At 51.1% G+C, this 575,111-nt stretch overlaps 5 protein-coding genes and 1 pseudogene across 6 annotated transcripts; 2 read left to right on the top strand and 4 right to left on the bottom strand.

The window, feature by feature from the left end:
• Positions 1-518, bottom strand: part of LOC115649475 — a 1,025-nt pseudogene extending 507 nt beyond the window's left edge.
• A 101,524-nt stretch (positions 519-102,042) lies between these two features.
• Positions 102,043-151,396, bottom strand: FAM166C (family with sequence similarity 166 member C). 2 transcript variants are annotated; one of them, XM_030555088.1, is made up of 4 exons: positions 151,260-151,396; positions 127,053-127,326; positions 125,401-125,513; positions 102,043-103,459 (listed from the first exon to the last, which is right to left on the bottom strand). In XM_030555088.1, exons 1-4 carry the CDS (start codon positions 151,331-151,333, stop codon positions 103,315-103,317), a joined length of 606 nt encoding a protein of 201 aa, XP_030410948.1. In that variant the 5' UTR covers positions 151,334-151,396; the 3' UTR covers positions 102,043-103,314. The 2 variants fall into 2 exon arrangements, with proteins under 2 accessions (XP_030410948.1, XP_030410949.1); XM_030555089.1 differs by lacking the exon at positions 102,043-103,459 and adding an exon at positions 110,300-110,935.
• A 15,972-nt stretch (positions 151,397-167,368) lies between these two features.
• OTOF (otoferlin) lies at positions 167,369-360,381 on the top strand. Its single transcript, XM_030555087.1, is given in 48 exon segments — positions 167,369-167,465; positions 181,841-181,899; positions 222,873-222,961; positions 253,110-253,209; positions 260,897-261,108; positions 289,968-290,044; positions 294,791-294,917; positions 295,273-295,327; positions 298,580-298,711; positions 300,237-300,299; positions 300,959-301,043; positions 304,653-304,742; positions 304,745-304,811; positions 306,603-306,789; positions 307,092-307,278; positions 307,898-308,121; positions 309,301-309,409; positions 310,235-310,418; positions 312,024-312,144; positions 312,722-312,822; positions 313,229-313,319; positions 313,856-313,972; positions 316,696-316,848; positions 318,351-318,540; positions 319,009-319,133; positions 319,891-320,025; positions 322,072-322,233; positions 323,177-323,296; positions 323,730-323,891; positions 324,473-324,635; positions 325,452-325,582; positions 327,343-327,372; positions 328,569-328,700; positions 330,176-330,242; positions 334,532-334,656; positions 336,199-336,333; positions 340,116-340,253; positions 346,993-347,120; positions 348,472-348,642; positions 349,706-349,866; positions 350,384-350,526; positions 351,196-351,284; positions 352,762-352,860; positions 357,049-357,290; positions 357,626-357,804; positions 359,269-359,369; positions 359,671-359,872; positions 360,302-360,381. Coding segments are annotated over 47 exon segments (6,018 nt in total). The 5' UTR covers positions 167,369-167,386; the 3' UTR covers positions 359,852-359,872; positions 360,302-360,381.
• A 2,313-nt stretch (positions 360,382-362,694) lies between these two features.
• DRC1 (dynein regulatory complex subunit 1) lies at positions 362,695-381,142 on the bottom strand. Its single transcript, XM_030554358.1, has 17 exons — positions 380,997-381,142; positions 379,959-380,046; positions 379,044-379,156; positions 377,470-377,653; positions 375,193-375,330; positions 373,512-373,598; positions 372,007-372,129; positions 370,540-370,679; positions 369,035-369,169; positions 368,432-368,667; positions 367,611-367,756; positions 366,985-367,074; positions 365,973-366,059; positions 365,394-365,590; positions 364,690-364,833; positions 363,812-363,914; positions 362,695-362,879 (listed from the first exon to the last, which is right to left on the bottom strand). The coding sequence occupies exons 1-17, from the start codon at positions 381,140-381,142 to the stop codon at positions 362,823-362,825; spliced, it is 2,214 nt and encodes a 737-aa protein (XP_030410218.1). The 3' UTR covers positions 362,695-362,822.
• A 102,294-nt stretch (positions 381,143-483,436) lies between these two features.
• On the bottom strand, positions 483,437-546,499 carry SELENOI (selenoprotein I). Its single transcript, XM_030555086.1, has 10 exons — positions 546,220-546,499; positions 509,529-509,597; positions 509,077-509,185; positions 500,343-500,417; positions 499,531-499,793; positions 497,974-498,082; positions 496,475-496,523; positions 494,950-495,130; positions 493,219-493,401; positions 483,437-490,053 (listed from the first exon to the last, which is right to left on the bottom strand). The coding sequence occupies exons 1-10, from the start codon at positions 546,274-546,276 to the stop codon at positions 489,937-489,939; spliced, it is 1,212 nt and encodes a 403-aa protein (XP_030410946.1). The 5' UTR covers positions 546,277-546,499; the 3' UTR covers positions 483,437-489,936.
• A 12,325-nt stretch (positions 546,500-558,824) lies between these two features.
• LOC115648018 (interferon-induced very large GTPase 1-like) lies at positions 558,825-573,323 on the top strand. The gene is given in 11 exon segments (XM_030555085.1): positions 558,825-558,909; positions 565,151-568,274; positions 568,276-570,452; positions 570,455-570,736; positions 570,739-570,762; positions 570,765-571,424; positions 571,427-571,460; positions 571,462-571,589; positions 571,592-571,618; positions 571,621-571,677; positions 571,680-573,323. Coding segments are annotated over 11 exon segments (7,344 nt in total). The 5' UTR covers positions 558,825-558,866; the 3' UTR covers positions 572,468-573,323.
• The last annotated feature ends 1,788 nt before the right edge of the window (positions 573,324-575,111 follow it).

Genomic DNA, 575,111 nt, shown 5'->3' with positions numbered 1-575,111 from the left:
TGACCCCCCACTGAGTGCCCAAAAATAGACATCCTTTCTGAGTCAGCTGGGAAATTGGCTTTTATTAATTTAGGCAGCTCATCCTTTATGTATGAGTACATTCTATAGTTGGTTCTCCATGGTTCCTCAGTGGCATCTACATAAAAACCAGCACCTGTGCCAAAATCCCAGCTCTCATCTTCTCCTTCAATATTGCCGCCACGTGGGCTGGTATCTGGTGCAACTACAATGAGGCCATGTTCAGCTGCAGCTTGATGAAAACCAGATTTGGTAATAAAGTTCTGTTCTGTGCAAGTTAATCCTGGGAGCCGGTACAACACAGGACACTTTCCAATTTCTGCTTTTGGTGGCAAATAGATTCCAAACCTCATTTTGCATTTTAACTCTATACTGTCATGTTCAAACCCCTTCTGGAAACCCTCAAAGCATTTGTTGCTGGAAATCTGTTTCAGTGCCATAATTTCAGCTCAGGCGCCGGCCTGAGGCTCAGAGGCACTGGCGGGCGGCGGAGCCGGAGCAGCCGAGTTAAAAGTGGAAAGAAATCAAAACTCTGGTGGAAGTTGATTGTGTCCCTTTTAAGACATGCATCTGACGAAGTGGGTGTTCACCCATGAAAGCTCATGCTCCAAAATGTCTGTTAGTCTATAAGGTGCCACAGGACTCTTTGCTCCTTTTAAGACAGAGTCTCTGAGCTCTGCTGATGGCTTTGAATCCAAAAGCCAAGCCTGTGCTGATGCAAATTACCTAACTGATAAAGGAAGGTGAGAACTGCCAGGACAAAAGAAATTGCCTAAGTAAAAGACATGGTATAACACGATCCCTTTAAGAGAGTTGATGCTAATGTTATTGTTAATATTAAACTTTGAAATAAATGTAATGTTAGTAAGTCCCCTTGTAACAATGTATAGTGCGTATGATTTTTTGAAAAATCCTTGAAGGTAATAGGGTAATGATGCTTCTCAGCTATTACCTGTGAATAAACTTAAAGCTTAACACAGCAGGAAAAACATTACAAACTTGGTCTGCTATATAAGAAGAAAAATTTGAGGTGCACCACCTCATGAATTTAATAACTTAACAGTGGAATAATTTCCCCATAATCCTTAAAAAGTAGAACCCATTAATACCTGGCCTGCCTATAGAACAAAAAACACCGGAAAATATGGGGGTAATTCCTCTGTTTTGCCTGCAATCAGCAGGGTATTTGTAAAAGAAAGGAATCTTTTAAGCGATAATCAATGCCACTCCATAAGGGGTAGAAAAATGTTATTTTTGTCTTTCAGAAAATCAGAAAAAGCGAATACCAGCTACAGAACAACCTATTACAAAAACAAATGAAAATAAAAAAACATACTGCAATAGCTATGGAATGTACTGAAATGCAGATATTTAGGACATAAGATGTTTTGGGTAATATCAGAAAATATTAAGGTTTTGATGCATCTGTTAAAGCAAAGGAAAAATCATTGTTTGATACCTATCAATATAAATAAATGCAGTATGTCTCCAGTACGGTGAGACAAAATTTGTTAAGTGAAGAAATTGTTGTTAAAATCGCACACCAACAGGCTCTGGAAGCAAAGATATGGAAGGTTAGCCCACTCCCCAGATTGCACCTGGGATCTTTCTGACTGCCCTTGTCATAAACAGATAGCTAAGGGTTAATGTCTCTTTCACCTGGAAAAAAAAGTAACCTGAAGCACCTGACCAGAGGACCAATCAGGAAACAGGATTTTTTCAACTCTGGGTGGAGGGAAGTTTGTGTGGGAGTCCTTTGTTCTTGGTTTTCTGTCTGACTCTCTCTCGGCTATGAGAAGTGATTTCTGTTTCCTGCTTTCTAATCTTCTGTTTCCAAGTTGTGAGTACAAACATAGTAAAGTAGTAAGGTTTCTATTGTTTTTCTTTTGTATTTACATGGATATAGTTGCTGGAGTGCTTTGAATTGTATTCTTTTTGAATAAGGCTGTTTATTCAATATTCTTTTAAGCAAATGACCCTGTATTTGTCACCTTGATACAGAGAGACCATTTTTATGTACTTCTTCTTTCTTTTTATATAAAGCTTTCTGTTTAAGACCTGTTGGAGTTTTTCTTTAGTGGGGGACTCCAGGGAATTTAGTCTGTGCTCACCAGGGAATTGGTGGGAGGAAGAAGTCAGGGGGAAATCTGTGTGTGTTAGATTTACTAGCCTGACTTTGCATTCCCTCTGGGAGAAGAGGGAAGTGCTTGTGTTTCCAGGACTGAAAATAAAGAGGGTGGACTCCCTCTGTTTAGATTCACGGAGTTTGCTTCTGTGTATCTCTCCAGGAACACCTGGAGGGGGGAAGGGAAAAGGTTTATTTCCCTTTGTTGTGAGACTCAAGGGATTTGGGTCTTGGGGTCCCCAGGGAAGGTTTGGGGGAACCAGAGTGCCCCAAAACACTCTAATTTTTTGGGTGGTGGCAGCTTTACCAGGTCCAAGCTGGTAACTAAGCTTGGAGGTTTTCATGCTAACCCCCATATTTTGGACGCTAAGGTCCAAATCTGGGACTAGGTTATTGACAGCCCTGAACCTCAAGCCAATGGGCTGGGGAGAAAGGAAAACTATTGGACATCAGAGGTTGTACCAAGTGGACTCCTCAAAAGTGGGTTTGCTTATCCATGCCTGTTGCTCCAAAGCCCTGTAGTACAGACAGCTCACTAGAATCCTGGATGTGAAATAAAATTAATAATGAGACCAAAGTACTGTATAATGGGCTATGTGTATGTGTTAATTCTTGGGGAAAAGTGTTTAAAAAATGTTAGCAACCCACCAGAAGACAAATGTAAATGTAATATAAGTACTGTGTTTACCAATAATCACATTTACTATTTGCCACCACCACAACAACAACAAAAAGTCTCAGCTTACTGTAAGCACTGATTTAGCTCAGTTCTCTCTCAGTCTTGGCATTGAATGGCAAACAGTTACCAATCATCTGTTAAAACATAAAAAGGTAACATAATTCCTAGGAAAAAAAAAAACAATGTGGGAAACGGAACCATTCATATTATACACGCAAATGGAGACATGTTAAGAATTGCCACTGCAGAAAGACATAACAGCTCACCATTGGTATAACGTATTTTCTGGATGGTCTCCCACAACTACTAGCATACTAATGTTACTATCCCTAACTGTTTTTGGTTTTAGATTGTATGTGTTTAATAGCAATGTTTAAAATGTGTTGTTGGATAAAACAAATGTATGCAAAGCTAGAGCCACAGGCCCAAATCACCTCCCAGTATTTTCTATTATGCGGACTAAATAAGAAGTGACACTGGCGATTAATAATCTTAGTGTCAAAAGGGGGATATGTAGGAGCAGGATTTTATAATGTACTATGAGAATTAATATATGATTTGATTTCATCCTGTCAGCCACCCTTTTTGAATAGCAGAAAGGAATGACAGACCAGAACAATCCTTTTGAGTGATTATGGCCACCCTTTTGTTTTAGGATGTGTTATAGTGTCTACTATGGTTTCCTGTATGTATTACAAACTAGGCACTCTAGTTAAATATACAATTCTTTGTTTTAAGATTTAGTTAGTAAGAGACAGGATTCTCTATTGTGTCTATGTTAAGTAAATTAAAGAAACATTGAAGGCCTGGGTCTCAGTGTAAATTGTCTTGGTTATTAATTGTAAAACAGCAAGGTTTAATTTGCAATGCCTTTTTGCGCGATATAAAATACTACTATTTGTATTCTCAATCTGTTTGTGTGAATGAGGAATGTATGCATCAGGAAAAGATAAGGTGTGAAGGCCATTGTTATAGCCAGTGTCAAGGAAAGAGGCAAAGAGACTTAAAAAAAATATCAAAGAATCATCAGGCACTGCTTACTAGTCAGATGGCTGTTAAACTGTCTGGCATCTCAGAGTGGATACATGCTACGCAGTGTAAGAATGCACTATCCCCAGCGAACCAATCATCACCTCAGGACCACGCAGAGTCAATTTTGACTCCAGAAGAAGACGTAGAGGAACAGCCTGCAATACCTTACAATCTACCTTCTCGTAAGGGTTGCCGGAAGCAGACGACGACCTAAAGCAAGGCCCAAGAAGAAGCAGTAGTGAGCCTAGCGCCTGCTGCCTGGTGGACCTAAAACTGTGACTGCGGTTCCTTCAGTTGAGGTTGTCAGAACCAGAAGGGCCCTGCCTCCAACATGCACCTCTGGTGGTGCCTGTTCCTCGGCTGCTGCTATCTTAAGGTCTGGGGAATCCACAATGACAATTCTTTTATCCAGCAGCAAGTGCGGATAGCTCAGACCCTTATTATTTCTAAATGCTGGGTCTGCAGCCACATCCCAACCCACTCTCAAACTGGTGTTCCTGTCCTGGCTATCCCACTCAATTCCCCAGACCTCACTGGAGGACCTCGTCCTTTTAACACAATATGGAACAGCAATGGCACCTGGGAAGAGACTATTGGCAGTTCCTTTATCCCACTTGAGGGAGTAATACACCAGGCAAAAAGCTCCTGAGGTTACAAGCAATAGTTAAAATAATGGCAAATAAAACTGGAGAAAGTTTAAGAGCCCTGGCCAAAGAAACAGGGGTGATCTGACAGATGGCCCTCCAGAACCGTCAGGCATTGGACATGGTGCTGGCAGCCAAAGGAGGGTACTGTGCTCTCATTGGAAAACAACACCAATGAGGTAATAGATTGCGCTAGCCACTTAGAACAAATCACAGATCTTCCCCATAAAGAGCCGAGTTCAATTTCTCTTGCATAGGAATCTGGTTGTTTCAGGGAGCCCTGACTATCCTGTTTGGAATCCTAATAATTTTTGTATGTTTTCTGTTAGTCTCCTGTTGTATCCAAAATCGTGTAAGGCATGCCACCCAGGTGATTGCCCCAAAACAGAGTGCTAATATGATGATTTTGAATATCGTTGATGAACAAAGAGATAAAGAACAGTTAATAGGTGGAACCCAGTAAAATGTTGGTCATGGCGTGAGCTTGACCAAAAGGAGGGATTGTGAAAGTAGAATAAATTATATTGTAAAAATAAGAATGGATTAAAGAAATGTTGTATGTACATTTAAGCAGAAATAAGAAATGTTGAAATACAGGTGCCAGGAAAAGAAATATTAGGCATAAACAAGGGTGCTAATGGCGAAAAATTAACAGAAGATCGCTAATAGTTAGAAAGGAAATAAGATATGCATGCCTAGCCCAGGTAAACTTATCAGATTCTGCTTCCTTTGTTATCTTGTTAAGTGCTCGCCCTTTTATCTGTATAAATAAGATAGTTTGTGTCTTGCATGGTGCTCACATCATCAGGGTGTTATTAGCAGAGCGCTGTGCTAATAAAATAGAGTGGTCTGACAAACTGTGAGTCCTGAGTCTAACTTTGACAGCAGGGTAACCAGATGTCCTGATTTTATAGAGACAGTCTTGATTTTTGGGTCTTTTTTTTTTATATGGGCTCCAATTACTCCCCACCCTCATCCCGATTTTTCACATTTGCTGTCTGGTCACGCTAGCTAAGGGAGGATTTTGGGTGCCTCCCCCCCACCCCGCCCTGCTCCCAGCTGGGGCCTGGCACTGCTCTCTGCTGTCCTCACCCTCCCGTGACTCCCCTCCTCCCCACGACCTGCTTGCCCCCCATGTATGGGGCTGGTCCTCCAAGCCCACCCAGCAGCCCCCTTCCCACTCTGCACATAGGGCTGGTCTGAGCCCCCCTTCTGCCTCCATGTGCAGGGCTGGTCCTCCAAGTCCCCCTGCTGCCCGCCCTCATGTGGGGCTGGTCCTCCAAGGCTGCCTGTTGAGGCCAAAAGCTTTGCAAGATTAATAAAGGGACTTGCCATGGGGCACGCCACTCGTCGCTGGTCTGGTGCCTCCTCCTGGTCACTCTTGGGATTAGACCCTGAGGTAGTGTCATAAACAGATAGCTAAGGGTTAATGTCTCTTTCACCTGAAGCACCTGACCAGAGGACCAATCAGAAAACCGGATTTTTTCAACTCTGGGTGGAGGGAAGTTTGTGTCTGAGTCTTTGTTTTCTGTCTGCCTGCTTTCTCTGAGCTTTGGAGAAGTAGTTCTGCTTTCTAATCTTCTGTTTCCAAGTTGTGAGTACCAAAGAGTTTGTTTCTTTTGTATTTACATGAATATAGTGCTGGAGTGCTTTGATTTGTATTCTAAGGCTGTTTATTCAATATTCTTTTAAGCAATTGACCCTGTATTTGTCACCTTAATGCAGAGAGACTATTTGTATGTATTTTTCTTTCTTTCTTATATAAAGCTTTCTTTTAAGACCTGTTGAAGTTTTCTTTACTGGGAAACTTCAGGGAAGTTGAGTCTGTACTCACCAGGGAATTGGTGGGAGGAAGGAGTCAGAGGGAGATCAGTGTGTGTTGGATTTGTTCGCCTGACATTGCATACCCTGTGGGTTGGGGGGGAGAAGGGAGATTGACTTGGTGATTCTGGTTTCCAGGACTGGGAACGGAGAGGGGGAGTCACTCTGTTTGGATTCGCAGAGCTTGTGTCTGTGTATCTCTCCAGGAGCACCTGGAGGGGGGAAGGGGAAAAGGATTATTTCCCTTTGTTGTGAGACTCAAGGGATTTGGGTCTTGGGGTCCCCAGGGAAGGGTTTTCAGGGGGACCAGAGTGCCCCAAAACACTCTAATTTTTTGGGTGGTGGCAGCTTTACTAGGTCCAAGCTGGTAACTAAGCTTGGAGGTTTTCATGCTAACCCCCATATTTTGGACGCTAAGATCCAAATCTGGGACTAAAGTTATGACATGAGTGGCAGCGGTTACGGGATAGACAGAATCCAAAAGCCAGTAGGAATATATTATTTTTCTTTTCTCTGCTAGGGGCTTTTTAGCAGAGAGAAACAGTTTGGTTTTAAAAGGGAACCAAAGAGATTTTTTTTTTCTGCTCTCTCTGGCAGTTTGTGGCTTGCATATTAAGCAAGAACCCATTAAGGGGCTATTAAGAGTCTTTTGTGACAATAGCAGTCCCATTGAGAGTCATTACCAGCACTATATACATGCAAATAAAGTGGGTTTTCTGGTTTACTTTACATTGAAAACAAAGGGCAAAAGCACTGTTGCTAGGCAGACCCCAGGAGGCAACAGAGCCTGCAGTTCAGAAGATAAACACCAGAGGGCACCCCAACACAAGAAAACAGGATCCATGACTTCTAAGGCAAAAATTGAGGCGGAAGCACAATTCAAAGAAGCTGAACACAGGCGACAACTGGAAAAAAGACAAAAAGAGGTGGAGCTGAAAGAAAAGGAAGAAAGCATCAAACTGGCAGCCTACCAAAGAGAACAGGCAGCCAAAGAGGCAGCACACAAAAGAAAACTAGAAGAAGAAGAGGTGGCCCACCGAAGGAAACAAGCAGAAGAAGAGGTGGCCCACAGAAGGAAACAAGAAGAAGAAGAGGCGGCCCACCGCCGAGACATGGAAAAACAACAAAAAGAAATGGAAAAACAACAAAAAAAAATGAAGAGAAGGAAAAACAGAGAAAACATGAACTGGACTTAGCGCAAGCTGGGCTGCATGTGCCAGCCAATCCTAACAACCCTTCGCCAATTATGGTTCCACATCACAGAAAATTTCCCACCTACAAGGCAGGTGATGACACCGAGGCCTTCTTGGAAAATTTTGAAAGAGCCTGTCTTGGCTACAGCATCCCTGAAGACCAGTACATGGTAGAATTGAGGCCACAGCTCAGTGGACCTTTAGCAGAGGTGGCAGCTGAAATGCCTAAGCAGCAAATGAACGATTATAAACTTTTTCAAACCAAGGCCAAATACAGAATGGGGATCACCCCGGATCATGCCCGTCGGCGTTTCAGAACCCAAAAGTGGAAACCAGATGTGTCATTTCCCAAACACGCCTACTACGTTGGGAAAAATTATGAGGCCTGGATATCAGGACACAATGTTAAAACCTTGGAAGAACTGCACCTCTTCATACAAATGGAGCAGTTCTTGGATGGTGTTCCTGAGGACATAACACGGTACATACAAGATGGAAAACCCAAAAATCTCGCTGAGGTGGGGGAAATTAAAGCCAGATGGATGGAAGTGGCAGAAAGCAAGAAAGCTACGGTCAAGGGGAACGAATACCCCAAGGGGCACACCGACCATAAACCCTACAACCGAGGACAGCAAAAGACCCCACATACAACCCAAGTAAAGCCACAGACGCCCTATTCTTCCACCTCACCAGTCTCCAGTAACTCACCTCGGCCCAGTGACCCATCAGATGGAAAATGCTTTAAGTGTAATGAACTGGGACATATCATGGCCAACTGTCCAAAGAACACCATGCGAGTGCAATTCATTACACCACCATCACACCAAAGATCCCCAGGCCCGGATGCCTCTCAAATACCCTTGGAGCGAAGGGAAAATTTGAGAGTGGGCGGAAAGAAGGTTACTGCGTGGAGAGACACGGGGGCACAAGTGTCAGCTATCCACCAATCCTTCGTTGACCCCAAATTCATCAACCCAAAGGCCAAAGTTACAATTTACCCCTTCATGTCACAAGCTGTAGACTTGCCTACAGCTCAACTGCCTGTCCAGTACAAAGGCTGGTCAGGAATGTGGACTTTTGCAGTCTATGACAATTATCCTATCCCCATGCTACTGGGGGAAGACTTGGCCAACCAGGTGAAGTTGGCCAAGAGAGTGGAAATGGTTACCCGTAGCCAAACCAGGCAAGCTTCCAGACCCATTCCTGTTCCTGAGCCGTCCACAGACGCCCTGTCTGGGTTACCAGAGACCCAGACAGAGGTAGTGGACCCGGATTCCATGCCAACCACTGAAACAGCCACAACACCTCCAGTCCCAGGCATGGAACTGGAACAGCAACCAGCACCAGCAAGTGCAACCCCATCTTCAAACTCAAAGCCAGAGGGCGCCAGTGAGCCAGAACTGGCAGAAGCACAAGACAGCCATACCCAAAAGGCTCAGCCAGAGCCTGAAATACCCTCAGGTGCACCAGCGGAGAGCGGTTCACCAGCAACGGAAACAACCCCATCACCTACATTGCTTCCAGAGGGACCAAGCCCAAGTCCCCAGTCTGAGGAAAAACGGGTGACCCCAGCCTCAAGGGAACAGTTCCAGACTGAGCAGGAAGCAGATGACAGCCTTCAGAAAGCATGGGCGGCGGCACGGAGCACCCCACCGCCTCTCAGCTCTTCTAATCGATCCAGGTTTGTTATAGACCAAGGACTTTTATACAAGGAGATTCTTTCTGGTGGACACCGGAAAGAATGGCAGCCGCAAAAACAGTTGGTGGTTCCAACTAAGTACTGGGGAAAGCTCTTAAGCTTAGCCCATGATCATCCCAGTGGCCATGCTGGGGTAAACAGAACCAAAGACAGGTTGGGGAAGTCCTTCCACTGGGAGGGGATGGGCAAGGATGTTGCCAAGTATGTCCAGTCTTGTGAGGTATGCCAAAGAGTGGGAAAGCCTCAAGACCAGGTCAAGGCCCCTCTCCAGTCATTCCCCATAATTGAGATCCCATTTCAGCAAGTAGCTGTGGATATTCTGGGCCCTTTCCCAAAAAAGACACCCAGAGGAAAGCAGTACGTACTGACTTTCGTGGACTTTGCTACCCGATGGCCGGAAGCAGTAGCTCTGGGCAACACCAGGGCTAACACTGTGTGCCTGGCCCTAACAGACATCTTTGCCAGGGTAGGTTGGCCCTCCAACATCCTTACAAATTCAGGGTCAAATTTCCTGGCAGGGACCATGCAAAAACTGTGGGAAACGCATGGGGTGAATCACTTGGTTGCCACCCCGTACCACCATCAAACCAATGGCCTGGTGGAAAGCTTCAATGGAACTTTGGGGGCCATGATACAAAAATTCATCAACAAATTCTCCAATAATTGGGACCTAGTGTTGCAGCAGTTGCTGTTTGCCTACAGGGCTGTACCACATCCCAGTTTAGGGTTTTCACCGTTTGAACTTGTGTATGGTCACGAGGTTAAGGGACCATTACAGTTGGTGAAGCAGCAATGGGAGGGGTTTACGCCTTCTCCAGGAAAAGACGGTTACTCACCTTTGTAACTGTTGTTCTTCGAGATGTGTTGCTCACATCCATTCCAGGTAGGTGTGCGCGCCGCGCGTGCACGTTCGTCGGAAACTTTTTTACCCTAGCAACTCCAGTGGGCCGGCAGGTTGCCCCCTAGAGTGGCGCCGCCATGGCGCTCTATATATACCCCTGCCGGCCCGCCCGCTCCTCAGTTCCTTCTTGCCGGCTACTCCGACAGTGGGGAAGGAGGGCGGGTGTGGAATGGATGTGAGCAACACATCTCGAAGAACAACAGTTACAAAGGTGAGTAACCGTCTTTTCTTCTTCGAGTGATTGCTCACATCCATTCCAGGTAGGTGACTCCCAAGCCATACCTAGGCGGTGGGGTCGGAGTGAGAAGTCGCGGCACGGAGCACTGCAGTTCCGAAGGCCGCATCCTCCCTCGACTGCTGGACCAGGGCGTAGTGGGAAGCAAAGGTGTGGACCGATGACCAGGTCGCTGCCCGACAGATTTCCTGGATGGGCACACGGGCGAGGAAAGCTAGCGACGACGCCTGCGCCCTGGTGGAATGCGCAGTCACACGGCCCGTAGGGACATGGGCCAAGTCATAACAGGTCCTGATACAGGACGTAACCCAAGAGGATACCCTCTGGGAGGAGATAGGAAGACCTTTCATACGATCTGCTACCGCCACGAAAAGTTGGGGGGATTTTCGGAAGGGCTTAGTCCTCTCTATGTAGAACGCGAGAGCCCTACGGACATCCAGCGAGTGGAGCTGCTGCTCCCTGCCTGAGGAGTGAGGTTTTGGGAAAAAAACCGGAAGGAAAATCTCTTGGTTGACGTGAAAGGCTGAGACCACCTTGGGCAGAAAAGCAGGGTGTGGTCTCAGCTGCACCTTATCCTTGTGGAAGACCGTATATGGGGGGTCTACCACAAGAGCTCGGAGCTCCGACACCCGTCTAGCTGAGGTGATAGCCACTAGAAAGGCAGTTTTCCAAGAGAGGTAGAGCAGGGAGCAAGTAGCTAACGGCTCAAAGGGGGGGCCCATGAGCCGGGACAACACCAGGTTAAGATCCCAGGTTGGAGCAGGGGGACGGACGTTAGGGAATAAACGTTCCAGCCCTTTAAGGAATCTCGACACCGTCGGGTGAGAAAAAACGGAGCCACCGTCCGCACCCGGGTGAAAGGTGGAGATAGCTGCTAGGTGGACTCGCAACAACGATAAGGCCAGACCTTGCCCTTTGAGGGACAAAACGTAGTCTAAGATTTCGGATACCGAAACTTCCATAGGGCGGAGATTTCTCTCTACGCACCAACAGGAGAAGCGCTTCCATTTCGCCGAATATGTGGCTCTTGTGGACGGTTTCCTGCTGCTCAAGAGCACCTCTCTCACAGGCGTAGAGCAGCGCAGCTCGGAACCAGTCAGCCACGCAGGAGCCACGCCGCTAGGTGCAGCGACTGCAGGTCTGGGTGACAGAGGGTCCCGTGGTCCTGGGTAATCAGGTCCGGATGAAGGGGCAGGGGAACTGGGTCGGCTATGGCCAAGTCCAGCAGCATGGTGTACCAGTGCTGCCTGGGCCACGCTGGGGCCACCATGATCACGAGAGCCCTGTCCCTGCGCACCTTCAGGAGGACCTTGTGGACCAGAGGGAATGGGGGAAACGCATAGTACAGGTGGGTCGACCACTGGATGAGGAAGGCATCCGCTATCGACCCCGGCTCCCTGCCCTGAAAGGAGCAGAACGCTTGGCACTTCCTGTTCCCTTTGGACGCGAAGAGGTCCACCCGGGGATAACCCCACCTCCGGAAAATGGAGAGAGCGACGTCCGGGCGAAGGGACCACTCGTGTGACAGGAAGGATCTGCTCAATCGATCTGCCAGAGTGTTCCGTACTCCAGGGAGGAAGGAAGCCCTGAGGTGAATAGAGTGGGCTACGCAAAAGTCCCAGAGTCGTATCGCCTCGTGGCACAGGGAGGAGGACCTGGTGCCTCCCTGCTTGTTGATATAGTACATGGTCGTCGTGTTGTCCGTGAACACGGCGACACAACGACCCTGAAGCTGATGACAAAACGCTTGACAAGCAAGGCGGACCGCTCTCAACTCCCGCATGTTGATGTGGAGCCCCACCTCCTCCTGGGACCACAGGCCCTGTGTCCGCAGGGTCCCTAGGTGGGCCCCCCAGCCTAGATCTGAGGCATCCGTTGTCAGGGATACCGATGGCTGAGAGGGGTGAAAGGGAAGACCCGCACATAATACGGACTGGTCTAACCACCAGCCGAGAGAATCTAAGACCTTCTGGGGGATTGTGACTAACATGTCTAAAGGTTGCCTTGCCGGTCTGTAATGACTGATAAGCCACAGCTGGAGAGGCCTCATGTGGAGCCGAGCGTAGTCGGTCACAAAAGTGCACGCCGCCATGTGGCCTAACAGGGCTAGACATGTCCTCACTGACGTCAATGGGGCTGAACGCAAACGTTGAACGATCGCCGCCATGGTCTGGAACCGTTGCAGAGGCAGCGAGGCCCTGCCCACAGTGGCATCCAGGACGGCCCCGATAAATTCCACCTTCTGCGTGGGCCGCAGAGTGGACTTGTCTGTGTTTATCAAGAGGCCCAGACTTGCAAATATGGCGGTGATCATGCGGACATGGCTGTTGACCTGCTGTTCCGACGTGCCCCGAATCAACCAGTCGTCCAGATAAGGGAACACGTAGACACGGTTGCGCCGAAGATGCGCCACGACAACTGCCATGCATTTTGTAAACACCCTCGGGGCCGTGGACAGGCCGAATGGGAGGACTGCAAACTGATAATGAAGAGCCCCCACAACGAAGCGGAGAAAGCGTCTGTGGCGCGGCCAAATGGCAATGTGGAAATACGCGTCCTGCATGTCGAGGGCGGCGTACCAGTCTCCCGGATCCAGGGATGGAATAATGGTCCCCAAGGATACCATGCGGAACTTCAACTTCACGAGGTATTTGTTGAGTTCTCGCAGGTCGAGGATAGGCCTGAGGCCCCCCTTGGCCTTGGGGATCAGAAAGTAGCGGGAATAAAACCCCTTGCCTTTCTCGTTTTCCGGAACCGCCTCTATAGCTCCTTTGCTGAGGAGCGTCTGCACCTCCTGCCGAAGGAATTGCTCGTGAGAGGGGTCCCTGAAGAGGGACGAGGAAGGAGGGCGGGAAGGAGGAAACGAAACAAACTGCAGGCGGTATCCCGTCTGCACCATGCTTAAGACCCAGCGGTCCGATGTTATTTGGGACCACGCCGGGAGGAAAAACGAAAGGCGGTTTGAAAACGGGGGGGAAGGATCCATAGGGGAAACTGTTACCGCGCCCTCGGGCGCACCTTCAAAATGAAGGCTTAGGACCAGGCGGGGGTTTTGAGGAGCCTTGGTTCTGCCCCCCTTGGTTCCCAGACTGCCTGCGCCTGCCGTTCCTGCCGCGGCGCCTGTAAAGGTCCTGCCGCTGGCGGAACTGGGAAAACGGCCTATGTTGTTGCTGTTGTTGCGGCCTAAAGGGTCTACGCTGCGTCACGGGGGTGTGCATCCCGAGGGACCGCATGATGACCCTGTTGTCTTTTAGACTCTTGAGTCTGGGGTCTGTCTTATCGGAAAACAGGCCCTGGCCTTCGAAAGGAAGGTCCTGTATAGTGTGCTGGAGCTCCGGCGGAAGGCCGGAAACCTGCAGCCAGGAGATGCGACGCATCGTAACTCCTGACGCGAGGGTACGGGCAGCCGAGTCCGCAGCGTCCAAGGAGGCTTGTAAGGCCGTGCGTGCGACCTTCTTGCCTTCGTCCAAGATGGCCGTAAACTCTTGGCGAGCATCCTGTGGCAGCAGCTCCTTAAATTTGTCCACTGCCACCCAGGAGTTAAAGGCGTATCTGCTCAGCAGGGCCTGCTGGTTAGAGACCCTGAGCTGCAGCGCCCCAGCCGAATACACCTTACGGCCAAGGAGGTCCATCCGCCTGGCCTCTCTGGACTTGGGGGCCGGAGCCTCCTGGCCGTGACGCTCCCTATCGTTCACCGATTGCACCACCAGTGAACCGGGAGTCGGGTGAACATGTAGATATTCGTATCCCCTAGAAGGGGCCATGTACTTTCTCTCGACTCCTTTCGCTGTCGGAGGGATGGAGGCCGGGGACTGCCAGATAGTATTGGCGTTGGCCTGGATGGTCCGTATGAAGGGCAGGGCGACCCTGGTGGGAGCATCAGAAGAGAGGATGGTGACAATTGGATCCTCTATCTCCGAGACCTCCTCTGCCTGCAGACTCAGATTTTGAGCCAATCGCCTGAGGAGGTCCTGGTGCGCCCTGAGATCCAGCGGGGGGGGACTGTTGGAGGAGGTACCCGCCACCGCCTCATCCGGGGAGGAGGATGATGAGACCCCAGGCACGAGAGTGTCCAACTGAGGGTCTTCCTCAGCCCTCGCCTCTGCCTCCGGAGCCACAGCGGAGTCCTGCTGTTTGGACCCTTCCTCCCCTTCCGGGGAGGGAGGGGGGCGAGACAAGGAGGCTTCAGGGGCCCTACGCTCCGCAGTCGCCGGTCTAGCAGGGAGCTTCTGGGGGCCCTGGGCCTGATGGTATGCCCAGGGTGTCCAGAATCCCCACTGTTGTGGGCCTTGGTCTTGCAGCGGCGGATCCCCGAACAGCGCCGCCTGCCGGTCGGTGCCCAGCGCATATCCGCTGTCCGTCTGGGAGGATACGGACGGCTGTCTCGAGGGCCACGGTGGGGCCGACCCCGGATGGTAAGGGTCTGCGCGGGCCGGCACGGAGGATCGTCTCGGTGCCGGGGACCGGTGCCGGGAGTCATATCGGTGCCGGGACCGGGATCGGGACCGGGATCTGTCACGGTGCCGGGATCCTGATCGGTACCGGGTGCCGCTTCGGTACCGGGACCTGCCACCAGCTCGGTGCCGGGAGGTCGACCGGGACCTACCACCAGCTCGGCGCCGGGAGGTCGACCGAGACCGGGACCTGCCACCAGCTCGGTGCCGGGAGGTCGACCGGTGCGGCGAGTAGCGTCGGGACCTGCTCCTGGAGTCGCGGTGCCGGTGTCACCGACTGGAGCCTGACCGCGACCGCCTCGATGCCGACCGTTGCCGCGAGTGCGACCGGTACCGCTGAGGGGAGCGGTGCCGGGACTGCGAGCGACATCATGGGCTTGCCTCTGGACACAACCCGCACCGGAGGTACCGGGGGTGGCAGCCGAGTGGGCTCAGTCAGGGCAATAAGGTCCCGAGCCGAGGCGAAGGTCTCCGGTGTGGATGGGACCACTACCTCAACCCCAGATCTCATGGGGGAGCTCGGCGGCACCGGACTCAACGGACCCGCCGGGCCCGGAGTCAACGGTGCTGACGGTGCCGGCGGCGCCGCGGCCGATGTCGAGGCCGGGCGCTCAAGCCGGGTCTGCCGGGCCGGAGTATCAGACTTCGACGGCCTTGGCTCTGATTCCAGTGCCGGAGAAGGTCGGTGCCGAGGAGTCTTCTCGGTGCCGGAGCGATCCGGTGCCGGTGCCGATACCACGGCCTGCGAAGCCGACGGGTCAAGTGCCGCCTCCATTAGGAGAGTTCGGAGCCTCTGATCCCTCTCCTTCTTTGTCCTCGGCTTAAAAGCCTTACAGATGCGGCACTTGTCGGATCTGTGCGATTCCCCGAGGCACTTCAGGCACGCTTCGTGGGGATCGCTGGTAGGCATGGGCTTCTTGCAGGCCGCGCACTGCTTGAAGCCCGGCGAAACAGGCATGAGCCTGGCGCCGGGTGCCGGGAAGGGCTAAGCCCCCGGCGAAGAACTACTTAACAACTATTTAACTAAACTATCTACTTAACAGACTAATTAACAACTATAATGGAACTAGAGATGAACGATAGATAAACGATAGAGAACTAGGAGAGCTAGGGACGTGGAGGACAGCTAAGCCGCGCTCCACAGTTCCAACGACCGACACGGCGGTAAGAAGGAACTGAGGAGCGGGCGGGCCGGCAGGGGTATATATAGAGCGCCATGGCGGCGCCACTCTAGGGGGCGACCTGCCGGCCCACTGGAGTTGCTAGGGTAAAAAAGTTTCCGACGAACGTGCACGCGCGGCGCGCACACCTACCTGGAATGGATGTGAGCAATCACTCGAAGAAGAACTAACATTCTGGACTTTGTAAGCAACCTACAAAGCGCCCTCCGACACTCTTTAGCCCTTGCTAGAAAGAACCTAAAGGATGCTCAGAAAGAGCAAAAGGCCTGGTATAACAAACATGCCAGAGAACGTTCCTTCAAGGTAGGAGACCAGGTTATGGTCTTGAAGGCGCAACAGGCCCATAAGATAAAAGCATCATGGGAAGGGCCATTCATGGTCCAAGAGCGCCTGGGAACTGTGAACTACCTCATAGCATTTCCCAATTCCTCACTAAAGCCCAGAGTGTACCATGTTAATTCTCTCAAGCCTTTCTATTCCAGAGACTTACAGGTTTGTCAGTTTACAGTCCAGGAAGATAATGCTGAGTGGCCTGACGGTGTCTACTACGACGGGAAAAAAGATGGTGGCGTGGAAGAGGTGAACCTCTCAACCACCCTGGAACGTCTGCAGCGGCGACAAATCAAGGAGCTGTGCACTAGCTTTGCCCCATTGTTCTCAGCCACCCCGGGACGGACTGAACGGGCATACCACTCCATTGACACAGGTAATGCTCACCCCATTAGAACCCCACCCTACCGGGTGTCTCCTCATGCCCAAGCTGCTATAAAACGGGAGATCCAGAACATGCTACAGATGGGTATAATCCGCTCATCTACCAGTGCATGGGCATCTCCAGTGGTTCTGGTACCCAAACCAAATGGGGAAATACGCTTTTGCGTGGACTACCGTAAGGTAAATGCGGTAACTCGTCCGGACAACTATCCAATGCCATGCACCAATGAGCTATTGGAGAAGTTGGGACGTGCCCAGTTCATCTCTACCATAGACTTAACCAAGGGGTATTGGCAAGTACCGCTAGATAAACCTGCCAAGGAGAGGTCAGCATTCGTCACCCATGCGGGGGTGTATGAATTTAATGTCCTTCCTTTCGGGCTGCGAAATGCACCCGCCACCTTCCAGAGGCTGGTAGATGGTCTACTAGCTGGACTGGAAGAATTTGCAGTTGCCTACTTCGATGATGTGGCCATTTTTTCAGACTCCTGGCCCAAACACCTACTACACCTGGAAAAGGTCTTTGAGCGCATCAGGCAGGCCGGACTAACTGTTAAGGCCAAAAAGTGTCAAATAGGCCAAAACAAAGTGACTTACCTGGGGCACCAGGTGGGTCGAGGAACCATAAACCCGCTACAGGCCAAGGTGGATGCTATCCAAAAGTGGCCTGTCCCAAGGTCAAAGAAACAGGTCCAATCCTTCTTAGGCTTGGCCGGATACTACAGGCGATTTGTTCCACACTACAGCCAAATCGCTGCCCCACTGACCGACCTAACCAAAAAGACCCAGCCAAATGCAGTTAAGTGGACTGATGACTGTCAAAAGACCTTTACCCAACTTAAGGCAACGCTCATGTCTGACCCTGTACTCAGGGCCCCGGACTTTGACAAGCCATACCTAGTAACCACGGATGCATCTAAGCGTGGTATAGGAGCGGTGCTCATGCAGGAAGCAACAGATCACAACTTCCATCCTGTCGTGTTTCTCAGCAAAAAAACTGTCTGAAAGGGAAAGTCACTGGTCAGTCAGTGAAAAGAAATGCTATGCCATTGTGTACGCCCTGGAAAAGCTACGCCCATATGTTTGGGGACGGCGGTTCCAACTACAAACTGACTATGCTGCACTAAAGTGGCTTCATACTGCCAAAGGAAACAACAAGAAACTTCTTCATTGGAGTTTAGCTCTCCAAGATTTTAATTTTGAAATTCAGCACATCACAGGAGCTTCTAACAAAGTAGCTGATGCACTCTCCCATGAGAGTTTCCCAGAATCCAGTAGTTAAAAAGTGTTCTTAAAATGTAGAAGTCTGTTAGTTATATACTTAGTGGTATATGTAAAGGTGCATGTGTTGTAGTAATCTGTTTATTTTAAAGTTCTAGAAGGAAATCGCCGCCAGTGAGCTTCCCCACTGTCTGCAATTTGGGGGGCGTGTCATAAACAGATAGCTAAGGGTTAATGTCTCTTACACCTGAAGCACCTGACCAGAGGACCAATCAGGAAACCGGATTTTTTCAACTCTGGGTGGAGGGAAGTTTGTGTCTGAGTCTTTGTTTTCTGTCTGCCTGCTTTCTCTGAGCTTTGGAGAAGTAGTTCTGCTTTCTAATCTTCTGTTTCCAAGTTGTGAGTACCAAAGAGTTTGTTTCTTTTGTATTTACATGAATATAGTGCTGGAGTGCTTTAATTTGTATTCTTTTTGAATAAGGCTGTTTATTCAATATTCTTTTAAGCAATTGACCCTGTATTTGTTGCCTTAATGCAGAGAGACTATTTGTATGTATTTTTCTTTCTTTCTTATATAAAGCTTTCTTTTAAGACCTGTTGAAGTTTTCTTTACTGGGAAACTTCAGGGAAGTTGAGTCTGTACTCACCAGGGAATTGGTGGGAGGAAGGAGTCAGAGGGAGATCTGTGTGTGTTGGATTTGTTCGCCTGACTTTGCATACCCTCTGGGTTGGGGGGGGGGAAGGGAGATTGACTCGGTGATTCTGGTTTCCAGGACTGGGAACGGAGAGGGGGAGTCACTCTGTTTGGATTCGCAGAGCTTGTGTCTGTGTATCTCTCCAGGAGCACCTGGAGGGGGGAAGGGGAAAAGGATTATTTCCCTTTGTTGTGAGACTCAAGGGATTTGGGTCTTGGGGTCCCCAGGGAAGGTTTTCAAGGGGGACCAGAGTGCCCCAAAACACTCTAATTTTTTGGGTGGTGGCAGCAGTACCAACTCCAAGCTGGTAACTAAGCTTGGAGGTTTTCATGCTAACCCCCATATTTTGGACGCTAAGGTCCAAATCTGGGACTAAAGTTATGACAGGTAGACACCCCCATCCGCGGTTTGCATGCTCTCATTGTGCCTCGCCCTTTGGTCTGCAGCTCCGCTCTTGCTCCAGGACTCACAGCATCTCCTTTGTGACTCAGCCCGGCACTAGGTCTCTCAGCGATCCCCCTCCCTGAGAGCATCTAGCAGCCGTCCTAGGCAGTCTTCCCATTCACTGCCTCAAGTCTACGCCGTGCCCTCAGCTGCCCACCCACACCTCTGGGTTCCAGTCCAAGGACTCGCAGCTCAGCAGTTCTGAACTTTCCGCTCTCCACCCTCACCTCTTCTTCCCTGGATCCTTCTTGCACCTCTGGTCCCCTCACCCTTTCTCTGGGCGTATCAGCGCCAAACCCTCCTCCCTCTGCCTGCCTTCCTGTTGCCTTTCTCAGCAGCAGCCTCTTTCTGTTACCAGCTCCCTGGCTTTATCGGCCGCACCTGTTCCTGCCCAGCTGAACCTGCTTTTAATTAACTGCCTGCTCGTGGGCTCCTCCTCCAGCTGCAGCCTGTGGAGTTAATTGGCCCACCTGGCCACCTTAACCCCTGTCAGTCCTGGGTGGGATGGACACCCCATCACTGAGCAGTAATAGCTAATGCTGACAGGTTTTGGAAAGGATTTCCAGCGTCATGCTCCAAGGCTTAAGCCACGCGATCAGGGGAGACGTGGTTGCTTTATAGTCAAAGCTTTCGTCTAGACGCCAGGCCTATGCCTGAATTGAAGACGCTGGGGTGTAAATGTCAATCAGCAATTTAGAATCAATTTTATTACCTCAGAGCCATTGATTTTTGTTGCTGTTTTAGTGGATTTTCCTGCTGCCGTATCTTTACTTCAAACATAGTGGGGCAAATTTCTGGCTGAGTTCACCAAGTGTAACTGCATTGATATCAATGGAGTTGGCTGCTTACCCCAGGGATACATTTGGCCCTGTGCACATATCAAGTGCAACCTGAGGCCCGTGTGTTTCCTGCAAAGTCCTAGAATGTGTCCTCTGCTGGATTAGAGAGAGGGCAAAGCGGCCCACTTGCTGGCTTTTAGAGCTGCTGATTTCAAGCTCTGTCAGAGATTACAGAATCCATAGAATATCAGGGTTGGAAGGGACCTCAGGAGGTATCTAGTCCACCCCCCTGCTCAAAGCAGGACCAATCGCCAGCTAAATCATCCTAGCCAGGGCTTTGTCAAGCCAGATACAAGTCCAGGCAGCTCTTAAGATTGTGTACAAAGTTCCTGTTAGAATACAAATAATCCACTTGTATGCAAAAGTTGCATGGCACTTGGCATTGCAAATGTTGTGCCCCTTATAGATAGTGTGTGCTTGTCTCTAGACAAGGAGTCTGTTATCCCCTTTGTGTGTTCATGGAGCAGCCATTGGCACAACCCCCCTAGGAATGCAAATACCCAGGGGAGGACAGATCCCATGCTTAACAGGGCCTGTTTTTTGGTAGTTTTTCTGGGGTAGTTTCCTGCTTTTATACCTAAGCTGAAGATGACCCCAAACTCACCAGCAGTACAGAGGCTGCCATTGACAAGACTGCTAAAAATAGCAAAAAAGCAACTAATGTGTGAGACGTAAAATACAGCCAAAATGCCACGTTCCCGCTGTGCCGGGGGTGGGCTGCGGGTGTTCCTTGGGGCACTGGCAGGGAGGCATTGTCACAGGGCCAGAGAGCCACGGGTTCAAAACCCCACCACCAAGGTGATGCAGGGAGTCATGGAACCCATTCCCTAGGGAGCTTGTGGAATCTAGGGCATTGGAGGGTCTGTAAGAGCAGGTTGGACAAACAGCTGTCAGGGATGGTCTATACAAGGGGTGGGCTGCATCGGGTTTCAGACATTGTATGGAGAGCCGGTTAGGGAAGGGGGTTATGGCCCAGCCCCCACCTCCTATCTGCCCCCCCCGGACTCCTGCCCCATCTGCACTCCCCTGCTTTTGGTCCCCTAACCACCCCCGGACCTCCGCCACCCCATCCAACCCCTCCTCTCATTCCTGACAGCCCCCCCCCAGGACCTCTACCCCATCCAACCATCCCTTCTTCTGTCCCCTGCCTGCCCCTGGAACCCCTGCCCCTGACTGCCCCCTGCTGCCCCATCCAACCCCTCCTCTCATTCCTGACAGCCTCCCTGGGACCCCTGCCCCACCCAACCACCCCATCTCTTTGTCCCCTGATTGCCCCCTGCTGCCCCATCCAACCCCTCCTCTCATTCCTGAAGGCCCCCCCGGGACCTCTACCCCATCCAACCACCCCTTCTACCTCACTGCCCCCGGAACCCCTGCCCCTGAGTGCTCCCTGCTTCCCCATCCAACCCCCCCTCCTTCCTGACTGCCCCCCTGGGACCCCTGCCCCTATTCAACCCCCAATTCCCCTGCCTGACCACTCTGACCCTGTCATAACCTAGTCCCAGATTTGGACCTTAGCATCCAAAATATGGGGGTTAGCATGAAAACCTCCAAGCTTTAGTTACCAGCTTGGACCTGGTAAAGCTGCCACCACCCAAAAAATTAGAGTGTTTTGGGGCACTCTGGTCCCCCCAAAAACCTTCCCTGGGGACCCCAAGACCCAAATCCCTTGAGTCTCACAACAAAGGGAAATAAACCTTTTCCCTTCCCCCCTCCAGGTGTTCCTGGAGAGAGACACCGAAGCAAGCTCCGTGAATCTAAACAGAGGGACTCCACCCTCCCCGTTCCCAGCCTTGGAAAACAGAAGTACCGAGAGTTAATCTCTCTTTCCCCCCTCACCCAGAGGGAATGCAAAGTCAGGCTAGTAAATCTCACACACACAGATTTCCCCTTGACTTCTTCCTCCCACCAATTCCCTGGTGAGTACAGACTCAATTCCCTGGAATTCCCCACTAAAGAAAAACTCCAACAGGTCTTAAAAAGAAAGCTTTATATAAAAAGAAAGAAAAGTACATAAAAATGGTCTCTCTGTATTAAAGTGACACATACAGGGTCAATTGCTTAAAAGAAATATGAATAAACAGCCTTATTCAAAAAGAATACAATTCAAAGCACTCCAGCAACTATATTCATGTAAATACAAAAGAACATATAAATCCCTATCTGATCTTTGGTACTTACAACTGGGAAACAGAAGATTAGAAAGCAGGAAACAGAAATCACTTCTCATAGCCGAGAGAGCATACAGGCAGAAGAACCAAGAACAAAGGACTCACACACAAAGTTCCCTCCACCCAGATTTGAAAAAGTCTTGTTTCCTGATTGGTCTTCTGGTCAAGTGGTTCAGATTACTTCTTTCCAGGTGAAAGAGACGTTAACCCTTAGCTATCTGTTTATGACAGACCCCTATCCACAGCCCCACCCTCTGATCACCACCCTGAACTCCCCTGCCCTCTATCCAACCCCCCATGCTCCATGCCCCCTTACTGCGCTGCCTGGAGCACTGGTGGCTGGTGGCGGCTGGAGCTGGGCCACGCGGCCACCACCACGAGCAGCACAGACACTGGGTCAGGCCGGGCTCTGCAGCCGCGCTGCCCCAGGAGCTCACAGCCCCACCTCCCAGAGCATTGCGCTGGCCGCGGCGCGAGAGAGCGAGCTGAGGCTACGGGTGAGGGGGCACAGCAGAGGAGGGGCCGGGGGCGAGCCTCCCAGGTGAGGTGCTCAGGGGCTGGGCAGGACAGTCCCGCAGGCCGTAGTTTGCCTACCCCTGGTGTAGATAATATTCAGCCCTGCCTTGAGTGCAGGGGACTGGAGGAGACGACCTCTCGAGGTCCCTTCCAGTACTATGGGGGAGGGCAGATTATCCCTCATCTGTCTGCTGCAGAGTTTTTGCATCTTCATTCGAAGCAGCAGGTGCTGCCACTCTCAGAGACAGGGCACTGGGCCAGGTGGATGATTAGGCTGAGCGATGCCTATGCTCCACCCCTCCTCTGCCTGCGACACCTTTGTTCAGACAGTGACACAGGTCACCCCACTGACCTGAAGGTAGAACTGAACCATCCATCAAGCCTTGTCTGCACTGGAATGTGAGCCACCTAGTGCAGACACGATTTACACGAGGGCAGAGCAATTTCCACCAGGAGACGTTGCACTGGTGTAAACCGTCTGTACGCTAGGCCTTTGCGCCGTTAGCTAAAATCTCAGTGTAAACATGGCCTTGACCTCTCTTAGGGCCTGATCCAAGAGCAGCTGAAGATGTTTGTGATATCAGTGGGAGCTGGACTCGGCCCCTCGCAGTTTTAAAAGCCGCTTTGCGCAGTCCCACTTTTTAATCTAATCTCTGTATTTATAAGATGCCAGCCACCATCCGCCCGTTCCTTCCGAGCCGGCGCTGTGTGTCTGCTGTATACGCAGCGAGCTTGCTTTCCAAGCCAATCAATAATAAGCTATTTAAACGGGGCTGTGTTTGGGGTAATAGCATTAGAGAGTCTGGAGGGGAATTAGAAAAACAATGCCCGGCTTTATTAAGAAGCTTAATTCAATTACGCTGGCAGGAGAGTTTAAGCTTAGTTCCTTGATCTCCACCCGCACTGCTCTCCCTGTAGGATACAGAGTGACAACAACGAAACAGGTGAGAGAAGCCGCTCGAGCAAAGAAATCTCTCTGGGACTATATCCAAAGCGGCTGGACGCTGTCCACCTGTGGCCAGGCCGAGACTCATAGACTCATAGACTCTAGGACTGGAAGGGACCTCGAGAGGTCATCGAGTCCAGTCCCCTGCCCTCACGGCAGGACCAAATACTGTCTAGACCATCCCTAATAGACATTTATCTAACCTACTCGTAAATATCTCCTGAGATGGAGATTCCACAACTTCCCTAGGCAATCTATTCCAGTGTTTAACTACCCTGACAGTTAGGAATTTTTTCCTAATGTCCAACCTAAATCTCCCTTGCTGCAGTTTAAGCCCATTGCTTCTTGTTCTATCATTGGAGGCTAAGGTGAACAAGTTTTCTCCCTCCTCCTGATGACACCCTTTTAGATACCTGAAAACTGCTATCATGTCCCCTCTCAGTCTTCTCTTTTCCAAACTAAACAAACCCAATTCCTTCAGCCTTCCTTCATAGGTCATGTTCTCAAGACCTTTAATCATTCTTGACATGCTTCTGGAATGATGTGCAGGGGTGGGGCTGATCCAAGTCTGAGTAACTTCTGGGGAACAGGATCTGCCATTGGGGAGAGCATCTATCAAAGTGCAAGCTACATCCTCAGCAGCGTCCCTGCTTGTACATTCCACTTTGAAGTGCAGGCAAGCAGGCAGGTACAGGAGCAAACTATGCATCATCCTTCCAGCACTATTCAAAGTGACCACGTAAAGGCAGCATATAATTCAAGAGTAGCAGGTAACTCAGTGCCCTTCATTGCACTTTCTATGCATCCTCATAGCAAAAGTGGAGTAAGCCCAACAGGGCCATCCCTAGAGGGGAGGGCCACCCAGGGGATTCAGGGGGCCTGGGGCAAAGCGGGGGAGCTGCAGCGCTTGTACTCACCCAGCAGCAGTCCGGGTCTTCGGTGGCATTTCGGTGGCGGGGGACCCTTCAATCGCTCTGCGTCTTCGGCAGCACTGAAGGGGCCCCTGCCGCCAAAACGCCGACAAAGACCCAGAGTGACTGAAGGGCCCCCTGCTGCCGAAATGCCACCGAAGACCCAGATCGCCACCAGGCCAGGGCTCGCAGGGCATTTCGGCAGCTGGGGGCCCTTCAGTCACTCCACGTCTTCAGAAGCACTGAAGGGCCCCCTACCGCCAAAATGCCGCTGAAGACCTGCACCACTGCCTGGCCAGGGCTCACGGGGCCCCTGCGGGGGCCTGGGGCAAATTGCCCCACTTGCCCCCCCCAGGCGGCCCTGCCAGAGGGGTGCGGGGCCCGCGACAAATCAGCCTGCCTGCTAGTCTCCTCACCGTGCACCCAGCCGCCACTCACCTCCTCACCCCACCTGCCCAGCCGCTGCTCACTTCCCCGCTAGTCTCCTCACCGTCTGTCCGACGTGCCTCCCCACATCCGCCCGATTGCTGCTCTCCTGCTCGCCATCTTCCCACCGCCTGCCTCCTTACCCCACTCCCACCTGCCGCTCGCCTCCCCATTCACCGCCTCACCCCGCTTGCCCTCCTGCCTCCTCACCTGAATATCGGGACGAATGGTGTCCCGATTGTACATCAGTCGGAACATGGGACAAAGGGCTAAATATTGAGACAGACTTGCTTTTATCAAAGCCTGGGGGCCCCCAAAGCGCGGGGCCTGGGGCAGTTGCCCCGCTTTGCCCTACCCAAGGGACAGCTCTGAAACCCAGTTGACTAGCTCAGGAAATTGACAACAGGCCCGCCAGCTTTCCAGTGCTTTGCCTCCCTGGTCTGAATCCAGGCCAGGATTCTGGGCAGGTCCGTCGGAGTCATGCACGTGACAGCAAGAAATAGCGAACGATGCATGGGGAAGATTGTACCGGGCACGTGCCAAGGCTCACGGAATAGGCGAGTGCACTGAGAGTTAATGAGCGTAGGGTTCCCCCTTTGCTGGTGGAAAGTCTGCTGCCAAGGCATTACTGGAAAGGGGTATTTTTATACCTAGTAATGCCTCTGGCTGTGACACTAACGTCTCCTCCAGTGGCACCAGCCAGAGATATTGTCACACTGCGGCTGAGTTCGGGAAGCTGAGATCTTGCCAACACCTGGAGAGCTGAAGAGGGCAGCCCTGCTAAGGAGCTGGCTCTCGGGGAGACTCCAGCGATGAACTTTGGAAGGCCCCTCTTCACCTTGCAAGGAATGGGCTGGGCTGCTTTCGGAGGACAAGCAGGGCTGTGTGGAGGGCAGCTGGTCTGGGCCAGGTCCCCCACTGGTGACCGAGGAGGTGGATGACACTCCGTGGAAGACAAGAGATAAGCACCAGCTGGCACCAGCTGCTGTATTTCTCTCTTCCAGTTGCATGAAGGGTGTTTGCATGAAAACAGGATTGATGCCTCTGACCTGCTGTGCTGACTCTTGTCCCGCACCCATCACTCTGGTTTCTGATCCCCTGTCCCACCCATCCGCTCACTTTGCTGCTCCGATCTGCACCCCACCTCTCTGCTCTCTCACCCCTTGTAACCGGCAGCCTGACTTCACCCCCCACCTCATGTCCCTGCCCCATCCCTCTGGTCACCCAACCCAACGCCACAGGGGTCACTCAGGCCTCAGCCCACATCGCTGCCCTCAGAGTTACCACGTCTGCTCATGCTTCCCACCTCACACCTGGTGTCGTACGCCCAACGGCACTGCTGCCTCGGCTTCCCGACGGGACCAGGTCTGCATGCAATAACAGGTCTGCATGCAATAAGGGCTGGTCTGCACGCTGTAACAAACCCACAGCAGCAAGTCACAGAGCCTGGGTCAACTGACTCAGGCCCCTGCTATGGGGTTAAAGAGCAGTGGGCAGATCCGGCTGCAGCTCACGTTCTGAAACCTGGGGGGGCGGGGGGAAGGGTCTCAGAGCACGGGATCCAGTCTGAACCCAAATATCCACATGGATATTTTTAGCCCGAGTCAGCTGACCTGGGCTCTGAGACTCACTGCCGCGGGTCTTTTCTTGCAGTGTAGACGTACCGTGAGCCTGTTGTACAGACAAAACTACACAGGATCTTTTCAGGGGGCAAGACAAAGATACCACATTTATTATGATAATTTGATTTATGACTAATAACTAATATCTTAATTCTTATACACACACATTATACCTAATACCTATACACACACACACACACATATTCACACACACACACACACACACACACACACAGCCATCAGATGTTCTGCAGCTGCTGCATAGTTACCAGTCCTGAAGATAGCTTAAGTTCATAGCTTGATTTTGTAGCTTGGGTTCGTAACTTGTGGCGGCTAACTGGCCAGGAAAGCCGGGCACAAGGACAAGCTGGATCTCTGTTGGGCAGGCACCGATGTCATTCCATGTTGGCAGCAGAATGTTACCCAGAGTCTCTCATCTCACCCTTCTATTTTATAGGCTTTTAGTTTGGATTCAAAGTCTATAGGTCTTGCTGTGTCACGCTGCCTCTGGGTTTGGATTGATCACTCATCAATTGCAGGCGTGACTTTCAGCCTTGAACCTGGCTTTGATCTTCCTTCTGTTGTTCTGTTGTCCTTTTCTTTTTAGGGTGGATGCTTCTTACTTTGTTTAGGGCTGTTGTCTAGGTCTTCAGCCTTTGGTATTTGAACTTTATCTCATCAGGACAGGCTGGGGCTGGAGGTTGATTCCGTCATCCATCCATACGTCATTCACACATCTAAACTAAACTAATAAGATTACAGCAGGTTTTGCAAAAATGAAGGTTGGAGGAAGCTTTTACAAAATGGAGTGAGTGTTTTAAAATGGGGTTTGAATTACAACATGGAACAGAAGTTACAGTGCAGGCAAATGTAGTGTGGATGGCGAACAGAAGTTACATTAATAAATTAAAAACAATTTCATTTATCAGTTCTACAAGCCCCTACTGGAAACCTCGCCCCAAAACTTTTCTCTCTTCCTTAGTGCAATCTAAATAATATTTCCACCGAATCACCAGAATGATAATAAACAGCAGCTCTTCTCTAGCACTTTTCCACCCTCTTCTCTGCCTGTTCTATTCTGTTCTGTTCTGTGTAGGTTCTTATCCCTCTCATCACTGTCAGAGCTGAGTCCCAGACTCCTGTCCCTGAGTAGCTGCACATGAAAGGGGGGGTCTTTGGTAAATGGATGTTCTTTAGATCACAGTGGGAAAATTGCAACGGGTCTGGATAAAGAAGAAAACAAAATAAGAGCAGCCATTAGCTGTGAAGGGCAAAGACTGCAGCGGGGGAGGTCAGCAGAAGGAACCAGGTACAATCTTAGGCCACATCCAGACTACCCGCCATATCGGCGGGTTAAAATCGATTGGGGATCGATATATCGCGTCTAATCTAGACGCGATATATCGATCCCCGAGCGCGCTTATATCAATTCCGGAACTCCATCAACCCCAACGGAGTTCCGGAATCGACAGGGAGAGCCGCGGACATCGATCCCGCGCGGTGTGGACGGGTGAGTAATCCGATCTTAGATATTCGACTTCAGCTACGTTATTCACGTAGCTGAAGTTGCGTATCTAAGATCGATTTCCCTCCCCCTAGTCTGGACCAGCCCTTAGAAGTGCCCAAAGAGCGTTTTCAACCACAGAAAGAGTCTGGAATGACAGGTGCCTTTTCACGGCTCTGGAGTGACCACAGACCAGCATACTGCCAGACTGCACCAAAGAACCAACTCAGGTGCTCCTCAAATCTGAAAAGACTGGGAGAAGTTACTCCCGGGGATGAAAGCGGCAGGAGAGCAAAGGAGAATGCATAAAGGGTGCCCACAAAGTGTGCCAGGAGCAATAGAGAGGCACAAATCTAGTGGAAAAGCTCCTATCCAAATGCAGAGAATAAATGGAGCAGACACACGGATAATTCACCAGGTGGCTCAAAGTCCAAGGAAAAATACATCAAAATGTTGCGAAAATCAAAGCGAATATATGGCAAGCCACTGCTGAATGGAGAAATGTTCCCACTGACGGCGTTGAGCGGCCCAGTACACTGCTCAATGACACAACTGTCCCAGGGGAGCAGGACCAGTTCTTCTGGGCCACAGCAAGTGGGCCCAACTGAGCCAACTAAGAGGAAGGGTGCCCCTGGGGCTCTACAGGCCTCTGAAAGGGCAGGAAGAGGAGGCGTGATCAGGGCAGGCTGTGCCAGGGGAGAGGACCCGCAAAGGCATGGAGCTGTCATAACTGTCCTACTCAGATCTGAACCTTAGAGTTCAGAACATGAGAAGCTAGCATGAAACCTCCAAACTTAATTACCAGCTTGGATCTGATATCGCTGCCACCAGCCAGAAGATTCCAGTGTCTGGCTCACTCTGGTCTCCCCAAAACCTTCCCTGGGGGACCCCAAGACTCAGATTCCTTGAGTCTCACAACAAAGGGGAATAAACCATTTCCCTTACCCCTCCTCCCCTCCAGGTGTTCCCTCCCTGGGTTCCTGGAGAGAGATACAGAAGCAAGCTCCGTGAATCTAAACAAAGGGATTCCACCCTCTTTACCTCCTCCCAGATTTCCCCGCCCTGGGTACTCTGGGAGATTCCCTGCTTCAAGTCCTTGAAACACAAGTACCGAGAGATCTAATCTCTCTCCCCCCTCACCCAGAGGGTATGCAAAGTCAGGCTTAGTAAATCTAACACAAAGAGATTTTCCCCCTCCCTTCGTTTCTTAGCCTTAACCAGTGAAAAACACTCAAACAGGTCTTAAAAAGAAAGCTTTATATAAAAAGAAAGAAAAAGACATAAAATGGTCTCTGTATCAAGGTGACAATATACAGGGTCAATTGCTTAAAAGAAAAAATGAATAAACAGCCTTATCCAAAAAGAATACAATTTAACACATTCCAGCAACTACACACATGTAAATACAAAAAAAAACAATATAAACCTATTGTCTTACTATCCTTGTACTTACAACTTGGAAACAGAAGATTAGAAAGCCTGGAGATAGAAAAATCACTCTCAGAGCCGAGAGGGTCACCGAACCAAGACAAAGAACAAAGAACTCACACCCAAAACTTCCCTCCACCCAGATTTGAAAAAGTCTTGTTTCCTGATTGGTCCTCTGGTCAGGTGTTTGGTTCCCTGTGTTAACCCTTTACAGGTAAAAGAACATTAACCCTTAGCTATCTGTTTATGACAGGAGCTCACTCTGGTGAGGAGTCCTGGAACGAGGGGCTCGGGGCTGAGACACGTAGCTCTGGGGCCGGTGTTCTGGAAGGTGATAGAGCTGGCTGCATGAGAACCGGCTGTGAAAGGGAGCTGGCTGGCCCAGGGATACTGCAAGAAGCAGGATTACCGGGGAATCCTAGGACAAAGGGTGAGCTGAGGAACTGGTTTTGTCTGTCTATGTGCTTGTGTTTGGACAAATAACCTACTTAAAGGCAACTAGGCACGGCAGTGAGTGCTTGTTGAGCTGGAGAGAACACAAGCGCTGCCCGATTGGGTCAGACCAATGGTCCATCTAGCCCAGTACCCTGTCTGCCGACAGTGGCCGGTGGCAGAGCTTCCAGGAAAGTGCACAGAACAAGGCAATTTTGGAGAGACTCACTTCTGTCTTCCCCTCCTGGCTTCTTGCAAAGAGAGGTTTAGGGTCACCCTGAGCATGGGCTTACACCCCTGACCACCTCGCTGGTAGCCATTGACAGACCTGTCCTCCAGGAACTTATCCACTTCTCTTTTTTAACCCAGTTATACTTTTGGCCATCACAACATCCCAAGGCAATGAGTTCCACAGGTTAATTGGGTGTTGCGTGAAACACCTCCTCTTGTTTGTATTAAACCTGCTGCCTATTAATTTTGTCCTAGTTTTTGCATGATGGGAAAGGGTAAATAACACTTCTCTATTCACTTTTTCCACACTGTTCATGATTCGATCAGATCCGCCTTCCCTTGGTCATTTTTTTTCTAAGCTGAACAACCCTCATCTTTTTAGTCTCTCCTCAGAAGGAAGCCGCTCTGTACCCTTGATCATCTTTGCCCGTCTCTGAACCTTTTCTGGTTTCGTTATATCCTTTTGGAGATGGGCACCAGACCTGGACACAGTAATCAAGGTATGGGTGCAGTAAGGATTTATATAGTAACACTCTATCCCTTTTCTAATGGTTCCTAACATTCTGTTCACTGTTTTGCTGCCGGTGTACATCGAGCAGCTGTTTGCAGAGAACTATCCACAATGACGCCAAGATCTCTTTCTTAAATGGGGACAGCTCATTGAGCCCCCGTCACTGCATATGTGTCGTTGGGATTGTTTGTCCAATCTGCATTTCTTTGTGTTTCTCAGCACTGAGAAGCCCTGCCACCTCGCAGATGGGGAGAACGCAGGTGCGTTGATTGGCCTGGTACACGGGGAGAGCAAAGTGGAGCTTTTGTGCCCCATAAAGAGGGAATGAAATGTGACTCTCAGGGGATGTTCACACTGCAGTTAAAAACCCGCTGCTGGCCTGGGCCAGCTGACTTGTGCTGGCTGGGCTAAGGGGCTGGTTAATTGCAATATTGACATTCATGCTCAGGCTGCAGCCCAAGCTCTGGGACCCTCCCACCTTGCAGGGTCTAGCCTGAGCCCAAATGTCTATCCCGCAATTACACAGCCCCTTAGCCCGAGGCCCGCAAGCCCGAGTCAGCTGGCCTGGGCCAGCCGCAGGTATCTGATCGCAGTGTAGACATCCCCTGAGAGTCAGCTCTGTGCTGCTAGTCTGCTCCTGGGACAGCAATTTCCAACATGGCGTGGGTCAGGCGGAGCCAGAGCGATGCTACTTTTGGAAGCCGCATGGCGCTAGCCAAGCAGAAAGGGGAGGCCTGCAAAAGCATTGCCACCTTGGGCAGTTATTTTTCGCCCAGCTACCATGGGTCGCTCTGAACGCCCCACAAAGACTGTGTGTTCGGAAAGCGCCGTTAGCTTGTGGGGAGGAGGGGCGCAGCTGCTGTAGCCAGGGGTGGGATCCAAACAGCGCCAAGATCTCTGCCTGGATGCAGAAGGGTCTTTCTAAAGCAGCTGTCACAGCAGCCTCGAAGCACTGCGCAAGGAGTAGACGGCACCGCCCTGCAATGCGGAGTCCCCTTGCTCCAGGGTAAAGGGTGAGAGCAGCAGAATGTGTCCTGCGCTCCCGCTGAGCATAGGGAATGCAACCATGGCTGGGTTCCATGGGCGGTGTGAGAGAGCAGGGCTCCTTGCTCCCTCTCCTCACCCTCCCACAGGGACTTAATGCTGCCCTAACTGGCCAGTGCTGACCCAGGGCAATATCTGGTTGACTGAGAGCAGATATAGCGGCTCTGTGCCATCCCTGCTCCTTCACCCAGCATGTAGAGAACTCTGCTGAAAATCTGGCCCCTAAGGGATAAAGTCAGCACCTTCCACTCCAAACTGCTTGCAGCTCCATTGGCTTTAGCTGGAGTGGTGAGTTGTCAGCTACTTTGCACGCCAGGCCCTGGGGCCACTCAAACAAGCAGGCATGCAAAATGAGTGGCAGATTTTGAAACTTGTGAGCAAAGTGACTTGCTCGTGGCCGAGTCAGTGGCAGAGCTAGGGTGACTAGACAGCAAGTGTGAAAAATCAGGACAGGGGATGTGGGGGGTGGGTAAATAGGAGCCTAAATAAGAAAAAGACCCAAAAATCGGGACTGTCCCTATAAAATCAGGACATCTGGTCACCCTTGGCAGAGCTGGGGTTAGAATTTGGGAATTTCCAGTGCTCAGCCCCATGCTCAGATCATTAGCCTCTGCCTCTCGTCATGTCAAGGGAGCAGCGAGCCAGCCAGCCAGAATGTCAGGGGCTGATTGCCGAGAGAAAGGGGGAAAACCAAACTCTGCTATGACAGAGGTTTAATAAACCCTCCAGCAGGACTGGCAAGGAACATCTGCCTGAAACATGTCATTAATCCAGCTCGCCGCGGTAGCTAGTGGATTAAGGGATCTGACGCCGGTGAGTTTTGAAATCATAATAATGCAAAAGAAGGGACGACACTGCGGTGACATTTCATAACCCCATTCTGCAACGGACGCAGGAAGCAAGCAGATTAATCTCCAGCAGGACTGGAACCAAAATACATAGAAGGCAGCGAGTGGGGGTGTGTGCGTCATGTTTATACAGCTGGATCCACACTGCCCCACTCCCCTGAGAACTGCAGAGTAGCTGAGTGACCTGTTCTGTGCTACATCAGTGACTTTCAACCTCCTTTGAGTGACAGAGGCCAGTCAAGCATCCAGTGGCAGATTTAGAGCTAGTGGGGCCCTGTACCTAGCTTCATTTTTGGGACCCCTCCTTGGGACCCAGCCAAGAAAAAGAATGTTCTTTCTTATCTCCCCCCCCCGCTGCCCCTGTTTTTCATTCTTTTTTCTTCATCCTCTTCCTATAAGTAATAGGAAGTAAATGAAAGTGAAGTGAGGTACCTTGATTGTTTTTGTAATCTAACTTATTTTTCCACAGACCACATGAAAATCGCTGAGGGTCTTGGCGGACGCTTAATGACCTTTCCAAATATTGTTTGCACCATTAGCTAACTATTGTAAAGCACTTTGGATAAGAAAGCTTTATTAAAAAAATGTAAAAAAGCATTGCGGTGCGGGATCTGAGAGGAAGTTAGGGTGCAGGAGCAGGCTGGGGATTGGGGTGTGGGGTCTGGCCAGGAGTTAGGATGCAGGAGGGGACTCAGAGTTGGGGCAGGAGTTTGGGGAGTGGAGCACTTACCTGGGGCAGCTCCTGTTGGTGCGAGGGGTGCAGGTGGGAATGTGGGTGGGGGTTCAGGAGCTCCTGTTTGGTGCTCAGGGTGGGGGCAATGTGCGGAGTGCAGGAGTCAGGGAGGGCAGGGGGCTGGGGGCATGTGAGGGGGTGCAGGAGTCAGGACAGGGGGCTGGGAGCAGCGGCTCATAGCAGGGAGGGTATGTGTAAGGGGAGTGAGGGAGCCTTGCCTTTGCTCTGCCCTGCCCCATTTCCACCCGCTTCCCCAAGGCCTCGCCTCGCCTCTTCTCCGCCTCCTCCTGCGAGCACGCTGAGGCCCATCCCCTTCCCCTCCCTCTTGGAGCGACCGGAGCTCCAGCAAACAGCTATTTGGCAGTGGGGGAAGCGCTGGGAGGGGTGGGAACCCTGCGCGCCAGGGGAAGAGGTGGATGTGGGTGGAGCCTGCAGAAGGAGCTCCAGGAGCCAGCAGGACCAAATTTCTGCCCCCACAGCTGCCAGGCCCTGAGGCCCCCTGTCGTTGGGGGGCCCCGTGCCAGGGCCCCCTGTGTTTCACTGTAAATCTGCCTCTGCAAGCATCTTACCAGGACCCTTCCATACCCATTGGCTGCGCAGTTTGGTTGACTTGCCTTTGGACCTGCTGGGGTAGGTGGGTAACATGCTTAGTTCGTTCTCCTTGGAGAGCTGGCCTCTTCAACAGCTGGGCAATGAAAACAGACCCCCAGTCTGCTACTTGGAATCGGGGCTTATCCCAGTGAAATAATGCAGAGCAGCAGCCCCGGAAAACAGCAGCCCCTATGGAGAGACCCAAACAATGAGAAGCATTGAGTCATTTTGGTGATCACTGAAGCAAGGAGTCATCATTTGATCTGATATTTTCAGAGCTTCTGAACTCCCATACCTCCCTCCTCACCTGGGGAAAATCAAGTCAGTTTTTAATGTTTCTCTGTCTATGAATTCATAGCAATCATTGAAAAAAGAAATGCATCTTGCATGTTTTCCTTTTATTCTCTTGCAATTTACCTAGCTCTAAAAGCAACAACAGTGTCTAAATATGAGTGTCTACAGGCATTAATGGCCTCTTCTCTCTGCCACTTCCTCAAATGCCTCTTTCATAAAGAGAAAACTCTAATTTCTTTATTACTAAATTGAAGGAGAGAGGGGAAATAGATCCAAACTGTTTTCGTCTCCTGGATGAAAACATCTCAGGGAAGCTGTCATTTCTTTACACTCTGCCATATGGTTTCATTTTCTGTACATTTGTACAACAAAAAATCTAATCAGGAGAATATTCAGATCCCTTCACGCATGGAGGCTCAGTGAAAAAGTCATGCAGAATTATAACACGTCAGCCACCTCTGAGATGGACAAAGCTTGCTGTACCTGTCTCCATCCATGGTTTGTACTGGATGGAAGTGAGAGCCATGCTAGCTGGCCAGTGCAAGACTTCTGATCCATTCCATGTTTCTTTTCCCATGAATTGCACCATCCGCAGAACAGGCAAGGGAGAAAGACAGTAACTAGCCCCTTCCTCACCTCCAAATTGGGCTTCTGTCACAGCAGATGAACCTCAGTTCCACCGGCACCCTGTGCCCCATCACTGCACTCCTTAGGACTTACCAGGGTAGCTTGCCCTTTGGCTGGAGAGCCTGGGGCTAAGCCAACCCTGATTGCATGAGGAGCCCTACCTCAGGGGAATCAAGTGATCCCAGGCCAAGGGGAGGGGAGAGTAGCTGAGACTGCAGGACGCAGGAGAAAGCGCTCCAGGAAGCAGGAGACCCTGCCCAAGAAGCAGGAGAGAGATTGACAGACAGAAAGACAGACCCTCAGGGAGGAGGCGGCCATGCCCAGCTGAACCTGGAGTGAAGACTGTAGACCTCTTGTGTTTTGTGTTGAAAGGCTGCTGGGAGCCAGAGACTGACTCCGGCCTCCTGAGGACTGAACAAATGGGATCCCTTCTGGGGGTTGTTTGATTCACGTGGTGAACGGTGAGCCCTTAAAGGGCCCCCAAAGAGATGGGATGGCCAGAGGCAGGGTGCTGTAGAGCAACCTCCACCCACAAGGGGGCACTTGAGAGGCAATAAGTGGCCACCCTGCAGCAGGACTCCCCAGCTCCGCCAATGCATCTGACATGTTGACGCCCACACTGCAGGGTCAGTTCTGCATTGGCTAGGCAGAGGGACTGGATAATCCAATAGGGATTCTCCTGTCGTTTCGCTCTGGCCTGCAACATTCCCCTTGGCCTGTGTAGGGCCTCTCTTGACTCCAGGCTGTGAGCCCTGTTCAATTTGGGGATGGCTCTGGGAAGGGGTCCCTGTGGGATCCCATTCATTTTAGCTGGGGTCTCAGCAAGGATTTGAACTTGGGCTTCCTCGGGAGTGATTTTTGTTGTTGTTGTTTGTTGTTAATGAAAATGTCACCAGCCATTAATGTCTTGTAATTGTGACGATGTGGGCGGGCTAGGTTAGAGCCAGAGAGAAATGCTGGAGAAATGCATCCAGCAGGCTCTGAGCATCGTACTAGGATGGAGTCTAAATTCCCTACCCAGCTCCCTTGACAAGCATACTGTAGAAATAAATTTTGCCCAAATGCAGTAGGTCTGTAATATATTCACCTGCAGTACATTATTCAGTCACTAGGGGTCTCTGTGTACAAAGCTTCAGGGAGGGTGTGGTTCTTGGTAAACAACACGGACAAAGCTGGGACTCAAGCTGTGTAGAAGCCTGTTTGCTTGTGGCTATAGCTTGTAGTTGTTTGAGTTGGACAGTTATTCCATATGTCATGACAACATCAAGAGCTCAGGTAACAGTTGTGACAGGCCAATCTAAGCCAGAAAGGATTGTACTGTATTATGTTATATTCTATATAGGTTCTTACACCACACTCATCACCGGTAACTGAGTGCCTTCCAGTAGGGCATTAAATAACGTGACCAACATCTGTCTTGAGTTTGTTCTCTTTGTTCTCTTGCAGTTCTCCCCCCAAGGAGAGGATATGTGGTAATATGTGGATATTGACCACATTCTTCAGCATGGAGCTTTAGGCTGTTGTAGCTACCCAGACCACGGACCAGTTTGAAGAGAAGGACCGAGACCCTGGTTCTCTGGGAAGCCGGCACAGAGAGCAGAGGACAGGCGTGCTGTGCAGGTGGTAGCCTGTGTTGCTGAGGAGACAAGTTTTAGTGCTGAAGTCTTTGTGCGCCGGTCTGTGGTGTTGCTGTAGTCCGGCCAAGAGGCGATGAAGGTCTGACTCACCCCAGGAAACCGCACACCTTCGCGGAGTTTAAACCCCCCAGCTCTGAGCTTCATTCCCAAACAGGACAGGACAGGCAAAGAACATCCTGCTGCTCTAAGAACCAAAATGCAAAGGCGGTCAGGCTTCCCTCCACCAAAGGCCAGGGGTGTGCGATGGAAACCCCATCTCTGAGCACCTTCTTCCCTACCACATTGCCACGTTCACCTTTCCACCGCCTCGCACTGTGTACCAGGGCTTATGTGTGCCGGGCAGGTGGACGATGATCCTGCCGGTGTGCGCGAAGAATTGGCAAGCACTGCTGTGCTCAGGGGCAAACGAGTCCCCTGAGAATGTGCAGCTGGGGCCATCCCTGCTACCTTGCAGATCCCTCCACCCAGCCTCTAGCAAAATGCTCCTTATCTCCCTACCACCTGCTTGCTGGGATGCAGATGGCCAGCGCAGCCGTGAGCTGGAGGGTCAGGCAATGCCCAGGCTCCCTGTCCCATCCTGTTGTGACCAGGCAGTTTTGGATTCTTTCTCCCTGCTTTAAAAAAAAATTGTTCATTTGTGGGGCTGCTTTAAAAGGACAGGGCACAGGATCCTGTGAAGCACCTAACTCTGCCCTGGGGTCACTAAACCTGTAGCCTCAGCTTTGCCTACGATGTCGCCTATGGGAATCGAAACTATTGTCTTCTGGAGTTACGGGACAGTGCTGCGTCTCTTCTAGTGACTGAACCAGATAGTGGATAACAGCCTACTACTGCTACCAATTAATGGAGTTACTTCGTTAACTCAAGTAATGGAGGTCTGTGGTGTGGTGCTGATGGTCCTTTCAAGCTCGCTGATGACCTGTGGTGATGGGTTGTTACAATTCTTCATCCAGGCTGCCATGTAGTGTCCATCGCCATGGTTTCTGGAGGCCTGTGTTGATGGCTGCTGTAGAAATGCCTAAGATAGATACATAGACAGACAAATGGACAAAGCTAATGCAAATCCACAAATCTTTCTTTTCTGTAGTGCAAACCCATCTCCTCTCCCAAATTTATAAACAAATGAGAAAAGCTAGATCCTATGTTGTGTGAACAAGATCTATGGCCCCTAATCACCTTGCCTTTTTAAAAAATGTATTTAGCCTCACAACCCCCCCTGTGAGACAGGGCAATCAGCTGCATTGGGAAACTGAGGCATAGAATGCTTGGCAGGTTTTTCCAAGGTCACACAGGAAGTCTATGGAAGATCAGAGACTTGAACCCAGCTCTCTCAAGTCCCAAACTACTGGATCATCTATTCTGTCATTCTCCCACACCCTGTACACTGCACTAACTTCATCCTGGGGGAAGCACCGGTGACTTCAAGTGAGGTACAGCAGGGAAGGTGAATCAGGATTCCTCTATTGCTGCTGTTCCCTTAGAGGGAGAGAGGAAAAAATCTGTCTCCTCCTTTTTCCATTCTCTTTGCACCCCTTGGATTTTTCTCTCCTCTCCCCCAAGCCCCATGCTCCTTTTTTTCAATTTCCCTCTTCTTCTTCTGCATGATCCCTCAGTCTCCACTTCTAGCTTGAGGTGTTTCATGAGATCTTTCTCCACCGTTCCCATCTCTCAAGGCCCCTTCTAACTGGAACATCAGCCCAATAATCTTCAAGTTTACAGCAAAGGGCCAAGCTCAGGGCATTTAGGTGGGTGTGAACAACTGCATGACTGGTCCGTACCACCCCCCACCTTAAACCTGTACTGGACAGAAAGAAGGACAGGACTGAATAAATACCAGCACCATCCCCAAAGAGCGTCTCTGGAGGGCCACCTACTGGAAAGCAAAGATATTTCCAATAGTAGAAGAAATCGCTCCCTTACTTTTTAAAATTGCACTCCACTGTTCCCGATTCCCATTCCCCAGGGTCAGCCAGCATTCCTCACACTGCCTCGTGCACAGCCCAGCATGTGACAATCAACAGACGTTGCCTTCCTCTGCCAAACGACCTCTCTGTGTGAAGCCGAAGGCAGGGGCTTGCAGCCAGAGAAGGGAATTGTCGCTATGGAGCTGAAGAGTCCTGAAAGGAGATGGACACAGAGGAATGGAGAGACCTGCCCTTTGAACATAAAACAGAGAGCAACAAACTAATCTCTCAAGGGGCTTAATGCATGGAAAATTTCTGCTCTGCATTAGCTCTGTAGGGAAGCTGGGTGAGCCGGGTCTGGGATGGAAGTTCTGTAACACCGGAGCTGAGGCCAGGGTCTCGTGAGGGGGCGAGGCGCAGGAAGAGCGTCTCCGAAGGTAAATGCTGAAGGAGATTTTCAAGGATCCAGGGTAGCAGTAGGCCTGGAAAACACTGAGGCCCAGAAGGCCAGATGCACATGTCTCTGGAAGGAAGGTTACAAGGAAGGGGACAAAGTGGTCTGCAGATCCTCTTCCCAACCTGCACCAAGCTACGTAATGATGGGGGCCGTGCCCTTCACTCAAGGGCAGCCTACATGTGTGGCCCTCCAAGCAGGTTCCCAGAGCAGCGGCTGGTTGGCCAGATGTTTCCAGCAGAGTTGCCCTGCTGTGGAAGTGCCCAGCATGGGCTGTGGAGTCACGTGATCTCAGCATGCGTGGTTTTTGGTGCCTGTGGCTCCCCTGCTGAGATCCAGGCTTCTGGGGATCAGTCCCCCTGGTCATTCCAATCGGAGAAGGGGGCTGCAAACCCTGACCCTCCCTGCTCTCTGAAGGAACAAGGATCCTGTGGACACTCGGCAAAGGGAGCCTCACAAATTGTATTGTCTGCCCCCACTTTAGTTTTCTCCCCATTAGAGGTGATCTTGCCCTTTAAGAGAGCAAATGTTTCCCTATGTCCAGAGACAAAGCCATCTGCCACCTCGCTAAGCTCTCTGAATCCTATCCATCCCATTCAAATTGGGCTCTTTCCCATGCAATTCTTCCCAATGACCATTTGGATGGCTGTCCCCTCTCAGCTCCAGTGCACGTAATTGCGTGTCATGATTTCCGTGTTAGGATAACGGTGGCCCTAAAGCTCCATTCATCAGTCCCGCTCAGATGGCATCGACTCTATTCAGGACAACGTTTGGTTTTCCATTCTCCCTCTGTGACATCGATTTCTTATCCGGTGTGCCTGGAAACGCATGGTTCTCCGCATCTGTGGCACAGGTGATATTGGCAAGGGGGTTCCTGTAGAGGGGGCGGTGGAAGCTTTCTAAAAGTGAGGGGAAGGACCGGGGTCCGAACCACGGCCCCCCCCCCGAACCGTCCTTTCTGCCCAAGGCCCCGCCCCTTCCCTCCCTCCCCCGAGGCCGTGCCTCTACCCTGCCCTTTTTCCCCGAAGCTCCGCCCTGCACTGGCACTTCTCCCCGAGCCCCGACGCTCTTCCCCGAGGCCCTGCTCTGTGCGCCTCTTCTCCCCAAGGCCCCACCCACCACTTATTCTTCTCAAACCCCCTCCCCACACACTTGCCCTTACGGCTGGTAAAAAGTGGTGGGCCCTGGCCCCCCGGCTCTGACGCCCCTGTGCTGTAAGAAGTCCCAAGGCCTGGTCTACACTTAACAATTACATCGACTTAGCTGAGGCACTCATGGCTGGGAAAAATGTTGCCACTTGACCTCTACAATTAGGTCTGCCTCCCCCGCAATGTAGGTGGGGATTGGTTGTTGGAAGAATTCTTCTGTCTACCTCGCTCCCTACCTCTCGGAGAGGCGGATTAATGGCGTCAATGGAAAAACCGCTTGTGTCACCGCAGGGAGTGTCTACACTATGGCGCTACGCCGGTGCGGCTGCAGCTCAGTAGCCGTGCAGCGGAAGCCTTTCTCGTGTAGACGCCCCCTCTGGCCTGAATGCACAAAAGGAGCTGGGCCTTGGGACACTGAGCGTCTCCATGGCTGGCTTTTAGATGCCTAGAAAATGGCTGTGATCCACAGATCCTGAGTGAGGCTCCTATATAATGACTGGGGAGAGACAGGCACTGCAGCCTGCGATCCACAGAAGCCAACTTTGCTAGGCAAGGAGCCGCCTAAGCTAGCCAGTGGGAGATGCCATGGACAACGGGGTGAACTAAGGGCTGTAACATCCAGTTGTAGAGTCATTGCAGTGTGTGTGAGCCCTGGAGGCCAAGCCCCTGCCATGGTACCACTGCCCCAAGAAGAGCGCAAGGTTTGAATCCTGCCCTACAGTATGCCCCTTTGCCCTATTACTGCAGCCACGTGCCAGTTACAGCCCTTGCAGTGCAAGCTGACTGCTTAGGGTATGTGATGTTATTGACGTGAACTAGGACCGCATAGATCCTTGTTGCAACCAAGGTCCTGTGGTTGCACCAAAACTTGTACAAAGGAGGTCAAGTGAGGTATCTATGAAAAGGTTGTCATTTTCGGGTTATGAATATGTTGTCTGTGTATCATTTTTGTATTTGAAGTTATGAAAATTGGCTATGGACTTGTATCTCAATGTGTTTGATTCTAAGTATCCCCAATGAAGCATTTGGTCAGCTTCTTGAGAAAGGACTTTTCTAAGTGCCCAGTCGAGAAACACTTAACTGACAATGGACCTTGGGAGACTCCAGTCCACATCTGAGGAGCCTTCCTGGAAACGTTCAAGTGAGCACGTGAGCAACGGCTGCCGCCTGCAAACTGAGTCCTGCATGGACATGTGACTTGCCCATGTGACTCCAAACTCCATCTTGCTGCTGTGATTTTCCACAGGATACAGCTACACTGCAGTGAGACAGCCGAGGCTGGCCCGTGCCAGCTGACAGGCTCGTAGGGCTTGGGCTAACTGCCATGTGAATATTCAGGCTTGGGCTGGAGCCTGAGCTCTGGGACTTTTCTACCTCGCAGGGTCCTTGTTGCAAAGGCTAAGGAGCAGAGAGAGTCTAAGCACCAGTACCCCTGCAATCTGAGGATCTCTGGACACCATACGACTGACCGGAAAGGTCTTTCAGAACAGCACATTTGAGCCATGGGAAGTAGCCTATGTATAGATTGCAATGACAACACTAGGTCAAGTGAGCACAGTCAGTAGCACTCACAGACAGACCCGCCCGACTGGAAAACATCTGTGATTTCAATGGAGTGTTGCACAAGTACCTTGTAGCACTTCAGTGCTGAGCTTAAAATGACTTTTAGCTGCTCATTGATTTTCACCACCATCCATGGAAATGCAGCCAGTTCAATCACTATGGAAATAACAGGCATGTGTTACTAAGTGCCCGACTGTATTTCATCTGAAAGTAATTGCCTATGAACAGAGTGCATCTTTGTTTCTTTTCTTTAGTCATAAAGCACTTTTAATCAGTTTGCCTGCTGTAAGTATTAAAGGCATTATTAGAACATTTGTGTGCCTGTCTCTAACAGCGATTATCCAATGGGAGCTAGCTAATAGTTACCACATATATGATAGGAGAAATGCTCAAAACCACAGATAGATTTTATTTCAATGTGACAAGAAAGGTTAGGATTTTGAAATATTGGTATCTTAGCTGTTGAATAAGAAATTAGGCATATGTTCTTACTAGTCAGGGTAATTAACGATTCTCAGGTTCAGGCTAGTCGTGGATGAAAATATGCTGATACAATTTGCCTGTGACACAAAGTTTGGTGTGTTGCTCAATAAAGACAAGGACAAATCATTGATACCAAGCGATCTGGATCAGTAGGCAACCTGAGTGCAAGCAAGCGTGTTTTAATACAGCCAAATGCAAGGTCATCGTTTGACAAATGGCAGTCTCCTGCAATATCTTTGGGAGTTATTACTGTGTGATGCATATGTATCACTGTGGGCCAGGACTTGTATGTCATTCCATGGGGAGAGTGACCATAGTTCCTCCAGGAATTCAGAGCAGTCGGGGGGGGGGGGTGATTAGGCAAATTCGCTCAGGTTGTAATAGCTACCAAGAGGTATCCCACCTGGAGACAGTCACATAAATTAGTTCAGACTGGACTCTCGAGTGACCCACAGACAAAGGACTTTTGGATAAACAGCCTGAGTTTAAATTGACTCAGGGCCTTCTTTCTGAGCCAGCAAATGGACAGAACCTTCTGTCCAAGGAGAGCCCCAGTCTTTCCTGGGAAGAGTTGGAAGGACATTGACCTGCAGATCTCCATAAGACTGATGAGTGATCTCCGGTCTTTCATTGTTTTTAACATATTTTCTCAATCATGCTTTCACTTTAAGAATAGATGTGCTTGCTTATAGAGGGCTGGGCTGTCACTTGTAACTGCTGGCAATGATGCTGGTCACAGCCTTTGAAGAGAAAGCAAAGTGTAGACACTGGTCTGTTTAGGCAGCCTGGCTTGCTGGGGATATGGCAGTGTAGGCTGGGAATTGTGCAGCCTGGAGAAACCCTAGTCAGCAGGCGGAGAGACGAAGGTCTCTGTTCAAGAATGGTGACAGCTGAGGATCTGGGAGCCTAGAGTGGTGCCCTCGAGGGACCATGAAGGGGAAATACAGGTGCAGTCACCCTGAACTGTGACATGTGGGTCACACTTACAGGATGGGGGCTGCATCCTAGAAAGCCGTGACTCGGATAACGATGGGGTGTAATGTTGGACAACCTATTGCACCAGTGTGATGTGGTGACTAAGATCGAATCCTTGGATACACAAAGGGGGATATCGAGTAGGAGTAGGGTGGTGGTATGACCCCTGCATACAACATTGGTGAGACCATTAAAGGAATAGTGTGTCCATTCCTGGGGCCCATGCTCCAAAAAGGATGTTGAAAAATTGGCAAGAGTTCAGAGAAGCACCACAAGAATCATCAAGGTCTGAAAAACTCCTTATGGTGAGAGATAACAGAAGCTCACTCCAATGAACTTATTAAACGGAAGATTAAGAGGCAACTTGATGCCAATCTATACTTACCTCTCCCGGGAGAATATATGTGAGAGGAGAGGGCTCTTCGATTTAGCAGACAAAGGCAGAACAAGATCCAATGGCTGTGAATTGATGTGAGCAAAGTTCACACTAGAAATTAGATACACTTTTGACTGTGAGGGTAGCTAACCATTGGACTAGATCACCTGGGGATGGGGCAGATTCTCCAGCACTTGGCGTTTTTCAGTGACAATTGGAGGGTTTCCTGATGGCTTTAGCCAAAGTCACTGGGCTCCATGAGGAATCTCTGGCCCATTCTGTGCTCATCAAACCTGTTCATAGATCACAAGCCAGAAGGGGCCCTTGTGGTCATCTAGTCTGACTCCCTGTATAACACAGGCCAGAGAACTGCCCCACAATAATTCCCAGAGCAGCGCTTTTAGAAAAACAGCCTATCTTGAGTTAAAAACTGCCAGTGATGGAGAATCCACCATCACCGTATGAATCAGTGCATCCATGGGCAGTGGGTATAATAGGCCAGCGGAGGCTGAGCCTCCCTAACACACTCGGGGCAGGTGCACTCGGGGCAGTTTGGCCAGGGATCCTCCAGCCACAGGGGAGGGCACTCAGGCACCTGGCAGGTGGAGGGGGTGGTACTGGGGGGCTTCGGGGTTCATGCACCACCCACAGGTGCATCTATTTGCACATTCAGTCTTCAACTAAGATTACTCCAGGAGCTAGTATTTGGTGTCACGTCCCTCGCTCTGTGGTTCATACTCAATAAATGGTTGCTGCTTTCAGGAAAAGCCTCATCTTTTCCGGGGATCTGTAATTCATGAGAAGGACGACGTTTTTCATTGACTGACTGTGACCCAAACGTCCTGCAGCTGCACTCTCGCTAAGGGCCCAATAATGCAAACGCGCACACACATTACAGATCTGGCTGCATGAGGATCTCATCTACTGCACTGGGTTATTAGAGACTATAGAGGGCTCTATATTATACAGGGTTGTCTGTCTGTGACACTTCATTATAGGGGTCATTACACACGCACATCTCATTGGAAGAGGCCATTTATACATACCACAGAGGGGGGATATTTACATAGGCAGTGGGGGGGGGGGTTGTTAGTGTTTAAAGTAGTCTGAAAAAAATGGGGATCTGTTATCACCCCACCTCTGCATGGCCCCCTGCCCAGCAATTAATTCTGCCCCCAAATCAATCCCGTCCCCTCTGTCCCACTATCTCCTCTGCCCCCTCCATCAATTCTGCAACCACCGCATGAAATCAGGCCTTGTTTTTTTGGTTGCCAAGGTTGCCAACAGTCACAGGCGCCGCCTGTACCCCAGGCACTGAGATGGGGCAGGGCTGGAGCCCGTCCATGCAGCGTGAGGAGCTGGAGGAGTGCCGGGTTGGGGGGCACCCACCTCTCTTCAAGGGCAGCTGTTGTGTGGGGCATGCCCCCCCCCGAACTCTCAGCAGTGGGAGCTTAGCCCAGTGCCCCGTTTCAGCACAGTCCTCTTCCCCCAGTGACTCTAAGCCCAGATCCTCCAAGGGATTTAGGTACCGAACTCCCCTTGGCTCGCTCCCATTGATTTCAGGGGGAGTTAGGCGCCTGTGTCCTTTGGGGCTTGCCCCCTCGGGTGATGGAACCACAAGAGGGTGCTGTGTGTGTCGGGGGGTGGGGGGCATCCACTTTAGGCAGCGGGCTCCAAGCCTCATCCAGCGTCCTCCATGCCGGGGGCAGCTCCCTCAGCCCCTTTGTCGCTGTGCCCTACACCTTCCCTTCCTGGTTCTCTGGCTGAAATTAACAGGCCCTGGCAGGCTGAGAAATCTCCGGTATAGCACAGTAAGGTCTGGGACAGAGGGAACCTGGGGAGGGGTGGTAGAGAGGTGTCATGGTATGACCCCCACTCTTAACCTTAGCATCCAAAAGATGGGGTACCAGCATGAATCCCCCTAAGCTTGATTACCAGCTTAGATCTTGTAGTGCTGCCACCAACCAGGACTTGCAGTGCCTGGTACACTCTGGTCCCCCCAAAACCTTGCCCGGGGACCCCCAAGACCCAGACCCTCTGGATCTTAACACAAGGAAAGTAAACCCTTTCCCTCACCGTTGCTTCTCCCAGGCTTCCCCTCCCTGGGTTACCCTGGAAGATCACTATGATTCAAACTCCTTGAATCTTAAAACAGAGAGGAATGCACCTTCCCCCCTCCTCTTTTCCCCTCCCCAAGAGGTAATACAGATTCAAGCTCCGTGAATCTAAAACAGAGGAATTCCACCTTCCCCCCTCCCTTCTCTCTCCCTGTCTCCCACCAATTCCCTGGTGAGTACAGACTCAATTCCCTTGAGCCTCAACAAGGGGAAAAAATCAATCAGGTCTTAAAAAAGAAAATTTTTAATAAAAGAAAGAAAAAAGTAAAAGTTGTCTCTGTAATTAAGATGGTAAGGGTTACAGGGTCTTTCAGCTTATAGACACTAGAGAGAAGCCTTCCCCCCAGCACAAATACAAATTAAAATCCTTCCAGCAAAATACACAAATTTGCAAATAAAGAAAACAATCAAAAAGACTAAACGGCCTTTCTACTTGTACTTACTATTTGAACAGAAAATTAGAGAGCCTGTAGGTACGTCAGGTCACTCTCAGAACCCAGAGAGAACAACGGACAAACAAACAACGCAACACAAAGACTTCCCTCCACCGAGATTTGAAAGTATCTTGTCTTCTGATTGGTCCTCTGGTTAGGTGTTCCAGGTTCACTGCTTGTAACCCTTTACAGGTAAAAGAGACATTAACCCTTAACTATCTGTTTATGACAAGAGATCAGGCTGGCAGCCAGGGGGCGGAGGGCAAATAGATTGAGGCTGCCATCTCGTAGGAGTGCAGGGGTTGTGGGATTGTGGTCTGCCCACCCTTGTGAGAGAACTAAGGAGGTATCCTAGGGATTGGGAGCAGGGCGGGAAGCAGGCTGCTGGGGTGCCTGAGAGGAGACAGGAGCTTTGGTCCCAGGGTGGGAATTCAATCATTCTCCAGTGCGTTTGCTGTGATACTTTCTCCTCCCGGATCCAGGCAGCGTGGGCTCCGAGACCCCAGAAGCCTGTGGAATATCAGATCTGTGAGTGGGGTGGGGCCAGAGACCCTCTGGGGAGACCCACAAGTTCTTTGAACTCCAATCGCTGTGTAGGAAAACCCCTGCCTTGGATACAGACTCTGCACATTCCAGGCTTCCCAGGAAAGCATCAGTCACATCAGTGGCATTTGGGGAGAGACTCAGGCACTCGTGTTTGTATGATATTGTAGGGATACAGGATTGGTCGCGCTGGAGCAAGCTTGTGGCCCATTAACTCCACTATCCTGTCTTCTGTGTATGAAGCATTAGAAGAAGGCAAAAAGAAAAAAAATAATCCTCTCCCATAATGCACCTGACCCATTGTGCAATGCTGTAGATGGGACAGGGAAGGAAACTCCCCTTCCTGATCACTCTGTGCCCTGAAGCTTGAGAGTTGATGACCCCAACCCCACTACAGATGACTGAAAATATCATAGTGCCTATGTGTGATCACAGCAATTACTGCGAGGCAGAAAATTACCCTGCTCCCTTTGCAATGTCACAATGGCATGTGATACCATCTTTCAACTACTCATGTTCTTGTATTCCGGCCTCACTCAGGCAAGACACCCACTGACCCCATGGATAGCCTAAGGCTTAGCGATGTGAGCCACGTACAGGCTATTGTGGGAGGCCATTTAAATGGGTTAGTTACTTTTTGAGTTCCAGTCGCACCCAGAGGCGCAGGCTAAGATTGGGGATCCCCGGCGCTGGGCTCTGAACAGTCACATAGTGAGGGACAGCCTCTGCCCTAAACAGCTCATGCTCTAAATAGATAAGCCAGACAAAAAGTGGGAAGGAAAGTACTGTCATCCTCATTGTCCAGGGGGAAACTGAGGCACCGAGTGGATAAGTGACTTGCCCAGGGTCTTGCAGGAAGCCTGTAGCAGAGACAAGAATTGAACCAAGCTCTTTTGAGTCCAAGTCCAGTGCTCCGTAACCCACAAGATGACCTCCCGTCTAGCCAGTGACCCCAGTTTAGCACCATGTCTATACACGCAGGCGGCTAAGCTTACAGCTACTTTGGGATCTCTAGCTTTGTAAGCCCTGACTTTTCTGAGAGTCAAGACTTGGCCTTTTTGAGGTCTACATATGTGGGCGTGTCTGTGTGTCCATTAATCTATTAAGCCTTTAATTCAACTCCTGGCACTACCCACTTTTCCATGGACTATCCAGTGCCGTCACTGACATCCCACTGGTGCCAGGGTTCCCATCAGAGGTGACTAATGCATCCGTACAGCAGCTTGCTGTGCAGCAGATGAAAGGCAGGGCGCAGGGTGCATACAAGTATGCTAGGGGTAGGGATAGCTCAGTGGTTTGCGCATTAGTCTGCTAAACACAGGGTTGTGAACTCAACCCTTGAGAGGACCACTTGGGGAACTGGGTCAAAAATCAGTACTTGGCCCTGCTAGTGAAGGCAGGGGGCTGGACTCAGTGACCTTCCAGTCCTAGGAGAAAGGCGTATCTCCTATTATGAGTGTTTGTATCCCAGCCTCACATAGCTCTGATTTATTGCAGGCACTCACGTTCCTGACAAGGGCGGAAATTCTGCTGTAAGTGAATCTTCAGGCTTCTTCCTTTCACTTCATCGCTGCTGCTGGGCTGTGGTGATGAAAGTGGATTCACGGCCCCATAGAATGAAACCCGGGGCTTAGCCAGACGTGGGGTCTGCACAGACAGCAGCTGCACCCCACTGAACTTGTCTCAGTCCTCACCAGGCGGACACTTCGAGAAGAGTATTAAAAGTATTAGGACCATTTAGGGGTGCCCATTGACTTCAGTGGGGTTTGGATATAGGTGCCGACTCTGTGGGTGCTCCGGGGCTGGAGCACCCATGGAAAAAAATCATGGGTGCTCAGCACCAACTGTCAGCCTCTCCCCCTTCACCCAGCACCTTGCACCCACTGCGGATCAGCTCTTTAGTGGTATGCAGGAGGCGCTGGGGGGGGAGGGGGAGGAGTGAGAGTGGGGTGCGCTCAGGGGAGGGCACTATTGACCTGAATTTAAGGGCTAGTTTATTGTGGCTCGCCACTGATCTGATCAGACGATATTTTAGGTTCTTGTTCCAGTTCAGGCTACAGGGGTAGAGAACACAGTGAGTTCAGTATTGGGAAAGGACCCTCGGACACTTAGACTGTGGACAATTCCAACTTGTTAAGATCTTTATTAAAATGAATGAAAGAAGAATAAACGTTACAAAACACAGAGTCCCAAAGAAGTGATACAGTTCTATGACCCCTGGTGGTAACATTTCTATTCTAAAACACTCCTTAAGCTAGCACACTCCCACCCTTCCCTGGAGACCTGGTAGCAGGAGACAGAGGAGCAGCCTCGTATCTAGCAGGCCCAAGGAACTGATGATCCAGGCTTCCCAAGTGGGCAGAGATTGGGTTCGAGCGTTGAGCAGGTAGCTTGATAGAAGAAAAGGAAAAGTGACCCCTTTGCATGGTTCTTTGCCCTCTTATAGGGTCCCGGTACTGCCCAATGTGGGAATCTATGATGCCCAAATCTAATTTCCTTACCCACATATCAGAGGGGTAGCCGTGTTAGCCTGGATCTGTAAAAGGAGCAAAGAATCCTGTGGCACCTTATAGACTAACAGACGTTTTGGAGCATGAGCTTTCGTGGGTGAATACCCACTTCCTCAGATGCATGTCCTTACCCACATAAACCTTCAGGTGCACTTACTCTATAGGCTAACATGTTATGACATATATCCATACATATTGGTATCGATTATCTCATTCCTGAAAGCGTTACCCTTGGCCTAACTCATGACTTCCATGTTCTGCGGTGTGCCCTGCGGTTACCAGCCTGCCCTAGACCTCAGGCAAACAGATTCAGTTCTTTGTTCAGTTCCCCATTCAGTTCCCCAGAGTTAAGCAGGGTGACCGGTAGCCGTTTATCTGTGCCAACGGTTACAAACTCTCACACTGACTTGCTCTAGCTCATCATACAGGATACAGGCCTGTGGGTTGCTTGCATTACAGCCAACTATTATGAATAACCAGTAACTCTTATGAATACCATAAACTGGAATTCCACATAAACAAACCCAGGGAAATACTATGATTCACTAATAATAGGATATAACAAAATAATATGAATCAAATCAATAGGAAAACACATTATGCAATATAGCAAGCTAGCAAACTGGCCTTATGGGCAACAGGACGGAGCGTGGATGGGAAGAGGTGGGGCAGGGTAGGGTCAGGGCTTGGGGGAAAGGGAGGAGCGGGGGCGGGCCTGGGGCCAAGCACCCCCCGACTTCACCTATGCCCTTAGATACCATAGATAGATAGCACAGAAACAACTGTAACAATATAGGTTCTCATCCTGCCCTCACTACAAGTATGCGAGCCCATTTCATGCATACATTAAATAACACAGCTAACATCATCTCCTCCTCCTGCACAGGGAGAACTGTGTGCCGTGCAGGAGAGCCGCCAGCTTTTTTGGCGCCCTAGGCGGCGGAAGGTCCCGCCCCCAGAATGGCGCCCCCGACAGAGCAGCAGAAGGTCCTGCCCTTGAAATACTGCCGATGACCGGGGCGGCAGAAGATCGGGCTGCTGCGGTCGCTGCCCCCAAATGTTAGCGCCCTAGGCAACCTAGGCGGTTGCCTAATGGGTTGCGCCGGCCCTGGTGCCATGGTTTGTTTTGGAAGGGTTTTGTTTGTGAGGAAGGGGATTATTTTATTCAATGCACTCATTGCTCTGTGTTACACGAGAGAAGAAAGGTGCCTGCTGCTTGAAGGGGAAGATGGGCCAGTTTGGGGTGGTCCTTCATTTCCAAGCGAGTTTGTTCCACAATCTGGGACCAGGCCCCGAGTGGATGCTGCCTGCCACACAGAGGAGCTTAAAGAACATAACAACTTAAGAACCACCATAATGGGTCAGACCAAGGGACTATCCAGCCCAGTATCCTGTCTGCCAACAGTGGCCAATGCCAGATGCCCCAGAGGAAGTGAACCTAACAGGCAATGATCAAGTGATCTCTCTCCTGCCATCCATCTCCATCCTCCGACAAACAGAGGCTAGGGACACCATTCCTTACCTATCCTGGCTAATAGCTATTTATGGACTTAACCTCCATGAATTTATCCAGTTCTCTTTTAAATCCTGTTATAGTCCCAGCCTTCACAACCTCCTCAGGCAAAGAGTTCCACAGGTTGACTGTGCACTTTACCCTGATGGTCTGGAGTTCATAGGTTGCATGTCCATCTAATCCTTGGCCTCTCTTGCTAATTAATGGCAATCACAGTGGTGGGTTTTGGGATACGGACACTTGTACAGTGGACTAAGACCCATCAAATTCATTTCACCTAAGCCCTCTGTTACTGGGCGACTGGTCCCTTGGAGAGGAGTAGCCAGCCACCCCTGGGCCATAATTAATTCACTGCTTCCCAGCCTAAGGGGGTGGCACTAGGGAGGGTCAGATGAGAGATAATGGATGGCTGGGCCTTAAAAGAGGGCTGAAAAAGCTCAGTGTGAGAACTGGAGCCATAAGACATGGGCAGGGTCTTGGGGGAAGGCTGTGCGCCTGGATCTGAGAACAGGGTCTATGGGATGGGCTGAAGAGAAGCCATGAAGGGCAGAATAATCTTTTAGTTTTTTGGACTTTTGCTGCCCTGGAAGGAGATATTTTTTGTTCTGCCTTGGTTCATGGGCTAAGCCACATCTCCAGCTCAGACCAGTCTGGGGAGACCTTGGTGAAGGAAACTGAGGCAGGGACTGCTGGCTGTGTCATACTCCCTTAGCGGGGTGGGGTGGGGTGGGTGGATGAGGCAGCCATGCCCCATGGCACAATGGAAGAGCCATGAGATGGTGACTTCTTTTGGTCACTGCTGACCAGTGTTGAATTCAAACTAATGCTTAAGAGGTAAAAGACCGTAGCTCATTGCCAGTGTCACTTATCCTGTTCCCCATTGTGAGAGATCGTATTTATAGGGACACCAGATATTAGAACAGAAGTAAATGCATGATACATTAAACTTCTGAATCTTGATTCTAGCCTGGCTTTCCTCACCGAGAGCTCACAGATAGCGCTGTCATTTTCGCTGACCACTGCAAACTGTTTTGTTAAATATTAACATTCCTCATCTCACCAGCATCAGGGTCTTTTGACTCAATTCATAGACGGGAGACGGTTCATTTCAGAGCCACATCCAGCATTGATTTCAGTGGGTACCTGGTCGCGCTCTCTAACTTGCTGTCTTCTTTTTCAGCATTCATGACACTTTCAGGAGTTTGTGTCCAAAACTGAAAGATCCTAGAGAGGAGAAACTGACACTGGAGCAGATGTGCACCTGGCCAGAATTAAAGGTAGGCCTGCAGAGTGTCGATTCATACCGGCTTCAAAACATGAGGAACAGAAAACAACTTGCAACCAGCATTGGGAAAGCAGCATCAGAACCTCCAGAGATCAATGGGAGTTTGGGATGGTCTATATCCCTTGCAGTGAGTGGCACTTGTAGTTATAACAGAGCCTGGGCGTTGGAAAATCTGGGTTCTCTTCCTGGAGCTGTCACAAACTCTTCATGTGAACATGAGTGGGTCACATTGCTGCTCTGTGCCTCAGTTTCCCCTTCTGGAAAAAGGGGGATAATGAGACCTGCCTCAGAGGGCTGTTGTCAGGCTAAACTCAGTGATGTTTGTAAAGCATTTGGGGATCCTTGGATAGCAGCTGCTCTAGAAATACACAGCATGGTGGGCTCATTCACACCAGAGCAGCACAGACCTGCAGCAGGGGCTCCACACAGCCCCACGCAGAGCATTGGCAGGCACAGTCCCTTCGGAAGCATCAATGTGGAAGTGCACAAACATCATGCCCCTCTGCACCCCCCTCTTTGCAGCTGCTAGCTCCAACTCAGGTCTCTGATCCTTTAAGGATGGCTTGTTCCTCTGCTTGGGAGACCCCAAGAGTTGCCTTTGATGGCAGGGAGAGGACTAATAAAGCTATTTTTGCCCCTTCTTGCCTGAGCTGCCACTTGGCACAATCCAGGCATGTAGTCTCCCATCTCTGTGTGATAGCTACTATTCCACAGCTGTTTCCAACACCACCCACCTTTCTCTAACTTGGATATAAAAACTGGCTCTGTGCTCAAAGAGGTCATGTGAGATGGCAGCCCAGGGGCAATATTTATTTTCAAAATGATAAAAAAAAAAGCAGGCTCAGTTCTTTATTATGATAGTACCCTGGGGGGACCAAGTCAGGATCGGGGCCTCTAACGAGATGATCTGCCCCTTTAAGGGCTAGAGGCCAGCCCTGTACAATTAGCCCAGCTGTCATCTCTGGGATGGGACGTGCAGGACAGGTTAATCTGTAGAACCAGCTGGATATGGTGGGGCTGATTCCCCTATAGAGAGCATCAGGGGGGTGGTCAAGGAGTGAAACAACCAAAGTGAAGATGAAGTGAGTGACCTCAGGAGAGGCCTGCCAAGGCAGGGAACGGCTGCTGGGAATGAGTGGCTCTCACAGGGAACCCTGAGTCTTGAGGGGAAAGGCTTCAGGGAGGGAAGGGTAGGGAGACCCCCGCTGGAAAGACCGGGAGGGTGGGCTTTATTTGGGGATTGATTTTGTGACTCTGATAAATCCAGCCCCAAGGAGGGGTGAGGCTGAACCACAGAAGAGTTTTTGGTAGTTTGATTTAAGGGGCCTTGAGTTGAGGAGGAGGTAAACTGAGGCAGGGTGCCTGCAGCGTGATTTCAGACTGCAAGGGGGTGCTCAGGAGGCAGCTGGCTAAAAATAAGTGATTAACGCTAGCTCGGGATGTCGGCCCAGTCCCACCCTGTGGTGGCAGCACAGACATAACTGTAGGTATCTAAGTGGCTTTTGAAACTGGGAACTTGACTGCTAAGTGACTTTGGTGCTTTTGAAAATGTCACCCCTAGTTCCTAATGATTTTGGAGGCCTCCATCTTTGGGTACCCGGCTTGCGACACCTTGAAAAGGTCTGATTTTTTTTTAATTTTTCCAGAAAACACAGAGCAGCTTTCTTTCCATTTAAGGTGTCCTGGGACAGGCATTCAAAACCACCAGCCGAGCTGGTAGAAATGGTTTGGTTGAAAAATGAGGTTTTGTCAAAACCTTTTTTTTTTTTTTTGAGGAAAATGTCACCTTTGAACTCTGACAGCAAATGAGGGAGTGGAACAGTATTTGTTCAGAATCGAAGGCTTGGATTCGCTTTTCAACAACTTGAAAATGTTTTAAAGTCCAAAACTTGATTCCCCCCCACACACACACACCTTTTGCTACTAAATTAAATAGAATCAAGTCCAGTATTCGGTTGTCCCCCACTTTTTTTCTTGTCCTTTTCCCGCTCTGTAACTCTTCAAAACGTTGCCAGCTTTGGGGAAGTTAGAGAGTGGCAAGAGGAACAACAAGCCCCGTTATTTTAACAGCAGGGGCCAGTTGTCATTTGAAAACGTTCCTGGGGGTTTTTTTTGGCCAGCTCAAACTGACCTGCTTAAATCTTGGCTCTGACCTTTACCGTCACTTTCCTACATTTGCTGTCACACATCAGAGCTGTGCAGAGGCCAGGTCAGCCCAGCAATGCAGGGGCAGAGCGCTGGAGTTTTTACATCGCCTGCCAAGTGTGGGGTGTGAGGTTTTGTCCAACTGCTGCCAGTGGTCCCTCCCCTCCCCCACTGTGTAATTAGACACCTTCATTATCAGCAGCCTGCTCCTTTCCCAGGGTGCTGGACACAATACGTCCAGATCACTCTAATAACAATCTCCGTTTGTTCATTACATTCTCTTCATGGCATAGACAGAGCTAGGGGCTGGAGGGGAAAGCAGCTGTTCATTTTGAGCCCCTGCTCAAGAGGGAGGCTGGTACCTTGGGCTCTGAGCTGGGCTCCCAGGAGGACAATTGGACGAGGAAAAGATTATTTCTGCTTTCCCCCTAGACACACCACCCAGTGGTAATGACTGGCTAAACTTTCAGCCGGCCTAGGACATTGCTCTAATTGTCTAGCAATTACGGTTGCTAATTTATATGGATTTATACTAATTAGAAAAATTAGGATGCACTGTGTGGGGACAGTAACCATTGTGACCAATCCAACAACTTTTCTCCAGCAGCGCTGAGTGCTCTCGGAATAGGGCAGAGACACAGACAGAGCAGACATGCTCAGGGTTGAAGCCCAGTCAGCTGCCCCCTTCTGCAGCTTACCACCCAGGCCACATACTTGACCTTGTCTGCCATGAAGACTTGCCCTGATTCAACCTGTGCGACTTCCTAGTGTAGACGAGGTGCCAGTTTCCAGCAGGAGCCAGTTCCAGCAATGCAAATCGCGGCTCATCTTGTCTACATGAGCTATGTTGGGGGCTGGACTTACCAGTGGAGACGTGGGTGCTGCTGCCTTCTCTTCTCTTCTCCGGCAGTCTTCACCCTCTGCACTGGGGGAGTGAACAGCCTTCTGGCTATCTCAGACTGCCTCCTTCTCCTGCCCCGGACCCCTCAGAGTAGAGGACCCCTCTTGATTCCAGTCACCGGTGCACCCTTTCATAGAATCATAGAATCTCAGGGTTGGAGGGGACCTCAGGAGGTATCTAGTCCAACCCCCTGCTCAAAGCAGGACCAATCCCCAACTCAATCAGTCAGTCCCAGGCCGAAATAAGGATTCTCGACTTTGGAGGATCTTGCAACTTTTAGGGCATGACACCTTTGTGGCTCTTCCTTAACTATGGGGGTGGGCTTCCCTGGGGGAGGGAGGGGCTGTGTAGTGGTATTGTGAATCAGGGTTAACGTCAATGGAATTTCACCAGTGTAAATGAAATTGGAAAGAGCTTTGTTTTTTCCATCATGGTCGGTCATGGGTAGTTAGTAAAGTGTATGTGGGCTGTGTTCTCATGCTTGTCTCTACTTATCCATCATCTCGTTTATCTGTAACCCATAATAATAGCAGTGTGGGTCTTTGTCTCCTTCTAATGACTGGACCGGGTAAAGACACTTCCGTCTGCCCCTCCTCCAAGCTAGCAACTAGGGCACTGCAAATCCATGGCTATCTGCTTTATAGCCGCGGGCCATTTTTGCAGCTCGGATGTAGATACAGAGTTTGTATCCACCCAGGGCTGTGCAGCACTGCTCACCCGAACAGAGTTACCTGGCCCTCAGGCTGCACCTCAGCTCTCTTAATCACACAACAGTGGGCTGCGATATGGGGCAAACGCCCGCTGGGAATTCTGAGAGGTGTAGTCCCCAGCTTGCTTGGACCGGACGGAGGAGGTAAACTACAGCTCCCAACAGGTAGCATGACCACGTGCTGCCGTGAAGGGAGCCAAGCGCCATTTTGAAAGAGGTGTCGTTGTGCTTTAAACTCCTGGGTGGCAAGGGTGAGCACTGTGGGTGTTAGAGCCACCACGGCTGCATAGGGGTGTCAAAGCCCCCCAACAAGAGGGTAGGGCTGCACATGAGGGCCCAGGATTGCAGCCTCCCCCCACCCCGGAGCAGGGAAGGAGGTATGCAGGGGCAGAGCGGGCAGCGGGTCAGGAGGTCTCTGGGGAGAAGTGGGGGGTGGTTGGGAGTTGGGGGCTTGGCACAGCTCTGTGTCATTGCTGTGCAGCGACCTGTAGAGCTGTTAGTAGAGTCCTGCAAATCTGCAGATATCCACTTTATAGCCATGGATATCCGCATCTGCGGACAGTTTTTGCAGGATACAGATACAAATTTTGTATCCATGTGTAAGCAGAGTCAGGATAAGCTCTACACTGACATCTGGTGGAAAGAATTTCAGAGAGTGTATTTGCATAGGCACGCCTACCCTATCCCAGACTCCCAAGCTGTGGGACTGCTTGGTGACAAATTGCTCACCCTCAGTTGGATGGTACTGGCTAGACATGGGACATGGGTTCCAAAACCCAGAGAATTGAGAGAGGCTGGGGACAGGTGTCTGTGTCTGGTGGTGCAGTCTCCTTGTGGAGCCAGAAGCACCAGTTCTACCCCCTCCTCTCTCCACTGTGGAATATCAGAGTTGATTTTTTTTATTCCCTTAAGGATTTAAATACAGGTTACTGAGCTGAAATCACTTTGGGCTAATGGTGCACTAGCACTGGGGCTCCCCCACTAAGAGTTGAAATCACTAAAGAGCTGAAATTACTGAGCTGAGAGCACTGAGTACTGTGCTAACTAGTGGGGGAGCCTGAAGCTATACTGTGGAACAGAGCGGCTGGCGGAGTGGAGCAGTTGTGGGGACGGCTGGAGCGGATCACGGGACAGCTGGTGGCAGCAGAGCGGCTGGCAGAGCGGAGTAGCTCTGGGACGGGAGGAGCGGCCCACAGAGCGAGCCGAGCTGAGCAGTTTGCAGAGAGAACTGGAGCAGCTCATGGAGCAGAGCAGCTGGTGGAGCAGAGCAGTTTCTGAGGACAGCTGGAGGAGCAGCGTGGAGCGGCTGGTAAAGTGGAGCAGTTCGTGGAGAAGGCGGAAGCAGAACCCACGGAGAGGCAGGGCAGTTGGCCCTGGACCACGTAAGGTGCCCCTTTCTACCCAGGCTGGGGGGGAGGGACTTCTACAGATAAACGCTCGAACTCTGGGGTGGCATTGACCAGAGACTTTTGGGTTGTTGGACTTTGGGGTGATTGGACTTAAAACCCTAAGGGGAAAAAGGACAGTGCCAAACGTACTTGGAGGTGGGTTTTTGTCTATGGTTTGTGTTATAACCCTGTTTGTGGTGTTTCTCCAATGGGATGCTGCATTGTTTCCTTCCTTTATTAAAAAGATTTTGCTACACTCAGACTCCGTGCTTGCGAGAGGGGAAGTATTGCCTCCTAGAGGTGCCCAGGGGGGTGTGGTATGTGAGTGGCCCAGGTCACTGGGTGGGGGCTCGAGCCGGTTATGCATTGTGTTACTGAAATGGAACCCCTGGATACTGAACCCGGCCCTTGTTGCTGCCAACTCAGAGGGGCAGAAGGGTTACACATGCAGGGCTCTATTAATGACTCTTCTGCACTACCTGAATGGGCTTAAGTTGTGGTTGAGTCTAGAAGCTAAAACCCTCAGGACATTTTAAATGAGAGGCTGAATTTCCTCTTGTATAAGCAGGGGAATTCCAAGCGGGAGTAGGGAGGCGGTTTTACCTCTGGATCGGGACTTAGTGAGAGCAGGTTGGGGAACACTGCATCCAGTTCTAGTGTCCACACTTCAACCAGGGTTTTGAGAAATTGGAAAGGGTTGAGGAGAGAGCCACAAGAATGAGCTGCGGTCTGGAAATTGTGCCTCACAGGCAGAGACTTAAGAAGCTCTACCTGGTTAGTTCATGCAAGAAAAAATGAACAGGTGATTTTTTTTTCCCCACAGTCTGCAAATACCTGCATGGGGAAGAGATTTCTGACTCTAGGCAGCTCTGTCAACTACCAAAACAGGCAGAACAAGAGCCAGTTCTGGAAGCTGAAACTAGACAAACTCATGCTGGAGAAAAAAGTTCAAATTTTCGTCAGGGAGATTAATTAACCATTGGAACAGGGATGCAGTAGATTCTCCATCACTTGGAGTCTCTATAGCAAGGCTGGGTGGCTTTCTAAAAGATACACTCTGGCTCAGAGAGAAGTGATGGGCTTGATACAAAAATTATTGGGTGAGTCTCTCCAGTCAGTGTTATACAGGAGGTAAGATTTGAGAAGTGTAATGGTCCCTTCTGGCCTTAAAACCTGCCTAGGAGGAGTTCTCTAGCTCAGGCATTGGTGGCTTATGCATTTAGTACTAAAGGTTCCAGGTTCAATGCCCCCAGCTGAGCTAGCCAGGAGTGTACAGCAGGTGAATCTGTGATAGGTCCATAGTACCCCCCAGGAGTATCTAAGCACTAAGCAAAAATTCTGCTGTGGTTTGGTTGTTTCAAAGCTGATGCTGTGTTCTTCGGGTGTTCTAATGCGAACAAAATTCTATCCTTTGTAATACAACCAGAGAGCAACTTTCACATTTCCAAATCACTATGTTAGAAAAAGCACTTTTTCTAGGACCCACTCAGATGTACTTCCAGGATCACAAGGACCCATCTTGAATCTCCAACCCCAATAGTGCTCAATTATATAGACACACGTGTCTTTACTGCCCACATTTGTCCATGGCATAGGAAATACTTTCCTCTTTCCCTGAGAATAGAGAGTGGAAAAAAAAAAGAGTGAGTTGTACTTAAAGAATCAAATGACTGCTTGGGCGGGTTTGATTAAAATCCAAGAAATAAATGTATTTAGATACACAGTACTTGCCGTGGGTTTTGTTTTTACATGTTTAATTAAAGCCATCTGCATGGAGGGCTGCATGCTGTGACTGTGTGTATTCACTGAATCTGAGTAACAGCTCTGCTCTGCCAGCACCTGGAGCGGATGTTTTATGAGAAACATTTCGATTGTCAGACAAATTCAGCCAGGTGAAAAACCCAAGAAACGTTGACAAAGATTTTCAGGGAGGATCCAATAAAAAAAATTGTATTTTCAATACAAAAAAATCATTACTCAACAAGCTGAAAAATTCAGCCAGCTGTGAAAATAACTCCTTGGTGCCATCATTACAGTAAAGGTGGGCAAATAGATTTTGTGTCTGGGCTGGTAGATTTTGATTTTGCAAGGCTGTGCTCTGGGGTGTAGATTTCATGCCCTCCAGGGACCACAGTGATCATCTAGATGGACCTTCTGTATCACACAGGCCAGAGAATTTCCCTAAAATAAGTCCTAGAGCAGGCCTCTTAGAAAAACTCTGTCTTGATTTAAAAATGGCCTGTGATGGAGAATCTGCCATGACCTTTGGTATTTTATTCCAATGGTATTTTAGTTACCCTCACTGTTAATTTATGCCCTAGACTGAAGAGCCCATTATTAAATATTTGTTCCCCAGTGGGTACTTACAGACTGTGATCGTCACCCCTTTAACCTTCTTTGTTACACTGAATAGATCGAGCTCTTTGCGTGTCTCACTAGAAGGCAGGTTTTCTAATCTTTTAATCATTCTTGTGGCTCTTCTCTGAACCTTCTCCAATTTATCAACACCCTTCTTGAATGGTGGACACCAGAACAGGCTGCAGGATTCCAACAGCAGTCACAGCAGTGCCAAATACAGAGGTAAAATAACCTCTCCGCTGCTACTCGAGATTCCCCTGTTAATGCATCCAGGGATGGCATTAGCCCTTTTGATGACAGCGTCGCTCTGGAAGCTCATATTCAGGTGCCTAGCCACAAGGTTCCCCCCCCACCACACACACACACACATCTTTTTCCAGAGTCACTACTTCCCAGGATAGAGTCCCCCATCAGGTAGGTATGGCCGGCAGTCTTTGTTCCTAGATGTTTGCGTTTACATATAGCCATATTAAAACACACATTGTTTGCTTGCAACAATCCAGATTGCCGTGTATCAGTGACCTGTCTTCTCCATTATTTACCACTCCCCCAATCTTTGTGTTCTCTGCAAACCTTCTGAGTGATGATTTTCTTTTCTTTTGGGGTCATGGATAACAATGTTACATAGCGTAGGGCCAAGGACCAAACTAGAAGTACACCTTCTCAATGATGATTCCCTGCTCCACAATTACATGTTGAGACCTATCAGCCAATTTTAAATCCATTTGATAGTGTGCCTTGTGAATTTTGTATCATTCTAGTTTTTTAATAATAGAATATCAGTGTTGGAAGGGATCTCAGGAGGTCATCTAGTCCAACCTTCTGCTCAAAGCAGGCCCAATCCCCAGACAGATTTTTGCCCCACATCCCTAAATAGCCTCCTCAAGGACTGAACTCATAACCCTAGGTTTAAGCTGGCTAATGCTCAAACCACTGAGCTATTAGGTACCAAGTCCAATGCCTTACTGAAATCTGTGTCTACTACATCAACACTGCTACCATTATCAACCAAACTTGTAATCTCAAAAAAAAAAAAAAGATATTGAGCTATTTGACAATATATATGTTCTATAAACCCATGTTGATTGACTTTAATTATGTTACCTTCATTTAATTCTTTGTTAATAGAGTCCCATATCAGCTGCTCCATTATCTTGCCAGAGTCAATGTCAGACCAATAGGCCTATAATTGTCTGGGTCATCCCATTTATCCTCTTTAGATATTGGCATATTAGCTTTCTTCCAGTCTTCCAAAACTTCCACAGTGTTCCAAGATTTAATGAAAATCAGCATCAGTGGTCTGGGAGTGTCTCAGCCAGCTCTTTCAAAACCCTTGGAGGCAAATTATCTGGACCTGTTGATTTAAAAATATCTACCTTTAATAGCTTCTGTTTAACAACCCATCAACATAGTAGTAGAATGGAATGAGTGTTATCATCAGATGATCTGACTACATCATCTGTTCTTTCTCCAAATACAGAACAGAGATATGTTCTGACCTTTTCTGAAGTACTATTGATAGTACTACCATTTCCATTTAGTAATGGATCAGTACTGTTGTCAGGATTCTTTTTGTTCCTCATATATTTAAACTCCTTGTTATCTTTAACTCTGCTGGCCATCAAACTTTCCATGTGTCCCTTTGCTTCCCTTATCAATTTTCTATAATTCCTAGCTTCTGATTTATATTCATTACTATCAACTTCCCTTTTCTTTCATTTGTTCTATATCAGAGGTCACCAAACTTGCTGATCCTCCAAGACACATATGATAATCTTCAGAAGTTTGAGAGCCAGGTGCACCTTCCAGGGCTTGGGGCTTCAGCTCTGTGGGGCACACCTGCTGGGGCTCTGGGCTTCAGCTCCATTCCCACTGAAGCCCTGAGCCCCAGCGGGTACCTGCCATGGGGCTGAAGCCTCATCCCTGCAGGGCAGAAGCCCTAGCCCTACCACCCTGCTGCAGGGCAGAAGCCCTGAGCTCCCCCCGCCCCAGTCTGGTAGTGGAGAATGGGGGGAAGAAGGAGGATGAGGGAGCTCTGTGAGCCACACTTTAACTGTAAAAGAATTGCATGTGCTCACGAGCCAGAGTTTGGCCACCCCTGTTCTGTACTGTGTTTTTTGGGTTTTTTTTTAAAGTTGCTTTCATGTCTCCTCTAAAACCAGGTCTGTATTTTAACTAGTACAATAGTCTTCCTCGAGGTGGGACTGTGACTTTTTGGACATCTAGTAAAATGTGCTTAAACAATTCCCAATGATCATTCACATTTTTCTGATTCCATTCTTCCTCCCGGCTGATCTGGCTCGTACGTGTTTTTAGGCTTTATGAAATTGGCCCTCTTAAAGCAGCAGGTTCATTACTGGTTTGGATTTTATTCTATTTGTACTTTATAAATGTGACCAAATCAGGGTCACTTGTACTGAGGCCACCATTAAATTTTAGTTCTTTGATCAGTTCCTCTTTATCTGTCAAGATGAGGTCAAATACAGCATTCCCCTGTCTTGGCTGTAACACTTCTTGAATTAGGAATTTGTCAGCTGTAATATTAAGAAATGTCAAGAGTGGCTTAGTATTGGCAGCATGAGACCTGCAGCATCTGCAGAAAACTGGGAGGGATTGCAACTGCTTTGGAGGACAGGGTCAAAATTCAAAATGATCTAGACAAATTGGAGAAATGGTCTGAGGTAAACCAGATGAAGTTCAATAAAGACAAATGCAAAGTGCTCCACTTAGGAAGGAACAATCAGTTTCACACATACAGAATGGGAAGAGACTGTCTAGGAAGGAGTATGGCAGAAAGAGATCTAGGGGTCATAGTGGACCACAAGCTAAATATGAGTCAACAGTGTGATACTGTTGCAAAAAAAGCAAACGTGATTCTGGGATGCATTAACAGGTGTGCTGTAAACAAGACACGAGAAGTCCTTCTTTCACTCTACTCTGCGCTGGTTAGGCCTCAACTGGAGTATTGTGTCCAGTTCTGAGCACCTTCTGGAGAGGGTCCAGAGAAGAGCAACAAGAATGATTAAAGGTCTTGAGAACATGACCTATGAAGGAAGGCTGAAAGAATTGGGTTTATTTAGTTTGGAAAAGAGAAGACTGAGAGGGGACATGATAGCAGTTTTCAGGTGTTGTGGAAAATCGACCACAGCGTTGATTTTAGATCAGACAGCCCGAGGCTCTTTTATTGATTACAAGTGTGCACACAGGGAGAAACAGTGGTTCCCTATGCAGAGGGTCGGCTGTTCTACATATTACAAATTTTACCAAGCTTATAAAGGTTAAAACCGCAAAACGTAGCACTCTGGTTATACATGTTATTTGCCTTATTTGGAATATAATGTTGATGATAAGAAAGCTGACCAATTAATTCTCCATCTATGGCTTTTCCTGTTATTGTCTTTGCCAGTCAAGTCTGCGGTTTGACTGTTCTAGCATCTTTTCTGTAGTCCTGACAACAGGCTCAGCTGTTGTAACTTAATAGATATTCTGGTTCCCCTTTAGCCAATTCTAGTTCCCCTTTTTGGGGCCCTGACCACATCTTTCTGCCTCAGCGTGCCCTTTGTACAGAAAAACAAGTTTAGCAAAAGTTAAAACTCTTGCTCTTAGCTAAAGGCTTTTGGGCCTACTCTTACTCTATTCTCAGCAAAAAACCTGGGGCCTTGGGTAAGGTAGGATCAAGGGTGAGGTTTCCCTATCAACTCCCTCTTTTTGATGCCTTTCTACGGCATCAAACTCCTAAATTTGAATATTCATTAGGTTTTGGATTTCTGAGTAAGGGGTAACAGAGAGTGAAAATGATCGGGCACTACAGAGGCCCAGTCAAAGGAAATCTGGAAATCCAGAGAGGCTTTGTATGATTTCTCCGAAGGCCAATATATAGCATGAGTACCAGAGTCTGTGACTAAATTAAAGGCTACATCAGATAGGACGGATGTGTTGAGATAGACGCAGCTATTGGCCTGCAGGAGGGTCTGGGAGGCAAGGGTCATAATGCGTCCGTTACCTTCCCAACACACATGATGATGGACCGTTGTTGCCGGCAGATAACTGCCTGAGGCCAAGCAACAGCGGAGGGGTCCGTTGCCTGGTGTGCCACGCCAATAAACACAACAGGGTGGAGAAGCAAACCAAATTTATTTGAGATCTCAAAGCGGTGCAGGGAGACTGACTCAAATCAAGCACGTCTAAAACAAGCAGTCTGTTTCTTTATATCCATGAGAACTTTTCTCACTGACTAGCAATTTCCCGTTTTCCCTCCCTCTTCTGTCCAGCTGCAGCATTCTCTTCTCACACATTTCTTTGTTTTTCCCCTCCCTCTCCCCCTTTCTGTTGCAGACATGTATGCTGTATCTAAAAGTGGCCTTGAAACTTGCTTTAGCCTAGCTTCAATGTATTACACCAGAGAACTGGCTGTTAACATTACATTTTTGCAACTATTAGTACATTAGGTTACACTAGGTTACACAAAGTGTTGAACATGGAGGAACAATGGTTCACTAAGGCCTACAACAGGAGGGCTTCATTGACACTTGTGATATACCACTTTCCCGAGTTACCTAGATTTATACCTGGTGACACCAACACCGTGATGACTTCCCCAGGCTTGTATTTTTCCTCTTTTGCCTGAGGATATCCTACTGGGTTGTGGTTTCCATGAGGACCTTCTGAGTTCCCCAAGAGGAAATAAATTTATCCACTTTCTCCTCTGGCTGGTTTCCTTGCTCTGTTTCTAATCTGTGCTGAATCTCCCAGGATTTTTCTTCTCATGACTCCTGAACACATTCCTTTTCCATCTTTGCGATAATGCTCTGTTTTTACCCACTGGTTTAACATTTTCAGGCTTATAATTCTGCTGACGAGGATCTAATTCCCTTAAGGGAACTAGGGCCCCTGGTGAGGTGGGGTATACAAAGCGGGTGCAGGAGTGGGAACAGCACTCTTTACAGCAACAATAGGAAAAACAAATATTCAATAACAATTCCCCTAAGAGGGACAATAAGGTATGGACATGATCTGGTACTAGGCGGTCCAATCAAAGGGAATATGAAATTGGAGGGAAGCCTGACACATTTTGTCCGCGGGCCAATGAATAATATGAGTGCCTGTGACTGTATTTTAGATTAAAGACCATCTCCTGCAAAACAGTTCAGTTGGAATATACACAACTATTGTTGGCCTGAATCAGGGCTGGCGATGTTGTCATATGTACAACTACCTGTCCAGCAGATATACTGGTTAACCGTAATGAAATTTTTTTCCAGGGCTCAGCTGTCGAATGCATTGGAGCTGAGGGGGGTTCTAGGGCCAGAAGGTTCATTTATTTCCCAATCCTATCCAGATATCAGGTGTTATTTCTGGGGCGCCAATCAAGAAATGATTAGGGCCATCGGGTGGTCTCACTTCCCATATATCTCGGTGGATAACCCAGTCCCACATACAACCTCCCCAAGGATCTGGGAGGATTCGGTATGTGGGGGCCCACACTCCTTTTGCTGGCCCATAGGCCTGGAAGGAGCACTGTGAGCACCACCATTTCCATTCAGAAAATCTTCAAGTGTGCCTCTAGGACCACAAATCAGATGGTACGCCTGATGCATCCATAAGGGCGGTGGGCCAGGCCTGGTGTCCAAGATTACTCTGAACGGCCATTAGCTGGTCGTGCAGAAAATCCCGTTCCGAGAACAAGCCAGATCTCACCGCAATGCCTTCTCTGCTTCAGCGATCCTTAAAAGCATTTTCTCAGTAAATCATGGGTTAGAGAACTAAGAGTGGAGCATGCTGTTGATTTTTGTAAATATTTTAAACAGAAGCGGCACTATTTGCCCATTCCACAAGGAGCCCGCTAAGACCCTCCTTTGGTGGGAGGATGCACCCTAAGTCTGCTGCTGGACTATCCCAAGGGCAACCTCTTAGGAGCAATAGGGCAGGTAGCAGTGCTCTAGAAGTGGGATAAAGGCAGGGAGACTTCACAGTTCCTAGGGCAGCATTTAATTAAATTTACCCTGCCTGGGATTAAGTATGGTCCATTTGATCCCCCTAGATTCGTCATATGGGAGGGAGAATACTATAACGGGGTACAGGCTATATTGTTGGTTACTGGAATAGCCTCTAAACAGAAAATATTTTCGTGACCAGACAAATCCTGTGGAGATATACTTGGTTGTTTACTAGTGGGGCTACTGATTGGCTAAGATTTAGAAAAATATTACTTTTCCATCCCCACCCCAAGTTCATTTTTTTCAGGTAGTTTTGGCTAGCCTCCGCAAGCTATTCTTCGAGATTTCGTAGTCTTAATTCACTTAGCTGTCCAGCAATGAGGCCGAAAGGGAGAAGTTACTAGCACAATCACTTTGCTTGTTTTGAGGCTTTATTATGTCCTCAAGTGGAGAGGTTGTTTTCTTAGAAAGGCACAGTGGGTTTGTCAGCAGACAAAGGAGACGTTATCAGTTCTTTTACCTTGTCCTTCACTCCTGTCGTCCAGAAGGAGCAACGACACCAGAAGGAAAGATAGACCGATCATCAGTCGGAGAGCCATTACCGTGAGAAACATGGGCAGGTAGTCAATTTTTGGCACTTCACAGCGGTGTTGGTAATTAACAATATTTGATGAGGGTCTTTCAGCACGGGGCCAGGGTAGTTTCTCGCTGGTGGACCTCCGTGTAGACCCAGTCTTTTGGTTTCAGAGAGCGGCAGAGCTACTGTATATAAAAAGACCTAACACATTTCATTAGTGCCTGGCAATAATTAAGCATTGTGTCATTTATTAAATGAATGTTCATCTGAGTCAACACCAGCAGGGCACTGTCGATAGTTGCACTGGGTGCCCTGGTAGAAATTTTATGAAGGCTGAGTGCAGTTTTTTAATTGGAAGTGGCCTTGTAAGGGCATTTGGCCATACTGGATCTGTGAAGCTGCACATGACTTAGTTATAATTTGTCCAGTAAAATTAGGTTCACATTCACTGTTGCTACTCACAGGTATGCCAAAGTTTTACAACAGTTTTGGCATTTGCCTTTTACAAGGAAATACATTACTAAAACTAACGCATATTTATAAGAGCATCATTTTGGCATGTTTATAAAGTCTATCTGAATATTTACAAAGGGTTCCCATAGAGTGGGGTGAGCTGCCGGTCTAGTCCAGACTGGCTTTCCACTGTTGTGTGCCAGACAAATAGGGCAAGAATTACAATATTGTTGAGCCATGATCGAAAACTTTGGGGCATACCAATGCCATACCACTGATGCAATCATCCCTCCTTTGCTCACGTGGGCCAAACCATGGGTCACGCGAGCGAGGTAGGGGAGCAAAGCCAGGGGCGTAACCAGACGACCATCTGGAGTGCACCACAAGGCATCATCAGGGTGTGTAGAACACCCATTACGTCTCCAACCGTCCTTCTCCTCCTCAGACGCTGACTCTTGCAATAGCGCCAGGTCATGAGGGGATGCAGCTGGAGAAAGAGGTTGCAGCATACAAAAACAAAAATTTCAGAGGGAGCTAGAGACCCAGAAAGGGCAGCTTGCCTGGCAGCAGCGTCTGCTAGGACATTTCCGCACATAACATTATCACAGGGCTTTTGATAGGCAGAGCATTTAACAACATCAATTGCAGACTAAAGCTAAAGGGCAGATAAAAGGGCATTAACATAAGGGTTATGACCAATGGGTGCTCCTCCAGAGGTAAGAAATCCTCTATATTTTCAGAGCTGCCCATAATCATGCACCACCCCCAAGGCATATCTGGAATCCATATAAATGATAACAGACTTGCCCTCAGCTATGTAGCAGGCCCTGGTAAGGGCGACCAGTTCCGCCTCCTGGGCAGAGCTGGCCTTTGGAAGAGAGTAGGCTTCCATCGGGCCGTGGGGGCATTCAAAAGAAGTATCCCATATTTAGTGAGCCTGAGAAGGACTTATAATCAGGGAGGCCCAGTGCTAATGCTCGGGCCAGAACATGCTTAACCTGAGTGAAAGCCTCATTGGCCTCTGATGTCCAAGGGATGGGGTCTGTGACCTTGTTTAAGGTCAAGTCTTGCAATTACAACATTTAAATAAAATTAATTTGTTTAAAATATTTCTTTCTTTACAAATATCCTTGCTGATTGCAGGCAAAACTGAGGAATTACTCAAATTACTCTCCATATTTTCCTGTATTTGTTTTATAGGCAGTTTAAGTTTTAATGGTTTCTATCTTCTATATTTGAACACATGTTGATTTAAAATGGAAAACACAATTTATTTGGCTTCCCTTTGGCAACCTGACTGTTGATTACACAGAGCCACCTTAAGGCTTAGTGTGGGGTACTCACTACAGTTTCTGTCTGCTATTTGTTACCAAAACAGATTCAAAATCTTTTGCCATTCTCCTGGCCTTGACTGCCCTGTTGCAGCCACAACTTTGGATTGTTTTTTTGTTTAGTTTTGTGTTCTGTTTTTACAACCCAAAACAACACCAATTATTATGAAACAAAAATTTTACATACCAAAAGTGCTGATTATTTACAGACATTTTCAAGAAACCAAGATTTTATTTTCATAACACCTACACCTTTTAATATTTGTACCTAGTTTTACTATTTACTTTTCTCCAATAACTACAGTTAACTTTTAACTTCTTTTTTTTTTCTTTCTCTAACTTCCTCAAACCGCAGTTTGTTTGGGCCCGATCCTTTTTCCTTGCTGCATCTATTTCTTTTCATGGGCACAGACATTGTTTCACTACCAATTTAAGAAGGAGGGTGGGCTTTTTGACTAAATCCCCCTTTTATCTATTTATGCACACCTATTTACATACACACATAACATTCAGATGCATCTTATTTAATAATTAACATTTTCTCTATGTCCAGACTTAATACAATTTTCCCTTGAGGCGGTAACAATGCCTCAGCACCGGTACATTATAAGAAAGAATAATAACAGGGCTACAAACAACAAATAAAATAGGGAGAACAACAACATAGACAGCACAATAAAATTCCTTCCTCGGTATAGTCTGAGAAGCCTATATTTTTGGGAAGTGGTCTTGCTGGGTTCAAGCAACTTTCAGCCAGCTGGGCAGACCCAATGTGCCCAACCCAGTCAGCATGATCGGCTCACAATGCCGCCAGGGAGGGAGAGACCTTAACCAGCAGTTCCTGTTGCAACGAGAAAGGGCTGGGGTCAGTCTTCTCCTTCTGAAAAACTGCTAGGACCTTATTGTGAGCGGGATCAGGCACATCCAGATACACACCAATTGGGTACAACAGATTGTACAGTTTACAATTCACACAGCAAATCCTTTCCCACTGGGTTGACGAGAGAACACGGGCTAAAGACAAACGCATGATGGTTAAAACGGTAAGGGGTGGGGAATGGGAGTATTTCCCACACCTACAGCCGTAATTACATCTGAAGAAAGGGGAACAGAAGGAAACTTTTATGTCCTAAGGGTAGAGCGAGATGCTCCAGCATTTATCGAGCAGGGGTTAACAATACCAATTTATTTAAACATGAGACCGTAGAGCCAGTTTGGTCACTGACAGGAATGGGGCGATGACGTTATTAGTCTCGTTATCAGTCTCCTGGTTTTCCTAACAATTAAGTGGTGGTGAAGGTGGAGTAAGGAAAACTGACAAGTAAGAATATGGGGTTTTATTTGGGACTCCTTCAGGATGAAGAAAAACCCCAGGGGGGGACGCATGGGACAATTTCTTATAAGATGGCTTTCCTGCTTACAGTATGCACAGCCCTTTTTACGAGAGCATTTAGTTTTCCTGTGCTCTTCTGGGAAAGGGGCTTGCTTCGACTCTTCCCCCACATGAGAGGGATGTCGGGGGGTAGGGACAGGTTGCTTCGGCGCCCCTCCTGGACGAGGACCTCGTCTAGGGGGCTGTACGGGGCAATCCTGGATGAGGTGACCCTCTTGCCTACAATAGTTACAATAGGTGCAGAAGTTCTGTGGGCACCCAGCTTTCCAGTGACCCTCTTGCCCACATGTAAAGCGAGCCTTAGATCTAGGTGGGAAGCGCCTCCCAGGCAGGAGCGGTGCCTCTATCTTTTCACATGCCTGTTTTTGCCTAGACAATCTTTTGCCAGGACCCTGCATGGTTTGAATCTGTAAGGCCATAAGTTTGGATTCTTTTTCTTCTTTTCTCTTCTCTAATTGCCTATGAAAATGCTGCGCCTTAGCCAAAATACCTTCTAGATTCTTGCCTGCCTGGCAAACAATACTTAATTTTTCCTGCTCCTCTTTTAATTGGGTCTTTAGTTCTTCCTGAGTGTTTTCAAGACCCCTAACGTCTTGGGATTCCTGATGTTGTTTTTTTATTTCATCATGCCATTCAAAATACGCATCAAACTGTTCCTGACAGACGGCGTTGGCCAGAAGTGCACCCCTCAGATGCACAATCTTTTCGAGGTCGAAACTTCCCTCTAGGGGAAACTGCAGTTGTAGATTTTCTCTGGTATACCAATTCCACTTTTGTAAATGTTTACCCGTCGACGGACCACGATGTACATACATATATGCAGCAGGTGTGCCTTTTGGTGGGACGGGAATCCCTTCGGATTGACCAGCCCTCATTCTCGCTTCAGCCCGCTTTCACTCAAGTCACACACACAAGGGGACGCTCATAGGATTACCACGGTTCTAACACCACTGGCCTCAATACCTGCCCTGGGCAGGGGCAAAGGGGTAGTGTTTGTTTCTGTGGACCGGAACCACAGTCAGAGACCTACAGGGAAAGAGGTAAGGCGAGGCGGGCCTCCTTAGGGCTTCGACCCTAGTGGGAGACTGGAGACTCGTGGTCTCCGTACGCCTGTCGCTAGCCCAGAGCACCAGCCTTCAAGCCAACGATGCTTCTGAAGCCATAGACACAGCGGTACAGGTTCCTGGGGCTTCCCTCCTCTCCGAGAAGGGAAGGGAGCTTATGGCTCTGAGGGGCAAAGAGAGGAACCCTGCAGTCCTATAGAGGACAGTGCTCAAGGAGCGGTCACAGGGTTATGGGTCGTGGAAGGGGAGGAAAAAGGGACAGGGACACATGCACGCACCTCAGCTAGGTAGCCACTTACCAAGGCCTGCCAGCTGGGGAATTTCACAATCTCTCCAAGCTCAGCTGTGGGGCTTCCTTTCGAGACACTCCTGGTCACGAGCTTTCGCTTCGCAGGAGGCTTGGGGCGTCTTCCCACAGCTGTCACTAACACTGGTCGCTTGGCTGTCACACACAGAAACATTCTTGACACAGTCGTCAAGGCAAGAACACCGGGAAACGGGAAAACCCCGGGTCCCCGCCAACCTGGAGGAATGAGGACCCCGATCAACTCCCAGGGCGCTGTAGCCCAAAAGCGGATCAGGATTCTGCGGACCAAAGGTGCGCGGTCCGGGGGTTACTGCCAGCGATACTGTGAGGACCTCAATACCGGGAAACGGGAAAACGGGAAACCCCTTAAAAGAGTGTCAGGCCTGTCTGAAATTAAAAATTGGATTCCAGCTTCTGACTTACCCCAAGCCGGAGCCTATGGGTCAGTCCTCCACCAAACCCCAATAGAGATTTCAAAAGGTCTCTTACCTCTCAGGTGGGCCCAGGGTTTGGAAGGAGACTGTCCGCGGTTCTCCGGTTCAAGGTAGTCATCTGTGGAATCCCGGACGAGCCCCCAAATTGTTGTGGAAAATCGACCACACCATTGATTTTAGATCAGACAGCCTGAGGCTCTTTTACTGATTACAAGTGTGCACACAGGGAGAAACAGCGGTTCCCTACGCAGAGGGTCGGCTGTTCTACATATTACAAATTTTACCAAGCTTATAAAGGTTAAAACCGCAAAACGTAGCACTCTGGTTATACATGTTATTTGCCTTATTTGGAATATAATGTTGATGATAAGCAAGCTGACCAATTAATTCTCCATCTATGGCTTTTCCTGTTATTGTCTTTGCCAGTCAAGTCTGCGGTTTGACCGTTCTAGCACCTTTTCTGTAGTCCTGACAGCAGGCTCAGCTGTTGTAATTTAACAGATATTCTGGTTCCCCTTTATCCAATTCTAGTTCCCCTTTTTGGGGCCCTGACCACATCTTTCTGCCTCAGCATGCCCTTTGTACAGAAAAACAAGTTTAGCAAAAGTTAAAACTCTTGCTCTTAGCTAAAGGCTTTTGGGCCTACTCTTACTCTATTCTCAGCAAAAAACCTGGGGCCTTGGGTAAGGTAGGGTCGGGCGGAGGGGGTCCCTATCACAGGTATCTAAAAGGGTGTCTTCAGGAGGAGGGAGAAAACTTGTTCACCTTAGCCTCTAATGATAGAACAAGAAGCAATGGGCTTAAACTGCAGCAAGGGAGATTTAGGTTGGACATTAGGAAAAAGTTCCTAACTATCAGGGTAGTTAAACACTGGAATAAATTGCCTAGGGAGGTTGTGGAATCTCCATCTCTGGAGATATTTAAGAGTAGGTTAGATAAATGTCTATCCGGGATGGTCTAGACAGTATTTGGTCCTGCCATGAGGGCAGGGGACTGGATTCGATGACCTCTCGAGGTCCCTTCCAGTCCTAGAATCTGTGAATCTGTTGCTCACACTGAAGTCTCCCTTGAACATGCAGATTTTCATTCCCTACACATTGTATTATGACCAACTCCTTATGCACCTACCATCCTGTTCCCTAGGGTGATTTGGTGGTCTGAAGCTGACTCCAGCTAATCCCCAATCTTGTGCTTTATCTGTTAGGACGCTGACCCATCAGCATTCAAGATCATCTTCCAAATTGTCAATAACTCAGAAACTGGTAATGCTCTTTTCAATGTATTATTTCCTGCAACACTTGGAGCGTTTCCAACAAAATAGAGCACGTGTTTGCTAGCTAGGTTTTTGTTAATTGACTCATTAGTTCAGTTTTTCTTAATTTAACATTCATAAGTGGAGCAAAATTAATCATCTGACATATTTCACCATTTGTTATGCACCAGCATTTCTTTCCTTGGCAACTTCATCTGTTAGTAGAGCCGAATGTATTCAGAGGATCTTTCTTTAGAAAGTCAGCAGGGGATTCACTTTCAGGAAGTTAAGGGTTTTGTTAAAAAGGCGACTATGGGATGCAAATTATACCATCCCCCCCACCCCCCAAAGATCCTCTTTTTGACTGGCTTTCCACAATGTGTAGTTTGAGGGGAGGGTGTTTTTTGGTTGTTGGGGGCTTTTTTGTGCAAAGGGCAAAAAACTCAGCAAGGCCTTTTGTGACTATTTCACATAGTCCTCGTGTTTTAATTACTAAGCCATTTCCTTGAGACTGTGAATGCAAAGTTTCCCTCAAATCCAAGGATTTAAACTACGGTACTGGTGTTTGCAATGCAACATACGTCTCAGAAAATGTCTTTGTTATCCCCCCACAGTGTCAGAAAAATGCTACTCTGAGTAGGAACAGTGATTATCATTATCTGGACCACAAGCTCTTTCAGAGACGAAATTTAAAGTCAGCTTGTGTCCTTGGTGTCTGTCTCTGGATTCTCTGTTTCTAGCTGCATATTCAGTGGTCCTGGTGTTGATCTTAAAGCTTGGATTCCCTTAAAAAGCTGTAGCTGTAGCGCTTCAGCATAGACACAACCTATGCCAATGGGACGGGTTCTCCTGTGGGTGCAGGCAATCCATGTCCCTGAGAGGAGGTCACTAAGGAAGTGGGAGAATTCATCCTTTGATCTAGCACTGTCTACACCAGGGGTTAGGTCAGCCTAGCTACATCTCCCAAGCCCCTGAAAGACAGAGCTATGCCACTGTAAGACCCCAGTGTAGACCAGCCATCAGTGATAGTTTGCTTTATGGTCTGTCCAGTGTTGGCTGACAGATCTTTCCTCCTTCCTATTACTTTCTCAGTTCCTCTCTCTCTAGAGACCCGATCCGAAGTCCAACGTGCCCCCCGTAAAGACTCCATTGACCTTACTGGGTTTTAGATCCGCCCCGAGATGTCTTACAGCTCCGTGTACATGCATTGTCACGACTTGGTGACTTACCATTTCTCTCTTGGAAGCAGCAGGAATTAGTGTGTCTTGGGGCTGGTCTGTCCTGAAAACTTACATCAGCGTAGATACATCTCTCAGGGATCCACAGCCCTGAAAGACGTAGCTATGCCAACCTAAGTCCCAGTGTAGACAGAGCTAAGTCAACTGAAGGATTCTTTCCTTGGCCAACCTACCCCTATCCGGGAGGCAGATTATCCATGCCGACAGGAGAACCCCTCCCCTCGGGAGAGTTAGTGGAAAGCTTCAAGTATAGACAAGGCCACGGTCTCTTTTTCTAGCTGTCCTCAGGCAGGTCTTCACCTCATGGCCTGAGGTTGTGCTGTAGGCTGCCCACCTCCATTTCTGCCTTCAAGGGGCTTCTTAAATAAACTCCACACAGGATTTTTATTTTTTTATTTTATTTTCTTTGTCCAATAAAGCCCTTTCCCCAAGGTCTAATTTAATGACGAAAACACAAACCAAAACTTAGTCCTGGGGCTTCTCTCCCCCCTTGAGTCTGCTCTCTGTAGCTCTTCCCTGCCTTGGCAGGCCACTCTCAGCCCTATCTGGCTGAGTCTCTTTCTGCTCTTGTGGAGTGGTAAGAAGTGGGGTGTAGTCGGTCAGGCCTACTGGTCTGAGCTGGAGCCAGGTGTCAAGCTGACGTGTCAGAACTGGGAGTCGAGTTGGAGTCAGAAGCCAGAGGATGAGCCAGGACTGGTAGCCAGTGGTCATGGTAGAGCGTAGGTGTCAGAGAGGAGGCAGGGATCAGGCATGAACTGACGGCAAGGACACAGGAGCAAGGCAGAAACCAGGAGCAGGATCTGGGACCAGGGGTTGAATGCAGATCACAGGAGACAGGCTAAGAGCGGGGTCCGATGTGGGGCAACCCCAGAGTCTGTGGGGTGGCTCGCACAGCCCACCCTGCTGTTAGTGCCTGTTTTTTTTCTGCTGCAGCTTTAAGCAGCTTTCTGCCCTGGCCTCCATGTTCAGGAAACGAGCACACAGTTTCAAGCGAAAAACATTTCCTGTAAGTTACCGTTTGATGCTAGGCAAATTTTGTGGTCAGCCATTTCCAGGAAACCCCCCCCCGCCCCTTGAGGGTGGTAACAAGGCACCTGCAAGTCTCCTAATTAGGAGAAACCTAGCCGAAAAATTGAACACGTCATTACCTTTATAAATTGTCCAGTGCGTATAGAGTGGACAGGGAGAAATGAAAAAGGCTGGACCTTGTAACCGAGCCTGATCAACTCAAGGACTCCCTCGGCCGCATGTTTTAAGGAGCCTACCCGATTACCGGTGATGATGAAACTTTCGTGGTTTGTGTGTGTGAGTATGCTTGGGTGCTGATTTTGCTACTGTTGTTAGCTAACTGAGTCTGTATAGTGTTGTAAGCCAGAGTCTCACGGCAAGCTTTAGTTGTCTTATTGCATTTTGCTTTTATTTAGACGAGTAATTGCATTTATGCTTAAAAATAGCACCAATAGCACCCTTACTAACCCCTGGAGGGACCTGAATAACTACTGGGACCTAGAGTGGTACCAGGGTCAGCTTCTGTTTGTAATTGCAGTATTTTTATTATTTGTTCTGGTATTATATTGTAAGCCCAAGTTGTAACTAGTATTGAGTTGTTCCTTATCCTCACCTGTGACCCATTCAATAAACCCTCAATTTTAATCCCACGACTCATTGTTTGCGTTATCCCCATTGCTACCTTCGGGGCACTTGTCACCCCTCCCAAGGGCATCCAGTGATCGAACCTCCGCCCTATCCCAACGCTCATTACCCGGTAGATAACGGGCACCTTGTGACCATATCGGTGGAGCGAGGGGCGAGAGTAATCAGTAATCAACACCTGCAAGCTTAGGCAGTGGGTGGGGTGTTCTGACAGGGCATCATGGGGGGCCCAACCTTCTGGGGCTGGGGGGTGCTGCTCTGTCTGTCTCCTTTGGTGGTATGAGGGCGTTTGAGACCCAAAGGCCCTGCAGCCCTGGGTTCTAGACCTGCACCCTCAGATCCTTATATGATGTTTTCTGCCCTTAGCCATCTTCAGTCTCTGCTCTTTTCTCTTCCTTTAGCCTCCCTCCCTGCTGCTCTTTGCAGGGGAATGAGCTGCTCCCTGCTCAGGTGTCCCACCTCTGTAGTAGCTAGGTTGGCTGGCCCTAGGGCTGTAGCTCTCAGAGGGGCAAGCCTTCCCGTTACCCCAATCTCGGTACTTGTGTGGCCCTGGTTACCACAGTACCTCAGCCCCTCACATCCTGCACTGTCATTATCCTCACAGCCCCTCGGAAGGTAGTGCTAGCACGGTGCCACTATCCCATTGTACAGAGAGGAAACTGAGGCACCGAGAGGCATCACTGCAGAGTGAGCCCAGGGGCTGGGCACCCGGCTTAGCCTAGCCTGGGGATGAACAGACACACTGCACAGCCCTATCCCAATGACTGCACTGTGCTGCCCTGTGTGTGCCGGTAGGACCCCTGGGGCAATGTCCTGTGGTTCTTTGTGCTGCTCTGATTCATTCTGAGCGAATTGTGGGAGAACTTTCTGGTCCCTTGGGGCACCAGGGAAGGATTGGGATTTTTTCTGTCCTTACTGCAAAGTGGATGGGTTAGATAGGGTTGCCAACCCTCCAGGATTGTTCTGGAATCTCCAGGTATTAAAGATTAATCTTTAATTAAAGATTGTTATGTGATGAAACCTCCAGGAATATGTCCAACCACAATTGGCAACCCTAGGTACCAATCTCAATGAAAACACAACCTGGTTTAGCCAGCCCAGGCCGGACCAGCTAGCCTGGGTTGAATACCCCACTAAACTCAGGCCAGAGGGTTTTGTGTGTGGATGGGAGGGAGTTAAAGGAAATTCCCAGGTCAAAGGCCTGACTAACTGCAGTTAAGATCCTAAGGAACATGCCAAAGGGCACCCAAGGTGTCAGTGGCAGAGTGGGGAACTGAACCTGGCTCTCTGAAGTAAACCCTGGCACCACCTCACCTCTCCCTCTGCCTGACATCATCAGTTCTATTTTATTACCACTTGACAAGGGTCATTTCTCCAGCAGAAGTGACTCCAAGCAGGGCTCTGGAGTCAGAGAGAAAGTGTCGGTTTCCTGGTCTCCAAAATATTTATCAGCCTGAGGCCGGAATATTCCTCCCACTCACAGCACATCTGTCCTCTCACTGGGTAGATTCCTGGGCCTGCTGGTTTCAGGATATCTCAGTGCCGCACGGTTGTTTAGGACTTGGCCGTTTCTCCCTGGTGTACCATGTCATAAACAGATAGCTAAGGGTTAATGTTCTTTTACCTGTAAAGGGTTAACACAGGGAACCAAACACCTGACCAGAGGACCAATCAGGAAACAAGACTTTTTCAAATCTGGGTGGAGGGAAGTTTTGGGTGTGAGTCCTTTGTTCTGGGTCTGTGCCCTCTCGGCTCTGAGAGAGATTTTTCTATCTCCAGGCTTTCTAATCTTCTAATTACAAATTGTAAGTACAAGGATAGTAAGACAATAGGTTTATATTGTTTTCTTTTGTATTTACATGTGTGTAGTTGCTGGAATGTTTTAAATTGTATTCTTTTTGGATAAGGCTGTTTATTCATTTTTCTTTTAAGCAATTGACCCTGTATATTGTCACCTTGATACAGAGCCTATTTTTAATGTCCTTTTTCTTTCTTTTTATATAAAGCTTTCTTTTTAAGACCTGTTGGAGTTTTTCTTTAGTGGGGATTCCAGGGAATTGAGTCTGCAGCTCACCAGGGAATTGGTGGGAGGAAGAAGTCAGGGGGAAAAATCTCTTTGTGTTAGATTTACTAAGCCTGACTTTGCATACCCTCTGGGTGAGGGGGAGAGAGATTAGATCTCTCGGTACTTGTGTTTCCAGGACTGGAAGCAGGGAATTTCCTAGGGTCGTCCAGGGAGGGGAGCCTGGGAGGAGGTAACAAGGAAACAAGGGGAGGGGGTTATTTCCCTTTGTTGTAAGACTCAAGGCATCTGAGTCTGGGGGTCCCCCAGGGAAGGTTTTGGGGAGACCACAGTGAGCTAGGCACTGTATAATTCCTGGCTGGTGGCAGCAAATACCAGGTCCAAGCTGGTAACTAAGCTTGGAGGTTTTCATGCTAACACCCATATTTTGGATGCTAAGGTCCAGATCTGGGAAGAAATGTTATGACATACCATGTGACTCTCTCTCTGATGGGTACAAGACAAGCTCCTGACTTCTTTCTCTGGGTTTTCACCCTGGCTGAAATACCCAGGTCCCCTCAACCTGCCTGCAGACGTGTGCAGCTTGGAGCTAATCGTTCTGTGAGCAGAACATTTACAGGGATGTTGTCCATTTTTGTATATCACAATCCCCGGGCTTCCTACAGCGCAGCATGGAGGGGAGCAAACCCCCAGTAGGAGCCGTGTAAAAGTGGTGGCAGGTTAACGCTACTTCACCCCCATTAACTGCCCTGCACAGTCTGTGACCCCTACCTCTGGCAGTTTGCAGAACATAGCCAGGGGCTGGCAGGCAGTAGCCATGTGGCTACTAGTCAGCAGCGCATGCTGGCTGGTGAGGAGTCATCAGGGGAGTGCAAAGCAGCCAGCTGAGAGCCACTGATTTCCTTTGCTTTTTCTAGCCTCCCCCTCTGGCAAGGGGAGGTGCATTAACTGACTTTAGTTCTTACAGAGTTGTGTGTTCAGAGCTAGTTCTCAGCATGAGTCACCATCAGGGATTGAATACAAGAACGACGCCTTAAGCCATTGTAGTAGGTTTATATTCTCTCATGCAGACCAGCCACTTTGGCATGTTCCTGGTTAATATCTGCTTAATTGCCTTTTAAAGGGATGTCTGAGGTATAGACAGGTCCCTGCAATACTGTGGCTTTTTTGCTCAGGCTACAGTCACTAAACAACTCCAGATTGTCTCTTTGGATCACACTGAATGCGTCAGTCCTTTCTAATTACAATGATAGCAAAAGGGACATTTCATGAAGGATTTGTTCTGTCGGGCTCAGCAGATCCCTGAGTAGCCAGACGTGGCATAAAACTCTCCCTTGAACAAAACAAACTCACTTTGGGTGCTGGAAATGCCGGGATCCGTGTTTCCTGCCTTTCTCACAGATGCCATGGCCTCTGCTCAGAGTACGTGAGAGACAAGGGCCATCTCGCCCAGTGTCTTTAATGGATCGTTTCCGATGAATATTTTGTATTTGGTAAAAATTCCCTGTAAGCCATCCACAGGCTGCCTCTGCAGGCATTACCCTTGCTGCAAAGACACTAAAGAAGCAACCGTGTATGTGTGCATAATGGAGAAGCGGCATTCTCCACCAGACACATCCAGTGCTCTAGCATCTCTCAGCCTGTGTTATTTATGCAGATTGCTCTGCGCTGAGTATCCGTGCTGTCAAGAAATGGGCAATTATTCTCCTTTATAGGAAAATGCTTTTTATAGAGTAGCACAGAGAACAGACAGACTTCTGCCTCTGTGCTTTCATCTTTTCCTGGTTTTGGCTGCTGAAGTTTGACAATATGGGGCACATTACTTGTCTGAGGGTGGCCTCCCAGCTGAGATCAGTGTTTCCTTGTGCTAGGTGCAGCACAGATCCAAGATATAACATTTCTTGCCCTGAACAGCTTATTATCTAAACAGAAACACGTGGGAGAGAGGATGTATCCTGCATCTTTGAAGGGGGTTAGACTGGTTGACCCTTGCAGTCCCTAGTATCCTTGGCTCCAGTTCTCCACATAGATCTAAGGCACGGAAAGATAAAATGACTTGCCCGGGGTCGTCTGAAAAGTCAATGGTTCAGCCAAGAATCACACCCACATTTCTGCCCAGTGCCGTACCCACAAAATCACCCGGCCTCTCTCCATTGCTAATGCTGCAAACATTGACTGTCAGACTCAACGCTTGCCACCATGAGTAGCCCCACTAGCTTCAGTTGCTTCGATCTGGGGCAGATGTAATCATTCAATTATTCAACCTACAGTGGAAGGTAAAATAAAACCACATTCGGCTTTGTGGTCATGAATGTGAGGTCCTGCCTGTGCTGAGTGCCTGATCGGCAAAAGCCTGGCTGAATGAAGTGAGTAAGAGAGGACAGTCATGACATATAACATTGCTAACAAAAGAGCAAGCACAAATTGCAGGAGGGGGAACATGGGTGGCAGGTGGAGCCCCCCTTTGGGGAGGCTAGCCCCAGACTCTGCCCCTTCCACCTGCACCCCTGCCCCAGGCTGGAGTCCCCAGGCCCCTATCCCTCTCACAGAGGGAGCCCTGAGACCCCCCCCGCACCCTCACAGCTGGAGCAATGAGTCTCCCCCATCCCACCTGGAAGAGCCCCGAGCGCTCCCCCTTGGCTGGAGGAGCTGGCCAAAGACCAGGGTGCTGAGTCCCCTGCCCCACCTGCCCAGAGGAGCCTCGACCAAGCTCCCCCCACACCTGCCGGGAAGAGCCCCGAGCCATGCCCCACCTGCATGAAGGAGCCCAGGCCAGCTGCAGCTATGCTGCACCTCCCCTCCCCACTCCTTCTCCAGCCCCCAAGCCGCTTGGGGGAAGTCGCACCATCACAGTGTCTCTTCCTGAAGAAGAACCTGGGCTTTTGATATGCCCCATGCAAGTTCCAGGGCGGCAGAAGAAGTGGTATCTGCTACTCAGCTTCCTGGGTTCATCAGTAATCTCTCTGGAGTCCAGGGAGATGACTGAGGAGCCCTCAAAGCTTGCAGGTGGGTTAACTCAGTGGTTTGAGCATTGGCCTGCTAAATCTAGAGTTATAAGCTCAATCCCTGAGGGGGCCATTTAAGGATCTGGGGCAAAAATTTGTCTGGGGATTGGTCCTGCTTTGAGAAGAGGGTTAGACTAGATGATCTCCTGAGGTCCCTTCTAACCTTGATGTTCTATGATTTAAACCCACAGCCAATCATCCAGCAGCAGCACCCATGAGGGGGAACTAGAGTTGCCCATTTTGGTTGCACACCTTCCTGGAGGTGCCATCACATGACATAAGCTTTCATTGAAGGTTAATCTTTAATTGCTGGAGACTCCAGGACAATCCTGGGGAAAACTCATTCAAAGGGCATGTTAGCATGACTGACAGCAGGACTGAGGCTGGCACCCTCCACTACATTTCCGACCTCAGTGACAGTTCACAGCTGGTTTGCTGCAAACAGTGCTTCTCATTGTCTCCCCCTTCCCTTTCCCTCTCTTACATGCGTCTGTCCAAAGAACAGGCGTAACCTCAACAGCAATACTGCGATCAGCCAGTCCAGGGGCTCTCAAACTGGGGGTCGGGACCCCTCAGAGGTTTGCAAGGTTCCTACCTGGGGTGTCGCGAGCTGTCAGCCTCCACCCCAAACCCAGCTTTGCCTCCAGCATTTATAATGGGGTTAAATACATTTGAAAATTTACAAGAGGGGGTTGCACTCAGAGGCTTGCTGTGTGAAAGGGGGCACCAGTACAAACGTTTGAGACCCACTGATCTAGTCTGACCTGCAGGACTCAGGCCGGAGAACCTCAGCCGTTCAGTCGGCATCAAGCCCAGAACTTCCAGTTGTGCTAGAACGTATCTCTTAGAAAGAGATTTAAAGGTCCTGTCTATACTACAGACCTACTGTGACGGGATCCCCAGAGTACAACCTAGACTGTGAGACCGCTGAGTCCCCTTAAACGCTTCAGCCCGGGCTCTCTCTCAATGCTGTGCTAGCGACAAGCAGCAAAACCCATCCAGGTGCTGTGATCCTGCAGCCAACAGGCCGGGACACCCCCAGCTAAACTGCATGAATGCATTTAAGCAGCTCATGAATTATACAGAGAGAAACCCCAGCAAATCTCCCCAAGCCTTGCACCCCAGTGATGTCCCGTCTTACCCTGCTCATGACCTTCTCTTGAACAGTGCGAGCTCATTAATTAGTTCGCCACTTCAGCAAAGGGAAGTGGACATGCACCAGCCTTTGTAATCTGAGCTATGACGTTACAGCCTATATGATTTTATAAAAATATGCTAATGAGTGAATATAATGTCACTGGAACATGCTTCATGCGAAAGGTCTCTCGTAAGGTATCATTACAAAGCTTAAAATCTACTGAGTGTGGTCATCCTATTTATATAAATGTAACACTCCTGTATCTGAAACTAGGAATATGAAATATAACTCTGAGGGCCTATTGTAATTATGCAAAGTGTGGGCCATTAATGGTGGTTTGGAATCTTGATGACTCCCATGAACCAGGGCAATGGACAGGATGGCTCCCTTTGCAGGCAGGCCTTCCTGTGAGTCAGGCTGGGAGGAATGAAGGCTTGAAGTCTTGCAGTGACACATGATCATGTCACCTGAACTGGAATCCATCTTTAACCCAGTGTCTTTCCATTGAGAGGAGGGGATGGGAACCCAGAGAGGGACAAAAGGATTCCCTCCTTATGCAAAAGATATATATATAGGGGTGGAAGAGAACAAAGGGAGAGAGGAGCCATCATGAAGAATCCCCTAGCGACCACTTGAGCTGGAACAAGAGCTGTATCAGGGGAAAGAATTGTGCCCAGGCCTGGCAGGGGTCCAGTCTGAGGAAAAACTTACTGAAGCATCTCTGAGGGTGAGATTATCTGTATTCAGTTTGATTAGACATAGATTTGCTCATTTTATTTTATTTTGCTTGGTGACTTACTTTGTTCTGCTGTCTGTTACTACTTGGAAGCACCTAAATCCTACTTTCAGTATTTAATAAAATCACTTTTTACTTATTAATTAACTCAGAGTATGTATTAATACCTGGGGGAGCAAACAGCTGTGCATATCTCTCTATCAGTGTTATAGGAGGTGAACAATTTATGAATTTACCTTGTATGAGCTTTATACAGGGTCAAACGGATTTATTTGGGTTTAGACCCCATTGGGAGTTGAGCATCTGGGTGTTAAGACAAGCACACTTCTGTGAGCTGTTTTCAGGTAAACCTGCAGTTTTGGGGCAAGTAATTCAGACTCTGGGTCTTTGCTGGAGCAGACGGGAGTGTCTGGCCCAGCAAGACAGGGTGCTGGAGTCCTGAGCTGACAGGGAGAGCAGGAGCAAAGGTAGTCTTGGCACATCAGGTGGCAGCTCCCAAGGGGGGGGGGGTCTGTGATCTAACCCATCACATGAGCAATTTCCCCAAGCACTTTAGACAAAATCACAGGTAAGGCTAAAACATTAAACTAAGTTTATTAACTACAGAAAGAGAGATTTGAAGTGATTATAGGTGTTCGGCACGGAGGTCAAAGTTGGGTACATAACAAATAAAAATAAAATCACAGTCTAAATTCTAACTTTAATGGACTAAGCACGATTTGAATCAAACAGCTTTTCGCACCCCACTGGATGTTCCAGGCAGTTTAGAGTTCTTAATACGCAGGCTGAGTTCCCTTCTCAGCCTGGGACTAATCTCCCCTGTTCAAAGCCTTTGTCTTCCCAACAATCTTCCAGCTGTTGAGATGGGGGAGGAGAGAGGCCAAATGACGATGTCACTGTCCCTCTTTGATACTTTCCTCCAGCTGCTAGAAAGATCCTTGCTGTGTCACAGGAGTGAGGCCCCCTCCTTCGTGTCCGTGTCCTCTGTGGAGTCTCTGGGAGGGCCATTGGGGGAGTGGATTCCTCTTAATGGGCCATCAACACCTGTCTGGCCAATCTTGATGTAAATCTGTCTTGTCAGTTGCTGCTTTGTTGCCACTGAAAGGCTGGCTCTGGGTGTTTCCCGCTGACCACGTGTTTCAGCCACAAACACGGAGCGATACTTCATAGCCTCACATACAATGACCGAACGCACAATTCGACAGAATAGTAAGGTTCAACAGATCAGGACTTTTTGAGTGACATCTCACAGGGTGTACTTTGTCTGGAACATATTGTAATCGTATCACAGTGGTGAATATGGGTGAGAGTTTGAGGTTCAATGTCACATCTCTATTGGTATAAATAAGTCACTCAGGGGCATGAAAATTTCACACCCCAGAGCAACATCGTTAAACCCACCTAACCCCCTGTGTCGACATTGCTATGCTGGCGGGATTGCTTCTCCCATCAACACAGCTACTGCCTCCTGGGGAGGTGGATTCACTACGCCGATGGGAGAGAGTTTCAGTGAAGCACCACAGCGGCGTAGCTGCACCCGTGCAACATTGTAAGTGTAGACGTGCACAAAGACTTCAAGTGATGGAGAATCCCCTCTGGCCCTAGGTAAATTGTTCCAATGGTTAATTACCCTTGCTGTTAAAAAAATGCATGCCTTCGGTCTAATCTGAACTGGTCTGTGTTCCTCTAGGGTTCCCAAACTAGGGGTGCCACTTGTGCAGGGAAAGCCCCTGGTGGGCTGGGCTGGTTTGTTTACCTGCCACATCCACAGATTTGGGCGATCGCAGCTCTCAGTGGCCGTGGTTTGCCGTTCTCGGCCAATGGGAGCCGCAAGAAGCAGTGAGGGCCGAGGGACGTGATGGCCGCTGCTTCCCGCAGCCCCCGTTGGCCTGGAGCAGCAAACTGCAGCCACTGGGAGCTGCGATCAGCCGAACCTGTGGACGCGGCAGGTAAACAAAGTGGCCGGCCCACCAGCAGCTTTCCCTGAACAAGCCACGCCCCTAGTTTGGGAACCACTGCTGTAGTTATTATGTAGTCCTGCCGTGAGTGCAGGGGCCTGGATTAGATGACCTACTGAGGTCCCTCCCAATCCTACACTTCTATGATTCTTCTCTGAGTCCTTTTCACTTCTGTACAATACAATTCTTCAAAGCGGGAAACCAGGTCAACATTTCTTGCTGGGATGGAATGTGCTCTTTGGGGAGGGGGAGTGACTCCACTGTTGGCCTTTGGCTCAACACGGCCTTCAAATCCTGTGAGAATGAAGAACCGTATCACTTTTCAGTTCTGTGCATTGGAACATTTCTGCTTTGCTTGCTCTGTGGCGAGGAGTTCTGTGGTAAATGCAAACCCAAATCCTTTACTCCAAACCCCATTGGTCGGTTGCTGTATCTCAGTCATGTTTCCTATGTCTGCTAAACAGTCCTACTTTTTCTGATCTCTCTCCAGGCCTTTCAGTCATTCTCCTACCACCTGTTTCTAGACCCCCATTCACTTTCTACTCGGTCCTGTTTGAGAAGTGAGCACAGCATTTCCCGGGAGGGCTCCTCGTTCATGTCTCTAATTGTGTTAGAATGTTTTCAATCTTCTTTCCTAGCTCATTCTTTATTCACACTAATGTTTTGTTGGCTCTGCTTTACCCACCCCCACGCACTGAGCAGATGTTTTCATTGAACTGTCTGTAACGATACCCAGGTCTTTCCTTTGAGTGGTAACATGTTATTTAGAGCCCATTAATCTGTATGAATTGTTCAGATTTATTCCTCCCAATGCACATCACCTTCTGCCAACTCTGAAACTCATCAGCCATGTCCTGGTGCTGTTCAGTCCTTCTGGGGTGCTTCATGGCCTTCTGTAGCCTTAGCTAGTTTAAAAAACACTGTTTCACCTGGCATTTTTCACTGCTCACTCCCTGTTCCAGATCATTAATAAATATTGTTCCCTTTTTGGCCAAGCCATTAGCCAAAAGTCAGAGTCCTGAAGGGTTGTTTCTGTTAGGAGTAGACATTGGTGATATGAGACTGGTGAATTCTTGGCGTAATCCACTCTGGTTGCGAAGGACGGATCCAAAGGGTATGTCTACACTGGAATCAAGAGGCCATGACTGCAGCTCATGTAGGCTTTTCCAAGACAACTTTGATAGCTTACATCAGGAGTCAGCAACCTTTTAGAAGTGCTGTGCTGAGTCTTCATTTATTCAGTCTAATTTAAGGTTTCGTGTGCCAGTAATACATTTTAACATTTTTAGAAGGTCTCTTTCTATAAGTCGATATTATAGAACTAAACTATTGTTGTATGTAAAGTAAATAAGGTGTTTAAAATGTTTAAGAAGTTTCATTTAAAATTAAATTAAAATGCAGAGCCCCCCGGACCAGTGGCCAGGACCTGGGCAGTGTGAGTGCCACTGAAAATCAGCTTGCGTGCCGCCTTCGGCACATGCATCATAGGTTGCCTACCCCGGCTTAGATCAAAATTAGCTCAAGTAACAATAGCAGCATAGCCAAGATAGCAGGAGCAGTTGCATGGACTAGCCTCCCAAGTACATCCCCACCAAGGATTTTAGATATTTACTTGAATGGTTAGGCCATGCTATGTAGCCATGGGTGGTAAAAAGGAACTGAGGGATAGTTGGCCAGGCTCCACCCTTTATGACCTGAAGTTGGTGGAGGAGGAGAGGTAGGATGATGTGAGGACATCTGGGCCACAGGCCTGGCCCCAGCAGACCAAAAAAATCTGATCTCGGAAGCCTTGGACACGTGCACCAAGAATGGAATCCAGTTGGACAACAGATCTCAAAGAACCACATTTACGGTCAAGCAAGTAACCATTCTTTGCCTAACTCACAAATCACCAAGTCTGCCACTCTGGCAGCCTCTGTGCCCAAGAAAAGCTCCACCTCTTTGCATCTTCTCACAGTCACTTTTACATTTCATCTCCAGGCTTTTTGCTCCAACACACATAGGGTCACACAAGCCTGCCTCCAACCCCTATGTTTGCAGCCAGGGAAACCCCTCAGTCCATGCAGCTTGGCCTCTCATTGTTTGCAGCTGGTTTTACAGCTACTTTGAAAGAGGCATAATTGATCCTTCTGGCAAACACACATTAGTTTTAATGAGGTCTGTGATTGTCTTTGGATCCAAGTCCTCACACCCATAGCAGCTATTAGCACCTTTCAGCATAACAACAGATGAAACAACATTGCTCCTAATACAGAACCTTCCAGCCCCCTGCTGCTAATCTTTGGCCATGAGGAAAATCCACCATTTTATTTCCTATCTCTTAGCCAGTTTCTGCTCCAGGACAACACTTTGCCTCTCATCCCAGGACCATTCTGTTTTCTTACTTGCCTCTTGTGAGGGACTTTGTCAGAGACTCTCAAACGCAATATAAATCGCATCAGCCAGTTGTCCTTTATCCTCTGCTTTCATGATAAGCTCAAAGGCTTCTAACAAATCAGGGAGGTAAGAATTTCCGTTGCAGTGGCCATGCTATTGTCTCTCTTGTATCAAGTATCTGGAGTTAGTCTGTATTCACAAAAACAACGGGGAGTCTGGTGGCGTCTTAAAGACTAACAGATTTATCTGGGCATAAGGTGCCACTGGACTCCTCATTATTGTCTTGTATCATGATCCTTTAGGTGTCTTATAATTCTATTTCAAATTGTTTCCACCGATTTACGTGACAGCAGCCTGTCAAAGCACATTAGGGCACTTTTAGTGCATGGCTGCAGGGTCAGTGTGGCCACTTAGGGGCAGCAGGGCTCCGAGCCTGGGGCAGCTGACTTGGGCTCGGAGGGCTCAGACTGCCAGGCTAAAAATAGCAGGGCAGACATTTGGGCTGGGTCTGGAGCCCAGGCTCTGTAACCTGGTCAGCAGGGAGGGTCCTGGAGCCTGGGTTTGTTTTTCCTTAGTGTGTGGAAAGCTGGTGCACAGCAGGTTCACACCTCAGCTGGCTGAGTCCTAAATCTCCGTACAGACAAGTTCTAATTACCAGGATCACCCCTCCAGCCTTTTCAACAGACAGAAACAGCACTTGCAGCCCTCCAGCCCTCTGCTATAGTAGCCAATGTTCTGTCGTGCCGATAGGGCCCCAATGACCCTAGTATGGGAGCATCTCCCAATTTCTTAGTCATGTGCAATCTCTCATTAGCATCAATTATCTGCTTATATGGCCTTCAGTGCTGTGATATCTGAGCATCTCCTCCTCATTCATGGATTTTATCTCCCCCCACCCCGCCGCCCCCATCCCTTTGAGGCCGGGAAGTGCTGTTCTACACATTAAACCAATGGGGACCTGCGGGGTAGGGTAGAGTTAGTGACCTGGCCAAGGCCATGCCAGGAGTCTGTAGCTCAGCCAGGAACCGAACCTGGGTTCAAACTGTTAACAACGCCATTGTCTTCCTCTGAACGTTCCACTACCACCCCCTGCAGGAATCCTGGGGGTACTGCAGCCAGCAGGAGTATCTGCTTTAGTGCAGCCAGGCTGCTAGGGTGCTGGGCTGTTGATTCTCCCCCTTTCCCCTCTATTAAAGCTTGCAGCACTCCCTTTTCGGGTAAGCATTTGGATGCCGTCTTTACAGCAGAGTTCCGGGAAAGGTTCCTTGCAGGAGGAGCACTGCCCTCTTCAGGACAATGGGATGCGTTACTGATATCAAAGGAATACAGGGGCCCATGGAGTCCAAAATGTTCCAGCCACTCGCCAATAATCCACAGTGTTAAACAAGGCTTGGTGTACAGTGACCTGACACCACTGATTCTATGACAGCTACGCCGGCAAACTCTTTCCACTCTAGACAAGGTCTTGGGATCGCTGCTATTTCAAATGCTCCGTTGTCCCAGCAGTTGAGGGGATTCACAGACAGCCTAGTTCTTACATACAAATGAAGGGTCTGATCCTGCAGACACTTAAGAAGGTAACTTCACTCCCATGAGTAATCCCCTTGAACTCAATGGGGTTGCTCCTGTAAGTAAATGTACTTTGCGTGCGTAAGCATTTGTAGGCTGGAACCAGTAAACTTGCATTTTAAGTGTTCCCAATTAATATTACGTGGCTATAGCTAAGCACGCAATAAACCAGACTTGGTTTTAAGCTCAGTTGCAGACAGCTGAACTGCCTGCAGGACCCTGGATGATGCTTTGAATGGCAGAGCCAAACTTTATTCAAAAGAAAAATGACAAGTTCAGCAAACAGGCCTACGGTTACCATGGGCACTGGTGTTACCATGATACACACACAGAACAATGGAATGGTGTATCCGTGGGTGATCCCCTGACAACAGCATGGCCAGCCTTATTACCCTGTAACCTAACTGTTCCCTTTGGCTGTTAATTGGAACTCTCCTAATTTAGCAAGGCCACTCATTTAATTCTCCATTATGATACTAACTCACCTTAACCCCCCCCTTACTATAGTCACATTTCAGCCACCTCTTTAGTGACTGTTTACATCACACACTATTTAAATTAACATCTGTACCAAGGCTCTCCCCATGCTGTCACGATAGGCAACAAAACATTCCACATCCTCAAACGCTTACTACAAACCCTGTTAAAACCAAAATGTGGCCCCAGTATAACCTGGGCCGTGTCCTTGCTAACGTCAGTTTTCCCATCTTACTGTCTCCAGCTCAGCTCTAACTTTTGTTCCCACTAACAAACACAATTTCCCACACTCCTCTTTTCTTAGTCTATCTTAGGTCAAACCCTAGCATCTATTTATTTCTTAACCTAACACATTTTATAGGCTCCAAACCCCAACTGTATTTGTGTGTGTATTAGGGTTGCCAGATCTCCAGCTTTTGACCGGAACACCTGGCTGAAAAGGGACCCTGGTGGCTCCAGTCAGCACACCTGACCAGGCATTTAAAAGTCCAATTGGCAATACAGCAGGTCCAAGGCAGGCTCCCTGCCTGCCTGGCTCTGCACACCTCCTGGAAGCAGCAACATGTCCCTGCAGCCCCTAGGCACAGGGACAGCCAGGAGACTCCACATGCTGCTCCTGCCCTGAGTGCCAGCTCCACAGCTCCCATTGGCCGGAAACCATGGCCAATGGGAGCTGTGGGGACAGCACCTTCAGGCAAGGGCAGGGTGCAGATCCTTGCTGGCCCATAGGGACTGCAGGGACAAGTCACCACTTCTGGGCACCGCCTCAGGTAAGCACTGCTTGGAGCCCGCCCCACACCCTGAACCTCCTCCCCCTGTCCTGTGCCCCCTCTCACACCCCAATTCCCTCACAGAGCCCACACCCCACACCTCCTCCCGTACCGCAACCCTCTGCCCAGCCCGGAGCCCCCTCCCACTCTCCAAACTCCTCATCCCCAGCCCCGCCTCAGAGCCCACAGCCCCAGCTGGAGCCCTCACCTCCTCCCACAGCCCTGCCCCAGCCTGGTGAGAATGAGTGAGTGAGCGAGGGTGGGAGAGATGGAGCAATGGAAGGAAGAGGAGGGATGGAGTGACTGGGGGTGGGACCTCAGAGAAGGGGGGGCAGGAGCGGGGTCTCAGGCAGGGGGGCCGGGCAAGGGTATTCGGCTGTCTGCAGTCAGAAAGTTGGCAACCCTAGCTGTGTGAGAGAGAGAGATCCCCTTGCATTAAACATTTTGACTGTTTTTGACACGCTTGTTTTGTAACTTGACCTTTGTAACTTGCTACTACTTGGGGTTGAATTATTTGCTGTGACCATCTTGCTGGCCTAGTACAAGAGTACTCTGGTTCTAGCATGTTCTTTCCGTTTTTGTGAGCACGTCTATCTGTATAGCCGGTGGAAGAAAACCAAACCCTATTTTTATTGTTGCTTAAAAGCGGAAATAAATCTTTATTGCCTGTCAACCATACGTGCGTTTCGATTTACGTTGCAGTTCCTTGGGCTGAAAAGGGAGCCCCTCCCCCCTCTCGGTGGCAGCAGAGCCTCCCTTGTCGTTTACGTTTCTTCGGTTTGCTCTAAAAGGACTAGTGCACCTTGCTCCTCTGCAGTGCCGCCTCAGCGAGCCAGGCTCCCAAACTCATGATTCTGGCTTAGCAATCATGATGTTTTAATTTGGCAACACTGGAAGAAGCCCAGCCATAGTCCCAGGGCCCCAGAGTGCTGAGTGCTGTTCAGACACAGAACAAATGATCACCTCACCATTTTGCAGCTCTCCTGTTTGTAAGAACACTGCTGGTCTTACAGAATCATAGAATATCAGGGTTGGAAGGGACCTCAGGAGCAGGGGCGGCTCTAGGAATTTTGCTGCCCCAAGCACGGCAGGCAGGCTGCCCTCCGTGGCTTGCCTGCGGATGGTCCGTTGGTCCCGCGGCTTGTGGGAGGTCTGCCGAAGCCACGGGACCAGCGGACTCTCGACAGGCAAGCCACGGAGGGCAGCCTGCCTGCCGCCCTCGCGGCACCGGCGGAGCGCCCCCCGCGGCTTGCCGCCCCAAGCACGCGCTTGGCGTGCTGCGGCCTGGAGCTGCCCCTGCTCAGGAGGTATCTAGTCCAACCCCCTGCTCAAAGCAGGACCAACCGCAACTAAATCATCCCAGCCAGGGCATTGTCAAGCCTGACCTTAAAAACTTCTAAGGAAGGAGATTCCACCACCTCCCTAGGGAACCCATTTCAGTGCTTCACCACCCGCCTAGTGAAAAAGTTTTTCCTAATATCCAACCTAAACCTCCTCCACTGCAACTTGAGACCATTGCTCCTTGTTCTGTCTTAGCTGACGCTATGTGACATACTCCATCATCTGAGCCAGCTGGGCTCCAAGAGTTTAATAATTCTGAAGGGGATTTGTATAAAGCTTTCCAAAGGGGTTAGGGGGAGGGGGAGAACTCTAAGATTTAAAAGAACAGTCACAGGTATTGTGACGCACCATGAATCAGTTTGTTTAGTAACAACTTTATGTAACCTACATGTATGAACAGTACAACAGATGCTATTCTCTGTCCCTGCTAGGAGATAGCTCTCTCTATATAGACCAACCATATACCCTGAGACAGCATTTTTGTAATGGGAGGCATGGGGAGAGGGAGAGGATGAGGATGACAGTGGTGGGAATCGATGGTTACTTGCTTATGGAAATAACCTTTCAATTCCCTGGGTTTGTACAAGTGGCGGGTATGGATGTATATATCCCTTACCTGCATAGGGCTCTGGGCCCACCACCAAACAAATAATACCTGGTGTGAAAAAGTTCCTCCTCTACCTTGGTGGGTCTTGTGCTTATTGGCAGATTTGCTCACCTCAGAGATCTTCCCCTCCTGTGGAACCCACAGTCTGGGTCAGCTACTCCTGTGTCTGATCAGGAGTTGGGAGGTTTGGGGGGAACCCGGGCCCACCCTCTAGTCCAGGTTCCAGCCCAGGGCCCTGTGGATTGCAGCTGTCTATAGTGCCTCCTGTAACAGCTGCATGACAGCTACAACTCTCTGGGCTACTTCCCCATGGCCTCCTCCAAACCCTTCTTTATCCTCACCACAGGACCTTCCTCCTGGTGTCTGATAACGTTTGTACTCCTCAGTCCTCGAGCAGTGCAGCCTCTCACTCTCTGCTCCTTGTGCCTCTTTGCTCCCAGCTTCTCTCACGCACTTCCTCTCCTCTGGCTCCTCCCTGCCTGACTGGAGTGAGCTCCTTTTTAAACCCAGGTGCCCTGATTAGCCTGCGTTGATTGGCTGCAGGTGTTCTAATTAAAGTAGCTATCTCCACTGCCTTCTAGAAAGATCTTAATTGGCCCCACTGTGCCTTGATTAACCTGGAGCAACTGCTATTTGGTTATCAGGGTCCTCGCCCGCCCACTTCTAAAGGGCCTCCCCCCAGCCTAAGTGGAGGACCCACAGGTCTGGGACACCAAGTAATTAAGAGGGACAACTAATGAAAAACAGGATCAGGAGTGAGGTCATAGGGCTAAACGAAGGGAACCCGATGGGGACACCGAGCAGAGAACCCCGGACAACGCCCACTGCTCCTCGAAGGCGTCAAGGGAGCCAGTGGACGCCGCCCAGAGGAACTCTGCCCGGATGCGTGAACAGACGGAGGAACAGAAATAGGCCCTACAATGGCAGGAAATCCCGTCGGCCAACCTCCTCTCCCTGGTGTTGTAGATGGCCAGTTTGGCCAGGGCCAAGAGGAGGTTGAGAAGGAGATCCCGCGACTTCGTGGGGCCACGGATGGGAAGCGTGTAGATAAAAAGGTGAGGGGAAAAGTGCAACCAAAAACGCAAGAAAATATTCAAGAGGAGCCGGAACAGGGGCTGCAACCTGGCGCACTCCAAATAAACGTGCGCCAAGGTCTCCTTCTCGCCACAGAAAGGGCAGGTGCTAGGGATAGAGGTGAACCACGCCAAGTACACGCCCCTGCTCACGGCCCCGTGAAGGAGCCTCCAACTGATATCCCCGGCGTGCCTCGGGACCAGGGCAGAGTACAAGCTGGCCCACCGGGGCTTCTCACCTTCAAGAGGTGGCAGGAGGTCCCGACATTTGGTATCGGGGCGGGACACGAGGGTGAGGTAGTGAAGGGTGTGGAGCACGAGCATGTACAGTTGTTTCCATGGCGCGGTCTGGAACAGAACCGGCTGCAGATCATGCAGCAGGCTGGCAATGAAAGGATGAGGGAGCCGATTGGGTCCACGGGGCAGGGACCCGATAAAAATGTCCACAGGGCCTGGAATGGAGGGTGGGCGGGGCGTGCCCTCTCGCAGGACCCGGTCGAGGTAAGCCCGAGCAGCAGGCAGTAAAGCGGCCTTCACCTCCTGAAGTACGCGCTGGGGAGTACGAGGTCTGGAGAGCCCCATGCACTGAGCGAGCGTCAGGGGATCCAGCCAGTCTCCCCGGTCGTAGTCCAGGAGGTCTCCGACCCTGGTGATGCCCGCCAAGACCAGCCTCTGGCGCACTGTGGGGGACTCCGCCACCTGCACACGAAGCTGGGGATTGTGTAGCAGGGGCTCCGCGAGGAGGTCAACCCCCACGGTGGCTGCCACAGTCTTGGTCGTTGGAAAGAGCTTCCAGGTCCGGAGGATGTCTTGGTAGAAGACCGGCAGCCCGGAGAGGTCTCGCGGAAGACCTCTCGGATGGAGGTAAAAGAGCTGCCGGTGGTATCGGAGCCCTCGGAAGCGGCGGAGGAAGGCGTGCGCCAATACGCTCCACGCCAGACGACCCGCACCAAACAGGAGCCTCTGCAGGGTCTGGAGGAGGAAGACATGGACCTGAGCGCGTAAGCACTTCAGGCCCTGCCCCCCCTCCTCCAGGGGCAGGTGGAGGACCCCTGCAGAGACCCAGTGCGTCCCCGGCCAAAAGAACTCCAGAATCACCGTCCGGAGGTTGGCCAGGAAATACGGGGCCGGGACCAGGGTGTTGAGCCGGTACCAGAGCATGGACAGGACCAGTTGATTAAGCACCAGCGCCCGCCCCCGTTACCAATGTACTAGGGATTTGTTTAGCTTGGGGCTAACATACCTGTTTCTCAGTACTTTACTGTAGCCATCTGGCCTTGCCACATCACACTAGTTATAAAGGATGATTTGCAAATAGTTTATTTTAAAGTATGTTTATTTGTAGTGCTGCTCACCCAGAAAATGAGCACCTAATTAGGGGCCAGCCATGACAATGCTGGTTTCAATGACTTGCCCAGCATCACACAGGGCCTCTGGGCCAGAGACAGGGACTGAATCTAGTTTTCCAGTGGAGCATTCAACTGTCTTACCCATGAGACCGCCATTTTTTTCCCACAATCTCCTGCCTCATTCGCTGCACATCTGCCACTTTTTTGCAGCGACAGTCAGGGAACCTACAAACAACAGCCTCTTTCACTACAGAGCCCTGATTTCATTCATCCAGCCTGTGCATGGAATGGGGTAGGGGTCCTGTGGGGAAAAATGGTATGTTATCATGTAATCAAAGATTATAGCATAAGGCACATGTGGGCAGAGTTAAGGTTATGCAATCCGCTTGCTTTATACTGCAGCATTTGGTACTCTGGGCCATGGGAGGGCCAGGGATGCTCAGGCGGTATTGTATATGCCTTTACCAATCACTGCACCACCTTCAATACAGGCTAGAGACTTGGGTTTCATCAGCAAGAGAGGACCAGTCAGCTACTAGCCAAAGGGCTGGCAGCTGCTAGCTAGGGAGCTCCTCAGAGTGTCTGTTCACTGCCAGGGTCTGAAGTATTTGACAGAACTGAGAAACGCTGCCATTTCTCAAGCTCTGAAGAATCCAGGTGACTCACGGTCACACTACTCCGGTCACACTGCAAAGAAGTTCAGAAGGGAATGCGTTTTGACGTGTGAGTTAATGTACAGAAAATGTTACATGGAAACCTTAGATGGGAATGTTTGAAACAGAACCAAAAGGGGGAGAATCAGTACACGAAACAGCAGTAGACTTACTGCCTAAAAGCTGTTGTTTACAAATCATTCATAATATTCCATATTTCATATTATTACAAGATGTTCTGTGAGCATTACGTGTTTCTTTTACTAAGAAAGTGGCTGCTACTTCTCCATGAAATGACTGGGAACTATGACCCTCCATTTTACACACAGTAGCTCTGAAGTTTAACACTGTGTAATGCCTTCTGAAAAGACAGCAGTCTGGCCTATGCTTCAGCACAGAGTTAAGCTCTGAAGAACACAGCACCTGCTATGGCCATGCTATAGAGACTGCTCAATCATCTCTGAGAGCAGATCAGAGAGAAATGGCTCTGTCTGTGTGTGTGTGTGATAAAGTGTGTTCTGTTGAAACGATGCCCTGAAATATGTGTAAGACAGCAAAGTGCGCTGTCAGTGTGAGTGACACCAGGAGATTTGCAATCTACTAGCTTTTCTTGAAGAGTTAGCCAGAAGTATTACAAAGACCATTTACAGTGCTGGATGTGTACTAAATGGTTACTAAGAAATTGTCTGTCTCCCTTTGAAGCTGACTGGGAACTAGAATCACCTACGTTCAGGGGTTTTGCATGCAGTAGACGTGAGGTTTAGCTGTGTGTAATACTTGCTGAAAAGTCATGAAAAGACAGACTCTGGCCTGTGATTCAGCAAAGGGTCAAGCTGAGGTGCAAGGCAAAAAAACAGGAGCATAAAGGTATGGAAAATACCACCTAGTCCATTACAGTTGTCCACATAGCCTTAATTCTGGTGTTTCCTACATGTCAAAAATCATTTTAAAAGAGGGTTTGGCTGGGGCAGGGGATTGTCTTAAATATATATATAAAATTAAACAAATCCTGCTTCTTTTCCTGAAGGTGAATCCCTTTAGGGACAGAATTTGCCAAGTATTCTCCACTGACGGCACCTTTACATTGGAGGATGTCTTAGGCATGGCTTCTGTCTTCAGCGACAAAGCTAGTCCCTGTCTAAAAATAGAATATGCCTTTTGTATTTACGGTAAGAGGTCCTACTCCACCAGCAGCAAGATTTAACAAGCCAACAAAGCACCAGGCAGTCCCCGGGTGTGTGGAGAGATCGTGCGGGGTTTCATCTGGGCTCCCGGGACACAGGGTTTTACTGTGCTGATGTTGTGACAGATTAATTAGCTTTTGACGTGTGTGTTTTAATAACCCATGTGCTTAAAGCCTACAGCAGCCACTATTTTATGCATTGGAACAAATAGACCAATTTTTAAAAATGTAATGAGTGAGTTCGGGTGCCCGACATGTGCCACCTCCAAGGGGTCAGATTTTCAGTCAGTGCTGAGCAGCCCTTTGAAATGCAGGCAGTGACAAGCCCCAGCTCCTCCCCACTCCCTGCCCTTTGCGTCAGGCAGGCTTGTCTGTGCCCGCTGTGGAAACCAACAGCCTCTGGCAGCGCAATCGGTGCCCTCTGGACACTCACAGAACTGCCAGCAGAACAGGGCACACCAGCCTGTAAAGTGCAACTCAGGATCAGCACTTTGCCTCTCACCACAGCACTGAGATAGATTGACAGTGAAAAGAAAAACAGGCTTATTATCAAAGATCGGCAATCCAAGGGATAGTGAATGGGGATATGGTGAATAAATGGTGACATGAGCACAAAATCAGACCAGGCTTTCTAGACACCAGACTTGACTAACAAGTCACGCTCTGGTCTAAAGAAGCTTATCTCACCCACAGTTCTCGCCACATCTGACTGAGACCCTTTCTCATGAAGCAAAATCACTGTCCCTTTTTCCCCTCAGTGAAGGGTGTCTGGGCCTCCCCTTTGCACACCCCCCCCATATATACTCAAACAGACCTTTGATATGCACCTCAAGATCAGGTTCTCTTCCTCAGCTGTGTTTCTTTTCCTGTTAATTCTTTTGGAGTTCTTTCTTACACTCACTCATTTGCATTCAGTCCATACTGGTTACAGGGAACCCATTGGGAAGGAGACAATACTCAGTTTACATGAAAACAGATAGATGGGAAGGCAGACACTGCCTCTTTCATCACCTCTTTGTCACCTTGGCTGATGCCTAATACCTTGATGCAGACTTTAAGAACGTATTTTCACTCTATGTACATAACTCCTTATATAGGATCTGTACACACATTGCACAGTGATATCAGTGGCTAGCATGACACCAGCTTCCATCTGAGACCTGATATGATGTTCTTTGGTGCACCTTAACGTACAACTAGAAGTAAGAGATTCATAGAACCATAGAATCTCAGGATTGGAAGGGACCTCAGGGTATCTAGTCCAACCCCCTGCTCAAAGCAGGACCAACCCCAACTAAATCATCCCAGCCAGGGCTTTGTCAAGCCTGACCTTAAAAACCTCTAAGGAGGGAGATTCCACCACCTCCCTAGGTAACCCATTCCAGAGCTTCACCACCATCCTAGTGACATAGTGTTTCCTAATATCCAACCTAGAGACGCAGGGGAGAGAGAGCCGGGACTACTGGACTGCAAACCTCAAAGCCTGTCTTGTACTTTGTGAAACCGAAGCCAATCTAATCATGTAGTGTTTGTTGTCTCCTGGGAACACGGCCTGGGGGGAAGTAATTTACAGGGAAAGGAGCAGAGAGGAAGCGTGGTCCAGTGGTTAGAGTGCCAGGATGGGACTGGGGAAGCCTGCTCTAAGACGGTCCTCACCTCACTATTAATCCTGCCCCTCCAGGGAATCCCGAGTCCAGCTCTCCTCAGGTTCAGCCCAGCTTATGGGGCATGAGGCTGCCAGCCCTTGGCTCTGAAGCCTTCGCCTTTGGCGGGCCAAGCCTGCCCTCCGCTCTGGGTTCCAGCCCAGGCACTCATTTGTTCAGCCCCTGTGCTGCATCGCTGGGTTGCTTCCTGCCGGGGTCTTCTTCAGTATCTTCCCGGCTGGCTCTTCTGCAGGCCCCGAGACGCAGAGGAGCCAAACGTGTGAGGAGAAACAAAAGTCCTGCCCCAGGGAGGTTCTAGTCCCAGCCCCCAGCGGGTCCTTCCTTCTAGGCAGCTTCGAGGCAGCCTCTGGGTTGGTTCTGGCCCCAGCCGAGCTGGGGAGCTCCCCTCCCTCCAGGCTTGGCACCTGGCACAGGCTGCAATGGGGTGGGGCTGGCTGGGCCCACAGGCCCCCATTAACCCCTTCCTGCTCAGTGTGGGGCCTGTACAGGCTCCTCATGTCCACTGAAATCAATGTGGTGGGATGTCTCCTCCGTCAGCCCCAACCCCTGCCCCCCAGCCCTGGAAACTGCTACAGATTCACAGTCAAAGTCTCGAGGGGGGGACATAAGGGCAGTGGTCCTGGCTGATCCCAGTCTCTTGGATGGGGGAGAGGTCCCGGCCTTTGGGGATGGGAAAGGAACTGATTGAAGGTGTCAGCATGGCCTGGCGCAGGGACAACAGCTCCTCCTGGGGCTCCGGCCCCTGACGCCCCCTCTCCTTCCCCTGCACGCGCACACACACACACCTGGCTCCCTGCTTCCCAAAAGCCAGGGCCGCCATCCACTCCAGCTGCTTCTGCGCCCAGCCCGCTCTGGGGTGGGAGGAGAGATGGCGGCTCAGCAAAGACATATGGGTGCCATGGGGCAATACAAAGTGAAGGGACCCCCTACACACACACACACTGCTTGGCAGGAAACCCGGGCCCCTCCTTAGGACAATTGTGGTTCTGCCTCTGTACTCTGCACTGGCAGAGAAAGAGTTAACGGAGCCAGAGTGCAATCAGTGCCCCCGGTTACTCCTTAAGGGTGGCCATGGTTAGGGTTAGGCCCAGCTGAGAGCAGCCTGGGGAGGGGGTTCCCGGGGGAGCAGAGGAGGGCCAGCAGGGCAGGAGAAGGGAGATGGCCAGGCAAAGGGGTGGAGTGAACTTGGAAAGGGCCAGATCCAGGGAGGCAGCCCAGGCAAGAGGTTCTGCCAAAGAGCCGTGGGTAGACAGAATTGGGGAGCTGGCTCTGGAGGGGGTGTTGCTCTGCTCCGGAGCTGTACAGAATAGGGCCGAGCCTGGGGAGGGGTGAGCCCACGAAGGGGCTGGGGAAAAGGCCCGGAGACAGGCGGAGGTGGCAGCAGATGTGAGTTTTGGAAGGTGGTGTGAAAGGTCCCTGAGCTGAGCGGTGTACAGCCCGCTGGGCCCAGAGTCGGGCTGAAGATCTGGACTATTGTTTGGGGGACTCCTTGTTACCCAGGACAGGGAGACTACAAGTGACCTGGCTGGAAAGCAGAGTCATGAGGAGAAGCAGACCACCGCAGGGCCAGAGCAGCTGTGGGTGGGGGTGCTGGGGAGAGCCCCTGCTATGACACTCCCGTCACAAGGGGCATTGGGAGGGTGAAGAAGACTATCCCTTTGGTCCCCAGAGAGTTGATGAAAGTTCAGGGCCCTCAGGGCTGTTCCAGGTGGGAGGAGAAACTGAGGCTGGAGGCAGGTACCTGTGGCACAATCTTTATTTACAAAGGATGCACAAAGCTATGTGTCCTGGAGCACAGGAGGCACCGAACAGCAGGACGCAGCTGCCGTGTTCCCAGCACCAGCGCTCTGACCCCCAAACCTCTCCAGGCATCTCCCATGCACCGGTCCTGCAGGCCATGGCTGCTTTTTCCTGCTCGCCCTCTCCCTCCTTGCATGCCTGGCCCCTTGTGCTGTCTGACCCTCTCCGCCCCCCATGACACGCTGCGTGAGAAAACAGCCCTCTGCCCAGTGGTGCCCTGATCCCAGGAACTGTATCATTTCACACAGTTCACCGGAAGGAAAGGTGGCTATTAGCCTCAGCAGTTTCAGGGGTTATCCCAACGATCCATTAAAGACTGTGGGGCCAGCTACGTACCTTAGGTGGCTTTCCGTGCACAGCTCCCTGGAAGGGCTCAGTGGTGCCCTCTAGCCCAAGGCTGTGGTTGGGAGCAAGGCCAGTGCGGGGATCCTGCCTCGGGGAGTCCCAAGCCCTCCCAGAGCAGAGGGGGAGATGCTCTTTTGGGGGTGTCGCGTACACTCCCCTGGCTAAGGGTGCACCCAGCTTATGCTCCCCAGGCTGGGGTGGAAGGGGGATGGGGCCTGACCCCTCACTCTCCGGTGCTAAGACTCTGGCACAGCTGCACTAACAAGAAATGGGAACAGAAGTCTCTGACGTTAGCCCAGGGTCGAAATCCCTGATGGCCAGTCTCGTGGTTACCCCTGGGGGGTGTCTTGTGCCCCCCAGGTGTGAGAACTGGTGCTGTGCAGATGTGCGAGAGGAACAGGAAGCTTCTTCAATACTGCAAACCCCAAGTGCTCAAAAATAATGAGTCAGGGCCCCTAAAATCATGCCTGGCCTAAAAGAAGCACGAGATTGCTTCACAAAACACACATGTAGGCTTCTTTTTATTTGTTTTCTGCTTTTTGAGCCTTTAGGGTTTGCATTTTCAGCCATGGGAACTAGAAACTGACTTGCATTTTTTAAATGAAAGCTGAGATTCTCACATGATCACCTGACTCCAGGAGCTGGGGCTTGGAGAAAGACAGAGACTATTGCTGGAGCTGGTAATGCTGCTTCTTGCCTTCTTTGGGCTTATGTGTGACTTCAGTAGAACACAAGCCCTGAGCTGGCTCTGTTTGAGAGCAACAGAGCAGGGAGGTAACGTCAATTAACTGTCACTAAAAATCTGCAGAGCCTGTGCAGACAGCAGGTTCTTAGCACGGGGTATATCTCAGCCGCTGACAGCCTTCAGTTCATGTCTTCAGATGCTCATGAGTGACCCCCGCAAGCCAGCCCCCCGCCTACACCTCCCAGCACAGCCTGCCCCTGCACTAAGCACAACTCCTGGAGCCCTGCCTGGAGCAGAGATAATGCTCAGTTACACAGCATGGGCACTAGTACGTGTCTTTCTTTTTAGACTGAGATTTCCAAAGGCACTTAGAGGAGTTGGGTGCCTGAATCCCACTGAAAGTTAATGGGAGTTGGGAACTCCTCTGGGCTCCTTTCCAAGTCTCGACTTAATCCTTACAGTGAAAGAGCCAGTTTTGCTGTGGGGAGGTGCCCGAAGCAGACACAATCTAGCCTCGTACGCATGGGACTGGTTTCCTGAGACAGGCTCCTCAGATGGGGAGAGTCTCAGAGCTCAGGCTCCAGCCTGAGCCTGGTTGTCTACACTGCAGTTTTATAGCTCCACAAGCCCAAGTGGGCTGACCCGGGCCAGCCACGGGTGTTTACTGCAGTGTAGACAGACCCTTCGAGAGCTCCAGCCATTTGCCTCATCAGAAAGATTGAAAGGTGACTTGATTACAGGGTTCTGGTACCTCCCTGGGCACTACAGGGCACTTCAATCTAGCAGAGAAAAAATAACAAGAAGAACCAGTGGCGAGCTGCTGAAGCCAGATTGTCACAAGCTGACGATGATGAAGTTGTCCTTGTAATGTGTGTCCCTAAGCCTCTGACAAGGGGACCGGTGCTGGGATTGGACAACAGGATGGATCACTCGATAATTTCCCTGTTCCGTTCATTCCCTCTGAAGCACCTGGCATTGGGCGCTGTCAGAGGACAGGATACTGGGTTAGCTGGACCACTGGTCTGACCCAGTCTGGCTGTTCTGATGTTCTGGGGAGTTTCCTTTCTGAGTAGGGCCTGGGGGAGCAAGGCTGGCTCAGGGAAGGCTCCCAAGCAAGAGCACTGAGCTAGGGGTTACAGGGGGCAGAGAGATCCCTGTGGGAAGCAGCCAGAGTCCTGGGGCAGGAGAGGCAGTGGAGAGAAAGCCTGCGAGGAGGAAAGGGCAGAGAAGAAGCTCGGCAGGGCCCAGGAACAGGGGCCGAGAAGCCGGGAAGGTCCGCGAGCCCAAGAAAAGCAGACACAGTATTATCTGGACTTTCAGTTGGACCTTTCATTACTGCGGAAGGGGCTGAGCTTAAGAAGAAGGCCCAGAGCCAGGCCAAGGAAGTGGCCACCAGAGGTTGACAGGGGCAAAATCCCCTGCAAAACCACCCACTCTGGCAGGAAGAGGCCCACATCAGACAGACACATTCAAATTAGCAGTAAGACCACAGGGAGGGCGACTAACCGTTCGAACAAACTCCCAATGGAAGAGGCAGCTTGTCCATCTCTCCACGTCTTCAGCTCCTCACTCCTGGCCTGGCGGAAGGCATCCCTCAGCCACACACAAGTGGCTGGCCTCAGGACGGGGGAAACTGGGTGAAAATCTCTGACTTGTTGTCATAAACAGATAGCTAAGGGTTAATGTCTCTTTCACCTGGAAAGGAGTAACCTGAAACACCTGACCAGAGAACCAATCAGGAAACAAGACTTTTTCAAATCTGGATGGAGGGAAGTTTATGTCTGAATCCTTTGTCTTGTGTCTGACCCTCTCAGCTATGAGAGTGATTTTTCTATCTCCAGTTTTCTAATCTTCTGTTTTCCAGTTGTAAGTACAAAAGATAAGATAGTGATTCATATGGTTTTTATTTTGTATTTACATGTGTGTAGTTGCTGGAGAGTTTTGAATTGTGTTCTTTTGAATAAGGCTGTTTATTCATATTTGTCACCTTAATACAGAGAAACCATTTTTATGTATTTTTCTTTCTTTTTATATAAAGCTTTCTTTTTAAGACCTGTTGGAGTTTTTCTTTAGTGGGGACTCCAGGGAATTGAGTCTGTGCTCACCAGGGAATTGGTGGGAGGAAGAAGTCAGGGGGAAATCTGTGTGTGTTAGATTTACTAGCCTGACTTTGCATTCCCTCTGGGTGAGGGGGGAAGAGAGATTAGCTCTCGGTACTTCTGTTTTCCAAGGCTGGAAACGGGGAGGGTGGAGTCCCTCTGTTTAGATTCACGGAGCTTGCTTCTGTGTATCTCTCCAGGAACCCAGGGAGGGGGGAAGGGAAAAGGTTTATTTTCCTTTGTTGTGAGACTCAAGGGATTTGGGTCTTGGGGTCCCCAGGGAAGGTTTTTTGGGGGACCAGAGTACCCCAAAACACTCTAATTTTTTGGGTGGTGGCAGCTTTACCAGGTCCAAGCTGGTAACTAAGCTTGGAGGTTTTCATGCTAACACCCATATTTTGGACGCTAAGGTCCAAATCTGGGAATATGTTATGACACTTGTGCCACACAGAAGCCAGACTAGGTGATCTCCTGGCCCTAGGACACTCTGAATCTAGGAACTGCCTGGGAAACACAGCAGCATGAATCATGATCATAGTGCCAAAGAGGAGCAATAAGGCTTATATTACTGGGACCTCCTGACTCACAGTCCCCTGTCTCTGGGGTAGCTTCTTTCAGCATTTCTGCTGCTTTGCTCTCACTGTTCACCCAGACGGCCCAGACAAGCCCTGTGTGCTCAGGTGGGAGTTCCCGGGGCTGGTGAATTTCACCCTGTGCACCTGACATTGCGCTGACGGGCAATCAGTGTGGGGCTCAACAGACCATGCTGGTTCCTGGGCTGGGCTGCAGCTCAGGACTGGTGCAGCGACAGGCTGCACTCTGGTTCTTAGGTTTACGAGGGACTGCGTTTTTTACAAAAGATGGAAGAACACCGAACATAGAGCAGGTTTTATATTCTCTGCATAAACGTTCTCCCAGGGGGGTGGCAAAGGAGTCTGTTTCCCTGCTGCCTGCCCTCTTTGCTCCAGAATCTAAGCTTTCATTTAAAAACACGTCTCTGGCCCTTATACTGGAGTAGAAAAGCATCCCGTTGTGTGCCTGAGTCCTCAGAGAGCCTGAAACAACAACTCTGAGAGAAGCGTCAATGGTTCTATTTACGCCGGTGGGCGTTAACCCTGAGGCCTAATGGTGACCATTTAATTGTCCACATTATTAACTATTTCTCTTCCAACAAACTATGTGAGGAAGGGGAGAGGAAAACCTATTATGGAGACCTGCCCATCTGCTGTGAGTGGTGCCTCTTGGCATTACGAAAGAGCTGAGCCACGATTGTTAGTACAGTTTGAGTTGTAGGTGGAGCTTCTGCTTTGACCCTGATCTCTCTGGAGGACAATAAATGGCTGTGCCGGCCAAAGCTGAGCCTCTACATTCTCACTGACAGCTGCTGAATCTGTTGCGTTCAGTCCACACCCCACCTGTCCTTTATCTCTGTGTAAAATGTACATCTACAGTGACAGGCGCGTGGTCTGTGACTTATTGCAGCCACATGCATAGCCTCTCCTTGCACTGCAGGTGGGTAACGAAAGAGCTGTCCTGCTTAGAAACAGCTGCAGCCTGGAGAGAGAATCCAGGGGGTCGCTAACTTCCAGTGCTTTATTTCTCACCATTCCTTCCTCATCTAGGAACCGGCGGTGGAAGGGGAACCTCTCTCCTCATGCTCTGTATTCAAAATAGCTGTCTCTGACTTCTCTCTCCTGGGTGGTCACCCTCTTCCCCGAGGGGAAGGTTTGGTATGTCCGCAGATTCTCTGGAGACACGCGGAATAAATGCCATTGGGTCTTTGCGCTCAGAGGTGGGCTGGGGAGAAACAGAAGAGCAGAACATGAATTAACCCGCTCGGGATCAGCCCCTGAAAGCTCAGCCCTGCCCCAGATGTGTCCAGTGGGAGAGGAACGGTGGGCAGGGGAGACATGGAGCCTTACACAAGTGAGTTCACTGGGGTGAGTATGTGCTCCCTGGTGCAAATAAGGGTTGCACAGTCTGGCCCTAACTGCAAAAATGTTTAGGCGGGTTAGAAAGGGAAATCCAGTTGCCTATCACAGCTGGAGTCCCATGGATCTTCTCAAGCGCTCTTGGATCACACTTGGTGGAGGATGTGTGTGCGTGTGTTGTATCTTAGGCTCTGCTTGTACAAATGCACCCACACAGCCCTGAGTATCCTCCCATTTCATTCTACTCAGAGATGGCATGCAGCGCACGCTCAGGAGTTGGCCCTAGCCCACCTTCCATCTACACACACAGCCCTCTCCATCTGGTGCTTTCAACCTGGGCTAGCTGGGGGTGTGGGTTAGAGCCCCAGGGGCTGCTTTCACTGAAGCTGGCAACCCACCCCCTCGAATGCTGCCAGTCCTCTAGTGCCTTCCCCCATGGTGCCCAGGACAGACAAGCTCTCCCACAATTCCCTAGGAAAGAATCACAGAGCGGCTCTGCTTCCCATGGGATGTGCCCCGCAGGAGAGCCTGCAACGCACATGGGCTGGGGGGGTGGACGTAACACCAGTGAGGGCACACTAACGCGGGTCAGGCTTTGCAGTGCGCTGGTGTGGAGACGTGCCAGTTCACACTCTCCAAGGGTAACATCCATGTTCAAGGGGCTGAAAATCAGCCCAGCTTAGTCGTCATCTTGATTCCTTTGGGCATGTTTACATGGCAAGTTATGGTGCTGCCAGACAGGATATGACTCTGCAGTGCACCTGACCATCAATTTATCCCCTGCTAAGCTCTAACCCAGGGGCGCCGTTTCAGATTTGGGGGGGTAACTTTAACTGTGATTCCAAAAGCTACTTGGGCACCTGAAAACTCTTGTTTTTTGCAGATAATAACTTAGTTACAGTGCTCCTGTCGGATAATAATTTCTAATTCCTATATAAAGAAAGAAAATTAAAAAAATACTGTATTAGACCCACCCAGCTCTAATACTTGTGTCAATTCACTTAAGGGACACTGGTTAGGTTTAAAAAATTAATGTATATTCTTACTTTGTAAGTTCACCTTAACTGATCACTCTCCTTATAGTGGGTATGGTAACACCCATTGTTTCATGTTCTCTGTGTATATATATATATATATCTTCCTACTGTATTTTCCACTGCACGCTGCGTAATGTGAAAATTAACCTGCATCCCAGCACTAGATGGCATCTGTGCATCTTGGTTTGAAACTTTTAGCATTTTGCAGCTCACAAGAGGCCAGAGTTGAATTCCCACTCAGACAACAAGGTATAGGCAATTTCTGTCTATCTCAACCCACCCCAGAGACTGGCAGAAATTGATTGCTATATGCAGTTAGTCTTTTGCTCAGGAAACTTTAGAGACCAAAGTCTGGGAGTTGGGGTGCTGAGCATCATACAGTCTATGGAGAACAGACTGAGATCACTGTATTTATTTCTATACAGCATCACCGTAGAAATCATTGGCAAATTGTGAATGCTCAGCGTGCGTGTAAGGAGGAGGCAGGGATGCATCTGTAATAATGTTATGGCTTCACATGTACAACGATCATCTTCATTGGCGATGCGCATCTGTAATTCCAGCCTCTTGTGCGTACACATTACAATACGTTCTTTAACTACACGCTCAGATACTTTTTCCGCAGGAGCCCTGTCACATTCTGTGCACAGGTTGGACAGTGAATGAGGCAGGGTGGTGTAGGGAGTACAACTGGGATGCAGAAAGGAACAAAAGCTTGATTCACTGATGAAGTTGTGGAGGGTTTTGAATGAGGGGTTCTGGGGAAAACATAGCATCTGACTGTAATATGTTACCTTGCAGTATGTGAAACAGCCACTAGATGTCTGAGTGCTATGTGGAACTGCAGATATGTTATACTTCCTGGCAACCAGAGGAGAAAGCTGGAACTCAAGCTATGTGGAAGTCTGTTTGTTTGTGCCTATAGCCTACACTACGTGCCTCCGGTTTCACGTAGACTGTGCTTCTATATGTCATGACAGTCTTTAATTACATGATCACTATCTCGTAATGTATATGCACAAAGGGGCAAAGTTAAGGTTGCCCAGGCAACCTTACTTTGTCACTTCCTGACTATTGAGTGCTTGACTTTGCAACCCTAGTGTCCTTTTAAAGTAAGTTTTTACTTTTTAAAAAAATGAAATTATGTATAGTTGCTTCTCCTTGGAGAAATAATCTAATCACTGTGTCTATGTTCCTGGGATTTTTACTTTTTATACTCATGAGCAGATGGCTAGACACAATGTGACAATTCAAATCTGCCATCTGTTCCTGAAACACCTGGTCCAATATTTCCCTCAGGAGAAGAAGCCTCCCAGTGCCATTATGTGAAACAAGAGACGTTTTGACACACACCGGAACAATGAGCTCGCAGAATGTGATGGCATCATGCTAATGATTTGGTTTGTGGATAAGAACTGGACAGTCAGATCCACTAATTTATTCCATAGTTTAAACAGACCGTTTGAAAACCTCGCGTGTCTTCCCTGCAGGTGTGGGATAATCAGGAGATCAAGAAACTAAGGGGTTGTCTCCAAGCAGAGGAGCTTTCTTGTGATGACTTGGTCTCCCGTGATATGGACAGGGCTGGAACATGGAGTTGGGGAGCTGTCTCCCTACGGAGCTCCTGATTGGCTCCCCCACATTTTCAAGGTGCTAGCAGGAAGGTATGCCTAGCACTTTCAGGCCATCTATGGGAAATGGTCTTGTGCCCTTCTGACACCCAAGGACTGACCATGACCCCTAGCCATGAAGAGTAGGAGAACGAAGGATCAGAGGTGGCTCTGTCCATATCAGGGTGCGGTATGAAATCTCTCTCAAAGCATATTGATTAGGGTTCCTGGGTGCTACAATGAATAACAATAATAATAATGGCAGGTTAATGCTGATCCCGCCACAGAAATGTGCAGATGAGTCAGGTGAAGCTTGTGAAGTGCTTTGAGATCCCTGGAAGAATGCACCGATGACTATCAAAGTGAAGGCATATCACATAATCAGGGTAGGTGTCAGCCGCCCTGGCGCTGGCATTACAGCTGCAGGCCAAGCGCCTTAGTGGGCTAGGCAGATACAGCTCATTGGCCAAAGGGCTGCCTCAATGAATCCATAAAGGTCATTCGTAAATACACCGGGAGGGAAAAAATTGCCATGTGAGATGGTTCCAAAGCTGTTCATTCCTTATTAATGCCCAGGCCCCTGGAGACGGGACATGAGCAGTTCTGCAGTTCTTGCACAGTCACTTTTCCGCACTGCAGTACAAGCGTCAGCACTGAATGTGTTACTGAACAGCGTTCGACACACAGAACACCGTTTTCACAGGAGGGAATAATTCTTATTTCCCCAGCACATCCCTCTGGCCATGAAAGAAATAAAACCTCTCTTCTCTTCAGAGTGTCAGAGCTTTGTTCAAAACTGAACCGAGTCTCAGAACATCCCAGGTAGGTAAGTACATCCACACTGTCAAATCACTTAGTCTCCCTGTGCCTCAGTTTCCCATCTGTGCAGTGGGGCTCATAGCACCTGCCCCCACCTCACGGGGATGAGGAGAGGATCAGTGCATTAAAGGCAGGGAGGGGCTCAGCTTTAAGGGGTTGGGGGCCATGTCACACCTAAGATGGGAGACAGACAGTATTAGAATACTGTCACTAGCTGGCTGGGCCCAGTAAATCGAACAGGTCTAGGGCCCCTGCGCCAGAGCAGGTATTCCCACTTGACAAATTAAGAGGGCAGGGCAACACCTGGAGTCTATAGAGGATCAGATAGTGAGCCAGTGAGTCAAGGACTGCCTGGATCAGAGAGAGACTGGAGATCCGGTGTGTGAGAGTCAGGCTGGGCAGATGGGAGCTGCCAGAGCCAGACAGTGGTTCCTGGGGGAATGCTGAAGGCAGGAGAGCAGCAAGGAGGGGTTTCTGTCCGACATCCCCAAGCCAGAGGGCCCGGGCTGGACAGCAGTAGAGGAGCTTCCCTGCTGATATCTCCAGGGCCAGAGAGCTGGACCCAGGGAACAGGTGGGAGGGCCAGGGGAGGGGGGGGGGACTGAGGGATGCTCCCTGCTAAAGATGATCTCTCAGCAGAGTGTCTGTGGAGGTACCCGCTGGGAAGAGCAGAGTTGCATCCTGGGGTGGCTATCCTGGTACAAGGACAGGAGACGGTTATGCTGGATAGGTGGGGGCAGGGGATGCTGGGGGGCTAGGGATGGAGTGGGGTGAGGGATGCTGGGGCTATGTCAGACACTCGGAGTGGGGTGAGGGACACTGGGGCATATGTTGCATTTACTGTAAGAACTCTGTTGGGGGAATTCTGAATTGGGACTTCTTATGATTTATGTGCTCAGGACTCTTGTAACAAATGAACCCCAGGATATATTTATACTTGGGAAGAGGCTTTGGACTATTTCTGGGGAGTCTGCAGGAGGGAAACTGAGGCAGGGGTGCCTGTTGTGTAGCAGCCTACCACTGCAGGGCACTCCAGGTGGGGTGGCCCTATGATGCACCCCCATTTTACAAATGGGGAAAATGAGGCTCCGTGAGGTTTGTTTTAAGTGACCTGTCCAAGGACACCCAGGAAATCAGTGTTGGAAACAGAACCAAGGTCTCTTGACGCCCAGGCATGTGCTGGAACTACAGCTGCTCAGACAATTTCCATCAGGAGGATGTTCCAGGGTAACATTTCTGTCAGCCCACAGAGCTGGACCCACAGGATAGAACAGGGGCACCAAGCGTCTGAACAGCAGCTCCTGTGAGGAAAGCGGCCCTGTGGCAAAAAGCAGGTTAATGTCCAACTGACTTGAAATGTAGCATGTCGGGTCCTTTCAACAACCAGAAACCAACCAGTTGGATTTCAGGAATGTCAAAATGTTTCAGCATTTCTGAATCAAAAACTACAGAAGTTCTGTACCACAAAATCTTTCGATATTTCAACGTTTGGTCCTGATCTGTGTTGAAGACCAGTGCTGAAAATATCCACCTCAGCTCTAGCTGTAACCACTAGTCGATGCTCCTCTATAGCATCCTACCCCAGCACGGCAACCCGACTTTTCCCTTTGGTCGCCTTTCTTGGCTCTCCTGTTGCGAGGGCGGGGTCGGGGCTGGCTGATTGGAAGTCTGGGGGGGTGGATGGAACCCACAGGAACTAACGACCCACCCATGCAGGAAGGAGGGGCCACAGGAGCCAAAAATCATGCCCTTGCTTGGGACAACAAAAAAAAGAAAACGAGACTGGGAGGGTGGGTCAGTGGTATGAAAGATGGGTGAATGATGCTGGGCTGAATTCCTCTATGGCAGGGGCACCCACCCCCTCTGCCATGCCACCAGTCAGGGGGCACCGCTTGAGGGCAGACAAGAGATCCAGTCTCCATGGAAATTGTCAAAATCTCCAGCCCTGGGTGATCAATTAGTGCTGCTCGTGGTGGTGGTTTGTGTCCTGAAGTCACTGTGGTCCTGGTGTAACCCCAGTGACATGAGGGGAGTTACACCAAGGATGAATTTGACTCACCACTCAGACCACGGTTAAAGCAGGCCTAGGGGCAGCTCCTGTGGATGGTCATTTGAGGCTTTAAGGCAGGTCGCGTAGCCAGAGGGGCAGGGAGCTGGCCAAGGCCACTAGGAAAGCGAAGGTCCTGAGGCCTGGGCTGACGTTCAGAGGCGCTGCAATCGGGAAAGCTGAGCACAACAGGGTACTAACGCAGCCTCGGTCTGTGAGATCCCTTTGGGCGTGTTCCCGATTTGCAGCTCCCAGGGGCAGGCAGTCCAACACCTCTTAGGGGCAGGCAGTCCAACGCGTGGTGAGCTCTGCCTCCTGCGGGAAGGCAGTGAAGGAAGGACATGGGGAAGATGCCAGCGAGAGCGGATTAGTCCCGTAACTCCGGAACTCCCAGGCCCCAGGGTTCCTAGCACATCGTGGGGCCCAGGTGCGGCCCCCCTCCCAGGGTGATTCTGCAGAGCTTGACATGCACCTGGGTGTGAGCCAAGACCCTCAGTCGGATCATAAGATTGTTAGTCTATTGGCCCAGCTTCTCCTCTGCACTGCTGGGCCGGCACACAGGGTCCCTAAAGCCAGTGTCACCGCTGCATGGACTGTTCTGCAGGGCAGTGCTGGCATCATGGCTCCTACGCCATCCACCCAGCTGCTGATATAAAGGGGCCGAGCAAAGGGATCGGGAGTGTGGCCAGGGCTTCCTCATAAACAAGGGAGAGGTTATTTGACCTCTGTATTTGGCATTGGTGCGAACGCTGCTGGAATCCTGTGTTCAGCGCTGGAGCCCACGATTCAAGAAGGATGTTGAGAAATTGGAGAGGGGCTAGAGAAGAGACACAGGAATGATTAAAGGATTAGAAAACCTGCTTTATAGTGACACATTCAAGCAGCTTGATTTATTTAGTTTAACAAAGAGAAGGTTACAGGATGACTTGGTTACAACCCATAAGTATCTACATGGGGAACAAATATTTAGTCATGGGCTCTTCAATCTAGCAGAGAAAGGTCTAACACGATCCAATGGCTAAATGTTGAAGCAGAACAAATTCAGACTGCAAATAAGATGTTCATTTTTAACGGTGAGGGTAATCAACCTCTGCAACAACTTACCAAGGTTTGTGGTGGATTCTCCAACACTGACAATTCTAAATCAAGACTGGCTGTTATTCTGAAAGCTCTGCTCTAGGAGTTACTGTGGGGCAGGTCTCTGGCCCGGGCTATACAGGAGGGCAGACTAGATGATCACAATGGTCCCTTCTAGCCTTGGAATCTATCGACCACTCGGGGACGTAGGCACCCAGCGTAAATTGGAGCAGTCTTCTTGCTACTCTAACTCAGGCTGCGGCCCAATCCAGCACAGAGTTGGCCCAGAATGAGCTGGGGGAGTGCCCTGAGCCTGAGTTGTACTGTGACAAAAGACTCGGCCCTGTATTTCTGAGTCCCAGATGCCACCCTCGCATCACATGCTCGGCAGCTCCAGAGGTAACCAGCCAAGGAGCACCACCAGCTGGCTCTGTACTCCTTGGGCATGGATGCACAAAGCCCAAGAGCTTTGGCATTTTGTGCCTGCTTGTGTTCTGCCTTAGAAATACCAGGAATGTCAAGTCTCATCTTCCCTGGTTTTGCTAGGGGACTGCTGGGCGCTCTGAAATGTGCATCGAGAGAGCCAATTTCAACAAAGACGTCCTTTCTCCCAAGTGTTCTTTAGGTAGCAGAGTCTGACTAAAATCCTGTCCCGTCTCTGGTGCTCACTTTCCAGACTCTGGTGTCGTGCGATGTCCTCGTTTCATTAGTTCTCCAAAGACCCTTCCAGGGCAGACATGCCATGAATAGGGCTAAAAAGGGTTTAATGGAAAGAAATATTACACAGCTGGAAACAGAAGAAATAGTTTGCTGGAACATTAAGCTGGGCTCTGAAATCCAGGGGTAGGTTTTATTCTGAACCCAGTGGTCTATTTCCACTGTTACAAGCGCCTATGTTCTTCCGCTGCTGAGAATCCTAACGAAGAGCTGGCCAGATGAGTGAGGACTCTGTCAGCAAAGCCAGTGGGTTACAGTTCACACCTCTTCCTCAGAGGCGGAGTCTGTGCCTCCTATTGCAAACTGTACAAGAAAGAATGAGATTGGCTAGGCAGGGTTTTAAGCAGGCACTCTTCAATGCGTCCCCTTCCCTCCATCCCAGTACATACGTGCCAGGCGCTCTCCCTCTTCACTCACAGATCAGCATGCCAGGGATGCCCAGCTAGACTTCAGCTGCCAGGCGGCTGGCTCTCTCAAGGGTGTAGACAGAAAGTGGCTGCATGCGCCAGGTCTGTCCATGCAGAGCTCGCCTGCTTCACAGCTAAACAAAAGAGGACAGCCAAAGCCGCTGAGCACTGCTGGATGTGCTGCAGCACACGGAGATGCCCAGGGAGCAAGGGTCTGAACGTACCAGGGACTGGTGCCTTCCCTATGTCTGAACATTCCAAAAATGTCCTAACTTTCCATTTCTCCTAACGGATCCCAGACAGCCAGAGGCTGCACAGCAGGTGCAGTGGGGGAACCAGCACCCAAAGGGTTAATTAAAACAGACGCAGTAGAGCCTAGGAAACTGGGAAGAGAAGCCTCCTTCTTTGCAGCATGTCAGGTAATACGAAGGGCTCATGTTTGCACAGAGCCCACCTCAATCCCCCCAGACAAAATCAGTGCCTAGAAATAACCCGTGTGTTTTATCCTATGGGAATGATGGAAACACGCAGAGGGTTGTGCCAGGCACCCTGCTGGGGTGGGGGAGGAAAACGCTGCTGAAAAGAACAAAACCAAAACACTGGCAGCGAAATGAACGACAACAGACACTTGGAAAGGACCGGCTTGCCCAGGCTTTGTGCACCCAGCCTCTGCCTGCCCTGGCCCTGCGCCCTCCCAGAAGCAGCCAGCAAGTCCGGCAGTGGCTCCTGGGGATGGGGTGCAGCAGGCGGCTCCACCACACGCTGCCTTCACCTGCAGGTACCACCCCCGAAGTTCCCATTGGCCGCGGTTCCCCATTCCCAGCCAATGGGAGCTGGGGGGGCGGCGGTGCCTGCAGGTGAGGGCAGCGCACAGAGCCCTCTGCCCTCTCCCCCCACCCGGGGCCACCGGGACGTGGTGCCGGCTTCTTCTGGGAGCAGCACAGCGCCAGGGCAGGCAGGGAGCCTGCCTTAGCCCCACTGCGCCCTGAGGCCGGCAATCCCGTGGGCCAGACTGAAAGCCCTGATGGGCCGGATCCAGCCTGCAGGCCATAGTTCGCCCTCTCCTGCTATAGAAGATTCTGAAGGATCCCCACAAAACTAACCTCTGTGCCCACTGGTGAACTCTGGGTGTTTAACTCTTTAGGGACTTGCTGGTTGGCTGGTTTGGGGAGGTGAAATGTTGCACCAGGGCATGGAGGGTTTCTGTCTGTAGGGAGGTGGGACTGGACCTGGACCCTTGGAAGGAAGCAGTTTAAATCCCACCTGCCGCCCCTGGTTTCAAACAGCGATGCTACCAAACAGGCAGCCCTGGATAGCTCAGGCAGGGGGAAGGGAGTTGGCCATGGCTTCATTGGCTCTTTTAATTCAACTTTCTGGGGTCCCGACCTGGAAGCTATTTCACCTCAAATGTGGGGTGGCCAGATTCGCAGACATCCCGTTCCAGCCAGCGTAACCATGGAAGGTGACTTGCTGCTGTAATTTTGAATGTGAAGCCTGGGCCAGTCTAGTCTCATGCTTCAGGGCACTGTTGATTGCTGGGTGGTGGAACAGGAATAATCCCACCCTACCATTGCCCCCTCTCCACCCCCATTTACAGCAACGCACAACTGGCCAGGTGTGTGGTGAGGTTATTTTGCCTTCCTTCCAAGTGTTACTATTAGTTTAGAGCTCCTATCAGGTTGCTAGGCTCCTCCGAGAACAGCACTGTCCTGAACAGCCTAGACGACGGGCTCAGCAGCTGAATGAGGATGTAACACATCAGGAAAGGGCCAGCTTACACAGTTACTCAGGTCAGGCAGACGTGCCTTTGGAAGGCTCGTGCTTATTGTTACTGAAGGACAAATGTGCCCCTTTAACCAGGCAGGGCTGCAGAAGTGTGTGAGTTATTAGCTCTTCTTTGGCATCCTTCGGTCTTAGAGCACAGCGCCCATTGCAAAGGAGAGTCATCACCCCCATTTTATAGCCAGAGAAACTAAGGCACAGAGAATGGACACGATTACAGAGAATGGACACTTGAATGCAGCGAGGGTGGTTCCTAACTGCCGAGCCAGAGACAGCTGGGGAGGGAGGATACAGACCGGGCACCACGGCTGGCACGCAGATGGCATGGAGACCACCACGCACGGGGCGGGAGGAGAGATGGGGAACACAGAAGGAGAGCAGATCAGAGATGGAAGTAGGAGACGAATGGCCCTGAGAAGAAGGACAAGAGGTTAGACTTGGAAGAGACTCATAGTGAGGTTCGGGGCCATGCTCAGAGCTGTGGGAGAGCAGGACCGTTCAGGCAGCATTTTGGAGGCAAGCCCGGTTGGTTTCAAAAGGACCCAAGCAGAAGAGACTGCAGCAGTTGTGGTGGCAGAGGATTAGGGGGTGGACAACGTGCAGGGCAAGAGAAGATCTGCGCTAGGCGTAGGAGAAGGAAATGGGAGGACGCAGAAGTTACAAGACTGGGTGGAGGGAGGGGAGCAGGTTTGGCAGGAAAGACTGATTTGACCCTATTGAGCTGGAGGGGTAGATGGAGAAGAGAGGGATCATGGGAGTTCTTTGAGATGTAACAGTGCCATGCTCAGAACTGATGGCAACTCCCTCCTAGACAGAGCACCTGGTTGGTGGGGAAACACTTTCCAGGGGCCATAATACTGGAGCTAGCAGAAGAGTCAATGAAAATCCCCCACTGTGGGACGGCCTTTCAGGAGACATCCCACCTGATGGAGTCAAGCCTGCCCCGTCACGGTCTCCATCCCCGTTGCTGTAGGGTGTTGCCAGAACCCAGAGCCAACCTCACCCCCTCAGCGAGCGCCCAGTCTGGCCAGTGCCGGCGATGTCCGTGTGAGTTCTACTGTATCTGCTGGAGACCTAAATGTTCATACGAGTATAGTAGCTGCTACGCTTTAGTGCCCTTCTCATTCCAAAGAGCTTTACAAACAAAAGCAATGATCCTTGAAGGTTTAGCTTTGGTAGCATTTGGATATCAAGCCATAACAACAGCAACACTGACACTGCCTGAGTAGGATCACTTCACCCACCAGTGACATGCCCCCACCTCTGGGACAGAACAAGGCAGCTGTTTAACAAGAGATCAGAACAGGAAGTGCAAAGTACTATCTCCAGTTCATATTACTGGGGTAATTGCTAAGAAGGCTGAGTGCAGTTACCCAAACTGGAATTGACCAAGGACACTGTGACTAACATCTCAGCCCTCATTAAAGTTACTCCTATTACAATGACCACGTGTGGTCCAGGGTTCATCATTATTTCTATTACAATAGCCCCAAGCGATCCCAGCCAGGCTGTGTTGGATGCTGTACAGGCATAGAGCAAAAGACAGCCCACTGCCCAAAGAGCTTATGGACTTAAAACCTCAGGAGTGATCTAGTCCAACTCCCTGCTCAAAGCAGGGCCAATCCCCAGACAGATTTTTGCCCTAATTCCCTAAGAGACCCCCTCAAGGATTGAGCTCACAACCCTGAGTTTAGCAGGCCAATATTCAAACCACTGAGATATCCCATCCCCCTTGTAACAGGTGGGGGAGCAAGCTATAAAGCCCGATATATTCTGCATTGAAGAAACATCGGCTGGTGTCCACTAGGACTCATTTCTCAAAGGGCACAAATCCAAGTGAGCAGCCGAAAGCCAGGGGTGCAGAGGTGGGAAGGCCACACCTCCCTGCAAAAGCTTGGGCTCGCTGGAACAACAAGGCCAGGTCTAGCATGTTCTTAAAGTCACAGCCCCACCTTCTTCTTCAGCCGGAAGGGGACTTGAATTCCAACCACCGGTAGGAGCCTGAAACCTGATTCCCGTTTGCCAGCTAGACTGCATCCTGTAAATCTCCAAGGGGAGATCCATGCCTGAGTCCAAGCTTCCCTGACTGCATAGGCATCAGGTTAGTCCACAGAGGAACGTCCATTTGGCCAGAGAAATTCCAGGGGTTGGGAGTGTCCGGAGCAGTTGTTATAGGGAGATTTATTCAGGCAATAATGAACAAATTCATGTCCTGAGCTCCCTGACTGTTAACCTGGCCCCACGGTCCTGGTGTTTCAAGCTGGGTGAAATTTTAGGACCAACATTTTTTTGGCCCCAAAATGCAGAGTTGGTGACTCTGAAACATTTCACTAATGCACATCGATTTTGCCAAATGGATTCGGTCAAGCAAATAACAAAAAAAAATCAGAAAATAACTAGCTATTTTGTGTTGACATTTTCAGAAAGAAACATTCTGGCTTTTCACTCTGAAATGCCTGTCCAAATGTCCTTTCATTTTATTTTTAAAAAAACTGTAAAACATAAAAAAAGGCTTGGGGGAAGGGGTAAGCGCAGGGCCTGGGGCGGAGAGTGGGTGGGAAGAGGCAGGATGGGGCGGGGGCTCGGGGGGAAGGGGTCAGGTCCTGGGGCGGAGTAGGGGGTTGAGCACCCCCAGGCCCAGAACGTAAAACTGCCCAGGAACAAAGGTGAAAGTGACCTGCCAGGTGCAATGCAGAATCAGCAGCAGTGAGGGAAGCACATTCCAGTTTGAAATGGATTTGTGCTTTCACAATCCCGGGCGTGACTAGTCCCCCAGGGCCGGGGTTTGCTTTTTAAATCTCGGTGGGCTAGAGAACGGCGGCGTAGTGACGCGGAGTCCAGCACCTCAGCCCCCTGCACAATGCCTGGCGACAGTGAGGTGCCCCAGAACGGCAGTCACAAATGCCGGCACGTGAGGCGGCTCCTCCCCTAACCTACCAATGGGCGGGACTAAGCTGGAGGGGTGATAAGCCCCGCCCCTCTGGTGGGAGATGCCTCCCTCTGCTTGGGATTCTCAGCTGAAAACTCTCTCTCGGAGTCAGGTACCTACACCGTTTTAACAAGAGCAGGGGGGGAGAGGGCGAGGGTGAGGGTGAGGCACACCACCCTCATGACTTAGCTCAGTAGTCAGAGCAGTCACCTGGACGTGGGTGACCCCTGGTTCAAATCCCACCTCCACCTGAGGGGGAGAAGGGCTTTCAGTGGGGATTTGCCACTTTTCCGGGGAGTTCTCTCACCATGGGGCTACGGGAAAATCTGGTGTGGGGCTGCCACAGGCCAAGTCTACACCTAAAATTTAGGTTGACCTAGTGATGTTGTTCAGGGATATGAAAAATTCACCCCGAGAGACGCAGTTAAGCCAAACTAAGCCCTGGTGTAGATAAGGCTAGGTCAATGGAAGAATTCTTCTTCTGACCTAGCTCGTGCAGGTGGAGGCACCACAATGATGGAAAAAACCCCTCTGTTGCTGTAGCAACCATCTACACTCCAGTGCTGCAGCTATACCACTGTAGTGTAGACATACGCTCACTCTCTGCTGGTGAAGCTGTTCCACTGTGGATAAACAATGAAAGAACAGGAGAGAGAGACAGAGGGAGAGCACCACCTATACCACCAGCATGCATTAGAATGGCTCTGTAGCCTAGTGGTTAGAGCACTCACATAGGAGTGGGGAGACCAGGATCCATCCCCCTGCTCCAATGACTTTTTAAATTATTCCCCTACAGCTTCAACAAGCAAGACTGAGAAAGCCCCACACCAGAATACACTGGAGCCCCGGGGGCATGGCACTCACCAGAGAGGTGGCAGATCCATCTTCAAGGCCCCTCTCCAGGGCCAGCTCCAGGTTTTTTGCCGCCCCAAGCAGCAGGAGAAAAAAAAAACAAAAACAAAAAAACCCCACGATCAGCAGCAGCTCCACCGCACCGCACCGCTTTCCTCTTCAGCGGCAGGTCCTTCCCTCCAGGAGGGACCGGGCGCCAAATTGCCGCTGAAGAGTCCGACTTGCGGCCCCTTCCCCTTGGCAGCCCCGAGCACCTGAGCACCTGCTTGCTGGGCTGGTGCCTGGAGCCGGCCCTGCCTCTCTCCTCCTCAGCTGGAGTACACTGACCACTGGGCTAAATGCTGATGTAAGCAGAGTCAGGATAAGCTCTACCCTGACACCTGGTAGAAAGAATTTCAGAGAGTGTATTTGCATAGGCACGCCTACCCTATCCCAGACTGCCGAGCTGTGGGACTGCTTGGTGACAAATGATTCACCCTCAGTTGAGTGGTACTTGCTAGACATGGGACATGGGTTCCAACCCCCAGTGAATGGAGAGAGGCTGGGGACAGCTATCTGTGCCTGGTTGTGCAGTCTCCTTGTGGAGCCAGAAGCACCAGTTCCATCCTCTCTGCTCTGGAATGTTTTTTTTTATTCCCTCAAGAATCTAGATACAGGTTACTGAGCTGAACTCACTTTGGGCTAATGGTGCACTAGCACTGGGGCTCCCCTACTAAGAGCTGAGATCACTAAGAGTTGAAATCACTAAAGAGCTGAAATAACTGAGCTGAGAGCACTGAGTACAGTGCTAACTAGTGGGGGAGCCTGAAGATATACTGTGGAACAGAGCAGCTGGTGGAGTGGAGCAGTTGCAGGGACAACTGGAGCGGATCACGGGACAGCTGGTGGCAGCAGAGCGGCTGGCAGAGCGGAGTAGCTGTGGGACGGGTGGAGCGGCCCACAGAGCGAGCGGAGCCGAGCAGTTTGCAGAGCAGCTCACGGAGCAGAGCAGCTGCTGGAGCGGAGCAGTTTCTGAGGACGGCTGGATGAGCAGAGTGGAGCAGCTGGTAAAGCGGAGCAGTTCGTGGAGAAGGCGGAAGCAGAACCCACAGAGAGGCAGGGCAGTTGGCCCTGGACCACGTAAGGTGCCCCTTTCTACCCAGGCTGGGGGGAGGGACCTCTACAGATAAACTCTCGAACTCTGGGGTGGCACTGACCAGAGACTTTTGGGTTGTTGGACTTTGGGGTGATTGGACTTAAAACCCTAAGGGGAAAAAGGACAGGGCCAAACGTACTTGGAGGTGGGTTTTTGTTTATGGTTTGTGTTATAACCCTGTTTGTGGTGTTTCTCCAATAGGATGCCGCATTGATTCCTTCCTTTATTAAAAAGATTTTGCTACACTCAGACTCCGTGCTTGTGAGAGGGGAAGTATTGCCTCCTAGAGGCGCCCAGGGGGGTGTGGTATGTGAGTGTCCCAGGTCACTGGGTGGGGGCTCGAGCCGGTTATGCATTGTGTTACTGAAACGGAACCCCTGGATACTGAACCCGGCCCTTGTTGCTGCCAACTCAGAGGGGCAGAAGGGTTACATTTTTGGGGGCTCGTCCGGGATACCTGGGTCAGTACCCCTCGCAAGCACCTGTTGAGTGTTCCACTGTATTGGGAAATAATTGTGTTTATATTTTGAGGAAACTACTGTTTGTATAATGGCTAATATGTCGGGTTTGTTGGGCCCCAGTCCTGCAGCCTCTAGCTCAGGGGCGGCAGACTCAGCCTATGATTGGGCAAAAGCACTGGGGCATATATTGGAAAAGATTGTGTTGGCCTATGCTACGTCGAACTCTTGTCGTAAGTTAAGGTTATTTGATGGGGAAGAGGAGTTTGAACTCTGGTCGGAGCATACTACTGAAATGCTGCGGGAGTGGGCCGTACCCGATGTAGAAAAGCGACGATGTCTAATATAGAGCCTTAGTGGCCCAGCATTAGATGTAATTCGCACCCTGAAGCTCGTTGACCCTGAGGTCAGTGTGAAGGACTGCCTAGAGGCCCTTGATAATACCTTTGGGAGCGTAGAGGGTCCTGAGGACAGTTACTGTAAATTCATTAATTCCCGACAGCAAAGGGGTGAGAAAATTTCAGCCTATATACAGAGGCTGGAGAGACTACTTCAGAGAGCTGTTATGAGGGGAGCAATGACTGCTGAGCAGATGGATCAGACCAGACTGGCTCAAGTTGTAAGAGGGACTCAGTATCAGAACCCGACCCTACTTCACCTCCGACTAAGAGAACGGCAGGAACATCCCCCAAGTTACTCACAGCTGATAAAGGAGATCAGGGAAGAAGAAGAAAGGCAGGCAGCCAGCGAGTGTTGGGAAGCCCAAACATTGGAACCAGCCAGCAGGACGCCACCGCCAATGGCCAGCGTACTGATGGTGAGCACCACAGAGGAACTTGCCCAACAAATGCAGGTCCTGACAGAACGGATAGCTGAGCTGCAAAGCATCATTGACCGAGCTAAGATTTCCAGGAATAAGGAGCCTCAGACTGTGATGATAGAGAAGTCAGTATCTAGAGTCACCGTCCCACCTCGCCGAATGGGGAAAGCACAATTCTTTTGCTACCGGTGTGGTCAGGATGGGCACAGTGCTGCTAACTGCCATAAGGAAGAGAACCCCTCCTTAGTGTATGAAAAGCTGAGGATTAGTTGGAAGAGATCCAGTAGCTGCCAGAAGGTCCGGGGACGGAGACCACCTAGGGCTAGAGGATTTGAAGATTCCCCCAGAAGAGACCAACCAGCTGGGATCCCTGCAGGACTGATAGGGCCTCGAGCAGAGGTCATGGTGAGGATTGAAGGGGCTGAGTGTAAAGCCGTGCTTGACACTGGATCTCAAGTGACTATTATATTTCAGTCATTCTACCAACAGATGCTTAGGCACCTGCCCATACAGCCACTGACTGGCATTGGTCTGTGTGGCCTCAGCATGGATGAATACCCTTATCAAGGGTATGTCATAGTGCACCTGGAATTCCCAGAGGAGGTTGCTGGGGTAAAACAAGAGGTGGACACCGCTGCCTTAATATGCCCTGACCCGAAAGGGACCTCTGATGTGTCTGTGCTGATAGGGACCAACTCCAGCCTCTTCAAGGTGCTTGCAGATTACTGCAGACAACGGGCTGGGAACCAGTACCTGAGTACCCTGATGATCCATGCGCTTTGTGCTGAAGCCTATAGGAAAATTGAGAGCGCCAAGAAGGAGACATCTGAGCTACCGATTGGGGCACTGAAGTACCTGGGTACAACCCCCTTAGTAGTGCCTGCAAGGATGGAGCAAGAAGTACTTGTCATGAGTACCAGGCTGAAAGGCAGTAAAGGGGCATTAGCAATGATAGAGCAGCCGGCTGAAGGAGAGCTCCCGGAAGGAGTGCTGGTCCCCAGTGGAGTCATAACCCTACCTGCTGAAGCCCAGGAGAAGGTGACTATACTGATTGCTAATGAAACAAGTAGAGATGTTGTTGTGAGGCAAGGACAAAAGATAGCAGACCTCTTTGAGCCTGAATCAATTGTAAAACCCCAGTGTGAGACTCAAGTGCCAACAATAGACCCAGCAAAGTTTGACTTTGGAGATTCACCATTGTCCGAGGAGTGGAAAGATCGCCTAAGAAGGAAACTTTGTGAAAGATCCAAGGTGTTCTCATTGCATGAGTGGGATGTGCAAAAGGAGTAGAGCACAACATCAGACTACATGACTCTCGACCTTTCAGAGAGAGATCTAGGAGGCTTGCTCTCTCCAAGATGGAAGATGTGCGACAACATCTTCAAGAGCTGGCTGCAAATGGCATCATTACAGAGTCCCGCAGCTCATACGCCTCGCCCATTGTGGTGGTCCGTAAAAAGAATGGGAAAATCCGGATGTGTATTGACTACCGCACCCTAAACCGCCGTACTGTGGTTGACCAGTACACAATGCCTCGAGTTCAAGATGCCTTAGACTGTTTGCTGGGAAGCCAGTGGTTCTCTGTGTTGGATCTTCGGAGTGGATACTACCAGATCCCTTTGGGTGAAGAAGATAAGGAGAAGACAGCCTTCATCTGCCCATTAGGGTTTTATCAGTTCGAACGCATGCCCCAAGGGATTTCTGGAGCACCTGCCACATTTCAACGTCTTATGGAGAAAGTTGTGGGAGACATGAATTTACTGCAAGTGTTAGTTTATTTGGATGACCTGATTGTGTTTGGAAGAACTTTGGAGGAGCATGAAGAAAGACTTCTTAAAGTGCTTGATAGGCTGGACGATTATGGTTTGAAGCTTTCAATTGACAAATGCCAGTTCTGCAGGACCTCGGTGAAGTATGTGGGGCACATCGTGTCCCAAGAGGGTGTGAGTACTGATTCTGATAAAATAGAAGCACTCACTACATGGCCACGTCCAAGCAACTACAGAGAACTCAAGACCTTCCTTGGGTTTAGTGGTTATTACCGCAGATTTGTGAAAAACTATGCTACAATTGTAAAACCCCTCAATGAGCTTACCAGGGGATATCAGTCCAGCAAGGACAAATCTAAGACCAAGAATAAAAGGCCTTCCGTGCAAAAACACTATGGCCCCTTCGAACCCTTTGGGCCACGGTGGGATGAGAGATGTGAAAGGGCTTTTCGAGCAATCATTACTTGCCTAACTCATGCCCCAGTCCTAGTATTTGCTGACCCAAGCAAGCCATTTATCCTGCATACTGATGCCAGTTTGGAGGGTCTGGGGGCAGTACTGTACCAGGAGGTGGAAGGCAAGCATAAACCTGTAGCCTTTGCCAGCCGAGGACTGTCTGATAGTGAAACCCGCTATCCCACCCACAAGCTGGAGTTCTTGGCCTTGAAATGGGCCATCACTGAGAAATTTCGAGACTACTTGTATGGGGCTCAGTTCCAGGTGTGGACAGACAACAACCCACTGACTTATGTGTTAACAAGTGCTAAACTGGATGCTACAGGGCAAAGATGGGTGGCTGCTTTGGCTAGCTATGACTTCAGCATTCAATACCGATCAGGAGAAGCAATGTAGATGCAGATGCATTGTCCAGGTGTCCACAGGCACCACGACTTGCTGTGATACCCACGGATGGAGTGAGAGCTATTTGCAGTGTAAGTCGCCGAGAGCCAGAGGCCCATGAGAGCCTTCATGGATGTGTTGCTGAAACTTTGGGCCTACCCCCTGAATGCGTGCCTTCTGCTTCAGTAAACTATATTGCTTTGGACCAATCTCCCTTGCCCATGCTCAATACGGCTGACTGGCAAGAGGAACAGCTGCAAGATATTGACATTCGTGATACACTACTTGCCAAAAGAGAGGGGCGAGGCCCAGCTGAGGTTGTCCCACCTACCCCAGAGCGCAAACTACTATTGAGAGAATGGACCAAACTAAAACTGATTCAGGGAGTGCTACACCGTGTGACCACAGACCCTCTACAAAAGCAACGGAATCAACTAGTGCTGCCAAAAGCGTACAGAGCCCTGGCCATGAGGGCCCTGCATGATGACTTTGGACATTTAGGGATGGAGAGGACCCTGGAACTTATCCGCAGTAGATTCTATTGGCCACGGATGGCTGAAGATGTTCGCAGGAAATGTGAGACCTGCGTGCGATGTGTTCAAAGGAAAACTCTGCCCACAAGGGCTGCATATCTGAAGAACATCACCAGCAACAAACCTCTGGAGCTGGTTTGCATTGATTTCTTGTCTTTAGAAGTGGACAAGAGGAATATTGGGAACATCCTAGTAGTGACCGACCATTACACGCGATATGTGCAGGCATATCCCACACGTGATCAGAGGGCCACCACTGTTGCTCGAGTACTGTGGGAAAAATATTTCTCAGTCTATGGATTCCCAGCCAGGATACACTCAGATCAGGGACGAGATTTTGAGAGTCACCTTCTGAAGGAGGTGCTGAGGATAGCAGGTATTAAAATGTCGAGGACAACGCCTTACCACCCACAAGGTGACCCTCAGCCAGAGAGGTTCAACCGAACCCTATTGGATATGTTAGGGACTTTGCGGCCAGAGCAGAAGGCAACCTGGAGCCAACATGTTGCATTTCTGGTGCACGCCTACAATGCCACAAAGAACGATGCTACGGGGGTCACCCCATATCTCTTGATGTTTGGGCGAGAACCAAGACTACTCATAGATTTGTGCTTTGGTGTATCAGAGGATGGCGATAGCTATGAAACCCATCAGCAATATGTATCCTGACTACGAGAAAAGCTACGGGATGGTTATCACTTAGCTATGTCTGCAGCTCGGAAGAACGCAGACCGCAACAAACAGCGATATGATGCTAGGGTGCGTCTGCAAGAGCTCCAGCCAGGGGACAGAGTCCTGCTGCGAAATTTGGGTATTGCTGGCAAACACAAGATAGCTGACAGATGGAAGGCGATACCTTACTTAGTGATGGAAAAGCTAGGAGACCTGCCGGTCTACAAGATCAAACCTGAAGAGGGTCCAGGGCAGACCAAAACCGTGCATAGAAACCTTTTGCTCCCTGTGGGAGAATAGGTAGGCAGCCCTTATGAGATGGGCCACAACAGGGCAACTGGGCAGAACGAAGGTGCTGTACCAAAGCCGCCTTCCAACGTGGACAGCCGGCCTCCTGCAGCTAACCTACCCCTACTCAGCACATCTGACAGTGAGTCTGAGGAGGAAGACACAACCATGGTGTATCCTGGGATGAAGACAAGATTTCAGTCTCGATCCGCTGAATCAGAAGAGAGCACATCCTCTTCCACCCTAAACCCTATGGCAGAAGTATTTAGGCCCATTCCTGACATCCCTGAGCCACTAGTGGGACCCCCGTGTAATGACTTACACAGGCTATTGGACAGTGGTGATATACAGATGGAGGATGTCCAGAGCACCTGCGACCCTCCACTGTTAGGACTAGAAATGCAGGAGCCTATGCCAGTATCTGAGGGGAACTCACAGGAAACCTCCCCATCCAGCACTCAAGAGGATGTCCCCCCTACCATAGCAACAGAGATTCTCAATAGGCGAGACAGGGTAATAAGATCAGTGAAACGGTTAACTTACGATGCACCTGGGGTGATTAGTGAGGAGCCTATACATTTAGCACACAGGTTTGTGAAAGCTAAAGTAGGCTATGTAATGCCTTTTGGAGGGGACCAATAAGTTGGTATAGTAGGGAATGTGATTTGTCGGGACGACAAATTCTTGGCTGCGGGGAGGATGTAAGCAGAGTCAGGATAAGCTCTACCCTGACACCTGGTAGAAAGAATTTCAGAGAGTGTATTTGCATAGGCACGCCTACCCTATCCCAGACTGCCGAGCTGTGGGACTGCTTGGTGACAAATGATTCACCCTCAGTTGGGTGGTACTGGCTAGACAAGGGACATGGGTTCCAAAACCCAGTAAATTGAGAGAGGCTGGGGACAGGTATCTGTGTCTGGTGGTGTAGTCCCCTTGTGGAACCAGAAGCACCAGTTCCACCCTCTCCTCTCTCCACTGTGGAATGGTTTTTTTAATTCCCTCAAGAATCTAGATACAGCTTACTGAGCTGAACTCACTTTGGGCTAATGGTGCACTAGCACTGGGGCTCCCCTACTAAGAGCTGAGATCACTAAGAGTTGAAATCACTAAAGAGCTGAAATAACTGAGCTGAGAGCACTGAGTACTGTGCTAACTAGTGGGGGAGCCTGAAGCTATACTGTGGAACAGAGCAGCTGGTGGAGTGGAGCAGTTGCGGGGACAGCTGGAGCGGACCACGGGACAGCTGGTGGCAGCAGAACGGAGTAGCTGTGGGACGAGTGGAGCGGCCCACAGACCGAGCGGAGCCGAGCAGTTTGCAGAGCAGCTCACGGAGCAGAGCAGCTGCTGGAGCGGAGCAGTTTCTGAGGACGGCTGGAGGAGCAGAGTGGAGCAGCTGGTAAAGCGGAGCAGTTCGTGGAGAAGGCAGAAGCAGAACCCACGGAGAGGCAGGGCAGTTGGCCCCGGACCACGTAAGGTGCCCCTTTCTACCCAGGCTGGGGGGAGGGACCTCTACAGATAAACGCTCGAACTCTGGGGTGGCATTGACCAGAGACTTTTGGGTTGTTGGACTTTGGGGTGATTGGACTTAAAACCCTAAGGGGAAAAAGGACAGTGCCAAACGTACTTGGAGGTGGGTTTTTGTCTATGGTTTGTGTTATAACCCTGTTTGTGGTGTTTCTCCAATGGGATGCCGCATTGATTCCTTCCTTTATTAAAAAGATTTTGCTACACTCAGACTCCGTGCTTGCGAGAGGGGAAGTATTGCCTCCTAGAGGCGCCCAGGGGGGTGTGGTATGTGAGTGTCCCAGGTCACTGGGTGGGGGCTCGAGCCGGTTATGCACTGTGTTACTGAAACGGAACCCCTGGATACTGAACCCGGCCCTTGTTGCTGCCAGCTCAGAGGGACAGAAGGGTTACACTATGAAGATGGTCTGCCTCCTTCTCCCCCCAAGCTTGCCAACAGGGGAAATGGCTGCTACCGAGCACACCTTCTAGGAGCTGCTTTTGCTACTCACAGATCAAGAGGGTGGGGATACTTGTCCTTCTCCTTGACCGGCAGCACAAAGTAGGGAACCACATGCTCCGTCCCGGTCTTGTCACGGTAATGCTCGCGGTGCCTCTGGGAAAGCTGCAGGACAAGCAAACTACTCAGAACCCAGGCTTCCATCACAGGGCAGAGTGGCATTAGCTGGCCAGGCAACCGAGGAGTTAAAATACCAAACAGGAAATGCAATGGGAAAAGATAACAGGTCTTCTGCTGCATCCCTCCTTCCTGCTGCCAAGGGACACTGCCTATGCAGGGCCCAGGGCCCAAAAGCCTTATCCACTAGCTGGGATAGATTCCTTAGGGCAGGGTCCTCTCTTCGTAGAAATGTGCAAAGCACAACACGCTCTCCTCTGCTAGAGAAATAATAATAACCATGTTTCTAAAACTCCCCTCTCTAAGGTGCTCTCCGGGCAGCAGAGTAAGTGACAATTGTGATAAATCACATGGGGGCTTGGCTTGGGAATTCGTTGATGCAAGCTGTACTTATTCTCGATGCACCGTGATGGCGGCGTGGCTCTGTGCCTTCACTATGGCTGAGAAGTGGGGAGACAACAGTGTTTTGGGTGCAAATCATAAAATGTGCGGCTTGGCCGAGTCAGATGAGAGAGATGCTGCTCTCTTTAGCAAGGGGAACATCCCCCATGTACAATCAGACCCAGGCCCAGGCCCAGGCCCCTGCATGCTCCAACAGTCACATACACACATCTGTCCTCCTCTCACACTATTTATTACTGGGATAACATGCTCTAGGCTCCACCTCCCTGTCCAGTTCCCCCTCCTGTTCCAGAGTGAAGATTCAGGGAGACGGACAAAGTTCTGTTGTGCGGAGCAATGGGGTTACACTCCAGCTGTGTCCTATGCTATAGGGTGACCAGATGTCCCAATTTTATAGGGACAGTCCCAATTTTTGGGTCTTTTTCTTACATAGGCTCCTATTACCTCCCACCCCCATCCCGATTTTTCACATTTGCTGTCTGGTTACCCTACCTATACTGTGAGCTGCGCCAGCTGGGTTACACTCTCATGCCTTCCCCCTTTAGCTGCCACGTCCTCTTAGGCAACTCAGCAAAGCTCGATGACTCCTCAAATAGCTCCCCAGGCAATCCTGCCCACAGCAGCACACGCAGAGATGTCTGCACGGTAACCTTGGGAGGGGAGCCCTGCTCTTCAGCAACCACCCACTGCGTTCCACGCTGACTCCTCCCTCTGCATGCCAGTCACATACATGCAAACCGTTGGAGACGGGACGACCAGCACCTCCCCTAGAACAATGCCAATTGGGTTTTCTGGGGACTGTCTGCCTAGGTTCTTATGGTCAAGAAGCTGCCTTCAGAACCAGTAACAGGGCAGTGAAAAAGACCATCTCAGTGTGGTGGGTGGGTGCCAGAGGCCGAGGGCACTGGCTTTTGGTTGTGACTAATTATATATTGGTGTTGATTGCATTTTGGCTCAGTCCAGGGCATTCCAGAGGCACCTCTCACTGAGGCACGTGGGTGCTGCCCAGATGGGGCTCTGATTGCTTTGCACTGGCTACTGTGTAGCGCTCAGGTGCTGTGTGTTGGATCAATCCCGCTGTGCCGCTGCATGCAGGGCATGCCGCCCTGAGAAACGCCTTCTCACCTTGTAAAACTCCTTCAGCTCTTCGGAGCGGTTGAAATCCAAGCTGAAGCGGGAATAGGAAGGGGCATGCAGCCACCTGTCCCAGCCTCGCGCCCGGCACCCCAGCACTAAGCCAGGGTCGGGCGAGAAGAGGGTGGGGAACTGGCCGCCTTTGCTGTAGGGGCAGCGGCTGGTCTCCATGGCAGCATTGCGGAAATCCTGGAAGTATTTCAGAGTGGTGTTCCCGTAGGTGTCGCCAAAGGAAAACACCGTGTTGGGGACATGCCCACGGTACCTGCAGAGGAGACAACGAGCTAGTGAGGGACAGGGAAAGGCCAGGGGCAGCCCCTGGGGACAGGGCCCTTGTCTCTCCTTCTAAATGCAGCTTGCAGAAGTGAGGGGCTGATGGCTCTGGTTTAAATACCTCAGAGAGGGGCCATGCAGCCCTTCTGCACACACACTCTGCAGCCCCCAGGTCAAAGTCCTACCTTGCTCCTGGCTGATTAAGCCACTTGGGGAGGGAGGAGGGAGGGGCTCCTCCCAGGACCTGGGGGCCAGCAGTTTACACTCTAAAGCCTTTTCTTACCCTGGTCTTCACATGCATAACTGAAGATATTATCAGCCATCCACCTGGCCAGCTGCTGGGACTGCTACCAGTGAGACGCATGGGAGTGGAAGCCAGGAGCTCTGCAGCCCGCATCTCAGCAGGTCCTCACACTTGCTGTCTAAGCCTTGCCCCACCTCCTTGGGTAGGTCCAACTGGAGACTCCTAGGGCCTGCTTTCCAGAAGTGCTGACGTCAACAGCTGTTACTGGTGCTCAGCATCTCTGGAACTCAGGCCCCTGTTGGACACCTGGAATTAACAGGCACTTGCAATGTTGAACCTCAACCTCCAGTGTCTCAACTTCCCCATCTGCAAAATGGGGCTATGACCAGCTAGGGCTGAGGAGGGGATTGAGGGGGTTACCGAGTCTTTGCACAGCCCTCTGAAGAGATGAAGCATTGACAAAAGGCTCTTGTCAATTTAAAGATCACCTTGGCCAGATTATAAATTCCAAGACTGTTATACATTCATGATGTAACAGAATCACGGGCTGTCCCACGGCTAAACACCTCATGGATGCCTCCGTACTGGGCTCTACACTTCCGCAAACATGCAGCTTATGAAACAGACTTTGGCAAGCTGTGATGTGGGATATGAAAGGCATCTAGCAATAGTCAGACTAGAACAGATTGGAGGGTGATGGCAGAGACATCTTTATAATGGTTTTGGTCTTTTCATCGGCACATTTCATGTGTGATGTTCCATAGGAGGATAAATTGCTATCTAATTGATACTGGTCTTCCCGACCCAGGACATGTGCAGTCCTTCATCTTCCTCATTAATTGCTCTTCCTTGACATCGATAAGAGCTACCCCCCTACAATGAACAAAGGGATCAAACAGACTCCCTGTCAACAATGCCAGGTTCACAACGCACAGGGCTGCATTCAGCCTCAGAACCGTTGTGGATCAGGCACTTTCAGTGACATGGGGGAGGAGGGACTCCGAATTTCCTACGGGCCAAAGCTCTAATTTTAGTAACAATTTTCACACTTCCCTGGTACTGTTTGTGTGAGGATCCCAAAGCACTTGATTAAGCCTCACAACAAATAGGGAAGTGAAACCAAGGCACAGAGAAGTTAACATGACTTGGCCACGACCACTCAGCAGCTGAGTGGCAGAGCAAGGAATGGAGGACTCCAGCATAAGGCGGAGGGGCCAGTGGGCTCGCTCCTGTTGTACAATCCATGGGGAGGGGCTCTCTCGGTGAAAATCTCCATGAGGAATGCCTTGCAGAATTTTCCCAACAGCATGTCATTAGAGAAGGGCTGGGTTTGCTCTCCGCCCTGTGAAAGGATATAGACCCCTCACTTGAAACTAGGTGGGGGTCCCGGGATCCACACGGCTCCCAGAGATCCAAGAGAGGCTGTGGCCATCCCGCTATCCTTGCTCCAGCCCCTGGTGGTCCCATCCCTCAGATTCATCACAGCGCCCCTCAGGTATCACCCAGGTGGGGCTAGATGAACAAGGTAATACAGGGTGTACGTAGGGCCCATTCGCATAACACTCCCACCCTACACCCACATCCTGCTTCATCGCCATGGTAAATATGTAAAGCCAGATCCTCAGCTGGTGTAAACTGACATTGCTCCATTCACTTCAGGATCTGGCTCATCAAATAGATTAAGTGGAATTCCTGGTAGCTCCAGCAACATTTGTAGCTGAAAATCTTACTAACAACAAAGTGCGTAAAGAGTAGCTATGAAGCCGTAATATATCTCCTCTTCTACCCTCCCCACCCCCCAAAAAAGCCATTTATGCCTTCAGTAACTCTGCACAGAATTTATACAAGTTGACATTATTCTCGCTGTGGCTCATTGTAATGATTGCATGGAACCAGCTTTACTGCAATGCTAATACCCTTAGGCTTTCTGATTTCACAGGGGAAAATTTACATTACAGCGAAAGCAAAGTGGGCAAACTTGTGATGGATTCACAGACAGCGTGTTTGATCCCTGGTTTTGATTCTGCACGAGGCTGGATTGAACAGAGCATTTGGCTTTTCTTTTTGACTGTGTTAATTCATAGGGGGATCCAGAGTGAATTTGGCTGCAAGATAAAGATTTTCTGCATATTGCCTCTAAAGAGCATTTCGGATGGTGAAAAATAATCCAGTGGCGAGATTGTAACAGTAGGATCTTGCCAAATAAGATGCTGCTTAGAAATCTAGGGATATATGCTTTGTAAACAACTGAAACATCTCAGAGGAGAAGGGAGAAATCTATCCAATAACTACTGTTACAGTGAACAAAAAAAAACAAAAAACAAAAACAAAAAAAATAGATGCAAAGGAACCCAAAGGGTCTAGAGAGGAAACCAATTAAATTCAATGGGAGGTGGGTTCCTAAATCCCATTGGTTCCTGTGAAAATCTCAGCCTGATCGTCTCTGTTGCAAGGGACTGATGGGGAGAGAATCAATGTGTCTAATTCACGGTACGTGGGATCCAGACAGGGAGTGAGAACAAGATTCATTTTGCTTTAAGATAAACATTTATAATTCAACACATCTAGATTGCCCTGGGATATCTTTCTCCCCGTGTCTCAGTGGTGGAATCCTGAGAGACACTAGCCTGAGACACATCTCCTGAAGACAGTCCTTGGTGTTGCCAAGCTCTCCTGGCTCTCAGCCAGTCCTCATTACACAGACATACCATAACTGGCAGTTATTGTACACCTAGTATAAAATCATCGTGTGCTGCTTATTTGATGGACAGAATGCTCCAAATTGCTTCCTCTCTCCAGATCCCAGAGCGGTAAAGAATCAGTACCTGTTCCAGCTAGCTCCATTCTATGTGCACTGGGGGGAGGGAGAAAACCCAAACCCTACAACTAACTCTTGTTTTTTTTTATTTCTTTCTTTTCCTATCAATCCAAATTTCTTGTGCACAAAAAGGCCTGGATTGGCATGGAAAATCTAGAGCACCCGCTGGGTTTTCAGACAGTAAGTGCGTTCAGTGCCGGGAGCTTTCCTGTGCTCCTATTTCGAATGAGAAGCAACATCAAGGTCTTGCTCATTCGTGGTCATTAAAGGCCCCAGGACACTTTTCATGCGAGCGGGAGCATTAATCTCAGGGTCCTTGGTAAAAAACAGCTATTTCCAGCAATGGGCCAGATTCCGATCACCTGACGAAGTGGGTATTCACCCACGAAAGCTCACGCTCCAATACATTTGTTAGTCTATAAGGTGCCACAGGACTCTGCTGCTTTTTCTGATCATCTGATTCATGTTGAGTACGAGACTAATCAGCATGAGCACCTGGTCCATCGCTTCCTCTGTACTCTGGACACTGTATTCCACTGCCTTTTACAGCGTGGAGAACGGTAAATAACAGTGATGCAGCCAGATTTGGGTGCAACACATGGTGCTTGGGGGGGGGGGTCTTCTTCCGGCCTCCTACCCCAAAATGTGGCTAGAGCGACTGTGACGGCGTAGGCCAACCCCACATTGGCTAAGAAAATGTTAATGAGCTGCCTGTGGCAGGTGCCGGGCTGGGAGGGAGAGAGCACAGCTCAGCGGAGTGGGAAGGAGGGCGGATCTGGAGCTCGCACTTCCTAAGAGAGAGGCCAGGTTGGGAGCAGGAGCTGCACAGAAGACTGCGGCCTGCCAGATCCTCTATGAGTGTAGGCAGGCTGGAGCTGGGGCCACTGTTCATTTATCACCAGTGACGTACCCTCTGCTGCTGGGTCAGTCTGATGCAGGTGGTGCCCTATCTGAAACTAGCTCCCACCAGGCACAAACTTGCCTGAGATCAATGGGAGTTAAGGGCCAAATACCTTTAAAAATCTAGCCTAAGAAAAAGAACAGGGAAAGAAAACAGATGAAGATGGGAAGAGCGGTGGTAAAGGGTACGGCAGTCTGTGCTGCTCTCCACACATCCAGGGAGGAAGAGCACGTAACGTATAATGTATCAATACAGAAATATTAATGAGGTGAGACAATCCTCCGCAGTTTTCTTCTACCACACAGTAAAAAGGTACCTCTGACTCATGCAATCACCTTAAGAAATCAACGACATGGGATTTTAACTTAATTAACTGTTCTGTTCCCTCCCCCGAGGCTCTGGGACTGACCACTGTCACAGACAGGATACTGGGTTAGGTGGACCGCTGGTCTGACCCTATATGGCCGCTCTTCTGAAAACAGGTTGATCCATTACATGATCTACAAGGACAGTCTGACCCTACAGAACCCTCAGACTTGTTACTGAGACTAGACACCACAAAACTGGTCCTACTATGAAGCCCTAAATTTCAGCTGGAGAAAGCCTGCGAGGTGCAAGGACTTTAAAGGACACAGATGAAGCTCACCAGGAATGAAAAGCTTTGGCTGGTTTATGGAACACTGTAGCTGAGAATAAAAAAAGCAGGAGGTGCAAAACCATGCATCCTAAAGCAACCATATCTTGGCCTCTTTGTGCACGTGCAGTGTTTTGCAGACTAAGTGCTGTTATCTAGGGGACCGGACCCAAGGCTGGGAGCCAGGAGACCTGGGTTCTAATCACAGCTTAGCCAATGGTTTCCTGAGGCTGATGGTCTCACTTCCCCTCTCTCTATGCCTGAGCTGCCCCATCTGTCAAGGGATGCTAATGATACTTGCTCACATTTGCAAAGCACTTTGAAACCAATGACTGATTGATTTCTATTATCGTAATGCCTAGAGGCCAAACTGAAATTAATGCATGGATGAAATGTGTTATCTAAATGCAAAATGTTATTAATTGTTGAATATCCCTCTAACCTATATGTGCAATGCGGTTAAACTATGGCTGCCAAGTCAACCACACCTGCAATTATTTCCCAACTTTGATTTGATCCAAATCTCAACCTTAATATTTCTGCCTCTTGACTTTCCTTGGGATTGTTTAAAAACTATTTTTGTGAAACCCACTAGCAAGGTGTGGACCTCATTTCCTACTCCCATGCTGACTGGCTCACTTAGAGGATAACAGCCTACTACTGTTAGCTCAAGTCAGAGAGATCTGGGTTGTGGATCTAAAGAGCCAAACACTGCTGATGACTCAGGCGGGAGTCAGTGCGATTCCATGTGATTGGATTACTGTTTATTTGTTTAAAATTAGGAAACTACATCTTAAACTATGTTAATATAACGTTAAGGTTGCAAAGTCAAGCACTTAGGAGATGCCAGAATTAAGGTTGTCTTTCCAACCCTTGTGCATGGGCATTATGATACAATCTTTAATTGCATGATCACATAGTATTGCTTCCACAGGACTCCTGCCTCAAAGCACTGGCTGGACCTGCTTGGAGAATAATCAGGGCTGTGCAGTGAAGGAGGCTGTTGTCAATTAGAACCCCTGCCTCACTTCTTGTTGCAGAAGTGGAAAAATGTACAGTGAAGGAGGCCAGGGATTGCAGGAAGAGGAAGTCTGGCCTCGTGGTTAAGGAAGCTGAATGCCACCTTGGCGAACTGGAGTCTATCCTTGCCTGTTCCTACGTGATGAGGGGCAAGTCATTTAACCTTTCACAGTCGGGCATTACTTCTGTGTTCCTGCTTGGCTGGGTGTGCACCTTGACTCACTTGGGAGCCGATCTGCAGACGGGCCAAGCACTTGCAGCTGCAACCCACGCTGATTTTGGAGCCATGCTTTGAACATAAAAATATCCCAAGTACTACAATTGTTTAGTGCAAGTAATTAGCTCATAATCTGTTCCACCGTGCATTTAGCGGTGATGCTCAGAGAAGAGCTTTGTGACTCAAAAGTTTGTCTCTCTCCCCAACAGAAGTTGGTCCAATAAGAGCTACTCCCTCACCCACCTTGTCTCTCTGACATCCTGGGACCGACATGACTACATCAACACTGCATACATGAGGGAATCAGTAATTTTGTAGTCAGCGCAGACTTTGGATAGTGCATGTTAAATAAGGCCTGGCACTACACATTGAATGTACAGCATAAAATGAAATACTGAAGAGCGACGCATTCACTGAACAAAGCAGGGGCCTGTGAGGAAAAAGACTATGCAATCATGTAATTAAATACATACAATGCACGTGCACATGGGGAATGAATACAGGTTGCATGGGCAGCCTTCATTGTGGCATTTCCTAACTTTTGAGGGCCTGGCTCTGCAAACTTCACGTTCTTAACATAAGAACGGCCATATTGGGTCAGACCAAAGGTCCATCTAGCCCAGTGTCCTGTCTACCAACAGTGGCCAATGCCAGGTGCCCCAGAGGGAATGAACCTAACAGGTAAGGATCAATTGATCTCTCTCCTGCCATCCATCTCCACCCTCTGACAAACAGAGGCTAGGGACACCATTCCTTACCCATCCTGGCTAATAGCCATTAATGGACTTAACCTCCATGAATTTATCTAGTTCTTTGTTAAACACTGTTATAGTCCTAGCCTTCACAACCTCCTCAGGCAAGGAGTTCTACGGGTTGACTGTGCTCTGTGTGAAGAACTTCTCTCTATTTGCTTTAAACCTGCTACCCATTAATTTCATTTGGCGGCCCCTAGTTCTTATATTATGGGAACAAGTAAATAACTTTTCCTTATTCACTTTCTCCATGTTTTGGGATGTAAATAGGATCACAGAAATGGATATTCAGAGAGACAAATAATTAGATCATCTAAACCCTCTCATCTGGATTTACATGTCCCAAGCATCGGGGCTTTCACCACTTCCCTTGGGAAACAATTCTACACCTAATAGGACTGAATTTGCCGACTTCTAATCCCCCTCCCCCCCACACACACAATCCTCTTCTGCCACCCTGAACCACCTCTGCCTCCTTGGTGTTTTAGTCTTCAGATACCTGCAGACCATCACATCCCTCTTTAGCTGTCACTTAGCTAAGCTACCCATATGTAGCTCTTTGATCTTTTCTCACAGGCAGCTCTTTTCGACTCAGACTGCTACTTACTACGCCTTTCCCATCCCAGCGATAATAGCTCTGGGAGCAGAGAGAATCTACTGGCCGAGTGCGGCTGACAGAGGTTTGAGGGAGAGGGGAAATACATCAGAACCCTTATTTTCTCTTTCAAGACTAGGCTTAATTATGATCACGTTTCCCATTATTATACTGGGAAAAAATCAGCATAAAGCCCTACGTGGTTGTGGAACTGCTTCTAGATACATCAACATTCAGGGGTTCATCGACAAAAGAAGGGAAACTACTTTGACTCCAGTCTGTTACAATCCATGAACTGCCGCTCCTAAATGTGGCTGGATGTACCAGATACCTGCTTGTGCTCTGTTAATGCAGAGGTTCCTAAAGAAAATTGGTTCTAAGGTATGGACACAGTGCTGCAGTGACTAATGGGTTAAATCTAAAGACGACAGCTGCCCTCCCTGCTTGTCTATAAAACTTGAGAGGCACTACACAGTTACACAAAGGGCCATGGAAAAGCACTTTGTGCCCAGCAATGACCTAATTAAAGCTAATTTTCCAAGCGGCGTAACTGATACATGGTTTGATGTCTCACTATCCCATTGTTACTCTTCTGGACTCAGCACGTAGACATGGGGGCCAGAAACCAAAATGGGAATTGTGAGACATTCGAGGAATAGGGTTACTGTTTTCCCATCTCTGTGGTGTTAATGGAGTGGCATCCAGATGCCATGATAATTCTCTACTAGTGCCCCATTGAGTCTGCCTGGGCGGACTGCACTGTTACATCACAATCCGGCAAGCTGATCCTAGGCACTAGGACAGCAAAATATGAATGGTGGGGAAGGAAGGGACCAAAGGTAGAGAAAGGCCCAACTACCTTGCCTGTCTATTTCACAGAGAGACAGGGTGAGAGAATATGGGACATCATGAGAGGGCAAGCGGAGAGTGGGTGCTGGATCAGTCAGAGATAGAGCAGCTCCCACGTGCCAGATGTCACCAGAGAAGGGACCTACAATACTTTGGTTCTAAGCGCTTCGGGCAAGAATTGAGTCAAACAACCTGCCTGGAAAGCACCTAGAGCACAGCTGTTGCTACACAAACAATAAATAAGGGAAACCAGTTGTTTTGCGGCAACTGAGAAAGAAATCAGCCCATTTGTCTCTGGCTGTGCAAAAAAGGGGCCCATGGAAAACCCACCCAATACAAAGCACAGGGACTTTGCTTTTCCAGAGTCCAGATCACAGCCAGAAGAGCAGACTGCATCGTTTACGGCTCCCTCTGAAAACCAAGGAGCAAACTGATTTGACCGAGCAACAGGCTCCTCTTGGAAGCAGCGTGCTCTGTGCAGGGAGCCCTGCAGACAGCACATTTGTAGCTAATTCTGTAACTGCTGTGGAGTCCTGAGCTGTCAGTGCGGAGGAGTACAATACCTGTAGTCTAAAAACAGGGGCCTGGATGACGAAGAGCACTGGTAATGGGATCGAGATCCTACCACCTCCTAGAAATCCATCCTGAGGGGTAGACCGAAAACAGTTCCCATCTGAGGGCTCTTTGGTGGGCTGCAATCCAGCTCCTGGACATCTTGTCCCCTTCAGAAAAACCCACCACCACAATTAGCATTTGCTGGCACAGTCTCCAGAGAAGCCAATGACTGCGGGTATGTATACACAGCTTGAAAAAACTGCAGCTGGCCCATGCCAGCTGATTGGGCTCAGGGGCTGTTTCATTGCTGTGTAGACTTCTGGTCTCAGGCTGGAAGATCTCCCTCCGACAGAGCCCCGGCTACCCAGTCCTCCCTCCCGCAGAGTGCCGGCTACCCGGTCCTCCCTCCCACAGAGCGCCGGCTACCCGGTCCTCCCTCCCACAGAGCGCCGGCTACCCAGTCCTCCCTCCCACAGAGCGCCGGCTACCCGGTCCTCCCTCCCACAGAGCGACGGCTACCCGGACCTCCCTCCCGCAGAGCGCCAGCTACCCAGTCCTCCCTCCCGCAGAGCGCCGGCTACCCAGACCTCCCTCCCACAGAGCGACGGCTTCCCGGTCCTCCCTCCCACAGAGCGCCGGCTACCCGGTCCTCCCTCCCACAGAGCGCCGGCTACCCAGACCTCCCTCCCACAGAGCGCCGGCTACCCAGACCTCCCTCCCGCAGAGCGCCGGCTACCCAGTCCGCCCTCCCACAGAGCGCCGGCTACCCAGACCTCCCTCCCGCAGAGTGCCGGCTTCCCGGTCCTCCCTCCCACAGAGACCCGGCTACCCAGACCTCCCCCTCACAGAGCGCTGGCTTCCCGGTCCTCCCTCCCGCAGAGCGCCGGCTACCCAGAACTCCCTCCCGCAGAGCGCCGGCTACCCGGTCCTCCCTCCCACAGAGCGCCGGCTACCCAGACCTCCCTCCCACAGAGAGACGGCTACCCAGACCTCCCCCTCACAGAGCGCCAGCTACCCAGTCCTCCCTCCCACAGAGCGCCGGCTACCCAGTCCTCCCTCCCACAGAGCGCCGGCTACCCAGACCTCCCTCCCGCAGAGTGCCGGCTTCCCGGTCCTCCCTCCCACAGAGACCCGGCTACCCAGACCTCCCTCCCGCAGAGCGCTGGCTTCCCGGTCCTCCCTCCCGCAGAGCGACGGCTACCCAGTCCTCCCTCCCACAGAGCCCCGGCTACCCGGTCCTCCCTCCCACAGAACAACGGCTACCCAGTCCTCCCTCCCGCGGAGCGCCGGCTACCCAGACCTCCCTCCCACAGAGCGACGGCTACCCAGACCTCCCTCCCACAGAGCGACGGCTACCCAGACCTCCCTCCCACAGAGCGACGGCTTCCCAGTCCTCCCTCCCACACAGCGCCGGCTACCCAGACCTCCTCCCTCCCACAGAGCGCCGGCTACCCAGACCTCCCTCCCACAGAGCGCCGGCTACCCAGTCCTCCCTCCCACAGAGCCCCGGCTACCCGGTCCTCCCTCCCACAGAGCGCCGGCTACCCAGTCCTCCCTCCCACAGAGCGCCGGCTACCCAGTCCTCCCTCCCACAGAGCGCCGGCTACCCAGTCCTCCCTCCCACAGAGCCCCGGCTACCCAGACCTCCCTCCCACAGAGCGCCGGCTACCCAGTCCTCCCTTCCACAGAGCGCCGGCTACCCAGACCTCCCTCCCACAGAGCGACGGCTACCCAGACCTCCCTCCCACAGAGCGACGGCTTCCCGGTCCTCCCTCCCGCAGAGCGCCGGCTACCCGGTCCTCCCTCCCGCAGAGCGCCGGCTACCCAGACCTCCCTCCCACAGAGCGACGGCTACCCAGACCTCCCTCCGACAGAGCGACGGCTTCCCGGTCCTCCCTCCCGCAGAGCGCCGGCTACCCGGTCCTCCCTCCCACAGAGCGCCGGCTACCCGGTCCTCCCTCCCGCAGAGCGACGGCTTCCCGGTCCTCCCTCCCGCGGAGCGCCGGCTACACGGTCCTCCCTCCCACAGAGCGCCGGCTACCCAGACCTCCCTCCCACAGAGCGCCGGCTACCCAGACCTCCCTCCCACAGAGCGCCGGCTACCCAGACCTCCCTCCCACAGAGCGCCGGCTACCCAGACCTCCCTCCCACAGAGCCCCGGCTACCCAGACCTCCCTCCCACAGAGCCCCGGCTACCCGGTCCTCCCTCCCGCAGAGAGCCGGCTACCCAGACCTCCCTCCCGCAGAGCGCCGGCTACCCAGACCTCCCTCCCGCAGAGCGCCGGCTACCCAGACCTCTCTCCCAGAGAGCCCCGGCTACCCAGACCTCCCCCTCACAGAGCGAGGGCTACCCAGTCCTCCCTCCCACAGAGCCCCGGCTACCCAGACCTCCCTCCCACAGAGCGCCGGCTACCCGGTCCTCCCTCCCACAGAGCCCCGGCTACCCAGACCTCCCTCCCACAGAGCGACGGCTTCCCAGTCCTCCCTCCCACTGAGCGCCGGGTACCCAGTCCTCCCTCCCACAGAGCGCCGGCTACCCAGTCCTCCCTCCCACAGAGCGCCGGCTACCCAGATCTCCCCCTCACAGACCCCGGCTACCCAGACCTCCCTCCCGCAGAGCGCCGGCTACCCAGACCTCCCTCCCGCAGAGCGCCGGCTACCCAGTCCTCCCTCCCGCAGAGCGCCGGCTTCCCAGTCCTCCCTCCCACCGAGCGCCAGCTACCCAGACCTCCCTCCCTCAGAGCGCCGGCTACCCAGTCCTCCTTCCCACAGAGCGCCGGCTACCCGGTCCTCCCTCCCACAGAGCCCTGGCTACCCAGACCTCCCCAACACAGAGCGAGGGCTACCCAGTCCTCCCTCCCACAGAGCGACGGCTTCCTGGTCCTCCCTCCCACAGACCCCCGGCTACCCGGTCCTCCCTCCCACAGAGCGCCGGCTACCCGGTCCTCCCTCCCACAGACCCCCGGCTACACGGTCCTCCCTCCCACAGAGCGCCGGCTACCCGGTCCTCCCTCCCACAGAGCGCCGGCTACCCGGTCCTCCCTCCCACAGAGCGCCGGCTACCCAGACCTCCCTCCCACAGAGCGCCGGCTACCCAGATCTCCCTCTCACAGAGCCCTGGCTACCCGGTCCTCCCTCCCACAGAGCCCTGGCTACCCGGTCCTCCCTCCCACCGAGCACCCACAGAGCACCGGCTACCCAGTCCTCCCTCCCACAGAGCGACGGCTACCCGGTCCTCCCCCTCACAGAGCGAGGGCTACCCAGTCCTCCCTCCCACAGAGCCCCGGCTACCCAGACCTCCCTCCCACAGAGCCCCGGCTACCCGGTCCTCCCTCCCACAGAGCCCCGGCTACCCAGACCTCCCCCTCACAGAGCCCCGGCTACCCAGACCTCCCTCCCACAGAGCGCCGGCTACCCAGACCTCCCTCCCACCGAGCGCCGGCTACCCAGACCTCCCTCCCGCAGAGCGCCGGCTACCCAGACCTCCCCCTCACAGAGCGAGGGCTACCCGGTCCTCCCTCCCACAGAGCCCCGGCTACCCAGACCTCCCTCCCACAGAGCGCCGGCTTCCCAGACCTCCCTCCCACAGAGCGCCGGCTACTCAGACCTCCCTCCCACAAAGCGACGGCTTCCCGGTCCTCCCTCCCACAGAGCCCCGGCTACCCAGACCTCCCCCTCACAGAGCGAGGGCTACCCAGACCTCCCTCCCACAGAGCGCCGGCTACCCAGTCCTCCCTCCCACAGAGAGCCGGCTACCCGGTCCTCCCTCCCACAGAGCGACGGCTTCCCGGTCCTCCCTCCCACAGAGCCCCGGCTACCCGGTCCTCCCTCCCACAGAGCCCCGGCTACCCAGACCTCCCCCTCACAGAGCGCCGGCTTCCCAGTCCTCCCTCCCACCGAGCGCCGGCTACCCAGACCTCCCTCCCACAGAGCGCCGGCTTCCCAGTCCTCCCTCCCACCGAGCGCCAGCTACCCAGACCTCCCTCCCTCAGAGCGCCGGCTACCCAGACCTCCCTCCCGCAGAGCGCCGGCTACCCAGTCCTCCCTCCCGCAGAGCGCCGGCTTCCCAGTCCTCCCTCCCACCGAGCGCCAGCTACCCAGACCTCCCTCCCACAGAGCGCCGGCTACCCAGTCCTCCTTCCCACAGAGCGCCGGCTACCCGGTCCTCCCTCCCACAGAGCCCTGGCTACCCAGACCTCCCCCTCACAGAGCGAGGGCTACCCAGTCCTCCCTCCCACAGAGCGACGGCTTCCTGGTCCTCCCTCCCACAGACCCCCGGCTACCCGGTCCTCCCTCCCACAGAGCCCCGGCTACCCGGTCCTCCCTCCCACAGAGCGCCGGCTACCCGGTCCTCCCTCCCACAAACCCCCGGCTACCCGGTCCTCCCTCGTCCTCCCTCCCACAGAGCGCCGGCTACCCAGTCCTCCCTCCCACAGAGCGCCGGCTACCCGGTCCTCCCTCCCACAGAGCGCCGGCTACCCAGACCTCCCTCCCACAGAGCCCTGGCTACCCGGTCCTCCCTCCCACAGAGCGCCGGCTACCCAGATCTCCCTCCCACAGAGTCCTGGCTACCCGGTCCTCCCTCCCACAGAGCCCTGGCTACCCGGTCCTCCCTCCCACAGAGCGACGGCTACCCGGTCCTCCCCCTCACAGAGCGAGGGCTACCCAGTCCTCCCTCCCACAGAGCCCCGTCTACCCAGACCTCCCTCCCACAGAGCCCCGGCTACCCGGTCCTCCCTCCCACAGAGCCCCGGCTACCCAGACCTCCCCCTCACAGAGCCCCGGCTACCCAGACCTCCCTCCCACAGAGCGACGGCTACCCAGACCTCCCTCCCACAGAGCGCCAGCTACCCAGACCTCCCTCCCACAGAGCGACGGCTTCCTGGTCCTCCCTCCCAGAGAGCCCCGGCTACCCAGACCTCCCCCTCACAGAGCGAGGGCTACCCGGTCCTCCCTCCCACAGAGCCCCGGCTACCCAGACCTCCCTCCCACAGAGCGCCGGCTACCCAGACCTCCCTCCCACAGAGCGCCGGCTACCCAGACCTCCCCCTCACAGAGCGCCGGCTTCCCAGTCCTCCCTCCCACCGAGCGCCAGCTACCCAGACCTCCCTCCCTCAGAGCGCCGACTACCCAGACCTCCCTCCCGCAGAGTGCCGGCTACCCAGTCCTCCCTCCCGCAGAGCGCCGGCTTCCCAGTCCTCCCTCCCACCGAGCGCCAGCTACCCAGACCTCCCTCCCACAGAGCGCCGGCTTCCCAGTCCTCCCTCCCACCGAGCGCCAGCTACCCAGACCTCCCCCTCACAGAGCGCCGGCTACCCAGTCCTCCTTCCCACAGAGCGCCGGCTACCCGGTCCTCCCTCCCACAGAGCCCTGGCTACCCGGTCCTCCCTCCCACAGAGCGCCGGCTACCCGGTCCTCCCTCCCACAGACCCCCGGCTACCCGGTCCTCCCTCCCACAGAGCGAGGGCTACCCAGTCCTCCCTCCCACAGAGCGACGGCTTCCTGGTCCTCCCTCCCACAGACCCCCGGCTACCCGGTCCTCCCTCCCACAGAGCCCCGGCTACCCGGTCCTCCCTCCCACAGAGCGCCGGCTACCCGGTCCTCCCTCCCACAGACCCCCGGCTACGCAGTCCTCCCTCCCACAGAGCGCCGGCTACCCGGTCCTCCCCTCAACCCGGTCCTCCCTCCCACAGAGCGCCGGCTACCCGGTCCTCCCTCCCACAGAGCGCCGGCTACCCAGTCCTCCCTCCCACAGAGCGCCGGCTACCCGGTCCTCCCTCCCACAGAGCGCCGGCTACCCAGACCTCCCTCCCACAGAGCCCTGGCTACCCGGTCCTCCCTCCCACAGAGCGCCGGCTACCCAGACCTCCCTCCCACAGAGCGCCGGCTACCCAGATCTCCCTCCCACAGAGTCCTGGCTACCCGGTCCTCCCTCCCACAGAGCCCTGGCTACCCGGTCCTCCCTCCCACAGAGCGACGGCTACCCGGTCCTCCCCCTCACAGAGCGAGGGCTACCCAGTCCTCCCTCCCACAGAGCCCCGGCTACCCAGACCTCCCTCCACAGAGCCCCGGCTACCCGGTCCTTCCCTCCCACAGAGCCCCGGCTACCCAGACCTCCCCCTCACAGAGCCCCGGCTACCCAGACCTCCCTCCCACAGAGCGACGGCTACCCAGACCTCCCTCCCACAGAGCGCCAGCTACCCAGACCTCCCTCCCACAGAGCGACGGCTTCCTGGTCCTCCCTCCCAGAGAGCCCCGGCTACCCAGACCTCCCCCTCACAGAGCGAGGGCTACCCGGTCCTCCCTCCCACAGAGCCCCGGCTACCCAGACCTCCCTCCCACAGAGCCCCGGCTACCCAGACCTCCCCCTCACAGAGCGCCGGCTTCCCAGTCCTCCCTCCCACCGAGCGCCAGCTACCCAGACCTCCCTCCCTCAGAGCGCCGACTACCCAGACCTCCCTCCCGCAGAGCGCCGGCTACCCAGTCCTCCCTCCCGCAGAGCGCCGGCTTCCCAGTCCTCCCTCCCACCGAGCGCCAGCTACCCAGACCTCCCTCCCACAGAGCGCCGGCTACCCAGTCCTCCTTCCCACAGAGCGCCGGCTACCCGGTCCTCCCTCCCACAGAGTCCTGGCTACCCAGACCTCCCCCTCACAGAGCGAGGGCTACCCAGTCCTCCCTCCCACAGAGCGACGGCTTCCTGGTCCTCCCTCCCACAGACCCCCGGCTACCTGGTCCTCCCTCCCACAGAGCCCCGGCTACCCGGTCCTCCCTCCCACAGAGCGCCGGCTACCCGGTCCTCCCTCCCACAGACCCCCGGCTACCCGGTCCTCCCTCCCACAGAGCGCCGGCTACCCGGTCCTCCCTCCCACAGAGCGCCGGCTACCCGGTCCTCCCTCCCACAGAGCGCCGGCTACCCAGACCTCCCTCCCACAGAGCCCTGGCTACCCGGTCCTCCCTCCCACAGAGCGCCGGCTACCCAGACCTCCCTCCCACAGAGCGCCGGCTACCCAGATCTCCCTCCCACAGAGTCCTGGCTACCCGGTCCTCCCTCCCACAGAGCCCTGGCTACCCGGTCCTCCCTCCCACAGAGCAACGGCTACCCGGTCCTCCCCCTCACAACGAGGGCTACCCAGTCCTCCCTCCCACAGAGCCCCGGCTACCCAGACCTCCCTCCCACAGAGCCCCGGCTACCCGGTCCTCCCTCCCACAGAGCCCCGGCTACCCAGACCTCCCCCTCACAGAGCCCCGGCTACCCAGACCTCCCTCCCACAGAGCGACGGCTACCCAGACCTCCCTCCCACAGAGCGCCAGCTACCCAGACCTCCCTCCCACAGAGCGACAGCTTCCTGGTCCTCCCTCCCAGAGAGCCCCGGCTACCCAGACCTCCCCCTCACAGAGCGAGGGCTACCCGGTCCTCCCTTCCACAGAGCCCCGGCTACCCAGACCTCCCTCCCACAGAGCGCCGGCTACCCAGACCTCCCCCTCACAGAGCGCCGGCTTCCCAGTCCTCCCTCCCACCGAGCGCCAGCTACCCAGACCTCCCTCCCTCAGAGCGCCGACTACCCAGACCTCCCTCCCGCAGAGCGCCGGCTACCCAGTCCTCCCTCCCGCAGAGCGCCGGCTTCCCAGTCCTCCCTCCCACCGAGCGCCAGCTACCCAGACCTCCCTCCCACAGAGCGCCGGCTACCCAGACCTCCCTCCCACAGAGCCCTGGCTACCCAGACCTCCCCCTCACAGAGCGAGGGCTACCCAGTCCTCCCTCCCACAGAGCGACGGCTTCCTGGTCCTCCCTCCCACAGACCCCCGGCTACCCGGTCCTCCCTCCCACAGAGCCCCGGCTACCCGGTCCTCCCTCCCACAGAGCGTCGGCTACCCGGTCCTCCCTCCCACAGAGCGCCGGCTACCCGGTCCTCCCTCCCACAGAGCGCCGGCTACCCGGTCCTCCCTCCCACAGAGCGCCGGCTACCCAGACCTCCCTCCCACAGAGCCCTGGCTACCCGGTCCTCCCTCCCACAGAGCGCCGGCTACCCGGTCCTCCCTCCCACAGAGCGCCGGCTACCCAGACCTCCCTCCCACAGAGCCCTGGCTACCCGGTCCTCCCTCCCACAGAGTGCCGGCTACCCAGTCCTCCCTCCGACAGAGCGCCGGCTACCCAGACCTCCCTCCCACAGAGCGCCGGCTACCCGGTCCTCCCTCCCACCGAGCACCCACAGAGCGCCGGCTACCCAGTCCTCCCTCCCACAGAGCGACGGCTACCCGGTCCTCCCCCTCACAGAGCGAGGGCTACCCAGTCCTCCCTCCCACAAAGCCCCGGCTACCCAGACCTCCCTCCCACAGAGCGCCAGCAACCCGGTCCTCCCTCCCACAGAGCCCCGGCTACCCAGACCTCCCCCTCACAGACCCCCGGCTACCCGGTCCTCCCTCCCACAGAGCCCCGGCTACCCGGTCCTCCCTCCCACAGAGCCCCGGCTACCCAGACCTCCCCCTCACACAGCCCCGGCTACCCAGACCTCCCTCCCACAGAGCGACGGCTTCCTGGTCCTCCCTCCCAGAGAGCCCCGGCTACCCAGACCTCCCCCTCACAGAGCGAGGGCTACCCGGTCCTTCCTCCCACAGAGCCCCGGCTACCCAGACCTCCTCCCTCCCACAGAGCGACGGCTTCCCAGTCCTCCCTCCCACTGAGCGACGGCTACCCAGTCCTCCCTCCCACTGAGCGCCGGCTACCCAGTCCTCCCTCCCACTGAGCGCCGGCTACCCAGTCCTCCCTCCCACAGAGCGCCGGCTACCCAGACCTCCCTCCCACTGAGCGACGGCTTCCCAGTCCTCCCTCCCACTGAGCGACGGCTACCCAGTCCTCCCTCCCACTGAGCGCCGGCTACCCAGTCCTCCCTCCCACTGAGCGCCGGCTACCCAGTCCTCCCTCCCACAGAGCGACGGCTACCCAGTCCTCCCTCCCACTGAGCGCCGACTACCCAGTCCTCCCTCCCACAGAGCGCCGGCTACCCAGACCTCCCTCCCACAGAGCGCCGGCTACCCAGTCCTCCCTCCCACAGAGCGCCGGCTACCCGGTCCTCCCTCCCACAGAGCGCCGGCTACCCGGTCCTCCCTCCCACAGAGCGCCGGCTACCCTGACCTCCCTCCCACAGAGCGCCGGCTACCCAGACCTCCCTCCCACAGAGCCCCGGCTACCCGGTCCTCCCTCCCACAGAGCGCCGGCTACCCGGTCCTCCCTCCCACAGAGCGCCGGCTACCCGGTCCTCCCTCCCACAGAGCGCCGGCTACCCAGACCTCCCCCTCACAGAGCGGCGGCTTCCCGGTCCTCCCTCCCACAGAGCGCCGGCTACCCAGACCTCCCTCCCACAGAGCGCCGGCTACCCAGTCCTCCCTCCGACAGAGCCCCGGCTACCCAGACCTCCTTCCCACAGAGAGACGGCTACCCAGACCTCCCTCCCACAGAGCCCCGGCTACCCAGACCTCCCTCCCACAGAGAGACGGCTACCCAGACCTCCCCCTCACAGAGCGGCGGCTTCCCGGTCCTCCCTCCCACAGAGCGCCGGCTACCCGGTCCTCCCTCCGACAGAGCGCCGGCTACCCAGACCTCCCTCCCGCAGAGTGCCGGCTTCCCGGTCCTCCCTCCCACAGAGCCCCGGCTACCCAGACCTCCCTCCCACAGAGCCCCGGCTACCCAGACCTCCCTCCCACAGAGAGACGGCTACCCAGACCTCCCCCTCACAGAGCGGCGGCTTCCCGGTCCTCCCTCCCGCAGAGCGCCGGCTACCCAGTCCTCCCTCCGACAGAGCGCCGGCTACCCAGACCTCCCTCCCGCAGAGTGCCGGCTTCCCGGTCCTCCCTCCCACAGAGACCCGGCTACCCAGACCTCCCTCCCACAGAGCCCCGGCTACCCAGACCTCCCTCCCACAGAGCGCCGGCTACCCAGTCCTCCCTCCCACAGAGCGCCGGCTACCCAGTCCTCCCTCCCACAGAGCGCCGGCTACCCAGACCTCCCTCCCACAGAGGGAGGGCTACCCGGTCCTCCCTCCCACAGAGCCCCGGCTACCCAGACCTCCCTCCCACAGAGCCCCGGCTACCCAGACCTCCCTCCCACAGAGAGACGGCTACCCAGACCTCCCTCCCACAGAGCCCCGGCTACCCAGACCTCCCTCCCACAGAGAGACGGCTACCCAGACCTCCCCCTCACAGAGCGGCGGCTTCCCGGTCCTCCCTCCCACAGAGCGCCGGCTACCCAGTGCTCCCTCCGACAGAGCCCCGGCTACCCAGACCTCCCTCCCACAGAGCCCCGGCTACCCAGACCTCCCTCCCACAGAGCGCTGGCTACCCAGTCCTCCCTCCCACAGAGCGCCGGCTACCCAGTCCTCCCTCCCACAGAGCGCCGGCTACCCAGACCTCCCTCCCACAGAGAGACGGCTACCCGGTCCTCCCTCCGACAGAGCCCCGGCTACCCAGACCTCCCTCCCACAGAGCCCCGGCTACCCAGACCTCCCTCCCACAGAGAGACGGCTACCCAGACCTCCCTCCCACAGAGCCCCGGCTACCCAGACCTCCCTCCCACAGAGAGACGGCTACCCAGACCTCCCCCTCACAGAGCGGCGGCTTCCCGGTCCTCCCTCCCACAGAGCGCCGGCTACCCAGTGCTCCCTCCGACAGAGCCCCGGCTACCCAGACCTCCCTCCCACAGAGCCCCGGCTACCCAGACCTCCCTCCCACAGAGCGCCGGCTACCCAGACCTCCCTCCCACAGAGAGACGGCTACCCGGTCCTCCTTCCCACAGAGCGCCGGCTACCCACACCTCCCTCCCAAAGAGCCCCGGCTACCCAGACCTCCCTCCCAAAGAGCCCCGGCTACCCAGACCTCCCCCTCACAGAGCACTGGCTACTCAGTTCTCCTGGGTCTGCCTAGCAAGACCCCACAGCCCCGCCACCCAGAGCGTTGCACCTGCAGCGGAACGAACCGAGGCTGCGAGGGAGGGGGAACCGCAGGGGAGGGGCTGGGGGCGAGCCTCCTGGGGAAGGAGCCCCAGGGTCAGGCAGGAGGGTCCTGCGGGTCGGTTATGGCCCATGGGCCGTAGTTTGCCCACCTCTGACATAAAGACTGGAACTGTGATAGCCACACCGATAGCAATATTGGGAGCAAATCCCCAGCTTGGAAAAGAGACGACTAAGGGGGGATATGGCAGAGGTCATGACTGGTGTGGAGAGAGGGAATAAGGAAGTGTTATTTACTCCTTCCCGTAACACAAGAACTAGGGGGCACCCAATGAAATCAATAGGCAGCAGGTTTCAAACAAGCATAAGGAAGTATTTCTTCACACAACGCACAGTCAGCCTGTGGAACTTGTTGACAACGGATGTTGTGAAGGCCAAAAGTACAACTGGCTTCAAAAAATAATTTAGATACGTTCCTGGAGCCTAGGTCCATCAATGGCTATTAGCCAAGCTGGTCAGGGATACAGCCCCTGCTCTGAGTGTACTCAAGCCTCTGACTGCCAGATGCTGGGACTGGATGACAGGGGATCAATTGCTCGATAAAGTGCCCTGTTCTGTTCATTCCCTCTGAAACACCTGGCATCAGCCACTGTCGGAATACAGGATCCTGGGCTAGATGGACCACTGGGCTGCCCAGTATGGCGGTTCTGTCCTAGGCAGAGCCTGCTTAAATGTATGGAAATTTGCAGATTTGGGTGCACTGAAAATCTCCTTGTTTTGCCTGGAGATGTTGGCAGGTGTGACTATTCCTTCAACAGCACCAGAAGGAAAGAGGGGCTCCGAGATCCTGGCTGCCTTGGCCCCGAATCTCATGGTAAATGCTAGAGTGAGCAGAGCTCCTAGATCTGAGAGCTGGGCAAGAGGGATTTATCGGGGTGGAGGTGGGGCGACAGCCTCTGCAATTTGCATTATCGATCCAACACAGTCCAGAGCAGGATGGGACCTGAACAGGCTAAGTTTCCATCATAACCCAGGAGAATCTGTTTGCCCTACCCAGGTTTCGATACTGCAAGCACAAAGTAATTGATGAGAGCACATTACAAGGGTCCCCTTTCCTGGACACACCTTTAGTGGGCAGAGGGGTATCTGCATCCCTTGAGTCGCTATTGGTTTGAATCCCCTCCCTTTATACCCCCTTCCTCCACCCCATAAATTGCACCTGCCATCTCTGCACCCCCGTAAACAGCAGCCTCCATGCACAACCCTATCTTATGATCTCTACTTATACAACCCCGATCTCCACCTCTATGCGTGATTCAAACCCTCTCCATGCTCCCCTTCCTGTGGGGGTATTGGGTCACCCGTGGGGAGAATGCATAGACTGGCAAGGTGGATTTTCCCACACTCTGGGGTAGTTAGAGGGTGTTCCCCCCCAAGATAAGTGTAGGGGACTTGGGAAGAAATTATGTGGGATTCCCATGCCCCAGAGAGGGTGAGTAGGGGATGATAGATGTAGGATGCCTTAGGGAAGGGGGAGTGGAGGAAGGGATGAGGGAGTGTCTGCAGGATGGGGACACCTACTCCTGGAAAAGGGGGCTATATGGAGTGATAGAAGTAGCATGTGGGGGGTTAGAGATAGGACGTACCCTCAAAAGCAGGGTCCGGAGTTTAATGGGAGGACGTAGGGGACTGTGGAGGGGGTTCTCCTGGGGTTAATATGGGGATTATAGCTGTCCCCAGGAGTTAATGGGGATGTAGGGAGCTATGAGGGTTAGTGAGGTGTGTGTGTAGGGAGCTACGGGGTTTCCAGGGGTTAATGGGGGGTGCAGCAGCATATGGAGGGCCTCCCTGTGGGTTGATGGGAGGGGGTGCAGGGAGCTATGGGAAAGCCCTGTGGGTTGACGAGGGAGTGCAAGGAGCTATGAAGTCCTGTGAGTTAGTGGGGGGTACAGGGGTATGGGGTTCCCTGGGGGGTTTAATGGGGATACAGGGGGTTATGGGAGATCCCGGGGTTGATGGGGTGCAGGGGTCCCTGTGGGTTGATGGGAAGTGTGGGAGGCTATGGGGGTCCCTGTGAGTTGATGAGGGTACAAGGGGCCTGTGGGGGTGATGGGGGGTTATGAGGAGTGCAGGAGGCAATGGGGTGGGCCCAGGGGTTGATAGGTTGTGTGTGTAGTGACGGGGGTATAAGGGGCAATGGGGAGGTTGAACGGAGGCTCAGACGTTGGTGGGAGTGTAGAGGGGCTATGGGGGTCGAAGGGGACTATTGGGGGTTGGTGAGGGTGTAAGGGGCTGATGGGGGCCCCAGGAGTTGATGGGGATTGAAGGGGGCTATTAGGGGTTCTTGCAGGTTGATGGGTCTGTGGGGATACATGGGGGTGTAAGGGGTTATGGGGAGTGCAGGGGATGTTGATATATGGGGGTACAGGGGATATACAGGGTGCAGAGAAGGTTGGGGGAGCTATGGGGAGTGCAGGTGGATTGATGGGGGGTCCCAAGGATTGATGGGGGCTATAAGGGGTACAGGGGATTGATGTGGAATGCAGGGGAGGTTGGTGGGGGTAGGAGTTATGGGGGGAGGGGATTGCTGGGGCACCCAGAAATTGATGGGGGAAAAGGGGTTATGGGGTCGGGGGGCTGATGGGAAGTGCAAGAGAGGTCGGTGGGGGTGCAGGAGAGATATGAGGGGATCTCTGTAGGTGTAGAGGTTATGGGGAGTGCAGGGGAGGTTGCTGGGGGTGCAGAGGGTTATGGGGGTGCAGTGGAGCTATGGGGTGCAGGGGATTGATGGGGAGTTCAGGGGAGGTTGGTGGGGCTTCGGGGGCTATGGGGGTGCAGGGGATTGATGGGGCGTGCAGGGGAGGTTGGTGGGAAGAAGAGGTTAGGGGGGAAGGGGATTGATGGAGGGCCCAGAAACTGATGAGGGAAGGGGGCTCTGTGGTCGGGGAGCTGATGGGGAGCGCAGGGGAGGTTGGTGGGGGGGACTCTGGGGGTGTGAGGGGTTATGGGGTGCAGGGGAGGTTGATGTGGGTCCCAGGGATTGATGGGGCTTGGGGGCTATGGGGTCGGGGGGCTGAGAGGTGGTGCAGGGTGCAGCAGGGCGATAGGGGGTGCAGAGAGTTATTGGTGCAGGGAGTTATGGGGGTGCAGGGGGCTATGGCGGAAGGAGGTTATGGGGGTGCAAGGAGCTATGGGGGGGTGCAGAGGATTGATAGGGGACCCAGGGATTGATGGAGGAAGGGGGCTCAGGGGTCAGGGGGCTGGTGGGGGAACTATGGGGGTGTGAGAGGTTATGGGGGTGCAGGGGAGCTATGGAAGGGGCAGAGGATCACGGGGGGAAGGGAGCTATGGGATGCAGAGGAGGTTGGTGGGGATGCAGGGGAGCTATGGTGGGTCCAGGGGAGCTATGTGGGTGCAGGCGAGGTTGGTGGGGGTGCAGGGGATTATGGGGGAAGGGGCTATAGGGGCACAGGGAGGTAGAGGGGAGCTATGAGGGAAGGGGGCTATGGAGGTGCAGGGGGTTATGGGGGGGGCCATTGGGGCACAGGGGAATTATGGGGGGAAGGGGGCTATGGGGGTGGAGAGGAGGTTATGGGGAAGGGGGCTAAGGGGGTGCAGAGGAGATTGGTGGGGGTGCAGGGGGCTATGGGGGTGCAGAGGGTTATGGGGGAAGGTGGCTATGGGGGCGCAGGGGGTACAGGGGAGCAATGGGGGAAGGGGGCTATGGGAGTGCAGAGGAGGTTGGTGGGGGTGCAGGAGGCTATGGGGGTGCAGAGGAGGCTGGTGGGGGTGCAGGGGGCTATGGGGGTGCAGAGGGTTATGGGGGAAGGGGGCTATGGGGGCGCAGGGGGTACAGGGGAGCTATGGGATGCAGGGGGCTATGGGGGGTGCAGAGGAGGTTGGTGGGGGTGCAGGGGGCTATGGGGGTGCAGAGAAGGTTGGTGGGGGTGCAGGGGGCTATGAGGTGCAGAGGGTTATGGGGGAAGGGGGCTATGGGGGCGCAGGGGGTGCAGGGGAGCTATGGGGGGAAGGGGGCTATGGGGTGCAGAGGGTTATGGGGGAAGGGGGCTATGGGGGCGCAGGGGGTACAGGGGAGCTATGGGATGCAGGGGGCTATGGGGGGTGCAGAGGAGGTTGGTGGGGGTGCAGGGGGCTATGAGGTGCAGAGGGTTATGGGGGAAGGGGGCTATGGGGGCGCAGGGGGTGCAGGGGAGCTATGGGGGGAAGGGGGCTATGGGGGTGCAGAGGAGGTTGGTGGGGGTGCAGGGGGCTATGGGGTGCAGAGGGTTATGGGGGAAGGGGGCTATGGGGGCGCAGGGGTACAGGGGAGCTATGGGGGGAAGGGAGCTATGGGAGTGTAAGGGGTACAGGGGGTTATGAGGGTTCCCCCTCGTTACCCGGGCATGAGAGCCGGCGGCACGTAGGTGGCGCGGTTCTGGGTAAGGAGGGTCCCGGCGCTGCGGGAGGCCATGGCGCGGCACGGCTCGGCTCGGCTCGGCTCGGCGCGGCGCGGCTCGGTCCAACCCCTCGCTCGCCCCAGAGCAGCCGCCGAGTGAGGCCGCAACGGCGCCCGGACGGGGCCGGGTCACAAACACCGTCACCGGGCAACGGGCCGGGCAAGGCCGCGGGCGGGGCCGCAAGGGGGACGGACACTCTCCCCCCCACCCCCGCAGCCATCTGCCCCTCCCTAGTGCCCCCCAAGCGCCCCCGAGCCATGAGCCGCCCCACCCCGCCCGCAGCACCCCCAGAACCATGAGCCGCACGCACCCCGACATCCACCCCCCAGCCCCTCCGAGCCATCAGCCCCCCCAGCTATCAGCCCCTGAGTGCTCCCCCAGCACCCCCAGAGCCATGAAGCCCCCCCAACATTACCCCATGTCCCCAAAGAGCCATCAGCCCCCACCACCCAACAGCCCCCAAGAGACATCAGCACCTTCCCACACACACATTCTCTCCCAAAAAGCCATGCCCCCTCAGCACACCGCCCCCCAAGCCATGAGCCCCCCCCCACAGAGCCCCCTGGACTCCCCCCTTAGAATCATGAGCCCCCACACACACACCCCAGAGCCATGAGCTGCCCTACACACACACACACACGCACACACACACGCACACACCTCTCATGGACTCAAGCCCCAAAGAGCCGAATCCCCCCAGGACTCCAGATCTCAGCCCCAAAGAGCTAGGAGAGCTTTCCCCCACCCTTAACAAAACGTGATCCCCCTCCCCTCCCATCTGAAGGATCCCTGAGAGCCACGAGCCCCACCCCGCCAAAGCTCCCTGGCACACTAGCCCCGAAGTGCCATGGTGACCCCCCAAGGTGTTTGGCAGAAGGGGTGAGGAGCTCTGTTTTTGCTACGAGCTGGGGCTGGAAAGGTCGGAATGACAGTCAGCCGCTAGACAGCAGAGCTGAACTGCAGAATTCGTGTAAGCAGGGTCTGAATCTCCCCTGACAGCTGGTTCAGGAGGGGAGAGACTTCCGGAGCAAACTGTATTTACATGAACACACCTACTCTGCATAGGTATCCAGCGGATAAAGTCATGCTGATCTTTACTGTATGAATAAAGGGGAGCAGAACTGTGCTTAACCTGTCCCAAATGAGGGGGTCACCCTCAGCTGAAAGGACCTTGTTGAGTCAGAGGCTCAAATGCCAGACCCCAAAAGTAAGAGAGATGGGGGCAGGTATCTTAGCCAGGAGGTGTGGACTGTCCCTAAGGGTCTGTGGTCTGGTTTAATGTGTTCCTCCCCACTGTTCAAAGATAAAGGTAAATAGGCTTCATTAGTAGTCTCTGTTATTTTAAGTATTAATTGAGATTTGAAATCATTTGTGGTGAGGGGCAGTGTTTCTGAGAGCTAATCACTAACTGAAGTCACAGCAGAGAGGCAGGTGGCAGCAGAAGGCAGCTGGTGGGTGCGACTGGTGAACATGGCAAGCAATCGGCTGGTGGGGCAGCCAGGAACAGTGGCTGGAAGGGTGGCCAGTGGCGAGGAACCGTGGCTGGCAGGGCTGCCAGCCAGAGCAAGTGCTCAGATGGCAGAGCAAGCAAGGTGCCTTCTTTCCCAGGTGGGAGGTAAACTCACCCATATGCACCTCTGAACCCTGGGTCCTCCATGACCAAAGACAATCACTGTGAGTGGGGTGCGGTGAGGGAGCAGAGCGGGACACAGTAAAGGAACTTTTGGTTGTAGCACTCAAGAACATGAGGCAGAAGGCTCTGGCCCACGCACTCAGGGGTGGGCGTCCTGCTCATAGTGTTATGTTATGAATCCCGCTTGTGGCATTTTCCCTAATTAATGTCGAGTGATTTCCTTCCTTTCATTAAAAGTTTCTTTTCTACACTCAGACTCTGTGCTTGCAAAGGGGTAGGGGCTCGAGTCAGTTCTGTATGGTAGTGTTGAAAAGGAACCCCTTGATACTGATCCCGGCACTGGTTGCTGACGGCTCCACCTGGCAGAAGCGTTATATTTAAATTCATTTTTTTTCCATTGGAATTTGCCAGTTTGTCCAAATCTGAAAGTTTGGCAGAGCTGGTTCAATTTCAGCATAGTTCTGAGGGAATCCTGCCTGGCTTCCTCCCAGCTAGGGTGACCAAATGTCCCGATTCTGGGTCTTTTTTTTATATAGGCTCCTATTACCCCCCACCCCATCTCAATTTTTCATACTTGCTGTCTGGTCACCCTACTCCCAGGTCCTCAGCTACATGCCTGCCGAACTGCCTCAGAGCAGGGATCCCAGGACTTCCAGGGTCCTCAGCTCAGGGCCTCCGTTTGCTTGTCAGAGAATTTTGAAATTTTTGGAATGAAACCAGATTTTGAAATATCAAAATCCTCTGCTAAGTGGAATTCTCTGCCCAGCTTTACTAGTGGGGAAGAGATCCATGTTGGGGGAGAGGTTTGAGAGTCATCAGAATGGGGATGATAGCAGCAGAAGCCCTTGAGGGGACAAAGCGTAGCAGAAGAGGGGGGTCAAGGATGACGCCTGAGTGCCTCAGGCAGAGAGGAGAGAAAGAGGGGCCAGCATGGGAATCACTGAAGATGCAGCCAGAGAATTAGGAGGAGAATCAGGAGAGTTCAGGGCCATGGAAGACATGTGGGAGTCAAGGAGGAAGTGATTGATCAATACCCATCCACTGAGTGTTTTTTGTGAAAGGTTAATAACATAAGAACTGCTATACAGTCTGTCTAGCCCAGTATCCTATCTCCAACAGTGGCCAGTATCAGAGCTTCAGGGAGAATATACAGAAGAGGTCAGTTTTGGAGAGATCCATCCCTGTGTTCCCCTCCTAGCTTCTGGCAGTCAGAGGTGTAGGATCACCTTGAGCATGGAGTTATATCCCTGACCATCTCAGCTAATAACGGTTGATGGACCCATCCACTATGAAGTTATCTAAACCTAGTTATACTTTTGGCCATCACAACATCCCATGGCAATGAGTTCCCCAGGTTAATTGTGTGTTATGTGAAAAACTACTTCCTCTTGTTTGTATTAAACAGGCTGCCTATTAATTTCCTTGGGTGACCCTTGTTTTTTCTTTTGTGGGAAAGGGTAAATAACACGTCTCTACTCACTTTCTCCACACCAGGCACGATTTTATCTATCTGCTCTGTGTGTGTGGTGAACATAACACTAAAGTGTACCTGACATCTTTAAATCCTAACCTGGACACACTTCAGAGGCCAGTGGAGTTTGCAGGGCTGGCCGTTATCTAGCTTTCGAAGTATGGCCCTGATTTTCCAGAGCTGCTGAGCACCTACAGTTCCCATAGGCTTCATCTGCAACCCATGGGCCCTGCCTGAGGAAGGCACTACACCTATGGTTAACTTGAAGCAGGTGCGTAAATCCCATTGACGGAAGCACACGTGTAAGTGCTTTCCTGAATCAGGGCCTTGGGGTTCACCACTTCCAAGGGCACAGCTACACTGCATGCTCTGTACAGAGGCGCATAGAGAATGTGTGCTGCACGGGCCTCCAGCACGGTATAAGTAGCAGTGTAGACAGAGAGGCGCTGCTTAGGCGAGTAGAATAAAGACAGGTCTGAACCCTGGGGTGGACAAACTACAACCTTGGGGCTGCATCTGGCCCTCCAGGCATTTTAATCTGGCCCTTGAGCTCCTGCCGGGGAGCGGGGTCAGGGGCTTGCCCCATTCTATGCGGCTCATGGAAGCAGCCGGCATGTCCCCCCTTCGGCTCCTATGCATAGGGGCAGCCAGGGTGCTCTGCACACTGCCCCCGCAGCTCCCATTGGCTGGGAAGCACGGCCAATGGGAGCTGCAGGGGTGGTGCCTGAGGACAGGGCAACACACAGAGCCCCCAGCCACACCTCTGCATAGGAGCCAGAGGGCGGACATGCCGCTGCTTCTGGGAGCTGCCTGAGGTAAGCTCCACCCAGAGCCTGCACTGACCCCCTCCCATGCCCCAAACCCCTTCCCCAGCCTTGATCCCCTTCCTGCCCTCCGAACCCCTCGGTCCCAGCCCAGAGCACCCTCCTGCACCCCCAACCCCTCATCTGCAGCCCCACCCCAGAGCCCGCAGCCAGAGCCAGAGCCCTCACCCCTCTGCACCTCAACCCCCAATTTTGTGAGCATTCATGGCCCACCATGCAATTTCCATACCCAGATGTGACCCTTAGACCAAAAAGTTTGCCCACCCCTGGTATATATCCTTCACACCTCTCTGCATGCCCCAGCAGTGCCTCCCCCATCGATGATGCTATTTATGTCCTTCCCTACTGCAGTGGTTTTCCCCACTGCCTTCTCCCTGCTGGAGCCTTTTCTCGCCACAGTGAAAGGCTCCAGGAGTGGCCCACTGCTTTCCTCGCTGCTTCCCCCTTGCCGGAGCCTTTCACAGACACGTGTAGCTACATGCTGCAGAGTGGACGCAGCTTGCTTCTCCCTGGGCCGTGTACACGTTCCCTACATGCCGCTGCCACTGGTGTGCGGCGTGGACACAGCCTAAGGATCGGACTGCATTACTCGGTGTGTAAACAGAGCAGATTGCCCGGGGTGTCGAAACGCCACCCCCACCCCCCACAATGTTGTCTTGCGGAGCCACTTGGTGGAGCAGAATGACTCTTCAAGGCTCAATGGCCACCAGTGTAAAACCTCATTGATCAAGCTGTGCTCTTATCACTGCGCATTTCAATTCTCAGTCAAATGCAAATTTAACAAAGGGACCGGTGAGAAAATAGAACCCACGAGTTCCAATCTGCTGCACAGAGATGCCTGCAGATCCCTGGCAGGATACAACTGTATAGGAATTCATATCAGCCCACAGACAAATGTAAGGTGGAGACAAAGGAGTGCTTTGTCCAGCTCAGCTTGCTGTTAAAAGCTTTTTCACTTGATGCAGCCTGAAATTCAGGCATTTCACACACATGCTTTATCAGACTGATATTATTTTGCAAGTGAAAAGCAGTTAGCACCCCACCCCTGAAACAGCTTGAAGAAAATATTTTATACACCAGGAGAAAGCTGCACAATTCCCACGCTATCCTGATGCTGCTAAACGGCAGGCAGGCCGCAGAGCCGGAGGTGGAGAGCCAGTGCAGAGCAGGGGGAGCTTTTATTCCACCCCCGTCCTGGGGCTGGCCTGAGGCAGTTTCGGACCTGGCACCACTTAAGTAGCCTCAGGGCTGTTTTGTGTTGCTCCGCAGTGACCTCCAAGGAGCCATTCCCAGAATCAGGTGTTGCCAGAGCACACGGGCAGGCTGGCCACACAGCTGGCCTGTCCCTTCTGTGGGTGAAGCAGGTTGGTTAAAATCACAGCCATCTTTCTAACGGCACTCAAAACGAACCTTTAGGGTTGTTATTGAATCATCTCCCGCCTCCGTGAGCTCGAGGTTCTAGCTGGGATGGGACGTGATGGAATCCCGCAAAAAGAGGCACCTGCCGTGGTATTCCCGGCTGGCGCCAGAAAGAGGGGAGCTGGGGATCTTTGAAATGAGTCTGCTTTGGTGAGATCTGCAGCCCATTGTCGCAGGTTTGAGCAGCTGAGATAGTTCAGAGAAACATCCCAGGTCTGGGGCACTGATCCAAAACAAACCCAAATCCTGAGCCTTCGGAGGTTGCCCCCTCAAGGATTTTTGAAAGTCCTAAAATGGACAGCTGCAGTCTGTGACAGGTTCCCCACAGGGTGCCACCTGGAACTGGGGTACCACTGAGCCCCCTGACCCACCAGCCTGGGCTCCCTCTCACACTGTGCTTCCGTGACAAGCTGCAATGCCCTGCAGCCTGCATTTTCACCAGCATTCACACAGGTAGGGACACACCCAGCTGCACTTACACGCAGGATTTCTAAGCACCAGCTTCCCAGCCTGGGACCCCAGAGCAGTATATGCCCTGGTCAAATCTGGCCAGTATATGGGTTTAATACCTGGTCCGCCTCTCCCTCAATGTGCCAAGGACAATGCACACACATGGTAACCAAGCAGAGATTTCCCCCAAGCACTGCAGTCAAAGCTCACTGGTTTAGATTAAAACATATAATAAGTTTATTAACTACAAAAGAAAAGATTCTAAGTGCTAGCAAACAGATCAAAGCAGATCACCTAGTGAATAAACAAAACTGCAAACTGAGCGTAACATACTTCTCACCCTGAGTGATACACAAACTGGCAGATTCTTAAGGCACGAGCTCCCTTGGCTTTTCAGCATGGGTTTCCCAGGTTTTCATACAGAAGCTAGAAATCCCTTAGCCTGGGACCATCTGTTCTATGATCTATGATCATCATTTCCCCCCATTCAGTCTTTGCTCCTCAGATATTTCCAGGTGTGTTGTTGCAGGGAGAGTGAAGTACCCCCATGATGTCATTTTCCCCCTTTTTATATCTTCTGCCCACTTGCTGGAAAGCTCTTTTGCTCTGACCTGGGTCAAACAGTTCCCATGGTGTAGTGCTATCTCTGTACACAGTTCCTGGGCAACCCTTGTGCTCGTGTGCATTTCCTCAAGGAGCCATTAACATTGTTTGGCCTTTTTACTCTTGTACCTGAAAGGCTGCTTGTGGGTGTTTTCAACCTCATGGCATATTTCAGTAACACCTATATAGCCAAACTTCATAACTTCCCATACGGCGATAGCCCGTACAATCCAACGAGATATTAATGTCCAGCAGATCAAGACTTTTGGAATGACAGTTCACAAGGCAGACTTTTTACGAAATGTATCCTAATTACATGACAGTGCTGAATAGTGGGGTGCCAGGGTGTCACAGGGTCCTTCCTTAATTTGATGTCATGGAGCCCCATTGTGCTCCTGTTCAGATCAATGGGAGGGTTGGTGCTGGCCTGCAGGAGCAAGCCCAAATACAGCAGCTATTATATCACAGATTCATGGATCCCAAGGCCAGAAGGGACTGTTGTGGTCATCTAGTCTGACCTCCTGTATAGCACAGGGCAGAGAACTGCCCCACAGTAACTCCTGGAGCAGAGCTTCAAACAGCCAGTCTTGATTCAAACATCGTCAGCGATGCAGAATCCACCACGGCCCTTGATAAGTTGTTCCAGTGGTTAATTACCCTGCCTGCTGGAAACATACACCCTATTTCCAGTCTGAATTTGTCTAGCTGCAACTTCTGGCCATTGAATCCTGGTAGACCTTCCCTTGCTAGGTGGAAGAGCCAATTATTACATATTTGTTCCCCCACTTATAGACTGTCATCAACTCACCCTTTAACCTTCATTTTGTTAAGCTAAATAGAGCTCCTTGAGTCCACTGCCATAAGCAGGGCCACCCGGGGTGGGGGGAAGTGGGGCAATTTGCCCCAGACCCCACAGGGGCCCCCACGAGAGTTGTTCAGGGGCCCTGGAGCAGGGTCCTTCACTCGCTCCGGGGGCCCCGGTAAACTCTCGCAGGCCCCGGGCCCCCGGAACTTCTTCTGCTCCAGGTCTTTGGTGGCAATTCAGCGGCGGGAGGTCCTTCTGCTCTGGGACCTGCCACCAAAGTGCCCCGAAGACCCACAGCTGGGGGTCCTTCTGCCCCGGGACCTGCCGCTGAAGTGCCGGGTCTTCAGCGGCAATTCGGCAGCAGGGGCTCCCTGAATCCTCTGGGTAGCCCTGGCCAGAAGGCAGGTTTCTAATCCTTTAATCATTCTCATGACTCTTCTCTGATCCCTCTCCAATGTATCAACATCCTTCTTGAATTGTGGGCACCAGCACTGGACCCGGTATTCCCACAGCGATCACACCAGGGGCAAATACAGAGATCAAATAACTTCTCTGCTCCTGCTTGTGATTCCCGTTTATGCATCCCAGGATTGCATTAGCTCTTTTGGAAACAGAGTCACCCTGGGAGCTCATGTTTGGCTGATTAGTATTTAAAGGAACAGATCTCATCCTCATGAGACTTCGGTTCTCCGCAGGGCCTGCAGTTTGCAGCCGAACAGGACTCCGTGTTGTAAAGAGCATAGGCGGCGAGTTATATGGGTCCATGGTGCCCGTGCTCCACCAATATTCAGGAACGTGGGCCCAGCTCCATCAATGTTTGGGCTTATATCTTCAGAGCTATCTCATCCATAGGACAGACCAGGGCAACCACCCCGGGCCCTGTATTTTGGGGGCCCCGTGCTTCAGGGGGATGCGGGGTCCAGGGTGGCCTGGGAGGTTAGTGGGGGGCCTGGCACTGGCAGCAGCAAGTGACCCGGTCCCAGCCCGCCCCTGCTCTGCCACCATGCCCCTTCTCCACCCCCATTCCACCCCTTCCCCCAAGCCCCCGCCCCACTTCTTTACGGATTCCACCCCCTCCCCCAAGTGATGCCAGGAGCCAGCGGGGTGGGGTGGAGTGGAGTGGAGCCAGGTTGCTTGTTGCTGCTGGGCCAGGACCCCCACTAGCCCCCCGGGTTGCCCTGGAACTCACAGCCCTTGAAGCGTGGAGGCCCCCCAGTGTGTAAGGCCCAGGGTGGTTGCCCCGGTCCGTCCTATGGACAGGACAACTCTGCTTGGACCCATTCTGGGCACCGCCAAAAATTATACAAACCTGCCGCCCATGGTAAAGGGGATTCCCAGCTGGGAGGCAGACAGAAGAAGAGCCTCAGCCTTTTTTGATTGATTGGCACTGCTTATGAGCTGTAATTAGCCAACCCATCATTCACTCAAACTCGCGTGCATGCCATGGAAACCGCCCCCGTGGCATTTTCAGAACTGGAGAGAGCCACCCACTGTGGTGCATGTAATTGTAGATTGCAGTGTAATGCAGCTAGAGCCTTATTCATGGCAGCTGCATCCTCCAAACCCTGTAGAGTGAAATGAGGCAAGTGAGGGAGGAGAATCTTGCAGCTGAGATCGGAAAAGAGATGGCGAGTCAATGAGGCAAAGGGATGCCCTGTGAAACTGAATGATATGGGGAATAAATGGTGCTTCTGGAGTTCCTTCTGCTTGTTCCTGGCCATTGGTTTGTGCACTTGCTTAGCAGCTGTTTAGACTCATGCCTCCAGTATGTCAGTAGAGCACAGTCACCAACGTGCCTCAGTTTACCAACTTGTAACACTGTATTAATGTGGCTGGTCCCCACAGAAGAGTCGTGAGTCTTATGCAACATTCGTAAAGTGCTTTAAGCTCTTCCAATAAATGTATTAGAGACTCCTGAAGAATTGTCATTCTCCTAATAAAAGTTTTCCAGCCCAGTCCTGCTTTCAGCTAAGTTAATGGGGGTTCTCCATTGACTTTAAGGAGTGCAAGGAAAAAGCCACATCCGGTTTCCAGGTGCCATGCTGCAGCCACGGCAGGTGAGGAAACTGCAAAACAATCGCAGTCATGGGACAGACAACAAGGATGGCCGAAGCGGCAAAAGCGGCAAAAGCTGTATGGAAGCGGCAAAAGTCTCTTCATTTTTGAAGCTGTCTCTTAATATTGCTGTCCTGCCGCCCCGACAGGCATTTGCTCCACCACAATTCCATCGGAGTCCCCTGGTGGACTCTCCTGGGAGCTGGGCTTTGCTCTGCCTCTCCAGATCTCCATAGATCTCCCCTGAGATCTATGCCCACCCAGCCGTTCGCTTTGGGCAGCACAGTTCCATTGGAGCCACGCTGCTGTAGAATCCCTGCTGTTTGATGTGTCTGGGGGAAGACAAGGTGCCTCCCTCTGCACCACTTCTTCCCCCGGCATGGGTTCCAGAGCCCTCTCAGGGTCTGAGTGACACGGAGGTGGCTGTCTTCCCACCGTTGTGTATGGGCCAGGGGGTATCTGAACGGGAAGGAGACCCTCTGCAGGTGGCTCACAAGGGAATAATCGGTTGTGGAGAAAGCAGGGCACTGGGGCTCAGGAGACCTCAATTATATTCCTAGCTCTGCTGCTGGATGGCCTTGGGCAAGTCACTTGACTGCTCTGTGCCTCAGTTTCCCCCTTCTGTAAAATGGGAAGAAAGAGAGTGATCTCCTTTGTAAAACACTTGGAGAGCTACATATTGTGATATTTTAACTATGTATTCATCACCGTGCAAGGTGATGGACAGACGAAAGAAGGGAGCATGCAAGCTCAGGTATATAACTGGAGTAGAACTTAGCATGCATGATCCACAGAACGGATCCCAGCCAAAAAAGCAGACAGCCTGGCTAAGGTTGTTGTCTGGCTCCCATTACCACAGTAGTTGCACCCCTCACAATCCTTACGGTGTTTATCTACTGAACACCCCTGTGATGTGTTAGTAGGCATAGAGAGGCTAAGTGGCACACAGGAAAAGTCACACAGGAAATCGGTGGTGGACAAAGCATCACACCCCCTCTTCCAAGTCCCCGCCGAGCACCCTACCCACTGGGCCAACCTCTTTTCAAGCTTCCCTCAGCTGGTAACATCTCTCCATCACAAAGCCCCCAGGTGGGATCTGCTGGCTGCCTGCAGGCCCACGATAGACCATCAAGTCTCCCAAATCTGATATGAATAGAGAGACCCAAAGCACATCCTGGTAATGTGTCCTGCTTGCTTTCTTCGGAAGGGAGACTGACCTCCCCTCTCGCCTCTGGATAGGAAGGACAGGATAGTATAAGGGGCCTTGGGTTCTTAACTGGCCTTAAAAGAGACTTCAATTATTAATCAAAGGGCTGAGCGGGATTGGCCTGCTGGTGTGGAAGTCAGTGTCCAAGCTCCCGTTGAACAGCAGCGCAGCCGAGCGCTGAGAGCATTTTAAAGAACAGCCAGCCCAGAAGAAAGGACTGGGGATATTCCTGTTAGCAAAACCAGCCACTGGAAAATTAAATTCTCTCCAGCCTCGTACAAAGCTGCCGCGCGTCCCGGCTCAGGCAGTCTCTGATAAGTACATCTTCTTCGGTCACACTCGAAAGAATCTCGACTAGGCTCCAGCCTTGGCCATGCAACGGTTCTGGACTTCTCTTCTGCGATTAAACCGGCCTGTTGACGTAGTGCCACTGCCAACACGCCGTGTCCACGGCATCTCATCCGCAGCTGGCAGGACGCGGAACGCCACCGTGAAGGAAAGATCTCCCGCATGGTTCAGTTCCCCACGAATGGACACTGGCGCACTGGGGTGAGGGGTAATGTCTGCCCAGAAGTGGAAGCAGCAGACGGATCGAGTGACGAGAATCTGGGGCATTTAATTGCGCTGCAGAGATGCCGGTGGGATGACATCTTTGTCAGGTTAGGCGGGAGCATCTGTAGACAGGGCGGGATCAATGTCAGGGCCCAGCAGAGATGGCTCTGCTAGTTCTTGTTGCGTTTATTGGATTCTAGCAGTGTGCTCGGAGGATTTGAGAAGCAGCCCAGTGCCTCTCGAATAGGAAGTGAATGAAAGTGGATTGTTCACGCATCCAATAGTGCTCTGGGATCCTCTCTTAAGAGAGGATTCATTAAAGGGGATACTCTGTAGCCTAATAAAGAGGAGAGGCTAGAAGCTGGTAAAGTACGAGTAGGAATTGAAGAGAAACAGCCAAAGGAAAAGGAGTCCTATTCAGTTACATCACGGGAAGGCAGCCAGGGGATCCGGTGGATGCAGTGTACTTGGGCTTTCAGAAAGCCTCTGACAAGGGCCCTTGTAAAAGACTCTTAAGCAAAGTAGGCAGAAAAGATCGGAAACAAAAGGCAGGGGTAAAGGGTTGGTTTTCACAGTGGAGAGAGGTACACGGTGTGGTCCCCCAGGGGTCTGTACTGGGCCCAGTGCTGTTCAGCATATTCATCAGTGATCTGGAAAAAGGGGTGAACAGAGGAGGCAAAATTTGCAGATGATACAAAATTGCTCAAGATAGTTAAGTCCAAATCAGACTGCGAAGAGCTACAAAGGGACCCCACAAAACCTGGTGATGGAGCAACAAAAATGGCAGATGAAGTTCAATGTTGATAAATGCCAAACAATGCAAACTGGAAAACATCATCCCAACCATACATACAAACCGAGGGGTCTAAATTAGCTGTTCCCACTCAAGAAAGAGATCTTGGAGTCACTATGGATAGTTCTCTGCAAACATCCATTCAGCGTGCAGTGGCAGTCAAAAAAGCAAACAGAACCATTAGGAAAGGGATGGAGAATAAAACAGAAAATATCATAACATAACTATATAAATCCACGGTATGCCTTCACCCTGAATACTGCGTGCAAATCTGGTTGCTCCATCTCAAGAGAGAGAGATTAGAATTGGGGAGAGTACAGCGAAGAGCAACATAATTGACAAGGGGTATGGAACTGCTTCTGGATGAGGAGAGATTAAAAAGACTGGGGCAGCTGACTCAGGCTCCCATGGCTGCTGGGCCATAAAATTGCAGTGTAGACATTCAAGTCCAGAGGGGGGAAGGTCTCAAAACCCAGGCACCAGCCAACCCAAACATCTACACTGCTACTCTTAGCCCCCAGCCTGAGCTGTGCACGCCCCGGTCATCTCACCCGGCTCTGAGTTTCGGTGCCGTGGGTATTTACCACAGTGAAAATACACCATGCATAAGGCCAGAATTATCTTCAGCAGAACGGGGCCTGCTAGGCCATCCAGATATACAGGTCCATCCTGTGCAATGACCAAATATACAGCAAGCAGAAGTCCGACATACGGACTATCACCCTTCTCTCCTACGTTAGAATATTCTCTTACTTCGACAGCACTGCCGGGATATAATTATGACCCTAATAGAAAATGACACAGTATTAATCCAAAGTTAGTTCACTTACACGTACTTCTGAATGAGTTTAATGATTTTTTTCTCTGGCTGAATGACAAGACTCAAAGCCCTCTACTAGAAGCGGATGGGGACAGATTGAGAATGATGCCTTATTTCCTGTGTTCCGTTGTATATTTATGAGGGTTTTGCCTGTCTCGATCTGAAAATACAAAGGGTGTCCTGGGCTAGCTTGGTACTTCACACTTCACACTGAACAGCAAGTGAGGGGAATTTATATTTTCAGAGACACAAGTAGGCTGGCAGCAAGCCCTTACACACACACTCTCATCACATTTTCCCACATATCAGTAGCAGCCTTATATTCCCAGTGGAAATTGATTTATTTGAGATAAAGGAAAACAAGAAAGAACAAAAGTAAAGTCTCCAGGCGAGAGGACAGTATATGTGTCTCCTGAGGCCCGGAGCAGTCTTCGTCAAACTGAACACAACGGCACCCTCAAAGTTATTTAGGCCCCTTACTCCCACAATGCCTGCTTGTCTTTGGTAGACCTTAGACTTAAAGATGCAGTTCACAGAAAGCAAAAGGTACATAAATACACCATGTTATTAAGTACTGTCATGTGAGCAAAAATACTTCCAAAGCAAGAATGTTTGTTATTTCAAATAAGTGAGAAGATATTAAAAAAGAGAGAGCTAATATATCAGGAGTGCTCAAGCTACTGTCTCTTTCTCCATGTGCCTTCTTGCGTACAACAATTCTGCAGCAAGATCCATCTTCTCTTCTAGCTAGGGGTCATCTCCACAGGGGAACTGACTGGCAGAACTGCAGTGGTATAATTGTACGGTTGTAGCTATGCCAGTATAAGCGGAGTAATTAACCTGGAATAAAAATCATTTTTATTCTGGAATAGTGTCCCCATGGGAAGACCTACTGGCAAAGCCACAGCCGTCAAATTACACTGCTGCAGTTCTGCTGGTCAGTTTTCCCAGGCAGAGCCGTGATTAGCGTAGTTCCTTTGCCATGGGTATAACAGTTTGGTCAGTTCTATAGAAGCAAAACCAAACTATGTTACAGAACATGGTCAGGACACAGTTGTGTTCCCTACCATTTAGACAAGGCCTTGGTGACCCGCTCTGGGCCACTAGAGAATGAGGGAAAACAGCCCAAGGGAGAAAATTTGGAGTGACCGGTGAATAAAGTGAGGGAAAGCTGCTCTTTCTGAAATTCTGCCCAAGGATTTTTCACTGCTTCATAGCCCACAGGAAAGCTGCTACAGGAGCAGTAGAGACACAGCGCGTGCCTCCTGGCTGAGTATCACCAGCTATATCTATGCATAGGGTGACCGGATATCCTGCAGGTGTCCCGACTTTTCTTAAAAATGGGCAAATTGTCCCGTATTTTCTATCCCCTCCCCTATCAGTACTGGCAGGTCTTGCTGCCGGTGAGATCCCTGTCCACCAGCTGCTCACCTGCCAGAGGTGTGTGTGAGGGGTTTCCAGTGGCTGATGATGGGGGTGGGTGTGCAAGGCTGGTGGCAGGACAAAGATGCAGTGTGTGGGGCCGGCTGCTCCCCTGGCTGGTCTGTTAGTGTAGCCTCGTCTGTGTGCCGCCTCCCTCCTGTCCCTTGCCTGTGGAGGGGGCTTGTTCTACAAATTGATTGTCTTCCATTTTGGATTTGAAATTCCTTCAGAAGCAAAGGCATTTCTTTCTGGGTGCAGGCAGGCGGGTCAGTCTAGGGGCTGTGTTTGCTCTGGGTGCAGTGCCCAGCACGCTGGGGTCCTGGTCCGTGACTGGGGCTTGTAGGCGCTTGGCTAATAGGAATCACAGTACATGAAAGGGAAGAGGAGACTAAGGAACAGACTGGGCCAGGGAGGTGGGCAGAGCTGGGATAGGCGTGTGCCCCCTCGGTGCAGCCTGCCTGCTCTTTAGTCAGTCAGGAGGACAGAGGAAGGACCCCAGAGGAATAGCAGAGGCCCCTGGGCAGTGCTAGGACATGTGGTGTGGCTGTGGGTTTGAGGGGATGGGATCCCATCTCATAGAGAACAGCCTGGACCCGAGAGTTTGGCTCTGACATTAAACTGTCCCAGCATTTGTGACAGCTTGGAGCTGGGGTGTTGATGCAGGTCCAGCTGCTGTGGGGAAAAGGCAGTGGGGGAGGGTGGCGAAATCCCATTTTGATCTATGGCTCAGATATTGCATTTATAAACGATATGAATGTGCCCCTCTTGTGGCTGGTGTAATCCAGACTGCTGTCAGCGTGTGTGTTGTCCCCTTTTACTGGCCAATTGCCTACAGGATAACAGCCTACTGCTGCAGCCTGCTAATGGGGTTACTTGATTAACTCAAGTGATAGAAATCTGGGCTGCAGTATTAAAAGCTCCACGTTCTAACCCAACTGACACCCGTGGGTTGGGCTGGGGCTCTGAGAGCGGGTTCGGGCCCCGGTGAAAAATTTATTTCGGGGGGACCAGCTAAACAGGGTGGACAAAGCCGGGCCCCTTTCTGGACCGCCGGGCCCCAGTAATTTGTACCGGCTTTCCCACCCCCGCTTGTCAGCCTTGGGGCTGGGTCCACTGCATGGGCAGGGAAATGGAGACTAATCCTAGCTTGGATAGCGATTCCCCTGTGCCTTTGGGAAAGTCATTTAACAGCTCCATGCCTCAGTTTCCCCCTCTGTCAATGAATGACAATTCTCTGCCCTGTCACTGGGATGTTGAGGGTCCCTTCATGTCTGTGCATTGGAAAGCAGAGAGGTAGGAACGTGCAAAGCTGTATGTGCTGACTTCCCATTGAAATAGCGTCTTCCCCCATTAAACACACAACACCGGACAGTCCAGTCAGGGAGCCGGAGTAGGGGAGACCTCACACAGCCTTCCCTCCCCTGGCTTCTGTGAGGTGGGTACGAACCATAGTGGCTCTCGCAGAGAACTTTTCACCCGGAGATCTCAAAGCACCTCACAAGCGCTCAGGTGTTTATCCTCCCCCACCCCTGAGGCAGGGCAGTGCCAGGAGCCCCCTCCTGGGGACGGGGAATTGCCCAGCAGGCTTCAGAGGTGCAACTTCAAAGCTATTTTGCGGGTGCGGGTGCGGATGCAACCGCAACCCTCCCCCGCGCAGCCTGGCTCCTGCAGGCGCCAGAAGGTGACGCAGGGAACCTGGGGCAGGGCAGGGAATGGGACCCGAGTCCCAGGCTAGCGGGAGGCGCAGGGAGCTGAAGTCCAAGGCCGGGGGGACCCAGGAGTCCGGGAAAGGCGCCCCTCCCTGCCTGCCTGGCGGAGCGTGGAAGGCTGCGCGGCGCCCCCCGCCGGGGGCTGGCTGGAGCGCTGGGGCGCAGGAGAGGAGCGCACGGCCGGCCCCGGAGCGCGGCGCTGGGAGCTGCTGAATAATTGAGCGGCTCCCCGGCGCCGGCCAGCGCAGGAGAGGCGGGCGTGGAGGCTGCGCTCCGGCGGCGCAGGGGCTCTCCAGGGCGCACCATGGCGCTGCTCGTGCGCCTCAAGGCGGTGACCGGGCTGCGGGGCAAGGGGGACCGGCTCGCCAAGGCGGCCTTCAGAGGTAGGGGGGAGCCGCTGGCCCGGGGCCGGGGGGAGGAAAAGTTCTCCGCGGGGCTAGGGGCGGCTGGGTCCCGCGGGGCAGGGGAGAGGCTGGGCTCGGGGTCCTGCGTTGCCCGGGCTCAGTGGCCGGGGCTAGTGTCCCCACGCGGAGGACGCTGCAGATTCACCCCCCTTTGGCTGCCTTCTCGGGCCCCCCAGTCAAACAGCCTCCCAGGTCTTTCCACGGGGAAAGACAGAGTCACCCGCCCCACAGGGTCCGGGCACAGCTTGGTCGTGCTTGGCGGTGGCCTGGTGGCTTGGCAGTGCCCCCCCCCCGTTCTCGTCCCAGCTCTTCCACCTTCTGTGTCCCCCACCTGTGAAACGGGGATCCCCACCGGCTCCGAGACGGGCGGGGAAGAGACCCACCTTTGGGGTTGTGCTCTACGCAGGGTACGGAGTCGCCCGGGGTCCTGGCACAGGAGCTCGATTTTCCTTCCAGTCACGCCCCAGCAAAGGGGGCGCATGAGCCAGTAAAGTTTGGAAACTGCCCGTGTGGCCCTATTGACCCCTGGCATCCTCCTAGGGCAGGGGTCAGATCCAGTGCTCAGGGCAGGGGTCAGATCCAGTGCTCAGGGCAGGGGTCAGATCCAGTGCTCAGGCCACAGCAGCTCCCTTGCCTTGGTGGGGCTAACACAGCCTCAAAGACGGGCAAAGGGCTGAATCTGAACCTGAGACTGTGCCTCTGAGACCGTTTGACTTCTGTCCTTATTGTCACATCAGGTCCCTTTTCAGTCTGTAACCCTGAGTTTTGTGCTAGTTTCTCAAAGGTGGTTGTGCACCAGTTAACAGTGTAAGATGTTTCTGTAGCACCTTCCAACCCAGGGACCCCACGGCATCAGATGTTTCTGTAGCACCTTCCAACCCAGGGACCCCACGGCATCAGATGTTTCTATAGCACCTTGCAACCCAGGGACCCCACGGCATCAGATGTTTCTATAGCACCTTCCAACCCAGGGACCCCACGGCATCAGATGTTTCTATAGCACCTTCCAACCCAGGGACCCCACGGCATCAGATGTTTCTATAGCACCTTGCAACCCAGGGACCCCACAGCATCAGATGTTTCTATAGCACCTTCCAACCCAGAGACCCCACAGCCTCAGATGTTTCTATAGCACCTTCCAACCCAGGGACCCCACAGCCTCAGATGTTTCTATAGCACCTTCCAACCCAGGGACCCCACGGCATCAGATGTTTCTATAGCACCTTCCAACCCAGGGACCCCACGGCATCAGATGTTTCTATAGCACCTTCCAACCCAGGGACCCCACGGCATCAGATGTTTCTGTAGCACCTTCCAACCCAGGGACCCCACAGCATCAGATGTTTCTATAGCACCTTCCAACCCAGGGACCCCACGGCATCAGATGTTTCTGTAGCACCTTCCAACCCAGGGACCCCACAGCATCATACCCCCATGGAGCACCCAGCGCCTGAAGCGTAGGAGAGCAGCCACCGCACAGAGAACAGGTTTGCCAGAGAAAACCAGGACAAACTCCTGTTCTGGCCAAACAGGCCATAGACCCTGGGTGGCGAAAAGGCAGCAAGCTGCGTGGACCTGGGTGGAAGTGCCGGACTCTGGAAAGGGCCAGCGCTGAGTCAGATCTGCCAGGATTTGACCCAGTCGCTTCATGGAGTCCTAAGGTTTTAAACCAGGTAGTTTGATCAGCCCCTCTGCTCTCCCGAAAAGTGAGTGGCTAAGGGTTATGAAATGAAATTGACTGAATGTGTTGTGGGTCCTAGATCCTGTCGGGAACAAGACTTTATCCAGGGCTGCTGTATTTATTCCCCCAATAGTGCTTTCTCCCAGCCTCATTCGTAGTCACCCGTAAGCCCACTAGGGATCCTCTCCTCCGGAAGGAGATGCACAAACCCCTTTCTGGAGAGTGCTGAATACGTCAGGGGAGCAGATCACCAGCTCAGGGGCCTGGCATCCTGCTCTGGGCCCAGAGGACGGTCACCGGCAGCCTTGTGGTGGCCTGGGGAGAGGGCTTCTAACTAACGCCGGATAACTATTTAACCGAGGAGCACTACTCCGCTCACAATGTGTTCACCACAGCCGCTGTGACTCCAGCAGGGAACAGTGCAAAGAAATAGCTAGTGGTGCTTGTGCGCAGAGGCGGGGTAGTGGCTAGATTACAGGCCTGGGGGGTGGGAATCCTGGGGTAACTGATAAGTGCTTTTCTGTCCCAGCGCAGGTCTAGCAGCGAGAGCCCTGTCCTGCCCCTTCTCTGAGGCCCCACCCCCTCTTCACTCCGTCCCCCCTCCCTCTGTCACCCACTCTCCCCCACCCTCACTCACTGTCTTCAGGCTGGGGCAGGGAGTTTGGGTGAAGGAAGGGGGTTGGGCTCTGGGAGGGAGTTTGGGTGAGGGTGAGGGGTGTGGGCTCTGGGAGGGAATTTGGGTGTGGGAGGGGGAGCGGGCTCTGGGAGGGAGTTTAGGTATGAGGGGTGAGGGATGCGGGCTCTGTGAGGGAGTTAGGGTGCAGGAGGGTTGAGGGGTGTGGGCTCTGGGATGGAGTTTGGGTGTGGGACAGGTACGGGCTCTGGGAGGGAGTTAGGGTGCGGGGGTGAGGGGTGCAGGCTCTGGGAGGGAGTTAGGGAGCGGGAGGGGGAGTGGGCTCTGGGAGGGAGTTTGGGTGTGGGAGGGGTGAGGGATGCGGGCTCTGGAAGGGAGTTAGGGAGCAGGAGGGGGAGTGGGCTCTGGGAGGGAGTTTGGGTGTGGGAGGGGTGAGGGATGCGGGCTCTGGGAGGGAGTTAGGGAGCGAGAGGGGGAGTGGGCTCTGGGAGGGAGTTTGGGTGCGGGAGGGGTGAGGGGTGCGGGCTCTCTGAGGGAGTTTGGGTGTGGGAGGAGTGAGAGGTGCAGGCTCTCTGAGGGAGTTTGGGTGTGAGGGGATGAGGGGTGCAGGATCTGGGAGGAATTCTGGATGCGGGAGGCAGTGTGGGCTCTGGGAGGGAGTTTGGATGCGGGAGATGGTGCGGGCTGTAGGCTGGAGCAGAGGGTTGGGGTGCAGGAGGGGGTCATGGTTCAGCACTTACTTCAGATGGCTCCCGAAAGGTCACCCCCCCAGCTCTGTAGTGCCCCTCAGTCCCGACCCGCATCCCCCCATTACCCCAGCCATAGGTGCCAACTTCTGCTGGTGCCAGTGGGTGCTCGCCTCGCCTCTGCCCCAGCCCCGCCCCAACTCCACCCCTGCCCCTTCCCCAAAGTCCCTGCCCCAACTCCGCCCCCCCTGCCCCTATTGGACTCCTTCCCCAGCAGCGGCTCCAGGCACCAGCGCTCCAAGCACGTGCCTGGGGCAGCAAGCTGCGGGGGGCGCCCTGCCGGTCCCGGCGAGGGTAGCAGTCAGGTTGCCTTCGGCAGCTTGCCTGCGGGAGGTCCGCCGGTCCCACAGATTCAGCGGCAATTCGGCAGCAGGTACGCCGAAGCCTCGGAACCAGGGACCTCCCGCAGGCAAGCCGCCCAATCTGCAGGACCAGGGACCTCCCGCGGGCAGGCCGCAGAAGACAGCTTGACTGCCATGCTTGAGGCAGCAAAAAAGCTAGAGCCGCCCCTGTCCTTCCCCAAATCCCTGCCCCGGCCCTGCCTCCTCCCCTCAGTGAGCCACATTCCTGCTCCTTCCCCCTCCCTCCCGGAGCTTATTACCTGGTGAAGCAGCTGGGAGCTAGGGGGAGAAGTGGGGACGTGGTGTGCTCAAGGGAGGAGGTGGAGGTGGCGGAGGAGGTGAAGGTGAGGTGGGGGGGCGATGAGGGGAGCTTGGCTGCTGGTGGGTAGCAGAGCACTCACCAGTTTTTCCCCGTGGGTGTTCCAGCCCCGGAGCACCCATGGAGTCGGAGCCTATGATCTCGGCCCTGGGCTCAGCCCCCAGCTCTGCCAGTGCCCCTGAATCCTGACCCACAGCCCCCTGCTATCCCAGGCCTGCCCTCCATGGCTCTGCCAATGGTGCTCGATTCTGACCTGCAGCCCCCCTGCTTATCCTATCCTGCTCGCTGCCTTACTCCCAGCTCTGCCAACACGTCCTATTCCTGACTGGCGGCACCCTCGGCTAGTTGTGTTACGTTCACTCAGCTTTCCGAATCCTTTCTGTAGAACCCCTTTGGCTTCATTCCTGTCCAGTTCCACAGGCCGTGTCCACAGCAGGGAGTCCCTGTGTCTGCTGAATTCATCCCAGCAGCGCAGTCCCTCTTGTGTCACTCCCTCCTCTGTGTGCCGGGAGACAGCAGCTCCAGCCAGCTGTTACGGAGCGAACTTTGTGACTGTACCTCCATTCAGACCTGGCTCTGAAGTGCCAGGACCCCAGATGTACCCAGGCAGCCAGTTCCCATGCAGAACTGGGCCTGATTTTGGTGCACAGTGTTGTCAGCAATCAGAGGCCCATTGTTTATTGGGGGCCAGTCGCTGGTGCAAACACAACAGGGGTCACAAGCGTGTAGCAGGCCTCCTCCTTCTTCTCTCGTCCAGCCAAATAACACTAAATCCTCATGATGGTAAGTCTCCGTGCGGAGCGCGCTTTGACTGCGTCTACACTCCACGTGAGGAAGTGATTCCCCTGCTCGCATGCACATACTTGCAGTGGCTGTCGTGGAGCTAGGTGAGGATAAAGCTGCATTCACCCGGCCATTGGCAACAGAGTCACTGCTTAGCCATGCTGAGCACAAATCCGCCTGACAGCAGCGGGTACGTAATCGACATGGCTAAGTCGTGCCGCCGCTGCCCGTGCTCCCACGGCTACCCCGCTATTCACACTCGCACTAGTTCAAGGAGAGAGAGTGCCACTGAGCACACGGGTAGGGGACTCCCCACACACGCACACTCCTAGTGTACACACATCCCGGGAGGATCCATGGCAGCTCAGCCAGAGCCAGGATGTTGAAGTGACCGGATCCAGGCAGGACTGAATCATGAGTCAGGCCCCCTGAGAGTGGTTTAGTTCACTGCAATTTTAAAAAATAATCATAGGGGAGTTCTGCATTGCCTTCTGAGCCTCGAGGCCGCACGCAGGTCACATTTTTGAGCTTTACTCTGCAACCCGGTGGGCTAGATATTTTCCTTTTTTTTTTAAAACTGGAAGCTGAGATTCTCGCTTCATCCGGTGCCTCCAGGAGCCTGGGGCTTTAAGAAAAACGTCAAGGATTGTGAGACCTGCAATAAAATGGCGAGGGTTGGCAACGCTGCTCAGACACCCTGCCAGTGCTCCACGGACGGACACGATAACTTTCATTCACTGCTTAGTTCCACTGCAAATCTCAAGGAGCCCCTGAGCGATGGGAACAGCAGCCCCTTTGCTCGTCTCTCCAGCTGTCCAGGGAAGGGCTCAAAGCTCTTTACAAGCTCGAATGGCCAGATCACAACCTCATGTTAAGAAGGGTCCCATGGGACATCGCCGTGGGACACCTGAAGCATGGCCCGCTTGTCAAGCACCCTCAGAAGCTAAGGGGTTGGAGACTGTACAAGTGCCTAGCTAGATTAACACAAAGTAATTATACAGGCCACCAGGTTCCCCTTTGTACCCCTTGTGCAGAGGAATACAACACTCCCAGATTGCGGGGGTCCCAACCCCCCAGTAGATGTCACTTTCCTTCCTGAATTACTGCTGCACGGCACAGGGGCTAATCTGTCTTCCGACCTAGCGAGGCATTTGTTCATCATAGTGGTGTCTGGACACCTATGGTAGGTGTTAGCAGTCCTTAGTCATCTTCAGGAGCAAAGTACTCCTATTTGATCAAACACCTGGCCACACACACGGCCAAAATGGCTCATGTTTTGCAAAGAGGCAGCCCTGGGGACTGATCTCAGGAACGTGGCCTCAAGAAGACAAAGCCAAAGTTTTTAACCTAAATGAGTGGGCTGTTTTTCTGAGATGCTAAGTGAGCATCTGCAGCTGTAAGTGATGATTGTGGAACCTCAGTGCCTCTGAAAGCTCATTTTTTACATACTCAACTTGGAAAATCTTGGCCAAAGCCTCTATCCCTTGCACTTATCTCTGCCAGTTGTGCTAATGCTGAGTCCCGTGTCCCCTTGCGTCAGTAGAGGGCAATGTGATCACATGACAGCAAGCTGGTGGTTAGTGCTGGTCGAAAACCATCGCAGCCGGTGGGCTTTTTTCCAGAGATCGTTTTGGCCTTTTTGTGGAAAACCAAAAAAAAGACAAATATTGTCTTTCATAATGAAAACTTGGAAATCGCAGAGGAAAGCGGACACTTTCCATAGAAACGTTCCTTTGGTTGACAACCCAATTTTCCATCAAAGAAAAGTTTAGATGGACAACTTTGAACCAGGTCTCGTACCTCCTCCCTCCCCCACCCCCAAATTAAAACGAAAACGTGCTCTTTTGTTCAAAATTTTCTGCATCTTTCCATTTTTTAATCAGGTGGAAAAAATTCAGTTAGGCTTGAATTGAAATGTTTCATTTTTTCCCATGCCTCTCTGCCCCCATGCCCTCCAGGGAAAGGACAGGGAGGAGAAAAGGAGGAAACAGAACTTAGTCTGGGCTGTTTGCAGAAAGTGATTAATAGCCCTTCCCCCATCCCCACTCTGCGGCAGTACTGATGTGAGAGTTGAAGCAGCTGGGGAAGGGAAGGAAAGGACCTAGTAGGACCTCTAGCAATGTGATTGGTCCCCCTCCCGTTGTGGGTGAGTTTTTCAGGATGAGAGAGAGAAGGGTGTTATTCAGGGTCAATAGCTTTATTGGCATGGTCTGGACCACAGCATAGGAACAGGAATTGCCGGACTGGGTCAGACCCAGGGTCCATCTGCCTCCATGTCCTGTCTCTGACAGTGGCCAGCGCCAGATGCCTCAGAGGAATATGTAAGAATCCCACAGTCAGAAGTTATGTAAGAACCTGTTGGGGGGCGGGGGGGGGGGAGTTTCTTGGTTAGAGGTCAATTTATTCCCTAAGCAGGAAGGTTTATGGCCCTTCCTAACTCCTGATTATGTTTCAGTATTTCCTAGAATATCACTGGACATTCTCATTATCCATCTTTTAATGAGTCCTGCTTAGCTGTTGGCCTCAGTGTTGTCTAGTGGCAATGAGTTCCACCGGCTCATTGTGCATTGTGTGAAAAAAAAATTCTCCCACCAGCTTTGAATTTTCCACCTTGGTATTTCAGCAGATGTCCCCTTGTTCTTCTGTTATGAGACACAAGCAAATCAATACACCAGCGTGTCAGGGCTGAATTCTGCCCTCGGTTGTTCATTTCAGTGTCTGACTCCGATGGGGGTGCAGGAGGAGAGTTTGCCATTGATCTCTATCTGTCAAGGTGCTTATCCAGCCCCCATTACTGTAGTACCTGAGCACCCCATGATCTTTAATGCATCAATCCTCACACCACCCCTGCAAGGCTCCCCATGTGACTGATGAGAAACCGCGGCACAGAACCTAAGTGACTTGCCCAAAGGAGTCTATGGTAAGGCAGGGAACTGAACCTGGTGTGCCAAGTCTCCGGCTGGTGCCCTGATCCCCGGCCCAGCCTTCCTCTTGAAGCTACGTGACACTGCACGTAGGTGGAAGCTGTTCACTGAATGTATTTATTCCTGGCCTTTCATTTCTCCTTCACTAAGAGGGAACTTGAGAGACCCCCCCACGGGCCTGTCTTTCTCCTCCTGTGGCATCCTCTCTCTCTCTCTCCCTCTGTCTCGCCTGCTGCTGCTTTGCTCGTCCCTAAGACAGGTCTATTTTCAGCCCCTTCTCTCCCCGAGACGCCTCCTCTGCCTGAGTGGTGCAAGCACCCGGACAGGCTGTCGATGCTGCGCGCAGGAGAGTTAGGAGCTAGCTGTGGCTTGGATGGCCTCACCAGTGCCTCTCTGCTTCCCCCTCCTCAGCTGTAACCTGACCACTTTAAATGAGATCCCAGCAGGGGCGGAGAAAGGGAGCATTTCTCCCTGCTGGTGAGCTCAGGAATACCACGTCGGTAGACCCTCAAACTTAGGAACACAGAGTGAAATCCCTGTTTATATCACCCCAGCACCTAGCGGTCACAGCTGTGCTCAGGACCTCGCGGTGCTAGGTGCTGCACAGACCCCGAGAGACAGGCCCTGCTCCAAAGAGCTTTCCCAGTTTAAATAGACAAGACAGCCACAGGGTAGCAGAGGAAACAGGCACTGAGAGGTGAAGTGACTTCCCAAAGGGCATAAAGTGGGTCAGTAGCAGAGAGGGGATTAAAATCAGATCCTCCTCCCTACCCACTGGGCCATGCTTTCACTGCTTAGTGTGCAAAAGTTACTCTTTTGAGTGTGCATTCGGCCTGGCACTGGACACTAAATAATCCCCCGTCTAGGGACGTCTAGGCACGCAGCCGAGGGGCTAATTTCACTCAGAACAGATCATCACCCAAAAGGTCTCTCCAATCTTTAATGTTTATGATCCTCCAAGCTGCTTTTCAGTGGACAATCCTTCCTCTGCATCCCTCTCAGGGGGTGGTTGGCCCCAGGAGCCAGGAATTCCCACGATGCACTGCCTCTCCCCACTCTGAGAAGAGACCGTGGTACCTCATGGGAGATGTAGTCCGACCAGAGAGCCCTGCCTCTAGAGGAGAATGGGAGAGTGAGAAATGTGAACTACAACTCCCATGAGGCACTGCAGCATTTCCAAGTAGAAATATTGTGGGTTTTGCCTGACATTTTTCAGTATTTGAATTTTTGTCAAAAAAACAAAATTTTCTGTAGGTGGAGGGGGACCCATTTTTTGACCAGTTCTCGCTTCCTGCCTTTGTTGTTCCAAGACTCTGGGTAATTCTCTTCCTTTACAGCTTCATAGAATCGTAGATTAGGGTTGGAAGTGACCTCAGGAGGTATCTAGTGCAATCCCCTGCTCAAAGCAGGACCAACCCCAAATAAATCATACTTTCCTTGAAAATATGTACCGGCTGTCTGGGCTCTTGCATTCCTCTACCTTCCCCTCCTGAGTTACCCTCCAGGAGAACGGGACTGAAATCAACAAGATGAAATTAATTAAAAACAATTGCAAAGTACTTCACTTAGGAAGGAAAAATCAAATGCACAACTACAAAGTGGGGAATCACTGGCTAGGTGGTAGCATTGCTGAAAAGGATCCAGGGGTGATAGTGGATCACAAATTGAATATGAGCCAATGATGTGGTGCAGTTCAAAAAAGGCTAATCTCATTCTGGATCTATGGACAGGAGTGTTGTATTTAAGATATGGGAGGTAATTGTCCTGTTCTTCTCCCAGCTGGAGTCTTGTGTCCAATTCTGGACACGACACTTGAGTAAAGGTTGGACGAATTGGAGACAGATCCACAAAAACTGATCAAGGAGTTAGAAAACTTGACCTGTGAGGAAAGGTTAAAGAAAACTGGACCTAGTAAACTGAGGGGGTACCTGATAGCCTTCAAATATGGGAAGGGCTGTTATAAAGCGGTTTGTGATCGGTTGTTCTCCACGTCCACTGAAGGTAGGAGAGGAAGGAATGGGCTGAATCTGCAGCAAGGGAGAGTTAGGTTAGATTTTAAGAAAAACTCTCTAGCTCTAAATAGAGTTAAGCTCTGGAACAGGTTTCCAAGGGAGGTTGTGGAATCGCTGTCATGGGAGGGTTTTAAGAACAGGTGGGACAAACACCTGTCAGGGATGGTCTAGGATTACGTGGTCCTGCCACAGTGCAGGGGGCTGGATTCGATGACCTCTTGAGTCAGACGTTGCTGTGATGCTGTATCCCTCCATGCTGTTAAGAAATTTGTGCCACTGTTGTCACATTTATTGGTGGAGACAATAACCAGCAATGCGTCACTTTCTTGCTGTTTTGGCTAATTCCTCAAAAACTCGGTAAACTGCTCGCAGCCTTGCAATGTATCTGCCTTTCAAACTGCAGGCTCCATGGGGTGGGGACCCGGTCTGTTGTCCTGCTGTGTAAAGCACTTCCAGTGCTAGAGAGATGATAACTGGTAGGAAACACTCAGATGGAAAACACTAGCGCTGAAAATTCACAAGAGATGCTTTTCTCTCTGAGTTGGTACTGAGCCAATACCTCAGGGTGGCGCTAGGGAGTGCTGTTCTCATGGGAGCCACGATCTTGCAGTTGCCACCGGTGAACACAATTGTCCCGCATTTTCCTTATGCTCCTCCCATCTGATTGTATCCGTCGGCTGTCAGTCTCAGACTTTGACTGTAAGCTCTTCGGGGCTGGGACCATGTTTGCGGTTGTGCCTTTGCTCTGGGGCTCTGGTTCATCACTGAGGCTCCTAGACTTTACTGCAATACAACTAATAACATCAAGATCCCGCCCCTCGTGACCATTAGAGATCCCAGGGCATTTTCCCAGGACCAGGCGTGTTATTCACAGTGTCTCAAAATAATTCCATTCATGCCCCATGTAGTTCAGTACCCGCCACATTACGTCCTGAACAGTGTGCGTACTGTGAGCTGTTTGCAGGCTACCCCGTTCTGCTCCAGAAGTGGCTGCATTTCAGTGGTGGTGAAGCAGTGATCCCTAAACACTGCTCACAGTTGGTTGTAATTTTCCTGTGGGCTTTAGGTTCAACACGAAAAGTGCTATGCAAATGCCAGTCATTATTATTACTTCTCTCTTATTGTTACAGCCAGCTGAGTGTTGCGGGCGTGGGTTGTTCTGTTTAGCGTCTCTTGCTGGCAGCTGGCATCTCCCCAGGAGTGCAGCCGGTGGGTGTGGAGCAGAGTGTTGTGTGGGTGTGCGCTCCGTCAGTGGTAGGATTCTATGACTGCAAGAGAGAAGTTAAGTCAGAAGACAGGCCAGGAGGTGACAGGTTTCCATGTGCATTTGAGCAGGAGGATTGCTCTGAATTGCTGCTTGACTTTAGTTCAAGTAGGGGATAAAAAGTCACAAATCTGTAGAATCCTCCACAAAGGAGCCAGGAGAGGGAATTGTTTCGGCAAAAAGGGATACAATTAGCGAAAGGCAAGTGTAGAGTGAATATTCTTCCATCTAGGCATCTTGGCACCCTCCCAAGCATTCATTTGTCCAAACAGACTCCCTGCGGGGCAGATCTGTACCTTCTGTACAGATCACAGCATCTATTTTACACGCAGGGAAACTGAGTCATAGAGAGGTATGCCGTGCCTCCGGTTATCCAGAAAATCAGCAACAGACACTAGTGACAGTAGTCAGGTTTTTTCCGAGTTCTATCCATGAGCTGGGATCTCACCCTGCCACATCTGGAAACATCCCCTCACTGTGATGTCTGCCAGGAGGTACAGCCGTCTCTCTACCACAGAATGCTTTCACCCCCAGGTGATAGGGTGGCCTTGTCTTTTATCATTTTTCTGGGTGAGTTCATTTGAGAGCCTAGCAATTGCCTGGTTTCACCCACACCATTGTTGGGGCATGTAGTGCGGTGGATGAGGCACCCCACATGTTGTGATAGACATGTGCAGGACTGTAACGGTTCCCACTTGGGGAGCCTAGCCTAGTGGTCATGGCTGCACCTCCTGACTGCCAAGGGGGTTGTGGGAAGGGGAGCCTGAGCCCTGTCTACCGGGCTCCAACCCAGGGCCCTTTGGGCTACCAGTAGCCTGGCAACCAAGGCTGCTTGAGGCTGTTGTCCCTGGGCCTCTTCCTCTCATCCACCCCCCTTGGGGTCAGCTTAGTCCAAGGCCTTCGCCTGCTGCAGAAGCCCAAACCACAAGAGGAGGTTACCAAAGGCCAAGGTCCAGAGGATACTTCCCTTTCTGGTTGCCTCCCAGGTGGGTCCCCCCTTCCCTCAGGGAGGGCCCCTTTGGGCACCTGGGTCAGAATCTTAGGTTTCCCTCTGCTCTGCTGGAGCTTTGGGCTGCAGGTCTCCTCACCTCCGGCTCTGCCCCCAGATAGCTAGTTCCTTGCCTTTTAATTGCCCCAGCAGATGGAACATTTGCTGCTGGTGGGGAGGGGTTGGCTGAGCCCAAAATAATCCCTTAACCCCTTGTTGCCTAGTGTGGGGTTTGTACACCCCATCACAAGGACCCCTGGATCTTGAAAGGTGCATGGTGGGGGGTGTTGATCATTGCAGCTGTGGAGGTATGTCTGCTGGTTTTGTATCTGTTGTTCTGGCAGTGTCTGGTGCTGGTTTGAGTTGGTGTGTCCTGGTCTGTGGGGAGCTTGTTTCTGATGATGAGCTTGGAGAAGTTGGGGGTTGTTTGAAGGCCAGAAGAGCCCCCACCCCCAATCAGGAATAGGGTCCGGTGTGCCGGGTGCTGTACAGGCACAACAGTAGGTGTGCTGACTGCCCTGAAGAGCATTAATACGGAAAGCCGAGGGGTCGTACCCCCACTGGCGATCCGTGGTGCCTGTACACACAGGCACTTGACGCTCCTGGACTACAGGCTTCTGTTTAGTTAGAAAAGATGCTGTTTATTCAATTTCCCTGGAGTTTAAAATGATTTCATGGGGGAAACGATTAATGAAACAAAGACTTAAACAAAACTCATGTTTTTGTGCAAGCCTAAAGCACGGCCCAATTTTCCCTTAGAAGGAGAACCCAGAAATCCAGAGGCTCAGTTCCCTCCTATAACTGCCTCATTTTGTAAACTCGTCTCAGAGTCCAGTCGGAAAGGGGACAGTAATGCTGGCAGAGGATCACATGCTGGAACCTGGATCCTTGTTATAACAGCTCAATAGCTGGTACAACTCTCCCCAGAGTTACCCCCACAAAGCTCTGTGCATGGTATCGCAGATGCTCAGCTATCCTGGGAATTTTGGACCCTGGTCAAATACATACATGGTCCTGCCTGCTGGGAACATGTAAGGATTTAATAACCCAAGAAGCATGATTGCCTTTGAGTCACAGAGGGTTCGTTTGGATTCAGTGCCTTAAAACGAGCATTTTATTCACTTCTCTTTCTGCAGCATTGCCCAGTGGATGTTAAATAACAATACTGGCTCTGCAAAGTCAGAAAGGTTATTGAACCAGAACAGCTGAAAGCACAGTGTGAACCCTTTGATCGGATGGTGGAAATATTTATTAATTTCACACAGTCAGTAAAGGAAAAAAACATTAAAAAATTCCCATTGCCCATCCCGAGGGGTTACCCAGCACATCTGTCTGCATCCTCCCAGCCGGAGATTTGCTTTCAAACCTGTCATAATCCCTGCTGCCCCGGAGAAGTGAAACCTCTCAAATTCTCTGTGTTTATTTTGAATGAGTCAATGAAATTCACGAGACCTGATCAAACAATCGGAACAGGAGCAGCAGGAGCAGCTTCCAGGGGGCGGTTGTTTAAAGGCATGCTCTCTGCAGACTCAGCGACGTGGACTTTTAAATCCTCATTCCCTGGACCTGTTTGCGTGGTCGGTTTACTGAGCAGGAAGAGTGAGACAGGGGGCCATGGACTAGAGCTGTGTTTCAGCATTGAATTCTTAGAGCTGTTATTCCCTGGGATGGCCTAGGCCTGTGAAAACTCACCCGGTGTCACGGTTTGTTATAAACTCGGAGTGGGTTGGTCAAATGATTCCCTCAGATTCATGAGTACCGTGGGGAGAGACTGGACCCCAGCCAAGCCCCTGCGGCTGAACTCCCCTGAACCAGGAAGTTGGAAATCCAAATCCAAACTCTCCTGAAGTTTGAGGTGTCCAGATTAGGACACCCTTCCTCCTTCCCCCGTGCAGTAAATAGGAGCGATGCAAATTCAGCTGCAAACTTTCTGGTTTGAATCCAGATCCAGAGTCTGGGTCTGTCGCAGGGGGGTTGGAACCATTTGTACAGTGGGAGGGCTGACAGCTATTGAATCAAACCGTAAACCCTGCATCTGATAAAAGCAGCAAAGAATCCTGTGGCACCTTATAGACTAACAGACGTTTTGGAGCATGAGCTTTCGTGGGTGAATACCCACTTCACTCACATGCATCTGACGAAGTGGGTATTCACCCACGAAAGCTCATGCTCCAAAACGTCTGTTAGTCTATAAGGTGCCACAGGATTCTTTGCTGCTTTTACAGATCCAGACTAACACGGCTACCCTCTGATACCTGCATCTGATGGAAACCACGTCAAGCCAGGGGGTGTGACAGCCCCCTATCCCCCCCAGGTCTGTCGTCCCTCATGGTAAAGAAGAGATGGGACTTATAAAGATGATACATATACAGCCGGGGTGCTCACTCAGTGTACACGTACCCCCCCATACAGATGGTGCGCGCGCACACACACACACACACACACACACACACACACTCTGCGTGCCCACTCAGACTCGAACCTGTTGCATCCATGCGCTCTCAGACGCACTCCCACAGTGCAGTGCTGTTAGCAGGTCCTCTCGGGTCCAGGACAGCTCCTCCCATTCCCCCCAGACATCCTCTCCTCCCACTAACTCTTCCTCTCACAGTCCCCTGCTGCTTTGAAGTATCAAAGCTGTTTTCCTCTCTGCTTTCTGCAGGTCTCTCCTTCTACACCCGAGTACTTGAAAACTGCGAGGAGGAGGCCAGGTTTGATGAGGTAAGAGACGAGCTGTTCTTCAGGCCAATTGACTTCTCACCATTCGGTTTGCAGGGATGGGTTGGGGTTTTTTTTAAATAATTCTCTTCCTGTTCAAACTTTAACACCCTCTGAAATGTATTTCCCCCTTTATTATAATGCATTATGAACAAATATTAATCCATAAAGCCGTAACCATGCTATCACGTTCATAGTTGTGTACAAATACAGAGTTCTTTCGCTGACTCCCCCTCATGTCAAGTCCCCGGGTAGAGATGCAGAGCTCTCTTTGCTGACCAACTCTGACAGCAGACCAGGTGGATCCTATCAGCTCCATCCTAAGAGTGTAAGTGGGCTTGATTTGTCTGTCTGAGGCAAAGATGATTAGGGAGGGATCCTGCAGAGAAAACAAAACTAGTTACAGCTGATGAGCTTAAATTGATGTATGTCTTTTGGTTGTGGCCAGTTGTTTCTCTGCCCCAAGGGTTTTCCCCTAGAGGGTGGCATAAGTAGTCTATAGTTCAACATGGTTGGAGGTTTCTGAGATAGTGGCTGCAATGCATTCAGTGTGCTGATGACTCCCAGACCTTTCTGATCTTTACACAGTGTTATAGCCATGTTGGTCCAAGGATACTCGAGAGAGAAGGTGGGTTAGGTGTTATCTGTTATCGGACCAACTTCTGTTGGTGAAAGAGACAAGCTTTCGGGCCTATACAAGAAGAGCTCTGGGTAGCTCAAAAGCTTGTCTCTTTCACCAACAGAAGTTGGTCCAATGAGGCACCCGCAGCATTCCAGTGGAAATGGATCCCAAAGAGGTTTTCATGTGCCAATCTGATCGGTGTTGGTGCATTTGGGGAATGAGTCTCTAAAGAAAAGATCCCCCCTGTTTGCACTGAAATGGCATGAAAAATATTGTTGTCGGTAGTAGATTGTGCAAACCTTGCTGGCCATGCCCTTTGCCTTACCTAGACTTTAATTGCATAAAAGGGAGAAAATTCAAAGTTTAAGAGTCTCAGAGCAAATGCCTCAGGCTCCGGCTTGCTGCTCTCCATCACAACAGGGCCTGTTTTCACATGCTCACGCAACCCCACGCAGCATTATGAGAAAGTGTTTATTTCTTTTGGCCTGAATGCCCAGATTTATTGACCTCAGACTCTCAACGCAGCACTTGGAAAGGATGTGAAAGAGCAATTGGATTTCAGAGAGTTTGTGCTTTTAAAATGTAGCTTTCTCTTAACGCTGGCAGCAGAAATATTTGGTGTACAATGACATAAGATCACAGATAAGCATGGACTAAAGATAGCACCAGCATATCACACTGAAAAAGAGAGCGGGTGTTTCCTTTGATTTCTACTGTTTCGTTTACCGAAGATAAACTGCATGAGTGGGTTGTGAGCAACACCTTGAAACTCTTTAACCTTTTAGATGCTTTTCAGTTCATCTGTGACGATCCGGTTTTATTTCAAAGACCATTACAATCCAAGTTACAATAACTGCTACTGGGATACTTAGGGTATGTCTACACTACGAAATTAGGTCGATTTTATAGAAGTTGATTTTTAGACATCGATTTTATACGGTCGATTGCATATGTCCACATTAAGCGCATTAAGTCAGTGGAGCACGTCCTCACTACCGTGGCCAGCATCGACTTATGGAGCGGTGCACTGTGGGTAGCTATCCCACAGTTCCCGCAGTCTCCGCCGCCCATTGGAATTCTGGGTTAAGGTCCGAATGCCTGATAGGACAAAAAACTTTGTCGCAGGTGGTTTGGGGTACATTTCGTCAGTCGCCTCTCTCTCCGTGAAAGCAACGGCAGACATTCGTTTTGCACCAGACACCAGGGCAATTAGAAGAGCACAGGAAGGCGCGCTGCGCATCAGAGAGGCTTTGAAAACCAGTTTCATGACTGGCCAGGCTTTGGTGTGACAGTTGTGTGTGTTTCTCCTTGATGCAAACCCACCCCCCTTTGTTGATTTTAATTCCCTGTAAGCCAACCACCCTCCCCCCTTCGAAATAAAGTAACTATTGTTTTGAAACCACGCATTCTTTCTTTATTAATTAAAAGAAATGAGATAATGTACAAGGTAGCCCAGGTGGGGTGGGGGAGAAGGGAGGGACAAGGCCACATTACTTATTATAGCTACACTAAAAATCAAATTGTTTGAATGACAGCCGCCTGTTGCTTGGGCCATCCTCTGCAGTGGAGTGGCTGGGTGCCTGGAGCCTCCCCCCTCCCCTGCGTTCTTGGGCGTGTGGGTGAGGAAGCTATGGAACATGGGGAGGAGGGTAGGCGGTTATACAGTGGATGCCACTGGGGTCTGTGCTCTTGCTGGCTTCCCTGCAGCTCCAACAGACGCATCATCATCATGTCCATTTGCTCCCCCAACAGACGCGTCATCATGTCCTTTCCTGGCCTCTGCCACTGAATGCCTCCATGCATTACGCTGTGCCCTCTCAGTGCGGGAGGCCTGCATGAGCTCGGAAAACACGTCACCGCAAGTGCGTTTTTTTCGCCTTCTAATCTGCGATAACTTCAGGGATGGAGATGATAGGGGGAGCGTAGAAACATTCTACGCTCTACGATTTGGGGGAGGGGGGCTGCATGGTCACCTGGGCTGCTGAGTTCGCCAGGCTGACCAAACAGGAAATGAAATTCAAAAGTTCCCGGAGCCTGAGCTTTTCCTGTGTAGCTGACTAGTGCATTAGAATTGAAAGTGCTGTCCAGAGCGGTCACAATGGAGCACTGTGGGATAGCTCCCGGAGGCCAATACCGTCGATTTGCATCCTCGCTACCCCAAATTCAAGCCAGCAAAGTCAATTTTAGCGCTACTCCCCTGATTTTAAGAGCCCTTTAGGTCGATGGAACGGGGTTGGTTGTGTGGACGCGGTCATTTTTAAATCGACCTAATGCAGCTAAATGTGACCTAACCCCGTAGTGTAGACCAGGCCTCAGAGTGTTGCTTCATTGAGTCTGTCAGTGCTGCTCCTGCTCTGCTGGAGAAACTCAATGGTTATTATTGTTTGTTAAGGATTTGTGTTTCCATAGTACCTGGGAACACTAGTCATGGACCAGGGCCCCACTGCGGTGGGTGTTGTACAAAGCCAGAACACAGAGACGGTCCCTGCTCTAAGAAGCTTACAATCGAAGTATAAGACAAGGGACAACAGATGAAGACAGACAGACGGGGGGATGACCAGGAAACAAAGTGGGTGTATTGGTTGGCGCTGTTCTCAGCACCCAGCTACTTCCCTGTTGGCTAGTTTTGTCCAGGAAGCAGGGCAAATGAGGGTTGGAAGGAGGAGGATGTCGTTTGGTGGATGGTTACAGGGAGCACCTCCCAAGCGTGAGGGGCAGCGGGGGAGAGGCAGCCCTTGGAAAAGAAACGAGTGGGTGACAGGTGTCGATAGCGAAGGAGGGAGGACAGGAAGGGTGGGTTAGACAGAGAAGGGCTTTCACAGGGAAGACCAGGATCTTGATGCGCTAGGGAAGGGAGAGCCATTGGAGGGATTCAAAGGGAGGACTGTAGTATAGGCTCCTCCCTTGAGATGTCCCTGCAGGAGAAGGATGCTCTGGGGGTTCACGCTCTGGACTGGGACTTGAGAGCTAACCCTGGCCCTGCTACACACGCGTTAGGGCAAGTCCCTTAGGTACGTCTACATGGCAAGAAAAAACACCATGGCACCAAGTCCCAGACTCTGTGTGGGGGAAGGGTCTCAGAGGCCAGGCTCCAGCCCGAGCCTGGACAGCCACACTGCAATTTTTAGCCCTGCAGAACAAGCCCCGAGAGCCCAAGTCAGCGGCCCCGGGCCAGCCACGGGTATTTCATTGCAGTGTAGATGTATTTCGGTCTTGCTAAGCCTCAGTTTCCCAGTGTAAAATGGGGAAAACAGGACTTCCCTCCCACTCAGGGCTGGGGTGAAGCTAAATCCATCCATTGAGGTTTCAGCTGCTCGGGTGCTATGGTGGGGAGCAGCACAGAAAAGCCTCTCGGTCATCACCTGGGTGCAGAGCTGGTCATGACCCCACAGGTCAGGCTGAATATCGATTTCCCTTGGATAATACTGAGCACTTACAGTGTGCTTTACAAAGACGGGTAGGTACAGCTCGGGCTTTCCAAAGAATCTGCTCTAGCTCAACCAAGTTCTGGGCTTCACTCAGGACTCACTGGGGGAGGTTCTCTGGCCGGTCTCATACTGGAGGTCAGCGTAGATGATCCTCAGAGTCCCCTCTGGCCTTGAAATCAGTATCTGAAAAATGAGGACCATCACTTGTTCGAGGCCATAGACTCATAGACTCATAGACTCTAGGACTGGAAGGGACCTCGAGAGGTCAGGACAGTATTTGGTCCTGCCATGAGGGCAGGGGACTGGACTCGATGACCTCTCAAGGTCCCTTCCAGTCCTAGAGTCTATGAGTCTATGAGTCATCGAGTCCAGTCCCCTGCCCTCATGGCAGGACCAAATACTGTCTAGACCATCCCTAATAGACATTTATCTAACCTACTCTTAAATATCTCCAGAGATGGAGATTCCACAACTTCCCTAGGCAATCTATTCCAGTGTTTAACTACCCTGACAGTTAGGAACTTTTTCCTAATGTCCAACCTAAATCTCCCTTGCTGCAGTTTAAGCCCATTGCGTCTTGTTCTATCATTGGAGGCTAAGGTGAACAAGTTTTCTCCCTCCTCCTGATGACACCCTTTTAGATACCATCCCACCAGCGAGTGGCCCTCTGGGCTGTGGCAGGTTGGCACTGCCCACTCTGAAGGCTGCATGGTGCTGTCTTCACAGCTGCTGTTACCCACACTAGCTGGATTCAGAGGAGAACCCGTGAGCGTTTCCTGGGCACCCTGTAACTTACCGTCAGAGTGAACGGAGAGTTAGTGCTACTGACCCAGCCTGACAGCCAGACCAGCTGGTCTCATTAGCACCAGGCAGGAAGAGGCAAGATGGAGCTAGGAGGTGCCTTGGACCGGTACTGTAATCATCCCACGCAGAAGGGAGCTAGGAGCCGAAGGGTTATGTCTGTAAGTATGGCACAGTTCTGTCTTAGGGCTTTGGTACTTGATGAATAGAGGGAGATCCCAGGGAGGGAGGAAACGGAGGAGTGAGTTTAGACAATAGGCATTGTGCATGGGCCATGTTGGGTTGAGTGGGGACCCCAATCACAGCTCTCTTGCAGCAGCCACAGTGAAGGAATTGCAGCCATCGGCCCATGTCACTTAGCACCTAGTTACTCCTTGCACTTAATGGTTCTCAAACTGTGGGCTCAGGTGTGGGAGGACCAAATCCAGGTGGTGTCCTCTTCCATTGGAGCGAGAGGCTCACCCCAGAGCCGGCCTATCCGACCCAGCCTCCTTGAGATCTCAAAATGGTACATGTGAAGCCTAGTGGGTTGCCATGGCAATGGGCATGCGATGCCTAGGTAAACAGCAGAAGGAAATATTTCAGACCCAGCTAGAGAGAATGTCTCACACAAAGTGGGCTGCAGAACGAAATGAGATAATCCAGGGGTCTCCGAGCACAGAAGACTGAGCCTACCACATCCCCGCATGGTGGGCTAATCCCCATACTGCAGATGCAGAAACTGAGGTGCAGAACATGGTTAAGTGAGTTGGCTAAGGTCACGCAGGGTGTCAGTGGCAGGACTGGGACAAGGACTAAGTAGTTACTAGGTCACAAGCTCTGCTTGTAATCATCAGGCGACACTCCCTCTTTGATCAGGTGGATCTGTGGTAGCCACCCTCTCCCTTTCCAAGACTAGGGGAGATGCTTCAGACAAAATGAAGTCACTACGGTAGCAGGGGATGAAGTCCAAAAATACCGCTCTTAAAGCAGAATCATTGTGGGGAAGCCATTCGGATTAATGGGATGCAAATTTCCATGGATCTGAAATGAGGCCATTTATTACAATGCTGATCATGTGCATTAATGAAGCAGTCTCCATCCCAAAATGTTGTGCAAAGGAAATACAAGGATCCTTTCCCCCACCACAGAGATGCTGCCCCCTCTGAGATGGGACAGGGCAGCTGTCCAACAGTGCACAGCAGCACTTATTAGTTTCATATATAATGCCAGAGGTGTGCATGGTGCTGTACAGACCCGCTATGAGCACCACACCCCGGCTCTGAGACTCTTCTGATCTCAGATAGATAGAAAACCACAAAGGATAGAAATAGACAAGAGTCAGAAATGGGATATGGAAGGCCAAGGACCCTAAAAGAGAAAGATGGTGAGAAAAGCTTATTGTTGTGTATGTAATACCCCTCCACAACGTGTGCCATGGCCCCATCTAGCAGTTAGTCCATATAGAGGATAATGACCTACTACTGTTACCAGCTAATGGACTTAACCCTTTGGCTCCAGTCCTGATGGTGCTGGAATTCAAATCCTCTGATGACCTCTCAAATCTCCAGCTCTACAACATCCAATTGCCCCTCTGCTCTGTTACTCCAGTGGTTTAGCCAGGCTGGGAGTCGGGGGATGTTACATACAAATCTAGTTATTTCCTTTGATTGTCTTAGTGTGGGCAGATGGCATCTGGAGGGGAGGCTGGGGGGTACAGTACCGACGGGAAGCTAGCGGAAAGAAAGGAGTTTGGAGAAGGAATCCCACTGCATAGCAGTTTAGGCCAGGAAGAGAAGAACACCACCCTTCCCAATAGAAACGACAGGCTGAGTTTTCAGAATGTCCCAGAATGGAATGTAGCCGGGGCGCCAGAGTGTAACCCCTCAACTCCCAGAGAAAGTGTCATGGGATCTTGAGTGACGCCATGACTTTAGGACCGTCTTGGACTCAGGCTGTCAATGATGCCTCCCCCATCACAGCGCCCTCTAGCAGCACCCTGGGGCCTTGCCTCACTGACTCAGAAGGAGGAACGCCAGCTAATGTACAACGCCACTTACAGCAGCACCCCGGGGGCTCCTGGGAGGTCGCCCATCCGAGTGCTGACCAGCTTGGTGGAGGTCACACTCCAGGGTGAGAAGATTGTGGATCACCTCACTCAGGAGAAGCAGAGAATGGTACAAAAAGGGTGTTGCTCGGCGCGTGTCAACACACATAGTTTGCATCCATGTAACCTAAATTGGTGCAGACCCCCATGTGGACGCTCTCACGTTGGTGTCAGACTGGTTATGTCTGTTCAGCTTGTGCCTGTGAATTTATCAACGCAAGCTGTGTTTAAATCGGTTTAACGCTGCATCAGTGTAACTAAATCACAAGTGTGATTAAACTGGAGCAATGCTGCATGCAGGTGGGGCCTTGGGCTTGGGCTTGGCTCCTCTGCCAGGATGATGCTGAGAGCAATACAAATCCCTCCGGGGACACAGAAGATGCTTGAGGCAGGATGTTCCTGAAGGAGAGAGACACTTGCAGGAGGAAGCATAGCTGGGAACTGGCGGGGGGACCGTGTGAATAGCATGAGCTGTGGCTTAGCTCTGCCCTGCCTTCCCTCTCCAAGTGAGCTCTCTCTCTGAGCCCTTCCTCTTCCTCGTTGTTTATTCAGATCCGTCCATCATGGGCTGGGGATGGAGCAGGAGAAAAAGCAGGGCCTGGGGGACTTTCTCTCACTCACACACACACACACACACACACACACACACACACACACACACACACACAAAGCCTGAGCCATGTAATATGCCAACTCTGCACACGGACTCGCCCACCAGCTATGGCGCGTGGGCGATGCTCTGGAGCTTGGCGTATGCAGGATCGGGGGCGGAGGGGTGCCTGCCAGCCCGGGAGCATGGATATGTCCCCTGGAGCTGCTCGCTGGGGGACAAGCGCTGTGCTGTTTGGGAGCTGACTAGGATCAGCTGCAGGGAGGGGAGGATTCTCTAGGGCTCAAGGAGGCATCAGGGAGTTCAGATCTCTTGTCTGGAGCAGAGTCCTACCCCGCCACGGCTGGAGACCTTCCCTCATCCGCGCTGTGTGTGTGCCCTGCGTTGCTGGCCTCCCTTCCACTAGGTCTGGCCTGGAATGCTGGGCTGGGGACGATCAGGGTCACCAGTGTGTCTCCGCAGGGCGAAAGGAGGCAGGAGGGTGGCAGTGGAAGAGATGGCGGGAAAGTCCCAGAGCTGGGAGGTGGGTAGGTCTCTAGGGAAATGTATCAGCAGCAGGACCTGGCTGTCGTGCCCTGTGGGGGTGGAACGGAGGTACAGTGTAACCCCCCTCACTTGGCTTGGCTTAAATAGTTGCTGGGAGGGGACGATTACCTGGGGAGACTGAGCTGAGCGACTGGGTAGCTGAGAAGCAAGGTGATAAATGGATGCACCAGGCCTAGTGGCACAGGGCATTTGCTGGTGCCTAAAGCTCCCTGAATGATTCTTCCCTGGGAGGCTCCCACAGAAGTGCCAGAAGCAGGGCTGGGGTTTCAGACCCGCTGGATGGGCTCTCCCCACCTGCCTGGTTTTGTGTGTCATTAGCCGCTGCAGCGGCGCCGGGTCTCTGCCAAGGACAGCATGGCATGGAGCCACTGACCTCTGACCGCGTTACAGGCTTCGGTGCCCAGCAGCGCTGCGTCCTCTTTGAGCTTTGGCACTGGAGCACAGCTTGGCTAGCCCGCCGCCCTGCTCTGACCTGCCGGCCCTGCAGACTGAGGATGCTGCAGTGCAGAGGGAGGACGTGCTTGTGGAAGCGTCTGTCTGTCCGTCTGTGTGCATAGGAGCTGGGATCTCACTTCAGCAGGTTCAGGGGGTTTCTCTGGCCTCCTGGCACCCCTCTGCACAGGCGTGAATTTCATCCTTCCAACCTGGGCTAGGTGCAAGGACCAGATCTGAATTAATCTGTCTTCTGACAGGTCAGGGATCAAAAATCTCCAGCTCTACAACATCCAATTGCCCCTCTACTCTGTTACTCCAGTGGTTTAGCCCAGCCTAGCTTTTAACGCCTCCCATTCTGGGAAAACTATTCCACAGCCCGGCAGCTCCCACCAGGAGGAAGTTCTCCCTGGTGTTCATCCCTTTGCTCATTATGACCTCGAGGCTGGAAAGTGCTGAGTGTGCTGGCCCCAATCCAGCACAGCATGTGTCCCGTGTGGTTAGAAGTTAAGCATGTGCTAGGCCCATTGGCTTCTTAAGCTAAGCAGGTACTGAAGTGCTTTGCTGGACCAGGGCTGGGATGCAAGATTGTCCCATCAGCCTGGGTTCTAACCCCTTGGATCATACAAACCTCCCCACTCCGTGATGTTTACACTTTCCAGGTTATCCTCTCCCTCCCATCCCTACCGGAGCTGTCACTCAGCCAAGCTAGACGTATTCAGCAGCTCATCAGTTAATCCCTCCAGCCCCATAATCATTAGTACACAACGACAGCTTTGTGGTCCAGATCGATCTGCAGAGATCCCAGGGCTCTCTGATTGCCTAGCCAGTACTAGGCATAAATACCCACCCAGAATGGTTTGCGCTGTGTTGGGTCTACCTCCTTTCTGGGTTTGCTTGGTAAGCCCTGCTTTGAAAGAACCCACAAAGCTCCATTCAGCCATGGAAGAGCCAGGAGATGGCACCATGGGAGAGGATAAAAATTCCCCCCTTCTGGGGGGCTGACTTCTAGGCACCTAGTGGTTCAGATAGACAAGCACTGATCTGATTCACCAAGCCAGACTGCTCCTCTCTCTGGTGAGATAACCATACACCAGCCCAGATGAGGAATTTTATAAAGAGCAGCTAAATCAGGGCTCTCCTGAATAGGCCGCTCCTGCAAGAACCATCAGTGTTGAGAAACTGGTGGACTTTAAACACAGGACCAGGAGTCAGGAACGCCTGGGGTCTGACATCAGCTCATTCTGCCTCTGCCCCAAATCAGGAAAAGTTGCTCTGTGCCTTTTCCCCATCTTTCAAACAGGGATAATCATACATAGTTGTAGAGCTGATCAAAAATCAGACTTTTTGTCTCACCAGAAATTCCAATATTTCCATGTTTGGCTTTGCCCCAAATTGTTCTTTGCATGAAATGAAAAATTTTGATTCACTGTTTTGGCTCAATTCAGTGTTAAACTGCATCTGCCTGAATCATCATAAAGCCTCCTGGGACCTGTAGTTCAGGTATCTCCTGCTCTCATTCCTCCCGTGAGCTGGACTATATCTCCCATGATGCACTACAGCTTCCCGATGCATCATGGGAGATGTAGTCCAGTCAGGAAGGTCAGGCCCTCAGTATGAAAAGGGACAGGAGATGCCTGAACTAAAATTCCCAATAGGCACCATGGCAGCTCAGTCACAGATTGAGGTTTAACTGACCCAACTAAAACAAAATATTTGATTTCAGTTTTCCCTGGCAGAAAGATTTCAGCAAAATTGTGATTTTGCTGTGGAAAGTTTCAGGTTTGGGAGAGTCACAAATCATTTTGACAGAGAATTCTCAGCTTTACTTTATTGTGGTCTACAGGACTGAGCAGGATTCTGAAGATAGTTGGCAAAGCCTGTAACCTTTCTGTGCCCCAACTTGCACTGCTGCAGAAATGGGGTTGATGGTCCCGCCTCATCGTTGCAAATCTCTTTGTGATCTGCAGATGAGAAGTGCTTTACAAAATGTTTATTTTTAATCCTACCACACACTGGAAGGATTGCCCAGCACTTTGAGACTGCAAAGCCCTGAAGTGCTGCTTACATTCCATCTGTTGATCATAGGTACGTTACATGGCCACATTACCTTAATTTTTGAGTACTTCACACTCTTTCATTTAATTCTTGATTTAGTCCTAAGTGGAGCACAGGATCTGGTCCAACAGGTGAACATAGCTGGACCATAATATAATTAAATGTAATAATGTAATAGTGACCATAATATAATTAAATGTAATATCCCTGTGGCAGGAAAAACACCACAGCAGCCCAACACTGTAGCATTTAATTTCAGAAAGGGGAACTACACAAAAATGAGGAGGTTAGTTAAACAAAAATTAAAGAGTACAGAGCCAAAAGTGAAATCTCTGTAAACTGCGTGGAAACATTTTAAAGACACCATAATAGAGGCTCAACTTAAATGTAAACCCCAAATTAAGAGAACCAAAAAAGAACTACTGTGGTTAAACAACAAAGTAAAAGAAGCAGTGAGAGGCAAAAAGGCATCCTTTAAAAAGTGGAAGTTAAATCCTAGTGAGGAAAATGGAAAGGAGCATAAACACCGGGAAGGACAAAAAAAGAATTTGAGGAACAGTTAGTCAAAGACTCAAAAAGTAATAGCAATTTTTTTTAAGTACATCAGAAGCAGGAAGCCTGCTACACACCCAGTGGGGCCACTGGACGATGGAGGTGCTAAAGGAGCACTCAAGGACGATAAGGCCATTGCGAAGAAACTCAATTAATTCTTTGCATCGGTCTTCATGGCTGAGGATGTGTGGTAGATTCCCAAACCTGAGCCATTCTTTTTGGGTGACAGATCTGAGGAACTGTCCAAAATTGAGGTATCACTAGTGGAGGTTTTGGAACAAATTGATAAATTAATCAGTAATAAGTCGCCAGGACCAGATGATATTCACCCAAGAGTTCTGAAGGAACTCAGATGAAATTGCAGAACCACTAACTGTAGTCTGTAACCTATCATTTAAATCAGCTTCTGTACCAGATGACTGGAGGATAACTAATGTGACTCCCATTTTCAAAAAGGGCTCCAGAGGTGATCCCAGCAATTACAGGCCTGTAAGCCTGACTTCAGCACTAGACAAACTGGTTGAAACTATAATAAAGAACAATATTGTCAGACATGTAGATTAACATAATTTGTTGAGTAAGAGTCAACATGGTTTTAGTAAAGGGAAATCATACCTCACCAATCTACTAGAATTCTTTGAGGGGGTCAACAAGCATGTGGACCAAAGTGATCCAGTGGATATAGTGTACTTAGATTTTTGAAAAGCTTTGACAAAGTCCTTCACCAAAGACTCTTAAGCAAAGTAAGCTGTCAGGGGATAAGAGGGAAGGTTTTCTCATGGATCAGTAACTGTTTAAAAAACAGGAAACAAAGATTAGGTATAAATGGTCCGTTTTCAGAATGGAGAGAGGTAAATAGTGATGTCCCCCAGGGGTCTGTACTCGGCCCAGTCCTATTCCACATATTCATCAGTGATCTGGAAAAAGGGGTAAACAGTGAGGTGGCAAAATTTGCAGATGATACAAAATTACTAAAGATAGTTAAGACACGGGCAGACTGTGAAGAGCTACAGAAGAATCTCTCAAAACTGGGTGACTGGGCAACAAAATGGCAGATGAAATTCAGTGTTGATAAATGCAAAGTAATGCACATTGGAAAACATAATCCCAACTAGACATATATAATGATGGGGGCTAAATTAGCTGTTACCACTCAAGAAAGAGATCTTGGAGTCACCGTGGCTAGTTCTCTGAAAAATCCACTCAATGTTCAGCAGCTGTCAGAAAAACAAACAGAATGTTGGGAATAATTAAGAAAGGGAAAGATAATAAGACAGAAAATATCATGTTGCCTCTATATAAATCCATGGTACACCCACATCTTGAATACTGCGTGCAGATGTGGTCGCCCCATCTCAAAAAAGATCTATTGGAATTGGAAAAGGTTCAGAAAAGGGCAACAAAAATGATTAAGGGTATGGAACATCTTCCATTGAGGAGAGATTAAGAAGACTGGGAATTTTCATCTTGGAAAAGAGATGACTAAGGGGAGATATGATAGAGGTCTATAAAATCATGACTGGGGTAGAGAAAGTAGATAAGGAAGTGTTGTTTACTACTCATAACACAGGAACTGGGGGTCACCCAATGAAATGAATAGGCAGCTGGTTTAAAACAAATAAAAGGAAGTATTTCTTCACACAGCGCACAGTCAACCTGTGGAACTCCTTGCCAGAGGATGTTGTGAAGGCCAAGATCATAACAGTGTTCAAAATGGAACTAGATAAGTTCATGGAGGATAGGTCCATCAATAGCTATTAGCCAGGCTGGACAGGGATGGTGTTCCCAGCCTCTGTTTGCCAGAATCTGGGAATGGGTGACAGGGGCTGGATCACTTGATGATTCCCTGTTCTGTTCATTCCCTCTGGGGCACCTGGCACTGGCCACTGTCGGAAGACAAGATACTAGGCTAGATGAACCTTTGGTCTGAGCCAGTAGCTCCATTCTTATGTTCATGTATTTATGCTCATAATACCCCTCTGAGGTAGGGCAGTACTCTGATTCCCAGTGTACCGAAGAGAAACTGAGGCACAAAGCCACTAAGGGTGTATCGACACTTGGAGCTAAGGGCGTGACTTGACACTTGAGGAGACATACTTTTGCTAGCTGTCATTGCACTGGGGTGCTAAAAACAGTAGTGACACCACAATAGCACAGGAGGCAGAGAGAGAGGCTAGAAGCCCCGAGTACAAACCCACTCAGACCCTATGGGTAGAGTACGTATCCTCGAGCTGAGAATCTCACCCCCAGCTCCAAGTGGGGACACGCCCTGTGTGACTTATCCCCATTCACACAGGAAACCGGTGGTGGAGCGAAGAATTGAATCCGGATCTCTCCCTAAGCACTGGCCCATACTGCCTCTACCATGCTAGTGAAAGAGACACAATGCCATGCAGACCCCTTTGACTGCTGACCTTAATGCAATGGGGCTGGGGGCGGGGGTTAATCTTGGTGTGAGTCAGTCAGCATCTGTCCTGGACTCTTCAAAGCTAATTAGCTAAGGAGAGTGCCCATGAGAAGCAGGTATCACACTGGGCTGTGTATATACTAGTGACTGAATGTCATTCCTGGCTGGCTAATTTCACTGGCACTCGTTATCCTGCTTGGTTTGTCACATCAAACAATGGGCAGAGGAGAAGACGCTCTCCTGATCTGTTTACACGGCTCATTAGCGCTGCGAGGCTCAGCAGGGATTTGGAGGGGGAAGCTATTCCTGGCACACTGAAAATGAATTTGTACTGCCAGGGAAGCCAAAGGAAAGGTGCCAGTTGCAATAGTGAACATGGAGCAGTTGGCTCCAGCAACCTGAGCCAGCTCACACTCTGCAGCCTGCAGTGCAGGGGAGGAGAACGTTACGTAAGGTTTGTAGCACAGAAGGTTTATGTAACATCTCAGATACCCTGCCAGGGACCACTGACAAGGACCACACGGGAAGCATGATTCCTGTCCCAGCCAGTGCCTTCCCTTCCTGATGCTCAACACTGTACTGTCCCCCAGCACAAAAACCATCTGTCCTCAAGCTCTTGTGTTCTGCCGTGCCCGGGGCTCGCTGTTCACGTGCACTGTCCTGCTGGCCCTCTGATTTCATCCCATTGGGCTCCCGCAACCTACGTAGCTCCGCCTCTGCAAGCATTGCTGCAATACCCCCTCCCACCGCAAGGAGGACTGTTACGGGGGAAGCTTTGCAGTGCCTGGCAGCTCAGCACTTGGGCAGGAAAACCTATGGGCATGCTGGTCCTCTCCCCTCTGTATGAGCCCAGGGCTGATTCTCCAGCCTGGTGCTGGAGGGGGTGAGAGGTATTTAATGACCAGGCCGTTCCTCGGCACTGGCCCGTCCCCGAAGCCGGCAGTACAGTGAGAACACTCTGTCACCCTGGATGACAAGCCGGCTTTACCGTCAGCCACTTACGTGGAAGGGGAGGGGTGTTAATGGCTGGCACCCCGTCTGTCTTTGGTCACTGCCGGAGAAGGGCCCAGCACTCAGTTCGGCAACCAGGCTGCGTGCTTAGCCGAGCTCCGCCAGGCTGCTCTCCCGTCATGCTCAGCGCTGGATGGGGGCGAGCTGGGGCACTGCAGCAAGGAAGCGCAGCTGGGTGGGAAGGCATTGAGTTTAGGAATGAGAGAGACGGGGCGTGTATAGAGGAGATGCACATGCCAGGACTGGAGCGGGAGGCTGGGATGTTGGATCAGGTACCTGGGAAACAGGCTGCTTGCTTGTGTAACTCACACACCTCCTGCAAGGGGGAGAGGGGGACGCTTTGTCCCATCTAGTGGCACCAAGACCACTTAGAGAGAGAGATGGAGTCTGCTACAGCCTTAGCTAAGGGCCATGTGGCTTTAGCTCATGCATTTAGCTCCACAGGACCCAGGTTCAGTTCTGCCTGCCACCAACCAGGGTCTATCGGCTTGATCTCATGAGTAGCATTTAGGTTTAACCCTCACTATAAGAGGGAAAGTTAGAGCCCAGGCCAGGCAGTCACAGCTGACACATTCACACATGGATCTGCCGATGGCCTCAGTCCTGACTTAAAACCTCTGGGAAACAAACTGCAAGGGCCAAGTGCAGCAAAAACCCCACGCTCACAGCTGCTTTGGCAGAGCGACTCACTGAACAAGCCAAGCCTTCAAGTCTCCCTCTGACTTCTAGGATTCTCTGAGTATTCAAGGCATGGCTTTGGGTGGGGGAAAACCAGCCTCTTGTTTCAGCATCTCTGGCACTATCTGCCTTCTTTTCAAACCGGCATATGCAGCACGGATCATTTATGAACGAGACAGCCCCAAAATGATGCTGCCCGGGTGAAATAGCAAAGACCCTGCAAAGAACAAAGCTGGGAAATTCTTTGCCATCCAGCGCCCAGGCTGCTTTGTCAGCGATGGTCGCTTGATCTCTTCCCCCGGAGGGTCAGCATTTGCATCCTGCATCTCACGTAAAGTCTGGTGCCTTGCGATGAGAGAATGCTGTTCAGCATTTCAGCAGAGCCTGGGATGACGAACAAGTAAGGATAATTGCATTCCGTCTGCAAGGCACTAAAGGGTTCGGAGCCCCCCTGGAATGAGGAGAGCTAATCAGGAATTAATTCCTCCTGCTAGTTCTTAAAATCCCCCCAAACCCACTCCGAGGCTGGACTTTGGCTGCTCCGAAGTTTTTTAGTTTGTTGGTTTTGCTATTCATTTCTTAATAAATTTTGCAAAACCTGTGCCCTTTGAAGCGCAGGAAAGATAAACCCCTGGGTATTGCTGTGTGTAAAGCAAGCTGCTTTGCTCTGTCCAATGCGGCTGGCAGAGGGGAAGGCGCTGTTGCTAAAGCCCTAGATTTAGACTCTGGAGCTCTGGGTTCAGTTCCCGACTCTGCCCTGGGTCACCTTGGGCCTCTCTCTGTGCCTCAGTTTCCCTTTGGTAAAATTGGGATAATAAGCCTTTCCTCCCACCCTTTGGCTGTCTTGTCTAGTCAGATTAGCTCTCTGTGGCACTGTCTCTTGTACGTACGGTGCCTGGATGTCAGAGCCTCTAAAGTAGTAGTAACCAAAGAGCACCCACTAATATAACAGCAGTTTACAACTTGAGAAGACCTCGTGGGTCATTCAACCCACCCCATGGCCTGGGCAGAAGGAGTCACTGCAGTAGCATTATCGGCCGCACCTCTTGATCAGAAGAGAACGTTCTTTGGGGTTAGGGGTGTGTTTAGACTCCCTTGGATCTAAAATTCTCTCTAGGAAGGGATGCTTGGCAGGTTTGCCTTCATGCAGATAGATCCTTGGACTAAAGGCACTGTAGGATTGCAGCGTGATTAGATGGCTTTGCGTTCCTGTAGCACCGATTCTTTGCAGTCTATCTGTCTCTCTGAAAGCGTTTCACAAACTTTAAGTGAGCTCTGCAATCCGCCTGGTACATATGGGTAAACTGAGGTGCAGGGAAGTGAAGTAACATGCCCAAGAGGGCACAGCAAGTCAGGGAAAGAAATGGGAAAGGGGAACCCAGGAGTCCTGACTGTTCTCTCCTGGCCTCTGCTCTGTTTGCATAGGCCTGGGACGTGACATAATGCTTTTCAAATGTATGGAGAGGTGAGAGCCTTTCCCCGAGGAGCTTAATTTGCAAAGAGACAAGACTTCTCTGAGAGCCAGGCAGATCTTGACTGCCAAGCCAGGAGATGGAGGAGTTTGTACTCATCCATGGGGTCTCTTCAGAGGCTGTAGTGAGCAGTGGATAAAGAGGCTTTGGCAAATATGGCCGTCCAACACTACGGGCTAGTTAGGACTTCATGTTCACCTGGGGGAATAGGAGCCTTCCTTCCCCACACACACCTATCTCTGTGTGGGCTAATCAGATCTCGGGTCCAGGCACGTGTGGGAGCTGTGTGCCAGCTGGGGCAGGTGGACGGGGACAGAAGGAGCCTTGGCTCCACCCCCTCGTTTGCTAGTCGCTGCAGGGATCTAGGGTAGATGTGGTGAAGACCAGCAGCACTACCCCGAATGGCACCCAGGGAGCAGCAGAGGGGGGACTACGTCTCTCTAAGCCACAGTTCCTTCTGCTCCTGGGGTGGAGAGGCCACAAACTGTCCCATACTATGGGCTGTGTCCTAGAACTGTGGCCTAATGCTAAATGTTTAGGATTGCATAGCTTTTGTGAACCCTAATTCCAGCTAGCAGGAAATCTGCTCGTAGCGGGAGGCGCTGACCTTGTGTTCTGTGTTGCTCAATCGGCTGATGGAAAAAAAGAGGGGTCAAATGGGATTCAGGCCGTCACTGGCTGGGGACCGTCCTCCTGGTTGCTGGGGAAACTGAGGTTGTCTAGTGCAGGATGGAATGGTGCAACACTTGGCTACCTCTCATGTGAAGAGCTATCATGCATTGAAATCTGTAAAAATTACACACCGTCACTTTAAATCCCAAGAGTTTCTGGTCCTACTTGCAGGCTAGGGGGCTCTGTAGGAAAAGGTGCAATCGATGTGTTCAGCAGTCAGTCCGCGCCGTGCCAGCCTAGAATAAGGGGGGGGGGCTGTGCTCCTTGGCCACAGGGAGCAGCCTGCTTTGTCCCTCTCTGTTTTGGGGTTCTTGTGCGGTGTCCTTCTGACTTCTAAGCAATAAAGCAGGGTGACATTGTAACAATTCTTCAGCAAGAGTATTGTTTGTTTCTATCCAGCTTCTCAGTCTGTGTGAACGTAACCCAAGCCAAAGCCAGTGCAGATTCTGTAGGAGGCGAATCATCCTTTCTAATCAAATAGCTAAAGGCCACCCAGAGGCTTGGCTTTTTGTGCAGCTTTTAAAAGAGTAACACATAAAAAACAATTAAGGAAGATAAATAACCCCCGGGCGAGGGATGAAGACGTGTGTTAAAAACTGAATGGGTGATTGGAAAGAGAGTGGCCATGAACAGCTGCTGCTTGCAGCGGAGTGAGGTTCAGAGACCGGTTCCTCAGCGGTCTGTGTTGGGACCAGCCCTGCTGGAACTGTGGTACTCACTGGGGTAGCCCAGGGATCCCTATGCTACGTGTGAAATGCTCATGGATGGATCCTGGATAGTTAAAGCTGAGTTGGAATTTCCCTCCTGACCCCTAGTTTCCCCAGCGGATGAAATAAATCTCTTTTACTCTGAATGTTTCCATGTGTAAAGTGTGGCCAGCCAGAGCCCTCAGCTCACCCCAAAGCCTAGCCAGGCTGAGGAGGGTCCTATTCCCCTGTCCTATCCTGGGGTTTGACTTCCGAAATCAGAGACCGATCTCAGCCAGGCACTAGGAATCACGGGGGCGAGGTTGTGTGGCCTGAGGATAGATGATGGACAGACCGGGCACAGCAGGGTTAACAATAGGGTCAATCAGAGCCGGTGCGGGGACAGCAGGGGAACAGCAGAGACAGAGACACTGCAGGTCAGGATCGAGGGCATCAGAACAGAGCTGCAGGGAGAGCCCAGCACTGGACCAAAAGGCTGGGGGCTGCGAGTCAGGATTGAGGGGCACCAGCAGAGCAGTGTGTGGGGAGTCCGGAACGAGGGGGCCAGTGGGCAGGATGAGGGGAGGGGAGGTTGCCTACCGCCCGCTGGCCCCCAGGCCTGGCTATTCCCAGTCTCATCACCCCCTTCATTTCCACCAGCCCCCCAGAATATCCCGGAAGGGAAAGAAAGGAACGAAGCTGCCTGCTGGGAACTTCCCCTCCGGGCGTTTGCGCTTTGAATCATTTTGTGAGATTGACTCACTAATGAGAAGGCAAGCACGTTCTGCTGATGGACAGCTAATGAACCAGACAGTCACCTTTAATGGGGCTCCCACTAGAGTGTCCTCATCTTAAAGGGGCGGGCTCCTGCAGATCCAAGGTCTGTGCAGCTCTGGGGCAGTGCTATTGCTGGAAGATGCTAATTAGCAGCTTCCTTGCTGCAGATGAAATTCAATGTGATGAGATTGAAAGGGTGGGGGTGGAATCATTTTGCTTTCCCCTCCTCTGCTAGGTGAGTATTTCTTCCTCCTTCGCTCTAACTATACCGAGGGCAGGCCTGGCCGCAGGGGCATTTCAGACACTAGGAGCCGAACTGCTTCTGTTTTCTTGGTGTGCAATCTGCATTTGGGCTGGAGTGAGACAGGCGTGGCAGATAATGGGGCAGTTTTGCCATCTGGCCTGTCTGATCTAGTTCTGGTTGCTCACCCTGCCAGGCCAAATCCTACAGCTGGATGGTTAAAACATGGCCTCAGAAACAGTTGAACTTCCTGTGAATTGTCTTCAGAGCAGGGAGAACAACACATACTTACGATGTATTATTTGGATTGAGGTAGCATCTAGGAACCTCAGGCAAGGGCCAGGACCCGACTGTGCCAGGTGCTGTACAAATACTGAACAGAATGCCAGGATCTGCCCCAAAGAGCTAACAATCTAAGACAAAAGCAGCAAAGAAACTTAAGACAAGTATCAGAGGGGTAGCCATATTAGTCTGGATCTGTAAAAAGCGACACAGTCCTGTGGCACCTTATAGACTAACAGATGTATTGGAGCATGAGCTTTCGTGGGTGAATACCCACTTCATCAGACGCACTCACGAAAGCTCATGCTCCAATACGTCTGTTGGTCTATAAGGTGCCACAGGACTTTTTGTCGCTAAGTATAAGACAAGAGACAATAGCAGGACACCAGTGCGTACAAGTTTTTACCTCCTAGAAACAAAGTTGTTGCTAGATTAGATCAAACCTGGGGCCCATCTGGCCAAGTTTCCTGGCTCTGGCTGGCCAGCACCAGAGGGCTGTTCAGCTTAGAAAAGAGACAACTAAGGAGGGCTATGATAGATGTCTATACTACCATGAATGGTCTTGGAAACATGACTAGAAAAGTGTTGTTAACTCTTTCCCACACTACAGAAACTAGGAGTCACCTGATTAAATTAACAGGCAGCAGGTTTAGTGCAAACACATAGTCGTCCTTTTTCACTCAATGCCCAGGCAACCTGTGGAACTCATTGCCGGGGGATGTTGTGAAGGCCAAAGATATAACTGGGTTCAAAAAAGAACTGGATAAGTTCATGGAGGGTAGGTCCATCGATGGCTATTAGCCAAGGTAATCAGGGAGGTAACCCCATGCTGAGGCAACCCGAAATCTCTCACTGCCAGAAGCTGGGAGTGGAAGATGCATGGATCAGCCCTAACTCGTGTTTTGTATACTCCCCCAAAGCTCTGGTATGGGCCATGGTCTGAGTTGCTGCGGGCCCAATCCTGCCAGGGTCTGAGCATCCTCAGCTTGCCCTGCTTTGCCTGGTGGTGCAGAGACTCAGCCCCCTGCAGGAGCCCCTCGCTCCTCACACCCCCCTTGTACAAGGAAGCGGCTTTTCCTGTGGGCACCGACTGTCCCTCCTGGGATCCCCACCCCGAACGCTGTAGCATGCTGTGCCGGCCCTGCTGGGCAGCCAGGACTGGTGGCAATTAGCCATCCAAGCAGATCCAAGCGGCCTGGTTCTGTTCGCGCATCTGCTGCTTCCTTTGGGCCCTCTGCTCCCACAGCCTCCTGGTTGCCAGGCAACCCTGACAGTCCTTTATGGAGGCTTGTGGGGAGCTGGGGAGCTGCTGTGCTGGTTGTTACACGTCAGCTGGAAACTGCACGTGTGGCTAATACCAAGGGGAGCAAAAGCCAGCGCGCCCCCTGTGCCCATGAACTGCCCCAGTGCAAGGAGAGAGGGGAATGCTTGAGCTCATGGCAGTTCTAGCCAAAGCTGGGGAGCGGTCCCTTTGCTGGCACTGGCAGAGAAGTCTAACCTTGGCTGTGTCTTCACGGCAGGGTTAACTGCTTTCAGGTGAGCCAAGCTCGAGTGTGACCTGCACAGCGCGATGGTGTGAGCAGCACATGGCCGTGGCGTTAGCAGCTGATGAGTTGTGCCAACTCCAGGGAAAAGCACCCACCACGCTCAGGCTAAGGGGTTTTGGGTGTGGATAGGGTTCAACACCAGCGTTGCCCCATTGCAGCTTTGCAGTGAAGACAGGTCTTGCAGTTTGGAGCAGAAAGGCCCTGGGTTCGCTGCATGTGATGCAGCTGCCGACTAGGTCTGTATGCCTGCAGTGCCCAAAGCTTATTCTGCGGCTGGGTGTGTAGAGAGAGGGGAGTGGATGCCCAGGATTGGGGAGAATTTCCAGTTGCAGGAAGGCTGTGTGGCTCAATGCTAAGGCCCGACCAAATCCGCGGTCCATTTTGGTAAATGTCACGGTCATAGGATTTTTAAAATGGTTAATTTCATGATTTCTGATATTTCAGTCTGAACTTTCATGGTGTTGTAACTGTAGGGGTCCTAACCCAAAAGGGGATTGTGCAGGGGGGAGGGGGAGTTTTGCAAGTTTATTGTAGGGGGGTCGTGGTATTGCCGCCCTTATTTCTGGGCTGCAGCTGGTGGGACGCCGCCTTCAGAACTGGGTGCCCAGCCAACAGCCGCTGCTCTCCGGCTGCCCAGCTCTGAAGGGAACACAGAAGTAAGGGTGGCAATAACATGATCCACCTACAATAACCTTGTGACCCCTCCGCTATCCCTTTTGGGTCTGGAGCCCCAGTTTGGGAAATGCTGGCCTCCCCCATGAAATCTGTATAGTACAGGATAAAAGCACCAGATTTCACGGGGAGACCGGATTTCATGGTCCGTGATGCGTTTTTCACAGCCGTGAACATGGCAGTGCCCTGCTCAATGCCAAAAGCTTGTCTACATGGGGAAATTGGCTGGCAGAGCTATACCGGAATAAGCATTTTCGCTAGAGTGACTCCAGAATAAAAGTGATTTGATTCCAGACTGGAGTGTCCACACCCACGCAGGGACTATTCTGGCATAGCCTGAGTGGAATAGGGGTCCCTGCGTAGCCTTTGGAATTGTTAACGCTACAGAAGGTTACAGAGACTTTCTCCTTGTAAAAGTCTTTCCCTGTGGCTTAGGCACGATACCAAGTGCTAAGACAATTAAATGATAGAGCAAAACTGCTCTCACCTGCACCTTCTTCTAATCACTGTCGGGTTCTTTCCACCATCAAAGAACAAGCTGCTGCGGTGACCTTCCGCTTCACCCAAGCTCCGCGTCTGAATTCGCCTTCAGTTTGAACTATTTCACAAGGCGCAAAAGGAGATTAATGCCTTGATGCCGAGGCAGGTTGCTAAGGAAAACAGCCAATTACACCTTCTACCAACCCCATTGTTACCTGCTGCTGCTGAGAAGTTAAACGCTCTCCATGAACGGTGTTAAAGGGCCAACAGTTCAAGGGAGCCTCTGGAAGGGTGCCAGGAACATGTGCACAGGTGCCAGGTTTGCTGGTGTATCTGTTGTGCAGATAAGTAGCTTGCACGTTTTGCCGGGTCGGGACGGAGGGTCTCTGTTCCCTTAAAAAGGAGTGAAAGCGGAAGTGATCCCCTTGGATGTGAGTGCAGAGCAGCTTGTGAGTTCAGCTGTAGGGAAGGCAGTGTGGGCCTGGGCCAGGTGGCAGACCCAGCTGGACATGACGGCACGGATCCACTGTTCACCCCTGGGTGGAGCGCCAGCATGTGGCCTGGTCATGATTGTTGGAATAAGTCCCACTTTAGCCTACGGGGCCGTGTGCTGGGGTGAATTTCACCTTGGGGACAAGTTGCTTCTCCTTCTGTAAATGGGAGTAATAGTCAAAGGTTGGGCTGTGCTGATTGATTGGTATTTCCAAGGCTCTCTGCTGATGCCAAGTGCCAGGCATTAGCTAAAATTCCCCCTGGACTCAATATGTGTGTGCGTCAGTCGGAGGGGGCCTTGTTCTGCCCGACCGGCATTTTAAACCATTGTCTTTAAAAAAGAGGGAGAAAATCAACAAAGCATGGAAGGAATCACTTCCGCCAGAGCCTCATCAATCGGAATGAGACAGTTTGTTTTAATAGCTCTGCCAGGCATGGGAGCCCAATTACCCGCCTCCCCCAGGAGTCCTCCAACCCATTTGCTTTGTAAGATCTTCCCAGAGCAGAGAAGGTACCAGACAAAAGGCTTTTGCTCCCTGTCTCTTCATTGCTTTTGGGGACTTCTGTGCTGGGCTGAGGTTCCAGATCGACAGCCTTGGGAGACGCAGCTCTCTGTTGGTTCACAGGAGATGGGCATGGATTGACAGTGGGGTTTGAGTTCAGTGTTGAGCTAGAGAATAATAGTGGCTGGTAGCAATAGTAGGCTGTTATCCTCTAGAGTAGTGTTTCCCAAACTTGGGACGCCGCCTGTGTAGGGAAAGCCCCTAGCGGGCCGGGCCGGTTTGTTTACCTGCCACGTCCGCAGGTTCGGCCAATTGCGGCTCCCACTGGCCACGGTTTGCTGCTCCAGGCCAATGGGAGCTGCTGGATGCAGTGGCCAGTACATCCCTCAGCCCACGCCGCTTCCAGCAGCTCCCATTGGGCTGGAGCAGCGAACTGCAGCCACTGGGAGCCAGGATCGGCCGAACCTGCGAATGGGGCAGGTAAACAAACTGGCCCGGCCTGCCAGGGGCTTTCCCTACACAAACGGCGTCCCAAGTTTGGGGAACACTGCTCTAGAGGATCAGACGTTAAAGGGAGATGCAGCACACATCCTATATTGCACACACAAACACCCTGCTCTCTGCCAGCATTCCTCACTCCCACTCCTAGGAAACCCATGTGATGGGTTTTCCCGGGGTGCCCCTGGAACTGGGATACCGCTGAGCCCTCTGGCTTAGAATCCTGGGCTCTCTTTCACACTTTGATGTTGTGACAAGCTGCAAACCTCTCCAGGTACTGCACACACACAGCCATCCACAGGCAGGAGCACAGACACCTGGGTTCTATTCCCAGCTATGCCACTGACCTGCTCTGCGACCTTGTCCAAGCATGTCTCAGTTGCCTATTGGTAAAATGGGGTCATGACATTTACTATCAGGTGTAAAACTCTTAAATTTGTACCAGTGAGATCTGGATAAAGCTATATACAGAGCTGGTTAGTGGGCTGGTTGCCCTCAGTTCCTTCTTGTGGGGCCCACTGTGCTGCTTGGATTTTCTTTTATTCTACTCTGAATCACTGTCCATTCTTGCTCTGCTGGTTGGCTGGGCCTTTCTCTTTGCTCCACTGCAATTGATCAGCCGTGGTTTCGCTCCACTCTTATTGGCCAGCCTTTCTTCTATTTCCACCGCTGATTGGCTTGTCGAAGGATGATGCCAAAAGTATTTTCTGCCCTCGTGAAAGTGCTAGCATGATTAGGATTGCTGGGATGTGGGCCAGATCTGAACCACCTGAGCCTGCAGGCCAAAGGGTTTTGTATCCCCACCCATGATCCTTTAACCCAACCAGTCCCCTCTGCTCTTTCCTTGGCAAAGCTATGGAAGCAATTTGTCAGCTACTTGGTAAAAATCCTCTCTGGCTGCCAGGCACCACGGAGCAGTCTAGATACAGTTAGGAGTATAGCGTGTTTAGCCTGGCAATAAAGACACATCGGCTCACCAGGTGACAGTGAAGCATGATCTAGCAAAGGGAATGTTTTATTAAACTGTGCTAATGGAAAAGTTCTGTCCTGGGGGACAGATTGTCACTGATGTGAATCTATTGCAAGTAAAATATAATTTCCTACTAGATCATAAAAGCATGGAACTGTTTTGATTGCTAGATTTCATTATTTTATTAAATATGTCTTATTTGTATAGTGCCAGAGGTGGGGATGGTTCGTTACAGACTTCAGAGGGCAATGCGCCTGCTCCAAAGAGAGCTAGTACAGACAGAGAGAATGAACTCATTTCCACTAGCCCACTAAATCGGCACCGCTGCAATCGATGTGGCGGCATCGATTTAGCGCATCTGGTGAAGACAGGTGCACGCTCTCTCGTCAATGTAATTCACCTCAATGAGAAGTGGGAGCTATGTCGGCAGGAGAGCGTCTCCTACTCACGCAGCGTGGTGTAGACACCGGGTTAAGTCAGCGTAAGTTACGTCACCCAAGGGAATGGTTTTTTCACACACACCTCAGAGCAACATAAGTGGTAGTGTGGACCTGGCCAATGCAATAGGTAAAGCCGTGGGCACATAGGAACTGCCAGACTAAATCAGAGCTGCAGACCACCTAGTCCAGTACCCTGTCTCCTGGCCAGCACAAGGTTTAATCTCTCTTCCAAATGTTTTGTTATCATTAATGGTAACAACTCTGGATATTCTTGTTAGCCACATCAACCTCCAATCACTCTTTGAATCTTGCTAAGTTCTTGGCCTCAACAACTTTCTGTGGCAGTGAGTTCCACCATCTAAATATCAACTTTTGAAGTGTATTTCTCTGTGCAGTCTCTTTTTCCTGACTTGTGTCCATGGTGGTACAACAGGAATGTTTCCTCAAAAGCTCTGATGCTCATCTCCCCATAGAAATAGAAGGGACATTGCTGGTGAGGTATCTTTTCAGAATTTTTAAAAATAATTGTCGCTTCCTGATTATAACCACCTCTTGGAAGCTCGGAAAATGGAATGTTTCTTTATCATGTGGACAAGCAAACTGGTTTTTATTGTCATGAGGGCTGGGCTTTGTATGCTGGTATATTAGTGTTGGGTTGCTCAGGGCTGAATGATTTTGAAAGGAAAAAACCTTCCACGTTGCAACTTTTGTTTTGAACAGAAGAACTGAAGCGAATGACACATCCTTTGAAAATTGGTCTAAGGGGCTTACGCGGATCCAACTCTGGGCCTTGGGACCTCGGCAGTGTCCCTTTGCATCAGCATGCGTTATAGTCTGTGGCTTCTAGCCCTCTGACTAACTCCTACATCCTCGCTGGAGCAGGTTCTCCTGCTTGTACAGAATAGGCATGAGTTGCAGCAGCAGCAGCAGCGTCTCAGCCTGATTCCTAATGATCTGTTTCTCCGTAGTGTGATTTCCTCTGCATTGATATCTTAATGCGGCTCATTCAGCTTTGCTAAGGACAGACAAGTGCTCTTTCCTCCTGGCTTCTGCCTTCAGGAATATTTCATGTCTAACGATACCGCTGTGATCTCTAGGTCCTTCGCCTGCAGCCATTTTCATGCCAGGTTGTGATCTTCTCTGGATAGGGTCTGTTCAAAATTTGGATGGGATGGAGACCTTTAGGAACACACATCCTTGCTTCTGATTCAATAGGGGGTACTCTTCCTGCTGAGTCAATACCAAACCAAAGTCCCAGATGAGTGATAGGGAGCGCTGTGCTTCTGCCTTTTTTCACATGAGACTTAAAACCAAGGTCCTGACCAATGCTGATAATCAAAAGTTCCCTGATACTTTTTGCAAAGTTGGGACATTATTTCTTACATCCTGCTGAAATCCCAATTCTTGCCTCCCTAAATCCCTTTCTGCCATACCATTCTTTGCTTCTTCCTCTGAACTATCCTATCGTGTTGCTGTGAGTTGTTAAACAACTGCTGAGTTCTTCCCCAGAAGCGGTTGCATTTGAAAGGCGGGGTTAGTGATCTCAGTAAATGTTTTCTGAGCCCTTTAGAATCTTTGGATGAAAAGCACGACATAAATGTCTGCCAGTATTGTCCTAAGCTCCTTCGCTTCAGAGTCACTGTCCTACAGTGCACATTGCTGTGGGCTCTTAGCCCTTTAAGAGGCATATTGGGTGGTGGATAGAATGCAAGTTTAAGAACGATTGAATTCTAATTCCAGCTGTGCCACTGAGTTGCGATGCCAGTGTAGGTAAAGCTGTGTGCCTCAGTTTATCCAATGGATTTAAAGGCCAGATGCTATTTTCCTACCCTCCAGGCATTTTGCGAGGCTGAATTGACCAAGGATGCAGTTCTCTCAGGGCTGAGAATGATCTAACGGTAACACACAGCTCAGCCAATGTGAGCCCCACACACTTGCCCTGGTGCCTCACTTCCTGCAGACTCAGCAGCTGCATTAAGAATATCAAACCCTTTTTGCAAAGAAAAGCAGCTCTGAGTGCAGTCCAAGTCCCTTGATGCCGTGCAACTGAACTAGCAAGGAGGAGAGGAACATGAATTTGCAATGAGATTATGAAGACATTTCAGAGCCCAAGGCACTTGCTTTCAGCACATTCCAAGCTACTGGCTTTTAGTAGGGAAATGCGCATGTATCTGATCTACACAGACACGTTCTTATGGCTGTTTCCCTTCTTCCTTCTGAATGTTTGTTATGCTCACTCAGAGCATTTTTTCCCTGTAAGCTCCTTAGAGCAGGGTCTGTATTTTCCTTTGTTTGCCACACTGGGGCCCCGATCTTGACTGCAGCCCCTTGGTGTGAATGCAATGCACATACTAATAAAATGAACTGGTCGCTTTAGAAACACCCTCACAGTTTTGCTGTTGCCTGTAGGAAGAGGAGCTTCCTTTGGAGGAGCTGAAAACGCAGCAGCGGATTCCATACTGAAGCCTGCTTTGGCTTGTTTCAAGGGCAGGAATCAAAGAAACAGACATTTACCATTTACAAGTCAATCTACTCTGGTTGCTTGTAGTTTCAGGACCAAGGACAGCTATTTCAGAAGCAACCATGAGTCCTTTGGCACCTTAAAGACTAACAGATGTATTGGAGCATGAGCTTTCGTGGGTGAATACCCACTTCGTCAGACACATGTAATGGACATTTCCAGAGGCAGGTATAAATATGCAGGCCAGAATCAGTCTGGAGATAACGAGGTTAGTTCAATCAGGGAGGATGAGGCCCTTTCCTAGCAGTTGAGGTGTGAACACCAAGGGAGGAGAAAATGCTTTTGTACTTGGCTAGCCAGTCACTATTTCACTATTTCAGAGTGTCTCAACAGATGTGACAAGGACACCATCACATTCTGATATTACACAGCTAAAGTTCTGACAGTAGAGCACTCTTCAATCTGGCAGACAAAAGCAGATCTGAATCCAATGGCTGGAAGCTGAAACCAAACAAATTCAAAGAAGAAATAAGCCACACATTTTTTAACATTGAGAATAATTAACTACTGGAACAATTCACCTAGGGATTTGCTAGAGTCCCCATCTCTTGAAGTCTTTCAATCAAGTTTGGATGTCTCGTTCTAAAGGATATACGCTAGCTCAACCATAAGATATGGGCTTGATTCAGAAACCACTGGGTGAAATCCTCAGGCCTGGGTTCTACATGGTCAGACTGCCTAGTCATAATGGTCCAGTCTGGCTCTAAAAAAATCACTGACTTTAAACCATAATTCTCTGAAATGTTTCCCCTGCTGTTGTTGTGACAACTGTAACTGAAAGAGAGGACAATGAATGTTGCTCTGGTTTGTTCGGTTTCTTTACTTTGTGCATTTGATGACATGGTATTAATCATCAGCTGCATTTATTATGATCATGGTAGTGCTCACCGTGTGCTAGGCATATTCCAGACGGGGCATTTCCCGCTCCAAAGAGCACCTTGTCAGAAGACAGACAGACACGTGAACAGCACTCAGGGGAAGGGGAACAAACGAATAGGGGGAATTGCTTACAGGTTGACCCAATTCACTGTAGCCAGCATGGGTGATGTGATCCTTTAAGTAGAACTTAAATGTGGACAGGGTGGGGGCCCTACAGATGAGTTCAGAGTAGACTAACCATGCATAGAGAGGCCGTGCAGAAGAAAGCATGACAGCAGCAGAGGGAGATGCTGGCGAATGGGCAGTTGATGATTGCAAAGTTGGCAGAGCATAGGTGACAAGATCAGGCAGGGAGTGGCGCAGCATTGAAGGTGACGGCAAGGAGTTTAAATTTGATGGGATTCCTAGACTCATAGTCCAGAAGGAACCATTGTGATCATCTAGTCTGAGCTCCTGTGTAACACAGGCCAGAGAACTTCCCCCAAATAATTCCCAGAGTGGAGCTTTTAGAAAAACCATCAGTCTTGATTTAAAAATTGTCTGTGATGAAAAATCCACCATGACCCTGGGTAAACTGTTCCAATAGTTAATTACCCTCACTCTTAAAATTCCTGTCTGAATTTGTTTAGCTTCAACTTCCAGCCCTTGGGTCATGTCACACTTTCTTCTACTAGATTGAAGAGACCATTATTAAATATTTGTTCCCCTTATAGACTGTGATCAAGTCACCCCTTAACTTCCTCTCTGCTAAGCTAAATAGATTAAGTTCTTTGAGTCTATCACCACAAGGCAGCTTTTCTAACCTGGTAATCACTGTTGTGGCTCTTTTCTGGTCTGTCTCCAATTTATCAACATCCTGCTTGAATTGTGGGCACCAGCACTGGACACTGGTCCAGCCGCGGTCGCACCAGTGCCAAAAACAGAGATAAAATAACTTATTTTCTCCTACCTGAGCTTCCCCTATTTATACATCCCAGGATCACATTCACTTTTTTGGCCACAGCATCACACTGGGAACTTGTATGCAGCTGATTATCCACCATGACCCCCAAATATTTTTCAGAGTCACTGCTTCCCAGGGTAGAGTCCCCCAGCCTGTAAGTATAGGCTGCATTCTTTGGTACAAGATGAATACATTTACATTTAGTCATATTAAAATGCATCGTTTGCTTGCCCAGTTTACCAAGCGATCCAGATTGCTCTAGATCAGTGACCTGTTCTCTTCATTATTTGCCACTCCCTAATTTTTGTGTCATCTGAAAACAGTGAAGATTTTGTTTTCTTCAAAGTCATTGATAAAAAGGTTAAATCGCGTAGAGCCAAGAACCAATCCCTGTGGGTCCTAACGGGAAACATATTGGCTTCATGACGATTTGCCATTTACAGTTACATTTTGAGACCTATCAGTTAGCCAGTTTTTAATCCATTTAATGTGTGTCATGTTCATTCTGTATCATTTTAGTTTGCTAATCAAAATGTCATGTGGTATCAAGTCAAGTACCTGTCAGCAGTCTTAACATATTATGTCAGCCCTATGACCTTTATCAACCAAAGTTGTAATCTCATAAAAAATCAAGTTAGTTTGACAGGATCTGTTTTTCATAAACCCATGTCAATTTGAATTAATTACATTAGCTTTCTTTAGTTCTTATTAATCAAGTCCCATGTTAGCTGCTCCATTATCTTGCCTGGGATTGATGTCAGGGTCAAATACCTGGTTCATCCCATTTACCCTTTTTAAAAAATGGCACAACATTAGGTTTTTTCTAGTCTCCTGGAACTTCCCCAGTGCTCCAAGACTTATTGAAATCAACATTAACAGTCCAGCAAGTTTCTCAGCCAGCTCTCTTAAAACTCTTGGAATCAAGTTATCTGGACCTGCTGATTTAAAAACCTCCAGCTTTAATAGCTCCTGTTTAGCATCCTCCAGAAATATTAGTGGAATGTAAAGAGTGTTATCACAATATGATAAGACTGTATCATCTGTTTTTTCTCCAAATACAGAACAGAAATATTTATTGAACACTTCTGCCTTTTCTGCATTATTATTGATAATTCTACCATCTCCATCTAGTACCATCTAGGACCAGTACCATTGTCAGGATTCTTTTTGTTCCTAGTATATTTTAAAAAACTATTTCTTATTGTCCTTAACTCTGTTGGCCATAGATTTTGCCTTGTGTCCCTTTACATCCCTTATTAAATATCTACAATTCCTAACTTCTGATTTATATTCATTACTACTAACTTCCCTTTTCTTCCTTTTGTTATATATTACTTTTAAATATTTGTATATCTGCCTTTACTTCCCCTCTAAACCAAGCCAGTTTTTTAACCAGCACACCCTTCTTCCTCAGTTGTGGGATTGTGACTTTTTGGACATCTAAGAAGGTGTGCTTAGATGAGTCCCAATTATTAATACTTTTCTGATTCAATTCTGCCTCTCAGCTGATTTGGCTCATAATTGTTTTCAGCTTTGTGAAATTAAAGCAGCAAGTGTATATATTACTGGCCTGGACTTTATTTGATCAAGTCATGACACTTGTACCTAAGCTACCATTAATTTTTAGTTCTGTAATCAGATCCTCTCTATCTGTTAAAAGAAAGCCTAATAAACAATTCTCCATGTTGGTTACAACATTTTTTAAGTAAGGAAATTGTCATCTGAAGTGTTCAGAAATTCCAAGGATGCTTTCATACTGGCAGCAAGAGACCTCCAGCATGTGTCTTCTAAACTGAAGTCCCCATGATCATGCAGCTTTTTTGCCTACCATTTTAAATAGGTGTTTAAAGGACCAGTCATCTTGTTCCTTCATTTGCTTTGGTGGTCTGTAACAGACACCAATGAATATCCCATCTTGTGCTTCATCTGTTAGGACATTGATCTTTAAGCAGTCAAGGTCATTTGTGTGACTTGGAAACAGGTAACTCTATTTTTGACATAAAGCGCCCCACCCCCTCCTCCCTTTTTGCCCACCGGATCCTTCCTGAATAGGTTATAACCATTGATTCTGACATTCCAATCTTGCGACTCATCCCACCAGGTTTCAGGAATACCAGTTAGATCGAACGTACACTCAGTGATAGACTCATAGACTCATAGACTCTAGGACTGGAAGGGACCTCGAGAGGTCATCGAGTCCAGTCCCCTGCCCTCATGGCAGGACCAAATACTGTCTAAACCATCCCTGATAGACATTTATCTAACCTACTCTTAAATATCTCCAGAGATGGAGATTCCACAACTTGAGCGATTCTGTAACTTGTGGGGACCCAAGAGAGGGTCTCCAGTAGAGGAGTAATGCTGTGACATTGATGGGTAAGGAGGGTCGCTGAAACAGCTACACTTGATGTGGACTGGAGCGGAGGCCATGTGTGTCTGGGAGGCGAGGGAGGACAGGATGGAAAGCATCACCTGTGTACGTCAGTTACAATCTGACGCGGAGCCCATGGGCATCTCCCCTTGATTTCTGTGAGCTTCGGCTCACACCTAGGTCACTGTGTTTCCTGTGTGGTTTGTGTGGGTCTTTCACACAGCACCTGAGTGAGGGCAGCAAAGCACTTCTCAAACTAGGAACATGCAAGCACAACCCCCAAACGCTGGCAGGGGCAGAGGAAGGACCTGAGACTATTTTAAACTCTTTCGTTCAATTGTTTCGATTTCAAGCTGACACAGTCTCTGCAAGGCGGAGTTCAGCACCAAAGCAAGGCAGCTAAATCCAGAGCCGAAACAAAATAAAGGGACAGCATGTCGGTTTCCGTGTAGTGGATGTTTGACAGGTGTGGCTCTTTGCCTGTGTGCCACACAACACTTTAGATGATTCAGCATTAAATCTTAAAAGTAGAAACATTCTTCTCACCATTGGGTCTATTCCTTTACCTTTGATGGGGGGAGACAGGGAGAGATAGGCTTGTCAGTTTCTCTTTACGAGATAGAGAAACTGAGGTACAAAGAGGGTAAATGATTTGCCACTGGTAACTCACTGGCAGGTCCCCAGATTCCTGTTCTAACCACCAGATCACGCTGCCTACTCCGTTTCATGTAAATTCCTCTAGTCATTAAAGAGCAACTGACTGTGGCAATCCTGCTGCATTTGGGGATTCTGCTTCACATCCCCAGCTTTTCCAGGCCATCCAGGAGCTGTGAGCATGCAGCAGAGCAGGGCTGGCTCCAGGCACCAGCGCAGGAAGCAGGTGCTTGGGGCAGTCAATGGAAAAGGATGGCACATCTGGGTCTTCGGCGGCAATTCAACGGCAGCGGGTCCCTCGGTCCGTCTCGGAGGGAAGGGCCGGCCGTCGAATAGCCACCAAGGAACAAAGCAGCATGGTAGAGCTGCCACCGATCGTGGCTTTATCTTTTTTTTTTCTTCGCCACTTGGGGCAGCAAAAAAGCTGGAGCTGGCCCTGCAGCAGAGATCCAAGTCCATCCAGGGACTGCCATAAAATCCAACACAGGCTGTAGAATCCCAGCCTTCTACCTAGGTACTTGTATAGCTCTCCACAGCCTGGTATGTGAACACACAGATGAGCTTCCTGGATGAAGCTGCCTGCATCTTCTCTTCCCATTTTGCTGAAGTCTGTAGTGCGGTTTACAGGTCGTTTTTTTACTTGAGAACAATTCCTGGAGGAGTTTAATGACTCAAGAAAACAGCAGTGGAAAATGAGAAAAGTCACCAGTTAAAATAAGATCTAATCTGCGTTTTCATTTAGTCTCTCATCAGCCAATTAAAGTAAATGCTTTGACTTGCTCTCTTGTATGGCTGAGACAGCATCTGAACTTTTCCAACTCTTTCTTGGTAGGGAACTAGAGAAGGAAACCTCTGTAGCATACATGTCTTAGCCTCCTCGTAGAGTCTGCCAGGGGCTATTACCCTTCTTTGTCGACAATGAACCTGGCCGGGCGCCTTCGCACCTTAACAGATCTCATGGTCATTGGGTGGTTTGCTTGCGGTCTGCTGTGCCGGCTGTCTGTGCAGAGCTGGGGCAACACACAGGGAGAACACACACATGCAGCCGAGCATCTGATCATACCTGTCTTGTGTAGCCTCGTAGCATAGCTGTTAAGCAGCTATCACGTTGAACCCCAGAGGTGGTAGCCTAGCTCTGGCTGGTGCGGTGATCGCTAGGCACATAGTTTGGCAAGTGCTTTGCACAGCTGATCAGAAAGCCGGTTACATACCTTGAGGAGCTGGTCAACACATGGAAAACTTTCAGTGACATTTTTTGTTACAAAGTGCCCATTCTTCCATAGAAATTTGAAATTTCAGCAAAACATGTCATCAGTTTCTACATGCAGAAGATTCTGATTCGCTCTAATATATAGCCAGGGTCACTTTACATTCTTACAACTGAAATGCATCTTTCTCCTGTAGAACCATATACTATAATAACCCTATTTACAGTGCCCTTTCCTGTTGAAATTTACAGCTGCCTCCAGTGTGGACACACTTATTGTAACACGCCATGGCACGGACTGTGTCTGCCTAGCAAAAGCCGGATGATGGTATAATACCTCTCATTCTAGTGCCGCAGTGCCAAGATAAGCACAGGTGTCGCCAGCTCCTGGAGTTTGCTGCTTGTCACAGGTGGGAGAGGAGATGTTGTGCGTGTGTAGCTTCTAACTGCCAACCCATTGAGAGGCTAGAGACCAGCTGTAGCCGTCTCCTTTAGCTCAGCTACCTATAGGGCTGTGGTTTTGGAGCTCTGGGACCAGAGTTCTCTGTGTGTGTTTTACATCAGTTGTCTCTTTCTGAAGCACGAAGACTCATTGCAGGCATAAGCAGACTAGGGAAGTGTGGCCTAGATGGGCTCCCATAGGGTCAGTCCTGGGTCTGTGACTAGTCAATATTTTCATTAATGACTCAGATAATGGAGTGGAGCATCTGCTTATTCAATTTGTGGATGACATGAAGCGGGGAGGGGTTGCAAACACTTCAGAAGGCAGGATTAGAATTCAAAATGACCCTGACAATTTGGAGAATTGGTCTGAACTCGACAGGATGAATTTCAGTAAAGCCAAGTGCAAAGTTCTTCACTTAAGAAGGGGGGGGGGGAAATCAGCAGCACAGCTACCAAATGGGGAACAAGTGGCTAGGTGGTTGGACTGCTGGAACGGATCTGGGGGTTACAGTGGATCACAAACCGCGGTGTGATGCAATTGTGAAAGGGGGCATTGTATCCTCTATGGACTGTGTGGCTCTGACGGTCACAACGGTGCCCTACAGGAAGATGGCCATGCACCTTCCCAGCTCATTTGTCAGTCCCATGGGGATGTTCCTGCTGCTTCTCCTCCCAAGGAAGCCAAGCCTGCCTCTGCCCACCGGCTGCCATGCTGTTTGAAGGAATGGCTCATAAGGGAACCTGGTCCAAAATTCTCATCAAAACTGTTTTTCAATGGAAAGTTGGGAGTTCAGCTAAATGCAAAAATTCAGGGAAAGCACCTGCTTTCCAAGGGAAATTGTCATTGTTTTCCTCAAATAATCCAACACCCCAAAATTGGTCACTTCAGCCAATTCCCCCTTCTCCCCAATTGATCATCAGCCACAATGTTTCAGTATTCAGATTTCAACTACAGAAGTGGACAAACTGACTTCTTGTTGGTTAACACTGCAATTCTCAGGGGGAATTCCAGTCACCTCTATTTGTAACGTTTTCACCGTGCTGTTGGAAATCCGACGCATCCAAAAACCCCTCCATCGGCGATCCTTCCCCGCAGCTGTGGGCTCAGCCCAAGCATCCTTGAACCTGGGGCACACCAGAATCCAGAGCTTGGGTACATCAGTAGTTTCCCTCGTGAGACGCAGGGGAAGCCGCAAGCTGTAAGTAGCTAAACTCGGTCCCTCACCTGTTTGGCTCAGCTGGACGCGTTCTGCTTTGGCTGTAGGTGCATTCTGGCTGGTCTGTGCTTTCAGCTTTTTGCCATGTCTTAGAACCTCTTGTTTCCAGTAGAGACTTAGTGCAAATAAGGAGCCACTAATGTCCGTGTTGTGGTTTGTTCTCTTCCTCAGGCAGGGGTGAGCCAGTGGCATGGTCTAGCATTTGCCAAGGGGATGGAGAGTGGTGCAGATGGCCAAGTTAAGGCTTCATTAGAGTGACAAGGAGGCCCAGAGCAGCAGGGAAGGCGGAGAGGAGTCAAGCAGAACCCAGCCGGCCCGTCCCCAGAATGCAGGCTGGTCGTGGAAGGAAGGGTCTTTCTCTCAGCATGAGAAATCCTGGGAGGTTCTGGGCCTGGAAAAGCAGGAAATGGTCCGGCTCTGTAAAAGTAACAGTGAACCCTGGCATGTGCATAGAGCCTTTCCTAGGGAAGACATTAGGAAATGATTCCTACACAGAGGAATCGTTTCATTCACCTCTGAAATGCAGCTGTCTCTGGGGTGGAATGCAGCAGCAATGTCCTGCTGCAGTGCAGAACAGGAAGGGAAGTCCCGTATCCAGCTGACACTGCAGGTAAGGAGTGGGACAGCAGAACTCAAACTGGGTTTTGGCAATAGGACACTACCAGGTTCCTGTGGAAAGCATTGTGGGGATGCCAGTGACCATGAATCTGCACTTTAAATCCCATTGAAAAGGGAGCAGCACAGTGCCTCCTAGGGCTGTAAAAGGGAATTGGTTCAGTTCTGGCCCCCTACTGAATTACCATTTTTTACTGCCCTGTTTGGTTTGCCTTGGAGGTCTGCTTCCCAGTCACGGCACAGGCCCGAGCTGCGAAGAGATGACAGGTTTGCAGGCCAAGGTTGCATGATTTTAGCATAACGGAAAATATGGTGAGTGATGGGAGCTTGGGATTGCTAGTCACGTATCTGGTTCCAGCTAATTACAGACTGGCTGAGTCTCATCCTAACCTTCTCTTTGATAAACTAAACAGATTGAGTTTCTCTGAGCCTCTCACTATAACTCACAATTTCCAGACCTCATGCCATTCTTGTAGCTCTTTCTGAACCTTTCCGGTTTTTCAGCATCACCAGAACGGGACGCAGTCTCCAGTATCAGTCTCAGTAACACTGTATACAGAGATCATAACATCTCTTTACTCCTATTTGATATTTCCCCGTTTATACACCCAAGGCTCTCGTGTGCTCCCTTACCTACAGCACAGCACTGGAAGTTCATGTTCAGTTGAAACAACGAGGAATCCAGTGGCACCTTAAAGACTCACAGATTTATTTGGGCATAAGTTTTGTGGGTAAAAACCCCACTTCTTCAGATGCATGGAGTGAAAATTACAGATAGAGGCATAGATATACTGGCACCTGAAGAGAAGGGAGTTACCTTACAAGTGGAGAACCAGTGTTGACAAGGCCAATTCAGTCAGGGTGGATGTGGTCCACTACCAATAACTGATGAGGAGGTGTCAATACCAAGAGAAGGAAAATTGCTTTTGTAGTGAGCCAGCCACTCCCAGTCCCTATTCAAGCCCAGATTAATGGTGTTAAGTTTGCAAATGAATTGCAGCTCTGCAGTTTCTCTTCAAAGTGTTTTTGTTGAAGGGTGGCTACTTTTAAATCTGTTATTGAATGTCCAGGGAGACTGAAGTGTTCTCCTCCTGGCTTTTGTATGTTACCATTCCTGATGTCTGATTTGTGTCCATTTATTCTTTTACATAGAGACTGTCCGGTTTGGCCAATGTACATGGCAGAGGGGCACTGCTGGCACACCATGGCATATATCACATTAGTAGATGTGCAGGTGAATGAGCCCCTGATGGTGTCGCTAGAGTAGATATGGGAACAGAGTTGGCAACGGGGTTTGCTACAGGGATTGGTTCCTGGGTTAGTGTTTCTGTGGTGTGGTGTGCAGTTGATGGTGAGTATTTGCTTCAGGCTGGGGGGCTGTATGTAAGCGAGGACTGGCCTGTCTCCCAAGGTCTGTGACAGTGAGGGAGCGTTTTCCAGGATAAGTTGTAGATTGTTGATGATGCGCTGGAGAGGTTTTAGCTGGGGGCTAAAGGTGATGGCCAGTTGTGTTCTGTTATTTTCCTTGTTGGGCCTGTCCTGTAGTAGGTGACTTCTGGGTACCCGTCTCACTCTGTCAATATGTTTCCTCACTTCCCCAGGTGGCTACTGTAGTTTTAAGAATGCTCCATAAAGATCTTGTAGGTGTTTGTCTCTGTCTGAGGGACTGGAGCAAATGTGGTTGTATCTAAGGGCTTGGCTGTAGACAATGGATCGTGTGGTGTGGTCTGGATGAAAGCTGGAGGCGTGTAGGTAAGTATAGTGGTCAGTAGGTTTCTGGTATAGGGTGGTGTTTATGTGACCACCATTTCTTTGCACTGTAGTGTCCAGGAAGTGGATCTCTTGTGTGGACTGGTTCAGGCTGAGGTTGATAGTGGGCTGGAAATTGTTGAAATCCAGGTGGAATTCTTCAAGGGCCTCCTTCCCGTGGGTCCAAATGAAGTTTCAAAGCTGTATTCAGTCAATGTTCGGTCGTAAACTTTTGAAAGAACAACCGTAACATTTTGTTCAGAGTTATGAACATTTCCGAGTTACGAACAACCTCCATTCCCGAGCCCTTCGTAATGCTGAGGTTCTACTGTAATACAAAGCAGCTGGAGCAGGGCCAACGATCTAGTGACTCCCGTGTCTGTATGTGTCTATAAAATATTCAAGCCCATAGGGGTACCGTTTCCAAATTCAGCCAAACACTTTATGACAGGGATTCGTTCCCAGGCAGTGAAAAAACATTGCCTAGAAATACAAATCCTGTACAAATTAAATGCTCTTTCACTTCACCAGTTCCTCTCACTTAGTGGGAATCAGAATCCAATTTGTTCCTTTCCTCCATGCTGCAATAACAGCTCTGCAGGAAAGTTTACATAAATTGCTGTGTGTGTTCGTGTTAGTGTTAGTTAGGGGAAATAGACCCATCAGACCATTTCTGCTTTGGCTGTGTCTCCCGGAGCTTCCAAACACTGGGTGATGTCTTGATAACTCCCTACCCCAGCCTTTCACTTTTTTTTTTGCACATAATTATTGTTGTGTTCCTCCAATAAAGCCGGAGATCTGCGGGGATGTTTCAGCCGCTGGGGATCTTGCCTTCGCACTCAGCATTGTTCTGACTCGCTCGCTGTGGCTGCCTTCCTGTAATGAATTGTTTCCAGTTCTGTAATAAGGTTTCCTCTGCTCCCAGTAGGCATAAGAGGATTATGTCTTGGACAATTGGATGACGCTCTTAACTTCCTTGTGTGAACTGTCCCAGCAGGCTGATTGCTTGGCTTGCAAAAAACAATAAAAGTAGAATTTGTTTGCTAGAAGCTGGGAATGGGCGACAGGGGATGGATCACTTGATTACCTGTTAGATTCACTCCCTCTGAAGCACCTGGTATTGGCCACTGTCAGAAGACAGAACACTGGGCTAGATGGACCTTTGGTCTGACCCAGTGTGGCCGTTCTTATGTTCTTATGCTTGCCCGAGCACTGACAATGAAACCTTATCAGCGCTAGGCCTGTGTTTTCAGTGCAGCTCCTGTTGAAAGAGCCCCTCGTTCGCTTCCTCACGGGGACTGCAAGTGGATATCCCTTTTGGCCTGTCTGTCTTGGGTCACTCTCCCCTATTAAACTTGCTTGGAAATGCAGTGGCATAATATAGGAGAAAATAAAGCCATCTCCTCTGACAACCTAAGGGCTGACGCAGCGGGTGTGTGCCCCAGTGGGCAGGATGCTGGCCTGATGTCCTGGAGATCTTGGTTCAGTGCCTTGCTTTGTCATAACTCTCCTACTCAGATCTGAACCTTAGCGTTCAGAACATGAGAAGTTAGCATGAAACCTGCAAACTTAATTACCAGCTTGGATTTGATATCGCTGCCACCAGCCAGAAATTTCAGTGTCTAGCTCACTCTGGTCTCCCCAAACCCTTCCCTGGGGGACCCCAAGACTCAGATGCCCTGAGTCTCACTACAAAGGGAAATAACCCACTTCCCTTCCCCCTTACCTCCTCCCAGATTCTCCCGCCCTGGGCACTCTAGGGTATTCCCTGCTTCAAATCCTTGAAACACCAGTACCGAGAGATCTAACCTCTCTCACCCAGAGGGTATGCAAAGTCAGACTTAGTAAATCTAACACAAAGAGATTTTTCCCCCTGACTTCTTCCTCCCACCAATCCCCTGGTGAGCTGCAGACTCAATTCCCTGGAGTCCCCACTAAAGAAAAACTCCAACAGGTCTAAAAAAGAAAGAAAAAGACATTAAAAATAGTCTCTGTATTAAGGTGACAATATACAGGGTCAATTGCTTAAAGGAAAAAAATGAATAAACAGCCTTATCCAAAAAGAATACAATTTAAAACATTCCAGCAACTACGCACATGTAAATACAAAAGAAAACAATATAAACCTATTGTCTTACTATCCTTGTACTTACAACTTGGAGACAGAAGATTAGAAAGCCAGGAGATAGAAAGATCACTCTCAGAGATGAGAAAAAGAACAGACCAAGAACAAAGGACTCACACCCAAAACTTCCCTCCACCCAGATTTGAAAAAGTCTTGTTTTCTGATTGGTCCTCTGGTCAGGTGTTTCAGGTCACTGTTTGTTAACCCTTTCATAGGTGAAAGAGACATTAACCCTTAGCTATCTGTTTATGACAGCTTTGCTATTTACTTGCCATGTGACTTTGGCTGTAAGAACAGAGGAGCTGCTATGGTGGGTCAGACCCAAGGTCCGTCTGGCCTCGTGTCCTGGCTTCTGAGAATGGCCAGTATCACAGCTTCAGGGGGAGTATAAAGAACAGAATGGATCCACCTCTGCCTTCCCCTCCCAGCATCTGGCAGTCAGTGGTATTGGGTGATCTGAAGCATGGGGTTGCATCCCTGCCCATCCTGGCTAGTAGGCGTTGATGAACCTCTGCTCCATGAATGTATCTAAGTTTTTTTTGAACGTAGTTATATTTTTGGCCTTCACAACATCCCCTGGCAAGGAGTTCCACAGGTTGACCGTGCATTGTGTGAAGAAATACTTCCTTTTGTTTGTTGTAAATCTCCCACCTATTAATTTCATTGGGTGACTCCTGGTTTTTGTCCGGTAGGAAACAGCACATAACACTTCTCTACTAACTTTCTCCACATCACTCATGATTTTATAGACAATTACAATATCACCCCTTAGTCGTCTCTTTTCTAAGCTGAACAGCCCTGATCTTTTTAGTCTCTCCTCATATGGAAGCTGTTCCATACCCTTGATCATCAATGTTGCCCTTCTCTGAAGCTATTCCAGCTCCCCGATATCCTTTTTGAGATGGGGCGCCCACATCTGCACGCAGTATTCAAGCTGTGGGCGTACCATGGATTTATATAGTGGCAATGTGATATTTTCTGTCTTACTGTCTATCCCTTTCCTAATGGTTCCCAACATTTCCAAGTCATTTCCACCTCTGTCTCCACTCACTCTTTGTCTGCCCTTAGCTATTCAGGGCAGGGACTTTCTATGTACTCTGCCGGGCACTGATCTCAGCTGCAGCCTTTGGGAGCGACTGTAACACAGATAACATAATGAAGGAAGTTTTGCTGATTTCCACCAGCTGAGGATCTGATTCCTATGGGTGCAGAACCCCACCAACATAACCTCTCCCCGAGACAAACCTCAGGAGAACCCTAACTTTCTCCTTCCGTTGTTTTCCCGCAGACCTTCCGGTGGCCGATCGCCAGCAATATCGATGGCAACGAGATGCTGGAGATCCAGGTGTTCAGCTACAGCAAAGTCTTCACCAACAGGTGAGAGCGAGTTCTCCTCTTCCACCACCGGTGGTGGGGCCAGTCCCATGCTGTGTGGAATAGGCCACCCCCCTGCTAGCTGGTGTCATGGTTCTGTCTAGAGAGAGAGAGAGGTTAATAGACCTTCCAAGGAGACAAGCAAGCCAAGTCCACTGGAATCTTTACTACCTGAATTAGAACCAAGCCAAGTCCATGGCCTGGAAATCAGAGCTAAAATTTGCAATCATTATACCCTCTACTGGGGGAGGGGAAAGACAGATCTGCAGTCCTACAGTCCTCATACTGCTTATACTGACAGGCAGTTAATAACCAGACAAAACAGGGGTGTTTTACAAAGGTGGGTCTCTACGTGCATTGGGCTGAACCCCACAGAATGGCTGTAAAATCACCTTGTGACCCACCCACTCCCCTGAAGTGGGACTTGCGTGTTGCCATTCCCATGCGCGTGGGAGGAAGTCACTCTCGCTTAGCCTCTGCCCCACTAATGGGGATCAGACACCCCAGGGAATAAAAGAGCAGAGTTAGACTGAGCCCCAGTTTTGCTATCACTAAGCGTGAGAGGCAGTTGATGGGCTCAGCCAGCCCAACTTCGGAAACTGTTTTCTAACCTGGATCCCATTGGTCTGAATCCATCGCTCGTGGGTCCCAGCCTCAGGCGTGATCAATGCCCTTCCCCTTCTGGTCGGCTCTGTTACTGGCTTTCAGACCTTTACTAGTAAAAGGTACCACAGCTGTCACTGGAAGCTAGGCATAACCGATTAGCTTTGGGTCTTGTTTTATCTGGCACCGTGATGCACCCTTAGCTTTGTTCCGGGTACATGCATTCCACACGCCAAGGGGCATGAAGACACCATCTAGGACCATGTCAGGCTCGCGATGGTAATTCTCTTTCTGTTGCTACAAGGAAACAATCATAGATCCTGCTACTGAAAACTTTCCAATCTCTTAAATCAAATCTTATTGAAACTATTGCAAGGTATTATGGGATGCTTAGCATAAGTGAACAGGATTATAACAAAGGTACAGGCTAATCTGGGCTATATAACTGCTATATTGAATACCTAAATGTATGTTTAATGCTTTATATATATATAAGTCAACAATCTGCCCCGACGAGTTATCCATACTGGAGCTAAAAGAGTAATTCCATTAGCAGCTGTAGGCTGTTATCCTGCAGTGACCCAGGAACAGGCACCCAGCCAGTTTGTTACACAGATGTGAGCGCGTGGTGTGATATTGGGTTAGGAGCAGGGAGGGAGCTGCTCTTTGGATGCTAACTGGGGATACGTGGATTTGACATGCATTAAATGTGTCGGAGGAAAGAGCTGGGCAGCAGCTCACCTCCCAGCCCAGACTACACCCCAAAGATCAGCCCCTGACCCCCAAGTATGAACAAACCCATACGAGAAGCCATGCCTGTTAGGCAGCGTCCTGTCCAAAGAACGACCCCACATGCTACGTACAGCTCTGCACCACAACTAGAACGTCGGCTTTACTGAAGCACGCAGCCATTCCTGGAGTTATACGAGAGTCTCCGGCAGGGGAAGCAAACCCTAGAACAAGGTCACCTACACGTATAGGCACCACAAGCAGGCACTGAACCCACGACTTGTAGCACAACAAAGACTGCCCTTACTGCGTGAGCTAATAGAGAGCTCTGGGAGATGTGGGAAAGCAACAGATTGTTGAAGGCCCTGGGGACAACCACTGACTGGAGACATCTGAACTCACGGGTAGACCCCTGGGCTGGGAGTGAAGAGCCATTGACCTCTTGGGTGACCTTGAGTTGGTCACGTCTGTCCAGGCCTTTGGTTCCTCTCATGCCCTTTGTCTTGTCTATTTGGGCTGGAAGCTCTTTAGGGCAGGGAGTGGCTCTCACTTTGTGTTTGTGCAGCCCCTAGCACAGTGGGGCCCAGATCTCAGCAGAGACTCCTAGTAGCTACCCTAACACAGGCAAGAGTTACAGAGACTAACGGTCTAAAAGCCAGGGTGTGATGCAGGGTCTCTCCCCCTGTCTGGGTCTTCAGAGCCACCAGCTGGGAGCATTTACACTTGTTTCAAGTGACAATACAGACAGATGGTTCCTGGGGCAGGGATGCTAAAAATGAATTGCTTTAAAATATCAAACTGGACCCAACTGTGTCTCAGGTTCATTGAGAGTTTGGTGCAATCCCACGAGAGTTTGAAATGAGCAGAGGCAGTGCTAGCCCTAAGCAGGAATGTTTTGGCCCCTCCCACACAACACATACTAATAATTAATAGGGGCATGGGCTGGAGCTGCTCGGGGCCTTAAGCAATTATGCTGAGCGCTGACTCTGTTCAGCTGAGCATATTTATTCAGTCACTGTCCTGAGGGCCGAGCCCCCGCCTCCCAGCTCTGGGAGTGACTGATGCTATCCCAGCACAGCTCCAACCCCTGTTGTAGATGGAAGGTGTGTTGTGGCAGGAGGGGGTTACTTGCAAGGCTGATGCAGAGAGGAAGGATGTTACTTTGGTAATATAGGCCGAGTAAGTATCTCAGCCAGAGACCTGCTGTCTCATTTTTGAGCCGCCTCAAGTCCAGTCCCCTCTGAGACCATAGGCGCATCCTGGAACGGCCCCCTGATGTCGCCACAGCTACGCTGCTAACTTCAATGCACTGCTCATTCAAAGCTAGCCTGTGTTCACCGACCTGAGCTGGAAATCCCAGCTCCAGAGTAAACATCACCTCAGTGACCGGCTCTGCGTCTGCTCCACACTCCCTCTCGAGCATAAATCTGCATAGCTCCATTGACCCTGAATAGCCGACCTAGTGCATCCTTTTATTTCCCCCTCAGCCTGTCTCTGGCACAAATGAACAGTGCTCTCTACTACTGCATTTCTGGCCCTCAGCTCCGGGGACTAGGAGTCAGGAGATCAGAGCTCTGTTGACCTGCTCTGGGACCCGGGGGCAAGTCAGCTTGCCTCTCTGTGCCTTCACTTCCCCATCTGTAAATTGAGAAGATAATACTGTATCTACAGCTCATGAGGATGCTGTGAGAATTAATGTCAGTAAAATGCTGTGAGGTTCAGCGATGAAAGGGGCCATAAATGGACAAAGTATTGCAATGGACTGACTGTTTGCAATGAACCACAGATATTGGGGTGACCACTTCTGGCACCAGAATTGCCCCTGTACCGAGCAGTAGCCTGTTTCCAGGGCTTTGCCAGTCAGCTTTCCCTAGGAGTGGCGCCAGGGTTTTTGGCACCCTAGGTGCAGGGCCGGCTCTAGCCATTTCTCCGCCCCAAGCACGGCGGCACGGTCCCGTGGCTTCGGTGGACCTCCCGCAGGCGTCCCTGCGGAGGGTCCACTGGTACGCCTGCGGGAGGTCCACCAGAGCAGGCTGCCACCCTCTCGGCAAAATGCCCCCCCCCAAATCCTGGCACCTTAGGCGACTGCCTAGGTTGCCTAAATGGAAGCGCCGGCCCTGGCTTTCCCATTGGAGGAGAAGTCATTTGACATGGAGCCTGTGTGATTTGCTTTACTTACACACATGAACCAATCCTAGAACAGAGAAAATCCCCTTTCCTAGACATCTCAGCCCACACACCAGTTCTCAGGCAGTTGCTCCATGTCAAAAATTGCCTCCAAGTATGGACAAGAAAGAACAAATATCTACCACTGCTTCCCTCAAAGAATCATTGCACAGCTAACAATGCAGCATTTCTTCAAAGACTCCACATTTGCTCACCCACTAAGGAAAAGAACTTGTAAGTCTATGTGAATGTCTGTACAAGCCGCTGGAAAGGAGGGCAAGGAGCCAGTTTAGAAGCCTCTGCCAGGGTTTTCTGCTCCATAGGGAAGGAAACAGGATCCACTCCCAGAGCCTGGAGCCAGGAGTTAGAACTCCAGCACTGGCTGCCACTTTTCAACCATAGTCACATTGTTTCACGTTCATTGCTGCTTAGAGACCTGCAAACCAAGCTCGTCCCCTTTCTCCAGAATAAAGCAAATCGCTAGCTTCGCCAGTTGGCTAAAGCATGGTCCTGGATTGACTGCACTCAGAATAAACAGGGCCAGATCCTCAGTAGGTACAAATTGGTGTCGCTGTTTGGACTCCAGCATAACTTCCCCCATTTACATCAGCTTTCAGGCAGGGTTCAGGATATTCTGTTCCTCTGCCTCAGACTCCTCCTGAGGTCACCTGGGGTTCGGCAAAGGGCTGCGCAGAAGCCATTTGCAATGGACATCAATGAGAAGTTCTGTCAGTCTTATGAAAACCCAGAACTATGCTCAGAGAGTGTGAGTCTAGCAGAGACCTTTGGATCATCTGGTCTGAACTCCTGTGTGCATCACAGGCCTTTGAACGTCACCCAGTTCCCCTGGCATTGAGCCAGTACCTTGTATTTAGCTAAGGCATCTTCCAGAAAGGCAGGCAGTCTGGACTGGAAGATGACATCAAGAGATGGAGAATCCAGCACTCCCCATGGCAGTTTGTTCCAGGAGTTAATCACTCTCACAGTTAAACGTGTGCCTCAGGCCTGCTCTGCCCTTAAAACATAGCTTGACATAGTTACCGTGTACGGGGGTGTGAAAAAATTCACACCGGTAAGCGCTGTAGCTCTGTGGACCTAACTGCTAGTGTAGATGCGGCTAGGGTTGACAGATGAATGCTTCCATGGACATGTCTACCTTGGGTCGGGGAAGTAAAGGAAAGACCTCTTCAGTTGCCATAGCGTGTGTCTATGTGTGGAGACTCCGCAGCACAGCTATGGCCCTGTACGCATAGCTATGGGGCCGTAGGTGTGCTCCAGAGTGTAGACAAGCCCTTATTTCTAATCTGAATTACTCTGGCTTCAGCTTCCAGCCGTTGGTTCTTATTCTATGTCGTTACCTTTATCAACAATCTCACTGAAAAATGAAATCAGGCTTGTTTGACAGGACTTTTTTTTCCCCCATAAAACCACATTGACTGGCATGAATTATATTCCTCTCCTTTAATACTTTATTAATCAAATCCTGTATCAACTTTACCATTATTTTCCCTGGGATGGATATTAGGGTGACCAGCCTATAGTTACCTGGATCATTCTGCTTGCTGTTTTTAAATATTCATGGATTCATAGATTCCAAGGGACCACTGTGGTCATCTAGTCTGATCTCCTGGATAACGCAGGCTATAAGACTTCCCTGAATCAGTTCCTGTTTGAACTAGAGTAGATCTTGTAGGAAAACACCCATATTGATAGCTTGGCACTCTCCCAGCTCTCTGGAATTTTCCAACATTTATTAAAATTTAACACAGGCCAGAGCTCTCCTCAGCCAACTTTTTAAGGACTCTTGAGTGCAAGTTATCTGGTCCTGCTGATTTAAAAATGTTTATCCCTAGCAGATGTTGTTTAACATCCTCCTTTGACACTAATAGGCTGGAAAGTACTACACCACCCTCTTGTGATATGAAAACATCATCCTGCTCCTTTCTAAGCAAGAACTGAAATATTTATTGAACATTTCTGCCTTTTTTCATCATTATTAACAATTTTACCATCTTCACCTAATATGGGCCTATGCCATTGCTAGGATATCTTCTGTTCCCAATAGACATAACAAACTCATTAGCCCCATGAGACATGGATTTTTCCCTGATATCTTTAGCTTCCCTTATCAATTCTGTGTACTCTGTAACTTCTAATATATATTGCCACCCATTTTCCCCTTTTCCCATTTGTTATATATTGTTTTTTTAATTTCTCAATGATGCCTTCACCGCCACTGAAGCAGGAAGGGTTGTTAGCCAAATTTGTCCTCTTTCTTGATTATGGGATTGTGGCTTTTTGAACATCTAATAGACTCCCCTTAAAGAACTTGCAAATTGTATTCACATTTTTCTGTGTAAATTTTCCTCCCAGTCAATTTCACGTATACTTTTCCTCAGCCTTTCGAACCATCAAGTATATATATTACCAGTTGGGACTGTCCTATATTTGCCTATATGATCAAGGGTCCCTGGGCAAACACCATCTTCCAGTTCAGTGATTAAGTCACCTGTATCTGTCATTATGAAGTCCAAAATAGAGTTTCCCCATGTTCAGTGCAATGCCTTTTGTGTTAGAAAATTATTATTTTATAATTTTTGGAAACTATGTTTTATTCCTGGCCGCATGAGACCTCCAGCATGTCTCCCTCAAACTGAAATCTCCCATAACAACACGTTTTTTCTTTCTGCACAGTTCAGGTAGATGCTTAAGGAGTAACTCTACCTGTTTGCTAGCTTGATTCAACCATCTGTCACAGATCCTCATTACTGCCCCGTCCTGGGCTGTGTTAGTTAGCGCATTGAACCATGTGTATGGAAGATATTGCGGTTCTGAATTGTCAATAGCTCTGAAACAGGTGCCATCCTCATCCCTGACTTTGACCCTCTCTGTCCTTCCTAAACAGGTTGGAACCAGCAGAGCTGGGTGAATTTTTGGCTGAAACTCTTTTTTTTTTTAATGAAAAATGCAGATTCAGATTTATCAAAACATTTCACTCATTTATGAAGATTTTGGCAATTTCAGTTGAAACGATGAAAAATAAACAATTGAAGCATCGATGCCCTGTTCTGACAATTCCAAAGTGACACATTTCGATTTTGGGGAGCAAGAGTCTCCAGTTGAGGCCTAACCAGCGCAGAGTAAAGCGGAAGAATAACAAGACACGAGAAGTCATTCTTCCGCTTTACTCTGCGCTGGTTAGGCCTCAACTGGAGTATTGTGTCCAGTTCTGGGCACCGCATTTCAAGAAAGATGTGGAGAAATTGGAGAGGGTCCAGAGAAGAGCAACAAGAATGATTAAAGGTCTTGAGAACATGACCTATGAAGGAAGGCTGAAGGAATTGGGTTTATTCAGTTTGGAAAAGAGAAGACTGAGAGGGGACCTGATATCAGTTTTCAGGTATCTAAAAGGGTGTCATCAGGAGGAGGGAGAAAACTTGTTCACCTTAGCCTCCAATGATAGAACAAGAAGCAATGGGCTTAAACTGCAGCAAGGGAGATTTAGGTTGGACATTAGGAAAAAGTTCCTAACTGTCAGGGTAGTTAAACACTGGAATAGATTGCCTAGGGAAGTTGTGGAATCTCCATCTCTGGAGATATTTAAGAGTAGGTTAGATAAATGTCTATTAGGGATGGTCTAGACAGTATTTGGTCCTGCCATGAGGGCAGGGGACTGGACTCGATGACCTCTCGAGGTCCCTTCCAGTCCTAGAGTCTATGAGTCTATGAGTCACAGGGATATTAGGTGCCTGGGCGTCGTGCCCGGGGATGGCTGCAGAGACAGCAGGGTCGGAAAGGCATGGATTCCAATTCATAGGGCGACAAAGGTGGAAGGCTGCATCTCCCTTCAGCTGAAGAGGAGGCAGGTGGTGGGAGGTATCCACCCCAAAGCAAGTTCTCTGCCACTGGGAAGCCGTCTCAGGCACCGCCGTGCATGCCAATCCAGGTGCTTCTGGGTGCACAGCTGTCCGGAACGTAGGGCCAGCTGTACGGACCCTGTGCAAATCACCTCCGATTGAACTCAGAGAGTCACCGATGGCAAGGCCAGAAGGGACCATTGTGATCATCTAGTCTGAACACAGGTCAGAGACCCTCCCCCCAGGGGTCTTGCCATACGCCCATAACTCCTGGGTGAGGTAAGCATGTCTTTTAGAAAGAGAGAGCCAATCTCGAATGAAGATCCCAAGTGATTCAGAATTCATCCCATCTCTTGGTACATTGTTCCACAGGTTAATTATTCTTATTGTTAACAATTTGTGTCTTATTTCCTGGCTGAATGTGTCTAGTTTCAGCTTCCAGCCACTGGCACTTGTTCAGCTTTTCTCTGCTAGAGTCAAGAGCCCCCTAGGTCCAAAATCTTCTCCCCATGTCTGTACTTACAGCCCCAGATCAAGTCACCCTGCAGCCTTTTCCTAGATAAACTGGCTAATCTCAATCTGGCCCTGAGCACTTGGGGCCAGAGCCAGTGAGCCAAGCTCTCTTTGAAATCTGGCCACTTACTCCTGCCTAAGTAGGGGGTTGAGTGATTCTGAAATTTTGGCCTGGAGACATTCAGTAGGAAGCCGTGTACAGAGGCACGTTTGCTAGCAGAGCCATGCTTTCAAGTGGCACCGTCCCAGCTCCGTGGCAGAGCACTATAGTGCCCAAAAGCAACCCGTGGAAAAACTATCCGCTGTCCCAAACGGGGTATGACCTGGGATGCCTCTTTGAGTTTGTCGTATCTCCCTCTAGTGGCTCGCCCACGTGGAGGTTAACAACCTTGCACCGCCACTGGCTGATGGAGCGACTCCTTTAGCTCACAAGGTAGAGCTCTGTGTTTTGGTATTGATTGTTGCATAGTCCGGCTGCCTTGCTGGCATATCTGTGGGGGGTCCTTAAACAGTCAGGACTTCCCGGCCCAAGGCTGCTGTGCTGTGTGGGGAGAGCACACGGACCCCGAAACACTGCCAGCCCCTGCACAGATGTGTTACTGTTTGGTTATTACCCTCATGTCACAGCTGGGGAACGGAGACACGCAGAGATAAAGTGTGTGGAGTGTGTGGCAGAGCCAGGAACTGACTGCAGGTCCACTGAGTCTTAGCTCGATGTTAAATCCTATAGTGGCAGGGGAACGAGGCGATGCAGAAACAGAGCCGTCTCTCCGTGGTGGGGAAGGCAATCCTTGTTTCTCCTGAATAATGCACAGGCATTGGTAAGGGATATCTACTGGAGTTGAAGATAAAGGCATGACACCCGACGCTGGCTCGTTTGAATTATTGAAAGGGCTGCAGCTGAGATGCTGTTGCATGGCTCATTGTGGGGCTTTTGTTCCATCCCAGGGTAGCAATTGCCACACAGCTAATTAGTTTGGAAAATGATCCTTTCCCCGGGCTGGGCGTGGGACCCAAGCGCATTATGACGGGCACTTGTCTGCTGGCTCGCTGGAGGGCAGAGGGAATTGCGCCAGGTGGCCTGGCTCTTCGAGAGCCTATGGCAGGACACGCAGGGTTTTCCTGGAGAACCATTTTTAAAGCCCCCCAAATGTTATGGCAAGCCAGCCAAGGCAAGGACAGCTGAACAGAGAGCAGGCGAAGAGGTGGCTTGATCATAGCCTAAAAGGAGCCTCACTGGGAACAGAAATATGACAATAGAGGGATCTTCAGTGTAGCAGACAAAGGTCTAACAGGATCCAATGGCTGGAAGTTTGAAGCTAAATGGATTCAGGCTGGAAACAAGGAGTAAATGTTTAGTAGTGAGGGTGGTTAACCATTGGAACAACTGGCCTCAGGATGGGCAGAATTCTCTATCACTGGCCATTTTAAAATCAAGTTTAGATGTTTTTCTAAAAGATCAGCTCTAGTCAGGAACAGCGGAAGGATCCTAAAGGTGGGGGGGGAGGCCACAGGCCCATCCCCCCACACCGCCCCTTCTCACTGAGCGTCCCCTCAAGCCACCCCAGCCCTCACACTGCCCCTTTCCTCTTCCCCCACCCCCTGTTCACTCCTTTCTACTCCTGTCTGTTCCCGCCCCCCATTCTGGAGTCCCTGGGTCTAGTTCAAACAGGAGTTGCTTGAAGGAAGTTCTCTGGCTTATGTTAGACAGGATGTCAGACTAGATGATCACAATGGTCCTTCCAGCCTTGGGATCTATTAAAGGGGCTACAAGTCGCACTGGCTGGAAAAACTCTGATGGAACCATTTTCCATCCGAATCTGCAGTTCCATCGACATCAAAATGCTTTGTGAAATCAGGCCGATTTTTGTGGCCAGAATTTTGTGCAGAAAAAGAAATGGGAATCTGTGCCCATGCCATGCAAATGCCTGCTTGACACTTTTGACATGAAACGTTTCCGTTTTTCTTTGTGAAACAACTTTTTTTGTTGCAGAACGTTTTAATTTCACTTTGTGGTGTGTTGATAGCATAATACCTGGTCAAAAGAGTTGAAATCGAAAAAAGCGTTTTAATGACCCGAAATAAACAGTTTGGGGGGCTTTTCCTTTGTGGAGCATTTCAAAATTGCGGGGTTTTGCTCCATTTCAGAGCAAAGCCAAATCTCAAATCCTTTGTGAACAGGTGCTTCCACCCTGCACAGGGAGGGGGAAGGTGCAGGGGAATGAGAAGGAGGCGGGGAGAAGGGCACAGGCAGTGGAAACCTGCAGGCAGTGGGCGTTGTGCAGGAGCCCTGAGTGGGTGTGAACAAGAGATATGGTGGGGGAGGGGCCATAGTGAAGGGCCCTGGGGGAGGGGTACGCACCAGATGTGCACAGTATGTCTACACAGCAAGTGGAAACTGGCAGAGCCCAGCTCTACAGACTCATGCTGGCGGGGCTCGCCCGATAGCACTAAAACGAGCAGTGCGGACTCTCGGACATGGGCTGGTGTTTGGGCGCTGAAGCCTTGGGATGGGGTGGGCTTCAGACTCCGAGCATTAGCCAGAGTCCCAATGTTGACACAACTCTGTAGTGGGGTGGTTACCCGCTCCTGCCCTTCGGGGCTTAAAACAGCCCAGGAGAGGGCTGAGGCTGGGGCAAGATGCCTGGGCTGATTGGGGAAAGCAGACTCAGCTGAGGCCATGCCCCAATCAGGCCCAGCTGGCCCCTATAAAAGGCTGTGAGCCACAGACCCAGGGAGTCTCTCTGTTTACAGAGGGAGATGGGTCTGGCTGCAGGGAGCTAGACACAGGGTACCTGAGGGGAGCAGGGCTGGGGAAAGGCTGGGGAGCTCCAGCCTGGAAAGCCCCAGGCTGCGGCCTAGCAAAGGGCCAATGGGTACTGGGGGTTGCAGAGGGCAGCCCAGGGGTTGGCAAAGGCAGCAGGTGCAAACCCAACCCTGCCAGTGATGAGTGGCTGATACACTGCAGTCTGCACCAGTGAGCAGGGGCTAGATGGTGACTGGCAGTAGCCATGTTCTGAGGTGAGGTGGGGGTTCCCCTGGGATGGTGGGGCCCAGAACTGGGGGGTTACTGCCAGAGGGAAGCACCCCAGATAACGGGGTACCAGTGTCCAGAGGACAGGCGGATCACCGGCCTGCCGAGGGCGCTCCGGAGCTGGGACAAGCTAATTCCCGGAAGTCACCAGCAGGAGGCGCCGCAGGGATGAGTCCACACGTCTACAAGCTCATTTTACTGCCTTAGCGTGAGGCCCGGTCTACAGACCAGGGCTCTCTGCGACTCGCTGCCCCGGGTTTCTGCTCACCATGTGGATGTCCCCTAACAGGCGCCAGATTGGGCTGGGGGGAAGGGGCGTGTGAAGGGAAGGGGGACACATGCATGGGGGGAGGATGCAGGGAGAGCCTAGGACAATCCGATCTGGGTAAGGACGGTGAATCAGGCCCTTGAAGGTTAGCCATGGGGTCAACCTCTTTAGACTTGTTACCGGTCAGGGGTGCAGCATGGTCCAGTGGACAGTGCACTAGTCTGGGGGGCGGTCAGGAGACCTGTCTTCTTCTCCCAGTTCTGACTTCCTGGGCGACGCACTGCAGTGCCTTATGTCTCAGTTTCCCCATCTATGGAATGGGTATGATGATGCTTGGCCACCTTGGTGCACTGAGATCTGGGGGCAGCGGGGGGCTCTATCAGAGCTGTTCCCCCACCCTCCGCTGTTGGAAGCTGCAGTCCTGCCTGCCCCCCTGCTCCAAGCTGCATTGTGAACACATCGGTGGTGGAAACCTGGTGCAGGGGCGGGCGCAAAGAGCATTCCACCTACATGCCACTGAGCCAGAGCGGGAGACAATAGCTGGGGGTTGGATTTCATTACCTGGTGCAACAAAGAGACTAATCCCAAGAGCTTTGAATGTTGCTCTAGTGTGAAAAGGGGCTTTGTTTGGGCCTTTGTAATAAGGCATCTCTGACTCTGAAGATCGCTGCAGAATTCAGCTCCTTTGTCTCAAACTGCCTCCCCCAAGGCTTTCAGGCCCGGGCTTCCAATTGCCGAGAATGAATGCAGTGATCAAATGCAGCATCACTGTAGCAACCACAGAATGTGGAAAAACAGCCCAACTTGGGAAAGGAAATGAAAAGTCGTCTCTCGGCCAGCTGTGATCCTGGCAGCTCTCCCCGGCTTACCCTGCCTCGGGCTTGGTCCATGCTTGGATGGGAGACCTCAAAGGAAAACCCAGGATAGGGTGGTTTGGATTCAATGGGGGCCGCTTGTCCCCTTGAGTAAATGCTTGGGCCAGAGCTCTAGGAGGTGCTGTGCCAGCGAAGGTGCTTCAGTAAAACAGAGGTTCTGACCCCTTGTGGTCATTAAAGAACCCAGAGCACTTCCTGCAGAGCAGAAATGTTATCTTCAGCTTCTGACCCAATTCCAGCTTGGGTAATTCCAATCTGCCTGCCGAAAATTTCCCAGTGTAATTCCATTTGATTATAGCATTGCATTGGACATGTCTTCAACAGTGCTGCCATGCACGGTTTAAACTAGCTCCCATATTCTGCCCCAGAGGTGGTTGCATTTCAGTGGTGGGAGGAAGTATGGCTTGTTGGATAAAGCATAGCACTGGGGCTCCAGAGACCTCAGTTCTATTCCTGGCTCTGCCACTGGTCTGCTGGATGACCTTGGGCAAGTCACTGCACCGCATTGTGCCTCAGTTTCCCCATCTGTGAAATGGGAATCTTAGTACTGATTTTCTTTGAGATCTATCAATGGACAGTGCTAGATAAAAGCTGCATTTCATTTCAATGGAACAAACTGTCTGTGGAAGTTTGGAGGTTTTCTAAAAGAGGCTGGCGCCATCTTTCCTGGATGATTTAAACACAACAAATCCTGCATCTATGGCAGGGGGTTAGACTAGATGACCTTTCTAACTCCATGGTTCTATGATTAATTTTTATTATAGCATGTACATGACACAAATAGCATCTAAAATCTTCCCTTCCTTTGCTAGACTCTTCTGTCGCTCCTCACCAGCTTTCTAAAACCTAAACTTTCTTAACCTGTTGGAAAATATCAACAGAATTTGATCTGCATGGGGTGGACAGTATCTGGTTAGGGTGTTGTCAGTGCTTAATTTGTAATGAAAGAGGTGCCGGGGCTCAAGCAATTTTTTTACATTCATAACGGATGCGGAAGCCCGGAGGAGCTGGGGCTGTGACCTGCCAGGCTTGGAGGTGCCGGGGCTCAGCCCTGACAAGCCCTCGGCCAAATTAAGCCCTGGGTGTTTGTGCATTCATTTGGCTGAACTGAGCGAGCAGCGAGTTAGATGAAACCCCAATGTGGCCCCAGCTACTGCACGTGTCCTGCTTTTCCCTTTTGGAAAGGTGGTCACCATGCTGGGGGAGGGGACCAGATGACCTACCTGACCACTACGACCTGCTTGACTCACTGGCTCGTTTTAAACCAGTTCAGCCGCTCGCAGCGTTTTCAAGGGGCAGGTTTTATTATTGTTCATTTCCTGAACCGTGGTGAAGCGGTAAACGCAGAGCTAGCCAACGTGTGGCTGTGAAATGCCAAGTGCGGGCATCTGGAAAGTGAGGCTGCTCAGAACAAGCCGTGTGTTAACCAAAGAGAAGGCAGCAGAGAACAATGAATTGTGGAGTCAGGGTCTCTCGTGGAGGAGGATGTAATTACAATAATCTTTGCTTACAAAGAGCTGGGTTTAAGTCAACGAGAGAAGAAAACAGCCCTGATTTGCTTGAATCGGTGTATTGGGTGTACAGTGAATGACCACTGATGGGAATACCCCTTGCTTAAAAATGGCCTGCAAAGGGGGAAAGCGGGTATTTGTGCTCAGGGCAGGCTCTAACATTTTTGCCACCCCAAGCGAAAAAAAAGAGCGCCGCCCCACCGTAACACACTCCCCCGGCAAGCGCCGCGCCACCGAACCCCCCCGAGTGCTACATTGCGCTGCCCAAGTCCTCACCCCTCAAGTGTCACGTCACACTGCCCAAATCCCCACACCCCCGAGCGCCATGCCACTGAACCCCAGCCCCCCAAGCGCCGCCCTGCCCAAGTCCCCGCCCCCCCAAGCACCACACCGTGCCGCACAAGTCCCCCCCGAGTGCCATCCCGCTGAAGCCCTCCCCTGCCCCCGCCGAGCACCGCGTCGCAAAAGTCCCCACCCCCCCAGTGCCGTGCCATACCGCCCAAGCCCCTGCCCCCGAGCGCCGCGCCACCCAAGCCCTCCCCCACCCCCCCGAGCACCATGCCACCCAAGTCCCCACCCCCCCAGCGCCGTGCCATACTGCCCAAGCCCCCGCTCCCGAGCGCCGCCCCACCCAAGCCCTCCCCCACCCCCCTGAGCACCGTGCCGCCCAAGTCCCCACCCCCCCAGCACCGTGCCATACTGCCCAAGCCCCCATCCGCCCCAAGCACCGTGCTGCCCAGCCCCCTTCCTGCCACCTTAGCACCACCCAGATGAACCAAAAAAAAAAAACAAAACCCTCCATTGCTGCCCAGCCAAACCAAAAAAAACCAAACAAACCCTGAGTGCTGCCCCCACCCCAAGGTGCTGCCCCAAGCACATGCTTGGTCGGCTGGTGTCTGGAGCTGGCCCTGTTTGTGCCTTGTCTTTTGCTTCTTTATGATGTACAAAGGCAGCATGGACTTTTGCTGACAGAGAAGTGTCCCCTCTGCCTGGAGGGGGGTGGGGGTTTCTACATTAGAAATTCCAGGTCTGTCTAAGCTACGAAATTCTGTGGCAACTTGAGGACCATTCAGTCGGTAACATCACAAGAGCCAAGATGGTGAAACCCAAGCAATGAAGAAGATTTTTAGTTGGTCTTTTTACACCGCTCAGCCATTAAAAACACTTATTTAATTTTGTTGACCAGCACCCATGTTGGAGAGAGGATCTCTTTGAAGGCTCAGCGGCCCTTTGTTTAAGATTTGAGAGCTCAGAATACACAGCAGGGTCGTCCTGAAAACCCAGATTTTACATTCTGTTCAGATTTCCAAAGTAAAAAAAAAAGAGAGAAAAGACTTTCCTTCGTCTTTAAATGAAAAGCACATGCCCAGTTACCACCTCTAGATATACTTGCCAAATGAAAAATTATGAAACCTTCAACCAGAAAATGCTCTGAGTGATTGAAGTGCTTTGAAACTCAGAGAGCCAAACAGATCCGAGTGCTTACGGACATACACTTTTATGTATTTCCAGCTGACTTTTAAAATGGGTGTTGCCCGGGCTCCTGCTGAGATGGTTACAAGTTTGTTCACCATCTTGAGATATTCTTGGGAAAGCCCCATTTTCCCCCCATCTGGGGTGTCCTGTCCCATTCAGCTTGCAGGCTCTGTGTGGGGGGAAAAAACTCAACAGATTTCACAAATCAAGGTTTCCATGTTTCATTCGGGTTTTGCAAATAAGTCCTTGCAGAAGATGGTGTTTTTCTGGATCTCCAGCTTCTGGAGTAGGATGACCAGATGCCAAGCAACCTCGGGAGATAAGGAGTTACTGCAGTGACTTAATTGTTAGTTTTAGCATACCCTTGCAGGAATTCACATTCCGAATAAATGGGACAGCTCCTGTGCTGACTTTCATGGATCCTGAGGTCAGAAGGAAGTGCAGAGTGATCATCTACTAGCCTGACATCCTGTATAACATAGGACTTCCCCCAATTAAATCCTGTTTGAATTAGAGACTCCTGGCAGGGATAACACAGGGGAGTATCATTGACTTCAGTGGATCTCGGCTGCTTTACGTCGGCTCCGGATGCGGCCCATGTGTGTAGCTGATCAGAAGTCAAGCAGTGCCTTGGATATATCGGGAGGGAATGGCACCGCAAGAGAGGATTCTTTTTTCATTCATCACCGCGCTTCTTAGAAAGCTTTGAATGTCTTATTTAAAACACTCAAGTTTTTCTCATTATGGGGCCCAGGAAAGAAATTTTCCCTGGGGACAGATTAGCCCATTAATGCCCGCTGCAGTTTCGTGCATCTTTCTCTAGAGCACCTTCTGCTGGCTGCTCTTGGAGCCAGGATGCCGGGGTAGATGGGCCTGCGGTCTGTTGCCTCCTGGCAGCTCCTGTGTTTCTCTGGTATTAAGGCTCCCCCAGTCCCCATGTTGTGTGGCGGATGAGGGTGGTTTGTCTCCCCTGGCTTTCCCTGTCTCGTTGGCATCCCCGCTCAGCGTGGCTGCAGGAATCGTATTCGACCATCTCACCCCAGCGTGGCTCCAGCCTCGGCTGTGCAGGCAGTCACACGTTCCGCTCCCGCCCTCCCAGCGTGATCTCCATGGAAACGGGTCAGTGGTGAAGGGATGCTTTTGGAGACGAGCCACCCAGGCATGTGATGGGCTGGGCTGAGAAGCGTCTTGCGTACACTGAGCTCCCTGACCAGCAGCTCTTGCTGATGGTGGCCGTAGCTTGCCACTCCACCACTGCCTCAGTTTCCCCAGCTTGTTGGTTGGCTTAACTCTCCAGCAGATCCTTCCCCTTTGGGGATATGTAGCGGGGTGGTCACCAGCTCCTGCCTGGAAGGGCTGAAACCAGCCCTTCGAGAGGGCTGTGGCAGGGAAAGCTGGGCTGATTGGGGGAAAACAGCCTCAGCTGTGGCCATGTCCCAAACAGACCCAGCTGGCCCTACAAAGACCAAGGAAGCCAGGAGCAAATACTCTCTCTCTGCCTTTAGAGGGAGAAGGGCCTGGCTGCTAGGGAGTGTACCTGGGTACATAAGGTGGATCAGGGCTGGGGGAAGGCAAGAGGAGCTGGGGAGCTCTGGCCTAGAAACCCCCAGGCTACAGGCCTAGGGTAAGGCCAACTGGGTAGTGGGGTTGCAAAGGGGCAGGCCACCAGTAGGCAGAGGCAGCAGGTCCAAACCCCTTTGCCTGTGATGAGTGGCTGATACACTGCAGTCTGCCCCAGGGAATGGGGGCTAAGTGATGACTGGCAGTAGCCAAGACTGAGGCGAGGTGGGGATAGTGGGTGGGGGTTCCCATGGGAGGGGGAGACCCAGAACTGTGGGGTTACTGCCAGGGGGCAGCATCCCAGATAATGGGGTACCGGGTCCTGGAAGGAACATGGGGGCCAGAGTGGGTTAAGGCAGATCACCAGCCTGCAGAGGGCGCTCTGGAGCTGGGACGAGCTAATTCCCTCCAACGACCAGCAGGAGTCGCCGCAGGGGTGAGTCCACACCCTTTGGGGGTAAATAAAAGGCCAGTACCCCTTCTCAGGGCTCTTCCTCCCCCACGTCTCCTGAGAGCACAGACTCTTTCCAGTGCCTGGTAAAAACAGACAAAATCAATTGGACCTGCCCCAGGCTTTGATCCCAGGCCCTTCCACCAGCTGTACGATAAATTCCCACCTGCTCCATGTTCTACTGGAAGCCCCAACCTGGGGCCCAATTACAAGTTAGGTTGATACCGGTCGATGTGATAGACTCAGACTTCTGTACAGCGCTGGACTGGGTACCAGACAACGTTTTCATGAAGAAACCAGAACAGCATGAAATGAACATAAGACACACTGAATGGATTAAAAGCTGGCAAACTGATAGGCCTCGATTATCATTTAAATGAGGAATCTTCATCGAGAGGGCATGTTTCTAATGGGCCCTGCAGGGATCGGTTCTTGGCCCTACGCCACTTAACGTTTTTCTCAATGATATGGATGAAAACAAAATCATGGCTAATAATGTCTGACTATCCCCCAAAGACTGGGCGAGTGATGAATAATGAAGAGGGTAGGTCACTGATACAGAGCAATCCGGGTCGTTTGGTAAGCTAGGGGGATGCAAACAATATGCATTTTAATATGGCTAATTGTAAATATATACATCTATGGCCCAAGAAGGTAAGCCATACTTACCTGATGCAGGACTCTATCCAGAGAAGCAGTGACTCTGAAAGAGATTTGGGGGTCTTGGTGGATAATCAGCTGAATGTGATCTCCCAGTATGACGTGGTGGCCAACAAGGCTTAGATCCTTGGATGAATACACAGGAATCTGAAAGAGGATGACCTCTGTATCTGGCACTGGTGGGACCACTGCTGGAATCCTGTGTCCAGTTCTGGTGCCCACAGTTCAAGAAGGATGTTGATAAATTGCAGAGGTTTCAGAGACGAACCATGATAAAGATTAAAGGATTAGAAACCTACCTTATAGCAATAGACTCAAGGAGCTCAATTGATTTCTGTTATCAAAGAGAAGGTTTCAGGGGTGACCTGATCACAGTTTATAAGTGCCTGCAGGGGGAACAGAAATTTCATAAGAGAGGGCTTTACAATCTAGCAGACAAAGGAATGACCACGGAAGCCACTCAGGCTTAAACTGGCCGCTGCACATTTTTAACGGTGACAGTAATTAACCGTTGGAACAATTTGCCAAGGGTTGTGGTGGATCCTCTGTCGCTGGCAATTTTTAAATTGAGATTGGATGATTTTCTAAAAGACCTGCTGTAGTTCAAATGAAAATTACTGGGGGGCAGTTCTCTGGCTGGCGTTATGCAGGAGGTCAGACCAGATGATCAAAATGGTGTAGTTTGGTTTCATAATCTATTAATCTCCCCACCCGGCATGCCTTGCAGTTGTAGTCCGTAATTCCCAGCCATCCCCTGTGCACTGCACATCCCAGAAGCCCTGACTACTGGACCGTGGTAGTGCTGCAGGTTAGGCCTATCTCAAAGGGCTGAATACATCCACCATGAATGGTTCTGCTCTCATCCACGACCAGCGCTGGAATGTTCATGGGAGCCAGATGGCCAACGAGAGGCAGGCTAAGCAGGCTGTGTTCAGCTTGTGAGCTTGGAGGAGGCTGAAGCTGCTGCTTTGGGGGGATTCCCAGCTGAATCGGGGCTGGGGTTTAGGGGTCACGAATCAGTCAAGGTTCACTTTTGGTGTTCAGGGATAAATGAAGTCTGGGGTTCAGGGCTGGAGCAGGACTAGATCTGAGTTCTGAGCTGATGCTGACATGAACACGAAAGCCATACTTGCAAGACTTCAGCTGAATCAGAACTGGCAAATTGCCCTTGCTGGGTTCGGTTCTGACCCAGAGCCAAACCTACAGAAACTCCAAGCGGTTCAGAGCCAGGGTTCTGGCTTCAGACCTTCGCTAAAGCTAACACAGTCATTCAGAGCGTGCAAACCAAACCTGGCCATGGGGACAGGATGGAGCATCCGGCCTTTACCATCCTGGGTTTTCTGGGCTTAAAGCCTGAACTCTTCACGCACCTTGTGTTGAGTGTTTGGGAATGGAGTGATGGGGGGATGAGGTGTGCTGTGCTAGCAGTCATTTTCCAGGGTTTTACTATAAGTTGTTATGCCGTAAAGAAAATGGATGCCAGGCCAAGAAGTTCCCAGGCTGCCAGGGCATGTGCAGAATGCGGTGATTGGGGCAGGTATCAACTGTAGGACAGGGGGGCTTTTGCGGGGGAGGAAGTGGATGCAGATTAATAGGGAGGCTGTGCCTGGTCTCATCCATGCTAGTTCAGCGCAGCTTTCAGCCCCCTTTGGGGGGCTAGTCTATAGCTAGTGTTTCTAGCTAAAGGAGCTAGGTTCTTTAGAGACATGCGCTTTTTGGATCCCGAAGTTCTGAGTTCAATACCTGCCCCTGCTGACCCAGCCAGGGAAGTCACATTAGACTAGTATAGGGATGGATTGAAAGAAGGTACGTCCTACGTGGGTGACAGTGACCAGGACAAGAGCATGGCTGGAGCACCAGGCATGTGAAAGGTGGCTATCTTGCACACTGATTCACAAACACATTGGAAGATAAAGTCCAGTCCGGAGAGATGCAGGCCCCAGGCGTCTGGCAAGATGCACATGTTGCTCCCCTGAAGGGAGTAGAGGCTCCGGGAGGAGTTCGCTAATAAGGGAAGAAGAACCCGCAGCCCTGGGAGGAAGCTGGAAGCAAGAGCGTGTTTGAAACAGCTGAAGTCACGGCAGATGTGCAGAGTGACCCAGAAACATTCTTTGCCTTTCTGTCAGCAGAGGAGACGGGCAAGGAGCTGGGTGTTTGATGAATTATGAAACACTTAGAAGTAACGTCTTGTGTAGATGGCTGCTGAATATTTCATCCTCGCCTACCTGGCCAGAGGGAGGGAGGGGTGGGAGAAGACTGATCACAAGCCAAACACTGAGGCAGCACTTTCTCAATAATTCACACGCTAATGTACAAACCCAGGCCTGGGCCTTGGGGAGATAGAGGAGGAGGATTCAGAGGCGAGCAATGAAAATGAGGAGGGGGTTACAGGAACGGGCTTAGAAGGGAAAAGGTGTCAGACCTGAGTGTGTCTAGCTTGGCTTAACGTCTCTGGGGGAGACAGAGTGTTTGAATGGCCCCAGTGCCATGAAGCGAGAGGAATTGTTTATGGAGGGTTAATGGGAAGTAATTGGCTACAATCTGAACACAGCAGGACAGCACCATCTCTGACAGACCAGCTTGTCTTCCCACTGCGGCAAAAACTTGCTGATGGACGTTTTTATTTCCTTGACTTTGTGACCCCAGATTTGTCAGATCCAAAGCAGACGGGCGCTCCGAGGTGGTGGGGAGGTGGCTCTGCCTTCTCTGCGAAGGGAACAGGGACAAGCTAGAAATGGACACTGGCTTGCGACAGTTTACATTAGTCACTGCTGGGAGCAGAGTTGTGTCTGTCCTACCAGGAGCACAAACGCTGCTGGAACAGGCAGGAGGGAAACGTATCATGTAACGCTTGCAGGGCCAGCAGAGACTTCACACTGCCAGTGAAAGCAAGGCTAGAACTCAGACCCTCCCGCTCTTAAATCACAGGCCCCTGTCCCGTGAGCTGCAGGAACATCTCTGTTAGCTGTTAGTGGTATAGAGCGGAGCAGTTCTGATTCCCTCCAGAAAGGGGCAGTGGTGTAAATGCTCATACACTCACCATCTCTCACATCCTACTCACCCCCTACTATGATCCCAGCAGAAACACTGGTGAATTCACCTATTGCTCTCAAAGAGGCTTGAAACTGTAGTAGTCTGGGATCCTGGCCAAAGCGAACCCTGGTTCCCTGCTTCATTGGGAGTCAGGTTGGACGTTACCCGATAGACATCTGCCTAGACTAGATTCCCCAGCACAGGAAGAGCCAGGAACGTGTTGCTTGGGCACCGATGGAGCATTCAGATTAAAGATCCTCCTGGTCCTGGCTCAGTAGCCTGCACACCCCAAAACAGTGCACACTTATCCCTGAGCTCACCCAGAACCAGTCGGCCCTTTGACTCATCGTCACGCAGCTGCCCCACCAAAGCAGTGTGCATGGATGGTCCTTCCCCCAAGCACCTGTGCCAGGGGCACCAGGGAATGCCTGTGCATCTAAGGCAGCTAAGACGATGGATTCGATTCATCCCTGGAGTAACTTCATTGAAGATGCTCATGGGGATGGGCCTACACTGGAGCTCCAGCTCTGAACCCCCGGCCGATGTCAAGTGGGTGCTGGCCAGTGCAAGACAGAGTGGCCCATCATGCTGCGCGCCTAGGCAGAGTGGGTGTGTCCGTGCAAACGAGGTCAGCTGCTGAAGTCTCCCCCAGCTCCTCATGCGATGTCAGGGGTGAGCTCATGCAAACCCTGCCTACCCTGACAGGTTGCGAGGCACTTGTGATTCTGCAGCCGGGGTTTGCAGCTGAGCACAACTGCACCCTGGGCAAAATACGCCCTTGTAACAGCCAGTGGTGTCTGCACTCGATGGATTGAGCCTTCCTCCACTGCCATACATTCCCCAACAGGATCCCTGGGGCCTGCTCTGCTCCAGGAGCTTTCCCAGGCGGTTGTAGATGACGTTTGTCAGGGACTTGAGGAACAAGGGGGGTAGCAGGGCATAACAGCGCTACTGCAGTAGTTAATTATTGTACCGAAAGTGCCGCAGAAGTCGTTCTGCGGGGGGGAAAGGGACGTCTGAGGCATTTGGAGTCTCCAGACAGGGCTGGCAGCAGGACTGGTGAGCATGCGGTGGGGGCATGAAACTTTGGCCCGATAGAAACTAGTGGGCCAAATTTATTCCCAGCGTAACTCCCTAGAGGGGGCCTGGGATTCTAGTGAGGATGATTCTGGCTCGATAGAGGTGTCCTCACAAGTACCTGCCCCTCCAGGAGGTGAGTGTCATTATTCCCATTTTACATCTGGAGTAACCAAGACACAGAGGCTCCTGCAGCTGGATCTGAAGTACAGACTCTCCAGCCCGTGCCGGGGTCCCTTTGGGGTTCGTTCGCACACAAGGAGCCGATGGAGCAGCCAGCCCGCAGCACAGTCTCATAGAATTAGCCATGCGTTCCTATGACTTTCGGCTTATGCGCTGGGCATCCTGCCCGCTGCAGCAGGTGGGCATCCGTACTCAGCCCGGCAGCAGCTGCAAGAGCAGGCTAAGCAGGCAGCCTGGGCACCGTTCTCTCAATCTCTTAGCAGAAGCTGAGCTGGGTTGCTGTGCCATGACCCTGGGGCATGCCCTGCCAAAGTACCCAGTGACCCGGGCCTGACACATGTTGCTGCCAGGCCCGACACAGCCAGCGGTACTCTGTGTGGAGTCATGCATTGCCGCTAACAGGTTGGCCTCAGTTCACTTGATCACTTGTTGTAAGATCACTTGATGATTCCCTGTTCTGTTCACTCCCTCTGAGCACCTGGCACTGGCCACTGTTGGCAGACAGGATACTGGGCTGGATGGACCTTTGGTCTGACCCGATACAGCCGTTCTTATGTTATGTTCAGTTGCGAGCACTGTAAATACCAATTCTGCATTGCCCTCCCACAGCTAGAACTCAATGGCATTACAGCAAGAGTGAACCTGGCCTGAAGGTTTTAGTGGCCTCTGGCGTACTAAGTAAGGGCCAGCTTTTTCAAGGTGTCTAAGTACCTAAAACCATTGATTTCAATGGGAATTAGGCACCTGAATAACTTTAAAAATCTGGACCCCTACCTCCAGGACTTAAAAGTATTTTAGACTCAGCAGCAGGCCAGATAAGTTCAGACGCTCTCTGCCTCTCCTCCCGCCCCATCAGTGTATTCTGGTGGCGGGAGGATCCCATGGGCCCATGTTTCTGAGTTCGCATCCAGGCCAGCCTGTTGGCTTTGTGCAGTTTGCCTTGCTGCGTTCCAGGGCTTTGGTCTGGCCTGTTCTGTGGGCTGCTGGAGTGCAGGGCGCGTACCTGTGCCTGGCGGGATGGTTAACATCACTCCCGGTCATCAGCAGAGGTGTCTGATTCTCTGCACTGTTGACCTGACCCCTGTCAGTTATGCTTGTAGGCTGTGATGAGCAGTGGTGAATTCCATCAGATGGCCCCCACATTCCCAGAGACCAGAGAGACAAGAGTCAGGACTCCTGGCTTCTCTTCCCAGCTTTGTTACTATCTCCCTGTGTCACACTGCACAAGTGACATGACCTTACTCTATGCCTCGGTTTCCCCGCTTGTCAGTGGGATTAATGTTACTTACCCAAGATTTGTGAAACCACTGCTTGTTAAAGAACTTTACATTCCTCTGATGAAAAGTGCTTCATTACTGTAATGCGCAGGCATAATGTTCACGTGCTACCACTGCCATCTAAAGGAAGGAATCAGAACTACGTGTGTCATAGGCACAATAGCGCTAACGCCTAATGGAGAGTCTCTTTGAGTGGCTGGGGATTGGGTTTCTGGGGTAGGAGCATCTGAGTCCTGTCCCCACTGCGGCCATGAAGTTCCCAGGGTCTGTGGAGTGCAGTCCAGTGACAGCCATGAAGTCCTAGGTGTGTGTGAGATTCCCAGACTGTGTTTTTACTCCCTTAGGGCTGTCACTTCAACTCTGTGCATGGGGATCGTCACCGGTAGCCACCATTAACACAAGCTGGGATTGCCCATGGCAGTAGCTCATAGACTCATAGACTCTCGGACTGGAAGGGACCTTGAGAGGTCATCGAGTCCAGTCCCCTGCCCTCATGGCAGGACCAAATACTGTCTAGACCATCCCTAATAGACATTTATCTAACCTACTCTTAAATATCTCCAGAGATGGAGATTCCACAACTTCCCTAGGCAATCTATTCCAGTGTTTAACTACCCTGACAGTTAGGAACTTTTTCCTAATGTCCAACCTAAATCTCCCTTGCTGCAGTTTAAGCCCATTGCTTCTTGTTCTATCATTGGAGGCTAAGGTGAACAAGTTTTCTCCCTCCTCCTGATGATAGACTGATGATAGCTTCGTACTGCGAGAAGAACGGGCCCCTTTAATGACTTATTCTTTGACACTTGAACGAAAAGCTCCATTGCCAGCTAAGGCATTCCTAAAGAAATAACATCAAGTCGGCAAAAAACATAAATGCATTGGGCTAAACAGCAGCCTTTCATTTTGCATATGCAACTAAGCTGCAGGTGTAATTAATTTCCAGTGGAAACGATGACAGCATTTTGTTGTGTAACATCTGGACTCTGCCCACAAAGCATTTAGACTCCTGGCTCCTGCATTGGTGGGCACGATCGGGTAGTTAGCATGTAGATAACCTCTCATTTACATGCCCCACTGTATGGTGGGTACGTGATTGTAGGGTGGGTTGAGAACCAGTATCAAGTCCATTTGTAGAAGCTGGATTTTTCTTATCAATTTCTAATGCATTCGGCCTCGTCTACACAGGAAATCCCACCAGCTTAATTTAAAGTGATTTCTAAACCAATCTAGTTAAAGTAGTTCCAACCCTCGTATGGCCACTCTTAAACTGAACTAAGAGTGTCTTATTTCAGTCAAGTGTTGTCAATCAACTTCGGTTAAACCGAGAAAGCCACTGTATGCCATGCCCACTTGCTGTGGCACTCTGCCCCCTCTGGCTCTAGCAGTAGAGGCTCACACATCGAGATCCCAGGAGTTGGATCCCCACTGTCAGTGACCCACCCAGGAGCCTCAATATTACACCGATCTTAAACTGAAATAAGATTGTCCACACGGGTGTTTGCACCAGGTTAGTTGTATCGGTTTAAATGCACACCTTAAGCTACCTGTCCTCATACACAAGCCCGTAAAGCAATGGATTCCAGGCTGCGGCCAGTGGGATGCTTGTCCGTACTCTGAAAAGGGTTGGCATGTTACATGGTGCTGGATCATTCTTCTGGTGTCCAGTTCCTCATCCCATTAAACCCTCCCCTCATATCCTTCTGCAGCTGGTGCAGAGGCGTCACATGATCACGAATGGGGAGGGAGGTATCTGCAGGACCACCTCTCCACTCTGGCAAAGTTTAACCCTCGAGCCAAAGCTCCCTGGGTCTGATTTTTCATAACGGCATTGTTGAAGTGATCACCATTCTTACCGTGGGTCTCTTGAGGTGCCGAGCAGTCCCAGGAGGCTAGCGACATGAGCGTGCTCGCAGCAGACGGGTTAAAGAGACACAACAGAAGTAAGGGGGGGAGATGTAGGTTGCATTAGAGACTGAGCCAAACCTGACAATATCTGTGCAATCTTTTAAAACTGCTTTTTGAGAACAAACCTCTTGGCTTTTTCCCCTCCCCACATCCCCTAAAAATGAAAAATAGAATGTCATGGGCCAACAGCATGGCTCCCTGAGCAACCCTATAGAAATTCACCTGCCTGTCTGCAATCTGAGTGAGCGATAAAACCTGTCTGCGACGCCCGGCTCGGGTGAGCCGTCCTACATAAACACACCTGTCTGCGACGCCCGGCTCGGGTGAGCCGCCCTACGTAAACACACCTGTCTGCGACGCCCGGCTCGGGTGAGCCGCCCTACGTAAACACACCTGTCTGCGACGCCCGGCTCGGGTGAGCCGCCCTACGTAAACACACCTGTCTGCGACGCCCGGCTGGGGTGAGCCGCCCTATGTAAACACACCTGTCTGCGACGCCCAGCTCGGGTGAGCCACCCTACGTAAACACACCTGTCTGCGACGCCCGGCTGGGGTGAGCCGCCCTATGTAAACACACCTGTCTGCGACGCCTGGTTCGAGTGAGCCACCCTACGTAAACACACCTGTCTGCGATGCCCGGCTCGGGTGAGCCGCCCTACATAAACACACCTGTCTGCGATGCCTGGTTCGAGTGAGCCGCCCTACGTAAACACACCTGTCTGCGATGCCCGGCTCGGGTGAGCCGCCCTACGTAAACACACCTGTCTGCGATGCCTGGTTCGAGTGAGCCGCCCTACGTAAACACACCTGTCTGCGATGCCCGGCTCGGGTGAGCCGCCCTACGTAAACACACCTGTCTGCGATGCCTGGTTCGAGTGAGCCGCCCTATGTAAACACACCTGTCTGCGACGCCTGGTTCGAGTGAGCCGCCCTACGTAAACACACCTGTCTGCGACGCCTGGCTCGGGTGAGCCGCCCTACATAAACATACCTGTCTGCGACGCCCAGCTCGGGTGAGCCGCCCTACGTAAACACACCTGTCTGCGATGCCCGGCTCGGGTGAGCCGCCCTACGTAAACACACCTGTCTGCGATGCCCGGCTCGGGTGAGCCGCCCTACGTAAACACACCTGTCTGCGACGCCCGGCTCGGGTGAGCCGCCCTACGTAAACACACCTGTCTGCGATGCCTGGTTCGAGTGAGCCGCCCTACGTAAACACACCTGTCTGCGACGCCTGGTTCGAGTGAGCCGCCCTACGTAAACACACCTGTCTGCGACGCCTGGCTCGGGTGAGCCGCCCTACATAAACATACCTGTCTGCGACGCCCAGCTCGGGTGAGCCGCCCTACGTAAACACACCTGTCTGCGACGCCCGGCTCGGGTGAGCCGCCCTACGTAAACACACCTGTCTGCGACGCCCGGCTCGGGTGAGCCGCCCTACGTAAACACACCTGTCTGCGACGCCTGGCTCGGGTGAGCCGCCCTACATAAACATACCTGTCTGCGATGCCCAACTCATGGTGAGTAACCCTAGGAAAAAAAAAACCTGTTCGCAGAGCTCTACCCACATGAGCAACCCTACAATAACAAACCATATACCAGAATTTTAAACAAATAAATGCATTTTATTGAGGAAATTTTTTCAAGCGTTTAGCAGGGCTCCAGCATTATGAACAGTATTATCAATTCTTTGACGATTGGGGGAAATATAGACAGACACAGCATCTTTTTCAGGACAAGTACACTTGAAAGAAGATCCAGGTCCCTGTTTGAGGTGGCTATGCATTATTCATTGCATACACAGTGGAATGAAATACACACACAATTCTTGTTTAATGGGCTACATGGCATCTTAAATGAATACACAACAGCTGAACACTGGTATCTGGTATTGCTGAGCTCGTGCCACAGGAAATCTCAGGGGCGAGGCAGCAAAGGGTCCCTCGGACGTGAGCCTAGTAGACCTCTCTGATAAAGGAAAGTCTCTCACCAAATGGACAGCATTGGTCAATGGGACAGGTGGGTTTGCCTTCTTCTAAAGCATCAGCTCATAGGCATGTCACCAGGCTGGAGGGATGGATAGTCTGGGGCATCTCCTGGGTTATCAGGCAAGGGCTCATGCAGGATCTCCCCATTGCTATGGCTGGATGGTGCTGGCCAAACAAGCAAATTTTGCCAGGTGGTTTGGTCAAACCATCTCCACCATCTTCATTGCACGTGAACAATTCAATTAGTAATCTGTCATTGGTTATGTGGTATTATTTCTGTTCTCTGATTGGATAACTGAAACTTTTAAAAATGCGAGACTAGCCAATAAAGGCTTCTCCTGCTCTGAACTGGCTAGGTGAGTGTGTTCACTCAGGACTACTGCGACTGGTGCGAAGAGCAGCCGGTCTCCAAACCCTTAGGCAAACTATGGTGTTTCCACGGGTGTGCATGCAGAGGGAATAGCAAAGGGGTTGGAAGAGGTCGGCAGAAGGTCCCAGATAAGCCTGGATCTGAAGTCACTGAGGTCTGGTTTACTCTACACTACAGGACAGCTTACATCCACCTGACTATGAACATGTCTGCACTTAAATTTGGCTCCCGCTGATGTAACTGCCCCACTACGGCGACTTAATAGCTCCACCTCCAGAGCGGTGTGGCATCACGGGCGATGTAGTTAGGTCAATGCAGTGTCAGTTCCGACGCTGGCCTCTGGGAGCCATCCCACAATGCCCCATGCTGACAGGACAGCAAGCGCTCCTGGGGAGGACGTGCCCGCTGACACAAGAAGTGAAGCGTAGACACGCAGGAGCGATGTAATGGCTGGGGCAGCTGCGTGGAGGGGTGTCGTGTAGACAGGGATGGATGATCTGTGAGTTGTGCAGAAGCAGTGTCTCATTGCAGAGCAGAGCTGGGCTGGTGACGGGAAGGACGGAGGGCCCGCTGGCTTGGGAGTTGGGTTGTCTCGGGCTCTGTTCCCTGCTCTGCTGCACGTTCCCTGAGCGACCAAAGCCAAGACATGCAGGATCTGTCTCTGCTGTGAAACCCCCCGTGACAGCGAGTCGGAGAGCCTGGTCCTGCTCTACGGTGCTAGAAGAGCTGTGCGACGTGCCCGCTCCGGCTGTGAAACCCAGTGAGGAGGGTGGAGCTCCAGCCCGCGTGGGAATGCCCACACTGCTGTTTTTAGCACTGTAGCACTAGCCTGAGTCAGTAGACCCTGACTCGCTGCTGCCAGGGATTTTTCTTATTTTGCAGTGTTGACGTAACCTTAGTCTCTCTCTGCCTCAGTTTCCCATCTGCACAGTGGGGTAACAGCCCTGCTGTGCCTCACAAAAGTGCCATGAGGATAAATACAGTGAAGACTGTCAGGTGCTCAGATAATATGGTGCTGGGGACCAGGTAAATACATTAGCTAGCCTGTGTGGGGACCAGTCTGAAGCCCAATGAGCTGTTCTCCTTCCTCTGTGAAACAATGGCCAGATAGATCACTGCGCTGCCAGGACTGAACAATGCCCTGAGGCTTACAAAGAAGAGATTGTAATTAATGGCAGTGTTCTCACGGCCCCAGCTAGCGGAGCTCTGTGCAATTATTTCTGACAAGCCCTCCAAATACAGTGTCTGTAGCTCTGGGATAGCAGGAGGGTCTTTATCAGCTCTGCAGAGCCGAGCTGAGAGCGTAGCACATGCTTTGTGCTAGGGCTTCTGCCGGGTTATCAGCAGCTCTGTGTTTAATAGGTGGGCTCGTTTGCAGCATTGCTCGTTTCGTATGGCCTGGTGAGGTGCACTGCTTGCTCCGGTGCCACGCCAAAAATGCAAAGCCCGAAACAGCAGCCTCAAATGGAGCAGCATCAAATAAACAGAACTGATGCCGAGATACAGGGGCACGGGAACAGGGAGAGTGAGGGCACTGTGCCGGCCCACTTTTACAAGCAGGAGCGCTAGGCCTTCCCACTTTATACTGGACTGGGGGGAGGGGACAGAGAGGAGCAAGCAGGGGCCGGGGTCTTGAGGGGACAGGTGGCATGGGAGCAGGGCCTAGGGGGCAGGGGCAGTGGGGGGGTGGGGGCTTAGGGAGAAGAGGGGACAGGGGACAGTTTGGGCACCAGTGGCCCCCCCAGACACACTTTTAGGAACTGTCTGCCACTCCTGCTGAGACAGCCCAGGGGGATTTGATGCTGAGCGTTGTATCAGTTTCCCCATCATCTGACAGACATGGCCAGGGGTTAATTCACTTGCCAATGATGCCGGAGTCCCAGGCTGCCGCGCTGGCAAACTGCAGAGCCGAGGGGCCGCTCTGGAGGACGAGGGGCCGGTTTGCCACAGCATCTGGCTGCCGGGGTGTAATTCGGCACCGTGGCCACAGACTCCAGGGGGCACGTTGACTGTACCAGCCCGTCCGCATGCTGCAGCGAACCCCCGTGCCACGGACTGCGGAGGAAAGGATGAGCGAGATCACACACCTAGGAGCTGGGCTGAGAGCTGTGGTCCTCAGGCCACTGCTGCGGCTTGAGCTCCCTTCGCTAGCGGGAGCCGGAGCCGTTCTGTGGGCTCAGCCACTAGATCGCGCTCAGATACGCCATGCCAGTACGTTTCCTATGGGCCTATAGGAATTAGAGATGGAAAACGGCCCCAGCGGGTCCCATCTCTCCCCAGCCCCGGTGACCAATCCGGGGCTGATTGCTCCTGGCAGTTCCCTAACTCCTCGGACCCTGCACTAGCCACTAGGCTGTGCTTCCTCTAAGCTCCTGCCTTCCTGGGTAATTTCAGGGAGGTTTCCAGCACCCTGTGCCTTCTGCTTGGGTCTGTAATGGGATATCCCAGCCATGGGTGCCAGGCTGGGGACAGCACCTGCGGCAGGGAGCATCCTGGGCTCTCCATGGATCCTTCACCTTTTGAAAGTCTCCCCCAGAGCTAGGCAAATATATACCAAGGTGGTTATGGAAGTGAAGCCTCTGGGCTCCTCACGCCCTCTCCTGTCTGTTTCCTAGACTCATCGGCACGTTCCGGATGGTGCTGCAGAAGGTGGTGGAGGAAGGCCAGCTGGAGGTGACGGACACGTTAATAGACGACAATAACTCTGCCATTCAGGTGGGTGACACAGAACAGCGGCCACTTTCTGCCTTTCTGTCCTCCGGCAACATGCGCATGGGGCACCGCTGCCTCCTACTGGGGGGAATGGCAGAGCTGCATGAGAGCACGTGAGATTGTTGCCCTCTAGTGTCCACCCACGCACCGGACTCTCCAAATCTTGGCAGCCTTTCCCCATCAGTCCTTATTGATTTCTGGTGAAGGCTCATCCAGGATCAAGAGGTATGAAACTGTGGATGTGTGTCTGCACCTTGAGCTGGCAGTGGAATTCCCAACTTGAGGAGACACACCTGTGCTAGCGCTGATCCTGGTAGCAAGCTGAAAACCGAGTGGAATTACACCCCAGCTCAAAGTGCAGACATACCCCATTTCTGGGGTACTTTCAGACGATGCGTAAAACCTGGTCCCGTGGCTTTGTCAGAGCCCTGAGCTCGACGCTGCTGCAGGGAATGGCAGAATAGGTCTGCAGGGAGCTAACGTGGCCTGTCAAATGCACATTGGTGCAACGTGCTCCCCAGAAAGCAGAGCAGAGCGCACCATTGCTGGCAGACTAGAAGCCTGGGAATAAGGACTTGTAGACCCTACTCCGTCCCAGCCCTACAGTCAACTCTGTGCCCTTGGCAATGATGAAACTTCCCACTCTTCCACACCATGTAGGTAGGAAAACCATGTTTTAATGATTTGGGACCTGATCCAAAGCCCACTGAAGTCAGTGGGAAAAACTCCTCCTGCCTTTGGGTCAACCCTTGGGTTTTTAACCGAGTATTATTGAAATATATTTGTCAAACTGAATCAACAGCTGTTCCCTGCTGAGATGAGGCTACATGAGACGCTTTGAAGTTAAGTGATTTCTGCATAGGTGGCACCGGAGTCTTCCATTTGGGGAGGTTTACACACGAGCACTGGCAGCTCCCTAGAAGTGTGGGGGGGGTACCCCACTGGCACCTGGACTAGGGCCCTGCCCCAACTCTGCCTCTTCCCCCGACACCCCCTCTCTCTTCTCCACCTCACCCCCTGCCACTCGCTCCTCTCTGCCTCTTCCCCCAAGGCCCATCCACTCGCCTGCCCAATCCTTTGTGTGGCGGTCATGGGGGCTTAGGGGGAAGAGGCGGAGCACGGGCAGGGCCCTGGGGGAGGAGGCAGAGAGGGGGCAGGGCCTCAGGGCAGAACATGGACAGGGTCACAGTCTGGGCACCATTGGCCCCCCCCACTTCTAGGGAGTTTCGCTTCTGGCACTCCAAAGTTGGCAGGCCGACGTGCCTCCAAAGGGTTGGATCAGAGAAACCCCCTTGGGACTGCTACCTGATGTGCCTAGGCTACCTCTGAGCCCGTTTTACCTGCCAGCTCGGGACTCCAGAACCCTGCCTTGTTTGAGCCAGACACGCTAGCCTGCTGCAAACACAGATCCAAATCTGAACCACGTCCCCCACAAGCTGCAGGCTGAACTGAAAACAGCTTAAGAAGTGCTCCTGTCTCCAGCACTCAGATGCCCAGTTCTCAGTGGGGTCTAAACCCAAATAAATCCATTTTACTCTGTATAAAGCTTATACAGGGTAAGCTCATAAATTGTTCACCCTCTATAACACTGATGGAGAGATATGCACAGCTGTTTGCTCCTCCCCCTCCCCCGGGTATTAATACATACTCTGGGTTAATTAATAAGTAAAAAGTGATTTTTATTAAATATAGAAAGTAGGATTTAAGTGGTTCCAAGTAGTAACAGACAGAACAAAGTGAATCACCAAACAAAATAAAATAAAACACACAAGTCTAAGTCTAATACAGTAAGAAGCTGAATACAGACAAAATCTCACCCTCAGAGATGGTCCAATAAGTTTCTTTCACAGACTAGACTCCTTCCTAGTCTGGGCTCAATCCTTTCCTCTGGTACAGCCCTTATTCCAGCTCAAGTTGTAGCTAGGGCATTTCTCACGACTGCAGCCCCCTTTGTTCTGTTCCACCTCCTTGTATTTCTTCTGCACAATGCAGGAATCCTTTGTCCATCTCTGGGTCCCCACCCCTCCTTCTAAATGGAAAAGCACCAGGTTAAAGATGGATTCCAGTACCAGGTGACATGGTCGCATGTCCTGTGAGACCCCAAGCCTTCATTCCTTCCAGCCTGACTCACTGGAAGGCCTGCAAGCAAACGGAGCCATCCACAGTCAATGGTCCTGGTTAATAGGAGCCATCGAGATTCCAAGCCACCATTAATGGCCCACACTTTGCATAATTACAATAGGCCCTCAGAGTTATATTTCATATTCCCAGTTTCAGATACAAGAATGATACATTCATACAAATAGGATGACCACACTCAGTAGATTTTAAGCTTTGTAATGATACCTTACAAGAGACCTTTTGCATGAAGCATGTTCCAGTTACATTATATTCACACTCATTAGCATATTTTCATAACATCACGTGGAGTGCACCGTCACAGAGGTGACCCATGCTACAGCTGCAGCATTTGTTCTCCTGCACGGCCAGCCTTTCTCCCCAGGCCTCTTATACACACTGTCCATCATCTTCTGAATTAATTCTATGCAGAAAGGCTGGCGTTTTGAAAACCAGCTGTACATAATTCCCTGATCAATTTAAAAAACATCAGAGGAAGTGCTTCTGGTGCTAGCCAGCTGCCAGCAAACATGAGGACTAAGAGACTAGGAAGGTGATTTCACCTCTGTGTGCGGCAAGGGTGAGAGTGATGCTGGAATACTGCATCCCGCTAAGGTGTCCAGTCCTTAAAATGGCTGTTGAAAAATTAGAGAATGAGCCAAAAGAATGAGTCGAGGGCTGGAGAAGACACCTTGCGGTGAGAGACTTAAAGAGCTCGATCTATTTAATTTACCAAAAAGGAAGATGAAGAGGTGACTTGAGCACGGTGTGTAAGTAGGGTGGGAAGCATTCGGTTTTTACTAGTAACATCGATTTCACCATACCCGTGTAAGCAGGGAATGGCCCCGCTATTGTGCAGAACTTTCCTGGCTTCTGCACTACCCCGGTGAAGTGGGCTAGTGAAAGGATCTGAGTCCTCACTCCCACTCCCTTTACCCAGAGGCCTCCCTGCCCTTGAGGGCTCCCTTTCCACTCTCCTGTCTGTCAGAGTCCTTGTAACCCCCACAAGGCTGGGCCCAGGATTCCTGGGGGCCTTGACTCCCAACCCCGCTATGGTCACCCAGGACAGGAGCTAGAGTGTCCCCACTCCGAGGTATCCTCTCTGCACTGGGCACCTCCCTGACCCACTGATCATTTCATACAATTTAAAGCAAATACAAGTTGTTTAATTAACAATTAATTTAAAAAAAGAATAAGGAAAAATGGGAAAGGTTACAGGAAAACACATCACGCTGCTCCATGGCATGGAACATTACAAACAGTGTCTCCGGACATCAAGGCAGTTCAGTCTGTTCCTTGTAGGTCCCAGGCCTCCTTCTCAGGCCCTAGCTGTGCTGCAGGGATGCTGCGGGTTGGATGCTTGCAATAGTGGTGGCCACACACCTCCGGGATTTGGGTGGTGGGACCCTTCTTCCCAGCATCAGCCCCCCGTTGGGTTAAGAACCCCCTCCCTGACTGGCCTGCAGGGTCCCTTGGCTGGGGGTGTCTTTCTGCACTGAATCCTTTGCCCAAGGTCCCCCCTTGGCTGGCCCCAGCTGCTCACCACACCTGGCTCTCTGGCTGGCACGGCTCTGCTCCCAGAACAGCTTGGGCCCTGCTTTCTCCTTAGCTCGACCCCACCCTCTCTGACCCAGACAATTCCAACTCACATGGAGGCCAGGACCCCCCCAGCCTCCTGACTCCCTGATTAGCCTGCCTGCCCTGTCAATCAGGCTCAGAGGCTGAGGCTGACCTGGAGCACTGGCCTCTCCCCAACTTTTAGTGTTTGGAGGTAGCCAACCAAAACACCCCCCTGAATGCCAGTAAGGGGGCAAGAGTCCCCTTATACCCACACCAACCCAGGGGAAGGTATTTCCATCTGGGGAACTCGACACTGACAGGTAGGCAGCGTAAGAGAAATGCTGCTTGAGGACTTATTAGTTTGATGGGAGAATATTTACTTTGTATGTTTTGGCCTGTGATGTTTAACTGTTTATGTTTTGATGGGTGTAAAGTTTTCACTTTTGAAGCTCAGTGTCTCCTGTCATTAAATGACTCTTGTCTGATCTCCCACATTGTCTGCCCCCCTCTAATTTCCTGCAGCTGTGAAAACTTAAATTGATAAAAATAGAGGAAAAAATGCTTTAAAACCCACCATTTTACACAACTATGAAAATTTAAATCACTAAAAACAATTTTAATACTTAAAAATAAACATCAATATTATCCATGGAAATTGTTTTAAAAAAATTGAATTCTGCCAAGCCTGAATATAACCCAGGGATGTTGTGGGGATTAATGAGCCAATGTTTGTGCCATTCTTAGAAAAAACATATAAAGCCCTAGCGCCAATACCAAACTATCATTCCTGGGAATTTGGCATAAATGTTTGGCAGACAGAACAATAGAGTGAATAGCATCTCAATCCCCCATAGGTCCCTCAGTAAGTCCTTGGAGTCGCATCCTGAGTGTTCGCGTGTGAATGAGAGAAACACATTTGATATGTAGCTAATATACATATTCCTGGGTTCATACCACTTGCTTTGGGATAACAAGATCACATCCCTGGAATATATTGTCCCTAAAGTGCTGACGCCCTCTGTCTGAACTCTGTGTTCGGGTCCCGTTCTTCTGGGCTGTGCAGGACTCGCTTGCGTTGGTGGGTGGATATAGTCTAAGTAGGATTTTAGACTCGCCTTTTCCCATGTAGTATCCATGGCAATTTCTTATGACAGAAAGGACAATTTAGCCATGTAAATTCTTTCAAAACCCTGTCTAGCCCCCCCGTTGCTGCAGCACCAGTGACTGTGTTAAATAGGGGGAGAGGCTGGGTTCTCTAAACCAGTGGTTCTCAACCTTTCCAGACTCAGCCGTGTGAAGCCCGAGTCCCGGTGCCCAGGGCTGAAGCGTGTAACTTAGCATTGTGGGGTTCCCAGTGGCATAGGGCTGCAGGCAACTACCCTGCTTGCCACCCACTAATGCCAGCCCTGCACATGCGACCTCCCTAAACCTGTCCCATGAGCCCACTGGGGTGAGAAACACTGATCTAGATGAGTTGATGTACCCCCTGCATACCACCAGAGCACCCGTGCCCCTGCTTGAGAACTGCTGCTCTAAGCACACATCCCATGGCGCTCTGCAAGGGATAAGGCAGCAGGGATGCAAGCCCTGTGAACAACTCTGGACTGAGTAGCTCCTCTCAGAGCTGACCACGTAATCACCAGAGCTGGAGAGACACCCATTTTCTCCAGGCTTTGAAAGATGCTGTTTCCTTTATCAGTCACAGAAATGCGTCACCTGCAATTTTGGACAGTCCCATAGGGGGACCAGAGGGAATCAGACGCAGAGCTGTTACTGTAGCATAGTCAGAGCAGCGGGCTGGGAGCCAGGAGACCTGTTCTCTGCCACTGACTCTCTGGGTGACCTTGGGCAACTCACATCCCATCTTTGTTTCTCACTGTCCCCACGTATAAAATGGGATAATGATCAGAGGCGACTGATTTTTTTAAAATGGCTTTTTGATCAACATGAAATGTGCATGGTCATCAAATTTTTCCACTGAAAAAGCAAATCAGTAAAAAATTGTGAGGGTTTTTTGTTTTTTTGGTTTACAAAAACAAACATTTTACTGAGAACCAATTTTTATTTTTTTTAATTGAAAACACGTTTTGAAAACTAATTTTTCCCCAGGTTTTAGGTTACATTTTTTTCATAGAAAAACAAACCAAAAAAAGTGGCAGAGTTTTTTTTTTAACTTGAAAATTTTCTAAATTTCCTTCAGGACATAATTAGCATTTTTTTGACTAGCTCTAATAATGACACTCAGCTGTCTCCCCGAGGAGCTGTGAGTAGATCCCTGAAAAATATAGACAAAACATTTTTTTCTGCTTTTTGGCTACATTTTTCTACTTTTCGCTTTCACGACTAAACCCCTACGATTGGATCATAAATGAGTATTTCCCACAGAAAGTTTCATTTAGATAACAAAATCGATTTTCCTATAAAAATATCTTTTTTGGCCAAAACCTTTTGACCATAATGTTGGGAATTAAGTGATTGTCAACTGCTCTGAGGTCTGCTGGTGGGAAGCAGAGTCCACATCTTTGCATCCTGGTGACTTCTGCATCACTTGATCACTTGCAATCTCTAAATCATGACTGACAATGCTGCAGCTCAAACAGAAATCAGGGGTGTGATGCAGTGACAAAGAAAGGCCAATGTGATCCTTTGAGCCTCTCCTGCTGTGGCATCTTCCAAGAATTTCACAAGGCACATCTTTCTTCATGTTACTTTTGGTCCTGCTTTGAGCAGAGGGTTGGCCTAGATACCTCCTGAGGTCCCTTCCAACCCTGATATTCTATGATTCTTTGACTCTAAACCTGGGAGGAGCAGGGAGATGATTTTGACCTCTGTCCACGACATTGGTGAGACCAATACTGGAATAATACATCATGTTTTGGTGCCCACATTTTAAACTGGCCATTGAAAAACTGGAGAGGGTGCAGAAAAGAGCCACAGAAATGACTGGATGGCTGGAGAAAATGCCTTACGGTGAGAGACTTAAGGAGCTCAATCTGTTCAGCTTTTCAGAAAAAGATTGAAAGGTGACTTGATTACAGTGTAAACACACCTTCGAGGGGAGAAATACCAGGTACTAAAGGATTTTTTAATCTAGCAGAGTAAGGCAGAACAAGAACCAATGGCTGGATGCTGAAACCAGGCAAATTCAAATTAAAAATAAGACACCAATTTTTACCAACGTGGGTGATTAACCATCAGAGCAAACGACCAAAGGAAATGGTGGATTCTCCAATTTTTTGAATCCAGACTGGCTGCCATTCTGGAAGAAGCGTTAGCCCAGTGAGACTCAGACCTCCGTGTTTCAGGAGCCAAACTAGAGACCAGCGTTACCCAAAAGAGCCCCAGGAGTGGGAATTCATTGCTTCATTTACTATAGCACAGTATCACGTCGTCATATTTAAATAGTATGATGGGGGAGATATTTAGTTTATAACATGGGCAATGGATATCCATGGCCAGGCTGTGGCCCCGCCCATGCTCTGCCCCGAGGCCCCACCCTCGCTCCCCCTCTCCCCTGAAGCCGGCAGGCACTCAGCTTTGAATGGGGTCCTAGCAGACGGGGGGCAGGCAGGTGGGGTGGGGTGGGGGGCTAGCCTCCCCAAAGGTGTGGGATTCACCCACTGTCTAGATATATAGATATATTATTTTCACAGCAAATAAATTAATAACCTAGTGCAAGTTAACTATTTAATTGCTTAATAACCTAGTGAAAGCATCCTGATTGGTTAATAACTTAGATTGGTTAATAATTAAATCACACCGTATTTTAATATCATGTGCTGCAAAGAGCTGCCAGAGCCTCAGTCTGCGTATCACTAATTTAGCCAAACGCCCGGTGGAGGACTCAAGGCAGGCTTCAGTGGGTGACATTTTTCTGGCCTGCCTTACATGGGAGGTCAAGTGAGATGATCTAATGGTCTCTTCTGGCCTTAGTATTTAGGAATAAATCTTCTTACCTGCATGCTCGCGCGCTGGCCTCACTCGCTGAGTGTGTGTTTGGTTTGTGTTCCAGACCAGCGTCTCCATAGAGATCAGGTACCAGGCCATGGATGGCACCGTGGGCACCTGGAATGATGGGGAATTTCTGGAGACTCCCAACTCCCAGTCGGAGGGCGAAGGCCCCTTGGAGACCGAAAGCCTGCTCCCTGGGCACCGGCAGGGCTCTGCGGTGTCTTCTGGCAAATCCAACCCCAGCCTGAAACCGGCAGAGAGGAACTTCAGGAGGTAACATTCCACCCACGGCACCAACTTGATTCCCAGGCACTGCCCAGTGTGGGCAGAATTCTTGGCATGAGCGTGCAGTGGCAATGTGCCCTCCTCAGTATGGCTACGGAGGGGGAGATACAAGGCCCTGTTTGTCCTTATTCATAGCTCCACCGTCTCCATGTAACAATGCAGCAAAGGGAGATAGATGTACGTGCTAGTGCAGATGCGTCTCACCTCCGCATTGTGGCTGGATTTGCATTTCCAGCTTCGTATTCACCCTGTTCATTTTAAACAGGTCAATGTGCATGGCAGGATGTGGCTGCAGCTGCTTCTCCTCTGCCTCGAAACTCAGGCCAAAGAAAAAGGGCTGTGAGACACAGGAGAATTAGCCTGACAGACTCACTCTGGGATTCCTGCCTCCCTCGTGGCCGTGCCTCATGTTCAGAAGCCAAGCACTGCCCCGAGACTAAGGCCCCACCCCTTGGAATAAGACACATTGTCCAGGCTGCTTCAGTGCCGGACTCTACCCATGCATATCGAGAGATGGCCCCTGAAAGAGACATTGGTTACAGGCTAATTACGGGGGGAACACAACATTTGTCTAGATACTGCACTTCTAACATACTGTAACTGCAGGGCTAAGTAGAAGGGAAAACTGGGGTGATATTCACTGCCACGAGGTGGTAACTGTTGGCAATGCAGATGTGTTATGGCAACCCAGGAATATAACCCGGTGCTGGGTGCGGTTTCAGACCTGGAAGAGAACAAACCAGTGATCGGCAGCTTGCTCTGCGGTATGATGTTTACACTGCCCTCTCACTGGGGTTCCAGGTGAGGCCTGCAACACACTGGTTTAAATGTAGCTGGGGGTGAGGTCTGTCCCATGCAGACACGTGCGCCCAGGAGGCGTTCAGCTGCCATCAGGAGAGCAGCTCCAACAGTTCACTGAGAATCGGTTAGGAATTAATTGGAAATGTCGGTCATTGCTGGGCCGAAGTAGCTGGTGATTTCCTAGAGACTAGTTATCCCAGTTCCTGGGCCTTGGTGTGGAGCTGAGTGTTAAAGCAAATCTGTTACTGAGGTTTGTAATGTGCCCGGGGGGAGCAGGAAATGCAAATATAATGAAATAAGATGTGGGGAGGATTAGGCGACTGGCTGTTGGTTAGGCCTCTTCATATTGGATGGGATTGTAATGCTTGGCATTTATATAGCGCAGGCATAGGCAACCTATGGCACAGGTGCCGAAGTCAGCACACGAGAAGATTTTCAGTCACACTCTCACTGCCCGGGTCCTGGCCACTGGCCTGGGGGGCTCTGCATTTTAATTTAATTTTAAATGAAGCTTCTTAAACATTTTAAAAACCTTATTTACTTTACATACAACAATAGTTTAGTTCTATATTACAGACTTAGAGAAAGAGACCTTCTAAAAATCTTTAAATGTATTACTGGCACGCAAAACCTTAAATTAGAGTGAATGAATGAAGACTCGGCACAGCACTTCTGAAAGGTTACCGACCCCTGATATAGCACCTTGAATCCCAAAGGATCCCACAGCATTTCACGTACAGAGTACGGCACCACTGACATGCAGCCACCTCTGGGGTGGGATCTGGCAGCTGAGTTACAGCGACACTGACATGCAGCTGTGTCTGGGTTGGGAGCGGCAGCTCAGCTCACAAGCACAGCAAAACAGATGCTAATCTACCACTGTGAGGTGATGGACATGGTGTAAGCACCTAGCTAGATGGATCAAATGGGGATATTTTGGTCTAGGACAAGCTCTTGCACCTTTGAACTTTTAACATGCACCCCAAGCAGATGGGGCTTGGTTTTCTGATGAGACTGTAACCCCCTCGATGACCTGGGCTTTTCTAACAGAAGGATCCGAGTTCTATCCCTGGTAGATACTGTTCCAAGTAGCCATTGTATGTGACATAGTGGTAACTATGCAGTTTTCCTGGTGTGTTCCCTCTCATAAATCCTCAACAGGATTTGAACTCAGAACCTTCCATACTACAGCATTGGCCTCTACCCCAGAGCTAAAGGAATAACTCCTCCAACGCACGTCAGCAGTCAGCCACTATCCACTATGAGGCTGTATCACTAGAGACAGACCCAACACGCTTTATGAGCACGTTACACTTACAGAGCCGTAGATTTATTCCTGTACAATTGGTCCTCAGCCTCCCTGAACCCTTCTGCATCAGTGTCAGAAATTCTTCCTCCTGATCCAGTGCATGTGCTCGGAATAGCTTATTGCTTAGCTGGCCAGCCAGGAAGGAGGAGACGTGCAGGCAGAAGTGCAGTCTGCTTTGGAACAGATTTTGCTCTGTACCCAGTCAAATCCCCATTAAGCTCTTGTCCAGAGTTTGTTTGCTGTGTTGTTTTGCACTAATCTGACTCCTGCCGACTCCACACTCCTGGGGCGGCCGCTCACAGAGACCGTTAACGAAGCACCCAGCACTGTTCACCCCAGTGACTAAATGTCCCAGCCAGTTTGGATGAGAGCCAGGCCTATGCACATGGGCGTGAAGATGAAATGACAAGTGAATTTGAGGCTCATGGGGTTGGGCAGCAAAGGCATGGACACCCGAGTTTGCATGTGTGCGGAGGGACAGGAGGTGAGGAGCAGTGCCTGGGTTCACGCACGCACGAACGGGTAGGGGATGCTCACAAGGGAAGGTTAAAGAGAAGAGACAATTAATCCCATCTAGGTAACCCTGCATTGGAAGCTGGCAGCAAGACCTAGTGCTGGGTGAAGAACACATTTTTCAGTTTGTTGGCATTTCTGAACAATTGGGTGGGGGACAGAGAATTATTTCAGGTGGAACAGAAAGGGAAATTTTTAGAAATTTTCAACAAATAGAAAAGTAAAAAAAAAATCACTTTGGGGTGAACAAAAGGCTGCATTGGGACTAGGCGCATTTCTTCACATCTGACAATTTTTTAAAATTAAAAATGAAAGGAAATGCCAAAGCCAAAAGTCATTTTGAATTGAAAAATTGACAAGTTTCCATTTTTTTCGGGACTTTTTTCGGGGTTTTTCAGCTGAAACAGTTCAGCGACATAACCACAAATTGACGAAATGTCTCAAGGTCCCTGAGTTTTGATCCGAAAGTTTCACCTGGCTCTAGGGGGGGCCCAAGCCAAGCCCTCCCCAAAGGGAGCCTGGCAGAACCACGCCCGGCTCTGCCGCGCGTATCGGCAATGAACCCAGGAGGGCTGGCGGTGGTGCCAGAAGCAGGAAGGATGGGAGCTGATTTCCCAGTGACTTAGTGGAGTGCACAAGGCTGGCACAGAGAGAGAAACGGCCTGCCTGGCTTTGGAAACCAGCTGTGGAAATCGTTGAGGGAGAATAAAAATTCAAGGCAACCTAGAAAGAGAAACTAAGGGCCTGTGCCCTTTTCGGCTGCTATATGGGGGTAAAGGAGAACACGGAGCTCCTCATTCTCACGACCCGAACCCACCCACCCAAGCAGCTGGCGCTAACGGGGACCTTCAGGCTGTCAGTCTCAGCAGAGAGGCTAGGGCTGAATGGGCCATGGAGGGTGAATTCTCGAGGCAGAGGATGGGGGAAGCTGATGCTCCTGTTCTCGTTCACACCGCCGGGAACCTGGAGCGGCTCCACTGAATGGTGCTGAACGTCCAGGGCATGGTTGAGACCAGGATCAGCTCCAGCCAGAGAGGGAAAGACCTCAGGGTCCCAGTCTCCTCCTGGAGCCAGATGCAGCCAAGTCAGTGGCAGCTGCCACAGCAGCACCAGGTTCTGCCTCTGTGGAATAACACCTGGGTGCGGATTGCACCCATTTTACACACCCGCCGGAGGCAAGTTACACACAGCCAGAGGGCTCTTCGCAGCCAAAAGGGCTAGGGCCGCCGGGCCTGATTCTGGTTTACACTGGCATATCTGAGAGCAGGAGCAGGCCGAGGGTGTTTGTATGAGCTGTCTAGGGTGACCACACAGCAAATGTGAAAAATCAGGACAGGTGGGGGGGGGGTAATAGGAGCCTACAAAAGAAAAAGACTAAAAAATTAGGACTGTCTCTATAAAATCGGGACATCTGGTCACCCTAAAGCTGTCATTTATGGAGGTGCTGACAGTGACTCCCATGTTAAGGTGGCCCAGAGAGCTGACCGAACCTGAATAGATAGAAAACAGCTTGGAGGATGGGGGCTTGAGTCACCACTGCAGTACTTCTACTTCACCCCATGGCAGCTCCAAGGAAACTGTCATTACATGGGGTCACCCGGTGTGGACCCAGCCCTGTTGGGGACTTAAAGGAAACAGCTCTCAGACCTCCAGGCTGGGATCTGCTCTCTTGCCCCTCCTCCCATGCGGGCAGGGCCCTATTCCTTGCTCTATGATACGATCCTTCCTAAGGGCCCTCCCTGAATGTGGCACCGTGCAGGGTATATCCAGAGCGACACAACACCTCTCCCAAGCGAGATGAGTGAGATGCTAGCTTTGCAGTGGCCAATCATGTGCCTTAGAAATAGATCAGGTTTGTAGGATTTAGACCCATATTCCTTTCCACAAAGGCATTTTAAAATCGCTCCAGTTTTGCAGCAAAGGGCCAGTCTGGTGTCTCCCACATAGCTCACAGATTCAGCCACATGCTCTGTACTTATGCTGTCTAGTTTTTCTCTAGAGATTTGTCTCCTACGTGACCACTTAAGGAGGAGATTGTCCTTCCCTCCTAGCAGAAGGCTGAGGGAGGATGCTCCCGGAGGCTCAGAAATGCTCTGGCAAGCAGCTAATTTGCTCTGTGAATTGGGCTGTGTCCTGTGGATTTCCAGTCTAATTGAAACAATAGATCAGTTTCCCAGCTCAATACGCTGCACATTTTTTTGGATGAGGAAGATGCTAATGGATTTAAAAGAGAGCTAGCACTGCTGTTTGTCAAGTGTGTACTTTGCGTAACAGTAGCTGGGGTTTAGTAGCCAGCAGGGGGTGGGGGGTTGATTTATAATCTCTACAAAAGCAGGTTCAAATCCTGGAACAATCAACACCCATTTCCATCCTTCTGGCAGAGGTATGCGCAGAGCCATGTAGCTTACAATAGATCAGCTGTTCCGATGAGAGCTTCTAAATCAACGTCTGATCTGCTCCATATGGGCTGTAAAGATGCCAGAGAAGGAGCTATGCCCTAGGTCAAAATTTCCTTTCTTTCCTCAGTGTTGTGTATTGTTGCTGTGTGTCATCTGGCTCCACCCCAGAGCTGGCTGCATTTTGGTGGGGCTGAGTGCGATTGTTCTGGGTGACAGAGGCTGTGTGCAGTCGATTGGAGTCAGACACAAAGTTAACAGCCCAGCTAGTGCCGAAGTCGGAGCTGTGGGATTCGAAGGCTAAATTGCAGTAGGACCCAGTGTTGGCACCATTAGGATGCAGTCTGCCTGAAAACGTCAGTGCCCCCTAGTGGATGGGGGAGTCAATCTCTGCTCGGACAGTTCCTAAGTCTCCTACAACAGCCCCATAAAGTTTGTCTTCAGTTACTCCCATTCAGAGATCACTAAAATGCCCTCCAGTGACCAACCAACTGCATGGCCCTTATTGCTCAGAGGGGCTGAGTCCTGGGGAGCTGCTGATGCCCAGGGCCCCTCAGGATCGAGCCCCGGCTCTGTGCATGAAATAGGAGTATTTTAGCACCCTCCTTTTTTTTCATGATCACAGCTAATGCAGGAGATGAGCTGGGCTTTCCCTGGTTTGGTTAAGGGACGAAGAAATAATGACAAGGTGGCAAACTACCAACTGTGACACTTTCCCTAAGATGGGAGGTGTTAGGCCTGCTGTCCTGAAAAAATCAGACATGGATAATTCTATCCTGTCTCCCTTAAATCACTCTGGCTCTGCAGCATTGCCCCAAGCTCACTGCTAACCAGCGGCCACCTGCCACCTCAGAAGTAGCTACATTTCAGTGCTGGTTCCTGTACGCAGAGTCTGAAAAGTCTTTGGGGTCAGAGGATGCCACTGTAGCAGCCTGCATGAATGGTAAAGCATCACTGAAATCAGCAGCAAAACTGCCACTGACGTCAGTGGGACCGAGGTTTCACCCAACGCACCCCCTCACGGCTGAGATTCGGGAATTGTGCCAAAGCACGCAATATCCAGCAGCCGTCCAAGCTGAGGGTTTGCAGGCTGTCCTTGCCTTGCCCTGGTCCACCTGCACCCTGGCAACCCAGCAGCTGCGTTATTACCAATGTCACCGTCACCGTCACCCCGAGGGCCTGCTGCCCTCGCTGGCTGAGCTGAGGATTGAAAGCAGCAGGCTGACGTGTGCCGCGTTGCTGCTCCCAGGTCTGAAGAGGACGACATGTATTATCACAGCGAGGACGAACTCCTGGGCGAGGTAGACAACCTGAGCCAGGGCTCCCTCAACACGAGGTATCAGGCCAGCTCGGGCCTGGGTCGTCAGGTTGCAGTGTGCTGTGCCGTGCTGTGCATGGTGTGTCCTGTCACAAAGGCTGGGGCTTTCCCTGCTCGCCTGCCCGCCATATCCAACACGAGTTGGGGACGTGGCCCTGATGAAGCCACTCTGTTCTAACAGAAGTTCAGAGGACAAGGTTTGTGTGTGTGTGTGTGTGGGGAGGTGTCTCTGGAGCTGTAGATCCATCCACCCTTCTGACACTGGTCCCAGTGTAGGCAGACCAAGGGTGACCAAACACTCTTCTCAGCTGTTGGCTGTGGGATGTCCCGTGTGAAAGAGCTGGAGCGCTCAGCCCGGCTATTGAGGGGGACGCCCGCTCTCCAGTCACCACCATCAGTGCCCCCTTCAGCAAAGCAGCCCAGGGCTGAATGAGTCGCGAGCCTGAACACCCCGTCTGACAAAATGGCAAAAATGGTAGAGCCGGCCCCGCGGCACGGACTGCGGTGCGCGCTTAAAAATTTTTTAGTGATAGGGGAGCGCAATCAAAAAAGTTTGGAGACCACTGACCTAGATGACTTACCGTAGCACTTTTCAGTGTGATGGTCTGTCTCCACTAGGTGGCGCTTCAATCGCGTGTTTCCAAAGCACCTGGTGCATTTTACCTGTAATTCCTTCTGCCGAGCGCTGGATTCTGTGGGGTGCAGGGGGTGCAGGGGCATAAGGCGTCTCTTTCTTCCTGCCCTCAAGCTGCCCTGGGCAGGCCATCCCTGAGTGTTACAGCTTAGCTCTCCAGCCAGGGCAACTGCCCCACTAGAACAGGGACAGGAGGCAGGCCACAGAGGGAGAGGCAGGCTTCTGAGCTGCTCCATGGACTTGGGGAGCCTCCTGCGGCTGCTCTAACTCACGGCAGGCCAGAATAGCTAGAGGTCCAGCCCATGCTTAAAGCGGGGATTGCAGGGAGGATGGGCATGCCTTCCCTGTGCTGCCCTGCACCGGCTGTTGTACCTCCTTTATACCACTGGAGTAAAGAGACCATGGGAGGCCCTGGGGACCTGGATTCTGTTCCCAGCTCTGCCGCTGACTTGTTGTATCACCTTGGGCAAATCACTGCCGGGCCTCAGTTTCCCCAACTGTCACATTATGCTCAGAGCACTGTGAGCTCTAATGGTGAAAAGTACCAAGCATTGGTATTAAAATCATTACTGATTTTGACAAATAGGGAGGATCTGGGTGAGAATTTGAAAGTGGAACGCAGCTTGGGTGAAAGTGATCATGAAATGGAGGAGTTCATGATTCTAAGGAATGGTAGAAGGGAGAACAGCACAATAAAAACAATGGATTTCAAGAAGGTAGATTTTAGCAAACTCAGGGAGTTGGTAGGTAAGATCCCATGGGAAGCAAGTCTAAGGGGAAAAACAACAGAAGACAGTTGGTAGTTCTTCAAGGAGACATTATGAAGGGCACAAGAGCAAACTCTCCCCCTGCGTGTGGCAAGAGACCACCCTGGCTTACCCAGGAGATCTTCAATGATCTGAAATGCAAAAAAGCATCCTACAAAGAGTGGAAACTCGGTCAAATTACAAAGGATGAATATAAACAAATAACACAAGTATGTAGGGACAAAATTAGAAAGGCCAAGGCACAAAATGAGATCAAACTAGCTGGAGATATAAAGGGTAACAAGAAAACAGTCTACAAATACATTCGAAGCAAGAGGAAGACCAAGGACAGGGTGGGTCTGTTACTCAATGAGGGAGGAAACAATAACAGAAAATGTGGAAATGGCAGAGGTGCTTAATGACGTCTTTGTTTCAGTTTTCACCAAGAAAGTTGGTGGTGATTGGACATCTAACATAGTGAATACCAGTGAAACTGAGGTAGGATCGGAGGCTAAAATAGGAAAAGAACAAGTTAAAAATTACTTAGACAGGTTAGATGTCTTCAGATCACAGGGCCTGATGAAATACATCCTAGAATACACAAGGAGCTGACTATGGAGATATATGAGCCATTAGCGATTATCTTTGAAAAGTCGTGGAAGACGGGAGAGATTCCAGAAGACTGGAAAAGGGCAAATCTAGTGCCAATCTATAAAAAGGGAAATAAGTACAACCCGGGGAATTACAGACCAGTCAGCTTAGCTTCTGTACCTGGAAAGATAATGAGGCAAATAAGCAATCAATTTGCAAACATCTAGACGATGATAAGGTGATAAGTAACACTCAGCGTGGATTTGTCAAGAACAAATCCTGTCAAACCAACCTGAGAGCTTTCTTTGACAGGGTAACAAGCCTTGTGGATGGGGGGAAGTGGTAGATGTGGTATATCTTGGCTTTAGTAAAGCTTTTGATGCCGTCTTGCATGACCTTCTCATAAACAAACTAGGGAAATGCAACCTAGATGGAGCTACTATAAGGTGGGTGCAAAACTGATTGGAAAACCATTGCCAGAGAGTATTATCAATGGTTCACAGTCATGCTGAAAGGACATAATGAGTGGGGTCCCGCAGGGATCTGTTCTGGGTCCGGTTCTGTCCAATATTTTCATCAATGATTTAGATAACGGCATAGAGAGTACACTTATAAAGTTTGTGGATGATACCAAGCTGGGATGGGTTGCAAGCATTTTGGAGGATAGGATGAAAATTCAAAATGATCTGGACAAACTGGAGAAATGGTCTGAAGTAAATAGGATGAAATTCAATAAGGGAAAATGCAAAATACTCCACTTCGGAAGGAAAAAGCAGTTGCACACATACAAAATGGGCAATGACTGCCTAGGAAGGAGTACTGCGGAAAGCGATCTGGGGGTCATAGTGGATCACAAGCTAAATATGAGTCAACAGTGTAACACTGTTGCAAAAAAAGAGAACATCATTTTGGGATGTATTAGCAGGAGTGTAGTAAGCAAGACACAAGAAGTAATTCTTCCACTCCACTCCGCGCTGATAAGGCCTAAACTGGAGAACTGTGTCCAGTTCTGGTTGCCACATTTCAGGAAGAATGTGGACAAATTGGAGGAAGTCCAGAGAAGAGCAACAAAAAGGATTAAAGGTCTAGAAAACACATGAGCTATGAGGGAAGATTGAAAAAATTTGGTTTGTTTAGTCTGGAGAGGAGAAGACTGAGAGGGGACATGAAAACGGTTTTTAATTACTGTGACAGACCCAAACCAGTGGGGTACAGGAGTCTGGTAGAGGGCAAATACACTGGTCACTGGCTGAGTAGTTTTCTGTTCCCTGAGTGACCAGAGCAAAGGCTGCACTAGAGTAATCAGGAACTTGCTAGAAGCAATTAAGGCAGACAGGCTGATTAGAACACCTGCAGCCAATCAAGGCAGGCTAATCAGGGCACCTGGGTTTAAAAAGGAGCTCACTCCAGTCAGGCGGGGAGGAGCTGGGAGCAAGAGGCACAAGGAGCTGAGAGTGAGAGGCTGTGCTGCTGGAGGACTGAGGAGTACAAGCGTTATCAGACACCAGGAGGAAGGTCCTGTGGTGAGGATAAAGAAGGTGTTTGGAGGAGGCCATGGGGAAGTAGCCCAGGGAGTTGTAGCTGTCATGCAGCTGTTACAGGAGGCACTATAGACAGCTGCAATCCACAGGGCCCTGGGCTGGAACCTGGAGTAGAGGGTGGGCCCGGGTTCCCCCCAAACCTCCCAACTCCTGATCAGACACAGGAGGAGTTGACCCAGACTGTGGGGAAGATCACTGAGGTGAGCAAATCTGCCAATAAGCGCAGGACCCATCAAGGGTCACAATACATAAAAGGTTGTTACAAGGAAGAGGGAGAAAAATTGTTCTCATTAACCTCTGAGGCTAGAACAAGAAGCAATGGGTTTAAACTGCAGCAAGGGAGGTTTAGATTGGACATTAGGCAAAATTTTCTAACTGTCAGGGTCGTTGTGCACTGGGATAAATTGCCTAGAGAGGTTGTGGAATCTCCATCACTGGAGATTTTTAAGAACAGGTTGGACAAACACCTGTCAGGGATGGTCTAGAGAATCCTTAGTGCTGCCATGAGTGCAGGGGGCTGGACTAGACGACCTCTCGAGATCTCTTCCAGCCCTATGATTCTACCATTCTATGATAAAGATTTAGGCACCAGCGCTGGATCTTTTGGTCTCATCCATCCATTGTTCTACCTTCCGACGGTTTTCATCTGGGGACGTCGCTGGCTGTAGCACCAATGGTTTTGCTGGCTTGGGAGGCTGCGAGCCAGATGGATCGAGGAAAAGGAGGAAATGGATGATCTGAGTAAGGGGGAAGAAAGCCATTAAAACACAAAACCGACCCCCCCCACAAGCCAGATTGAAATAGCCTCACTAATTTGAGCTGCTGTGCGCTAAGATGACCCCTCTGAATATGTTTTTTTGAACCACTTCTGTTGTATCCCAGCAAATGCCAGGCCCCCATCCCAGAAACGCTGACGTACTTTACTTTACGCTCATGGGGAGTGTAGCGGGGTGAACGCCCGCTCCAGCCCTGAAAGGATGGGAAAAACCCTGCAGAGGGCTGGGGCTGGGGGAGGGAGCAAAACTCCAGCTGAAGTGGAAGTGGCTGCAGCTGGGGCCACACCCCAAACTGAGCAACTGGACCTTAAAAGGAGGCCAGGGCAGCCAGAAGCTGAGCAGTCTCACTCTGACTGGAGAGAGATGCAGGTCTGGCTGCTGGGGAAACTTACCCAGGGACCTAGAGGGAGACAGGGCTGGGGAAAGGCCTTGGGAGCGGGGAAGCCCCAGGCCAGCAACTCCCCAGGCTGCAGGGCCTGGTCCTACGCCCACCTAGGTATTGGTGTTGCAGAGGGGCAGCCTGAGGTGGGTAAAGGCAGCCAGTCCAGACCCCTTGTCCCCTGTGATGATTGGCTGATACACTGCAGTCTGCCCCAGGGCGCGGGGGCTAGACAGTGACTGGCAGTAGCCACGACTGAGGTGATGTGGGGATATGGGGTGGGGGTTCCCCTGGGTGGGGAGACCCAGAGTAGGGTACTGCCAGGGGGAGCTGCACCCAAGACAAGGGCACCGGGGTCCAGGAGAGACATGGGGGGCCAATGACACGCGGGACACCTGGCCTGCAGAGGGTGCTCTGATGACTGGTGAGCTAATTCCCAAGATGACCAGAAGGAGGCGCCGCAGGGGTGAGTCCCCGCCTCGTTACAGGGAGACTCGCTGAAGTCTATGGGACCGGCTCACATGCTACAAGTTAAGCAGGTGCATGAACGTTTTTGGTTTGCAAGCTCTGGTGGTGTCGTTATTTGCTTTGCAGTGTTTTCATTTGCTTTGGGAGGGGCTGAGCGCACTTTCAGTCATCCTGAGGATCAGGTCACCACAATGGCGTTCTCAGCTGGGCGGGCCTGAGCCAGACTTACCAAGGATTCCCTCTTTCTTGGGCTCCCAGCCCATGTCCAGATGTCATTGCCGTTTGGCATATGTTTTACCCAGAATGCACAGCAGGGCTGGGTGCAAAGCTCTGGGAAGAAGCAAAAAGTTTGCTGGGAGTGTATGCATGGAGTTCTTTCCCTGTCTCTGTGTGCTATGTTCATGGTTCTTTCGCAGTCAAATACGTGTACCCCTTTAGCAAGTAATGATTATAAAAGAGAGAGACCCTCTGTGACTGACTCCTTTTCATTGTATTTTTGGAACACCCCAGCCTGGGAGAAGATGCCAAAGAGGAGAATTCTGGGTAAATACCTGTGTGGATGCTTGGGAGAGGGAACAAAGACTGTCGGATTTGTAGACCTGGCTCCCTTGAGCAGCTTCCCAGCCATGCTGAGAGTGATGGCGTCAAAGCCTCTCTGCCTCTTTCTCAAGGGCTCCTTATTTAAGACAGAGCCAGAATGTCAGAGCAGCAAGTGGGCTGCCGGCTAGCACAAAACAAGAGACCAAAAACCATAATCTGATTACTGTTTGCCTTTAAAAATGCATGGCGGGCACGGAGCTCTGTAGCCGACAGCAATCTGGTCGGAGTGAATTATTGATGCTTCCCTTTCTTTTGCTGTGCTGGCGCAGCCAAGTTGCGTCCGGCTGCTCCGTGAGCTTGACCCATTGCTAATTAGCTCAGTGAGCCGGTTCCTTCCGAGCCAGGGAGCCGAATGTGAACTCATAATGCGAATGCACAGGAAGGAGGCTGTACGATAGGGGTTGCTGAGCCCTGGTTTACAGATTCTTGTAGCAATTTGGTACCATTTAATGAACCCCCTGGGTGTGTCTGTCAATATTTATATCTGGATTTAGAGCCCCTGTATTCAATCGTTCATTTCTAGGCTCGAGCGACACCTTCTGAGATAAATAGGACTTCGTTTCTCAATGCAGACTCTTTTTCTGTGGGCTCAGGTTTGCATTCACAATTTCAGGCACAACTGGGTAGCATCTCCATTTCACTCCCTGGCTGTGTTCACACACCAGCTCACTAGACTAGCACCTCCATGCAGTTCAATTGCAAAGGCAAACGTCAGTCAAATGAATTGCTCACAGTCTAGGCATCCACCAGGCCACCAGACGCATGCAGAGACTGTAGAACAACAGGAACCGAGAGGATGTTTGATATGAATGAACCACAATTCAATCCAATGTTCTGAGTGTTGTAGTCTGGTCTTGGGAGGAGAGGAGTTACAGATGGGAAGGACTGAACCGGGGCATACAGTCCACCCTCATCCAGGCCAGGGCATAAATGTTCCCAACAATCTCTTCTCCAGGGATTGGTCTTAAATGATTGAGCAAGTATTCTGTTCAGCCATGGAATCACAGTCCGTCTTACACAGGAGGCATTTATTAAACAAATACAAACTATTGACACAAATGGGCCAGCTTCTACACAGCTTAAGTCCCAGCTTTGTCTGTGTTGTTAACCACAAACCACACTCTGCCTATTACTCTGTAGAGCACACAGAGCTATCTAGTGGCTGGGTAATATGATTACAAGTAAACGTTTCATTACAAGGCACAACATTGTAGATTGTCTTGCTAAGTGCAGATCTGATCTGGCAAAGGCAGATCTGACTGTATCCGTCCCAGTGACGTGTCCCAGGGATAATGGTTTTCTTGCTCTTGGTGGGTTGCTTTTAGATCTGACAATGTGATGTTGTTTCTTTCCCCGCCCCCCCCGCTTTCTGCACCTAACTCAGCAAAATGTCTGAAATGAGGAATAAACTCAATGATGGATACAAGTCAGTAGCAAGGTACCACTACCCTGGGGCTGGAGGGAGGCTGTGTGCAGTGTGGGAGGAGGGTTTTCTCTCTGACGCCACCCATCTTCTTATGCCTGTGCTGTTCTGGGTTGCTGCCACACACCACCGGTTCCACACCTCATGATCCTGCCAACCCGTATGACTTTGCATAGAAATACACTCAGGGTCTCAGTAAATCTGATTACCACCTGGCTTATCTGCTTGGCAGCCACGGGCAATGAGCTGGTATCCGCTTCCCCTGTGTCTTGGGTCTCAGAGCCACCACCTTAGCCCCTCTTGTTGGCATTCTCTGCCGAGGCCCCAGGATTGAATGGACCTAGAGATTGGACTATCCCAGGGCAGCATGGGGAAAGCTCGCACTGTGCCAGTGCTCTACATGTCCTGGGGCCGAAGGCCTGTGAACCAAGTGCCTTGTTCAGCAGCAGGAAAATCACACCCACGCTGAGTTCCGAGGGGTGGCTGGGGACAGGACAGAGGCACAAACCCTCTTTTGAGAGAATTTCCATTCCGTGGGAAATTCCCATATCTCAAAACCTTTTTCATCTTGACTCACACAAGCAGATACTACGAAATTTCCCGTGAAACAAAAATTTGGAACCATTTTGATTTGGAACCATTGAAATGCTCTGGTCTGTCTTTGTTGTTTTGATTTATTTTGTTTCATCTCTTATATTCTACAGCATTAAACAGATTATAGAGCTAATAAACACAGCCTAATAAACCTAACGAAATAAACATAATGAACACAACCAATCCTGCATCTCGATGCTGACGGGCTCCTGAGGGCTTTGCCGACTTGCACCTCCAGGCCCTGCAGTTCGGGGGCTGGGGGTTACACAGGAGATAGAGGGGAGAGGCCTACACTTGGCAAGCCATTGGGGGTAGTAGGCTGAGCTATGGGGGCCAAGGCGGTACCAGTGAGCTGGGAGGAGGTTCCCCCAGGCAGTGTTGGAGTCTCAGCCTAATGGGTGCTCTGGGCAGGCCTCTGGCTCCCCAAGGAGGGGCTCTGAGCTGCTCTCAGTACATCCCAGCCCGAGCAGGGAGCTGTCCTGTTGGGGTTCATTGCAGCCCCGGGCCTCTTCCCCTCTCCTTGTGGGTGCTTGAGAGTGGATGGCACAGGGGAAGGATGGGGGGGGCCTGGGGTTGGCCTCGCTCTGCCCTGGCACTCACCCCCTCATGGTGTTTCTCCTGAACAGCGACGCACACGGAGCCCCCAGGTATCGGGCGCGAGGCCGGTGGTGTGTGTGTGCTGGCGGTTCGGCCCTGGCGTGGTGCGTGGCGCGTGGCATGGCGTGGCTTTGGAATGGGGGCAGGACTTCCTTCTGCTTGTTCCCTTTTCCGCATTTGCCCTGGGGGTGTGGGGCTTCCATGCATATCTATCTACCTGCCTGTCTGCCACACCCCTCCCCACTGTGCCTGGGCCCTGCAGGTGCTCCCATCTCCCTGCCTTGCTCTCTTAGTCCCAGAGCCCTGGCCTGCCTCGTGGACGTTGTGGTGAGGTTTTGCTTGGTGCATGGTGTTCTGGGGGCGCGTGGGGGGTGAGGTCTGTGTTCTTGCAGCCAAGCGGATTGTGTCTGAATCGACTGATCTTTGTGATTTCAGAGCTAAGGGAAGAGAGAAAAAGCACCTCATTTTGCCATTCAGGTACCCTGACCCTACCCCCCATCTCCCTGCTAGCAGGGGTCAGCGCTCCCTCTCCAGCCTCAGCTCGTAGCCCTCAGTAGCAGGGCTGCCGCTGGTCTCTCTTCCCCACATGTCTGGTTGGTGTGAAACCTTTTTCCTTCCGGACAAGGGCCAGAGTACAGGGTCTTTGTGAGGCCAGGATCTGTGGTCCTGCCCCAGTGAGCCCGTCTTCTGGGTCTGGACCCAGGCTCATGGCTGGCACATGGAGGATAACAGATCAGACCCAAGCCCCTTGTGTTCTCCTGTGCCTTGCTCCCGGTTTGAGGGGGTGGGACAGCCCCAGCCCGGGAATCGACACTGGGCACCGCCAAGGACCACGTGTTCTGGCCCCACTCAGAAAACGTTGCCCGACGGCAGGGAAGAATTGAGAGGGAAGGTCAGACCCTGCCCAGGGTTCAGAGATCACCCACGCAATCACAGAGCTCCATGCTGCCCTGTCAGCAACCCACCATGCTGGGTCGCTGCCAGCCTCCCGCCCAGCTGAGCGTGCTTTATAACCCACAGCATCTAGCACATTAGGGTACATACAGCAGCAGGGGAGAGGGCACCGCCTGGCACAGTGGAGGTCTGAGTCTAGTAAAGGGGAGCAATGGCCTGGGAAGGTTGAATCCAACTGCTGTAGCCTGCTGCGTCACTCCTCCACATGACAGCCCCTGTCCTGGCTCCCCAGCAGGGTTTGTTCCCTAGCTCTTCAAAAGTAAAAGGGTGTAACGCTACCACTTGAGCTAAAGGAGAAACTCCATTTGCTGGCAGCAGCAGTAGATTGTTATCCACTAGAGGAACTGGCCACTAGAGGGGGACACAGCGCACTTAAATTCACTCAGGTTCAGGCCTGGTCCACACTACACAGTTAAATCGATTTAAACAGCGTTAAATCGTTTTAACTCTGTACCCGTCCACACTACAAGGCACTTTAAATCGATTTTAAGGGCTCTTAAAATCGATTTCTGTACTCCTCCCCAACGAGAGGAGTAACCCTAAAATCGATATTACTATATCGATTTAGGGTTAGTGTGGATGGAAATCGAAGTTATTGGTCTCATTCCTTTAATGTAGCTACCCAGAGTGCACCGTTCCGGAAATCGATGGTAGCCTAGGACCGTGGACGCACACCACCGAATTAATGTGCCCTAGTGTGGACGCATAAAATCGATTTAATAATATCGGTTTTATAAAACCGGTTTTAGTAATTTCAATTTTATGCTGTAGTGTAGACATAGCCTCACTCATGCACATCTGTGCGGGCAGGTACACACACAGCTGGATGGAGAGAAATGAATCAGACTTATTAAGTACCATATGTGGGGATTTAACTGGCTCCTTCCTGTCTATGGGACTAGGGCTGCTGAATTGTGACCACAACAAAACGATGAACATTTAACCCTTTTGAGTATTGAAAGCAAATGCTACCGACTATGATTGACATTTTAACACCCAGAATGCAAGCCCTTTAGCGTGGGTGTGTATATATATGACATATGTGCATATGTCTGAGTTGTCATCTTTTGGCATGTGTATGTATATATGTTAGCTTCTGTGTTCTCTTTTCTCTGCTGTTTACTTGTGTCTGGCTGATATCTACATGTATAAATATATATATACACACATAGATGCAAAGCTGCCAGCGAGCCATTTATTATAGATGCTTATTTCATGCTTGAGTCTACTTTGATTTCTTCCTCAGCAGCAGTACGAGCTGCTTCTCCTTTCGATGTGGTTTTTGTAGTTTAAGGGCCCGATCCATAGCCCACTGAAGTCACGGGACAGACACTCATGTGCTTTGGCTCCTGTCTCAATTCCCCTGGTGTTGTCTTAATTTATCTTAATGAAAATACGTAGGGTCAAATTCCCTGCTGGCAGGAGTGGGTCTGTATATGCTGATGTCCAGGGGCCGGTGGTACATCTCTCCCGTTGTCTGTCCTCCCACCGGGGTTCACGTACAAAGAGCCCAGCGGGAGGAACGGTAGTTCTGCTAGGCAGTGAGGGAGCAGGGAGGAGGCCGGGTAGCCCAGAGGTGCGCGAAACGCCCCCTTGTGGAGTAGGTGAGTCAAATCTGGACATTCTGCAAAGTGGAAAAGGGGGAAGAAAGTGATTTCCCTAGAGAGAGAGTCGCTGTCTGAGAAAATGCACTGTGGCATCAGGTGATGTGAGACCCTCCCAACAGTCTGTGCTCAGTAACTCCACGCCCCGTGGGCTCTAGCCAAGCACGAGCTGCCAGGAGAGCAGAATTTAGCACCTGCTGCTCCGGAATGCAGGCCTCTGAGGGGCAATCTCTGTCAGCTTCTCGTAGTACCGGGTCTTAGATCATCCATGTGGACCTCCACCCACTAGAGGGAGACATAGCAGCCAAAAGAGCTTGAGCATGTCTGGTGGCAGCCAGCAGAGGGCAGCAGTGTGCTTGCACAAGTGCAGCGGACACGGGACCGATTTCACGGAGTGGGGGGTGAGCGAGGATTTTTGCTCTTCCACCCCCGCCCTGTAGACCTTGGTCTTCATGGTGCCCGAATCCCCAGGGGTCCAGGGAAGCCAGGCTGTCAGAGTCCTGTGTTCCACGTCGCGGTAATGGAGTGAGACTGTGGGCTGGTCCCCCTAGGGGCAAGAGCGAGAGCACAAGATATTCTAGTGTTCCTAGCATTGGGACGTGCCATGATCCACACCGCTGCAGCTAGCCCAAAGGATTCTGGGAGATATTTTAAAATATCCGAATGCACGGGATTTGGGGGAAGCATTCTGTTTTGTTTGTTGTTTCTTCTAGGGGTTTTATGTGTTTTGGAAATTTTTTTGACATGTATTGTTTTGGTTATTGTATTACAACGGCACCTAGGGGTTGCAGTCACAGATCAGGTCCTCATTGTGCTAGGTGTAAAAACACAGAAAAAACAGTCCCTATCTGAAGGAGCGTACAACCTAAGTGTAGGGCCAGAGGGAGAGATACAGACAGACAGGGAGTGCAAGGAAGCAAGGAGAGCTGGTCCGTGTGACAGGCAGCGGTCTCAGCACATCTGTATTGCCCACACATTCCAAATCACGAGATTCACTTAAAAATCCAACAATATTTGGCTTTTGGTGTCTGCGTTTTGGGGGGAGTCACCTTTTCTTGCATTTCTTCACAATCAGGAGGGCTAGAAACTTGTTTTTAAAAATGAAAGTCAGTTCTCAGAGATTCACATGACCCCAGGAGTTGGAGCTTTAAGACAAAACCCCATATAGCAGGAGGCTGGTGATAAAATTGGGAGAGGTGGCAACCCTGCTGGTTTTGAGGTTTGGTAGGGGAGTTTTAAGGAGGACAGTCAGGTGGCTTTGCAGATGTTTTCAGGAAGCTTCTGCCATGTATAGTGAGGGGCATGAGTGAGAACGTGAAGGTGCCTTTAATTCCCTTCCTTCACTCTGCCTGGACTCAAGACATGGAGTGAAATGCCTTCACACTAACAAGAAATGCCACCGTGCCCTCACTTACCAATAGCTCAGCCGACGTCTACGGGGCTGTCAGAATATCCTGGTGAGACACAAAGTGTGAAATTCCCCTTGTGCCGAGGGCCAGTGCAAGGAGCTTAAGTGGAGGTGAGACTTTGTACTGACCCCTCTGCACAGGTGGAATCTCGCCCCAAGGGAACCCCGACTAGGCTCGGCTGCTTTGAACCATGAGTGGGAATGGACAGTGTGTATTAGGCCCATGTGCTGCTCCCGGGGTCCCCAGGGAAGGTCATTATCTAGGACAGGGGTGGGCAAACTTTTTGGCCCAAGGGCCACATTGGGATTGCAAAATTGTACGGAGGGCCGGGTAGGGAAGGCTGTGCCTCCCCAAACGGCCTCGCCCCCTCCCACTTCCCATCCCCTGACTGCCTCCCTCAGAACCCCCGACCCATCCAACTCCCCCTGCTCCTTGTCCCCTAACCGCCTCCTCCCAGGACCCTCCACTCCTAACCGCCCCCAGGACCCCCCCCATCCAACCCCCATCCTCCCAGTCCCGACTGCTCTGACTCCTATCCACACCCCTGCCCCTTGACAGCCCCCCCCCCGAGACTCCCACACTTATCCAACCCCCCACATCCCCTGACCACCCCCAGAACCTCCGCTCCATTCAACCTCCCCCTGCTCCCTGTCCCCTGTCTGCCCCCCAGGACCCCCCACCCCTTATCCAACCCCCAGCCCCCTTACCATGCCACTCAGAGCAGCATGTCTGGCAGCTGTGCCACCCAGCTGGAGCCAGCCACGCCGCCACGCTGCTCAGCAGGATTTGCAGCCCCGGCACCCAGAGCAGTGCCCGCACCGTGGCATGGCTGCAGGGGGCAGGGACAGCAGGGAAGGGGCCAGGGGCTGGCCTCCCTGGCCAGGAACTCAAGGGCAGGGCAGGACGGTCCCATGGACCGTATGTGGCCCACAGGCCGTAGTTTGCCCGCCTCTGATCTAGGAGCTCAGTGAATTCATCCGCCCCATTTCTCCTCACCAACTGCTCCCCTTCCAGCTTCTGGGCGCAGAGCAGCAACCTCCGATTAACAATCAGCCAGGTCCATTAGCACTAGAATTTGTTAATTTCTCTCTCCACCCACTCGCTTGCTCTTCTGCCTCCCAGAGTTTGAGGCTGAGAAAAGCAGAGGGTGACATGACATTTCTCCAAAATTACCAGCGCTCATCAGAGCATGTCTGCCGTTCCATGCACCCGTGGGGCAAGCCAGAGGCTCCAGGAGCAGAGCAGTGCAGAGGTGGGAGCAGAAAGGGATGAGGAGGGGAAAGCAGCCTGGGGCAAGGAAGGGAAAGAGAAGTGGCAGGAAAAAGGAGGCCGGATCAGACAAAAGGCATGTGGACACACCAAAGAAAAGGGAAACAGAGAGGAAAGACAAAACAGGAGGCAAAACACATATCTGGCTTTAAGACTAAGCTTGATAAGTTTATGGAAGGGATGGTATGATGGGATAGCTTAATTTTGGCAATTGATCTTTGATTATCAGCAGATAAGTATGCCCAGTGGTCGGTGATGGGATGTTGGATGGGATGGGATCTGAGTTACTGCAGAGAATTCTTTCCTGAGTGCTGGCTGGTGAGTCTTGCCCACATGCTCAGGGTTTAGCTGATCGCCATATTTGGGGTCTGGAAGGAATTTTCCTCCAGGGCAGATTGGCAGAGGCCCTGGAGGTTTTTCGCCTTCCTCTGCAGCGTGGGGCATGGGTCACTTGCTGGTGGATTCTCTGCAGCTTGAGGTCTTCAAACCACAATTTGAAGACTTCAATAACTCGGACATAGGTTAGAGGTTTGTTATAGAAGTGGATGGGTAGGGTTCTGTGGCTTGCTTTGTGCAGGAGGTCAGACTAGATGATCACATTGGTCCCTTTTGACCCTAAAGTCTATGAGTCTATGAGACAGGAAAAGGAAACAGGGCTGAGGGCAGAGAGGAGAGACAATGTGATGAGATTCAGAGCACTGAGTCAGGGCCTGGATACCACGGGGATGGGCATGTTCAGGATCAGGACTTTCTGATGAAAACCAGGACACCACTGTGCCCACCAATTCCTCACTCCTCCATTCTCTGATCAGCCCTGGTGGAAACCCAGAGGATTCTGGGAATTGGGGCATAGATTGGGAAGAACATCCTGAATTCTTTCACATCTCCGGGGTGTCCCAAATTCCAGCCTCACTTTGAGGGACTCTGATCCATTGTGTGAGGGCCCCTGGACGTATAAAACTGGGTGAGGAAGGTGGTGCTGCCTGGGGTGGGGAGAACACACACAGACACACACACACACACACACGTTATTCATTCATCTGCAAATGACCTCCATCTCCCCTGAGCTCCACTGCTCTGTTACATGGTCCCCCCATCACCCCCTATGGCGGACATTCAGTGGATGCTCGTTCAGAGGTCTAAGGAGGGTTAGACCTAGAGAGACAGGTCCAGGTCATAAAGGTGACCTCTGAACCCAAACCTGACCCCGGTGGCGTCAGCGTTCGGGGCATTTGGGGATGGGTCCGGCATGATGGCCAGCTCCACTTAGAGACTGCCGAGTTAGAAGGGACCGAGAAAGCGGCCAGGGAAGGGGCCACACGTATGTTTTATTGACAGGCTGATGCCGGTGATCAGTCTGTAAATGGTACCCACTGGTTTGTTTCCCTTTTGTTCCTTCGCTGCCCGGCCGCTCGCTTCAGCAAAGGCAAAGAGAAGACGAAAAGGGGCAAAGACGGCGAGCACAAGTAGGTGTCCTCTCTCCGCGCGCTTGCGCTATTTCCTGGGCATGGCTGGCGGGGCGGAGCTGACCCCTGGGGCGCTCTTCCTCTGAAACTCTCAGCCGCCAGCCGCCGGGCACAGGGCCCAGGGAAAACCAGCTCTCTCTTTCTCTCTGGGCTGTGGCTGGGAGGCTGGATGGTTTTCTAAAAGACGTGCCCTAGTTCTGACAGGAATTAAATCGGGGCAGTCCTAGCCTATGTTATCCAGGACAGACGAGATGAGCATCGTAGCCTTATCTCTTATGAACCTATGGCCCCTCTCTTGGCAGTGTGAGCAGAGGGCCCAGGTCAGAGTGGGCCTGGCAAGTGAGCAATCTCTCCTCCTCTCCCTTCGGCAGCCCGGCCCTGGCAGGGTGGAAGCATGTTGGCAGAGCTCAGTGTGGGTGCTGGGTTGGGGGTCTTCGGTCTGCAGGGCTGTCAGCTGAGCACTGATCAAAGAAAGAGCCCAGGACTGGGGCCTTTTTTCCCAGTGAGACCCCGGTAGGCAAAAGTGAGGTTTGAGCCTGAGATCTTCAGTGCTAAAAGCATGAGCCTCTACTTATTGAGCTAAAGGAGTAGCTCCATTAGCTGGCAGCAGTAGGAGACTTTTATCTTCTTACAAGGACCAGCTGATAGAAAGGGACAAAGAACCCACTTTCTCTGATGTGTGTTAAGAAATGGCACTAAGATGTTTCAAAGCCATATTCTGTTTCTCTGTTGTATCTGATCCAAGTCTCCCCCAGCTCTCTCCCAAGACAGACTCAGACTTGTTCTCCCTTATTTTAACATCCACGTTTTTCAGCTTTCCAATTCCATCCTGTTCAGAGCTGGCTTTTGCTGCGAGGACTTCCTAGCACTCCCTGGGGCTAGAGAACAAACTCGGCAGCACTGCTCCGCCTGGATCCCTGGCTTTGTAGGGGCCAATCGGAGGGTGCCGTTGGCTGGTTTCTGAGCTTTCCAGTTCAGCTTCGGTGACCATGGCTTACCGTGTCTGCGATGCCTTTGGCATGCCCAAGGTGAACGAGGTGATACGTTACAGTAGCACACGGGGCTAGCCCACCCTCTGGCCTCTCACCTTCTGGCTGGGTGAAAATGACTCCAGTGCAAAGCCCAGTCACAACCCCACTGGATTGACTTGGTGCTGACTCTCTGCCCTGGAGAGAATTTCAATCCGCTCTGAAAAGAGGAATAGGAACAATACTGGTTCCCACGGCCCCGCACCTTGTGCCGGGTTGGTATCAGATACTGACACCGGTACGAATGAGTGGAGGATTCTGATTTGGCAGCCTCAGGGCTGCTGTAATTTACACCTGGCTGCCCCTTGCCCCAAGGGGCCATGCCACTCTGTGGATGATTGCCAGGGTGCATAGACATTCGGCCCACTACCCCTGCCCTCAGCCAAGCACTCTGTGCTGGGCGGAGGTGGCACAGAAGCAGTTATGGCGTTTCTGTGACCATGCAAAGACTTGCATACGAAGGGGAAATCCTCAGGGGGGCCTGACCCACTGGCTTTGCTGGGTGGGGGTGTTAGATGGGGGTACAGGGGCCGGCCACTGGTTTTCAGCTGATGTCCTGTCTCTTTAAGGCACTAACATGGATGTTTGGTTTGAACGCAGGAGATGAAAGACACCAGTGACCCCTCCCCTTCTCCCCCCCAAAAAGTGATGGTTAAAAAGTCAGTCAGCTGTGAATAATTCAGCAGCAGCCGTAACCAGATCCAGGCCTAGGCCCCAGCTGGGACACAGGCTGTGGGGAGAGGTGGCCAGGACCCCCTGCAGATACACATGCCCACAGAGTGCCTCTCTATCTGCACCCCCAGTGGGAGAGACAGGGAGGGGAACCCAGAGGCTGGATTTCAAAGTGACCCGGAAAAACCTCAGGCCGGAGCCCTTTGCAAAGGGCCGGTGCCACCTGCAATGACTGCGGAGCAGGCCCTGGCATCTCAGGTTCTCAGGCTCTCATCCAATATTCATTCAGGGATGGTATCAGCTCTCCACCGCCACCCACTCGCCCAGCCAGCTCCCTTCCCCTCCCCTCTTTGAGGGGTGGGAGGCTTAACCTTTGTGTAGTACGGCAAAGAGCCAGAGGCATTGGGAGTGGAGAATCAGCCGGAGATCCCCTCCTCATCCACCCCCAAATCAACCCCAGGCCACCCCGGGAAACACAGCACGGCCAGAGGCTTCATAGCACACACACACACTCCCCAGGCGGACTCTGGCAGGGATGGCTGCTGCGTGGCACCAGTAAAGCCGCTGTCACACGCTCTAGCAACCAGGTAGGCGCTTTCCTGTCTCTGCCGATCTCTCGGTGAAAGCCGGACTGTGGACTGTCAGCTGGTGAAGGTAGAACCTGGCCGTGCATGGAAATGGAGGGTCCGGGGGGGGGGGAGGTATTTGCCATCTCTCACTTTACCTTGACCTGAAAGGGTGACAGATGGGACGTGGAGCGATGGGAGGGTTGGGGACAGGCGGGGGGAGCGAACTAGAGCATTCTCTGTCCAACGAAACCTCTGTGAATTTCTGTTGTTGGCAGCCACGAGGATATGCCAGTCCTGGATGCTTCTCTCTCTCTCTCTCTCTCTCTTTCTTTTTTCTCTGGAAAGTAGGAATTTTTCTAGCTCTTCCCCGTTGCCATGTGACCAGCAGTTTGCTGGGTCCTCGCTCCCAGAGCATGCAGCCTTTAAGAAAAAAGACCGAAAGAAGGGGAAATTTCCTCATTCATTACTGAGAATGGAAGTAGTGGGGAAAGGATGCACGTGTGTGGCAGGCCCTAACCCTGAGCTCTTATTCATGGGGGAAGCCTCCTTTTCCTATGAACCCTACTCCGTGTCGGTCAGCCAGGGCTGGGAACCCTCCTCCAGCAGGGGCCTGAAGATCCGGTAGTGGCCCTAAGGCAAGACACATATTTTGGAGCCGCCGTTTGCACTGTGTCGCAGGGGAGCTGGTCCCTTTAAATGAAGCAGATCCAGCTCCCCTGTGCCAGCACAGGGGTGTTCTCTGCTGACTTGATTCAGAGGGTGAGTGAATGAGGCAGAGAGCTGGGCTTGGGGATGAGGTCCCTGGAGAGAGTTGCAAAGGTCCTCAGGGAACAATAAGGGCAGCGGTGGAGCAATCATGACAGCCTCCTAGTGAGAAGATCAGACAATACAGGGGGCTATTCGTAGTCCTCCCTTGAAATATTTAGCAAAGCGCTGGAGCACATATGGCCCTACTGGGTCAGACCAAATGTCCATCTAGCCCAATATCCTATCCGCTGACAGTGGCCAATGCCAGGTGCCCCAGAGGGAATGAACAGAACAGGGAATCATCAAGTGATCCATCCCCTGTCACCCATTCCCAGCTTCTGGCAAACAGAGGCTGGGGACACCATCCCTGTCCATCCTGGCTAATAGCCATTGATGGACCTATCCTCCATAGTCTTGGCCTTCACAGCATCCTCTGGCAAGGAGTTCCACAGGTTGACTGTGCGTTGTGTGAAGAAATACTGCCTTATGTTTGTTCTAAACCTGCTGCCCATTAATTTCATTTGGTGACCCCCTAGTTCTTGTGTTATGAGAAGGAGTAAATATCACTTCCTTATTTACTGTCTCCGCATCGGTCATAATTTTACAGACCTCTATCATATCCCCCACTTCATTGTCTCTTTTCCAAGCTGAAAAGTCACAGTCTTATTAATCCCTCCTTATACAGAAGCTGTTCCATACCCCTCGTCATTTTAGTTGCCCTTTTCTGAATGTTTTCTAATTCCAATATTTTCTTTTGAGATGGGGTGACCACATCTGCATGCAGTATTCAAGATGCGGGTGAACCATGGGTGTATATGGAGGCAATATGATATTGTCTGTCTTATTATCTATCCCTTTCTTAATGATTCCCACGTGCAAACCTTCAACCAGACCCTTAAACCCATCCCTATTCAACAAAGGGCATAAGAACATGCTGATCTGTATGCCGGTGCTGAACTGCTTTGCTGAGCCGGATCAGGCATGTGTTGAAGGGCTGTGCTGCATGGGAGCTGTGATTCCCATTCATGCTATTGGAATGAGTCCTTTCTTTGCCGTCCATAGGGGAGTTTTGGGAGCATTATTTTCTTCTCTGAGCAGCCCACTCAGCAGTCCTGCAACACCCCCGCCACCCCCCCCCCACACACACACACGACATCTGTCTTCTTTTTTGTTCCCAAATTAAAACAAACCTTAATATTTAACAACACGGCTTCAGTGGCTGGTCATTACGTGCTAATCAGCTGCCAGCAAGCTGCTCTCTTGTACCACCCCTGGGTCGGAGATGGCTTTGGGGTTTGGAGCGACTAATTAAAAAGAATGACATTTAATTACATCTGGAGGAATAGCTGCAGTCCTGCCCAAAGGCTGAGAATCTGCTGCAGTTCTCCAGCTGCCAAGTGGAAGCAGGATGTTGGAGAGAATGATGTTCTTAAAGCAAAAGCTCTTTGCAAGCTGAATAGTAGAAGGTTGTTGTTAAGCAGAGATCAGTGCAGATTTATAAACTGCTTTTCAGTTCTGCTCTTTCCTCAATCACCTCCAGACAAACTTACACATGGTGGAGTAACAGTAAGGAGAACTCTGGCCTTGTTTAACCCTTCTTACATCACTTTAGTCCCTCTTAAACGCTGCATGGACGTGGGTGACAGGTCTTGTGCCTTGCCCCACTGCACGGGGTGAGTCTCACTCATCATGAATGTACAAATTATCCAAAGAATCCTTTTTTCCCCGATCCTCATTGCTGTGAATGTATGTATGACCTGCAAGCAAATTCCTACTCAGAGATTAGCAAACAAACTTCAGCCATTGGGTTCTTCACAAATAGTTCACTCTATAGCTGCAGCTGTTTGCTCTTTGGTATTTGTGGCATAGGATTGGCCAACTGTGCCATGTGGCCTTGTTTCTGCTTCTTGATGTCTGTCGAATAGCGAAGAATACTCTTTCTGATCCTGATTTCCAACTGAATCATTCTTGAAATGAAAAATTAATGAAACTTTCCAGATTCAGCACTATTTTCACCAAGATAACTAGTGCCCGTCCAAGACGAACAGCAGATAAAATGATTTCCCAAGTAACAGTGAACCCCCAGCTACAGCTGGCTGAGTAAGGGATGTTTTGGATAGCTGACAATTCTGAAAAATTGAAACAAAAAATGGTTTTGGTAGAAAAGATGTGAAACATTTTCAACATTTTTGGCAAATCAAAGTAAAAAAAAATTGTTTTGGGTCAACCTAAATGTTTTGTTCTACCCAAAATGAAATGTTTCGTTTCAATTTCGAGCATTTTTCAAGTTTTCTAATTGTTTTAAATTACATTAAATTTCTAAACTAAAAGTTGTTTCAAAGTGAAAAATCCAAACATTTCAATTTGAAAATGTTGAAATGAAACATTTTGATTTTTTTAAATGGAGGAGGAGGTCGATGCTTTGAAATGAACAATTTGGTGAAATCAACAGGAATTTGTGAAACCTTTTAGTCAAATCAGAATTTTTCAGCTAAAAAATGTTGGTTGAAAAATTTCACCTAGCTCTTCCCCACCTCAAACAACAGTGAAACCAATGAGCAAAAATGCTTGCAATCAGCTGTTATATTGCTTGACAAGCTCTGCATATTTATTATGCCATCTTATGAAATCAACCCAGTCTGCCGTGCTAATGTTGTCAGTGTATTAAAGAACTGTATTTTATTAACCCGCATACCAAGTTCTGTTCCGCCTGGGAGACGGTATATTAAATTATTGTTATATCAAATTAGCATATTATACTGAACCAACCACAAACACCACTAAATCTTTGCCATGGCTATCTATTTAAAATCACATTGGCTGTGTTTCGAACCCACTTTGTGCCTAGCTTTGCCTTGGTTGCATGATGTAGTTTTAAATCAGATCTGTGACTGCAGGCAGCAAATATCTCCAACAGCTGGTGATGGGGCACTAGATGGGGAGAGTTCTGAGTTACTACAGAGAATTCTTTCCCAGGTGTCTGGCTGGTGGGTCTTGCCCACATGCTCAGGGTCTAACGGATCACCATATTAGGGGTTGAGAAGGAATTTTCCTCCAGGTCAGGTTGGCAGAGACCCTGGAGGAGGGGGACAGAGTTCACTTTCCTCTGCAGCATGGGGCACGGGTCATGTGCAGGTTTAAACTAGTGTATATGGTGGATTCTCTGTAACTTTAAGTCTTTATACCATGATTTGAGGACTTCAGTGACTCAGCCAGAGGTTCTGGGTCCGTTACAGCTGTGAGTGGGTGAGGTTCTGTGGCCTGTGAGGTGCAGGAGGTCAGACTAGTTGATCTTGATGGTCCCTTCTGGCTTTAAAGTCTGTGAGTCTAAGGTAGCCAGAATACCCCCAGATCCCCATTTTTAATGCCATTATAAATCAGCAAGTGTTGACCACATAGTCTAGCAAGCGTTTTTTACTGGCAGGAACGTCGGTGGGGCTGATGAGTTTTCAGTGAATATTAACAGCAAGTGAATTTTGAACCCATAAGTGAGAATATTTATGCCAGAAACCTGAAACACTTTCATCCAATTGGGCAACATAAAAAATACCATGTGATCCATGTAGCCAATCCAAAGTAATCAACACACTTTGGCTTTCAGGGGCTGGCTCCTCAGTGACTATAGGTTGATGCCGCTCCATTGCAGTGAACGGCACTCCAAGACAACTTGTGCCAGTTAAGGATCCAGCCCCGGATGCTGAATATTTGCAGGGAGCGGCTGGCAGACACACTGCAGGCCAAGTCTTATGGTTCAAAATGATTCAGGGTGAAAATTCCCCCTGGTGCAGAGACCAAGCATAACCGATGTGGGATGTCGGTGGTGCTTGGGGCTTGTGCTGGCCCCTCTGCGTTGGGAAATCCACCCCCCGCTGACCTGTGGCTGGTAGGCAGCTTATGGACAAAAAGTCACATCGCTGAAAGAGCACGTGGTGCGTCAACGTTGTCAGTTTGGGGTGTCTTGGCACCATTTCAGCCTGGTGTTTTAGCCCCAGTTTGGGGGTATTCTGGCTCTAGCCTGAGACAGGCTAATTAGTATTTAACCCTCCAAGTGGACTAGTTTAGCTGATATTTTCACCCTAGTTTGGGGTGTGGGTACTCAGCAAGAGAGGCAGAGTGGTCTAGTTGATAGAGCACTGGACTGGGATTCAGGAAAGCTGGGTTCTATTCCCTCCTCTTCTGCTGGGTGACCCTGGGTAAATCACATTGTTGCTCTGTGCCTCTGTTTCCCCATCTGTGAAATGGGGCTGATGATACTGACCTCCTCTATAAAACACTCTGAGATCTACAGATGAAAATCTAGATGGCATCTGAGTCCCAGAGCAGAATGTCCTAGTTTGGGGTAGGTTAATCCCCAGAGTGCTCTTCTGTCCAGAAATGCCCAGACAAAATTATCTGCAACTATCAGATTGAATGAGTTCTGCCTTCTGCCCCCACTTCTTGCAGAGCTGGGAAAGGAGTCTTTTCAGCCATGAAGCTAGGCAAGATACGGCCCCCAAAGGAGGACCCTCGCCGAAAGCAAGGTACGTGCAGCTGTGCAGAGCTGGGCCCCGGTTGGGTGAGAATACGTCAAAGCCTGGGTGGCCAGGCAGCTGCTGGCTGGGTTAGCAGTGACATAATGAACTTGTGCTGTTCCATTGCTTCTTTATGTTGTATATTGCTGATGGACTGGGGGACCCGGGAGAGAGAGGGTGAATGTTTAAGAAAAAATTTATCTATGTTTAAAATGTTCCATTTTTCATCAAAACCAAACTAAACCCTCGTTCTCAAGGTTTTTTCTTCTTCCCCTTTCTTCCCCCTGGAAAATATGGGGGGAGGAAAACAGGTTGGTTTGTTTTTTCATTTTCTTTCAGTTCAAATCAAAACAATTTTTTTCATTTAGATGAAATTATTTTCCATGGAAAATCCTTACCATTTGCCAGCCAGCCCGAATGATTGATAGGCGGACAGATCTGTAGGCATGCTTAGGATTTTTCCCCATGCGTGCAGACGTCAATGGAAATAGAGCCACAGGAAAGGGATTGGTAGGAAAAATGAGACATAAAAGATGTTACAAGGAGGGGGATGAAAATTGTTCTCCTTAACCCCTGAGGACAGGACAAAAAGCAATGGGCTTAAATTACAGCAAAGGAGGTTTGGGTTGGCCATTAGGAAATAATTCCCAACTCTCAGGGTGGTTAAGCACTGGAACAAATTACCTAGAGAGGTTGTGGAATCTCTGTCATTGGAGGTTTTTAAGAGCAGGTTGGACAAAACCCTGTCAGGGATGGGTTAGTTATCACTTAGTCCTGCCTTGAGCGCAGGGACTGGACTGGATGACCTCGAGAGGTCCCATCCATTCCTATACTTCTCTGATTATCGTTTTGGAGAAGGAAGGCGCTATAGAAGTACAGTACTGATACACACCTTGGCACCTGCCCTGCGTCGCTGTTCAAAACACATGGGAGCTAAGGCAAAGGAGCGTTGATCTCTGGGCAGGATGCGCGGGTGAGGGCAGGCTGGACCTTCTCTTCCTGGCTGATGTTGCATCTCGGCTGCGGTGGCTGGGCACCGTGTGCAGCATCAGTGCAGGTTATAATGGAGGAATATCGTGACCCCATCCATCCATTTCTCCCCCAGTGCTGTGGCTCTGTGTTACCAGCTGCAGATGCCTCTCTGCTTACATAACCGTGGCAGCTCAAGAGGGCTCTAGTGAGCTCACCTGGCTTAGGTGTAATTACCATGTCACCTCGGTGCTGGCAGCTGAGAGGCCAGGAGACTTGTATGTTGCACCCTGTGGTTACAAGGCCGCTTGCCTTGCATTGCGCTAATATCGAAGTACACTGTACGGTACTTTCTGTATCACTAGCGGGTCGAGCAGTCACGTCTGACCCAAGCGGGTGCTGTCACACAATAGGTTAGTGCTCTGTAACGCAGCCTCCTTTGCAACGAAACAAGGACGGGAAGAGAAGCATCAGACTGGCCAGTGGGAATAAATGGAGCAATGGTACATCCAGCACAGTGTCAAACCTTCTTCCCACCACACCAGGCAGATCACTGGGCCCTCTGTTTGGTGTCCCGCCCCATTCTGTACCAGAGCTGGTCCATCTTATCCAGTATTCCAGACTGGAGCAGACCTAGCACCTGTCTAGCTTGGCTTAGTGACAGTTCAGTGTAGACATGACGATGAGTTTCTGAAAGCTCTAATCCGTGGGAGGGAGTGGGGTAGTTTAACATGGTGCTGGAAGATGTAACTAGGGACCATGATGTGGAATTGGGAAAAGGAAACTCAAGATAAATATCACAACAATCTTCATCGCAGAGATTGATGGGTTAGGCTGTGGAATAGGCTCCCAGGAGAAATGGTAGAAGGAAGCCCTTTGCAGGAAACATTTCAAACTAGACCAGATAAGACATGTGCTGTAGGGAACAAACCTGGGGAAGACGACCTAGATGTTCAAAAGGAAGAAAGGAGAGTAGCAAAATATGGACTGTGGACTTCAGAAAAGCAGATTTTGATTTCCTCAGGGAATGGATGAGCAGGATCCCCTGGGAGGCTAATGTGAGGGGAAAGGAATCCAGGAGAACTGGCTGTATTTTAAAGAAGCCTTATTGAGGGCGCAGGAATGAACCATCCCGATGTGCAGAAAGAACGACCAGCTTGGCGTAACAGAGAAATCTTTGATGAGCTTAAACACAAAAAGGAAGCTTACAAGAAGTGGAAACCTGGACAGATGACTAGAGAGGAGTATAAAAATATTGCTTGAGCATGCAGCTGTGTAATCAGAATAGGCCAAAGCACAATTGGAGTTGCAGCTAGCAAGGGATGTGAAGGGTAACAAGAAGGGTTTCTACAGGTATATTAGCAACAAGAAGAAGGTCAGGGAAAGTGTGGGCCCCTTACTGAATGGGGGAGGTAACCTAGTGACAGGTGATGGGGAAACCGCTGAAGTACTCAATGCTTTTTTTGCCTCGGTCTTCACAGGCAAGTCAGTTCCCAGACCGCTGCACTGGGCAGCACAGTGTGGGGAGATGAGCAGCCCTCAGTGGTGGAAAAACAGGTTAAGGACTATTTAGAAAAGCTGGACATGCACAAGTCCATGGGTCCAGATCTAATTCAGCTGAGGGGGCTGAGGGAGTTGGCTGATGTGATTACAGAGCCATTGGCCATTGTCTTTGAAAACTCACAGCAATCAGGGGAGGTCCCAAACAATTGGAAAAAGGCAAATATAGTGCCCTTCTTTAAAAAATGGAAGAAGGAGAATCTGGGGAACTACAGACCCGTCAGCCTCACCTCAGTCCCTGGAAAAATCATGGAGCAGGTCCTCAAGGAATCTATTTTGAAGCACTTGGAGGAGAGGAAGGTGATCAGGAACAGTCAGCATGGATTCACCAAGGGCAAGTCATGTCTGACCAACCTGATTGCCTTCTATGATGAGATAACTGGCTCTGTGGATATGGCGAAAACGGTGGACATGATATATCTTGACTTTAGCAAAGCTTTTGATACGGTCTCCCACAGTATTCTTGCCAGCAAGTTAAAGAAGTATGGATTGGCTGAATGGACTATAAGGTGGATAGAAAGCTGGCTAGATCATCAGGCTCAACAGGTAGTGATCAAAGGTTCAATGTCTAGTTGGCAGCTGGTATCAAGCAGAGTGCCCCAGGGGTGAGTCCTGGGGCTGATTTTGTTCAACATCTTCATTAATGATCAGGATGATGGGATGGATTGCACCCTCAGAGAGTTCGTGGATTACTCTAAAATGTGGGGAGAGGTAGATATGCTGGGAGGTAGGGATAAGGTCCAGAGTGACCTAGACAAATTGGAGGATTGGGCCAAAAAAAACCTGATGAGATTCAACAAGGACAAGTGCAGAGTCCTGCACTTAGGACAGAAGCTACAGGCTAGGGACCGACTGGCTAAGCAGCAGTTCTGCAGAAAAGGACCTAGGGGTTACAGTGGACGAGAAGCTGGATATGAGTCAACGGTGTGCCCTGTTGCCAAGAAGGCTAATGGCATATTGGGCTGTATTAGTAGGAGCATTGCCAGCAGATTGTGGGAAGTGATTATTCCCCTCTATTCGGCACTGGTGAGGCCACATCAGGAGTATAGCATCCAGTTTGGGGCCCCACAATACAGAAAGGATATGGACAAATTGGAGAGAGTCCAGCGGAGGGTAACGAAAATGATTAGGGGGCTGGAGCACATGACTTACGAGGAGAGGCTGAGGGAACTTGTCTCATTTAGTCTGCAGAAGAGAAGAGTGAGGCGAGATTTGATAGCAGCCTTCAACTACCTGAACGGGGGTTCCAAATAAGATGGAGCTCAGCTCTTCTCAATGGTGGCAGATGACAGAACAAGGAGCAATGGTTTCAAGTTGCAGTGAGGGAGATTTAGGTTGGATATTAGGAAAAACTATTTCGCTAGGAGGGTGGTGAAGCACTGGAATGGGTTCCCTGCGGAGGTGGTGGAATCTCCAGCCTTAGAGGTTTTTAAGGCCCGGCTTGACAAAGCCCTGGCTGGGATGATTTCATTGGTGTTGGTCCTGCTTTGAGTAGGAGGTTGGACTAGATGACATCCTGAGGTCTCTTCCAGCCCTAATCTTCTATGATTCTATGATTCCCTCATCTCAAAAATCTATGATCTCGTCTGGTATTCCACTTTCTGCCATCTCCAAACAGACAAACGGTCCATCCAGTTCAGCATCTCACCTCATATTAAACAGGAACTGCCTCTATCCCTCTTTATGCCACTCTGTGCCACATCTGCAGTCCATGAAGTCTGGTATGCTTTCTCTGGCTGTAGCCAATGCCAGGTGCTTTAGGGGAGAACATGGGACCCCCCACACACCCATCATACATCTAATTGAGCAACACTGAACCATAGGGGGAAATTCTTCTTGATCCACCATGTCCTGAATTATGAGATTTGCTAGCCTTTCTAACTCTTCTCCTGGCCAGTGTAACTGCAGATATTATGGTAATTTCCATGTTTCTGATCCTTTGTGGTTTTTAATCCTCCTAAGATATTTGCCTCCATAACATCCTACAGCAGCAAATGTCACAGGTTAATTATATGCAGCACAAAAGCATACTTCCTCTCTCTCGATTTGAAAACTGTTCCCTGTAATTTGATGCAGTGACTCTTGCCTTTGCATTCTGGGTTGGAGGAATAGGAGTTACTGACTGGCCTTTGCTGAGCCGTTCGGTATTTAACGCGCTATTATATAGAGGAGACACGGGCACCAGGGAAATTCATTCTTTTGTCTGTGTTCATGTGCGTCCGTCAGATGAACCTGCCATTCTGGAGACAGAAGACCTGGACCGGAAAGCCATGCGGCTTGGAGGAGGCCTCGACCCAGACACCATTTCTCTGGCTTCGGTCACAGCTGTTACCACCAACGTCTCGAATAAGAGGTGAGGGAAGGATGTGAGCCAATACAAGACAGAAAGTGACATCACACATCACACAGTCCAGATGCACATTCCGCTTGCGTTCGGAGGGGGTGGAGGTGGGGGTGGGGGATGATGAGATCAGGGTTGTTACCATGATGGCTCTTTAAAGACCTGCCTGATAGTTTGCCACCTGCAGAAGGCAAAACTCGGGGCGGTGGTGAGGGTGGGGGTTCATATCGCTTGCATCCAGAGAGAGAGGCGGGAAGAGGCTCTACAACTTTGCAAATAGTTTGTCAAGGGCTCCACATCTGCAGCAGCCAGAATACGCTGTTCCTCTCTTTGTTTTATGACCATTAATTTTTCCCCCCTTTCAAAGGTCAAAGCCTGACATTAAAATGGAGCCCAGTGCTGGCCGGCCAATGGATTACCAAGTAAGTGGGGCCGCTGTGACCCCTTTCCTACCCTCCACATGCTCCTGGGGCTAGAGGCTGGGGGGGAGGAGGGGCAGAATGCCCTGCTGGGGAGATTAAAAGAGGGACGGGGAGGAGGAGACTCCCTGAGAACATTTGGGGGAACCTCCAAACTCAGCTGTCTGCCTCGCCGCTCTCAGGCTGGTTGGGAAGTTTATTGCGCACAGGCTAGAAAATGGTGCATGCCAACAGCTAAGGAAAGGCTGAGGATGCTCAGGCCAGACGTTTTCCAGAAGGGAAGAGAAGACTCATTCGAGCAGCCTGGGAGAGGGTCCTTTGATTAGGGGAGGGGCAGAGGCCCAGTCCCACCTGGTGAGCTGAGCTGCGCACCCAACCCCATCCCAACCGAGCAGCTGGCAGGTCAGGCCATGGGGCCGAAGGCGCAGGACAGAAACAGGTGATGCCCAGGTTCCATTTCTTTACAGAGTGTGTCTTCGTTTCTGTTTGTCCCGGCCTGCTGGGGGACTCCCTGGTCTGAAAGGCCAGGACGTAACTTACGGCTAGGGTCTGACATGGAGTCCTCTGACGCAGGCTCCTGTCTGTTATAGGTAGCTACAAGGAGATCCCTTTAGGGCTAGGGAACATTACAATTAAAGCTTGGGTGAGTGGCCACAAAAACTTTATTTATTCCTCCTTATCGGAAAGAGTCACCATGACTTGTGGCTGGGCTAAGACAGGAGCTTGTCATTGTGGCTATTTCTCAAGATGATGTATTGACCGTAGGAAGCACAGGATTGAGACCATCAAGAATTCACTCTTGGGACTGTCAGCCTCCATATCCCAGGTCTCTAGCATCCTCTGAATAAAGGAGCAGACCTGTGCCAGAAAAGGGCTGACATCTGCACAAGCCCATGTTTCCATCTTCCCCCTGTTTCTGGTAGAGGGTGACAATGCCCGGCTATCCATGTGCAGAATACGGCACTTCACCTACCCACCTCGGGGTCTGGTCATTCTGAATGACCCTTCTGAAACAGCCTGGGGAGGGCAGCTCATACCAGGGAGTCCTGGAGAAGTCTGGCTGCTGGCTGATTGGCTGGATTGTATTCGTGGTCCTTTGCAAATACCATGCAGCTGCCTAGAGAACCCTCAAACGTCTAGATCACAGCTGGTCAGGAGAAAAGGGCATGAGTGACTCACTCGGCCACAGGTGGACTTGTTGAGCATTCCACCAAACGGGAGAATGCCCAGGAGGGCATCGCAGTGGATTGCCAGTCCCACGCGGGAGCAGCAGCACAAATAAAATTACAACGGAGACATAAACTGGAGAGCTTTGACTATAAACTGAACCGGATTGTGAGGCTAATGAGGAGCCAGTGTAGCTGGGGTAATGGAAGTGTCAAGGAGTACAGGGGACATGCAGCCTGCTGGTAAATTCTGAACCAGTCGCAAGCAAGAGATGGAAAGAGCAGGCAGTCCAGCTGGGAGATCATTGCGATCCTGCAAGGGCAAGGGAGATGTGGCGTATTGGACGGGTTGGGTCACAGAAACCCCTTTGGGACTGCTACCCGATGTGCTGAGCCTGCCGCTAACCCCGTTTTTCCTGGAAGCTTGGGACTTCAGTGCCCTGCCTGCTTTGCCAGACACGCTAGCCTGCTACAACACAGACCCAGGTCTGAACCACGTCCTCCAAAAGCTGCAGGCTTAACTGAAAACAGCTTAAGAAGTGCTCCTGTCTCCAACACTCAGATGCCCAGTTTCCAATGGGATCCAAACCCCAAATAAATCAATTTTACCATCTATAAGTTTATACAGGATAAACTCATAATTGTCCTCCCTCTATAACACTGATAGAGAGATATGCACAGCTGTTTCCTCCCCCTCCCCCGGGTATTAATACATACTCTGGATTAATTAATAAGTAAAAAGTGATTTTATTATATACAGAAAGTAGGATTTAAGTGGTTCCAAGGAATAAGACATAACAAAGTGAATTACCAAGCAAAATAAAATAAAACATGCAAGTCTAAGCCTAATACAGTAAGAAAGTGATAGATAAAATCTCACCCTCAGAGATGGTCCAATAAGCTTCTTTTACAGACTAGCCTCCTTCTAGCCTGGGTCCGGCAATCACTCCCACCCCTGTGGTTACTGTCCTTTATTCTAGTTTCTTTTAGGTATCCTTTGGGGGTGGAGAGGCTGTCTCTTGAGCCAGCTGAAGACCAAATGGAGGGGTCTCCCAGGACTTTATATCGTTTCTCTCTTGTGGGTGGACACCCCTCCCTCCCCCTTTGTAGAATCCCAGCTACAAGATGAGTTTTGGAGTCACATGGGCAAGTCACATGTCCATGCATGACTCAGAACTTTACAGGCAGCAGCCATTGCTCACATGCTACCTTGAACGTCCCCAGGTAGACTTCTTAGGTCAATTGGAGTCTTCCAAGGGTCCATTATCCATTAAGTGTTCTTGATTGGGCACTTAACTTGCACATTTCTTTCTCAAGAAGCTGACCAAATGCCTTACTAAGGCTACTTAAAATCAACAAGTACACAGTCAATATCATAACTTTGAACACAAAAATGATACATGCACACAAATAAGATGAATAGATTCAGTAGATCACAACCTTTGCAGAGATGTGTTACATGGCATACGCATATCTCCATAAAGCATTATGGGGTGGGATGTCACAGTGTAGTTCTGGAATGGAGAAGATCATGAGAGCGTGGAGGCGTGACTTAGTCTAGAAGGGCTCATCTCTGAGGTTGTAGAAGAGCTGGCAACGACAAAACGTAGTCGGGGGCGCATGGGGCTTGTTTGCTAACCCTCAGTAGAGCTCTTCTCCATAACAAACTGGCTTTTGCTGAACGCCTAAAAATTGTAGGAAATCAGTTACATTTGAGGACCACAGTCCCTAAACCAGTGTGACCCGGGTGTGAACCAGTGGAGAGTGTCCATATGCAAAGCCGCACCGGCCAAGCTGAATCGGTTTAACTTCACTCCTTTAGTGAAATGAGAGCAGCTTCAGGACCCAGGCCTCAGAGGACAGGCCCTGGCCTAAATAAGCTCACGTTCACTCCAGAGCAGGGTGTGAGGACATTAGCACCATGGCAGGAGGGCAGCTGACCCTGCCTGGGGTGTCCAGGGCTGTTGCTCTGGCATCTCCCCGCTAGCACTGATTTCACGTCAGCAGGCAGATGCAGGCCAGTGGGTACCACAGAGAAGCGACAAACCCAGCTCTCACAAGGGTGGGTGTCCATATCTCCCCTCCCCAGGTGAGCATCACAGTCATCGAGGCCCGGCAGCTGGTAGGCCTGAACATGGACCCCGTGGTGTGCGTGGAGGTGGGGGAAGAGAAGAAATACACATCCATGAAGGAGTCAACCAACTGCCCCTACTACAACGAGGTGAGCTGGCCTCTCCCCAGACCTGGCTCTGGGCTTGGTGTGCCAAGCAACATGCCTTGGCTGTAGGCAGATGAACGGACCGCTGAGCTGGGTGTTTGCCTTCTTGGGTCAAGGTTAGCGGAAGATAAAGGTGGAATCTAGCCACTGATACAGGACACCTCACTGGCAATACCCTGGGCTTGGAGAAGTGCTGCCTTGCTGCCTAATGGGCCAAATACTTGAGATTAAATGCCCCACCTGTACTGCTCCATGGGCCTGGTGGGACTAGCTGCCCAGGGCAAGAGAGACCATGGGGCCTGCCCCACATTCCAGCAGAAAGCTGGCTCATCAAAGCACACCAGCACTACAGAAAGTGGCTTGCTTGGCTGTGGGCTTTCCATGCGAATGAGGCAGTGCCTGACCCAGGGTCCATCCACTCTGAACATACATGTCCTTGTGTTCGGGATGGGTCTGTGAGTGCCTGGGACATAGGCAGTCACGCCAGTGGCTGGAGCAGGAGTCAATAGCCAGGAATCAGAGCCCAGGCTTAGGATCCTAACAAGTGCAGTCAGGACCAATGGTCAGAGCAGGATCAAACCTGAGGCTGGAAGTAGTGGAGGAGTTTGCCGTCAGGTTCCAAGCCAGGGTCGACGCCAAGGGTCTGAGTTCAAGTCAGGTCTCAGGGTCTGGGTCAGGAGGCAAAGTTCAAATCAAGCCGGAAGCCAGTTCAGGAGTAGGACTGGTCCTGGCATATGCAAGAGATCCACCGTGTTGCGTGGACACATTTTGAACCGCTCCTTGGGAGCCAATAATGAGACAGGAGGCTGCTGCCTATCACAACCCTTGAGGCAGGGACTTCCTGTGGTCTGTGTCCACCGTGAGTCATGGGCAGTAGAGCACGAGCTAGTTACACTGCCCTGGGTGACAGCCTAGTGCTGTTGCTGGCCTGGTGGTCCTGCAGCCGCAGGTTCTAGATGTCAGAACTGGAGTGAGGAAAGGCTGGAAATGAGCAGCCAAAGCACTATCGGAGGCAGGGGCAAATACTTTGAGTAGCCTGTCTGCTGACTCTTCCTCCCCATCAGGCAGCCTGGTGCAGGCCACCTGTGCTCGTTAGATCACCCTGAGCCTGGTTCTGCTGCAGGCCCTGCTTCCTGACAGGTCAGGGGGATGGAATTCAGAACCAGATCCCACCTGCCCTGACAGCACCTGTGCGACCAGGATGAGCAAAAACCCAATGCTTCGGAGTGCTTTTACAAAGAGAGAAAGCGTCTGTTCGCTTGATCTAGGTTGAATTTACTGACCCTCGTCCCATTTACCCAGTTTTCATAGTGGATCATATTTTCCATTCCATTTGACCACAAACTCTGTCATTTTCTACGGTGATTTGGATCTTCCTTCCCCCTCCACTCACCTCCCCAGCAACTTCTGTCTCCCAGAGCCAGTCCCAGTGACAGTTGTCTCTGGTAACGAGGGCTGGTCGTTGGCAGCCATTTTGACGTTCCCTCCCTCTGTTCCCCCTCCCTTACGGCTTTCCTTTCCTTTGCAGTACTTCGTCTTTGATTTCCACGTGCCCCCAGACGTCATGTTCGACAAAATCATCAAACTGTCGGTAAGCGTGCGTGAGCAAGTGCATGAGCATGTGCGTGTGAGGTGTGTGAGTGTGCATGAGCGAGCACGTGTGCCCTTTCACTGCCCTTTCCGAGTATGGGTGGAAAGAGCCCGTTTCACCTGCCTGTGGCGTTTGCAGGGAAGGAGAACTCAAGAAGTAGCTGGGGGATGCCGCTGTCAGCCACTGTGCAAGCTTCCCTGACCAAGAGCTTTGCCGGTGCCCCTCTGTCCTGGCCCCCAGCCCCCTCTGCTAGTCCAGGGCCCTCCGTTATTCCAGGCCTGGGTACACCCACGCAGGGCTTGCTTGTAGACTAGAGCACATGCTGCAGTTCCCGTCTCAGCACCTCACGCCCAGCCGGTTCACCTTAGTCCCATCCCGCTCTTCCAGTCCTTCCAGTCCAGTCACACGCCGCTCAGCATCCCCCTGCCATTCCAGTCCTCAGCAGAGACTCTGGGTTTCGCCATCCGTGGGCACACGCTCAAGAGAGACTCAGAGAACCACCCCCTCCACGTACCCATCTCGTTTATGACTGTCCCAGATCTGGGAGGCTGAATCCTCGCTCTGGGACCTGCTGCGCCACTCCCGCATGGCTGGGCTGGGGGGGGGGGGTGCAGGAGCTCGCTGTGTACTGACTCGGTTGTGCCTTTGTTGATTGAAAGGTCATCCACTCTAAGAACCTCTTGCGCAGTGGGACCTTGGTGGGCTCCTTCAAAATGGATGTTGGAACTGTTTACATGCAGCCTGGTACGTAGCAGTGGCTTGGGAAGGGGAGCTTCATGGCTGGGGAGACGTCTGTGCTCAAACCCCATGTCGTTAACAGAGGGGTTTGCCTCCCTGTGGGTCAGTTGAAATGGAGAGAAGGGGATGGGGGCTTCAGGCTTTATCAGTGCTCCTTCAGGATGGCTGCCATGCTCATGAGCCATGTGCTGACAAAACCTTCGGCCCGCCCCCGTCCCACGGCGTGTTTCGTTTCTGCCACGTCAGTGACGGAAGAAGCTGTTTGATAGGCCTGTCAGGGAAATGTCGCCCCATCTGCTTTCTCCCCTCAACAAGAAATGTTACTACTGGGACTTATTTGGCCCGTCCCTCCAGTTGGCAAGGCAAGGCAGTGATGCTTCTCAGGGCTATCCAGGGCTGCGAGGCACCTCTCTACCACCTGCCAGGCTCAGGTCCCTGAATCCACCAGCCCTCGGCAATTCAAGCGCACCCCACCCACCCGACACGGGCTCTGCTGTCCCTCCACAGGTTAGCAATAGGCACATCCTGAACCCTCCAAGCATCCCCTGGAGCACCCGGCCCCTGGTCCACTGGACACTCTCCGTATTTACAGATACGTTGTTCCCAAAGGACTAGGACACCTGTTGGGATCCCCTCTGAGACCTTTCCCGCTCGGCTTACCCGGAACACCTTGTCCAGTTCTGGGAGGACACTTCGTCCAGCTCGCTGGGATCCAAAACACTCCGTTTGCCTCTGGAGTTCCTCAGTCCGGTTCCTTTATTTGGCACACAGCAAAGCTTCACTGGGTTGATCAGACTCAAGAATCGGGCGTGGGTGTAGGACGTACCACACATCCGAAGTTCCAGACAACTCTTCCTTTCGATATATTTACACATTGTGTTGCAATTGCTCTACATCAGCGCTTCTCAAACTTCATCAATCTGAGGATCCCCATTTTGATTCAAAATTTTTCGCGGACCCCCAAACCCCTGGCTCAGCCTGAGGCCCTGCCCCTACTCCACCCCTTCCCCCAAGGCCCCACCCTGCCTCACTTCTTCCTGCCCCCCATTCCTCCCGCCCCTCCTCTTTCCCACCTCTTTCCACCACTTCCCCTGAGTGTGTCCCATCCCCGCTCCTCCCGCTCCCTCCCAGCACCTCCTACATGCCACCGAACACCCGATCCCCAGTGTGCATGAGGCACTGGGGAGGGGGTGGAGGAGTTGATCAGCGGAGCCAGCGGCTCCGGACATGATTCTGCTCCCTCCCCTGAGTGAGTCCCGTCCCCACTCCTCCCAGCACCTCCTGCACACCGTGGGAGAGCTGTTCTCCAGCGTGCAAGAGGCACTGGAGAGAGAGGGGAGGAGGAGGAGTTGATCAGCGAGGCCTGCTGACCCAGTTTGAGAAACGCTGCTCTACATTACACCACACGTGTTGGGCTTGGCTTGGTTACTGTGCAGGAACCAGTCCCTGTACAGCATGCTCTGTCCACGTGAAACCTGAGCTTTGCATTACAGGTTTCTCTTGTCCATAGACACAGCTGCTTTTCTTAGCAAGCGCAGACCTCCTAACTCCCTATTTACAGCTTAACCTTTCTTTCACTTCCCCAGTTATGCCAACTAAGAAATGAGGCAAGTTACTTATGTCAAACTAGGCCGAGGGCACCTCAGCTTAGCAGTCACATCTCCGGATCACTCGCAGCACATCGCTAAGCCCTGTATGTAGTGCAGTTGTAGCCGGGGCGGTCCCAGGATATTAGAGACGAGGTGGGTGAGGGAATATCTTTTATGGGACTGACTTCTCTCCCCAACAGAAGTCGGTCCAATTAAAGATATTCCCTCCCCCACCTTGTCTCTAATATCCTGGGACCGCCCCGGCTACAACTGAACTGCATACAGGGCTTAGCGATGTTTACTGTGAAAACAAGTATATGCTTATTTAACAAGGAACAGAGAGAAATTATCGCAAGTAGGTAGAAGTATTGGAAACAATTGGTTACATCTAAACTAAAATCATAATACGCCTTCTAGAGTCTAGACTTAACTAACAAGACACCGTCTTCTCTAAAACAATGAGGAGTCCGGTGGCACCTTAAAGGTTTTTTACCCACGAAAGCTTATGCCCAAATAAATCTGTTAGTCTTTAAAGTGCCACCGGACTCCTTGTTGTTTTTGTGGATACAAACTAACACGGCTACCGCCTGATACGTCTTCTCAAAATCTTTCTCCCACTGTTTTTTTTGCCAGGTTGGCTGTGATCCCTTTTTACGTTCTCAGCTTGTTTCCTGGGGGAAGGAAACCATGTGTACCCTTGCATTCTCCTGATCTATCTGACTAATTCTGCAATTCTCCTGTTGTGTCTTCCTTCCTGGAAACTTTGAGATCTCGTCTCCGCAGTCTTGATAAGCTGATGGCTCTGTATGCAAAGAGCCTTACATCCTAAGATACAACATGCGCAATGGTCAGCCAAGGAGAGATAAGTGTCTCCTAACCCTGCCTGAACAGAACCTGTTTGTCACCTTCAGCTGACCTGTATTAGCTTACGTACCTTAAGAACATAGTTTTCAGTATAGATACTTAACTTGTTAGATAGGATCCTTACATACGTTCCGTGATGACTAGCTGTTGGTAGAGACCTCACATTCCACCCTTTGACCCATTATTATGTAGACATCAGATCCAGGGGATCCCTATAAACCCCTACACACCACTTATACCTTCCGCCAGTTGGCATCAAGTGGTCCCTGACTCCCAGGGCTTATCTAGATTCATGAGTCATAGTGGGCTTGCCTTGGAAGGAGATATGTCATAGCTAACACATTTAAGAAACCGCTAAAAAGGGCCTAAAATTACTTTTTTTCTATACAAAATAATGGTGCAATTTTAAGGCGCAATAAGTCACAATATGCCAAAGGTTGTATCCCATTAGAAAAGGCTCTGCACTTGGTTTTCCTGTAGGCCATGGCCCTTTCACTCTGCTCTGGCCCCGTGAAAGGGCCTGGACCATCAGGTGTACTTGAGAATCAGGCCCCAGAAAGTTCCCATCGCTAATCGCTGCACTTCACAAGGAGTGGACCACCACCCTGCCTCTTGTCCAGGAATGAATCTCACCCATCCAGCACCGTGGCTGGTGTGAAACTGGGGAGAAATGGCACATTTGGGGCGGGGTCAGAGGAAACCTGTTTGTGGCAGATTGATTTTTTTTTTAAAACTGACAGCAGCTTTAGCGTGTTAGTGGTCGTCCCGGCTGAGCTGGATTGGTGGGCAGAGTGCAGGTGAAACAAGTGAAAGGGTGTGAAAAATGCATTTGATAAGGTCACTCCGTGGTTTATCTATCATATGGGTATCGGCTCCACTGAGAAGCTATGGGCACTTCACAAAACCCTGATATAGTTCTCAAAATATATAGGCATTGGAGTGGGCTCAGGAGAGCTTCAGATTACAGGCAGCTAGTATTTATAGGCTAGATCATTGGGATTTTCATCTTTGAGAAAGGTTTTGAGCATAAAAAGCATGGAGCGCCATCTATATTCCTCACGTTCACATGGAGGATGCAGAAAAGGGTCAGACAGTTTCCTACCCATAAATAACCCCTGAACTTTCTTTTGGTGACTGACTTTCCCTTCCTCCTGGCTTCCAGAGCACCAGTTCTACCACAAATGGGCCATCCTATCTGACCCCGAGGACATCACGGCTGGCTTGAAAGGGTACCTGAAGTGTGACGTCGCTGTGGTGGGAAAGGGGACAACATAAAGACACCACACAAAGCCAATGAGACAGATGAGGACGACATCGAGGGGTGAGGCAGTGCAGAGCCATGTTCACCGCACTGGAATTAGCCACATGTTTTCGCTACCTGTTGGGTTTTGTCTGTCTTCCAGCTTGCCACAGCCACCTCCAAATGTTTGCCATCTCTCACAGTTCACGGACCATCCTCGTGCCACAGATCCCTGTGGGCTAGATTGATGGGTTTCAGGGATTTGTAACAGGGCTGCCACCTGCCTCTCTGCTGTGACTTTAGCACATCCATCTCTTAGTGATTATCAGCTCTGTGCAGAAACAGTGCCCCACACTGTAATGTAACAAGAGGCTCCTAAAGAAACCTATTTAGCTTTCTTTTTTAACAGTGGGTAGAAACAGCTTAAACCAGACCAAAAACCTTTAGGGGACTCCCCATGGCCTATCTGAAACACCTATCCCCATCCCTTTGACTGTCACAGGCCTGGGGCATTCAAGCCCTGGCTTAGCAAGTTCCTTTCAGCTGAGGGTGACCCCTCAATTGGGACAAGCTCAGCACAGTTCTGTTCCCCATTAGTCATGCAAGGAAGATAACAACATTGGTAACAGCATTTCATTACCCCTGCACTCAGCACTGAAGGGATTTGTAACCCAACACCAGCCAAAGCTGATCACTTGGAACTCCACAGCTCCTGTCTGCTGGATACCTATGCAGAGTAGGTGTGTTCATGTAAATACAGTTTGCTCCTAAAGTCTCTCCCCTCCTGAACTAGCTGTCAGGGGAGAGTTCATTCAGACCCTGCTTAAACTCATTGGCAGGGCACAGCAGAGAAGCAGTCCTGCCACTCCCAGTGCTGGCCTGGGTCTGTGGGGGACACAGGGGTGGGAAGCCTGCAGAGGGGTCAATGCAGAGCACTGAAAATCCCTACAAAATACTCGGGTGAAAAGCCCATGAGGTTCAAAACTTAGTTCACCCCTACAGCGATAGACCAATGAAATGGCTCTAGCAGTGCCTGCGGCCTTTAAGGCCAAACCCTGTCTGGTTACCTAGCATCCCCAGCAGCCAGGCTAGAAGGGATGTCCCACACCATTTGCTGCAACCACCCAGGGCTTTATTCTGGCCCCATCTGACATCACTGAGGTTGCAGAGGGGTGGCTGAGGGTGCAATCAGGCCTATTTTTGCCCAGCAGGTAGTGCTGTCCACTGCTGTAGCCAGGAAGTTACTCCCACCTCGCCCCAGACAACATAGTGGTGTAGAGGGGCCGGAGCAGCATTCTGGCACTTTGGCCACATGGAGGATGCCGCCGTATTCTCAAAATAGCATCCTCTGCTCAGCATGATGGTCACACTACATAGAAGACGCCGTTTGGTTGAGGAAATGGCGTCCTCTGCCCGGTGCGTGGGAGGTCGCGCTAGCGGGGGTGTTCCCACACTGGTGGGGGCATTCCGGTCATTGCCCATTCAGGATGACACCCCTTTAAGCAACTTATCCCTGGACAGATCTCAGGGTAGAAATAAATAGCAAGGCCAGAGACCAGATGGATGAGAACCCGTTCATGAGATCCAGACCATTGGTCACATGCATTGCAAGGCCAGATCCATGGGGAGACCTCCATAAAACAGCTGGTCTCCATGCTGAATCGGGGGTTGACAGAGACGTAACAATGAAGCCAAGTAGTCTCCAGACATAGTCACCCATCTATGCTCTTCAGACGGCAGTGTGCAGGGGAAGCTGTTCCCACTTCTGAAAGTCTCGCCCCCAGAGTCGGTCCCTCAGCCACGGTGTGACTAGCCAACTCCTCCCCTGGGGCCCAGTGATCACCTCCAACCCTGTCTGTGTCCATGTTGCAGGAACCTGCTTCTTCCAGATGGCGTCCCTCCAGAGCGGCAATGGGCCCGTTTCTACATCAAGATTTACCGTGCGGAGGGGCTGCCCCGCATGAACACCAGCCTTATGGCCAACGTGAAGAAGGCACTCATCGGGGAGAACAAGGATCTGGTGGACCCCTACGTCCAGGTGCTCTTTGCAGGGCAGAAGGTAAGCAGGCTACTTGCTGAGCCGTGGCACTGGGAGATCCCCTGGGAGAGGCAATCACTGGGCAGAGCTTTCCCGTTTGCCACATTCCTCTATTGTGTCCAAACAACGTAAACAACGTTGTTGAGCACTTTGCGATAGTCACCAGTCACGGGAAGGTCCCATTGCTTATGCTGGGAGGGGGAATCGCTGGGTCAGTGCATGGTCCGTTGGTTACCACTGGCAGGTGCAACAGGCGAAGACAGCCTGGTGGTCATTAGCCTAGGCCACTCCGCCATCCTGTTCCCGCTCTTCCTGTCCAACAGGGGAAAACGTCAGTGCAGAAAAGCAGCTATGAGCCCCTGTGGAACGAGCAGGTCATCTTCACGGAGATGTTCCCCCCTCTGTGCAAGCGGCTCAAAGTCCAGATCCGGGACTCAGACAAGGTCAACGACATGGCCATCGGCACCCACTTCATCGACCTGCGCAAGATCTCCAACGAAGGGGACAAAGGTAGAGCCCAGGGGCCGATCCTTCACCCTGCTGGAAAGGGCCGACATGAGGGTGTAGGCACCACTTACCTCCCCCTTCAGTCTAGAGATTAGTGAGCCTGGATGCCCGGCCTGAGAGGCCTCGCTTCAGAAAGAGCTGCGCACCCATCTTCTGCAAATCAGGCCCTTGTAAGACATCCCCAGCGGGGCCCCGAAACCCACTAGTCATTTCCACAGGCAGGTGCAAATCTAATACACTCCATCTTGTTGTTGTTATTGTATTACGTAGCACTATGAACCCTAATCGGTGCTAGGCTCTGCACAAATGCAGAACAAAAGTCCACCCTGCCCCAGAGAACTAACTAGCTAAGTGTAAGACAAGAGGCAGCAGATGGAGACAGGCAGGTGGGGAAGCACAAGGAAACGGTGAGATGATATTGGTCAGCGTGATGATAGGCAGTGGTATTTGCGCACCGGCAGTCTGTGCTCACACGCACACGTCTGGGCACAAGTCAAGACACGCACCAGTGCAATTGTGCACATTCACACAAACCTCCACGCCCACGCCACTCGGGTGAGGCCATTTCCTGGGGTTTGCACTGCCCTGACCCCGTTCACCAGGCGTGTTCTCTCTGCTGCAGGCTTCCTGCCCACCTTCGGCCCAGCCTGGGTGAACATGTATGGCTCCACCCGGAATTACACCCTGATGGACGAGCACCAGGACCTGAACGAAGGCCTGGGTGAGGGTGTATCCTTCCGCGCCCGGCTCCTCCTCAGCCTCGCTGTGGAGATCCTGGACACCAGCAACCCGGAGATCACCAGCTCCACCGAGGTGCAAGTGGAGCAGACCACGCCGGTCGCAGACGTGAGTCAACCCCGACTTTCCCTAGCCGGCTCCCGTGCCACATCTTGCGAGTTGATAGTCAGGTTGCTTCACCTCGCCAAGGCCTGTTCACCCCTTGTCTCTCAGTGTAGCAAGCCTGAGGTGGGGCAGTCCTGCCATCCCTGCAGAGATGGGCAGTTTCTGCGTCATTCCAACCCTGGCCCCTATTGGGACAGCCACCAACAGGGAAAGTTAGTGCCAGCCATGGGGTGGTTTCTGGGATCTGGAGACATCGGTCCTGTTAGAAACAGGTCACCAGAGATCCTTGTTTCACACGGCTACCAAACAGCCTTCATGCCACCGCCCTGTGTGTCCGCCCTGCCCCCACCACCACCTCTTGGCAGGGATTGAACCAGTGACCAAGCAGTGAAAGTCTCCGTTTCTAGAGGTGGACGACATTTTTTTGATTTGGTGAACCCAAACATTTTGCCATTGTGTGTTGATTCACTGAATGGTTCGTTGAGGGAGAAAGAAATGACGAACCAGTTCTGAAAAATGGCGTCCTTTTGTTTCAGACTCTTTGAAATGAAACATTTCCATTTTTCAGCTCAAAACGCCTTTTGGTTTCAAGTTTCCTTTATTTCTTTTCTTTAAATCAAAAACCTTGAAAAATGTTTCAAATCAAAACCAAAACGTTTGGTGGGACCTGAAGCGTTTGGGATTTTTACCTTTCAGGTCACGAAAAGTTTCACAAAATATTTATTTTTGGTCTGACCCAAAATTATTTTTTTTTTAATTGCAAACAACAGAGAAGCCTGTTATTCATCTAGGCTCTGTTCTTATCTCATAACCAATCCCAGCCTGGCCCGGAAGGCCTAAGAGAGATTAAGCTACCATCTATCAACAGAGGGGTGCACCACAGATCAAGATCAAGGTACATTAGCAGTGCAGCTTGGGTTGCTATGTCATGCTGTGAATAAACACAGCCCTTCAGTCTGTAGGACTGTGAATCTGGCATCTTTTATTGGCAATAAAGTCCACAGGAAACCAACAAAACTGCCTCCCTGAACTGAGAACTACCATGGGTACCAAAACACACTGCCAATTTGCAGGCTTCTCAACTGCTATGTAGAGGGACCTTGTAGTTGCATCAGCCAGTTCAGCCAGTCCCTAACGCCCCCCCCCCCCCGCCACGTTAACAGCGAGTACTTTCATCTGCAGAACTGCACTGGCAAAATGGAAGAGTTCTTTCTCTTTGGAGCCTTCCTGGAAGCAACCATGATTGACAGGAAGATTGGGGACAAACCCATCAACTTTGAGGTCACAATAGGTTGGTATTTTTGTGAAATGGGTTTCAGTCAATGGAGTCGATGAAATCCCAGGAGAAGGCCCATGGCCCAGGATGCAGTATCGAGGGCCAAAGGAATCCCCCATCGTCAAGAGGGTTGGTTGGCTCCGTATCTACGCTAACACGTGACAAAGCCAGGCAGGCTAACACACACCTTCGCTGCACTAGAAAGAATATGATCACCACTTTCTATGGGGGTAAACGTAACCCATCAGGCCTGATCCACACATCATGACAGGCCTCCCCACTGGCAGACGTAGGGTCTGTCTACACTGCAATCAGAGGTGAAACCGCAGCACGTGTAGACATACTTGAACTAGTTTTGATCTTGCTAGCTCCAATAACGGTAGCGGTGAAGCCACCGCAGCACGGGCTAGGGAAGTTCACCTGAGACCTGGGTGATGTATGTAAGTGGCTAGTGGTCCAGGCTGCCCCAGCTTCACTGCTGTTGCTGCTGGAAGTAGCTCCAGCAAAGCTAGCTCAGGCAGGTCTACACATGCTGCGGTGATGTAGACGGACCAGAAGTCATCAAGCTCAAGCTGTGCTGGCTCCTGCCTTTAGCTCTGGAGAACTTGGTGCAATCCATCCTGGGGTTAAATAAATACCAGGGAGGGAGAGAAGATGTTCAGGGGTCCGGGATATGAGCCCCAGTCAGTGTCATGGTCGCTGTACCTCCCTGATCTCCCCAGGATCCCTGGGGGAAATTCCTCCCCATCCTAAATCCGCAGCGCCTGACAGACCTAGGGCGAGTCCCACCCATGGTGGGCTGAGAGGGTAAGGGTTTCCTTTTGCCACCCTCTTCCCAAGGCAACTACGGGAACCAGATCGACGGCATGGCCAAGCCCAGCCTGAAGAAGAAGAAGGAGAGTGGGGACGGTGAGCAGGAGGACTCCGAGCTGCTCCAGCACTCCAGCGAGGATGAGGCCGATGACGACGGGGAGCTGGTCTTCGTCTCCTCGACTCAGCCAATGAAGCCCCTGATCACTGACAGGCAAGTGTGCCTGGGATGGAGTGTTGCTGAAGGTTGTGGGGAGGGAAGATAAAAGAAGGGGGTGTAATTAGATCGAACAGAATGTGGGGTCTCTTACCTCCCAGGCAGTTGGGAAGCAGAGCGACTGAGCTCTTCCCACCCTGCTGGCTTCATTAGGATATGCTACAATGCAGTATTGAGTGAGTTTGGTGCTTCAAACTGAGACGGGGATACTGCCTTCTTAGCCATCAGCAGGATTACAGGACAACAGGTTAGGCCCTCCAGGCAGAGAAGCTGCTGGAGCTCCAGGCAGCTTTGAAGGGTCCATTCTGATCTGTGCTCCAGCACGCAGCCGAGACAGGCCAGCTGTGGGTGTTTGACTGCAGTATAGACAAGCCCAGAGAGACTAATCGACTGGTCCAGGGAATCTCTGCTGGAGCAGAGAACGAAGCCCAGATCTCCTGACACCCAAGCTAGCACTCTGACCACTTGGCAGTCCTTCCTCCCTTAGTCTCGGTCTCCTTCCTTAGAGGTTTTTAAGATCAGGCTTGACAAAGCCCTGGCTGGGATGATTTAGTTGGGGTTGGTCCTGCTTTGAGCAGTGGGTTGGACTACATACCTCCTGAGGTCCCTTCCAACCCTGAGATTCTATGATTCTATGATCCCTCTGCCTTGTCTATTCTCTGTCCACGCTCCACCTCTTCTCCTGCTCTCGAGGTGCAAGTTCTTGACTCTGACAGTAATTAACCATTGGAACAATTTGCGAAAGGTTGGGTGGATTCTCTGTTGCTGGCAAATTTTCAATGACACTTGGATGATTTTCAAAAAGATCTGCAGTAGCTTACACCAGAGTTACTGTGGGGCAACTCTCTGGCCAGTGCTATCTAGGCATTCGGACCCGACGATCACAATGGTCCAGTTTTGGTGCTCACAGTTCAGGAAGAATGTTGATAAACTGGAGAGGGATCAGAGAAGAGCCACGTGAATATTTCAAGGAATAGAAAACCTGCCTTGCAGTGATAGGTTGAGCTCCTTGAGTCTAGTTAGCTTAGAAGTGAGAAGGTTAAGGGGTGACTTGATCCCAGACTATAAGCATCTACATGGGGAACAAATATTTAATCAAGGGCTCGTCAGCGTAGCGGAGAAAAGTCTAACAGGATCCAGTGGCTGGAAGATGAAGCTAGACAGATTCAGGTGGGAAGGCAGAGATGTGGGACGGTGACGGTAATTGCCCATTTACCAAGGGAATTATTCCGGGGCCGGTCTCTGGTCTGTGTCATACAGGAGATCAGACCAGATGATCACAGCAGTCCCTTCTGGCCTTGGGATCTGTGATTTAGAAGCGAGCAACCAGCATTTTCCTTCTGCTCAGGGCAACGATCTGATCCTGGGGCCCGGCCCAAAGCCCCCTGAAGTTTATGGGAGTCTTTCTGTTGACTTCAGTGGGTTTGGAAGAGGCCTCCAGCACTTAGTGTTACCTCCACTTCCACCCACCGTGCCCTCCCTGCTGGGCACCATGCAAGCCTGTGCGGCATCAGCGCCCTCACGCTGTCCTCTGTGGGCCTGTCAGGACGCCGGCGGTTCCCTCTCCGGTGCGCTCAGGTATCCTTCCTCCCTTCCCTGCAGGAACTACTTCCACTTGCCTTACTTCGAGAAGAAGCCCTGCATCTACATCAAGAGCTGGTGGCAGGACCAGAGGCGGAGGCTCTACAACGCCAACATCATGGACAAGATTGCAGACAAGCTGGTCAGTCCGAGGATGGGGCAGGGATCCCAGGGGAATAGGAGCACAGGAGGGCAGTGGACGCCACACCTAGTTCCCCTGCATTGACATCTGTGTCTGCACCCTGCAGCTGCTCATTGTGCATGAACGGTCCCATCGCAGGGACCACACTGGTGAACCCAGCTGCGCAGGGAGCCAAAGCCCGGGACCCTGGTGTCCAGAGGGATGCAGGGGGCAGCCCTAGTTGCAGCTCGAAGCTGAGGGAGAGCAGAAAGCTCCAGAGACTGGCCTCGTTAGCCTAACGGTGAGGGATTCCCACAAAGACGTCCCAGAAGCCCCACCCAAGGTGATGTGAAGTCGCTGGGGAAAAGCCCCAGAGAAGGCCCAGAACTGGTCTCCTCTGACTGTGTGAGCCAGCTGTACATGGCTGGCTGGACTACTGAACAGGGCACCCCCAACTTCCCCACCCCAGCCCAGAAGAGAGAGGGGAAGGGGCTTCTCGCTGGCGCTTCGCCAGCCCAACGTGGCTCTCCCCAGGGGAAGCTGCGGTTCTGTCCTGCCCCTGGTGACACATCGCCTCCTTCTCTCCTTGCCCTTCCAGGAGGAGGGGCTCAACGACGTGCAGGAGATGATCAAGACCGAGAAGCCGCACCCTGAGCGCCGGCTCCGAGGGGTCCTGGAGGAGCTGAGCAGCGGATGCTTGTGAGTTGGAAGGGGGAAGGGAAAGAGGCAGAGAGACTACGGAAAGTCTCAAGGAGTCAGACACCAGGGCCCTGTGAGCGTTACAGCCTCGTACACGGGGGGCCGCCCCTGCCGGGCATCCCCCAGCAGCGTGTGCCATTAAGCCAGTTACCGTTAGCTGTATTGCAGGGCGGCTGACGGAGCCTGGTAGGTGGCTAGGCGATCTAACCTGCTGCACAGATCCTTGGCAGGGAGTGGGGATCCTGCTGGAGGCATCCTGGTCTATCCCCACTGGGTGAAATGCACCCCGTGCATGGCGGGCGCGCCACTTCCAGACCTCTCACGCAACTTCCCACGCCCTCGGCCGCTGTCTCTCCTCTCCTGAGCCCCACGTGACTGACGATGTCTTGTCTCTCTCCCCCGCCAGCCGCTTTGTGACCCTCACCAACAAAGATCAGAGCCTCTCTGCCCGGACCCGACTGGACCGAGAGCGGCTCAAATCCTGCATGCGGGAGTTGGTGAGAGCATCTGGAGGGTGGAGCGGGGTGAAAGGTCAGCGAGGGGTGGGCGGGGAGGCTCTGGGTGTTGTCAATGGGATATGGAGCCCAAGGGGAAAGCTGTACCTGCTGGTGGTGTTCGGTGAAATGGGATTGGCAGCCCAGCTACCCACCACTGCTCCTGGCTCTCCTGGCCCTTGCTTGGCAGCCTCCAGGACTGTATGGAGTATGGGAGCTGTGCTCCCCCGGTGAACAGGGGAGAGACTTGCTCTGTTACTTCCCAGGCTGTCTCTAATCACTGCATAGATGTCTCGAGGGCTGCCACGCCAGCCCCCTTCACTAAGACGACTTTCTCTATCCCTTGGCATAGCTCCTTCCTGCACTTACAGGCATTAACGAATTAACTATCTGGGAAGTTGGCATCACCAGCCCATTATTATAGATGGGGAAACTGAGGCACCGTCCTTCCACCCGTCCTCACTGCATGCATACCTGCCCTGTCTTTTTTCCTTCTCTCTGGTCCTTTAACCGCTCGTTCACTGACATTGTACCCGCAGGAGAACATGGGCCAGCAAGCCAAGACCCTGCGGTCGCAGGTGAAGAAAAACACGATGCGGGACAAGCTGAAGCTGGTGCAGAACTTCCTGCAGAAGCTCCGCTTCCTGGCAGATGAGGTGAGCAGGAGCTGCCTTTCCCCACTGACCCTGGGTGTGAGCCTGCTAACAGGGAGCTGCTGGCCCTCAGGGGAGGAAAACGAGCAGCCTCTGCTGGTGGCTGTTGCTTTGTGCATTGATCCTAGGCCGAGGGCCAGGGAAATGGGCTTACTGAGGCTTTATAAACCTGTGTGAGTTAAAGGTGCCACACTCCAGCTGGGCTCTGCTTCTCCTTAAAGGTGTCCATGTTCTGCTCGCAGTTAAGTGCATTAAGTCTGAAGCAGATTGCAAAGAGCTACAAAGGGATCTCACAAAACTGCATGACTGGGCAAGAAAATGGCAGATGAAATTCAATGTTGATAAATGCAAAGTAATGCACATTGGAAAACATAATCTCAACTATACATAGAAAATGATGGAGTCTAAATTAGCTCAAAAAAGAGATCTTGGCGTCATTGTGAATAGTTCTCTGAAAACACCTACTCAATGTGCAGCGGCTGTCAAAAAAGCAAACAGAATGTTGGGAATCATTAAGAAAGGGATAGATAATAAGACAGAAAATATCATATTGCCGCTATATAACTCCATGGTACACCCACATCTTGAATACTGTGAGCAGACGTGGTCGCCCCATCTCATAAAAGATATAGTGGACTTGGAAAAGGTTCAGAAAAGGGCAATAAAAATTATTAGGGGTATGGAACAGCTGCCATGTGAGGAGAGATTAATAAAACTGGGACTTTTCAACTTGTAAAAGAAACGATTAAAGGGGGATATAACAGAGGTCTATAAAATCATGACTGGTGTGGAGAAAGTAGATAAGGAAGTGTTATTTACCCCTTCTCATAACACAAGAACTAGAGGTCACCAAATGAAATGAATAGCCAGCAGGTTTAAAACAAGGAAAAGGAAGTATTTCTTTACACAACATGTAGTCAGTCTGTGGAACTCTTTGCCAGAGGATGTTGTGAAGACCAAGGCTATAACAGGGTTCAAAAAAGAACTAGATAAGTTCATGGAGGATAGGTCCATCAATGGCTACTAGCCGGAATGGGCAGGAATGGTGCCCCTAGCTCTGTTTGCCAGAAGCTGGGAATGGGCTGACAGGGGATGGATCATTTGATGATTCCCTGTTCTGTTCATTCCCTCTGGGGCACCTGGCATTGGCCACTGTCAGAAGACAGGATACTGGGCTAGATGGACCTTTAGTCTGACCCAGTATGGTCGTTCTTATGATACCCACGCTGGTGTCTGGGCCTCATTGACTTGCCTGCTGTACAAAAGTGCATTGGTTGGTTTGAATGGGCAGGTAGCAATGGGTGGGTCTTCTGCAGGGATTGAACCTGGAACCTTTGCAGGTAAGTACATGAGCCACTAGCTCCTGAGCTATGGGCCTCTGGGAAGCTCTTCACATGGACCAGCTGCTAGAGGGGGACAAAGAGCCACACAGTGTTAACGTGGGTTACACGCAGCCAATTCTGCCCTGTGCACAGGCGTGGCCCGAAGGGGGAGAATTGGTGGGGAGGCTGGCGGCTGAATCGGGGCTTGGACTTGTTGAACAGAGTGGGACTCAGGAGGGGACTCAGGTTGCGCAGTGAGTGGTGCTGTGAAAACGGGGATGATGTTAATAACTCTCCTAAATCACCAGCCTGGAACAGGGCTGAAGGTCTGTCTGTAAACCGGCCAGCGAAGACAGCCTGGTCCCTGCTCCTGACAGCATGCAACTGGCCACGTCCTAACTTTTGGTTAACTTCCAGTTATACAGAATTGTTTCAGGCGGGGTCAAAACATTTCAGTTTGTTGGTGCCTATGGACCAGGCTTTCTGGGTGGCGTATATTTCCCATGATGCACCACAGTGCCACCTCTGGTTGGGTTGCAAGATTGCCATGGCTGCAATGAATCATGGGAAATTTAGTCTGGCCAGGGAGCTCAGCCGGTAGAGAAGAATGTGACTGAATAACTGGTGCCCACAATTCAGGAAGGATGTTGAGAAACTGGACAGATTTTAAATCGAGATTGGGTGTTTTCTTAAAAGCTCTGTTCTGGGGATTACTATGGGGCAGTTCTCTGGCCTGTGTCATACAGGTCAGACTCGCTGATCGCAGTGGTCTGTTCTGACCTTGATCTTTCTGAGTCTATGAACTCCCATGAGGCCCTGGGCAGCTAAGGCAGAGGCAGTTCATTGTCAAACCAAGCATATAAAAACGCTACATTCGGACATTTCCAAATTAAAATTTCAATTTGGGGCAAAACCAAAGGGCAGAATATTGGACCATCCCGCGGGATGGAACTCCGATTTCCTCCTGGCTTTACTATAGACTCAGCATGCTGCTGGGAGCCCAGCCAGAGAGTTAAAGCTCCCTGAGGCCTCACCGTGGCATGAGATCTGTGCGCTGCCCCCCTCTGCTAACGACCCTAAGGAGAAGTCAGGCCTCACAAAGTTAATTCAGGGCAGTCACACGGCCTGAGTGCTCTGCATGTGGCCAGAGTGGGTGATCACCACGGTCCCTTCTGGCCTGGGAATCTGGGAATCCACATGGGGAGGCTTAAAACCATCTCTAAGAAAGGGAGTGGGGGACCCTACAGTGACTGAGTCCTGGGAGACACTAGACAAGTCCGTCTGCCGATGCCTCAGTCAGTGTCACGAAGGAGGGGAGAGCTGGTGGGACGCCTCCCGCTGGTCCCGGAGAAGGGTGCCTGGCCATGCCTGCCATGTTGAGCAGGGCCTTGTTGGGGTTCGCAGCCACAGCACAGCATCCCCGACATCTTCATCTGGATGATGAGCAATGGCAAGCGCATCGCCTACGCCCGCATCCCCTCCAAGGACATCCTGTACTCCATCGTGGACGAGGAGACCGGCAAGGACTGCACCAAAGTGAAGACGGTCTTCCTGAGGGTAACCGGCCTGTGCTCAGATGGGGCTGCCGCAGCCCACGCTGGGGGGGGATGGAGAGAGAGACAGGAGGAGGAGGGGAGGGTGAAGAGAGGCAGGGAGGTGCATAGAGGCTGGGGAAAGGGCAGGAAGGAGCTGAGTGCCAGGTACTGGGAGCTGCTGCAGGTGAGGTACCAGTATCTGAGCTGTAAGAGTGGGAGGCCTCCTGCTGGGTTACACGGAGCAGGGGTAGGTGGGGAAGACAACAAAAAATGCCAGGTGGCTCTGAGCCCACAGGGCAGGAGGTGAAGGGTGGGTTGGATGGTGCAGTGGGTCTGACCCCACAGGGCAGGAGGTGGGCAGTGGGCTGAATGGTGCAGCGGGTCTGACCCCGTAGGGCAGGAGGTGAAGGGTGGGTTGGACGGTGCAGTGGGTCTGACCCCGTAGGGCAGGAGGTGGAGGGTGGGTTGGATGGTGCAATGATTCTGAGCCCATAGGGCAGGAGGTGGAGGGTGGGTTGGACGGTGCAATGACTCTGAGCCCATAGGGCAGGAGGTGGAGGGTGGGTTGGACGGTGCAATGACTCTGAGCCCATAGGGCAGGAGGTGGAGGGTGGGTTGGACGGTGCAATGACTCTGAGCCCATAGGGCAGGAGCTGGAGGGTGGATTGGATGGTGCAGTGGGTCTGACCCAGAGGGCAGGAAGTGGGTCTGACCCCGTAGGGCAGGAGGTGGAGGGTGGATTGGACGGTGCAGTGGGTCTGACCCCATAGGGCAGGAGGTGGAGGGTGGGTTGGATGGTGCAGTGGGTCTGACCCTGTAGGGCAGGAGGTGGAGGGTGGGTTGGATGGTGCAGTGGGTCTGACCCCATAGGGCAGGAGGTGGAGGGTGGATTGGACGGTGTAGTGGGTCTGACCCAGAGGGCAGGAGGTGGAGGGTGGATTGGATGGTGCAGTGGGTCTGACCCTGTAGGGCAGGAGGTGGAGGGTGGGTTGGATGGTGCAGTGGGTCTGACCCCATAGGGCAGGAGGTGGAGGGTGGATTGGACGGTGTAGTGGGTCTGACCCCGTAGGGCAGGAGATGGAGGGTGGGTTGGATGGTGCAGTGGGTCTGACCCAGAGGGCAGGAGGTGGGTCTGACCCTGTAGGGCAGGAAGTGAGTGGGGGGCTGGAGGCGGCGGGGGACGAGGGGGGCTGAATGGTGCGGTGGGTCTGACCCCACAGGGCAGGAGGCGGGGGGGTGGGAGGGGCTGAATAGCGCGGTGGGTCTGACCCCAGAGGGCAGGAGGCGGCGGGAGACCGGGGGGCTGAATGGCGTGGTGGGTCTGACCCCAGAGGGCAGGAGGCGGGGGAGTGGGGGGGGCTGAATGGCGCAGTGGGTCTGACCCCAGAGGGCGGGGGGAGCTGAATGGCGCAGTGGGTCTGACCCCAGAGGGCGGGGGGGGCTGAATGGCGCGGTGGGTCTGACCCCAGAGGGCAGGAGGTGGGTCTGGTCTGGCCCCAGCTGAAGCTCTGCCCCCCGTGCCAGCTGCCCGGGAAGAGGGGCTTCGGGCCGGCCGGCTGGACGGTGCAGGCCAAGATGGAGATCTACCTGTGGCTGGGCCTCACCAAGCAGCGCAAGGACTTCCTGAGCGGCCTGCCCTGCGGCTTCGAGGAGAAGAAAGCCAGCCAGGGCCTCGGCCTCCAGGCCTTCCCGCCCATCAGCCTCCTCTACACGAGTAAGAGCCGCCCGCTCTCCCTCTGCTCCCTTGGGTGCTGCTCCTGGGGGCCGTGCTGGGCGAGGGCTGGCGGCCCCGCCGGCTGAGTCACTCCCAGGGCGGCGCTGGCATTGCAGGCAGCCTGGTGTGGGGGGCTGTGCTGCCCCACAGGAAGCCGGCCAGGGGACTGTACTTCTGGTGGCCTTTCTGCCCCACATGGCCCTTCCCTGCTGAGCCCATCAGCCACGGGTCAGGAGTGGCCACAGCGCGGGCTCTGCACCGGATGCCTGCCGCTGCCGGTTCTGTGCAGCAGGAATCTGCAAGGCAGCCCCAGCATGCTGCATGTCCCGCAGGTACCTCTCCATCCGGAGCAGCCCCCGTCCATGCTGGGCCAGGGCTAATCCCTGCCCCGACTGCCCTGGGGTGTCCGGCTTTGAGCTCCGCCACTCAGGTGCTGCCCAGGAGTCTCACCCCCTCCTTTCCTCCCAGAGAAGCAGGTGTTCCAGCTCCGAGCCCACATGTACCAGGCCAGGAGCTTGTTCGCCGCAGACAGCAGCGGCCTCTCTGATCCCTTTGCCCGGGTTTTCTTCATCACCCAGGGCCAGTGCACAGAGGTAAGAGCCAGGCCCCTAAACTGGGGATGGGGAGGTGGGCGGGTTTGTATCTGAACTCACTGGACTGAATTTCTGGGCTGCCAGACTGCAGCAAACCTGGTGGAAGCGTGAGGTGTAATGAAAACACCGCACATCAGGTGCTGCCCGGAGGTATAACACGCTGGCAAGGCGTATGACAGGTGCCATCTGGGCCTGGCCCCCAGAAGGATAACAGTCTACTTAGTGCTACTAGCTGATGGAGATTCCCCTTTAGCTCAAGCCAGAGAGGGCTGCACTGGGGGTGTAAAGATTTGGGGTTTGAACCCTGCTGGGTGCTGTTCAATGTGCACCCATTGACTGATCCTGGCAGCTCCCCTGGGGGTGCCTGTCATGATCCCCATTTTACACGGAGAGAAGCTGATACATGAGCAGAATAAGTGACCTGCCTGAGGGCCGACGGCGAGTCAGTGTTGGAGCTCTGGGGAGCTCCCAGTGCTGTGCTTCAGCCACTAGACCTCACTTCTCTTTCACTTGGGGTCTTTCACTTGGGGCATCAGGATGTGGTCAAGGCTCCACCAACAGAGGCAAAGATCTGCAAGCTGGGAGGAGATTGCGTCCGGGCGTCCCGGCTCAGGGACCCGCCTTCTCGCCACCATAGTTTTAAAGCAGCCATCTTGTATCTCCAGTGTGTTGTGTGGGAAGTACCAGGAGAGTATGTCTGCCCCTCTTCTCCCCGTAACCACAGCCCTGGTGCTCTTTCCCCCTCCTACTCCTCCAGGTGCTCAACGAGACGCTGTGCCCGACCTGGGACCAGCTGCTGGTCTTCGACAATGTGGAGCTCTACGGGGAAGCCCACGAGATGCGGGACGACCCCCCCATTATCGTCATTGAGATCTACGACCAGGACACGGTGGTGAGGGAGGGCCCTGGCGCGGCCTGCTGGGAGCACATGCCAGGGACTGGGGGGCGGATTAGTCACGGGCACACAGCAGACACGGTGTTGGTGTTGGTTGTGGAAAGCCGCTTGTCCCCGTCACCATCCCTAACAACCCCTGGGCACCAGCCCCCAGCAGAAGGAAGAGGCTGCGGAACACAAGGACTGGGCCAATTACACAGCCAGTGCTGCATGTAACAGGCTGCTTCAGTGACACAGAGTGGCTGAATTTTCCTGCTGACGTGAGAGTCAGCGACTGTGAGGCCGAAGGCAGGGAGACGTTAGTCAGGCCTTTACCTCTGCAACAGCACCTCAATCCCAACTCACAGTCCCCTGGTATCTGCTCCTGTCCCAACCCACAGCCCCCCGCTATCCACTCCTGTCCCCCAGCCAGGGCCGGCGCTTGCATTTAGGTGACCTAGGCAGTCGCCTAGGGCGCTAGGATTTGGGAGGGCGGCATTTTGCCGCTCTCGGTGGCAATTCGGCAGCGAGGGGTCCTTCCGCGCTCCGGGTCTGCGGCGGCAATTCTGTGGTGGGTCCTTCACTTGCTCTGGGACTCGCCGCCCAAGTGTCCTGAAGACCGGGAGCGTGGAAGGACCCCCCCCCCCCCGCCGCAGAATTGCCGCCAACGACCGGGAGCGCGGAAGGACCCCTGCCTAGGGCACCAAAAACCGTGGCGCCGCTCCTGCCCCCAGCTCTGCTAGTGCCCCTCCCTCCCGACCTGCAGCCCCCTGGTATCCGCTTCTGTCCTGACCAAGGTAATCAGATAGCAAGTGTGAAAAATCGGGACGGGGGTGAGAGGGTAATAGGAACCCATATTAAAAAAGCCCCAAATATAGGCACTGTCCCTATAAAATTGGGACATCTGGTCACCCTAGTCCCGACCCACAGCCCCCCGATATCCGCTTCTGTCCCCCAACTCTGCTAATGCCCCTCCCGCCCAACCTACAGCCCCCTGCTATCAACACCTGCTCCCCCAGCTTCGCCAATGCCCTTCCGTCACGGAGTCACCAGGCGATGTTCTGGAACTGCTCCCCACCAAGCCAGGCAGGACTTTGGGGAGCCTCCTCTCCCTTGGAGCAGACTTATTCAGGGCAAGAAGGTCACACGGCTTCACGTCCTGGGTCCCTCCTTGGAGCATTCAGCATCCTCTGCCCCTCCGTGCGCTTCCCACAGCGAGCCCGCCCCAGCGGGGTCCTGGGGAAGCGAAAGGGTCCTGCACCCCTACTTCACAGTCAGACGTGACTCAGCCAGCCAGTAACACAGAGGTTTATTCAATGACAGGAACAGGGTCTAAAACAGAGCTTGTGGGTACAGAGAACCGGACCCCTCGGCCGGGTCCATTCTGGGGGGCAGTGAGCCAGACCCCCACATCTGCACTTCACTCCTCGTCCCCAGCCAGCTCCAGACTAACAACCCCCTCCAGCCCCTCCTCTTTGCTCAGCCCCTTTCCCGGGCCAGGAGGTCACTTGACCTCTTTGTCTCCAACACCTTCAGTTGGCACCTTTGCAGAGGAGGGGCCCAGGCCATCAGTTTCTAGGAGACAGAATGCCAGGCATTTAGGTGCACTGGCCCCTTCCTCTGTAGCAATCACACACCCTTATTCCACCACCTAGATATTAAGAACTGCATAGGGGACACTGAGGCACCAGCACAGTATTCAGAGAAAACATTAAGAACATTCCCAGTTCATCACACCCTCAATCCCAGCCTGCAGCCCCCCTGCTATTCCAGCAAAGGGCTCCCTGCACACAGGTGGCAGGGATTGTGGTATATTAAGGAGGTGCCAGCCACAAAGCAACTTTGGCATCCACAGCCCACTGGAGAACAGGGCAGAATCCCTTGATTCAGTGAGCCCTGCCGGATCTTCCTCTCCATCCACTTGCCAATCAGCTTCCCGCACAAACCTGCCCACCCAGGCTGGGGGGGAGCCATGGGGCTGTGCTGGGGCGAGCCGTGGGGCTGGGCTGGGGGGTGGGAAGCAGCCTCCTGGGACAAGCCCAAGCTCTCTCTCTGCCTTTCCAGGGCAAGGCGGACTTCATGGGCCGCACCTTTGCCAAGCCGGTGGTGAAGATGTCGGACGAGGACTACGGCCCCCCGCGCTTCCCGCCCCAGCTGGAGTACTACCAGATCTACCGGGGCAACTCCACAGCCGGGGACCTGCTGGCGGCCTTCGAGCTGCTCCAGGTAACAGCCCAGCCCACGGAGCCAGGTAGCAGATAACGCCACCCTGCGCGACCCCCCTGCACTGGGAACTGCGCAGGCAACGCAAGGTGCTGGATGCGGGTCGTGTATCGTGGCAGGAGTGAGCTGGAGATGCTCCCAGGAGGGACGGGCGAGCACAGCCCCTGCCGGCTCTCCTGGCCAAGGTGCAGCAGAGTGTCTGGCCAAGTCCTCGTTCAGCGAGTCCCCACTTCCCGCCGGCTGGGGTGAGGCCTATGCTGATGAGTGGGCCAGCAGGGGGCAGCGTGTTGGGGTGACAATCTGCCACTGGCATTTCACCAGTCACCCCTGGACAGACCCTCACAACTTGCATTTGTCTGACGTGCCTCCCAGACAGGCAGCCTGGGCTGGGAGATGCCAAGGGAAGGCGAATCCACCCCTCCCCTGGGTGTTCCTTCCGATGGTTAATCACCTGCGCTGGTAAAGACGCCCGGTGCGAACACTGCCCGCTGGCCTGCTTCTTGCCAACTCTAGTGCACCGGCGCTATCATGACAGGTGCCAACGGGCGCGTCTCCTGGAGCGCAAACAGCAGAACTGCCTCTTTCACCCATGAGAGTCCCAGGTTTGAGAGCCCGCCGGGGGCCAATCACCTCCGTTGGGGGTGCAGCCCTGTGAGCGCAGGAGCGTGTCTCCTGGCACCAAGCCAGGGAGCTGCCTGGCGGGGTTTTAGCTGCACGTGTGCCGGGACTGGGTATCTTGGAGCTGAACGTCATTGCTTCAGTGCTCCTCACTTGGGGGAGCATCAGTCATCTGGGTGTGGAGCAATAAACCCTGAGGAGTGAATGCAGGAACGTAAAACCCTCCTGTCCCAACCGGGCATGGGGGAACCGGTGAAGGAGGCGCTGATCAGACGCTCACGAGGCATTTCGGTGGAGTGGCTCCTAATTGGTGTCGTTTCTCTTCCAGATCGGCCCGGCTGGCAAGTCGGACCTGCCTCTGATCGATGGGCCGACGGACACGGAGCAGGGTCCCATCCTGCCAGTGCCCCTGGGGATCCGACCTGTGCTGAGTAAATACAGAGTGGAGGTAACAACCCTGGGGATACTGCTCATCCGCAGGCCCCAGCTGCTTCCTGGGTCGCTGGCTTTTGGTGTCTGCGCTCACAGTGGTGTCAATAAACAGCACAAATGGCCACGTCCGAACTGCATGGCAGAGGCCACGTGGGGCTGTTTCGGGTGGCACCAGCGGTGCTTAGGAGAGCCAACTATAATATCTGGGGCGGGGTCCAGACTCAATGCTGGGGTATCCTGGCACGGCTAGAGGGCAGGGAAGTTTGCTCAGCTGCCGGATGTCAGAGGTGGAGGCTCTCAGCCAGGCACAGGCAGCCCAAGGCTTTGTGTCCCCAGCTGATATCACACCACGGCCCTTTACCCTGGGCTCCCGGTGCCACCTCTGGCTGTCAGACGCAGGCCGTTGGCGGCTCTCAGCTCCTTACCTCAGCGCCTTCCCTTCGACCCAGATCCTGTTCTGGGGCCTGCGGGACCTGAAGCGGGTGAACCTGGCCCAGGTGGACCGGCCCCGGGTGGACATCGAGTGCGCCGGCAAGGGCGTCCAGTCGGCCCTGATCCAGAACTACAAGAAAAACCCCAACTTCAGCACCCTGGTCAAGTGGTTTGAAGTGGTGAGTCGGGCCTGCTCCAGGGCAGTGGGGAGGGGGATAGCTGAGCCCTGCCTGGCCGGGAGAGGCCATTCCTACCGCTCCTGAGCAGGGCCAGGGGTGGGAGCCCTGTGGGGAAGGGGGGCAGCAGGAGCGGCTGGTCTCGGTAGGGGGCTAGTGGGCTGGGATCCAGCTGCCGCCTGAGTTCTTACCCTGACTCGGGCAGCGACTCCCTGGGTGGTCATGGGCAAGTCACTGACCCTCTCTGCCTTGGTTTCCCCACTGGGCCTATAGGGCTGCGGGGCTGTGCTCGGCGGTGGTGGCGCAGCGCCGTGTCACGAAGGGCCTCTATTAATGTAGGCCGATTAATAGGGCCCATCCCACTCCCGCGTGGTTCGGGGCCCTGCGCTCTCCCCCACTGGAAAGCAATCCCCTTCTCCCCTGCCGAGGGGGTCACTTGAGGGCTACCTTTCCCCCGACGGGAGTGAGTCCTGCTTGGCTGGGGAAGGAAACTGACTTAGCGTTCACCCTCCAATGGGACCCTGGTCTGAGCCTCCCCCAAAATAACCCCTGACCCCCTATGACGGGGACCCATTCCCTTCCAGGACCTCCCGGAGAACGAGCTGCTCCACCCACCCCTGAACATCCGGGTGGTGGACTGCCGGGCCTTTGGCCGGTACACACTGGTGGGCTCCCACGCCGTCAGCTCCCTGCGGAGGTTCATCCACCGGCCTCCGGACAAGAAATCCCAGCACTGGAACACTGCAGGTACCAGCAGGGTGGATTCCCTGGACTGCGTGTGGCCCCTGGCCCCAGAACAGGGCAGGGATGGGCAGAGAGTGATAGACAGGATGTGGGGTTTCCTGCTCATTAAAGTGCCTAACTTAGCAGAGGGCAGACAAGAGCCAGGCAGGGCTCCAGGGAGGGAGCGTCAGGTCAGGACAAGGGACGGGGGTCAGATGGGTGGGAGATTCCAGGGCTTGCTCAGTGGGTCGAGGCATCAGTATCCCTGTGGAACCCACCTAGGCCCAGATAACAAAGCCCGCCTCCGGACCGCTGCGGGCCCAGTGCCTGACAGCCGCAGCATCCCCTGGGGCAGGGACCGTGCCTGGAGAGCTCCGTGTATGCCAGGGATTAGTGGGGCAAAGGCCACCTCTTGTGCAGCCATGCAGGCTTCTCCGTAGCGAGGGCACAGGGGCCTCGACAGAGAGGCCGAGGCCGACGCCTCTGTCCACACGGCACCTGTGCAGTGGATAGGTAGAAGCCACCCGTACCCCAGTCCGTCCCTGCAGCTCTGTGCTACAGCACAAAATTCCCACTCATCCACATGTGCTAGCTGGTATTGCAGGTGTGAGCGCCGGCCGAGTGGCCCTTCCCCTATGGTGACTCTGGCTGAGTTGGGTTTCCCTTTGAGGGCAGGTGTTTCCTTTCCCCTGATTCTTGTTCCCAGGACCATTCCCGTTTCTTGTCTCTTTTCCCCATCACCCTCCTCCCTCACATTCCTGCTCCCCGGTCTCTTCGGGTCTCCTCTACACTGGTTCCTCTCTGCCTCTCTCTCTCTCTCTCTCTCTCTCCTCTGTCCAGCTAAACTTCTCAATGGCTGTTTGGCCCTGGCCAACGGAGGCCCATGCTATCATCCCCCAGGTGAAATTGTCATCAACATGGAACCAGAGGTGCCCATCAAGAAGATGGAGACCATGGTGAAGCTGGAGGCTGTGAGTGTCAGAGCAGCCAAGCTCATTCCTTGAGCGGCGTGTTTCTTTGCAAAGCTACAGCCCCCAGGGGCCAACCATCTGATGGGACGTGCAACCAAACTGACGCCCTGAGTGAAAGGCGTAGGCTGGCCCCACGCTGGCCAGGGAGGGTGCACACGGTGCTACCTGCACAGAGAGCCCCCCTCCAGGAATGAGAGCACATAGAGATTGTAATTCTGCTTCAAGGAGTAACAACCAGCACACACAGCGCAGCACTCATACAAACCAGGTTAACCCGCCTCAGCAACCCTACAATAAGAACCAGCATGCACAGCACAGCACTCATACAAACCAGGGTACCCCACCTCAGCAACCCTACAATAACAACCAGCACACACAGCGCAGCACTCATACAAACCAGGTTAACCCGCCTCAGCAACCCTACAATAACAACCAGCACGCACAGCGCAGCACTCATACAAACCAGGTTAACCCGCCTCAGCAACCCTACAATAACAACCAGCACGCACAGCCCAGCACTCATACAAACCAGGGTACCCCACCTCAGCAACCCTACAATAACAACCAGCACACACAGCGCAGCACTCATACAAACCAGGTTAACCCGCCTCAGCAACCCTACAATAACAACCAGCACGCACAGCGCAGCACTCATACAAACCAGGTTAACCCGCCTCAGCAACCCTACAATAACAACCAGCACACACAGCGCAGCACTCATACAAACCAGGGTACCCCACCTCAGCAACCCTACAATAACAACCAGCACACACAGCGCAGCACTCATGCAAACCAGGGTACCCCGCCTCAGCAACCCTACAATAACAACCAGCACCCACAGCGCAGCACTCATACAAACCAGGGTACCCCGCCTCAGCAACCCTACAATAACAACCAGCACCCACAGCACAGCACTCATACAAACCAGGGTACCCCGCCTCAGCAACCCTACAATAGCAGCCAGCAACCACAGCGCAGTACTCATACAAACCGGGGTACCCTGCCTCAGCAACCCTACAATAACAACCAGCACCCACAGCGCAGTAGTCATACAAACCGGGGTACCCCGCCTCAGCAACCCTATAGTAACAACCAGCACCCACAGCGCAGCACTCATACAAACCGGGGTACCCGCCTCAGCAACCCTACAATAACAACCAGCACGCACAGCTCAGCGCTCAAACAAACCGGGGTACCCCACCTCAGCAACCCTACAATAACAACCAGCACGCACAGCGCAGCACTCATACAAACCAGGGTACCGCACCTCAGCAACCCTACAATAACAACCAGCACGCACAGCGCAGCACATAATAAACGAGGGTGCCCCACCCTGGCATGTATGAGCAACCCTACAATAACAAATTGGCATGCAAAGCTGGAGAAGAGGAAAATGCCTGCATCTGCTCTGTGGATCCGTGCATTTCTCCTGAGCCCATCACCCTGCTATCTAGTCCCGTGATATTTAACTGGCAGAGCAGGAGAAGCAGCATCTCCCAGCGAATCATCTTGCAAACTTCCCTGGAGTGTCGGCGCCTGTTCACTTTTAGTAATTGCAGTTGTTCATTTCAGGACACCAGATGCCTTGTTCATTTCTTTGGTGTGTGTGTCGTGCGTCTCTGTTCCCAACTCATTGTGGCTGGGTGGCTTGGTGGGTGTCGTGCATGTGTGTGCAAAGCACAGAGGTGCATCCTCGCTCGCTGCTGTGCATTTGCACTAACTGTTTGTTCTCCCCCATTCCCTCTCGTTCCATGTGGCAGAACTCGGACGCAGTGGTGAAGGTTGACATGGTAAGTGCTGGACTTGCTGGGCTTTGCCCTGCCCTTGCCTCGCTGCTTGGCTTTGGGGGTGCTGCTATGGGGCACGCGGGGAAGCTGAGTCAGCTGGGCACGCAGCACGGGCCTGACCCCCAGCCCATAGACGTCAAGGGAGTCCTTCCTGTCTATTCACTGGGCACTGGACTGCACATCTGTGCACATCTGTAACTAGCAGTGTCAGTGAAAGCTGGAGCCACAGGGTTAAACCAGTAGTTCTCAACCAGGGGTCCAGAGTCCCCTGGGGGGCCCTGAGCAGGTTTCAGGGGGTCCCCCAAGCAGGACCAACATTAGACTTGCTTGCGACTTGGAGCAGAAAGCCGAAGCCCCACTGCATGGGGCTGAAGCCCGGGGCCCTGAGCCCTGCCACCTGGGCTAGCTTTGTGGTGGCCCCTGTGGCGTGGGGTCCCAGGCAGTTGCCCTGCTTGTGACCCACTAGTGGCCCTGGCTTTTATATGCAGAAACCCAGTTGTTGTGGGACAGGGGGACCGTGGAGTTTTTATAGCATGTTGGGGGGGGCCTCAGAGAGAAAAAGGGTGAGAACCCCTGGGGTAGATGGTGAGGCGAGCCCAGAGCCACCATGACCCCAACGGATGGGAGCCCCAAATGGGTTTATGATGGCCAAGTTTGGCCACCAAACCCACCCACCCAGCTCCTAGCGAAGAGCAGATCCTCAGCGGGCTCCGTGGACATCAGTGGAGCAATCTGGAGTGACGCCAGCTGAGACTCTGGCCCGGGAGTGCTGCGGGTGGCGTTTGACCCTTGGGGGCTGCCTGGGAGCGGGGGCTGGCAATGGATGCTGTTCAGAGCAGCGAGGAGCCTCAACCCAAACCTCCGCTTCCAACACCTCAGACTTCGCCCATGGGATTGAGCTCAGGGTTAGACCTCTGCAGCTTTGGGCTCCTCTCTTGGCAGTTGGGCTCTGAGCAGTAGCTAAAATGTCCCAAGGCTGGGCCAGCCCTGTGGTCTCCAAGTGCAGCGCCAAAGCTGCCGCTGACTCCCTGTGTGACTGGGTGAGTCACGTCACTGCTCCGTGCCTCGGTTTCCCCTGCCTGAGCTAACAGTACACAGGCTGGGTTGGGAGGGGATCTAGTTCCCCATCTTGGCTGCAGGGCTCCTTCAGCCTCTCCCCATTTCTCTCCCGCTCTGCTGTGCTCTGCCCGCCCTGGCAGTCAGAAGAGGAGAAGGAAAAGAAAAAGAAGAAGAAGAAAGGAGGGGGAGAGGAGATTGAGGAGGAGGAGCCAGATGAAAGCATGCTGGACTGGTGGTCCAAGTACTTTGCTTCCATTGAGACTATGAAGGAGGTAGGAGCAGGGCAGGAAGGGAGGGGGCATGGGGTTCAGCCCATGGGAGAATTCACACTGCCAGGCGCGGCTATTTCATCTTCTCGGTTAACATTCTAGGGCCAGATTCCCCGGCAGGCACCGGTAGCTTGGCTGCTTTGTGTCACCAGAGCGATGCCGAGGTCCCGGCGAATCTGGCCCCTACGAGCAAAGGTTGGGCATTTCTGGAGCAGCTCCCAGCAGAGTATATGGACACACACATTATCCACGAGGAAGCATAGGAGCTGACAATGAGATATTGAGGCTTTTGTCTCTAGGTCGCTGATTCTTATCCGCTCTGAGTCCACTCCCTGCTGCGGCATATAGGGCCCTTCAAAGTAGGCGCTCTCCCAGCCAGTAAATGCCTTCAGCATCATGAGCTACCCCAGCATCCAGAACATAGCTTAGAGCAGCCTCAAGGCAGCTCTAACTTACACAGGGGTCTGTCCAACTCTCTGGCTGGGCCCAAAGGCCTATGGGATACTAAGGTGGCTTAAAGCCTCCTTTACTCCTCCTAACATGAGCCAACTCACTTCTCACAGCCCCCTCTCTGTTGTCTTCCTGCCTTGTGGGCATGAGAGAGGAGATTGCAGCTGATATCTCGTTTGGGAACAGAAATAAAGCAGAGCTTCTGACTGCTTGTGGTTAGGAAAGGTCCATGGGACTTTTTGTTCTGTTTTGTTTACTGCAGTACTGGATGTTAACTGTTCTTACTTAGTATTTCTATTATTGTAGTACCAAGGAGTCTCAGTTACAGACTAGGCCTCCAGTGCACTCGGTGCTGTACAAATCCAGAGAATCCCTGCCCCAAAGAACTAGAGCTGGGTGAAATTTTTCATCTGAAACTTTTTTTTGTCAAAACCTCCCCCAGATTTTTGAATATTTTGCAAGTTCATGTCAAATTTGCCAAACTGATTTAGTCAGGGGAAAAAAAACACCTCCCCCCAAAATTTTTAAAATGACAATATTTTGTTCTGACACATTCTGAGATTTTTACCTTTGAAATGACTTTTAATTGTGAAATTTATGTCAGTTTTATTTTAAAAAATGAAAAGCTAAAGGCTTGAAAATAAAACAAACTGGTTTGTTTGATCCAAAATAATAATGGTTCACTGAAAAAAAAATTTAAAAATTTTCGGAATGGCCAGTGAATTGTAAAATCAGTTTTATTCACCCAGATCTAGCATCAGCCCCAAAGTCTTGGACAAATTCCAGCTTACATTTTGCCTGTGTAAAACTCCCCATGCAATGTTAGCTGGTTTTCACTTCCTGTCCTAAATGGTGACTGTGCTGTTATACAGTCGCTGTGCTTCACCCCAGAGCAGGCTGCATTTCAGTGGTGCTACATTTTATATTTTCTAACAGGCTGCAGGCTGAAAGGTATTTGTAGGAATAGAATGTGTCATTCCTGTGCCTGCCCTTTTCTGCATCTCATTGCCCGTCTCATCTCTCTCCAGCAACTCCGGCAGCAGGAAGCGGCCGCAGCAGAAGCCGAGGAGAAGGAGGAACTGGAGATAGCAGAGGGTAAATTTTTGAAAGCATGATACCAAAGCGACGTAGAGATCGATAAAACCGGGGTCAGTGCTAAGATCTCTCTCAGCATTCGGAAAGTTCAGACTGAAATCAGAGCCTCTGCTAAATTCTGTACCTCTGGCTCCAAGCTTGCAGTCTGGGGTCTTGCCACGTATTTCAGTGAAGCCAAACCTGACACATGTCATCTTGCGATGATGGATCATGGCGCAGATGTCTGTCCGACCCAGCCTGCCCGGCTTAGATGTGCCATGGCAGGGAGACAATGTGGCTAGTGGTTAGCATCTAGTGAGAGTCACTGCCTTGCTGTGTGGCCTTGGGAGAGTCACTTAGTCTCTCTGTCCATCCCTTCCTCCCGGGGGTCCTCCGCCTCGTGTGCGGGAAGCGCTCAGAGATCTTTGGCTCTGTAGAAGTGGCAAATATTCTTAATAATAACCCAGCGTGCCAGGTTTCCCCAGTCTGTCCTGCCCCCACCCCCAGGACAGCCATAACGGAAGCGGGATGGCCTGTTTCTCGGATATATTATGTAACCCTTCTGTCCCTCTGAGTTGGCAGCAACAAGGGCCGGGTTCAGTATCCAGGGGTTCCGTTTCAGTAACACCATGCATAACCGGCTCGAGCCCCCACCCAGTGACCTGGGACACTCACATACCACACCCCCTCGGGCGCCTCTAGGAGGCAATACTTTCCCTCTCGCAAGCACGGAGTCTGAGTGTAGCAAAATCTTTTTAATAAAGGAAGGAATCAATGCGACATCCCATTGGAGAAACACCACAAACAGGATTATAACACAAACCATAGACAAAAACCCACCTCCAAGTACGTTTGGCAATGTCCTTTTCCCCTTAGGGTCTTAAGTCCAATTACCCCAAAGTCCAACAACCCAAAAGTCTCTGGTCAGTGCCACCCCAGAATTCAAGAGTTTATCTGCAGTGTTTTACCCCCCTAGCCTGGGTGGAAATGGGGGGAGGGGAAGCCCACACAGGGTGTTAAGGGGCACCTTACATGGACCAGGGCCAGCTGCTCCGCCTCTCCATGGAGTTCTGCTGCAGCCTTCACCACAACCCGCTCCACCACACCAGCTGTGCCGCTCCTCCAGCCGTCCCTGCAAACTGCTTCACTCCACTCACTGTTCCATGGGCTGCTCCAACACACTGCAAACTGCTCCACTCTGCCAGCCACTTAGCAATAGGTCTTCAGGCTCCCCCACTGGTTAACACAGCACTCAATGATTTCAGCTCTTAGTAGGGGAGCCCTGGTGCTGATGCACCATTGGCCCAACATGAATTCAGCTCAGCAGTCTCTAGATGCACTCCTAATAGCATCAAAATTAGTTCTACTCTTTAACATTGGAGAGAGGAGAATGTGCAAAAGGTGTTCCAGACCCTCAAGGGGGACCCATACCACCAAATACACACACACCAGTCCCCAACCTCTGTCAGTTCAGTGGGGGGGGGGGGGGTTGGAACCCATGTCCCATGTTTAGCAAGTACCACCCAACTGAGGTTGAGTCATCTCTGTCACAAAGCAGTCCCACAGCTCCCCATTCACACAATCAGGGTGACAAACTTTTTTTCCTCCTGTCCCAATAACAAAGAAATTGGAGATCCCAGAGCTGTTAAAATAACCATCCCAGTCTGCTGTGGGCTTATGCTAAGTGGGGGGGGGGCAATGCAAATGCTCGAAATCTCTTTCCACATTCTTTGAAATTCTTGAAATTCTTTCCACACTCCCTACAATTCACCACCAGATGTCAGAGTAGCTCTCATCCTGACTGCTTATAATTATATCCCCTTGGGTCACACCCTACTCTCTGTTATGCTAGTGTCATGTCACTGCCTTCAGGGAGGCTGTGGGCAACTCACAGGGTAGCGTAGCTCAGGGACTAGCGTACAGCAGTGCCTGCCCTGGCAGGCTGCCCTGAGACATGGCTGTGCGCATCTCCAGTGCGTGCTACCCGTGGATCTCCAAGCGCTTCACCCTCCCCAAAGGTGTCCACCCTAACACTGCCCTGGGGAGGTGAGCAGGCGTCACGAGCCCTGTTTCACAAATGGGGAAACCGAGGCACAGGGCAATTAAGTGACTTTCCCAAGATCACACAGTGAGTCTGTAGATGATGCCAGGAACAGAACCAGAATCCCTGATGTCCAACCCTGTGCTTTTCCCACTAGGCATTGCTGATCATGTCAGTTGCATCCCAGTAGCATTAAGAAGCAGCTGGGTTGATCTGGCCCCTCCGGGAGTTGAACCCTTCTGGGATCTCACTCACCACTCGGGTGAGGCGTGCAGGGTGGTTGTGATCCCTGCAATCGCTGCTCTGGCAGACTGCTCACACCTGTTTGCTAGGTTATTTAATAATTTGAAGGTTCTGAGGTTAAGTAACCTGCTGCGAAAGGCAGGCCCCATCCATGTGTCTCTGGGGGATTGATTCAGACTAGCAGGAAGAACTAATGCAGCCCACACTGGCTACGAATGTCAGTGGTGTGTCTAACTGGCCAAGGACAGTCCGGGCTGTGCAGCAAACGGTCGGTACGTCGGGAATCCATCAGGCTTGGAGGGGGGTCTCCAGGAATGGGGTGTAGGGACTCTCACCTCTGAGTTCTGGACCGCGGTCAGTTCCCCTCAGAGGACTGATGTTTGGGGTGGCTGAGTGTCTCTGGGAAATCCCCTTCTAGGGTCTGATCCACTCTCCCTTACTCCCGGAAGTCATCCCCGTTGGCTGCAGCGGAGCTGCTCATGTGGGTAAGGGCTATAGGGCGGGGCCATAGATGGTACCACGTAGCTCCCCACTGGCTAGCTCATCACATTGGGGGCAAGGTGACGGGTGAGGAGGAAGCGCGCCGTGCTGCTCCCATCTCTACCTGTTCTTTGGGGAGGAAGCCTGCAGCCTTGGGGCCATCGGCCCAGCACCTCTCACCGTGTGGGGCCAGACCCTCAGCTGGTGGGAGTCAGTACTGCTCTGCTGACCCCGGTGGGCTGGTTTGCACCAGCTGCGGATCCCGCCCATTGATGTCAGTGGGCTGGGCTGATTTGCACCAACCGCGGATCTGGCCCATTGCCATCAGCGGCAATACGCTGTTTGCACCCAGTGCGATTCAGCTGCCACGTGGTCTCTGCCCATGGCCGACATCCAGGGGGAGCAGGAGCCTGGGTGTGTGTACCTGGGTGCTGGTCACTGGTGTGCCAGGGTGCATGGAATCAGCAGCCAGTCGGGAGGAGGGGCCTGGTCTCAGCTCAGTCCCTGGGCTCTGCACCACGAGAAGCGCCAGGTTCCTCCCTGCAGAACCCCCAGCGCTCAGCCCTGGCTCCAAGTCTCTTCACCCCAGTCGCGAGGTCACTCTGGCTGCTCTTGGCACGGTGTCTCTGGCCTCCCGTACTTGTCTTTGCCAGCCATTCCTAAGCGGAGCCAGGCCACAGTCAGCTTCCGCCACGCATGCTCTACCCTCCTGCTTTCACACTGTGCATTTGTCTGTCCCAGTCTGTCTGTTCTCATCTGCATGGCAAAGACACCATGAAAGTTGGCAAGACGGAGACAGCAAAGGAAGAGGAAACCCCCAAAGACTTTGGGATGGGTCTGGGGGAACCTTAGATCTTGGAAAAAAGTGTCCACAGTTCCCTTTCGAACAAACCTGTGTTGGCTGCCTGGGTAACACACGTGTGTCGTGGCTGCTCTGCATACTACTGCTGCCACCTAGTGGGATTGCTCCTTTAGCTCCAGTGGTCAAGCTCTGTGCTGTGGGCTGAAGATCTAGGCTTCAGACCTGCTGACAATCCATGCTGGGGTTGTTCCCCTGCTGCAAAGCATCAAGGGTTCTGGGCATGGAGACTTACTCTGCTCAAGGGCAGTGGGGTGGCAAGACCTATTGGGGTAAATAAGGTGCCCTGGATATTTTTCTTTCAACTGAGGCTTAAAACTCAGTTTTCCTCTCACTTGTTCCAGTGTAGCAATGGTGATTTCTGGGGAGTTGCCCCTGGATCTCACTTGTGTGAGAAGGGAATCCAGCCCTTCATCAGAGCTCCTGAGACCAAAAGGACATTTAACCACTGGCCCATCATCAAATTGGACATTACACCCCCGGGCAAGGTTGTGCCGGCTGATCTGCTGGGATGGGGGTTGCCCATGTGAGCCGTAGGCTGTAGGTTTAGCCGTTGGCTGTCAGCTTTCATGCACACCATGGTTGAGTGTCCTATGTTCATCCCACCCCCACCCCCATCTCCACCTCCTTCCCACCTGTCTCTCCCCTTGGACTCAGAAATCAAACTTGATGACTCTCCTATGAAAGGCTCTAAGGGCCAGGCAAAGACCAAGGAGAAAGTCAAGGTGCCCAAAGAGGACAAGAAGAAGAAGCAACAACAGCCACCTGAGGCCCCTGAGAAGAAGAGCAAACAGAAGATTGACGAACTGAAGGTGAGTGCCAGCCGCTCAGGGGCTAGGGTTGGTGCCAGAGCCCAGCCTGGGGAGGGGCTGGTGGCCCATGGGCTTGACCATTTGTCCTGAAAGCGTTACACCTCCTAAGGTGCAAAGTAATAGGCACTGGGAAAAACAATCCCAACTCTACAGACACAATGATGGGTTCTAAATTAGCTGTTCCACCCAAGAAAGGAATCTTGGAGTCACCATCAATAGTTCCGTGAAAACTTCCGCTCAATACTCAGCAGTGGTCAGAAGGTTTAACAGAAGGTTGGGAACTGTTAGGAAAGGGATAGAAAATAAGACAGACACGCTGTAAACCTGTGGTGCTCCCAGAGCTTGAATACTGCGTGCCGTTCTGGTCGCCTCATCTCCAAAAGGATATAGGGGCACTGGAAAGGTTCAGAGAAGGGCAGCAAAGATGATCGGGGTGCGGAACGGCTTTCCGACGAGGAGAGACTAAAAAGATTTGAGTTGTTCAGCTTAGGAAAGTGACAACTAAGGGGGCATGTGATCGAGGGTATAAAATTGTGAGTGATGCGGCAACGGTGACTAGAGAAGTGTTGTTTACACTTCCCAAAATATAAAAACCAAGGGTCACCCGATGAAATTAATAGGCATCTGTTTAATGCAAACCAAAAGTATGTTTTCCACACAACACACAACTGACCTGTGGAACTTGTTGTCAGAGGATGTTGTGAAGGCCAAAAGTATAACTGGGTGCAAGAAAGAACTAGAGAAGTTCATGGAGGGCAGGTCCATCAATGGCTATTAGCCACGATGGTCAGGGACACAACCCCAAGCTTGGAGCAACCCTAAACCTCCAACTGAAGCTGGGAGTACAAGATGGGTGGATCATCCCGTAACTGCTGTTCTATACACTCCCCAAGGGGCTCTGGTACGGGCTGCTGCTGGAGACAGGACACTGGGCTAGATGGACCATGCTCTGACCCTGTCTGGCCATTCCTACGTTCTTAGGACTGGAAGGGGCTCAGATAACGTGGGGAGGAGGAGATAAGAACCCAAACAGAATAGAGCCCCGTGGTCATTGCCATGGGCGTTTCTCTCATTATTTGTGCGGGTCACAGGGAAGCCAAGGTTAGTTTCAGCACAGGACGTTTCTTGAGCTCTGCCATGGCTAGCAGTGAGATGTGCTACACTGTGGCACAGTCTCCCAAGGGAGTGGATGCAAACTCCCTCACTTGCTCCAGTTACAAGGGGACTTGATAAAGCCCCGGGAAAGGTCCTGCAGGAAGCAGACCTGCATTGGCTATGGGAGGAGCTGGGCTGTGATCTGTTTTTTCCTTCTCTGCTTTCTGAGGCCATGTCTGGCCTTGCAGTTCCCTAGAAAGCTCAGGAGTCATCCCACACGTTGTTGCTGTTGGCTGGGAATTACCAGCATTAGGTGCCCAATCCCCAACGATGTTTAATGGGAGTTGGGAGCCCACTGCCCTCGGGTGCTCTGGGCTCCCAGCCTGGGTTGCTGCTGTTGGCACAGGGAACGAGTGCGCCCCACGACTTTCTGCTCCGCCTTCCTAGGTCTACAACAAAGAACTGGAAATGGAGTTCGACAGCTTTGAAGACTGGCTGCACACGTTCAGCCTCTTCCGGGGCAAGATCGGGGACAACGACGACACCACGACGGAGGAAGAGCGGATAGTGGGCCGGTTTAAGGTGAGTCTGGCCCAGCCAGGAGACCCCCTTGTGGGTAGGGAAATGGATCAGCTACAATAGAAATCAATTCACAGGGAACCCAACTGAACCCTGCTCCAGCACCTTCAGCCCTGCTCCCTTGAGGTGTTAGCCCGTTAGAGCGAGTAAGCTGTCCTGGGCTGAGACAGATCAGCACACAGATGGGAGACCTCCAGCGGATCTATCAGCAAGACTGTTATGGGCTAAGATCTGCTTCTGGAGAGTGCAGAGGTGGAACCATGTGGCCTGGCCTGCCCTGCCCACCGTGGAGTAACCACCCCCCCTTGGTCACAACCTGCCCCAGGCAGTCAGCGTCTCTTTAATTCCTGCAGTATCCACATGGGCTGGCCGCCACATAGAGCCAGTGCCCAGACCCACAGTGTATCCCTCAGCAAATCCTTTGCTTCCCCAGGCTTCCTAGATTACGGGCCAGTCCTGTGACTCCTCCACTGGCCTCTTCTCAACTCAGACAGGTAGCCCTGTTGATGCCAATGGGGCTATTGGTTTATGCAAATACTCACTCCAGAGAGGAAGGACTTATGAGATTGGCCCCTGTGACGATGCGGTTCTGGCTGGACCCAACTGAGAGTGCCAGTTCAGGACAATTTGCTCCAACAGGGCAGTTACCGCCCAAGGCTGAGGTTTTTCCACCTCTAAGGCAAACCAAACCAGCCAGACAAAGAGGACTTTGGTCTCACCCCACTGGCTAACCACAAGTCACACAAGCTATTTCCTTAGACACTCCAGTCTCCCAGTATCACCACCAGTGCCACTCATCATGGAGATGAATGGTTATGAAAACCAACACCCCAGTAAAGGAAAAAGGTTCTCTCAATCCCAAAGAATCAAGCCCCAGACCCAGGTCAATATGCACATCAGATCTTACCCACAAATCACGCTGTTGCCAATCCTTTAGAATCTAAAATCTCAAGGTTTATTCATAAAGGGAAAAAGATAGAGATGAGAGCTAGAATTGGTTAAATGGAATCAATTACATACAGTGATGGCAAAGTTCTTAGTTCAGGCTTGTAGCAGTGATGGAATAAACTGCAGGTTCAAATCAAGTCTCTGGAACATCCCCCGCTGGGATGGGTCATTCAGTCCTTTGATCAGAGCTTCAGTTGTAGCAAAGTCCCTCCAGAGGTAGGAAGCAGGATTGAGGACAAGATGGAGATGAGGCATCAGCCTTATATAGGCACTTCCAGGTGTAAGAACCTCCTTGTTCTTGCTGTGGAAAATTACAGCAACATGGAGTCTGCAGTCACATGGGCAAGTCCCTGCACACCCTGCTGAATTACAAGGCGCATCTGCCTCCTGTCAATGGGTCAATTGTGTAGCTGATGGTCCTTAAGGGGCCATCAAGCAGGCTAGGCAGAGCTGACACCAACTTATCTGGGATGTCTCCCAGAAGCACGGTACAAATTTGAAATTCAGACAGTACAGAGCCAATATTCATAACTTCAGCTACGAAATTGATACTCACATACAGACAGCATAATCATAACCAACAACCCATAACCTTGTCTTGACACCTCATTTGACCCCCTTTATACAAGATTTGGTGCCACTACGGGACTTTGGTTGCAACCATGTTCTATATGGTTCCAGATTATATTAATAACATCACAGCTCCCCACAAAGGTATTTCACACGGGAGTGGAATCACAGCCCATTACAAGCAGGGCTGTCTAGGAAACAGGTTTTCCATCCTGCCAAAAGTGTTAAGATTTTGGGAGTGTGGGGGGCGGGGACTTCATCCCCAGTTGGGAGGAAACAACACATTTTTATTGCGAACCAAAGTTATGACAAAAAAACATGCGTCTAGCCAATGGAAATGGTTTGTCCTGAAATGTTCAAAATGTTTCATTTTGATTTTGGCCCTTTTAACATTTTTTTTTTAAATCTAAGTCAATTTTGATACAAAAAGATCAAAATTTTTTGTTCCGCAAATGTTGAAACGAGACATTTCTGCTGGAAAACGATTTCCACAAACGCTTTCCAGCCACTTCCAGTGACAATTTTCAAAATGACAGCAATGAATTTCCATCAGAAGAAACTGGCTGGCAGTTGCCCACCCTGTCTCCTATTGTAAGTTCAGGGACATAGCAATCAGCAGCTGTGTGGTGTCTCCTGAATTCTCTGGCCCATCAGTAAATGTCCTCTCCCTCCATTGCTTAGGTTTCATGGAGCTCTCACTTACCGCTTTCACCTCCAAACTCACTACCTACAGATGCTGAGACTCAGTCTATACCAGGGGCGGGCAAACTTTTTGGCCTGAGGCCCACATCAGGTTTCCGAAATTGTATGGAGGGCAGGGTAGCGGAGGCTGTGGCCCAGCCCCCGCCCCCATCCAACCCCCTCCTGCTTCTTGACCCCTGATGGCCCCTCCAGGACTCCTGCCCCATCCAACCACCCCTTCTCCCTGTCCCCTGACCTCCCCCCGAACCCCCATCCCTGACTGCCCTCTGCTGCCCCATCCAACCCCTCCTCTCCTTCCTGACAGCCCCCAGGACCCCTTCCCCATCCAACCACCCCTTCTCCCTGTCCTCTGACTGCTCCCAGCTGCCCCATCCAAGCCCTCCTCCTTCCTGACTGCCCCCCTGGGGCCCCTGCCCCCATTCAACCCCCCCTGCTCCCCGCCCTCTGACCACCCCAACCCCTATGCACCCCCCCCACCCACTGACCACCACCCTGAACTCCCCTGTCCTCTATCCAACCCCCCCGCTCCCTGCCCCCTAACTGTGCTGCCTGGAGCACTGGTGGCTGGCGGTGCTACAGCCATGCCACCCAGACAGGCAGCCGTGCCACCCAGCCGGAGCCAGCCACACCACTACACAGCACAGAGCACCGGGTCAGGCCACAGCTCTGCAGCTGCGCTGCCCGGCAAGAGTTCACAGCCCCACCGCCCAGAGCATTGCACCGGCGGTGGAGTGAGCTGAGGCTGCGGGGGAGGGGAAACTGCAAGGGAGGGGCCGGGGGCAGCCTCCTGGGGCAGGACCTCAGGGGCCAGGCAGGAGGGTCCCACAGGCCAGATGTGACCCACAGGCCATCGTTTATCCACCTCTGATCTACATTTAAAAGTCACGTTGACATAGCTATCTTGTTCAAGGGTGTGAAAAAAACACACTCTGACCTATGTTACTGTGCCAGCCTAGCCCCCCAGAATAAACACAGCCAGGTCAACGAAAGAGACAGGCTTAGACAGTCCAGCCATCCTGCAGACTTCATTCACTGAGAGTTCATTTTCCTCATTCAGATTCCATAAAACAGAGGGACTTGCAAGTTTGGTGAAGCTTCAAAATCTGACCTACCTAGCTAGAGGCAGGCTATTGGCAGGATTTTCAGTGGTTCGGTGTATCAGCCACTCCTGCAGCCCTAGGGCGATCAGACAGCAAGTGTAAGAAATCGGGATAGGGGGCCGGGAGTAATAGGATCGTATATAAGAAAAAGACCCAAAAATCAGGATTGTCCTCATAAAATTGGGACATGTGGTCACCCTGCGCGGCCCTCACCCCTGGCCAGTCAGACTGTGGACTGTTTTCACAGGCCTCACCAAAATGTTGCTGCATCCTTGATGCTATTTTCTCATTCAATCTCTGAACCACCTCAGCGTAACTCAGAGGTGTGATGGCTGGAGCCGAGGGCGCCATGGCTCTGGGTTTACCCTGGTATAATGGCGATCAGGATGTGTCCCATAGGGGTGCTTGGTCCTTAGGCTGAGCCCTACTGTGGAATCCTGCGGGATGTGTTTTTCCTTGCACCAGGGTTCCATGTGTGTTTACAAAGTGCTGCTTCCCGACGACATCACCAAGGAGGCAGGATACGACCCCAACTTCGGCATGTTCCAGGGCATTCCAAGCAATGACCCCATCAACGTGCTGGTCCGAGTGTACATCGTGAGGGTGAGTGTAACCTGCCGGACAGCGTGAGCTATGTGGTCCATTCCAGGGATGTGTTAAAATCAATGGGCTTAAACTCTTCAGGGAGGGGCGATTGGGCAAGAGGGGAGGAGGAGCGGCGCTCTATGTCAAAAACAGCATTCCCTGTTTCCAAGCCACTGCCAACACGTATGAAGATGATCTTGAATGCTTACGGATCAATGTCCTAACAGATAGAGCACAGGATGAGGCACGAGTTGGTGTCTGCTACAAACCACCACTTCACACTCGGGAACAGGACGACAGCTCATTAAGCACCTATCTCTAAAGCAGTGGTTCTAAGGCCGTGGGTTGAGAACTGCTGCTCTAAAGTGTAGGTAAAAAAGCTGTGTCATCACACGGAACTTCGATTTCAGAGACACATGCTGGAGGTGTCATGCTGCCAGTGCTAAAACATCCTCAGAATTTCTTAAGAGTATAGATGATAATTTCCTAACTCAAAAAGCGTTTCCACCAACATGAGGGAATTCTGTGTTAGACCTTATCCTAAACAGATAAAGAGGAACTGACCATAGAACTGAAAATTAAGGGTAAGTACAAGTGATCATGACTCGATCATAGTTTTAATGTGCAAATAGAATAAAGTCCAGACCAGTGACACATACGCTTGATGCTTTGAAAGGACCAGTTTCACAACACTGAAAAAAATAATGAGCCAAATCAGCCGGGAGGAAGAATTAAATCAGACAAATGTGAGTGATCATTGGGAATTGTTTAAGAACACTTTACTAGATACCCAAAAAGCTACAATTCCACAGTCAATGAAGAAGGTTGTGCTTGTTAAAAAACCTACCTGGTTACAGGGTAAATGTAGACAACTATAACAAATGAAAAAAATGAGAAGTTGATAATAATGAATATAAATTGTACACCTCTACCCCGATATAACGTTGTTCTCGGGAGCCAAAAAATCTTACCGCGTTATAGGTGAAAGCACGTTATATTGAACTTGCTTTGCTCCGCCAGAGTGTGCAGCCCCACTCGCCTAGTGCACTGCTTCACCGCGTTATATCCAAATTTGTGTTATATCAAGTCATGCTATATTGGGCAATTGTAGACAGTTGATAAGGGAAGCAAAAGGACACATGGTGACCTCTATGGCCAGCAGAGTTAAGAACAATAAGAAGGATTTTTTAAAAGTATATTAGGAACAAAAAGAATCCCAACAATGGTACAGGTCCATTTCTAGATTTAAAAGGTAGCTTATCACTAATAATGGTGAAAAGGCAGACATTTTCCATAAATATTTCTGTTCTGCATTTGGGAAAAAACAGATGATGTAGTCCAGGGGTGGGCAAACATTTTGGCCTGAGGGCCATATTAGGGTTCCAAAACTGTATGGAGGGCCAGGTAGGGAAGGCTGGGCCCCTCAAACTGCCTGGTTCCCGCCCCCTATCTGGCCCCTCCCACTTCCCGCCCCCTGATTGACTCAGAATCCCCGACCCATCCAACCCTGCCCTGCTCCTTGTCTCCTAACCACCCCCTCCTGGGACCCCTGCCCCAACCGCCCCACTGGGACCCCAACACCCCCTATCCAACCCCTTCTGTTCCCTGTCCCCTGACTGCCCTGACTCCTATCCACATCCCTGCCCGCTGACAGGCCCCCCAGGACCCCACCCCCTATCCAAGCCCCCCTGCTCCTTGTCCCCTGACTGCCCCCTCCCAGGACACCCAGCCTCTAACTGGCCCCCTGGGACCCCACTCCTTATTGATCCCCCCCATAAACCCCCTTCCGAATGTGTCCCTGCGAACGCGGCCGGAGGACTCAAGAGGAGCAGGGGCAGCTGCACAGCAGGAGAGAAGTGACCGTTTCCCCTTCAAAGCACCGCTTCTGTCCGGCTGGCTGCACGGCTGCCTGGTGCTCCTCCTAAGTCCTCCACCCGCGCTCCCCGTGCTCCCAGCACCCGTACTGCCCGCCTGCTCCCCGGAGGCTGCGGGTGAGCCTCCCTCCCTGCTCTCCTGCCTAGCGCACCCCCACAGCACAGTGAGGTGAGGCTGCGGGGAAGGGAGGACAGCTGGGGAGGAGCTGGGAGCTGGCCTCCCTAGCCAGGAGCTCAGGGGCCAGGCAGGACGGTCCTTTGGTTCTGGATGTGGCCCACAGGCCGTAGTTTGCCCACGTCTGATGTAGCCATATCATGTAATACTCTTTCCATTCCACTAGTATCTCTGGAGGATGTTAAAGAACAGCTACGAAAGTTAGACAGCTTTTAAACAGCAGGTCCAAATAACTTGACTCCAAGAGCACAGGCACCAACCTCTAATGGCGCCGGTGGGTGCTGACTCCCCCTTTGCCCCCAGCCCTGACCCAACTCCACCCCTGCCCGCCTCCTACCACCACCATTCCAACCCCTTCCCCAAAGTCTCAGCCCCAACTCCACCCCCTCACTGCCCCTATTTGAATCCTTCCTCAAATCCCTGCCCCGGCCCTGCCTCCTCCCCTGAGTGCTCTGCATTCCCGCTCCTCCCCCCTCCCTCCCAGAGCTTATTTCAGCTGTTTGGTGGTGGCAAGTGCTGGGAGTGGGGATGCCCTGGGAGTGGGGACGCAGCACGCTCAGGGGAGGAAGCAGAGGGGGTGGAGGAGGTAAGGTGAGGTGGGGAGGGGCAGGGAGCTTAGCTGCCGGTGGGTGCAGAGCACCCACTAATTTTGCTCTGGGGCTGGAGCACTCACAGAATTGGCGCCTATGTCCAAGAGTTTTAAAAGAGTTGGCTGAGGAATGCGCTAGGCCATTAATGTTGATTTTCAATAACTCTTGGAGCACTGGGGAAGTTCCAGATGACTGGGAGAAAGCGAATGTTGTACCAGTTTTTTAAAAGGGTAAATGAGATGAACTAGTTAGTTATAGGCCAGTCAGCCTTACATCGATCCCAGGCAAGATAATGGAACAGCTGGATACGGGACTTGATTAATAAAGAACTAAAGGAGGGTAATGTAATTAATGCCAATCACCATGGTTTTATAGAAAATAGATCATAGAATCATAGAATAACAGGGTTGGAAGGGACCTCAGGAGGTATCTAGTCCAACCCCCTGCTCAAAGCAAGACCAATCCCCAACTAAATCATCCCAGCCAGGGCTTTGTCAAGCCTGCCCTTAAAAACCTCTAAGGAAGGAGATTCCACCACCTCCCTAGGGAACCCATTCCAGTGCTTCACCACCCTCCTAGTGAAATAGTGTTTCCTAATATCCAACCTAAACCTCCCCCACTGCAACTTGAGACCACTGCTCCTTGTTCTGTCATCTGGTACCACTGAGAACAGCCAAGCTCCAGCCTCTTTGGAACCCCCCTTCACGTAGTTGAAGGCTGCCATCAAATCCCCCCCTCCCACTCTTCTCTTCTGCAGACTGAATAAGTCCAGTTCCCTCAGCCTCTCCTCATAAGTCATGTGCTCCAGCCCCCTAATCATTTTCATTACCCTCAGCTGGACTCTCTCCAATTTGTCCACATCCTTTCTGTAGTGGGAGGTCCAAACCTGGACACAGTACTCCAGGTGTGGCCTCACCAGTGCTGAATAGAGGGGAATAATCACTTCCCACAATCTGCTGGCAATGCTCCTACTAATACTGCCCAATATGCCATTAGCCTTCTTGGCAAAAAGACACATTGTTGACTCATATCCAGCTTCTCATCCATTGTAATCCCCAGGTCCTTTTCTATCAAATAACTTGACAAGAACATAAGAATGGCCGTACTGGGTCAGACCAAAGGTCCATCTAGCCCAGTATCCTGTCTTCCAACTGTGGCGAATGCCAGGTGCCCCAGAGGAAATGAATAGAACAAGGCAATGATTGAATGATCCATCCCCTGCCGTCCAGTCCCAGCATTGGCAGTCAGAGGCTTTGGGACACCCAGAGCAGGGGCTGGTACACGTTTTTGATGAGATGACTAGTTTGGCTGAGAGAGGTAATAGTGTTGATGTAACAGACGTTGGACTTGGTAGCACAGGACATTTTGATTAGAAAACTAGACCGATATACAACATTAAATGGATCAAAAACTGTGAACCGATAAGACTCAAAATGTAACTGTAAATGGGGAATCATCATGGAGCGGGTGTGTTTCTAGTGGGGTCCCCATGTGACCGTGTCCACGTTTGTTGGGCGCCTCACCACCACCTGCCCTTAAACATGAGGCAGCCTTGTCTGTGAATCAGGTCCCTGAATCCACTGCCTCTGGCAACGCAAGCCCTGCCCTCTAGCCCTCTGCAGGTCTTGCTGTCTCTGTGCACACGCCAAGGCCCGGGCCCACTCTGAGCGTTCCCAGTCATGTCCAGCACCCTCTCCACTGACCACTCACAGAACTAGGAGGGCTGCCCTCCCCAAAGGAACAGGCCAGGCCAGCTTGAACGTTTCAGCTCAATCAGCGTTCTGCTGAACACCACAGCTCTGAGATCTATTGATAGTGACACAAGAATAAGTTTATTACCAAAGACTAGAGATTCGGGAGACAGTGAGGGAGGATGTTGGAAACAAAGTGTTACATAGCAAATAAAAGCACAACACACTTCCTAGAGACTAAACTTAACTACCGGGTTAACCTCCTGTCTACAGAAGTTTCTCTCACCCGAAGTCCCCTGCAGCCAAGGTTGGCTGAGATCCGTTTTTTGTAAATGTAAACACACTGTCCGTTTCCTTCCTTGGTGCAGGATGAGGGCAGGGTCGTCTGTGCCTCCTCAGTGTACCCTCAAATTCCACTGTTGTTCCTCACAGACAGGCTTGTTTTTCCTGTGCACTGCTTTCCCTGTTGCCGTCACATCTCTTCGGTAACAGTTGACTGTGTATGTAAAATGGGCATCCAGGGTGCAAGCTCACGCTGCTTAATCTACATCACTACAGAGAAATGCACATTTCTTACTTCCTGTCCTATGGAAAACCTGTTCTTTGTCTTTGCTGGTGACTAATACCTTGATGCAGACTTTAAAACGTATTTCCAGTATATATTCAAATTCCTTACATAGTATCTCTGTACACATCTATAACTGATGAAGAGGACAGGTCGCGTGGTAAGCTGGGCACAAACAAACAATATGCATTTTAATACGGCTAAAGGTAAATGTATCCATCTAGAAACAAAGAATGAGGCTATACTTACAGGATGAAAGCAGTGACTCGGGAAAGGATTTGTGGGACGGGGATGGAAATAACTGAAGCTGAGATCCCAGTGTGACACAGGAGCCAAAAGAGCTAATTATCAGAGGGGTGGCCGTGTTAGTCTGGATTTGTAAAAGCAGCAAAGAGTCCTATGGCACCTTAAAGACTAACAGACGTATTGGAGCATGAGCTTTCGTGGGTAAATACCCACTTAGTTGGATGTAACATGAAAGCTCATGCTCCAATACATCTGTTAGTCTATAAGGTGCCACAGGACTCTTTGCTGCTAAAAGAGCTAATGAGATCCTGGGATGTATAAACGGGAATCTCAAGTAGGAGCAGAGAGGTTATTTTTCCTCCGTATGTGGCACTGGTGCAGCTGCCGCTGGAATCTCGTGTCCAGTTCTGTACCCACAGTTCAAGACAGATGTTGATACATGAGAGAGGGTTCAGAGAAGAGCCATGAGAATGATTAAAGGATTAGAAAACCTGCCTTATAGTGATAGACTCAAAGAGCTTCAGCCACGGGGAACAAATATTTGACAATGGGCTCTTCAGTGTAACAGAGAAAGATCTAACAGGATCCAATGGCTGAGAGTTGAAGCTAGACAAATTCAGACTGGAATTAAGATGTACATTTTTAACATGGCAGATAATTAACTATTGGAACAGTTTCCCAGAGGCCATGGTGGATTCACCATCGCTTATCATTTTTAAATCAAGACCGAATGTTTTTCTAAAAGCTCTGCTCTAGTTCAAACAGGACTTGTTTCAGGGAAGGTCTGTGCTGTTCAGATGATCACTTTGGCCCCTTCTGCCCTTGGGACCTACGAATCGATGAGAACATGGGGCCATACTGTGAGGGGAAAGAGTCAGAGGAGAGTGAGAGGTTACAAAGAAGAGGAGAGTGGGCATGAGGGAGCGCAGAAGATGAGATGGGATGGGCTTACTGGGGCACATGGAGATGTTATAGGAGGAGAGTGGATGAGAAATTTCTGCATCTGTTCCAGGAGAAGGAGGCAAGAGTTGTAGGAGAACCAAGGGGTCAACCAATGAAATGAATAGACAGCAGATTTAAACCAAACGGAGGGAAGCATTTCTTCACACAGTGCACAGTCAGCCAGTGGAACTCCTTGCCAAGAGATGTTGTGAAGGCCAAAAGTATCACTGGGTTAAAAAAAGATGGGTTAGACACAACAAATCCTGCCTCTTGGTGGGGGCATTAGACTAGCTAACCCTTGCGGTCCCTTCTAACCCTCTGGTTCTATGATTCTAAGAATGAGATAAGTCCCTGGAGAACAGGTCCAATGGCTATTAGCCAAGATGGTTGGGGGATGCAACCCCATGCTCTGGGTGTCCCTAGCCTCTGACAGCCAGAGGGAGAATACTGGGCTAGATGGACCATTGGGCTGACCCAGCTACATTCATCCGATGGGCGGAGGGAAGTCATGTCGCAGTTTGTCAGTTTTCTCTTGGAAGAAATGGAGGGAGGAGAGGTTTGAACAGCAAGAGACTTGCAGCCACCCTACATAAAGTGAACACATGGCTGATGTGGGCCATGTGTGCCCAGGGCAACCCCGAGGGGACATTGTGTGTCTTGTGTCTTCCTCACAGGCCACCGACCTGCACCCAGCCGACATCAATGGGAAAGCCGATCCCTATATCGCCATCAAGCTGGGCAAGACAGACATCAAAGACAAGGAGAACTACATCTCCAAGCAGCTCAACCCCATTTTCGGGAAGTAAGGCACTGCGACATTATTGTGGTGGCCACAGCTGAGATTGCTGGGCGAGGGCTAGTTTGGATGCAGAGTGGGAGACAGGCCCTGCCCTGAAGAGAGCAAGCAGGGTCAGGAAGAGAGCCCAGGACTCCTCAGCACTAGCCCAGTGGTCTAGGCAAGGGCCCATCCTGCTGGCCTGTCTCCAGTCCTGGCCAGTGCCTTCAGAGGGAGGCAGAGAACCGGGTCTTGGCAACCAGGGAGGCTGGAGTATAAAGTCTAGGGTAGGAGAGGAGCAGGAACGCAGAAGAGCTGAGCGGGTGGCTGCTGTCAGCCGCCCGGGGGACGCTGAGGGTTGGTAGATTTCCGGTCGTGCGGCAAAGAGCCAATGGAGATCAAGGCCCTGTTGTGCTGTGCTAGCTAAATCCAACGCAAGAGACAGTCCCTTTGCCAAGGAGCTTGTGATCGAAACAGAGCAGCGGGACAAAGGCAGGCGTGGCGTCCCCATTTCATCCAGCACCGGGTTTATGGTGCTGGGCCCATACTCAGAAGGGGCACCAGTACCCAGACTATGTCCCCACCCCCATTCAGCCTCACCCCCCCACACTCGCTCCTCTCCTCCCCTCCTCACCCCCTGCTTGCTCTTCTCTGTTCACTGATTGCTCCTCACTGCCCCCTCTGTGCCTCGCCCCCCACTCACTCCTCTCCATCCCTCCCCCCCACTGCTCACTCCTCTCTGTCCCCTCCCCATGCAAATGGTAGGTGGAGCCGGGGGGAAGAGGCTGGGTGGGGGCGGGGCCTCAGGGCAGAATGTGGGCGGAGCAGGGGCGGGGTCTCAAGGCAATGTGCAGGCAGAGTGGGGGCGGGGTCTCAGGGCAGAATGTGGGCGGAGCAGGGGCGGGGCCTCGAGGCAATGTGCAGGCAGAGTGGGGGCGGGGTCTCAGGGCAGAATGTGGGCGGAGCAGGGGTGGGGTCTCGAGGCAATGTGCAGGCACAGTGGGGGCGGGGTCTCAGGGCAGAATGTGGGCGGAGCAGGGGCGGGGCCTCGAGGCAATGTGCAGGCAGAGTGGGGGCGGGGTCTCAGGGCAGAATGTGGGCGGAGCAGGGGTGGGGTCTCGAGGCAATGTGCAGGCAGAGTGGGGGCGGGGTCTCAGGGCAGAATGTGGGCGGAGCAGGGGCGGGGTCTCAAGGCAATGTGCAGGCACAGTGGGGGCGGGGTCTCAGGGCAGAATGTGGGCGGAGCAGGGGCGGGGCCTCGGGTGGAGTGTGGGGCAGAGCCGGCTGCCGGGTGAGCCGGGGCCATTGGCAAGGGTGGGGCCTGCACCGAGGCCCAGGGGTAAATGCTCTTTCGTTCTCTCTGCTCCCCGTCCCCCAGGTCGTTCGACATTGAGGCCACCTTCCCCATGGAGTCCATGCTGACGGTGGCCGTGTACGACTGGGACCTGGTGGGTTCTGACGACCTGATCGGGGAGACCAAGATCGACCTGGAGAACCGATACTACAGCAAGCACCGGGCCACCTGCGGCATCTCACAGACCTACTCCACGTACGGAAACACCTCCCACCTCGGGCTCTGCCACTCCAGTGCCCTGACAGCGTGGGGATGAAACTGCCCCCGGGCCGAGCGCCAGCCCCGGGCCGATACCGCCCCCAGGCCAGCAGGGCACGTGGGAGCACACAGTGTGCTACTTACCACCGGGCCTGTCTGCTCCTGAGTGGGGCACCCCACGTGGAATAGCAGGAAAGCAGGGCAGGATCAAGGGCATCAGCAGAGGGTGCATAGGCACTCCAAGAGTGGACACGTAAGGCCAGGACTGAGGAGCAGGGCAACCCAGAGGGGGGCAAGTGGGGCAATTTTCCGCAGGCCCTGGGCCCTGCAGGGGCCGCCACGAGAGTTTTTCGGGGCCCCTGGAGCAGAGTCCTTCACCCACTCTGGGGGCCCCAGAAAACTCTCGCGGGGCCTGGGCCCCCAGAGCTTCTTCCACTCCAGGTCTTTGGCAGCAATTCAGCGATGGGGGGATCCTTCCACTCCGGGACCCACCACCAAAGTGCCCTGAAGACCTGCGGCGGGGGGTCCTTCCGCCCTGGGACCCACCGCTGAAGACCCCAGGCCCCCTGAATCCTCTGGGCGGCCCTGCTGAGGGGCATTGGCAGAGCTTGGTGGGGAAGCCCAGGACTGGGGCAGCAGGGGGCTGTGGGTCAGGATTGGGGGGCACTGGCAGAGCTGTAGGGGGTGGGGGAAACCCAAGACTTGGATATCAGGGGGCAGTGGGTCGGGATTGGGGGGCACCGGCAGAGCTGTGTATGAGGAGCCCAAGGCAGGGACCACAAGGGGCTACAGGTCAGGACTTAGGGGCACCAGCAGAGCTATGTGTGGGGAACCCAGGGCAGGGACTGCAAGGGCTGCAGTTCGGGATTGAGGGGCACTGGCAGATCCATGTGTGGGGCGCTCAGGGCTGGGAGAGCGGGGGACATTTGCACACTCCCTTCCCGTATGATTCCCGGTTCCTTCCAGCCCCAGGGGAGCGGGGCCAGCCCCTTCTCCCTGGGCGAGTTGGAAGCAGTGAGATCTGCAGAGGCTCTCCCTGACCCCAGCCCTTTGTTCACAGCCACGGCTACAACATGTGGCGGGACCCCGGGAAGCCCACGCAGATCCTCGCCAAGCTGTGCAGAGAAGGCAAGGTGGACGGGCCCCACTACGGCCCCGGAGGGCGGGTGAAAGTCGCCAACCGGGTCTTCACCGGCCCCAGGGAGATGGAGGATGAAAACGGTAATGGGGCCAAGGGCGCGGCACTCCCTCGGCTGGGTGGGAGGGCTGGGCTGGACAGCTGCATTGCTCCCTCCACCCGTGCTGCCCATCAGCTGCCTTGAACTGGTTATGTGGAAAGTAGCTGCAGTGTCTGATCTGGGGCAGCCCAACCCTTCCAGAATCGTGGGGTTTCTCTGCAGCTACCCCCTGCCCGGTCCTTGCAGACGCCTGCACACACCTCCCCTGCTCTGAGCACCCCCACAGGTCAGGCAGCGAGCGTGCCAGCAAATCGAGCGCCTGCTTTGCAATGGAGAGACGAGGCTGGGGGGCAGCCTGGCCTGGCCGGGCAGGGGGCACTGGGAGAGGCCTGACCCAAAGCCCCCTGAACTCAGAGGACTCCTCCTGACTTTGCTGGGCTTGGGTCACGCCCAAGAGGTGAGACAGCCCATGCTCTGTGCCCCTGCGTTCTCCTGCCCCGGGCTGGCTGTGGGGAGCACGGCCCGGCCGGCCCGGCTCAGCGCTCGCTCTGCGCACACAGGTCAGAAGAAGCAGACGGACGAGCACCTGGCCCTAGCGGTGCTGCGCCAGTGGGAGGAGATCCCTCGGGTGGGCTGCAAGCTCGTCCCGGAGCATGTGGAGACGCGGCCGCTGCTGAATCCCGACAAGCCCGGCATCGAACAGGTACCACGCGCCCTCCTGGCATCGGGGTCACTGGAGAGGTGAACGCAGCACCCCCTCTCGCCCTCGGGGAACGCCAGACCTGCTGAGCCTCATGGGTTCCCATGTGCAAGGCAGACCTAAGGCCATATGGACCAGCCCCATCCCATCCCTCAGCTGGAGAATCCTGCAGGGAGAGCCCTTCCCACAAAACATTACCCCTGGGGGCAATAATAGCAATTATCTCTGCCTCCCAGGCCCCAGCACTGTCTGATTAGCTCCCCCCCACCTTTCCATACCTTCCCAAGCCCCCATTCCCTTGTGCTCCCCAAGTCCACAGCTGTGCGGCCCTGGCTGCTTTCCTCACCCCCCGGCCCTGTTCTCTACCCTCATGCACTTGTTTCCCCTCCAGCTCCACCCTGCAACCCCGACCCATGGCCAAACCTCTCCCTGCCCTTCCCGCCGAACCCCATGTCCCCTCGGTACCTCGTCTATTGCCTCTCATCTACTCCCTGGGCAGGCGACACTCGGGGGTGGGGGAGCAGGGGGTGCAGCTGAGCGCCCAAGCTGGCAAAGATCTCTGCGAATACGGCCTGCCCTGCCTGGTGCTGCAAGGCGGGAGGGGAAGGATCCCAGGAAAGGGAGGGGAGGAGACAGCAGGGGGCAGCTAACTGGGTCTCCCCAACATTGCAGGGCCGGCTGGAGATGTGGGTGGACATGTTCCCCATGGATATGCCAGCACCTGGCCCTGCCATCGACATCTCTCCCAGGAAGCCGAAGAGGTAACGAACTGAGTGGTCGCCTGGGGCCAGCCCACACCCCTTCCTCATGCTGCCACGTGAGGAGCGATCCCTCCAGCCCATGCTCCTGGCCCCTTGATTTGGGAGGTGGCTGGGAATCGGGATGTCACGTCCTCCGTCTCCTGCTCCCACCGGCTGCCCACAGGGAGGCAGTGTACGTGAGGCCCCAACCAGGCACCGAGGCGGAGTTAGCGCCTGCAGGGCCTTGAGCTTCTGTGGCCAGAGAGGTAAGGGCCTGATCCAAAGCCCAGCGAAATCAGTGAGGCTCCTTCCACTGGCACTGGGCCAGGTCTACCAGGGGAGCAGGAGAGCTCAGGACCAGGGCGTGAGCCAGCCGCAGGAGGGGGACAGAGAGTCTGGGCAGGGAGGGAGAAGAGGAACCGGTGCTGAGCAGCAGCCCTTGAACCAGCGCTGGGCCCCTCTCACCGTGGCCGGGGCAGGGAAGCAGGTTCAACAGCTTCCAGCACCAAAGCGCCTTCTGCCCGCCTGCCGCCGGGAAAGCTGAGCCAGGGCCCTGCCGTCTGTTCCCGATCGTGTCTAGTGGCCAGGGCCAGACCTGAGTGATGTGAAACACCCAGCAAAGCCCCCGCCCTCTCTGTGCCCGCGTGTGAGTGTGAATGTGCCCAGCCTGCACGTGAGACAGAGCAGTGCCCCGAGAGCCCCGTCCATCAGCGACGAGGCTGCAGCCCTGGGGGCGTTGCAGCCCAGGGTGTGATGCGTATTATCATCAGCTGCTGTGAGTCAGCATCCCTGGCAGGGAACCATTGCAAGGAGCCACCCCTGGTCATGCCTGCTGGAGCCCTAAACTGTATTAATTATGAATCTGTTACTCAGCTGCATGCTAGGGGCCTTGGCTGGGCCCCTGCCCAAATGAGCCTACAGGAGAAGGGGCTCCCTAGCTATGAAACCCACAGCGCGACCTGGGGGACATGGGCTCTGGCTCCTCCCAGCTCCCCGGCCCCCAGCTGGGCCAGGTGGCAGGGCTCTGCTGGACCATCGGGGCTGCAGGGATGCTGGTTTGAGCATGGAGGGGAAATTCTGCTCCCATTGGCCCCTGGTGCAGCCCTAGGGACTTCACCTGAACTCTGCGGAGGTGTATTTTATGGACCCAGGTGCCAGCGGCTGCTGCAGCAACAGGCTGCCCTGCTCCAGCCCCTGAACTGGGAGCAAGCTGACCAGGCCCGGGAGTGGGCTACCTGCCCAGGTCCCCTGGCCGGTGTCTGGCAGGACGTCAGATTAGCGCATCCTAATGGCTCCTTCTGGTCTGAAACATCTGCAAGGCCCAGGACCACGCTGCCATGCAGCTCACAGCTGAGCCCTCCTCGTGGGCCTGCACCGTGGCTCCCCTCAGGAGAGGGGTCCTGTCCCGGGGAGCCGATCCCAGCACCCCACCGGCTCTGTGCCGTTCTGCCCCACATTTCCCCGCCGGCCTCGCCTCACCTCCTTGTCTCCCTTCCAGATATGAGCTTAGAGTGATAGTGTGGAACACAGATGAGGTAATCCTGGAGGACGATGATTTCTTCACTGGGGAGAAATCCAGTGACATTTTTGTCAGGGGGTAGGTACAGCGCGGCACCGGCGCCTCGTTCCGGGATCCCACTGGCGCTTGGTCTGGGGGTCATGGGGGTGAATAACAGACATTATGCTTCTTTGTTTTGCCTCTGTGTGTGTCTCCCCTCCACCTCGCTTTGCTGTGTCTGCTCCGCGCCTGGTGTGGGCTGTCCCTGTGTTCCCGCCCCGCCGGCTGCTAGCTATGAGCTGTGGGTGATAATCTGGAACACCGACGAGGTGCAGCTGGAGGACAATGCTTTCATGACAGGAGAGAAGATGTCTGACATCTATGTCAGGGGGTAACGGACGAGGCCTTGCCGCCCAGCCCCCCTCCCCTGCAGGCTGTGCAGAGGGACACATGTGCCCGCTCAACCTGTCCTGAGTGTCACCGGCATTCCTCGCTGCCCCACCCAAAGCCAGAGCGTGGGGATCTGGGGGGATCAGCCAGGCCTGGCCCGATATGTCTGGCCCCGGGCTCCTCCCAAGCCCATTCAACTCCAGCGCCGAGTTAACTCCAGTTCCACACACCGATGGGTTCCTTGTCATGACCAGTCGCAGCAGCCAGGGGTGAATTTGGTGTCCATGAATTTGGTTAGTTCTCCCAACGCTGCTTGGTGCCAGCGCTGAGCCAGGACTCGTCTGGTGCCCGGCTAGTGTCTGTGGCACTGCCACGTTCATTCCCCTTCCGGGGCCCGATGAGGCACTTAATTCCTGGTCTGATGCCCGATGAGTCCAGCAGCTGGTTAGTTCCGCATCTGGTGCCCAGTTGCCATTACATGGTGAGCAGCTGCTGAGAGCTGCTCTCAGCCACTCAGCGGGCGCTCCCTGCGCTCAGCGTGCGCACTCCCTGCGCTCAGCATGGGCACTCCCTGCGCTCCGTGGGTTTTCCCTGCGCTCAGCATGGGCACTCCCTGCGCTCCGTGGGCACTCCCTGCTCAGCGTGGGCAGTCCCTGCGCTCCATGGGTTTTCCCTGCGCTCAGTGTGGGCACTCCCTGCGCTCAGCATGGGCACTCCCTGTGCTCCATGGGTTTTCCCTGCGCTCCGTGGGCACTCCCTGCGCTCCGTGGGCACTTCCTGCGCTCAGCATGGGCACTCCCTGTGCTCCATGGGTTTTCCCTGCACTCAGCATGGGCACTTCCTGCGCTCCGTGGGCACTTCCTGCGCTCAGCGTGGGCACTCCCTGTGCTCCATGGGTTTTCCCTGCACTCAGCGTGGGCACTCCCTGCGCTCCGTGAGCACTCCCTGCTCAGCATGGGCACTCCCTGCGCTCCGTGGGTTTTCCCTGCGCTCAGCATGGGCACTCCCTGCGCTCCGTGGGCACTCCCTGCTCAGCGTGGGCAGTCCCTGCGCTCCATGGGTTTTCCCTGCGCTCAGCGTGGGCACTCCCTGCGCTCAGCATGGGCACTCCCTGCGCTCCATGGGTTTTCCCTGCGCTCAGCGTAGGCACTCCCTGCGCTCCGTGGGCACTCCCTGCTCAGCGTGGGCAGTCCCTGTGCTCCATGGGTTTTCCCTGCGCTCAGCGTGGGCACTCCCTGTGCTCAGCGTGGGCACTCCCTGCACAGCGTGGGCACTCCCTGTGCTCCATGGGTATTCCCTGCGCTCAGCGTGGGCACTCCCTGCGCTCTGTGGGTTTTCCCTGCGCTCAGCGTGGGCACTCCCTGCCCTCCGTGGGCACTTCCTGTGCTCAGCGTGGGCGCTCCCTGCGCTCCGTGGGCACTCCCTGCTCAGCGTGGGCAGTCCCTGCGCTCAGCGTGCGCACTCCCTGCACTCAGCGTGGGCACTCCCTGCGCTCTGTGGGTTTTCCCTGCGCTCAGCGTGGGCACTCCCTGCGCTCCGTGGGTTTTCCCTGCACTCAGCGTGGGCACTCCCTGCTCAGCGTGGGCAGTCCCTGTGCTCTGTGGGTTTTCCCTGCGCTCAGCGTGGGCACTCCCTGCGCTCAGCGTGGGCACTCCCTGTGCTCCGTGGGTATTCCCTGCTCAGCGTGGGCACTCCCTGCGCTCCGTGGGCACTCCCTGCTCAGCGTGGGCAGTCCTTGTGCTCCATGGGTACTCCCTGCGCTCTGTGGGCACTCCCTGCGCTCTGTGGGCACTCCCTGCGCTCAGCGTGGGCACTCCCTGTGCTCAGCGTGGGCACTCCCTGCGCTCCATGGATATTCCCTGCTCTCAGCATGGGCACTCCCTGCCCAGCGTGGGCCAGGCAGCACTGGGTGGCTCCGGGTCTGCAGCTGAGCCCTGCACTAAGATCGACCCTGCTGTGGTTGTGACACCCAGTTCCTGCTGTTCCAGTTCCAAACCCTGACTACGGGTATGTCTACACTGCACTTAAACCCCCATGCCTGACCCATGTCATGCATGTGGGGCTCAGGCTATGGGGCTGTTTAATTGGGGTGTAGCTGACCTGGCAGGCTCTGGGACCCCATGAGCAGGGAGCCTGTGTCACCACAGATCAGGGCAGTGTAAACTATGAATTGCCTTGGGCTGGAGCTTCCCAGGGAGTTCGTCATCATTCGCCATCACACTCACACAGGGCGGCCGGGGGGGGGGGGGGGACGGGGGGGGCGGCTGGGTTGCCTCTGCCAGCTTTAGGCTCGGCAAATAGTTAATGTGTAGATTTCTTTTCACACCTCTGAATGAGGAATTCCCGCCCCCCAGCCTGGCCACCTCTCTGCATCCCCCCCCTCGAGCCCTCTGCATGGGGCTGGGCTTTCATGCCATTACTCTGCAGGGAGGGGTCCCTGGGATCATGGTGACACGTGGCATTAGGCAGGGGAGTGGAGGTTGGGTACAGATTTTGCAAGGGCCGCTGATGGGTGCAGGGCAGAAGGGGCAGCTTGGGTTGCTGAGAAGTTTTGGGGGTTTGTAGTGAATAATCATCAGTTGAGATGCTGAGGCCAAAAAACTTCACACACTCCTGGGCTGCACAACGGGGATCTGGAGTAGGAGCCAAGAGGTTATTTTGTGTCTGTCTTTGGCACTGGGGCAGCCACTGCTGGAATCCGGTGCCCAGTTCTGGTGGAGTCGCTGTTCAGGAATGATGTTGCTACGTCGGAGAGGGGTCAGAGAAGAGCCACGAGAATGATTAAAGGATTAGACAGCGATAGACTCACGGAGCTCAATCTATTTAGCTTCCCCGGGCGAAGGTTAAGGGGTGACTTGATCCCAGCGATACCCGGGGAGCACAGATTTAATCGTGGGCTGTTCAGTCAGCAGGGAAAGGGCTAACAGGAGCCAATGGCTGGCAGCTAATTCAGACAGGAGCTAAGGCATCATTTTTTCGTAATGAGGGTAATTAACCCCGGGACAATTGCCCAAGGGTCAGGGTGGGGTCGCCAGCACTGGTGATTTTTAACTCAAGGTTGGATGATTTTCTAGAGCCGCCGCAGGCTTCCTGGGAAGTGCCCTGGCCTGGGTTATCCAGGAGGTCAGATGAGATGATCACACTGGCCCCTTGGGCCCTATGAATCTGCAAACCTGCCCTCCCCACAGCCACCTGGTGCCCCCTGTGCCAAACAGGCAGGCCCCCGAAGCAAGAGTCGCTAACCATAACCTGCAGATCCTCCCTGCAGGCGGAGTGACAGAGTCACATACCCCAGGGGGTCTCCTCTCCAAGGGGGCAGGGGTGCAGAGACACGTGTGGGGCCAGCGTAGCGGATGGTCGCACCAGTGTCCTCCAGGGCCTGGCTGTCGGCAGGTCCCTAGCAGGATGTCACTGGTGCAGGTCCCATCTTGCTGCTGAGTCTGTTCGCTCGCAGCGTTGCTGGAGGAACGAACGAACGAACGAACACACACACACACACACACACACACACACACACACTCTCTCTCTCTCTCTCTGTCACTTGTAGCTTACATGTTCCCTTCCTCAGTCCCATCCCCCTCCTCCTCATGTCCCCTTGGGCCGCCCGGGTTCTCCCAGCCCTCCTGGGTGCGTGGCCCCCGCTGGCCCTTCCAGAGAGTCATTGGGCCCCTGCCCGTAGTGGTCGCCTTTTGAGCTCTGCGCGATCGGCCCCATTGGTCAAGCCCCCAGCCCGTTGCTGTGGTCGTTGTGCCCGTTTTGTGTGTCTCTGGGCTGCATGCTGCAGCTGAGGGGCTCTCGTGGCAGCTCCTTGGCACGGGGCTTGGGGGGAGTGTCTGGTTGTCCCGTTGCTCCCTGTGACCAGCCCCGTCCCCCTGCCCGACTGTCTGGTCCCCGCAGGTGGCTGAAGGGCCAGCAAGAGGACAAGCAGGACACGGACGTGCACTACCACTCGCTCACGGGCGAGGGCAACTTCAACTGGCGCTACCTCTTCCCCTTCGACTACCTGATGGCGGAGGAGAAGATCGTCATCTCCAAGAAGGCGTCCATGTTCTCCTGGGACGAGACCGAGTACAAGATCCCGGCTCGCCTCACCCTGCAAGTCTGGGACGCCGACCACTTCTCTGCTGATGACTTCCTGGGTGCGTAGGTGAAGGGGGTGGGGGCCGGGGGGCGTAACGCACTGCCAGGCCGGGGCAGGAGGCCGCGGTGGGGCAGGGAGAGCTGTGCAGCACCAGGCCGGCGTCGGGGATCTGCTCTGTGCTGTTCGCGGCTGGGCAGGCGAGGCTGGAGGGAGAGGGTGAGAGGATAGAGAGAAGGGAGGCAGCCCCAGGAGAGACCCTGGTGGTCGGAAGCCACCAAAGGAGCTGCTGATCTATCAGGACGGGAGACCCGCCCCCCCAGGAGCCCAGCGGAGCGGGACGAGAGCTCCAGGGGACCAGCTGGCACTGGGACGGCTTTTGTTTCTCCCCGGCAGGGGCCATCGAGCTGGACCTGAACCGCTTCCCACGTGGTGCCAAGACGGCGAAGCAGTGCAGCATGGACATGGTGACCAACGAGGGTGACCTGCCCCTGGTCTCCATCTTCAAGCAGAAGAGGGTGAAGGGCTGGTGGCCCTTTGTGGCCAGGAACGAGAACGACGAGCTGGAACTCACGGTGAGGATGCCGCGGAGCGGGGCACTGCTGAATGCAGCACAGCAGTGTGAGCCTGGCCTCAGTCACTACCAGGAAGGGCCCTGGCGGAGCTGGCATGGGGGGGCCCGGGACCAGGCCAGTGGGGGGCTGCAGGTCGGGACTGAGGGGAGCTGGCGGAGCTGGGCATGTGGGGCCCAGGACCAGGCCAGTAGGGGGCTGCAGGTCGGGATTGAGGGGTGCTGGCAGAGCTGGGCATGGGGGGCTGCGGGTGGGGTCTGAGGGGCACTGGCGGAGCTGGATGTGGGGGGACGTGGGCGGGGGCCTGGGACCAGGCCAGTGGGGAACTGGGGGTCAGGATTGAGGGGCACTGGCAGAGCTGGGCATGGGGGGGGGCCCAGGACCAGGCAAATGGGGGGCTGTGGGTCGGGACTAAGGGACACCAGCGGAGCTGGGTGTGGGGGGGGCAGGACCAGGCCAGTGGGGGGCTGCAAGTCGGGACTGAGGGGTGCTGGCAGAGCTGAGGGTGGGGGGCCCAGGACCAGGCCAATGGGGGGCTGCAGGTCGGTACTGAGGGGCACTGGTGGAGCTGGGCATGGGGGGGGGGCAGGACCAGGCCAGCGGGGGGCTGCGGGTCAGGATTGAGGGGTGCTGGCGGAGCTGAGGGTGGGGCCCAGGACCAGGCTGGGGGGACTGCGGGTCGGGATTGAGAGGCGCTGGCAGAGCTGGGGGTTGGGGGCCCAGGACCAGGCCAGCGGGGGGCTGCAGGTCGGGATTGAGGGACGCTGGTGGAGCTAGAGGTGGGGAGCCGGGACCAGGCCAGCGGGGGGCTGCGGGTCGGGACTGAGGGGTGCTGGCGGAGGGGGGGGTTGGGGGCCCAGGACCAGGCCAGCGGGGGGCTGCAGGTCGGGATTGAGGGGCGCTGGCGGAGCTAGAGGTGGGGAGCCGGGACCAGGCCAGCGGGGGGCTGCGGGTCGGGACTGAGGGGTGCAGGCGGAGCTGGGGGGCCAGGACCAGGCCAGTGGGGGGCTGCAGGACAGAAGCGATGGGTGACTCATTCCCATCAGAGGCTGGGCTCCTTGTCTGACCCATGCGGCTCTCGGGGCTGGGTGCTCTGCCCAGCCATGTGGCAGGTGCAGCCGGTCCAGCTGTAGCCAGGAAGCGCAGAGCCCCGTGGAGCTGAGATCAGAGCGAGCCAGAGGCAGCCCGACCCACACTGCCTGGCCCTGGGCACACCGCTGGCTCCGCTCTCTGGCGCTGGTAGATCCTGGGAGCGGTGAGACTGTTTCTTGGGGTGGGGTGGGGGTTATGGTCACCCCCGCCAGCTCAGGTGATGTGCGCTGGGGGCAGCTCTGCTGGGAGGATTCGGCACCTTTCCAGCCGTAGGCCCCAGGACACCATCCCAGGCTGCGGGATGATCCCCCGTCCCCGGGGAGTTCTCAGCCAGGGTTGTCCTGGGCCCCCGAGCGACTCTCTCTGCTCCCCCAGGGCAAGGTGGAGGCTGAGCTGCACCTGCTGACAGCGGAGGAAGCGGAGAAATCCCCTGCAGGGCTGGCCCGCAATGAGCCCGACCCACTGGAGAAACCCAAGTAAGTGACGAGGCAGCAAGGGGACCAACAAACATCATGCCTAAGCCTGTGGGGTCCTGGGAGTGGAGGAGGCTGAGGATGTGGGGCAGGCAATGGGGATGAAGGCTGGGTAGAGAGGGGGGTTAGGTGCATGGAGCTGATGCTACACGGCAGGGAGGGGGCTGGATAGCTGGTGGAGGCACCCCATGATACAGACTATTATCCCCCCATACACATCCAGTTCTCTGTCTGTCAACCTTTCTTTCCTGCCTTCCTTCATCTTCTCCCTGTCACTCCGGCTGCCCCCCTGCACCCTCCCCAGCCGCCCCGACACCAGCTTCATCTGGTTCCTGAACCCCCTGAAGTCCATCCGTTACTTCATCTGGCACACGTACCGCTGGCTCCTCCTGAAACTCCTCCTCCTCCTCCTCGTGCTCCTCCTGGTCGGCCTCTTCTTCTACTCCATGCCGGGCTACCTGGTCAAGAAGCTGCTGGGGGCCTGAGGCACCATCCCTTTGTCCATGGTACTTCCCACCCCGGACACCCGGGGCACATTTGCTGGCTGAGCTCACTGGAGGGGCCCGTGAAGGCGTTGGGTGCATGGGAGGGGACTAAGGTGGGGTGTAGTTGGGCTGCCAGGGGCCCTGGCCAGTCCCATGGGTGACTCATTGGAGACTGGCCAGTGGCTGGGTCTCCCGGGGCTGATGAGCAGCTGGGCTAAGGCAAGGCGGGAGCTGTCGGGAATTTGGGGCACAGCCAAGGGACAGAGGAACTGGCTCGGCCCAAGGCAGGCGGGCGGGCGGCAAGGGGAGGCACAAAGACCTGGTGGTGGGGTGGGGAGAAGGTTCTTCCCCTACACAGGGGCCTGGCTGTGTCTAATGCTGCTAACCCGGGCCGTGCGGCTCTTCCTCCCCACCCCCCCACCCGCCCGCCTCCTGCTGCCCGTTGGCCAGTCGCCCCGACACCTCCTTCATCTGGTTCCTGAACCCGCTCAAGTCCATCAAGTACCTCATCTGTACCCGCTACAAGTGGCTCATCATTAAGATCGTGCTGGCACTGCTGCTCCTCATCATGGTGGGACTTTTCCTCTACTCCATGCCCGGCTACATGGTCAAGAAACTGCTGGGAGCGTGAGGCCGCCTGGGGCCGGGGCCACGTACCCACTTGCCACGCGCAGCGGCCTGGCTGGGGCGGCGCCAGGACTGGGCTTGTGGGAAGAGCCCGCAGCTTCTCCTTGTTTGCGTTTCCTTCTGCGCGGCTCCCTTGGGTGTAGTTCTCTCCTGAGGCCGGAGGGAAGGACGTTGGGCCTGGGGCACTGGGGTCCCTAGCGCTTTCCCTGGGTGAATGCAGCTGACCAGGTCAGCAAATACAGGGCGGCCGAGCTGGCTCTAGGATTACACTCCCCACAGCTAAGAGCCTCTTAGCCAGGCCCAGTTCTGGCTCCCAGAGCCCCAGGAGGCCAGTTGCCCACGCTCACGGCTGGCCTGGCAGGGGGGGGGACGTGGTTTGTTCCACGGCCAGCGCCGCCCTGGGGAGCAGGTGCCAGGGAGAACGGGGGTGTTGCACCCCCGAGAGGTCACATCAGAAGAGCCTGAGGGGAGGAACCGTGGGACTCTCCAGACAAGCAGCCCCCTCTGCTCAAGTCCCCCAGCCCACAATCCCGTGCTGGCTCGGTGGCTGCCCATGACCAAAGCCCCCAGGCAGGGGTGACGACAGTCACCCCAGAGGCGGTGGAGAAAGCAGCAGCAGAGCCGGGGAAACATGCCCAGGCTGTGAGGAGGCAGCTCTCCAGGCTGCCTGCCGTCATTGTGTGGGGTGGGCCAAGACCCAGCCTGGGCCCGTTTTCCAGCCCCCCCGACACCTCAGCCACTCCATGGGGGCCAGTGCACGGCTTGTGTGGGAATCCTTCGGTGCGGGCTGGAGGGCCACCCAGCATGTCCCTTTTCTATCCCCAATGCCCAGTAAATGCAGCAGGGCCTGTCGCCGCAGGGGAGCCCGGGAGGGTCCCTGCTGTCCCCAAGCCCTGCTAACGCTTGGCCTGACGTGTTATAGCTGTTCCCCTCCCCCTGGGCCTGAGAGCCGTGTCTGGTGTTCGCTCATTTCTGGCCCTGGGTCTGAGCCACTCGCTGCCGGGGACGAGAGCCACCGGCCCAGGGGCCACTTGGGGTGGGGGTAGGGGTGGGGAGCCTCTTTCATTTGTTTTTATGTTTGTGTTTTATCTGACAATAAAAAAGAGGAAAGAAAATGGAACTACCCCAGTTGTGGGCCTGGTGTGGCGCTGGGAGCATCCCAGGGCCCCTGTCGAAGGTGCTGGCTGCCCTTTGGAGCGTGGCTTAGCCACTCACTGCATAGGCTGGTGGGGGGCAGAAGGGTGCCCCCAAATTCCAGCACCACACCTCCACTGTGCATGAGTGAGGTGCAGCCGGGCAGGGTGGGGGGAGTATGACCTAGTCAGGCAAGGCCTGGGAGGCTGTAGCCTACATCACCCTCCCTGTGCCTACCTAGATTGGTTGCTCCAGTGGAGCGGGGAAGGAGCCCTGCACAATGGTGCTGGTGAGATTCACGCCCCCCCGTCCCCGTCATTGCAGCAGCTCCATGTTTACATGGCGGGGGCAGGGGGTCAGTGAGCAGCACACGACCCTGCCCTGATCCATGGACCCTGCAGCAGGCATCAGGCCTTGGCCTGTTGGCTCGTGTGGGGGAAGGGGGCCCCGTGGAACTGAGCCATGTCAGTTAGTGAAGCAGGGACGTGCTCTCCCCAGCCGTGCAATGCACGTGCATCGTATCCTGCTTGCAGAGCCGGGCCTCGCTTTGCACAACACATCCCTGGGTCATGCCGGGCCCTCTGTGTGTTTCCAGGTTGCGGCTGTTACTTCACACAGCGGGGGGGGGGGGGGGAGAGCTGATGGGTGTTGTCTGCACACTGTTCCTATGTGTCCTTTGGACTCCAGGGCAGGGCCCACCACTCAGCCTAACGTTCTCTAATAAACTCACCCCCCCCCACAACATGGCCACCTCCCTGCCCCACTGAGGGAGACCAGTGCTGACCCCAGGGCTGGGTGGGAGGGTACCTGGGGGCAGGGCTGACCAAGAGGCAGAGCAGGGTGGGGTGCTTGGTGGGCTAAGGTGCGGGGGCTGGGCAGGGATTTGGGGAGCCAGACGTAATTGGCCTTATCATCCCTGGGTGCGTTCTCCTGTCAGGCACTGACTGCTCCACCGGAAAACAGCTGGGAGACGGGGGGAGGGAAATGGGCCATCCAGGTAGCAGAGACAGTGAGGGGCACCCCCCTGCCAGCCTGAGGGCCTGCGTGTCTCCTCAGCAATCACCCCCCCACAGCCCGGCTGTTTTAAAGGGGGGTTTATTCCAGCCGCTGCCATCCAGGGACTGCCCCAGGTCCAGCACCAAGGGCTCGTGGGTAGGGACGTACGGCAACCATCTCATGCTGCCTGCCAGGGCTCCCGGCCCCCTGACGGTCACGGTGGCATCAGCTCTATCACGTGGGTGGGTGGAATCAGCAGCTCCTCGTTCACCTGTGCCAGGACAAGCCGAGGCCACGGTGAGGGTGACGGTGCTCTCGGGGGGCACAGCACAGGCACTGGCTTGGAAGAGTCCCCGGGGCCCTCACTCTGGGCGGGGACGTGGTGCCACTGCCCTCTGCCTGCTGGTGTTACACTCCGGTTCCTAGCCGTGAGGGGGAGACGAGCTGCTCTCTTCCCCTGCCAGGTCCAGGCGGACTCTGGTCCTGGGGCTCCCCATTCCCCTGGGAGGTGACTGCCGCTCAGCAGGGCTCAGCCACAGTGAGTGTCCCCTGCCCATCCCCACCTTTCCTCTCCGTGTACAGCGAGGGCTGCGGCTGGGAAGGCGCCAGATTTCCAGCCCCGAATACTCACGTCATGGAACAATAAGGGACGTACTGCATGTCCCCCCCCCCACCCAACCTGACACCTTCACTAACCCTGCACACGGGGGACCTAGGACCCTTTGCCCACCTCACTCCAAACACTGCGGGGTTGGTTTCTCTCTCCTGCTCTGCTCATCTGTCCCAACAGCATCCTCTCTCTGCACACACACTACCACTTCACCCCCAGGAGAGGTCTCTGCTGGGCCCACCCCACTACGCAACCCTCTGCTGGCCCTCAGAGCCCCTCCTGGCCCTATGCTCATCCCTCGGCATCTCTCCACCCCTCCACTTGCCCACCTTGGCTGGCAGAGGATGCACAGGTAGGCCCTTGCTGCAGCCCCAAGGACCGGCCTGTTTCACCTCCCACAGCTCAGAAACCACCTCTTCTGCTTGCCTGCAGCACACGAGGCTACACCCTCCATCACCTCCCCTCACCCTTGCTCACTGCCACAGGGCCCTGGGTGCAGCTGCCATGCAGGGCCTCTGGCACTCCTGTCAGTGAGTGACGCTCCCAGAGGCCCTGGGCCCTTGTCCCAGGGCAGTACCGGCTCTCCCACTCACCTTGGAGGTGAGGTACTGATGCAGCAGCATGTGCAGCTCCGTGTTCTGCTGCTGGAGCCCATCAAGATCCGTGAGCAGCTTCGAGCGCTGGCTCAGCACAGAGCTTCACAAAGAAGGGAAATGGATGAAACCTCCCGACAGCAGCACCTCTTCCTCGTGGGCCTGGGGGCTTTTAATGCACCCTTTGCGTTTCACACGTACAGCTGTAGCCCCACTTTTCTCAAGAGCAGGGGGTGAGCGGTGCCCCCAGCTGGCTAAACTGATTGTGGTGCCCACAAATGGCCCCTGGCCACAAATGGATCCTGGGCTCTTCCCAGCTCACCCTCTGCAGCTGAGTGCACCCCAGAGAACGCCACGGACATAGCACGGTCCCCACTGACTGCAGGGGGCACAGGGGCTGGGAAGCTCAGCTGGGGGGAGGGTTCCGTGTGCTCGAGCAACTGCTGCTGTGAATGTCACTGATGGAAAACCTCCCTCAAAAGGAGGCAGCGCTGCAGAGTCACGCTCTGGTCATTTAAAGAGCACTCACGGATGGGAAAGAGCCCACACGAACCACACATACAAGAAACTGATCTTCTCCTATCCCACCAGCAGGGGTCACCCTACCTCCAGCCACTGCCCAGCAAGGGGTCTTGGGCCGGGAGCCGGACCCCACTGGAGTTAATTAACGGCCAGTTAACCCTTTGTACAGGCACTGAGCCCTCAGGAGCACGTGAAGACAAGCCCCCCAGATGTGCACTGGCAGCTGGGGAGGCAAGCGGCCCAGAGGGCTGGTGTCTGCAGCTTGTCTCTAATGACAAGCTCCATTAGCACTGCCAGGCCTGGTGCCCTCACACCCAAGGGTGGGATGGTTAGGGGCCCCTGACTGGGGCACTTACTAGTATTTCTCCAGCGCCGCCTCCAGCGCATCCCAAACCTTCAGCTTTGGCTCTGGGATGACGTGAGCCAGGGCCTCCCAATACTCAGAGTCCTTGGAGTCGTCCCGTTCCTCCATCACGTTCTTCACCTGCGGCCGCTTGTCCCTAAAGGGCAGAGAGAGGAGCTCTGGGCTCAGGGCACCGCTCTGCCCAGCCTTTCAGTCACCCAGCCAGGTCTGAAAGGAGGGGCCATTGCCTGGGGCAGCGCCAGCGTTAGCCTCACGGCTCGCTGCTGGCGGCGACAGGCTCCTCTCCTCAGGTCTGCCTGCCCGACGCAATCCAACCTGCTCCCCACCACACAGCTGTCCCACACAGAGTGAACCCCATGCGCTATGGGGAACCCATCCTGCCCCACCTCTTGTCAATGTTGCCGCCAGAAACCAGTTGTGCCTGGGGGAGACGGCGGGAACCTTTCCGCTGCTGAGCAGATCAGCCCAAGCTCTGTAGCCCAGCACACCCACCCAGCGCCCTGGCAGCCAATCCCCAGCCCAGATGCCCCTCTCCCCAGCCTCACTCCCACGGTTCCCATGCCTTGCCCCTCCTCCAGTTCACACCCTCGGATCATGGGGCTACTCCTGCAGCCCGTTCTCTTCTACTCCTCGTATTCTCAAGCAGCCCCCCACCCTATTCCCAGCTAACACGCTCTGCTCGTGGCCCAACCTCACCTCGGCTTCTGGAAGTCCAGGACAAATGCTTTGAGGGCCTTGAGGACGTCATCAGGATGGAAGAGCAAAGACGACAGTGATGCTGCTGAGCTCTGATGGTCCGTGCCTTCCTCCTTCAGGGCAGCAGATCCCTCGTCGCTGTCTGCCGCATCCACAGCGAGTTCTTCAGGGCACTGATCCTCTGCCCACTGCTTGCCCTGCATGGCAGCCACACGCGCCGGGAGTGAATTCCAGCCACACAAGGCTCCAACTACAGCTAATCTGTTAATGCTCCCCCCAGCCCACAGCACCTCTACCCTGAACTGCAAACCCAGGAGGCTTCCAGCCATCCCGAGCCCTGGTTTAGTGACATCTGTATTTACTGGATACAAAACACAGGGGCATGGGAGCCAAACTCAGCACTGGTGGAAACAGCTTAGACTTAGCCCTTTTCAATGGCGTCATGGCTGCAGCTGCTGGACCACCACCGTTCTCTTGATACGAGCGACACCAACTCCCTCCCCCAGCGCGGAGCTTTACAAGCCCCATCTCCTCCCGGGGCTGCTGGGTCTCATCTCGCGACACTCACGTTCATCGTACCTGGCTGGAGACGACCTGCTGGGCGTTGAACTTCAAGAAGAAATCCACCAGCGTATATACGTCATCTTCATTGTCAATTCCAAGGGCCTGGAGAATGGCAGAGTAACAGCAGGTCAGGTTGCAGCTGGGACTCCGAGATGTTGCTCTGGTCCCTTCCCACTTCCTTTAGAGGAGTGGCCCAGGGGCCTAAGCTGAATTCACAGCCCTTCCCTTACCAATGCAGGACCAGCAGCAGTGCTCAGCAGGGGCAAGTGAAGGACCAGGTTCATGTCAAGCTCTTGGTCTCTCTCAGTGAGATGTCAGACACTGGGAGCCCTGCAGCAGCCCCAGGGAAAGAGAGGACGTCACACAGCTCCAAACCCATCCCTCTTCCCAAATAAGGGGAGAGGAGCCCAGCTCTCTTAGGGCAAAAGGGTGGTGGCCACAACGGACCTCAAGAGGGTAGGCCCCGGTGGGAAGGGGATGTGAGAAGCGGAGTCTTAGTGGGAGTGGCAGGGATATCTGCAGGGGGGAATGGAGGGCTGTATTGGGAACGACACAGGACAGGGTGTGAGCTGAAAGTGTATTGGGGATGGGGGAACAGTGGGAGCGAGGAGGGAGTGCCAGGGGAGTGGGAACTGATGGTATTAGGGGTGGCAAAGAGAGGAACTGCCTTCAGGCATGTCCCATCTCTCCTATTCCTTCTGCCTTTCAATCCCTCTTGGGAAGAGAGCCTCCCCCATTACCCCACCCCCAGCTAAACTCCCAGACCAGAGCACACAAGATGGCCCCACTGAGTCCTATGGGAAGTCACCTGTGCACGGGCCATGCCCCCCGTCCCTTCCCCCCCCTTGCAGGTGACATGCTTCTAAAGGCAGCATCTCAGCAGGTCCGCCCCTGTGGAGCTGCATCATCCACCAGCAGCTCTCAGCCCGTGGGCGCCATACTCCTTCCTCAGCACACTGGGGCTGGTTCTGGGGTGTGTTCCTGCAGTGCCCCAACCCATGCGCTCTGCGCGAGATGCCCAACTAACCGCAAAGATTGCATCCAGCCTCATCAGGGAGCGCTCATGCCTCTCCAGGGGCTGCAGGAGTCCCAGCAGCTTGCTCTCTATCAGGAAGCCCTTGGAAGGAAATCACAAGACGAAGTTCACAGGAACGAGTGTTTCAATTCACACTAGGATACCAGCTCTCCTGGGGCTCATGCCATGACGCAACAGCTGATCCATAGGACGCTCCCCAGAAGGACGTGTTTAGATCCCTACATGCTGTTGCAAATACAGATTAGCCAATTGCTATTTTGATGTATCCCATATTGCACCAGCCCCGTTCTACCCCCTCCCCCAGGGTGTGGCAGGCAGGTGGCACCAAACACGTCAGCATCTCCCCTCACACAAACATTCTGCAGCACAGATGCTGCATGGTCAGGTGGAAGATCGCGGGCTCACTGTGCCAGGTGCTGCTGTAGAAAGCACGGGGACCTGACCCTGGACCGGATGATGTTTGAACCCTTTGGAAGCCGGGTGGGCGGGGGGAGGAAATGAAGACAATCCTCAGATCCAAGAAGCTGGTCTGTGAAGGAGTGGCCCAGCTAAGGGCCAACCTTGTCTCCAGCACAGAGTCTCCTGCGGTTGGAGCTGGCCAGGGCGGCCCAACTCACCGACTCATCGCACAGGAGCTCCAGGATGTGTTTGACAGACTTCACCGAGATGTGCCGGGGAGGCTTAACTTCCTCTCCAGCCTCTGCTGCTGCCTCTTTTCTACCTTCCTCCACAGCATCCTCCTCCTCTTCCTGCTGGCTGCTTTCTGAAGCACAAGGGGAGAAGGAAACTCAGAAGACCCATCACCTGCTGCGCTCCTCACCTGGCACAGGTAACCACCCCAGGGAATCGGCATAGGAATCTATTCAGAGCTGTTGGACAGAGAGCCATGGAAGGGGAGGTGCTGGGAGGCCTGTTTGGAAGCAGTGCCAGCCATCTCGTGTGGTTACCACTTCAGCAGCTGATGCAAACCTCAGCAAGCAGTTCACAGCAGCAGGTGTGGCTGTCACTGTACTGGTCTCTAGTAGCTGGAGAGAACAAGGAGCAAGGGGGTTGGGATAGAGGAATTTCCATTTTAAAATTGGATTTGCAGAAAAGGTGCAGGGCTGGCTGTGACCACCCCAGCATCGGCCAGCGAGCAGAGGTGCATTTCCTTAAAAAGAGATCTGGTCTGGCGGTCCCAGGGGTTTTACAATGACGACAGGTCCCTTCGCTTTCCTTCCACACCCCGGAGAGGCAAAGCAGAGCAGGGCACTGAGATTTGGGGGCCAGGTAGTTTCATCCCCACCTCGTAAGGACTCACTGAGCCCTCCTGGAAAGTCACTGAACCCCTCTGGGCCTCAGCCTCCTCCTCTGGGATGGGGTGCAGAGAGATGTCAGCAATCAGAGCATGGGAAGGGCTCTGAGATCCTTGGGGAATTACAGATGCCACGTATCCCACCTGTTAATGCCATCACCTCCCGGGCCAGCTTGCTAGCAGATCTGATTGCCATGCGGTGCACAATGGGGCCCACGTTGTCCAGGAACCAGTAGTCAGGCTCCACCCAGGGGAGCCCCAGCTGCTGGGTGTGAATGATGCGATCGGCCTTGAGAGCTTTCCACATCAGCCCTTTGGCTTCCTCCTCGTTCATCAGCCAGACCTCCAGGAACTTCTGGGCATCGACGACAGCAAAGTGTCTGCAGAGAGGGGAAAGGCCCCTGCCTGTGACCTAGGCTTGCCCCATGCAGCATTCCATGCTCTGGACCACTGGGGTCCCCCTGTGGCTCAGACCCCCCTGACAGTGCTCAGTCACAGGCTTCGGAGAGTAACCTCTCTCCCACAGCTGCCCGTTGAGTGTCACAATAGGGCCTGCAGCTGCCTTGAGCTTTACGACAATGGAGCAGATCCCAGAGACTGCAGGCTGCCCAGCAATGCTCCACTCTGAGCCAAGCAAGCAGGGGAGGGTGGCTGCTATCTGCTCTCTGAGGAAGCCCTGGGGGTCCTGGAAAGCTGCCCTCAAGTGCCCTGCTCAAAGAGAGGCCGCGCCTCTGGGACACACTGCACCTCATCGTTCTCTGCAGATCCTTGTACTGCTCCACGATGCGCTTGTAGTCGGCCGTCAGGGTCTGGTTCTCCTCCTGGAATTGCTTTATCTGTTTGTCCAGTTTCATTCTCAAAGCATTGAGCACGTCATGCAGCCTGAGGAGGAGGGCAGACTGGTAACAACAACAAATTACTCCCCAGGGCATTCTGTGCCAAAACATTAAAAATTCTGTGCCAAAAAGATTAAAATTCTGCACCCAATATTTTAAAATTCTGCAAATTTTATTTGTCAAAACCCAACCCTGACACAGCACAAGGACTGGATCTGCCCCAGAAACACCCCAGAGCCCTTCCCCTCTGTGCCAGGTCCACCAGGGATGGGTAGGCAGGCTCAGCAAGGCAAGACCCAAGTCTGGAGGGATCCAGGTGTGGGTTGAGAGGGCTCTGTTTGGGGCAATCCGGGAGGCGGGGATCTGGATGCACAAGGGCTTGTTGAGGGGTTCTGGGTGCAACGGTAATGGGACTCTGCGGGGGGGCAGGTGAAGGGGGGGGGGCTCAGCAGGCAGGGTCTAGGGAGTTCAATAGGGGGTCCAGATACTGGGGGAGTGGGACTCAGTGGGGTGGGGATCCAGGTGCAGCTGGTTGGAGCTTGGTGGAGTTGGGATCCAGGTGTATGTGGCTCATCGGGGTGGTCCAGGTGCAGGGGGAGTGGGGCTCATCAGATGGAGGGGTCCAAGTGCAGGGGGGTGAGGCTCAGTGGGAGGGTCTGGGGATGAGGGGGTCTGGATGCACGAGAGTTGGGCAGATGTGGGAGCAGCTCCCTGTACAGGGATCCCTCCCCCTGCAGCTGAGGAGCGATGGGTGCAGGAAGTTGTGGGGGGAGTTTGCAGAGCTACCTGCAGCCGGGGGAGAAATATGGGTATGGGTCTGACCCAGCCCCGGATGCCGTGCAGGGGAAGAGGAAATCCTGTCTTCCCCAGCCCAGCCAGCACTAGCAGCTGAGTCCCGTGCAGGGTAGGAGCCACCAGCCGGGTCTTCCCCAGTCCTGCGCCCGCTCCACAGAGATTTACCTCTCTGCCGGCTGCCCTGGGCACACAAAACATACTGCTGGGGAGGGTCGCATGACTGCTCTTGTGGCTTCCCTTTGCTTCCCCATCAGAAAGTCATTTTTCTGTGGGGAAGCAAAAGAATCTGCGGGGGACATAAACTCTGTATCTGTGCAGAATTCCCCCAGGAGTAAATAAATCCATACACACAGCCAGGGCCGGGCACGCATGTCCTAGCACCTGAACATGGGCCACTCCTCAGCCCCGTCCCAGCCCAATGGCTGCAGCACCCCTGGAGGGGGAAGGACTCTGCTGACAGAGCCCCTGTGCAAAGCCTGATTATATTCAGTCTTTGTGGGGGGAGGGAGAGGGCTGTGGGCTGCAGTGAGAACGTGGATGGTGACCCAGAGAGTGCTGCCCCAGCCCCACACGAACTGCAGGCGCTGCCCCAGCCCCACACGAACTGGGCTGATCTTTTACCGGTTGAGTTTCCTTTTCTGCTGGGATTTTATGATGGTGTTTTCCTCATCCCGTTTCTTTAGCACCTGGAAGTTGTATTCCAGCTTCTCCTGGTTCAGCTGGTAAATGGCTTTCATTTGCTGCAGCTGCTGCTCCAGGATCTGAGATTCCAAACAAAATAAAAAGCCATTGTCTGTTGTGTACAGGGAAAGGTTTGCAACTACAGAGCCCCTCCCTGCCATCCCATGGCTGGCCTGGGGGCTCTAGAAAGAGGGTGCCTAGGCCACACTCCCCAGGATCTAGTGACAGTGCAGAAGTCTTACAATGAAGCTCCTTCTTTAAAGGATGAGGCCTGTACATTCACTGTCCTGACATGCTATCGAACCCCTCATTTAGCCTGTCATCCACCGACTCAGTGCCATGGACAGAGAGTGCATCAGCTTCCTCACCCCCATGCCAACCCCTCAGGCAGCAGCATGGGCAGTTGTGCACCAGGTCCTGTAGGTCCTGTTTCATCAGCTGGCAAGGAGAGTCACAGGCTCAGAACTCCCTGCCAGCAGCCCCCAGCCAAGCCATGTCAGTGCAAGTGTTAGGGGGTCCCTCAGCTGGCATGGCAGCACACGGCAAGAGACAGCATCTACTGTCCAAGGTAAAGCCGCACAACCCAGGTGGTGGGTGTGAGAACCTCTCTGCCGCTCTCCTGTTGGATATGTTGTCATTCAAGCACTTGAAGACGTAACAGTAGGAAGAGGGTTATTTTACTGCTCAGTCACAAGTCTGCAATATGAGTGGTGGTTACATAGGAAGATGGAAATTGCTATGCCGGGCAGACCAGGGATCCAGCTAGTTCAGTCTCTGCTGAGTGGCCAGTACTGATGGCTTCACAGGAAGCCACAATCACAGATAATTCTGGAATAATCTATCCAGAGGGAAGTGCCTTCCTGAGCGCTGTCAGATAAAAGGTAACATGCATGAAGGTTTCTATCCCTGAAAGTGGCAGGCAGTGTTTACTTGAAACCCACACTCTATTAGCAGGTGCTGATCGCAAGTAAACACTGCTACCTCACTAACATGTGGCTCACTACTCCTTCTGGAGAGAAGAGAGCTGGAAGTGACTGTGAGAGGATCTAGGGGGCACCCTGAGCAATCCTAGAATCGCAGAATATCAGGGTTGGAAGGGACGTCAGGAGGTCATGAGGGAGGAACCCTAGGGGTAGCCCAGCTGAGGGGGACAGTTGCTACTGTTAACTGTTTGTACACAGAAGCCAAGCCCCAGAAAGGCTGAGAGTTTGATTCTGCTGCCCAGCTCTCCTGGCTCAGTACAAGCTGTGCAGCTGGCGGAAAAGCAGCCACTTAGCTTAGCCCTGCTGAAAAGTAAGAGCCCCTTCCCCACCACAGCCACAAAGCTGCAGCTGTGTTCTCCTTGTGGGCCCTATGCACTCAGTGGGGTCCTGGGGCTCAGCTCCCCCGGGGCCCTGCTCTCCACACCTGTACGTCGTTCTCCAGCTGGATTTTGATGGTATTGTACTCCTCAGCATCCTGCACCCGCAGCTGATTCAGCTGCTTCTCGTACTCCTCTACTTTCTGCATGCGTGTGATCAGGTTCTCCAGCTGAGGGCAGAAGGAGACCAGAGGAGAGTCAAACCACCACAGAGAATCACCACGGTTCTGATCAGCCGCTCAGCCTTCCCAATCCCAGCTGCCCTGGCAAGTCCAAAGCAAGGAGGGATACGGATCATTCCCAGGCAGGAACCCAGTGGGGACAACGTATCCTGGGCTATCACTGAACTAGGCAGGAGTGCCAACACTAGTCTTTCCCTTACACACAATGCATGCAGGGTGTAGTGTGGGTGTGACTGGAATAGGTGGTACAAAGCCAGCCATCTGCTCTAGTCCCTGAATGCCTGCCCACCCGGTATGTGCTGCTGGCCAGGCTAATTGGGTGCCCGTTCCATCCCTTTCCTTTCAGGCCCCTGAAGTGACGTGGGGTGTTCCTCCTCTGCTGTGACTCTTCACCAGGCACATCACAGCCACCAAGGAGTCCATGTACAAAACCGGGGCCAGAACTAAGCTGGTGTGATCTGGGGTTTTGTTACGATCTGTGACTGCAGGAGGCCCTACCTTTCTGAGGTTACAGAATCACAGAGTCATAGCAACGTGGGCCTGGAAAGGACCTCGCGAGGACATCTAGTCCAGCCCCCTACGCTGAGGCAGGACCAAGTGAACCTGGACCATCCCTGACAGAGGTTTGTCCAACCTGCTCTTACAAACCTCCAGTAATGGGGATTCCAAAACTTCCCTTGGAAGCTTGTTCCACAGCTTAGCTACCCTGAGAGTTACAGTTTTTCCTAACAACTAACATGAATCTCCTGCAGATAAAGCCCGTCACTTCTTGTCCTTCCTTCAGCGGACATGGAGAACAATCGATCTCCGTCCTGAATAGATCTGAGGACTATTATCAGCCCCCTCAGTCTTCTTTTCTTAAGACTAAACAGGCCCAGTTTTATTAACCTTTCCCTACAGGTCAGGTTTTCTAATCCTTTTATCAGTTCTGTCTCTCTCCAGTTTGCCCACATCTTTTCCAATGTGTGGAGCCCAGTGGACACAGTGCTCCAGCTGAGGTCTCACCAGCCTCCCGTGTCTTCAAGGTACAGAGCGATAAGGACAGGGAGTGCAGGGCAGCCTGACCCTGCATTGCTGGGCTGACGAGTTCCGCCTGCCCTGTAGCAAGCATGAACCCTACAAGAGGAGGGCAGAGTGAAGCATTCATTACCCAGCCCCCTGCGCTAAGGGAGGACCGAGTTAACCTAGACCATCCCTTCGCCCACCTGCTCTCTGCCCATACCTGGCCCCTTCTGACCCCAGGCTCTTCAATCTCAAGAGCGGGCACAAGAGTGGGCCCAAGGACTGAGTCATGCTGCTGCTCTGCCCAGGAGCAGCTGCTGGCCCAGGAGCCTTCCTTCGCTGATCACAGTTCCCCTTAGGGCCCTTACCTCCTGGGCGTTGTGGGCCTGCATGGCTTGCTCCCATTTCTTCTTGTTGCTGCTCAGCAGCTCTCGCCGTTCCAGCTCGAAAGCTTTCTGAGGAGGAGACAGTGCTGTGAGCGGGTCGCTGTGCACACAAGGCCTGCTCCCAGCTTGCTGCCAGCGCTGCCATGCTGGATGAACCTTGTTTACTGGGCCAAGCTCTGGGAGCAATGGCAAGAGGGTTCCGTGACAGAAGCCAGCTCCAGATCGCCACAGGGTGCCACCCAGACACAGGCACAGCAACCTCTTCCTGTGCCCGAGGTCACAGCAGGGTTCAGTGGCAGGGTGTGACGAACTGGGAATGTTCTTAATGTTTTCTCTGAATACTGTGTTGGTGCCTCAGTGTCCCCATGGCAGTTCTTAAGTATCTGGCAGAGCAAAGGGCCAGTGCACCTAAATGCCTGACACTCTGTCTCCTAGCAACTGATGGCCTGGGCCCCTCCCCTGCAAAGGTGCCAGCTGAAGGTGTTGGAGACAAAGGGATCAGGTGACCTCCTGGCCCAGGAAAGGGGCTGAGGAGAGAGGAGGGGCTGGAGGGGTTGCGAGTCTAGAGCTGGCTGGGGTCAAGGGTGGAGGGCAGACCTGGGGGTCTGGCTCACTGCCCCCCAGAATGGACCCAGCCGAGGGGTCCGGTTCGCTGTATCTACAAGCTCTGTTTTAGACCCTGTTCCTGTCATTGAATAAACCTCTGTTTTACTGGCTGGCTGAGAGTCACGTCTGACTGCACAGTGGGGGTGCAGAACCCGGTGGCTTCCCCAGGACCCCGCTGGGGTGGACTCGCTGGGGGAAGCGCACGGAGGGGCAGAGGATGCTGAATGCTCCAAGGAGAGACCCAGGAGGTGAAGCTGTGTGAGCTTCTTGCCCTGAACAAGTCTGCTCCAAGGGAAAGGAGGCTCCCCAAAGTCCTGACTGGCTTGGTGGGGAGCAGTTCCAGAGCATCGCCCGGTGACTCCGTGACACAGGGCTAGAAAGAGAACCAGTGCTTGGGACTCTAATTGTGCTGCTCTAACCATGAGATAACATGCCCTCCCTATTGCCCCGACAGCACCCCACACCCAGCAGTTGCCCCGTATAAAGTCTGGGTCTGGCGTTAAGCGGGCTGTTGGCTCTCTCAGTTTGTAGGAAGATGTCTGAACAGTTTAGCGTGGGTGCGAGGATGAAATCTAGTTCACACAACAAGCCACTACATTAAACTGAAAGATACGCTCTAGCTCAACCAAAACGTATGGGCCATTGGGTGAAATTCTCTGGCCTGCATTCTACAGGAGGTCAGACTAGATAATCAGACTGGTCCCTTCTGGCCTTACACATCTAGGAATGAACAGTCATCACACAGACGCAACTTTTTGTCTACTGACCTGGGCTGCACTGGATCACCTGTAACTTAGAGAGGGAAAGACCCCAGAATCACATAACCAGAACTGCAGCGCTCCATTCAGCTCCAGTTTTACTTCTACCTGACAAAGTGAGAGCTCTGGTCCACAGAAACATCTGACTGCAGCCCAGAACCCAGCATTGCTGAAATGCCAGTGTAATGAGCAAGAGACCCCTTTGCTGGAGATAGTTCCATTAAGGAGAACTCCCTGGTGGATTTATTGTGGGAATAATTCACTGCTTGCTCCCATCCTGCTATGAAGCCATTTACTACCTCAATCTGCGTGAGTTCTCGACGGTAAGTTTTCATTAGGTTTCTGATCTGCTCCTCCATTCTGTCCACCAGCAGGTTAATGTCATCTGACTGCTTCTTGAGATCCTTCACATACTGGTCATCTTTGCTTTTCAGCTCCTGCAGGAGAAGAGCAGACACTGAACTGATAAACACTGCTCTGCAGAGCTTCAGCACAAGCCAGAGAACCTAACAATCAATATCCTGCATCTGCCCCTTCAGACATTATGGAAAGTGACTAGGGAAGAGAACTGAGGAACAGAACAGTGGTTACGAGAGAGAAGAGATGATGGGAAGATCTACTACACTTGCTAGCAAGGAGGAGGAAGCCTCAATGCTTGGGCTATGTAACCCTTGTCTGGACTAAGGGGGCAGGACTAGAAAGCCCCAAGAGTAAACTATGGGAACAATCACACATTGGCAGGGAGATTACTCCTGAGGGATTTCTATGCCAAAAAATTAAAAATTGTGCAACAAAAAAATTAAAAATTCTGCATGTGACATTGCACGCTACATGCTTTATGAATTTGAATATGATGTAACTGGAATATGCTTTTTGCAAAAGGTCTATTGTAAGGTATTATAACAAAGGTTATAACCTACTGAATACATTCTTCCTATTTGTATGCATGTATCATCCTTGTATCTGAACCTAGAAATAAGAAGTATGACTCTGAGGTCCCATTGTAATTATGCAAAGTTGGGCTATTAATGATGGTTTAGAATCTTGAGGGCTCCCACTGACTAGGACAATTGATTGTAAATGGTTTATTTACCTGCAAGCCTTCCTGTATTGGTGTGTGCCAGCCCGGGTAATGAAGAATGAAGTCTTACAGTGACATGTGACCATGTCACATGATACTGGAATCCATCTTAAACTTGGTGCTTTTCTATTTAGAAGGAAGGGTGGGGACCCAGAGAGACAAAAGATTCCTGCCTTGTGCCAAAGATATAAAGGGGGTGGAACAGAACAAAGGGGGTCCCAGTCATGAGAAAGCCCCTGCTTTTCACCTAAGATGCCTGCTGGAACTAACACGAACTCTACCAGGGCAAAGGATTGGGCTCAGACTAGGAAGGAGTCTAGTCTGTGAAAGAAGCTTATTGGACCATCTCTGAGGGTGACATTTACCTGTAATCAGTTTCTTAATGTATTAGGCTTAGACTTGAGTGTTTGGTTTTATTTTGCTTGGTAACTTACTTTGTTCTGTCTTGAAACCACTTAAATCCTACTTTTTATACTTAATAAAATCACTTTTGTTTATTGATAAACCCAGAGTAAGTGATTAATAGCTGTTTGCCCCCGCCTCCAGGTGTGCATCTCTATCAGTGTTATAGAGAGCAGACAATTTATGAGTTTACCCTGTATAAGCTTTATACCGAGTAAAATGGATTTATTTGGAGTTTGGATCCCACTGGGAACTGGGCGTCTGGGTGCTGGAGATAGGTGACCTGCTGAGCAGTTTTTGGTTAAAGTCTGAAGCTTTGGGGACGTGGACCAGACCTGGGTCTGTGTTACAGCAGGCTAGCGTGTCTGGCTCAACAAGTCAGGGTTCTGGAGTCCCAACTGGCCGGGAAAATGGGCTCAGAGGTAAATTCAGAACATCAGGTGACAGTCCGAAGGGGGTCTCTGTGACCAAACCCGTCACAGTGCATACAATATTTTAAAATTCTGCATATTTTATTTGTCAAATAACACAATACTGCATAATCACACCAGTTTCAATTATTTTTGGCCAGTTATTTCATAATACCTGTCAGCAAGTATGTCTGTAACAACACAGACAACAAAAAAGAATCAGGAAATGTTTTTTGACAAATAGATTCCCTACTAGGCATATTAATACAGAACTCTGAGTAATTAATTTAAACTGCAATGCAGACACGTCTTTCCCGCACCCCTCAGAAACACTGCAAAGGCTTAGAGGAGTCAGGGGTAATGGAGGAGCTGAGGGAGAGGGAAACAAATTGCTGGGAAGAACCATTGGTGTGAAATTGGAAGGTTGTTGGATCTGGGTGGGAAAAGTATGGAACAGGTTTTTTGGGTCTTGATCTGTACTGCCAGGACATGAGTGCATGCTGAGCCTATGTATATGGATTTGTCATTTTAGGGTAGCACAGTACCTTGGCCAAAAAGAAGAGAGAGTCAGTTCTGGGTCACTTACTCTTGGACAGTGTCTCTCTAACATTTACATGCTCCAGCAAGACCCTCGTTGCCCCACAGCTTTCTCCACACACACACACACGGCTCTGGCAATCTACCTGCTGCAGTTCGCTGATGAGCTTGTTCTTCTCTTCGATGAGCAGAGCACAGTGCTGCTGCTGCTGGTTGAGCACATCCCACAGGTCCTGTGGGATGGTTTTCTCTTTGGCCGAGCCCCATTTCGAGGTGATCTCTTCAAACTTGTCCTGATTAGTCTTGGATTCATTCTCCAGTTTCTCGAGCCTGCAGAGAGCAGCCAGCACAAGGAGATAATGAAATTGGGGCTGCTGGAGGGTCTGGCGGCTGCCCTTGGCCTCGTCCACACTGAGATTTCCAGCCACGTTAGTGTCTTCCTGGACAACCAGCTCTAGGGACTAAATCAGTTTCAAACCAAAGGGTAGACAAGATCTTAGTGGGGCAACAAGCTTTTCTGTAGCCCTAACAATAGGCTCCATCTCCTGATCTGAAAAAGCTCCATGCACTAACAAAGACGACTCTGCAGCCAATATGTAGAGGACACTACAAACAAGGCTGCAGGACTGGTCTCTGTACAAGAGCCCTGGGAATGCACTGGATCCAAAGGGAGCACATTACAGAAGCAGAAATTAGTCAGAACAAACTGACTGTGGAAACGCTCGTCTGGCTAGCTGGGTCTGTCACAAGGCCGGCGTCGCAGACACCCTGCACCTTTACCACTGCTGACAGCGGGCTTGGCCAAGGAAGCCGAGCTCCAGCAGCAGTCACCAATCCAGTAAGATTGGCATTAGCAGAAGGTGCTGGATCTGCAGCACTAGGGACTCAACACCTCCATTCACCCATGGAGCTGGTACAGTACATACAGCAGCAGCACACGCTTCCCTCACACACACGCCCTGCCAGTGGGCCATTGCCAGGGACTGAGGGGTTTTGTCTTTCCTAATGAGACTTCCAGCAAGGCTGCCAGCTGAGACATGGACACAGGTCACATAGTGAATTAGCCCAGGACTAAACCACTGCACACAGTCCCCTCCCAAAGTGACCCACAAGTGAAAGGCTCACAATTTTGTATCAGTCCTCTGGCTCTCTGGTACCAGCAGGTTCCTGGAGAGTGCCATGAAAATGACTGGGTGCTCTTAAGAGGCACAGGTCCATCCAGCAACACTGGACTTGTTTGCTCATGACAACTGGTAAGTCCCAAAGCAAGGAGATGGGGCTGAACAACCAGGCTTCTCTACTGCAATCCCAAAGAGGAGAGGCCAGTGCTGGTTCCTCTATACCGGGGTGGTGGCTAAATGAGAACCGGCAGGCCACACAGTTCTCACAAGGAATCACCATCACCTTCCGTGCCTGAATGCGGGCTGGGGAAGCAAGCAATGCTCCACCTAGATCCAATCAGGCAGGCCGCACTGCATGCTGGAACCTGCAGCTTCTCCAGGCTACCTCTGCATATTACAGATGAGGGTGGCTGCCATTTGCTCGTTTGTGTAAATTCAGCCCAGTTCTCACCTGCCACTGAGTTGCCAAAGAGGCCCCCAGTTGATCGGCATGTGGGTGGCCCTGCTCCGAAGCTGGCGCTTTCAGGGGATGAGCAGGGCCTAGCACAGGAGCAAAAATCTTCCTGCCAGTGACACAGCAGAGCTGTGGGATCTTTTACCTCTGTCGCTTGAGTTCGTCCTCCTCAGCCCTCCTCAGGGTTTCCCTTGCGTCTGCAGCCACCTGGATATTTGTCACTAGCTGCGTACCATCATTGAGCAGCTTAGCTAGCCTCTGTGAACACAGCAAAATGACAGAGCAACTCACATAGGCAAAGGGGCCCAAACTCGCTGCAGTGGAGGACTACTTGGCTAGCATTTTTCAAGCCAGGGTGTCTAAAGTCTGCCTCCTACATCCATATTTAGGTATCTAAATACAAGTAGTCTGTGCACTTGCTGCGTCCACTGAAGAAATAAAAAAGATTCATTTCCCCTAGTGACTGTTGGTCTTCGAGATGACTCCCAGCATGGACCCACATGCCCCACCCTCCTTCCTCACTGGGTCAGAGACTCACAACAGAGTCTCAACATACAGGAAGGAACCAAATGCGCCCGAGGCATGTGTATCACCGGCAGGGCAGCTCTACGCAGGCAATCATCTCGAAGAATCATTGTTACCACGAGGACCAATTCTTCACAGTGGGTTCTAGCTTTGCTACACCCTGAGTGCGATGAGAGAGTACCACACAACGTGTTTTGTACTTGGAAGCTCAGTATATTGTGTGTTTGCCTGGCTTTAGCTGCAGAGTTGAAAGTAGGAGGCTGTTTTCAGGAACTCCTAAAGGTGAAGTGGTAGAAGAAGCTGGGTACTTCAGAAGCAACATTTTTCCATGAGCTTATGGTTGTAGATCTTCCTGGCATATGGACATGTTTTTCAAACATTAGTTCTTGCCATGTCAAAACACACAGGTCCATTGGTTTACTCTGGGCTATGACATCAAATGCTACCTGAATAGGAGTCCAGAGCCAAACAAGTGATTCAGTGGCCCTAATCAACTTGCCTGCATTGCTCTATATTGTCATAGCTTAGTTCTAACCTGTCTGCTTTCTTCAATCTGCTTGTGGCTCCTGCTCAGCTCTTCTGCCTCAGCCTTCTTCGCATCTGGATCTTCCCCGAGGGCCTCCCTGTGTGGGGACGTGGTCAAGAGAAACACTTTAGTAACACGTCATCTTCCGTATCTTAAAGATCTCCATGGAGCCACCCCACCTGGTTCTGTATCCTGTAAGATTCCACAGGGGCGAACCAGCTCAGGGCTGGGATGGAAGAGGGACCCAGATGCTCTCAGATGCTGACGGGAGATAATGAGGTCCCCCTATCATGGCATGAGAGCTTGGCACTGACTACAGGGTTACTGCCCTGGCACAGCACCTCAGTGTCCGGAGAGGAGGCTCCTGCCTAGTCAGTTCCAGTGGGCCCGGTTCGGGGGGTGGCGGGGAAGGGGGGCGGTGGGCAGTTCGGGGTTCGGCTCAGGCCCGGTTCGGGGGGGGGGTGCAGTTTGGGGAGGTCCGGTTTGGCCCAGTTCAGGGTTCGGGCCTGGTTCGGGGGGGGGGGCGGTTCGGGGTTCGGCCTGGGGCCCAGTTCAGGGGGGCCCCGGTTCTGAGGGGAGCCTGGCTCTGAGAGGGCGTTTCGGGGTTTGGCCAGCGCCTGGTTCGGGGGGGGCCCGATTCGGGGGGCAGTTCAGGATTCAGCCCGTGCCCAGTTCGGTGGTGGGGGCGATCTGGCCCAGTTCAGGGTTCCGGCCCGGTTCGGGGTTCGGGCCCGGTTCGGGGGGGGCGGTTTGGAGGGGGCGGTTCGGGGTTTGGCCTGGGCCCGGCTCAGGGGCGGTTCGGGGTTCGGGCCCGGTTGGGGGGGGGGGGGTTCGGGCCCGGTTCGGGGGGGGCGGTTCGGGGTTCGGGCCCGGTTCGGGGGGGGCGGTTCGGGGTGGCGGTTCCGGCCCGGTTCGGGGGGGGGGGGGCGGTTCGGGGTTCGGGCCCGGTTCGGGGGGGCGGTTCGGGGTTTGGCCTGGACCCGGCTCAGGGGCGGTTCGGGCCCGGTTCGGGGGGGCGGTTCGGGGGTCCCGGCCCCCTGCTCTCACCGGCGCTTGGCCTCCAGCCGGGCCGCGATGCGGAGGCGCCGGGCCGCGATCCGCTCCTCCTGCTCCTCCGAGTTCAGCGACGGGCGCCGCCCCCGCGGCTCCCCCGGCCCCTCGGACTCCCGCTCGGCCAGCGCCGCCCGGCTCATGCCGCCCCCAGCCCGGCCAGGCCCGGCCCCAGCGTCGCTAAGCAACGCGGCGCGCGGCGTCGGGGGAGGAGCGCGAGCTCGGGCGGGACGTGCAGCGGGCCCCGCCCCCTGTGAACCCGCGAGCTCGGGCCCCGCCCCCCGCCAACCCGCGCGCTGCCCCCGCCCCCCGCCAACCCGCGCGCTCGGGCCACGCCCCCTGCCAAACTGCGCGCTCGGGCCACGCCCCCTTCCAACCCGCGAGCTCGGGCCACGCCCCCTGCCAAACTGCGCGCTCGGGCCCCGCCCCCTTCCAACCCGCGAGCTCGGGCCCCGACCCCTTCCAACCCGCGCTGCCTCCCTGCAGCTGCCGGGGTCCCGGCTCGGCTCGGCGGGCCTCTGCCCCGTGTGCCCTGCAAATCCCGCCGGCCTCGCTGCAGCGCCATGGGCCTGCACCCCCCCCGCCCAGTGCCCACCCAGCTCTATGGGTGCAGGGTCCTTGCCCCTGCCCTGCCCCCCGCCCCCGGCCCTATCTGCACAGCCCCAGGCTCCTTGCACCTCGCCTGCCCCTGCTGCAGCTCCCTGCCCTGCCCTGCCCTTCTACCCCTGCTCTGGCCTATGGGACCAGAGTCCACATCGCTGCCCTGCCCGGTGCCCCCTCCCAGCATCGCTGCTCACAATCAACCCTTTTCCATCCTACCTCGAGCCTCGTTTCTTCTGGTGTCTGCCTGGACCGCCTGCTATTTTTAAATCTATTCAGAAACCCTGCGGTGCGTCTTCACTCCGGCCCCCATGTGGTCTGTAGTGAGGTACAGCCTGTTTTCAGAGTCCCCAGGCGAGGTTCAGGTCTGTCCTCTCCAGCAGGCTCCAGCCCCTTCCTTCTGGCCTCCCCAGAGCCTGACCTCAGCCAATGGCCCAACCAAGTGCCAGTTAATCATAGAATATCAGAGTTGGAAGGGACCTCGGGCGGTATCTAGACCAACCCCCTGCTCAAAGCAGGACCAACCCCAACTAAATCATCCCAGCCAGGGCTTTGTCAAGCCTGACCTTAAAAATTCCTAAGGAAGGAGATTCCACCCCCTCCCTAGGGAACCCATTCCAGTGCTTCACCAGCCTCCTAGTGAAAAAGTTTTTCCTAATATCCAACCTAAACCTCCCCCACTGCAACTTGAGACCATTGCTCCTTGTTCTGTCATCTGCTACCACTGAGAACAGCCGAGCTCCATCCTCTTTGGAACCCCCTTTCAGGTAGTTGAAAGCAGCTATCAAATCCCCCCTCATTCTTCTCTTCTGCAGACTAAACAATCCCAGTTCCCTCAGCCTCTCCTCGTAAGTCATGTGCTCCAGCCCCCTGACCATTTTTGTTGCCCTCTGCTGGACTCTCTCCAATTTGTCCACAATACTCCAGATGAGGCCTTACCAATGTCAAATAGAGGGGAATGATCACATCCCTCGATCTTCTTGCAATGCCCCTACTTATATAGCGCAAAATGCCGTTAGCCTTCTTGGCAACAAGGGCACACTGTTGACTCATATCCAGCTTTTTGTCCACTGTAAACCCTAGATCCTTTTCTGCAGAACTGCTGCCTAGCCACTCGGTCCCTAGTCTGTAACAGTGAATGGGATTCTTCCGTCCTAAGTGCAGGACTCTGCACTTCTCCTTGTGGAACCTCATCAGGTTTCTTTTGGCCCAGTCCTCTAATTTGTCTGGGTCCCTCTGTATCCTATCCCTACCCTCCAGCGTATCTACCACTCCTCCCAGTTTAGTGTCATCTGCAAACTGGCTGAGGGTGCAGTCCACGCCATCCTCCAGATCATTAATGAAGATATTGAACAAAACCGGCCCCAGGACTGACCTTTGGGGCACTCCACTTGACACCGGCTGCCAACTAGACATGGAGCCATTGATCACTACCCGTTGAGCCAGACGATCTAGCCAGCTTTCTATCCCCATTACAGTCCATTCACCCAGCCCATACTTCTTTAACTTGCTGGCAAGAATACTGTTGGAGACCATATCAAAAGCTTTGCTGAAGTCAAGGAATAACACATCCACTGCTTTCCCCATATTCACAGAGCCAGTTATCTCCTCATAGAAGGCAGTTAGGTTAGTCAGGCATGACTTGTCCTTTGTGAATCCATGCTGACTGTTCCTGATCACTTTCCTCTCTTCTAAGTGCTTCAGAATTAACTCTCACCCCCTCTCATTCTCTTCTCCCCACCCAGTCCCTGCTCCCTCCTCCCCACGTCACCTAGCCCCTCCTCTTGCTTCACTCCCTCACATCTCACATCTCCCTGCTCCTCAACACACCCCTTCTCTCGGCCTCTCCAGCAACATCTCGCTTTCTCTTCAGGATCCCAACTCTCTAAGGCACCGCGTCGCAGCATGGCCTGTGTGCACGCATGTGCGGTGAAGCAGAGCAGTGAGAGCAGAGAGAGCTGCATGGCTCCTGCTCCCTTTTCACTTCCTGACCCTACAAACTTGCTAGGGTCCGTGGCAAAGGGTGCTGGGCCTCCGGGCCCTGATCTGCTCCTCATGATCCTCAGAGTTCCTGGACAGGCCCTTCTGTAGCCCCTCTATCTGCGAGTCCAGCAGGAGGGGGAGTCACAGATTCCAAGGCGTCAGGCCACTGGTCCATGCTGCCCTTAGTGACTCTCCGCATCCTGGTGAGCTAGCACTCAGCTTCCTCTCTGCCCTGCTCGCCACAACTGGTGCTCACCAGGGTACAGGGGAACTGAGGTTACATGAGGGCAGAACTGCAGGTGGCTGCATAGCACCTGAGTGCTGCAGCAGAAGCCTGCAATGGCACAGCCAATGCTCCGAGGAGTCTGTGGAGCTCCTTAGCGCAGTCAGCAAGGCAGCTGCTGTCTCTGAACCAAAACGTGCAGGCCCTCTTGGCCACAGCATCTACTCATGAAACTTCTGTTGAGCCCCACTCCTGCTCTGGTGGTGGCGGCATCAGAATCCCCAGTTGCTACACAACTGCAAACTTCCCCTAACCCAGCAACTCCTAATAATGGCCATACTGGGGCAGACCAAAGGTCCATATAGCCCAGTATTCTGTCTTCAGACAGGGACCCAAGCCAGGTGCCTCAGAGGGAAAGAACGGAACAGGGAATCATCACGTGATCCATCATCTGTTGTCCATTCCCAGCTTCCAGCAAACAGAGGCTGGGGACACCATCCCTGCCCAGCCTGGCTAATAGCCACTGATGCACCTGCCCTCCATGAACTCATCTAGTTCTTTTTTTGAACCCTGTTATAGTCTTGGCCTTCACAACATCCTCTGGCAAGGAGTTCCACAGGTTGACTGTGCGTTGTTGAAACAAAACTTCCTTTTGTTTTAAACCTGCAGCCTATTCATTTCATTTGGTGACCCCTAGTTCTTGTGTTATGAGGAGCAAATAACACTTCCTTAGTTACCTTCTCCACATAACTCATGATTTTATAGACCTCTCTCATATCCCCCCTTAGTCATCTCTTTTCCAAACTGAAAAGTCCCAGTTTTATTAATCTCTCCTCATATGGCAGCTGTTCCAAACCCCTCAACATTTTTGTTGCCCTTTTCTGAACCTTTTCCAAGTCCACTATATCTTTTTTGAGATGGGGCAACCACATCTGCACGCAGTATTCAAGGTGTGGTTGTGCCATGGATTTATATAGAGGCCATATGATATTTTCTGTCTTATTATTATCCCTTTCTTAATGATGCCCAACATTCTGCTTGCTCTTTTGACTGCTGCTGCACACTGAGTGGGTGTTTTCAGAGAACTATCCACAATGACTCCAAGATCTTTCTCGAGTGGTAACAGTTAATTTAAACCCATCATTTTCTATGTCTCATTGGAATTATGTTTTCCAATGTGCATCACTTTGCACTGATCAACATTGAATTTCATCTGCCATTTTCTTGCCCAGTCACCCAGTTTTGTGAGATCCTTTTGTAGCTCTTCTCAGTCTGCCAAGGACTTAACTATCTTGACTACTTTTGTATCATCTGCAAATTTTGCGACCTCACTGTTTACTCCTTTTCCAGATCACTGATGAATATGTTGAGTAGGACTGGTCCCAGTACAGACCCCTGGGGGACACCGCTATTTACCTCTCTCCATTCTGAAAACTGACCATTTATTCCTACCCTTTGTTTCCTGCCTTTTAACCAGTTACCAGCCCATGAGAGGACATTCCCTCTTATCCCCTGACAGCTTACTTCATTTGCCAGAGTTTATGCTCCTTTCTAGTTTCCTCTCTAGGATTTAGCCTCCACTTTTGAAAGGATGCCCTTTTGCCTCTCACTGCTTCTTTTACTTTGTTGTTTTGCCACAGTGCACCCTGCCCTGGCCAGCAGTGGCAGAGCCTGCCTCCCACGTCCTTGGCACCAAGGTATCCTGCGGGCAGGGGGAACCCTGGGCTGCAAACCACCAAGGGATCAGGTAACTGGGAGGCAAGCCATGAGCACCCATTGATGTCTCTCTCTGTTCTCCCAAATGAGCAGATAAAAGTTCTTTGTCATCACAGGTGAACAGCCTACTTTTCCCAAACCAACCCTCTTTCCTCCCAACAGGGATCTTTGTCATAGGCCCCGCAGTCAGCCTCACCAGCACTGACGGGGTCCCAGGAACTAACACCATGCATCTGTTAACCCTTCAGCCCTGTTATGTTCCCTCCCTTCTGCAGGGGTGCGGAGTTCCCTGCAGGGCCTCTAACCCATGCCCAGACTACCCCAAAGCTCTGGCATGCTCTCTCTACAGCCACAGCCTTTCTGAAAGTCTCCTAGGCATATCAGTCCCCCTTGTGCATCAAATGAGGCGCATCTCTTCCTGTTTAGGCACCCCGCTTTGGAAATTCCAGTTCCATGTTTTGGGAGCACAGTTCTCCCCAGGGTGCCCCATGTGGCTGTGACGTATGGCACCTGCTCAGCTGTGATGTGCCCTGCTGGTCTCAGGTTGTTATTGTCATCATCCCGGTGACAAGACTGTTTGAGAGCCATTTTAAAGATGTCTGAGTTTCAAACGTCTCACTGATGCAATACCCTTCGTCATAAGAAGCAAAGCTGAAAAAGGGTCTGAAAGTTCACCTAGAATTTGGAAGTCTTCCTCCATTTGCGAAAGGGAACGAGACTAGTTCTGAGTACTAAACACTTGAAGGCACAGGAAAGAGACAGAGCAGAGAGTCACTTTAATAGTTTATTTTATTCTGACAAGCCCTAGGTGACAATCCATCACACTTCTGTCTTTCCCTGCAATTCAGGATGAACGATGTGACATCTGACACTTCAGAGGTGCAACAGGTAATAGGAACAACCCAACTCCCACACTCCGGATACACCGAATGAGAGCAGAACAGACAAGGTCGTTCTCAGGAGCTAGACTGCTCAGACACCAGTGATGGGGCCGGAAATGAACCTGAAAAGAACAGATTTGGGTTTTCCTCCCCCATATGCTGGTTTGAAGCAGGGTCGAGGCGGGGGGGACCAACGTGTAATGGAGAAGGGGCAGTGAAGACTTGGCCTTGGCTGGACATCGACTTATCACCTCACAGGTGTCCCCAGAGGTCATTTCACCATCACATTTCAGCCTGAACAACCTCCATTCATGCTGTTCCCGACTCCCCGTTTTTGTTTAAATCTGCGCCATTCCAGGAGAAGTTACACAGCCAAACACCCCTTCGTTGCCTTTAACCCACTCCAGTCACCAGACATTTACCCATTGGGTGACACCTCTACGAACCCCCGAATCCAGGGCTTCAGCACAAACAGGACTAACGCCCTCCCGGCTCCCCAAAGTACACAGCAAGAGACCAGGTTGGCTTCACCACCCTACCAAGGCAGCAGTGGCGGTGGGTGGCTGCCTCACTGAACATGAATATTTTCCCCTCACCCACCGCCACCCTCAGATCCTCCAGCTCGGTGCCTCTGATTAGAGACAGTCTCTGTCTTTCTCTTCAGGGGAAACCTGGGATACCCCAAAGCACAAGCGCTGACTCCATCGGCTGGAACACCCACAGAAAAAATAGTGGGTGCTCAGCACCCACAACCCACAGCTCCCCCAATCATCTACTGGGGTGGGTGGGTTGCTGAACAGCTGTTTGGTGGCTCAGGGAGGGGCTTGGCGGAAGGGTGGAGAGCAGCAAGCAGCAGCCTTGGGGAGGGGGTAAAGTGGGGGTGGAGCCTCAGGGGAGGGGGCAGAATAGGGCTGGGAAGAGGCAGGGAAGGGTGGGGCCTCGGGGAGGAGTGGGGGCAGGGTCTCAGGGCAAAGCAGGGGTGGAGCACCCCCAGGGAGAAGTAAAACTCAGCCCCTATGCCCGAGGGGTGGGGGGCAGGTTGGAGCCTCCCAAGGAGACGCGGACTAAGAGCCCTTCACAGGGTTTTTGGTTTTGCATTCTCAAAGTGCATCGCTGACCAGTGGATTAACCCTCCAGGCAGTCGGTGATTCTTGCCATGTTACTAAGGAAAGGGAGGCACAGAGCAGGGGAATGACCGGCCCCCAGGTCACCCAGCAACAGACTAGACCAGAGCTCTCCCAGTTGTGTGCTCAGAGCATCAGCTCACACTGCTGCTCCCTCAGTGTATTAACCGCCAGGGAGCCGTTCCCTTCTCCTACCGCAGATGGCAAAATCAGAGGCAGACCCGGCCAGGGACACGTTAACTTCTTGTGGGCCTGGCGCCATAGATATTTGTGGGGCGTGTGGTCACCCCGCTCCTGCCCTGAAGGGGTTAAAGCAGCCCTGGGAGAGAGCTGTGTCTGGAAAAAGGCCAGGCTGACTGGGGAAGCAGCCAGAGGTGGGGCCATGCCCCAATCAAACCACAGCTGGCCCTATAGGAGGGCTGAGGGCCAGGGACAGCAAAACTTGCTCTAGCTTCTCAGAGAGAGAAGAACCTGGCTGCCTGGGAGCTGAACAGGGTACCTGAGGTGGAGCAGGGCTGGGGAATGGCAAAGGGAGCTGGGGAGCTCCAGCCTAGCAAAGCCCCAGGCTGCAGGCTGAGTTAAGGGCCCACAAAGGGTACTGGGGCTGCAGAGGAGCAGCCCAGAGACAGGCAGAGGCGGCTGGTACAACCCCCTTTGCATATGATGAATGGTTTACAGACTGCAGGAAGCGGGGCCTAGATGGTGACGGGCAGTAGCCACTGAGATGAGGTGGGGATAGAGGGTTGGGGGTTCCCCTGGGTGGGGAGACCCAGACTGTGGGTTGCCGCTGGGGCAGAAACCTGATGTAAAGGGCACTGGGGTCCGGGAGGGACATGGGGGCCAGCGGCAGGTGAGACACCGGCCTGCAGAGGGTGCTCCAGAGGCTGGAAGAGCTAATTCCCGGGACAACCAGCAGGAGGCGCCGCGCCAGTGAGTTGTCCCGCCACAGGCCCCCATGGGGAACGATTGCAGAAGACAGGAGATCGACACGAGTTGTCTTTGACACAGCACGCAGCTGCACAGGTTTTATTTACAGTATTTCCAAGGTTACGTTGCAGATGAAGGTGGCTGCTGTTAGGGGACCAGCACTGGCAGCCCATGGGCAAAACAATACACACAAGTGCACATAAAATAAATACTAGAAGAAAAAAATTCAGAATAAAACACAAAGGGTACAAGGAGTGAACAAAAGCCAAAGCTGGACAAACCACCATCTGCGTGCTGCTCCCACTAACAGGGACCCGCACACTACTCGTCCTTCATGAACTACCAGGGCTTGAATTAAGTTATTGCATGAAATTAAGGCTGATTTAAAAAACAGTTTAAAACATTTTAACAATCAAATTTTTTCATATTTTTAATACATTTTATTTACAGCATCATTATTCATACTAGCCTTGCCAGTCCTTCCTTCCCTCCAGGCAGAGAGACTAGGATCAGGACCAGCTGTGCCCCCAAAAGACCGGGCCAACCCTCCAAATCAAACCAGACCCACAACCCTCCCCAGGCTAAACTGGACCAGACCTGCATCCTTCCCCAGACTGAACCCCCCAAACTGGACCAGACCCGCATCCCTCTGCAGACCAAAGCCCCCAAACTGGACTAGACTCCTCCCTTCCAGCCCAAACCGGACCAGACCCCTCTATGAACTGATCCCTCTCGACCTGAACCTCCCCACTCCCTCCCAGAACAGGGCTCCTCTTGAACCAGAGTCCTCCCCACCCCGAATCTGGAGCCAGACAACTCTCGGGCCACCCACCCCAGAGCCATCCCCTGCTGTCGATCTGCTCCTGTTTTCCCCCAAACCGAGCCAGGAGCTGGATCAGGAGCGCTGGTGGGGGAGATGGGGCAGAAGGTGTTGGGTCTCCCCCAGGGGCGTTGGTGGGGGGATGGGGTGAAGGGACACCAGTTGCTCCACAGGTCCCAGGCTGAGGGGGGTGACCTGGAGCAAGAAGCACTCACTGGTCAGGATGCTCGTCCACCAGGTACCAGTGCTGCCTCCTGTTGTCCCACAAACTTACACAGGATCGTTTTAGGGGTTAAGACAAAGATGCCACATTTATTATTAATTCGTAACTATTAGCAAATACCCTAATGCTTATACACATACACTCACACACACACACACACACACCAAAATGTTCTGCAGCTGCTCGATAGTTACCAGTCCTGATTGCAGTTTGAGTTCACAGCTTGGGATCGGAGCTCGTGGCAGCTAACTGGCCAGGAAAGCTGAGCACGAGGAGGAGCCGGGTCTCTGTCGGGCGCGCACCGATGCTCCTTGACGTTGGTAGCAGAACGTTACCCAAAGTCTCTCATCTCACCCTCCCCTTTTTATAGGAGTTTAGTTTGGATTCAAAGTTCCTAGGTCTCGCTGTGTCACGCTGCCTCTGGGTTTGCTTGATCACCCCTCAATTGCAGGCGTGACTGTCAGTCTGCGACCTGGCTTTGATCTTCCTTCTGTTGTTTCTTTTTAGGGTGGATGCTTCTTGCTTGAGTTAGGGCTTGTCTACATCAGAAAGTTGCAGCGCTGGTGAGGGAGTTACAGCGTTGCAACTTTGAAGGTGTACACATCTGCAGGGCACCACCAGCGCTGCAACTCCCTGTTTGCAGCGCTGGCCGTACTCCCGTTTTGTCTCGGGTGTAGAGGATCCAGCGCTGGTGATCCAGCGCTGGTAATCCAATGTAGACAGTTACCAGCGCTTTTCTTGACCTCCGTGGAAGGAGGAAGCCTCTGGTAATCAAGCTGGTTTCCTTTCCCGGTTTGCTCTCTCGGTCCCGGAGCCAGCCAGCAAACCGCAGGGAAGGAGACCTGCTTGCTCGGGGTTCCGGGACCGAGAGAGCAAACCGGGAACGCCGCGGTTTGCTCTCGCGTTCCCGGAGCCAGCCAGCAAACCGCAGGGAAGGAGACCTGCTTGCTCGGGGTTCCGGGACCGAGAGAGCAAACCGGGAACGCCGCGGTTTGCTCTCGCGTTCCCGGAACCCCGAGCAAGCAGGTCTCCTTCCCTGCGGTTTGCTGGCTGGCTCCGGGACCGAGAGAGCAAACCGCGGCGTTCCCGGTTTGCTCTCTCGGTCCCGGAACCCCGAGCAAGCAGGTCTCCTTCCCTGCGGTTTGCTGGCTGGCTCCGGGAACGCGAGAGCAAACCGCGGCGTTCCCGGTTTGCTCTCTCGGTCCCGGAACCCCGAGCAAGCAGGTCTCCTTCCCTGCGGTTTGCTGGCTGGCTCCGGGAACGCGAGAGCAAACCGCGGCGTTCCCGGTTTGCTCTCTCGGTCCCGGAACCCCGAGCAAGCAGGTCTCCTTCCCTGCGGTTTGCTGGGTGGCTCCGGGACCGAGAGAGCAAACCGCGGGGAAGCTGGTTTCCTTTCCCGGTTTGCTCTCTCGTCCCGGAACCCCCCTTGAAGCCGCCCAACAGCGCTGCAGTGTGGCCACATCTAACACCACTTGCAGCGCTGGTTGCTGTAAGTGTGGCCACTCTGCAGCGCTGGCCCTATACAGCTGTACTAATACAGCTGTAACAACCAGCGCTGCAAAATTTTAGATGTAGACATGGCCTTAGTGCTGTTGTCTAGTTCTTCAGCCGTTGGTATTTGAACTTTATCTCATCAGGACGGGTTGGTGTTGGAGGTTGATTCTATCACCCATGCATACCTCATTCACACATCTCAACTAGACTAATAAAATTACAGTATGGCTTGCAAAAATGGGGGCTGCAGCACAAGCCTTCTACAAAATGGAGTCAGCATTTTAAAATGGGTTTTGAGTTACAATATTGCACAGAAGTTACAATGTTACAATGTAGGCAAAATGGCAAGTGTAATGAAATGGTGAACAGAAGTTACAATGATACAGTGACTAACTAAAAACAATTTCATTCACATTGGTTCTACACTCCTGCCCAGCATGGTCCAGCCTCTGTATTTGAATAATGGTGGGGCTGGGGCGGGCGCCCGGGGCAGCACCCTGCCACCAAAGCTGTCCCAGGCCTGGCAGGGGCCCGAGAGCCCAGGGAGGTGGTGGGGGACACACCAGGGGGGAGCCAGCTGTCTGCAGTGCATGGCAACCAGAAACCCAGACCCACGCCTGCCATCGAGCCTCCCACCACTCCCGCCTGCTTCGCCAAGTGGTCGGAGTCTCTGGGAGCTGGAGCGGCTGGGGACTCCTCTCTGCCTTGTCATCCATCCAACCCCTCCCGCTCTTTTTCTCTGACCACCCCATCCTGGGATCTCCCACCCCTAACTGGCCCCTTGGGACCCCACGCCCTATCCAACTCCTCCTGCTCCGTCCCCTGACTCCGTCCATACCCCCACCCCGACAGGCCCTACGGGACTTCCACACCTATCCAACCACCCCCTGCTCCCTGTCCCCTGACTGCCCCCAGGACCCCCTGCCCGTTATCCAACCCCCTTGCTCCCTGTCCTCTTACCACACCACTCAGAGCACCAGGACCAGCAACCGCGCCTCCCGGCCAAAGTCAGCCACACCATCGTGCTGACCGGCAGGAGTTCGCAGCCCCGGCATCCATAGTGCTGGTGGCATGGCGAGCTGAGACTGCAGGGGCAGGGGCTAACCTCCCCAGCCGAGACCTCAGGGGCCGGGCAGGACAGTCCCATGCCCATAGTTTGCCCACCTCTGGCCTAGACTGTAAAAGAGCCCAATGGATGTCTGAGCCAGCCAGCCAGCCTAAAAGCTGTGCCATGGCTAATGACGATGCCTGCCAGCCTGGGGGACTGTGCCCACCTGTGCCACGACAAAAGCACAATCTGCTTTTCCTCTTCTGCTTTACAAACAAACCATCAGTCATTACATTTGCCCCTTGGACTGATGTCACAGCTATTCTTGCTGTACAGATGGGGAAACTGAGGCACAGAGCGGTGAAAATGGCTCTCCCAGGGACACACAGAGCCAGTGAGTGAGCTGGGATCAGATCACAGGCATTCCCAGCTCCCAATCCTGTGCTCAGATTTCCAGACTAGACCTCTGCCAACCACGCTGTGCCGGGGACAGAGAGGTCTGCACTGGTAGCAAAGGGTCCCAGTGTTTTGGTTTTTAAAATGTCTCCGTGATACGGAGGTAGATTTAAATGCTTAAATTCCTTCTTATTTAGGGTTGTATTTAGCCGCAGTGTAAGTGGTAGTAATTCCCATTGTCTTCAGTGGGGGCTGAATTTGATCCTTAGCTTCTGGAAGGATTTCCCCATCAGATTACAGGTGTATAATGAAATAAAACAGGGATCAATAAATAAGAATTAATAATACAGGACTTTGCCCTTTTAGATCAGCTTTGATGGAAGGATTTCAAAGCACTTAGCAGACATTGGTTAATTAGACCTTACAACACCCCTGTGAGCAGGTCAGTCTCCTCATCCCTGTTCTACAGAATGTACAACCAAGGAACACCAAGGGGAAGTGACTTACTCCGTATCATGTAGTGGCAGACAACGCAGAGCTCCTGACTCCTACAGAAGGGCAAGTGTGCCAAAAGACCTTGCTGAACCTCCTTTCAAACATGGCAGTACAAGGGAAAGGGGGACGCTGGGCATACGGGTCCCTGAGACACCACGGATTGCAAGAGACCAAGAAGGTTTCAGTTGGGTTTCCTGAAGGAAGCCAGCATGGGGCTCTCTCACAAAACTAGGTGTGACTAATTGTGGATTAGCCAATGGGCTCACGAGACCCATGCCTGGGGCCCTGGCCAATTGGGTGGCCCTCGAAAAATGGGCACCCCAACCCCAGCAGACAAGCACTGTGGCCTGGAAGCCTCCACTCCCCGGCAGCAGCACCGTGTGGGTACGTGGGGGAAGCGCACATGCCCTGAACTGGTCCCCTACAGAAGCACAGAGGAGGGCAGGAGGATCCCTGGCACCCTGATCCCAGGCCCCAGCAGTGCTCTGAGAAGTCTATTGCATCGCCTTAATATAGGATTTCTGACTGCAAAGCAATTGTGTTATGTTAGATGTCATGTCTCACAGTGCAGTCTTTCTTGACTATTAAACATATTGTAACTGATTATTTCCTTTAAATGAAGATCATTTTGTTCTGGAAGCATTACTGTTTGGGTGTCAGTTGTTTGAGCAGAAGGCGGGATCCATGTCCTCTCACGGGTTAACAGAACTAGTCTGTTCTGGGGATTCCTCTGAGGGTTCTCCTGAGAAAATTCCTTTTTTCTTAGGTTGGACCCATTGCTTACACAGTTGCTGGTAAGCACCAGGCCAAGGACCATGTCCTGTCTTTTTAACAAAATCTTCTAAGTTGTTTCCCAATGTTATTTCTAAAGTGCTATCCTGCCTCAGTTTCCCTTTTGCTGTCATATTAATTTCTGTTTAAACCACTTTTGCTAGGTAGAAATCTAGGTTGCAAGCCTTGATTTACACCTGCAATCTTGTCTTCTACAATGCGCTTTTATTTGAAAATTCCTACATTTTTTTTTCCCTCTCAGGATAAAATCTGCCTGTCTCCAGCCTCTGCCTTTGGTGCCCGATTCTGTTTCTCTGTAGGGATATTAAACAAGGTTTATATTAGACATGGTTTATATAAAAATGATTTATTGCTAGAAATGATTTATTGTTAATTGATACTTTATAACTAAAGGTTTATATTAGAAATAAATGTGATTCCCAAGATTTAGCCTCTAACCTGCAAGCCACCAGCTGTATCTGTGTGAAGCCTGCTCAAAGAAATACTTTGTATAAAACTTGTTAAATGTTAATTGACTCTAAGTGCCCCTTCTCTAAGTGACACTTTGTAGTTGCTACTTTACTTTGTAACAGCCGCTGTAAGCTGTTAATTGGTTAATTGACTCAGCACAAGAGCCATCAATCGACTCTGTGCCTCAGGCAAAACTGTGTAATTACTACTTTGTAATCACCGCGGTAAGCCAAAACAGTAGCTGTTATAGTACACAGATAGAGACCCCTACCCTCTGTAAGTTTTCATCTCACTTTATTTTTGAATGATAAAAGACAGGGAGTCTCACATAAATTGGTAACACCTGAAAGGTTAGGGCGTTGATAGCAGACACCTCTGTGTTCTTGGGGAACCAAGGTGCAGTATCCAGCCTGACTCATGAAAGACTCCCCCCCCGCCACCCCTCAGCCTCTGCTTAAACCAAAACCCATCAGAGAAAAGAACTTGCAGAGAGCAGTGAAGGGCATTGGGAGACACACCTAGACCCCTCCTGACAAGGGTGACAAGATTAAGACATTTCTATTAGCATACAGAATGGAGAGCAGAGAAGACTACCCTAGCCTCATCTGCATGAAAGATGGGACAGGAAGACATCTCAATTTGCATACAGAATGGAGAACCAAGAACCACACTGAATTCTGGGACTAGAAAAAGCAGGGAAGCACTGCATCATGGGGATCTCTGCTCCAGAGGCTAATGAACCTAGGCCTGCACACACCCAGCTCAGCAATTATCAGACCAATTCTAGTAATGAATCCTTAATTGATATCCAAATAGTAAAGCCGCCTAGTTGCATTGTGAGCTCCCTGGAAGAAAATACCACCCCTAGCCAAGAGTGATCAGCTCCTTTTGCCTAGCCTAAAGAAAACTCTTGAGTTATCGGCCTCACCTATAAACAAATCTATTGTTCTCCCCTGAACAATTGTATTTTCTCTACAAAAATCCCTACTCACCCTCCAGTCAGTGTTCTGATGCTCAGATCCAAACTCTGCCCCAGTTCCATGGGGACTCCCTACTCTCCTGACTGATCGTGCTGGGGACTCTGCCTGCCTCCTGCCCTCAGGACCCTCCGCTACCAGCATCATCTGGGAACCCCAACCAGTTCAAGCTTCAGGGAGTGGTGAGATCCCTTTCCTCTCTCTCTTTCTCTTTTCATTTTTCCTTTCTACCTTAGGTATTAGCTTTTAATAATGTAGGTTATGTTGGTTTAGCCTCCTTGTGTAGTTATCACCCGTATTCAATAAATAACTTGTATGGTTAGGCTGGTTGCTTCTCTCTCTCTTGCTGAACCTTACTCTTTTGTGTTTTTATCTTCTCCCATTTACTCTGCAGCAACGCTTCTTTTATCAAAGCTAAAGATCCCTGCAGCGCCCCAAATCCTGTGGCGTTTGCTCATCACGTAGGTTACTGCCAGTACAATTGTGTTGTGAGAGTGGGGATAGGGACGTGCTGAATCTGGGACACATGAGTGTAACAGCTTGAAAGCGCTGCTTGACCCAGTCCATGGAGCCCAGGGGCATAAGAAGAGTCAGCTTGAAAAGTGCTGCTTCATCCAGCCCAGTGAGTCCAGGGACATATAAGGGGTCAGCTTGACAGTGCTGATTGACCCGGTCCGCTCAGACTTGCTCTGTTAATGTATGTGTGGGTGGGTGTGCTCATCTGGTTTTGGAGCTGGAGGAACCCAGCCCTATGGAACCTAGGTCCTGCAGGATAGCTTCATTGGGAGGAGACTTGCAGAAGGGAGAAGTAGAGCTCCATATGAACACACAAGTGACACAAGCAGTACACTGACAGAATTACAGAATCCCCTTCCCCAGAAAAGTAACCCGAATAAATGAGCCTCTCCCAAAGTAATGGGCAAAGACCCCGCCTGAAGAATTCAGTGTCTGCCGAAGAAGGTGTCAAATGGGATCCACCAGATGACCCCCGGAGGGCAAACTGGAATCCACCCCACCACCTCAAAGGAAGGAAAAACAAACATCTGACAACATGAAGCCAGCCACCTGCTGACTGATTTAACAACAGCAGAATGAAGCAACTCTCATGGACTGACATAGGGATAAATTCCCATAAAACTGGACTCTGAAGAATAAGGACTTTGAGTCTCTGGTTCTGCTACCACCCTCCAGGAGCATCAAGTGCGCACCAGACCCAGACTCGGCTCCACTCTTGTGCACAGGATACCTGGGTAGTAATAGGAATATGTAGCCAAACAACGTTGCTTACTGTTATCTTTTGTTTTATTATGGTATTTACAATAAATGTGACAAATGTCTTGTCCCCTTTCATAAGATCCTGCTAGTCTTTATTGGTCTAATATACTTGAGATAACATCCCATGGGCCTTCTTAGAGTGATTGGCTCCAGCCTCAGGTACACTACTCAGAAGGCATTCCTATTTCTGGCCCTATTCTGAAAGCTCAAGCAGAGAAATCTGATCGCCTTATCAATGGAAATGAATCCAAATGTAAGGCGAGTAACGGCTGGCGGGACAGATTCAAAAAAAGGCACACTAAAGCCAAGTTTTTGTGTCTGGGGAAATCCGCTCAACTGGTAAAGAGGCTGCTGATTCCTACCTAACTGAGCTTCAAAAGCTGCTGGAGGAAGGTTGCTACACAGGCGATCAAGTTTACAACTGCGACGAGACTGGCTTATGCTTTAAAATGTTACCCGATCGCACCCTCACAACCAAGACTGACAGTTACAAACGAGAAGGCTTTAAGCAGAGAAAGGACCCAGTCACTCTCTTGTTTTGCATCAACAAGTCTGGCAGCCACAAACTCAGACCTCTGATGATCGGACAAGCGAGGTCTCCCAGATGTTTTCATCATGTTAACATGAAAGCCCTTCCCTTTGAATACACCAACAGCAAGCATGCCTGGATGAACGGCTCCATATTTAAAGACTGGTTCCATAAAGTGTCGTGCCAGCTGTTCGGGCTCATTTGGAAAACTGAAGCAGGAGGAAAAAGCTCTCCTGCTGCTGGATAATTGCCCTGCCCACCCCCTGGCAGAAAATCTTGTCAGTCGTGACGGCAAGATTAAAGTCTCTTATCTCCCGAAGAACACTACATCAGAAATCCAGCCACTGGACCAAGGCAACATATCGGTATTTAAACAAAACTATCGTCGGGAAATGATCAAGTGGATGGTAGCGGATAATGACTCCTCTGTCCACACATCACTGGCATCACTCAACTTGAAAGAAATCTGTCACCTCAGTGGGAAAGCCTGGGATGCTATCTCTGCACGTTGCATTGAACGGTGCTTGACAGAGGGTCTTGGTCCAGCTTTTCCATCATCTGCACATGATGCGTTGGAGGACGTGTGGAACAAGAGGGGCTTGTGCTTTGCCTCCCTGTCTGCGCTGTGATTTCTTCCCCTTTTGATGCTGCTGCCCACGGCTTGTTGGCAGATTGGCTTGTTTTGAAAGCCAGGTTGCTTATTTATCTTGGGGGAGCACGGAGGAAGCTCCTGGCTGGTTGCCAGGACTGAGTAGAGACTGAGCTTGAGGAGGGCTGCAGAAAGATAGTGTCTCCAAGGAGGAAGGCCTGGGGACACAGCCCCGTACCATGGCTGGACTAGAAGACCAAAGCCCAGGGAGGGCGACAGAGAGAGACTACTAGAGGGGTACTGAGATACGGGCCACCGGGGCCTATACCCCAGAAGGGGTTTGTGCTGCTTAACATGCAGACAGTGGGACTCAACCAGAGTGATAAACCTGCCTAAGACCCACCAAAAGGGGTCACGAGAACTAAAGAACGCAGATACGCCCAACCAGAAGAGGGCCTCGTGACAGATGGGTGCCCACTCCATTACAGGTGGGGAGATAAACGACTATATCTCCCGCCAAGGAGTGGACTGATAAAGGAGGCTTTCAGCCAGTACTGAGCTGGAGCCGGTTCACATGAACCGATTGTTTAATTTTGAAGCGGTTTTAGACCCAGTTGTTAAAAACTGTCACGAAAACAAACGTTATAAAATGATCTTAAAACTGAATAAAATAGTAATCTTATAAAATGGTCTAGCAAATAATATGTTGTACAAAATGAACTTCAAATGCAAAGGGATGCAAAATTCTAGCAGTTAAAGAGCCGTTTCTACAACAGACAGGTCAAGATTGATGTTGCTATGTGAGTGCGCGTCTAATGTTGTCACAGGCTGCGACTCGGTCGCATCCAAGTTCATCTTGATGCGAGACAAACGTCTAGTTTAATAAAATAATAACAGGGGTCATACTTGCTTCGTTCGTGCACTTGCTCAACTGTTTTCTATGCAATTCAACCCGAGCAGTGAGTCAGCATCGGTCTCTTTGTTTCTAGTAAACTGCGGGTGATATTTCGGTGTGTAATACTAACTAGACCGTTATTCGAAGATTAAAGTTTTCTATTCAATATTATTTACCCTTCCTAATGAAACACCAGAAAAGCATTAGTGACTGGTTTTCCAGTAAAATGACAGAATCATTAGTCAGTAGATCTAGTAGTGAAAATAATGCTTTAAATACTGAAAACACCAATGACAATAATTTTGGTGATGAAACCATCCTAAATGTTGAGTCATCTGAAAATGTGTCTGCAATGAAAGAGGATTTACATGACTCTGAAAATTTAATGCCCAATTGTTGGACTTCCGAGCAGGCACAATATTTTTTAAAGAAATATAATGGCTTGATAATTGAAGGCAAAAAACTTGACTGTTCCCACTGTGCAAATATGTCACATCCGGGGGTCCCTGGAGGAAAATCTTTACACATTTCTTTGGAATGGCAAAAGCGTACTATTAAAGAATCTGGAACTGATCAAAAAGTTTAACAAGCTTCATTAAGAAAAAAATGAAGGAATGTTTCGAATCAAGCTCTCATTTGAGGGTGATAAATCTTCTAAATGAATCTAAAAACAAACCTCGTCTAATGAAAACTATTCAAGGGCTTTTGGAGCAAGGGGTGATGATAGAACAATGGAGTACAAATAATGCAGCCATTTGGCTGGTTCTGAAAGCAGATGGTAAAACCCGGAGACAAACCACTGGTTTCAGACCACTTAACCAGGTAACTCCAATGACTGCTCCAGTAGTAGCTAATTATCCGGAAGTAATAGCCTCTATTAGGGGAGGAGCTCAGTGGGGTACAGTTTTGGATTTATCAAATGCATTCTTTGCTATACCTTTACATCCAGACTCTTGGTATAAATCTACATTTACGTTTCAAGTACGGCAGTACGCCTCTACCAGAACTCCACAGCTTTCCATAATAGCCCTGTCATTTCTCATCTGTATGTGATTAAAATGTGGGAGAAAATGCCCAATAAGGATAACATCATATCATATATAAATGATCTCATTATTAGTACAAAAACTAAGGAAGAAAGTCTGCAAATATTATACCAGGTTCTACAAAAAATAAAGGAAACAGGATTTACGGTTGTCGCACCCCATAACCTATGCTCAGACTTTCTGTTTAGCCAATTGTCGGTCAAAAGGTCAAGTTGGTGCCGTGTGCTACACTATGGTGCGTGTGCAAAAAGTACAGGGCTGTGTGCAAAAGTAGTGGGCCGCGTGCTACAATACTAGCGTGTCGTGAGCAAAGGAGTAGTGTGCCGGGTGCAGTTCCTGTTGACGTAGAGGGCACCAGCTCGGAACCTGATTGGTGAAGGAGCTAGGGACCAAGCCAACGCTGACACGAGTAAGAGTATCCAGATAAAACTGTGTCTGGCGCCAAAAACCATTAGAAGTGCCCACGTGTTAGCTGAGAGGCCTGATCACCCTTTCAGCCAGGGTCTTCTCCGTTTTTGCCAGCTCGTGTCGCGTCGTGTCAGGATTACATCCCCTCAATTTGCCATGCACTCGGTGTCTGTACTGCTGGTCAGCTGCATCTGGAGTGTGGTACGTGCATTTTCATTTTTTGTAAATATTCTATTTTTGCCTAGCTGCTCTCTTTGGTTTCCGTCTGCTTGGTGCAAAGTTGTGCATGTTGCTGTTCTGATAACATTTTTGGTTGATGAACTGTTTTTTTTGCTTCGAGTTGTAATTTGTGCTTGTTGTTGGTTCAGTATTGTTGCTTCCCATTGTTTTCCTCTCTGTTTGGTATAAAGTTGTGTGTGTTGTTGCTCTGATAACATCGTTAATTACTGAACTGTTGATGGTGTTTCTAGTTGATAAAATACTCCTCCCTGGCCCAAGTTGTAACTCATCCCGTTAATAAACGGCCACGTGGTTTTTTGAATTACTATCAGTTTCGGTTTTTATTCTCCTCCCCCAATCAAATCCTCACTCGAACCTCATTTGTCTCGGACAATAGTTAGCCCAAAAAAGGCCCAGATATGTCAGCAACAAGTAAATTACTTAGGAATAACATTAGGGCAGGAAGGGTGGTCACCAGAGAAGCAAAGAGTGGAACTACTGCAAAAATTACCAGCTCCCCTCCCTCCCCCCAGATATATCAACTTTAAGGTCACTCCTAGGATGGACTAATTTCTCAAGAGATTTTATAAAAAATTATGCAGAAAGAGCCAGTCCGCTGTTTAAGTTATTAAAGAAAGTTACTAAATGGGGATGGGGGTTGGAGTAACAGTATTAGCACAGAGTGACAAGAGTAACAAGCATTAGCACAGGCCCCAGCCTTAGCACACCCAACGGAAGGACAGCCTTTTGTACTTCAACTAGCTCCCACCAGTAATGGAATGAGCACTGTCCTTAGTCAAGACCATGGTATAGGTCTTCGATCAGTGGCATGTGCTTCTAGAATTTTAAATAGGGTAGAACGAGGGTTCACTCCTTGTGAAAAAGAGGGGTTGGCCTTGGGTTTGGGCTTTGCAACACTGGGAAGATTTAATGAGACTATCTCCACTGCTCCTAAAAACTCCCATTCCCCCATAAAATATGTATTAACAGGGAAAATTAATGAAGGGCATAGCTCTAGTCTTAGTGTAAGAGGACTGTTGCCCCCTTATTAATATTCAGTGGGGGTGTTTTGCTTGCTAGCTCCCAGTACTAAAAGGGAAGGGGTCGATGAGAAATCAAGACCCTGAGACTGACAGTCCCCAGGAACAATGGCAAGAGGCCAATGCTCCAGGTCAGCCTGACTGACAGGGCGGGCAGGCTAAACAAGGAGACAGAAGGCCAGGGTGGGTCCCGTCCTCCCTGTGAGCTAGAATTGCCTGGGTCAGACAGAGGTGGGCTGAGCTAAGGAGAAAGCAGGGCCCCCAGCTGAGCTGAATAGAAGAGCCCTGCCAGATCCAGAAGGGCCAGAGCTGCAGCCATAGAGTGAGAGACACAGCCCAGAGGAGAGCAGATCCAGAGCTGGGAGCAGAGCTGCAGATACAGAGCCAGGTGTGGCGAGCAACTGGGGCCAGCCAAGGGGGGGACCTTGGGTGAAGAGCCCAGTGCAGAAACACACCCTCAGCCAAGGGTCCTTCCAGGCCAGGCTGGGAGGGGGATCTTAATCTGACCGGGGGGCTGACGCTGAGAAGAAGGGTCCCACCACCCAAAGCCCGGAAGTATGTGGCCACCACCACTGCAAGAATCTAACCAGCAGCATCCCTACAGCACAGCCACTGAATATGTGGAACCCATGTCTAAATAGCATAGCTGATGGAACTTTCCACTATCTATGCTTATATTAACTATTGGTTTTCCATATTAGTCCTTCCATAAAGGAGTTAGAACTTGCACTGGTTGCTCCACTATCTGAATGATGGGTGCTATTGTTTGAGATGTTGGTTTACCATTGGATTCAAGTTAGTTGTTTCCAGAACAGGTAGACTATCAAAGAAAAGATTTTGTTCTGTAAACTCTGGGAGTTCATACCGTGCCGTTTCCATCCAATATTTCTTTCTGCACTCTTCCTTTCTGCATTTCCAGCTTCTCCTCAGTCCCTTTGGTGCCGCTCACACTGGTAAGGGGTTTTCTCAACTCGCTCCTATAAATGTGGAACGTCGCTGCGAGCGTCTTCTCTGCTATTGCGGTTCCTGGAGGTGGCGATGTCAGACCCACCCTTGCTGGCAGACTGCAGCGATCTGGGTTAATCTGGTTTCCTGCCACGCCATCATTCCTGCCCATCTCCATGGTGGTATCTTCCACTGGCGCTGGAGGACGTGTGGAACAAGAGGAGCTTGTGCTTTGCCTCCCTGTTAGTGATGCATTGCCATGGTCTGGGGTTTCTTCCTCTTTCAATGCTGCTGCCCCAGGATGCTCCCAGGAGAAAGATCTGGCCATTTGCTGCCTTCTGTCTGTGGGTAGGGCATGTACATCCTCCAGCCACCTCTTATTGGGGGCCCTTAGAGGCAAATGAATAGACTGAGCCTACTTGGAACGCAGCTGAAACAGATATGGAGTCACGACGCCCCCGCACGTAGGGTGACAGAGCCGGCCTCTCTCCACTGGGGAAGGAGACATGAACCTCCTCAGGGAATCCTGGATCCTTATGGGCAGTCCCCATCTTTGCGGCACTTGCATCTATATAATGTGGAAGGCCAGTTGCTTTTTAATGTCCCTCCCAAGGAAGAGCAGCTCCCCAAGGATGGGAGCCACCTCAACCTTGGGCTTTGTCTTCAGGGAGCACAGCTTGGGAACAAGGGGGTAGGAAAACCAGCAGGGATTTCCACAGGGCATCCGGAAAATCCACTCCTGCTGCAGCTTCTTCCGCTGAATGTGCCAGCCCAAGCTCTCCCTGACCTCATCAAGCAGGAATACCCTATTTAAAATTCTGGAAGCACATGCCACTGATCGAAGACCTATACCATGGTCTTGACTAAGGACAGTGCTCATTCCATTACTGGTGGGAGCTAGTTGAAGTACAAAAGGCTGTCCTTCCGTTGGGTGTGCTAAGGCTGGGGCCTGTGCTAGTGCTTGTTACTCTTGTCACTCTGTGCTAATACTGTTACTCCAACCCCCATCCCCATTTAGTAATTTTATTTAATAACTTAAAGAGCGGACTGGCTCTTTCTGCATAATTTTTTATAAAACCTCTTGAGAAATTAGTCCATCCTAGGAGTGACCTTAAAGTTGATATATCTTGGTGGGGGGAGGGGAGCTGGTAATTGCAGTAGCTCCACTCTTTGCTTCTCTGGTGACCACCCTTCCTGCCCTAATGTTATTCCTAAGTAATTTATTTGTTGCTGACATATATGGGCCTTTTTTGGGCTAACCGTTGTCCGAGACAAATGAGGTTCGAGTAAGGATTTGATTGGGGGAGGAGAATAAAAACCGAAACTGATAGTAATTCAAAAAACCACGTGGCCGTTTATTAACAGGGGATGAGTTACAACTTGGGCCAGGAGATCGATTTCCTGCTTGATGCAATTGCCACCTGTCTGTGCGTCTCAGCAATGGATTTTAACAATTGTTGCAGCTGTTGATTGGTTAGCACTTTAGGTTGCAACCCATCTGGAGGTGTTCCAATCACTCACCATTATTCAGGCAATCTCTAATCTTGCCCAGTCATGAGGGGACCAAGTACTTCCTCTCGGCCTTTTTGGAAATGGGCCCAAGGGAGGCCGGTGTCTGCCAGAGGCCAGTGGGGATGTTGGCTACTCCCTGATGAATGGGAGCGCCACACACCCCGGTACCGAGGAGGCGAGGACATTAAAGAGGCTATTGGAGGGCTCCTCCATCTCCTCGGCCCGGAGCTCGAGATTTGCTGCCACCCTCTTAAGCAGCTCCTGGTGTGCCTTGAAGTCCTCTTGGGAAGAAGGAGGCAGCACTGCAACTGAATCACCCTGTGCCAAAGAGGTGGATGGCGCAGTGCCTTCAGCCCCTGATGGCAGCGTGGGCTTAATGTCCGGGTCTGGTGCCGAAGGTTCGGTGTCCATGGTCTGATCCCAGTGCTGGGGAGACGACACAGGCGGCCCTGAGAGGCTCCCGCCACGAAGCGAGGTCTTGGCTGCGCAGGAACCTGAGGCCACAGTGCCCAGTAGCACCATTGTTCTTGCCAGGGAACGGCTTGGAAATGAGACGCATCGGGTGCCGGCAGAGCTGGTTGCTCATACAGTGCAGTCCATCCAGGGAGAGACGGCTGCACGCCAACGTCGAAGTCCTGGAGGAACGCACGGTTCCCTAGAATGACTGGAGTAGTCTCTGTCGTGATGGCTCCTGTCCCGAGACTTCGATCTGGGGGAAGTTGAGAGATAAATGTGCAAAGAAGTGTCTCTGGACTCCCTGCAGCGCCTGTGACCACAGCACCTCAGTGCCGGGGATTCTTGGGACGCACTCTGGGCATGGCCTCTGTAATGGCGGGCACTTGAGTACAAGCATCGGTGCCGACGGCGTCAGGACTTGTTCCTCTCGGACTGGCTGGAGGAGGAACGGCGCTGTCTCTTGTCACCTCCTCGACAGCGTCCGAGACGGGAGGAGTGAGATCTGCTCACTGAAGAGCCAGGACGAGGCGTCGACGTGCGTCGCGGGGCTCTGCTCGGCACCTCAACCCGGGAAGGTGCCTCGACCTCCGACACCTCCGGGGAGGGCTGATCGGCTGACTGAGGCGGCACACCCAGCACCGGAAGAGCCAGGATATGACACACATCCTGAGCTGTCTCTGGTGTCAACGGCATGCATACTTCAGGCAAGGCTCGCGTGGATGGAACTGGACTGCTCCACTCAGAACGAGTAGGAGGTTTATGTCCCGATGGGGATCGTGCGCTGTCCAACTCGGGTCTAGCCTCACCCCTCTCCTTCTCTCGACGTCGCTGAGTCTTCCTCTATTTAGCAGGGGAGTGGTGCCAGCTCGTCGACGGTGCCTCGCTAAGCACTGAGGACACAGTACTGGGTGCGGAATCAGGACGACGCACCAGAGGGGCTTCACTGTGCACCGAAGACAAGGTGCCAGAAAAGGGGAGTAGAGAAGGAGGGTCTCTGGCCCTCCCTCTACTCTGTGTCCCAGCCAACGGGCCCTCGGGATAGTGGCGAATCATGTGCAGCTCCAGCTTCTCTTCAGTCCCTTTGGTACCGCTCACACTGGTAAGGGGCTTTCTCAACTCACTCCTATAAATCTGGAGTGTCGCTGTGAGTGTCTTCTCTGCTATTGCCGTTCCTGGAGGTGGTGATGTCAGATCCACCCCGGCTGGCAGACTGCAGCGATCTGGGTTAATCTGGTTTCCTGCCACGTCATCATTCCTGCCCATCTCCATGGTGGTATCTTCCACTGGCGCTAGAGGACGTGTGGAACAAGAGGAGCTTGTGCTTTGCCTCCCTGTTAGTGATGCGTTGCCATGGTCTGAGATTTCTTCCCCTTTTGATGCTGCTGCCTGTGACGGTGCAGCCCGTGGGAGCCAGCTGAGGTCACTCAATCAGGGTGAACTGCAAACAAAATGGGGCAGATCAACTTCAGATACTGGTGGTTATTCCAATACTTAGATTTACCAACCAGCACAAAACAGCTTCTATAGAACCTCACTGGTTACTTAGAAGTCCAAACCATGCAGTTCCCTTAAAGTACCCAGCCTCAGGCCTCCATCCAAACACACCTGTCAGATATGATGATGATTCCCTTTAGTTTATCATATTTTAACTTGCCGAGATGTAAAGGACTGGCATAGTCACGGCCCTGGTTTTTGACATTTGCAGCATTTCTTTTATTGCTAATTTTTTCCCACCATGGCACAAAGAGAGGCGGTTTAGATATATCGTTTCTCAGATACCAACTTGAACTACACTGCCTTGTATCTGGACACACAACTGTTACCAGAAGGGGGCTCCTACTCCTGGATGGTGCATTTAGACTAGGGGCTTTAGGACTCTCTCTCAGGGGCAAAGTCTCAGTCATTACCTGGGTAAAAAACTCCTTTGGAAAGATACTGTTGGAGGTAGAAAGTCAAGATTTCTGGCTTTTTATTACTTGTTTTAGCTTATAGCTGAAACGCAGACATTCCATACCTAAAGTATTCTGGGTAAAATCATCAATAACCTTCCAGGTCTTGGTAAATGAGCCTATTAAGTCAGACTGTTCCACAGAATGGTCATGTCTCTTTGAAGATTGTAAAGGTCTGGTTTTATCTTTTTGTTTTTGGTAACAATAAAGTTTGTATAATCCCTCAAAGTGCCCTGATCTTACAAAAGGGGGCACATATAACGGGACTTACCCTAGAGCATGTCCTATTATCTGTTTTGTCATTTCAGGTTTGCTTACAACTGCATCATCCACATCCAAACCCTCTGGTGAACTGGGTCCTGACTCTCTCCATGCTGGGGGCAATATTCCAACTGCTCTCATTTCTATATGCTCCCATCTTCCTGTCAGGGGGGTGGAGATTGTCCCTTTTGTTTTTCAGACACTCTACAAGTAAGCTGGCGCCAGCAGACCCAACATTTCAGTAACAGTTTTTGGCAACCATAAAGGGACTCTCCTAGCTCGGACATCAGACTCCAGACGGCTGCGGCGAACTAGGAGCGGCACCACTGGGGTGCTTAATCCCTTTTCCTTACTTCGCCCCGGCCCCTGGGGCTCGTGCTTCGATGGGGTGAACCCTGATAGGCTTTTCTGCTGTTTATTTGGGCGTTAGGTCTGTGGGTGGAACTGAACCTCTCATTCGTAATTCCTCAGGGCGGAAGCCATAGCGTGCGATGAAGCTCTAAGGTCGAACTGGGGGTTTTCTGTCCTGTCCCCTGTAGCAGTCAGTGTAGTAAGAGGTAGAAGATTCTGGACTCTGGAACTGCCCTCTCCACAGTTACTGTCAAGCTGAAGAAGGGAGACCTCTGTTTCTGTCTTTCAGACACCCAGAGAAAACTGATGCCAGCTGAACAGCACTCAACGTATCTTGCATTTACTGGCACAATAGGAATTATGTTTTGTGTTCTATGTTTGTCTGCGGTGTTTGTCTTGTTGCTAGCATGACGTGGGTGCGGGATGACTTTAAAGGACTGACCTGGACTGTTTATTTGCTCCATCAGGACTTTTGTTAAGCCTTGGAAAATCTTGATTCTCGCTTTAAAGGACAATGTTGCCTCCGTTTACGCCCCGGATGGAATAACATCTCTGCCGTCACTCAGCAGTTATCATCTTTGGCTGTCCGCATCTGCGATCAGCGCCAATCTTGGGACTGGTGCCAAATTACTTTATCTAGGAGAAAGATCTGGCCATTTGCTGCCTTCTGTCTGTGGGTAGGACATGTACATCCTCCAGCCATCTCTTACTGGGGGCCCTTAGAGGTAAATGAATAGACTGAGCCTTCTTGGAACTCAGCTGAAACGGTGACAGATATGGAGTCACGACGCCCCCGCACGTAGGATGACAGAGACGGCCTCTCTCCTCTGGGGAAGGAGACATGAACCTCCTCAGGGAAACCTGGAACCTCATGGGCAATCCCCATCTTTGCAGCACTTGCATCTATATAATGTGGAACGCCAGCTGCTTTTTAACGTCTCTCCAAAGGAAGAGCAGCTCCCCAAAGGATGGGAACAACCTCAACCTCGGGCTTTGCTTTCAAGGAGCATAGCTTGAGAATCACGGGGCAGGAAAGCCCGCAGGGATTTCCACAGGGCATCCGTGTCATAAACAGATAGTTAAGGGTTAATGTCTCTTTTACCTGTAAAGGGTTACAAGCAGTGAACCTGGAACACCTGACCAGAGGACCAATCAGAAGACAAGATACCTTCAAATCTCGGTGGAGGGAAGTCTTTGTTTTGTGTTGTTTGTTTGTCTGTTGTTCTCTCTGGGTTCTGAGAGTGACCAGATGTGCAACCAAGCTTCTCTCCAATCTCTCTGATACAGTCTCTTATATGTTCAGAATAGTAAGTACTAGGTAGATAAGGCGGTTTTAGTCTTTTAATTGTTTTCTTTATTTGCAAACGTGTATTTTGCTGGAAGGATTTTAACTCTATTGGCTGTACTTGTATACTTAGGCTGGGAGGGTATTCCCAGTGTCTAAAGCTGAAAGACCCTGTAACATTTTTCAACTTGATTTTGTAGAGACAATTTTTACTTTTTCTTTCTTTTATTAAAAGCTTTTCTTTTTAAAAGACCTGATTGATTTTTTCCCCTTGTTAAGGCTCAAGGGAATTGAGTCTGTACTCACCAGGGAATTGGTGGGAGGAAGGGAGAGAGGAGGGAGGAAGGTGGAATTCCCCCATTTTAAGATTCAAGGAGTTGAATCACAGTGATCTTCCAGGGTAACCCAGGGAGGGGAAGCCTGGGAGAGGAAACAGTGGGGGAAAGGGGTTACTTTCCTTGTGTTAAGATCCAGGGGATCTGGGTCTTGGGGGTCCCCGGGCAAGGTTTTGGGGGGACCAGAGTGTACCAGGCACTGGAAGTCCTGGTTGGTGGCAGCACTACAAGTTCTAAGCTGGTAATTGAGCTTAGAGGAATTCATGCTGGTACCCATCTTTTGGACGCTAAGGTTAAGAGTGGGGATTATACCATGACAATCCGGCAAACCCTACTCCTGCTGCAGCTTCTTCTGCAGCATGTGCCAGCCCAAGCTCTCCCTGACCTCATCGAGCAGGAAATCGGTCTCCATCTCACTGAACTCCACACCAGCTCCCCTGGCTGGGACGGCGCAAGGCAGCTGTGACAGTGTACCCCATAGGCTTTATGGGGGGGATGCTCATAAATGTATATATGATATAATTGGAGTAGGGTTTTGCTACATATGCCATGTAACACGTCTATGTAAAGGTTACGATCTACTGGTTATGTTCATCCTAGTTGTATGCAGGTACCATTTGTGTGTTCAAAGTTATGAACATTGGCTGTATAATTGCTTTATTTCTAAGTAGCCTTAGTTAAAACATTTGGTCACTTCTTAGGAATGAAATGTGCAAATTAAATGCTCAATACAGAAGCACTTAACAGACAAAAGAGCTTGGAAGGCTCCAATCCACATAAGAAGTCTTCCTGGAGACATACAAGATACTATGTGGAAACTGGCTTCTGCCTGTAAAGGCCTTGTCTACACCACAAAGTTGCAGTGCTGGTGAGGGGGTTGCAGCGCTGCAACTTAGGAGGTGTACACACCTGCAGGGCATTACCAGCGCTGCAACTCCCTGTTTGCAGCGCTGGCCGTACACCCGGTCGAACCTCGGGTGTAGAGGATCCAGCGCTGTCATCAGGTGTAGACACTCACCAGCGTTTTTGTTGACCTCCGTGGCATAAGCAGGTATCCCTGCATACCTGAGGAAGCCTGTCTGGTAATCAAGCAAACTCCACTGCCCTGTGCTCACCTGACCCCTCCTTTAAATGCCCCGGGAAATTTAAAAATCCCCTTCCTGTTTGCTCAGCCAGGTGTGGAGTGCAATTAATCTATCAATCACTCAGCGACCATGCCTCCACGCACCAAACGAGCCCCAGCATGGACCAATGCAGAGCTGCAGGACCTCATTAGTGTGTGGGGAGAAGAGGCTGTGCAAACACAGCTGCGCTCCAGAAGGAGAAACTACGATACCTATGGGCAGATATCGCAGTCCTTGATGAGAAGGGGCCACGAACGGGACGCCTTGCAGTGCAGAGTAAAAATTAAGGAGCTGTGGAGTGCATACTGCAAAGCCCGTGAGGGAAACCGACGCTCAGGAGCAGCCCCCACAACCTGCAGATTTTACAAGGAGCTGGATGCCATTCTTGGGTGTGACCCCACCGTGAATCCTAGGAGCACGATGGGGAGTTCAGAGCAGGGAGAAGTGGGGGATGGTGTAGAGGATGAATACAGTGATGCTACTGGCGTTGAGGGGGCCACCCCGGAGTCTCAGGACACAGGCAGCCAGGAGCTCTTCTCCAGCCCTGAGGAGACTAGCCAGTCGCAGCAGCTGGAAGCGGACGTTGATGAGGAAGCTGAGGATCGTGCTCGTGGTAAGTAGATTGCAATGCTTTGTGATAGCAGGATTTTCGTTATGGCTGACTGCATGCATGCCTAAACGTGGAATAGCCCATTGATGTGATCTATGACATCTGTGTAATCTGCCTGACTAATCTCTTGAAAAGTTGCAGCTAGAGCTTGGGCAATGTGCTTTAACAAGTTTATAGGCAGAGCCACCGTGGTCCCTGTCCCGTTCAGGCTAACTCGTCCGATCCACTGTGCAGCGAGGGGTGGGGGAACCATGGCCGCACACAGGCGAGCTGCATAGGGGCCAGGGCGGTATCCACATTCCTGTAGAAGACCCTCCCTCTCTTCCCAGGTAACACGCAGCAGTGATATGTCTGGCATTATGAAAGCCTGTGGATAGTTTAGGGATAATTTAGGGCAGGGAGCTAGAATCACGGCTCCCCAGCGCAAGGCGGTCTGTTTCCTCTGTCCCAATCCACCCCCCCCGCCCTTCCCAGCACGTAGGCATCCAGGCGGTGTGCTTTTTCCTCACCCAGCCCCCCTTCCAAGCGTGAACCGTGCCCTGCGGTGTGCTTTTTCCTCACCCGGCCCCCCCCTCCCAAGCGGGAACCGTGCCCTGCGGTGTGCTCTGTCCTTCCCCCACCCCCCCCTTCCAAGCGGGAACCCTGTCCTGCGGGGTGCTTTTTCCTCACCCGGCCCCCCTTCCAAGCGTGAACCGTGCCCTGCGGGGTGCTTTTTCCTCACCCGGCCCCCCCCTCCCAAGCGGGAACCGTGCCCTGCGGTGTGCTCTGTCCTTCCCCAACCCCCCCTTCCAAGCGGGAACCCTGTCCTGTGGGGTGCTTTTTCCTCACCCGGCCCCCCTTCCAAGCGTGAACCGTGCCCTGCGGTGTGCTCTGTCCTTCCCCCACCCCCCCTTCCAAGCGGGAACCCTGTCCTGCGGGGTGCTTTTTCCTCACCCGGCCCCCCTTCCAAGCGTGAACCGTGCCCTGCGGGGTGCTTTTTCCTCACCCGGCCCCCCTTCCAAGCGTGAACCGTGCCCTGCGGGGTGCTCTGTCCTTCCCACACACCCCCTTCCAAGCGGGAACCCTGTCCTACGGGGTGCTTTTTCCTCACCCGGCCCCCCTTCCAAGCGTGAACCGTGCCCTGCGGTGTGCTCTGTCCGTCCCCCACCCCCCCTTCCAAGCGGGAACCCTGTACTGCGGGGTGCTTTTTCCTCACCCAGCCCCCCTTCCAAGCAGGAACCAAGGCATCCCACTAACATGGGAGAATTTTAAGCAAAAGTACTCACCCCATTGCTAGACATGTCTTAGCTTTCTTGACCTCTACAGTGTTATGTGAGGTATGTGAGAGGGATGCTACCTACAGTTTCAAATGTCCTTCAAAAGTTGATAATAAACAATGATGCCCCTGTGTATTACATGTCTCTATCTCTATTTTTTCTAGGCAACTCGAGTAATGCAGCTGTATCACCGGCCTCACGTAGATTGCAGAATTTGAGGCGCAATCCTAGGAAATCAAAAGAGGAATTGATCAAGACTGTTCTGAACCACTACAACAGGGAAAGTAGGAAGACTGAGGAATGGAGAAAAACTGTACAGGAATGGAGGCTGACTGAAAGCAGGAGACAGGAGTTGTCTGCCAAAATAATAGCGAGGCAGATGATGAGACTCCTGTCTCGCCAAACCAAGTCTTTTGAGTCTCTTGTAGCCATGCAGACAAATATATACCGTGATAGCCCACAGCCTTCCCAAAGCACTGTTCCTTGTCCCCCTGTGTATCCTCAAAATAGCTTTATGCAGCACCCAGTACCTTATTATCATCAGCTGCCACCAACACCTATAAGATCACCTACTGACCAAGATATGTATAATTCTTACCCAGTGCACTCCACCCCCATCATTCTGCAGCAAAGTAATGGTGACTTGCATCAGACGGTTACAAATGAGTAAAATAGGAAATAGTAAAACCTCTGAATGTACTGTGAACCACCCATACCCCCTTACATGTTTTTTACTGTATGACAAATAAAAGGTTTTGGTTTGTATTTCTTTCCATATGTTTTATTGGTGATAGAAATGGTAAATTATACACAGCAAGGTAAAGCAAAGCACAACACATGCACCAAACATTACTGCTGGCTCTCAGCATCAAATTGCTCCCTTATAGCATCCCTAATCCTTGAAGCCCTTTCCTGGGCCTCCCTATTAGCCCTGCTCTCTGGCTGAGCAAACTCATTCTCCAAACGTCTAACCTCGGAGGTCCATTCCTCACTGAACCTTTCACCCTTCCCTTCACAAATATTATGGAGGGTGCAGCACGCGGATATAACAGCGGTAATGCTGCTTTCCATCAAATCTAGCTTCCCGAACAGACTGCGCCAGCGAGCTTTCAAACGGCCAAAAGCATGCTCCACAGTCATTCTACAGCGGCTCAACCTGTAGTTGAACCGTTCCTTGCTCCTGTCAAGCTTCCCTGTATATGGTTTCATGAGCCATGGCATTAATGGGTAAGCGGGATCTCCCAGAATCACGATGGGCATTTCCACGTCCCCTACTGTTATCTTGTGATCTGGGAAAAAGGTCCCGGCCCTAAGCCTCCTGAACAGGGCACTGTTCCTAAATATGCGTGCATCGTGCACCTTTCCAGGCCATCCAGAGTAAATGTCAGTGAAATGCCCACGGTGATCCACAAGCGCTTGCAGAACCACGGAGAAGTACCCCTTGCGATTAATATACTCCGATGCCAGGTGGGGTGGAGAGATAATAGGAATATGCGTCCCATCTACTGCCCCTCCACAGTTAGGGAACCCCATTTCTGCAAAGCCATCTAAAATGTCCTGCACGTTCCCAAGAGTCACGGTTCTTCTTGTCAGTGTTCGATTAATGGCCCTGCAAACTTGCATCAGCACCATTCCAACGGTGGACTTTCCACCGATCGGAAACAGTCTGGAGTTGCCAGCTTCCAGATTGCAATAGCCACCCGCTTCTCCACAGAAAGGGCATCTCTAAATCTCGTGTTCATGCGCCGCAGGTTGGGGGCGAGATCATCACAAAGTCCCATGAAAGTGGCTTTCCTCATACGAAAGTTCTGCAGCCACTGCTCGTCATCCCATGATTGCAGGACGATGTGATCCCACCACTCAGTGCTGGTTTCCCGAGCCCAAACGTGCCGGTCCACGGAGCAGAGCACGTCTGTTATTGCCACTAGCATTGTACTGTCTGCATATTGATGCGATTCAGTACCATCGTCCGACTCCTCAATGTCAGTCACACGCACATTTAGCAGCCTAAGGAATAGATCCACAGCCAGGCGAGATGTGCTGGCAATAGTCATTAGTAAGGTATTCAGTAGCTGAGGATCCATTCTTGAAAGATAATGCAGAAAAAGCGCTGTAGAGTCACAATGCTGCCACAGTGCTCCGCATGTGTACCAAAGCAACGCTGGCCGTTGGAACAGGAACAGGAAGCAGAAGGACAATCACACTTCCTTCCCCTTCCCACAAGCCCCAGCGCCGCTGTGGGACGAGGTGCCCTGTGGGATAGCCGCCCACAATGCATCACTCCCAACAGCGCTGCAGTGTGGCCACATCTAACAGCACTTGCAGCGCTGCTAGCAGTAAGTGTGGACACTCTGCAGCGCTGGCCCTATACAGCTGTACTAATACAGCTATAACAACCAGCGCTGCAAAGTTTTAGACGTAGACATGGCCACAGTCGTGCCTGCGGACAGTCGGCTGCTCGCGCGGCTCCAGTGAACCTCCCGCAGACACCACTGGGGCAGCTGCTGCGGAGCACCGGACCACCCGCAGGCACCACTGCGGCAGCTCCACCGGAGCCGCGGAACCAGCGCACGGGGCAGCAAAATTGCCGTCCGCCTAGGGCGCTCAAAACCCTAGCACCAGTCCTGCATCCAGATGAGCTGCGGGGAACAGAAAGTGGGGTGCCCAAAGGGGTCCACAGCACCCCATTGAAAGATGGAGTTCTCGCTACACTTGTAAGAAATAAAACTCTCTCTCCAAGACAGGGGCGGGGAAGTCTCTGCATGGGTGGAAATTCACAAGGGAGTGGGGTCCAGCTCCGAGAAATTCCAGAGGGAGGGGCGGAGGGCAGGCATGGTTATAGTACACCCCTTCCTGGCCAAAGACCCATCCACATGCCTGAATTAGAAGCCTTCCCCAAAGAGGCAGAAAAATCGGTATCAGAGTGTCTATCCGAGGGCACAGAGAACTGAAAAAATGCAATAGACGCTAAACAAGTCAAATTCAGTGAACGAAGCCTGTCCACCGTAGACTTGCTGTTAACCTTGTGTCTTTTGCTAATTCACCTATGGGATAACACAAAAGAATTCATACTGGTGGTAAACCCTTTAAAGATGTGGGACATACCTGATTTGTGGAAGAAGCTGTTGTACATGCTAGGGATGGTGACGAGACAGCCCCACCAGCATGTTACTTTTCAGCCCATACCTGTAAAAAGCAGCAGAAGCATAACAGGCCCATGCTGCTGTGAAGAAGGGGAATCTGAGGCACACCGCCTCATGGCATTGATGGCTAAATGCCAAGACATCTCCACTTTAACAGATATTGCTGTCTGCATTCTGTTAGCAATAATACACCCTAACCTGTTTCCAGGCATCCGGGGACCAGGAACCCCAAAACGGGCTAGAACCCCTAGGAATGACATCACATGGTTTCAAGGTACTGAAAAGCAGTGTGACCAAATACAAACAGAAATTTTACAGTACTGCCTCCGCCATGGACAGTGTCCAAGTCTCTGGCAGTTAAGTTCAGGGGGAGGGTGTGACAGTGTACCCCATAAGGCTTTATGGGGGGAGTGCTCATAAATGTAGGTATGGTATAACTGGAATAGGGTTTTGCTACATATGCCGTGTAACACGTCTATGTAAAAGTTATGATCTACTGGTTATGTTCATCTTAGTTGTATGCAGGTACCATTTGTGTGTTCAAAGTTTAATGGATGCCTCCTTCTAGCCACCAACTCACCATTCGCCTCCTCACCCCCCCACAAGTATAAAGTGAAAAGAAAAAGAGAAAAATAGAATCAGAGCACAGAGTTTTCAACACTGAATGGACGAATAAATACTTATGTACTGTTTCCAAAGACAAAATACTGTGCCTCCTGTGTCGCGAAACATTAGCTGTTCCGAAAGAATACAACCTTCGGCATCACTTTGAAACTAAACATCCCAATCTCGCCAAATTGAGCCCAAATGAAAAAATAATTAAAGCAGCAAGTTTAGTGAAAAACCTTAGTGGAGAACAGCAAATTTTCAAGAAAGTGAGCACTGAGAATGATACGGTTACTAAAGTAAGCTATCAGATTTCTAAGGAAATTGCTGCTGCTGGGAAATGTTTCACAGAAGGCGAGTTTTTAAAAAAGTGTATGTTGATTGCTGTATCTGAGTTATGTCCAGAAAAGAGGGGAATATTTGAGAATGTCAGTCTATCGCGCATGACTGTACAGAGAAGAATAGCAGACATTTCTACTAATCTAAGTGATCAGTTAAAGCAGAGAGTCACTGAATTCTGCTTTTACTCCCTAGCTATGGATGAAAGCACCGATTTAAAAGACACTGCCCAACTTCTTATTTTTATTAGAGGTATTGACAAAAACATTGAAATTACTGAAGAACTTGTAGGTATGTGCTCTATGACAGGTCGCACAACCGGAAAAGAAATCTCCAGTGAAGTGATCAAGTGCATGAATGATAAAATGGGATTAGATTTCACAAACTTGGTGGCCATTTGTACTGATGGTGCTCCAGCTATGTGCGGAAAAAATGTTGGAGCCATTAGTCTTCTTGAAGAATTTATTGGGAGACAAATAACCAAACATCACTGCATTTACATCAGCAGGTTTTGTGTAGCAAAGTCTTAAAATTTGAGCATGTAATGTCAGTGGTAGTTTCCACTGTAAACTACATCCGTTCTAGAGGACTAAAACATAGGACATTTCGAGCCTTTCTTGAAGGGGAAGACGCCGAGTGCAGCAACTTAATCTACCATACAGAAGTGAGGTGGTTGAGTTGAGGAAGAGTGCTCCAGCATTTCGTTGCTTTGAAAGAGGAGGTAGCAAAATTCCTAGAAAATGGTTCAATAAAATTCCCAGAGCTTGAAAATGAGTCCTGGAATCAAGATCTCTTTTTCTTTTGTGATATTACAGCACACCTGAATGATCTCAACATTCAACTTCAGGGAAAAAAATCAACTTATATTTCAAATGTGTGCAGCAGTGAAAGCTTTCAAAATGAAATTGAAACTTTCCAGAAATCAGCTGTCAAAAAGTGAAATGTGTCACTTTCCCACTTGTGCACAGCGTATCCCTCAGCACAAACATGCTGAGTTAGGAGAAAAATACGCAAAGCACGTCAATCTTTAGATTGAAGAATTTGACAGAAGACTTACTTTGTCTAAAGATGATGACATCCAGTTGAAACTGATTGAAGATCCCTTTTCTGTGGATCCAAAGGAAGTGCCAGGAGATTTGCAGTTGGAGGTTATTGAATTTCAGTGTTTGGCGATTTACCGAAATAAGCACAGAGAAAGCAGCCTGTGGGACTTCTACAGAAGTCTAGATGATGAAAAATAAAAGAATCTTATCAAAGTTGCACTGAAAACGTTCAGCATTTTTGGAAGCACTTACATATGTGAACAAACATTTTCCATCATGAACATGAATAAAAACAAGCAACATTCTTCTCCGACTGACGACCATTTGGAAGACATTATGAAAATATCCACTTCAAATATGACCCCCGAATATGACAAGCTTGTTGCCAAAAAGAGATGTAATATCTCTCATTAAATTTGCAAGGTGATTATGGAACAGGTGTTTTTCATTTTTCCATGGTTCTTAAAAAAAATAAAAATAATTAAAAAAATTGTTTGCTTTAATTGAAAAATTCTTAATAAAGTATCCCCCCCCACCGCAACCCCCCTCCCTTCCTTTTCGACCCACAGCTGTTTCGGCGGGGTGGCGCTGGGGAAGGAGGGATTGTTTCCATGGTGCGGGCGTCGCTGGGGTGCAGGATGTGTTTCGGGGAGTGTAGCAGGGTGGTTACCCTGCTCCTGCCCTGAAGGGCTTAAAACAGCCCTGGGGAAGGCCTGTGGCAAGGGAAAAGCTGTGCTGATTGGGGAAGCTGCCCCAGCTGGCCTGTATAAAAAGGCTGTGGGCCAGAGGCCCAGAGGAAGTCTCTCTCTGCTTGTAGAGAGAGAAGGGTCTGGTTGCTAGGGAGCTGAGCCGGGTACTGGGAGTGGAGCAGGGCTGGGAGAAGGCTAGAGGAGCTGGGGGAGCTCCAGCCTGGAAAACCCCCAAGATGCGGACCTAGCTGAGGGCCTAAGACCAGTACCAGGGCTGCAGAGGGGCAGCCCAGCTATAGAGGGAGACAGCAGGTCCAAACCCAGTCTTGCCTGTGATGAGTAGCTGATATAATGCAGTCTGCCCCAGGGCGCGGGGGCTAGTTGGTGAGTGGCAGTAGCCTTATAGTGAGGTGAGATGGGGATTAGAGGATTGGGGGTTCCCCAGAGAGGGGAGACCTAGAGTCAGAGTGTGGGGGTATTGTCAGGGGGCAGCACCCCAGATCAAAGGGCACCAGCGTCAAGGAGGGACACAGAGCCAGCGGCAGTGGGACACCGGCCTGCAGAGGGCGCTCCAACGACTGGATGAGCTAATTCCCGAGGAGACCAGCAGGTGGCGCCACCGGGGTTAGTCCTGCTTGCTTACACAGGTTGGGCGGCGCGGGGGGGGGGGGGCGATTTCAGTACGGCCGAGGGGGTTCCGCCCTCAGCTATTTTCTTTGGAGTAATGTGGCCCTCACCGCTCTATGAGTTGTGCAGGCCTGGTTTATACCATGACATGGGGGGACCAAATACTTCCTCTCGGCCTTTTTGGAAATGGGCCCAAGGGAGGCCGGGGTCTCCCTGATGGAATGGGAGCGCCACACGCCCCGGTACCGAAGAGGCGAGGACATTAAAGAGGTTATCGGAGGGCTCCTCCACCTCCTTGGCCCGGAGCTCGAGATTTGCTGCCACCCTCCTAAGCAGCTCCTGGTGTGCCTTGAAGTCCTCTTGGGAGGAAGGAGGTGGCACTGCAACTGAATCACCCTGTGCCGAAGAGGTGGATGGCGCGGTGCCTTCAGTCCCCAACGGCAGCGTGGGCTCGATGTTCGGGTCCGGTGTTGGATCTGAGAGGCTTTGGGACCTTTGCTGGAAATCCACATTTGAGCCAATCTGTGTTGAATTCGCATTGCTGCTTGGTGTCCCGCTCACCCAGCAATTGCTCCCCCGGGATGGGGGTTTGTGGGGTTGGAGGCAGAAGAGCTGTGTGGGATTTCTGGGGAGTGAGGAGTAAGCCCTGCTCATACTGAAGTCTCTTTGTCAGCGCGTGACAGTCCAGCTCCTCCCAGACTTCACAGCTTAGGAAAGGGACCCTGCTCATTTTGAGCTTCACCCTGGGGTCTCTGTCCAGTAGGCACAGCACAGGGACATTAGGGATCATCTTGGCCAGCGACTCTGTGTAGAGGGTAGGAGCCCCCAGTTGGCTCTGCAGATGCTTCTGTCAGATGTTGAACTCTGAGCCATGGGCTGACTTCTGGTCCAGACCCATGGTCTGCTCTCGCCAGTCTCGTCTGCTGTGGGCAGGAGGCCTGGGAAGAGGCTGGTGTAACCCCCAAGGAGATGACCTAGATTCCTGGAGTTCTGTCTGCTGGTAGCTCAGGGAGAGGGAGACAAGGCAAACTCAGAGTCTGCCCGGCAACCAACAGGGAGTGAGATGCCCCTCGCAGGTAGTTCAGGAAAGGGGAGAAGCCACTTTGGAGTCCGTCTGGAGCCAGCCAGGGCAAGGGTAGGACTGGCTGTGGGGAGCTGGTGAGTCCCAGGCCTGTATGTAGGGTTCCATCTGAGAACAGGCCTCTAGGGACCGCACAGCAGATCCCTCAGCTGGGTTTTTCCTTCCCCACTGAGGATTCCAATTTGCAGCATTTGCTGGGAAATTTCCCCAGCCAGGCTGAGTTCACCCTCCAGCTCCCTAGTTGAGACCAGTCATCACCTGGTCAGCTCTGCTCTGGGAAGCTGCCTGCAAAGTGTGTGACTGGAGGCTGGGCTAAGAGACGAGAGTTTGGAGTTTAGTACAGTTGTGTAATCTGCACCTTAAGCCCTGCACCCCTTTGTGGGGAGGGGAGATCCTGGGACCGAAGCAGCCTGATTCCTGCTTGAGGAGGATCCCTGCCAGCAGACAGCGGCCCCTCTGCAGTGACTGAGGAGTCCCGCATCATCAAACCTGAGGATTATTCATGGAGTTTGTGAGTGCACCAGCTTTTAGTTAGTTAGCCAGGAATTTGTTTGAGGGACTCCCTACTCCCTGAACTGTGTCCTCAAGCCAGGGAGTGAGGGTTTGGGGATTTTATAACCTGCTGCATATTACACCTGTGGAGGGATCCACCACCTCCTCCAACTTGTGAGTCCTTTGGGCTGTACTGAACCCCGACAGCCGCACTTCTAAACCACTGCAGAGAAAATTTTGTGATTATAGGTTATCAAGGGCCCCAGCAAAGTACATGGACCAACGGGACACTAATTTTACATTTGCTACATCAAGTCACGGGTATTTTCAGTGCAGGCACCGGTGACCCTAAAAATAGTGTTTCGCCCTGTTATGTTGTATCTGTCTCCTGTTTAATATAATTATTGTGTTCAATATATTTTTGTGTTATTTCTTCGAAGTCTCCAACTATCTGGCAAGTAAGTGGGGATTACTCTGTAGTTAGAATTTTCCAGTCAAGCTGCCATGGTGACCCTGCTGGGAAGGAGAAAGGGGGGTGGAGGAACCACCAAATAATTTCATAGAAAAAAAAGGAAGAAGATACACCCTGCTGAGTGGGTGGCAGGATCCAAAAGAACCCAGACCTATCCATCAAAACCTGTAAGTGGATTGCCATTAAAGGAGGGGACCATGTGGAGAGGGATGCTACACTGGTCTTGGATGGGATGAGTGGATCCTTCCCAGCCCGTGACAGGAATGATCTCCCCTCTGTGGCAGAGGGGCTCTGACCGAGCCACGGAGGCTTCTTTCAGGGAGAAGGGGCTGGGACTCCAGAGGGAAGAGGTGGTGGATTCCATAGAGGAACAGGAGAACTGGCTCATCGCAGATGTCGACACACTCAGCCCATGGGAGAGAGCAGACAGGGACAGATGGGACATGGCCCTGCTGAGCAAAGGCAAGCCTTAGACAGAGGGGGAGGAGCGGAGCTGCAGCATGCTTGCCACTCTGGGGAAGAGGCGGAGACAAGGAGGGGGCAGGATCTTGGGTAAGAGGGTGGAATTGGGGCACACCCCCTTCAGCCCCCTGCCATGACCAGCTCAGGGCAGGGGGCTGGGAGCACCCCCATGACCCAAGCCCACCCCCGCTATAGCGCCGAATATATACCCCTGCCAATCCAACGGCCCTTCAGTTCCCTCTTACTGCCAGTGACGGTTGCTGGAACTGTGGAGTGCGGCTTAGCTGATCTCCACATCCCTAGCTACTCGTAGTTCTTTGCTCTTTACTGTGTTTATCGTTCGAGTTCTTGTAGTTATAGTTAATGTTAGTACTTCTATTCATAGTTAGTGTATATAGTTCAGGGGGGGATTGCGCATTAGCCCCTTTCCCCTACCCCGGTGCGGCCCATGCCCAAGGCACCGGGATTCAAACCGTGCTCGGCGTGCCAGAAGCTGATGCCAATAGGGGATCCCCACGACTCCTGCCTCAAGTGCCTAGGGGAATCCCACCTTGCTGACAAGTGCCGCATTTGCAAGTCCTTTAAACCAAGGACGAAGAAGAAGCGGGACTTTCGACTGAAGCAGCTCCTCATGGAGTCGGCACTTACTCCTGCAGCATCGGTACCGAGCACCCAACAGACTGCCTCGGTAAGAGGCGCGCCTTCAGCACCGGATCGCCCCGGTACCGGGAAGGAGTCCCGGCACCGACCTCTACTGGCACAGACTCCTCGGCACCGCTCCCTTTCCCCGACTGGGAAACGACATGCTGCTACAACTTCAGCCTCTCAGAAGGAGCACTCGTCGAAGACGATTCTGTCTTCTGCTGCGGCACCGTTTTCCACTGCGGCACCGCAGATAGCTGCTCCACCTGGGACGGCACCGTCGATTCCGGTCCCACAAGGGCCGTTGAGTCCAGTGCCAGACAGCTCCCTGCCTCCTGCTGTGGTTGAGTTTGTTCTCCCTTCTACGCCGGAGACCTTCTCTACGGCAAGAGAGCTCATTTCGATGACGGAACTGATGTGTCCTCAACCCCTGGCACCGCCAGTGCGGGTTATTCAATCCATCGGCAAGCTGGTCCTGGTAAGGCCTCCGTCCGTCGACCCGCCAGAGAGACGTCGTTCCAGATCGCGTTCTCGCAGACGCTCTCGATCACGTCGCTCCCGATCCCGGTGCCACTCGCAGTCCCAGCACCGCTCTCTATCGCCATACCGGTCGCACTCGTGGTGCCGCTCAGCATCACGCTCACCGGCTAGATACTCCCAATACCGATCGGCCTCTTGGCACCGATCTCGGTACCGTGTATCCCGCAGTCACTCCAGGCGAAGGGGCTCGAGATCCCAGTTGACCTCCCGGCACCTTTACGGTAGAAGGTCCCGGTCTCGATCGCGGCACCACCATAGCCCCCAGTACCGCTCCCCGGTACTGCCCTGGGATCGAGCGTCCAGAACAGTGCCATCCTCACAAGGCCTCTCGGCACTACCGTGGCCTTCAAGACACACTTCAGTATCGTCTCAGGCTGGAAGTGCACCATACCATCTGGAGGCTGACTCTGACGTCCCCAGCCACTATCCAGAGAGACAAGGCCACAATCAAGGGCCTCATCACTGGTCCTTCTGGACACCATGGGCATACCATCAGGCCCAAGGTGCCTCATCAGTGGCTCAACGCTCGGCCCCCTCAGAACACCGGGACCAGAGGCAACAGTGAGCCGCCCTCCCCCTACGGAGACGGATGAGGGTCCAATTCCATCGGTGGGCACAGAGGCTCCACCTGATCCTCCTCCTGTACACGACCCACCCCAGGACCCATTGGTCCCGGGCCTCTCCTCCTCTTCCTCACCTGATGAGGCGGTAGCAGGAACATCCTCCTCAGGCCCTCTGCCAATCGATCTCAGGGCCCATCAAGACCTTCTGAGGCGTGTGGCCCAGAATATGAATTTGCAGATGGAGGAGATCACTGAGATAGAGGACCCAGTGGTGGACATCTTATCAGCTGATGCACCTACCAGAGTGGCGCTCCCGTTCATCCGCACTATATAAGCCAATGCCGACACCATTTGGCAGTCCCCAGCTTCAATTCCACCTACAGCTAGGGGAGTAGAGAGGAAATATATGGTCCCCTCAAAGGGATACGAATACCTCTACACCCATTCACCTCCCTGCTCTCTGGTTGTCCAATCGGTGAACGAACGGGAGCGTCATGACCAGCAAGCATCAGCTCCTAAGGCAAAGGAGGCTAGATGCATGGACCTCCTAGGCCGCAAAATATACTCAGCTGGGGGCCTTCAACTTAGCGTGGCAAATCAACAGGCCCTCCTAAGTTAGTACAATTTTAACACCTGGGTGTCAGTGGGGAAGTTTACGGAGCTTTTTTCCTAGGACTCCTGTCCAGAGTTTACGGCCCTGCTCGAAGAGCGTAAAAAGGTGGCAAGAACCTCCCTCCAGGCCTCTCTGGATGCCGTGGACTCGGCGGCCAGAACTCTGGCAACTGGAGTGATGATAAGGCGTATTTCCTGGCTCCAGGCCTTCCTCCTGAATTGAAGCAGACCATTCAGGATTTACCTTTCGAGGGACACGGCCTCTTCACAGACAAAACCGACCCCAGGCTACAAAGCCTCAAGGACAATCGTGTCATTATGTGCTTGCTGGGCATGCACATGCCAGTGACCCAAGGAAGGTCCTTCCGGACCCACCCATACCGCCCGTACAACCAGTCTAGGCCGCGTCAGGACGCTACCAGACGGCGCGGCAGGGGGAATCGGCACAGGCAGCCTGGCCCTCAAGGATCCCAAAGCCAAGTGCCTCCTAAACCACCAGCGGGGCCTAAGCAAAACTTTTGATGCGACGCCCGAGGACGGCCCACCAGTTATCCTACCGGATCCCTCTCCCTCCCTCTTTTTTCAACCGCCTCTCCCATTTCCTCCCTGCCTGGTCCCAACTAACCTCCGATCGTTGGGTCCTTCACACGGTGGAAATCGGATACCATCTACAGTTTGTGTCAACCCCTTCCTCCCACCCTCCCTACTCGTCCCTCTTCAGGGACCCCTCTCACAAGCAATTGCTTTGGCAAGAGGTCCAGGCGCTCCTAAAGCTGGGAGCCATAGAGGAGGTGCCAAAAGACATGAGGGGCAAGGGGTTCTATTCCCGTTACTTTTTAATTCCCAAGGCAAAGGGAGGTCTGCGACCAATCCTAGACCTGCGAGAACTCAACAAATTCCTGATAAAGTTGAAATTCCGCATGGTATCCCTGGGGACTATCATCCCATCCCTGGATCCGGGAGACTGGTAAGCCGCCCTTGATATGAAGGACGCTTATTTCCACATCGCCATCTATCCACCACACAGACGGTACCTCCATTTTGTGGTCAACCACCAACACTTTCAGTTCACGGTACTTCCCTTTGGCCTTTCTACAGCTTCAAGGGTCTTCACCAAATGCATGGCTGTAGTAGACACCTCCCTCCGGCGGCGTCGAATACACGTCTTCCCGTATCTCAACGACTGGCTTATTCGAGGGACTTCTCGCTTACAAGTATCACAGCACCCGTGCATAGTCAGAGACCTCTTCGGCAGCTTAGGTCTCATGATCAACACAGGAAAGTCTACTCTCATGCCCGCGCAGAGAATAGACTTCATCAGAGCCGTTCTGGACTCCACTATGGCCAGAGCCTGCCTCCTTCAGTCTCATTTTCAAGCAATGGCTTCATTAATTCACAGTCTTCAATCCTTTCCGACAACGTCGGTGCAGTCTTGCCTCGGCCTAGTAGGTCACATGGCCTCCTGCACCCTTGTGACCAAGTACGCGAGGCTACGTCTCCATCCCTTCCAAACCTGGCTGGCGTCAATATACTGTCCTCACAGAGACAGTCTGGATTCCGTGCTCACTGTCCCCAGGAAGGTTCTCGACTCCCTCACTTGGTGGTTAGACCCCTCTCTGGTTTGCACAGGGATGCCATTCCACCCACCACAACCCTTGGTAGCCCTAACCACAGACGCGTCATCTCTGGGTTGGGGTGCCCACCTCAGGAGTCGACACACTCAAGGCCTCTGGTCACCCCAAGAGCTGTCCCTGCACATCAACGTGAGGGAACTGAGAGCAGTCTGTCTAGCCTGCCAGGTGTTTCGGGACCATCTCCAAGGCCGTTGTGTATCAGTATTCACAGACAACACAACAGCCATGTTTTATATAAACAAGCAGGGCAGAGCACGCTCCTCTCTCCTCTATTTAGAAGCCATCCACCTCTGGGAATTTTGCATAGCCCACTCTATCGATTTGGTAGCGTCTTTTCTCCCAGGAGTCCAGAACACTCTGGCAGATCACCTCAGCAGGTCCTTCCTGTCTCACGAGTGGTCGATACGCCTGGACATTATCCATTCTGTTTTCCGGAGGTGGGGCTTTCCCCACATAAACCTCTTTGCCTCTCGAGAGAACAGGAAATGCCAGGTGTTCTGCTCCTTCCAAGGATGCTCCCCGGGCTCCCTCTCAGACGCATTCCTGATCCCATGGAAGAGGCACCTACACTATGCCTTCCCGCCGTTTCCGCTCGTCCAGAGTCCTACTCAAGCTCCGCAGGGACAGACCCACCTGATCCTCATTGCTCCAGCATGGCCGAGGCAGCATTGGTACACCCTGTTGTTCGACCTCTCAATGGCAGACCCAATCCCCCTGCCACTCTGGCCGGACCTCATAACACAGGACTTCGGCAGGCTTCACCATCCGGACCTGCAATCCCTTCATTTCACGGCATGGCTGCTGTGTGGTTGAGCCAGTCTGAGTTGTGTTGCTGTGCCTCGGTTCAACAGGTGCTCTTGGGCAGTAGGAGGCCTTCCACGAGGACGACATATCTCGCCAAGTGGAAGTGTTTCTCCTACTGGTGCGCTCAGAATAACTTAGTCCCTGGACAGGTATCTGTCCCCACTGTCTTGGATTACCTATGGTCCCTGAAAGAGCAGGGCCTGGCAGTCTCTTCTGCAAAGGTGCATTTGGCAGCTATTTCTGCCTTCCACTGAAAATGTTTTGACATTAATCCAAGAAACAGGGTTTAAGTTAAATTTAGAAAAAGCACAATTGGCGCAACCACAGGTCACTTACTTAGGTATAGTGATCGGGAAGGAGGGGAGGCAAGTGGATCAGGGCAAGGTGAAAGCATTACTGGATATGTCTGCCCCTACGGATGTGCACTCTTTACGAGTTCTGCTGGGTGGGTTCAATTTCCTACGGCCACATATCTATAAATATGCAGAGATCACACTTCCCTTATGGATGCAGAAATCACACTTCCCTTATGGAAGTTATTAAAGAAAAGGACACAATGGGAATGGGGACCAGAACAAGAGTCTGCCTTAAAATACCTTAAAACAAAAGGCTGTCACAGCCCTGGCTTTACGCTTCCCTGATGAATCAAAGCCCTTCGTTATCAGACTAGCTGCAAATGAGGTTGCATTAGCAGCTACCCTCTTGCAAAACAACGAGGAAGGCAAACTAGTGCTGGTAGCACGATTCTAAAAAACTTCAAGGTGCTGAGTTGAATTTTGATCCTTGTGAGTGTGAATGTTTAGCAGCGGTTTGGGCAATCCAGTCCTTTGGAACCTCTCACGAGCACAGCACCTATCACAATGCAAAGTACTCATAATATATCTTATCTGGCAAATTGATCGGGAGTAAGGTCTCCAATACACGCATGGCTCAATGGACCCTCATCCTGGACAATAGAGGGGTCATTACCGAAACAGTATCTAAACCTGATTTATCGACTCAGGCTTTAATTGAAAAAGGGACTAAGCATGAATGTCCCAAGGTTACTTTAGAACAAAGAACTGCACTGGCGGAGGCACCCCCCTTAAGGGATTTAGCCACAGCAGGGCAGGAGAAGCATATCTGGTTTACTGATGGCAGCTTGGTAGTAATTAAAGGGAAACGGTGTATTAAGTATGCTGCCCTAAACCTAGAGGAGGAAGTGATTCAAGGGTATTTGGATCATGGCTCAGCGCAACATGTAGAGCTCCACGCCATATATCAAGTGTTAAAGTTACATGAAACCTCTCCCAGACCAATCTACATCTAGGCAGACAGTGATTTTGGCGTGAAAGGCAGACAGGACTGGATGTTTAGACAGGATTGGATGTTTGACTGGCAACGGAATAATTGGGAGGGAGCAGATGGGAAGGAGATAGCCTACCTAGACGAATGGAGATGGATCCATGCTTGGGTGACAAGAAACCCCAATCAGTTAAAAATTCGGCACGTTAAAGCCCACAGCAGAGAGCTCAGTGCTGAAGCCATGTGGAACAGCTGAGCCGATGCCATCGCCCGGCAGCATAACATAGCGGTTGTAACTAGAAGCCAGAACCAAGCTGGCGAGCTCATTTCTGATACTCTGCTGCTATCTAGCGATGTAAGTAATCATTGCAGCCGAACTCCTGGAAAAACGGAATGGCAGGAACTGATTAGCATGGCACATCAGGTCATGCATGAGGGGACAGAAGGGACCTTAAGAAGGCTAAGGCAGGTAGCAGACTGGGAAGGGGTGGAAGATAATGTAAAAACATGGTGTCACGGAGTGTGGGGGAGTCCGGTCCTGCACCCCTCTTCCTGGGACCCACAGTGACTTTTAGCCAGCCAGTAAAACTGAAGGTTTATTGGACAACAGGAACACAGGTTACAGCAGGGCTTGCAGGCACAGTCAGGACCCCTTCATCGAATCCTTCTGGGCTTTCAGGGTGCTTGGATCCTAGCTAGGATACCCTGAATTCCGCCCACACAGCCCCAAGCCCAAACTCAAAACTGCTTCCCTCCTCCCACTCCCTTCCTTTTTCGTCCTTCCCGGGCAAAGGTGTTGACCTTTCCCCTCCCTTACCTAGCTCAGGTTACAGGCTCCGGTATCGTCCATCCCCTAAAGTCCTCCCCTGCTCTCCCATTCCCCACACAGACAGCCCCTACTCCATCACACATGGGTGCAAAATTGTGTGCACTGTGCAAAGCACAAAGCTCATCCCCCACACTGGCAACCAATGATGCACCAGGGACGGTTGGGACCATGGCACAGAACACAGATAGATTTTATTGATAAGTTGCCTAGAAGTAAAGGAAGATTCCAATATTTGTTGGTTATTATAGATTCATTTTCAGGATGGGCGGAAGCATTCCCCACTAGGGATAAAAATGCTAGGACTGCAGCTAAAAAGCTCTTCATTGAAGTGGTGTGCAGATATGGAACCCCTGAGGTTATAGACTCAGATAATGGAAGTGCATTTGTGGGGCAAATTTTCACAATGATGTTACAAGCCCTAGGGATCACCCAGAAATTCCACATTCCATACCGACCCCAGTCCTCTGGCCAGGTGGAAAGGATGAATTGCCCTATTAAAGAGTACTGCGAAAAGTAGTAAACCATACTGGTAAGGACTGGCCTGAGAAACTCCCTCTAATCTTAGGGCAGGTCCAGACTAGAGCTTTAAATCAATTTTAAGAGCTCTAAATCGATTTAAAGCTGTAACCGTCCACACTACAGAGTGCATAAAATCGATTTTAAGGGTCCATCTAAACGAGAGGAGTAACCCCAAAATCGATTTTTTAAAATCGATTTTATGCTAGTGTGGACGGACATCGAAGTTAATGGCCTCCGGGACGTATCCCACAGTGCTCTAGTGGCCGCTCTACACAGGTAAAGGAACTCTACTGCTGGCCAGGTAAACAGGAAAAGCCCCGGGAACTTTGAAATTCCATTTCCTGCTTGCACAGCGTGGAGCTCTCAGCAGCAGAGATAACAATGCAATCTCCTGAGAATAGGAAAAGAGCTCCAGCATGGAACACACAGGAGTTACTCGATCTGATAGCTGTATGGGGAGAAGAGTCAGTGCTTTCAGAACTGCGCTCGAGCAGACGAAATGAGAAAACCTTTGAAAAAATTTCTAATGCCATGCGGGAGAGGGGGCATGCCAGGGACTCGTTACAGTGCCGAGTGAAAGTGAAAGAGCTCAGACAGGCGTATCAGAAGACCAAAGCAGCAAAGGGCAGGTCAGGCTCTGTCCCCAAAACATGCCGGTTCTACGACGAGCTTAACGCAATATTGGGGAACAGCGCAACGACGAACCCCCCTTGTCTGTGGATTCAGAGGTGGGCGTCGTGATTCCTGCCACTACAGAAGATTTATTTGACGGCGATTATCAGTATGATGAGGACCAAGAGGAGGAGGCTCCAGCAGAGAGCACAGAGCATTTTATCCCCCCAAACAGCCAGGATCTTTTCCTCACCCTTACTGAGGTTCCCTGCCAGCCATCTCAAGCCAGTACTCCAGAAAATGAAGCTGAGGAACCATCCTCTGGTGAGTGTAATTTCTTTTAATAAAAGCTTCGGTTTAATGTAAGCCTTTTTTACTGGGTGCTTCAAATCACTACCTGTAGTTAGAGTCACTGGAACAGCCTGTTAACATGTCTGGGGATGGAGCGAAAATCCTCCAGGGACATCTCTATGAAGCACTCCTGGAGGTACCCCAAAAGCCTTTGCAGAAAGTTTCTGGGTAGGGCGGCCTTGTTCCGTCCGCCATAAAAGGAAACTTTACCACGCCATGCCTGCAGCACATACTCAGGAATCATCGCATGACAAATTCTAGCTGTGAATTGCCCTGGTGACTGCTGACATTCAAGAAGCATGATTTCTCTTTCTCTGTCTGTTATCCTCAGAAAGTGATATCCTCCATGGTCACCTGTTAGAGATTAACGTACTTTTAGTAAAAGGGAACAGAGATGCGCATACAGTCGGTCCTTCTGTGCTGATCAAGTAGATTAAAAACCTTTCCTAAAACAGTGACCCATGAGGTGGTTTTTAGAAAAGTCTCCACTGTAACAGGGCGGATTCCTCCTGCACTTGGCCATCATGAATCACGGCAATTTGTTGCCATGGTAGAGGGGGGATGGGGTGAGGTACATGGATTTCATGCGTGCTGTGAAGTGCAGCACAAGTGGGAGGGAAGTGGTAGCATGTCCCTGTCCATGGCTTAAGAAAAGAAAGCAATGTTGTTCCTTAAGGCACTTTGCTCCGTTCATGCTACCTGACAGTACAATCGACTACAGGGATTACTAGCCATTAACTTACCATTTTCTCCGGACACAGTCTGTGTGCTCCCCTGACCTGCATCTGAGCAGAAATCTCTGTCCTCAGCCACAAGCAATAAGTATTAAAGGAATCCTAAGGCGACCTTGTGGTAAAGTAATATGTTCAAGGTTCGGTAACAGGCACAGGTCAGTGAGGAGAAAGACTGTATGCATTGTTTTGTGAAATGTGTCTCTTATGATTCTTTTATCACTCTTTCCTATCCCCGCCCCCCCACACACAGCTGCACATTTCTCCAGCCTCCCTCTCCCTTCTCCTGTACGTAGGGGGGGTATCATAAGAAGACTGAGGAAAAGGAGGACGCGTGAGGACATGTTCACCGAAATTATGGCAGTAACCCGTAGAGAGAGAGCTCAGCAGGGGGACTGGAAACAATTGGTCGCAAAGTACAGGGAGGCTGCCAGTCAACGCGAAGACAGGAGGGACCAACGCGAAGACAGGAGGGACGCCAAAAATGATGTCAGGTGGCAGGAAGATCAGCGCTGGCGAGCAGCAACGGTGGATCTTCTTCGTGATCAGACTGATATCCTCCGCGATATGCTGCAAGAGCTCCGTGGTATCAGAATGCCCCTACAGCCCGTGTATAACCTCCCTCAGTACTCACCCTGTCCCACACCTTCCAGAACCAGGTGTGTAAGAACGCATGGGGGAAGGCTCTCTGCACCAGCCCCCTCCACCGCTGCGGACACTCCAACCAGAAGGCTTTCATTAAATTGAAAAGCCCTTTGTGTCCTGTTTTTTCCCTCCTCTAATGCTCCAAACTTCTCCCATGGCACCTTTGCCTATTTTTACTCTCAGGTCATGCTATTAAGGCAGTGTGAGTGTAGTTTGGTAATGAAGTAAAGCAAGCAGCTTTGGAAAGCTGCACGGAAGCTAGTTATCAGCATCAGGATTTGACAATTGGGGATATGGGTAATAAAGGGAAAACAAAGAAAGCAGCCATACCGTACCCTGGTCCATGAGAATTCTTGTTCTGTCTTCTCTGATGCACTTTCTTCTTTCCAACCTCCCTCCCCCTTCCTCCAAAACTCCCTCGCTCCGTCCCCCATAGAACGCTGAGTTATGAAATTTCATGCACAGTATTGTAACAACAAGCATGATGCTTGATTGCTGAAAGGGTCTGATTTTAAATAAAGAACACAATTCTTTTAACAAATAATAGTAACTTTATTTTCAATAAAAAAGCAGTTAAGGAAGGTTGCAGGTACGGTGCCTTGCAGCAGATGGAAGCAGCTAATGGTGGAGGTAGGTAATAATTGGGAAATACAGAATTATATGTTTTTCAATGGACAGCTCTTGCAAGTAACCTAAGCAAGCAGTTGAGGAATGCTGCAGGGAAGGTATCTTGCAGCAGCAAGACTGCATAGACGGGGAGGGCAGCAATCAATTGAAAGGAAAATCAGCATTCAAAGTGTACCCTGGCCCATGAGGAAGCTACTTTTCAGTGCTTCTCTGATGCGCACAGCATCCTGGAGTGATCTTCTAATTGCCCTGGTGTCTGGCTGCGCATAATCAGCGGCCAGGTGGTTTACCTCAGTCTCCCACCCCGCTATAAAGGCCTCCCCCTTGCTCTCACAGAGATTGTGGAGCACACAGCAAGCAGCAATGACAAAGGGGATATTGGTTTGGCTAAGATCTGAGCGAGTAAGAAGCGTTCGCCATCTCGCCTTAAGCCTGCCAAATGCACATTCTACCACCATTCTGCACTTGCTCAGCCTGTAATTAAACAACAACTGACCACTGTCAAGGCTGCCTGTGTATGGCTTCATTAGCCAGGGCATCAAGGGGTATGCTGGGTCCCCAAGGATAACTATAGGCATTTGGACATCTCCAACTGTTATTCTCTGATCAGGGAAGTAGGTCCCTTGCTGCAGCCGTTTAAACAGTGTAGTTCTCCTGAAGACACGTGCGTCGTGAACCCTTCCTGGCCATCCCACGTGGATGTTGGTGAAACATCCCTTGTGATCCACCAGGGCTTGCAGAACCATTGAAAAGTACCCCTTCCGGTTTATGTAATGGGCACCCTGGTGTTCCGGTGCCAAAATAGGGATATGGGTTCCATCTATGGCCCCCCCACAATTAGGGAATCCCATTGCAGCAAAGCCATCCACAATGACCTGCACGTTTCCCAGAGTCGCAACCTTTCGAAGCAGCAGCTTAATGATTGCTTTGGATACTTCCAGCACAGCAGCCCCCACAGTAGATTTGCCCACTCCAAATTGATTACCGACTGACCGGTAGCTGTCTGGCGTTGCAAGCTTCCATATGGCTATTGCCACTCGCTTTTCCACTGTGAGGGCTGGTCTCATCCTGGTATTATGCCGCTTCAGGACAGGAGAAAGCGAGTCACAAAGTTCAAAGAAAGTGGTCTTACGCATGCGAAAGTTCCGCAGCCACTGCGAATCGTCCCATACCTGCAGGACTATGCGGTCCCACCAGTCAGTGCTTGTTTCCCATGCCCAAAAGCGGCGCGGAACGGGTAGAACCTCCCCCATAACCGTCAGGAGCTCCAACGTGCAGGGGCCTGGGGTGTCGGAAAACTCGTTCTCCAGTTCGTCATCGCTGTCGTCCCCGCATTCAAGCATTCTCTCTTGCATTTCTGCATCATGGGTCAGCATTGATAGAACGAGAATGTGTGAACTATTTACAGCATTCGCGATCAAGGACAAGAGCAGACCTGGATCCATGCTTGCTGCAAAATGGCGTTTTCCTCACTGCAGCCAGTAAAAACCGCGCGAACTGACTGTGTGCCGCTAACAGGAAGGGGGGGGTGAGGCTGTACCCAGAACCACCCACGACGGGGACTTTGATCCCATCATGCACTGGGCTAGTAACCCATAATTCCAAAGGGCAGGGACCCGTGCAGGAACTGTGGGATAGGTACCCAGAGTGCAACGCTCAAGCAAAAGATGGACGCCAGGGAAAATGGACGCTCAGCATCGATGTAAGTACCTCTAGTGTGGATGCACTAAATCGATTTTATAAACCCTGCTTTATAAAATCGATTTTAAGCACATCGATTTTAGGCTGTAGTCTGGACGTGGGCTTAGCTGCCATTCGCAGTAGTGACAGGCTAAGAACTAAGATCCAGCCACACCAAATTCTTTTTGCACAACCACTGACGTTAATGAATGATCCTGAACATTTTACTATACACTCAAAGGATCATCCTACAGCCACCCAGAATGATTATTTCCAATGGCTAAAACAATTACAAGAGGATAAAACCACATTATGGTACAGGATCCACCAGGCTATTGAACATATGAATGAGAAAATGCAAAAACAAAGAACCAATGACCCCACTTTATGGGAAGTTGGAGATCGGGTAATGTATTTAAAATTGGGTAAGAAAGCTCACACCTTAGAATCTAAATGGGTAGGGCCATATTCCATAGTGACCGTCTCAGCCCTCTGGTACCACATTGAAAAAGATGGGAAACTCAAATGGGTCCATGTATCCCCGATCATAGGTGGCAAATTTGTAGAAATTTTGGTGGTGCCCAGAACCCGCCCCCCAACTCCGCTCCCCAAACTCCGCCCCCACCTGCCTAAGGCTCTGGGAGGCAGTTTGGGTGGGGGGAGGTCTGGGTGCAGATCCTGGGTTTGGGATTAGGGTGCAGGAGGGGTGCAGGGTGCAGGATTTGGGATGGAGTTTGGCTGCAGGCTCTGGGCTGGGGCAGGGGGGTGGGTGCACAGGAGGGGGTGAGGGGTGCAGGCTTTGGAACGGAGTTTGGGTGCAGGCTCTGGGCTGGGGGTGGGAGCATAGGAAGGGGTGAGAGGTGCAGGCTCTGGGAGGGAGTTTGGAGGTGGGAAAGGGAGAGGGTGCACCCTCTGGGAGGGAGTTTGGGGACAGGAAGGAGTGCAGGGGTGAGGGCTGTGGGACTGAGGATGAGGGCTTCACGATGCAGGAGGGGGCTCAGGGCTGGGGCTGAGGATTAGAGTGTGGGGGGATGAGGGCTCTAGCTGGTGTTGAGGGGTTCATGATGCAGGAGGGGGCTCATGGCAGAGGGTTGGGGTGTGGAGTGAGGGCTGTGGGGCTGAGGATTAGGGTGCGGGGGGATGAGGGCTCTGCCTGAGGATGAGGATTAGGGTGCAGGGGGATGAGGGCTCTGGCTGGGATTGAGGATTAGGGTGCGGAAGGATGAGGACTCTGGCTGGGGCTGAGGATTAGGGTGCGGGGGGATGAGGGCTCTGGCTGGGATTGAGGATTAGGGTGCGGGGGGATGAGGGCTCTGGCTGGGGCTGAGGATTAGGGTGCAGGGGGATGAGGGCTCTGGCTTGGGTTAAGGGTTTGGGGCGTTGGAGAGGCTCAGGATTAGGGCAGGATAAGGGCAGCCTGCCTTGCCATTAGTGGTGGGCAGGCACTAGGACCCTGGGGCAGCAGACAGCAGTTCTGCCAGGAATCACTCTACTCCGGCAGCAGGAGCAGGCAGGGGAGAGGCGTGCGCTGCTTTCTGTCAGGCAGGGACGCGGCGCAGCGGGGGGGGGACATGCAGAGGGAGGGGTGGCAGGCAGGGGCTGGGACCTGCTCCAGGCAGGAACGCGGCGGCGGGGGAGAGACCTGCGGGGGCCGGGGCCCAATCCAGGCAGAGCCGGGGGAGAGACCCAGCTCCAAATATGGCTGGAGCAGGGCCCCCAGCCCTGAATATTCCTGGGGCCTAAGCACCGCAAATGTACATAACCTGCCCCCTATGTCCCAGATCAAACTGTTTTCTTAATAGCATGTGCTTCGTCCCTTGTAGGTATCACTGTCATCAAATCCCATATAACAAATCTGGAGAGCTCCAGCTGATTGCCTCCAACCGGGATACTGGTATCATAAACTAATCAACCATTTTATTTCCCTCTCACAAACTGCGCAAGCATTTACAGGGGAACACCAGTGGAAGCTGATTGAAGGACATAACAAAAATGTTACTATTTTGGGGATTCCTGGCACAATTATTCACCCTGGGAACATCCAATGCGCACTGGGGGATCCAGTGGTTTAATTTTACCACTGGAAACCAGATCCAAATTGTACCAATATCTAACCATACGTTACATGGACCCTTTGAACGACTTACATTACATGTCTGGGTAAATATCACACCCTATGACCATGACTGTATATTTGAGGTTAGCTCACCTACCCAGCCTGTAACAGATTACAATCATCGTCACCCTGTCCTCCCTGGATACCATACATTCCCACCCTTTAAACCAGGACCCAAACTGGTGCAAACTGGGGTAGACACAATGAACTTGCAATGGCATACTTGGGAACATGTTAACCAGGCATTCTGGGCTCAATATGCCACCATGAGGGACATAACGAACAAAACAGCGTTAGCTTTGTGGTGTTCCAAACAACAAATATTAGCTATTATGCTAACAGAAAAGGAAATGGACTGAGTATGAGCTAAAGATATGACAGTCTTAACTCCTCTGCTGACAAGACATAAAAATAACCTTTTCCTCCCTTTTGTTTCTGGATGGTACAAGGCCCTGGAATCAAAGGTATACACATCGACCCTCATGGGGCACATCACTATACAAGTAATACGGGTCCAACCCCACAAATATAAACTTACTCTGTGGCCCTTCACAGCCCTCCCAGTTCTCCAGGGCAGACATCCTTGGGCCCCTCGATTGGTGGGAACATATTTGAACGAACAAGGGGAAATCATAGACCATCGCTTGTGTTCCAGGTGGATTGCATCGGGACCTCATAGCCCTGACTGAGCCCACTCAGCAGCCACCCCCGGTACCTCCGGTGCGGGTCGTGTCCAGAGGCAAGCCCATGATGTTGGCACCATCTCGGGACTCACGCTCACGATCGAGGTCCCGACGCCACGGTCGCTCCAGATCCCGCCGCCGCTCGCAGTCCCGGCACCGCTCCCCTCGGCGGTACCGGTCGCACTCGCGGCGCCAGTCGGCCTCAAGACGGTCACGGTCGGACTCCAGCCGCCGATACCGGCACCGCGACTCCAGGAGCCAGTCCCGACGTTACTCGCCGCACCGGTCGACCTCCCGGCACCGAGCTGGTGGCAGGTCCCGGTCCCGGTCGACCTCCCGGCACCGAGCTGGTGGCAGGTCCCGGTCCCGATCCCGGCACCGAAGCGGCGGCCGGTCCCGGTCCCGATCCCGGCACCGTGATAGAACCCGGTCCCGGTCCCGATCCCGGCACCGTTTTGACTCCCGGCACCGGTCCCCGGCACCGAGACATTCGTCCATGCCGACCCGCGCAGACCCTTACCAACCAGGGTCAGCCCCGCCGTGGCCTTCCAGACAGCTGTCGGTCTCTTCCCAAACGGACAGCGGGTATGCGCTGGGCACCGACCGGCAGGCGGCGCTATTTAGCGATCCGCCACAACAAGACCAAGGCCCGCAGCAATGGGGGTTCTGGACACCCTGGGCATACCATCAAGCCCAGGGGCCCCAACAGCTCCCTGCTAGGCCTGCGACGGCGGAGCGCAGGGCGCCGGAAGCCTCATTGTCTCGCCCCCCTCCCTCCCCGGATGGGGAGGAAGGGTCCAAGCAACAAGACTCCGCTCTGGCTCCTGAGGCAGAGGCAAGGGCCGAGGGAGACCCTCCATTAGACACTCTCTTGCCGGGGGTCTCCTCATCCTCCTCCCTGGATGAAGCGGTGGCTGGTACCTCCTCCAACAGCCCCCCCCCCGGCTGGATCTCAGAGCGCACCAAGACCTCCTCAGGCGAGTAGCTCAGAATCTGAGTCTGCAAGCCAAGGAGGTCTCGGAAATAGAGGATCCAATTGTCACCATCCTTTCAGCAGATGCTCCCACCAGGGTCGCCCTGCCTTTCGTAAGAACCATCCAGGCCAACGCCAACACCATCTGGCAGTCTCCGGCCTCCATCCCCCCTACTGCGAAGGGCGTCGAGAGGAAGTACATGGCCCCTTCTAAAGGCTATGAGTACCTCCATGTGCACCCGACACCGGGTTCTCTGGTGGTTCAATCCGTGAATGACAGAGAGCGTCATGGGCAGGAGGCTCCAGCCCCCAAATCCAGAGAGGCCAGGCGAATGGACCTCCTCGGCCGTAAGGTATACTCGGCTGGGGCGCTGCAGCTCAGGGTTTCGAACCAGCAAGCCCTGCTGAGCAGATACGCCTTCAACTCCTGGGTGGCAGCAGACAAATTTAAGGAGCTGCTGCCGCAAGACGCTCGCCAGGAATTTGCAGCCATCTTGGATGAAGGCAAGAAGGTTGCACGCACGTCCTTGGAAGCTTCTTTGGACGCCGCAGACTCGGCTGCCCGTACCCTCGCGTCAGGAGTAACGATGCGTCGCATCTCCTGGCTGCAGGTTTCTGGCCTTCCGCCGGAGCTCCAGCATACCATCCAGGACCTCCCTTTCGAAGGCCAGGGCCTGTTTTCTGAAAAGACAGACCCCAGACTCAAGAGTCTGAAAGATAATCGGGTCATTATGCGGTCCCTCGGGATGCACACACCGGGAACGCAACGCAGACCCTTCCGGCCACAGCAACAACAGCAGCGCAGGCCGTATTCCCAGTTCTGCCAGTGGCAGGACCTTAACAGGCGCCGCGGCAGGAATGGAAGGCGCAGGCATTCGGGGAACCAAAGGGGGCAGAACCAAGGCTCCTCTAAGCCCCCGCCTGGACCTAAGCCTTCATTTTGAAGGTGCGCTCGAGGGCGCAGTAACAGTTTCCCCCATGGATCCTTCCCCCCCGTTTTCCAACCGCCTTTCGTTTTTCCTCCCGGCGTGGTCCCAAATAACTTCGGACCGCTGGGTCTTACGCACGGTGCAGATGGGATACCGCCTGCAGTTTGTATCATTTCCTCCTTCCCGCCCCCCCCTTCCTCGTCCCTCTTCAGGGACCCCTCTCACGAGCAATTCCTTCGGCAGGAGGTGCAGACGCTCCTCAGCAAAGGAGCTATAGAGGCGGTTCCGGAAAACGAGAAAGGCAAGGGGTTTTATTCCCACTACTTTCTGATCCCCAAGGCCAAGGGAGGCCTCAGGCCTATCCTCGACCTGCGAGAGCTCAACAAATACCTGGTGAAGTTGAAGTTCCACATGGTATCCCTGGGGACCATTATCCCATCCCTGGATCCGGGAGACTGGTACGCCGCCCTCGACATGCAGGACGCGTATTTTCACATTGCCATTTGGCCACACCACAGACGTTTCCTTCGCTTCGTGGTGGGCCCCCTTCATTACCAATTTGCAGTCCTCCCATTTGGCCTGTCCACGGCCCCAAGGGTGTTTACAAAATGCATGGCAGTGGTTGTGGCGCATCTTCGGCGCAATCGTATCCACGTGTTTCCTTTTCTGGACGATTGGTTGATTCGGGGCACGTCGGAATAACAAGTCCGCAGCCACGTCCGAGTGATCACCGGCATGTTCGCCACTTTGGGCCTCTTGATAAACACGGACAAGTCCACCCTGATTCCCACGCAGAGGGTGGAATTCATCGGGGCTGTGCTGGACGCCACTGTGGCCAGGGCCTTGCTGCCATTGCAGAGGTTCCAGGCCTTGTCGGCGATCGTTCAACGACTGCGGACAGCCCCCTTGACATCAGGGCGGACATGTCTAGCCCTGTTAGGCCACATGGCGGCTTGCACCTTTGTGACCGGTTACGCTCGGCTCCGCATGAGGCCCCTCCAGTTGTGGCTCATCGATCATTACAGGCCGGCAAGACAGCCGCTAGACATGCTAATCACAATCCCCCAAAGGGTGTTAGATTCTCTTGGCTGGTGGCTAGACCAGTCCGTGCTATGTGCGGGACTCCCTTTCCACCCACCTCAGCCCTCGGTGTCCCTGACAACGGATGCCTCAGATCTGGCCTGGGGGGCCCACCTAGGGACCCTGAGAACGCAGGGCCTGTGGTCCCAGGAGGAGGCGGGGTTGCACATCAACATGCGGGAGAGCGGTCCGCCTTGCTTGTCAAACGTTCTGCCATCAGCTTCAGGGTCGTTGTGTCGCAGTGTTCACCGACAACACGACGACCATGTATTATATCAACAAGCAAGGCGGCACCAGATCCTCCCCCCTGTGTCACGAGGCGATGCGACTCTGGGACTTTTGTGTAGCCCACTCCATTCACCTCACGGCTTCCTTCCTCCCCGGAGTACGGAACACGCTGGCGGATCGGTTGAGCAGATCGTTCCTGTCGCACGAGTGGTCCCTTCGCCCGGACGTCGCCCTCTCCATCTTCCGGAGGTGGGGTTATCCCCGGGTGGACCTCTTCGCGTCCAGGGGGAACAGGAAGTGCCAAGCGTTCTGCTCCTTTCAGAGCAGGGAGCCCGGGTCGATAGCGGATGCCTTCCTTATTCAGTGGTCGACCCACCTGTACTATGCGTTTCCCCCGTTCCCTCTGGTCCACAGGGTCCTTCTGAAGGTGCGCAGGGACAGGGCTCACGTGATCATGGTAGCCCCGGCATGGCCCAGGCAGCACTGGTACCCCATGCTGCTGGACCTGACCATAGCCGACCCAGTTCCCCTGCCCCTTCACCCGGACCTGATTACCCAGGAGCACGGGACCCTCTGTCACCCGGACCTGCAGTCGCTGCACCTAGCGGCGTGGCTCCTACGTGGCTGACTGGTTCTGAGCTGCGCTGCTCCTCGCCGGTGAGGGAGGTGCTTTTGGGCAGCAGGAAGCCTTCCACGAGAGCGACATATTCGGCCAAGTGGAAGCGTTTCTCCTGTTGGTGCGTGGAGAGAAATCTCCGCCCTATGGAAGTGTCGGTGGCCGACATCTTAGACTACGTTTGGTCCCTCAAACAGCAAGGTCTGGCCTTATCGTTGTTGCGAGTCCACCTGGCAGCTATCTCCACCTTTCACCCGGGTGCGGATGGTCGCTCTGTTTTTTCTCACCCGACGGTGTCTAGATTCCTTAAGGGGCTGGAACGTTTATACCCTAACGTCCGTCCCCCTGCTCCAACCTGGGATCTTAACCTGGTGTTGTCCCGGCTCATGGGACCCCCCTTTGAACCGTTAGCCACTTGCTCCCTGCTTTTCCTCTCTTGGAAGACTGCCTTTCTAGTAGCTATCACCTCAGCTAGGCAGGTGTCGGAACTCCGGGCTCTTGTGGTAGACCCCCCGTATACAGTCTTCCACAAAGATAAGGTGCAGCTGAGACCACACCCTGCCTTTCTTCCCAAGGTAGTCTCGTCCTTCCACATCAGCCAAGAGATATTCCTTCTGTTTTTTTTCCCGAAACCTCACTCCTCAGGCAGGGAGCAGCAGCTCCACTCGCTTGATGTCCGTAGGGCTCTCGCGTTCTACGTGGAGAGGACTAAGCCCTTCCGCAAGTCCCCCCAGCTTTTCGTGGCGGTAGCGGACCGCATGAAAGGGCTTCCTATCTCCTCCCAGAGGTTATCCTCTTGGGTGACGTCCTGCATCAGGACCTGCTATGACTTGGCCCATGTCCCTACGGGCCGTGTGACTGCGCATTCTACCAGGGCTCAGGCGTCGTCGCTGGCTTTCCTCGCCCGTGTGCCCATCCAGGAAATCTGTCGGGCAGCGACCTGGTCATCGGTCCACACCTTTGCTTCCCACTACGCCCTAGTCCAGCAGTCAAGAGAGGATGCGGCCTTCGGATCTGCAGTGCTCCATGCCGCTACTTCTCACTCCGACCCCACCGCCTAGGTATGGCTTGGGATTCACCTAACTGGAATGGATGTGAGCAATCACTCGAAGAAGAAAAGACGGTTACTCACCTTTGTAACTGTTGTTCTTCGAGATGTGTTGCTCACATCCATTCCACACCCGCCCTCCTTCCCCACTGTCGGAGTAGCCGGCAAGAAGGAACTGAGGAGCGGGCGGGCCGGCAGGGTCATATATTGGGCGCCATGGCGGCGCCACTCCAGGGGGCGACCTGCCGGCCCACTGGAGTTGCTAGGGTAAAAAGTTTCCGACGAACGTGCACGCACGGCGCACACACCTAACTGGAATGGATGTGAGCAACACATCTCGAAGAACAACAGTTACAAAGGTGAGTAACCGTCTTTTACTGAACTTCAATGTTCGGCAATTTACCGAAATAGGCAGAGAAAGCAGCCTGCGAGACATCTACAAAAGTCTGGACGATAAAAATATAAGAATCTTATCGAAGTTGCACTGAAAACATTCAGCATTTTTGGAAGCACTTACAAATGTGAACAAACATTTTCCATCATGAACATGAATAAAAATAAGCAACGTTCTTCTCTGATTGACGACCATTTGGAAGACATTATGAAAATATCCACTTCAAGTATGACCCCTGAATATGACAAGCTTGTTGCCGAAAAAAGATGCAATATCTCTCATTAAATTTGCAAGGTGATTATGAAAAGTACAAATGTTCTCTTTCAACAGAACAGGTGTTTTTCATTTTTCCATGAGTTATAAAAAAATTAAAATAATTTAAAAAGTGGTTTGCTTTAATTGAAAAATTCTTAATAAAGTATCACCCCCTCCCCAACCCTTCATTTTCGGCTCAAAGCTGTTTTGGTGAGGCGGCGCTGGAGAAGGAGGGTTTGTTTCTGCGATGCAGGTAGGACTGGGGGGGGGTGTTGTGTTTAAGGGGGTGGGGGATGGTGTTATTTCGGCGGCGCTGGACAGGGGGCTTTGGTCCTCAGCTGTTTTCTTTGGAGTAATATGGCCCTCACCGGTTTCCGAGTTGTGCAGGCCTGCCTTAGTGGTTCTCTATCTAGAGTTCACTGTAAATAGTTTAGTAGTTTGTTAGACATTTTAGATCAGGCGTCTCAAACACACAGGCCGAGTTATTTCCTGCAGCCAGCCAAGCTCCATGCCTCCCCCACCCCGGAGTTATTTCCTGTGGCTGCCAAGCTCCCCTTGCACCCACTAGGGCACCATATCCCCAGTCCTCTGCCTACCTCCAGGCGCCTCCTGTCGTCAAACAGCTGTTTGGCAGCGCTTACTGCTTTAAAGGAGAGAGGGGGGAGTGAGGAGGCGGCATGCTCAGGGGAGGAGGCAGAGAAAAGGTGGAGCTGGGGCGGGAATTTGGGTAACGGGTTGGAATAGGGACAGGGAGGTGGTGGAGCTGGAGCGGGGACTTTGGCGAAGGGGTTGGAATGGGGGCGGGGAAAGGATGGGAAGAGGCGGGGCCTCTTAGAAGGGGTGGAGTGGGGTTTTGCAGTCCTTTACCAACCAATTTTGAAGTTCTCAGTTACTCTTCTTCGAGTGCTTGCTCATATCCATTCCAGTTAGGTGTGCGCGCGCTGCGTGCACGTTCGTCAGAAGATTTTTACCCTAGCAACACTCGGTGGGTCGGCTGGGTCGCACCCTGGAGTGGCGCCACTATGGCGCCGGATATATACCCCTGCCAACCCAACCGCTCCTCAGTTCCTTCTGACCGCCCGTGTCGGCTGTTGGAATAGTGGAGCATGGCTTAGCTGTCCTCCACTTCCATAGCTACTCGTAGTTTCTTCGATATCTTTGTTGTATATAGTTGGAATTTATACAATTACAGTTAGTTTGACAGTTCTTTAAATAGTTAGTGTATATAGTTAAGTGGGGTTTGGGCATTAGCCCCTTCCCCGCACCTGGTGCCGGGGCCCATGCCCGGTTCACCGGGATTCAAACCTTGCTCGGCCTGCCACAAGCCAACACCTACAGGAGATCCCCACGACTCCTGTCTCAAGTGCCTTGGGGAATCGCACATTACAGATAAGTGCCGTATTTGCAAGGCATTTAAGCCGATGACGAAGAAAGAGAGACTTTCACCTAAAGAATCTCCTCATGGAGGAAGCTCTGAACCCTCCACCCTCGGCACCAAGCGCTGAGAACTCTGCTAGAAGCGCTCCTCCGGCACTGGACAGTGCCGGCACCACTAAGACGCCGCGGCACCGGCCATCTCCGGCGCAGGGACCTGCTCAGCATCGATCTCTCTCCCCAAAACTGAGGAGGTCGAAGACCTCCACTACCTCTGTGCCCTCTGCGCCGCAGACGCAGCGTCATTCGGATCGCCCGGCACCAACATCTGCCGTGGCACCGACTGCTGCGGTACCATCGACTCCGGTCCTGCGGGGGCCGTCAAGTCCGGTCCCTGAGAGCTCCCCGTCGACGCCTGTGGTTGAGCTTACGGTCCCCTCTACACCGGAGACATTATCCACAGCCAAGGACCTCATAGCTATGACGGAGTCTGTCCTACCTCAACCCCCAGCACTGCCGGTGCGGGTATTACACTCGAGAGGCAAGCCAGCCCTAATGAGACTGCCTTCAGTCAACTCAGCAAACCGGCACCGATCACGATCCAGATCCCTGCGCCGTTCGCGGTCCCATCGATGATCATGGTCCCGACGCCGCTCGCAGTCCCAGCACCGCTTGCCTCTTCGGAACCGGTCGTACTCGTGGCATAGATCGACGTCTCGGCCTCTGGCTCGGTACTCTCGGTACCGCTCCAGCTCAGGACCACAGCAAACTTCACCACCCAGACCTATAGACCCTCCATCTCACAGCATGGCTCCTAAGTGGTTGACCCAGTCTGAGCTGTATTGCTCTGCCCCAGTGCAACGTAGCAGAAAGCCTTCCACTAGATCAACATATCTGGCCATGTGGAAGCGTTTCTCATGCTGGTGCTGAGAGCAGAACGTTCTTCCCGCTGAGGTCTCGATCTCCACTATCTTGGACTACCTCTGGTCTATTAAACAGCAGGGCCTAGCGGTATCATCAAGGTACACTTGGCGGCCATCTCTACCTTCCACCCAGGGGAGAATGGCCGCTCAGTGTTTTCACATCCTATGGTATCTCGATTCCTCAAGGGCTTGAAGAGCTTATATACCCCCAGGTACACCGCCCCGCCCCAAACCTGGAACCTCAACTTGGTTCTTACCAGACTTATGTCGGCCCCATTCGAGCCGTTAGCAACTTGCTCCCTTCTGTACCTCTCCTGGAAAACCACTTTCCTCGTGGCCATCACATCGGCAAGACGAGTTTCCGAGCTTCGGGCTCTCACGGCGGACCCTCCATATACTGTGTTCCACCAGGACAAGGAGAGTTACGACCACATCCGGCCTTTCTCCCCAAAGTGGTATCGGCCTTCCATGTTAGCCAGGAGATCTTCCTTCCGGTCTTCTTCCCGAAGCCACATTCATCACGCAGGGAGCAAAGCTGCATTCCCTTGATGTCCGCAGAGTGCTCGCTTTTTATATCGAGCGGACAAAGCCCTTCCGCGGAACACCCCAACTCTTCGTCGCGGTGGCAGAGTGTATGAAGGGTCTACCCGTTTCCTCACAAAGGATTTCATCCTGAGTGACATCGTGCCTCTGCACCTGTTACTGCCTGGCTCATGTTCCGTCGAGCCACCTCACTGCACACACTACCAGGGCTCACGCTTCATCTGCTGCCTTCCTGGCTCACGTGCCCATCCACAAGACATGTCGCACAGCAACCTGGTCCTCAGTCCATACCTTCACCTCTCACTATGCCCTGGTTCAGCGGTCCCCTCCCCCCAGCAGTCACCTGGAGCCTGGAGGAGACGCCGAGGGAGCTTCTGGTCCGGTGGGAGACACAGGAATCTCTGCAGTGGACCTCACTCACCTGAACACCTGCTGGAGCTCCCAGCGGTGAGTGTCTGACCCTGTCATTCCCCGTAGGTTTGTAAGATTGGGTTGGTGTTGTGGTTTTCGGGGTGTTGCTGTTTGAGGGTGAGTTTGTGCCTGCCTGTGTCAGGATCATGTAACCCAGGAAAAAAGCCCCCAGCCGGTACTTAGTGCTGTGAACTCCAGGTGAGAGAGAGAGGGAGGGTTGGAGGAGGAAATCAAATACATCAAGAGGGGAGAATGCGAAAGGTCTGCAACATGGCACGGTAGGCTGAGACTTTTATCTCCCCCTCATCTCCCTGCAGAAAGGGAAACTGAGGCATAGCATGATCTGATTCCCTTTCCAAATTATTTTGCAAAGGAAGGGGACTGGGGCTCCTATCCAAACCAGTTCCCTTCCCATCAACTCTGTTTTCCCTGCTGCAAGACCACTGTAGGGGCTGAATATTTCCATTAAACTATGTCTCCTTCATTTGCCCTGCAACAATAAAACAGACCGGCTGGGGGGACGGGACAGTCCCCCCCAAAGCTGTATGGATATTAAGGTTTTTTGGGTGGGGGTATGATAATATTCTAGAGCAATCAAATTCCCAGCTCAGCTTTCTAGCCATCCAGCAGCTCTAGGGCAGGGAAGGAAGGTGCTCTTGGTGCAGAGTGGTCGCAAAACGGGTGAATTTGGGGGGGGTTGAGGGGTCCGCTTGAAATCCCACCCGATGCAGCCACACAGAATCACTGGCAGCGCTGGGAGAGGCCAGGAGTGGAAGCAGGTGGCCTGGGGGTGGGGGGACATTGCCCTCAGTCCTGGGCTCTGGGATGGACTAGGCTGGGTGGAGGGTTCAGTCTAGTCTTCCAGCCTGCTGTTCTCACTGGGGTTTGTGGTTTTCATCTGGCTCCACCGAAAAGATCAAAAAAATCCTTCAATTTCTTGCATATAATAACCAATCAACAGCATTCCCAAATTTATTTATAGCAATTCGAATCTTCCTGATTATTCCGGTAACTGTAGCCTCAGGAGAGAGGAGTTTCTCAAAGCTAAATCTAATTAAAACATATCTGCGATCAACAATGCAGGAAGACCGATTAAACAATTTGGCAATCATGTCAATTGAATGCAAAGTAATGAAGAGCTTAGAGTTAGGCAATATACTGAAAGATTTTGTCAAACAAAAAGCGAGGAAGATAAAGTTTTAAAAACATATAGGTGAGGTGTACAATAAAGTTCCTCTTAATGAACTTGATATTTATAATATATGATGTCATGTATGTAATATATAATTTTGTTATGTGTATATAGTAATGGAAAGTAAATAATACATGGAAGAAATGAAAGGTGGTTTTTTTAAAGTGCTTTTTTTTGGTCATCCCTGCTGGGCCCCGTCAAAACTGTTCGAATTGGGCCCCGCACTTCCTAAAGCCGGCCCTGCCCCAGGCTGTTGCTCAGGAGGTTCAGCCAGGATAACCCACCCACCCCAGAGCCACAGGCCGGGAGGGTCTGCCAGCAGGCACAGCAATCGCCAGGACTGGTTTTGGCGAACTGGGAATGTTCTTAATGTTTCCTCTGAACACCGTGTTGGTGCCTCAGTGTCCCCTATGCAGTTCTTAAGTATCCAGGAGGGGGGATAAGAGGGTGTGATTGTTGCAGAGCAAAGGGCCAGTGCACCTAAATGCCTGACACTCTCTCTCCTAGCAACTGATGGCCTGGGCCCCTCCTCTGCAAAGGTGCCAATTGAAGGTTTTGGAGACAAAGAGGTCAGGTGACCTCCTAGTCTGGGAAAGGAGCTGAGCAGAGAGGAGGGGCTGGAGAGGTTGTTAGTCTGGAGCTGGCTGGTGATGAGGAGTGAAGTGCAGATGTGGGGGTCTGGCTCACTGGCCCCCAGAATGGACCCGGATGAGGGGTCCCGTTCTCTGTACCTACAAGCTCTGTTTTAGACCCTGTTCCTGTCATCGAATAAACCTCTGTTTTACTGGCTGGCTGAGAGTCATGTCTGACTGTGAAGTGGGGGTGCAGGACCCTCTGGCTTCCCCAGTACCCCGCTGGGGAGGCCTTGCTGTGAAAAGTGCACGGAGGGGCAGAGGATGCTGAATGCTCCAAGGAGGGACCCAGGAGGTGAAGACGTGGCTTAGTGGGGCGCAGTTCCAGAGCATTGCCCAGGGACTCCGTGACACCGGCCTTAAGGAAAATGGTGCCCTGGGCAAACCTGTATTTTGGCGCCCTTTGAGTTTAAATATGCAGTACTTTCACTACAGGATGGGGGGGGGGGTTCATAGCGAAAACTCTAGGGTTTTTTGCAGATAACTTAGAAATTAACTGTTGATTTCACTGCACACATACACATCCACAAATATTTCCATCAGTAACAATTCACTTATTTACAGATAAGGAAAGCAAGAAAAATGCTGCCTGAGAACTTGTTAGAGTCAAAATTCAGTGATATAAACATCTGCATCGGGCTTCTTACAAATGGACTAGTAAATGAATAGTTAAATCAGGCCTGCACAACATACGGCCCACATGGGCTCACTGTGCGGCCCGCAGGCGGGTGAGTAGGTGAGTAGTACTGTGTGGCCCTCATGGAGGGAGTAGGCAAGCCAATGGCCAGCTGGCCGGCCGGTGGGCGGGCTGGTGAAGGGGCCAGTGTCAGGCTGGACTCTGGAGAGAGAGGGTGAGCCAGTGGCAGGAGGCGGGGGCAGCAGCAGCAGCAGCAGCAGCAGGAGGTAAGAGGCCAGGCAAGTGAGCTTGTGGTGGGGGAGGGAGACAGAGGAGGCGGGGGGGGGGGCAGGGGAGGTGGAGGGGGGCAGTTGGGAGAGGGAGGTTTTTCTGTTGTTACACGGGCAGCTGAAGAGTCGGGCAGGAAAGGGGCAAGTGATCCAGCAGCAGGGGAGGGGTGGCTGAGGAGGCAAGCGGGCGGAGGGGGCAATTGGGAGAAGGAAATGGCAGAATGCCTCTGACAGTCCCAAATGTTCAAGTAATGGCCCCAGGGTGGTAAAGAAAAGTGGGTCATTAAGGCTTGACAGCCTCTGGGGGGAATCACTGCTAATCCCAGGACCAGGCAGGTGCTGTGTTTGGATCAGGAGATCATGTGGCTGTTGTCACTGCAGGAACTGCTTCATGGAAAAGCCACGTTAGTAGGACCCTTCAATGGATATTTAGCTTCTATCTTGCAGTCAGAAGCTGGTCCCATGTGCACACACCCAGCTCTGTGGACTCAATTTCATCACGCTTTGGGAACCTGTGCAACTGAGTCTGTTCCCAGCAGTGCAAAGGGAAAGTGAGGACAGGATCAAATCAAATGTCCATCCCTCGTTAGAGAAGAGAGAACTATGACATACTGCACATAAATCCGAACCACTTTGTTAGCTGAAGAGTTTGTAAATTTTAGAGGAGCCCAGTTAGCCCATCAACAAATCTCACTTACAAATACTCAACAGCTTCCCTAAAAACCCAAAGGCAGGACAGTCTAGAAATGAAGAGTTCAGGGATCCAAAACACAGCCATATCATTCTTCCATGTTCCTCACCATCCCCGCTGCCCTGCCCCCCGGAATCCTAGTCACATCCCATCTGATCCAGGGCCCCACCGCTTACTCTGCTGAGCAGCCCTTGCCACAGACAGGGCTCAGCAGAAGGACAGTTTAATTAATTTATGGAGTCAATGTTATAAACATGATACAGATCTCTGTGATCCCCCAGCTCTCCCCCAGTAACACCCAGAGGCCCCCGTCCGACTCAGCCAGACACCTGGTGTTTGCAGCCAAGCCATTTTTGGGGGTAGGAAGCTAGGAAAATGTTCAGAAAGGGAATGGTGGATATTTGTGAAATATCTTAATTGCAAAACCCCTTTTCTGAAGGTTACCAAACCTCACAGACAGGGGCGGCAGGTTATACAGGCTCGAAGTGCCCAAGCACCAGGAATATTCAAGGTTGGGGGCTGTGCTCCACCAATATTTGGAGCTGAGTTTCTCCCCTGGCCCTGCCTGGAGCGGGCCCTGCCCCACCCCACTCGGGGCCTCTTCCCCTCCCCCTGCCTCGGAACTTCCCTGCCTGAAAAAAACCAGACCGTGCCTCTCCCTTGCTTGTGCTGCCGGCTGCCTGCCCCTGCTTCTGTCTAAGGCTGTACATAGGTAGGTCAATGAAGGACTGCTTCCAGCAGCCTAGATACCATCACTCAGGGAGGTGGAGTTCCTGCGACAGCAACACCCTTTCTGTCACTGGAAGAAGCGTCTGCGCTATAGTGGCATGTGGCTGTGCTACTGTAGCAGCTGCTTCTTACTGTTCGTGCCCTCCTCTGGTTTTGTGAGAACAGCGTGTGAGTGGGAAATCTCCAGGTGTGAAACGTGAGTGTGTCTGTGCTGGTACCGTATTTCCCTGCCCCTGAGCACCGTTCATGCCGGGTCAGCCGCTGGGAACCAGTGCAACCCCAACACTCTGACTTGGTGCCCTCTCTTTCAGGATGCGCACAACTGCATTCCAGAGCTGGACAGTGAGACGGCCATGTTCTCTGTCTACGATGGACACGGAGGTAACTGCTCCTCTCGCTCTTTCCAGGGAATTGTACTTGAGCAGCTTCTCACAGGGCTGCTCTGGTCTGCTGCAGTGGCTGCCCCTTCAGGGCAAACCCCTCTGGCTGTAAAAACCCTGTTCTCTGGGACAAAGTGCAGACTGAGGCTGCCGATGGCTGTGTGGGGCTGTGGGAAGAAGGGAACTGGGTTGGCACAGAGGGAGCTGGACAACTTCCCTCTGGTGGGAGTTGGGCTTGAAGGGTCCACAGGAGGCATTCCAGGACTGAGATTGTTTTTCCAGCTGGGAAAGGGAGCAGTTTGAAGGTCACCACTTTGAGGTGAGCACGTGCATAAGAACATAAGAACGGCCGTACCAGGTCAGACCAAAGGTCCATCTAGCCCAGTATCTGTCTGCCGACAGTGGCTAATGCCAGGTGCCCCAGAGGGAATGAGCCTAACAGGCAATGATCAAGTGATCTCTCTCCTGCCATCCATCTCCACCCTCTGACAAACAGAGGCTAGGGACACCATTCCTTACCCATCCTGGCTAATAGCCATTGATGGACTTAACCTCCATGAATTTATCCAGTTCTCTTTGTTAGGCAAGGAGTTCCACAAGTTGACTGTGCCCTGTGTGAAGAGCTTTTTATTTGTTTAAAACCTGCTGCCTATTCATTTCATTTGGTGACCCCTAGTTCTTGTATTATGGGAACAAGTAAATAACTTTTCCTTATCCACTTTCTCCACATCACTTATGATTTTACAGACCTCTATCATATCCCCCCTTAGTCTCCTCTTTTCCAAGCTGAAGAGTCCTAGCCTCTTTAATCTTTCCTCATATGGGACCAATTCCAAACCCCTAATCATTTTAGTTGCCCTTTTCTGAACCTTTTCTAGTGCCAGTATATCTTTTTTGAGATGAGGAGACCACATCTCTACAAAGTATTCGAGATGTGGGCTTACCATGGATTTATATAAGGGCAATAATATATTCTCAGTCTTACTCTCTATCCCCTTTTTAATGATTCCTAACATCCTGTTTGCTTTCTTGACCACCTCTGCACACTGTGTGGACATCTTCAGAGAACTATTCACAATGACTCCAAGATCTTTTTCCTGATTAGTTGTAGCTAAATTAGCCCCCGTCATATTGTATGTATAATTGGGGTTATTTTTCCCAATATGCATTACTTTACATTTATCCACATTAAATTTCATTTCCCCATTTTGTTGCCCAATCAGTTAGTTTTGTGAGATCTTTTTGAAGTTCTTCACAGTCTGCTTTGGTCTTAACTATCTTGAGCAGTTTAATATCATCAGCAAACTTTGCCACCTCACTGTTTACTCCTTTCTTCAGATCATGTATGAATAAATTGAATAGGATTGGTCCTAGGACTGACTCCTGGGGAACACACTAGTTACCCCTCTCCATTCTTGAGAATTTACCATTCATTCCTACCCTTTGTTCCTTGTCTTTTAATCAGTTCTCAATCCATGAAAGGACCTTCCCTCTTACCCCATGACAGCTTAATTTACGTAAGAGTCTTTGGTTAGGGACCTTGTCAAAGGCTTTCTGGAAATCTAAGTATACTATGTCCACTTTGTCCACATGTTTGTTGACCCCTTCAAAGAACTCTAATAGATTAGTAAGACACGATTTCCCTTTAGAGAAACCATGCTGACTTTTGCCCAACAATTTATGTTCTTCTGTGTCTCTGACAATTTTATTCTTAACTGTTTCAATAATTTGCTCAGTACTGATGTTAGACTTACCGGTCTGTAATTGCTGGGATCACCTCTAGAGCCCTTTTTAAATACTGGCATTACATTAGCTAACTTCCAGTCATTGGGTACAGAAGCTGATTTAAAGGACAGGTTACAAACCTTAGTTAGTGGTTCCGCAATTTCACATTTGAGTTCTTTCAGAACTCTTGGGTGAGTGCCATCTGGTACTGGTGACTTGTTACTGTTAATTCCAAAACCTCCTCTAGTAACACTTCAATGTGTGACAATTCCTCAGATTTGTCACCTACAAAAGCCAGCTCAGGTTTGGGAATCTCCCTAACATCCTCATCTGTGAAGACTGAAGCAAAGAATCCATTTAGTTTCTCCACAATTACTTTATCGTCTTTAAGCACTCCTTTTGTATCTCTTATCATTGAGGAGCCTCACTGGTTGTTTAGCAGGCTTCCTTTTTCTGATGTACTTAAAAACATTTTGTTCTTCTTCGAGTGATTGCTCATATCCATTCCAGTTAGGTGTGCGCACCGCGCGTGCACGTTCGTCAGAAGACTTTTTACCCAACAACTCCAGTGGGCCGGCAGGTCGCCCCATAGAGTGGCGTCGCCATGGCGCTCGATATATACCCCTGCCGGCCCACCCGCTCCTCAGTTCCTTCTTACCGCCGTGTCGGTCGTTGGAACTGTGGAGCGCGGCATAGCTGTCCTCCACGTCCCTAGCTCTCCTTCATTTCACTGTTCTCATAGTTGTAGATAGTTGTAAACTGTAGTTAGTTATAGTTAATTGTAGTATAGCTATATATACTTATTAGCGGGTTTGGGCTGTAGCCCTTCCCTGTGCCCGGCACCAGGCCCATGCCTGGTTCGCCGGGGTTCAAACAGTGCTCAGCCTGCAAAAAGCCGATGACTACCAGCGATCCCCACGACGCCTGTCTGAAGTGCCTGGGGGAATCGCACATTTCAGATAAGTGCCGCATCTGTAAGGCTTTTAAGCCTCGGACAAAAAAGGAGAGGGACCAGAGGTTAAGGACTCTCCTGATGGAAGCGGCACTTAACCCTGTGGCCCCGACGCAGAGCGCCGGCTCCGCGCCGGCACCGGAAAGACGCCCCAGCACCGACCTTCCCCGGCACCGGGAACCGACGCAAGGCCCTTGACGTCTGCGACTCCATCCTCGCAGACTCGAGCAGAGCGCCCGGCACCTACCTCTGCCGCGGCACCACCAGCAGGGATTCCATCGAGTCCGGGCCCCGGAGGTCCGTCGAGTCCGGTCCCTCCTAGCTCCCATATAAGATCTGGGGTTGAGCTGTTGGTCCCTTCGACGCCAGAGACATTCACTTTGGCGCGGGACCTAATTGCTCACACGGAGCCTACCCAGCCTCAACCCCCAGTACGGGTTATATCTAGAGGCAAGCCTGCGACAATGCGAGCGCCGTCTCCAGACTCGCCCAGCCGGCACCGATCCCCTTTGAGGTCCTGGCACCGTGGATGTTCTCGCTCCAGGCGCCGCTCGCAGTCCCGGCATCGCTCCCCTCGGCGGTACTGGTCGCACTCACGGGGCCGGTCATCTTCCAGACGGTCTCGATACTCCCGGCACCGGTCTGGATCGAGTCGCTGCTACCGGCACCAAGACTCCAGGAGCCATTCCCGTCAGCGGTCAGCACCCCAGTCGACCTCCCGGCACTGAGCCGGTGGCAGGTCCCGGTCCCAGTCGACCTCTCGCCATAGCGCCGGTGGCAGGTCCCGGTCGAGCTCCCGGCACTGCGCTGGTGGCAGGTCCCGGTCACGATCCCGGCACCGGTACGATTCCCGGTACCAGTCCACGGCACCGAGAAGATAGTCGACATTGAGACCGAGGGAGCCCTATCAGCCACGTTCGGCCCCACCATGGCTTTCCCGGCAGCCGTCTGTCTCATCGCAGGCAGACAGCATGTATGCCCTGAACGCGGACAGACCCGCGGCCCTCTTCCATGACCCTCCTCTGCAGGATCAGGGACCGCAGCAGTGGGGTTTTTGGACACCCTGGGCGTACCATCAAGCCCAGGGACCTCAACACATTCCACTTCAACCACTGGCATCTGAACGCAGGGCTCCGGAGGCCTCGTTGTCTCACCCTCCCCCCTCTCCGGCGGGGGAAGACCGATCTAACCAGCAAAACCCTGAGCTCCCTCCAGAATCAGAGGCGCTGGTACAGACGGAGCCCCCAGTGGACCCGCTCCTACTGGGGGTCTCCTCGTCGTCCTCCCCCAATGAGGCAGTAGCGGGAACGTCATCCTCCAGTCCTCCCCCGCCCGACCTCAGGGCGCACCAGGACCTCCTCAGGCGTGTAGCACAAAACTTGAACGTGCAGGTTGAGGAAGTCTCAGAAATCGAAGATCCTGTGGTGAGCATTCTCTCAGCAGATGCTCCCACCAGTCGCCCTTCCCTTCATCAGGACTATCCAAGCCAATGCTAATACCATCTGGCAATCACCAGCCTCCATCCCTCCCGCTGCACGCGGGGTGGAGCGCAAGTATATGGCACCCTCCAAAGGATATGAGTACCTGCATGTACACCCAACCCCGTGCTCCCTCGTCGTGCAGTCTGTGAACGAGAGGGAGCGCCACGGGCAGCAGGCCCCAGCACCGAAGTCCAAGGAGGCGAGGCGCATGGACCTGCTAGGCCGGAAGGTCTACTCAGCGGGCGCCCTCCAACTCAGGGTCTCTAACCAACAGGCACTCCTTAGCCGCTATGCCTATAACTCCTGGGTAGCGGCGGATAAGTTCAAGGAGTTGTTGCCTCAGGATGCGCGTCAAGAATTCGCGGTAATTCTTGATGAAGGCAAGAAGGTCGCAAGAACTTCATTGCAGGCATCCTTGGACGCGGCAGACTCAGCCGCCAGAACTCTGGCTTCGGGGGTTACAATGCGCTGCATCTCCTGGCTACAGGTTTCTGGCCTTCCTCCGGAGCTCCAACACACCATCCAGGACCTCCCGTTTGAAGGTCAGGGCCTGTTTTCAGAGAAGACTGACCCCAGGCTGAAAAGCCTGAAAGACAATAGGGTCATCATGCGCTCTCTAGGGATGCACACGCCCGGGACGCAGCGCAGACCCTTCCGGCCGCAGCAGCAACAGCAGCGCCAGCCCTATCCCCAGTACCGCCAGCGGCAAGACTTTAGTAGACGCCGAAGCAGGAATGGCCGGCGCAGACAATCTGGCAACCAAGGGGGGCAGAATCAGGGCTCCTCTAAAGCCCCACCGGGCCTAAAACCTTCGTTTTGAAGGTGCGCCCGAGGACGCTGTACCAGTTTCCCCCACGGATCTGTCCCCCCCGTTTTCCAACAGCCTTCCGTTATTCCTCCTGGCGTGGACCCAAATAACTTCCGACTGTTGGGTATTACGCACTGTGCAAACGGGATACCGTCTGCAATTTATTTCACACCCTCCCTCCCGCCCCCCACCCTCGCCCCTCTTCAGGGACCCCTCTCACGAGCAATTCCTCCTTCAGGAGGTGCGGACGCTCCTCAACAAAGGAGCCATAGAGGCGGTTCCAGAGAACGAGAAGGGCAGGGGATTTTATTCCCGCTACTTTCTGATCCCCAAGGCCAAGGGAGGCCTCAGACCCATCCTCGACCTGCGGGAACTCAACAAACATATGGTGAAGTTGAAGTTCCGCACGGTATCCCTGGGGACCATTATCCCATCTCTGGATCCTGGTACGTCGCCCTCGACATGCAGGACGCTTATTTTCATATAGCCATTTTTCCACAACACAGATGCTTCCTTCGGTTCGTGGTCGACCGCCACCATTATCAATTTGCGGTCCTCCTGTTTGGCCTCTCCACGGCCCCAAGGGTATTCACGAAATGCATGGCTGTCGTCGTCGCATATCTTCGACGCAATCGCATACACGTATTCCCCTACCTCGACGACTGGCTGATTCGAGGCACGTCAGAGTCGCAGATCCGCAACCACGTCCGCAAGATCAGCAGACTCTTTGGAGCTTTGGGCCTCATTATCAACGTGGTCAAGTCCACTCCGCTCCCAAAGAAGAAGATAAAGTTCATCGGGGCCATTCTGGACTCCACCTTGGCCAGGGCTGTTCTGCCGCTGTCCAGGTTCCAGACGCTGTCGGCCATCATTCGGCGTCTACAGACGGCTCCCTTGACCTCTATAAGGACGTGCCTAACCCTTTTAGGCCACATGGCGGCCTGCACCTTTGTTACGGGTTATGCGCGGCTTCGCATGAGGCCCCTCCAGTCCTGGCTTATCACTCAATACCGTCCGGCCAGGCATCTGCTGGACACGGTTATCACCATCCCAGAGGAGGTACTGGATTCCCTCCGGTGGTGGCTAGACCAGTCCGTAGTGTGTACGGGGCTCCTGTTTCATCCGCCCCAACCCTCGGTATCCCTAACAATGGATGCCTCAGACCTGGGCTGGGTGGCCCACCTCGGAACCCTGAGGACGCAGGACCAGTGGTCTCCTCAGGAAGTGGCCCTCCACATCAACATACGGGAGTTGAGAGCGGTCCGCCTTGCTTGCCAAGCTTTCTCCCATCAGCTTCAAGGTCGCTGTGTCTCGGTATTCACCGACAACACGACGACCATGTACTATATCAACAAGCAGGGCGGCACGAGATCCTCTCCCCTATGTCAGGAGGCTATGCGGCTCTGGGACTTTTGGATAGCCCGCTCCATTCACCTCATGGCTTCCTTTCTCCCCGGAGTACGGAACACGCTGGCAGACCGTCTGAGCAGATCCTTCCTTTCGCACGAATGGTCCCTTCGCCCGGACGTCGCCCTCTCACTCTTCCAGAGGTGGGGTTGTCCCCGGCTGGACCTCTTCACGTCCAGAGGGAACAGGAAATGCCAGATGTTCTGCTCCTTTCAAGGGCGGGAACCAGGGTCGGTAGCGGATGCCTTCCTTATCCCGTGGACGACGCACCTGCTCTATGCGTTCCCTCCGTTCCCGCTTATCCACAAGGTCCTTCTGAAGGTGCGCAGGGACAGGGCCCGCTTGATTATGATAGCTCCAGCGTGGCCCAGACAACATTGGTATCCGATGTTGCTGGACCTGTCTCTGGCCGACCCAGTCCCCCTGCCCCTTTACCTGGACCTGATCACCCAGGACCACGGCAGGCTCCGTCACCCGGACTTCCAGTCTCTGCACCTCACGGTGTGGCTCCTGAGTGGCTGACCAGGTCGAAACTACGGTGCTCTACCCCTGTACGTCAAGTACTACTGGGCAGCAGGAAAACTTCCACTAGAGCAGCGTACTCGGCCAAGTGGAAGCGTTTCTCCTGTTGGTGCACAGAGAGGGGCTCCCTCCCTATGGAGGTTTCTATCGCCAGTATTCTCGATTACATAGACTCATAGACTCATAGGTCAGAAGGGACCAATCTGATCATCCGGTCCCTCAAGCAGCAGGGCCTGGCGATATCGTCCCTTCGGGTTCACCTGGTGGCTATCTCCACCTTTCATCCGGGGGGAGATGGTCGTTCGGTTTTCTCTCACCCTACAGTAACTAGATTCCTGAAAGGGCTGGAACGCCTCTACCCCCAGGTTCGACCCCCTGCCCCCACCTGGGATCTCAACCTGGTTCTGACTCGGCTCATGGGCCCTCCATTTGAGCCGTTAGCGACTTGCTCCCTGCTCTATCTCTCCTGGAAGACTGCTTTCCTGGTGGCCATCACCTCAGCCAGACGGGTGTCAGAACTCCGGGCCCTCACAGTAGATCCCCCGTATACGGTCTTCCATAAAGACAAGGTGCAGTCGAGGCCACACCCTGCCTTTCTCCCCAAGGTGGTCTCAGCCTTTCACGTCAACCAGGAGATCTTTCTCCCCGTCTTCTTCCCAAAGCCCCATTCGTCCCGCAGGGAGCAACAACTCCACTCGCTTGATGTCCGCCTGGCACTCGCGTTTTATGTGGAGAGGACCAAACCATTCCGCAAATCCCCCCAGCTCTTCGTGGCAGTAGCGGACCGAATCAAAGGACTACCCATTTCCTCACAGAGGATCTCCTCGTGGGTGACGTCCTGTATCAGGACCTGTTATGACTTGGCTCACACCCCTACGGGCCATGTGACTGCGCACTCCACCAGGGCACAACATCATCGATGGCTTTCCTCGCCTGCGTGCCCATCCAGGAGATTTGTAGGGCAGCGACCTGGTCCTCCATCCACACCTTCGCTTCCCATTATGCCCTGGTCCAGCAGTATAGAGATGACGCGGCCTTCGGCTCTGCAGTGCTCCATGCCGCGACGTCTCACTCCGACCCCACCGCCTAGGTAAGGCTTGGGATTCACCTAACTGGAATGGATATGAGCAATCACTCAAAGAAGAAAAGACGGTTACTCACCTTTGTAACTGTTGTTCTTCGAGATGTGTTGCTCATATCCATTCCACACCCGCCCTCCTTCCCCACTGTCGGAGTAGCCGGCAAGAAGGAACTGAGGAGCGGGTGGGCCGGCAGGGGTATATATTGAGCGCCATGGCGGTGCCACGCCAGGGGGCACCCAGCTGACCCACTGGAGTTGCTAGGGTAAAAAGTCTTCCGACAAACGTGCACGCACAACGCACACCCCTAACTGGAATGGATATGAGCAACGCATATCGAAGAACAACAGTTACAAAGGTGAGTAACCGTCTTTTATCACCATTGGAGTTTTTGGCTAGCTGTTCTTCAAACTCCTTTTTGGCTTTTCTTATTACATTTTTACACTTAATTTGGCAGTGTTTATGTTTCTATTTGCCTCGCTAGGATTTGACTTCCACTTTTTATAGGAAGTCTTTTTATCTCCCACTGCTTCTTTTACATGGTTGTTAAGCCACGGTGCCTTTTTTTTAGTTCTTTTACTGTGTTTCTTAATTTGGGGTATACATTGAAGTTAGGCCTCTATTACGGTGTCTTTAAAAAGCACCCATGCAGCTTGCAGGGATTTCACTTTAGTCACTGTACCTTTTTAATTTCTATTTAACTAACCCCTCATTTTTGCATGGTTCCACTTTCTGAAGTTAAATACCACAGTGTTGGGCTGTGGAGGTGTTCTTCCCACCACAGGGATATTAAGGTATTATATTATAGTCACTATTTCCAAGTGGTCCTGTTATAGTTACCTCTTGGACCAGCTCCTGCACCCCACTCAGGACTAAATCTAGAGTTGCCTCTTCCCTTGTGGGTTCCCGTACCAGCTGCTCCAAGCAGCAGTCATTTAAGGTATTGAGAAATTTTGTCTCTGCATTTCGTCCTGAGATGACATGTTCCCAATAAATATGGGGATAATTTAAATCCCCCACTATTTTTGAGTTCTTAATTTTGTTAGACTCTCTAATCTCCCTTAGCATTTCATCATCACTATCACTGTCCTGGTCAGGTCATTGATAATAGATCCCTAATGTTATATTCTTATTAGAGCATATAATTACTATCCATAGAGATTCTATGGAACATGTGGATTCACTTAAGATTTTGACTTCATTTAATTCTACATTTTCTTTCACATATAGTGCCACTCCCCCCACCCGTTCTGTCCTTCCTACACATTTTGTACCCCAGAATGACTGTGTCCCATTGATTGCTCTCAGTCCACCAGGTTTCTGTGATGCCTATTATATCAATATCCTCCTTTATCACAAGGCTCTCTAGTTCACCCATCTTATTATTTAGACTTCTAGCATTTGTGTACAAGCACTTTAAAAACTTGTCCCTATTTGTCTGCCCTTTTCTAATGTGTCGGATTCTTTTTTTACGTGAACATTTCTTCATACACAGAGCAGGTCCTAGAGGAATGGGCACTTCCAGTTCTGCAGTGAGGGGATGACTTGAGGTCTGCAAGCTGCTCTGGGGGGCTCTGCAGCTGATGGCCTTGATCCTGCTTTAGTTTCTAGACTGTAGCTGAAGATCCTTGCCTTGATGCTGCTGCCCGTGCCCCACTTCCCATGTCAGACTGAAGCCTTTGTCCATAGAGACCAAGAGCGTTTTTAATGTATAAGGGAGGTGGCACTCAGAGGCTTGCTGTGTGAAACGGGTCACCAGTGCAAAATGTGAAGAATCACTGAGCTAGTCCCTTCCCCTCCGCACGCCCAGCTAAGCCAGTACTAGATACATGGGCCACAGTCTCAATGGAACTAAGCTTTCTGTAAATACCTGGGTGCAGTTAAACACAAGTGCACACAATGCTTATGGGAAGGGGGTAGGTTTAGAAGATAAAATAAATAAAGAGCAAGTTAAAAATCACTTAGAAAAGTTAGATGCCTGCAAGTCACCAGGGCCTGATGAAATGCATCCTAGAATACTCAAGGAGTTAATAGAGGAGGTATCTGAGCCTCTAGCTATTATCTTTGGAAAGTCATGGGAGACGGGAGAGATTCCAGAAGACTGGAAAAGGGCAAATATAGTGCCCATCTATAAAAAGGGAAATAAAAACAACCCAGGAAACTACAGACCAGTTAGTTTAACTTCTGTGCCAAGAAAGATAATGGAGCAAGTAATTAAAGAAATCGTCTGCAAACACTTGAAAGGTGGTAAAGTGATAGGGAATAGCCAGCATGGATTTGTAAAGAACAAATCATGTCAAACCAATCTGATAGCTTTCTTTGATAGGATAACAAGTCTAGTGGATAAGGGAGAAGAGGCGGATGTGGTATACCTAGACTTTAGTAAGGCATTTGATATAGTCTCTCATGATATCCTTATCGATAAACTAGGCAAATACAATTTAGATGGGGCTACTATAAGGTGGGTGCATAACTGGCTGGATAACCGTACTCAGAGTAGTTATTAATGGTTCCCAATCCTGCTGGAAAGGTATAACAAGTGGGGTTCCGCGGGGGTCTGTTTTGGGACCGGCTCTGTTCAGTATCTTCATCAACGACTTAGATGTTGGCATAGAAAGTACACTTATTAAGTTTGCAGACAATACCAAACTGGGAGGGATTGCAACTGCTTTGGAGGACAGGGTCAAAATTCAAAATGATCTGGACAAATTGGAGAAATGGTCTGAGGTAAACCAGATGAAGTTCAATAAAGACAAATGCAAAGTGCTCCACTTAGGAAGGAACAATCAGTTTCACACATACAGAATGGGAAGAGACTGTCTAGGAAGGAGTATGGCAGAAAGAGATCTAGGGGTCATAGTGGACCACAAGCTAAATATGAGTCAACAGTGTGATATTGTTGCAAAAAAAGCAAACGTGATTCTGGAATGCATTAACAGGTGTGTTGTAAACAAGACACGAGAAGTCCTTCTTCCGCTCTACTCTGCGCTGGTTAGGCCTCAACTGGAGTATTGTGTCCAGTTCTGGGCACCGCATTTCAAGAAAGATGTGGAGAAATTGGAGAGGGTCCAGAGAAGAGCAACAAGAATGATTAAAGGTCTTGAGAACATGACCTATGAAGGAAGGCTGAAGGAATTGGGTTTGTTTAGTTTGGAAAAGAGAAGACTGAGAGGGGACATGATAGCAGTTTTCAGGTATCTAAAAGGGTGTCATCAGGAGGAGGGAGAAAACTTGTTCACCTTAGCCTCCAATGATAGAACAAGAAGCAATGGGCTTAAACTGCAGCAAGGGAGATTTAGGTTGGACATTAGGAAAAAAGTTCCTAACTGTCAGGGTAGTTAAACACTGGAATAAATTGCCAAGGGAGGTTGTGGAATCTCCATCTCTGGAGATATTTAAGAGTAGGTTAGATAAATGTCTATCAGGGATGGTCTAGACAGTATTTGGTCCTGCCATGAGGGCAGGGGACTGGACTTGATGACCTCTCGAGGTCCCTTCCTGTCCTAGAGTCTATGAATCTATTTTACTGCTGTGATTTGCTCACTCTATGTATGCTGTTTCTTTCCCCCTCTACACTACAGACTTCCACACTCTGTCAGTGCCCTCCTAGTGTGCCATAACTGTGAGATCTCTCTTCTCTTTGGGTGTGACTGTTTCCCTTGTGTGTGAATTTATTCAATAAAAATCTTATGCATCCTGCTTGCTTACACGAGTGCTGGGGTGGGGGTGTTTCGGTGGGGCTGGGTGACGCTGGGGAGGGAGGTTTCAGCGGGGCCGGGGGGGGTTAGGACCTCAGCTATTTTCTTTGGAGTAATATGTCCCTCACCGTTTTATGAGTTGTGCAGGCCTGAGTTAAATCAACACATCCTTTCTGGTTTTCGGACATTTATTTTGCATATCTTGACATACGATATTGACACTGAGTGGTTTTTGCTGTTTTGTTGTGGCCATGTTGGTACCTGGATATGACAGCCACAAGGTGGGGGAGGCAATATCTTTAACCGGAACAACTTTGGTTAGTGAAAGAGACAAGCTTTCGAACCCCAGAGAGCTCTTCCTCAGGTCCGTGGAGCTCAAAAGGGCTTCTTCCTTTCACCGACCAAAGCTGGTCCCAACAAAGATATTACTTTGCGTAGATTTCCTGGTGCCCTGCGCAGCTGCATGCTGCTCCAGCCCCTGCTCTGGCTCTTCCCCAGGGCTACCCTGGCTCCCAGCCACACAGCCAGCAAGTGCTGGCAGGCAGTTCCCCCAAGCCTGCGAGCCAGGGGAGCAGAGCAGACTGGGGCCAGCGCCCCTTCCCCACCGAGCCCCATGGAGGCCGGGGCCAGCCAGCCCCTCTCCCCCCGAGGCCTGGGGTGGGGTCCTGCGTAGAGCACCAAAATAGCTAGGGACGGCCCTGGGAGGAGATGCTTGGTGGAGGAGGCCCACAGAGGCAGCAGGCAGGAGGGGTCAGGGGACGCTCCGGGGAAGGTGTGCAGGACGGCAGCCAGGGCCAGGAGAGAGATCTGCCTCCAAACATTGGTGGAGCCAGGCCCCCAGGGCCCTGAATTTGCAGGAGCCCAGCCACCACAGGCCCATACAACCCCCCCCCCGGGTGTACTCCCAGATCAGAGACCCCAGGGGCTTGCCACACTCTGACTAGGGGAGCAGGACCGCAGGTTTGCCGCATTCCGCCCGGGGCTCTGGTGCAGAGGGACCACGAGTTTGCCGCGCTCCACCCGGGGCTCCTTAGTGTCGAGCAGTCATTTTCAGCACCATCTTCAGAGAAGATTCTGCACACAAAATGCCACATTCCTCAGCTATGACCTCACCACCCCTACGCAACAGCAGCACCAAATCCCCTCCGTTTCCTATGGCCCCCCCTTCGAGAGGAGGGAAACCACCCAGCCACAGGTGGCAGGTTATATTATTTTGTGGGGGCCAAGCTCCAGCAATATTTGGAGTTGGGTCTCTCCCCTAGCCCTGCCTGGAGCAGGTCCCAGCCTCCGCCTGCCACCTCTGCTCCCACCTCCCTGCCCTGCATCCCTGCCCGAAAGAAAGCAGCATGCACCTCTCCCGGCCAGAGCCCTGCTCCCAGCAACTGCTGTCTGCTGCTGCCCCAGGGTCCTAGTGCCCCCATCCACTAATAGCAAGGCAGGCTGCCCTTACCCTGCCCTTCCGCCCTAACCCTGAGCCTCTCCAATGCCCCAAACCCTCATCCTCAGCCAGAGCCCTCATCCCCCCACACCCTAATCCTCTGCCACAGCCCTCAGCCCCCTCCTGCATCATGAACCCCTCATCCTCAGCCCTCATCCCCCCACAGCCTAATCCTCTACCCCAGCTCTGAGCCCCCTCCTGCATCATGAACCCCTCATCCTCAGCCCTGACCCCCATCCCCCCGCACTCTAAACCTCTGCTCCATCCCTGAGCCCCCTCCTGCATTGTGAACCCCTCACCCCTGCACCCCCTCCTATCCTCAAACTCCCTCCCAAAGCCTTCACCCCCTCCCTTTGCACCGCCTCCCACTCCCAAACTCCATCCAAAAGCCTGCACCCCTCATCCCCTCCTGCACACCCACCCGCCCCAGGCCGGAACCTGCACCCAGCACCCAAACTCCATCCCACAGCCTGCACCCTGCACCCCTCCTTCACCCTAATCCCTAGACCAGTACCTGCATCCCAGACCTCCTCCCCCCACCCAACCCCCCTCCCAGAGCCTTAGGGGGCGAAGTTTGAGGTGGGCGGGTTCTGGGCACCACCAAAATTTCTACAAACCTGCCACCCATGCATCCAGCTGCTCCCATCTGGGTTCCTCTGCACATGCCACAGCTGCCTTGGTGTCACACTACCAGCAGGGCCTGTAGGAGTCCCTGGTACCACCCCATGAAGCACCTCGCACACCACCCCCATGAGTCCTCTCGCCACACCGCAGTAAAATCCCTTTTTACAAACTTTTAATGAACCCAACCGTGCAAACAGAACTCAAAGTACAACCGTGAGAACTTTTGGGGGAGAGGCTAGGGCATAAAGTTACACGTGAGTTTACACCTGGCTCTTCTTGTCCACATGGGTTCTGGGATAGAGCGCCCATGGCTCAAAATTGTCAGGGGCACTGATGCCCAACAAACCCAGGCTAGAGAGCGGGCCCAGTTTTTTCACAGTGCATGCCTGCTTGTAAAACAGCAGTTTGAAATAAGGCCAGCAGTTACAATGTTCTTTTCCCTTTCAAAAATGAGTGCTGCAAAAAAAACGGACAATGAGTGTCGGGTTTTCAACAAAGAATAGAATACAAAATATTTTTTCATAAACATGAACTCGAAGGCTGTATGCCTGATCTGTGTTCAAAAAGTACACCTTGAATCACCATCTTTCAACGAAACATCCTAGTTATGACAGCAATTTAACAACTCAGGAAAGGGTAAGAAAAGCTGAGACACTCGCAACTTAAAAACTCAGCAAAATATTTGTGTGCAACAGTCTGCAATTCTGGAAGCCATTACAAAGGCAAGTTACGTTCTGGCCTTTACAATCGCTTAACAAAATAAGCCTTTTGCTAAAGGGTGGTTTTTTTTTTTGTTTTTTTTTGAAAGACTGCATGGGTGATGTTTCTGGTGTGCGGTGCCCGGAACACCATAACAAATCTGAAAACATTAGTTTGTCACGAAGAACCATTACTCGCCGTGTAGAAGTGACTGATGAACATTTGGTTTCTGAGTTGAGCAAGAAAGCACAGGGCTTTACATAGTTTTCATTAGCTCCTGATGACAGCACTGACATTAAGGACACAGCACAGTTACTGATTTTTGTCAGAGGAATTGATGACAAACTTGAAATCACAGAAGAATTTTTATCAATGGAATCAATGAAAGGCACAACTGAGGGATTGGATTTATACGACAAAGTGTATGGGTGCCTTGAACATCTGAAGCTCCCCTGAAATAAACTGACAAACGCAGAAGGGATAGCTCAGTGGTTTGAGCACTAGCCTGCTAAACCCAGGTTTGAGTTCAATCCTTGAGGAGGGACACTTAGGGATCTGGGGCAAATCAGTACTTGGTCCTGCTAGTGAAGGCAGGGGGCTGGACTCAATGACCATTTGGGGTCCCTTCCAGCTCTATGAGGTAGGTATATCTCCATGTATTTTTGGGGCAGTAGAAGGGATAGCTCAGTGTTTGAGCACTGGCCTGCTAAACCCAGGGTTGTGGGTTCAATCCTTGAGCGGGCCACTTAGGGGTCTGGGGCAAAAATCTGTCTGGGGATTGGCCCTGCTTTGAGCAGAGGGTTGGACTACATACCTTCTGAGGTCCCTTCCAACCCTGAGATTTTATGATAATGAAACCGAAGTGTTGTATAATGGACAATGTGTATGTATTAATTCTTGGGAGGAAGCGTCAGTAATCCTCCAGTAGATGAATGTAAATGCAATGTAAGCACAGTGTTTACTAAGAACCACAGCCAAAGAAGTCCCAGCTCACCTTAAATACTGAGCTGACTGAGGTTTTTGTTAATCTTGAAATTAAATGGCAAGAGTGAACCGATAGCCTAATGAAAAGCAAAGTAGTAACACAGTTTACAGAGCAAACAAATAAGGACGGAAAACTGAACCATTCACACTGTACATGCCAAAGGGGACATGTTAAGAATTGCCACCATAGAAAAACAACTTATCATTGGTATGATATATTTTCTGGGTGGTCCCCAACTACCACTGCCATTCTTTTGGTAATGTTACACCCCTTGTTAGTAGTCCTGGTCTTGAATTGTATTTGCCTAATTGGAATGTGTGGCGTGTGTTGCTGGATAAAAAGAATGTCTGTTACATTGGAACTGCAGACTCACATTGCCTCACATCACCTTCTCTTAAATAGGTTACATAGAAGGTGACACTGGCGATTACAAATCTTAGCGTCAACAGGGGGATTATGTTGGACCATATCAGGGAATTTCTGTATTCGAACCTGTAAAAAAGTTCCTCCTCTACCTTGGTGGGTCCTGCACTTATTGGCAGATTTGCTCACCTCAGAGATCTTCCCCTCTGGTGGAACCCACAGTCTGAGTCAACTCCTCCTGTGTCTAATCAGGAGTTGGGAGGTTTGGGGGGAACCCAAGCCCACCCTCTACTCCTGGTTCCAGGACAAGGTCCTGTGGACTGCAGCTGTCTATAGTACCTCCTGTAACAGCTGCATGACAACTACAACTCTCTGGACTACTTCCCCATGGCCTCCTCCAAACACCTTCTTTATCCTCACCACAGGACCTTCCTCCTGGTGTCTGATAACGCTTGTACTCCTCAGTCCTCCAGCAGTGCAGCCTCTCACTCAGCTCCTTGCGCCTCTTGCTCCCAGCCCCTCAAGCGCACCACAAACTGAAGACTCCTGCTCACTCAGGGAACAATAAACTACTCAACCAGTGACCAGTATATTTGTCCTCTACCAGACTCCTGTACCCCACTGGTCTGGGTCTGGTCACAAACCATAAAGTGTATGTCTGTAACAAGTCTGCGGCCAGGAGAGACAAAGGGTAACACTGAATTCCCCACAGCTTAAACTCTTAAGATATTGGTAACAGAACAGGCCTCTTACTTTCTCATTTCTGTGTGTGTCTCTCTCTCGCTGAGAAATATGCAAGGCCAAACTGCTAATTGTGTTAACACATTCTAAGACAAAGTCTGGTTTCAAAGAGTGATAAGGCTTTGCAAAAACAACTGCAACTGTTCTTCAAAACAGACCACAGTTTCCCACTCTTGGTAACTTTTAACTTGTTTGTGATGTTCGTTAAAGTTTAAGCAGATCTGCAACATCCTGAGAGTTGTTTGTAAGTTAAGAGATAGTGAAGTCATAAGTGATAAATGTATGTTAAAATAGAGGATGGATGTGGATGGATGCTTGATTTAGATAAAGGATGAATGGTGAGGGAAGTGCCACCCTAAGAATTACAACTTCAGTCTCGATTCACCAAAGAATGCGCAGAGCAGAGATAACTGGATGACCCCCGGAGGGCAAACCGCAATCCACCCAATGATCCCAAGGATGAAAGAATCAAAGAACAAGATAAACACCTGACAGCCATCATGGAGCCGTCACCGCTGTGCCATCTGCCTGATTCAATTATTTCAAACATGAGACCAGGGAGTGATTAACGCTTCAAATGCTAAACAGCACGATGAAGTAATTCCCACAGACTGGCACAGAAATAAAATCCTGTAAGAACAGACTCTAAAGACTGAAAACTTTTGAGTCTGGTTCTGCAGCCACCCTCCAGGAGCATCGATGTGCATCTGACAAGGACTCCGCTCCCCCCTCGTGTGCAGGCTACCTGGGCAGTACTCTGCCATGAGCAACCTCTAAGCTGGAACTATAACAACTCTGCAGAACTTGTATGAATGAGTGTGTGAGTGAATAAGGAATCGTAGTGAAATAATATTGAATTGTATATCCTGATTTCTCGCTCTATTTGCAATAAGCCTGGCATTTTGTCTTATCCCTCCTATAAGATCCTGTTGGTATTATTTTATTAGTCTAACAGCGACGCTGGAGGTGCTAGAGGCAACCCAACAGATACCACTAAGGAGAAAATTTCTAGTAATTGTGCTTGGGGTGCACAAATACCTACACGGGAATGGACGTGTGCAACATATCTCAAAGAACAAGTTACAGAAGGGTTAGCAGGCTAACCCCATGGTCTACGTTACTGGTTTGCTATACTGCAGAATGTGTTTTTTTTCATTGGTTTGATTATATTGTTATTTTCTTGGGGTTTTGTTTATACCAAATTCCAGTACATATTACTCATAATATTTGGCTGTAACACAAGGAACTTACAGGCCTATATCCTGTATGATTAAGCTAGAGCAAATTAGCATAAATCAGAGGTCTCAAAGTCTCAGGGCTGGTCTACACTACGGGGGGAAATCGATCTTAGATACGCAACTTCAGCTACGTGAATAACGTAGCTGAAGTCGAATATCTAACATCAGATTACTCACCCATCCACACCGCGCGGGATCGATGTCCGCGGCTCTCCCCGTCGATTCCGGAACTCCGTTGGGGTTGATGGAGTTCCGGAATCGATATAAGCGCGCTCGGGGATCAATATATCGGGTCTAGATGAGACGCGATATATCGATCCCCAAGCAATCGATTTTTAACCCGCCGATACGGTGGGTAGTCTAGACGTAGCCCCAGCCTGCAGGCCATCTGCGGCCCGAGAATGTCCCCACTGCGACCTGCGGAGGAGAGAAGCAGGCAGACACGCTGCCAGCAATCTCTGCTGCCAGCACCACCCTCACAGCTCCCATTGGCTGGGGGAGAGGGACAGAGATACCATCTCTAGTCGCAGGGCAGAGTCAGCCATAGAGGCAGCATCATTAGTTGCCAGCCAGAGTCAGTCATGGAGGCAGCATCACTTTTTTCCCCACAATGAATATAAACAAGTCAAAATACCGAACACAATTACTGACGCACCCCTTGCTGCAATCCTGAAGCTTTTAACTGTTCAGTCACAGAGGCCAAACGTCAACAGACTGACAGAACTGAAGCACTGCCAGGAGTCTGGCAAACACTAAAAACACTCTGGCAGGCAAAGAAATGTGTAACTTTATATGACAGTTTTACTATTTCTAAGAAATTTGAAATAAAAAACTAGCGCACACACACCCTTCCCTGGAGACCCGGTACTGAGAGATGGGACCAGCCTCATCTCTGCCATGTCCAATGAATTCAATGATCCAGGCTCCCCAAGCTGGTAAAGATCAGGTTGGAGTGTGGAGTAGCTAAGCTATATTGCCAAAGCTGAGCTGAAAGCTTAACAGAAGATAGAAAGAGCGACGCCCTCTGCATAGCTGACTGCCCTCTTATAGGGTCCTGACACTGCCCTGAATATTCATATCAGTGCGCAGCCTACCTTGCCCAAATGTTATTTCCTCACCCAGATAAATCTTAGGGTATAAACACTTACTCAATAGGCTAACATATTATGACATATGTTCATACATATTAATATTGATTCTCTCATTCCCGAAACCGTTGCCTTGGGCATAAATCGTGACTTCCACATTCTGCAGTGTGCCTTGTGGTTACTGGCCTGTTCCAGACCCATGGCAAACACCTTCAGTTCTCTCTTCGGTTCTCCATTTAGTTCCCTGAGGACAAAAGGGGTCACTGGTAGGCCTTAATCTATGCTAGGGATGTAAAGAGTGTTTAAAAAAAGAAACCGTTTAAATTATTAAAACTGTATCAGTTAAACATTTAACTGATTAAATTCACTGCATAGGTGCAGGAACTAGGGGTGCAGGGTTTGCTGCAGCACCCCCACATTTTACGCGGGGTCCCAGCTGCCCATCCTGCACCCGGAGTCCTAGCTGCGCACTCTGCCCCGTTACCGTTTACTGAATACGTTACTGGTAAGACTGATGCTTATCTGTTAATCGGTTAACATTTTCCATCTCTAATCTATGCCAACGGTTACAAACACTTATGCCAGGGATCTCAAACTCGATTGACCTCAGGGCCAGGGCCAGTCCTCAAATCCTCCCAGCAGGCCAATAATGGCACTGAAGATGATGTTCAGAAAAGAAAAAAGTCCCGCCCTAAGTCTGCCCCCTCCCTACCTCATTGGATCCCTTCCCCAAATCCCCGCCCCGGCCCTACCTCTTCCCCCAGCACGCCGCGTTCCCCCTCCTCCCCCGTGAACCAGCTGTTTCGTGGTGCAAGCGCTGGGAGGGAAGGGGGAGAAGCAAGACACCGGCGACATGCTTGTGACGGAGGCGAAGCCGAACTGGAGCGGGGGGGAGAGGGCGAGGCTTCGGGGAGCTGCCAGTGGGTGCTAAGCACCCACCAATTTTTTTCCACGGGTGCTCCAGCCCCGAGCACCCATGGAGTCAGCACCTATGCAAGAAACAATACAGGAGCCGGTAGGAGTGGATATTGCGGGGCAGGACTGGAGCAGGATTAAAAAACAGTCCTGGCCAGGGCTCTAGTCCCATCCTTGGGCCACTTCCGCCAACATTACTGCGTATGTTACTGCTCTCTGCCCGCGTCCTGTCTGGTCTAAGGCAGTCGCTCTCAATCTTTCCAGACCACTGTGCCCCTTTCAGGAGCCTGATTTGTCTTGCGTCCCCACAAGTTACCCCTCACTTAGAAACTACTCGTTTACAAGATCAGTCAAACTACAGATGTGCCACAGCCCACTGCTACTGACAAATTGCTGACTTTCTCCTTTTGTCAGTATGGAATTGCAGTGTGTATCGACTACACTAGTGCTTTTTCGATAGCCTGTTGTAAAACTAGGCAAATACCTAAATGAGTCGATGTACCTCCTGGCAGAGATCTGCGAACCCCCAGGGGTACATGTGCCCCTGGTGGAGAACCACTGGTGTAAGGGGCTGCCGGTGCAGGCAACATCAAGTTGTGTTGTCTGTAGCAGGACTGATTTTTCCAAGTGCTATAACATGCATCCTGAGATCCTTAGGGACGCGGCTAAGCCTCATCGGGGTTGGGGCAGAGCCTGTGGTACATGCCTGGCGGCACCTGTTAGAAGGGTCCAGCAGAGACAGCTGGTGTCCTCCATAGTCCTATGACAAAGTGGCCAGCTACCCCCATTGCAAAGTATGCACCAAGGTCATATGCATCCTACCCACCCCCAGGGCCAGTCCTACATGAGGAACAGAAGGCCTCCAATCAAGCCCAAGGACAAGGCCTGGGAGGACCTGTGTGCTCGGAGAAGACACGCGCAGTCACTGACACAGAACACCAGGAGTGAGCAGCACAGGTTCCAGGTGACAGACCCACCTCAGCAGCAGACAAGCTCCTGCCACAGAACTACTGTGAGAACAGGCAGCGGTGTGATCAGAAAGGCTCAGAGGTGGCAAACACAGGCAGACGTACAGGAACAGACAGACTATTCTCATCCCAGAGAGAGTCCAACTTGCCTCCCCCCAGCCTCTATCCTACACTACTTCTACAGGGTTCATTAAGCATCTGCATGGTACTTTACTTGCACTGAACATCCAAAAAAGCCTGAAGCTGTAACAGCAGCTCCTGGAATCAGCACATACTGACCCCTTCAGGTGACTGAAATACTGACTTTTCGTATCCCTGAATCGAGTCATTTTACACAGCACAGTAAATAAAATTCAACCTCTTACTTGCAATTTTCTGTGCCATCTCATATCCGATTCTGCCACTGACTCACCTGTTTGACTCACCTTGGAAAAGTATATGCCTCGGTTTCCCCATCTGTATAATGAGGATACAAACCTACCTTCCTCACAGAGGTGTCAGAGGACTAATTAGTTAATGTCTGCAAAGTGCTACGGAAAGGCTATCACCATCTACATTATTAACAATCCTGTTCAGGCATCACACATGCTTTAGAAGGCGGCCCTGGAACATGGTCAGTACATTTTGGGGGCTTGTTTAAAGCCAGCTCGGTTTGAGCATGAAGCAATTTAGAGCAGGGGACTGAGCTCCAGGACTCCTGCGTTCTAGTCCCAGCTCCACCACCAAGTCACTGTGCCTCAGTTTCCCTGCCTGTACAACAGACAACATGCCTCTACCTGGTGCTTCACAGAGGGTTGTGAGCATTTTGTGGTGCTTGGAGTTGGTGGCTAGCAGCCAAGTGTTCTGGCAACAGGAAGGCTGAGAAGTAGACGTCTCCCAGATTGGCTTCCCCTTCCTCCCTCTGAATGAAGAGCAGCTACATGGTGACCCTGCCTTGCTCATTCTCCAGCGTTCTCCCCTCCCGGTCAGTCCCTCCCTCCAGGAGAGAGCAGCAGCTCCGCCGAGAACCCTCCCTGATGCTCCGGTTCTGCCCCTCCCATCCGACCAGCTTTCCCGGCGCCCGCTGGCTGCGCTCTTCAAACGTAGCCACGCAGGAGCTGCAATCCCGGCCGTCCTCGACAGAGGGCTCCCGCTGCCTTTGCCCCAGCTCCGCATCCCCCAGACGGCAGACACACAATACTATTAGACGGTCCTTATCTCACAGTTCTCCCGTGGCGCTGCTGGGCCCAGTCTGCTCCCCTCCCAGAGGCTGCTCTGTCCTGCTGCAGGCGTTGGGGCGGGGATCACGGCTGCATGTTTCTTTCTTTGTCTGCAATAAATGGCAAGTCTGTGTGCTGGTATCAGAGGAAAGGGAGGTACTGGACCAAAGCACATACTGACCCCTCTCCGCCTCTGCCCCCCACCAGCTAGGCATGGCCAACTCCTGGGACCCTCCTTCCTTCACCAGCCTTGCTCAATGCTCCCCAGGACGCTCGGAACCTCCTCCCCTTCTGGATCCCCTGGTCCCATCTTCTCTCAAACGCCTCTCCCCCAGCTCACGCTGTCTGTCCCCCTCAGCACCCCTTGGGCCCCTGCATCCACTCGCAGGGCTGCCTGTAAATTATGCAGCACGGTTTCTGATGATTTGCAAGACCTGCCCACCCCTTGTAACACTTTAACACCAACACAAAGACACGGAATTAATGCACTAGGGCTGGGTGGGTCCTTACGTCATTTATACACAGCCCCACAACTTTCCTGTGCGCTGACACCAGCCTTCTCCCCCACGGCTCTGCACAGATAGGGACTCCCCCTCTCAGCTCACCCCATGCCCCTCCGGCTTCTCCTTCATGTTCTGTCTCCTTGGCCGCCTCCTCTCCCTCCTGGCTTTGCATCTTTTTTATGCCAACCCCATGGGTGTGGGACAGTCCCACCCATGTGGCAGGCACCTTCCCTGGACTGGTCCAAAGCCCTCCACAAAACCCACTTCCCCGGTCTTCTCTCCAGCCACTGTCCTGGCACTGACTGGAGTGTGCGGGGGGAGGCCGGTGTCCCCCAGCCCTTTGTCAGCTCGGTAAGGCCACACCTCGCAGCTACCACTCTACACATCTCCGCATGCAGGAGAGGGTTAGGAACAATCACACGGCTCATGAGAGACACCGTCACTCAGCCGGACACCCCAGAGAATGCACCAGTTCATCAGGCTAACATGGGCCTCACACACAGAGCCAGCCTGGCCAGGGCCACCCACCCAACACTGCAGGCAGGGGAACCTAGCGAGCAGCCCCCGAATGCCAAGAACTGCCCCGCTGTTCAGCTACACGGCTTTACAAAGCACCCAATGGAGCCGACTGTAGAAACAGGCTGTTTGACACTGCTGTCTGCATCGTAGGTGTAGCTGTGTCGGGCCCAGGGTCTGAGAGACACGGTGACACTGCTCCCCCTCACCCGCCTCGTCTCTTTATAAAAAGGACACGTTTTGACTTGGATGCAGAGTGGCTGTAGCTCGGCTGATGAGAGATACCAGGTGGGGGAGGTATTCTCTTATACTGGGAGGGAGACACGCTTCGAGCTGCAGAGCTCTTCCAGGCTGTATTTAGTTTCTAGTTTATCTGCATTTTAAGGGTCCCTGTCATCTGGCTTGGCTGGTCTGCGCCCATGAGAGGGAAAAAGACCCGTCACACCCAGTAGTGGATTGGCACCAGGCCCACGTTCGAGGGGGGCCCCGGCCAGGCCCACTCGTCTCCGTCCCCGGCTCTCTACTGCGGGGGGAGAAGTTTGGTGCTGCTGGCACTTAGGCTCTTGCTGCAGTAGGAAAGCCAAGCTCCCCCTCCCCTGCTTTTCTCAGCTGTTTGCCGGCAGGAGGGAAGGGGAAGAGCGACTGCAGCATGCTCGCCCTGGGGAGAGGAGGCGGAGAAGCATTGGGGTGGGGCCCTGGGGAAGGGGGTGGAACGAACATACCCAGTCTGATGGCCAAGCTGCGCAGCCTGGCTGAAAACAGAAGGTGAGGCTCAGCTCCCTGGACTTTGCAGCTGGACACCACCTTCTGGGTCCTCGTGCTGGCTGAGCTCCCTTCTGTGTGCTGGGAGCCACCCTTCACCTTGCGTAACAGTGCATGCCCACGGTGGGGCAGGCAGGGCAGCGGGAAGGACAGAGGTGGGATGGGGAGGAGATGGAGTGGTGGGGAAGGGGCATGGGATGGGGAAGAGAAGGGGATTGGGCAAGGATCGGCAACCTTCGGCACGTGGCCTGGTAGGATAAGCCCCCTGGCAAGCTGGGCGGTTTCTTTACCTGCCGCGTCCACAGATTCGGCCGATCGCGACTCCCACTAGCTGTGGTTTGCCGCTCCAGGCCAATGGGGGCTGCAGGAAGCGGTGCGGGCCGAGGGATGTGCTGGCCTCGGCTTCTCGCAGCCCCCATTGGAGGTGATCGGCCGAACCTGCGGACACGGCAAGTAAACAAACCGGTCCGGCCTGCCAGGGGGCTTACCCTGGTGGGCTGCGTGCCGAAGGTTGCCAATCCCTGAGATAGGGGAAAAGGGGGCCCAGCATGTGGATCCCCTTGGCAACAGCTGGGGCTCCCCTGTTAAGCAGGCCCATCAAATCCTCACCCTGACAACCCCCACCTCCCTGCATCTGTACTGCCCCGATGAGCCTCCCTGACACCCTCCCCCCGAGCCCCAATCACCTACACCCAGACCCTCCCATGAACCCCACCTGCCTGCACGCAGACTCCCCTCCCTCCCATTGAGCTCCAAGCACTTTCATTTGGTCCCCCCTGCAGACTCCCACTGCCCCTGCACCTGGCACCTCCCTGTGTATCCAGATCCCCCACTGAGCTGCCTGCACCCAGACTGCCCCCCACAGAACCCTCTTACCCCCACCTGGACCCCTCCACACTAAGTCCCTCTGCACTTGGATCCTGCTGCCGGGCTGTGCCTCCCTGCCCACATCTGGTGTGCCTGGTGCAAAAGGGGCAGGGCTCCAGGGTGTTTCTGTGGCAGGTCCGTCCCCCGTGCTGTGTCAGGGTCAGGTTCAGCCTCATTGCCAAGTCCCTGTCCCAGGGGGTAGGGGAGGCTGCGAGGTGATCTCCCACCTCCATGCAGCCAGAGGTCTGTGTTCCCCACTGCAATGGTGGAGCTTCCACATTTATTTATTGTAAATAAATAAATAATCAGAATTTTAAAATATTATGCACAGAGTTTGATGCAGAATCCCCTCCAGAATATGGGTCACTGTAGAGCTGTGATGGTAGGACTGTGGAAGGGGTGCTGGACAGTAGGAGATCTGTGGGGGGGGGAGCTGGACGGGGGTACGGTGTGCAGGGTGCTGTGCAGCTGTGGTGGGAGGTCAGCAGGAGGGGTTTCTGGGCAGGGGGTGCTGGGCATGGAGATCTGTGAGGAAAGTCTCTGGGCAAGGGGGCGGTGGGCAGGGCACTGGGCAAGGGGGCAGTGCGGAAGGGGCACGCTGGCAGCACAGGGCTAGACAGGCCAGTGTGTGTCTAGCAGTTGTGGGTTTGTAAACAGTGCCCTTGTGCTGGGCTGAGTGGAGCCACTCCTGCTGCGCCTCACTGCCCCCAACCAGCCCCTTGCTCTGCAGATTGCCTCCCATCATATGCCCGATTTCCCCAATGGGGGCCCACAAACATTTGGCACTAGGCCCACAAAAAGTTAATCTTGTCCGGCTCACACCTCCCCTGTCCTCCAGGCCTGTCTGCAGCAGCCCAGCCCACCTGCCTCTGGCCACGGTGCTGAAGAGCAAGCAAAGAGCTAGACACAACAGGCTGGGGAACTGCCCTGCTCAGGCTGGGGAGAAGGGTCCCGTCCCTGGCTAATCACTGCCAATGGCTGGCCCCTTCAGCAGGCCTCATGTAGCACTCAGTCCCATGCCCCTAATGACTCACTTCTTCCTTTCTTTGGGCTGCCCAGCAGGTCCCATCTGTCCCGGTCGCATCGCAGGCCCTCAGGCGTCTGGGTCTTCTTCCAGGTCAGACTCGACATCTGTTCTTAGAAAAACGAAAGCCACTGCACGAGCTGTTCCCAGTTCCCCTCGGTCCTAACAGAGTCTGGGAGGGAAACTGACCAATGATTCTGAGACTGTTTCCAAATCTCTGCAGCAAAAGGACAGAGAGGCACAAAGCCGCAGGATTTATTAGGACTGGGGTGGGGGACACAACAAACCCCCCAGTGACAGAATCACACCACGGACCCATCGTGCCGTGTGCTGAACAACCCCCAACCAATCCTTTGTCTGTTGCAATCCTTCCTCCTCATCCTCCGTCTGCAGATGGAAAACTCTTCGGGGCCAGGACTTCATGTGACGCTGGCACACCAGGTGCCAGCTGATGCCAAGGCCCCTTGGCCTCATTGAAATGCAGAGCTGGAACCAGCCTGGTTCTCCTGTGTGTTAGCACTGCTAAAACAGGTATTAGGGTTATAACAATGTGGTTAGTGTTTCTGAAATGCTTGGGAGCTGCTGCCTGCATTAATCTCGCTGATGGTCTCTGTATCCCAATGCTGTAAGGGAATATTTACGTGTTTGATCTAAAACTCTGAGCCCCCCGGTCAGGAGAGAAGCATTCCCAAGTGTGAAGTGCTAGCTTACCACAAGAGGTGTCATCTCTTCTCCAACACAAGAAGGCCACAGACACCACACAAGCCCCCGTGGACCATCAGTGGACTGAGGACTTTCTTAATTGCGCCCTCCACACCCACGAAGAGAAGACCTGCACAAACACACATCCCATTAGCATGAGCTCTGCGGGGAAGGGAATAAAAATCCACGTCAAGAAAAAATTGTTATCCCTACGCTGCAGGACTTCAGGTAGCGGGTAAGACTTTTACGCAGAAGCAAGAGTTCCCTCTCTGTTGATCTTGGGTTAGCCCCTAAGGCCATAAAAACAGTCATATTCCGTCAGACCAGCGGTCCATCCACCCCAGCGTCCTGTCTTCCAACGCTGGCCAATGCCAGGTGCCCAGAGGGAATGAACAGAACAGGGAATAATCAAGTGACCCATCCCTTGTTGCCCACTCCCATCTTCTGGCAAACAGAGGCTGAGGAAACCATCCCTGCCCATCCTGGCTAGTAGCCATTGATGGACCGATTCGCCAGGAACTTTCCTAGTTCTTTTTTGAACCCTGTTACGGTCTTGGCCTTCACAACATCACCTGGCAAAGCATTCGAAAGGTTGGGTGCATGTTGTGTGAAGAATGACCTGAATATTGTTGTGATCCTTGATGTAAGGGACCATCTATCACAAAGGCAGGCTCACCTGGGTGGCATGACAGACCCGATTCCCAAGGGGACTGTCTGGGACTCCATGGTTACACTGTCATAGGGCTCCAGGAGCTCACATTTGAGACTTGGTTGGTGAAATCTAAGTACAGAAAAACACAGCCAGTTTGGGGTTTGTGCCTGGATTCGTTACAGTCTGCTCTGAGCTTGGCACTTAGGTTCCTGAGCTCTAGACAGCTTGACACTGTATTTTTATGGTAATGCCAGGCACAATGACACATGGTTATATTCGAATTGGAAAAGGTTCAGAAAAGGGCAACACAAATTATTAGGGGGATGGAACAGCTGCCATATGAGGAGAGATTAATAAGACTGGGACTTTCCAGTTTGGAAAAGAGACGGCTAAGGGGAGATATGATAGAGGTCTATACAATTATGACTGGTGTGGAGAAAGTAAATAAGGAAGTGTTTATTTCTTCTCATAACACAAGACCTAGGGGCCACCAAATTAAATAGGCAGCAGGTTTAAAGCAAACAAAATAAAGTAATCCTTCACACAACGCAGATTACCTGTTCTGTTCATTCCCTCTGGGCACCTGGCACTGGCCACTGTCGGTAGACAGGATACTGGACTAGATGGACTTTGCTCTGACCCGGTACGGCCGTTCTTATGTTAACATCTGATGGTCCTCCTGGAATAGAAACGGGCAGTAATTTTAAAAAGAGACAAGATGGGGGAAGTAGTATCTGCGACAAGCTGTCAAGCGCCACAGAGCTCCTCCGGTCTGGAGAAAACAGGCAACTGAAATTACACTTTCCAGGGCACCTATTGTGTCTTTAACTTGTTTTGCAGGAAGCACAGAACATGCTTTGGGCATTCAGAGATAGAATGCAAATTCAGAATCCTGGCAATGAGCTTTTCCAAAGCAAAGTGCAAACTTTACCTGATCTACCCTCGCTTCCTACGTAAAGGCAGGGTCTTTTGCCAGTGGGGAAACTGAGGCACAGGGCATGAGCAATATGAATGAATGAACTAGATTAAAATGTATTGGCAAAAGGATAAGTAAAGACAGCTAGGCTCAGCAGTGCCACAGTATGGATCTGGAAAGTCAGCCTTGCAATCTTTGCCTCATCTCTTGGTCCACCCACAGCGTTCCCAAGCAGACACTCAGGACCAGAGGTTGTTCAATGGTCCTTTCGCAACCATCTGTGCACAGACCTCCTTGGAGTCTGTATTCTGGAGTTAAAAGCAATGCCAGGAGACCTCGCTGAGCCCGCATGCTGTCGCCGGAAATTTAATACACGCAATCAGGGCTTTTAAGCTACTATGACATCCACCATGGCACTCAGGACAGAGTCCAGGAGCAAAACTGGGCATGCAGCCTAGACCCATGATGGGATTCAAACTCCCCTTAAAGCTCCAAGATAACCAGCATCTCAGAAGCAGATTGTTCTGCATCAGCCCCTCTTCTCTCACTTGCCCTGGTCACAATCCCAGATTCACGTCAGCAGACACCACCACCAGCAGGTCTCACATCACAATAATCAAAGGTGGCACTGATACCACACCCCTCAGCGGTTCAAAGCTCCTAACACACAGAACCCCAGGCCTGTTCTGGGCAGAGCTCCTCTCTCCACAACAGTTCCCTGCTGAATTTCAAAGCCTCTGATCGAGATAGGAAGCCCAAGCCAAACTCCCCCTGGCTACAAGCCACTCTCATAATAGACACCTGCCCGCAAAATCCTAAGGGCCCACTTGAAACCCCTTTTGCATACGAGGCTAACCCCTGTGCTGAGCTATCTGTTCCAACTCATGCTGAGTGCACACACTACCATTTCTTTCCCCAGGCCAGGAGAAGAGCTGTGTGTGGTTCAACACCTTGTACCTTCCTCCGACAGAACCCGGCCCAATAAAAGGTAAAAGCTCACCACCTTGTCATTCCCATAATGGGTGGGAGAGACCAGAGCCAAGTTTTCAGACAGGAATTCCAGCCTCCTTTAACTTCCAGATAGCATAAAGACTGGTCTCCTTTCACTAAAGGACCAGCAGCTTTTTAGATCCCTCAACCATCCTCTTTTCTTTTCCCCCCTTATTTTAAACATCAACACCTGTAACAATTCTTTGACTTACATGTACACACTCATTCCTGGCTGGTTTCCAAAGACCCACCAGCAGAGTGGACAAAAATCTAGGTTTAATAAAAGAAATCCGATTTTTATTTCATTTAGATTTTTGTATTTACATTAAATACACCTGTTTCAAAATAAATCTCTTTGAAATTATGGCATCTTAAGTTAAGGCCTAAACTTACTATAGTCTAGTCAAATCACTGACATTAAATTAAACACATGAACATTAAGCAGAAGAGAGTTTGCACCTGAATTTCTACAGAAAGTGAAATCACTGAACTGATGAAATTCACTGTCTGAGCACTGGAACTAGAGTTTGGTGACGTGCTAGACCCCAACATTTGACAGCAGTGGCCTCTTCTGCAAGTGCAAAGGGAATATTTTCTTCATTTTAGTTTATTCAACAAGGGAAGTTCAATGACTGGTTCATTCAAAGTTAAGAAGCTGACTGGGGAGTTGTTTTCCTCTTCCCATCTATGACTAAAAACTACCTGTGGGAGGATGAGAAAAAGAACTGCTAGTTCTGAAATCTGGAAGCACAAGGCGACCAGAAACAATCCAACTCACCAACTAAAGAGAATATTCTTTTCTTTATTAAATCTGTTAGTTTTAAATGAAAAACATGTTTTGATATTCTCTCTCTCTTATCTGTCCAGCATATTTGAGGTAGTTTTATTTAACTAATAAGACCAAATATAATTTACATGCTGGTTTTACGCATTTTTAATTGAATTCCAATTTCCATCAAAACAGAGCTTGAAACAAACCCAAAGAATAAAATCATCATCTAGTAACTAAGAAACGCAGCATTCATCATTTTCCTAATACAATAAAAAATAAAACACTGCGAATTGAATAAACCTAACTTAAGCTTTGTAATTACTTAAATAAATGTGCACAGATACAGTGATTACCAAAAAAGCAAACCAAAGGTAGTGGAAAGACTCTATTTAATTGCAAATCAACATGTTTTAAGGGTTCATCAAATCTGTCTTTAGGAAACATAACTAAAATCCCTAATGCAAACCGAGATTAAAACCAGGGATTCCAAACCAAGGTTCCTGCTTCCTGATTTAAACGACCATCAAACTGGTGCTTTCAATGGCTCGGGTTTAAACTCAATTCCCCCTGGACACCGGCCTGAGCTGCCATGCGGCCAGGTGCTGGCGGGAGTGGGAGCTCGGGGGCCGATGGCCGGGGCTCCAGGCTCTGGGGTCCCCCCCGGGGTTCAGGCTCCAGAGGCTGGACACGGAACACGTGCCCCGCAGCGCGTTACGGTCCCTGGGGCAAGGACTCCCCGCGGGGCCTGGGTGCCCCCGCATCCACCGCATCGGCCCGGCCCGGCCGCTCTGCACCGAGGGGCCTCACGCTGCTCCCCCCCCCCCGCGGGCTCTTTGCAGCGGGGGGTTCCCGGGCTCCCCGCACCCGCCCTAAGCGCTGCCGCGCGGGGGGGGTGTTTGCGGGGGGGGCTCCTGGGTCCCGGGTCCGAGCCAGCCCCGGTTCAAAGCTCCTCTCGGGGTCCCCCCCCCCCGGGGACCTACCTCGCCCGGCCTGGGCTGCACCGGGGCGTTCGCTGGGCTCCGCGCCGGGGGCTGCGGGGAGCCCGACCTCCTCCGCCCCCTTCGCCGGCCAACTACCGCCCCGGGCTGCGCGGCCCCTTCCCCGGGGACACTGCCCCAGCCCAGGGCTTGCACCTCAGCAGGGAGCGAATCTGTGCTGCTGCTGCTGCAGACAAAGCGTCCAGCCTTCTACTGCTGTGCAAAGCACCCGCCCGCCCCCGGGCAATGCCTACCTCCCCGTGCACCGCCCCCGTGCACTGCCCGCCAGCCTCCACCCGTGCACTGCCCCCGTGCAATGCCTACCTCCCCGTGCACCGCCCCCGTGCAATGCCCGCCAGCCTCCACCCGTGCACTGCCCCCGTGCAATGCCTACCTCCCCGTGCACGGCCTCCGTGCAATGCCCGCCAGCCTCCACCCGTGCACTGCCCCCGTGCAATGCCTACCTCCCCGTGCACCGCCCCCGTGCAATGCCCGCAAGCCTCCACCCGTGCACTGCCCCCGTGCAATGCCGGCCTCCCCGTGCACGGCCTCCGTGCAATGCCTGCCAGCCTCCACCCGTGCACTGCCCCCGTGCAATGCCGGCCTCCCCGTGCACGGCCTCCGTGCAATGCCTGCCCGCCTCCACCCGTGCACGGCCCCCGTGCAATGCCCGCCAGCCTCCACCCGTGCACGGCCCCCGTGCACCGCCCCCGTGCAATGCCCGCCAGCCTCCACCCGTGCACGGCCCCCGTGCAATGCCCGCCTCCACCCGTGCACGGCCCCCGTGCAATGCCGGCCTCCCCGTGCACGGCCTCCGTGCAATACCCGCCAGCCTCCACCCGTGCACCACCCCCGTGCAATGCCTGCCAGCTTCCACCTGTGCACGGTCCCTCCATGGCCCCCGTGCAATGCCACACAGCCTCTGTTCCCTGTCTGCACTGCTCCTCCACATCCCGCCAATGCCAGACAACCTCTGTTCATGCAATGCCCCTCCACAGCCCGTGCAATACTAGACACCCTGTGCTCGTGGACTGCCCCTCCACAGCCCCTCTGCTCGTGTATTGCCCCTCCACAGCCCGTGTGCAATGCCAGCCAACCTCTACCTGTGCACTGCCCTTCCTGCCCTTCCATGGCCCCCGTGCAATGCTAGCCAGCTTCCACCTGTGCACTGCCCCTCCATGGCCCCCGTGCAATGTCAGCCAGCCTCCACCTATGCACTACCGCTCCACAGCGCTCGTGCCATGTCAGACACCGTCTGCTCATGCACAGCCCTCGTGCAATGCCACACAGCCTCTGTTCGTGCATTGCCCCTTCACAGCCCCCGTGCAATGCCAGCCAGCCAGCCTCCACCTGTGCACTGCCCCCGTGCAATGCTGGCCAGCCTCCACCTGTGCACCGCCCGTCCACGCCCCCCGTGCAATGCCACAAAGCCTCTGCTCGTGCTTTGCCTTTCCAGGGGCCCTGGCAATGCCACACAGCCTCTGTCTGTGCCTCCCCTCCCGCATGCAATGCTCCCCAGCGTCGGTCCGTGCATTGCCCGTCCACGGCCCCCGTGCCATGCCAGCTTCTCTTCCTGCACTGCCCCGTCACTGACCATACAACGCCCGAGCTGCCCGCGCATCACCTGCCCCAGGATATAGCAGCACCCCATGGGGAGACTGCACTAGACACAGTCAGACTCACCTGAACGGCCACAAGACCCGGCAGCTTTGCAAAGCAGCAAGTGTTAGCGCAGTGCCCAGGACAAGCAGCAGGGGCTGCACTTCTCCTACTGCAGGGAGCCCTTGCACTGGGCTGTACCCTGTTTGCACTGGCCTCCCCCAGTCCTCAGGCCCGCCCTGGGCAGCGCGGGGCCACCGCAGTCAGTTGATTGCAGGAGAGGAAGGCATCTGGCTTGCACTGTGGTCAGAGCAGCTGCAATGAACGAGTTCTATGTTCAGCCCCTGGCTGCACATGCATTTTCATCCAGAGCTGTCAGCGCACTTCACAAAGGAGGTCAGGATCATTATTCCCATTATACATATGGGGAAACTGAGGCACAGAACGGAACTCCATGCCCAAGGTCAACCAGCAGGTCAGGTGGGAGCCAGGAACAGTCATAGGGTTGCCAACCCTTCTGGATTGGGGAGAGTCTCCCAGAATCTGCCTCGATCTCCCAGTGGCTATTGAAAGCAATCCAGGAGATTTTAGTAGGTCGCTAAAAGCCCTGGGGGTAAGGCAGGTTCCCTACCTGCTCTGGCTCAGAACGGCTCCCAGAAGCAAGTGGCACATCCCTCTGGTTCCTAGGCACAGGGCAGCCAGGGAGCTCCATGTGCCGACCCCACACCAAGCACCAACTCCACAGCTCCTATTGGCCGGGAACCACAGCCAATGGGAGCTGTGGGAGCAGTGCCTGCAGGTAGGGGCAGCACACAAAGACACCGTGGCCACCCCTGAGCCTACAAGCCAGCCGGTCTCTTCCAGGAGCTGTCTGAGGTAAGCACCACCCATCCAGAGCCCGCACCCCTTACCCCCCCCGCACCCTCTAAGCCAGCCCTGAGCCCCCTCCAGCACCCAAACTCCCTGCCAGAGCCCAAACCCCCTCCTGCACCCCCCACCACAAACCACAGCCCCCTCCCCTCCCCAGCCTCCTGCCCCAGCTCAGTAAAAGGGAGGGAGGGGAAGAGGGAGCAACTGAGGAAGCTGGGGATGGGGCCTCGGAGAAGGGGCAGGGGCATTTGGGGATGGGCGGTTAGACAGTTGGCAACCCTAGGAACAGAACCTAGGTCCTCCCTCGCCCATTGCTCTGTGCACTAGGCCCCCTGCTCAGCTCTGTTCCCTGGTTTGCACCAGCTGCTCCTTCCACAAAGCGGGTGGCTGGTTATGGGGCAGGGTCCCGGCCTATTCACCCTCTGCACCAAAACACCGCAGCTGCCCCTCTGCTCCTTGACTCAGAGCCACGCCCTGCCCCTGCCCTCAGGGGGAGCAGAAGTGACCAGGGCTGTTGGCTGATACTGGCAGCCAGTGAGTGAGCCAGGCTCCACCTTTCGGGGATGCCTGCTTGCTGCTGCACCCATGTGTTACACAAATTACCTAGTTAACATACAACCACGAACCTCAGCATAAAATATCAGGCTTCAATGCCAGTGGCCGGGAAAATCTGGCCAAGAGAGAGGCTGGGAGCAGGGTAGCAGCGCCCCTCCCAAGGGACATGGTTCTCCTTCCCCCCCGGCCAGGCCCAGCTCCCATTCAGGGGGCTCTCTGTGGGGTCAGTAACTCCATGGCAGCCCCGCTCTCAGTAGAGGGCACGGTTGTGGGGGAGCGGCGGCTCACAGCGCTCTGAGTATCAGGGCAGAACCCCAAACTGGGCTAGTCAAATGGGAAGCCAGTGCAGAGGGGAGTGCCAGGGCCTGGGCCAGGAGGGTGGAAGAGGAAAGGATCCCAAGCTGGAGGCGGGGTAGAAAAAGCAGCAGAGGGCAGCAGTTGTGAAGGGCAAGCCCAATTACTGCTGCTGCTGTTTGGGGGACCTGTTTGAAACTCAGCAAACCAGGGCAGGCAGGTCTGTTCCCCAGCACAGTTCTTGTTCGCAGAGGGGAGGAGGTGACCCCTGCTTTGCAAGGAGGGTGAAGGAAAATCCAGCTGGCAGATTCATTCTCTTCGGGTGTCATGTGTGTGATGAGAATAGAGTGAATTTGCCTCACACACGGGGAATGTCAAAGCAGCAGCATAACTAGGTTGCTAGTGCAAGTCAGGACTCTTGGATTCTGCTCTCATCCTTGCCAGAGACTTGCTGTGACAACTTGGGCAAGTCCCTTAACCTCTGCAGTTCAGTCTCCCCGCACCATAGAGGGATAAATATCTTTACCATACATGGGTGTTTCAAGAACTTTTACTTGTCATCTAACATCAGCTAGCTGGACAGGACTCCAGTTCTTCAGCTACATTCTGGGAGGTTGGGGGAAGTTGAGTGCAATTGACTTTGGAACTGCAGGATTTTATAGCAGCTGGACTGCACTGGAACGAGGGTTCATAAAGTGCTTTGCACCCTTTTATCACCTTGGAGGCTCTCCGAAGTGTGATGTTTCAGTGCACTTGCTGGAGACATGCATAAAGCGCCCTCCTTCTGAATGGACCCATTCGACTGCATATGCCACAAGTCAACATCATTAGTTGGGAGACTGCAACATTTTCTTCCATCTTGGCAGAGCTCTGTGGAATTGTTTTGGGGTGGGGGGGGGTGTTGGCACCATGGGGGGGATGTTAGGTTAATTGACAGCTGGTTCCTTTGGGCACTGAGATGTACACCTGGGAAAGTCCGCCAGCTGTTCGATGTTGTGCCGGCTCCAACAAAGTGTATCCCACCCAGACCGAACAACCCTCAAGTGTATTCTAGAGCTAAAAGGATGAGACTGCCCCTCTTAAAGGCAACTGGACGACTAGTTCCACTGAAACCTTTAGCAAAAACAGACAATGAGAAAACAGCTAAAAGGTTTGGAAAATTTTATTCTTTACTGAAGTTTCATTTTCAATATTTTTTTTTTTTTTACAATAAATATTTATCAGCAATAGCCTTTAACAGATTGGCATTCAAATCCACTGCAGAACTCTAAGCTCCCAACAGAGAGAGACATGGTTTGGTAGAACTCTGCATTGACAAGACAATATCTAGTTACACTGTATTTTCCTGTTTAAATAAAGCTCTGTACAATCAGTTTGCTTAGCGGTGACTGGTCCTGGCCAGGCTCTGGGCAGGATGTGACAGGATGTGCTTGCAGACCCACTCACAGCAGTGAAATGACAAGCAGAGGCTCTCAGAGCTGTGATATACCAGGCCACAGTCCCACAGGGCCAGGCTCAGGGAACACGATGGGTCCACGTTACAGTTACTTGCCACGGAAGCTTTTGTTTCTGTAGGTGGAAGGGGAAGTGTTGTCATGGGGGTTACTCCCCCCTTTAGCGCAAAGAGTGAAGGGAGCTGGAGTAGGCAGTTGTATGCTAAGAGTCCATTAAGATGCCCCCTTCTTACTCAACAGACCTGCACTTAAGTGACTTTGGAAAATCCCACCCACAACTACTAGCATGAGCCTTTTCTGCTCCAACACCATTGGCGCTGCAGAGCCCGAACGAGGAGGATTCTGCTCTGCTTTGCCATCCGTTGTATGGGTGTAATTGAGGGTAAGGTGTGGCCTGCACAGTCTCCATTGCTGGGGATGATACACGAGCCGAGGAGAGCCCAGCTCGACTCTCAGAGTGCAGGCTGAATGAGCAGGGCGGGCAGTTAGAAGACCCGTTTGATCTGGAAGCCTGGGAGATACAAACACACAGCTCACAACGTCATTGTTACAGAGTCACCTTCCCGAGCATTTTCAGCTCAGGCCTCCCGCTGGCCTGCCCCCAAAGCACACCGTTTGGTTTAGTCGGCTCTGCACTCAGTTAAGGGCTGCCCTGGCAGGGGATGCTGTGTCAGAAGGAACATCTTGCTGCCCAAAAAGCATGTCACCCTGGATCAGTCTGACCAGCTGTCAAGTAATAAGAAATAGGTCCTGGTAGAATGGAGCGAATGAGGCAGATTTATATCTGGGAATGAGACCATCACTCCAACCCAAATGCACCTGAACAATTAACTGGTTAGTAACAACTAGCACTACCTATTAATAGATCATTATTCCTGGAGCATGTTCCATAAGACGCCGTGATGGTGGCTAACCAAGGTACAGCTTTCCTCTGGGACGCAGGTCTGCTAAGAACGTGCTGCTACGTGATACCTCCCTGTTCTGTTAGGTTTTTTGCTGTTGCCGTAAGACACAAAACAGGTGACACTGACAAGGCCAGCTGCAGTGTAGGATTTTTCCGATTTAATCAAGACCTCGTTCAGCAGCAAAGAGGTTACACAAACGTCTGTTGCAGCCACATTCCAAGTCAGCAGACACAAAACGCCGTCTCCGCAGCCCTGGCCTGCCGCCACCTCCAATACAATGCTGCGAGGTAGACTGGGGACATAAGGCAAACAAGGTACTAGCGAAGGCTTCCCTTGGCTACTATGACCCTGGCCCAGTTTGCCGTCCATCTGCATTTCAGCAAAGCACCAATAAGATCGAAGACAGCCCAGCTGATCCCAACCCATAGCCCAAGATGCCCCCAAGTGAGTGGCACACCACCTGTGACAGAGAGATTCTCCCGTGGCTTTCAGCAGGCAGATGATTTACTATCATCCTAGTGCTTCAGCACAAGGAAAGAGGAGCCGGTCTCCTTTACAAATGAACCAAATCACCTAAATCCAAGTTGTTGGGTTTTTATGCCAGTGTTAACACACCATTAGCTGTAACCACAAGAGCGTCCCAGCTGTTCAAGTTACTTGCATAGCAAGCGGCAGCGCTGAGTGGATCTTTGAAGGACAAGTCTACACTACGAGGCTACATCGGCACAGCTACACGGATGCAGCTGAGCCGCTGTAGCGCGTCTGGTGAAGCCCCGCTCTGCTGACGGGAGAGCGTCTCCTGCCAACCTAGCGCCAGTGTGGTCAGCGCTTAAGTCGGTGTCACTTGTGTTGCTCATGGGGGTGTCTTTTTCACACCCCTGAGCGCTGTAAGTTACATCAACTTACGCAGTAGCACGGCCCAGCCCTCAGCGGGTAGAAAAATTCAGCTGGGTCACAGCTTCCAAAAAAGCAACATTTATTTATAAAGATCCAACAAATCAGATCTGTCACTTCGGAAAGTCACAACAGGCCAAAACATTCTGCTAAGGTTTAGGAGCCCAGGTAGAGGACACCAGATTTTTAGAGGCCAGTTCTAGTTAGGAACTGAAGTATGGACTGCAGGAGCCTAACTTCAGAAACCCAAGATCTGAATATTTGAATTGTAGTGACCAAGAAAGCCCCAAGCTGCATGAACACATTAGTCATCCATTTTAAAAAAGCCACGAGCTTCGGTATTGGCTGATTCCCCATCGGTACCCTAGGTCAGGATGCGAGCATGATAAATTCACCACACAGGGCACTGCAGGCCAGGTACAATCTCAGCATTGCAGTTCCTGCCTTTCTTATTGGTTGTACCCAATGGACCAACCACAACAGAAACGCTTGTGAGGGACGCTAACTTGGACCACAATGGCTACTTTCATTAACATACCAGTGACTTCGGAGAGCTCTTAAACCCGCATGCATGTGCCCCAGCTAAATGCGTGTCCCATGAGCCAGATTCTACAGTCATGGGGCTGAACACGGGGGTCGGCAGAAGATGTTGCATGGGGGGAGGGGGCTGCAGGTCTCGGGGCAAAGTGCAAGTCTGCGTTACACATGCTCAGGAAGCCTCAGCATGGCAATGAAGCTGCGTGCGTAACAAACCGTTTTTCCGAGCGGAAGAAGCCATGCAACGGCATTTGTGTCTGCTCCCAAGGCTCCCACCACTCACTTCAACCAAAGACCCCTAATCGCAGGGACGCAAGGGGTCAAAGTGTCTTCATCAAGCCACTGGCTTATTTTCACAGTGCTCCAGCTAGTCTCTAGCACAGGAACGGGAGCAGGATGATGTTACGGCAACTGGCTTGTGGAGATTTAACGACTAACCAAGACAAGACATAGAACAGTCCATTTTGAAGCCACCCGCCTACATACACTACCTGCCTTGGGCACGCTGACAGCCTAGAGGTGTTCTTCCCTAATACTCAGCTCCACCTGCCGATATTCCAGGCTGAGGTACAATTTACAGCACTGAGGCATCAGTTGGGGAGCATTTTTAAGGATCGTAAAAGCAGCTGTGCAACTCACTCAGGGCAAGGCAGAGGTCTCAAGAATTAAGGGCACAAAACAAGTAATGAGAAACACAAGGGCTCAGACTGCCTCTCAAATATGCAGAAGGGGAATTCTAAGCATGGGCAAATATGCTCCCGAGTCAGAGCATCATCCCTTCCGAACAGCACGGCACCGGAAAGGCACGCACACCTCTATGAAGGAAGAGGCCAGGGTGAGGAAACAGAATTTCCACCTTCATGTCTCCTCCTTACCCAGTATTTCAGAGGCCAGAACAATGGCCAAATCCAACCCTTCATTAGCGAACAAGTTATTTTTAAAGATCAAATTAGGAGAACACACCAGTTCTCTGTAAAAATAAACCAACCCAAAAGATTAGCTCCCCCTCGCACACACTTTTGGTGAGGTGGCTGTAATTGTCTCTTTCTGAGCAAACATTTCATTCCCCAGAATCCATGACATCAAGCATGTCAGTCACTAAATTCAGATAAAAACTGCGTGAATGAAACCTGTTTATTGTGTTGGGGGGCAGACCGTGCCCAGGGAGCAGAATCGAACAGGGTAGAGAGCTCATCCTGCCCCCATCTGCCTGAGCTTCAGCAGCATTACAACTTGTTTCTAGCATAATTTGATTGTAGATGTTTTGCTAGCCACAACATGCAGTAAGTGAAGGCACCAAATTCCATGACTCCCCAAAGAGAAGCCTGTGTACGGAAACGGTTTTGAGACATCTGCCTTAAGGACATGTCAGTAAAATGCACGAAGGCGTTTAGACTGCAAGCCCTGCTCTAGCTGCCAGCTTCCACACAACTGAGTGTGGGGTTTTCAGGGTATGTTTCCAGGCACTGCCCAAAGGAATAGTTCAATGTACTCCGCAGCCAGAGGAACAGTGACTAGGGAACCGAGCAGATAGAATCTCACAATGTAAACACCACCCCAATCTGAACACAGCAGTGCTGCCGGAGGAGCGGGGATGGGGCAGAGAAATAGGACATGCCATAAAAGGAAATGCATAACACACTGAGCTTCATGCTTGGGACCCAGACATTTCTTAACGTGACTAGTCCAGGGGAACTGGCCCAAGTATTCCATGATCCATCAGCATGCAAACGGAAAAACCCAACCTCAGCAACACATCACGGCCGCAAAGGCAGATTGTGCAGTAGGAGAATGTTCCACAGAGTTAAACTGTGTGTCCCATTTTCAACATCTGGTTTCAAATTCTTAATGTTTCTTGTGCAACTTTCATTTAAGTTAATTTGCCCATAATTACATATTTAATTCAACAGTTACGAGTGTCAAAAATTAGAGCACAGCCCAATTCCTCTGTACACTTAAGCTTTTTCTGTACAATGTCAGTAATATATATATATGAGAGAGTAAGCTTCTTATTTCATGGGGGGGGGGAATAAAAGGTTTTTTCCTCTCCCAGATTAACACCGTCCTCCAGTTCCTGATGTACAGTCATGACACATTAACAAAACAACTACAACGTGTTTAGTCCAATCAGCCCCACAGTCAAAAAAGACAAGATGGGAAACACCTAGAGATGGAAGCAGTAATGGTATTAAATTCTCCCCATTGCGTCTTGCAGGGTGTACCTCTATCCATCAGCTATGATCTTGTACAGGACACCCAGTGAGAATTCAAGTTCAAATTAAAACCAACCTCTTTACAATAAATGCTGTGAACTAGCTTCTGGACGTTCTGTTTTGTATAACGTTCATGACAATGATTTAAATTTAGAAAAGAAAAGCATTAAATAACAATGACAGTTCAGTTTTCCTAGAGCAGGAGATTTTTCACCCAGGGAAGGAATACACCGTGACCAAGCTACTCCCCAGGTATGAATGAATTTGTTCCCACAATACATTATATATGAACATTCCTTGTGCTTGCCCACTTCCGAGTGCAGTCTGTCCAGAGCCTGGGTTTAGGCTGCACTCTTCATTCAATCACAAATATTCATTAAATACAATGAACAGAAAAGAAAATCAGCACTCAGTCTTCACCACCACTCAATTAAATGAATTACAAAAAATAAAACCACTGAACACTAACGGCTTAACATATGGTAAACAGAAAGCTATTGCTGGATGAGATGTGTGGCCTAGCCATCAGGACAGCTGTGACCTAAATTAAATGGTAATTTAAAAAAAAATCACCTCTCCTTTTCCCCAAATAAAATATCCACAAGTGTATGTGCATGTCAGCGGCTGTAAGAACTATTCAGGTGTTTTTCCAAGCTGTGGGATTTGCCACAGTGCAGATATCTGGAGCTGTGATACTGCGTATATACAGATTATCCCACCCTTCCCGGGAACGTGCACACAAATTGTAGTGCATACAGCAAGTCTGAAATGAAACAAGCTCCATGTAGCAAGTAACAACTCCCTTTCCCCCTGCAAGCCAACCCTCTGATATTAAACGAGGTTGCACTGATTTATCAGAAGGGAGAATTTGGCTCTTGCAGGCGGTAATAAGCCACCCTCCACCCCAAAATAACTATTCCTGCTAAGAGCTCAAGTTCCCTTCATGGGCTCGTGATTAAAGAACACACGTGGCCAGTGTATGGTTAACAAGAAGAATACTGTCAAGATATGGTCCCAGTTACCCACAGCTGGAAAAACGGGGGCGGGGGGAGGGGGCGGGGGAGGGAAGAGAGAAGGAGACGGCAAAGCTGCCTTAGTCAAACCCCTCAATTCCCAAGTCGTCCTAGTGGAATATCATTTGAAGCTTCTAAACAAACATTCTGCATGAATGGACGTGTGCGCGCACATGCTGGGGAACTGCTCCCTAGACTAGCATCAAGGGACAAAGACCCTGTCAGATGACCTAACACTAGACAGCCGCGTGTGTGACTCGTGCCTTCATGTATGACGAGGACGTTCCTCACTGCCCCTGCAGCTCAAACGTCTCTGTTACAGATGTCTTGAGGCCATTGCTACTAACTCAGCTGCCAGGTTATTTTGGTGACCGTGCGTTCTGAGTGATGCCATCCACGTTCCCAAGCCAGCTGTACCCAAACAGAGTTAGGACTTGAGGATGTCCGGCTAATCTAATATACAGGAATAATTGGAAAGGCTACTCCCCTTGCCTGGTCTCACCATAGGGCGGTATGTGTTTTCTCAGTGGCAGTCCTGGCGCTGAGCCACCGCTGCCCCAGTGTCTGGCCAGAAGATCAATGTAGGTCTGTGGTGATGGTGGAAGTGGAGGCTATTTGCAGCAGTTATTTACAGTACTTGTGCAGACTGCAGGCTGATTTTCTCTTCTTCCCCTTCTAGTCAATCCATACAGGGCTTCTGTAGCGAGAAAGGCCGGATGTTGAAATGTTTGCTCAGCTGGCTTACCTGGGGTGGGAGGAGAGAGAAAGAAAAGTTAAATGAAAGCAGTACGTCAACCAACATGTCTTCCGCCTCAGCCTCAAACCATCAAGGGGACTTGAATGGAGCAGCTCAGTTTGCCTCAAGATTCAGGCCCAGGACTGCAGTGAATTGGCAGAGTGCTGTATGTATGGGAAGGATGCACAGCCCCTGCCCATACTATGCTCAACCCCAGCCAGGGCTATTAGTCACTCCTTTACAGAAGCCCTTAAGGGTACATCTACACTGCAATAAAACACCCTAGGCTGGCCAGTCAGCTGACTCTGGCTTGCCAGGGTTGGGCTGTAAAACTGTGGTGTAGACATCTGGGCTCATGTTGTAGCCTGGGCTCTTGGACCCCATGAAGAGGGGAGGGTCTCCGAGACGCTGAACATCTGCACTGTAATTTTATAGCCTCACAGGCCAAGCCCCATGAGCCTGGCTCAGCTGACATGGGCCAGCCACCGGTGTTTTACTGCAGCATAGACATCCCCTTACACACCACATGACGGACCGAGCGAGCCACATGTGCGGCTAAAAAGGCTGAATCACCCCACATGGGCGCTTGAGACCTGTCTCACAGAAACACGAGGCTCCTGCTGTGCAGGGCCAGCCCAGCCACACACGACACTCCACAAACTGGAGTACCTCTCTCCCAGGATGGGCTGTGATAATGCCAGCAGGCTCCCACCAAGTCAAAGCCTCTGAGACATCGGGCCACAAGCCACTACTCCAGCCTGGGGTGGGGCGACTGCACCAATTCTACACTCTACCGGATCGGGGGACGACAGACTCTCCTTCAAACCATGCCACTGGGGTTTGCATTGTGGGGTCCAGCATGAGACTCTAAGAGGTTCTGATGAATAGAAATACTTACAGCAATTCCCGACGGTCCATCTAGTGCAGTATTGTGACCAGAGGCAAGCGCAAGAAACCCCCCTCAAGGATCAGTTCTGGGCAGGCTTCTCCAAAGGAAATTTATGCCCTATCCCTCCTCACTAGTTAGTGGCTGGTTTTAGCCCTGAAGCATTAAGGTTTCTACACCTTACAAAGAGATTTGTACCCTACCCAAAGTACCTGGATAGTCTCATTACACTTTTATATGGAATCATAAACTCTTGGTCCCAAATGGTATCTTGTGGCAGTGAGTTCTACAGGCTAATTGCACATTGTAAACCAACTGCATTTCCTTTGATCAGTTTTTAAGTTTACTGCCTTTCCTCTCTGAATGTGCCCTTGTTCTCGAATGCGCCTGGCCTGTTGTGAGCTGTTAAGCCAATGCTCGTGCTTTAGGTAAACAAGTAACAAGGGCATACATAAGTCACTCAGTTGAATACTAGTCATACATGAACTTCAAAACAAGCAGCAGAGGCTGGCTCGCTTCCAGAGCGTGATCGTCAGACAGCATCTACGTAGCACCCTCTTACAGCTCTGAGCTAACAGTGCCAGCACTAGACTGTCCTGCCTAGCCACTCCCACGAGACGACAGTACAACAGGACATCAGTATGTAACTGTGCCAAGAGACAGTATGTCTCAGATTTGGAGACCCGCTTTTAATTATCCTTGAGAAGCCTCCTCTCACAGTGACCTTCGCAAGATAGAAAGGGCTCATTTCCTCCTGACAGACAGCGGAAAGCCATGTCAGACATAAAGGCTGCATTCAGGAAATTTGCTGTTTGATGAGATTATGCAGAGAGATACGTCAAGTCATTAGGCTGGCTGAAACTTCAGATTTGTTTTTAAAGCAATTCACATGGCTGGCAGGAAAAGACCAACACATACAGCGTGGCAGCTAAGCAACCACGTCACCCAAGGCCTGCTCACCCGCAACTCAGGAGGAGAAACTGCAGATTCACTCTCACCCCATCGTGGGTCTTACAAAGGGGTTCCAAATGGGTGGGGGGGTTTCAGAGAGTATAAGGCAAGAGGAGACCCTCCTGTGTAACAGGCCCGAGAACGTACCACTGAGTCCTGCATCCCACCCGTATCTTGCAAGGAGCTAGCGTACATATGTTTGAGCTGGCCTGAAGTAACAACTGCTTATGGTCCCACTCTGGCTGCTGAGCGGTCATTTCCCTGTTCAACTGACCTAGGACAACCCAACTGGGTTCTTCCCACTGAGTAGCACTCCCACCGCCTAGATGTTCTGCGTCCTGCCAATTCCTGCACACAGCGCCAGTCTCCCACAGTTAGTGACAGTGCTTTCTTGATCCCTGAAGGCATCTGTATACAGGGGAGACGATTCCACTGTGCTCTCCCTCCCCAGCTGCTCCCCAGCAGAGGGGCGCCTCTCAGAAGCTTGAAATATGGCAGGTTCGTCAGTAATTCAGGTTCTTGAGTAGCTTTGTTCACTCTTTATTTAGTCAGACATGACCACTGCACTTCAGACCGAGTTCTAGTTACACTATGCCTGGGGTATCTGAAAGCAATATTTCAAAGGCGCAGTACAAAAAAAATCAGTTAATGCATATGGGAAAGTTTATAAATCTGTGCACAGGGCAGAAACACTGTGTTTGGGTTAACACATTAAGGCTGTCCTCCTAAGCAGTGCCCCCAACTGGAGAGAGTGTCAAACTGATTCACGTGTACAGTCATGTGCTACCCAGCAGCAGCTGCGGCCTTTAGAAAAGAAGTTCTAAGTAAGGTGAAATATTAGGAAGTGAATGGTACCTAGCTAAGTCCCCAAATAATTTAATTAAAATTAGAAATAGGCCCAACCTGGTCTCTGGATCCCATTCTGATCTTGTCATTTTTCTGACTTATAGAACCGTAACTACATCAGAACTTGGGCACATTAAATCCATGGTTCACCAGTGTTTGGGTCCTATGTTTTAAGCTGCAAACTGTGATCTAAAACAGGATGTGGATCCAGGGTTTGGATTAGACCCAGTCTTTAATTTAAAGAACTAGAAGAATTTCTGCTGCAGCCAGACTGTCAGTTCCTGGTATACAAAATAAGAGCTTTCGGATGCCACCTATTTAGCTTCCTTTCATGTTTTATATAATTGCCTCCATCTGCCTGGCAAATACTTTTGGACCAGCGGTACTCCACCTAGTATTCCAGGTGTTAAATGAACAGCAATGGGACAGGGTAATCCTACAAGCAGAGCCGCTGCAGTTAAACCCCAAGCCCAAAGGCAGATGTCACTTACCACTCCTACCCCATAGTGGATGTGCGCCAGGGTGATGAAAGCAGTCAGTAGGTATAGGAGAAGATTTTCCCAATGTGGTGCGACTCCAGAGATCACCACAAAGATGACCAGGGCTAATGGCAGCAGCATCCAGTTGAGAGGCTGGCACCGGGTACTACTCATCTGACACACGATCAGCTGGCACTGTGGGGCAGGAGGGAGAAAACGGTCTGTTAGATATGCTTTGGTTTCCTTCCAACGTGAGCCTCCAACCCATGAATCACTCACTCAGAATACGGCAGTGAGGGCTGTAGCGGGGTGGTCACCCGCTCCAGCCTTAAAGGGCTTAAAATAGCCCAGGAGACGGCTGTGACTGGGAGCAAGCAGTTCCCAGGATGATCGGGGAAAACAGGGTGAGCTGTGGCCATGCCCCAATCAGAGCTCAGCTGGCCCTTATAAGAGGGCAGTTGGCCAGGAGCAGAGTCAGTCTCTCTCTGTCTCTAGAGGGAGAAGGGCCTGGCTGCTGGGAAGCTGAGCAGGGTACCTGAGGGGAGCAGGGCTGGGGAATAGGGCAAAGGAGCAGGGGAGCTCCTGCCTGGAAAAGCCCCAGGCTGCGGCCTTGTCAAAGGCCCGAAAGGTGCAAGGGTGCAGCCCAGGGTAGGCAGAGGCAGCCTGTGATGAGTGGCTTTCACACTGCAGTCTGCCCCAGTGAGCAGGGGCTAGATAGTGACTGGCAGTAGCCCAAGACTGCGGCGAGGTGGGGATAGTGAGTGGGGGTTCCCCTGGGTGGGGAGACCCTGAGAGCGCGTTTACTGCCAGGGGCAGCGCCCAAGGACAAGGGGCACCGGGTCTGGGAGGGACATGGGGGCCAGCCGCCACGAGGCACGCACCATTACAGGGCCATGTACGTCTCTAGAGCGATAATTATTAAAACATGGACAATCATCTGATCTAAAGGTTCCCAAATATTGAGAATGTTTCCATTTTGACATGAATTCCTCTTGTGCATATAACCAGAGAAGTCCACAACAAGAGCAGACAATCACAAGGATCAATTTGCATCGATTGGCCAATACTGATCAAATCTGACCAATCTTATCTGCAAAGTGAGTAGAACACTCTGCTGAGTGGGAAAGACAGGAAGCCCTGCTTCTGGGCACAGTCCGAGGATAGTGACCGATCTATGATTAAAGCTCCACAGCTTCCTAATCATCACCACCAGGACTGGCCTTTTGTCATGCAAGACCTGGATTCCATAGCTTAACCGTATTCATTTTAGGGGATGAGGGCTGGGGCTTCATGTCTGCAGGCAGGTGTGACAACACAGCTGAACCAAGTTCACCAAGAACCTTGCAAGTGACCGTGTTAAAGCTGAGAGAGCAGGAATTCTTATTACGTGAATTGTCAGCCAGTATCAGGGAGGGGTGGAAAAAGCACATGCTGGGATTTCTCTGGTTTGCGGGAAGTTTCAGATCTGGTTTACAGGACATGTTTTTCAGCTCTAAAAGGGTCAGCGCTTCTCTCCTGCCCACTTCAGTCATGGCAGTGCAGCGAAGTGGTTTAGTTACAACGGCTACAACCCACAATTCTTGGCATTTTCATTCTGGGTTTGTGACTTGCCTTTCCACCTCATTAGCACACTGGATCGTTCATACAACATAGCCTGACAAACTGCCAGCCCTCACCACTGTGTTAATTCAAATCAGCCACCCCCTGTTCCCACGCATTTTAGCGGTGAAATAGCGCTCTTACTGAAATGTTGGCGAAGGCTGTTCCAACCATGAAATAGAAGAGCCTGGGATGGACCTCCAGGATGTCTGATGGTGACATGAAGATCCAGATCATGCACAGAATGAACAGCAGTGCTGGTGAGAAGAACGGCAGCATGATTTCATACACTGACCTGTGCTTCAGAGTGTTGCTTTTATAGGCCCTGAAAGGCAAGAGGAATACAAATCTTAAGTCAAACTCTGGGAGACCCCAGCTTCTAACAGAGGCAGGCACAAGCCTTCCTTTGGGAACTCTCCAATCCAGGTGCCTTGGGCACCTGTCCTGAAGTAGAGTATGACATGCACAGGCTGGGCAGAGCCCAGCAGTAGGAATTTAGCTGTTGTGCGAGAAAACGGGCAGGCGGCCAGGCTCAGGTCAGACACCCCAGTGAATAATGCGCCCACAATAGTTACATGTTGCTTATTCAGATGGGTCTTTGGTAACCCTGCATTAGTGGATGATGGATTGCAACGCTAAAGTAATAACTGGCCAATCCCAGATGCAGCCTTTTAAGGAGCTGGCAACAAAGGGGAGAACTGGGGCTCCCAACTGGAGTTCAGACTACGACACTGGGCCTGGGCTCAGAAAACAATTCAGATGAGAACAACATGGTTTCCTGCACAGCTTCCTTCTTGCAGAGCCAGTGAGAGGCTATATCGCCAGAGTAGGTTGAGCAATGAAATCTCAGTCTGGGTAGGCAAGAATCAAATCACCCAGATTTATGCCAGGTGCTTAACATTCATTTTGTCTACCAGGCGATTCATGGGTAGTTCAATATTCAAAGCAGCCATTCTCAGGGTCACCAATTAACTTCCGCATATCAGGAAATCCGCAGGGGAAGTGCAGGATTTTGTTATTAAAGTAAGTAAAGGTGGGTGATGGGGAAGGATTGAGTTTTGGAATCCACCCACTACTCAATCCCTCAAGGGGCCACTTTCCAGCTTGCCCTGTTCTTCTCTGACTATAGCGCCAGACGTGCTGCTAATACAGCAGCAGAGAACAGAGATCTCAAAATGCACTGGTTCCACTTGACCTGAGCTGCTTGGCCTGCACGCAGGGACTAGGGTGACCAGATGTCCCGATTCTATAGGGACAGTCCTGATATTTGGGACTTTTTCTTATATGGGCTCCTATTACTCCCCACCCCCATCCCGATTTTTCACACTTACTATCTGGTCACCCTAGCAGGGACCTGTGCTCACAGCAAGTCACATTACTGTATTAACAAGGGTGGCATCTCCAATCCTTCTCCATCTTAATCAGGAGTGCCTTTTGGGCTCCAGGGAAGCTGCCAGTGAAGGCAAGGGAGGTTTATAAGGAGTCTAATTTACAGAAAGCTATGCAAGTCATGGCTCTACTTCTATTACAGCCTGGCAGTGCTGGGCCATCAATGCACTGTGCTCTCCACTTACTTCTGCCTGGCTAACTCCTAGCACAACTGGAGCACCACATGCAGTGCCTCAGCCCTGCAGAATTAGTTAGTTCACATGACTTTTGGAAAACTTACTTGTAAAAGTTAATCAAACTCATGGGCACAGTCACTGTGAGTGCACACCCTGAAAGAGAGAGATTGAAGTGAAGGCAGCGGAGTAATTCAGAGTCCATCGTAACCCCTGAACTCCTTTATGAGCATGGGCGGTGACAGTCTGCTAACCATCATGCATCTTTTTTTGCTTTTTTTAAAACAGTCATTTGCAACATTACAGTAGCTAAAAGCTTACTTAAACCACTGTCACCCCACTGCTGCTCAGATTTTTTTAAAGGCCATTAACATATTTGACTCAGCGCTTACAAAAAAAAAAGCACCACCTTGGTTAGTGAAGTGCCAATAAATGCATTTATGGAAATAACTATTTCTTTTTGTGAAAACATGTATTTATCTGCATTTTGACCATAATTCCCAAGAAGACACCTAGTGGGCAGCAGAGAAAGCATTATCAATGGTTTCACTATTTCGGACACAGTCAGGTTATTATAAGGATAGAAGCAAACAAAACTACCTAGATTTAAGGTGCACCATTTAGGACATGAGAACTGCCATTAACAAAAGCTTCAGTCATTTGACTAAGTTTCATGGACCTCCCTGAAGGGCCAAAGTTCCATGAAACCCCAACACACTTCGAAAGCTGCCAGGGTGGCCAGCGGCTAAGAGATTAAATAGGATAAAGCTGAAGTTTGACCATGACTTCGCAGCAGGTAAGCTGCCTCAGCAGGCATCTTTTGAAGGCTAGTGGTACCAAATTACTTCTCTGCCCAAAGGGTGAACCACAGATACATTCAAAACAAGACAGCAGTAAAGCTACCCAACTCTTCCTGGTCAGCCAGCCTGAACACACTTCAGCTCCCAGGCTGACGTGAAGGGGCAGTTCTGATACATTACTCTGTGGAGAAGAGTGATGATGTAGATTTACATCTTCTCACACTCAAGGCTCAACTCATTCTTGCTGTTGGGAACTACAGACCAATCTGCTGCAACAGCTAGATTCAAAAGGAGAGTGTCCCAAACCACGCAGGCTGAGGCATCTAAATTACAGACCTATTATCTAGCTCAGGGTGGACAGACTGCAGCCGCAGAGCAGTTCACAGCCACCCCTGATGTTTAGCATGAGGGTGCAGACTATGGAAACAAGTGCTGGCATGTATTACTTCCATGCTGCTTAGCTTAGTATGGAGCATGCATGCTGGGACCACCTCCCTCCTGCAGCTTTGTTTGTAGTAAAGGAGGAAGTTGGCTGCAATCTTCTCCATTCTATACCAGTTAGATGCAGCCCATGGCGACTTAGACGGTTCTCACCAAAACCTCAATGGGACTAGTATCAGACCTTGTGCATTTTGTTGCTTTCAGTCTAGACCAAGACTCGTTTAGGCAAGTTTTCTACAGAGAAATTTTATTAAGTTTCTCTTTGCTAAAAATATAAACAAATGCTGACTGTTTTTTAAAGTGAAACACTGGCTATTGGTAAAGTGGTGGTGGTTAAAAATAGGCTTCAACATGGAGCTTCTTACCAATAATCATTGCAGTGAATAGGTCTCTATATAAGAAATTAAACAGGAAAGGTGCATACCAGGCCTCAACTCCCACAATCGCTGTCACTATGTAGACAACTGAAATGGTCTGAAAAGGAAATGCAGAGAGAGCACAGACAAGCATTAGCAGCTGGAAAGATGGGTAGGACCAAATGTGCTTTTGGTGGGGTGATCACTCCTCAGCAGGCGGCCCTGGGAGCCACGAGCGTTGCTTTCCAATCAGATTTTCTCTACCCACCTTTAGCTTTAAAACAAGAGGAAGCCTGTATCTCCAGGTCAGATGCAACCACAGTACCCCAGGGCAGCTTTCAGAACTACTTGGGGCCCCGAACGCATGCCCCCATTCCCAGGTTCCTACGCTGACTGCATGTCAGGAACCAGCCCAACCTCTGCTTCCAGCACCATGACCAAGGAAGCCTCACTGCTAGTCCAGAAAGGGACAGGGTGAGACAAAGGTTGCTTGGTCACCGTGAGTTTTAAGGCCAATCTGGAAAATGGATAGCAAGGAGAGGGGCCTGTGATGCTCTGCCCTGCCCACGCTCCCACCCCCAGGGAGCTATCGGTTTGCACATGCACTTGGGGACAGCCCCACCCCACTGCTGGACTGACCAGCACAAACACAAAGGACAGTTGTACTTCAACAGCACCCTAGCACCCGCCGCCAGAGCCACGTCTAACTGCCTCCTGTAGCAACCCAAACTATGGTATCTTCGGATTATTTGAGGCACGATCAGGAAAATGCACCATAGATTAGTGCCAGGTTAGGAGAAACTGGAGAGGCGGGCCAGAGGATGACTGATTGCAAAGGAGTAGAGAAACCACAATTTTACTGATGGAAGGGGCAGCTTTCAAAGGAATGTCTAGTGTTGTTCAACGATTCAGTAGAGATACCTGAACTCGTGGCAATCGATGCTTCTACAACCACTAGATCCAATTCAATCGCACACAAGTATAAACTGCTAAGTTGACACAGTTACATGGGTGCCACAACAGAATCAGGCCCAGTCAGTTCTGGACAACCAACAATTATTAGTATCCAATTTTTAAAGACATTTCTTGCTAATGCAAAAACCTAGGTTAACAAAGATACTTGCAACACATATCACTTCTCTGCTGAAGAGAAATCAGATCTGTTCCAGTCTAACTATGCAATAAAAGTTTCATGATAACTTCCTCCCTTGTTCTTTGATTCATTAAACTTGACTTTAATCATGGGAGCAGTCTGCTTTGCTGAATCTGAGCTTCATAAAGTAGCATTGATGATACAGTTCCAACTATTGCACCCTGCCACCAAGCAACCAAGCTTTCTGCCCTCTGCCAGAAAGCTCTCCTTCCTGAAGAACTCAGAATATCATTAGGTTTAGGTATGGTGATGATGGGCACTTTATGACTGCTGGACAGGTTTCACCAAGGAAAGATGCCAGGGCAGCACGTGCTCCTACACACGCTACACAAATAATTCTGGCAATTCACCAAAGCTTGCCCACTGTTTTCTAAAGTAGTATTTTGAAATCAAGAGGCAGAAGGGCTACTTACCACCTGGCTGATGTCATATCCCCAGGGCAGGAAGAGAATCCCTGTGTTATATTTCTCCCAATGGGAGAGGATGAAGGAAAACAAAACCACCCATAAGAGCAAATAGAGAACGAAGACGCTGACACCATTGGATCCCCGCCCGAAGGTGGAGTAAACAGTCACTACGAAGAACATGCAGGCCCAGCTGTCCAGGCCATGGTCAAAGAGCTCCCCCAAGGGACTGCTGGAGTTCGTTCGGCGCGCTTGCTTTCCATCAACACCATCTGGAAGGGAAGCACACAGAGAGGCAAAGTTAAACATCTCCAGGCAAAGCAAGGGACTCCTCTGCAGCTGCCAGATAACGTGTGCACTGCTGAGAAGTCAGCAATCAGCTTCAGTATCCAGCACTGTCCATGGGGGTGCAGAGATTGAAAAAATAAATAAATAAAAACACAACTTAGGAAGAATCTATGTTAAATATTTAACAGAAATCTGCTTTCAATATTTCATGAGTAACCCCATAAAGATAGTTCTGATAGGAAGAGACATCTACTTTTATGTTCCTCCCTGGAACAATTGGGTAAAACAATACAAAGTAGCAGTTTCCAGAGGCATCTCAGCCAGTGATATGTCAGTCACCACACTCCAGAGCAAGGGGTGGCAGGGAACCGAAGAATTACCCAGAACCAGAGTTTTGTTTCTTGGAGGGGGGGCTAAGGGGAAGGGGTTGGGAAACACAGAACTAGGACAACAGTTCACTTGACTAATTAAAGTCATTATGATGATAGGCACATTAGAAATCTATAACACATCATGAGAATCTTAAGTCTTACCAAGTGTATATGCCACGAAGTTGAGGAGACCCACCATGACCCACACTCGATTTGGAACATGTTCATGATCAGGGGCTGTCGAGATTGGAAAGAAGATTGGAGAGTTGAGTACACACACATCAGCAGGTTATGCTTTGATACAAGAGATGCTTTCAACAAGAATTGTTTTAGCAATTAATTGGAATAAGATTCTATCCAAATCTGTGGATCATCTGTCATGAGGAGGCTCCTTTAAATTCTCTCACTGTGCTTGTACCACCGAAAGGAGATGCATCAAATCAGCCTTCACTTGCTCAGTTCCTACCAGCATTACCTTATGCGTCTTTCTGCAAGGCATCCAGTAGATCCTGAAGATCACACTTTTTGCTGAATTTGTCAGAAATCTGGGCACACATTCAGGTTTCACACACTCAAACAGTGCATCTGCCTCCTTTCCCCATACCCTAAAACATGCAATAACATTTTCAACGGAACTTAGGCACTTTTGAAATTTTTACTCATGAGCTATTTTAAGCTGAAGACTTTAGAGCACAGGAGAAATTCTAGACTGTAATTAGACGGATCTGAATTTCCTGGGATGAAAGTTGAAGTACCTAGTTACAGTACAACCACAATCCTGGATTTCACTGCTAGGATGGCTTTGTTGCCCTCTGCACCCCACCACATTCGCCCTTCTGGAGGACAGAGAGAGCAAGAGTTCCAGATCTTTGTGCTGTGAGAAAACCGTTGTGGGCAAGATGAAATTCTGTCTCCACATGACGAAGCTTTCATTTTTAAAGTATTAATTTTGTGGCAGGTTGCAGTCACAGGAGTTAAAAGCGATGCCAGGAGAGGGTGAATCCATGAGCCGCGTGCCATGTAATCACAATCCTGTCACTGAAAGCGAAGATGCTTTACTGTCATGGAAAAAGAGGTGGGCAAAGAAAGGAGTTCCCAATTGCTTACTTACTGATGCCAAAAATGAGTAAAAAAACATCTGTAAAGCATGATTCTATTCTGAGAAGGGACTGTGTGAAAACAGTGGGGACGCACAGATTCATAGATTCCAAGGCCAGAAGGGAGCATTGTGGTCACCTAGTCTGACCTCCCTGCATAACACAGGCCAGAGAACTGCCCCAAAATAATTCCTAGAGCAGAACTTTTAGAAAAAGATCCAATCTTGACTTAAAAATTGTCAGTGAGAATTCACCACAGCTCTTGGTAAACTGCTCTAATGGTTAATTACTCTCACCTGTTAAGAATTTAGGCCTTATTTCCAGTCTGAATTTACTGAGCTTCAACTTCCAGTCACTGGATCATGTTTGATGTTTCTCTGAAGAGCCAATTATTAAAATATTTGTTCCTCATGTAGATACTCATATAGACTGTAATCAAGTTGCCCCTTAACTTTCTCTTTGTAAAACAGATTGAACTCCTTGAGTTCATCATTATAAGGCAGGTTTTCTAATCCTGTAATCATTCTCATGGCTCTTCTCTGAACCCTCTTTAATCAATCAACATCCTTCTTGAACTGTGGATACCAGAGCTGGACACAAGATTCCAGCAGCAGTCACACCAGTGCCAAATACAGAGCGAAAACAACCTCTTTGCTGTAACTCAAGATTCCTGTTTATGCATCCCAGGGTCTTTTGGCCACAGTGTCACACTGGTAGCTCACGTTCAGTTGATTATCCACCACACACCTCCAATATTTGTTCAGAATCACTACTTCCCAGGATGGAGTCTCCCATCCTGTAATCACGGCCTGCATTCTTTGTTCCTAAATGTACACATTTACAATATGGTTAAATATAAATGTATACCTCTAGGAACTAAGGAAGGTATATTGTCTGTCAATGACTCCATATCCTCCACACCCAGGCATGCTTTTCCTTACTTTCACTTTATCTTTTCCCCAGCCGAAATGATGGCGGAGGACCAACCAGTAAGGACTTTTCAAAACCCCTTGAGTAAGGATAGGATTTTGTCCGATTCTGTGACTTTAACAGAACTCCATGACTTCAGCCCCCACCAGAGCAGCCCCCGGGGTGCTGAGCTGGAGCAGCAGCAGTCAGTCTTTGCTGGGGACAGGTCACGGACTTCCATGAATTTTTGTTTATTGCCTGCGACCTGTCCATGACTTTTACTAAAAATACCCATTACAAAACCTTAACGTTACCCCGTGAGTCACAGCCCTAAAACATGCCTGACACTTTTTCTAGGGGTACCATAGCAAGAGCATTTTAAAGTTTGCTTCCTGTAAACAGTTTAATTGCTGGATGAACAGAGATTACACTTAAAGTATATCCTTTCTCCCCACCCCAAACCGGGGACACCAGACAGATATACTTCCTAGGCAGTAAGACAATCAAGCGATTGCAGTTATGGTCATTCATCTCCAAGAACTTGTTAAGCAGTTAGTCAAGCCTGCAACATGGAACCTTACTCCACAGGGAGCACAATGCTTTCCAGAGCTTGCAGCTAGAGCAGGGACAACATTCTTCCACACCCAGGGGCAGCGCCAGGCACCAGCACGCCAAGCGCGTGCCTGGGGCGGCAAGCCACGCAGGGCACTCTGCCGGTCGCCACGAGGGCGGCAGGCAGGTTGCTTTCAGCAGCTTGCCTGCGGAGGGTCTGCTGGTCCCGCGGCTTCGGCAGACCTCCCGCAGGTGTGCTGCCGAATCCACGGGATCCAGGGACCTCCCACAGGTGCACTGCTGAAGGCAGCCTGCCTGCCTGCTGTGCTTGGGGCAGCAAAATACCTAGAGCCGCCCCTGTCCACACCATGCCCAGCTAGGATGTGTCCATTTCATCTAAACATTCTTGGTAAGAAAAAGTCAATGGAAGTTTTGCCATTGCCTTCAATAAGGCCAGAATTTTACCCTCTGGTGATTTAGACCTCAAGGGATTCACACCGGGCCACTGATGAAAACCCAGAGTTAGAAGCAAGCTCAGTGTAAATTTCTCATATACAGCACATTCTGCCAGTGCACCTAAATCCTGACCGACACCACCAACTCAGGCTGGCATTAGCTTTATACGTGTGCTAGGCAGACAGCTGATGTGGCAAACAGCCTCCACCTGCAGGTCATGGTTTCTGGCCGAGGACAGGAGAAATGAAATCTGAGATAAGGTTGTAGGGGTACCCATACCACCTTCCCCAGCCACCTGATTCTTCGGTCTGCAGCAATATACCACTTCCTGAATAATAAGTTAGGGCCCTGCTACCTCTGTGGTTCAACAGTGCTGCTAGATATGGATTATGTGACCCTTCAAAACCCCACAGCAACACAAGGTAATGTGAAGTGGCCCCAGAATTCTTAAGCAACACAACTTTATTGTGAGACGGTAGCAGCACACTGGATCCAGAACAGAGAGAACGGCTCTGAATTTACCATTCAGGTCAGAAAAGGTTCTAACTCAGCTAATGCATCCCAATTCTGACCCACAGCATCTGCTTTTCTAGGCCACGGACCCCACACAGTCCTGAAGCAACCTTCAAACCATAGCATATAGCATTTTATTTTGGTGTAAGCAGCAACTAATTGTAACATCAGCAGGTAGTGTGGGCCAAGGAACTGATCATGGTACTGGGCGCCAGACACTCTAGAGAGTCCTAATCTCTGCTTGATGATTTACTTATTGTGTTACCTTGGGTGAGTCACTTAGTCTGAGCCTCGGTTTTCCCATCTGTAACGTGGGTAGGATACGCACCTATAGCTGAAGCCATTAAAGGATAACATGCATTAACTGTTCTCACATCTCATCTCTGAGAATTGTGGTAGTCTCAGATACCATCTGTGCAGTAATTTGTCTTCAGTGTGTCTCATTGTCCCTGTAATCTGGTGATTAATATCCAAGAAGTATTCTGAATACGTAAAGCAATCTATAAGTGCCAAGTATTATTAGTATTTGGCCGAACACCTGGAAATACCATTTGACTGGAGCCAAATATTAGATACAGGAATAAGTTATAATGTACCACATTTAAACGTTCATTTCAGCAGGATATTAACACGGATAGTGAACTTGACAGATGATATTTTTCTCCAGTTTAAACTTCCTATTACCTCATATTATGAGAAAAAACACTGCAGATCAAATCTCTGTTTTATGGGAACTGCAATACAGAGCCATTAGTCATAAGTGTTCTTTCCATTTTTTCTCCAATGATATTTTGGAAATTATACCGATTCTGTCAAGAATGACTTTAATAAAATGACTAATAAGTTTCTAAAAAACTAGAGGTGGATTTATACACTCTGGTCTTAGAGACCTGATTCTGGCAGCTCTTTTGCTGAGCGTGTGTGTTTGTTTGTATTAAGAGGCACAGTTTGTTGACAGTAGCAAATCAGTTATAGGATCTGCCTTACCAAACAGACATAAAGGTGAAAAGGTGTTCAGAGAAGTTCAACAACATGATCCAGAGGCTGACTTACAAGCCCTTCCCTACAATCTGGCCTCTGACAAACCTGGAGTAATTTAAAAGAAAAATCCATTCAGGAAGGACATATGCTGAGAGCATTAGCAGGTCTGATGCCCAGGCAGAAGAGACAGTGTATCTGATCATCTACAATAGACCATGTCTTGCCATATGCACATTGCTTGAAGCTTCAAAGCAGTCTTCCCTCCCTCATGGGTTCATGGCAGTTGATGAAATCCTGAAAATATATCAGAGACCGAAGCTTTGGAACTCAAAAAAACTTTCCCCTTGTGAGTTCACATGCTGACCTACTTCTACTGCTATTACAGGCCAGAGGGTTGGATTGTGGGGTGTTCTGTCTGTCTCACAGCACAGGGCACAAGACCAGTCATAAAAATCACGCGCAGGCAATACACTAGTTTCTCAAGTGAGATGATGCAAGCCCCATCCTTTGGAACTTTAGGCCTGAACACTTTGAGAACATCCTGCGGAGGACAAGCCTGCTCTGGCAGGGAGAAGGACTGGATGATCTGATGGGGCTTCTCCATCTGATTGTATGACTCACGGGTACTATGAAAAACAGATCATAAGACCGAGGAACAAGACAAGACAAGGAGCCTCTCAAACCTGCTGCCTGCCACATTTCATGACTTCAGTGTCTGAGGGAGAAAGGGAACTGCAATGAAGGAAGCAGGAAGGTCTGGTAAGAAAATCCATTAGACAAAAGGGAGCAGCGAGGGCAGTGCTGGAAGAAGGGACCAGAAGGAAGCAGACCTTCTATTCCCTACAGTCACAACTATCCATTGGGAAGAGAAAAGATGCACGGCATGCCAGAGGTACCATGGTGTGGCACCACCTCCTTCTAGCAATCCAGTGTTAGAGAAGTACCAGACTTTTCTGAAATTCAGCTGACTCCCTACTGGGGACAGAATAATAAAATTTTAATAGAATTCTGTGGAATGGGATGAGATCCCTGAGCTCATTTCACTTGTAAACCACACAAAAATTTGCACGTCTTCAAGATGAAAGGCTAGTCCAGCCCTTTGTCTCCCAAGCCCTTCTGAGCAGTCAGCAGCTTGATATAACTAACTCTCTTAGATGGAGGACACCACAATGTATCTTCCCCTCATAAGAAGCCAACATGAGCCTGCAATTGGACAAATGTTGATACAGGGAATTGCTCCTGCAGCTAAAAAGTTATCATTTTTAATTCGTAGCTTTCCAGTGCAGTGTATGATTACTGCAGCACAGAGAAATATTCTTGCTAGTGAAATTTGCCCATTTGTCAAAGAACAAAGTGCACAGAATTCCCTCAGTTGCTAACTGCAGCTTCACTTGCACTTCTCAGATCTCCAGCTGGGTTTGGATGATTGACCCATTACAGCTATTTTTTTTCCAACAAGATCCTAGCTAGCTGACATGTAACACACAAAATCTGAAGAGACGTTACATTTGCTGTCATCAATAAGAGACATCACATTTTGTTCTTTACAACAGATTAGCCATGAGAAGGGGTTATATGGTGGCATGTAACTGGGCACACAAATTAGACCTCAGAAGAGTAATGTTCAGTATTAATTCAGGGTCCAATTCTCTTACCCTGCACATGTCTAGTCATTTACACTAGTACAATGTGGATGCAAAACACTGCCACCAAATCAAAATGGTAGCATGTGACACTTACTTTAAGCCAGGTGCAGGGCAATGGAGAATGAAGTTGTTGCAGGATAGGAAGACAAACACTTCAAGGGAGATTGCACATCTTTCAAAGGGGAGATTCTCATAGCCTTCAGGTCTGTGACTTCAAACACTATTAAAGTGACAGGAGTGCCCAGAAGAACCCAATTTGTTAAGCCTCGTTATTTGCACAGCGTTAGAGCCAACGCCCAGATCTACGACAAGACAAAGGTGCTAGGGCAAGTAATAAAAGGCCAAAACTGCTTCCTCTTTATTTTGGTTACAAGACCTTCTTATTCCTTTCTTACGCCTTCTCTCCCATCAAACATTTAGTCGGATGTTTAGGAAGAGCCATTCAAACATGGGATGCCGAACAGACGCAGGCACGCCCCACCGTAGAGATTACGCGGTACACTACAAAGACTTCTGGAAAGCAAATCATTTTAGATTCTCTCTTGAACAAATGCAGACAAAAGAAAGGCCGGCTATGTCTACACATAAGAGCGCAGCAGCAGTGCCACCTCAGCACTCCAGTGTAAATGCTCAATACAACAATGGGAGAGTGTTCTCCTCTCGCTGTAGTTAATCCTCCTCCTGCAGAGGCGGTAGCTAGGCCAAGGGAAGAATTCTTCCTTCCATCAGCCTGGCCCCTTCTACATCAGAGGTTAAATCAGAATAGCTGTGCCTCTCCAGAGGTGTGGATTTTTCACACCCACAAGAGATGTAGCTATGTCGATATAAGTTTTCAGTGCAGATCAGCCTCGCAAGACTGCTATATAAATTTGCTATCCCAGATATAAAGGCTGCTTGCCCATCCTTTATCATGACAACAAGGAGGACTAACAGACTGTGAAAAGACTGAACAGTCATCCATCAGAAGAGGGAGATAAAAATACACACATGTAGCATGTAGTGTTTGGGCATATTTAAATCCAATTGAGATTACTCGAAATCCAACAAACAACAGGTACCAGCTGCAAATTTTATCTTTTTACGGAACACGATTAGTTATATAGCACTGTTTCACACACAGCACTGTAAAAATAATTGAACTAGACAAAGACAAGCAGGGCAGTAACCTAAAATTGGTATTTTATCAGCAAGACAGGTTATATCATCTGTTATTGGCACCCAAACGTATCATTTGTCCTCAAGGCTATAAGTAGCATAATGGGGTTTAGTATCAGAGGGTAGCCGTGTTAGTCTGGATCTGTAAAAGCAGCAAAGAATCCTGTGGCACCTTATAGACTAACAGACGTTTTGGAGCATGAGCTTTCGTGGGTGAATACCCACTTCCTCAGATGCATGTAATGGAAATATCCAGGGGCAGGTATATATATGTGTGTGCTAGCAAGCAAGCTAGAGATAACGAGGTCAGTTCAATCAGGGAGGATGAGGCCCTGTTCTAGCAGTTGAGGTGTGAAAACCAAGAAAGGAGAAACTGGTTCTGTAATTGGCAAGCCATTCACAGTCTTTGTTCAGTCCTGAGCTGATGGTGTCAAATTTGCAGATGAACTGAAGCTCAGCAGTTTCTCTTTGAAGTCTGGTCCTGAAGTTTTTTTGCTGCAGGATGGCCACCTTAAGGTCTGCTATAGTGTGGCCAGGGAGGTTGAAGTGCTCTCCTACAGGTTTTTGTATATTGCCATTCCTAATGTCTGATTTGTGTCCATTTATCCTTTTCCGTAGAGACTGTCCAGTTTGGCCGATGTACATAGCAGAGGGGCATTGCTGGCATATGATGGCGTATATTACATTGGTGGATGTGCAGGTGAATGAACCAGTGATGGTGTGGCTGATCTGGTTAGGTCCTGTGATGGTGTCGCTGGTGTAGATATGTGGGCAGAGAGTTGGCATCGAGGTTTGTTGCATGGATTGGTTCCTGAGCTAGAGTTATTATGGTGTGGTGTGCAGTTACTGGTGAGAATATGTTTCAGGTTGGCAGGTTGTCTGTGGGCAAGGATTGGCCTGCCACCCAAGGCCTGTGAAAGTGTGGGATCATTGTCCAGGATGGGTTGTAGATCCTTGATGATGCGTTGGAGGGGTTTTAGCTGGGGACTGTATGTGATGGCCAGTGGAGTCCTGTTGGTTTCTCTCTTGGGTTTGTCTCGCAGTAGGAGGCTTCTGGGTACACGTCTGGCTCTGTTGATCTGTTTCCTTATTTCCTCATGTGGGTATTGTAGTTTTGAGAATGCTTGGTGGAGATTTTGTAGGTGTTGGTCTCTGTCTGAGGGGTTAGAGCAGATGCGGTTGTACCTCAGTGCTTGGCTGTAGGTTTGTTTGGGTTGTTTTATATTTTTTTGAGTGTATGTGTGTCCAAGTAAGCTTGGCTTTAAAAGATACAAAGAATTCTGAAATTTTGAGGTTTGGGGGTTTTTGTTTGGTTGGGTTTTTTTTAAACATTGGCTATTCCCCCTCACAAAACAACTGGAAGGAATGAGTCATTTTGGCTGTGTTAGTACAGTATCACCCAGCGATTTCTGCCCTTGACTCTTCTTGCCGCATTGATATTTCAAAACCAAAGAACACTCCAGAGCAGTAGATAAGCAAGCCATATCAGTCAGCACATGACATTGCAAAACTATGGTATAGAAAGAGATGAGTATCAGATCTTATTACTCACATGCTCTAAAATGTACACTAAAAAAGCGGTCTTACCGGAAGCATAAAAATCAGGATCAAAGTACGCCATGAAGAAGAAGTTGAAGACAAGCAACAGGAAGCCAGAAAATGTTATCAGATTTGGAGCCAACCAGGTAGGGAAAATCTATGGGAAAGCGGCAAAAATACACACAAAGAATCACGTTAGCGCACACAATAGGCACTACACATTGCTTTTAACTACATCAGAGGGGGTTATGACTTATTGGTGTTAGATAGCGATAGAGGCTTTTGACATTTATGATTCTGCAGCATAAAATTTTAAGATGGTTATGCAATCGCACCCGAAGTTATTGTCCTTCTTGAAGGACGAAGGTTGGCATTTGTCATGGGAATTAACAAAGCAGAGTTTTAACCAAAAGGCAGTCCTGTCTAAGAGATTATGCCATGACAGAAAATTGGCACTTCCACTTCCAGCACAGAACCACATGACCAACAGGAATTCTCACCTTCACAACAGTATTCCAGAATGGGTGCATAACGTAGAGAGAGAGAGGATTGCTGTCCACCGCACTGTACTGCAAAGGAGAAGAGGAGAAATATGGTTAAATGAACGCTCCAGCAGGTCTCCCAGAAAGCCAAACATACCGACTAGACACAATATCAAATTATCTCAAAGGGATCAAATATCCCCTGGTTCTGGGGTTCTCAAAGTGCTGCGTGTCAGAGAAGTCACAGTATGTCATACACTAGAAGGATGTCATACTTGCCTATAGAGCAGGGAAACATTAACATTTTAAAGATAATGGAAAAATCTGAAGCACACTCTGCCACCTTTGCTGCAAATACTGCAGTCTCCACGCTCATGGAACTCCTGCCCGGAAGTCTTCATATTTCAGAAAAAGTCTGACCACTGAATTTATATTTAAAACTTCAAACCCCCCAGCCCCTGGAGACACCTTTGCAAAAATAACCCCATGAATATAACGTGAAAAATAACATGGGACTGGACAACTAGCGGCATAGACAATAAAAAGGAAGGGCTGCAGATCAGAATAAATAAAGATGACGTCAGAGATTTCTTCCGACTAATCTGAAAGAAATCAAGCCAGCAGGGCCTGAAGTTATCCACTCCAAGGTGCTGAAGGAATGAGCTGAAGAAATCTTGAAGCCACTGGCAGTAATATTTGCAAACTCATGGATGACAGTACCAGTACTTCAGTACTGGGTAGATTGGTTCAAACTACAGTAAAGAACAGAATTATCAGACACACACAAACATGATTTATTGGGGAAGCGTCAACATGTTTTTTGAAAAGGGAAAATCATGCCTCACCAATCTACTAGAATTCTTTGAAGGGGCCAACAATCATGTGGACAAGGGGGATCCAGTGGATATAGCGTACTTAGATTTCCAGAAAGCCTTTCACAAAGGCTCTTAAGAAAAGTAAGCTGTCGGGATAAGAGGGAAGGTCCTCTCACGGGTTGGTAACTGATTAAAAGATAAGAAACAAAAGTTAGGAATAAATGGTCAGATTTCAGAATGGAGAGAGGTAAATAGCGGTGTCCCCCAGGGTCTGTTCTGGGACCAGTCCTATTCAACATATTCATCAGTGATCTGAAAAAGGGGTAAACAGCAAGGTGGCAAAATTTGCAGATGATACAAAACTACTCAAGATAGCTAAATCCCAAGCAGACTGCGAAGAGCTACAAAAAGATCTCTCGAAACTGGGTGCCTCCGCAAGAAAATGGCAGAAGAAGTTCAATGTTGATAAATGCAAAGTGATGCACACTGGAAAACATAATCCCAACTATACATATAAAATGATGGGTCCAAATTAGCTGTTATCACTCCAGAAAGAGATCTTGGAGTCATTGTGGATAGTTCTCTCAAAACATCCAATCAATGTGCAGCGGCAGTCAAAAAAGCAAACAGAACATTGGGAATCATTAAGAAAGGGTATATAGATAATAAGAGAGAAAATATCACATTCCTTAGATTCCTTATAAGCTGTGTGGCCATGCAGCAGCCTATTTAGTGCCATGCATGTGCTCAGGGAACCTGCCCAGGCACCTGCTGTGGACAGGGCAGCGTGGTGAGGCCCGACCCCAGACCCAGACATGGAAAAGGCGGCATGGCACAGTCCGACCCCGAGCAGCCTGGACCCAGACACAGCTGGGGTGGCGCCACCTGGGCTGGCCCCAAGTGCAGCTGGGGCAGTGCAGCCTGGCCTGACCCAGGAGTGACCTGGACCTAGCCACAATCAGGGTGGCATGGCCCAGCCCCAGGCGTGGCTGGGGCAGTCCTCCCACAGCCTGTACCTGGTGGGGCTGGGGAAGGGGCACCTATCCTGTAGCCCCAGAGCTCCCACAGCAGGGAGAAGTACCTCTCCCCCACAGCCTAGGTGCTGCTGTGGGGAGAGAGAGAACTGGGGGAGTGGGGGTGGGGGAGGGGAGTCCTCTCCCCACCTGAGCCTCAGAGCACCTTCCTGCACCCCAAACACCTCATCCTCAATCCCACCCAGAGCCCTCACACCCCTGCACCCAACCCTCTGCCCCATGCTTGAGCCCTGCATCCCCTGCTCCAGCCAGAGCCCTCACCCCCTGCACCCAACTGTTACCTATCAGCTCTGTGTTCTTGGGGAACCAGGGTGCAGTATCCAGCCTGTCTGACGCGCAAAAGAACTCCCCCGCCCCCTGCTTGAACCAAAGCCACTCAGAAGGAAGTCTTACAAAAAGCAATGAGAAGGCAGTGGGAGACGCACCTAAACCCCTGGGATAAAGGTGACAGGATTAAGGAAACTCCCATAGCCTCATTTGCATCAAAGATGGGATAGGGAGGCATCTCTATTAGCATACAGAATGGAGAACAGAGATTCCAAGGCAAGAACCACACTGAACTCTAGGACCAGAAAAGCAGGGAAGCATTGCATGATGGGGGATCTCTGCTCCAGATGATAATGGACCAACACCTGCACACACCCAGCTCAGCAGTTATCAGACCAATTCTAAAAATAAACCCTTTATTGGGATCCAAAATACCAAAGCTGCCTAACTGCACTGCGAGCTCCCTGGGAGGAACACTGAAGATAGCCAGGAATGATCAGTTCCTATTGTCCAACCTGCACAAAACAGCTATGGAATACTCCCCTGGGCCATCAGTTTACCCATAAACAGATCTAGTGTCTCCCTTGAACCATCGTTCTTTCCCTACAAAAACCCCACCCATGCTGAAGTAAGTGCTCTGATGCCTGGATCCAAAATCTGCATCAGTGCTGTTGGTGTCACTAAGCATAACCCTACGTAACTCGGGAGGGTGGAAGGCCACAAGAGTATGGAGCCTTCCTGGTTTTAGGCCTCAGCAGACAAGAGTCCCTCCATGTTTGAACTTTAATCAACCTAAAAGGCCAGGTGTAACAGCCGTTATCAGTTGCAACAGTTCTAATTGGTCTAAAGCAGAAATAATGAGGCCTGTGCACCTTTAGCAGAAGGACAAGATAACTTGCAGAAGGAAAACTTACTAACGAGCTGCCGCGGCCAAAATTACTTAATGCACCTGCGCTTACGTAATTGCTACAGGGGGAGGAAGGAGGAGGAGGGAGGGGAAATGGGGGATTGCTAGTCAGGGTGAAAACTAGCCACACTAGTTCTGTCTGAGCTAGCACGCTACGAATAGCGGTGTAGTTGAGGCAGCATGTGCAGCAGGAGAGGCTAGTCACCCGAGTACATGCCAATGGTCGTGGATGAGATCGTCCTCTGGGCAGCTAGCCCCTTCCGCTGTTTGCTTCTCTGCAGCTACACTGTTACTTTTGGCACGCTGGCTCGATTAGAGGTTGCATGGATAAGTCTCCTCAAGGTGGAAGTTGCACCTCCTGCCCTAGCGTAGACATCTCCTTAGGCCAGGTCCACACTACAGCATTAAATCGATTTAAACAGCGTTAAATCGATTTAACGCTGTAACCGTCCACACTACAAGGCACTTAAAATTGATTTTAAGGGGTCTTAAAATCGATTTCTGTACTCCAGCTAAACGAAAGGAGTAACCCTAAAATCGATATTACTAAATCGATTTAGGGTTAGTGTGGACGGATATCGAAGTTATTGGTCCTATTCTTTTACTGAGCTACCCAGAGTGCACCGCTCCGGAAATTGATGGTACCCTGAGACCCTGGACGCACACCACCGAAGTAATGTGCCCTAGTGTGGACGCATAAAATCGATTTTATAAAACCTGTTTTATAAAATCGATTTTACTAATATCGATTTAAAGCTGTAGTGTGGACGTAGGCTTAGACACAGCCCTGCACGAGGAGATTACACGCAAGTAGCATTAGCATAGTAATCACAGGGATTTACTCCTGGTGGAATTCTGTGCCAAAAAATTAAAAATTCTACAAAATTCTGCATATTTTATTTGTCAAAATAACACAATATGACCAAAAATAATCGAAACCGGTGTGATTAATTTCAAAATATCTGTCAGCAAGTATATCTGTAACAACACAGACAAAAAAAGACTCAGGAAATGTTTTTTGACAAACAGACTCCTTACTACGGAGCTCGGAGTAGTAATTCATTTGAACTACAACACGGAACGATATTTCCCACACCCCCCAAAAGCAGCACAGAGGCAGTCAGGGGTAACAGAGGAGCTATGGGAGAGGGATGTAAATTGCTGGGAAGAAGCCTGGGTGTGAACCTGGAGGGCTGTTGGGTATTGGTGGGAAAAGCATGGAACAGGTTTTTTGGGGGACGGGGAGGGATTGTTAGGGAGCTTCCCCCATGCAGACCCTGGCTGATCTGTAGCCTCTCCCATTCAGTGAGGCACATCTGCCCCATCCCCATGTATGTCTGTGGTCCCACCGAGCCACTCCCCATCCTTCGGTGTCCCTGTATCCCCCCCGTCCCCATGTGTCTGTGCCCCCATCCAGCCACTCCCCATCCTTCTGTGGCCCAGTACGCCACCGTCCCCATGTGTGTCTGCACCTCCCTCCCCCTGTGGCGCTGTGCCTCCACTCTACTCAACCCCTGTCCCAGTCTGTCCTCCCCCACTAGCCCTTATGAGCCCCTGTCTGACAGACACACACACTAGCCCCCCACAGCCCCTGTCTGACAGACACACACACTAGCCCCCCACAGCCCCTGTCTCCTGACCTGGCCTGGCAGCTCTCTCGCTTCCCTCGCTGGCGGGGAGCTACTGCTGTTCTTGCGCCACAGCGCTCTCTGGTGGTTAAAAGGTGGAACTGCAAGCAACATTTTGGCAGCAGCTTTTTTCTGCACCAAAAAAAATTAGAAACCTGCAGGGCTCATTAAATATGCACACGCACAGGAGCGCAGAATTCTCCCAGGAGTAAGAGACTGGAGGCCAAGATGTTGAGCATTTCGTAGATTAGTTATTAGTATATAACTAGTTGAGTGAGGATGATGTGCTTGGAGCTGTAAGTTAAAATATGGGCACTCCCAAAGAAGAATATAGTCTAAACAGAGTGTCTTAGATCTGTTAAGACCACAGACATGCTTTACACTCTAAAACAAAGTTAGTCCTTCAGTGACAGGACTTGTACAAGACTGGATTGTTCTTCTGGTTGCTATATTAGAGAGACTGTCATATCTACAAAGAGAAATATGAAATTGCAAAAAAATGGGAGGAGGAGGATATGGGTATACTTGGTAGAAGTTGTACCAGTTGTCCAAAAAAAACAAAACACACCACACCCATAATCTGTCTCAGAACAATGAACATAGTCAGATCTAGCCTGAGTGTTTCAGACCTAAAGAACAGAGAAAACAGAGAAAGTCATATAGCACCCAATAGTTAGGACCCTGAGCTCCAGGCAACTGGGCCAGTGGATTAATTACAACCATGCAGAGGTTATAAAAATTATACATTAAATAGCAATTCACTGAGTAGCTTCTATTCTCTTAGTAAAAGATCTGCCATTTACTGCAGGGTAATTCCTTGGCAGAGGGACACAATTTTCAAAGCTGACTAGCAATTCTTAATGAACAAGTTGAGACATCTTACAGCACCCTCTCCCTGAAAATTAGGCCCCTTAAAGGTGCCTCAAAGGTGTCTCAAATTGCACACTCAAGACACTAGTAGGTCTTGAAAATCTTGGCCTGGGTTAACATAAATAAGGTACTGTGCAGTATTAGTACGACATTTACAATTAGTTCTTCATGGGTCTACAGTGTATAAGAACCAAACCCTTTCATTGCCTTAGGCTATTATTGCTGCAATACACTGTAAAAAGCCAGTGTGCCAATACCAAAGTTAGCGCAGAAACAGAAATGATAAATGGAGCAGAAATTCTCACTTGACAGGCACTGATAATGTCCCATACAAGCAAAGGCAGAAAAGCCACTCTCTCACGTCCATCATGGTCAAGAACTATTGTTTTCCACGTCTGTCTAAACAACACCCCATCTACTCACCCCAGGCACACAGGAAAAGTTTTATGAGGCTGCAGGATGTATGAAGAGAAATAATTGTGTCTGGCTGAAGATGGCGAGAATCTGTGCTGTGGTCAGACACCATGGCTTCTGCCTGGCTTTACCCCATCAGATTCTACCTGAAGACAGGGATGTCATGAATTTCCTGAAACCCAGATATCTAAAGGTCTGACTCACTGCTTTTGGAGTTGAAATCTGCACAGCTCCAGAAAGGAACAAGCACAGTGAAAGCACCCAATGCTCACTTCTTTAACCAGTGCAGGATCGTGCTTGAACATGAGAAGACCTAGCCATCAAGTGTACTTAACTTTAATTAAAGCTTAGGCTCTGCAGAAGTTGCTAGTATTCTCTTTAGAAAAATCCCTTGGGGCCAGTGAAATTTTCAAATCCTCTGGAAATGCTTCATTTACAATCAATAAACCAGACACTATCTAATTCTAAATAATGCTGCAAGTTGTTATCTGCTCTCTACCTCATAACAGAACTATTACCCAGCACAAAGGTACAAAGATTATCCTGTCTAAAGTCCTTCCTCCTGGGTGACGTTTTGATACAATCCCAAGAAAAAATTCAGAGGCTATAAATGCCAAGGCTGACTTATTTAGGGCTGAAGTGAGAGAGACTTGGCAGTCATTCCATTGTTCAGCCCATAATTCTATGTGCTTCATCCTGGTGAAGTGCTCCCAGGACACACCAAACACATCCCCCCTCCCAAAGGAAAGCTCCTCTCCCCAACTACAACCAAAGAAAAGTCACTTTCCAAAAGCCATCTTCTGTCTAAGTGATCTTTTTTACTGCATTTCCAAATGAAGGCGATAGCAATGTCCATTTACCTTCTTTTTAGAAACAGAGGGGAACAAGGAAAAGAGAAGGCAGCTCCAGACATCAAAACAAGACAGAGTCGAACCGCTAGCCCACAATTTATTGACCAGGAGATGTTTATTTTCATCACCTAATTAAAATATATTCCACAAGGAAAGAATATAGCTTAGGAACACACAAGAGGCAGTTATGAAGGACCAGAAGATGACAGAGAATCACTAGAAGTAACTGAGGCAGAGAAAAGACACCAAAGCGTCATGTTTGAATTCAAAATAATACAGTCTCGTCCCTGCTCCCAGCACTCTGCACAGTGAGGAGACTCAGACAACCCATTCAAGTCTTACACTAACCTGTCTATGAAAAGCTGTAGAATTTGTCAGAGCATGTTAATGTAAAGTCATGCCATGGCCTGCAAGTGCCAGCTAAAACTAACAATTATTCTCTCTCATTAGATGCTGGCAAGCCCAGGCAAACTTGTTTCGGGGTAATGTGCTTGTGCACCCAAATAAGGTAGTTTGTGGCAAGAGGCACAAACCAAACCTGCGTAAGCCTCTTGTAAAGAGACAGAGCCAATCCCAAGATTAACAGCATAGGAAACTGAGAAGGCAGAAAGGGCCTTAATATTAGACTGGAAACTGATCCTTCTCAAACGGGTGGGAGAAAATCCATTTACCTTGTCTAACTATTATAATTTATTTCTATGAAAAGAATGTTAAAATAAGAGTTGACTCCAGTCCTTTATTCGGAGAGTTTGATAACCCACTTTTTAATTTTTTTCTTTAATATAGTTGCTGCACACCTCAACGACAGATTATTCTGCATTCTGTAAAGGACACAGCTGTGGCTTTCGACAAACTGATATACTGTATTTACTTCACCAAGCCCATAACGATCAACCACCCCAGACAACTGGCGAAGCTGTGCCATAGCATTAGAATCTTAAACTTCATCTCCTTATACTACTAGGAATTTCAGCACCCATCTTACTGCAATTTTAAAGCACCGAATTCCAAGTGGTTTAAGAGATAATGAGATTTAAACTAATGGCAAGGGACAGAGGGGAAAGGAGATAGAGATTCAGACAATCTCATTATCCCCATAACCACTTGGAATTAGAAAGCAACTAAACAGTTTGGGACAAAAAGAGAAATTTTTTTCTATACAGCTTGACCTATATACACTTCTCTGTCACCTTTTAGCCAAAGGATCCCAACGTGCTTTATAAGCTTCAATGAAATCTCAAAGCCCTAGTGGTGGGGCAAGTATTATCTCCATTTTCCAGACAGGGAAACTAGCAGAGATAAGCAAACCTGTCCTAAGTCATGCAGGAAGTTAGTTTGCAGGCTGGGAACAGAACCCAGAACTCCTGGATTCCAGGCCTGTGTTTTGCCACAGGACTTCCTTCTCCTCACTGTGGGAAAATGTACAGCAATGCAGAGGCTAACTCATGGGCAGGTTGCACAACCTCCCTAACATATGTGATAAGCTACTTAGAGTCACAGAATTTAAAGTCAGAAGGGACCACCAGTTCATCTCGCCTGACCTCCCGCAGATCACAGGCCACTAATGCCACCCAGCACCTGCACACTAAAACCAACAAACAAAGTTCGACTGAAATATTATAGCCTAGAGGGGGCTACATTATTATGTGCCTGTCATAAACAGATTGTTAAGGGTTAATGTCTCTTATACCTGTAAAGAGTTACAAGCAGGGAACTGGACACCTGACCAATCAGAAGACAAGATACTTTTAAATTTGGGGGAGGGAAGCTTTTGTGTGTGTTCTTTGTCCGTTGTGTGTTCTTCTCTCGGAGGGTCTGAGAGAGACCAGACATTACTACAGGTTCTCTAAGTTTCTTTTCAAATAGTAAGTAAAAACAGGCAGTTTAGGCTTTTTGATTGTTTTACTCTATTTGCAGTTGTGGATCTGGCTGGTTAACTTTTATATGTGTAATTGCTGGGAATATTTTGATTTGTATTGGTACTGGGGGGAAAGTCTCTTTCTGGCGTTTGTAAGCTATAGGACCCTGTAATATTTACATCTTGAAGTTACAGAGATAATTCTTTACTTTTTCCTTTCTTTTATTAAAAGATTTCTTTTTAGAGAACCTGATTGATTTTTTTTTCTTGTTTCCCTTGTTTTATTCCAGGGGATTGGGATAACTCACCAGGACGGGTGGGGGAGATAGGAGGGGGGAAGAGATAGACTCTCTCTCTGTTTTCCTTGAATCTGTTTGCCTCTTTGTGGAAGGGAAGGGAGATGCTTCTCTGTATGGTGATTTAAGAGGCTGGATCAGTATGTCTCAGGATAGCCCAGGGAGGGAAATTCTGGGAGGGGGAAAGGTGGGGGAATGGTTTATTTCTCCTTGTTTTAAGAACCCAAGGGATCTGGGTTCTTGGGGTTCCAAGGGAAGGATGGGGAGGTCAGAGTGCCCCAAAACACTATATTTTTGGGTGGTGGCAGTGCTATCAGATCTAAGCTGGTAATTAAGCTTAGAGAATTCAGGTGCTAGTATCTCATTTTCTGAACTCTAAGGTTCAGATCTGAGAGGGAATGCTATAACAGTGCCACAGGCAGATAATAGGAAGGACCAAGGTGCAGCAATGCCCAAGGCCCTGGCAGGGAACTGATTAAGTGAGACATACCCAGATGATCCAAGCAAACAACTTGCACACAACTGTCTAGCTGAGTGAGAAGCCATGGCTTGAAGGAGGCCTCATCCAATCTTTCTTGGCTGGAAGAACTCACATCATCAGGCCTCCTAGGCAGGCTGCGTGTGTAAAGTTGCTTTTTGGAAATCACATTTCCAAGCACAGAGATATCAGTCTGGTAAATTTACATCTCCATCAGGATGAAGACTTAAGGGCTATCCCCATTCATAAGGTTGGATGGACCTCTAGGGAGCAGACTTCTCAATTGATGGTTTACAAGTAACCTTAACTCCATGCTGCAAGCTACTCTGAGTGAAAGCAAGCCCTTGGGAGGGTACATCTGGAACACAGCTACAGTACATAGCGTGCTCTTCTGGCACGTAGATTTAAACCCCGTTTCTTTTGCAGTCCCAGAGTAGACCGTTTTGTCTTACAGTTTAGCATGTGAGTCTTAACTGACAAAAGTAATCCAATTAGGTAATCTGTCCAGCCAGTCTCAAGCATCACCTTCCTTGGCTCCAGTGTCTCCTGATAACCAGTGAAGCAAATGCAGAGTGGCAGTTTTAAACCCAGCACCATTTTTTTCTTAGAACTGTTAAGGCCCAAAAGATTCAGATTCCAGCTTCTTCTCTTGTTAAAATCTTGCTATTCTGTCACTTCACTCCTGCTGCTTCTTGATGCAAGTTGGCAGGACGTCCAACATCACCAAGCCCATGTGCAAAAAAAAATACAAAACAAATGTAATTACACTTGTCAGAGTCCTGCTCTTTCAAAGTACTTCTCTGTAGATTATAGGTAGCACCAGTTATGACAATGGCTCACCAGTATCTTTCAAGGGCAGGGCAAGTGAGTGATGGGTAAAATATGAGGCAAGTAGCTCACCCACACAACAAACTCGCACTCAAAGCGTACAAATATTTGAAATCCTGATTCTGTTTTAATATAGCACCTTTCATTCCAGTGGATCCCTCTGCACATTCATACTCAAAACAGTCACAAACCCTAACAACTAACATGGAGATCAGAGAGGCACTTTTAGAGTCCTGTAGTTGGTATAATCACTGCACTCACGACGGAAATGCAGCCCACCTATGAAGCAGCAAGTGGCATCTGCCTGACAGCGCACAGCAGTACTACACAATAGTTCAGGACAGGAGATGAATACCCCAATCAATTAAAATTACATTGGGAACTAAGAGAAGCTGCAGGACTGATACCTGGCTACTAAAAGTATTTAAAAAACCAAAACGTGACAACCATAAGAGGTGTTTCCCCAGGCACCACTAGATTTTGTGAAGGAAGCACCAGACCTTGCTGAACAAAGCAATCCCGCAGGTGGAGCTGTTTTTATTTTTTAAAGCTAACCACTGTTCTAGCTTTTAATATCTGGGCACAATCAATTTACTACTTTTAGAAGTGAGGTTTAACCTTAAATGGTGAATCCAAAACTTTTCAAGAGAGATTAAGCCATTAACAGGCTACATGGATAAACTTCATCTAATGCATTTTAGGAGTAAATGGAGATGTTTTCAACCTGCCAAGAACCACATTCCTGTAGTAAGAGAGAACAACAACAAACAATTGTTGTAAAAAGCTGGGAGGCAAATGAAGCAGGGAGTGAGGACTATTTTGTTTTAAGATGAACTTGTAATTGTCTACTCAGGTAATTCGTAATTTGGAAAAATAATCTTTAAGAAACATCTAAATTTCACCTTTAAAAAGTATAAAAGTGTGTGTGGGGGAGGGGGGTTCACGACTTGAAATGGGCAACACTGTTTATAGGAGAGACCTAAAAACTGCAGATTTATTTTTAGAAAGTGATTCGGAATGGGACTAGTACCATCTACATTTCACTTGGCTTGGCAGACATCCATATTTTAATTATCTGTGTAATTTCTATAACATGTATCAGTAGCTCCTGTGCGTAGCTAAGAACGTGCGCTCTACGGTTTAAAAGAGCCTCACTAAAGATTAGCAAGTCATCACAAAGGCAACTAACTACAAAAAAAGGCACTGCTCGCCCAACCCATTCAGTAGTATTTACCATTTATATTAAGGAAGCCATAAGATCATTATCTAAAAAAGAAAAGCAATGTCCTTTCAGTCCTACCTCCCCAAATGCACGAGCAGATCTCCTACAGAAAGCGTGCACACGTGATGGAACTAAACTGCAGTGTTGGAATCACCACCTGACATTAACAAAATACAGAACCAGAACAAAAATGTCCCAGCATGTCTCCCCTTCCCTCCCCCTACAACACTGCAGGGGCAAACTGAGAGCTGGGAATGCAATGCAAAAGTCACAATGCCCATTAACTTATCCTTCAAACTATCCACAGACGCTATGTCTTCACTACCCACCATATCGGTGGGTAGCAATCGATTTCTCAGGGATTGATATATCGCGTTTCATCTAGACGCGATATATCAATCCCCGAATGAGCTCCTATTGATCCCAGAACTCCACCAACCCGAACGGCAGTAGCGGAGTCAACATGGGGAGCCACGGACATCGATCCCGCGCCGTGAGGACGGTAGGTAATTCGATCTAAGATACTTCGACTTCAGCTACGTTACTCACGTACCTGAAGTTGCGTATCTTAGATCGATTTTCCCCCGTAGGGTAGACCAGCCCAGAGACTTGCCCTGACTGAAAACTGGAGTTACTGCAGCTCATACACGCCAACCAATTACGTTCTGCCATTGTGTGTCAGAGAGGGGAGGCGTGTTCTGTGCAGCAGAACTAGTGTTCACTTCAGATAGTGTGAAATGCTATGAGCTGCATACTGATTCTGCAGGCATCTTAACTGAATGTAGTCCTCCCATGAGCAGTGAAGCTGCAGACTGGACCCACAACGTGAAGCACCAGTGAAACTACATCAAAAAACTCTCATTTCTTATTTATAATTGTTGCACACAAGTGGCATAGAAATGTCACAAACTAGCTGACCCTAGTTCTACCTGCACAGAAATACATATTTCATATACTAGAACAAAGACAGTTTTACAGACTACAGATTGTTCTTACATTAGGAAACAGTGGGAAGGCCTCGCTTTGGTAAAAGCACCAACTCACTCCTGTTCCACAGTTCATACACTTGTACTCTTTTGAGTTATAGTAGCTTCATTAATAAACTAACACAGGGGCTCTCAACCTTTCCAGACTACTGTACGTCTTTCAGGAGTCTCATTCGCCTTGTGGACCCCAAGTTTCACCTCACTTAAAAACTATTTGCTTACAAAATCAGACACAAAGTGTCACAGTACACTACTACTAAAAAATTGCTGACTTTCTCATTTTTACCATAGAATTATAAAATAAATCAACTGCAATATAAATGTTGTACTTACATTTCAACAAACAAATCATTGTCTGCATGAAATTTCAGTTTGTACTGACCTCGCAAGTGCTTTTTGTGTAGCCTGTTGTAAAATATCTAGATGAGCTGATGTACCCCTGGAAGACCTCTGCGTACCCATAGAGTACACATACCTCTGACTGAGAACCACTGATCCAATTTACAGGAACAACATTATATTTGAAAGTCGACATGGAACTAAAAAGGGATTGGGAAACTACTACTTTCAAGTGGAGTTCAAAGCTAAAACTCAACGTTTGATTGAACAGGTTTGTTTCCTGCATATATTCCATCATCTTGACTGATCTTAGCAATTAAAGTTTTCACGGCTTTACACTCCTGTTAATCCTGCAGACTCAACACAGCTAAGAGAAGGAATATAATTCAGCATCTTCTTGCGCATCAGAATTGACTAAGTTCCAATCCGTTACCCCTGTGCAAACCCACAAAAGGCAGAGGAGCTGCAAAGGTGTCAGTGAGAACATAATTTGGCCCAGCTATCTTTTATTGCAGTAGCAGAGGGGTAGCCGTGTTAGTCTGAATCTGTAAAAGCAGCAAAGAGTCCTGTGGCACCGTACAGACTAACAGACATATTGGAGCATGAGCTTTCGTGGGTGAATACATGTATCCGACGAAGTGAGTATTCATCCACAGAAGCTGATGCGCCAATACGTCTGTTAGTCTATAAGGTGCCACAGGAATCTTTACTGTTTTTATTACAGGTATTCATGAAAAGGAAGAGCCAGTGGGACTCTAAGATCCCATGCTGTGTTTCCAGGATCAGCAGTAAAAAAAAAAAAAATCAAATTTTTATCACATCAGAACAAAAATGCATTTTTACAGAATCGCTTTTCATATTAAAACTGTCCATTCTGAGTCTGTCTCTCCATGACACTCCACTGCAATGTGCACATTGCACACACCATGGTTGTGGTAAGTTTCACCATTTCACTTTTCTTCCAGCAGGAAACCAAACATGAATAGAATAGGGCCTTTGATACCCTAACATTTGGGGGCATATCTACCCCCAGCACAGCCCTACTGGTGGTAGTGATAGCGGAGACACAGCACTGTCCTCTAACCCTACTCAGAGCAATTTTATACAACTCCTTGGTAGAAAGTACCTGTGCCTGTTTCTACACTAGTGCTCCCACTGTTGGTAGATTTCCCAAAAATGCTACAGTAGAGAGCCTAAAAAAAAAAAAGACACACTCTGGAGTCGTCTCTCTATCACAAGAAGAAAAATTCCAAGAGTGAGCCTGTCCATTCAGGACAAAGCAGAGTGCTTGCAGCATTTAATTGTGGTATGGCTGCCACCACCTTCTGACTTACCACTGCTTGCTCTGCCAAGTTAATGCCCTTTTGAAGAAAAAAAAAATCTTGCCCCAATCCTCAACAAGTTAGTGCAAATGTTGTGGACAACTGGGTAGGTACAGTTTCTTTTTTTCAAACCAGCTTTAACAAGATATGGTTAATAGTTTGCAAATCAGGTACACCTGCCCATGCATACAACAGATTCTTATAGGACAGTGGTGGCTGGGAAGGCAAGGAATCTATTTTAGGATTTCTAAGGTACTGTAGTATCCACGCCCTGGGATAAGAGCTTTTTACTACTTGGATCAGTTTTGCAGGCCTGCTGGATGTGCCAGTGTGGATCTCTGGTGATTAGGCCATTACTCGGGGCAGGAATGAGACAGATACATTAAGACCTTGTCTAGATACAAACAAACACTGTACTGATTACAATAAATCAATTTAGAAACCCATTGAAACTGGTGCAACTCCCTTGGTTGGACATTCTTAAAATCAGTTTAAGAGTATCTGCTATCAATTTAGCTTAAGTGAGACTTCTACAACATACAGTAATGCCTGCAATGAGATCACTTACAATGCTGAGGAAGACTATACCTTCCAGAAGGGCTTACAACCTGAACTGGACTGTACAGACGCAGACTATACCACCAAACGAACAAGGAACCATTGGGCCAGTTTCAAGATAATGCACACTTCTTAAAAACAACACTTTTATTGGTAGCCTACAATTTTAAAGTTTCTTCAGAGAGGAAGTGAGAAGTTTTTAAAGATGAAGAATTCCACCATTTCAAGGCAAGTCAGTGTGCATTTAATGTTTTTGTCAGTACCTATCAACAGTCATTACTTGCGCAATAAAAGTCAAAAGAATTATTGGCCTCAAGTTGTTTTAAAAAGTTTATCCCATCTGGGTTACTGATGTTACAAACAGCATGAGAAGTTATTCTTCCAACTTGACATAGGAAGACAACTAAATTTCTCAAAATCCCAGGAGTAAACTCAGCTCACAATCACCTGAGCAAAAGTTGAACCACTTCCCCAAGTGATGATGTGTTTTTCCGTTTGTGAAATACTCTAACCCACATTTACTGACTTACCACATGCCAACAGGACAATGGACAGCATTTCAGCAGCCCAGAACAAGCTCTGTACAGAAGGATTCCTGACTAGTGACTGCTGGTTTTAGCTCACAATGAGAAGTGAAGGGCTCAAACAGCACTAAAACTTCATTTCAACACCCAACAGGGACATCTCCAGAGGAGATGATTATGTATTTAAGTAGGAAAATAGAGATATATAGTCCAGATTCTACAAATGGCTTCCATGTCTAGAAAACCAATGCTGCTCCGAAGGAATTCAGTAACGAGTCACTCTCAGGGCAAGTCTACACTACCACCTTAAATCAACCTATGCTAGGTCAATTTACAGCCACTGCAATAATTATGTCAGTGACTTATGTCCACACTACCCTCATTCTGCTGGTGGTGCACGCCCTCACCAGAGCGCTTCCACCAAATGAAGAGGGGCAGCACAAGGGGCTCCATGCAGCTCCCCACTGGGAACGGGGGGGAGGGGGGGAAAAGGAGCCTGGTTTTCAAAGGTGATAAGCATCTGCAGTTTCCCGTTGCTTCAAATGGAACTGTGGAGCTTAGTATCCTCAGACATCAGACCCTAAGTGTCTGAAGTTAGACACCCAGAATTAGAGACTGTCTTTGAAAACTGGGCTGTATCTTACACGTGTGTGTGTGCGCACGCTTTTAAATAGGCGCCTCAGTGCAGCAGGGCTCCCACTGGGAAGCATGGAGCTGGGATCCCACGGGGCAGCCTGACTTGCAGGGACACCCAAGCAGCAGCCTAGGTGGGGAGCCAAACTTTCTTGTCAGTGTCATGGCTCCAGTATTGACAAGACTGCCAACAGCAGATGTAAGGAATGCAGGGTCTACACAGACACTGCATCCCCCTTACTACACCCACATAAACCCTGCACCTCTGGGGGAGGTGGATTTAGGTCAGTGGAGTAGGGCACTTACGTATGTGGGAGCAAGGCTATAGTGCATGCACTGACATAGTTAGGCCAATATAAGCTGCCTTATGTCAACCTAACCGTGCAGTGTAAACCAGGCCTCAGATAATGTATTCTGATAATCACAAGACTAGTGATTATATTGCCAATAAAATGAAGTAGTTCTGCCCAAGCTATTCCTTCCCCATTTACATATAATCTTAATATTATGTCCCCTAAATTCACAAACCTGCACCACCAGCAGAAGGTTAGCGGTACCATTAATACCTTTACTCGGGAAAAAAATCCTCACCTCAAAGTCAACTTTCTCTCAACAAGAACAAGCTGAACTTTTCCTTAGAACACAGTACATTCACAACACTGCTCTGTGCCACTTCCCGCTGAAGGAGAAAACCAGTATTCAGAGGTAAAACAATGGTGCCTCAGAGAAACAATTTTCCACTTATTACTGGTCACCAGTTCATTCCCAAAACCCATTTGAGATAAATTCACAAAGTTTAGTATGTTTCCTTCTCCTCTGAACAGGAACTGGAGACTGAAGTCTGTACTTGAAGGCATTAACCCTTTCATAGAAGTGTACCTCCATAATTGCAGTCGGACATTTATTAGTGGAGGCAGAGCATTATAAATGTTAGTAAAGAAGCCCCAATGGAACCTTGTTACAAAGTGGAGATTAAAACAGTTACATTATTTTAGCACCTGGGTTAAAATAAGTTTACAAGCAGCTGTGTTTTAGTAGTGCCAAATTATAGGCTGTTTTTCAAAGGTGGTAAACATCTGCAGTTCCCTGTTGCTTCAAATGGAGCTGTGGTGCTTAGTATCCCCTGAGATCAGAACCTCGATGTCTGAAGTTGGACAACCAAATCTGAGACTGTCTTTGAAACTGGGCTGTTTGTTACCTGTTTGGGCTTTTGAACCAGTTTTTAGAAGATGCAGTTTCTTTGACAGAGTATGTTTCCAGATTGTGTGTTCAGAGACCAGATTCCTGATGCTAAAGGAAAATACAGGGAGTTTTAGTGCAAAGCACCAAAGCTAAAGGATCCCACATCAAGTCATTTCTAGTTGGGCAAAAGTCTGTATAATGAGACTACCTGGGTAGAAGGGCTTAGTGGCTGAATAGACAAGCTCATTTCAGAAAAGGAGCTAAGAGCAGACAACGAGGACAGTAATAAACAAATGAAGACTGAAATATAGAATAGGATGTTTATTCAAAGTTGTAATGTACTATTGTCAGTCACATGCACTGACCATCAGGGCACCCAGGCTTTACTTCCATTACTGTCAATGGCTGGCTGCATAACCTGGGACAAGTTAGTCAGTTTCTGTGCCACAGGTCCCCATCTGTAAAGCAGGATGTCATAAACAGATAAGAAAAGTTAATAGCACAGAAGTACTTTATATCTCTTTGACTGTAAAGGGTTAACAAATTCAGTAAGCCTGGCTGTCCCCTGACCAGAGGACCAATCAGAGGACAGGATACTTTCAAATCTTGAGGGAGGGAAATTTTTGTGCTGTGCTGTTAGTTTTGGTTGTTGTTCACTCTGGGGGCTCAGAGGGATCAGACGTGCAACCAGGTTTCTCTCCAATCTCTCCAATACAGGCTCTTATAAGTTCAGACTAGTGAGTACTAGGTAGATAAGGCGAGTTAGGCTTATGGTTGTTTTCTTTATTTGCAAATGTGTATTTGGTTGGAAGAAGTTCAAATGTGCATTTGGCTGGGAGGAGTTCAAATTGATATTTTGCTGAAAAGATTTTAATTTGTACTTGTATACTTAGGCTGGGAGGGCGTTCCCAGTGGCTATAGCTGAAAGACCCTGTACCTATTCCATTTTTTTTAAATTTACAAAGATAATTTTTACTGTTTTTTCTTTCTTTAATTAAAAGCTTTTCTTGTTTAAGAACCTAATTTTTTTTTATTCTGGTGAGACCCCAGGGGACGGGGTCTGGATTCACCAGGGAACTGGTGGGGAGAAAGGAAGAAAGAGGGAGAGAGAGGTTAATTTTCTCTGTGTTAGGATTACTTTATCTCTCAGGGAGAATCTGGGAAGGGAAGAGAGAAGGAGGGGGGAAGGTGAATTTTCCTCTCTGTTTTAAGATTCAAGGAGTTTGAATCACAGTGATCTTCCAGGGTAACCCAGGGAGGGGAAGTCTGGGAGAGGCAACAGTGAGGGAAAGGGTTTACTTTCCTTGTGTTAAGATCCAGAGTGTCTGGGTCTTGGGGGTCCCCGGGCCAGGTTTTGGGGGGACCAGAGTGTACCAGGCACTGGAATTCCTGGTTGGTGGCAGTGCTACAGGTTCTAAGCTGGTAATTAAGCTTAGAGGAATTCATGCTGGTACCCCATCTTTTGGACGCTAAGGTTCAGAGTGGGGAATTGTACCATGACACAGGGGTAGTGCTCATCTAGCTTATTTTAGATTAGGGGTCCTCAATCTTTCAGAAGCAGTGTGCCAACTCTTCATTTATTCACTCTAATTTAAGGTTTCATATGCCAGTAATACATTTTAACATTTTTAGAAGGTCTCTTCTACATATCTATAATATATAACTAAATTATTGTTGTATGTAAAGTAAATAAGGTTTTTAAAATGTTTAAGAAGCTTCATTTAAAATTAAATTAAAATGCAGAGCCCACCCGGACCAGTGGCCAGGACCCGGGCAGTGAGAGTGCCACTGAAAATCAGCTCGTGTGCCACCTTCAGCATGCGTGCCACAGGTTGCCTACCCCTGTTTTAGATACTCCTAAACACTCCATCACCACAGCACCTGAGCAACTCTCCAACTTTAACACAGTTACCACAACACCTCGGTGAGGCAGGGCAGTACCAGTGTCTCCATTTTACAGGTGGAGAATTGAGGCATACAGAAGGGATGGGGCTTTCACATCATCGCTCAGGACATCTGTGGTGGCTCTGAGAGCTGAACCCAGGAGTTCTGTGCCCCTGGGTAGCACCCTGCCCTTTCAGCCCACTTTTGTGATAGTGATTTACAGTATCATTGCATGAGGAGTAGTTTATAAAAAGTTACAATAAGACCCAAACTGTTGATGTTTGTATCTTTTTTTAAAAAAAAAGATTTGTGATATGTGCCCCAGGGAATCCTGATCCCAGACAGAAACTCTTAGGCCATAGGTAGAGTCTATTCCAGATAACATTCTACCAGATTGCTTCTGTACAAAGGACAAATGACTAAGGAGAAAACATTTTAGTTTAAGATTGGGATAACTCAAAAGGATGCAGCTGCATTTGACAAGTGCCTGTAAATCCAATCTACAGCTAAAATAAACCAGCCAGCAGAGCCACGCCAAGGCAAACAAGCCCCGTTTGCTCTATGTACACATGGAAGTGATGAGTTGGAAGCCACTTAGTACTTGTGCTTTTAATGCTGGTACTTATTAACTTGGCCTTGTTTCCCCTTTGTCTGGGCACTTTTTGTGCCATCAAAAAGTAAGTTTAATATGATCTGCATGACAGGTTCACCTGGGAAGAACTTACCAGTTCTGCTCCAACACGAGTAACACAGCACTGACAGTCCCTCGTGAGTGTGATCTCACAGCAGTGAGCACTGTGTGCCGGGAGGTTATTTTGGTGGGGGACAAGAGAAGGCAGACAACAGACTGGAAAGTAATAGTGTCTCCAGCATGTCCGTCAGTGACACAGCTTAGCCCTCCTGAGCTGGGCAGCACTCACTAGCCAAACCACCTTCCTTCTTTATCTCCCCTCGACCCCCACCCCCTCCACACCCTTAATCTATTTTAAAGAAAGTACGAACTGAATGGTATTTAAATGCCTTGCAATATGGGCCGCCTTGAAGACGAATTTCTGGATAAATGCACCACAAAAACCAGTGAAATACCTGAGATACATTGACGACATTTTCATTCTCTGGACAGACGGCTTAAACTCCCTCACAGATTTCCACCACTGCCACCGCCACCACCCATCCATCAAACTCTCTCTGGAACACTCCCACACCAGCATCAACTTCCTGGACCCCACGATCAGCTTCAACAATGGAACCCTACAGACAACCATAAACAATAAACCCATGGATCATCACCTCTACCTTCATAGATCCAGTAACCACCCCAAACACACCAAGAAATCTGTTATCTGTGGTATCTGGAGTTCCTGGCTATAGCATATGCTCTGAGGAGAAAGTCCTGGATATACACTTTAACACACTCAAAACTGCCTTCACCAAACAAGAACACTCCGCTGGAGAAGTAGATTGCATCATGTAACGAGTTACCCAAATACCCAGAGAGAATCTGCTTCAAAGCAGAAATAAAACCCCTCCAACCGCACACCCCTAGTTGTCAACCATTACCCCACACTGGAACCCATACAGGGTATCAAACAATTACGACTCACACTTGATGAGGACCTCATCCTGAAAGACGTCATCCCTGAAACCCCTCTTCTGGCTTCAAACCACCCCCCACCTCTCCAAGCTCATCATCAGAAGCAAGCTCCCCAGAGACCAGGGCACACAAACGCAAAGCAGCACCAGATCCTGCCAGAGCAACAGATATAAAACCTGCAGACATCCCACCACTGCTACAATGATCAACACTGCCCACAACATTGCTTTCAAGATCCATGGTCCTATGTGTGCCTATCATAACATGCTGTATCTCAGCCAGTGCACTTAACGCCCCAATAGCAACTATAGGAGTGAACCCCCCCTCAGCTGCTCCACATTCTGTCTTCTCTATGACTGGAAGGGTGTTAATGGGCCACTCCACCTTGAATGGTCCCTTGAGATGTACTTATGCTAAACAATCTGCTCCATCTTGTATTTAGCTGTGACAACTGGAGTAAGGGCTCCTATACACGAGCACTTACTTCAGTATAACTTAAGTCACTCAGGGGTTTGAAAAAGCTACCCTACCCTGAGCGACATAAGTTACACCAACCTAAGTGCCGGTGTGGAAAGCGCTATGTCAACCGGAGAAGTTCTCCCACGAACACAGCTACCGCCGCACGGCATAGAACAGTTCTAGTGTAGACTAGCCCCAAGTTTCCCAGACCTAAAGAAAAGCTCTATGTATCTCGAAAGTTTGTCTCTCTCATCAACAGAAGTTGGTCCAATAAAAAGGTATTACCTCACCCACCTTGTCTCTCTAACATCCTGGGACCAACATGGCTACATCAACACTGCTTACATGCACACAAGGCATTAAAGAACCCTCTCTAAAACAGAAGGCAAGGTTCCCCTTTTGTCAACGCTGAAAAAAGGCAAGGAGCTATCAGGGCAGCCATGAGGAGTTAACAGACACCTGCAGCTTGCGTCCTCAAGTGTAGGTGTGTCCATAGTTTCCATGAATAGAATCAATGATGCAGAACAGAGTTCACAAGTTCCTCATTTGAGAAACCAGATCCTTGCCCCACTCATTCTCCTCAGGTGTCAGTCAGAGCTGGAGCCTCCAGCTCACAGCTTCAGCTTGGGATATCAGCCCTACCTTCTATAAATATGTGAAGAGGGATCCTCCCTCTATCAAACTCTAACTTAGGCCATGTCTACATCTAAAATCTTGCAGCGCTGGTTGTTACAGCTGTATTAGTACAGCTGTATAGGGCCAGCGCTGCAGAGTGGCCACACTTACAGCAACCAGCGCTGCAAGTGGTGTTAGATGTGGCCACACTGCAGCGCTGTTGGGCGGCTTCAAGGGGGGTTCGGGGAACGCGAGAGCAAACCGGGAAAGGAGACCAGCTTCGCGGCGGTTTGCTCTCGCGTTCCCCGAACCACCCTGCAAACCGCAGGGAAGGAGACCTGCTTGCTCGGGGTTCGGGGGAACGAGAGAGCAAACAGGGAAAGGAGACCAGCTTCGCCGCGGTTTGCTCTCGCGTTCCCCGAACCACCCTGCAAACCGCAGGGAAGGAGACCTGCTTGCTCGGGGGTTCGGGGAACGAGAGAGCAAACCGGGAAAGGAGACCAGCTTCGCTGCGGTTTGCTCTCGCGTTCCCGGAACCACCCAGCAAACCTCAGGGAAGGAGACCTGCTTGCTCGGGGGTTCGGGGAACGAGAGAGCAAACCGGGAAAGGAGACCAGCTTCGCCGCGGTTGCTCTCGCGTTCCCGGAACCACCCAGCAAACCTCAGGGAAGGAGACCTGCTTGCTCGGGGTTCGGGGAACGCGAGAGCAAGCCGGGGAAGGAGACCAGCTTGATTACCAGAGGCTTCCTCAGGTATGCTGGGATACCTGCTTATTCCACGGAGGTCAAGAAAAGCGCTGGTAAGTGTCTATACTTGATTACCAGCGCTGGATCACCAGCGCTGGATCCTCTACACCCGAGACAAAACGGGAGTACGGCCAGCGCTGCAAACAGGGAGTTGCAGCGCTGGTGGTGCCCTGCAGATGTGTACACCTCCTAAGTTGCAGCGCTGTAACTCCCTCACCAGCGCTGCAACTTTCTGATGTAGACAAGCCCTTAGTGTTTGGGGAAGCTCCCCATTCCTAGCTGATGAGACAGCAAGAGAAAGCTCTTCAAATACACCCAGATTCCAGGTGCTTGTGAAGAAGTTCTGCTCCACAGTTCCAGGCTAGAGGAGAAGAGGGAATGCAGGAAAAAACCTAGACCCTCCGTTACTCAGAGCTCCACTGTGCTTTGATATAGTTTACACACAAAAAAATATAAATAAAAAAACACCCCACAACCCCTAAGCATTAGTTTTAATTATTTTTGGGCATCCTCATGTGTGCTGGACACATTACAGAAAGTGCATATTACTGATCCCAGCCCCAAAATGCTTACAGTCTAAGTGATGAACATGACTGCCAGGCAGGGATATAATCAGACCTCAGCAGGGGACATAGGGGAATAAAAGAAAGATGGTCTCAGTAACTCATATTAGGTAGAGGTATGTTTGGATGGATCGCTGTTCCAGCCTCAATATATATTTAATGCCAATATCTGTATAGGTGATGCTGCAGAATTATGGTTTTAGAAGCCATCTGAATGAGGCAGAGGTGGAAAATTGACAGGTTTTAGAAAACATATCCTGCACAGGAAGAAGCATGGAATAAGGACAGGAGATGTCTGAGACAGAAGGCTAAAAAAGGGGCATAGAGGTTAGCATAACTGTTAGGGTGGGTATTGCTGGGTGTGAGGATGAGGGAAGAACATGAAATGAGACCAGGTCAGAGATGGAGGCAAGAGCTGCAAAATGGGGTTCCGTGAAAGAACGAATTAGAAGCCTGAACTTGATGTGTAGAAAAATAAGAAACAAAAAGACAAGGGCAACGGGATGACACTGTTGAAGCAACAGATTGTTTTAGCAAGATCTGAGATAAGGAGACTGCAATAGCTGAGGAGTGAGATGATTATGGTCTGAACAAGGAGTTGTGCATGTCAGGATAGAATAGAATCATAGAAGATTAGGGTTGGAAAAGACTTCAGGAGGTCATCTAGTCCAACCCCCTGCTCACAACCCAACTAAATCATCCCAGCCAGGGCTTTGTCAAGCAGGGCCTTAAAAACCTCTAAGGGAGGAGGTTCCACCACCTCCCCAGGTAACCCATCCCAGTGCTTCACCACCCTCCTAGTGAAATAGTGTTTCCTAATATCCAACCTAAACCTTTCCCACTGCAACTTGAGACCATTGCACCTGGTTCTGTCATCTGCCACCTCTGAGAACAGCCGAGCTCCATCCTCTTTGGAACCCCCCATTCAGGTAGTTGAAAGCAGCTATCAAATCCCCCCTCACTCTTCTCTTCTGCAGACTAAATGAAACCAGTTCCCTCAGCCTCTCCTCATAAATCATGTGCCCCGGCCCCCTAATCATTTTTGTTGTCCTCCACTAGACTCTCTCCAGTTTTTCCACATCCTTTCTGTAGTGGGGGACCCAAAACTGGAAGCAGTACTCCTGGTGTGGCCTCACCAGTGCCGAATAGAGGGGAATAATCACTTCTCTTGATCTGCTGGCAATGCTTCTACTAATACAGCCCAATATGCCGTTAGCCTTCTTGGCAACAAGGACACACTGTTGACTCATATTCAGCTTCTCGTCCACCATAATCCCCAGATCCTTTTCTGTAGAACTGCTTCTTAGCCAGTCAGTCCCCAGCCTGTAGCAGTGCATGGGATTCTACCATCCTAAGAGCAGGACTCTGCACTTGTCCTTGTTGAACCTCACCAGATTTATTTTGGCCCAATCCTCCAATTTGTCTAGGTCACCCTGGACCCTATCCCTATCCCCCGCCCCAGCATATCTACCTCTCCCCTCAGATTACTGTCATCTGCAAACTTGCTGAGAGTGAAATCCATCCCACCATCCAGCACAAAGGTGTTGAACAAAACCAGCACCAAGACCCCAGGGGTGGTGCACTCTGCTTGATACCAGCTGCTAACTAGACATCGAGCCATTGATCACTACCCGTCGAGCCCCAGGATATAACCAGCTTTCTATCCACCTTATAGTCCATTAATCCAATCCATACTACTTTAACTTGTTGGCAAGAATACTGTGGGAGACCATATCAAAAGCCTTGCTAAAGTCAAGATATATATCACATCCACCGCTTTCCCCATTGTCACAAAGCCAGTCATATCATAGAAGGCAATCAGGTTGGTCACGCATGACTTGCCCTTGATGAATCCATGTTGACTGTTCCTGATCACCTTCCTCTCCTCCAAGTGCTTCAAAATGGATTCCTTGATGACCTGCTCCATGATTTTTCCAGGGACTGAGGTGAGGCTGACGGGTCTGTAGTTCCCCCAGATTCTCCTTATTCCCTCTTTAAAAGATAGGCACTATATTTCCCTTTTTCCAATTGTCCAGAACCTTCCCAATCGCCACGAGTTTTCAGAGATAATTGCCAATGGCTCTGCAATCACATCAGCCAACTCCCTCAGCACCCTCGGTTGCAGTGCATTTGGCACCATGGACTTGTGTATGTCCAGCTTTTCTAAATAGTCTGTACTCTGTTTTCACCACTGAGGGCTGCTCATCTCCTCCCCACACTGGGCTGCCCAGTGCCGTAGTCTGGGAGCTGAACTTGTCTGTGAAGACAGAGGCAAGAAAAGCATTGAGTACTTCAGCTTTTTCCACAACAATGGTCACTAGGTTGCCTCCCCCATTCATTAAGGGTTCCACACTTTTCCTGACCTTTTTCTTGTTGCTAACATATTTGTAGAAATGCTTCTTGTTACCCTTCACATCCCTTGTTAGCTGCAACTCCAATTAGCAGGGGTAGAATTTTTAAATGCTCAAGGAGAGAGAGACAGAGGCAAAGGACGAGATGCCGTAAGTCATAACCTTCCTCTGAGTCCCCCAGTACATTCTGAACCGTTAGGGCTTCTCTACGCTTACCGAGAGGAGAGATCACGAACAGCGATCAGTGCATCAGCAGTCGATTTAGCGGGTCCAGTGAAGACCCGCTAAATCAACCACAGACCACTCTCCGGTCGAATCCTGCACTCCACCGGATCAAGAAGAGTAGGGGGAGTTAATGGGAGAGCATCTCCTGTTGACATTTTGTAGTGTGAACCCCACAGTAAGTAGTTCTAAGCTACGTCGATTTGAGGTATGCTATTCACGTAACTCAAATTGCGTAGCTTAGATTGAATTTTCCCTGTAGCGTAGACAAGACTTTAATTAGCTCTTATGGGCAGGGACAGCACCATATCTAGCACAGTACCGAGCACTCTTTTTTAAAACTAGAAAAAACACTTGAGAATTCCACGCAAGAGCAGAGAAACTCATTACATTATGCAAAGAGGAAATACTCAGAACCTTCTTTTAAACTAATCTACCAAAGCAAAAACAAGGAAAGATTTCACCGGGAGCCAAGAACTGCAGGAAAAGTCTCTTGAAATTCAAGCAATGCCTTTATCTGACGCAGACAGAAAGGAGCACATTGTATGGTAAACTGCTGTTTGTACAGACAAGGCTGGGGCTGTAGTGTTTGTGTTCACCCCTCTCTCAGCCTTGCTACTGCTCACTCTAAGGGCTAACCTACACTGGCCGCAGCAGCGCTTTAACGTGGTTTGTGTGATTGCAGTGCCGTGCTGAGAGAGAAGGAGAGAGAGCTCTCCCAGCATTCTAAAAAACCCACCTCCACGACGGGCGCAGCTCCCAGTGCTAGTACACTGTCTACACTGGGCTTTACAGCGCTGAAACTTGCTGCACTCAGGGGGGTGGTTTTTTACACCTCTAGCAAGAAAGTTGCAGCGCTGTAAATTGCCGGTGTAGACAAGCCCTTAGTCATTCTCCATTAGCAGAGGTATGGGCAAATAAGAGTTAAACAGCATACTTTACAGGTGTCCTACACAAAGGAAAGTCTTGAGATTCATAAAAAGCAAAACAGTAGAGTGGTACACTGAGCTAAGTCAACTGTGCAAGCCCTAATTGTGTAACCATTTTCTGAGCCAGGGACTGGAAACAATACTTTGATTTCCATAAAGAGCTGAAGTACTTTTTCAAACAGTCCCCAGCAAGCCAAGCACCAAGTGTTAGTCAGCAGAGAACATTTATAATAGGATTTATTGTAGTAGAGATGCAAAACAATCACAGGATTGTTGTTGAGTCTTTCTGATGGGATTAAAACTACAACATGTGTGTTGATCAGAGTGCTAATTTCTCCTACCTGCCAACAGAACACAGGTCATTTCTCTGATTACAATGCATCCCTTTGGGGACCTCCATGTGAAGCGGACATCGTCAATTCCTTACAGTAATTTCCTAACTTACATGCCTTGTGAGAGGAAGGACACTTCATGTGACCAGAGCATCTCATGTGCTAACAACTATGCAGCAGATGAAGTGTACAGGAGGAAACTCACTCTTCGATGACCTCTCGAGGTCCCTTCCAGTCCTAGAGTATATGAGCTGCTAGCCTTGGATAAAATAGCAAAAGAATATTATTTCAATTGTAAGCATGGCAATCACTTTTCCAGCATCCCTTTAGGGCTATATCTTTGCTGTAAAGTTAACTCTGGCGCCTTCCTGGGTGTTGCCCCTACCCAGTGCCCATCCACACACACAGACTTCTCACCTGAGCATGGTGGGGTTGCTTAGCCAGCACGTTCTGGGATACAGGCTAAGGCCCAAGCATTGCTTACACTAGGGTTGGTAAGTCCTGCTAATGCCATCCCATTATTCCACCTCCCTGGGTGTTCAAAAGGACAATCAAGTTCTCCCGCAATTCACTGGGAAGGAGTCAGAGCAGCTCAGCTTTCTGCAGTGCTAAGAACCATGGGATATACCCCCAGAAGTCCTAGTATGGATGCAGTAGAGTGGACACACTTGACTACAGCTGCTTACGCCTGAGCCAAGCCAAACCAGGAAGCAATAACCTGTATTAACTGCAGTGAAGATTGCATCTCTTCATTACTGAGGGCCATGTTAAATCCAATCTCCTCCTGGACAAGGAGCAAATGATCTCCCTTCCGAATCCATCAGTTCTTAAGTAGCTGGAAGTTGTGGCTGTTAACACACAAGGTAACGTCCCCCTCCCCCCAGGAAGTAAGAGTGCTATAGCTAGCTCTTGATCTGGTGAGCAGGAGACCACAAGGCAAAGTCTAATGTGAGTCACACAGCCAAATAAATTACCCCACGCTAGGAGGGCTCCTCTGTGACAGTAGGGTGTCTTCTAACAGGCCTCTGAATGTGGATATTCTCTCACCCCTGTTTATCCTTGTTTAAATGCTGAATGTCACCTAATGTCTTCATTACACGCTCCCAAAACCACCAAATCAACAAGAATCTAAATCCCTGCTCTGAAAGGGAGGGACCAAACAAAGCCAGCCCGGTTCTGTGCCTTTTGCATGTAGGCTAGAGGAAGTGCTCATGACACAAGCACACGACTCATGCTAGCCCTTCACCCTTCCAGAGCAAGGCAGAGACCCTCTGCAAGATGCACAGGGCTTGAAGATTTACCAGACACCTAACAGCCAGAGGACTCAACCTACTAGCCCAGAGGCAGAAATGTAAAATGAAGAAGCTGGGGGCTCCAGAAGAGAGGTCTTAGGGCAAGACTTTGCCAAGTAGCCCAGATTTCACCCCACCCCAAACACCTACTGGGGAGGGCATTTAGATTTTGACCTGGACTCTACTTGGGGGCATCATCTTTCATATCATCCTCCAGATATCAGGTGTCTGAACGGCTGCTGAACATATTGGTGGTGGGGGAGGTAGTTTCCACTCCTCTCCCCCAGTACCCCGTGAGTAACTGCTGTGCCAAATTCTGTAGCTCCACGCAGCAGCACTAGTGTGAAATGGACAATTCTTGACAGCATCACAGTTGCCCACAGGTTTCTAAATAGCAGCAGAAAAACTGATCAGACGTCCTGATTTCACACAGCTGCTGCTTGTGGCTCCAGTGCCTCTCCTTGGTAGAACCAATTCTCTTTGGACTCAGGGCTTGTCTAAACAGAAGAAGTTATCTGTAAACTTATATCAGCCTAACATATCATTTATAGCATGCTATCGTTATTTGTATTAGCGGAGCACGAGGAATACCAGCATAAAACCCTGTGTGAACATTCTTAGCAACTTAAACTAAACCAGAAAGCAGCATTAATTCTGGAATAAGAATGTCTACACTGGGAGGTATGCCAGTAAAACTACAACAGAGTAATTATACCAGAGGTTAACTACACAGCCATTAGGGTTAGTTATAATTTAATTCGATGAAAGTTTATATTCTGCAGAAATTGGTGGCTTAGCTACCAACTCTAGCAAGGGAAAGTTACCCACTCATTAGTAGAGGATTTTTCACATTCAATTCAGGTCACCCAAAATCAGGACTCAGATTTATCAGGGAGCTCTGAGTGGATGGAGGGAGCAAAAATTGTCTGGTGAAACAAATGAAAAATAAGGAACAGAGTAGTTAGCCGCCCAAGAAGAACATCACAGGACAGAGCCCACGTCCAGACTACCCCGCCGTATCGGCGGGTTAAAATCGATTGCTCGGGGATCGATATATCGCGTCTAGTCTAGACGTGATATATCGATCCCCAAGCGCGCTTACATCGATTCCGGAACTCCATCAACCCGAACGGAGTTCTGGAATTGACACGGAGAGCCGCGGACATCAATCCCGCGCCGTCTGGACGGGTGAGTAATTCGATCTTAGATATTCGACTTCAGCTACGTTATTCATGTAGCTGAAGTTGCGTACCTAAGATCGATTTTCCTCCCCTAGTCTGGACGAGGCCAGAGAAGGCTGCAGTCTTCAGCCCCTGAACATTACTAAAGATAGACCAGGGTTTCTCAAACAGGGGTTGCTGCTTGTGTAGGGAAAGCTCCTGCTGGACCAGGCTGGTGTGTTTACCTGCCCCATCCGTGGGTCCAGCCGACTGCGGCTCCCACTAACTGCAGAACGCTGCTCCGGACCAATGGGGGCTGGGGGCTTTGTAATCACGCTGACAATCTGTTGCTATGACAGTAAATACTGCAAAGCTCCAACCACAGCTAAAATATCCTGAAATGCAAGAGTCACTTTCTCATACACAAGTTGGAGGAAAAGGTTTGACAGTCCTTCTAGAAAGCAATCAAGGATCCACTAGAGTATAAAGTGCCTTATCAAGAGCTAACAATCAAGTAGAGAGAGAGGCCTAAGCCTCCTGATGTCCTTTTAGAGAGATGAATGGAGACATGCAGTTTGGTAGCAACACTCAATGAGAAGCCACCAAGCGACCTTGTTCTTAGGCATCCTGGAGACAGCTCAGACTTGAATAGCTTAGAACATAATGCACAAGACCCAGACGCTTGCCTTTAATGGTATACGCTACCAGCAAGCTGTTGGCAAGATCTCAGCTGTCCCTTAAAGGCACACGGAGGTTAGAGGCCTGGACTGAACAAGTAGGCTAGTTGCTTATGCCTCTGCCGAATGTGTTCTGGACATTTTTCTGGAGACTAAACCAAAGCTCCTAACCTCAATTCACTACTTAGATTAGAAAGTAGCCATCAACTCTTTTCCTGCCCCAGAGGTACAGCATATCTGTAACAGGGCAGTCATTTGGCCTGCTGTTCAATAAGGCCACATTGAAGACATTGGACATGTATTTCAAAAACTTGGTACCCAAAAGCAGCAGAGAGCAACCTGCTATCCCAGGCAAGTTTTCAGAAAGCTACCATGCTCTATCAGACAATACTGTAGTACATATTACAGCAGATCTATTAGGAAATAGTTTTAGACCTTTAACAAAGGCATAAGAAAAATAACGTGCTTTGGCAGATACTAGTCACTCTATCCTACGATCATCATAACAGGAATGAGAATTAGTAATGCTATAAAGGTCTGGCAGCATTTGTTACGGCATCCTGTTAGTTAACATGATGATATGCCCCACTCCGCTTAAAAAAAACCCCACTGCATTATTTAAAAATGAATACATCATTTTCCCAGAGATTAACTAAACTCATTCTTTGGGGCAGTACATGCGATTCAAAGCTTTTCCTTCTCCACACACTCACTGCTTCATCTTAAGAAAGAGTGAAAAAGAACGCAGAATATTTTTGTGGGAGTGGTAGGAACTGGCCATTCAACTACATTAGCTTCAAACCTGATATGCAAGTTGTTAGCACCAACTGAAAAGGCCTCTGAGTTGGAGAAAAAAGTCATTTTTAACTTTTGGGGGGTAATTTTTAAAAATGAGACCCTGCAGTAAATCAGTAATGCACGCTAAGCCGTATCAGTATTCTGAAAAGAAATCCTAATTTTCTGAGGAGCTTATGTTTTCAGAAACAGCTGCTGAGAGTGTGTCTCAGACACTTTCAATTCATTCATGATACAGCAACTTTCTACATGATGGAGAACAGATTACTTTTAGCCTACAGACTCCTAGAGAATTCTGGAGTGCTCAGGACTTGAATAAAGCACATTCTGAAGCCAATGCTAAGAAATCAGCAGCCCAAGGTTGGGTGGGAAGAAAGCCAGAAAATATCTAAAAAGCACTCTGGGACCAGAAGAACCTAGAAAGCATGAAGCATAATAATGACAAAGAGGGTTGCAAACACCATTTGATTTGTCCAATATAGTAACAGACCTCTAGGAGCAGTTTGTTTGCCACATCCACTCATAACCCTTTCATATCTGGCCTTCAGCCACACCCTTTTTGCTGCTGTCACCCATGAACATGATATTAAAAATCAACAGAACATTTGGATGTCTAGTACCCAGAGCACTGTGTCACCGTAGAGGTGCTGTAGCCAGAACATTCAGCACAAGTCAATTTACTCTACAGTACCAAGGTAATGCAGATGTTGCACAGCTACCTACAGCAGATTCACATACAAGAGCAATTAAGCAAAAGGGTGCAGCCTAAGATATGGCTCTCTCTGCACTGGGTGGTTTTGATCAGGCCAATGTTTTTAATTAGGTCTCAGAAGGAAATTATAAGCATGCCATGCTTTCAATCCAGACCCTGTGTCTAATCTGTAAAGATTTTGTTGGACTAAAGACTCTCTTCTGGTGAGCCACCTCACAGTTTCATACCACAAGACAATTGTGCTTGACAGGAATACTGCTGCAGATGAATCTGCTCAGAGTGAAGCTCTGCAGAGATCCCTTGACTGCATCTCCTAACCAGACCAGAATGGGCTTAAACTGCAGCAAGGGAGATTTAGGTTGGACATTAGGAAAAAGTTTCTAACTGTCAGGGTAGTTAAACACTGAAATAGATTGCCTAGGGAAGTTGTGGAATCTCCATCTCTGGAGATATTTAAGAGTAGGTTAGATAAATGTCTATTAGGGATGGTCTAGAGAATATTTGGTCCTGCCATGAGGGCAGGGGACTGGACTCGATGACCTCTCGAGGTCCCTTCCAGTCCTAGAGTCTATGAATCTATGAGACCAGGCCCGTTTATTTTCAAAGCATGAAGCAAGATACCACCCCACAACCCTTTTTTCTCCACCCTTCCCCAGTAATAAGGCTTAAAGAACAGCTATCATTTCTCATGGGGGAGGGTAGGAATGAGAAGCAGAAGATGGAGGAATCTAAGTAACACTAGCTGCAGCAAGGAATGAAAAAGAATAAGCTCCCTCATGGGCAAATTCATTGTTACTGTATGTAACACTCAGATAACATCATAATAAATAAGAAATGCTTAAGATAGACTGATGTCTCCTTGCCCAGATCTCAGTATTACCTTCCGGTTTATAATAGAACCTCAATGGGAGGATAGTATTGAGTCTCCACATGGCAACTGGGAGAGACCAGAAAAATCAGCACTTCCTGATGCATAATATCTAATTCTGCCTGCAGGATCTGTACGTTCAGAACTTCCTGCTTATTTCTGTTAGCATTCATCCAGTGCCTGAGCAGAAGATCACAGATCAGGAATCTGCAAGCTCTTCGCATGCTGGAGGCTTGGAGTTACAGAGATTAGCATCCAGGAGGACTTTGCCTCTTTACAAAGCAATTAAAACCAAGGTACCTGTGTTAAAAGACAACAGAATGAGGCTTTCACATAACTAATAGTGGGACTTTGAATCTTAGGATGCCTTATTCACAGCATCATTTTGTTTGTCTCAAGAATAAGGAAAGAGGTGACTGTGAAAGGAAAATGAACAGAAAACTACTTGTCATTGATAATCCAAGAGAAAAGCAAGCTAAAGATGGAGATATTTTATGACCCAATAGTTATGCTATAAAAAGCCACCACTTACTTTTAAGAACCAACTGTTGCTTTTGGCTTATTAAAAATTATACCTCCAAATCATAGGAGTGAACTCCTCAGGATGCTTTTATTTTTGACCCTGCCAGCTACCGGCATTCCCTGCCTAGGGAACCATAGAAGTACCATCACTGCAATATCCAAGTAGCTCCCACAAGTAAAAAGTTACAATATTTCTCACTTCCTTCTTTGCTGACAAGAAGATGGCTTGGGTCTTTTTTTTTCTTCTACTGGACAGACACTGGACTGGGACTCAGATAACCCAGGTTCAATTTTCAGCTCTGCCACTTCTTTGCTGGGAGCCCTTGAAGCACAGGGAAGGAATTGACTTGTGCAATTTCCCGATCTGTAAAATGGGAACAATGATACTAACTGCCTTTGTAAAGTGCTTTGAGGCCTATGGATGAAAAACATGCATTATAGAAGAGGTAGGCATTACTGTAAGTAGTGAATATGTTATTTCAGGAAGGGCTGGATTTCCTTCAATCCTCCCCAACACCAAGACTTTGAAGTAGTAATTTGTTTGTGTTTTCTCACCTATCCATCCAATTTGGAGTACATGTTGAGACCACTTCTTAGCCTGCACCCATCATACACTTCCCTAAAATACTGGAGGGACCAAGTATCTCATGGCAGAACTCTGGTCTACAATCACTGTGAAGCACCAAGTACCCTTATTGTTAAATTGTACAACAATGCTTATTATTAAACTGTTTGCTGGCAAGCTTGTGTACCACTGGAGAATCGTACCTATACAACTATTCTCCTTTCAATGGCAGAAAGTTTTTAACAGCAGAATAGATCCTTCGAGATAGTGCTTTGGATGCTGGAGGTCATAAATGGGTGTGCTTGAGCAGACCCCATGTTATATCCTTCAGATTTTTCAGGTTTCTTTGCCATCTTTAATAATACAGGGCTGCATTTTGTAGAATTTTACAAGCAGCAAAATTAGCATGACCTTGAACAAGAAACCTTTACTTTGGATTCCAGACCTCTCTATCCTTCCAGTAGCAGATATAATTTGCACACCAACACGTCAGAGTATAGGATGCTGATATACACATGCAGAATCAGAAGCTAGAAAGATGATAAAAATAGGCCACATTTCTCCTGCCACCTCCACTCAACTTTACTGTGATTAGAGTTGCTGGAGTGTCCAAAGGCTCAATCAAGACTGAGGTCCCTTTATCCACATCACTGAGGCGGGCACTATATCTGCCCAAGACCACATTGGCCAGGAGGGTTGGGAGAGAACAGCAAAAAAAGGCAGCCACCTGTTCTATGCAGATATCAGAGGGGTAGCCGTGTTAGTCTGGATCTCTAAAAGCAGCCAAGAGTTCTGTGGCACCTCATAGACTAACGTACGTATTGGAGTATAAGCTTTCATGGGTAAATACCCACTTCATCGGATGCATCCGACAAAGTGGGTATTCACTCACGAAAGCTCATGCTCCAATATGTTTGTTAGTCTATGAGGTGCCACTGTTCTATGCAGTTTTCCAGGTGGTTTTCAGCCACCAACGTCCAAACTTGGGGAAGTGAATCATTATCTCCATTTTACAGATGAGGAAATTGCACTTCCCTCCCTCAGAGGAGCGTTATGAAGACAAATACATTTAAAGGTTGTGGGACATAATCTATAGGAATGAGGGCGCTGAGGAATTAAGATAAAGATACAATTTTAGCCCCTGAAGCTGCAAACACTTATGCATGAGCACGGTCCCATGGAAGTCAGACACTATTCATGTGAGTCATGTTACATATCTGCTTAAATAAGTGTTTGCAGGATCACGGGCTAAATTTTCAATCTTGTGTTTTTTGCCTATATCGGCTTTAGAAGATTCAAGTAAGATACCCTATTACTGTGGCATTTTTAAACGACATGTAAAATTTAACAAATAAATTTTAATATAAAGTTGCATTAACACAAATTTTCAAAACCTGAATGTGACTTTATTTAATAATAAAAAAAACTAATGATTTAAACCTGTCTATCCCAGTTCCTAATCTGTAAAATGGTGATAAGAACACTCCTATCTCCAAGGGGTGTGGTGAGAATAAATAAGCAATTGCTATGATAATGGAAGCCATGTAAATACCTACAATACACAGAGCAATTCTGCTGCTGGTTTGCTCAGGAGACCCAGCTCTCACGAGGGATGACCCAAGACTGTGGCACTCGCTCTCTTACCCATTTCCAGCCCATGCACAAAGCACAGTTCCTCCCCCTTAGTTTTCTGTTAGCCTGACGTGCCATGGGTTTGGAAAGGCACCCATACACAATCATTCCCCCTGGGTGAGGCACAGAGGAACCCCACTTGACTGGTATTAATCATGAGGTTTAACTCTTGAAGGTGCTCAGAGACCAAAGTGATAAGTGCTATATAAAAACACCTAAATGGGATACAATACCATGCTAGTACGCGAGAACCAGACACCAAAACTAGGTAGAAGGTGAAGTTAAACTGTCTAGTTTCACTCCTGATGTGGGAGGTGGGCGGGATGAATATCAATTATAAAAAAATAAATCCAATTTTTATAGTTATTTTGATCTGAGTGAAGTTTTATTAGTACCACAGATTAATATAATGAGTCTTATGTCAAGTACCCTAGAACATTATAAAAAGGACCACGAGTTTTGGTACGTCTGCTTCTGTATACTGAAATGTGGATACCCCCAAAAAAGTCTATTCGTGTTTACAATTATTTCCTTAAATAGGTTTCATCAATGTACACTTACTCATTGCTCCCACACATTTTAAGCTGTATTACCTACATCAGAGGATCAGCTTCTGCATAAGAACACCCATCAGTTTTGCAAGATAAAAAAGCAACCTGCACCCACGTATTTAACATGGTTGAATCCATAAGGTGTTTGCAGCTGAATACAGATCTAAGTCCCACAACTCCCATTAACATCAAGGTGACTCATGTGACTCAGACTCCATGCAGCAAGCTGACAGCACAGGCCTACTGCGGAAAGCCACAAGCCCAGTCAACAACACTGCCACACAAACACCCACTGTATTCAGAACACAGTGCGAAAACCCCAGTCCTGTGTCATCACTAGCTTGACTCAGTCATGTTACAAAAGCTGCTGCCAAACAGTCTGATTAGACAGAGAAGGATTTTCTCAGCCTGAAAAAAGACTGCATAGACAGAGGGTCAGGCAGGAATAGCTTTTTTTTTTAAACCTACACAGCCACAGCCACAACCACAAGAAAGGTCACAGTTTTTCCTGTGGACCCCATTACACCTTAATCACGCATGGTACGAGTTCTTGGGGGAAGACAAAGGAAACGTTCCCACGATTGAACCTGGCCGGCTCAGAATCCGGATCAGAGCCAGCCCGTCCGGTCGGCGGGCTCGGGCAATAACCAGCACACCGGGCTGTGCGCCCACCTGGGGGGTCTGACCCAGGGCAGCCCCTGAGCGAGGGGAGGGGCCGGTGAGCGAAGGGGGGCGCGGCACGAGGCGCAGCCCCCCAGGCAGGCAGGCGGGCGGGCGGGGCGCACCCTACCCGGCCGCGGGGAACATGGAGACTCGCACTTCACGCCCCAGCGGCCCCCAGCGCGGGCAGGTGGGATCCGCGCCCGGGGCCGTCCCGGATCTCCGGCAGCAGCCGGGCGGGGGAGCCGCAAGCCAGGCGCATGGAGCGAGCACCCGGCCCCGGGCAGGCGGGGCTGCGGAAGGCGCCGACACCCCCCACCGCGCACGTGTCACGGCGCCCCGGGGGGGGGGGGACAGCGGGGCGCGTCCGCGAGGGAGGGGCTGGGCCGCCGCCTCAGGAGCATTGCTTCGGGAAGTGTCCCCCCCGCTCTCCGGGGGTCCCCCTACAGGGACCCGCCCCCCCGGGAGCCCACAAGACACCCCCTGCCCATCACGCCCTCCGGGGCTCCCCACACGGGAACCCCCCGGGAGCCCACACGGACCCCCCCCCGGCGCTCCCCACAGGCACCTTGTACTTGTCGAAGCCGGCCAGCTGCTCGGGGGTCACGTACTCGTAGCCGGCCATGGCGGCGGCGGGGCAGGCGAGGAAGCGACCGGTCTGACAGCAGCAGCCGTGAGGGCGCTGGCAGCGCGGAACAGACCTGACTTGGCCCCCACCGGGTGCCGTAGCCACCTCCCGACTCGCTCACGCCCTCCCCTGGCTCAGCATCAGCCCACCTGGCGTGCCTGGTGACGTCACCGCGTCGGCCCTCCCGCTGCCGCCATCTTGGGACAGGCAGGGGCAGGCACCGCCTGTGATCACGTGGCACCTCCCAGCCAGGCAGCAGGTGGCCCTGAGGCTGGGTCAGCCTGGGGCCAGGCAGGGCTGCCCCCTGGAGGGGGAGAAGGGAGCTCCTTGCTGCAAGGGGGCCAATGGGGACAGAAGCCCAGGCACCCTAGCAAAAGGGGGCGGGGGGGGGTCCTCTGCAGCCAGCTGGCCCGGCCCAGCCCATTGCTGTAGCCCCTGGGGCTGGAGGGGCTACAGCAGGTGCTGCACTCACGCAGGATGGTCCGTCCGCATAGGCTGCAGCCTCAGAGGTGCCGTGGCCACCAGCGGAGCCAGCAGGACCCTACAGATAAATCCTTGAGGAAAAGTAGCTATTTGTAAACGGGGGGTTGTATAATTACACAGCTGTCGGTGACAATGCCACTTACTGCATCTGAGGCTAGAAGGCTTGGCTCTGGGACTGGGCACTGCAGGTCCACGGTAATGAGAAAATCCCCACTCATTGTAGGGCTGGGGAGAACCATGCTTCCAGGTCTCCAGGCCTTTGCAGCAGGCTCTGATGCATGCTGTGCTCCACACTCTGTGTTTTGATGCTCAGACCCACTATGGCCTGCACAAAGCAGCCATAAACCCAGCTAAGGATTCCTCTTCTATAAAGGAGTTGCTGACTGGTGTAGAGGCAGTACACCAGGGGTTCTCAAACAGGGTCAGGACCACTCGGGGTCATGAGGTTATTACATGGGGGGTCACGAGCTGTCAGCCTCCACCCCAAACACCGCTTTGCCTCCAGCATTTATAATGGTGTTCAATATATTAAAAAGTGTTTTTAATGTATAAGGCTTGCTGTGTGAAAGAGATCACCAATACAAAAGTCTGAGAACCCCTGCAGTACACCATCTCCCCACAATCCCTGGTACAGACGGCTTGACCAAGGAAACAAGGGTGGATCCGTGTGCTCTGGTGAAATGACCTGTCGGGGTTGTTGGCAGCCAGCACAATGTATAGCAGTTTTCAGTTCAAAGGATCTAACACTGTGAGTTGCTGTTATTCATCACTCAGTGTTCTACATTGCTCAGAAATAGACAGTGATCATTACCTTTGGTAACAAGGTGGATGCGCCAAGCATTCTCATAGGCTGTATCAGATAGCAAGTCCTAGGGAAGAGGTAGGCAACCTACCAAAGGCAGCACGCAAACTGATTTTCAGTAGCACTCACACTGCCCGTGTCCTGGCCACCAGTCCAGGGGCCTCTGCATTTTAATTTCATTTTAAATGAAACTTCTTAAACATTTTAAAAACCTTATTTACTTTACATACAACAATCATTTAGTTATATATTATAGACTTCTAGAAAGAGACCTTCTAAAAACATTAAAATGTATTACTGGCACACGAAACCTTAAATCAGAGTGAATAAATAAAGACTCAGCACACCACTTCTGAAAGGTTGTCGACCCCTGTCCTAGGGGCTAAGAGGAAGGCTAATGCGATAATAGGATTTTTCACTTATAAGTCACCAGTGCAAATCTAACCCAGGTTGATGATAATTCAATCTTTTTCTCATTGAGTGGCTGGCTGGTGGCTTATATTGGGATGTCTCAAGCCAATGCTCAGAGTGTAGGTGTCTGTAACACAGCCATTGGATGGTGTCCCCTGCCACATGACAAAGGTATTAACTGTTTGTAACCCTGACCCATGTGTGCGCTCTCTGGAGTGGCTCACAACTGTGAGTGCCTCTTTCAGGTTCCACTGTCAGAAAACAGGGCAGACACCCCAAACTGGTAGTGTGTACTATGCTTAGATTTCACTAAGCTTGTGACAAATGTAAACTCCGGGATCACTGTAATAGTCTTGCCATGGAATCACAGACAGACTCTGCAGCCTATCTTGCCATCCAGACAAACTGGACTGTGTAATAAAAGCAGCAAAGAATCCTGTGGCACCTTATAGACTAACAGACGTTTTGGAGCATGAGCTTTCGTGGGTGAATACCCACTTCCTCAGATGCATGTAATGGAAATATCCAGGGGCAGGTATATATATGTGTGCTAGCAAGCAAGCTAGAGATAACGAGGTCAGTTCAATCAGGGAGGATGAGGCCCTGTTCTAGCAGTTGAGGTTTGAAAACCAAGAGAGGAGAAACTGGTTCCGTAGTTGGCAAGCCATTCACAGTCTTTGTTCAATCCTGAGCTGATGGTGTCAAATTTGCAGATGAACTGAAGCTCAGCAGTTTCTCTTTGAAGTTTGGTCCTGAAGTTTTTTTGCTGCAGACTGTGAATGGCTTGCCAATTACAGAACCAGTTTCTCCTCTCTTGGTTTTCACACCTCAACTGCTAGAACAGGGCCTCATCCTCCCTGATTGAACTGACCTCGTTATCTCTAGCTTGCTTGCTAGCACACATATATATACCTGCCCCTGGATATTTCCATTACATGCATCTGAGGAAGTGGGTATTCACCCACGAAAGCTCATGCTCCAAAACGTCTGTTAGTCTATAAGGTGCCACAGGATTCTTTGCTGCTTTTACAGATCCAGACTAACACGGCTACCCTCTGATACTTGTGTAATAAAAGGTAACTCAAACCAAAAATCAATCATCAGGTTGCTGCTAGTCCCAAGAGACTAGTCACTTACCCCAGATTAATTGCTAGTAATCAGATCTTACATGAAAGACAACAGTGGCAGCCAATTCTCTAGTAAAATAACTAAAAGTTTATTAGTTAACGAAAGAAAAAGAAATTAGAGTTACTGAGAGGTTAAAGCAGGTAAAATATATTAACAGGTGAGTCACAGTTTTTAATTCCAAATGGTGGCAGAGATGTAATAAACTACCAATTTTCCAAAAATCTTTTCAGGGAACCCAGGTACTCTCTGGGGATCTCCGCTTTGCATCTGGTCCACTTCCCTGTCAGAGTCCTAAACAATCCAGAGATAAAAGATCTTCCCTTGTATCCATATTTAAAGCTTTTTTTGACAAGAAACAAGCTGATAGGGTCTTTATCCACTTGAGCTTTTCCTTTGGTGAGGGAGATTGAGGAAGGAATTTGGAGTCTTTTGACATCCTATCACCACACAACCTGACCACTAAAGTTCTTCATTTGCATTTCATAAAGATTCTTTGTAGTTTGAGGGGCCTTTTAGATACAAGATGTACATAATGTAAATGTTTGCTGTTACATTACAACAGGAACAGTTATTGAAAACAATACAAATAACATTCCACTAGTTTTCATGACGTTTAAACAGCTGAATACATACTTAGACATATAACAATCACTTTGATCTATGCTAATATGGTTTAAATGCCAAACACACTCATACATTTAACAATCGCTTTGATCTGTACTGATACACAAGGGAACTGACCTGGCTGTGACCTGAGCTGGCATCTAGCATCATACCATGTCAGGTGACTGGGCCAGGAAAATGAAAATCAGTCTCTCACCAGGTCTCCTGGGTACCACCCCTTTATTAGCCTCCACAGCACAAATTCCATCATTGTCACTGTTTACAGTCACAGGAGAGGCCAATGATTCAACAGGCGATGGACTTCTGAGAAATGGAAACCGAGTTTTCCCAGCAGCTAGGCCACAACTGGGGAGCTTGCCTTCAGGTTACATCAGAACGACCAACCGTGGACTTCAGCACCTCCATGACAAAAGGTACAACACGTCTTCAGCTTAGCTCCCGCACAGAGACCACACACCAAACACCCCTACTGAAGACAGTCACTCCAGCCAGAGCAGGGAGTCCTGCATTTAGAATGTGGAAGGAACTCAGATACGGCGCTGATGCCCTTGCAGTACTTACCTAGATAAGTGAAACAAACCGCCACCAAATTCCCCTCTGAAACAGAGCTCAGGCATTGGTGCTATGATACGGGGGAAGCATGGACTGCCAGTGCTTTCATTTGACCTGCTCCGTGGGTGAATTGCTGACTTCAGTCTCCCAGGGTGCCAGTGGAGTGCCTTTCACCAGCACACACACACACACACAAACTTTTAGCATGTCAGGGCCCACGAACGCAGTTTAATGTGGCCTCAGTTCAGTGCTGGACAGATTCTCCTCTCACCGAGGCTGGTTTTACACTGCATTGATTTTAGTGATATCGCCCCCGATTTACCGCAGGGTAACTGAGAGGAGAGCTGTCAAAACAATATTTCCCAAATCTGGAGCTTAGCGTCCAACATATGGGTGCTAGCATGGGACCTCCAAGCTTAGGTACCAGCTTGGACCTGGTATCACTGCCACCAATCAGGAATTCTTCCAGGGCCTGATCCCCTCTCGTCTCCCCAAAACCTTCCCTGGGGGACCCCAAGAACCCAGATCCCTTGGGTTCTTAAAACAAGGAGAAATAAACCATTCCCCCACCTCTCCTCCTCCCAGAATCTCCCTCCCTGGGCTATCCTGAGATACTGATCCAGCCTCTTAAATCACCATACAGAGAAGCATCTCCCGTCCTCTCACAAAGAGGTAAACAGATTTAAGGAAAATAAAGAGAGACTCTATCTCTCTCTCCTCCCGTCTCCCCACACCAGTCCTGGTGAGCTATCCCAATCCCCTGGGATAACAAGAGAAACAAGGAAAAAATCAATCAGGTTCTCTAAAAAGAAATCTTTTAATAAAAGAAAGGAAAAGCAAAGAATTATCTCTGTAACTTCAAGATGTAAACATTACAGGGTCTTTTAGCTTATAGACAATAGAAAAGAGACTTTCCTCCCTGTACCAATACATCAAAAAATATTCCCAGCAACTGCACATACAAAAGTTAAGCCAACCAGATCCACAATTGCAGAGAGAGTAAAACAAATAAAAAGCCTAAACCGCTTTTCTAACTTTGTACTTACACAATTGGAACAGAAGATTAGAGAGCTTGAAGATAGACAGATCACTCTCAGAGCCGAGAGGGCACAGAACAGAGACAAAGAACACACACCCAAAACCTTCCCTCCCTTGAGGGACTGGTCCTCTGGTCAGGTGTTTGGTTTCCTTTGTTACCCCTATACAGGTAGCAGAGACATTAACCCTTAACAATCTGTTTATGACAAGAGCCAAGCCCTGACTATATGAATATACTACAGAAAACTAACAAACTTACCACTAGCAGCTGCTCAGATCTCAAAATGGTCATCCTGGCCCAAAACGGCTGTACCAACAGCCTCAGATGAGCTCAGTCTTACTATTTCTTTGTAGTTTTAACTTAACTTCGCATTAGTTGACTTGATTTTACGGTTACATTTTGTTTTCTCTTGGGTTTTAGAACTACCACTTTAATCAATTGTAGTTGAATAATTAATCTAGAGAAGGGTGAGATGAAGACGGAAAGAATCTCACCTAATCACGTGTCTGTAATCAATACAAATAACGATCTCTCTCTCTATTCCTGTCTCCACATCCCTGTCTCTTTTGTCCCTACTGAAGTCTCCTCCACAGCTTCAGCCATGTGGAACAACCTCATCAGTTCTCCAGGCTAAATCCTCACCTAGTGAAAATCAGCATAGCTCAATGGAGCTACTCAGACTTACACTAGATGAGGATCTGGCCCTATATATTCATTCAAAATGCACCTGAAAATGTCCCTTTTCTCCCTTGCCTGCTGTATTTTTTAATTTACATACCCCTCTCAAATTGAAATGAGGACCAAGTGGTTTAATTTATAATACAGTGGGGTAGAGTCAACTCAGATCAACTGTGTAAATCAAACTCAGTGGAGTTACTCTGGATTTATACCTGTCCAAAGGAGCCTGATTCTCCTCCCGCTCATGCTGTTTTACATCAGTGTAACTTCATTTACTTCAGTGGACTTACTCCTGATTTACCCCTGGGTACACGATCACCACACATTACATAATGTTTTCCCGTTTTCTTGTAGAATCTCCTTACCTTGGTAAGTGGCCTGTGAACCTCGTTAACTTGTCTCGTTCACCATCCAAAGTTGGCCCAATAGAAGACAATGCCTCACCCCCCCTTGTCTCTCTAAACGACAATTAGACATTTTGGGAAAAGGCTGAAGATGAAATAAAACATTCCACTGCTTATTCCATGGACATGCAGCTCTACGGCTCCTTCCCCGTGGGTTGGGTCAGGACCAATTTTCTGTCTTGTCAATGTCTGGCAGAGAGGGGGACCTGGCTGGAAAGCCGCTGGCATCGGCTCAGGTAAAAGGGAAGCGATGCTGCTTGGCAAGAGGAAGCAGTTTGAGGAACTGGCAAAGCCCGTGTCTGCTCCATCAGCTGAGGGCCCTGGCCTATCTATTGTCAAGGTAGTCTGAGATCTTGGGTTTCTCCCAGGCTTTTCTCTGCTCTGGACTCTGCAATGGCCAAAGTCTCTCCATTTTTTGCTGGCTGTTCCTCTCAGATTCAGACCTGACCGTGATCATCTGGACCGTTGTGACCTCTAGTCTAGGTCAGTGCAACATGCTGCCCCTCGGGGCTAATGCCCAAGGCCACTTTCAAGCTTCACTAATGGGTAATATGGCCTTTTGAGTAGGACAGACAGCCCAGAGCTTATTACACCTGTGCGCTGTGCTCCACTCTGCCTGCCAGCTCACTTCCAAATGAAATTGCTACTGATAAATCTCTAATTGCTTCCCATGTGTTGAACAGCCGCAGCTCCAGCTGACATCGAAGGGATCCATATGTGAAAACCAGACCGCAAGTTGTCCAGGCCCCAGTTAGCTCATCTCTCTCCCTATCCCCTGCCTCATCACGTGTGCTCGGAAGACGGGCTTTGGCTCTCTGTCCTAGGGATGACGTTTGAGGGAGGAGAGGGCAGGGCGTTCTCCGGGTCAGGGCTTGCCCCTCCAAAATTCAATCCCAGCAGCTATTCCTGAGCCCAAACCTGGCCACTTTCAGAGTGAGGTGTAAGACAAGTCTGTCTCTTTGCTCTGGCTTCCCAATAAAACCAGAGCCTTGGGATCCCCTGAATTTAACCCACTTGCTGAAATACACAAGCTCAGCCCTTGTCTGGGAGGCTGGCTCAGGGAGTACATGATCCCTGCTTTGAGGAAGGTGATTTCTGGCATCTTTGTAACGCCGTTTGATTCACGCCGCCGCCTTCGTTTGATTCACACCGCCGCCTTCTTTTAATCTTTATTTGGCAACTTGTCCCTTTCAGGACCCTGACCAAATTCTGCTTTCAGTTTCACTGGAGTCATTCTGGACTAACTCCATTAACTTTAATGGAGTTGCTTCAGATTTAGATCCTGTCTATACTGCACCTATTAACTGTGATTTTGTAACCAGCTAGGAGCAGAGCCAGTTGGTTGTGTGATTCTGTTATTGGTCACACACAGCTTTTTTGTCATTGCATCCAACTTAACATGCTGCCTAACCAGTGCATGCTGGGAAAATCTGGGCAGCTCTCCTCAATAGAGCTATCCTCAGTGGAGAACAGACTGGCTGAAGGATATGCAGAGAGGGCAGCACCAGTAGCCCATGGGATAGCCCAGCTCACAGAGAAGTGGGAAGAAGGCAGAGTAGCCAGATCGGTCGGGGGTGTGGATGGGGGTCCTGTCTGCATCATAATAACAGCATCACAGCCGAGTTATAGGAACCCAGCCATAGGCAGGTGTGAAACGCTGTTAGCTGCCATGGCTACTAACCCTGTTTTTACCAGGTGTTGGTTGTGTAGACACAAACCATGTTGTGAGCCAATCAGTCCATGAAATGGTTACAAACTTGGTTACCAGTTGTCATGTGGACAGGGCCTTGCACTCGGGTGACAGAGATCAGACTCCCTCCTCCTTTTCCATCAGCTCTGAACCCGACTCCTATTCAACACCTGGTTCAGCATCACTCAACTGCTGAGCATTGGCTGAATGCATCTCGATGATGTGGAATTGTTTGTGCTGATTCTGTGCAGACTAAGGAACCGTCCATACTGATCCCAGCCTGTATTTAGTCACGTCTCTAAAACCACCCGTCATTTTCATCACTGGAGCATCCAGGCACTTCAGCGTGATTAAAAACTACGCTCGTAAATGATAAATACAGTTACCCTTGGGAGCAGGCAGGAGCCCATTCCTGCATCGGTAGAGAGCTCTGCTGCCAAGCAAAATTCTCCCCCACAGGTTTGTGCAGCTTAGGGTGACCAGATGTCCCGATTTTATAGGAACAGTCCTGATTTTGGGGTCTTTTTCTTATATAGGCTCCTATTACCCCCCACCCCCATCCCAATTTTTCACACTTGCTGTCTGGTTGCCCTAGTGCAGCTGCAAAAGGGCCAAGCTGGGCAGCCCTACACAAAGAGCCCTTTTGCAGTAGGTCTCAGTGGGGAGCTAGGGGAACAGCAGCCTCTCCCCAGGGCACAGCTCACCAGCTTAGCTGTGATCACATCATTGCCCGTTAACGGAGATAAAAGCCAGGGGATCCATGTGGCCATGGAGTCACTGGTCACATCCACCCCCCCACCCACTGTTCCTCCCTTTGCACTGCTGCGGACTGACCCAGGAGAAAGCACTGCTTAGGGGAACGCATGGGGGCCAGAGACCACCACTTGCTGGCATAGCCCACCATCACCATCCTGCCCCATCCAGGTCCTTCTGCTTCCACACAGCAGGACACAGAGCTCAACCAATATGCCCTGCCCTGAAGTCTGCCAGACGGGGGTTCTGGGGAATTACGCACTGTGTCCCTGGCAGAATGCCACTGCTATGTCTTATAATGCTGTCAAGCATTTTGGGCTAATTTGTTTGTCGGCTGGTGGGCCTGTCCGCCAACTTGGGGACAGAGCAGTGAGCCGCCCCTGCTCTGTTTTAATCCCTTCCACTGGGACTCTGCCAACCATTAGCTGCTGCCTGGCTGGATCAGTTGGTTCCCAACACCTGCCTGCTGGGCTTCTTCTTGGGCCAGGACTTGCTGCTCTCTGGCTCTGCAGGCCTTTAAAGGGGCAGACGGCCCTGCTCCAGTGTGTGTGAAAAAGATGATGCAAACTGCAAGTACCACGGTTTGCTTTATTGGTTGTGCAGCACTGACCATGTGCTGGGAATTGTACAGAACAAAGACACGTCCCTGTTATACTGGTTTCTAGTTCAGTAGCATTTGCAGTCTCTGATCAAGCTCAAGGCCCTGTTGTGTTAGGTGCTGTACAGACAGAGAAGAAAGCAAGTTCCCTGCCCCAAAGAGCTTACATCTGAAAGACACAGAGAAGCCAGGACCCACTGGAGCTGCACCAAGAAGGGCATAACATGGAGGGTTTGCGTTTGGGATGTTTCTCAGACAGCGAGTTCATTCCCTTTCTTAGATAAACACTACAAGTAAACGGTCAATAGCCAGTGTGTGACTGGGTGCCCTGTGGTTCACATCTGACCCATCTGGGGACAGTACGTGGCACGATAATGAACCACAGCAGTGCCTGCAGCTGGGCACGGATTCCTACAAGGCACTGCCGAAGGCCCGGTTTGAGGCATTCCGAAGGGAACTGAACCAGGTTTAATAGCTGTGTGAAGTAGCCAGTTTGGCTGTAACTGGGAATCTTTTGATCGAACCATGTGATGAGTGGAACACTGCGCTGCAGAGACAAACGGCCAAACCTGCCTCCCCTGGGTTCAGTGAGAGCTTTTGATTTCAATGGAACCAGGATTTTGCCCAATACAGTGTACAGTAAAAGCTGTGTTTTCCAGCTGGAAATCTCTATAAACTGGCATTTCTGATCTTCACTGAAAGTCTGGTTTATAGTCCGGTTGATGCAGGGCCGGCAGACTACCTACCTGGCTCTGCGTGGCTACCCGGAAGTGATAATATGTCCCTGCTGCTTCTAGATGAAGGTGGGGCAAGCAGCTCTGCATGCTGCCCCTGCCCTGCACTGCCCTGAGCGCTGGCTCTGCAGCTCTCATTGGCTGGGAAGTGTGGCCAATGGAAGCTGCAGGGGCGGTGCCTGTGGGTGGAGGCAGCGTGTAGAGCCACCTAGCCGTGCCTCCACCTAGGAGGAGCAGGGACATGTTGCCACTTGCAGAGACTCACCCGAGTTGAGTGTTGCCCTGATCCGGCTCCCTGCACCCTCGCCCGTGCCCTAATCCCTGCCCTGAGCCCCCCTCCCACACCCAAATACCCTGCCAGAACCCATGACCCACATCCCGTTCTGCACCCCAACCCCCAGCCCTGAGCCCTCTCCTGCACCCAAACACCCTCTTTCTTAGTTAACTGGAATGTTTTACTTACTGGCAGCCCCCATTCCCCCAATATGCCAGATAACAAAGCTGTTACCATATAGTCTTTATATTACTGTCCTCTCAGTGGCTGGAGCGAGGTTCCCCCAGGAATACAGGAGGGTTCTTTGAACAGGACTCAGACCTACTGTCGGCCTTTGTCTTGGATTCTGAGGGCCAAAGGCATCGCTAAGATCCTAGTAGCCCGTTGGTGTCAGTGGAGTGACACCAGGGCTGGATTTGGATGCCTTGTGCACATGCACTGGATGGCAGATCAATGGAAGTTGCACTAATTCTGTACCATTTACACCTGGTTTCTGACCAGCAGCCACCCAACCTGTAACTTCCCCCACCATTTATATCCTTGCTGGGTCTAGCCCAGACACGTCAATTTACCCCAGGCTGCATTTGGCCCAAGAGCTACATGGGAAGCAAATTTAGGAGCTTTAGCAAATAGAAAGCATGGAAAAGCACCTGCAGCCCCATCAGGTTTCATGTTTCCCTCTGTCCCGGAGGGCAGGTTTGGAGGCAGTCGATAGAAAGAACGGAAGTGTAGGTGAGGAGGAGCCGAGAAGATGGAATAACATGTCCCTGATAATCCGCTGCTGCCAATAAACTCATCATACTCAAGATCTGTTTGCAGATAATTCCTGGAGAGCAAAATGGCTGCGTCTGTGAGGTCAGAGGTGCGATGTGCATGAAATTCATCCCAGGCAACAGGCAGGCTCGTGGCCTGGACCCCACGAGCTCTCCATTTCCATCTGTCTTCGTCCTGGGCTACATCAACAACCCCCAGCAGCTCTAGAAACCCCGTCAGGGTGGTAACCAATGGTGAAGGGAAAAGCCCCCCTGCTCTGGGAGGGGGAGAGCCATGGATGAAGGGGCATCTCTATAAATGCCAGCAGGATAATTAATGCCCAGGGTGAAGCTGACCCTCTGCGGTGAGAGGGGAGAACGGCATTGTTAGCAGAATCAGCTTTTGCTCTGACTCAAGTATTTGCCAGACAAACCGAAGGTGGGAAAGTTTGGTTCAGAGCTGGTTCTTCTCTCGTGCTAAGGGTGAGCCCTCCCGCCACTGCCTTTGTAGCAGAGAGACGCTCTTCCAGTCAAAATACGCCATGTTCAGAGATGATGTAGATTGCACAGTGAGACGCTGCATTGTCAGACTGTGCCAAGCATAAATATGCAGGTGCGGGTTCAACTCTGCACCCAGCATGTATCCTGGATTTTTCTACAGTGGCTGCAGCTTGTGTTTTAGAATCCAAGTTCCAATTCAAAACAAAATTAAATCTCTAACTCACATGGTTGCAACCTCTTCTCCCTGGCCCCCTGCCCCCCCGAAAAAGCAACAACAAAAAACAACCCATCTCCCAAAATACAATCCACCCCCTTTAAAAGTGGCCCAATGTAACCAGTGCAGAATGTCTCCTGGAGCAGTCAGACAGCTTGAAACTATATCTCCGGCAGACAGGAACTGCCCCATTTATCAGAATGAAATTGTGGACTCTGAAACCTAATGGCAACATTGTAAATGTCTATATTGTTGACTTTTCTGCTGATTAAAGCAGGTAAGAAAGAAATGGGATGAAGCTATTATGTAGGCCTTCACAGTCTACAGCAGGGTTAGGCAACCTATGGCATGCGTGCCAAAGGCAGCACACGAGCTGATTTTCAGTGGCACTCACACTGCCTGGGTCCTGGTCACTGATCTGAGGGGCTCTGCATTGTAATTTAATTTTAAATGAAGCTTGGTAAACATTTTTAAAACCTTATTTACTTTACATACAACAATAGTTTATTTCTATGTTATCGACTTATACAAAAAGACCTTCTAAAAATGTTAAAATGTATTACTGGCACGCGAAACCTTAAATTAGAGTGAATAAATGAAGACTCGGCACACCACTTCTGAAAGGTTGCCGACCCCTGGTCTACAGCAAGTGGCATCTCATTTTGGCATTCTGTGTGGATGGGGCTTAGGAGCAAACTGTAGCCCCACCAAAGCTAACTCCCTACCGAAATCTCCAGCACTAAAGTGTCTGTGTGTTTGAATTGAGTTGCATGCATGGGCTTGTGGAAAACAGTTGACTCTCTACAGGAAATCTCAGCCTTTACAGAGCATGCATGTGGTTTCTAGTTAAGCAAAAGCCAGTTGAGACTGCAAGAATGGCATGCCGAGGAAAGAGTGAAAGTGAAAGTGAACAAGTTGCCGGGGAAAGCAAGTGGGGCCCGAGGAGGCGGATGGGAAGGCAGTGGGGAAAGAAGGTGCAGTCTCCTAATGCAGGTATTTCCCCCTAGGGATGGGGAAGGTTCTCGTGCCTGGGCCTAGGGGGTTCTCGTTTGCCCCCTGCTCTTTCGCTCATGTAGTCTCTGCTGGGTTAATGGACGCTGGGGAGGGGTCCCGGGGTCTTTCTGATGCAGTTTAGGCCTGAGAACGGGGCCAGTAAGAGGCAATGAAGAAATCGGGGCTCACAGGAGCTCAGCAGAGCACAGGCAGGCGTGGGCCCCAGAGCAGGCTCTGGGAGGGGGATGATGCTGGGGCAGGCTGGGAGGATGAGGGGGTGGGGGCAGGGCTCAGGAGCAGACTGGGTGAGGGGGAGTAAAGTATTGGGAAAAGGTGCCAGGGCCGGGCCGGGCTGGCTGAGCTGAGGGGGACAGCCCTGAGATCAGGGGCGGCAGGTCTGTATCATTTTTGGTGGTGCCCAGAACGTGTCCAAGTCCTGTTTCCCCCTACCCCCCACCCCGACTAAGGCTCTGGCATGGAGTTTGGGTGCGGGAGGGGGTTTGGGGTGTGGGCTCTGGGATGGAGTTTGGGTGTGAGAGGGGTGCAGGCTCTGGGCTGGTGCAGGAGGGGTGCGGGCTGCAGGCTCTGGGAGGTAGTTTGGGTGCAGGAGGGGGTTTGGGTGTAGGAGGAGTGAGGGGTGTGGGCATTGGGATGGAGTTTGGGTGCAAGAGGGGTGCAGGCTCTGGGAGGGAGTTTGGGTTCAGGAGGGGGCTTGGGGTGCAGGGTCTGGGCTGGAGCAGGGGGTTGGGTGCAGGGTGTGGGTTCTGGGAGGGAGTTTTGGGTACTGGGTGTGGGATCTGGGCTGGGACAGAGGGTTGGGGTACTGGAGGGGATGCGGGGTGTGGGGCTGGGCCAGGGATAAGGAGTTTGGGGTGCAGCAGGCAGGCTGCCCTGGGGCTGGGGGCCAGAGAGGAGAACCCCCCGCAGCCCTCTCCCCTCTGGCAACAATGAGCTCTGGGGGACCAAGGGCCCCTCCCCGGCCCCCCCAGCATGACACTCACTCAAGCCCCCCCCAGGCTGCTGCTCAGGAGCTCCAGCCAAGATAACCCCCCCCACAAGTCTACTCGGAGTTGCCTGCGGGGTGGGGGTGGAGGACTGCTATGTGCCTCCTCCCTCTGCAGGCACAACAGCCGCCTCAGCCTGCCCCAGTGCAGCTCCCTTGTAGCCGGCAGCGGCCGGGGAGGGAGCACAGCGCGGAGCTGCCGGGGGCAGCCGCTCACTGCCCAGGGTACAGGCAGGGACACTTGGGGGGGGCGTGCGGGGACAGGGGAGAGACCCGACCCCAAACATTGGTGGAGCTGGGCCTGAATTTGCTGGAGCCTAGAACCACGGGCCCATACAACTTGCCGCTCCTGCCTGAGATCAGGGGCTGAGCGGCAGAAAATGCATCCAGCAGCTGGCTGGCAGAGCTGGGCTGCGGGGGCAGAGCTGGGAGCAGGTTAGTGGGGTTAAGGGGCAGCGGGTAGGTCTGGAGCAGGGTGGGGAGGCCTCAGAAGCAGGTGGGGGGATAAACGGGGGGGGCAGATTCAGGAGCAGGTGGGGGAGAGAAAGGAGGGGTCCGAGTTCAGGCAGTTGAAGGGGGATCAGTATGGGGCCCCACCATTTAGATCCTTGCTGGGTCTGGCCCAGACATGTCCATTTACCCCAGGCTGCACTGGGCGAACAGCTACATAGGAAACAAAATTAGGAGCCTTAGCAAATGGAAAAGGGCCCGTTTCCCCAGCTGGTTGCACCCAGGGACGGCGAGTTGTATGGGCCCATGGTGCTGGGCTCCAGAAAATTCAACCAAAGCTAGCTTGGGGCCAGGTCTCTGCCCCAGCCCCGCCTGCCGCCTCTGCATGCCTCCCCCGAGCATCCCTGCTTGCCCTGGGCAGTGAGCGGCTGCCCCCTGCAGCTCTGCGCACTGTGCTCCCTGGCTGGCTGCTGCCACAGCTGGCTACAAGGGAGCCATGCCAGGGCAGGCTGAGGGGGCAGCTGTGCCTCTGGAGGGAGGAGGTGCATGGCCGCCCTTGCCCCGACACCCCGGCAGGCGACTCCCAATTGACGGGGGAGGGGTGCTTATCCTGGCTGGACTTCCTGAGCAGCAGACTGAGGGGGCTTGGGTGAGTGTCGTGCCAGGGGTCCGTGGAGGATCCCTTCCTCCCCCGGAGTTTGCTGCTGTCGGCGGGGAGAGGGTTGGGTGGAGTCCTCCTCTCTGGCCCCTCACCCCAGCCTCAGGGCATTCTACTTGCTGCACCCCAAACTCCTCATCCCTGGCCCATCCCCACACCTCCTCCTGTACCCCAACTCTCTGTCCCAGCCCAGAGCCTGCACCCAGCACCCAACCCCCCATCCCAGCCCAGAGCTTGCACCCAGCACCCATACTCCCTCCCAGAGTCCGCACCCCGCACCTCCTCCTGTACCCCAACTCTCTGTCCCAGCCCAGAGCCTGCACCCAGCACCCAAACCCCCATCCCAGCCCAGAGCCTGCACTCAGCACCCATACTCCCTCCCAGAGTCCGCACTTTGCACCATCTCCTGCACCCCAATCCCCAACCCCCAGCCTGCACCCCTACCACACCCTAACGCCCTCCCAGAGCCATAGGTGGGGGGGGGTATGTGGGGGGGAACGGGGACTTGGACCCATTCTGGGCACCACCAAAAATGACACAAACCTGCCGCCCCTGGTTTCATACGATAACGTGTCCCTGATAATCCGCGGCTGCCAGCGAATTTGTAAAACTCAAAGTTTGTTTGCAGGTAATTCCCTGCTAGGAAAAAGGCTGCGGCTGCGAGGGTGATGGGTCCTCCCAATGAGAGTCTCCCCTGGCAGTGGGGCAGGCTCAGGCCCTCGGCACCACTTACCCTCCACCTCAGTTTTTCATCCTCTTGGGCTGCATCAGCATCTCCCAACAGCTCTAGAAATGCCGCCAGGTAACCCAGGGCTGAAGGAAAAGCCCCACGGTTCTGGGATGGGGAGAGCCGGACCTGAGGCTGGCATCTCTATAAACTCCATCCAGTTAATTAATGCACAGGGTAAGAGCGACCCCCTGAGGTAAGCGGGGAGAATGGCATTTTTAACCGAATAAGCTTTTGCACTAGTGTTTGCCAGGCAAAGTGCACATGGGTAAGTTGGTTTGATTCAGCGTTGGCTCTTCTCTCCTATTAGGGGAACCCTCCCTCCTTTGGCTTTGGATGAGAAATGGCCCTTCTGCCATTCAAAGGGCGCCCTGTTGAGAGAGGAGATTTAGGCTGTGCAGCGATGCGCTCAAAAGTCAGAACGTACCAAACACAGGCAGCTGCAACTTTAGCTCCCTCCCCAACACATCTCTGGGTTTTTTCTAGATCTCGAGCTCCAGAATAAAAGTCTTAATTTAAAGCAAAATTCTACGGCTCATCCTGTAGTTCACAACCTTTTTTCATTTGCAGACCTCTAAAAAATTTCAAATGGATGTGACCCCTTTGGAAATCTATTGTCTGTATATAGAGTTGAATTTTGTTCAGTCAGTTTTCAGTCTAAGTCTTTTGTGGACCCCTTAGACACAGTCTGCCAAACCCCAGGGGTCCGCAAACTACAGGTTGAGAACCGCTGCTCTAACTCACACAGCTGGAAAAAAACCCTTTAAAATGTGACCCAGTGTAACCAATGCAGCGATATCTCCCCGAGGCTGGAGACAGCTTGAAACTGCCCCATTCATCTTGTTTGGCATTTGTACCTTTAGATACTTACATAAAGAAATGTTGAGTCTCAGTGGTTGCTAACTACTAAAAAAAAATGTTGATTTGCAAAGAATTAGAGACTTCACACTAAATTTGGTGGTACTTTTTGCTAACCAGGAGGATACACTATAGCTATACAAATTTATTTAAATTATTACATAGCCTAACATACATTTATTCAGATTCTTAATTTTTACATTTCTTTATTATATTAGAAAAATGGTGAATGATGAATTTCTTATTTCTGAAATTATGTTTAATTTTTTACTTATGATTTGTGTCAAGCTCTATTTTAATGGAAATTGGAATTCAAGTGAAAATGTGCAAAAAAAGCATTTAAAGTTTTGTTTTTATTAGTTAAATAAAACTACCATAAATGTGCTGAATATAAGAAAAACATTTATTAAAACATATTTCACATTTAGAACTCACAAATTTCTGAAAGGAAGTATTATCTGCAGTAGTAAATTGAAAGATTGTTTCCGTTCATCCTAACCTTCAGGATTTTAGAACTAGTAGATCTCATTCTCTCAGACCTAGTTTTTATTCATAGATTGGAAGAGGAAAACAAGAGTTTGTGCTTCATTGACTCCCAGTTGGTTTCTTAACTTTGAATGAACTGACCTAGTTGAATAAACTGAGATGAAGAAAATGTTTGCTGCAACTGCAGAAGAGGCTACTGCTGTCTAAAGCTAGTTTAGCCCTTCAGCAAACTCTGGTTCCAGGTGCTTGGATAATGACTTCCAGCCATTCTGTAGTTTGACTTTCTTTAAAAATTAGCCAGCAAACATACTACTTAATATTAATTGTATTTAATGTAAATGATTTTAATATATTATAAGTAGTTTAGGCCTTAACATATATTTTGATAATTTCAAATATAATTTCAAATTGGTTTATTTTTAAAACGAAAAATATATTTATGTAACCCTTCTGCCCATCTGAGTTGGCAGCAACAAGGGCTGGGTTCAGTATCTAGGGGTTCTGTTTCAATAACTCAATGCAAAACCAGCTCAAGCTCCCCCACAGTGACCTGGGACAATTACATACCACCACCCCAGGCACCTCTAAGAGGCAATACTTCCCATCTTGCAAGCACGGAGTCTGAGTGTAGCAAAATCCTTTTAATAAAGGAGGGAAACAATGCAGCATTATGTTAGGGAAACACCACAAACAGGATTCATAATACAAACCATGAGCAAAAGACCCACCCCCAAGTAAGTTTGGCAGTATCCTTTTCCCCTCAGGGTCTTAAGTCCAACAACTCAAAAGATCACCCCAAAGTCCCAAAAGTCTCTTAAGTCCAGCAACCCAAAAATCACCCAAAAGCCCAACAACCCAAAAGTCTCTGTCCCTTGTCAGTGCAGCCCCAGAGTTCAAAAGTTTATCTGCAGAGTTTTAAACCCCCCCAAGCCTGGGTGGAAATGGGGGGGAAGGGGCACATGCGGTGTTAAGGGGCACCTTACATGGTCCGAGGCTGACTGCCCAGCCTCTCCGTGCAGTTCTGCTGCAGCCTTCACCACGAGCCGCACCACTCCATCAGCCATCCAATGAGCTGCTCCAGCTGTCCCACAAACTGCTCCGCTCTGCTTTGCTCCACTTGCCATCCTGCAGGCTGCTCCAACCATCCTGCAAACTGCTCAGCTCCGCTCTGCTCGCCATCCTGTGGGCTGCTCCAACCATCCTGCAAACAGCTCAGCTCCACTTCACTCACCATCCTATGGGCTGCTCCAACCATCCCACAAACTGCCAGCTGCTTAGCAATATATCTTCAGGCTCCACCACTAGTTAACACAGCACTCAGTGATCTCAGCCCTTAGTAATTTTAGCTCTTTAGTGATTTCAGCTTATAATAGGGAAGTCCCAATGCTGGTGCACCATTAGCCCAAAGTTAATTCAGCACAGCAGCCTGTAACTAGACTCTTAATGGAATCAAAATTAGCTCTGCTAGTCAACATTGGAGAAAAGAAGCAGTACAATTGGTGTTTCAGGCCCTCAAAGGGAACCCACAAGTACCCATCCCTCAATTCACTGGGTTTTGGAACCCATGTCCCTTGTCTAGCAAGTGCTACTTAGTTGATGGTGAGTCCCTCTGTCATAAAACTGTTCCACTGGCCTTGATTCACATAATCAGGGTAACAACACTTTATTCCTCCTCCGGCCGAATAACAGAGAAATTGGGGATCCCACAGCAGCCAAAGTGACAATTTGGGCTGCTGTCGGCACATGCTAGGTCGGGTGGGTGTGCCTATGCAAACAAGACCAGCCCCTGCAGTTCTTTTCCACAACTCATCATAATTCACCACCAGATGTCAGGGTAGAGCTCATCCTGACTCTGCTTACATTTAAATAAAAAATATAAAATCCTTAATTTATTTTTATTTTTTCAAAGTCATAATTTCTTATCCACCCTGGCTGTGGCTAAGTGCCACAGTGTAGCCCATTATATATTACATAAGGCTGGGAATGGAGCTGAGGGAGGTAGGGAGGGAAGGAGAGACATCTTCATGAAAGTGATTTTTTTTTCTACTCCATTTCACAGCCATGTCTACAGGAAAGGAAAACTCCCAGAATTCAGCGCAGGGAGATGCTGCAAAGGATGAACTAGCCAAGAGACTGGGAGCAGTGGGTCTGAGTGCAGAGTACTGGCTGCCTAAACTGCACAAACAACTTGGAGTTACCTCTACCCAAGCCCTGAAACACCTGCGATATGAAGACTACCTAAAATTAGAGTGCGACGTGCAGCACACATGGGAAAAGCAGGCCCTCCAAGAACTACTTAAGATAGACAGCAAGGCAACAATGAAGCAGCTGCAGGAGCAGCGCTTGGAGATGCTAAAGAAGAGGCAGGAGCAGGCTAAGTCGGCACTGAAGGAGCTAAAAGAAATGCAGGAGAAAGGCAGGAGCCGCCATGAGGAAGCTGTAACAAAGAAAGAGGAGGAGCTGCAGGGAGCTATGGACATAGCCCCAGAGTATTGGGCACCAGCTGAGAAGACTTTGAAGGAAGTGATAGAGAATGTGCACAGACAATTAGACCTCCTGGAGGAGTCGGTGTCCCAGAGTGAGAATCTCCCCGACAAGGAAGTTTTGAGACGGGCGTCAGGAGGGCTGGCCCTGCAGGGCATTTACCAGACCAAGAAGCTTGCAGAAATGGTGGAGAAGCGAGAGCAGCTCATAGACATCCCAGAAGGGTTGGAGCTCTTTGGTCCAGAGCAAGGGCCGTTGTTTGAGAAGAAGGAGTTTTCATCGGCTGAAGCAGAATCCTCATTCACAAGGGCCATGGAGAAGCTGGGCTTCAGCATTAGTGTCACAGCCAAAGGCGGATTTGGGGCGTTCAGTGCTGAAACCAGCTCAGATTACAGCAGCTTTTCGGAGTCTGAAGAAACCCACAGGTCCCGCTCTGAACACACCTACATTTGCACCACCAAGTACAGCTACCTCCCACTGGCTTCATGCTACTTCCCAAAGTATCAGCTTCGACTTTCCAGTGCGGCGCTGCAAGAATTAAAAGAGATTGAGGACATTTTAAGTCACACCTCAGAGTCGGACAAGCTCAACTTGCTGAAGAGCAGGGGCGGGAGTTTCTTCAGTCGATTCGGATCTCATGTAAACCAGGGCCCCCTTCACTTGGGTGGGATATTCTGGTGGAAAGCGTCGTCTGAGGGATTCCGGGCAGAGCAGCTGAACGAGGTGAAGAAACGAACATCTGATGCACTCAGCTTCCGTATTGGAGGCAGCTATGGTGGGTTTGGTTTGAGCATTGCAGCTGGTGTGACTGCATCAAAATCAGGTTCTGAAACCTCATTTCAGGGCACAGATAGAAAACAAATGCAAACAGAGGTTCAGCTGTTTGTGACCAAGACAGGCGGCCCACCTGGAGTGGATTCACTCACAGCATGGAAATCTGGGCTACTGGCCAGTAACAAAACCTGGTCTGTTATTGACAGAGGTTCTCAGATGATTCCAGTGTGGGACATAATCCTGTCCAATCACAGACAAGATTTTAACGATGTTTATCAAATGAGCAGCAGCCTCACAAGGGCCTATGAAGCCCTAACAAAGCTCAGTGCAAGGACATTGGTTGGGGAGGAATTAGTCAGTGCAGTGGATGAGGCTAGATCATTCTTAGAGGAAATGAAGACCTGGGAAGTCACTGGGGATGAAGAGCAGCTGGTGACGCTGCTCAATTTCAAACAGAAGCTTATTGAGAAAACAAAACACAACAGGACCTGGATTGACATTTGCCTGTCGGATAAGGTGCTTCAGGATTTCCTGGAAAACACAGTTTTACTATGCAAAAATTTACCTGCACATAACACCATGTCCACCAAATTTCTGCTGCGCTGCCTTCTGGATCCTCATATCTATTCAGTTAAGAATTTCCCCAAATCTTCCTCCATTATGCAGTGGATCTTTCATGCGAAAGAAAAGCAGCAAAAAGCTATCTGTGTTTCTGAATTTGCTGATTTCATTCAAGTCCTACAGGAAGTGAAGAATTACATACAGGCTGTTACCTATGGGCCTAACTCCTCCCCAGCAGCAGTGGAGGCAGCAAAAGTAAAGGCCAGCTTGGATGTGAGTTTAGCTTTCTGTTCCTTGCGGAAGGCTCTACAGGGCCAAGAGCAGATAGACATAGAACTGTTATTACTCTCCGTTGCAGCCAGTGCAGGATATCATGTGGACAGTAACACTTTTCAGTATCTCCTCAGATGCCCAGAAATTAACTTCATGTTAGAGGAAATGCAAAGGGCACATGAGAGATATTTGACCCTTAGGGATCAGGATGTTTCCAGAGCTCAGGCTTTCCTGCTATTGACAGGTCTGACAGTGACAGCTGAATTCAAAGACGTGTCTCCAGAGGAGAAGAAGAAACGTTTGACTTTCATGAAGCGTCACCTGGGAAAGTTGTTGTCAGGTGAAGTAGCTCATGTCTTTATGAAGCCTAATGCATGTGATGACTGGAATGCCTTGGAAAGAGACCTAAAAACCCTTGTAAAAGGAGAATATGAAACTTCCAGTAGCAATCTGCAGAAACAGGATATAATAAAAGAACTAAGGGATGTCTGTCAAAGGGCAAAGCAGACACCCCTACCAAAGCCACAGCCCCAAGCGCCACCAAAGGATGTTAAAATGTCTGAAGGATTCAAATCTCAAGACTTTCTCAATCTGATCAAACGACTTGGACTTGAAAACTACTATCCAAGGAAAATGGGGATGTCAGATTTCCATATGGTTGACAAGACCTCTTTACATGACAGACAGCCCAGCACTGAGAGTGAGCTGCCATTTTATTTTTTGCAAAAGCTGTTGATGCTGGACTATCGGGTACGGTATCTGGTTTGCAAAGATGACTCTAAAACAAAACAAGGAATAACAAGTGTATTGAACACATCAAGCAAGATGAACGAATCCTCAGATGCAACCTCAGATATTTACGAGGACTTTTTAAATGATGATGAGGGAACTAATGAGTCTGGTGCACCAAGGCAGACACATGTGCACCCAATGGATGTCCAGATGGCAATTTTTCATTGTGCAGATGATTTCATGAGACAATATCTTTCAACAAAGCTGGCTATCTGCCAGTTTGCACTCCCACTTCTGGTGCCAAATCCTTGTACTTCACAAATAGAATTTCCTCTTTGGTCCCTTAGCCAGTTCAAAAGAGTGGCAACATATTGAGAAATCAGGAGTGGAGACTAGCATTAAAAATTATAAAAACAAACTGATTTATCAAGCAGATACACCTGTGGTGTCCTTCACACGGATTGGTAATTTGCCTCATTGTTCTAAGTCTCAGATCCTGAATGCTCTGCTGAGTAGGCACAAACATGACATTTTTTTCCATCGTGATTGTAGAGGCAGCAGTAAAGATTGTCTCCTGATGAACGGGGTTGTGGAAATCTCCTGGTACTGTCCAGGAGGAAAGGGTGATGACAGATTTGACGATTGCATCGCCTTCACTAATCTTCATGGGGATGCAAGAGAGCATGAGCAGCAGGTCAGATTTTTACAGGAGATCGCTTCTATAAATGTGGTTCTCTTTACAGCTTCTGATGAGAATAAAATAGGCAGGCAAATTGTAAGTGATCTCCTGAACTCTCCAAAGCCTTTTATATGTCTTTTCACTGAAAAAGAAAACGTAGCAAGTAAATCCAATCTAAACATAAAAATAGGCATGAAGAACAGAAATGAAGCAGAGTTAATTGATGAACTGGCAACAACAATCAAAGATTTACTGGCTGGTTCGAACCCCACTTGTAGTCTTGAAACCTGTGCAGAAACTGCCCGCCAGCGTGGTTTTCTCATTGATGAAGACAAAGAAGAGTGTAAACAAGCCAAGTCAATGGCACAGACAGTGATGGTCCTCTTCAAGGAGAATAACTTATCGGGCATGAAGGAAGAGCTATTGCCTCTTCAAGGACAATTGTGGCACAAGTGGTGTAGGAAAGATAAGGAACTTACCCGCTTACAAGATAAAATGAAGAGAAGCATTGAACAGCACCGGAGCCAAATTGAATCAGAAAAACGTGCTATACGACATGATCAGATAAGGAGAGCATCCTCCCACAATGATTTAATGAGGTCAGTGCTGGAAATTCTCCAGTCCCATTCAGAGACCACCAAAAAATATTTCTTGCAGTGGTTGAAAGTATTTCTGGATGACTTGAGCTCTGATCATCTTGCAGAACTTCGCCAAAAATACCATGTCTTATGGTCACAAATGCTGGAAGAAACAGACCCAGGAGAAAATGGTGACTCAGAAAATGTATTGAAAAGTAACTTGGAAACAGTCTCAGCTGAGATAAGTGCTTCTACGATTGGCCTTGAACACATTCTGAGAGAGGTTGCTCAAATTTATGAAGCTCTCAGTACTTTGTCCCAAGAACATCAACATTTTCTTGAACTTCCACAAATTGCAGCTGACCTGATGGCTTCTGGGTATCCCATTGAGCTGATGGATGGTGATGCTTCATACGTGCCACTGAAATGGGTGAGATCAGTTTTTGACAAGTTGACTGAGAAGTTAGGAGACAAAAAGGTGTTTGTCCTTTCAGTGCTTGGAATCCAGAGTACTGGGAAGTCAACACTGTTAAATGCCATGTTTGGTCTTCAGTTTAGCGTCAGTGCAGGCAGATGCACCAGGGGAGCATTTATGCAACTAATTAAAGTGAACGAGAATCTCCAACGAAGTCTGAACATTGATTATATACTGGTTGTTGATACTGAAGGGCTCCGGGCCATGGAACTAACCAGTAAATCAAAACTCAATCATGATAACGAACTAGCCACCTTTGTCATTGGTCTTGGCAACATGACTGTGATAAATATCTTTGGAGAGAACCCTTCAGAAATGCAAGATGTCCTGCAGATCGCTGTCCAGGCATTTCTGAGGATGAAGCAAGTAAAGCTCTCCCCAAGCTGTTTGTTTGTGCATCAAAATGTTGGAGAAATAACTGCAAAAGAACAGAATATGGAAGGACGAAGACGCCTCCAACAAAAGTTAGATGAAATGACAGTTATTGCAGCCCAGCAAGAGTTCTGTGATGTAAATCGCTTTAGTGACGTTATCCGATTTGACGTGAACACCCACACTCATTACTTTGCTCATCTCTGGGAAGGAGACCCACCAATGGCACCTCCGAATCCCAGCTACAGCCAAAATGTGCAGGAACTAAAGAGCAAGATTCTCATGGCTGCCACAAAGGAATCCAAGGGCAGTGTTTTAAGGCTTTCAGAGTTAAAAGTCCGAATAGGTGATTTGTGGAAGGCTTTATTAAATGAGAACTTTGTTTTCAGCTTCAAGAATACACTGGAGATTGCAACATACAACAGGTTAGAAAAAATTTTAACCAGTGGACCTGGCAGTTGAGAAGTCACATACTAGAACTGCAGACAAAACTGAACAATCGAATTAAGAAGAGAGAAATTCAGCATGTCACCAGGAGAAGCCTTGAAGAAGAAGTTAAAGAAAAATATCATGCCATCATGAATGACACAGAAAGTTTCTTCACTGAGGATCAAGACTGTGAAATATTAATTCAGTGGAAAGCAAGTACTGAAAATAAACTGAATGATCTGAAAGAATCACTGATTGATGAAACTGAGAGGAAAGCTGAAGAACTTATCAACTGAAGAAGAACCAAAGCAAACTTGTGAAAAGAAGTCAGAGTATGAAAATGAGCTATTCAGAAGAAGCAAAGAGTTGGCTCTGAGATTACAAGGCGAGGAACTAAGTGAAGCAGCATTGAAAGAAAACTTTGACGGCCTTTGGAAACGATGGGTCTATGAAGTATCTTCAGATGCCCCTTCTGCTGAGGAACCTGACATTAGCTTGGATGTAGAAAACATTCTTCTGCAGCATTTTAAACAGGAATCCAATATAGCAGAGAAAATTAAAAGTTCCTCCCACAAAAATACATTTTCTGTTGATATTTCCAAGCATATTGTCATGAAGAAAACACTACATATCTTCAATAAGACTTTGGATAACTGTGATATAAAGAACATAAAGCAGGTTACAGCTCGCATCATACAGCTTGTTAAGATGAAAATTGATATGAAGGAACAGCAGATAATGGATTATAATCAAAGTTACATTCATGAAATAGTGAATGAAATAAGAAGAGAGGTGGACTCTGCAGCCAAAAACTCAAAATACACATTTAATAATGAGTACAAAATAGAGTTATCCCTGTATCTGTGCAAAATGGCAGCAGAGCGATTTGAAGACATGCACAGAGCATTTAAGAATGCAAATGATCCAACCGTCTATCTTGAAAATAAGAGAGACGATTTCTTTAAATGTTTTCAAATTTCTGCCAAGGAGCAACCTCCATCACAACATTGCTGATTTCTATGCAACAAGCTTTCTGCAGCTCTCCGCCAGGCAGTCTATGACAAGACTGCCATTGACATAGCCAATGAGATGAGGTCTAACTATTCAGCCTTCAATGGCAATAGATCCAAACTGGAAATCAGTATTTGATATCCCTGGCAGAGGAGGAAAACTTGAGAAGTTCAGAGAATACATTCACTTCCCAAGGGACTTCTTAGAGAGTTTTATCAAGAATGCGTTGATGATTATTGTTTAGACAAGAAAAATTCAAGACTGGAGAATTTTTTAATTATTTCCCTTGATTCTTTCCAGATTCTTGTTCTTTCAGCTATTCGTGACTCGACTAGAGTTGTCAAAGATAAATATGGCAACGTATCCTTGTGGCTGGATGAATTTTGCAACCGACTTGGAGATGACTTAGACCTTCCCAGAAGTGATCTGAAAAGCATTGAAACATCAGGAAATAAAGGACATAGAGTTTCTGAAGAGGCAATGAGTAGAGCTTTGCCCCCAGTCCTAGAAAACCTGAAACAGGAATTTGCTGTGGTTGATATGGAGCCATTTAAACTGAAGCCTCATAAAATACTATTCGAACAGCTCTGTGGATGCTGGGAGCAATGTCCCTTTTGCAAGGCTCTTTGCACAAACACAATACCTGGTCATGACGGAGACCACAGTGTTCGTTTCCATCGTCCTCAGGCCCTGAATGGTACCCAGTGGTACAGAACAGACCAGCTTGTCATTGAGATCTGCTCTAGTCTTGTAGCAAGTGACTGCTTCATGGTGCTTTGTGAAAGAATCAATTCCTATAAAAATTATAGACAAGCGGGACCTGCATATGCCAATTGGAGCATCACAGCAGACAACTCAGCGCAGTCTTACTGGAAATGGTTTGTGTCCCATTTCAGATCAATATTGGAAGAAGATTATTGTGCAAAATTTCAGGGCAAAGGAGCAATCCCTCCAGAGTGGGATGAGTTTACAAAGGAGGCTGTAATCTCTGAGCTGAAACAGCTGTAACATTAGTATAGCATCCCCTATATAAAATGGGGGCATTAATGTACCAGACTTTGCTACTGTAGCCATTTATTATTGTTATTTAGTGTTATGGATAATTTCTATGCTATTTTTTCTATAATTAATGTGTGCTAGTAGATTTAAATTATCCGATTCTAGGCGTATAAGATTAACCAGTGTTTAGGAGCGCTGTGTGTATATTAGAAATACAGGTAAAGCCTGGCTGGTATGGAAGGCCTTCAGGCTGAGGCCTGTAAGATTTTAGCTTAGCCAGACTAGGCCACAGGCTTAGGAATGCTTTGCATGAGTGGGTGACCTACAGATAACTCCATGCCGGTCAGGTCACAAGATTACTGTAAAAGATGTTCCAGTAGGTGATGTTATGGAAAAATAGATTGAAACAGACAGCAGTGTATTTGTCCAAGACCACGAGACACCTGATTGTAACACCATGGAATGTCCTGTCCTTCCCACAGGTTGCCGTAGATGCTAATGATAATAAGGGGAACTAAGAAACAACTTATTAAAAATGGGGCACCCCAATATTCATGGGGTGTGGAAGTATAGGTAAGGAAAAGAGGGCTGAAACCTTCATGTATATGCATAAGGTGTTAGGTGTGGTCAGAACTACAATATAAAAGAGATTCCCTGGTTGGGTAAAAGTGGGAAGACCCCAAGGGAAACCCCAGCAGGAACTATCCCTCTATCAATGATCATCTGTTGAGAGATCCATTAGACCCTAGAATATCCTTGAGGATGTGAGTAGTTATTGCATGGGTTTCTGTATGATTTGTATAGACCAAGGTAATTGTAATTTTAACTATTGCTTCAATAAAACTTGAGTACAGATAAGACTTTATATTTGTGACTGTGTTCGTAGTCACTATCCTTGGTCTTCGTGTGTTCCTGGAGTCTCCAAATCTGCAAAATATCCGGGCTCCCTGCATCCAGGTCACTTTCCCCACCTGTGCTGCGTAAGGGGAGGACAGGAGAGAAGCAGCTCTTGATGCCTCCCAGCATGGCCCAGATGGGGAAAGTGACCTGGATGTACGGAGCACTTGCTGTTGCTCTCGCTCCCCCCCTCACAGCCCCCTAAGGGGGCACAGAGGAACGTTGAGGGGGAGCAGTATCTGTGTGTCACCGCTCACTCCTGCCATGTTCCTCCACTGGCAGGAAGCACAGAGAAATCTGGGTGCCCCCCCATGCAGCACTCTCTTGCCAGCTGCGAGCAGTTTCTGACTCCACACCGGCAGTGCACACCTCTGCAGTGCCGCATGGTGCCCCTGGGAGGTCACCCGAGTGCCCCCCGTTCACGTGGACCGGGCCCAAGTCCCTCTCCCAAACCCTTCCCCTGCATAGACCTGGCCTGATCCTCTCCTCCTCCCTTCCTCACCCCCCTGAACTCTCCCGCTTACCCCCCCAACCCATTTTTTGCAAAACTGGGTATTTGTCCCACTTGCTCTTGCCAACTGACGATTAGTTGGCAAGAGCAAACAGGACAAAAAAGTTGGGACGTCTGTGGCAGGGTTTAAAAAGGGGGCTGTCCCGGCCAAAACGGGATGTATGGTCACCCCTAGGCTATAGTACCAGCTGCCAAGGTAGCCCAGGCAGAAGTGGGGAGCCCCGGCCCCTCACTTACCCTGGGTGAGGTGCTGGGGAGCCTGTGTCCCTGTCCTCCAGAGCGTGCTGCCCAGGGCAGGTAGAGGGTCCAGGACTCCCCATAGTGGCCCAGGCTCCGTGGGCAGCTCTTACCACCACCCAGCTTCTGGACAGGCTAGGAGGCGAGGCCATGGGGGAAGGGGAGAAGCAGGAGGAGGGGCCCTGTGGCAGGGAATGGGGACCTCTGGCAGGGAGTGTGGGGGGCCCCAAATGTTCTTTGTACCCAGGGCCCCAGTAAATCTTAATCCACCTCTGAATGAGGCTAGTGATTGGATTTCTTCAGTCACATCTAGAGGCTACCAAAGAATATTTCCTGCAGTGGATGAAAGTATTTATGGATGACTTGTCCTCTGACCGCCTTGCAGAACTTCACCAGAAATACTGCAGCTTGCGGGCTCAAATCCTGGAAAGAAAGAAAGGAAGAAAGAAAAGGAGGAAATAATTACTTGAAAAATTCACTGCTAAATAATTTAGAAACTCTCAAATAAGATAAATGATTCTACAATTGACCTTGAACACGTTTTGAGAGAGACAGCTCCGATTTATGAAGCTCTGGATGTAACTAACCAAAATTATGAATGTTTTCTTGCACTGCCTCAGATTGCAGCTGATCTGATGATGTCAGGGTATCCCATTGAGCTGATGGACAGCGATGCTTCCTCCGTGCCCTTAAAATGGGCTGGCGCACTTGTTGATAAATTAATTGAGAAGTTAGGAGACCAAAAAATGTTTGTTTGTTCAGTGGTTGGCATCCAGGGCACCTTGCCCCAAGTCGTTTTGTTGTGCACCAGAATGTTGGAGAATTGACAGCAAAAGAACAGAATATGGAAGGGCAAAGACGTCTCCAGCAAAAGTTAGACGAAATGACAGTTACTGCAGCCCAGCAAGAGTTCTGTGATGTTACCTGCTTTAGTGACATTATCCGATTTGACGTGAACACCCACATTCATTACTTTGCTCATCTCTGGGAAGGGAACCCACCAATGGC

The sequence above is a fragment of the Gopherus evgoodei genome, chromosome 3, assembly GCF_007399415.2.
Source record: "Gopherus evgoodei ecotype Sinaloan lineage chromosome 3, rGopEvg1_v1.p, whole genome shotgun sequence".
NCBI classification, from domain to species: domain Eukaryota; kingdom Metazoa; phylum Chordata; order Testudines; family Testudinidae; genus Gopherus; species Gopherus evgoodei.
The sequence above is the reverse complement of the archived record's forward strand: the minus strand, read 5'-3'. Positions and strand labels throughout refer to the sequence as shown.

What these genes read in the sequence shown, in the direction of transcription:
- FAM166C (XM_030555088.1), bottom strand. Translation starts at nt 151,333, where the DNA reads ATGGCCTCCCGCAGCGCCGGGACCCTCCTTACCCAGAACCGCGCCACC. An exon ending in AGCTGAAGGAGTTTTACAAG is followed by an intron (nt 125,514 to 127,052) that starts GTGAGAAGGCGT and finishes CTTGTCCTGCAG; the next exon opens with CTTTCCCAGAGGCACCGCGA. An exon ending in TATCCCCACCCTCTTGATCT is followed by an intron (nt 103,460 to 125,400) that starts GTGAGTAGCAAA and finishes GTTTCTCCCCAG; the next exon opens with CCCACCTCTGAGCGCAAAGA.
- DRC1 (XM_030554358.1), bottom strand. Translation starts at nt 381,142, where the DNA reads ATGAGCCGGGCGGCGCTGGCCGAGCGGGAGTCCGAGGGGCCGGGGGAG. An exon ending in CGGCTGGAGGCCAAGCGCCG is followed by an intron (nt 380,047 to 380,996) that starts GTGAGAGCAGGG and finishes GTCCCCACACAG; the next exon opens with GGAGGCCCTCGGGGAAGATC. An exon ending in AGATTGAAGAAAGCAGACAG is followed by an intron (nt 379,157 to 379,958) that starts GTTAGAACTAAG and finishes CTGTGTTCACAG; the next exon opens with AGGCTAGCTAAGCTGCTCAA.